The sequence below is a fragment of the Callithrix jacchus genome, chromosome 12 (assembly GCF_049354715.1).
Source record: "Callithrix jacchus isolate 240 chromosome 12, calJac240_pri, whole genome shotgun sequence".
NCBI classification, from domain to species: Eukaryota; Metazoa; Chordata; class Mammalia; order Primates; family Cebidae; genus Callithrix; species Callithrix jacchus.
In genome coordinates, this window is record NC_133513.1 from 124351667 (window position 1) to 124928382 (window position 576716).

The window sequence follows — 576716 nt, forward strand, 5'->3', positions numbered from 1 at the left end:
AGAGAAGGGTTAGTGACCTGCAGGTCTCCGTTCCAGTGAGGCAGGAGGTGCTCATGGATTTGAGGGGAGAGGCACCAGTGAGAACGGGAAGAGGGAGCTTTGGAAGAATAAGGGAGGAAATGGGGCGATTGTCACAGTGCTGACTGAGCTGCTGATCGGGGGAGGACTGGCTCACGGGGCCTGAGGACATGGGCTCCTGGGAAGGCCCCCCCAACAACAGTAGAGAGAACATCCCAGACTTCAGCCTCCCCCGAGGTGACTGGAGACTCACAGGAGGTGCTGGCTCTGCCCTGCGCTCTGCTTGCCAAAGGACCTCTGGGTGGGCCTTGTTATCTCATGAGGGTCCTCCCTAGAAGCCTGAGCGGCCACCGGTGAGGGCAAGGAAAGGAAAGCGATCAGACTGTGCACTGGCCCTGAGTGCCGTGTGTGGAGGGCGCGACCCCAGAGGGCCAGATGCAGTCCAAGAGGCAGCTGCGTTACAGTCCCAGCCTGCCCGTCCAGCTAGGGGCCAGACCCCCATCAACTCAACTACCCTGGCAGAGTACTTGGCAGAGGGGAGCAAAGGTCTCCAGGGGACTCACCTCTGCGGTGCGGTGGGCAAAGTCTCTCCACCTGATTTCCTTCTCCATGCCTGTGAGAAGCTGAAGAGGATCATGGAGTCAGCCGAAGCCTGACATGCTTCCGTATCATGCTCACCACCGCCCTAGGAAGCAGAGCTGCGAGTGCACCCAGTGTGACCGTGTGCAGATGGAAGATGGTGGCTCAGACAAGCAGTCCCAGCTCAGGCTTTCCAGCCCCAGGACCGAGACTGGAAACCACCAGGTCCTAATCAGAGCCACGTGAGGCCCTCCGCAGACCTGAGAAGCGCAGGGCGACGTGGGCTGGCTCCTCACCTCGGGGAGGGAGGTCTGAAGGTGGCATTTTGTCTGAGATGCCTGCAGTACCACTCAGGCTGGTCATGAGGATGGGCCACAGCCCCCAGGGGTGTGCCAGAGCCATTGTCCCAGGTGATGACTTGAGGGAGGAGGACATTCTTGGGCAAAGGCCTGGAGACGCCATCTGCCTGGCTGCCACATACAGGCCCCTGCGTCCCGGCCTCTGCTCCCATCATGACCCTCATCTCGAATGATGTGATTTGCAGTGGCCTGAGTACGTCCCCCAAAAACTCACATGTGAAACCGAGCCCCAAGGTAATCGTGTGAGGAGGTGGGGCCTTTGGGAGGTGAGAAAGTCGTAGGGTGGTGCCTTCAGGAATGTGCAGTGTCCTTGTTAGACAGGACCCAGAGAGCTCTCCCCACTCCGCCCTGTGAGGCCACAGCCAGGTGGGCCCCATCTATGAGAAAGGGGCCCTCACCAGATGCCCACTCTGCCAGTGCCTTGATCTCTGACTTCTAGACTCCAGAACCATGAGAATTAAAGTCCTGTGGATTTAAGACACCGGGGGCAGGCTAAAGGGTTCTAGCAGCCTGGAGCACCGTGCACTTTGCGGTTTGCAAACCAAGGTCACAGGGGGCCGAGCGCATTTGGGTGAGGTGACTGGGCTGGAAGTAATTCATCATTTCTGGATGGCCTGGGCCCATGCTGCATCCTAACCCCGCGCCATCCCGTCTCCTGCTGGAGCCTGTGTGGGTGACAGTGCCTGGCACGTCTTAGGAGCTCATCCGTGTTTGTTGACCACACGAAGGAATGGGACCACTCAGACGTGTTTGTCTCGCTCTCCACGGCATATGTGGAAGGGATTTTGAGAAGCCCCTGGTGGGTCTGTGTCACACCCCAGCTGTTCAGTGTGGGTTCTGTGCCTCTCAGGCAAAGCCTGGCGCCAAAGAGGGCACAGCTGCTGCTGGCAGCTCCCTGGCGGGTCTTGGTACCTGTCCTGAGAGCCTCAGTGTGAGCAGCCCCCCTGCCTGGAAGGCTCTGCTCCTGAGTTCCCAGCTCAGTCTCGGGACTCGTCGTGCCCCTCACTCTCACCCTTTGCTCTCCTCCCACAGTCCCCTGCATGCTCCCAGGCAGCACGTCCCACCCAGAGTGTCAGTGGCCTGATGATCCCTGAGCTGCTTGAAGACTGGGCTTCCAAGGCATCCTTCCAGCAGTGCCCGGCCCAGCGCAGAGCACACGCCGAAGGAATAAAGGAATGAGCACCAGCAGGGAGGGATGTCACCTTCCACAAAGCCTTAGCCCCAAGTTCCCTGGCAGAGGTCCAGGGGCCAGCGCAAGTGTGCATCTGGAGCCCAACAGACTTGCAAGTTCCAGCTGTGTTCCTGTGTCCCAGACTTTGGACAAATCTCTTAAACTTTCTAAACTTCAGAGTCTTCTGCAAAGTGAGAGTAGCAATAGGATTTACCTCAAAGGATTGTTGGGAGGACAGAATGAGACAAGGATGAAAGAACTGGGCTCCATGCTTGGTCTAGAGTGGGCATTTGCTCAGTTACTCACTGGGATTAGTATTTTGATTATGTATAGACCTTGGTCACGGGCATCTGGAAATAGGAGCATGTCCCACTTACAGTGACCACACTGCAAACAGTGGCTTGAAATAATGACCCCTCTTATTTTGCTCTTGGGTGAGTGCTTTCGGCAGGGCTTGGTGGGAAGAGCCGGTGTCCTCAGCTTAGTGTCAGAAGGCGCCTTCAAGGCTGGGAGCTGGGCTCCTAGGAGGCTCCCCAGTGAGCTCATGTCATCTGAGGTCTCAGCAGGGGCCTCTTCATGCAGCCAGGGCTTCCTCACAACATGGTGGCTCCCACGGGAGAATGTCCTGGGCAAGGAGGAGCCGGGCAGATGCTGCCTCCTTTCAGAACCTGGCTTGGCAAGTCACATGCATCCTCCTCATCCTCTCTGGTTGAAGGCAGTCGCCGGCCCCTGCTGGATTCCTGGGGAAGGAACCCAGACCCCACCCCTTGTCACACCTCTGGCAAGGAGCAGGTGGGCTGCGGGGAGTGTCCGTGTGTGTCTGTGAAGCATGCAGTGGTGAGGGAGGCACAGGCTGCATTGTGTGGGCAGACACTGCTGGCCCCACACTGGGAGCAGCTGCCAGAGCCCCAGGAGAGGCTACTCCTACATGGTGTCCACATCCTCACCTCCAATGCCATAAACACACATTATTTTGTGATCATCAAATCATTTCTAAGAGTAATGCAGTTTTTAAAGATTGAGTCTTGGAAAACAGAGCTTGGAGGTACGAAGGGATTCATCAATCACAAGACAAAATCCCTAAAACTGTGTGGAAGCGACTCTGTTTGCCTCGAATTCCGCCCTCCCGAGCAGCTGCTTGAATCCCTGTTTTCTGTGCCCTTCCCCCACTGCTGTCCTCTGTCCCCCTCTGTCCCTGTTCTCATAGGGGCAGCCCTCCCTCCTCATTGCCCATGCCAGAGAGCGTGGTGATTTTACAAATGCCCATGTTCATGTGTCTCTTCACAGGGGCAGGCCTGGCAGGGGCACTGCTTCATTACGCTGACAGCATCTTACAAATAATCAGGAGCTTTTCATCTGCGCCACACTTCACATTCTTGATGGGGAAAAGACAAGCAAAAAAAAAGTATTTGGGGGGAATACAACTTTCTCTTATTATTGTTAATGGATTGTTTAAAGCAGATCATTTGAATGAAGCAACAAAGAGAAAATAAACAGTAGTGACAATAAACATTTAGTAAGGAAATGAATGGAATGCTTAGTGAACCACAGTAGAAAAATGTGTGCTAACCATCTGTGAAGAAACGGTGGGGACATGAGTCCACGCAGGCTCATCCATTTCCGTCATCATGCCACGTTCCTCCTCTGCTCATGACTGCTCAAGACCAGGAAGGCCCAGGGACCCCTCATCCTCCCAGCGGGGGCCTCCCCACAGAGCAGGGGGTGCCAGGGGAGTGGGAGAGGGGCAAGGGGCATGCTCTGATGTGCGGAGGGGCTGACAGATCTGGCAGCACCAAGCAGGAGCTGAGAAGTCTCAGGCAGAGAGATGAGGCCGGGGTGGGAGGGGGTGGGCAGAGAAGCCCGAGCTGAGACCCAGGGACAAGTCTAAGAAGAGCAGAGTCCAAGAGGAGGATGAGCAGGGAGCGAGGGGAGGCGGAAAGGAGGATGAGCAGGGAGCACGAGGAGGCTGGGAGGAGGATGAGCAGGGAGCACGGGGAGGCCGGGAGGAGGATGAGCAGGGAGCACGGGGAGCCTGGGAGGAGGATGAGCAGGGAGTGAGGGGAGGCCGAGAGGATGAGCAGGGAGTGAGGGGAGGCGGAAAGGAGGATGAGCAGGGAGCACGGGGAGGCGGAAAGGAGGATGAGCAGGGAGCACGGAGAGGCTGGGAGGAGGATGAGCAGGGAGCATGGGGAGGCCGGGAGGAGGATGAGCAGGGAGTGAGGGGAGGCAGAAAGGAGGATGAGCAGGGGGCACAGGGAGGCCGGAGGAGGATGAGCAGGGAGCACGGGGAGGCCAGGAGGAGCATGAGCAGGGAGCACGGAGAGGCCGGGAGGAGGATGAGCAGGGAGCGAGGGGAGGCCGGGAGGAGGATGAGCAGGGAGCATGGGGAGGCCGGGAGGAGGATGAGCAGGGAGCATGGGGAGGCCGGGAGGAGGATGAGCAGGGAGCGAGGGGAGGCCGAGAGGAGGATGAGCAGGGAGCGAGGGGAGGTCGGGAGGAGGATGAGCAGGGAGCGAGGGGAGGCCGGGAGGAGGATGAGCAGGGAGCGAGGGGAGGCCGGGAGGAGGATGATCAGGGAGCATGGGGAGGCTGGGAGGAGGATGAGCAGGGAGCGAGGGGAGGCCGAGAGGAGGATGAGCAGGGAGCGAGGGGAGGCCGGGAGGATGAGCAGGGAGTGAGGGGAGGCTGGGAGGAGGATGAGCAGGGAGCACAGGGAGGCTGGGAGGAGGATGAGCAGGGAGCACGGGGAGGCCGAGAGGAGGATGAGCAGGGAGCGAGGGGAGGCCGAGAGGAGGATGAGCAGGGAGCGAGGGGAGGCCAGGAGGAGGATGAGCAGGGAGCACGGGGAGGCCGGGAGGCATCAGTGAAAGGCTGGGCCCAGGAAGGCGAGAAGAGGGCAGGCCCAGCCAGCCCACAGCCGTAGGAAGCTCTTAGGCTCTGGAGCTTGGAGGGAAGCTTCTGTTCCGTGACCAAGGCCGGGACTGGCTCTCCTTCCACTCTCTTGCTCGTCCTGAGTGGGATTCAGTGATTCCTGATGGACACTCTAATAGAATAGTGTAGCTTCCCGCTAAATTCTACCATTTCAGAGGTTATTACCAAGTTCATCCAAGTTACGTTAGTGGCATTTAAAGTGAACATGGAGCATACAAAAATGAAATTAGAACCTAATACTGTTTTTCTATAATATCTTAAATATATACCGAAATTAAAAAGGTTACTTAAATCTGCAGCCCCCAAAGTAGGAGAATATTGGAAATGCGTTCCCCGTGGACACGCGCGTGTGGTTTCAGAGCGTGTTCTGCTACGCAACCACGTCCCTAATTCACCTGCGTCCCCCTTCATCCCCACGGCATTGCCGATGGGCCCACAGATGGGTGTGCAGGTAGATCGTGAGGACGTAGCTCCATCACTCAGCTATCCACAACTTCAAATCATCTAATTCTCTGAGATTCATACTCATGGCTGTGTGAACTAACATACCAGGCCCCACATATTTGGATGAAAAGCAAAAATACCCGGGAGTTTTCCTCCAGGCCAGGAGTGCCTGTGTTCCTAATCACTGAGAGAGGGCGGATCCTTTCACGTTCCATGAAAACAGCCAGGACGCTGCCCTCCCCGTGTGCTCTTGCCTACACCATTTCCGGTGTCACTGTGCATTGTCATCGGCATTCCATCATTATCTGGGTGATGATGGAAGTGACGGCAGGATTAGAGGGTCATGGCGCTGACGGCCCACAGATGACCACTCGCTAGGGGTGATGGAGGAGAGCTTACCAGAGCGGGCAGCCTCGGGCCGTGGTCTTCGCTCCTGGTGTTAGAGTGGGTACCATGACCCTTCACCTGCCTGGTGAAGGGATCTCCCAAGCGCATGGGATGCGAATCTCTCCGCACTGTGCCCATCCCCACTCTTTCCAGACCTCTTCGTCTCTTGCTGGAGTTGGTCACTTGGTAACCCCAGCCCAGAAGCCGGTGCTCCCCATTCACAGAGAGGAGGGCAAGGTTTACAAAGTGGTGGCTTTGACAGCCCGAGGCCACTTACTGAGACTCCGCCTTCACAGCACCACTCCAGACCAGACCATTACTGATGTCTGCAGCCAGCACAACTGGGGGTTCTCCCATGAGTCCTGGCAGGCACCTTCCCTCCTCTGTTGGGGGCCCAGGAGCTCAGCAGGAGGCAGTACTGTGGGCAGGGGCGGGGCTGGGACAATGAGTTGAGTCTCCTGGGACGGTCAGGGCAGCTCTGCCCATGCTGCGCCCACTCTCAGTGAAACGCTGCTGTGCACTTGCCGTTTTGGTTGGGTGCATCGGGCTGCAGTCCAGGGGCCCATGCAGGTTGTAGTCCCTGGTATCCTGTGCTTGGGTTGTCAGCCTGTGCCAGGGCAAGAAGCCAGCAGCAGTGGCTTTGCAAATGCATCACAGTGGGTGGCAGGAGACGGCAGTGCCTTCCTGCAAAACCCAAGGAGTCCCAGAAGCTCCTCCCTTTCAGTCCTGCAGCCCCGCCCTGATAAGCGGCAGCAGCACCCAGTGCCTGCAGCGTCCCCCACCCCACCAGTCCTCCTAATGAGACACACGTGCTGTCCCAGCACCCCAGGTGGGGCTTCCAGCAAGCCCCACTGCACAGCACCTCAATGACTTGTCTCCTTGCATCTGGCCACAGCTGCCTTAAAAGAAATGGAGACCCCCCGCCCTGGTGGGGAGGCCTTTTCCTCCGACGCTCTCTTGAGCCCTGTGGCCCCGGCTGTTCCTGTCACCTGCCACTCCTACGTAATTCAGCAGGCTCCAGACTCCTTCCAGACTCCTGTTACCTGGGGTAGTCATCCTTCTTTCCACTAACAGGTCCCTGTTCAAATCACAGGGGGGGTTTGCTTTCATGATAGGCCCCTGCTGATCCACAGCCGACACTTGCTCCTCCGGAGTCTGGCTCTGGCAGCTCCGTCTTAGGCGCTTCCAACTCCATGGGTCACGGTCAGGTGGGAGGGCGGCTCGCACCAAAAATGGCCTGATCCTGAGCAATGGCCCTGAGATCCCCAGGGGCTGCCGACACGGAAGGTGAGGTGTTAACAGGGCTGGTGTCGGGACCGTGGCTGATCCCAGTGAAGAGAGGATTCCACCTGGCCCAATTACATCCTAATAAGTGTGGGAAAAAGTGTTCTCATGGGAACTAATTAAGGAGAAGGTAGGTAGCTAGGTGAGGAGGCTGCGGTACTGTTTACTGGGGACAAAGACATTGTGTCTAAACAGAGAACTCCATAAATCTTGAAATAAATAAACGGATGTTCAGTAGTTTAAGGAATGTAATTAATTAGTGAAGGTTCTGCCACACGAGGTTCCACCCAGGACGATTAAGCTGAAAAGTAAGATTCTGCGTGACCGGCATTTCCAGAACCTTTATTGCAACCATCGGGGTGTTTTTCCCCTGAATCTTTCAGAACTGAGTATCTTTAGTTGAAACACAATTTTTCAGCTTAAAATCGTAAGGAATATCTTAGTTATACACACACACTGGTTTAAAATATTTATTGATTAAAAAAAATTAAAAACTTTTTATACAAAGGTGATGAGAAAAAATCTCATGCAAACTCTGGGCATACAATAAAAATAACTCAAATATTAACATGATGACTTTGTACAAAATAATTCTTTTGAAGTAGGACCTGTGGCAGGCAGCACGGCCCCCTGCTCTAAGCCAAGACGCCCCTCTGGGAGGAACGCGCAGCCACCCTTGGAAACCTGCAAGTGGTCCGTGGTCCAGTGCGGGATGCTCACAGCTGTCACTATGATAAATGATGAAAACCCTATTGCTGCTACTCAGAAACGAGACCAAGACCTGGGGACGGAGTCAGGAATTCCTCGACACCAAGGGAATCCCGGAGGAACAAAGTCATTCACAGAGGTTTTCAGAAAAGTTTTCGATAATCGTCGTAGGTGACGAAACCAACGCCTTGAAGTTGTTACAGAGGCTCCGGTTCCTGCTCCCCCAGAGTCCTGCAGTGGAGTTATAATTTGTGTATATTACAAGTCATTTGCATAATTAAAACAATTAAGGGATCGACATATCGTGGTGATTAGAAATGCATCAAACTCTGAACGTACAAAAAAGAGAGCTTCAATATGAAACAGTAATCCTCTGAGAACGAAGACCCCGCCACGCCGGTGGCCACTGGGCTGTGCAGGTCCCAGCCGCCTCACACCCACGTCTGTCTCCACCTGGACCCCTCGCCCGGCAGGCCCAGGGCCGACCCCCAGGATTATTGCATTCTCATAAACTCATCTCATTTTCCGCAGCCTGAGTCTGTTTTCCTTGTCCCGCTTCTTAAGAATAAGTATGAACTGGTTGAAAAAATGCTCCTGGTCTTTTCTTTTCTGAACAAGTCGAAACCTCTGATCCCGGCCATATTTCTCTGCAAACTCCTTAAACGTGGTCCTGAAAAAGAAAGGGTTTCCTGAGACGCCTTCCTGAGAGCGACCCTGGTCTCCCCAGACATCCCGCGGTGGACTCCCTGAGCAGTCAGCGAGCCCTTCCACCAAGCCTGGCTGTGGGCCGCAGGGCATCAGTAGGTGAGTCCTCACGGGGGTCCTGTGGGGCTCTAACCCACCCGCACTTGCAGGCCCCCCTCCTCTCTCCTCTGAGTGGTCTCTGGAAATAAGCTGCCCCCACCAGCCTCCTCCGCTGTCTCATACACCTGTCACTCCCACCCGCCCCCATCACAGCTTTGCCCGCCGGGTCTCCTGGGGTTCCTCCCCTGCTACCACCGTGCTCTGCCTGCCAGTCTTTCTTACCCTGTGCCCTCCGCCCGGCACACCCTTCCCTTGTTTCTTTCCCCAGGTAGAGCAGCTTATCCTGCGAAACCAGGCCAGGGTGTCTTCTTTGAGAAACTCGCCCTGTCTTGAGGCTCAGAGAACCATGACTCCATCACAGCCCTGGTCACAGTGGTGATCTCGTTAAACCTCAATGGTGGAATTGGGCTCTCACACTCGAATGGGGAGGCGCCATCTGCTTTGTTCTCCAATAAGCGTCTTGAATGTCTAGCCCAGTGCCTGGCAAGCAGCGAGGCCCAAATACGGATGGAGCGGATTGGAGCCGCCAGGCCAGGTGGTGCCCCGTTAGAAAAATGTGATGGAGCGGATTGGTGACACCAGGCCAGGTGGTGCCCGGTAAGAAAACATGAGGTACCCAGCCTAGACCAGCAAGGCTGTTTCAAGGCTGGGGCAGCTCAGAGGGCAAAACAGGACGTGCCTCTGCGGTGAGCACACTGACCTTCGCAGACACTGGGCCCCACAGCTTCCTGTTCTCTTAGCCTTGAACCTGAGGCCAGGAGCAGGGACAGAGTAGAGGGGCCAAGGCACGGAGCTGCTGGCCGGTGCAGACGCACTCACTGGTCCAGCCACAGTGGAGCAGGGCCTGGCCTGGGCATCGTGCTCCAGGGTGCCTGGAAAATGTGGTCATTCTTTGTCCAGGGGGTTCTTCTTATTCCCCCCAATTTCTCGTTACAGAGAATTTAATACTTTCTTGCAGACACTAAATTATTGTGTTAAATTATTATCACTTAATAGCTTCTGAAATACACAAACAACAAGACTATGCCGACATGGCTGTTAGAAGAAGAGACAAATCATTAGCAGACTCGAGCTCGTTTCTGTCACGGAGCAAATTCGTCTCGCTCCTTCCTCAGGGCGCTGTTTTCCTGCCCTCCCTCTGTGGGGATGCTTGCTTACACATCTCTTGCAAGAAAAGCTCTCCTCTCTGGCTGCCCTCTTCCATCCCTCCCGCCTTCCTTTCCTCCTTACTACTCTCCCTCCTGCCTTCCTTCTCTCCCTCCCTCCTTTACTCCCTGTTCCTTTCTTCCTTCTCTCCCTCCTTCGCCTTTCCTTCCTTTATGATGTCATAACAACCTTGGTGTGCCATGGCTGAGCCACCCGCCACTCCTGACCTGCAGGGTATCAGTCAGTCCATGCTCCCCTGGCTAGAGAGGCATCTACACATTCTCAGTTACGGGGTGGGGCAGGGACAGCTGCTAGGCAGGCCCTATTCTGGGCCTCTCTGAAAAGAAGTATCCCTGAAAAGAAAGGGAGCCTCTCGCATCTGTCTGCGGCCCCTTAGCCATGCTGAGGGGCACCACTGGCTTTCTGCTGATGCTGCCCAGCTGTGGCGTGAGCTCGGGAGCTCAGCTGGGTCAGGGGCCCTGCATCTCTGCGCTCTCTCCGCTAAGTGGGACTCAGGCCAGCCTGCCATGAAGGAGGTGGCTACTGCAGCTTTCAGGAAGGAGCACCAGGTGTCAGCCCCACCGGCTGGCCAACCCCACCTGGCTAGGACCCAGTCCCTGGTGGCTGCTCTCCCAAGAGGCGGGCAGGGCTGGGCCAGGGCCTGTCTGGGAGTGTTCTGGACTGTCCCCTCACCACCATTCCCACAGGCTGCTCAGGACCGAGGCTGAGACAGGCGACTAGGACAGGCCTGCATGGCTGCATGAGGCTACACAGCCCCAGGAGGCTGCTCTCAGAGGCCCACGTGGCCTGCATGGGGACGCGCCTGGCCGCCCAGCACGTGGTCACTGGACCTGCACATGTTTCACTAGGATGCCTACGGAACAGCGGTCAGATCTGGAAGTTCTTGAAATGTTGCAAACTTAGCTACTTTTAAAATAACAATAAAAAAAAGCTTTATAATTATAAAAGCGATGCATCCCAAGTGTGAATTTTAAAATTTGCTACATTGTCGTAAGCATTTTATTCTCTGTGACCCTATAACATGATGTGGTTTACTTTAAATATATACAATAAAGTGTATTTTAAAAAGTAGCAGCAATTAAATCTAATTTTAAAAAGTCACTTTAGCTCCCTTCTAACTTCTGTCGCTCATTTTCCTTGTGTGTGTGTGTAATTGTTTTTGAATCGCTCAATGCATGCTGAATGTTTTTCCTCTGTCTTCATGATACAGTGATTAGAAGGGGAGTATGTGGCTGCTACTCTTTTATCAATAGACAGACATAGAATGTTGGCCAGTGTCTTTTTTTTTTTTTTTTGAGGTGGAGTTTTGCTTTTGTTACCCAGGCTGGAGTGCAATGGCGTGATCTCGGCTCACCGAAACCTCTGCCCCCTGGGTTCAGGCAATTCTCCTGCCTCAGCCTCCTGAGTAGCTGGGATTACAGGCACGCGCCACCATGCCCAGCTAATTTTTTGTAATTTTTAGTAGAGACGGGGTTTCACCGTGTTGACCAGGATGGTCTCCATCTGTTGACCTCGTGATCCACCCACCTCAGCCTCCCAAAGTGCTGGGATTACAGGCTTGAGCCACCGCGCCCGGCCAGCCAGTGTCTTAATAGTAATGACAGCTATCACTTTCGGAGCTCTGCCCGCCTGCCAGGCGCTACGGTGGTCCCTCCCTGCAACCCCTCACGGGTCCTCCTAATCACTTTCTGAGGTCTGTGAGGCCATCCTCCCACATGGAGGAAAACTCTGGAGCACAGGAAGGTCCAATACTTATCCTAGGGCTTGGATAAGAAGCGCCAGGGCTAGGCTGTGAACTAAGGCAGGGAAGGGGCTCTGAAATGTTCCCCAAGCCCTTGCCTCCTCTGTCCTGTCCCATGGCCACCTGGGGGCCCTCACCTCCTCCTCTGTCCTGTCCCATGGCCACCTGGGGGCCCTCGCCTCCTCCTCTGTCCTGTCCCATGGCCACCTGGAGGCCCTCACCTCCTCCTCTGTCCTGTCCCATGGCCACCTGGGGGCCCTCGCCTCCTCCTCTGTCCTGTCCCATGGCCACCTGGGGGCCCTCACCTCCTCCTCTGTCCTGTCCCATGGCCACCTGGGGGCCCTCGCCTCCTCCTCTGTCCTGTCCCATGGCCACCTGGGGGCCCTCGCCTCCTCCTCTGTCCTGTCCCATGGCCACCTGGGGGCCCTCGCCTCCTCCTCTGTCCTGTCCCATGGCCACCTGGGGGCCCTCACCTCCTCCTCTGTCCTGTCCCATGACCTGGGAGTGGACACAGCTAAGCCATGGCTAGAACCTCGCATTCTCATGACTGCTTTAACCACAGAAAATCAGTTTGCAACAGAGCACACAGTTGCTTGTCTAGATTAGCACTTCTGATGACGATGACTCGTGCTGTTTTTTTTCCCATTCAGAAAGTACCCATCCTTGGACTAGTTAGAGAAGTGAGGACCGTGTAACTAGCACTAACTTAGGCCACCCAATTATTAAGCAGTCATATCATAGGTCAAAAGAAGGAGGCCTATGCTTTCAAAGAAAGCATCAACTAATGTCCATTTAAAAACTGATGCTGGCCGGGCGTGGTGGCTCACGCCTGTAACCCCAGCACTTTGGGAGGCTGAGGTGGGTGGATCACCTGAGGTCAGGAGTTCAAGACCAGCCTGGCCAACATGGTGAAACCCGTCCCTACTAAAAAATAAAAAAATTAGCTGGGCGTCATAATGGGTGCCTGTAATCCCAGTTACGTGGGAGGCTGAGGCAGGGAGAATTCCCTGAACCCGGGAGGTGGAGGTTGCAGTGAACCGAGACGCCATTGCACTCCAGCCTGAGTGACAGAGCGGGACTGTCTCAAAACAAACCAACATCAAAGCAAAACAAAGACAAAAACGAAGTGATCCGCGTCTTCCAGTCTAGAGGGAAAATACATTGTCAGCCGTTTTCATGCTTCCAAAACTTGTGGTTCTGTAATTCCACAAGTAGTACATGTGCGTTACTTTTTAAGGATCAGCTGATCAAAGCTATTTTTTTTTTTTTTTGAGACGGAGGTTCACTCTTGTCACCCAGGCTGGAGTGCAATGGCGCGATCTCGGCTCACCGCAACCTCCGCCTCCTGGGTTCAGGCAATTCTTCTGCCTCAGCCTCCTGAGTAGCTGGGATTACAGGCACGCGCCACCGTGCCCAGCTAATTTTTTGTATTTTTAGTAGAGATGGGGTTTCACGATGTTGACCAGGATGGTCTCGATCTCTTGACCTCGTGATCCACCCGCCTCGGCCTCCCACAGTGCTGGGATTACAACAAAGCTAATTGTTAAGAAAGAGTTAAGCTTCTGTATTCTTCCAATTTCTAACATCTACTGTCTTATAAGTGTGTCTTATTTCATGGAAAAAACGCCTCGTTTATTATTTTAGTAAGTTTTGGCAACCAAGGTAACTCGGTTCACTTGTCCAGTGTATCAAATCTTCACAAACTGGGACCAAGCGTTAGGACATCTGGGACCGAGGGGCTGTTGTTTGTAATCTGTGCATTTTTGCTTCTTGACCATTAGGTCGGAAATCAGACCTCATCTCATGAGTGCTATGGACTGGCTGGTTATTTGGGCCAGTCAGGGGCTGTAGACGTTTGAAATGCATGCAGGGTGGGGATAAAATGCTTGTGCTGCGTTTGGTCAGCAGATAGCCCGCTGTCCCCAGACTGATGAAGGGGTGTCCGCAGGCTCACGCTCAGGCAGCATGGTCGGGGCTCAGGCAGGTCTTAAAGCTCACGCTTTCATGTCTGAGGAAGGCCGGGTTACACGATGTCACAAAAACAAACCTGAAGAGTCCTCTTTAACCGGCAAGTTCCCAGCCCCAGAAATCATCTGGCCTATCTCTCTCTCCATACCTGGGAGACACTTTAGATTCCTCTAGAAGTTTCCTGAACTCTTCTTTGGCTAGCAGCAATTTACTTTTCTTTTCCTTGTATTCTTCTTTTATTCTCGTCTTGACAAACTGTTCAAATATCTTAGACACAGAAGAAAAGCGTCATGAAATTGCATATCAGACACGAAATCTTGTATTCCAAGCACAACATGAAAAATCAGCAAGAATCCACAGCAAGCTGTTCCCTCTCACGGCTGCTGCAGCTATGAGCAACAGCCCTTCAGCATGGCTCTCAGTGACCCAAGGGGTCTGAATAGTTAAACCTGGGTCCCCACAAGCCCCGGCCTTTCTCTACACACAGGCACCATTTCTGCGTCAAATGCGAAACAGCCCTGCCAGAGAACCCTGGAGGATGACTTGGGCGCCCTATCTGCAGGTGCCGGAACCAGGTGGCAGTTTGGAACCCACACTGCAGGCTGCAGTGTTCCTCTCAGCGGCCCCCTCACTTCCTCAGCTCTGCCAGCCGTGCCAGAACACAGTCGAGTGCTTAGTTTGTGCTTGTCACTTCCTAGGGTGACATAATTGACATTTGAGTCTCAAAAAAAATGGCCTTAAGCTGTGAAAAGAAAGATTTGGCATCTCTGATCCCCACTTGTGAACCTGGGAGGACTCACGGCCTTGTGGACTCATAAGTGGCCTCTTCTGAGGAGGTCACAGATGCCAGGCTGCCTGGATCACCAGTGTGGAAACAACCCGCCAGGAGGCCTGACCCTCGGGCACTGGGCATGACCCAGTTTGACCAGAAGTGCGTCTCAAATGCTGCCCGAAACAGGAAAACCCTGCTCCTGGGTGGGAAGGATGGGAACGTCAGCTGGCAGGCTCTTCTGGGCAAGGCTCCAGCCACTCCTCCTGGGACCTGGCAGCTGCATAACAAGATGCAATCTCTTCATGACAGGCCACAGAACCTCTCTTCTGTCAGAGTGAGATAGATCCTTGTTCTAAGAACCGAACAATGGTCATTTATAGACTAAAAAGTCAAAGGGCGTAAAATCACTCCATTCCGAATGCGGCTCTAAACTCAAGGACACTAAACATAACCTGAAGATGTGTTTATGCAAACGTAGGTAAAATATCAGGAAAAAGTCCACATAGGGTCCTCTAGGGCCAATAAATAGCAACTGTGCTCCAATGCAACCAATGGCCAGGCAGGTCCTAGAATGTGACTGGGACCAAGCATCCAGCTTGCTCTGCACTTGTCCAGGTGAGTGGGGTGGGAAAGGAGGGGCGGGCAGGTGCAGGCCTCAGCCCAGCACTGCTCAGCCCCTTCCCCGGAGCGGCTCTCTTCCAACTGTGTCTTATTAGCTCAGATTCCACTTCAGCAGTGACAAACCTTTATAGGATTAGGAACCCAAAATGCCACTGGTCTCCTGAAGATACAGCAGCAAAATGTAACATCCATAAATATGACTTAAATTGAGAATGTGCGCATGTACATGCAAGTGGCCTCTTTTACCTTCAAGGCAAATGGCAATGTCAGTTCTCAGTTGTCTTATACTTAGCTAATAAAAAACAGTGAATGCAGGGTTGTTATCCAAATAAAAGCATGTGGCCCCATCATTAGTCAGAGTTTTGCTCTGTTAATTTTAAACCTGAGAGAAAGCCTGGCTGGCTGTGGGCTCCGGGCTCTTCAGAAATGCCTGCTTCTCTCTGCCTAGAGCCACTTCTCATCAACGGCTTCTCTTTCCTCCCCCTTTGCTCTGTTGCTTTATTTCATGCTGCTATAATTTAACATAGCAGGGTTTGTTTCCACCCTTGGCAAATTATATTGGTTTTATTCAACGTGGAGCATGACTTTCTAAGAGAGTCCGTTGGCCGTGACATCATGGCTGTATGTTCTTGTGCAATGAAACAAAACCCTACTGTCGCCGTAGAAACGGGCCTGCTTCTCCCTCTGGCTCTGACTCCTCAGAGGATCTCCCTCTTCTCCTGCGCAGCAGCCCCGGGAGGGAGAGGGAGGGTTGAGAATGTCACACCAGGGGCCTTAGCCCTCCCCATGGAAACGCTGTGTGGTGCTAGGTCCTGTACAGATTCCACGCCTGACACTTCTAACCCAGTTCTTCCTAAACAGGACTGTGCTCTTTGGATGGGGTCCGGCTGTGATTTCTTTCCCCAGTTCAGCTTCCCTCCCACCCGCACACGAGCTGCCATGCTCCCCTTTGCTCTCCTGGGAAGAGGCTGCAGGCACTTCTCTCCTCCGGACACTGCGGTGCGCTGGCTACAGCATGGGACCTTAGCACACACCTGTGGTTTCCTCTGGGTGTTTCGCAGGGATGTTTAAGGGTTTCCCCAGACAATGGGTACTTAGCACGAGTGATGCTCTCATCTCCTCTGCAGATGACCCAGCCAGGTGACGGCAGGGCATCCCAGCCCAGGTGGGCCCAGCCCTGTCAGGGTTGGCATCTGCTGTCTCTGACAATGGCCTGAAGAAGGTCCGGCCTCACAGTGCTCCCTTGGATGAGCCCTGGGTGAGATGCCCATGCCCCCCAGACATCTGGGCCAGCGCTGCCCTGCCCATGAACCACTTCAATCCAGCAAGCTGACTGGGCCCCTATGTTCCCAGCTGTTCTAAGAGATGTGCCTTGGCATTAAAATAGAATATTTGGAAGGGGCTTGATCATAAATTTGAATTTTCTTTTTATGGTGGGGGTGATCTTACTTATTCACCTTCTGTTAAAATGGACTAATGGCCTCAAAAAGTATCCATGGCACAGAGAGAGACAACTAACAACAGCAATCAAGCCCGTGGCGGCCCATGTCGCAGGTGTGCTGGTGGCTTTTAGACACTGCCAGGTTTACGGCTCCTGCCTGTGGCCTCCAGTGAGTCTGTCACATAAAATCACAGTCTCCTTGCTATGCATTTTTATAACTGATTTATTTTTGAGATGGAATTTTGCTCTTTTTGCTTAGGCTGGAGTTTAATGGTGTGATCTTGGCTCACTGCAACCTCTGCCTCCCAGATTCAAGAAATTCTCCTGCCTCAGCGTCCCAAGTTGCTGGGATTACAAGCAAGCACCACCACACCTGCTAATTTTTGGTATTTTTAGTAGAAACAGGGTTTTGTCATGTTCTCCAGGCTGGTCTTGAACTCGTGACCTCAGGTGATCCCCTGACCTTGGCCTCCCAAAGTGCTGAGATTGCCCAGCATATGGCTGAAATTTTTTATTTAAAAAATTGCATCAAAATGGTGAAATATTACCAATGATTAAAGTTTAGGGTTTTCCTTAGCTATAGGGAAAATGCATATAGCACCAAAATTCAGCTTACTCTATTGTAGCATTATTGTGAGACTATAACACATTTCATATATTTAAAAATGTTTCTTTATAGAAAATGAAACTCGGCTAGAAGGTAACAAGGGATTATTAATTCCAAGTTCCTGAAAGGTTCAGGTTCTGTATTCCAAGGCAGTCAATCCTGGGACCACATCAGGCTGCTCAGCCTACCCCTGAGCCTGCTCCGGGAGCTGGTCCAGCTCCCGTGAGTGGAGTGGTGGGTGAGGGAGGGGAGTGGGGTGGGAACACAGCGGGAGCTGGTTCCAATGAGCAATGTGGGTCCAGTGACTGAGACTCTGTGGGCTGGAGCTTCTGACATCATCTCAGGCATTTGTTTAAAGCAACATTATGAGCAGAGGACAGAATTGAAAATAAAATCACAATTCCCGTACTCTCTGTCCAGGGCTTTATGAGACTCTGCTGGTGTGAGAATCCAGTGGACACCAACATGGGGGCCCCTGGTAAGAGAACTCTCCTCCCGAATGAACTCTGGCACTTCTGTTTTCAGATCATCTTCCATGTTCATCGTTTCTGGACTCAAAGGGCAAAGGGAGGGAAAGACATGACCTCACACGTGGAGTCAAACAGGGACAGGGAAGTCTGGACCTTCCAGAGTCTCTATGTCAGGGCCCTTCTCGGACAGGCTCCCCAGGCCACACAGACTCAGGCTGTGCCAGCTAATGCCATCGGACCATTGGTCCCTTCCCCAGCAATGGCAGGCCATTCCCGTGAGCCAACATGTCTGTCCCACTAACTGTTAGATACAGAGAGCAGTGTTGGCTCAGGGACCAAATTTGTAAAAAGCTAGGGCACATCCTGGCAGGTCTCTCCTTCAAATATCCCCAGAGAAGCCCCTGGAATCAATGCCTTGTGTTTTTGGGTGATGATTTGTAGAACCTGCACCCTCTCCTGTGCTGTCCCTGTTCTCTGGAACCTGCACCCTCTCCCGTGCTGTCCCTGTTCTCTGGAACCTGCACCCTCTCCCGTGCTGTCCCTGTTCTCTGGAACCTGCACCCTCTCCCGTGCTGTCCCTGTTCTCTGGAACCTGCACCCTCTCCCGTGCTGTCCCTGTTCTCTGGAACCTGCACCCTCTCCCGTGCTGTCCCTGTTCTCTGGAACCTGCACCCTCTCCCGTGCTGTCCCTGTTCTCTGGAACCTGCACCCTCTCCCGTGCTGTCCCTGTTCTCTGGAACCTGCACCCTCTCCCGTGCTGTCCCTGTTCTCTGGAACCTGCACCCTCTCCCGTGCTGTCCCTGTTCTCTGGAACCTGCACCCTCTCCCGTGCTGTCCCTGTTCTCTGGAACCTGCACCCTCTCCCGTGCTGTCCCTGTTCTCTGGAACCTGCACCCTCTCCCGTGCTGTCCCTGTTCTCTGGAACCTGCACCCTCTCCCGCGCTGTCCCTGTTCTCTGGAACCTGCACCCTCTCCCGCGCTGTCCCTGTTCTCTGGAACCTGCACCCTCTCCCGCGCTGTCCCTGTTCTCTGGAACCTGCACCCTCTCCCGCGCTGTCCCTGTTCTCTGGAACCTGCACCCTCTCCCGCGCTGTCCCTGTTCTCTGGAACCTGCACCCTCTCCCGCGCTGTCCCTGTTCTCTGGAACCTGCACCCTCTCCCGCGCTGTCCCTGTTCTCTGGAACCTGCACCCTCTCCCGCGCTGTCCCTGTTCTCTGGAACCTGCACCCTCTCCCGCGCTGTCCCTGTTCTCTGGAACCTGCACCCTCTCCCGCGCTGTCCCTGTTCTCTGGAACCTGCACCCTCTCCCGCGCTGTCCCTGTTCTCTGGAACCTGCACCCTCTCCCGCGCTGTCCCTGTTCTCTGGAACCTGCATCCTCTCCCGCGCTGTCCCTGTTCTCTGGAACCTGCACCCTCTCCCGCACTGTCCCTGTTCTCTGGAACCTGCACCCTCTCCCGCACTGTCCCTGTTCTCTGGAACCTGCACCCTCTCCCGTGCTGTCCCTGTTCTCTGGAACCTGCACCCTCTCCCGCGCTGTCCCTGTTCTCTGGAACCTGCACCCTCTCCCGTGCTGTCCCTGTTCTCTGGAACCTGCATCCTCTCCCGTGCTGTCCCTGTTCTCTGGAACCTGCACCCTCTCCCGCGCTGTCCCTGTTCTCTGGAACCTGCACCCTCTCCCGCGCTGTCCCTGTTCTCTGGAACCTGCACCCTCTCCCTCACTGTCCCTGTTCTCTGGAACCTGCATCCTCTCCCGTGCTGTCCCTGTTCTCTGGAACCTGCACCCTCTCCCGTGCTGTCCCTGTTCTCTGGAACCTGCACCCTCTCCCACGCTGTCCCTGTTCTCTGGAACCTGCACCCTCTCCCGCGCTGTCCCTGTTCTCTGGAACCTGCACCCTCTCCCGCGCTGTCCCTGTTCTCTGGAACCTGCACCCTCTCCCTCACTGTCCCTGTTCTCTGGAACCTGCATCCTCTCCCGTGCTGTCCCTGTTCTCTGGAACCTGCACCCTCTCCCGTGCTGTCCCTGTTCTCTGGAACCTGCACCCTCTCCCACACTGTCCCTGTTCTCTGGAACCTGCACCCTCTCCCGTGCTGTCCCTGTTCTCTGGAACCTGCATCCTCTCCCGTGCTGTCCCTGTTCTCTGGAACCTGCACCCTCTCCCGCACTGTCCCTGTTCTCTGGAACCTGCACCCTCTCCCGCGCTGTCCCTGTTCTCTGGAACCTGCACCCTCTCCTGTGCTGTCACTGTTCTCTGGAACCTGCACCCTCTCCTGTGCTGTCCCTGTTCTCTGGAACCTGCACCCTCTCCTGTGCTGTCCCTGTTCTCTGGAACCTGCACCCTCTCCTGTGCTGTTACTGTTCTCTGGACCACTCCTATTTCATATCTATTATTGTCATCCTGAGAACAAGCAGAGAGAGGCTCTTTAAAAGGAAATGGTTGCTTATTGGGAAGAGAGCATTGCAGTGAAAATACACATGCCATTAGGCAAGTAAAGAAGGACAATGATTTTTAAGGAAAAAAAATGAGAGGATTAAATAATTGTTTGGAAATAATCATCTCTGGCCACAGAGATCCAAAACAGGGCGAAGCCAGTCCAGGTTGGGCAGGCAGCTGCCGGGCAGGTGTCCTTGCAGAAGTGCTTTCTACGTGTGTAAGGCTGTGATGAGGCAGGTGCGGTGGCACAGGGTTATAATCCCAACACTTTGGGAGGACTGTTTGAGCCCAGGAGTTCAAGACCAGCCTGGGCAACATAGAGCAACCCTGTCTCTACAAAAAGTATAAAACTTAGCCAGGCGTGGTGGCTGGTGCCTGGATCCCAGCTACTCAGAAGGCTGAGGTGGGAGGATGGCTTGAACCCAGGAGGCAGAGGTTGCAGTGAGCTGAGATGGCACCGCTGCCCTCCAGCCTGGGTGACAAAGTGAGACCCTGTCTCAAAAAAAAAAAAAAAAAAAAGGTTTTGATGGCCTTATGTGCAAGGCTGTGGTTCTTGCAGTCTTGTTAGTGATCAGGTATCCAAGTCCGAGAACGCCCTCTCCCTGGCCTCCCCCATTCTATTTGCCAGAGTTTTCTTAACATTAGTGACTTCATTTTGATCCTGACAATTTTCATATTATATAAGACTTTAAGTATACAGAACCTTCAGGTCTCACATAAGACCACCTGTTTCACTATTTTTATATAATACCTTCAGTATTTAGTATTTTTAACATGTTACTTATTGTCATTTGGAATGAGGGTTAATTTTCCTAAAATCTATATTTTCATCTTCAAAAGTATTTGTCTTACAGGGTCATAAGCAAATGGTGAGGTAAGAATAATGACCAGAATAACCTTCCTCAGTCCCCCTAACTCTTCTGTTCAGAAGCTTGCAAGCGGCAGTACCCGAGCTGTAACTCTTCCCCACCGGCCAAATTCACAGCACAAGTGTCTGTCTTTCAGCAACGAAAAGCCACCCAGGTCCCGGAAGCAGCACTGCGTTGACGCTGCTGCGACTCTGCGGTCAGTGCCTTCCCGCCACGTTACCTGCTTTCGTTCCTCAGAGTTGAGCAGGAGATAGCGTGGGTCAAACACGATTTTGTGTAATTCTTTCTCCCAGGTAGAAAATGCTGATACCTAAAGAAACATATTCAATGGAGTTGCTGTTAGCATCTAACGCTGAGCCAGGGGCCGTGCTGAAATGATCCATGGTTAAGAACAAACAAATGAGAAAAGCAGGATTGAGGCACAACACGTCAGGGACGTGGAGCTGTATGAGCATCACACATGCCAAACTCTCCAAGAAAATCAATACCTGGAGCATCAGAAAACTTAATTTGTAGACTCGTGACTATTCTTTCTTGAGTATCTTCCAGGGCTGTGTCCCTGATCTGAAACCTCAATTATATCTGCGGAGGCGTGGCATTCTGGAACGCCCCATCTCGAAAGGAGAAACTATATTGGTAAAAACTTCCAGACCCCCTACAGGCCGTAACAAAGAACCATGTCTTGAAAACACGCTGAGTATAGTTGATCTGTGATCCCCGTTTAACCAGTTTTAAGTAGGTCATTTAAAAAGTGAATTTTTTTGTTGGCAATAGTTTTAGACTTACCAGAATTTTGCAAGAGTATTACAGAAAGTTACCATATACTCATGCTCAATTTCTCGTATCTTTAACATATTAGCAGGCGACATCCATCACCGCCAACACTGACTCATTATTACTAGCAACGGCCTGCATTTACTCAGATTTCTTCGGGTTTTACTCGATTTTCTGTTTCTGCCCAGGACCGCGTCACATTTGGCTGCCATGTCTCCTCGGGCTCCTCTCGGCTGTGACAGGTCTCAGATGGTTCTTGCCTTCGATGACCGTGATGGTTGGAGGAGCTCCGGTCAGGTGCACTGCAGGACACTCCTCGGTTGGGATTCGTCTGAGGGTTTCCTCATAAATAGCCTGGGGTCATGGGTTTTAGGAGGAAGACGACACAAGTAAATGCCATTCTCATCTCTCATCACGTCACAGCCAGGGTACACACTGCTGACAGGACTCCTCCCCGACAGTGGTGGCCGCGGCCGACTGGCTGACGTCTCCCCACTGCGAAGTCCTCCTCTTCGTGCTGCCCGCTCTGGAAGGAGGTCACCATGAGCAGCCCACACTTAGGGGTGCAGGTTGTGCTCTGCTTCCGAGGAGCAGAAGTCGCTAATGAGTGACCGGGAAAGGTTCTGGGTGGACGCTCGTCCGTGCCTCCGCATTACTTACGCACTCAGTCTTTTATTTATATTGCTATGGACTCTTGGGTATTCAGCCCAGGCTTGAGCTGGACTCCAGGGTGACTCTGCTTCTTTTCCTGCTCAGCTTCCAACACATTGGCCTCGGCGAGCTCCCGTGGTGGGTTCCCAGCTCCCGCGTCCCTTACAGATGCTCATCATTTGTTTCTTTGGTGCATCTCCTTAATTTCTGCCACTAAGGGTGCTCCAGGCCCATCTTCTGCCTGTCCCACCTTTGCCCTTGTATCAGTCAATTCTCTAAGAAGCCTTGGCTCGTAGAGAAACAGATCTGGGCACAGGTGAGTTCGTTGCTAGTGATGTGTCATTGCTGCTAGACTCTCAGCTGATAGAGCAGGGGAATGTTTAAAACATTTAGAATATACATGCATTCATTTAAAAACAGGGACAATGTATTGACTGTGCCTTGGGCCCCAAGCTGGGTGTTGAGGCTTCTGAGAGAATAAATCAGGATTCCCATGGTCTAGGGTAGCGCTAGTGAGGCGCTAACAGGCTCCTGCAATGGCACTAGGACCTAGATGCTAGATGGCAGAGAGACCTGGACACTAGCGTGACGCAGCAGGGCTCCACAGCAGCCTGGGGAGGAGGCAGCTTCTAGATTGCTATGACTTTGAAACATGAATACTCCTCACGGTTCACAAGGGGGCCTGGGGGGCATTCTAGGACCAGCTGGCAGTGGGGGGAAAGGCTGGGTCATGAACTATTGGAAATGCAGGAATTGCAAGAGGTTGCACATGCCTGGAGATCTCAGAGCCCATGAAGGAGCAGGAAGAGGCAGCAGAGACAGAGGCTGAGGTGCAGGGCAGTCTGAGACCTGGTTAGGAGGCTGGGTGTTCTACTGAGAGACAGGGGAGAAGGAAAGTCAGATGGGGCATGCACTTGAGGAAGACCACCCTGGGGTCTGGGCAGTAGTCAGATGGGTATGCATTTGAGGAAGACCACCCTGGTCTGGGCAGCGGCTGAACACCTGGGCAGGGTCAGGGAGGGGAAAGTAATTGAAAGTTTACAAAAACAGAATCCCATTCACATGCTTAAAATACTCCTCATAGAGGTTCCATTTCAATAAATGTGCTTTATTTGTATAGCAGATGACTTTTCTTCACTGGCAATTTCTGTCTTTAACTATCAAATTAAAGCCTTTTCTGTAATGCCCATGAGCTCTTTTGTTGGGTGGGATGACCCAGGGTCCACCCAGGGATTCCCCTCCACTGAGTGAGGACATGGTGAAGCACTGCTGGGGCTCAGGGCAGGCTGGCGACGCTTTGGGGGTCTCCAGGCAGAACGGGTCCCTTTAGCTTTGACCGAGTGCATGTGACCACAGGAACACCTGTGGTTGTTAGAGAAGCGACGGGCAGCTCCATTCAGCCCAGTCAGACGGCACACACCCATCTCATGGGGACCTGTGCACACCCCTAAGGTCCCAGCTCTGCAGGAAGAGCAGAAGAGGATTAGACCCCGTGTGGCATAACCACACCAGCTTCTTGAAAATTTTGGAGTTCCAGAAGTAGAATAAAATAATTTTTCAAGTAATGACAGATAGTTTTTAACTGCAAAGGGATTTATAATCTATATAGAAGGTCAGATAAGCCATCTCTACAACGATTACAACTTACAATGATAAAACCAACTGCCTCATGTCAGGGACAGTTCAGGGAAGGGTGAGAGTACAGTGGCTGGGAGAGGCCGGGTGAGGACCCAGGATCGAGGTCGGTGCTGCAGGGAAGGCTGAAGAGCCATGTATGAAACAGGGTCTTTCCCTGTCCTCCACGTGGGCACAGGACTTCTCCCAAAGAAAGGGTCCTCACAGCCATGGGGGGAGGAATCCTGTGAGCTTCTGAGGGAAGCCTGACACTCCCAAGCTTGTGAGAAACACATTACCCAAAGAGTACATTCCTTGGGGCCGAGATTGCACACGTGTGTGTGTGTGTCACTATACACACACACACAAGCACACACACCACACACACAGGCGCATGTACTCATGCAGCTGCACACACATGCAAACACATGAAGACACACAGGACACGCTAACACACACGGGCACACATGTACACATGCACAGGCACATGGTTGTGCAAATGCACACATGTACACAAAGATGCACACACTGACACACACATGCACATGTGTGCCTACACACACACACACACACACGAGTACTGCCACCACCACCAAGGAGCCCAGCAATGCAGAACAATCAGAGAAAGAAAACCCATCAACTGAGCAGGAGCGAGCTGTGTGTCTTTTACGTCCGGCTGTGCTGCAGGACTGTTCTCTCTCTGGGTGGCCGTGGACAAACCCGGTTGCTTACAGCTTGTGTGTCTCCAGAACGGCTGGAGTGCGCTGGGAATGCAACACGCCGAGAACATCCAGGCTTTGTGTGGGGCCCACCCCAGAAATAAGACATCCTTCGAGCTGTAGCCCAGTGGTTCACAGGACCCCAGGGTACAAAACTCACTGCGGGCTGCTTTCTGGAGTCCCTTGGTTACGGTGGACATGCAGATGAGGCTCAGTCCTCCCTTGAAGCTTTCCTGGGCCTGGGGCACTGGCTCATGAGGCACCCTAGTCTCCTGTCACCGTCGCTTCCTGTCTGTGGGAACAAATCCACTTCAGATGATTTGCTGTGTGCGTGGTATTCTGTCCACCAGCCTCAGACAGGCCGCTGACTGGTGGCCAGTGAATCTCCTTCACATGCGCGTTTCTGCTGCTGCTTACCCGTTACTTCAAACTCAACGGTTCACAGGCACCACCTCGTGTCACTCCATGCCCTGCGTGGGTCCTGAGTCCAGCATGGGGGCACTGGGCTTCTCCACCCAGATCCCACTGGGCTGAGATGAGGTGCTGGTGAAGGCTTTGTTCTCATCTGGTGCTCGGGGTCCCCTTCCAAGCTCACTGGATGTTGGGAGAATTTGTATCTTGTGGTTGCCGGGCTGAAGCCTGCCATGTCTTCAGCCAGCTGGAAGCAATCTCAGCTCCAGGCAGCTGCCTGCAGATGTTTCCTCAGGGCCCCCACAGTGGGGCAGCTCTTCAAGACAGCGAGAGAATCCCCCTGGCTAAGGCCGAGTCTCACCCACGCTCAAGGGAAGGACGGTCCAGGGGAGCATGGCGGAGAGGTGGGGGTCGGGGAGCTTAGAATCCCATCTGCCCAGCGCGTCCCGAGACCAGGGCCGGCTGTCCCTCGCTCAGCTGTCTCCATGTCTCAGTAGTGACCTCTCTCTTTCCTCTTAACTACCACTTCTTTGATTCTTCGGCATTTTATATGTGACTTGGTCCTTAAGAACCTGAATTCCTGGTTAAACTTTAGCCGCTTTCCTGCAGAAGTTTGTGGTTCCGCCCCCTTCTTCGCCCCATTCTGCATCCTGACATCACCCCCTGGTGAAAAGTGACAGCGATCCTGGTGCGTGTTTCCACACACCTGTCCTCTGTCCCCTGCAGATGACGTGACTGTGGCTGTGGCTGTGACCGTGGCCGTGTCTGTGAATGCTGCAGCCACCTTGGTGGGAGAGCAGCAGGGTCTCGTTCAGCCCCCTGGGCTGGAGGGAGAGGGCCTGACTCCATTCGAGGCCCAAGTTGCTGGTCCCTCACTGCACATTCTCATCTGGTCACTGTTCCAGGGCCAGCCCTCTGCCCTGTCTGAATCACGAGAGTGGGGACTGGAGGTCACCTGGGCTGGCCTGGAGATGTGCCCTTTCCTCCACTCTCAGCCTCCTGCAGTGGGACTCTCTTCTCTCCCTGGGACCACCGGCTGCAGCTCCTCGGTTCCCTCATTAGTGTCTGTGCTGCAATCCATTACTTCTGATTTTCACAGTGAGAGAAGCCGGAGCTGGTTGTTGGACGCGCAGGAGCCTGAAGGAGCTGCAGAGGAGGCACCGTGTGGCTGCAGGCCAGGGCGGAGTTTCCAATCCCGGCAGATGCCACCATCAAACGGACATCGCCCAAGCATCACCCTGCAGATAGTGGCCGGCTGGCAGTGGGCGTCCTGGACTGCAGGTCACCGTGTGCACCGTCTGAGCTCGCAGGCGTCACTGCTGGAAAGTGGACAGGCACCAGGAGTCTGAGGTGCAGGAGGGGAAGCTGCACCTTCCTCGCAGCCACAGGAACCAGGCTGTCCCTTTCACAGCTGTTTTCAACATCCTCTCGGCGGCGAGGACCTGGTCTGGAGAACCCAAAAGTGTCTTCCAGATCAGGTGTACGATGAAGACCTCACCGGCAAAGCATCTGGCCGTGGTCATCCGGTTCTGGGACAGCCACGGCTGTCTCCTAACCACCCCTCCCTGCCTCGCCACCTCCTCAACCCACACCTTCTAAAACTTCTCCTTCTGGAGCCCTTGGGTGAGTCCACAGTTCAGCTGGGTGCTCAGGGCTCTGGCGGTCTGGCCAGGCTCCCTCCCAGAGTTAAGGCAGCTGCTTCTCCGGCCAGCTGAGCTATGAGCGGCTCCCAGGCCCAGGTTTCCCTGAGCAGCCACACCGGCTGGAGCAGACTCTCAGCAGAGAAGAGGCCCCACGCACGGCCTCAGCGCAGCCCTGTCCACGCCTCCTGCTGCGGATGCGCCAGAGTGAGGCCCCACCTGAAGCCAGGCACCTCAGCCCTGGGAACGCAACCAAGACCTTGGATATAAAGAAAAAGGTCACCATTTACAAAACAACGCCAGAGAAAACTGGCTCTAACTGCAGTGCCAGCTTCCCCAAAAGCCTCTCTGAAGACGGAGAAACTCATCGTGCACTGTTCCGGGGGATGCATCAGCACTGAGAAAAGGGGGTTCCGTTCAAGTGAAGTGGCCGAGAGCTTGGGGATGGCTCAGCCACATGTGGGACGCCAAAGTCCCAGAAGTGCCCCACGCATGTGACAGCTCTCAGGTTATCACAGATGGGACAGGTCTGGACAGGCAGGGAGCCTACGACAGAAGCTGCCTTCAATCTTTAAAACCAAAACAGGCTCTCAAGCATTTTTCAATCCTTTGATCACAGAAAATGGCAGGGATCCTCATGAGCAGAGACAAGGGCAAAAGCTGGCAAAAGGATGGTACCTGCCAGTCCTGAACTGGAGGATAAGGCCCCAGCCTGGAGGGGGCCTCAGGTCAGGGGGCGCAGTCCACGGCCTCTCCACAGAAAGCTGGAGGCACGCAAGCTCCCACCCTGACGCCGGGGCTGGGCTCAGCTGGGCACAGGTGTGTGCATCTGTCTGTCTGCACCCCCACCCACTCATGGCTCCCTGATGTGGTCCTCAGGGACAGCAGCTGCAGTCTCGGTCCCTCAAGGAAGACTGGGTCACACAGGGTCCCCCACGTGTGGCTAACTTCCATCTCAAGCCAAAACCTGGCTACTTTTGTGAAAGTCCTGGAAGCTTATGTTTTGAGCACATTTGATTATCGAACCGAATGTATTTACTTTTACTCCCTTGCATCTTAAAATGGCCATAACAGACCTGGAGCTCGAGGTGTTAATCAAATTAGAGGTGATTTTTCCTTCGGCTTTTATGAGTGCAAACATCCTGTGGAAGGAAGCAATCTGTCACCACTACCCTGCTCTCTTAATGACCCTGCAGCTGGACCTTTGAAATACAATCCCGATTTCCTCTCGCAGCCTGCCCTTCCCCTCGTCCATGCCCCGGGGGCAGAGGACAGGCCACCATTAGTTATTTTGGGGCCTGCATGGAATTCATTAATATAAATAAATGAAAAAGCCCCTAGGGAACATCATGTTATATTATTTCAGGTTGTGTTGAAAACACAAGAAGACAGACAGGCAGACAAGCCCGGCTGCTCCGAGGTGTTGAGGGTGGCTTGCCTTTGCCGCTGCCGGTGCCCTCCCTCCCTTTCCTGCCGCCTCCATCTCTCCTGTCTCTTCTTGTCTCCCCTGGTCTCAGGAAGACTGATGAAAGGCCTCTGCTGGGGCCACAGAAGTTCGAGACCACTAAGAGTGGGTAATGGGCCCTGGCCACAAAGCACTCCCAGTGGCCACATGCAGAGAATTTTTAAATCTCCCTGAGCCTCAGTCCAGAACCTCTGCTTCCAGGGCTGGCGGCTAAAGACTTGGGCCATGCCCCTGTCCCCAAGCTTGTCCAGATTTGCTGCTCCATTTCTGCAGCTCTGGCTCCCCCACTGCCCTGGAGACGCCTTCTGGATCCGCAGCCCACCTGGCCCCTCCTGAGCCCAGGTGCCCCAGCCCACCCCCAGCAGACCCCTTCCCAGGACTGTCCCCTATGCCCCAGGTCCCACTGTGCCTCCCACAAGCCCTAATGATCCCGAGAGCCCTAATGATAGTCCCAGGGTCACCCGCAGAGGGACTCCTGAAAGGACCAAGGACAGCTCCTGAGCTTCTAAATCCAAAGCCAGTCTTCTCAAAAGGACCTTCTCTCCTGGCCCCTGGGTGAGCACCACCTACTTCTGAGAGATACTTTGCAGAAAGAAAATGTTCTTAATAAAATGTCTCTAATATATTCACCTAAACAGCAGGATTAAATTAATAACCTGCTGTTCAATTAAACTTCCTCCTGATGGACTGAAGCTCTTACAGAAAGCTTCCTTGGGATTTGTACCAGTAAGAAAGAAACAAAAATAAAACGAAACCAAAAACAAACCTGCTGAACCATCATTTACATTCCCCAAAACCACAAAGCCTTCACCCGCTGCCCCAGGGCACACCCCCATGGCACAGCCCAAACTCTGCCCTTTTTAAACTACTAAACACTCCAGGGTCCACCGTCCATCACTCCATAAGCCCATGAATTTCTGTGCTGAAGTATGAACAAATGCAGTAAAAAATCTTATTAATCACTCAGTCCACGAAAAAGCAACCTTTTGGTGCCCCCCTGGTAGGCAGCCAGAAACCGTTTGGGTTTAGCGATCAAATCCTCCTGAGCATGAGCAAACTGCGGGCATATTTTATAAAGCTGAGAAGTCATAAATGGCGGCATTGCTTTATGATATCAGCGGTAAATTTGGATTGATCTCTACTCTCGAGCTATGCGCCGGCCTCTCCTGAAAATCCTCGTAAGCTCCGGGCCTAGGTTCACCCCCGTCTCTTTCTCTCGGGGCAAACACACAATGCTGAGTTTACTGCTTCACATTCAGGTGCTTTTTTTATTTCTCTACAATAATCTGAGAAGAAGAAGTTGAAATGAATCACCCATCCTCAATGCGGTAAGAAGGCACTGAAAATCTCATTAGTAACATCTCTCAACCAAGGCCATTTGGAGAGAAATTCAAGAGGCCATGTCAACTGAGCCCGCCAGCATCCCTGCCTGGGAAGGGAAGGCCTCCTGGGCAGGTAGCTTAGTTTGAAACCGTGTTGGTAAATTGGGCCTGGCTCATTTCCAAAACAGAGAGATGGAAAACTTGGACGTTAGTAAGAAAACAGGAATTTATTCAATTTCCCAAATGTTCACGATGCCAGCATGTTTCAGGGCAGATGTGACATGTCTCCTACCAGATAATTCCACCAGGACAGACTGGCCAGGGCTGTTCAGAAACTCAGAACAACGGCCATTTCCACAAGGGCCTTGCAATCGGGGCGATCGGAGGGGCAGAGCAGGAAGGAGTGGAGACCGCCTGCACGTGGGCCTGTGGGCACAAAACGGCGTCTCCTGCCTCTCACCCAGTGACAACCCCTGAACCGGACCCTGCTCCCACTCTCCTAGACGGTGGCTCTCTTGGTAAGACACAGCTGCAGGGGCATCTGCCGAGGTAAGCAAGTTTCCTATGACAGGGCCGCCTAGTCACTGGTTGGATACCTGGGCATCGGGCCGTCCACCAGGATGAAGAGGAGTCCTTGAAGGCACATGAGGATCGCCCAGTGGCACCTCCCCTGGGGCTTCTTCCTCCTTAAAATTCCTAAGGGGTAGGACCTGCTCAATTTTTCCTGCTCCTTGAAAGATTAACCCAGACCCCAGACAGCGCCCCGACTCTAACCCTGTGAGGGTTCTGCTCAGACCTCCCTGTTCTGCAGGGAGCTGAGTCCTGGCAGCTGCACCCCTGCCCTGCCTCTCCAGGACCCTGGGAGTTCCTGGCAGCAACGGCTGTGGGGGGGCCAGGAAGCAGCCTGGGGAATGGGTGCTGACTACAGAGGAAACCTGCTTTTCAGTCTGAAAGGCCATTTGCGGTGTTCATATAAATCATATAACTATCCTCACACGTGGGGCCCATCACTGCCATCTGCATTCAGCCTTATTTTGTGAGGAAATCCAACCGAGCTGAAACACTGCCTCCGGCTCATTTTATATCCAACAGCCAAAGCAGGAAATGACAGTCAGTGGAAGGAGATCTGAATATAAAATCCCCCCTGCCCCCCAATGCAAAGTGAAGTTCGGAAATCAGCTACACTTAACACATCCTAATTTTACCAAAAACAGTCACGGTTACCCGTAGGTGTGGAATCCCACCTGGGTGGCATGGACAACCCCTGGGGAAGCCGCCCCGTGAGGTCAGGCACCGTGACCCGGCCCAGCTCCCCCAGGAACCTCATCTGCACAGTGGAGGCTCCCTCAGGCCACCCAGGACCCGGCCCTCCCCATGGACCCCACCTGCCTGCCTCTCGGGCCTCATGCCCACAGGAGAAGCCACAAAGGTGTCTTTCTCCCTTCAGAGGTGAAGCAGGTCCTCCTCTCCATGTGGGCTCCCGCTCAGCCTCCACTCACTATGCACCTGCTCCTCACTCAGCTGGATCAGGAACTCAGTAAGGAGGAGACATCCTGCAGGCCAGGACATTCACTCAGCCCAACCCGGAACTTGGTGAGGAGGAGGTGTCCCTCGGGTGGGGACAGAAGCCCAGTGAGTAGAAGGTGCTGCTCAGGTGAGGACAAACGCTCAGCTGCTGTTCCCCGGGGTTTCCTGCAGGACGCACCCCTCGGCCGCTGTGCCTTACCCCTCTCTCCAGCAGCATGTCTCGGAAGTGGGTCACACGCTCCTCCAGGGGCAGGAGGATCTGTGGGGGCGGCGTCCTTGTGCCTTTGTCCTCTCTCTTCACCTCCTCTGGCCTGGGACTCCCACAGCCTTCGGTCCTTCAGGGACACAAGACGCAGAGAGTTAGATGTGCTTGTGGAGACTCCGCTGGTTTTTATGGCAACCTTTACAAACCTACTGAAGGTAACTCAGAAGCACAGTCTCTTTGACAACTCTTCATAAAGCCTGATCTGGTCTCCCCAGCAGAGGTGGAAGGTTTGCCCTTGGCAGGCACGGGGCATGGCTGTGTTCAGGGTAGGAGGCTGGGATTGAAGCCTCAGCACCAGGCCAGCTGGAGAAGCTGCAGCTCAGGTGTGGGTGAAACCACACCCCAGCTGCCAACCAACGTGGCTCCTGGGCAGACCCTCACTTCAGCTCCCTGTGCTGCCCATGGCCGACAGCAGGGAGGCCAGGCATCAGGTGCCGCTGCAGAGATGGGGTGGTGAAGGGGTAAGGAGCAGGCTTTTCACCTGAACAATCATTTCACTCACTCGTAGCCCCTTCATTCTGGTCAAATGCCTGGAAGACGGTTATGTGCAGAACCAGCTATGTCCTGAGATCTGGCCCCAAAGGGAAATTTCCGTGACAAAAAAGGAGGCTGGGGCCCTCTATGGGCACAGAGGACAGTGGAGAATGGGGCCACCAGGGCCCTGGGGAAGTTTCCCTCCTGCAGCAGAGGGGCAGCTCCTGCCAAGGCCCCGGACACCAGGCAGCAGCAGAAGCTGCACAAGGTGGAAGCCAGGACAGGCAGGGACCCCACGAGGTGACTGTGCCAGGCTTGGCAGCTTACCAGCACTGCCTTCTGGACCACGAGGGCAGGGAGGCAGGGTCGCTACTCCCGTGGGTGGAATACGAGAGGCCCCACTCGGCACCTTGCATTATTTTAAGGGCACACTGATAGATCTCTTTATGGTTCTACACTGGATTCTAAGAAACATCTAGAAATATCCTTTTAAAAAAACTAAATGCTGCTGGAAGAAAGTGTCTGGCCAAATGTAGACACTGTTCTTCTTGTGTCTGGCCTCCCCTCCTTCCGCCTGGTCCTGCCTGGGAACGGGTCCAACGGCCGCCACCTGCCTCTCAGGGTGCAGCCTGTTCTCCATGATAGGCAGACTCAACCCACGCAGGCTTGGCTCACCCTCGCTCCAACCGCGCTGAGCCCTCGTGGGCCTGCTCCTGGCCTGGTCTGGCCCTGCTCCAGCTACTGAAGGCCAGGCCCATGGCGGTGACCATTCAAAACGACAGTCCTCTGGTGGTTTCGTGGTGATTCCAGCGCCGGACCACCCATCTGGGAAGCTCCCTCATTTTCTGCTGCACTTAGGTCAAGCTCAGCCAGCAACCGTGGAGAGGAGTCCACTCACAAGCCGTGGCTGAGTGCCTCCTGCATTCTGGGAGCCGCCTAAGTGCTCGGAGACGTAGGCATGGCAGGAATGTGCAGCTAAAAGGCCTGGGCCTAACCTGCTCCTTTCAAAACCGGTTCACCCTGGGATCTGGATTTTGAGTTTATGGAACCATAGTCTGGGCTTTCTGCTGCTGGTCTAGAGGCGAGAGTCTCTCCTGGGCCACCATCCCCCCAAGCTCCCCCGAACTCTACAGTAGGCCCAGGATTTGGAACTTGCATGCTCACCTTTGCATTGCCCCGTTTGAGCAAGAGTCCTGTTAAACAGATGAGCCATCGTCTCCCCACCCTTCACTGGGTCTGATCCACCTTCTCAGGCTCCTCATCCTCCACCGTCCCCAGGTCTGACTGAGCAAGAATGCGCTCAGGTTGGTTCAGCCAGAACCGCCCCATCCCTGAGGTCCGTTCTTGGTGATTTTCCATCCACTCAGCCCCGACCCTGCCCGTGGCTGTCAGATCCTGCCTGTCCAAGCCAAACGTGGGACTGGGCCTGGTTTCTCCTCCTGTGCAACACTCTTGAATATGACCTGTTTTCACGACTTTAACTACTGGCCCGCTCTGGTTTTGACAATAGCACCATGTTCTCCACTGAGGATGATTCTGCCCCAGGGGACACCTGGCAAGGTCTGAAGACATTTGTGGCTGCCACACTGCAGAGCTGTTACCAGCACCTGGGAATGGAGACCCGGGATGCTGGGAAACTCCCTACAATGCACAGGACGGCTCCCTCCACGCAGGCCCATGTGGCTCAAGTGGACTTCCCCAGTGGATGCTGGGTAAAGACTGTACTACTGGCTGGACGTGGTGGCTCATGCCTGTAATCTTAGCACTTTAGGAGGCTGAGGCGGGCGGATTGCCTGAGCTCAGGAGTTCAAGACCAGTCTGGGCAACATGGTGAAACCCCATCTCTACTAATATAACAAAAAATTAGCCTGGTGTGGTGGTGCACGCCTGCAGTCCCAGCTACTCAGGAGGCAGAGGCAGGAGAATTGCTTGAACTGGGAGGCAGAGGTTGCAGTGAGCCAAGATCTCACTACTGCGCTCCAGCCTGGGTGACAGAACGAGACTCCATCTCCAAAAAAATAAAAAAGATTATACTCCTTCCTCATTTGGAAAGGAGGGAAGGGGACAGACAGGAAAAGGTACATGTGGTCATCTAGTGGCCAGACGCGGCCGTCCAGGTCTCCCAGCACCTGCCAAGTGAGAAGCGTTTCCTCGTGGTCTGTCCAAGGTCCTGGAAATTCATTAGCACCATGTTTAGGACGTGCTGAGAACACACAATGCCTCACGTCTAACAGGCAGTTTTCATTCACAGGGGCTGCAATATGGATTAATCCCAATGAATGCAAAATGTGCAAAGAAGTAAAAAGAGTGCTTAGCCCATTAGAGAATTGTATTTATAGACCAACTATTTCAGGAGCATTTACATTCTCTGCTTCTTATGTGATTACATGGAATTTTGAGAAAAGAATATTACCAGTGGATTTCCAATTGTATCATATTCCAAGGGTATAATTAGGATTTCCCTGTAATCAATTTTCATTAGCTAAAAATAGAAATGCGAAACAAGGTCTGTATTGTTGCAACTTGAAATAAGAAGAATTGGCACATTCTGGGCTGCGAGAGGGCGCCTTAGAGCCTGTCCAACAACTGCTTCATTTAGGACGGCTGCACGCCTTCCACGTGGCCATCAGTTCGGTTGGAATCGGGCAAAAACAAATCCAAACTAGCTGAATATGTTTTTGATATTCTTATGGCTGAATGACTCCTGCACCTTTAACGAAAGGTGAATGCTAATACTTTTAGTAAAGATGGCTCTAGCCACGGTTTCCTTGCTGCTGAAGGCGGCGTCCCTGCGGGCACACTAATAGGTAGGCACAGGCACTGCAGGTTGCTAGCTGGGGAGGCAGCTTCACTGCATCGCAGAAGCCTTGTTAACTCGCGGATCTGGGAAGTTTTCCAGGTCTTATGTATAAGTTGAAAGGGGCCTGGTCTACGCCAACCTTTAACCAGAGTAGGTGCTCCCGCAATCTGGGCGCCGTAGCCCTGGGGGGCCCCTCACGCCCAGGGTCAGCCCCTCTCTGCCTGCTGCCCCTCTGTTTGGTGACCATCCCACCCCTGAGCAGGGGTCTGTCTTCTCCCGGTTCTATCCCTCCCCCCAACCCCTGAGCTTGCCAGTTGATCTGTTAACGGTTCGTGTGTGTGAGTTTGTGTGTATGCCTGTGTGTGTGTGTGCCTGTGTGTGTGTGCCTGTGTGTTTGTGTGTGTGTGCCTGTGTGTGTGTGTGTCTGTGTATGTGTGCCTGTGTGTTTGTGTGTGTGTGTTTGTGTGTGTGCCTGTGTGTGTGTGTGCCTGTGTGTGTGTGTGCCTGTGTGTTTGTGTGTGTGTGCCTGTGTGTATGTGTGCCTGTGTATGTGTGCCTGTGTGTTTGTGAGTTTGTGTGTGTGCCTGTGTGTGTTTGTGTGTGCCTGTGTGTGTGTGTGCCTGTGTGTTTGTGTGTGTGTGCCTGTGTGTGTGTATGCCTGTGTGTGTGTGCCTGTGTATGTGTGCCTGTGTGTTTGTGTGAGTTTGTGTGTGTGCCTGTGTATGCACATGTGTGCATCTGCCCTATGCTGCTAAGTCTGTAAAGCTGAGGTTTTCTGAGTTTGCCCACATGCAAAGGACAGCACAGTATCCAGTAAAACACACAAATCCACGACCCAGTGCAGCTGGGTTCTGGGCACTGCAACGCAGCCACGATTTTCCCTTTGTGAACAAGAAACTTTAACGATCCATCTGAGGCTGGGGGGACTCAGGTCGCTGGGCTGTGCACACCTGCAGTGGGCACACACCTCGCCCTGAGTCCTCAGAGGTGCTTCTCTTCACCCAGATCCTTTCTGCAGAGCCACCCTGAGGTCGGAACCGTTGCTCTGGCAGACAGATGACAAGCACAAGTGGCTGCCGGCTCCAGGTTAGAGGACGGGGGAGTGTGGCGCTGTTTCCCTAGCCAGGTCAAGGCACCCACCTGCTCCCTTTCAGGCTGACACCCAGCTGCCTGGTCACAGCATTACCTAGACAGGTGGAGGCTCTGACAGCCCAGCTGAGTGGATCAAGGTCCAAACCTCTATGTGGGGAAATGCACCAAGGCTTTCAGCCCCAGCATGCTCCCGTAAAATGGTCCTAGCGTCCACCTAGGGCTATCCTGTGGATTGAGTGAGACAGTCCGCATCGACCCCTTGGAGCAACCCCTCCTGCCCCTTCCCTCCTTCCCTCCCTCTCCAGCTTGCAGGTGCACAGCAGGGCTGTAGCTGGAACCAGGAGCCCCTCGGTGCCCAAGGAGCTTACAGTCTAGTGGGACATGAACTAAACAGTTACACACATGTTAAGCCTCAGCGGCAACAGGTATGTCAGGGCTGAAACGCACAGTGCAGAGACCGTCAATGCCATGGTGGGCTTCAGGTGGCTGTTCTCACTAACACAATCATTTGAGAGACTCTGCAGAAATAGCAGGCATTCTAGCGGACCAGGGCTCCAAGGCAGAACTTGAGCAGGGAAGAGAAATAAACGCTGACAGAGGTTGAGATGGGGTCACTCTGCCAGGACGCTGTCATCTGAGGTGGGGAAAGTGCTGGTGTGTGAGTGAGGACCTGGTTCTGGAGAAGCCTGTCTGCAGATGTGATGAGGTGAAGGTGTTTCTGAGCCTTACAGATGAGGATGACTTGCTGTACAACCTTGACCAAAATACGGAAGCTCTCTGGACCTTATTCATGGTAAGATACATGCTTCAGACCAGATGCTCTGAAAATACCTCGCAAGGCTGCAATTCTACGATGCAAATGTGATCCTGTTAATTTCATCCTGATGAAATATTTAAACGCCTTGACTCTGTCATCAACTTGTTAGCTCTGCGTCCCAACTGTGCAGTCCTATGAATCTGACGAAAAGGCCTCCTGCGTCTTCCTCTAGCTTGTTCATAAAAATGTCCCACAGGAAGTGCCAGACACATGCCTCTAGCAGGTCTCCCAGCTGCAGCCCGGCAGACGGACAGCGCCACACACCATGCTGGTGATGGGCTGTGAGGCCCGGGTGTGGGCACGGTGAGAGAGTTGCCCCTCGGCCCCGGCCTGCCTCCTGCTCTGTCTCATCCCAGTCTGCAGGTGCTGTGCCACCATCAGGGGTCTGCTGACAGCCGGTCCGTGGCGGCTTCCAGAGGCTGTGCAGGCCTCACTCCAGTTTCGTTTCATCATAAATGACTTTGCTTGCAGCCTCGCTTCTAACAAGTGGCCGCACAGCGCCACACACTGCCAGCGTCCCCAGGGGCCCTTTGGCAGTATGGTTTGCTGGGAAGAATGGATTGGGAACCTGAAATGTTAGGCGATGATAGAACAAGTAATTAATCTGGCCTTTACTCCCAGTTCCTGGCAGAGAGCTCCAAAAAAACCTTGGAATTTCCTAAACGCTAGGTGTGACCTGTGTTATTCATAAGGAGACCCTCACCACCACACCACACCTTAGCCTCGCTAATAAGACCACTCACTGGGTTCTTAGTTTCAAGGAAGGGGCTGCCCTGCCAAGAAACACCAGCCCTGAGACTAGAGGACCGGAATGTCCAGCCCCTCCGAACACCTGCCATCCAGGGTGGCGAGAGGACCTGGAGACTGAATTGGATCTTCCTGCTAGTAATCAATAAATTAATCATTTCTCTGTAATAAAACCCTTGAACAATGAATTCCGAAGTGCCCTGGTTGGTGAACACATCGGCACACTGGCCGCAGGACAAATGCAGGGGGACAGAGGGTCCTGCGCTCAAGACCCTTTCCGATCTCACCCCCCGAGTCTCTTCCATTTCGCTGTCCCCGAGTTGCTGCCTTGATAATAAACCTGTAATCATAAGCATGTCACTTTCTGTGAGTTTTATGAGTCATTCTAGCAAACTGTCAAACTGAAGGAGGGTTTGAGAGCTCCAGAATGTGAAGCCACGTCAGACAGATGTGGGGGTGGCCTGGAATCCCACCTGCAGCAGTGTCTGAGGTGGGGACGGTGTTCCTGGCGCCGAGCCCTTCCCCTGTGGGGTCTGCAGTGTCTGAGGTGGGGACGGTCTTCCTGGCGCCGAGCCCTTCCCCTGTGGGGTCTGCAGTGTCTGAGGTGGGGACGGTCTTCCTGGCGCCGAGCCCTTCCCCTGTGGGGTCTGCAGTGTCTGAGGTGGGAATGGTCTTCCTGGCGCCGAGCCCTTCCCCTGTGGGGTCTGCAGTGTCTGAGGTGGGAATGGTCTTCCTGGCGCCGAGCCCTTCCCCTGTGGGGTCTGCAGTGTCTGAGGTGGGGACGGTCTTCCTGGCGCCGAGCCCTTCCCCTGTGGGGTCTGCAGTGTCTGAGGTGGGGACGGTGTTCCTGGCGCCGAGCCCTTCCCCTGTGGGGTCTGCAGTGTCTGAGGTGGAAACGGTCTTCCTGGCGCCGAGCCCTTCCCCTGTGGGGTCTGCAGTGTCTGAGGTGGGGACGGTCTTCCTGGCGCCGAGCCCTTCCCCTGTGGGGTCTGCAGTGTCTGAGGTGGGGACGGTCTTCCTGGCGCCGAGCCCTTCCCCTGTGGGGTCTGCAGTGTCTGAGGTGGGGACGGTCTTCCTGGCGCCGAGCCCTTCCCCTGTGGGGTCTGCAGTGTCTGAGGTGGGGACGGTGTTCCTGGCGCCGAGCCCTTCCCCTGTGCGGTCTGCAGTGTCTGAGGGGATACGGTTCACGACTGCCGCCCGTCCATGGATGTGCACTGCACTGACCTCTAAAGCCCCCCTTCTTTACCCCCAAGTGACAACAACAGCAGGATCTGCACCTCAGGGTGGGCTGGGAGGCGGTGCTGGGCACGAATGGAACGTTTAATCTCTGAGCTCGGAACCTGGGCTTTCCCACCGCTGTGCTCTGTGCTCTCCAGCAAGTCTCTTCACTGTCCCAGCCCTCCATTTCCTCATCTATAAAGCAGAAATAATAATAGTAGCAACCACTTGGGATTTACTTGTAAGAATTAAATGAAATAAAAAGAATCCCTTATGTCCACTGACTTCCCACTGTGTCAAACCTTCTCCTCCCCAGCAACCCTCCATAACCTCATTTCATCATCAGCATGACCCCACTGTCCAGGTGGGAAATCTGACATCATGCATTTAAAGCATTAACACCATGACTGGTCTATAAAGAGGATTCGTGACAATGATGGTGATGATGATGATACAGTGATGATGGTGATGATGGTGATGGTGGTGATGATGGTGATGATGGTGATACAGTGATGGTGGTGATGATGGTGAGGGTGATGGTGGTGATGATGGTGATGAAGGTGATGGTGGTGGTGATGATGATGGTGGTGATGATGGTGATGGTGGTGGTGATGATGATGGTGGTGATGATGGTGAGGGTGATGGTGGTGATGGTGATGGTGCTGATGGTGGTGAGGGTGATGATGATGATACAGTGATGATGGTGATGAAGGTGGTGGTAGTGATGGTGATGGTGAGGGTGATGATAGTGATGAAGGTGATGATGATGGTGAGGATGATTGTGATGAAGGTGGTGGTGGTGATGATGATGCTGAGGGTGATGATGATGGTGATGAAGGTGATGATGATGGTGAAGATGATGATGGTGATGAAGGTGGTGGTGTGATGGTGATGGCGGTGGCGGTGGTGGTGATGATGACGATGATAAGGGTGATGATGGTGATGAAGATGATGATGGTGATGAAGGTGATGATGGTGATGATGATGATACAGTGATGATGGTGATGAAGGTGATGATGGTGATGATGATGATGATGATGGTGATGATGGTGATGATGATGGTGAGGATGATGATGGTGATGAAGGTGATGGTGATGATGGTGATGATGAAGGTGATGGTGGTGATGGTGATGATACAGTGATGATGGTGATGAAGGTGGTGATGATGATGATGGTGAGGGTGATGATGGTGATGGTGGTGATGGTGACGATGATACAGTGATGATGGTGATGAAGGTGATGGTGGTGATGGTGGTGAGGGTGATGATGATGGTGATGAAGGTGACGATGATGGTGATGATGATGATGGTGATGATGAAGGTGATGGTGGTGATGATGATGATGATACAGTGATGATGGTGATGAAGGTGGTGGTGATAATGATGACGATGATAAGGGTAATGATGGTGATGAAGATGATGATGGTGATGAAGTTGATGATAATGGTGATGATGATGAAGGTGGTGGTGTGATGGTGATGCTGAGAGTGATGATGATGGTGATGAAGGTGATGATGACGGTGAGGATGATGATGGTGGTGGTAATGACGATCCTTCACCTTCATCATCTCTGGCAGCTTCTGACCATCCACACCGGTTCTTTCCAGGCTGTGTTCCAGCCTTCTGTTCATCCGATGACGTCTCATTATTTTTTTTATTTTATGGATGGGAAGAACCTGTTCTTTCTTCCAGCAAAGAGGGCCAGGAATTTATCATCAAAATACTGCCAGACTGTAAATCTGGCATTGGACACAATGTGAAATTCTGCAGGAATCAAAGTTTCTGTGAATCCTTTTCCTTATGGGGCCTCAGACATTCTAACGTGGTTGTAACAAATGGTCTTCAGATGAGACAAACTTTGAAAGATCTGTATTCTCTAGTTTTTTAGCCTGGACACTGTGCAGTGCAGAAGCATGCCTCTGGCAGCTATAAGGAAGATTGGCACATCAATCAGGGTGGGCTGCAGGCCCCCAGGTGAGACAGGAGCATAGGCAGGGGCATCCGTTCTGCCAGCTCTGCTCTGCTCACGTGGACGGTCAGGATTCACAGCCAATGTGACACTGAGATGGATGCCTCCCCTAGCATGGATCACAGCCACCAGCAAAACCCTGGCTGTGGGGCTGAGTGCTGGCCCTGAATAGGAACCCTGCTGACAGCTGGGTGACTCAGCAGGAGCTGCTGTGCCCCTGTGCTTACACAGAGGTGACACTGCCCGGTGCACAGAGATGGGACTCTGGGATGGGCAGGGATGCAAAATCCTCCTGGAGGAGGGAGCGTGAGTTCCCATCTGGGGTCTGAGCTGCTGGGATCTCCAGGGACCTGTGTGCACCACCCACAGGCTCACTGCCAGTCTGTCCTGCGTGGCTGGCTCCTGACTGCCTATCACCCCTGCTTCTGCCTGCTCACTTCACCTCTTCCGGGGATAACACACCCTTCCTGGCTCTGCCTAAGGTCAGGCAGGCCCCACGTGGCTGGACAGCTGCCCTCCAGTCTTCTGTGTGACCACACTTATCTTCCCCATGTGCATTTGCTGTCCGTGTGGCTATGACACATGGGCCATGCTGGGGAGAGGGGGCAGAATGGGAAGTGATCTGGCCCTGGGAGCTGTGGCCTCCTGGACCCTCCACCATGCTGAGAGGCAGGCTCACCAAGGCTCTGCCAGCTGAGGTATATGAGTCACTCAGAAGGCAGAACACCTGCTGAGAAGGGTTTGCTGGTGGCGTCATTCTGGCTGGGGCAGAATCCCAGGGAGCCCCAGGCTCCAGCTCTCAGCTGTGGGAAGGAGGGCAGCTCTGGCCCAAGCTCCTGCTTCGAGACAGGCTGCGCCAGGGACCATGTTCGGCCGGCCTCAGTGCCAGCTTCCAGGCTTCCCCAGGAATGAGGAGGCCCTTGAGCATCTCTCCAGGACGTGTTTCTGCACCTGCAACTTGTGTAGTCTCCTCATGAGGGAACTCACACAGCTGGCTCCAGAGAGGCAGCACCTTCCACCACCCAGAGTGGCACAGACACCAGGCCAGGCCCTGTGCTTTGGCAGGCAGTTTTCCGGTAACATTTACAACATTGCCAAAGCTCTCAACCTGAGATCTTGGTCTCAGAGCTCTCAGAACTCTGGGCCGGACCAGACCAGAGCTGAGGGAGACAGCCAGGGCACACAGGCTGGAGAATCTGGAGCGTGGCTGACGGAGGCTGCTTAATTGCTGAAAAGCAAACCCACAACAAAAACCTATTTTCTTGTCTCTGCCTCCAGGTGCTGATTTTATGGGATATTGAAGGAGACACATCAGCCCAGTCACATGCATCTCAGTACACGGGACTCTAAGGAATTTGAAGATTTGAAACAGAATCAACGGTGGAGAACTAAATACTGCAAAGGCAGAGGGAAATGTTTTGATCTCCCCAGATAAAACACACCGAATTACTAGAGTATAAAAGCACACTGAATTGTTACAGTCTCAGAACAAAAGACCTGTAGACAGCATCTTCACACACTGATGGGCGAAGAACCCCCAGGCACGCCAGTGTGCGTGGGCAAGGCCAGGCCAGGGCCCTGGCAGAGGACTGAGGCACGTCCCCGGCCCCGAGCACCAGCCAGCCCATGACCCTGTCATGAGCAGCGATCCTAGGCCGAGAGGCAGCCCCCAGGCCTCCGTGGCTACGAGGCTGGTGGGAAGCAGGCGCAAGCAAAGGACTTCCAGGGTCCAAACCTCAGAGGAACCCAGGAGGCCCAGGAAGGTGGAATGGGTAGGGCCTGTGAGTATCTCATGCTGGATAAAACTGTGCCCTAAACACAGACTGGTGAGCATGGTACAGCAGCTACCTCAACAGACAGAGATGCCAGGGAATGGAGGGGCAGGTCCATATAGAATGTGATGCTGAGCAAAGGGACAGGTCCCCAAAACATAGCCCCCATCACAATCACAGACTCTAGGGGGGGTCCCACGGACATAGATGAGAAACCAGAACAGGTCCCCCATAACACAGCCCCTGTCACAATCACAGAATCTGGGAGGGCATCCACAGACACATATCTGGGGGACAGGTTCCCCAAAACACAGCCTCTGTTACAATCACAGACTCAGAGAAGGAGTCCCAGAGCCACAGACCTGGGGACGAGTCCCCAAAAAACAGAGCCCATGTCACAATCACAGACTCCAGGACAGAGTCCCAGAGCCACAGACCTGGGGACGCTGCCCCAAACACAGCCCCCATCACAACCCAGACTCCGAGAAGGAGTCCAGAGCCACAAGCCTGAGGACGAGTCCCCAAAAAACAGAGCCCATGTCACAATCACAGACTCCAGGACAGAGTCCCAGAGCCACAGACCTGGGGGCGCTGCCCTGGGCCACTGCTCTGATCATGGTCTCACTCACAGGGATGGCAGAGAACCACCATGGTCCCTTCCTATATACCACTACCAAGAGGCACTGACCTCAGAGAAACATCCCCACCTGGCAGAGGCACTGCAGGGGCACGGCCAGATACCAGATGACAATTCAGCTGGCTGTTGAAAAAGGAACTAAATATTAAAAGAAAACTAGGTGTTACAAAATATCAGCATATGTCTTATTTAAAAATGAGTAAAAAAGAATACTGGTTAAAGTCTTGAAAAAACATCTGCGAAAATCTGGGAAATAATTAGAAACTAAAAGGAAAAGGAGGAATGAAGAATAAATAGAAGGAAGACGAGAGTGAATAAATGTCAAAAATAACATCAAAAAAGAAACAGAAGGTGAGAAGGGAAGAAGAACGTAAGACGGAACGTCAACAGCGGGCAGAGGAGGTGACCCAGGAGGAAGCCGAGGGAGAAGCAGGCGTCCACAGAGGACTCCAAGCCGTGAGACGGAACAGACAGGGCAGCAACTCAAGAAAACGCCCCGACGTAAGAAGGGCGTCCACCCACCTTTCATCAGATACACCTCGTATCTGGGAAAATGAACCAGCGTCACCCAGAATGAGGCAAACGCCATCATCGTCTCCTACAGGATGAAGACAGTGACTAAATGAACGAAGCCGCCACCTACGTTTACATCCGGTTCCTGCTAAGCCGCTTATCCTTCCAGCATACTGGGCAACCATACGGTACTTTGGAAATTGACATTTAAAGGAAAGAATCAAGTGTTTTTTTTTTGTGTTTTCAGTTTAAAAGATACCTTGACGGAGCCAATAGTTTATGAGGCTAAGTTCCTCTTTATAAAAGTAGGCGAGCTAGTAAATACGGATAAAATGTCAGCATTAAGAGATTAGCACTTAGCCATCTCTAAGGAAGTCATAGATCAAAATAAATCATCTGCTCGCATCACGAAAAGACAGACGAGCCAACGTCACCTGCTTCCTGCTGGAAGGAACTCAAAACCAGTGTGAAATAGTCCTGCCAGAGCACTAATGAAACCTGGACCTGACAAAGCTCAGGTACGAGGGCAGACGTACTAAAACTACAGCGGACAGAAGAACACGCCTCTAAACCACGCCCCAGGCACGATCTGCGTCCAAACCACGCTCCAGGGATGAGAGGATCTATGTCCAGACGACGGGAAACCTGACACTTGTAAAAAATCTCTCACTTCTTTAAAAGCAAATGAAAATAAAAACGAGCAGGTTAAAAGAGACTTAGGAGAGAGAAGCAGAGGGCAATACCTGAACCCAACTCAGTCCTGATATGAAAGCAAAACTCTAGGAGAAAATAAAACAGTCAAGGACATTTAAACCATGGCGGGGAGCCCATCTGATAATGTTAAGGAATTATTTCTGTTTTTCTTAGATGTGACGATGTTACCATCCGTATATTTTTAAAAGCTTTATATTTTAGTATTATATTCTAGAGTATTTACAAATAAGATTTATATGATGGTGGGGGTTCGTTTCAAAGTAATCTAGCGGGACGTGGACTAAAGATCTATGTTGGCCTGGGGTTGACACTGGAAAATGAGTGCCTGGAGGTGAACTGTGCTGTTCCAGTTTTTACGTTGAACTTTTCCATAATAAAAAGTTAAAATTAGGTAAAATAACTATTGCCCCTTAATTGGGTACATTTGTTTTTTGCATTTATCTGTTGAGCCTTTTCAAGCCTGTGTCAGACAGCTAAGCAGGCACTGGGCCATCTTATGCCACCGCCTCCTCTGTCACCATAGGGGAGACAGTCATGAGAGGAGGGTATTCCGGAGCCACAGACCTGCAGAGAGTCAAAGGGTTTGGCTTTGGTGGAAATCACCAAATCTCGTGGGATCGTTTGAACTGACCCAACCTGTTGTATTAGCCCGTTCTCACACTGCTATAAGGAACTACCTGAGACTGGGAAATTCACAAAGAAAGGTTTAATTGACTCACAGTTCAACATGCTTTGGGAGACCCCAGGAAACTTTCTATCCTGGCAGAAGTTGAAGGGGAAGCAAGGCATGCCTTACATGGTGGCTGGAGAGAGAGTGGGGTCGGGGGAGACTTCCACAAACTTAAACCATCCGCTCTTGTGAGAACTCACTATGCTGAGACCACCATGCGGGAAACTGCTGCCATGATCCGATCACCTCCCACAAGACCCCTCCCCTGACATATACTGTATCAGTCTGTTCTCATGCTGCTGATAAAGACATACCTGAGACTGGATAATTTATAAAGACAAAGAGGTTTCATGGATTCACAGTTCCACATGTCTGGGGAGGCCCCACGGTCATGGTGGAAGGCAAAAGTCACATCTTACATGGCGGCAGGCAAGAGAGAATGTGTGCAGGGGAACTTCCCTTTATAAAACCATCAGATCTCGTGAGACTCACTCACTATCAGGAGAACAGCCAGAGAAAGTCCCCCCACCTAGTGATTCAATTACCTCCCACTGGGTCCCTCCCACGACATGTGGGAATTACAGGAGCTACAGTTCAAGATGAGATTTGGGTGGGGACACACCCAAACCATATCACATGGGCATTACAGTTCCAGATGAGGGTGGGTGGGGGCTCAGAGGCAAACTATGTCACCCATCTATCTCCCCTTCATGTGACCATGTTCTCTTTGGCTTCTCCCACTCTGGCTATCCCCTCAGGACCCACACCCCCATGTCCCTCTGCCTGTCATCCTGTGATCTTCTCTGACACTCTCTTCTTCCTCATTCAAGTTGAGCATTTCTTACCAAAGAAGTGATGATCAGATTGAAGAGTTAAACTGTCACTTCTCATAGATACAGAACAAATATGTTCTCTCTCATGGGAGAGGATGATGTCACTACCTGAGATGGTGATAAATTTATACCTCCGAGTGGTTATAGAGTGAGCCAAATATTTGATAGCAGACCTGTGAAGAAAGTAGTGAGGTTTGGGGAAACTAACTCCCCCACTCAGTGGTCTCCACATCCCCGCAGTGCGGGCATCAGACCCCCAGCAAACCCTAATTACACCGTAAATATGGGGTAACTGGATTATATGGAAAGGATGCTGAAAACAGGCCCACCTTCTGGAGAGAAAGCAAATCGCTGGGGCATTCCTGTGAGCACCCATGCAAGCTGCACTTTGTGCACTTCACAAGCCCTCAGCCACAGCGGCACAAAACAATGTGATGACTTAAGGAAGTACATTTCAGCTTCAGAAGACCACAGCAATTCCAGAAATCACAGGTGTGATTCGAGCCGCCGTGTCCAGGTGTCTGATGCTCAGGCACTCATTCTTGGGGGAAGGCGGGAGACAACTGTGGTGAAGCCACCCAGCATGGGCTACCACCCTGCACACGTGAGGGCAGAGGGAGAGGAGAAGGCTACGGATGGCAGGCTCCCCAGAGCCCTCGTGAAAGGGAGAGTTATAAAGTCAGAAGAGCAAAGATCAACGCAGATCTGAACTGTTAAAAGACCCACTCATCAGAAACCACCAGCAGCTCCAGGTCCTGAGCAGGAAGGGACCAAGCAGCCATGCAGCTATTTTCCAGCCCCAGGGAAGATGCACAGTCCTCAAGAACGCATCCCCTAAATAGTAAATAACAAGCTATTTGAAATGACACTCACCACGTCGTTTAGAATATTTCAGTAATTTGGATGCTTGTCATTGTGACATATTTCTCCTCTGAGAGGATTTCAGGAAAAGTTTCATGTGGCCCTGAATTACTTGCACAATCGATTTAATTCCATCTATGCATGAATGCCCAAAATGTGTGTTGATTGTGCCAGGTTTCACAAGAAACGTGGGGAGCAGAGACCAGCGTCCAAAATAATCGTCGTCACACCACAATCCGGCTGCTGATGGGCCATGTATTGCAGGAGAATTTTAAGTGTTCTTTGATGAAGCAAAATTGCACTATCCACACAAAAAGGGCAGGTCCAAGTGGACAGATTTCAGCAGGCCCCCTGAAGGCATGTTCTCTATATGGGCCAGACTCTACTCCATAAAAATACATAAAGGCAGTTAGGAGCTTGAGGAGTGCATGGACTTACTGACAGTAACCTTCACAAAGAGAGATTAAAATGCCAGGTTGACGCTGGTGGTTCATCCAACCTGGGTGATTTGCCCGAGCAGGGGTGTGCAGGCCGGTGCTTCGGAGGAGCTTTGGGAAAACCTGCCCGATGGTGAAGCTTCCAAACAGAGGGCACGACTTTGTAAACTGGCTCATGAACGCATGCCCAGGACTCAACAGCTGTGCTCGGTCCTCAGTGTGGCTGCAAGAGGAATGCCAAAGCATTTTCCTCCCAGATCTGGGGGTGGGACACAGCCTCCCGAGAGTCTTCCTCTCCCACGGAATCTTCCCGGCTGGAACCAACATGGAGATGAACAGCTGCCAGAAAGGGGGCAGCTCCCTGCAAAATATCCATGCATGTTTCAAAGTCGGTTTTCAATGACGCAAGTCACTCAGATGATTAAAACCGAAATTCGCACTTCGATGTTGAAATGCCAACTGTCGGGAACAGAGGCTGGCCCCACGGGACGGCGAGTGAGCTGGGCGGTACAGGCAGACTTCCCCGCTGCTTCAGGTCCGGGGTACTTTTCCTCCCACGAAGTTCAGCATTCATCAAATCATGGCTACATTCCATGTTTCCTGGGCCTCAGGAAGCTCATCTGGTGTTTTAAATTAAGCACACATATCCAAAGACCAGCGGAGATCAGCTTAGCTGAGATCCAAGTGTGAAGGTGAAATCAGAGAGGCTACTCTGGGTCCTTTCCTAGAGCCCCTGGCCCCATCAGAGGTGTTCTGTGTCCATTCTCTGTGGCCCACACAGCATCCTTTGATCCCCAAAGTGGCTTTCTAAGGAGGAGCTTTGGGGCAGCAAGAAGACAGCAGCCCAGGAGATTGGATGGGAGGTGTCCTCCCTCCACAACCAGTGAGCCTTGCCCTGCCTTGCGAGGCCCAAGACCTCCCCACACAGTGGCTCATGGGCTCCCTCGTGCTGTGGGGCCAGAAGGCAGGAGCCCTGGGGAAGGAGAGCCCTGCCTCCTTGGAGATTGCCTCCCTAGCTTGGAGAAGACATTGTTACCCTTCTTTGCATTGTTCCAGAAAGTTCTGTGGTGTCTCCCTATTATCAAACCATCAGGTCTGTTGCCATGTCTTTTGTCCAGGCTCCTTGGGCATCTAGCAGAGAGAAGAGTCTGCCCTGACCCCCCGGCTGCTGGGCCTGCTCAGCACCCCCAGGCCCAGCACTTACTCTCCCTTCCCCTCTCTTCCTTGCTATCTTTTCATCCTTTGCTAAAAGTCAAAAGGACTGAACAGCTGAAAATGGGCACAGGCTCTGAGTCAAAATTTTGTTTTTCCTTCATTGTGGCCAATATTTTTTATTGCAAATGTACATTTTTTTAAAGAGTAATGCATACAATGCCAAGATCCCTGACCACTTCCCAAGGTATCCCATAAGCAGTGCTGATAAGGAGCCGGGTGTAGGATGAACGCATCTGTGGGCTGTGGCAGGACCCAGGGTCCCACAGGACATCCAGACATCATGAGGCCAATAGCAGCCCCACTCAGGAAGAGCCTGGGAGGTGTCCCTCACTGATTTGCCTTTCAGTTCTCCCCGCCCTTCTCTGCCAAACATGGGCCAAGCAGCTGCATCATCCCTTCCATCTCCCCGTTCTGGGGAACTTAAAACACCCACTTCCACTTTCATCCCCTTATGTGAAACTCACAGGCAAGGCAGGCAGTCCAGCAGCCACACGGGAGGGGTTAAGGGCAGGAGCCATCCCCTGGCTTGATAGGAAACAGGGATTCCCTACCTTGGTGCATGGCAGCTCCCAAAACCACACCATGACTAGCTGACTTGGAGGGACAGCTTCCCACTGGCCGTGCACACCCTGCATGCATGCGGTCATCATCTCACCCAGCAGTCCCAAGGCCCACCTCCACAGTGCCTCATCTTACACATGAGAAATCTGAGATCAGGGTTGGCTGGCTTTGCTCAAAGTCATCAGGCAGGCAAGACACGCAGCTGAAGCACCACACCGGGGCTGCCTGACCCCTAAACTTACCCTCCGGCACAGCACGCGGCACCACCTACGCACCTGGCCACCACGACCTCTCCCACTGAGCTCCGGAAACACAGCAGGGCTGAGCATGTGGGCGCCTGGGTGGGCTGGGGTGGCAGGCCCTGTGCACAGTGTCCGAAGTGCCCCAAGCCCCTGAGACACCTGCTTCGTCAGGTTCCCAGGACACTGCTAGGATGGAACCTGAGATCTCTTCCCATCTGTCTAGCCGTTGAGTAAGTTCTTTGCTCAGAGCCAAAGTGGTCAAAATGATGCCTTTTCTTTCTTCACCACCTGAGTGCCCAGTAGGGAGAGACCCGCTGGGGAAGATCATGGCCACCTACCGGTTCCTCTTGGTTTTCACGTCTTGATCTTCCCTGCCGTCCTCAGAACCAGACCCATCGCTGTGCTCAGCTGAAAGAAAATCAGATGAACATGGTTGGTGTCGTCAGCACTCAGGGCTTGGGCAAAACCAGCAGGTGACACTCACTTTCAGGCAGACTTATCTAGAAATTAAGTAAACAGGCTTCTCTTAAGGATTGGTGGGAAATCCTACAAGGAGCTTCTTCTTGCACACGTGCTTTTACATTTCAGCAGAACAGAAATCTGACTGTGCTGTTCTGCAGCGAGAGCCGCTTTAGCCACTGTCTGTTCAGCAGGTGCTCGGCCTTCTAGAGGGGCTGGGGGGTGGAGAATTACAGCTGGGGCTCTGCCCAGCCTTGGGACGAGGGACTGGGGTGAGCAATTCTATGTCATGCTCTTGAGGGGAACCATGAGACCCGGGTCACCTCTGTGGCTGCTGCCCCAGGGAGGAGTGGCTCCCAGCAGCACCTACTCCAGGTCCAGGCTCAGCTGCTCTCCCTCCACTGCAATAGATAACAAGAGTCCCCAACACCCCGACACGTGGCCATACCTCACTAAGGATGCATCTACTTCCATTTTGCAGTCACAGTCCCCTATTTCCACCCTGAAGCTGTCATCCCTACAAGTGTTTGACAAGCTTTTGGAATGAAGAAGTAAAAAAGTGCTTTGGTGTTTTCTATGGGTGACTTCCACATGCGCCGAGAATCACAGCAGCCTCCCACCTGCTTCTCGCTCTGTGTCTCCCTCTGCCTCATTCCACGCCTCCCAGCTTGGGTGGCCAGCTGGGCTGGGCTGGGCGAGTGTCCCTCCATGTTCCCATCCAGCCTTGGGGCACCTTCCCAGTGACCGCCGAGCCTGCACCTCCTTCCTGGGAGGGTCACAGTGAGAACAGTGCTCAGCTTAGGGTGGATAAGTGCAGAGTTGATGTGAAAAGACATCGATTTCAATAACTGCAAGCCCTCCGCACCTTTTCCTTCTATAAACCTGACAGTTCTTCCTACACCTGCGTTTAGAATCCCAACAGTGCCTCTGTTACCAGCTCACAGTTCAAATCTATCTACAGGCTTGTTTTCAATGTACAGAAGAGAGGGTCAGGCTCTGGAAGCCCCTGCTAATAACCACATTATTCCTAGGGCGTCTTTGCCACCCGAGTCACCCAGGCAGCTCATGGCTGCCCCTGTCCACATGAGCTGTGGGACCACAGAGGCGACCTTAGCAGGACTGGGATGTGGTGTGCCTGCCCTGCACCTTCCAGCAAGGCTGCGTGTCCGCTGCCCATGCCGTATGTGGGTGTTCCATCCCAGGGAGGGGCGGCCCCTGGAAGCGCCTCCCCAGGCCTACACTCAGCTACTCTCCATGCACAGCCTGTCACCCAGGCTGGAGTGCAGTGGTGTGATATCGGCTCACTACAACCTCTGCTTCCCCTGTTCAAGCAGTTCTCCTGCCTCAGCCTCCCAAGCAGCTGGAATTACAGGCACCCACCACCACACCCGGCTAATTTTTGCATTTTTAGTAGAGACAGGGTTTTAACATGTTGGACAAGCTGGTCTTGAACTGCTGACCCCAAGTGATTCGCCTACCTTGGTCTCCCAAAGTGCTGGGATTACAGGCGTGAGTCGCCATGCCTGGCCAGCTCCAGGCATTTCTGCTTTCTGGCTGTGAGACCCTGCTCTGCCCATTCAAACTGGGGGAACCTTTGCTATGCCCTTGAGTCCTCTCCCCCTGGGGTAGTGGGTCCTGGGCTCTCACTGTGCCCTCCTGGTTTTCCCTCCCTGGTGCCCTGATTTCTCCTGGTCATTCCCACCTGGGTCACCGGGACCTCACGGAGGCTCCCTCAGCTCCCCTGGACCCTCAGCCTGACTGCCTTTCTGATTTACCTGGTGTTTGAAATCTTTCCAAGATGTGCCTCCTGCCTGCAGTGTCCAGGGGAAGGAACATTCCAGCTCCACCTGGAAGAAGGCATGGGAGAGGCACCTCTCCTCCACCCATACCAGAACACACCCAGGGAGGCCATGGGTGAAACATGCACATTTCTTAAAATGTAAAAAACGAGGTCATGCAATTATACGCATATTATTCAAAGTGCATGTGCCTAATATTAACAATTTTGGGGGGATTTTAAACATTGGTTTGTTTTGAATCATTTCAATATGAGCAAAACTTTCATAATTATGATCCAGACCCATAAATAAAAATATGGATACATTTAACAGGCTTAAACAATATAAAACCAGAGGGGTTGTCACACACACTGGCGGCATAGCAAGCTCTCTGGGTGGGTGTCCACCGAAACTTACATCAAGCTGCAGGGGGATTGGAAGCATGAATTTCAGCTCTCTGGAAGCAGACTGGGCATTTATTAAAGCTAAGGCTTGTGTAAGAATAGTGCTAAAGAACAGGCATAGTGGGCTCACACCTGTAATCCTAGCACTTCGGAAGGCAGAGGCGGGAGGATCACCTGAGGTCAGGAGTTCGAGACCAGCCTGGCCAACATGGTGAAACCTTGTCTCTATTAAAAATACAAAGAGTAGCCTGATGTGGTGGTGGGTGCCAGTAATCCCAGCTACTTGGGAGGCTGAGGCAGGAGAATCACTTAAACCTGGGAGGCTGGAGTCACAGTGAGCTGAGATCATGCAACCACGCTCCAGCCTGGGCAAGAGAGTGAGACTAGAATATTGCTAGGGAGTCTGGCATTCTCAGCTGACTGCAAAGACAAGGGGACAGAAGCTTCAGTCAGCACACAGGACGAGGGATACACGCTTCATGGGCATTGCCTTGCAAAACGCACACACGGGTGGCTCCAGCCTGCACAAGCCCACGCCACGCTCCCTGGGAAGTGGGAGAATTCCGTTTCCAGAGTTGCCCCATCACAATGCTTGTTGCCTCTAGATTTCAACAAAAAAACCTAAAAGCACGCAAGACCAGGCAAATAGGGCCAGTTCACCGGAAAAAAAGAACTTGACAGAAACCATCCCTGAGGACGGCTGTGCATAAAAATGAACTCAAACGGATTAAAGAGTTAAACGTACAAGTTACAACTATAACAGCTGTGGAAGAAAACGTACGAATATCTTTGTGACGCTGCTTCCTCGCTGCAGAGTTTCTGCTCTGGGTGAGGAAAGCGGTGTAGAAACAGGCAGTGCTGGCAGCTATGGGACGCTGTGAACGTGCTCACTGCCACCGCATCAGACACTTGCAAATGGTTAAATGGTCAATTTCATGTCATGTATATTTTCCCACAATGAGAAAAAAAAACCCCACAGCTTGTTCTATGGCAAAAAACTCAAAAGAGCAGGAAAAATATAGTAATAATACTGCAGTCAAACACTGATAGTCTTGATTTTCAAGTCCAAAGCACTCAGTAAGAAAGAAAAGAAACACGACACAAAACTAACGGCCCAGGAATCTGCGAAAACTTTTCGGTTTCACTCAGAATCAAAGCAGTGCCGACTGAAACAGAGAACGGCTTTCATAACTACGTCCGATGTTCTACAGTGCTACACAGATTCTGCAGAATCCACTAGGGCAGGTGTGAACTGAGCATCTCTTTGGGGAAAGGTCCCAAAAGTTAAAATGCATGACCTTTTGACAACAATTCTAAGGCTGTGAAATCCACAACAGATATGCTTGCGGAAACACTCCTAAAGTAAGTGCCTAGGTACAAAGACGCTCCTTCCAGCTCTGTGTGTGTGATCACAGAGCAGATGAGCCAGACGGCCATCCAACAGGAGGGTCTGAGTTCATCATCGTGCACCCAGACAGGGCAGGGGTGGGAGGGTGGGGGGACAGGAGACTGATAGGAGAGGAGGAAAAGCAGGGGAGGAGAGGAAGAGGAAACTGGGTGCGAGAGACAGTCTGTGCACCTGTGGGCACCAGGCTGGACCTGCTGTGGAGTGGGCTCCACGCAACCCAGCCCCTGCACAGCCAGGCCTCTCACCCCCGTGCAGCTGACATACCCACCCCTGCTCCTGGCAGGACCTCAGCCCCACAGGACCCTGCTGCTGACTGGCCCTGAGCTGTGTGCTCTGCCCTCTCTGATGGGGCCTCCTGCTCCACACCCTGTCCAATGTCCCACCCTGCTGGCTCAGATCCTGAGTCCTGAGGAGGATGGTGCTTGGTAGGTGAGAGGGTGGTGTCATCCTCCCAGGCACCCCGGGACAGTTGCACTCAGCCCTGTGAGTTGAATTCGGACCCCAAGTCACACCTTAACCTCAGGTCCCCCCATCTAGGCAGCGCTCAGGCTCAGCATCTACGTGGAAAAGTCAGCGATCTCCCGGGACTGGGGCTTTCTTGGGCACAAAGGGGGGGACAGTGCGGGGGGGTCCTCCTGCATGGGCTGGGACCCTGGAGGGCGTCTGGCAGGGGCTGGGCCGGAAGTCATCCACAGGCAGGCAGCTGTGCCAGGGTGCCCAAGAGGCAGACAAGGGCGGCACCAGCACAAGATGTGGAACAGGAGCCGACACCCCCACCCCACTGGCAGAGAGGGCGAGGCACACGGCTCAGGACAGCAGGGCCTGTGGGGCTGAGCTCCTGCCAGGAGAGGTGGTGGGTGTGGCTGCGCAGGGGCTGGTCGGACCCACCCCACTCCACCAGCAGGTCCAGCCAGGTGCCCACAGATGCCAAAACTGGACTCGTCTGTATTCCTAGATTGGGTCCTCTGTATGAGAGAAATGTGATGGCTGTGAAGTCTCAGCGGTAGGAAGAGCCACAGCAGAGCTGGGCAGATTTCTGAACTGCCCGTTAGGAGACAGACCTGACACAGTCGCTTTGCTTTGCTAGGCCTGGGCTCCCAGCTGAAACTCAGGGAGGAAGTCCTGGATTTGGTGGATAACCACATGGGCAGTCTCTCCACGGTCACTTGGAAATGCCACACCACAGGTGCTGTGGCAATACAGGATTTCCCCAGCCTCCCGGGCCTCCAGGCTCACTGTCCCCAGGCAGGTGAGCCTCACTCTCCAATCTCGCAGCTCAGCCTCAGGTACGCCTTCTTCCTCCTGCCTTAGAGCTCAAAGCACACCCTTTGCCTCCCTGCCCTGCCTCCTGGGGTCCAGTGTGAATGACCCTGCCTCAGGGAAAAGCCCCTGGCTGCTGCGCTGAGTCACCCCACATCCTGTACACCCAGAAACCTAGCTCAGCCCCTGCCCACCCAGCCTCCCAGGTGAGGCCAAACACAGCAAGCTGAAGGGTGAGTGTGGTCAGTGTCCCAGAGACTCTCTCAGCGCCCACTCAGCCCAGCTTGCTCCTTCCCTTCCGCAGGCTGCCCTGTGAGCTCCAGCCTCACACTCTGCTTCCTGCAGTCAACTCGGGATTCTGCAGGGAAGAGACACCTGCCCAGCTTACCTGCTTCAACCTGGCATCATGTTACGAGACTGACCAAAGTGGGCACTAAATGGAGCTTAGCAAACAAGCCACCCAGTTCATTCACTGTGCAAAAAGGTGGCTCAGGCCCTGGAGGCCAGCAGAGGCTGACATGATATGAAGGCCAGGATTCTTCCCAGAGTGCCTGGGGCAAGTGAGTTCTGGGTGGGCAGAGCGTCCCACGTCGCCCTGAGTCCTCATGGAGAGAGCCCCACACTAGCTCTCCACCCTCCAGGGTTCCAGCATCTGTGTTTTCAGCCTCCCTGGGTCCCCCTGAGAGCCCTGGCCGCCTGGGCCCCTGGTGAGGTACAGCCAGTGTGAACAGTCTGCCGGGACAAACAATGTGTGGGAAAACGACCCATTCACCAGTCACAGCTGTGTTTGCCCACAGGACAATTTTACATCCGACGTGGTGAAATGAATGTCATCGTCCATTTACACTGGCCTTGAATATACATGGCTACAGCATTTACAGAGCAGCTGAAGCCCAGCGAAGGTCATGTCATCTCTCCTGCCGGCCAGGGAGGGAGAGAGTTGAGTGCCATCTCCCTGCTGCAGCTGCTGTCTTGTGAGCAGGTACAAGGAGTCACCTGTGTCATCACAGGCTCACAGGGGCCCAGCCAGGAGGCCCTGGGATCTGGCGTCAGACCCGCAGGGGCGCCAATCCCCACTCCCCACTCAGTAGAGGTGTGATCCTGGGCAAGTCAGCTAAGCTCCTTTTTAAAATCCTCTCTTCTGTAAAGCAGGCGTGGGCTGCAGAATAATGCCCCCCACTATTCCGAAGCAATGCCCACATCCGAATCCTGGAAGCTGTGCATACGCTGGGCTACCTGGCCAAGGAGACGGAGGCTGCTAAGCCACTCCCCTTGAGGCCGGAGACCATTCTGTGTAATCCAGGTGGCCCCACAAATCACAGGGGTCCTTCAGAGTGGAAGGGGGAGGCAAAAGGGCCAGAGCCAGAGAGAGAAGAGAAAGGCATGAAGATAAACGAGGGAGCCACGAGTCAAGGAAACCAGGCAGCCTCTAGAAGCTGGAAGAGGACAACAGTGGCTTCACCCCTCGAGCCCCTAGAAAGAACACAGTCCTGCTGATGCCAGCCAGGCTCTGCTGGACATCTGCCCCCTAGAACTGTAAGATCATCCCCTCATGTGATTGTCGGCCCCGTGCTGATAATTTGTTAGAGCAGCGAGGTGTCTCCAGTGCTGATGGCCTCTTCATGGGGCCGAGGCGGGGAGTCAACTGAACAAGGTATGGGGGCTGTACACTCAGGGTCCCTCCAGGGGGCCCTCCCCTCCCCAAGGCAGTGAGAAGGCCCCTTTTCAGTTCTTTCCCCTGGGCTCCTGGTCCTCCTCGACCCCTGGGAGTTACTAACAGGAGATAGCCAGGCTGGACGGGAAAGAGGCCAGGGTTTGTATTCCCTCTCTCTCCCCGGCCTCCTCCCCTCCACCCCAGGGGAAGACCCTAGGGCCCCATCTCCAAAACTTCCCACCTGGCTGCACCAAATGTCCCAGTGAAGCCACAGGTGGCCCCGTGGTCAGGGCAGGCAGAGGGGGCCAAGGTGGTGGGCTGAAGGTACACAGCCAGATGGCGGGGGGTGGGGGGGTTCTGCCATCACTAGCAACAGAGGGTTCAGCTGCCACAGGTGAAGACAGTGAGAGAACCGTGCCTCTGACAGGCCTGAAGAACGGGGAGCGGGTGGGAACGCAACAGCGAGTACCCTCCAAACAGAAGTGTGCGTAAGATCCGCACCCGAGAACCACACGGCATGGGACGGCTGGGACTGGGGGGCAGCCTGGACCTTCTCATTTTCCCTCAGTTCTACCGGCATTTATTCTCAACTGACAGCACAGCTACTGCAGCTGTAAAAATTCTGCATGCACTGCAAGGTAATTAGAAAATAATTCAAGACTCCACTCGAATCCCTCAGCAATGTTAACAGAATGAAGAGCAGACTCTCTCCTTTTCTGTGGAATGACGGATGTCTCAGCACTCCTGACTTCACTCGTCTTTAAAAAGAATGAGTGTTTTTGTTTTTTGAGATGGAGTTTTGCACTTGTCACCCAGGCTGGAGTGCAATGGCGCGATCTCGGCTCACCGCAACCTCCGCCTCCTGGGTTCAGGCAATTCTCCCGCCTCAGCCTCTTGAGTAGCTGGGATTACAGGCACGCGCCACCATGCCCAGCTAATTTTTTGCATTTTTAGTAGAGACAGGGTTTCACCATGTTGACCAAGATGGTCTCGATCTCTTGACCTCGTGATCCACCCGCCTCGGCCTCCCAAAGTGCTGGGATTACAGGCTTGAGCCACCGCGCCCGGCCAAAGAATGAGTGTTGACCAAAATGCTTAATTGTCCCATTTCAGGCTACAAATAGGTATTAATATATTCAAACCTACAACGAGTGATAGTTGAACAAAATGTGAAAAACAAAACTCTCCACCCAGAGACATCCCCCCGAGAGCTTGTGATCAGAGTGGGGTTGAATACCCCCGAGGAGCCCCAGTGAACGCCCAGCCAGGGAGTGTGCGCCACTGCTGATGGCTACAGGTCGTCAGCTCTGCTCTCTGATCCGGGATTAATCCTCCAGAAACACCTCCTGTCCTCATTGTTTCTGCAAAGCTCTCCGGCGCATTTCAGGAAGTTAGAAGTCGTGCTCGTAAACATCAATCCTACCCTGGCAACCGGAAGGTGAGGAATGAAGTCCTTTGCATATCCTTAAGATTCAGGTTGAATAAAAAAAAAAGACTAGTTGAAGCCAAATCTCCTCTTCTTTTTATATGGGGAAGGAAGTAAGATTAAAAATCATTTTATAAGTATATGTAGTTTTGTAATCTGTGTCCATCTCAGCAGGGTACTTGTCTACCCTAATAAAATGGGTGTCAGACAAAATGCCACAACATGTTAAATCTAAATTAGTCAGGTGTTTCTGGTTGTAAAACCTTAACTCTCTGCGTTTCGGATAAAATGAGATCCTTGTTAGTGGAAGGAAATGGAGCATCCAGCTAGGAGCCAGGTAATCCAGGCCCCTGCGGTCCACCCACCGTCCTGGCAGCCAGGAGACAGCAGGTGGCCCAGTGGGATGTCTGTACACGCCTCCCTGCCTCTTTTCAGACCTGACCTGATTTGGTCCAAACAACAGAAATGAGCGAGCAACTATGCACTGCCTTTAATAAGTTCATTTCTTTCTCATTATGACCAATTCTTTGGGGGGAAAATGAAACAGCACCCAATTATGTACAAGAACACAGGATAAAGAAAGCAGTGAGGAATCTGCCTGCGTGATCTGCCTTTGCCAAGCACATAAAATCACCGTGAGGACAAACTGTGCCTTCACGTTTCTCATGGGATCAGAGGGCGCCATGATTTCCCTAAATGCTGCACCATCCTCCTGTCTGCGAGTAAGCCCCTGGAGAGGGTGTTCTCCGTGATGGTTTTAAATCATTCTTTCAGGATGTACAAGGCCCCTTTTAATGATGAATGTGACCTACTCAAAGGAGGAAACACAGTCACCAAATTCAGTCTCCACTGCCCCTAAATACAGCAGCATTTCACAGACTCAGTCACACATGCTCCTCGGAGACTTTGCTTTTCCCAGCTTCGGTTGATTCGGAGTCTCTGGAGAATGCTGTCATTATTTTAAGTGGAGTAAACATATTAAACGTGTGATGTCTCGATCTTAAAAGACTAGTACCACGTCTCTTAGCACGGTTCAACGTGCTGCTAACACTTTTACATGGTTAAACGTGCTGATAACACTTTTATGATACTGACTTCTAAACACCTCCGGATCTGACACAAAGTGTGAACTGGCATCGTCTAATGTAGCCCTCAAGGATGTGGAAAGAAAAAAACGCCAGGAACCCAACAAAGCACCACACAAAACTAAAACAAAGAGTGGAGCTCCCGTTTCACGGGCTGGGCCTTGCAGCCAGGCGTCTCTGCCTCTCAGGCGGGCAGGGAGTCCCTGCTCTCAGATGTCTGCAGCGGAGGCAAGCCTGTGAATCCACACGCTCAGGGAGGAGGGCTTTCCCGACCCTGCAGCTACTAAAATATGCATCAGATCGAATCAGAAAAGATCCTTTGTGAAAATGCTCAAAGTTCCTCTCTGATTCTTGGTGAAACAAGATTTACAGGCACGTTGTCAGAAACAGCCTTCTCTGCCAAGCACCCCATCTCTCTACAGCTGAAGAGAATCCCTTCCCCCCTCCGCGACCAGGGTTTTATCGAATGGAGCCATCCATCCAAACACAACAGCAGATCGATGCAGTGCAAAGGTCTAAAGTGGATGTGAGGTGGAAGAAAATACACTCCCATCTGTGTACATCTGGCCTTGCAAGTGGCATTCATAAGACATTTGGAAGAAGAGTAAGATGCTGGCTAACAGTGATGCTGGATGGGAGCTTCGAGGGCCGATGGAATGAACGGCCTTCTCTGCATTAATCACCTTACGTGAAGCAAAAAGACGGCCAGAGCAGACCCCTTGGAAGGACCAAGGTTTCTGCAGGAAGTGCCATAAAAACTTGATTACTAAATTCTACAATCATGCACAGGACTCCTTAACAGTCAATTTCCAACATAACCAAGAAGAAACATGCTTTCATTTTACGTTCATTAGAAATAAACAGCGTAAACACTTCAGAGTAGGTGTGAATAACCCAGGGCTTAGTTACTTGCTGGCGCCTCCAGCTTGCGCTTGTGGGGCGGGTCCTCAATGATCCTGTTGAGGTCGCCGCGGTCCTTCAGGTCCATGGGCTTCTCCCAGACAGACAGGTGCATCGTCGGGTTGAAGAAGAAAACCCGGTCATCGCCCGTCCAGACCACACACCTGTTTGAGTGGAGAAACTCAACTCAGTCACTCTGGGAGACACTTAATTAGAAAGTCGTTAGCATGAGCTCTCACTGAAAAACCCCCTCGGGACAAACAACGCAGGTGCAAAGCTTGTTTCTGGGCAGCAGGAATGCTAAAGACGACACCCGCCTTTTCAGGGCGCCTTGCAGAGCTGACTCGTGTTTTATCTCATTTGATTAACAGGTGGACAGTCTCATCCCCTGCCTTGGACCAGTCAGAACACCAACATGCAGAGAAGCCAAGGTCGCACACGGGCAGCGCGCTCTCCAGCCCACCAGCAGTCTCTGCTGCAGTGAAATGCCATTCCAGACGCCGAGCGCTCTGGGGCACCTCTGGCCCCGGTTCCGGGAATGGGGTGATTTGGAGAAAGCCTCCCTACACTTCCCCGGTGGAGCTCTGTGTGGCCATCGAGCGATGCACACGGCCCAGCTCATGACCCTCCAGCAGAAGCAGAGTGAAAAGGAGCAACTGCAGCCCTGGTGTCCTGCTCATTTGTGGATGAGGAAATAATGAAGATCTGTATTTTCATATGGGGAAACTGAAGGTATCTAAAAGGAACCATGTGCTATTTTTAAACCCCTTATCCGTGAAAGATTACCAGAAAAGATTTAAAAAAAAAAAAGAATGAAGAAAAATAAAGAGAGGGAAGGAAAAGAAAAAAGCCCCTCCTTAGGGAATGTGGGGCCGGGAGCCTGCGGCGGGGAGGTGCACGGAGGGCTCTCTCCTCTGAACCCGCACTGTCCCCACGAGCGAGCGCAGCAGACAAAGAACAGCGAGGCCGGGCTGGGCTCTGAGGTTATCCTTTCAGTGGTCTCAGGGTGCTAAAGAATGAGGCCTGGGCTGGGACCGAGGCCCCTTCCAGGTCTGGACCTCCCAGGAGGGTCCACTGGGGCAAGGCTCCGGCTTCCCGCAGTGACCTCAGAAGGTCCCTTGGCCTCCACAAGTCTCCTGGGACTTCTCAGATGTGCAGAAATGAGTGGGTGGGAACTGCCCACATGTGCAGCCCACATACCCCCCCCCAGCTATTGACTTCCCTCTGAGGAGTCCCCCGACCTATTGTGGGTACTGTCGGCCACTGCCTGGGCCCCGACAGCCCACTTACGCCTCACCTCGGCCAGCCTCATACAAATTCTGGAGGAAGTGTGGATTCATGCCAGTAGAAGCCACTCTATTTTGCATGGAGAAAACCACTTCACGCTTTACTCAGCCAGGCATGTTCCATGGGCTGGACAGAGGGCTCAGAGCCTGGGAACCCTGGGCAGACCAGGACCCTTCCCAGCAATGACCCTGAGAACGTGTGCCATGTCCACTACTCAGTCCAGCCGTGTTCCTGAGTGTGGGAGCCAAAATGATGTGATCATCTTATGTGCACAAAGGGATCTGTGCACATGAGATTAGGGTCCTGAGATGGGGAATAGCCTGGATCATTCAAGTGACCCCAGATGTAATTACAACGGTCCTTCTAAGAGGAAGGTGGGAAGATCAGAGAGGAGGAGATAGAAGGATAGAGGCTAAGATCTCTCCTTCTCTCTCACACACACACACACAGGCAAACACACACAGACACACAGAGACACACATGCACACATATATACCTACACACAGACATGCACATAAACACAGAGACATATACACACAGAGACACACGTGCACACACATATACACACAGAGAGACACATACATACAGAGACACACACAGATACAGACAGACACATACAGAGACACAGATGAACACAGACACACATAAGACACACACAGATGCATACAGACAGACACATACAGACACACAGAGACAGACACACAGAGACACACATGCACACACACATACACAGAGACACATACACAGAAAGAGACACACATGCACACACATATACACACAGAGACAAACACATAGACACACACATAAACAGACACACAGAGACACAATTGCACACAGAGAGAGAGGAAGAGAGATCAGAAGATGCCTGGCCTTGAGGGTTGAGGAAGGAATTGTGAGCTCCAGTTTGCAGGGACCTCAGGAAGATGGAAAAGGCAGGGAAATGAATCTCCCCAGAGGCTCCAGCCCTGCCCACACCTTGACTTTAGCCCAGTGAGACCTGTGTCAGACTTCTGACCCTCCTGACTATAAGAGAATCCACATGTGTCACTGGAGCCTTGAGTCTGTGGGAGACAAATAACTGGGCTCCAGGACCCTCTGCCCTGAGTGCCACATCTGGGAGCCTTGATATGAACCCCAAGTGCTGTGCCTAGAGGCCTTGGCCACAGCTGGCCTGCTCATCGCGTGGCAGAATATGACCTGCCCTTCTGCCTGGCAAAGTCTCCAGCTCTAGCCCTGCCTTTGACCTGCTGGGTGACCTTGAGAAGGTCGCCTCCTCTCCCTGGTGGCCTCATGCCCTCAGCCCTTCAGGTAGGGGACGGAACGGGAATTTGCTTTATCTGGACAGTCTTCCATTATGGAAATGGACCAAAATGTGTCACACTGCCATGCCAGGCCCTGCCCTTGGGAAAGGCAGGCTCACGGGCCCATGGGGTGCTGTCCAGGGCCATGCTGGAGGCGGGAAGATGAGGCTGCTCAACTGCGACAGACTCCATGCCCAGGGAGCCGACCCTTCCTGCTCTCATGTCGGGCAGACCCTCGCCCCCAGCAAGCCCAGGCTGGAGACACCTGACCTCTGGGACCTGCAGGGAGGCTGTGGGTGTGCATTTATGGTGCAGGAAGTTTTTATTGAGCCTAAAGCTGAAGGTAATCACACTGTGGTGTGAATTGTGTACAATTCAGCTACTGCATGAACTCTGCAGACAGCATGGGCCAGTGGGGAACATAAGCCCAGGACAGGGACTAACTCCTTCCCTCCAGACGCAGACCTGGTGATGGCACACTTCCCGGGTGGAGCTGTGAGAGAGTGGGCCATACGCAGAGTCTATCATTAGCTCCCCACGACGCATGGGCCCTTTGGGAATGGGTAGGAGGTCATGGTTTTACTGCTGCGACAGTGGGCTCTGTCTTCACGCAGCTTTCTTCCAAGGAGTGCAGCTAGAGTCATTGATGAGACTCTGAGGCCAGCGGGGGTGCAGGGAGTGAGGGCAACCCTGAGTCTGCCTCCTCATGCTGCACGTCCCACACCCATGTGTCAGGACAGAGCAGGGACAGCTCTGGCTCCACATGGGCTTCAGAAGCTTCTGTGACTGGATGGTGGCTGGGAAGGCAGCTCCAAGCCTGAAGCACCTGGCAGCAGGAGGGCCCATTTCTAACAGTATTGCTTGGATGTTTTTTCCAAGCCCTCAGAGCCCAAGGGAGGGCTGGCCTCATTTGACCCCAAACCTCCCACAGGCTTGGGGAGCTTTCCTAAGCTGAGAAATCACCAGCTTTCCTGAATGTCCAGGAGCCAGCCCTCAGCCCTCAGCCAGGTGAGGGCTGGAGGACTGGGGGAAGAAGAAGCTCCCCCAGAGGTGAGAGGATGACCCATTGCCTGGCAGGGACCAGCAAGAGCTCTGTTCTGCCTGCTGCAGAGTTTAAGGAAAACAGGATGTCAACTGTGGGCCCTGACAGCACATGTGGCTCTCCTGTCACCCTGTGCTAGGCTGAGGGCAGGTCAGTGGCTATATGAGTCTGTTTTCACATTGCTAGAAGGGTATACCTGAGACTGAGCAGTTTACAAAGAAAAGAGGTGTAATTGATTCACAGTTCTGCATAGCTGGGGAGGCCTCAGGAAACTTACAATCATGGAGGAAGGCGCCTCTTCACAGGTAGCAGAAGGGAGAATGAGTGCCAGCAGGGGAAGTGCCAGACACTTATGAAACCATCAGATCTCATGAAAACTCACTCACTATCCTGAGAACAGCATGGGGCAAACCATTCTATGATTCCATCACCTCCACCTGGTCCTGCCCTCGACATGTGGGGATGATGGGGATTACAATTCGAGGTGAGATTTGGGTGTGGACACAGAGCCATCATATTCCACCACCAGTCTCTCCCAAATCTCACGTCCCTTTCACATTTCAAAACCAATCATGCCTTCCCAACAGTCCCCCAAAGTCTTAAATCATTCCAGCATTAACCCAAAATTCCAACTCCAAAGTCTCATCCGAGACAAGGCAAATCCTTTCTACCTGTGAGACTATAAAATGAAAAATTAGTTATTTCCGAGATACAATGGGGGTACAGGCATCGGATAAATGCTCCTATACCAAATGGGAGAAATTGCCCAAAACAAACAGGCTATAGGCCCCACGCAAATCCAAAATCCAACTGGACAGTCATTAAGCCTCAAAGTTCCAAAATGATCTCATTTGACTCCATGGTTGAAATCCAGGTCATGCTGATGAAGGAGGTGTGCTCCTATGGGCTTGGGTAGCTCTTCCCCTGTGGCTTTGCAGTGTAAAGCCCCTTATGGCTGTTTTCATGGGCTGGTGTTGAGTGACTGCGGCTTTTCCAGGTGCATGGGGCAAGCTGTAGGTAAATCTACCATTCTGCGTTCTGAAGGACAGTGGCCCTCTTTTCACAGCTCCACTAGGCAGTGCCCCAGTAGGGACTCTGTATGAGAGCTCTGACCCCACATGAAAATCCCTTCTTCACTGCCCTAGCAGAGCTTCTCTATGAGGGCTCCGCACCTGCAGCCAACTTTTTCCTGGACATCCAGGCATTTCCATACTTCCTCTGAAATCTAGGAGGTTCCCAAACCTCAGTTCTTGACTTCTGTGCACCCACAGGCTTAACACCACATGGAAGCCACCAAGGCTTGGGGCTTGCACCCTCTGAAGCAATGGCCTGAGATGTACCTTTGCCCCTTTTCACCATGGCTGAAGCTGAAGCAGCTAGGATGCAGGGCACCTTGCCCCAGGGCTGCACAGAGTAGGGGGACCCTGCACCCACAGAAACAATTGTTTCCTCCTAGGCCTCCAGGTCTGTAATGTCAGGATTTGCCATGAAGTTCTCTGACATGCCCTGGAGACATTTTCTCCATTGGCTTGGTGATTAACATTTGGTTCCTTGACATTTATATAAATTTCTGCAGCTTGCTTAAATTTCTCCCCAGACAATGGGTTTCTCTTTTCTAGCACATGGTCAGGCTGCAAATTTTCCAAACGTTTATGCTCTTCCTTTTCTTGAATGCTTTGCCACTTAGAAATTTCTTCTGTCAGATACCCTAAATCATCTCTCTCAAGTTCAAAGTTCCACAGATCTCTAGGGCCGGGGCAAAAAGTCTCCAGTCTCTGCTAAAGCACAGCAAGAGCGAACTGTACTCCAGTTCCCAAGAAGCACCTCATCTCCATCTGAGACCACTTCAGCCTGGACTTCATTGTTTATACCCGTACCAGCGTTTTGGTCAAAGCCATTCAACAAGTCCCTAGAAAGTTCCAAACTTTCCCACATCTTCCTGTCTTTTGAGCCCTCCAAGTCTCTAGGAAGTTACAAACTTTCCCACATCTTCCAGTCTTCTTCTGAGCCCTCCAAACTGTTCCAATCTCTTCCTGTTACCCAGTTCCAAAGTTGCTTCCACATTTTCAGGTATCCGTATAGCAACACCCCACTCCTGGTAAGAATTTGCTGTATTAGTCCCTACTCACATTGCTATAAAGAAATACCCAAGACTGGGTAATTTATAAAGAAAAGAGGTTTGATTGACTTAGAGTTCCACACGGCTGGGAAGGCCTCAGGAAACTTACAATCATGGCGAAATGCACCTCTTCACAGGGCGGCAGGAGAGAGAATGAGCGCCAGCATGGGAAACGTCAGAGGCTTATAAAACCATCAGATCTGTGAGAACTCACTCACTATCATGAGAACAGCATGGGGGAAACTGCCCCCATGATTCAATTACCTCCACCTGGTCCTGCCCTCGACATCGGGATTATGGGGATTATAATTCGAGGTGAGATTTGGGAGGGGACACAGAGCCAAACCATATCAGGTGTGGGCAGACAAATTCATTCAGGAGGGCCAAGCAGGCGTCAGTGCTGGTGGGTCCAGGAAGAGGCAGCAGAACTGATGGTCCCACTGAAGGCTCTCCAGACACTAGGCTGAGTGGTATGTGAGGATGCTGGGCACGTGGCTTCCTCCAGCAGAGGGAGGAAAGGGCGGGGCTGCCTGGCCTAGACTCATCTCCAGCTGGGGCAGCAGGACCCACCTGAATTTCCCAGGGGGTCCTAGTTTCCATGGAAAACCAAAGCATGTTCACCAAAGGCCAGGGCAGTGTGAGGAAGCTGGGTTTCCTTGCTCCTCTGCTGGGCTGCTGAGCCTAAGTCCTGTGTGCTCTTTCCCTAGAGGACTGAATGCACTGAGATGCTGGAAACCTGCATTCCAGAGTCCTGGTGGAAGGCCCCAGGCGGCCCTATCCACTGGCCCCGTCATTTTCTTATCGACTTTCTGAGGGATTTTCCAGCTGCCCTACAAGCTTTGCTATGAACAAGAAAGAGGCTTCATATGTGGGGATTTATATTTACTCAGCCAAATTCCTTCTAGATCCTAGGCCAGCCTTTCTCGTAAATGCCTTGGGATGTGCTGACTCTAAGTCCCTGGTTCTCAGGTGCAGAGAGGCCCGGGAGCAGACAGCACCCTGGAGTGCCCCAAAGTGTGGGGAAACAGCTATCAATTCCCTAACTCAGCATCACCCACCTTCTCATGCCAGGGAGGGGTGGAGCTGACTAGGACTTGGTAAGAGATTACACCCAGGACATGGTGAAGCAATGGCAATTAACATGCCACACATTTATGCCCAGGCCACAAAAAGCCCAGCTCCTGAGCCCTGGGGAAATGCATGGAGTTGAACCAGAGCTGGTAGTCGGTAAATAAATGCAGTTCCCCAGGAGAAATCCACCCATCCTTTCGTCATGGTTGGCTTCCACTAGATGGAGCCAGCTGTAACACGCAGAATTAATTTTATGAACCATCTTATGCCCATTCTAGGTAATACGTATGTGCGCCCCTTGTTTAATCACACTGTGTAATTTCTGGACACCTGCTATGTTCCCTCTTCTCTCTTACCTGCCTCCGTATCCCAGAGGATATGGTTAGTGCCTCAGTTATTTAAGTGTGGTACAGCACATCCACACCGAGCAGCTGCAATACAGGAAGATCTGGGTTTCATCGAACGAACCCTGGGTTGTTGCTTTGTTGTGTGAAAGGATTCCCACACTCATCCTGCAAAAAGCAGGACCCCAAGTTTCAGAATCAGCTAGCTGGCGGGGAAGGTGTGCGCCTCTTCCAGTCCCCCCACACAGTGACTCCTGTGGATGCCTGTCTTCATTCGTCTTACGTCCCTGAGTGCCCTGCTCCAGGTGTGTGCTGGGGGATGGACAGAGCCACACACACTCCTGAGGCCAGACCACTGGGGCTGAGCTCTCAGAGTGAAGACCATGCCCAGCACCCATTGCCATCTTCTCTCCCTCTCCTCGTCCCACCCCCACCCCAGCGCCTTCGCTGGGGTTTTGTCTCTGGCAAGAGGCTGACCTGAGTGGCCCAGGCCCATCCACCTGGCAGTGGAATGAGGTACTAGGGCTCATAAGGACTCCAGGAGGAGCATGTGGACACCTTCCTCCTGTCTTCCTTTCGTCCTGAGCAGGTTCTCCAGCCCAGCTGTGTCTGGCCATGGCTGCTCACAGGCATGCTGTTCTAACACTGCAGGGCCGCCTGGGCTGAGCGCCTGCCACGTGGGTGTGTGGCCTCTCAGCTTCAGGCCGTGGGCAGTCTTGCTGTCCTTTCTCGAAAGCCAGTCGGGCTAGTGATGTTGTAGGCAGAAGGTCGTCCAGGCACTGGCCGCTGCTCCTTTGCCCGGTGAGAGTCCGGGAGCCTGGGGGTACGACCTCGGCCTCCCAAGAGCACGGCTCCCCCTCCTTCCTCCTTTGAGGTAAAAAAGATGCCAGGAAAGAGCACCAGGGAGAGAGCGGAAGGGAGGCGGCGGACAAGCAGGTGGGACGTCCCCATGCTGCCCCAACAGCGAAGGCTTCTTGGCTGAAAACAGAGCTCCCGTCGCCCTGGGCTCAGGTGTCGGTGCTCCTGAAGGCATCACGGTTGACTTGGCTGAAAACAGAGCTTCTGTCGCCCTGGGCTCAGGTGTTGGTGCTCCTGAAGGCATCACGGTTGACTTTTTGGCATAATTCTTAAAAGATTTTATCAATCCATCTTTAGTTATTTCAGCAGGGAAAGACCATTCCCTGGCTAGGGTGAGCCTAGGCCACCCAGGGCCCAGCCAGCTCTGCCCAGCCTCACAGCACAGATGCAACCCCCCGCCCCGGCCCCGAGGCTTGCCTGGAGGGCAGCTCCTGGCCCAGGCAGCCTCTGAGAACACAGGTTTCTGCAGAGAGCTGGGCTTCACCCGGGCAGAGGGGTCCCGGAGAGTCTGTCTTTACAGAGCTCAGAGGGATGCCACCCTGCTCCTGTACCCATCACAGTCCTGGCTTTCCTTGAACCCCAGGGGCTTATCCAATTTATGATCTTCCTCCCATCTAAGATGTGTAGAATTGCTACGTGCCCAATGCAGGCGGGGGCCGACAGCACATCCTGGAGGCAGTGGCTGCCCGGGGATGAAAGCAGGGTGGCCTGGGGACCCGTGACAATCAGACCAGAGGGAACTGGAGGTGGCACAGCCCATGGCTCACCCCCGACTCCAGGGGCCACTCCCTCCATGGTCTTTCAATTGGGAGCTAAATGGCAGCTTCCCCACCGACTCCTCCCTGCTCACTAAACCACATTGACATTTAATTCAACATTAGAGTCCCCTCCCCGACAAGTGACTCCTCCTGTCCCTTCTCTGACATAATAAAAGACTCAATTATGCAAAAGGACTGAAGTGACATTTGGTTTATCTTCAGTACTACATATTCAAAGACTGATATGTCGTCCCTCAGCTTAGCCAGAGCAATTGCAAGTCAAGGAAGGGCGAAACCGACACATCTCTGTTAATAACCGTGATTTCTAATCACCCTTCCGTCTGAACATCGTCCAAATGCGTTATGTGTTGGGAAACTTGCTCTTTCGTTTTAGAAAAGTTCTGCCAACTTCATCTCAGAACATGATTTTGAGACTAATTTTTTTTTAAGCCAAACATGTTCAATACCTGTATTTAGAAAATCCAGAGAAACACTTTTCTAAATGTCATGCCCAATAAATAATTATGAACTAATAAAAAAAGATGTTACCAACAAGTACTGAAATAGCAAATGAAGTCAGAATTAAGGACAAGTCGTTGGCAAAGCATCAGGAGAACCAAGGCGTGTCACTGGAATTTCAAAATACAAAGAGCCATTTGAAAGATGCTCACACCTACCACAGCTCAGAAATCACACCCCTCGGCTGGTGTCTGCCCACACCTCTCACCTCTCCAAGGCAGAAATGCAGAATCAGCCGCTGGCTTCGGGGCTAGACACACTAACGTCAGAGGATGCAGCACATTCACTCTGATAATGCGCCGTACCTCTTACCTTTTCACTACTTTTGCCTCTAAGGATAAAGCACGAATCAGCTTTGCTAGAAAGTGGTGCCTTCTGAAACTGCCAACTTGCTGATGGGTGCAACGTGTCTCGTCTTACCCAAAGCGCACGTTCCTATCCTCCCAAGTCATTTAAAAAATGACTTTGATCTGTGCTACCAACAGACCATGACATACAGCTTGCACTGTGGCAATTTAAATTTTTTTTGGAAATAATATAATGTTAAAACCAGTATTTAATATATACATTTTTAATTTCATAAAAGTAGCTAATTTCTTGTAAATCTGTAATCTTCTAAATAATTTTAAGATGCTGATTTATCATTCTTTTTGACTTTTATTGCTGCTTAAGCCGAAAGCTATGGATTTTATACTTCATGAGGAATTACTGTTAAAATGTTCCCATGTCATCAACACCCCAAAAACATTTTAACACCTCCCAATAAGTGGGAGTGGTTTAATTCCCTCAAAATTACTACTTGTGTCTAAAGCCAAATGACAAAAAAAGAAGACAGAAATTCCTAGGGAGACTAAAATAATGCGATTCTAGTGTTAACACGTGTTAAAGAAGAAGATTTGAAAAAATAAATAATTCAAGTTTCATTGCTGCTATTCCATGCCACAAGGTCTGTCTTCCCTAGAGGAGGCTAGGATTTCATCCTGCATGAAAGAAGGCAAATGCACTGTCTTCATTTCCTTTATCCTCCTCAGAATACCACGCCTGGGACATAGCACCCTTGAAACTCCCCAGCTGCGTAAAGCTGAACAGGGTTCCAGATGGCAGAGTCGGCTGCAGAAGTGACTCTGAACTTCGGCATCATTTTTAGTGGCTAACCTGGCCCAGGCAGTTAGACAAGAGTGAGTAGATGGCTCCTTCTTCACTTTTATTCCCCGTCAGGGTATTGATTTTGCATTTCTCAAGCACTTAGCATTACATTAATACTTTCAAGGAGGCTCTGCATCTGGCTGCCTCCCGGCAGGGAGAGCAGCAGAGAGACTCCCACCTAGGTAAGAATCGCTAAGGACGGCGCCCGTCGGCTGGTGGCATTCCTTACGGATTCACTGAGCTCCAGCAGGGAGCACCGACTCCTGCAGGGAACGGAAGAAACATCACCCTTCTGCTCTCATCACGTTTAAACCAGTTTCCAGCACCTTATTGCTTTCTCAGATGCTTTCCCAAGAGCAGATGCAAATCAGAAAAGCGCTGGAGGAGTTTCACCTTTAAAAGTGAGTGTCTTCCTGAAAACTGTGCACAGGGGATGGGGGCGTATCCACTCTGCTGCCTCCTCAAACACTCCGTTTCTCAGCCCCAGTTTTATTCAAAATGTATTTAATAACTACATGGAAACATTAACCAAGAGCCAGGCTCATTTGATTTTTGCTGCAGATGTTCTGAGTGGATTCCAAACTCCTTATCTCCTCAGCATCGCAATTCCAGCTGCCCCCAGACGGCTCTGAGATACGCAGGAGGAACTCCCTCCGAGCCTGCTTTAGCCCAGCCCGCTTGGCTGGCCCCACCTACGTGGAACCCTCTAGAAGCCAGGCTTCCTTAGGAGGGTTCATAGACAGAGGGTCTCGTTCTGGGATCTGACCTGACACTTTCATAGACTCGTTCTGGGATCTGACCTGACACTTTCATAGACTCGTTCTGGGATCTGACCTGAGCTGGCCACCTGGACCATCACCCCTGCCTGGCTGTGGGGGGCCTGGTCTCTGACCACCAAGTGGACCATGGCAGGGAGGACGCAGCGTCATGGGACGGACAGAAGGAGATTGCCCGAGGCACAGGCAGCGAGCACTGGCCTTGGTCAGGAGAGGACGGAGAGTCACCTGAGAGCCATCAGAACTTCCTCCGCAGCCCTGCCTGCCCACCCCACCACCGTTTCAGCTGGCAGTGCCCGTGTGGTCCCCCAGGTGACCGTGAATTGACATTCTAAGACCCGCCCCGGCCACCATCCTTCCCACCCACTTCCACTGCAGCCTGGAGCCCCAAGCACAAGACCTTTTCCTGCCTTATATTTGGACACGACGACCTTCTGCAGGCGCCTTCTCACTCATGTTCAGGGTTTCAGCAGGAAAAGGGCAGTGTGCCCCGGGGAGAGGGCTCCCTTTTGTCAGGTCGGGGCCAACAGGCAAACCGCAGTGTGCCCTGCCAGACACATGCCGGGGCCTTACAGAGCAGTGTGGGCGTGGGCGTGGCCTGAGTCTCAGCATTCCATGGCTGAGATGGAGACTGAGCAGCTCATCTATTTGGGCAGAGAAGGGCTGCTGTGCCTCTGGCAGAAGCTGTCGCTGGGACCCTCCCCAATTCCGCATGCCTCTTTAGTCCTGGACGCTCTGCCAAGCTCCTGCTGAGACCTCCTGTGGTCTTCGGAGAAAGTTCAAGGCGGCCACAGTCTCTGAAACATCCTCTATCAGGGACGCCCTTTCTAAGCATGGGCTGTTTCAAATGGGTGAAGGAAATAAGACAGAGGACAGCCCCACTGCTGTCCCTGGTGCTGCCAGTGTGTCTCCATGAGGCCACAGCTGCCTCGGGGGCAAGACTGACTACTACCTATAAATGAGATGGCAGCAGATGATCCCGCTAATCAAGTGAAACAGGCATAGACCCACCCCCACCCCACCCCATGGCAGAGAGCTTTTCCTGGATGTGGGCTGCAGCGTGAGGAGAGTATGCTGTCCCCAGGTCTGCCTGTGTCATGCTGAGATTAGTGAGGACGTCACACCGCAGGGCACACAAAGCCCTCCTTGACAGAGCAAGTGGCCCAGGGGAAGCTGGGACCTGGAGTGGTCCCTTCACACTGCAATGGCAAGGGTGCCCCCACTGTTAAGGGTAAGTGCAGACCCGCCCTCTGAGGTATGGTGGAGGGCTGCCAACACTCACATCCTCATTCCAGTGGCTGCTCAACCAAGCCTTGCTCTCTCCATTCAGGTGGGGCTGAGGTTAGCCTAAAGGCACCAAATGAGAGATGCAGTGCAGCACCAGCCACATCTCCGTCCCTCTATGGTGTGACACCACACAGGTCCCGGCAGCAGGCCTAGGTCTGATGTGAGCAGGGTGCTCCAGCACGAAGCTTCCATCCACTCGCAGGTATTTAGCTCCTCCTGTAGCAGAGGAGGTGCCCACCTGGGGCTCCCTGGGGAACCCCCTCTCTCCATCATGCTTGCAAGTTAAAGACGACATGGCCAGGAACCTGCACTCGACCTCTGCCATAGTGGCACCAGTCACTGCAGACCAGGCAAGCCTGTAGGGCCGTGGGGCCTTGGCCACCCTCCTTTGTACTCTCAGGCCCAAACCCTCACCCGCGTCACCTCAGGCCTGTAGCCCGACACTCAGCCACTCCCTCCGACCCCAGCCATCCTTAATCTAATCCCCAGCACCCCCCATTCATTCCCTCATCTGCAAGCACACTGGGCTTAGCTGCCACCCTCAGAAACCCATAAGGACCCACTAAGTCCTCGGCCTGGGCAGGGGCCGAGCTCCCTGGTTCTGCTCCCGTGCCCGAGCATCTGCTGCTGCGGTGATGGCAGCGATCAACAGACTCCCTCACCTATTCAAAATTCACAGGCAAGGACCTGCACCAAGGGAGGGGAGTGCGGCAGCCAGGGAGGGACCCGTTCTGATTTACTGGATCCCACAAAGCACCGCTCGTGGTAACACAGTATCGCTGGGGAAGAAAGCCGCAGCCTGCACTGCGAAGCCTCTGGTGCTTACGCTCAGGTCTTCTGGAAACCTGCAACCCCCCAGGGGGCCTGGCGGGAGCTGTGTGAGGATTCCACAGGATCCTCCGGAACTTTTCCCAGACCCCCATGCGACCTGCTGCCGTGTGCCTGCCTCAGAGACGTTTCAGAGTTTGCGGCCTCGTAAAATGTACACGTAGTTATGTGCCACAAAGTGACATTTCCTCAACCACAGACCCACAGCACCTATGGTGGTCCGTTAGGTCACAATGTCACCATCAGATTACAATACCAAATGTCACCGTCAGATTATAAACCCGAATGTCACCGTCAGATCACAAACAATACCAAATGTCACCGTCAGATTATAAACCCGAATGTCACCGTCAGATCACAAACAATACCAAATGTCACCGTCAGATTATAAACCCGAATGTCACCGTCAGATCACAAACAATAACAAATGTCACCGTCAGATTATAAACCCGAATGTCACCGTCAGATCACAAACAATACCAAATGTCACCGTCAGATTATAAACCCGAATGTCACTGCCAGATTATAAACCTGAATGTCACCGTCAGATTATAAACCCAAATATCACCATCAGATTATAAGCCCAAATGTCACTGCCAGATTATAAACCCAAATGTCACCGTCAGATTATGAACCCAAATGTCACCATCAGATTACAATACCAAATGTCACTGTCACATTATAAACCCGAATGTCACTGCCAGATTATAAACCCGAATGTCACCGTCAGATTATAAACCCGAATGTCACCGTCAGATCACAATGCCAAATGTCACTGTCAGATTATAAACCTGAATGTCACTGTCAGATTATAAACCTGAATGTCACTGCCAGATTATAAACCCGAATGTCACCGTCAGATTATAAACCCGAATGTCACTGTCAGATTATAAACCTGAATGTCACCATCAGATTATAAACCCGAATGTCACCGTCAGATCACAGTACCAAATGTCACCGTCAGATTATAAACCTGAATGTCACCATCAGATTATAATACCGAATGTCACCATCAGATTGTAAACCAGAATGTCACCATCAGATTACCGAATGTTACGGTAGCTTCTCTGTGTTTGGATGTGTTTAGACACACCCATCCTCACCACAGCTTCACAGCTGCCTGCAGTGTAGCCAGCGAGGTGGTCTGCAGCCTGGGAGCCACCATCCATGCCGCGCGGCCCAGGCATGCAGGAGGCCGTGCCACCAGGCCTGTGTGAGCGCAGCCTGCGCTGTGCACGAAAGGATGCCGGATGCTGGTGCCTGAGGAGGCATTTCCAGAACAGACCCATCACTGGGCAGCACAGGCATGTATATCCCGACACAGAGCTCCCGGGACCCTTAGAATTTCCTGAGCAATGACAGCACCTTGTTATCCCTACCAAGTCCCTCACCATGCCTGAGGCTGCACAAATGAAGGGACTTCAGCCTCGAGTAGCTACAGGAAGGGCGCTGGTCTCCAGAGACACCAACCACGTGCCTGGAGGGTCGCAGCCCCTCTGAGCCCCCTCACTGGGCTGATGATTTCATCAGTCGTGCCTATGCAGTTACATCTCTGTTAAAACCCTGAAACAACGAGGTTCGCCATGCTTCCTGGCTGGTGAACACTGCAGCACGGGGAGGGCGGCTCTGGCGAGGCCCAGAAGCTCAGTCAGGCCCACGCCTCACCCCAGCACTGCTTCCACTGGCGGTTCCTGAATTGCATCCTTGACCATATAGCTGTAATCATAAGTAAAGCACTTCCTGAGTTCTGCGAGGTATTCTAGCAAATCACCACGAAGTAGAGAGGAGGTCATGGGGACCCCCATCTGTGGTCAGCTGGGCAGACATACAGACAGCCGGGGGACCCCGTTTGCAGCCGATGTCTGAAGCGGAGGGCAGCCTGAGGGACTGAGTCCTGGCCTGTGGGGTTTGACTCTGACTCCCAGTAGTTGGCATCAGAATCGAGTTAAATTGTAAGGGTCAGAGAATGAGTCGTCGGAAAACATCATGATATTAGCACAAGGAGGCCTTACCCGAGGCGCCCCCAGGGTGCAGGGGAGCTTCAGCTGCAGATGGAAGCCTGGAGGCGCCAAGTGCCTGCCACCGACACTGACCATCGAGTGTCAGGCAGGGGTGCCGCTCTGTCCGGACTGGAGCCAAGTTCACCCTGATAATCAGAGGGTCAGGGCCCGGTCAGCAGGGACGTGGTCACTGACTCTGCGAGGCCGGGGGACCCTGCGCTCCTTCGCCGGCTGCTGTCTGTGCCTGGCTGGCACATTAGCTGAGCAAGCGATTGCTATTTCTGTTCTTTAAATTAGCTGTTCCTCCCAGCTGTATGCTGCACTCTCATCGTATGGCTTTCAACTTAATTCTTACTGTAATAACCTTTTATTCTGCTTCCAAATGACTCCATTATAAAAGGGCATTTTTAAAAACCAAAGACTGTGGCTCCCTCGTGGAGGGTTGTCTGGAGTGTGGCATGATCCAAGAGCAGGCAGCCACGCAGCGGGACAGACAGCAGCCACGCCTTTAATTAACAGTCCTTGGGTGACGATTCTTCTTGGAGTGGAGGGAAGACCTGCTACACTCACCTCAGCCGCGGCCTTCCACTGACAGATGTGCAGCCACATTGCCATTTTCATACATATTCACAAATAGATCAGACCAGGGTAACTCAGCACTTAAATGCTATTTTTTCTTTCTGCAGAATGTGACCACGGTGCAGAATTATACCTGCCAGGAGTTACAAGTTCCTTTTTCTAAAAACACAGGACGGCTGAGAAACATGCAGTCTCTCTTTGGTGACGTCAGGCAAACGCCAGGACAAGACAGAGCCACTGCTAGTGGCTCTTGGGCTTTGGGGTGTCTTACCAGGGGGATCCGGGCACTGGGGTGGAGGCCACCGGCCTGTTGCCTCTGGCTGCGCTGTCCTCTCCTCCCCCCAGCATCGGTGGAGGCTCCTTTCAACAGAAAGAGATGGGAGAGCGGCTTTTAATTTTAAACTCTCATCTTCAATTACAAGCAAGAAAGGGTCACTGTCTACTCTTCCGTAGAGACAAATCTCCTGCAGGCAGGCCTGCTTACAGTAGCCACAAGACAATGAGCTCAGCACGGCAGCGGCTGCTGGGAGGTTATGCTGGGAACACAGAGTCGAGGCTCAGCAGACTGGGCAGAATCACTGGGACAAAGGCACCCCCTCATTGTCCCAAGTTGTCTAAGCTGCCTGCTTTTCCAGAAGCAGAGATGGTCAGAGGCAGCCAAGAGAGGGCATCTGAGGCCTGACGTCTTTGCGACAGAAAATCTCACTGGCTTCATCCCCAGAAATGAGCTGACCCAGTGGTGGGAGTCACTGAAACCAACAGCATTTAGTGGCAGAGGGTCTCAAAGCTGGGGTGGGCACGTCCTGGTCCGTTAAGGTGGGAGGAAGCGGCAAACCCATATTCCTAAATAAGGACTCCGTCCCATAGAGTCTGATCCCTCCCCAGGCTCCCTCCTTTCCCCAGCATCCAGCTGGGGGCAGGGCTCATGGGAACTGTTTCACACCCTGGGGATGTCTCCGATTCTGATGCTCAGTGGGTCCATGTTTCCATTAAGAAATAAGAATGTTTGAAAATTCATCACCTAGAATAAAATGAAGATTTGTGCCCTAAAATTAAGAGAGAAAAATGAACTGTGCTTGGGATACTTGATCAGTAGTCATTAGGTTTAGAATTTGGAGAAAAATTAAAATCGCTTGAACTTTAAAAATATGGCCCATCAGAACTCGAAGTTAAACAGGCCCACGGTCCAGATGAAATCCTTTAGCCGTGTTGATGTCTGACAGACAGCAGATCTCTGTCCAGCACGGGGCAGAAAGAACCAAACTCTTAGCAGTAGGACCATATATCACAAAGAGAAATGAGAAAAATAAGGAAGTATCACCACAGTTTTGGCAAGCTATAAGAAAGAAATGAATTCACATGGAGTACAATAAATTCTAGTGTGAGAAACTTTTTTCGTTTTTCCTCTTCCAGTTGTTTCCATGGTTTTAATCTCAAACTTAGAATGCTCTGATAGAGTATGTTCTCTCGCTGGGAAAATTAGGTGGGATTAAAAGATACCAGTGCCTTATTCAAAGCCGCAACCTGGTTCTGAGCTGAGAATGTCAGGTGCAATTAGAACACTCAATTCATTAAAAAAAAACCTGAAAGTCATCCTAACATTTTAGAACCTCCATTTCTCCCATCGTTGATGTTGTTACTTTATGAGGCAGTGGAGGTGGGAAGATGATTAACCACTTGACCAACCAAACCTGAATGAAGTCAGTGCTCCGGAGGCCCTCTTGGGAGCCCCCAGTGCTACGTCACGCATGCGCAGGAGGCTGGGGGTGCTATGTCAAAGCCCAGCACATGTGGGTCCCTGAGGGCTGTGCTGTCTCAGCTGGCTTTCAAACAGGGTGCTGAGGAAGGAAAGTCTACATTGTGGAAGCACAGAAGCATAAGATTATAATAAAAAGTTAAAAGAGTCTCCAGTGTCTGTAAGACACCACAATGAGATAAAGCCCACACTGGTAAGTCTGTCTAATGTGGCTGTTTGGTAGAACCCTGGAAAACAGAGTGAAGCTGAGTCTCGGTGACTGAGTTATCCAGAATGAGTGGCCAGTGCTGAGAGATGCCAGTCCAGAGGGAAGGACAAGACACACAGAGATAAAAGCACTCGGCCAGAAACGTCCCACACAGTCTCCTGCGTGGGGGTGAACCTGGGAAGGGCAAGTTCTTGAACATCACACAACGGACTACAGGAATGAAGGGGTGATCTGTTTCACGTGTGTCCATCCTGGCATTTTTGATAGTTTGCAAATGATTTGTAATGTACATTATAATATTACCCTTAAGTTTGTAAGTTTAAGAATAAAATTTTTGGCCGGGCATGGTGGCTCAGGCCTGTAATCCCAGCACTTTGGGAGGCCGAGGCGGGTGGATCATGAGGTCAAGAGATCGAGACCATCCTGGTCACCATGGTGAAACCCCGTCTCTCCTAAAAATACAAAAAATTAGCTGGGCATGGTGGCGCGTGCCTGTGATCCCAGCTACTTAGGAGGCTGAGGCAGGAGAATTGCCTGAACCCAGGAGGCGGAGGTTGCCGTGAGCCGAGATCGCGCCATTGCACTCCAGCCTGGGTAACAAGAGCGAAACTTTGTCTCAAAAAAAAAAAAGAATAAATTTTTTATGATTTTCTAGTAAGTAGGAAAAATCTTTGTTTCTTGTGAGAAAATAAGGTGAGGGATAAATAATGGGCATTGCAGGGAGCGTTCAGAAACACTTGTCTCAAAAATACACAGAAGACTGGAGTTTATATTACCAGTCCAGTTAGAAAAACTAGGGGGGACTTTCATGACGGAGTTAATTGAATGACAGAAACTCCACGAGGCGTCTCTGAGTGGTAGGTTACCTCAGCTAATTATTCAAGCAAATAGAGCGGCATGTAATTTGTGATGGGGACTAATGTGTAAATCTGGCAAGGTCGGGGTTCTCTGCTGCTAATGACCGAGGTCCTCTCTATGAGATGCAGGCTGGTTATGATTTCCTGTTGGTGATAAAAACGGCTAATCATGGTATAAAACTCTTGTTCCACGCTGAAGTCATAAAGTGAATTAGACTCAAAGAACTCAGTGATAAAGTCGCTATTTACGGCACAAGAAAGGCTACCTGTAATTAATAGGTAATTCCAGCTTGGACGTTAATCTCCTATGGAAAAATCATACCTCAGGGGGCAAAAGTTTAATTTGCACTAACGTTTGTGATCCATTTTCACCATTTGACATCCACACCGTTGACTGGGAGGAGAGGTGAACCGCACGGCGACTCCGTCCCGGAAGAACTCAGAGGAGAGATGGAGCGAAAAGCAGGCAGAGCAGAAAACACACAGCCTGGCTCGAGGCACAGAAACGCCTCTTAGAGGTGAAGCAAGGAGAACGTTGACAAGTAACTGAGTCCCAGCAGCGCCTTCAGTGCATTTGCCAGGTGAGAGCAATTTAAGTGTGATTTGTGATTTCGAAGTGGAGTAATAAGAGTAACTCTCTCGGGTTATTGAGAGGAAGGACCGTACTATTAAAATCCTGAAATGCTTCAAATGCACCGTCCTGGCCAGTCTTTAAAATGCCATTCGGCAAACCAGTAAACAGAAAGACCTGAAGTTAGAACGAGTGTGTGGGCTGCGCTGTCGTCTTGCCTAAGTGGTGTCTGTGCAATCTGACTACCTGTGTGTCTTCTCTTCCTTCTGGGAATGGGCATCCCAACATAGTCCCCCAGGGAGCCACGGACCAGGTCTGGCAGGACCAGCAAGGGCTGGCCCCCTGCCCTCCAGGGCCAGGTCCCACCGCTTCACGCAGCAGATGGCAGTCACTTCACAAACAGCATGTAGAAAGAGGCGTGAGGGTGTCCTGGGCCCTGGACCTCCACACCCAGGGTTTTGAGTCTTTAAAACACACACACGAGCCCCGAAACTGACCTTATCTCCTTTGTCCCCAGCCCGGCTCTTCCTCTGTGCGTGCAGCATCAGGGCAGGAGGGCGGGCCGCCCGGCCCCGCTCTGTCCTTGTATCTGTTGGACCAAAGCAATTGTCATTAACATTCCATTTGTCACAGTCGTTTGGAAAACCTCAGCAATCAAAGACAAACAGTGGCCCTGAGGATTCCAGCTGGTCAGGAGACATAGTGCATTCCACAGAAAGGTGGCAGTGCCTTGTTCTTAGATTGAAGTCCAGTGACAAAGTTCTCATCCCAAATCAAGAATGCTGCTGACGATGGGTTTGCAGGGGCCAGGGACCTGGACACATGCATGCACCGCTGGACTCCTTGGTCTGACCTCCCAGCATCTCTCTCCTGTGCCTGTGTGTGCAGGTGTGTCACTCCTCCCTGCACTCAGCCTCTTGGAGAACGACACTCAGGAAACAAGCCCAAAAGGGGGAGGCCCAAGACTTGGCTGTTGTTCACCTGGTGACAATCACCAGGGTGAGACCATGACAGCTCTCAGCACTCCCAGCCCGGTGGGCCCAAGGTGGGAGTGCTGTTGCTGGGTGCGTGGGCATCTGGAGACTGCTCTCTCGCATTCTGGGATCCCCAGTGCTCAGTCAGGGCAGTCAGAAGCCTCCTCTGGTAATGTCAGCCTGCTCCCTGGACTCCATCTATTTCCATACTGGGTACCATCTAAAATGCCATTGGCCAAGGCTTGTGAACTGGGCCACATGGGTTGTGGGTGAACAGGACACAGGCCCTTCCCAAGAAGGACAAAGGGCCAGTATAGGATCAAAGAACCAGCCTTACTGAGGCTCTGCCATCGGGTGGCCATGACAGGCTGCCCTTGGTCCTGGCCCTGCCAAGGGGACGAGAGGGGCTCCTTGGGGGCCATGCCACCAGTGACCATGGCTTACTGGTCACCATAGTGGGCACTGGTTTTCCCAGGGTGCCAGACTCCACAGCACTTTGAAAAGTAGTTGCTTCGGGGAGGAAGGGATTCTGCAAATGCCCGAAGACTGCTGCATTTTCATCTTACCCAAAAATGTCTAACACTCAACATTCTGCAGGTAGATTCAGGGAAAAACAGCACAGCAAGGCAGAGCGCTGTTTTAATACCAAGAATAAAAAGAAAGACCCAAACCATCTAACCGCATACCAACCCAAAACAACAGATCAGTTCTCAAAGGAAAGTCCCGGCCCAGTCTCACTGTATGCAGGGCAGGACCCTCAGGAAGCAGAGATTTGCTTTGCTTGACCCAGAGCTCAAGACTGGGCAGCACAGTCAGACAGGCCCAGGTGTGTTCCTTCCGGGCAGAAGGGAGGATGGGGAATGAACGCAAATCCCTTTATACATATGTGTGCATGGAAGGCACTGATGTGCATATGTACGCACGCACACAGAAAGGATGTCCCGTGGCCCCTTCAAGACACACGTTTGTGCTTGAAGTGGGTGAAAAGCAGGACTAGGAGTCCCGCTGGCACCCTCACCTTCTAGCCTTTCTTCCTGCCCCAGCACAGCTCCGGGAAGCACTGCATAGCCCCGGCTCTCATGCCCTCTGCGGGCATTGGCACCTATCTGGCTCATGGCTGCAGAGCCAAATGGCCTGCAGGGCATCCGCCTCCAGCGCCCTTGGGAGGAAGCCCTCATTACCAAGGCAGCCTGGATATGTCCCAGAGGCCCCATCCCTAAACATGCTGAATGCAGACATGGCAGAGGCACAGGATCCCACCCCTGGCTCCCCTCCATCCAGTGAGCCGGTGGAGGAATGCCCAGCCTGTCTTCCACTGTCACTCTGCACAGGGCCCTGGCCTGCAGCCTCTCGCCAGGGCCAGGTGGCGGGTCTGCCCTCAGTGTAGGCTGCCGGCAAACAGGCCGAGCAGGGATCCCTGACGGCGCTGGCCTCCTCTGTCATTGCTATACCAAGAGGTTGTCCACACAACCTGCACTGCGCACTCTTCCTTCACAAGACACTGGCCAGTGCCGACCACAGGGCTCCCAGACAGCCATGACCACCCCAACACATGCCCTCGGGCCTGGCAGCTCCGTGCATGGGTCTGTTTCAAGGTTGGCCTTGGGGAAAGAGCTATTGGATTTTCACTGAACCGGAGAACCAAGCCTGAGTCAAGAAACTGGCTTTCAGGGCAGCAGAAATATTTCACTGTCTCTCAGGAAGATAAGCGGAGTCTGCATTAGGGTTTCAAGAACTCTGCAAGAATCACTCTCGCAGCTCATTCCCTGTCAAGGTGCAGCGGGCATCAAGGAGCCTGGACACCAGGTCTCTACCCTGATCCTGCCCAGCAGTCCTGTTCCCACCCCATCTCTGCCTCCTCATCAGACCAGTGGGAATAGCTGGTCACTACCTCTACGCTACAGAAAGGAGCTAGCAGATGGGGACACTGCCACACCCTGGGGGACCCTTGTTAAAGCATCTGGGGCCCTGTCCCTCTGCCTCCATCCTACAGACACCAGAAGCAGCCCCCCTGGTTGAGGGACAAGGGGCACACACAGATGAGCCCACCCTTCCCCTGCCCTCGCAGACCCAATACAAAGCAGCCCCGAGAGAAGGGAGGAGAGAAGCTGCGTTCGGCGTCTCCATGACCCAGCACTCCACAAATTTCACTACTGAACTGAGACCTATTTTTTGTCTGGATATGAGTGGATGGCTTTTTATTGCCTAAGAATGAGCCAAAAGTGAATTGGTTTAAATTTTATCTAAAGTACAGCAAAGAGCAGGTCCCAGGGAGGAAGCCTGGCTGGGTCGTGCACAGAAAGCTGAGGCTGTGTTTTAATTCTGCGCCATACACTCTATGTTTTCAACATGGCGGGTGCCTACAAAACACACAGCAATCAGAGCAGAAACGTCTGTCCCTATCTTTTAAGAGCATGTAAATAAATATGTGTTGTGAAAAACTTAGGAATATTGGCAGCCTGCGAGGAGGCTGTAGGCCCATGATACTGTTCTCAAATGAGAGCATTCCTTAGCTGATTCCCCATTACCTTGAGAAAACATATTAAGAGATTTTTTTGTATTGAAAGATGATCTTTGTAAAAATCAGACCTTAAAGTCCGGCCTTTGAGATAAATGGATTTACGTTGTTTCTTATGAGTGCTTCTTAGAGAAGATATGTTTGATGATCATTTTGAAGCCCCTAATCACAGACGCAGACCCCCAGAATACCTGTGACAGATGTGTGTGCCTCGCCCTAAATAGTTCTCTTCATAGCCGGCCCTCTTTAAAAGCCATTGATTCTGCAGGTACCTTGGAGCACGTGGGTGGCACCAGGGGCTCCTGCACGTAACTGGGCCTGCGTCTCAGCCATCCCGCCGTGAAAGTGCTTACACTACGGCTCTCCGGGGGCCCCTTCCGGGGTCCACTCTGACATGCTTAAGTACTCTTTGCTTTGGGCCTCTCCACAAACTCTGATGATGCTGTCATAAAATCCTCCCTTGAGTGGCAGAGAGAACTAGTTTATGGAGGAAAATCAACAAGTTGTAAGACGATGGGCGCTGAAGTACTTCGGGGAACAAGCAATATATTTCCACCCTCCGAGAGAGGCATGGCGGCAATGCCTTCCTGTGCAACGCCTCTATCGATCAAAGCCCACTCTGAGGTCTGAAGTGCTCCCCAGCGGCCGTCAATGTGATTTTCCTCCTGGCAGTGATGAGAGACAAAGAGAACTGAGAAGGTCATATGGAAGTCTGGAAGGAAGAAAAGAAGGCTGTGCTAAACCCACCCTCGCCAGTCAGCTGACAGGCACGTCTTTACTGCCCTCGGAGAAGCCAGCACAGCCCTCCCTGCTGGCGGGGAGAAATGAGAGAATGCGCCGTGAGCAATTAGACACTCCTCTCTCAAAGTGCTGCAGGGACTGCCGAGAGCTTCCAGGAGAAAGGCGTTCAACACGAGCCCCTTGACGTCACGTGGGGCAACAACAAAGCTCTTTAGCAAACGTGTGGAAAGGAAAACCGTGTCCTGTCTCCTGGACAAGACTCAGTAGCTTCAGAAACTCTTAGAGCTTAGCGATCAACCTGCTGTGTTTCCCTGAAAGAAGAGGGAGGTGGGTTTGCTTGTGCCTGACCCGGAGTCAGGGTCCTGGCAGCTTCTCCCTATTGTGCTTCTCAGTCGTTATTCCAGGTTGAGGCACCTGCTTGGACCCAGAAGGTGAAGACACAAAGGTGTTGGCATTACCTGGGGGTCAGGCCTCAGCTCAAAGGCCGCACCAGGATTCAGGTCCAGTCAATGGCACGGCCGTGTAGCCATCACACATTCTAAGGCCAGCAAATGCTTCCTACACCAAATGAAGTACCAGGAATTTACCTACTTATTTATTTTTTTATTTTGAGACAGTCTCACTCTGTCACCCAGGCTGGAGTGCAGTGGCGCAGTCTCTGTTCACGGCAACCTTCAAGTGATTCTCCTGCCTCAGCCTCCTGAGTAGCTGGAATTACAGGTACACACCACCACACACGGCTAATTTTTGTATTTTTAGTAGAGATGGGATTTCACTATGTCCTGACCTCATGATCCACCTGCCTCGGCTTCCCAAAGTGCTGGGATTACACGCATGAGCCACCACGCCTGGCCCAGAGATTTATTTTAACATTCAAAAGAGTTCGTTTCTCTAAAAATTATTAAAATGAAGAATACTCCAGGAAGTGAAAAAGTTATTAGAAATAGATCAGTATCTCCCAATGCAAATATTAGAAATAGATCAGTATCTCCCAATGCAAAAGATGATTCTGAAAGTCAGCCCGATTTTAATGCCGTAAATACTGGCCTCCTTTGACCTCAGTTTCCTGGTCCGTAAAAGAAACTGTCATGAGTCCCTTCCAGTTCTGGGATTCCAAGTGTCAGCATTGTATCTGGAAGTATGTGGAGTAAATCTTGAAGGAACCGGAGCTGCAGCCCTCACTGTGAGGCTGTGAGAACAGGCGTCTTCTGTTTCCTGCTGCGGGGGAGGAGGCAAACCCAGAGAAGTGAATGGACCTCAGGTAACAAGGAGAGAGAATTCACCTTTCTATTCTGAAAGCCAAGAGCCACTGCTCATGCCTTTGAAGCCAACCTCCTCCGACGATTTTGGAACTAGGCAGGAAATCTCTTAGGCTGAAGAGGGCATTGACCCACAGATGGTCTCTACCAGCCCTGAGGCTGGACGGAACTGGGAGGGCTTGGAGTCCTCTATTGGTGGTTAGCCATTATGGGAAGGGTTCCCGAGGAGGATCCACACCATGCGTGCTCCATGTGTGCTGGCTCCTCGCGCAGCTGGAAGCAGACCCTGAGATCAGCTCACCTGAGCCTTGCTTGGGCATGTGCGTCTGTCTAACCGCCTCCATTCTCAGGGAGGACACCCAGGCCTATGCCAGCTACGATGGTCACACAGAAGGTGGCAGGAGACGGCAGGAGTCACTGGAGCCTGTTTCTGTGTGTGCCATAATCTAGTGACCCCATTTCCATATACAAATGGCTTCACCTCCAAGTGCATAGAAGGTCTCATCCGCCTGCAGAACTGCTGTAGAGAGAATAATGAATGAACTTTTTTTTTTGAGGCGGAGTTTTGCTCTTGTCACCCAGGGTGGAGTGCAGTGGCATGATCTCCACTCACTGCAACTTCCGCCTCCTGGGTTCAATCAATTCTCCTGCCTTGGCCTCTTGAGTAGCTGAGATTACAGACACCTGCCACCACGCCCAGCTAATTTGTGTATTTGTAGTAGAGATGGGGTTTCACCATGTTGGCCAGACTTCAGGTGATCCACCTGCCTCAGCCTCCCAAAGTGCTGGGATTACAGGCATGAGCCACTGCACCCAGCCGGCACGATATTTTGATCTTGCTCACTGCCGCCCTGTATGTACCCTTATAAAATATTTTCCAAGATGCTGAGATAAAGTAGGCACAATGATCTCATCTTACAACTAAGAAGAGCAGGCGAGGTAAGCATCTTCTAGATCACACAGTAACCCAGAGGGAGGGCAGGAATTATCTGTCAATTTAACCGGTACTGAGCTCCTTTGAAAAATTGATAATAAAATAAGGAGAAAATACAATTTATGCTTAAGATAATAAAAATGACACACTCAGGGCCCATTGTGTACGGTCCTAAATGAAGTGCGGTGACTGCATTGATTTTCCGAGTCGGCCTCTTCAATGAGAACCATGGCATCTAAGGGAACTCTGTCCCTGGGAAGGTGCCTGCGGGTGGTCTTCACGCTGAGTGGCAATTCACAAGAGTTGCTGGCCCTGGAGCAAGGCAGAAGCAGGAGACACAGCTCTCAGGGGTTACAAACAAGAGGGGCCCAGGGGCCCATAAGACACGTGAATGGAAGGGGTGCCATGTCTGGCAGGGAAGGTTGGGAGCAGCTAGGAGCAGACAGGCACAGCCTGGAGGTGCCTCCTTAAATCCCCTCTCCTTAAATGCCCTCTAGACAGACATCTGGCACAGTCCTCCAGATGATGTCAGGAAGGCCATATCCTGCTGGTGAGGAGCTGGTGAGAGGGAGACTCTCCCTGGCAGCCCAGGACTGGGTAGGAGGCAGGGGTAGGGGAGCAAACCCTTGAGAAGCCCCTTCCCAGCAGGACTTTTGACTGCTTCCAGAGGGGCTGGAGTTGGAGTGGCTGCTGCTCCTCAGAGGTCCCAAAGAGCCAGAGTCCTCCGGTCCATCCCCACATCCCACCAGGGGATGAGCAGGTGGTGGTCTCAGCCCCGCTCAGTGTTGCCGCACAGACCTGCTGCCCTGCCAGGAATATGAGGCCACAGTCAGATGCTGGGGGTGCAACTGCCACCTCTGGAGGACAGCACTGAGGGCTGCTGGCACTGGGGAAGGCGTGCGGTGTCACCTCTGACAGAGCACCAAACCCCAGCACTCAGGACAGGCCTGGCACGAAGCCCAGCGGCGTAGGCTGAAACCCCACAGTGGCGCCACTTCTCTGGGAGCATCCATGAAGCCGGGGCAGGTCTTCCCAGGCCCTGCTCAGTGGGCCAGGTGGACACAGCTGGCAGGGCTGCCATGCAGTTGGAGAGGGTCCAGGCCAGCTGGGGCTGCAGAGGTCCCCTGGTAGGGGCTGGGCTGTGGGCAGGGCTCACGGCTGCTGCTCTGCCTGCCTCTCCCTCTCACCCACCCGTTCCCAGCAAAGGCTGGCTCCTGTGGTCCCAGAGCACCTCCTTGAACTCCACTATAAGTGAAGATTATTTTCACAAAAACAGCAAATCATTTCTGAGTCCTCCTAAATTTTTCATAGGTAGTGATTTCACAGAGTTGACAAGCTGCAGAGAATTAATTTCCGAGCCATTTTTAACATCCTGAATTTCCTCTGCAAGAACAAAGGGTTGTAAAACGCTCAGACCAGAGAACCAGAGCGTGGCTTCCTCCACAAGAAGGGGTCTCAGTACTGAGAGGCAACTCCACCTTTTAACACAACTCAGCCCTGTAATGAGAATTCACCTCATCATGAGACTCCACTCCTGAAACCTGAACTCACCCCTCTAATGAGACTCCACTCCTGCATCCCCAGCCAGAGTCCAGATTCCTCTGGGCATCCGTCTGACCAGCAGATCTGCTTGGCCAGCAAGAGAATCCGGTGTCACTGCTAGACAGAATGGCCCAGGGAGGGGGTGGGCATTTGCACTGCATCATCCAGGGCCTGGGGCGCTCTGCGACCCTGATGAAGGCAGGCTTCCCACAAGGAGGCCAACTCCAGGTTATCGATGCAGGAAGTGCTGCACCCAGCAGAGTGAGCTTTGGGATCTGAGGGTAGCAGGAGTGCAGATGACAGCACCAGGACCTGGCTGTCAGCAGAAGGCAGAGAGGAGAGCCCAGTGCCTGCCTCACCTGGCGCGGCACGCCTGCACAGAGGCAAGCCTGCAGGGTGGCACATCAGGACCTACGGGGAAAACAGGCTTCAATGCTCTATCCCTCTCAAAGAGCTACTCCCAAGTTACCAGGGCACTGCAGCCCACCCCAGGGGCAAGCTTGTCCCACAGTGTCCAGGAAGCTGACACCACCATGGCACCAGCTGTACCCAGGGAGGGAGCCACAGAGCCAGCTCCCTGCCCATCTCTGACCTCAATAAACAAGTGTTTAATGAGTAAATGAATGAGCTGATGGCGAGTCCTATGCCACTCGTAAATTATGCTCAAAGTTCTCATCTTTAATCAAAAGTAGGGATGGTCAAAACAAAAGACACATACTAAACCAGACAATTTCTATTAAAAAGAGAAAAATTGCCAGCACTCTTGTGTCAGGTACATAGTGAGCCAAGTAGGACTTTATCCCAACCTTGGACCAAGAAAAGAAGAGATGGCTAGATGGAGGAGCAGGAGAAGGCGGAGGCTGGGACAGAGACAAAAATGAAGACAGGAGACAGGGATTGAGACATAGGTGCAGATATACAGCAGGGAGGAAGGCGGTAGAGGGAGATTCTTGTGAACTTGTAGCCATCATTTAAAACATTTTCCTGCAACTTTGTTTCAAAGCATAAATCCATTTCACAGTACCAGGCTGAGCTATTTAAGCAACGCCCACCTGTCAAGGCAGTGCAGGAATTACAGCTGCCAACAGACGGAGGGCTTCAGTCTGCTGCTCTGCCAAGCCCTCTGGGTGTCAGAGCAAGCACCCAGCAATGAGTGCTCCTCCAAATGGGTTCTCATGAAAGTCATAGCCAGGCTCAAAACTGCTGCTGTTCTGGATGCTTGAGCTGCACCAGAGGCCCTGGTGCCCATCTCTGGTGTCCAGAGAGGCCAATGCTGCACACACAGAGACACATGTACACACACAGAGAGATATGCACACACAGACACGTGCACACACACAGAGAGATATGCACACACACACAGAGATATGCATACAGAGATATGCACACAGAGACATGTGCACACACACAGAGAGATAAGCACACACAGAGGCACATGCACACACACACAGAGATATGCACATATAGACACATGAACACACAGAGATGCACACACAGATGTGTACACACACAGATATGTGCACACAGACATGTGCACACACACAGAGAGATATGCACACACAGACATGTGCACATATGCACAGGCACATGCACACACACAAATGCACACACACAGATATGCATACACAGACACATGCACACACACAGAGATATGCACATACAGACACGTGCACACACACAGAGATATGCACAGACATGTGCACAGATATGCACACAGAGATATGCACACACAGACACGTGCACACACAGAGATGCACACACAGACATGTGCACACACATAGAGATATGCACATAAAGACACATGCACACACACAGAGATGCACAGAGACATGTGTACACACAGAGATATGCACAGACACATGCACACACACAGATATGCACACACAGACACATGCACACACAGAGATATGCATACAGACATGTGCACACACAGAGACACGTGCACAGAGATACATGCACACACAGAGAGAAATATGCACACAGACATGTGCACACACACAGATATGCACACACAGACACGTGCACACACACAGATATGCACAGACATGCGCACACACAGAGAGATATGCACACACAGAGATACATGCACACATAGAGACGTGTGCACACACAGAGAGATGCACACACAGAGATATGCACACACAGAGATACATGCACACATAGAGACGTGCACACAGAGAGATGCACACACAGAGATATGCACACACAGAGATACGTGCACACACACAGAGAGATGCACACACAGACATGTCCACACAGAGATATGCACATAAAGACACATGCACACACACAGATGCACACACAGAGACACGTGTACACAGATATGCACACACAGACACATGCACACAGAGATATCCACACACAGAGACACGTGTACACACATAGATATGCACACAGAGATATGCATACACAGACATGTGCACACACACAGACACGTGCACACACAGGTATATGCACACACAGACGCGTGCACACACATGGATATGCACACACACACAGATATGCAAAGAAGGAAAGAAAAGCTGACAGGTACATACATTAGCAAGCACCATGTCTACATTCTATTTCTAATGATGACATCAAAACAAGTGGCCTCTATGGTGAGAACTGCGTGTGCCCTGCACTGCTGTCCCAGCACAGGACCTTGGAATGCCTGTAGGTGCAGCCCATCCATCTGCAGTGGTAAGCCCCCATGGCCACCCTGCTGTCTCCCCTTCAAGGGTGTTCACACGCCCAGCACATGTCAGAGGGCAGCATGTGTGCTGGGACACCCACCTGTCCAGCCCATCACACAGGCAGCAACCCCAACTTCCGAGGCTGGCACAGAGCAGCAGGCTCAGGGCAGACATCAGCTAGGGTCACAGCGGGAGGCTGGAAGGGAGGCTCCTGGCACGTAACTACAAATTGATGCCCCCACATCTCCCCAGACCTCTGACTCTTTTAGATCCACAGTCCAGCTTCTTTCCGTCTTGACCATGCATGACACCCACACTGTGCACAGGGGCTGTTAGCCCCTCAAGTGCCTGCTGTAGTTTCAAGTCTGTTTCCACCTTATTTTTTTCTCTAGATGCTGGCATGTTGCCATTTTGACAGAAGCAGACTCCATGCTCTGGGACAGTCACGCAGGCTCTCCCACCCTTTACTCCTGGGGATTTTCCCAGGAAATAAGAAAGCCAACTAGCATAGGGCCCTGGACGGGGTTTTGAAATAAGATGAAGTAGGTTTGCATTTGAATGTCTCTTGTTCCTTTCAGCTGAGCTCTGATAAACGGGGTGACAAGTGTCTCATGCCCTGAGGGTCTTCAGACAGCTTGAAAGGTCTACCAGATGTGGGATGTGCTTCTAAGTCTCACCCAAAAAAGTGAGGCCCCCTAGCCACGGAGGCCAGGAAACATCTCTCTCAAGGACATGCATCTGTCTGTCTGTCTGTCCTCAGGGCCTGGGAAGAAGCACAGGCCTTAATTTGGAAACTGGGTGTGGAGACCTTCATGCCTCTCTGGCACCTGAGGTCTCCCTAGCACCTGGGAGACACCTGGTCTCACCCGTGGGTTCCCAGCAAGCACCAACTTCAGGGCTGTCGCTCACCCTGCCCCGGGTATCTCCGGGATCCCTTGGGACCTGCTCCCGAGGCACCCACCCCGTTCCATGTGCTCCGGGATGAAGATCTGGCTCTCCACACTTGAGGAGCGTCTCTTCAATCACGGGAGACAACAGAATCAACAAATGGGACCCAACTGCACACTCCACGGGCTGCAAATTCATTGTTTAATGAAAGGCAAAGAAGTTCCCGCTCACTACTCACGTGTGCTCATTAGTGCTCGTTCCTTCCCTCAGGGACACATCCCTGTGTCACCACTGAGGGAGGGTTCCATCTCACGGCAGCACCAGCCCGGCCTCCAGCCCTCTGACAGCAGGGGAGGCTGAGCCCGCATTAGCACCATGTTGGTGGAAGCTGGGGCTTCTGTGACCACACCTGCCCAGCTCTCCCAACAGGTCATGCTGCCCAGACCAGGAGGTGAGCAGCACCCATCCCCAGCCCCCACCAAGGTGGAGCATCGGGAGCAGTTCCCACACAGCCAAGTGGGCAGCAGGTCATGGCAAGAGGCCAGGCCATGCCCAAGCCAGGACCATGGGGCTTCTTGACTTAAGTTACATATATAGAAACACCAAGGTCAGCACCATTTCAGCCGCCTTTTAAACTTCTCCTTCAATCCAAGAATGCCCTAAACAGAAGTGTGAAGAATGTGCCCCTCAGAGCACCACATCCTGCCATGTGAGGGGGGTCTGTAGAACGCAGCCCTATCCTCCCTCAGTGACCGCCACAGTAGCCCTGGGTCCACCCTTGGGCACCAGCTTTTCCAACCTGGACAGCAGCCAGGGGGACTGAGCCAGCCCAGCCATGTGACTCTGCAAAGTTCAGAGAAAGCCATTCCTACTGACGCGACCACCGTGGAGGGCTGGGGGGAGGGACTTCCACAAATGTCTTCTGGCCCTTGTGCTTTTGTCTTGAGGTCCATGAAAGCATTGCTATTTCGGAGCCAAGAAGTGGAGCCTTACACCTATACTACACTTCACAATGACAGAAACAGCTGTGTGCATCGCTGATGGTTTTGTTCCCTTGCAGATAGTGAGGGGTACCGGGCTCTGTGAGGTTAAGATCCAGGCACCCCTAATTCCCTGCAGCCACCTCTGGGCGGAGAGCAGTGGCCACCAGCAGGTCGGGAGTCCTGGAATTCTCCATTCTGCTCCTGATGACCGCAACTGACCTCAAGACAAAGAACTGGCAATGATTTCTTCATGGTTTAGTGAAAAATATGTGCCAAGCATCACCCTGCTGTGAGCATGGCCTGAGGCCCGAGGGAGGTCTGGGGAAAGACAGGCATGGTCTTCCTGGTCTGGTGGGCAGCAAACAGTGACCAACCCACTCTGCAAGGGACTCCAGCACACAGCCCAGCACACAGCTCCACGAGAGGCTCGAGATGGTGACATTGACATGATACCCCCAAGGGTGGATAGGAAGAAGAAGAGAAGGAGAAGGAGAAGGAGAAGAAAGAAAGAAAAAGAAGAAGAGGAGGAGGAAGAGGGGGAGAAAGAGGAAGAAATATATATATAGATACAGCAATGGTAGATAGGGATCCAAAGTCCCAGAGCCAAGGCGGCGGTGCTGTGGGTCACAGGCAGGGCTGAGTGACAGAGGGCAGGCAGCACAGGAGCGAGGCCAGCTCAGGCCCAGCCTTAGGGGCAGCTGCCACTGGACACTGCAGGGAGCTCTGCAAATTGTAAAACCTATGAGGACAGCGATCTACTGCACTGATGATGTCATACATAACATACATAGGATACTACACACTTTCATAAATATAACAACATAAAATGATGTCACTTTATCTTTACGTTCACATTTACATTCACAGTTCTTTTCGGCTGCTATCCACGGCTAATACCGTTTCACTTTCACATTGACATTGATTGTAGGCTGCTATCTAGTGAGGATGTTATTTCGTAGAAGAAAGAGAATTTCAAAAGCAGACCTGTACTGTTCGCAAGAGTATTTTGACAATGTAAAAAGTAAGTGTTGGAGCCAGAAAGTTAAAATACTGTTTCACACACGAGTTCTCCGAGCACAAGTATTCAGAACTTCAGATCTGAGAACCTCGAGACGCCTTTCCATACAGCCTCCCATTCCACATGGAAGGTAGCGCATGATTAAACATACATTCTACATGACGTCATTACATTCTGTCAAATAAGAACATTATTTTGTAAAAAAAAAAAAAGAAAGAAAAGGATTCCATTTGGAAGGAATTAGAAGGCGCCGTGCATCCTATTACCAGCGGTGTCTGCTACCTCGAAGGGAAGTCGGTCCCCGGCGTCTGGTTTTGACACCGTTATTCAGGAGGAGCCCCCGCTGGCTCTATTCTCATGACCGGGAGTTTTAGGGCCAGCCAGGGAAGGGCACACCTCTGGCCACTGCCTGCCATGGACCTGAGCCAGTAACCCTGGAATCCAGGCCCCTCTGCTGTTCCCTGGTCTGTGGGGTTGCACACCCTCCAGGTCTCCAGCCAGGGCTGGGACCTCCCCACAGCAGAACCAAGGCCTAGAGCCTGAGGGGCATTGAGACCGAAAGAGGAGAGTAGGGTCAGGTTCAGCTAAGGAACAGCTCTCTCCCTTCCCCTGGACTGCGAGGATGGAAGTCAGGTGAGGATGGGACAGCGCCACCAGTAACTCTGGGGGCCCCAGGGGATCTGTGCTCTGCACAGAGGCTGAGGTCTGCAATCAGGCAGGCCTGGGCACAGCACTCAGCTGGGTCACTTCCCAGCCATGAAGTGCGGGGAGCATCGCTGACTTTCTCTGAGATTGTTTCCCCGTGAAGTGAATGGGAAAAATAATACCACGTGGAAGAGCCTGGCATGGACAGAGAGGCTGAACATTCAGTGCCATGCACAGTGGTGCCCACGGCAGGGCTCATGGAAGTAGATTCTAATAATGGTTCGCCGAGAGCCTGCTGAGCCAGCCTCAGCTGCTGCCAGGGTCTGCCTGTGGCCGTGCAAGCAGAGAAGACCCAGACCCAGAGGAGACCTGCAGTGGAGCAGGTGGGCCAGGAGCAGAGAGAGCCTCTCTGTGTCCCCACTCGCCTCCTGAGCAAACTGAGCTCCTCTGCGTCCAGGTATCTTTGCAAAATGCACTTGTTCATCTGCCTGGGCATTCCAAAAACTCGTGGTAAACACTGTTCTATCCAGAACGTTTTAAGGGAAACATTTGCAAATATTCTTTGCAAACATACTGGGAACAATCACTCATTCCTCCCAAGGCAGCGTTGCTCATGTTAAGATGCAGCTGCAAATCACCACATGGAAATCAAAACCAATCTGAACAGAGATGTAACTGTGTCTGTGCACATGGCACCGTGTGTGTGCCTGCACACTGCGTGTGTGTGTGTGCATGTGCGTCTGTGTGTACACAGCATCTGTGTGCACATAGCACCGTGTGTGCCTGCACACTGCATGTGTGTGTGTGTGTGCATGTGCGTCTGTGTGTACACAGCGTCTGTGTATACATAGCACCGTGTGTGTGCCTGCACACTGCTCATGTGTGTGTATGTGTGTGCACGTAGCACTGTGTGCATGTGTGTCTGTGTGTACACAGCATCTGTGTATGTGCATACATATGTGTGCACATAGCATGTGTGTGCACACAGGACGTGTGTATACGAGCATGTGTGTGCATGTGTGTATGTGCACACTCCATGTGTGTGTGTATCAAATATTCAAGTCCCTTTAGAGGCCCTTGAGTCCGCCAGATGAGTGGGCATAGGAAAAAGACCTGAAGAATGTTCGCTTGCATCTGCAAAAATGCATCTTGCACTGTCATGTGTGAAAGAAAGAAAAACACACATTTAAGTTACATCGAAGACTGGGAGGTCCTCAGGGCATGGCCGGGGTCTTTGTGTCCCTGTCCCTAGCTGGGGACATAGCACTGAGGCAGGCGGTGTCACTAAGTAACTAATTTAAAAGAAATAAACATTTATTTAAAATATTCTCTTAGATAGAAGTCATGATTTGTGATAAATCCATCCTAATCTGACCCATTTGCATGATTTAAATCAGCAGATACTTATAAGGGCATCTGCCTTTGCACACAAGTGCCCTCGTGCTTCTTGGAAGTCTGCATGACCAAAAGAAAAGATGGCTTCAGAAGAACTCTCGGGACCCCCTGCCCCTGCGGTTATGGCGGCCTGTGATTTATACACGCGCGGCTTTAGCACCAGCGGGCCTGTTATTCTTCAAAGAGCTCATATCGAGTCAGCTCTGACTTTCTGCAGAGTCATCTATGCGAAAATGCAGTCCTCACCTAACTGATTTATTTTCACATTTAGAAGTAATAAAATTAATAGGGCAGTTCTCATCTCGGCTGATAAAATTAACTTTTTTTCTAACTAACTTCTTTCAGTTATTTTCTTTATTTCAAAGGGGAAGTTATTCCAGTCATTTGATACAAATGGCTTTAATTAGTTTAAGGCAAACATAACCTTTAACGAATCCAGGCTTGGGACTGCTGCTTGTGTGCGCAAGGATAAAAACAGTGCCGTGCTCATGGCACTGATTTGTAATGTCAGTCTGCACGATCCAATTTGGGCTGGCTTCAAAGCAAACCACCCATCACTTGAAAGAATAATTCCCTTGCCAAGGCCATCCCCGAATACACACAGAATGCATTTTTATGACAAGGGCAGGCACGGTTTTTAAATGACGGGGAGGGGGAGACTCACCAGCACTGTGTTCTGTTTGGCACTGCCCACGATAGGGGCCTGCTCTGACTTAGAGCATGGCAGACATTTTCTGAGGAACTTGCATTTTTAATGACTATTTCCTTTGTTTTCTTTTAAAGGAATTGAAGCATTTGAAATAATCAATTCTATACTTACAACGAAGCAAGCGGTACAAAGAGACGCTTTGTTGGGGAAATACTTAACTTACGTTCTGATCTGGGATTGATCTTTTCCCAATTCTGCTGAGCTGCCTATCAAACAGGTCAACTAGAACCAGAATTTCTGGCCCATCCACCAGATCTCCTGTTTGCAGATGTGACCTTGGGCTCCTCTTTGATTTCAGTGGCTCTTCGCCCTCTGTAGGATATAATCTAATCCCAGTTCTTTCTCCTAAAAATCTGATTTTTTAGAAATTCTCTACTACCTAAGACGGCTCCCAGAACAAGCTCAGGACACAGTCTTATGCACCAGCTCTCTCTAGAATACCCTACACCCATGCCCCGCCACTGACTCTTCCCTCATCTGAGCCAGACCCCAGACTCTCTGGACACAGTTCGCGACCCATGGTCGGGGCGACCTTTTCTCTGTCCCCTACTCTGTTTGTTGCTCTTCTTCTTACATGTGAGGCTAACGTTATGGCTCACGTGTCTGCCTCCCTCTTAGGAGACAGGCTCCTTGGGGGTGGGCACTGCACTTGAGCATTGTGTCTGCCATGCACCTGCGCAGGCTCCGATAGCAGTCACCTCTCTGACTGCAGACTTCCCCATCTCAGTGACCAGCCCTTGTTTCCACAGGGTCAAACTCGGGGGTTGCCCTAGGACCCACCACACTCTCCGCCTCTGTGCCTTTACCTGGAAGTGTCTGTTTCTTGGAAGCTGCTTTCCTCTTTGCCCCACAAAGCCCTTCTCTTCTGAGTAGAGCACGCCAATATCCCCTTGCCTTGCAAAGCCCAAACTTGCCGTGTGCAGTGAGCAATGACCTCACTGTCCTTCCATGTTTCAAAAAATGTTACATACATTTCTCTTCTAGCATGTCACATTTAAATGACCCATTTCTTATCCACGAGCTTTCTGAAAACAGAAGTCATGCCTTAATCTTTAACTCTACTTTAAATCAACTGTGTGATTGACGCAAAATAAACGTTTATTTATTGACGCAAAATAAACGTTTAAATACTGGATGGCTGATTAAATGTATACCTAAATGAGGGACAACCATCCACTGGGAGAGATAAATGGGCTTGTCAATCTGCCCTTCCCATGTGCAGAGCAATCAAACCAAAGAAAAACGAATCAGCAAATAAAGATGAAACTGCATGCGATATTTGGCAAGAGTCAAGGCAGCTGGCACCAAGGTTTTCTATTCTGGAACAAAGCCCTCCGGGCCAGTCTGTGCAGGATCCCACTACCAAGTGGCTGGCTCTTCACACATCCAAGCTCAGGTAGAAACTGCGTCTCCAGTGGCTCTGCATGTACGCACAGGTCATGATGGGAACTCTCTTGCTACTTGCTGATTCTAAGCTGTGAACGGGCAGCAGGAGCTCCAGGCACCAGAGCAACCTCAGCATCAAGCAAGGAAACTACAGGAGCAGGCGCACAAGTGGCCGCCGGCCTCACGTCTCACAGAGGAAGATGGGCCCCCCCAGCGGGACTGGCACGGTGTCCTCAAAGGGACTGAGAAGGTCCTTTAGCCATGAGGCAAGAACAAAATGGTCCCAGAGTGACTATCAGAAAACACAAATAAAGTCTAGGAAGTCATATATACACACACATCATATACATCCTACTACGCAGAAAACACAAATAAAGTCTAGAAAGTCATATATACATACACATTATATACATCCTACTACGTTTACAGGTTAGCTGGGGTCACAGTGGGGATTACAGGAGGCTGAGGTGGGAGGATCACCCGAGCCTGGGGAGGCTGAGGCTGCACTGAGCCATGATGATGTCACCACACTCCAGCCTGGGCAAAGAGTGAGACCCCGTCTCAGAAAACAGAGACTCACAGACACAAATATAGATAATATAGATGTAGGTATAATTTTAAAATAATTAGATAATGAGGTACGTCAAGAATATAGATGGATACAGACATATTTTAATTAGAAAAGAAATAGATGTTTGAAAGACAGTGTCACGTAAATGCCCCCAAATACATAAGAATGTCGTAAGCGTTTTAAGGAGAAAGAGATAGCATCTTGGATTTTGCAATAGAGTCTTAGATATAACCCCAAATGCATGAGCAACAAAAGAAAAAACGGATAAACTGCATTTCATCAAAAACAAAAACCTCTGTGCATCAAAGGACATCACCAAGAAAGGAAGAGACAACCTTCAGAATGGGACAAAATATTTGCCAGTTACGTATCCGATAAAGGTCTGGTACCCAGAATATGTAAAGAACTCTTACAACTCAACAAGAAAATGACAAACCACTGTATTTGAAAATGAGCAAAGTTTTGCCAAAGAAGATACACAAATGGCCAAAAGGCATGTGAAAAGATGCTCAAAATCACTGGTTGCTAGGGAAACGCAAAACCAAACCACAGAGAACACATTAAACCCACTAGAAAGGAACAATTTCAGAAAATAAAGGAAACTAAGTGTGGAGAATGTGGTGAAAATGAAGCCATTAAGGCAGGAATGTAAGGCAGTTCAAGTGCTCTAGAACAGTCGAAAAGTTAAACATGGACTCAGTGGTTCCACTCCTACATCTGTTCCCCGAATAATTAAACACAGGTATTCACACCAATACTTGGAAACAAATGTTCCCAGCAATATTATTTATAAGCCCCTAAGTGTGGACGCAATGCACATGTGCACCAGTGGATGGTGAATAAGTGACATGCAGTCCATCCAAACACTGGAACACTATACTGCCATGAAAAAGGATGAGCTATGGATACACGGTGCTGTGCAGATGAACCCTGAAGGCTATATATGAAGTTAAAAAAGCCAGACACAAAAGGTCACCTATGGTGTGATCTGTTCACATGAGATATGCAGAAAAGGTAGAAACAGAAAGAGGGTTGGTATTACCAGGGGATGATGGGAGGGGAAACCGGGGAGAAACTGATTAACCAATAAGGGGTTTCCTTTCAGGGTGAGGAATAAGTGTCGGAAGTAGATGGAGGTGGTGGTTGAATGACATGGTGATTGCACTCAACGCTGCTCAAGTGCTCACTTGAATATCGCTAACTTATGTTATGTGAATTTCACCTCAATAAAAAAGAGAAAAGGTAATAAAAATAGACATCGACTTAAGTAAAATAAGCCAGACACTGTGAGTCAAATACTACATGTTCTCACTCGCAGTGGAAGCTAGATGATGCATGCACATGGACAGGGAGAGGGGATGGGAGGCAGCGCAGACTCCGAAGGGTGGGGCGGAGGGAGGGGGCTGCAGAACTGGTGGCTGCAGAGTTTATCTGTGCAAATCAGAGACGTGTTCTGGAAGGCCAGGGATAAACAGTGATCTAGAAGGTTATGGAAAGAAAAAGAAAGCTGATTCTCTTGCAAAGGATGGGGATAGGCTGGAGGTGTCTGAGGGCCAAATGTTCCCCCAGCGGGCCCAGTCCTCGTGCCTCTGGCTTGAGGCTGCAGTGCTGAAGGTCCTGGCTCTGGGCCTGCCACTCGTGCACCGGGCACTCCACACCTCCAAGCTGCCCTGGGCGTCTGTTTTACTCATTGGCTGGTTTTTGTTTTCTCCTCACTGAGGATGAACATAATGCCTCAATTTACCCCACAGAAACATTGTAGAATAATGGAAAGTGATATGTACAAAAAGAGCTTTGAAAGTCAGAAGCTATGAATCGGAGCCGCATCTGACCTTGAGCCCACACCTCCAGCCCCTAGGTCAGCGGCCCTTCCTCCCACAGGGCCCTTGTCCTTCCAGCCCCCTCTCACCCCTGCAGTGCACTCGCTCTGCCCTTGTACAACCAGGCAAGTGCGCCAGAGCTGGCATGAGCTCCCAGGGAAGTAGAGAAGTCCAGGCCAAGAAGTGGGCAGAGGACAGAGGCTGTGCTACCAAAGACAGTGACGTCAGTGATGGCAGAAGCTTGTCGGTCACATCAGCACTGCCCGGCCACCACCCAGCTGCTGTGCACGACGGTCACATCAGCACTGCCCGGCCACCACCCAGCTGCTGTGCATGACGGTCACATCAGCACTGCCCGGCCACCACCCAGCTGCTGTGCACAACGGTCAAATCAGCACTACCGGCCACCACCCAGCTGCTGTGCACGACGGTCACATCAGCACTGCCCAGCCACCACCCAGCTGCTGTATGCGACGGTCACATCAGCACTGCCCGGCCACCACCCAGCTGCTGTGCACGATGGTCACATCAGCACTACCCGGCCACCAACCAGCTGCTGTGCGCAATGCTCTGTTGAAGGAAGGAGCAGTTAAATGATGAAGCTGGTATCTGATAGAGCTGTGCAACCCCAGTCAGAGGTCAAGCTAATCCAAGGCCCTGCCATTGCGGAGAGCTGAGAAGTCTGCCCTCCAGACTCTCCAGTTGTACTGGACAAGAGGGTGAGTGTCCAGATGGCCCAGTGGGGAGCATTCTACCTGGCCATCCTGCTCTGCTGCTATCCAAACAGGACGGTCTTGCTCAGGGCTGGCCCCCATCTCCGACCCTGACCCCTGCCCATGCTTGAAAGGGGGGCACATTTGTGAGGAGACAGCCTCTCATCCTCTTGCATTTCATCCTTAAGAATGCCATGGTAGAAGGGAATACTATGCAGCCATTAAAAAGGATGAGTTCATGTCCTTTGCAGGGACATGGATGAAGCTGGAAACATCATTCTCAGCAAACTGACACAAGAATAGAAAGCCAAACACCACATGTTCTCACTCACAAGAGGCTGCTGAACAATGAGAACACATGGACACAGGGAGGGGAACATCACACACTGGGGCCTGTCAGGAGGTGAGGAGGGCTAGGGGAGGGATAGCAGGGGCTGGGGGACTGTGGAGGGAAAACATTAGGAGAAATACCTAATGTAGATGACAGGGTGATGGACGCAGCAAACCACCGTGGCACCTGTATACCTGTGTAACAAACCTGCACATTCTGCACATGTACCACACAACTTAAACTATAAAAATAAATAAATAAACAGATCCAGAGGGAAAAAAAGAATGCATGGTGGGAAACCAAAGGCCAAAGTCAATAACCTCCTGGGTGATGGGGCCTCCTGGGTTTCCCTTGGGCCTTGAGTTCTGACTCCTTGCCCCCACCTAACTGAGCTGACACTTCAACACTGCCCAAGAGAGAATGCTGGGGTCACTTCATTCTCCCCAAGGGCTTTCATGCCAGGCTAGTGCAGCTGGCACCTACTTAGCACTCCATTCTGGTGTTAACAGCCGGAAGAGAAAGAGAAGTGTGCCCTGCAGAGGGAAGGGCTCCATGTGCCCTCACGCAGTGGCTGGGCTGGGCGCTGCGCAGATGCTGCTGAGCCTTTGCCTGATGGAAGGGGTGGATCTGGAGCTGAGTCACACCCAGGCTCAGCATCCTGGGTGGTTCTTTCTCTGCAGAAAGGCAGCCTCTCCTTGGCTTGGTCCTGAGCACGCTTCCCAAGTGCCAGCCGGGCAGGGCCGGACCCGTTCCCTGACTCTGGTGCAATTAGAGCTGGGAGCACACTGCTGCTGACAGGAAGATGGAGGGCCTGGCCGTCCTGGCAGTTAATTGGTCGTGTTATTTATGTGTGTTGAATGCTTGTGAAGCTCCCTGCCTGTTTCTGATACAATTAGTCTCATTGATGGTGAGGTTTATGAGTGGAAATAGTGGGTACTGAAGGGCCGCCTGACGCAAGAGAACACGGAAGAATGACCACGCGCTGCTTGTTTCCATGCAAACACCCAGAAAACGAGCTTCCGAGCTTTATGGGGAGATAAAAGATCCCTCTTGCCCACACAATCATTTTATCCACGCTGGAACTGTATAGACTGCAGCCTGAGAGAAATGAGCCTCTGAAACAAAAGGCCAATATTTTCAAAAAGAGTTTTATTTCTGGAAGCCTCTGGTGTCTCATTAGTACAGCAGAAACAAATCCTAATTTATATATTTCCATTAGGCCTACATTCAATAATGGGCACAGAATTAGCATTCATTCAAGACAATTATTATGGGAGATTTAAAAGATGCTTCACACACATTCTTCCACAGTATTGACTCGGGATTTTTTATTTATTTTTGCATGTGCAAACTGTGTCTACACGTGGGACATGACTCTGCACTTTTCTTGTAAACCGATTTAATTCTGAATAGACCAGACAGTCACTATATTTACATGGTTCAAATTTCAAAAGGTACAGATGGATATACTGCGAAATGCCTGCCTCCACTCCCAAATGTGGCCACACAACTGTCACGGGAAGTAACAAATGTTACCACTTTCTTCTGTGAGTTTCCTTAGATATTTTATGCATTTTCAGACAAATATGAGTATATATCCTTTCTATTCCCTTTTCTGTGCACAAATGAACCATAATTTACACTTTCTTTGCAACTTTAAAAAATCTAGGCAAATAAAGCAGCACTGGACTTTTGAATGGCTCACAATATTCACTGTGTGGACAGATTAGCACTCATTTAACCCACCCCCTAGGAACGGACACGTAGGTTTTTCTAGAAGTTACAGATTTTTGTAAAAGAAAGTCTGCTTAGATTTGCCATTTATTACTTATTTTTCCTTTTTTGTTTTTATAAATTTATAGGGCAGAAGCGCAATTTTGTGACATGCATAGATGGGGTACTGGTCAAGTCACAGCTGTTAGTGTATCCCTCACCCAAATAACACACGGTGTACCCATTACAGAACTCCCCATCACCCATCCCACCTCCCTCTGCCTCACCCTTCGGAGTCTGCACTGCCTCCCATCCCCTCTCCCTGTCCATGTGCATGCATCGTCTAGCTTCCACTGCAAGTGAGAACATGCAGTATTTGACTCACAGCGTCTGGCGTATTTCACTTAAGTTGATGATCTCCAATTCCATCAATGTTGCTATAAAAGACATGACTTTACTATTTTTTGTAGCTGAATAGTATTCCATATTATGTATATGCCACATTTCCTTTATCCTGTCTTCCACTGACGGACACTTAGGTTGATTCCATATCTTTGCTATGTGAGTAGTGCTGTGTTAAACATAGGAGTGCGGGTATCTTTTTTTTTTTTTTTTTTTGAGATGGAGTTTCGCTCTTGTTACCCAGGCTGGAGTGCAATGGCGTGATCTCAGCTCATCGCAACCTCCGCCTCCTGGGTTCAGGCAATTCTCCTGCCTCAGCCTCCTGAGTAGCTGGGATTACAGGCATGTGCCACCATGCCCAGCTAAGTTTTCATATTTTTAGTAGAGACGGGGTTTCACCATGTTGACCAGGATGGTCTCAATCTCTTGACCTCGTGATCCACCCGCTTCAGCCTCCCAAAGTGCTGGGATTACAGGCTTGAGCCACTGCGCCCAGCCGTATCTTTTTGTTATATTAATTTCTGTTCCTTTGAGTAAATGTCCAGTAGAGGGATTGCTGGATGTCACAGTAGCTCTGTTTTCAGTTCCTTGAGGTATCTCCATGCTGATTTCTATAGAGGTCATACTAACTCACACTCCCAGCAACAGCATACAAGGGATCCTCACCAACATCTGCTATTTTTTGTCATTTTAATAATAGCCATTCTGAAACACGAACAAACTGAACCTAAAGCTAGAAGAAGAAAACAGATAATGAAGATCAGAGCAGAACTATGTTAAATTCAAACAAAAACAATACAGAAGATAATGAAACAAAACGCTGGTTCTTTGAAAAAAATAAACAAATGGAAAGATCATCAGCTCAATTCACCAAGAAAAGAAGAGAGAAGATCCAAATATGCTCAAACTGGAGACATTACAGCTGACACCACAGAAATGAAAAAGATCTTTTGAGACCACTATAAACATCTCTGCATGCACCAACCAGAAAACCCAGAGGAAATGGACACATTTCTGGAAACATGCGACCCTCTTAGAACAAATCAGGGAGACACAGAAACCTTCAGCCAACCAAAAAACAAGCAGTAAGATGGAATCAGTAGCTTTCAAATTGCCACACGAGGAAAGCCCAGGACCAGATGGATTCACAGCTGCATCCCACTAGACAGTCAAGGGAGAATTCGTACCAATCCTCCTGAAACTGTTCCAAAAGACTAGAAACAAGGAGGCCTCCCCAAATCGTTCTATGAAGCTAGTATCACCCTGTTACCAAAAAAGGAAAGAACACAACAGAAAAGAAAACTACAGGCCAATCTCCCTGATGGTCATAGATGCAAAATCCTTAACAAAATACTATCTAACCAACCCTACAGCATATTGGAAAGATAATTCCTCACAGTCAAGTGGGTTCATCTCAGGGATGCAGGGTCGGTTTAACACACACAAGTCAATAAACGTGATACATCACACAAACAGAATTAAAAACAAAAACCACATGATCATTTCAATAGATGCAGAAAAGGCATTCAACAAAATCCAGCCCCGCTTTAGGACAGAAACTCTCAACAAACTAGGCACAGAAGGGACCTACTTCAAAATAATAAAAGTCATATGTGAAAGGCCCACAGCCAGTGTCATATTGAGTGGGGAAAGACTGAAAGCATTCTCCATAAGAACAGGAACGAGACAAGGATGCCCACTTTTACACTCTTATTCAACATAACTTCTGGAAGTAGTAACCAGAGCAATTCAACACAAGAAAGAAAGAAAGGGCATCCCAACTGGAAAAGAGGAAGCTAAGCGATCACCGTTCGCAGATGATATGATCATATACCCAGAAAATTCTAAAGACTCCTCCAAAAGGCTCTTGGATTTGATAAATGAGTTCAATAAAGTCTCGGGTTACAAAATCAATGTACACAAATCAGTAGCACTGCTAGACACCAGCAAGGACCACGCCGAGAATCAAATAAAAAACTCAGTCCCTTTAACAACAGCTGCAAAACAAAAACGAACAAACGAAAAAACCTAGGATCCACTTCAGCAAGGAGGTGAAAAATCTCTACAAGGAGAACCACAAAACGCATCTGAGAGAATCAGAGACGACTCAAACAAGTGAAAACAGATCCCACCCTCATGGATTAGAAGAATCAATACCATGAAAATGACCATACTGCCTGAAGCAATCTACACACTCAATGCAACATCAAAATACCAACATCATGTGTCACAGAATTAGATAAAACAATTCTAAAATTCAAATGGAACCAAAAAAGAGCCCACATACCCAAAGTGATACTAAGCAAAATGAACAAATATGGAGGCATCACATTACTGGACTTGAAATTATACTATAATACACGACTATAGGCACCAAAACAGCATGGCACTGGTAAAAGTAGGCACACAGATCAATGAAACAGAACAGGTAACTCAGAAATAAAGCCGGGCACGGTGGCTCAAGCCTGTAATCCCAGCACTTTGGAAGGTCGAGGCGGGTGGATCATGAGGTCAAGAGATCAAGACCATCCTGGTCAACATGGTGAAACCCCGTCTCTACTAAAAGTACAAAAAATGAGCTGGGCATGGTGGCGTGTGCCTGTAATCCCAGCTACTCAGGAGGCTGAGGCAGGAGAATTGCCTGAACCCAGGAGGCGGAGGTTGCGGTGAGCCGAGATCGCGCCATTGCACTCCAGCCTGGGTGACAAGAGCGAAACTCTGTCTCAAAAAAAATAAATAAATAAAAAGAAATAAAGCCAAACACATACAGCCAACCAATCTTCAAGAAACACACAAAAACATAAATTGCAGAATGGACACCCAATTACTGGTGCTGGGAAGACTGACAAGCCACATGCAGAAGAATGAAACCAGATCGCTATCTCTCACCTTATACAAAAATCAACTCAAGATGGATCACAGACTTAAATAGAAGATCTGAAACCATAAAACTTCTAGAAGACAACACTGGAAAAACTTTTCTAGATGTCTACCTAGATAAATAGTTCATGCCTAAGACCCTAAAAGCAAAGGCAACAAAACCAAAAATAAATAAATGTGACTTATTAAACTAAAAAGCTCTGCATAGCAAAAGAAATACTCAGCAGAGTAAGCAGACAACCCACAGAACGGGAAAAAATATTTGCAAACTACATATCCAGCAAAGGACTCATATCCAGTATCTACGAGGAACCACCAAGAAAAAAACAACTGCATGAGGTGGGCAAAATATATGAACAGACATTTCTTAAAAGAAGATATACAAATGGCCAAGAAACGTAACAAATGCTCAGCATCACCAATCATCATACGACTGCAAATTAAAATCACAACGAGATCCCGTCTTACTCCCGCATGAATGGCTCTTACTAAAAAGTCAAAAAACAAGGGAGATGAGGAAAAGTGACTCCTTAAACAGTGCTGGTGGACAGGTAAATTGGATCAGCCCTGATAGAAACAGTATGGAGATTCCTTAAAGAGTCAAGAGTAGATCTACCATTTGATCCAGCACTCCCACTACTGGGTATCTACCCAAAGGAAAATAAGTCATTATACGAAACAGACACCTGCACACATATGTTTATAGCAGCACAATTCACAAGTGCAACCTAAATGCCCATCAGCTAATGAGCAGATAAAAAGATGCGGTATATCTACGCCACAGAACACCACGCAGCCATTGAAAGGAATGGCATAATGTCTTCTTTTGCAGCAGTGTGGATGGAGCTGCAGTCCATTATTCTGAGGGAAGTAGCACAGGAGTAGAAAACCAAAAGCTGTATGGTCTTACGTATAAGTGGGAACTCAGCTATGAGCACACAAAAGCACACAGTGGTAAAGAGACGCTAGAGACTAAGAAACGGCGAGGGCATGAGGGACTGAGGGATAAAAAAATGACATATTAGGCATGACATCCGCCACTTGGGTGACAGGTGTACGAAAACTTCGGAATTCACCACGATATAATTCATCCATAGCAAAACCCATTTGTACTTCAGAAGCTATTAGAATGCTAATAAAGACAGCTACTTCGACTGGGGTAAGGTGATATCTCGTTGAGTTCTACATTTGCATTTCTCTTATGATGAGTATTTTTCATATTCCTGTTGGTTATTTGTATGTCTCCTTTTGAAAAATATCTATTAATGGCCTTTACTGACTTTTTAATAAAATTTGTTGTGGTGGTGTTTTTTTCTTAGTTCTTTGTATATCCTGAATATTAGTCCTCTATGAGATTAATAGTTTGCAGATACTGTATCCAACTCTGCAGGTTGTCTGCTCACTACACTGACAATTTATTCTTGTTGTGCAGAAGCTCCAGTTAAGCTCCATTTGCCTGCTTTGTTCTTGCCTATACAAGTCAGAAATGGTTTGCTTAGGCCAATGCCCAGAAGAGTTTTCCCCAGGTTTTCTTATAATATGTTTACAGTTCATGTGTTACATTTAAGTCTTTTGTTCATCTTGAGTTGATTTTTGTACATCCTGAGAGATAAAGGGTCCAGTTTCATGTGTCTGCCCATGGCTAGCCCATGTTCCCAGCACCGTTTATGGAAAAAGGTGTCCTTTCCCCAGTGTCTTCTCAGTTCCAGCAAAGATGAGTTGGCTATAAATATGTGGCTTTATTTCTGGGTTCTGTATTCTGTTCCATCCATCTATGGGCCTATTTTTGTACCAGTACCATGCTGTTTTGGTTACTATATCCTTGTCATGTAATTTGAAGTCAGGTAATGTGATACCTTCAGCTTTCTCCTTTTGATTCAGATTGTTTTGTCTATTCAGGCTCTTCTTTGATTCCATGTGAATTTTAGAAATTTTTGTAATGTTATGAAAAAATGTGCTTATGGGTCTTGCTGCAAAGCACAGTTCTGCATACACCCCACTGAGCCCCCACAGGGAGATGATGAAGGTAAACCCACAGAAGTGGCTGGATCTAGAATACACACCTTTGAGATTCTGACAATGTTGCTGGATTGACCATCTCACGCGCCATCCTGATTAACAGCCACACCTCCAACTCCCAGCAGAGTGCCTGGCTTCCCGCACTCCAGCCACACCACGTGGCACGGAGCTTTGACCCATGCCAAAGCAGCGGGGATGCACATCTTCACAAAGGTTCACTTCGCTTTTTATTCATCCATTCAACAGACACTGGGAAGCTACCATGTGCCAGGCCCTGTTCTTGGCAGTGGGAAGTGAGTGAGGGAACAAACAGATGTGATTCGCTGCCCTGTGGAACTGACAGGCTGATGAAGGGAGACAGACATATGCAGAGGGGTCCAAGGACCAACGACCCAGTCAGTGCCTCCAGCACCTCTCCAGGGATTAAAAAAGGTGCTGAATGCCGAAGCTACCTATGGCTAGTGCCTAGTGCTTTTGGACCGTGGGTTTGTTTGGGTTACAGGGTTAGAGGGCCCTTTTGTCTAAGTGAAGGTTTGTGACATGCTGTTCTGCTTGTGACACAGTTTTCATGCCTCAAATTTTTATTGTTAGGTGGTCAAATTTTCTAATGAAGCTTCTAGCTTTTTGGTTGGATTGAGAAATTTCCTCAATCCAAAATTACACACTAATGCGCTCATGATTTTCCTCTGGAAGTTTTATGCTTTCATTTTTTGCATGGTGGTCTTGGTTCCATAGGGACTTTATCCAGGAGAAGGGGTGAAGTGTGGACACCCCTATAGATTTCCCCAGGCGGGAGAAGGGGTGAAGTGTGGACACCCCTATAGATTTCCCCAGGCAGGAGAAGGGGTGAAGTGTGGACACCCCTATAGATTTCCCCAGGCAGGAGAAGGGGTGAAGTGTGGACACCCCTATAGATTTCCCCAGGCAGGAGAAGGGGCCCTGTTTCTCAACAGCATCACCTGAATAATCCATTTTGCCTCTTGGTTTAAAAGGTCTTCTTCATCATAAACAATGTGCCTATGGATATCTGAGTCCATTCCTGGACACATATGCATGTATTTACATATTGATCACATGTTCTTGCATGTGTACACACACATGCTATTTTAAGATCAAGGAGCAACAAATGCTGCTGGGAAGATTTGGCTGCTGATCCACATGTGCCACCAAATCCAGCCCATCAGAGTCTTCACTGTTCCGCTTGCTGAGGTCACTGGCTGTGGCCAGAACCATGGACTCCTTTCCCCCCAGCCCAGGCTGTTTCAGGTCCAAGCATGTTTGGTTCTCACCAGCAGGAGGAACAGAAGTGAAATGGGAAGGAGGTGAATATTTTTATTTCTCACACTGTGATACGAAATGGAGCATAACATGAGATCATCTCAGCACGCACATCCAGGAACCCGGAACTGTGTGTGAAGCCTAATCACAGCTTTTATTCGCTGGTACCTGGCCGGTGGGTGTGGCTGCCTTCCTTTTGCACCTGTGCACATCCCGGCCTGGACACAACAGACACATGAACAGAAAGGTCTGATTTATTTGGGTTCCCTGCCTGAGAGGCTCAGGGCCCTGCACAGCAAGAACACGATTGTGGCATGAGACGGACACAGAAAAGGAGGGAATCTCTGCTTTTCGAGGCTGACTGCTGTCCACAGCAGGCCAGCTTATTTCCAGGGAAGATGTTCTCCTGGATACTCTTCCCAATCCCTCTCCCCGCACTCCAAGAGCTTTCTATGAGAGGGGTTCAAGGACCACGGCAGGATGGGAGCCTCTTTCTCCAGCCTGATTTCACAGGACCTCTCTGCTGGGCCCAGGCTCCCTGCACGCTCGTCAGGGCTGTGGTCCTGGCACACAAGGCCCTTCCCTTGGCCTGCTGTGTCCTGCTGTGTCCCACTACCCTCTCCACACCCTTTTATCTTCTGGTGGATGCCCCTGCCATGGCCCGCCTAGCTCAAGCTTCTTGTCCTCTGCAAGGCCTTCACTGCAGGGTAGAGACCATGCTGGGCCTACAGGCGCTGTTTTCCCAGCTTGATCCACACAAGGCAAGCACAGCCCCTGCCCCGCGTCCCCACCAGCCTGGAGCTTCTTAGAGAACCAGGTCACACAGGATGCAGGAATCTGGTCCCCAGAGCGTGGTGGTGGGGCTGATGTTTGGTGGACATGCATGGAATCTGTGAGTAACACACATTCTGGGGCTGTGTCCTGGTCAAACATCTCTGCATACAAAACAATTTCATGACATGATTTTCTATACTAGAATAGGTATTTAATTCAATTATTCCTCTAGCATCAATGCTCAGAATTGTTGTTCTTTTAAAAAAAATTCTTAATAATTGCCACACCTGAAGATGTTTTCACCTGTGCTGCCATGCCCATGGGTGCAGCACTGCCGTGTCCCTCGCCAGCGGCATGGGCATCCTGCTAAGTTCTATTTTGCAGGATTATCATGAGCGATCACAGCCAGGCGTGGTGTGTCCATGACTGCACCTGCAGCACCATCAAGTATATTGTGACAGGAAAGAACGCAAAGGTGACTGGTTGTTGAGAAATCAATGTCCAACCATGGAAGACTTTCCCACAGACTGGCTTCTGGCTCTGCACGCTTCAAACCAGGTCCCCTGGTGACCACTGCCCACCTGCTCCTGAGGTGGAGCCCCACCTCAGGATGTGCCCCACAAGACAGAGCCTCTGGTCCATGCCTCCCCTTTATGACAAGAGGTGTCCCTGCCCATGCCCTTCCCCTGTAGCAAAACACCACCAGCTGAGTAATTTACAAAGAGCAGAGACATGCTTCTCACAGTGTGGAGGCTGGGAAGCCCGGGCAAGGCTCCTCCTGTTCCACCCTCTGAAGCAGGCTCCTGGCTGCCCCCAGCCCTTCAGCGTTGCTGGAGCAGCCCCACAGCTGCTCTCCCAGGTGGCAGTCTCAGGCCTGTGGCCCTCCCAGGCTGAAGCTGCATGCTGGTGGCTCTATGGGTCTGGGACTCTGTAGGAAGCCTGCTCCCATGGATTCTCTAGGCATTACTCTAGCAAGGGCTATCAATGGGAGCACCATCCTGCAGTGGGGCTCTGCCTGGGCCCTAAGCCTCTCTGAAGCATGTTTTGCAATCTGGGTGGAGGAAGCGTGTGTCTGTTCAGCTCATGCACCCTGTGCACCTGCAGAGGCAGTGCCACATGGACACCACCAAGGTCACAGCTTGGACCTTCTGGGGCAGCAGGCCCAGGCTCTCACCTATCCCATGTGAGCTGAGGTGGCTGATGAGTGCTGGGTCAGAATGAGGGGAATGGAAACTTGAGGCAGCCCTAGGCAGTGAGCCCCAAGATCCCATGGGCGCCCTAGGCCCCTCCCTGAAGCCCTTCCGCCCTTAAGGGCCTGGCACTCTGGGCTGGTGAAAGGCTTGGCAGCCTCAGGCTCTCTGAAATGCCTTCAGGCTTCCGCTCCTATTGTCTGGTGAACAGCATCTGGTCACAATCTATCTGTACTCACCCTTTGATCAAACACCACCTCGGCCACCCTTGGTCTCTCTCCCAGCCCCGCTTCTCACTCTTTCCTTGGCCAGGCAGAGAATTTCCCAACTTTAAGTTCTACTTCTCTTTTGATTATAGATTCCATCTTTCATTTGTTTCCCTCTTCTCACATTTTACTGTGAGAGATCAAAAGAAGCCACGTGCATCCTGAACTCCCTGCTGCTTAGAGGCTCCTGACAAATGTCCCAGTTCTCTGTGCACAAGCTCTGCCTCCCACCAAGTCCTAGGACACGGACATGACTCAGCCCGGTTCTTGGCCACGTTATAGCAAGGGTGCCCTTCCCTCAGTTTCCAATACTTTGTTGGTGAGAAAGAAAATAAACCTTTTACCTGAGGAATGCAAGCCCCTTTAAAATATCAGTCCCATTAAATGGGCATTAAAATATGACAGCAGTCATGTCACACCCCCTTGAGCTACATAATTACTTCTTGAAGCCACCTGTTCTGTGGGCTCTTAACTGGTAACAGTAACCACGAAGGGCCGCATGCCAGGCAGCGTCATCATACCCTGGTTCAGCAATGCACAGCCAGTCACTAACCAATGCCTCTTCTGGAAACAAAGCGACAGCTCTGTATCAGCCACCCCGTTCTCTGTTGCCTTTAAAAGCCTGCTCGGGGCACTCCCCCATGCAACTGAGAAGTGTGTTCCGGCGGCTGCCCTTGCTCCGGCTCAGGAAGAACAGAGGACGGGAAGTCCAAGGTGAAGGCGCTGGTAGTTCTGTGGTCTACTGCGGGCTCCTGGCCACTCCACCCCAGAAAGCGTCGAGAACCCAACCTCGGCTCTGTGTACGGAACACGGAGTGGAAGAGGGTGACTCTCGAACCTCAAGACGCGAGGCCATTTGCACTGCTGGGTATTGGAATGACCTGGGATCTGCTGTTCTTTCCTTCTTGCCTGTGTCTCCCTTCTGGAGTGGGGATGTCTATTCAGTGCCTGTCCCACCGGCATTTTGAAGTGCATCACTTGCGGGATGCTGCAGGCTCACAGCTGGAGGGAATTTGCCTCGGGATAAGCCACACTTTGGGCCTCACGCATAGGCTGTTTGGAAGACTCTGGGCTTTGGGGTTGATGCTAGAACAAGTTAAAACTTTTGAAACTACTGAAATGGAATCAATGTATTTTGCATAGGAAGGGAGCAGTGGCTCACGCCTGTAATCCCAGCACTTTGGGAGGCCTAGGCGGGTGGGTCACCTGAGGTCAGGAGTTTGAGACCAGCCTGGTCAATATGGTGAAACCCTGTCTCTAAAAAAGCTACAAAAAATTAGTGGGGCATGGTGGCAGGCGCCTGTAATCCCAGCTACTCAGGAGGCTGAGGCAGGAGAATCTCTTGAACCCGAGAAGTGGAGGTTGCAGTGAGTTGAGATGAAACTCCATCTCAAAAAAAAAAAATGTATTTTGCATGTGAGAAGGACTTAAGTTTTGAGGGTCAGAGTATAATAGTACAATTGAGCCAGGCAAGGTGGCTCACACCTGTAATCCCAGCACTTTGGGTGGGATCACCTGAAGTCGGGAGTTCAAGACCACCCTGACAACATGGAGAAACCCTGTCTCTATTAAAAATACAAAATTAGCTGGGCATGGTGGCATATGCCTGTAATCCCAGCTACTCAAGAGGCTGAAGCAGGAGAATTGCTTGAACCCGGGAGATGGAGGTTGCAGTGAGCTGAGATTGCGCCATTGCACTCTAGCAACAAGAGCAAAACCATCTCAAAAAAAAAAAAAAAAAAAAGAATACTATAATTGAATATATCCCCTCTAAAATTTAGAAGTTAAAACTCAGTGGTCATGTGAATGCATTAAGAGGTAGGGCCCTGAAGAGTCAATTAGATCTCAAGGATCCTCCCTGGCAAAAGAGACAAAGGCTCTTCTAAAAGACGCTTCTACCACGGTGATCTCCCACCTGCCTTTCCCCTCCAGCCGGTGCTGTGAGGAAGAGCCTCTGTCCCCTTGGGCGGATTCAGAATCATGGCCCCATCTGGGATGCAGAGCGCAGCTCTCACGGCCTAATGACCTGGTAAAGGCCTTGCCTCTTCATACCATCACTTTGGCCACTAAGTGTCAACACATGAAACTCAGAGGGGACACACTGAAACCATCACAAGAGGTGAGGACAGAAAGGTAAGAGAATTCCTGAGAGCCAGGCCCACCACCCGCATAGCTGCCTCTGCCTCCCTGGAAAGTGAGGGAGCCCCCAAAACACATCCCAATGAGCTCAAACTAAATGAAGCGACTTCTTGTCCCCCCTGGGTCCTGCCAGGCCTACAAACAGTTCACCGCCACCCACAGGCCAGGGACAGTGACAGAGAGGGTCACGCAGGGAACAGACAGCAGCCTTTGCGGGGCCATCAGACATCCCGCAGATTTACACAGACACGTGATCACGGGAGTACAGTGCCAAGACTTCCCCAGGGCCTTGCAGGCACCAGGGGCGGGGGGTCCCAGCTCTCCAGCTTCATTCACTCACGGTGAACTCATCACTGAAAATGTAGGACTGTTTGCTTTACTTTGCATTTAACAGACGCCCCACTGCTAGGAGCTCTTAAGAAGCATGATTTAAATGCCTGCAAATAAGTAAAAATAAAATAAATAAATGGCTGCCAAATACAAAACATGGACTGCAATTTGCTCAGCCCCTGCTGTTGGGCATCCGGCTTCTTTCTTATATTTAATTTCCCAATTTTGCACCACATTCTGTGGGATGTCCGCACACGTCATTCTCTGTGGGACTGTGATGGCCTCCCGAGGGCTCAGTTGTAAGTGAGTTTTCAGAGCTGCTGGCTTTGCTGAATATTGCTGCTCTTTCACCCCACGTCCACCACCACCCAGTGCTGATGGAGCTCCCACTGACCCTTCCCTGCAGATGAGGAAAGAGTCAGTGAACGATGTCAGAAACCTCTAACAGGTCCCAGGGCCACGTACGGGCCACGGGGGCTGGTTCACTCCAGAGCCTGTAATGCATTTCTGATGACAGCGCCTTAGGAAAGGTCCTATGGTCAGAACTGCTGGGTTAAATATACAGACTAATTAGGAGTCTTGATTTCTACTAATCCATTTCTTTCCAGAAGCATGGTATCGAAGTGCAGCCGCACTCACGTGAGCCTGACGCCCACATGAAGGAGCAGAGAAGAACGTTCACCTGAACTGACTGTAGCAGCCCACAACAGACACAGCCTGGAGTCCCCAAAGCCAGTGGGGATGTGCATGCCTACCCCGCAGGGTATCACGGAAGCTGTTAAGGCTGGAACCTTTTCACTGGGCGCAGTGGCTCATGTCTGTAATCCGAGCACTTTGGGAGGCCTAGGCAGGCAGATCACCTGAGGACCAGCCTGCCCAACATGGTGGAACCCCAACGCTACTGAAAATACAAAAATTAGCCAGACGTGGTGGTGTGTGCCTGTAATCCCAGATATTTGGGAGACTGAGACAGGGGCCTCTCTTGAACCTGGGAGGCAGAGGTCGCAGTGAGCTGAGATTGCACCACTGCACTCCAGCCTAGATGACAGAGCGAGACTCCATCCCACCCCCCACTCCAAAAAAAGACAAATTTTTCCAAGGTCACTACATTTTGGTCTTCAAGATACATTGCTAAGTAAAGAAGTCACCTAGTGGAAATATGTGCATTACACAATCCCATTCAAGTCAAGAACGTCTGCCACGTTTTCTGGAATCCATAGGCTTTCATGGAATACACTGGAAAGACTCTGATTATCTGATTCTGGCACCAAACTGTGAATGGAAATTTCCATTGTGAGAACAGGGTTAGGAAGAGCTTGGTTCTATAGGCTTCTAAATTGTTTCCATTTTTAAAATAAAGTATGTTCATTTTTTACAGTTTAATTAGAAAAAGTAAAAACGTAAATAATTAATTCTGCCATCATGGAAACAGACACCTAAGTTTTAATTGCTTCATGATTTATGTTAATCAGGTGCCGTTCTAAGTGAAAGTTTGGGATGAAGAGGTTTATTCTGGTTCACAGATTGTGGGGACAGAAGCCGAAGGCTGCACTGACACTGATGGGCTTGATTTATCACACGGCCGCCAGGAATCCCACTTACAAATTCAAGAACCAGGGACCACAGCCCTCAAAGCTCTCCAGTGGCAGCAGTGACGCCTTCTTAGGAGTAGTGACAGTGTTCCTGGCTGTGCCCTCCGAGCTGCACTCTCTGGGTGACTGAGCGTAGCTGGGTGGTAGATGGCCTCCCTTTAGACTTCCGGTATGTCATGCCAGTGACCTTTGAGGACTGATCACCTGAGACCAGCTCGCTGTTTAATGAGGCAGATGATGAAAAGCACTCTAAGACCGCTTTGGTCATACGGCAAACGGTCTGTGGTCGAACATCCAAACTGGCCCCAGCCACAGGCGCATGTCGCTATTTTAAGGGAATGCATTCACAGGACCTCTTGGCCTCACGTGAAAACTCCCTGCTCGTGTCAACCATTCACATTTGAGGATGATGCATCGCTCCTGCCAGGATGAATGTGTGTCACTGCAAGCGATGCAGGGACTCTTTTGTTTTGTGGCCCTGCCATATCCAGTTTCAGAAAGATTGGAAACCAGAGGCCAGCAGGGGATGGGAGTTGGGGAAGGCACCCTCCTAACCACTGCTTCTGTTCACACCCCACCGGCCAGCGCTGGCCCTGGGGGAGGCCCAGGAAACCTGGCTGCTGCCTCCCCAGCCACTTCCCACTCCAGACCTCCTCTGAGGAGTAGCCATGCTAATTGGACAGCTGGCTGTCTCCACCACACCCAGCTGGGAGGGGAGAGGTGTGATGTCACATTAGGTCACACTATGGCATGAATGTCTGAGTGTCCCCCAAATCCCCAAGTAGGAAGCTAAGCCCCAATTGGACGATGTAAAGAGGTGACACATTCAGGAGGTGTGAAGCGATGAGAGCAGAGGCCTCATGGATGGAATGAGCAGCCTCATGGAAGGCCTGAGGGAACCAGCTAGGCCCTCTTAGCCCTCGCCCCCTTAGCCCTCTGTCACAGGAGGGTGCAGCAAGGGGCGCCATCTTGGAGGCCTGATGGCTCAGCACCAGCTCGGCCTGGCTAATGTCTTCGGAGCTCTCATCAGCACCAAATCTGCTGGAGCCTCAGTCTTGGACTTTCCAGTCTCCAGACCTGTAAGGAAACCACTTCTAATCGCTATAAATTAGTCTAGTGTAAGAGCATAGAGCAGTGGGAACAGACTAACACAGGTCACAAACCAGCGAGAGGGCCAGCGGCCGCATCTCCCCAGGGCACCCAGATCTGAGCACCTCCAGGGACCCTCTATGGGCTTCTCCACTGAGTCCTGATATGGGTCCCCAGGATGAGGTCTGGGCAGTGACACATTGTCTAAGCTCATATCACTCACTCCTCAGGAGAACAAAGTTTCTCTGCTGAGGGACAGAAGAACCCCAGAGGCCAAGTCGATATTTTTGTAGGAGAAAGTTAATTATAATGTCTGCTCTTAATTATAGTTATTTTAACCGGTCACTTGGCAGTGGAGTGTCCCACCCAGAGTGGATCTGAGCACCCCACAGAGAGGGGATCTCAGCACCCCACAGAGAAGTGGATCTCAGCACCCCACAGAGAAGCAGATCTCAGCACCCCACAGAGAGTGGATCTCAGCGCCCCACAGAGAGGGGATCTCAGCACCCCACAGAGAAGTGGATCTCAGCACCCCACAGAGAGTGGATCTCAGCACCCCACAGAGTGAATCTCAGCGCCCCACAGAGAGGGGATCTCAGCACCCCGCAGAGAAGTGGATCTCAGCACCACACAGAGAGGGGATCTCAGCGTCCCACAGAGAAGGGATCTCAGCGTCCCACAGAGAGGGAATCTCAGCATCCCGCAGAGAAGTGGATCTCAGCACCACACAGAGAGGGGATCTCAGCGTCCCACAGAGAGGGGATCTCAGCGTCCCACAGAGAGGGGATCTCAGCGCCCCACAGAGAGGGGATCTCAGCGCCCCACAGAGAGAAGATCTCAGCGCCCCACAGAGAGTGGATCTCAGCACCCCACAGAGAGGGGATCTCAGCGCCCCACAGAGAGGGGATCTCAGCCCCCACAGAGAGGGGATCTCAGCATCCCACAGAGAGGGGATCTCAGCACCCCGCAGAGAGAGGATCTCAGCACCACGCAGAGAGGGGATCTCAGCACCCCACAGAGAGTGGATCTCAGCACCCCGCAGAGAAGTGTATCTCAGCGTCCCACAGAGAAGTGGATCTCAACGCCCCACAGAGAGTGGATCTCAGCATCCCACAGAGAGGGGATCTCAGCACCTTACAGAGAAGTGGATCTCAACGCCCCACAGAGAGTGGATCTCAGCGTCCCACAGAGAGGGGATCTCAGCACCTCACAGAGAAGTGGATCTCAGCGCCCCACAGAGAGTGGATCTCAGTGCCCCACAGAGAGGGGATCTCAGCGCCCTGCAGAGAAGTGGATCTCAGACCCCTGCAGAGAGGGGATCTCAGCACCCCACAGAGAGGGGATCTCAGCCCCCCACAGAGAGGGGATCTCAGCATCCCACAGAGAGGGGATCTCAGCACCACGCAGAGAGGGGATCTCAGCACCCCACAGAGAGTGGATCTCAGCACCCCGCAGAGAAGTGTATCTCAGCGTCCCACAGAGAAGTGGATCTCAACGCCCCACAGAGAGTGGATCTCAGCGTCCCACAGAGAGGGGATCTCAGCACCTCACAGAGAAGTGGATCTCAACGCCCCACAGAGAGTGGATCTCAGCGTCCCACAGAGAGGGGATCTCAGCACCCCACAGAGAGTGGACCTCAGTGCTCCACAGAGAGTGGATCTCAGTGTCCCACAGAGTGGATCTCAGCGCCCCACAGAGAGGGGATCTCAGCACCTCACAGAGAAGAGAAGTGGTTCTCAGCGCCCCACAGAGAGTGGATCTCAGCACCACACAGAGAAGTAGATCTCAGTGCCCCGCAGAGAGAGGATCTCAGCACCCCACAGAGAAGTAGATCTCAGCGCCCCGCAGAGAGAGGATCTCAGCGCCCCACAGAGAGAGGATCTCAGCACCCCACAGAGAAGTGGATCTCAGCGCCCCACAGAGAGAGGATCTCAGCACCACACAGAGAAGTGGATCTCAGCGCCCCACAGAGAGAGGATCTCAGCACCACACAGAGAAGTGGATCTCAGCACCCCACAGAGAAGTGGATCTCAACGCCCCACAGAGAGAGGATCTCAGCACCACACAGAGAAGTGGGGTGTTTGCTGGGTCTGCAGTTGGTCTGTTGCTAAGGGCGTTTTATCCAACTATATTTATTAACTTTTATCCCCTTTGAAAGGCTTCCCCCATCACTCAGCAGCGGCAATGCTGTTGCCAGGCCTCCAAGAGTAAAAGCAGTGTAAACAGCAGGGTGTTCACCCGCTTTCTGGCTGTGGGAGAAGTTCTGCTAGGACCTGGCTGGGAGGGAGGGGCCACAAGGCCTAGAAAGGTCATCTCCCTCTGAGTCTATGAAAGGCTCCTCCTCTTCTGTGCCCTGTGGGAACTGAGTGTGGTCTGGAGGGAGGGTGGTGAACAGGCAGCCAGGGGGCTCCAGGAACGGGTGCAGATCATGACCCGCCCTCCCTGCCCCCACATCCACATGGCCTCCATACCCACAGCTGGAAAATGGGGATAAGGATGATTCGATCCGCCCCCAATACCAGAAGTGTCTGTCAAAGCTTTTTCCACATGGAGTCGGGAAACTGTCCGTGATGGTGGGTCCCGGCTTCCCAGCAGCAGTGACCACAGTCACTGCATGGGCTCCAGCAGGGCATGGAGCCAGCTCAGATCCAAAGGTGTGTGCCCTGGAATCAAAGGACATTTGCCCAGTGTTCTTCCACTAGTGGCTAAACAAAGCAACAAGCCTGTGGGTTTGGGAAGAATGTTTCCTGAGGCAGAAGACCCCCTCTCCCCAAGGGAGGGGTCCCCATGGAGTCAACTGTCCCCTCAGCCCTTCACAGCCCGGCCCCAGGCAGAACAGGTTGGCTGGAGAAGAGAGCCCAACTCTCCGTCTTATGAACCGGCAGAGGGGGGATTCTCAGCAGAGGTTCATGCCATCTCTGACCCCAAGCCCAGCAGCCTTCCTGCCTGAAGCCCAGGGTCTTGGCCACGTGCTCTGCAGGTGGCTCTGGTCTAAGGCCCCCGTCCCTGGGCCTGTCACACCCTTGACCCCTGCCACTTGGCTCTTTCTGGGGCTGCACCGAGAATCCAGTCGAGTCAGACCAAACAGCCCATGGCATCCATTCAACTGCAGCCTCTCCTGAAATCCAATTTCATTACACCTGGTTTTACGGCCGTTTGTGACTGATAAGTGGTTCCCTTCAAAAGCTAAAGAAAATGTTAATCTTAGCAATTTATCCTTTTATCCCAACAGCTCTCCTTTATGGAATGCCGCATAATTAACAAGTGACGTGCACGCCTCGTTGTGAGGCACAAATCAGACGCATCCTGGCTCTCCGCGTGTCACTTACTTCTGAAATGTGAAGCTATGAAACCTAAATAGGTTTTCAATTTCTCCTAATGTAAAAAAAATAGCAATAAAATCAAAAAGTGAGAGAAGAAGGGAGAAAAAGTTAGACTCTGGAAATAGCATCCTTCACGAAACTACATTAGATGTGAATTATTCCCACAATGATTTCTCTGTGGAATTGCCTCTTTCCAGCTGCATCTCACATTAGGAAACTTTTTAAGAGGCTGAACTTCTATTAAAAATTTCTCTCATATGTAGCCCCAGTGAAGCCTCAGGGATGTGGACCTGACACCGCCTTCTGAGGCCTTCCCTTTGCAAGGTGCTTCCTGGCCTGGGGTCATGGGCCCACCCTGGCCTTTCTGATAGCCACGTCCTGGAAAGGCAGCATCTCTGCAGGCCACCTTGCTGTGGACACTTAGTTTTGAAGGCTCAGCACTTCGGACCTCATTCTTCCTAAGAGGCTGTACAGGAGACAGGAGGCTGTGGGAGCCCCTGGGATGGACCTAGAGTCAGGGAAGCTCCGACAGAGGGCTAAGGTGGTGACTGCCCTCCACCTGGCTCCTGTGCCAGGTAGGTGTGGGGTCCAAGGGCCATTCGAGCAGGTGTCTGCTGGCAGTGTGCCGTGCGAGCAGGGGTCCGAGCGCAGACAGCGTGCCCTGCAAGCAGGTGTCCAAGGGCAGACAGCGTGCCATGCAAGCAGGGGTCCGAGGGCAGACAGCATGCCCCGTGAGCAGGTGTCCGAGGGCAGACAGCGTGCCCTGTGAGCAGGTGTCCGAGGGCAGACAGCGTGCCCCGTGAGCAGGGGTCCGAGGGCAGACAGTGTGCCCTATGAGCAGGTGTCCAAGGGCAGACAGCGTGCCCCATGAGCAGGGGTACAAGGGCAGACAGCGTGCCCTATGAGCAGGTGTCCTAGGGCAGTGTGCCCCGTGAGCACGGGTCTGAGGGCAGACAGCGTGCCCCGTGAGCAGGGGTACAAGGGCAGACAGCGTGCCCTATGAGCAGGGGTACAAGGGCAGACAGCGTGCCCTATGAGTAGGTGTCCAAGGGCAGTGTGCCCCGTGAGCACGGGTCTGAGGGCAGACAGCGTGCCCCGTGAGCAGGGGTCCGAGGGCAGACAGCGTGCCCCGTGAGCAGGTGTCCGAGGGCAGACAGTGTGCCCTGTGAGCACGGGTTCGAGGGCAGACAGCATGCCCCATGAGCAGGTGTCCAAGGACAGACAGTGTGCCCTGTGAGCATGGGTTCGAGGGCAGACAGCGTGCCCCATGAGCAGGTGTCCGAGGACAGACAGTGTGCCCTATGAGCAGGGGTCCGTGGGCAGACAGTGTGCCCTGTGAGCAGGGGTCTGTGGCAGACAGTGTGCCCTGTGAACAGGGGTCTACAGACAAATGGTTTACGGTGCGACCACAGAGATTTTGCTCTAGTTATGTAGCTTCTTAGTCTGGGAGGCCTGAAAGGGCCGGCAAGCAGATGCTTCGGATGGAAGCCTCAGAGTGGACACATGGCAGGTGGCTCTAGAAGAAGCAAGCACAGGCAGATTCAAAGACTCTCATGGACCACGAATGAACTGCCGACCTGCTGAATGACCAAGGTCCACAGAGGCAAATCCTCATGGAAGGCCACCTAGGGTCACCAGAAGGGACAGTCCTGCAGGCCGGCTGGCAGCCCAGAAGTGGACTGAGGCCATTGAGCAGGGAGGTCAGCCTGGGACAAACACTCCAATTCCTGGTAGGGGTGGAGCCCAGGTGCAGGAGCTTTGCCGAGGCCTCACAGGCCCTGTGGCCCCACACAGCCCAGGAAGGGAAGAATCCATCTGCATCACCTGAGCCTTCCTGGAGCATCCCTTGAAGGGAGGGGGATGGAGAGAGGCGGAATTGAGGGCATTTCATCTATGAAACAAGCGCCCCTGGAGGGCAGCTGCCTACCAGGCCCTGCACAGGCTTTTGCTGGCATCCCCGTGGCTGGCCACTCCATCAGTTTCCCTCTTCAGCACAGAGCCCGGAATCAGAAATTGCTTTGTCCTTGTCAGGGGGTGCTGGGATGGGTGCAACTTTGCTGGCCATCAGCAAAGAAAGCTGTGTGGAGATTTGCAGGGAGGTCCCCACCCCAATCCCCTCACCTGCCTGGATCCCTTCCCTCAGCCTGTCCCCTCCCCATTCAAGCTCTGGCTCCAGGCACAGGCTGATTCCATTATCTCCAAAGGCAGGTTCTGTCCTTGGAGACCCCAAAGGTCACAGGAGCTTTCCAAACGGGCTGAAAGCCAGCATGAGTGTCGCCTGGTTTCACACGCAGGCTGGTGGACAGGTGTCCTGCTGCAGAGGCTGTGCTGCCCAGGAGGGGCCTGGAGGGCAGGCACTCAGCGATTCAGGGCAGAGCTCAGGTTCACTGTTTGCAGGTGACACCATGGCTCCAACATGAGGACAGATGTCCCCATGAACTAGCTGCTCTCTCCTCTTGCGTCAGTTGCTACCACTTTGCCGCCCTCCCCCTCCAATTAGCAGATCAGAAACAGCTGCATCATGAGCATCCGTGGGGCAAAACCTTAAAATGGAGAAAGCGGCCCCCTTGGCCCGGAGCCCTCAAGCAGACTGGGCGTTACATCCTGGTCCTCTGAGGACAGTGTGTGCCTCTGCAGTAAGAGGAAGGGTTGGGGCTGACTCTGTGCAACCTCAGACGTGCCAGGCCCAGAATCCAGGGCCTCCCAACAGCTCGGGCTTCCCGTCAGCCTTGAAATACCAAGTAGGCTGCCCCAACACTGAGTGGGTCTTAGGAGGATGAACACCAGGGAAGGATTAAAGAAGGTTCCAGGCTCAGCGAGCAATAGGCTTGTGTCAAGAGTGAGAGCCCCGAAGCCCAGGCAGCTTCAGGGAGGGAGGCCGGCAGGGCAGGCTGTGCCAACAGGGAGACACGACGGGTGCCCGACTCCACTTCCATGACGGACCAACCTGCCTGTGCCACCGAGGGACCCCACGGACCAGCCCAACTACAGAGAGGCCAGCCCTGCCTAGTCCACTGGCCCATGCGTGGACTCTCAGGAGCAGCTCGAAGACCAAAACAGGATGGGACAGGGTGGTGTCAGTAGGACCTTCACAAGTCACCTATGTTCTCTGATGCCCGAGCCAAAGCTGCTCCTCCAGGGGAACTCTTCCAAATTCAACACCCCTCCTCCATGAGGGCGCCCAGATGATGTCACATGGAAAAAGCTTCCTCGCATGTGACGTGAGGATGCCTATGGTCTGTGTCACCTGCTGGCCACACAGTGGGAAGCCTCAGAGGGGTCTTCGGGCCTGACCTTTCCTTGGCATGGCTGCTCCTCAGCTCCGGAGCCCACAGAGCTCAGCAGATGCGTGTGAATTTGCTGAGCTGGGGCGAGACCAGCTGCCGAGAGCTCCTGGTTCATAGGCTGCTTCCACGTCCTCAGCATCCCCTTCTCACGCTGTGTTTGAGCAGATAGATTGTCACAGCTGGAGTTAAATTATAAATCAGTGCTCATGTGCTAATGCTCCATCATCTGTCCTCTGCCCAACCGTTTCTAGAGAGAAGGAAAGTCTTTGCCTTTCTTAGAGTTTAGGTTAAATGTTTCTAACCTGAAAACACGTAATCCAAAATGCCACCTCTAACCCAAAACACACAATCCAAAATACCACCTCTAACCCAAAACACACAATCCAAAATGCCACCTCTAACCCAAAATACTCAATCCAAAATGCCACCTCTAACCCAAAACACGCAATCCAAAATGCCACCTCTAACCCAAAACACGAAATCCAAAATACCACCTCTAACCCAAAACACACAATCCAAAATGCCACCTCTAACCCAAAACACACAATCCAAAATGCCACCTCTAACCCAAAACACACAATCCAAAATGCCACCTCTAACCCAAAATACGCAATCCAAAATACCACGTCTAACCCAAAACACACAATCCAAAATACCACCTCTAACCCAAAACACGAAATCCAAAATACCACCTCTAACCTGAAAACACGCAATCCAAAATACCACCTCTAACCTGAAAACACACAATCCAAAATACCACATCTAACCCAAAACACACGATCCAAAATACCACCTCTAACCCAAAACACGCAATCCAAAATGCCACCTCTAACCCAAAACACGCGATCCAAAATACCACCTCTAAGCCAAAACACGCGATCCAAAATGCCACCTCTAACCCAAAACACGCGATCCAAAATACCACCTCTAACCCAAAACACGCGATCCAAAATGCCACCTCTAACCCAAAACACGCGATCCAAAATGCCACCTCTAACCCAAAACACGCGATCCAAAATACCACCTCTAACCCAAAACACACGACCCAAAATGCCACCTCTAACCTGAAAACACACAACCCAAAATGCCACCTCTAACCCAAAACACGCGATCCAAAATACCACCTCTAAGCCAAAACACGCGATCCAAAATGCCACCTCTAACCCAAAACACGCAATCCAAAATGCCACCTCTAACCCAAAACACGCAATCCAAAATGCCACCTCTAACCCAAAACACGCGATCCAAAATACCACCTCTAAGCCAAAACACGCGATCCAAAATGCCACCTCTAACCCAAAACACGCGATCCAAAATACCACCTCTAACCCAAAACACGCGATCCAAAATACCACCTCTAAGCCAAAACACGCGATCCAAAATGCCACCTCTAACCCAAAACACGCGATCCAAAATACCACCTCTAACCCAAAACACACGACCCAAAATGCCACCTCTAACCTGAAAACACACAACCCAAAATGCCACCTCTAACCCAAAACACGCGATCCAAAATACCACCTCTAAGCCAAAACACGCGATCCAAAATGCTACCTCTAACCCAAAACACGCAATCCAAAATGCCACCTCTAACCCAAAATACGCAATCCAAAATGCCACCTCTAACCCAAAACACGCGATCCAAAATACCACCTCTAAGCCAAAACACGCGATCCAAAATGCCACCTCTAACCCAAAACACGCGATCCAAAATACCACCTCTAACCCAAAACACACGACCCAAAATGCCACCTCTAACCTGAAAACACACAACCCAAAATGCCACCTCTAACCCAAAACACACAATCCAAAATGCCACCTCTAACCCAAAACACACAACCCAAAATGCTCCAGAACTGGAAATGTTCTCCATGCTCACATGACCCCAGAAGTGGAGAATTTCCCATCCGATTTCATGTGACTTGTCTCAGTCAAAAGTGAAAACTTTGTTTCAGGCACACAATTATTAAGAATATTGCGTCAAATTACTTTCGGGCTCTGTGTATGGAGAACATGGATGAATTTTGTGTTTAGGCTTGGGTCCCAGCTCCAGGATATCTCATCAGTACCTGCAAGTATCCCTACATCCGAAACACTGGTCCCAAGCATTTCCCACCTGGCTCTAACAAAGCAGCCAAGGTCTGGTGAGTCACGGGTCACTGAAATAGAAACGTGGACCACGTTTACTGATAATGCCTAGTGTGGCAGTGAGGGGAAGGTGGATGCCTGTGTACTGTAATCATGATGAAAAATAGGAGTTTTATGTTTAAAGCATTAGGGAACCACTGTTAGAACCTTAATGAACAGATACCTTTATACATACGCAGCGTGACTAGTAAAATGATCCCATTGCCACAAAGTAAATGCCCTACATAAATGTACTTATAAGCGTAAAATATATACAGCCTGTGCCTCTTGAGAGGTCTAACCTTCTCAAATTACCACTATGCTTCCAAAGGCTCTAGAGGCTGAATGGTCTCCTGTCCTCCTACCAGTGACAAACACAGCATCATGGTAGGGAAATAATTATTTTATAATTAAGACGTTTTTAAAATAAATGATGAAGCATTTTGTAATCATCTAAATAAATATAATTATTTAAATAATTTTAAGCTTAAAGACTCTAATATTAATTTACAAAAATAATGCTTTTAAAATGTTACTTTTTAATATATGTCAGACTCTTGATGTGACACCCACAATAGCAAGGTTACAAATGTATTTCACACCTAGAAACAGACCCCGCATTGATCCGGCTGCCTTCTGACGCCTCCGAAATTCCACTGTGCTGGTCATACCAAAAGAAGCAAGAAGGTGAAAAGCCAGAAGACCCTTCTCCAGCTTATGAACACGCAGGGTTTGGTTTGTTTGCTGGTTTTTTGTTTTTGCAATACAAGGAAAGTGAGATAAAGACCACCTGGAGGAAGAGGAAATGCCCCACATGAAATCCACTGTAGATTTTCAAGTATTCTGTCACCATCTCTCTCTTTTGTTATTGCCATAACTTCAGGAAAAACAGTGGGAGCTGTTATTGTGCCCATTTTCCACACAAGGAGACTGACAGCCAGAGGGATCTGGCTCTCTCTGAGGTTACCCGGCCTCGCAGGTAGTGTCAGCTCAAGGACCAAGGCCACTGACTCCAGGTTCCCATGCCCACAGGCTCCCACCCCCTGCCCCTAGGGCCCTCCTAGGTGGGAACTAAGAACCTACCCACTTGCCTCACTCTTGCCCCTGCTGGAACAGAGCAGCTCTGACCACTCTACTCTCCAAAGACCCTCAGCAGGGAGACTTCCAAATGACCAGGACTCCGTGGGCAACACGAAGGAGAAAATAGCAAGAAAGAATTATCTGGGGAAAATTCCAGGCTTCACCACTCACAGTGGCATAGCTTTGCCAAGTTGTTTTTACCTCCGGACTGTACAACTTCTTCATATTCTTGGTAAAATATCACTGAGCAGCCAGGCACTCAGGGTCACAAGATCCACAGTACTGCAGGATCATACCAGATGTGCCAAGCTGTCCGCAGGCCTGCCCTACTGCGGTCAGCCCCCACTCTGCCCCTTCCTCAGTTCCTTCTCCTCTCCTCCTCCTCCTCTTTCCAATTCCTTCTTTGCTAACTACCCCATCAGGCCCACATTACAAACATATTTTGCTTATTAGTAACAAATTGTATCTGCAGTCAATAACTCATTTTCCAAAAATTAATCTGGGAGCAACAATACACAGCCCCCCATGTAAAATCAGGGAGGCACTGCAAGCCACGGAAACGGCAAGTCATTATTTCATGTCATAACTATTTCCTCGTTTTCCTCCAGTGAAAATTTACACCTTCCATGAGGCGCTGCCATGCATGTCAATGTTTGAATCAAAATAAAACATCTAAGGACATTGTCCCATCTCCCCTTCGGTCTCACCCACCTGGGGACCTTCGGAACCTTTCAGAAGCTGCCTGCAGCCTGTGCATCTGTGCTTTGGAGCCAGCAGCAAAGGGGTGTTGGGATGGAATGTGGGTGATGGCGCATGGTCAGGGCAGCATGGCTCGGCCCTCTCTACTGGAGACAGTGTGGCTCTGGACTCACAAGTTCAAGGAATAGGCCAGCTTCTCAGAGGAGGACTGAGGACTGTCCCTGGCCTTCGGGCCCCCAGCAGATGACACCAGAACCAGATCAGATGCCTCACGTCAGGAAGCATGTGGTGAGCTGTGGCTAGGGCTGGGCGCCTGAGCATAGGGCTCTGACTTTCCCTGCCGGATTTCCCCAGGGTGCGGCAGAGGGCTTCATACTACCACCTGGTGTTCTGGGCACATGCTGTGGCCAGAACTAGATGTAGCCCCTTCTATTTAGCTATACCATGAGATATAATGTCCCAGGATGCAGTGACCTTTTCATTCACATCCTGGGACAAGTGAAAGCAAAGCCCCAGCCGGAGAGCCAGTTTCAGCCAAAGGAGGAAACTTGCTGGAAATGTTATAGGCGGCCTCTTTCATGAACCTATTTTATTAACACTTCCTCATTTAAACAACATAAACACAGCATGAAAATTGCACAAACAAAGGAAAGAAACCTCTGGGTGGTGGACTTGGGCCTGAGAACAGCCTCCACTCCAAGAAGCACCAGAACAGCAGATCTGCTGGGCCACTTGCCACTGTCACCTCTAGTGCAGACAGCAACTGTCAGCATCCCTTTCTCTGATGGAAAGGATGAAGCAAGCAGTGTAAAGCGGGAAAATAATCAGATAAACAGAGGTTTCCACAGCACTAGTTCCTACATAAGATCATCTGTATGCTGTTGCTGAGTAGACATATGACCATCCGTAGACTTTTCTTATTTCTTTTCCAGATTAGGGTGTAAGAACTAATGATAAAATGAGGTGATTCTAAGGTTTTGTGACTTGAGTGTGCGGTGGGGCCACATTATGCTAATCTACCATGTGGATGAGAGACCATCTCATCTCCCCAGGTGAGGGTGTGGGAACCATCCCTGCCCAAAAGTGCATGCTATGATTGTGTTGGCCTCTTCATTCACATGATCCACCCACTGGCGCCATCTCAACTCAGACGCAGACAAAGGGCAAGAAAGCAGCTCTCCTACTGTCTTCAGACCCACGCATAGTTGACTCTGCAAGGCTGTAACACAAAGGTCTTGAAGGGAGCCTCTGTTTTGGTGTCCACATCCATGGCCTGAAGTTAAGGGTCTACTCAACGCATGATGAGAATCTCCATTCATCCCGCCCAAATGCATAATGGGAAACTCCATTTATCTAACCAAAGTTGACGATGGGAAACTCCACTCACCTATCTAAAATGCATAATGGGAAACTCAATTCATGCAGTCCAAATGCAGGATGGGAAACCATCCGGTCCAAATGCATGATGGGAAATGCCATTCATCGAGCCCAAATACATGATGGGAAACTCCATTCATCTAGAACAAATGCATGATGGGAAACTCCATTCATCCGGCCTAAATGCATGATGTGAAACTGTTCATCTATACTTGCATCTGTAAGCTCAAAATGATTAGGCCTTACCCAAAGCATCAATAATTAAAAGTGGAATGGTAAATGAGAAAAGCGAGGATTCGGGTGATTTTATAAATATGTATAGATAATGCTTTGAAGGGTCTTAGGTACTCTCCTAAAATTAACATCTCTAGTTTGCACATCCACCAATCTGCAGTTCCACAATTCTTAATTACACCTGAGACTACCACATTAGTTCTATGTGTGAGTGGCTAATAAAATAACGAATTAACTTGTGAATGCTGCTAAGCACACACAGACGCAAATACAAGCTCATTCTACAGTAAGAGAGGAAAGCAGCCAAGGCATGAATAGTTTAAAACAGGACTGTGGATGCAGCAGGCCCCGTGCGCTATGCAGTAGGAAGCACCACATGGGGCTAGCGTTGCTGGAGCGCTTCTTACCGAGCGCTGCCCCACAAGGGATCCCCCCACAAACACGGCTTGACCTGCACATACACATCGGATCTGAAGACTTTAATAACTCATCAGCCAAAAATGCCCCTCTCTGCCCCTTCAGGCAGGCGGCCGAGAAAACCATTCCTAAATCAACCTGGAGCAGAGGCTGCATGGGCAATGAGGGGCATGTGTTGGCCACACAGGGATGAGGATGGCTGCAGCCCCCAGAGGCTATGTGGGACCCCCCTCCCATGGCCTCCTGGTGACCAGAGGACAGCAGCTCTGTCAACTCTGAGCTCCTGGCCTGTGGGAAGATGGGACATGTCAAGAAGGGAAAAAGAAAGACCCAGACTCCACAGAACCCATGCCTGCACCCAGGCTCACCTGTGAACACTGAAGGGCTGAAAACCTGGGACTCACTTCCTGGAAATATCTACAGAAATTAAAACACAGAAAGGTCTGATGGGAGCAAGACTTCATCTTATAAAATTCTTCTGAACCAGGACCAGTTATTAGGAAACATGATTCTGTTCTTCAAATTCTTAGTCAAATATCATTGAGCAGCTAGACACTCAGGGTCAAGAGAACCACAGCCTCCATTCGGATTCCAGCTCAGTTGGGCCACTCTTTCCGGCCTGGCTGTGCCTCAGTGTCCCCATCTATGGAATGGGGATGACCCAAGCTGTATCCAGCACTGCTGTGGAGATGCAGCTAGTTAATCATGCAAGCCGCTTCCACCAGCCTTGGTTCCAGGCAGGCCCTCAGCAAGCACATGGCGGGCCTCTCCCTGGACCCTGCTTTCCGGTGTTTGCTGGAGGGATTCTTAAGGACAAGGGCCCTGGAAGACACAGGTCAAAATCTCATTCAGCTGCAAACAGCTGCCTTGTTTCCAAGATAATCTGGAAGCCAGTGGTCCTAGTTTATTGCCTGTAATAATTTTTACAGCTAACCAAAGGGGCCATGGCTGCTGGGCAAAGCTCTGACAGTTCAGGGGAATGGTGTCCACAGCAGGGGCTTGAAAGGGCCAGCAAGAGCCCAGGAGAAAGGAAACAGGAGCATGACTCCTGAATTTGCAGCACGAGAAGGGGAGGAAGAGCTGAGCGGTCAGCAGTGTTCTGGAATGAGGAAGTGGGCTGTCTGCTTGCTTTCATTTCTTAGGTAAATATTTGTGGGAAGTTTGCCTATTCTCTGAGTTTTTCAGTGCTGTGACAAGAACTGGGCAGAGCATCAGCTCGTCAGAAGCAGTGGCGTCCAAGAGCCCAGAGGAACCCAGAGAACAATTGCGAGAAGCCTCCTGTGCCAGCGGGTTGCCCACCGCGGCTGCACGAGGTACCTCCCCTCCAAGATGCTTCCCAAAACCACCAGGACCGGGCAGTTAAATGGCACCTGCACCAGCTCAGTGGACATGGAGCTCTTCCTCCATTACTCCCTCATCCCATCACTCTTCATCATTTTGATCTTGTCCTTCCTCCAAAGACGAGAGCATCGTAGACAGAGAGATGATACCTCTTACCTTCTGGGGAACCGCTTTGGAATCATCATACCTCTGGACTTTGTGGGCACTTTCAGTAACCGATGGTCCTATGGAATCGCCTTTGGGGCCACAGCTAATAAGGTCATGTTTTTGTTCTCAGAAGGCTACCAGCCCCTGCAGATCCCGCAGTGGGCCCAAGCCTTTGAGCTTCTGATTGGAGGCCTTGAAGTTGGCCTGTCTCACTTCCCCTTCTTTGTGTGCCTCTCGTCAGAGTTCCAGCTGGTCAGCTCCACCCTGGGCTTCTGCTACTCTCTTATCTGGTTTGCTGTCACCATTCTTCAAGTTTCACAGTGTCCCCATGGGCAGTTCGTGGGGAAGTACGAGACCCTTGTGTTCTACTGGCCCTCACTGCTGTGCCTCGCCTTCCTGCTGGGCCGCTTCCTGTATATGTTTGTCAAGGCTCTGAGGGTACACCTTGGCTGGGAGCTCCAGGTGGAAGAAAAGCCTGTCCTGGAAGCGCACCAGGCAGAGCACGTCAAGCAGCTCCTGAGGACACCCCACTCACAAGAAGAAAAAAAGTCTTGGTTCCAAACCAGGATATATGAGTGGGATCCCTGCTTTCAATTCCCAAGCAGAATGATTGGAACCATTGTATTGGCTTTCATCTGCCTGTACCTTTTCATTGTCATCGAGTTCAGCATGTTTGTGTACGTGAGAGATGAGCTGGACATGTTTGAAAACAAGCTGGAGAGCTACATCAACTCCGTGAACCATTCAGGGATCCTGACCCCAGGTATCCTGCAGGTGAAAGAGCTGATCAGCGTTACCAAAGGAGTCTGGGTGGCGACCATTTTACCTGCCTCACTCACGTGTGTGAGCTATCTGTTCCACATTTTGGTCTGTTACAGAAAGCACATAAAGAGGCTCTGGGCAGGAGATAAACACTTTCTGCCTTTGAGGTTTCATAACCCGGCCTCGTCGGAGAGCGTGGTGGCCATTGCAAGGTACTCTGGCTGGCAAATAGCCTATATTCTATGGGGCTACCTCATCATTCACGTGGTGCAGAGCCTATGTGGCATGGCAATCATGTACGGTCTGGTGCTGCCCATCATCCACAAACAGGGCCTAGAGATGCTGCGAGGGCTGGGCATCGGGATGTCCCCGTGTCTCAGCTAGGTCCAGAACAAGGTGGCTCCTATTGCAGACCCTAATCAACAACCCAAGACTCGTCATGCTCAGAAAATCAAAATTAGGGCACAGTTCCCAGGAGTCCCAAATTCTGATGACATGCTCGGAGAGCTGATGCTGGCCCCCAACATCTGCTCCAAGGCCAGGCTAGGACATCTGCCACCAAGAGATGGCTCAGTCTAACCAGCAGCTGTCTCCTGCAACGAAATGAGATGGCACAGGCACCATCCATGCAGATGGTAGACAACATTGGCTACTCACGGGATGGCCACCTGGGCTGAGGGATGAAGCCTCAGGACTATTTCACTCCCTTGGCAAAAAAGATTAAAAAACTAAAGAAAAGTCTGTTGAACAAACTTTGCCCATTAATGATTTCCACTATCCATTGTGGGTGGGCAGCCTTGGAGAGTTACCTGGTAAAAAGCACTTAGTTTACCTACAAGGCAGAATTTTATGTCACTGGAGAAGGTAGTAAAATATGTATATCAGGAGAGTTTAACCATCAGTTCCCATTTTTCTCTGGAACAGAATGTGGATTTCAATCTGACAGCATCCCCATTGCCTCCGTCTTGCCAGGCTTTATCACAGATGGGAAAGAAGGAACTCCATGATCCTGGCCCCCAATTTTGTTGGACCTTTGCAGGCACACACCAGGCTTTCTCTCACATCACCAATGGTATGGGAGGGGAATGGATCAGAGCTAACCTGGGCCTTAGTCATATAGCAGATGCATAGATTGTCTCTGAGAAGGGTAAGATTACTTGGAAAAGCCACCCGTCTGAAGATACAAAGACAGGCTGGGCAGGTATTCTACTGGGGGATACAAGAGTAAAGTTGTATGAGCTAGAAAGCCCCAAGCATGTTTGAGAAGGGTGAGCCATGTGACACGTCAGGTTACAGAGCTCTAGGGGCTGGCCAAGACCATCCCAAGAAGGGCCAAATGTCATGCCAGGAGGCTTGGATGTTTGTCCTGTGCAGAGCCCAGCACTTAACCACACTTCATGTTGAAGCACAAAAACCTGGCCCTGTCCAAAATCTGTCCATTCAAAATTCCTTCTGAAGCTTCTGCAGTTATTATGAGGATCCCACCAACAGGGCAAAGGGGAATCCCCATTCCCCTCATAAGTCCCAGATCCATTGTAATTCAGTTGCCATTGTTAAGCACCTAATATAAACCTAGTCCTGTTGCTAGGTATTTGCCAGAGTTGTCTCTTTTAGTTTAATCTCTGTAACTAAGCTTTATCATCCTGCTTTTTAGAAACTGAGAAAAGAAAGACTCAAAGTGTTGGGATTCCCAGGCCATCACTTTGTAGGTATGTAACAGTAGCCCAATTATTTTGCCTTTCTCTATTCACTTTTCTTGTCTATAAAAAGAGAGTAATATCCCCTAATAACCTAAAATTGTTTTGAGGAAAAAAATGAATAGAGATAAATACTCTTAACATAGTGCCTCACACATCCTAAACCCTCAATAGATATTAGCTATTGTTAATTGTCATATAACATTTTGTGATGATCTGATTAATATCCACTCACCCCCTCACTAAGATATCAGCTCCATGAAGAAAGAGGCCTTCTCAGGTTTTGCTCACTATCACCAAGCACACACTTATAACATAATAAGATCTTGGAATGAATAAAATAATGAGATCAAGATGAACAAATCTTTTTTGACTATGAATTCACTTACCAAAATCAATCCTGGCATCATGGTTTGAATGAATAGTGAGTGAATACCAATGGGGAGCCTTGTAGTGAATTGAGGAGGCTAATATGTAACAGCTGTCTGTGATCCAACCCACTACATTTAATAACATGGGCTTGTACAAAGTTCTGTGGAGACTTGGAAAAAAAAACTACTAATTCTGCCTGAGTAAAGTTAGTGAAGACTTCCCAGAGGGAACAGCATGGGAACTGGAATATATAGGGTATGACATAGGGCATTTCTTATTTGTTTTGGGGAAAAGGCAAGGCGCACTTTCCAGTTTTGAAGTTTCCTGGGAGTTTGGAGATCATGCTAGAGGAAGACACTCAACATGAAGAAACTTTATTTTGGGACTACTAGGCCTCACTGATTTCTAGGAATCAGATGAGGTAGACATAGAATGTATTAAGAGAAGCATAATATTTAAAAGAATGCAGTGTCAATCTTAGGTAGTAGAGCTTCAGGAATACCTGCTATACTGCATTCTATTCCCATGCCACTCTCAGGCAGGCTCAGACAGGACACCAAGGGGTGTCTGAAGACACTGGATAGCCTTCCAGGTCACAGGCATGAACACAATCTGAGGGACTTGTGGGACATATCAAAAGAACCAACATACACATTATAAGAGTTCCAGTAAAGGAAGAAAGAGAAAACTGAGAAGAAATATATTTGAAAAAATTGATGGCTGAAAACTTTCCAAATCAGACGAAAGACATGAATCTACACATCCAAGAAGCTTAATGAAGGCGGATAAACTCAGTGAGATATACACTGAAACACATTATAGATAAGTTGTTGAAAATTAAGATGCAAAAGAGAAAAGACTCATCACAAGTGATCCTCAATAAATCAACAGTGCATATCTTGTCAGAAACCATGAAGGGCAGAAGGCAGTGTGATGATATATTTTAACTGATGAAAGAAAAACTGTCAATCAAAAATTCTATATCTGGAAAATCTTTTCCTTTGGGAGAAGAAGAAACAGATATTTCCAAATAAACAAAAGTCAAGGTAGTTTTTCACTAATAGACCTGCCATAAAAATTATTTTAAGTATATAGAAGTAAAAATATATAGTACCTCAAAGCCTTGTGAAGAAATAAAGATCGCTGATAAAGGCAACTTCATCAATAAATTGAAAACCCAGTAAAAAAAAAAAAAAAAAAAAAAAAAAATCTCATTCACCCTGAGCTTAGGGCCCTGTGCTGGGTCCTGCTTCAGGAACTGGGAGAAAATGGGAATAAAACACAAGCCCTGCCCTGGAGGATGCCACGGTCCAGCAGGGAAGCCTGCGTTTCCCAGGCCCTGAAAACATGCTCACCAGAATGAGACAGATCATCCTATAGTCCTGGCAGCTCCAATGGTGGTGGAAATCAATCAGTTTAACTCAGCAAAGGGGCACTACAGACCTGAGGATGGGGACATGCTTGTAATGACACACACACGCACACACCCACACTCGCAGCAGTTAGCACAGTGACTAACTGGGCAGTCACTGATGAATTCACAACCCCTTGAAGAATGTATGCATAGGCCTCCTGACACCCTCTGCAGGGCCCTCAGACAGCCTGCCCAGAGAGGGGTGGGAGCCCTGGGTGAGGCTCCCTGGGAAGCTTGTCCCAACCTGGCTGCAGAGTCCCCTCCCATCTCCATAGCACACACTGCCCCCTCTTCAGGGCACAGGCCCCATGGGACCCCCAGGGAGCATGGATGGGTCACACACACTCCTGGCTGCTCATCTCTTCCCTTCTGCTGGATCTTATTCCAGCTGGTGGCATCTCAGTCACTCTCACGGGGGTCCCCAATACCTCTTTAACTCCTCATCAGCAAGGCTCCTCCATCCCAGAGTTTGGATGCCCTTCTGAGAAAATTAGGGTCTTTCTATATGCTTTTAATAAAAGGCTCATCACCGTCATTTACACCTTCTGTTTTCACTGAACTGTGAGCATTCACAGGAAAAAAGCACCGTCTGCTGTGTTTCAGCAGCTCCCACAATGCCTGATACCCAGGAAGTGACAGATGTGGTTCAGGGGGGCAGCCTCAGTTCCACTCATAGCAGGATTTCCAGCGGTCCCAGCTATCCGATGGTGGAGGGGTGCCGAGGGAGGCGGGTGGTGTCCACACAGCAGGAGCAGGCCCCTGGAAGGCCAGCCCGGCTGGATGGGTCAGACCTACTGACCACGTGCCCACTGAGAAAGACATTTGACAGCGGGAGCCAGGAAACATGTGCTGAAACACGGATGTCCAACTGAATTTACTTGTTTAACAAGCACATTAAACACATTCTGGGCCAGGGACTCCTCTAAGGCCTTTGTGAAGCTCATCTCATTGAATTTTCACCATGGCCCTGTCAGGGGCCCTGTTTCTGACCCCACTCACAGATGGAAATGGGGGCACTCAGACCTAGGCTGGGCACTCCTCAAGATTGCAGGGTGAGCGGGCGGCGGCCCAGGCCAGGTCCCATGTCTGTGCTTCCCGCTGTGACGCACTCAGACTCTGATACTTTCTACCTAATGCCACGTTATGTAAGAGCAATGCTGGTCCTTACCTGTTAATGATTTCCCTTCATGTGAAAGCCTCCAGACCGTGAGTTACCCAAGGCTCACCCCAAGCCTGACACCCATGATTCCCACGCTGAATCCACGTGGCCCCACAGGGGCCAGAAATGAGTTGCTCATGAGATAAGACAGTCCTTAATTCTGAAGATTTTAGATTGGGAAGTAGCCGCTAATAAACGTATTAACTGCTGAGAGAAAATTACCTGGAAATGTATATTTAAATATAAATGGACATTTTCAATCCAATCCAGTTTGAGTGAAATGGAATCCACCTCATGGTGAAAGCCTGAGTCTCAGCAGAGGCTTCATGTTCTTGGAGGAGATGAATGAATCCAACCCGAGGAAACTGGGAAACCCAGCCTGTGCCCTCTGGAGGAGCCGACCCCAGCCTGCGGTCAGAGTTCCCGGGACAAAGGGATCTGGGGGAGTCAGGCTCTGAGGATGCCTGGTCTAGCCCATGGTGGGGTCTCAGCTACAGCCAGAGAAGGTGCTGTGGAGGGGGAAGAAGAGGGGAAGTCAGCCCCTGGGGCTTGACATAAAATCTCTAAAGACAGGAAAGAAAGCTGTTGTCGAGTCTACCCTTATCCCTAATGGAGCTGTCCCCCAAGAAGTGTCCACAGAAAAGGACAAACTGATCGTGCTGAAGGGAAACATGCAACCATTTTCCACGGAAAAATTACACAGCCAAGAAAAAGAGTGAGCAAAGAAGGAAGCTTGTGCAGAAGCTCAAGTCTGGAGCAAAACGACCCACCGACGTGAGGCCAGCGTGGCCACAGCTGAGCCGTGCTGCCCGGCCTCCCCATGACACAGGACCTGGCCAGCCACAGGGAAGGGAAGGGCAGGCCAGGTAAGAAAATGGCCTTGTCCCTGCATTAACCTGGACATAAAAGGCAGACTGGAAAAGAAACAGTTACATAACAACAGTTTCACATTAGCAAAATCCAGCCAGGTGTCATCATCTGGTCAGTTTCTGCTCACTGTGCCCTTATTGGAGATGGAAAAATAGAAAAATTGTATCACTAGTACAATGCCCAAGGAGAGGAGGTGGCGAGGGAAGTGGGTCAGGTGCAAGACAATATGGAAGGGTGGAGACTGAGGCAAAGTGGAGCTTCCAGAGCCCGTGGGCATCACTTTGGAAGCATCAAGCTCAGAGCTTTGCACCATCTATTGTCACAGATCCTACAACTGCCTGCCCTTTTCACTATACTGAGGCCTTCAGTTTGGACAATATGTTGCCTCTTTTGAGGCGGTTTTAAAAATCTTTGGGGAAAATGGGCATAGACCTGCTTTGAAAACTCTATAGTAGATTTTCCCATCTCATCCTTACATATCACAAAGGAGGAAACTGAATCTCCTCAGAGCCAGGGACAGGACAAGGATAAACTTTTCTGAAACTTAATAACTATGTTTAGTGAGAGATACCATCCCACGACAGTTAGAATGGCGATCAGTAAAAAGTCAGGCAACAATAGATGCTGGAAAGGATGTGAAATAGGAACACTTTACACTGCTGGTGGGAGTGGAAATGAGTCCAACCATTGTAGAAGACAGTGTGGCGATTCCTCAAGGATCTAGGACCAGAAATACTATTTGACCCAGCAATCCCATTACTGGGTAGATGCCCAAAGGACTGTAAATCATTCTGCTATAAAGACACATGCACACATATGTTTATTGTGTCACTGTTCACAATAACAAAGAGTTGAGACCAACCCAAATGCCCATCAATGACAGACTGGATAAAGATGTGGCATATACACACCATGGAATACTACGTAGCCATAAAAAAGGATGAGTTTGTGTCCTTTGTAGGAACATGGACAAAGCTGGAAACCATCATTCTCAGCAAACTGACACAAGAACAGAAAATCAAACACTGCATGTTCTCACTCATAGGTGAGAGTTGAACAATGAGAACATGTGGACACAGGGAGGAGAACATCACACAGCGGGGCCTGCTGGGAGGTGGGGGACTGGGGAGGGACAGCATTAGGAGAAATACCTCATGTAGATGATGGGGGGATGGATGCAGCAAACCGCCATGGCACGTGTGTACCTGTGTAACAAGCCTGCACGTTCTGCACACAGATTCCAGAACTTAAAGTTTAGTTTCTTCTAAAAGCCTTTCCCAGCCTCCTGATTTCTGGCGCTGTGTGTAGGAGGCAGGGAGGCCAGTGGTTTTAGAACAAGCAAGCCAATGTCTCATCTATAACCCACTTCTTATGTGGAAGGCAAACCTGAAAGCACGAACAGGACAAGCTGCCCCCAGAGGACGGAGCAGGCGGCGGGGGGTGTGGGGGCTGCCGGGAGCCCTCCAACACCCATGGTGTCTCCTGTACCTGGGCAGCTCCGGTCTGGAGGGGCCAGAGCCAGGAGGCAAGACTCCCATCCATAGGGAAGCGCCTGCAGCTCATGGTTTGTCATGGGCAGGAGATTTGGGGAAGCACCCCAACCCCGGGTACACAGCAGGCACACTGAAATTCCCATGATTCTGACTCACAACCCAACCCCGGGTACACAGCAGGCACACTGCAATTCCCACGACTCTGACTCACGACCCATCCCCGGGTACGCAGCAGGCACACTGCAATTCCCACGACTCTGACTCACGACCCAACCCCGGGTACGCAGCAGGCACACTGCAATTCCCATGACTCTGACTCACGACCCAACCCCGGGTACACAGCAGGCACACTGCAATTCCCATGATTCTGACTCATGAGAAAGATGAATGTGCCTCAACCCGCTTGTCAATATCAGGAGAGCTTCCATTACAGTTGATTCTATTTCTTTCCATTGGTTTATTAACACCAATCATTTTTCTAGCGTAGATTCCAAGAATATATTTATCTTTTAGCCATCATATATGTCATCACTGTGGGATTCTCCTTTTGGAAAAGCCTTAAATAGAAATTGTGTAAAGCCTCAAGCCCCTCAGGTCTACACTGCTCATGCTCCTCTGCGACTGCCACCATCTGCTACAAGCCCGGCACAGCATTTCACATGGCGAAATACTGTGTCATTAGTCCTCACAGCAATGCTGCCAGTTCCCACAGTGTAGGTGAGGGGTCTCCGTTTTAGTAGGGTGGCTTCAGGAATATGTAGCTGACCCAGAGGAGCCACCCAAGCCAGTGGGGTGTTGGTGCCAAGGGACACTTGGCAAAGTTGGGCAAGTTCATTGGCACAGCTCTGCCTCCCCAGGTTGGCCCAGTCACCTTTCCAGGCCCCACTGCTGTGCTGTGTAAAGACGGAAGCCAGGTACCTAGGCCCCAGTGTGGTGCAGCCACACTGAAAATCCATGGGACCAGGTAAATAAGACTGGTGCGAAAAGATAAAGTCATACTTACAAGGGCTGAAAACATTTAGAAAGGAGTCACAAAAGAAGTTTTCAGCCACAAGCTGATAAATAAGTTGCTTAAAGAGAAAGGCATTTTCAATGAGGAATTCAGGAACTCCACTTCCAAGGACACCGAAGGGTGTGGCGAGGTGACCGTGAACCCTCCCAGTACATCACCCTTTCCTCCTGGATGAGAACTGCCATCTTCCAGTGACTGTGGAAATGGACTTAGGAGAGAGGGTGTGACTGGGTCTGTCAACTCTCAGGGAGGGACACCCCGGGGCTTGGCAGGACTCTCCAGGGCATCTATTAAAGACACCTGAGTGAGGAAAGCACGCAGGGAGGCTTCTAAATGTAATTTTCTCATGAGGACAATTCGGTTCAGAGGGGGCATGGAGTTAGGCATTCCTACCCACTACGGCAGGTCAGCGGCTGAGGCTCACCCACCCCCAGAGCAACAGGAACACCTGCAGGGTGGTAACTGAACTCCCCTGAGCAGCTGGGAACCTGCAGTGTGATCACTGAGGGAGCCCCCATCCCCACCCCCACCCCCAAGGGCCTGCCTCCTCTCCAACTCCCTGCAGGCCACAGGAGCAGCCAGTAATGGCAGGTGGAAAGGGTCTCCCACCCTGAGTTGCCGAGAGCCACAGCTCCCCTCCCTGCTGCGGTGGGGTGGGGGGCCTCTGACCACCCAGGAAAGGGTGGGAGAGACTCAATTCAGAGATGGCAATACCATCAAGTTTCCTTCTTGATGTTTTCTAAAGTAATCTCCAAGAAAGTGCCAGGGTGACGGTGGGGGGGGGGAGAGTGGCAAAGGTGGTGGAGAAAGACCCCACGTAGGGGGACAGCACCCTCTCCCAAGAAACGCCCTCCACCTTGAGCAATTAGAAGCCAGCAATGAAAGCATGGGCCTTCTAAGTGTCTCATGAGGCTCCAAGAGGAAGTTTCTAGAAGATGTGCTAAGAGGATGTAGCCCTCAGAAGATAATACGCTTTTTAAAGGTGCCAGGTGTGTGTGTAAAACTCCATGTTATCACAGTTGATTAAACACAGATCCCAGCTCCTCTCTCGATAAACTTTTTTGCATCATTTTTTGCAGCAGGGAAGGTGCCCACGCTTTGACTTGGTCACATGACAGAGCCCAAAGCATGTCGTAATCACACGGAGGGCAGCCGGGTCTGCTTTTCTGTGATGCTAAAGTTCTACAGGAGAATTAGGGCCTTTCTGCAGCCACTGTCCCACCGTGGCTTCCATGATGGCCGTGTCTCCCCACACAGAGTGAACGAGAATCTGAGTGGACATCCCAGCTGCGGCCACCAAACCTCTAGGTGATGGACGAGGCAGACTCTAGTCCTGGGGCTTTCATTTTCACGTTTACTGTGGTTTGCAGAACTCTAGATTCCTATTCCTCCAGGGAGCAGGAAAACACACTAAGTCTCTCCAATTGTTGGGGTTAATCCACATTTCTCAACAGTCCCAAATCAGAAAAAGAACGGCCTCCCTCAGTCTAGCAAGCAAGTAACATCTTACACCATAAATATAAGACGGCCTTATGAGTTCCAGACCATTAAGGTGGCCGCTTCTCCACAGCCGGCCAGTTTAGCGGGAGAAATACAGCAGTTCATGTAGAGTGAATTATTGGTGCACACTCCGACATCCTGAGTGCCCCACATCTGACGGATGCTTCAAACTTACCCATACACGATACTTTGTATGGGTATGCGGATAGTGACAGCTGCATTTTGAACTGTGCTCTGCTTACTATTCGTGCATGAATTAGTGCTGCCCCAAGCAGCTATGAGTTTAAAAATGTGTCAATATCTAGAGCAAAATTCAGCATCCGGAGAGGGCTACATCTCTCTACTGGCAGATGTGAAACTCACTGTAATTTCTCCACCTAAGTCAGAAGGCAGGTGAAGCACCAGTGTGAGTGCCAGCCTGGTGCTGAGACTCCCAGAAGGGAAAGGAGAAAGTTCTAGATTTTCACATGGTGTCTTCAGCACGATGGATTTTCACCAAGGCTCCCTGAACTGGCCCCATTCAGAGCCTTTTGGGGTCACCGCACTCAAGAAAGGCCGTGTCTCGGCAGTCATGGCAACCGCCTCATCATCACAGCCATGCCTGCCTTGCCCCTCCCTGTCCCCTCTCACGTGTGGTTTAGGGGTGGACCAGGTCCCTTCCCAAGCCACAGCCCTCTGGGGAGGGTGATGAGAGAAGCCTGGGGCCTCTCCCAGCCCTAGGGAGTGGCTGTGCCCGGTTTAACCCCTGCCTCGCCTGTGGGAATTCTGCATAAGACAAGGGCCTCACTCTGGTGGGAACAGTGAGTTCCATCCCTGATGGTGACTTGTCCCCTCCCTGGGATTCGTGGAACACAAGTACCGTTCTTAGTGTCCCCTGATCAAGCTGGGGGGAAGGGATCCCAAAGGGTGTCAATCAGCCTGCATGTGGAGCGAGCAGAGGCCAAACCCGGGGTTCAGTCCTTCCTCATGCCAGGAGACCAGGAGGCCCGCCACCTGCACTGGCAGCCACTGGACTCTGCAGCCTTGGGACCCCATGGGAACGAGGCACCTCTCTCCCTTGGCCCCCCGGGCAAATGGTAAGCCCAGACACATCCCCACCATGGTGCAGACCCCAATCCAGGCATCAAGGTGGATGGTACTGCATGCCCCGTGCCTGTTAGCTCCAGGTGGATTTCCATCCCAAAGGACTCTCTTCAGTGCAACAGTTTGGTTTGCATTTTGCTCCAGAGGGAGCTAAAGGTCAACCCACGCTGATAATTCAGATACTGTTTTAGGTCTATCCTTTCCCGTATCTGCCATTTCTATTTGTTGGCTCTTTTCTCTTAGATTAAAACATACTTCTGTCCCTTTTACCTTAAAAAGCAACAGCTACAAAAACAAAACAAAGTGCATGTGCACACACTCACCCACATATCCACACACACGCTCACACACACTGACACATGCTCACACATACATTGACATGCTTTCACACACATGCTCACACACTGACACACACATATGCTCACACTGACATGTTCACACACGCTCACACTGACACACTAACACACACGCTCACACATATACTGCCATGCTCACACACATGCTCATGCACTGACACACATGCTCACACTGACATGATCACACATGCTCACACACTGACATGCTCACTGACACATGCTCACACATGCTCAGACATGCTCACATGCTCACACTGACATGCTCACACATGCTCACACACATGCCCACACACTGACATGCTCAGAGACACGCTCACATGCTCACACACACTGACACATGCTCACACATACATTGACATGCTCTCACACACATGCTCACACACTGACACACACATGCTCGCACACTGACACACACATGCTCACACACTGGCATGTTCACACACGCTCACACCGACACACTAACACAAATGCTCACACACTGACATGCTCACACATACACTGACATGCTCTCATACAGATGCTCACACACTGACACACACATGCTCACACACTGGCATGTTCACACACGCTCACACTGACACACTAACACAAATGCTCACACACACTGACACATGCTCACACATACACTGACATGCTCTCACACACATGCTCACACACTGACACACACATGCTCACACACTGTCATGTTCACACACACTCACACTGACACACTAACACATGCTCACACACACTGACACATGCTCACACATACACTGCCATGCTCTCACACACATGCTCACACACTGACACACATGCTCACACGTGCTCACACACATGCCCACACACTGACATGCTCAGAGACACGCTCACATGCTCACACACTGACACATGCTCACACATACATTGACATGCTCTCATACACATGCTCACACACTGACACACATGCTCGCACACTGGCATGTTTGCACATGCTCACACTGACACACTAACACAAATGCTCACACACAGACACATGCTCACATATACACTGACATGCTCTCACACACATGCTCACACACTGACACACACATGCTCACACTGGCATGTTCACACACACTCACACTGACACACTAACACAAATGCTCACACTGACACACTGACACATGCTCACACATACACTGACATGCTCTCACACACATGCTCACACACTGTCACACATGCTCACACTGGCATATTCACACACGCTCACACTGACACACTAACACAAATGCTCACACTGACATGCTCACACATACACTGACATGCTCTCACACACATGCTCACACACTGACACACACACATGCTCACACTGACACACATGCTCACACACTGGCATGTTCACACATGCTCACACTGACACTAACACAAATGCTCACATACACTGACATGCTCACACATACATTGACATGCTCTCACACACATGCTCACACTGACACACACATGCTCACACACTGGCATGTTCACACATGCTCACACTGACACTAACACAAATGCTCACATACACTGACATGCTCACACATACATTGACATGCTCTCACACACATGCTCACACACTGGCATGTTCACACATGCTCACACTGACACAAATGCTCACATACACTGACATGCTCACACATACATTGACATGCTCTCACACACATGCTCACACACTGGCATGTTCACACATGCTCACACTGACACACTAACACAAATGCTTACACACATCCTCACACACACTCACATATTTTGGTTGGTCTGACCCAGTTGGGGCCCAGTGGCCACTCAGGTGACATGATTTTTTTCCATAAAACTTTTCTGAAACATCAGACTCTTTGCTGTGAGCCCAAGTCTTATTCCTTTAGCCCCTGTCCCCCAGTAAATAACCTGATAATCAGATGCGTTGCTTCAACTGGGAGATTCTACTCAGGGGTCCCACAGGCCCTCCTGTGCTGGTCCCCATGGCTGGCGGGATAGCCTGGCAGTGGCTGGTCTTCAGAAGAAGCCTCTGGGGCCATCACTGCACATCTCCTTCCAGCTCAGGGTCAAGCCCTGAAACCCCCTTTGTCAAGCAGCTGCCCGCCCACTCCCTGACCCTTCCCCTGGCCCTCCCCACCCATTGAACACAGATATCTTCAGGACGCAGCTCACTAATACATCCCAGCTGCACCTGCTGAGCCCTGTCTCCTCCCAAGCCACATCCCACCCTCTCCCCTCCCACTTCCCCCTGCTCCGTGTGTTGCCCGTTGTGAGACACAGCTGCTCCATCCAGCCATAGCCCCACCCTGGACACCTCCTGCTCACTTCCGATGTTTCTTTCTTAGCCAGGGCTGATTATGAATTCCTGGAGCCCCTGCTGTCTCCTTCCCTTTTGACCCACACTTCCCTCTGTTTCCAGTTATCCCCTTTCATCCCAGCTGAGACCAGAACTCTGGAAACTCTCACCCCATTGCTCCTAGGGCTCCTGTCCAAGCCTACATGCTCCCCCGCCCCACACACCTTCCCAGCCCCGAGTGTGCTGACCCCTAGGTCTGCAGCGCTGCACCTCCGACTGGGAGTGCCCTCCCGAGCCGGCCTGGCCCGACTGTCACAGCCTCCTGGCTCTGCTGCCTCCTGCACTCAGACCCCTCGAGTCCCCTGAGCAACCAGCCACATCCCTGATTCAAACTTACCCACTAAAGAAGGAGCTTTGCATGAGTCTCTTCCTCAAGACGCTAGGACCCAGGGAGGCAGGTGTTTTATCTAATTCTCCATGGATCCTTGGTGGGAATCCCAGTGTCTGTGGTTTGATTGACAGTGAGGTGTCTGAGGCTAAGTCAATCAACAGACAGCATGTCCTCAGGGCGCGACTAAGCTGTGTGGCCTGGGGAGTCACTTAATGCTCCAACTTCAAGTCAAGTTGGAAGTCACGTCCTCCCTCACTGGACCCCTGGGAGGATGGCATAGGCCAGGCCTGTGAAGTGCACGGCCCACAGCAGGCTCCTGTGGCCCCCATTCCCAAAACCTCACCCCCAACTCTCCTAGATAAAACATGTGTGAAAACACCGAGAATCTGTGGAGATTAAAAAAATAATAAAACTAGCAACCTCTGGCAAGATCTCATTTTGCTGGAAACACTTCGTACTGTAATCAGCGCAGCTGGACGTCAGGAATTCTGAATGGTGGTAAGCAGAGCCTCTCTCCCTACTACCAAAGGGAATAATGTGGTTTGTAATCATGGCCGTCCACCTGCAGCGTGGGCCTCCCATGTGCTGAGCACAAGGCTCGTGAGTGCCGTGGATGCATCGGCTGAGACGGGCCCGAGTATCGTCCCGTTTTGCAGATGGGAAGGAGAGGTTCCCAGGACACATTCCGGCCCCGGGTCGGAGCTCAGGCGCACTGCTGCATCGCACACTGTATTCGCTTATCAGAGGAAAACCATCAAGCAGAGAGCAAATTTGCTACAACCTGATAAGGTTTCTTCCAGGATGGGCCCTGCGCACCAGATATCAGAATCTAACTGCCAAGTCCAAAGAACAGATGCACAGCCCTTCCACGCAGGCAGGAAACGGGTGCTACAGCCGGGATCACGCAGAGGGCCTGAGAGAACTGGCTCAGGGAAGGCCACTGCACCTACGTTTGTGAGCACAGGATTCTACCCACGTGAGAAGGGAGGAGCGCAGAGGCATTCCTCATTTCTAACTTCAAAAGGCATCCAGGACACCAGCTGGGGGCGCTCCTCATGCCTCATGGCACCCACACTTCTGTATTCATCTCAGACCCAAGACGCATTTCCATTGAGTTCAAGGCCCAGTCAGCATTTAATGCTAAAGGAAAACCCACCTGAAGGAAGACCCCAAATCTCACGATGGCTGCAGAGCGTTCCACGGCAGTAGCAGGGCACACGGACCATGTGGAACGCAGAACGAGAAGGCTCTCCACGTCAAGGCTCAGCCTGGGCCTGGCACCCCCCGTGACCCCCACTCCCCCAACTCCATTCACACAGCAATGCCCCAGGCTGGGCTTCTGACAAACAGGAGTGTCGTCGGCCTCATGAATGAAGCTTCAAATTCGCCGCTTGTGTTCAGTCAGCTTAATGACATGAAACGACTTGAAAAATACACATCTCAGAGCAACACACTGTAGATGCTGGGACCAATTTCCTCTACTTATGTATTTATTTTAACAGTCACCCAGGCTAGAGTGCAGTGGTACCATCATAGCTCACTGTAACCTTGAATTCCTGGGCTCAAGTGATGCCCCAGCCTCAGCCTTCTGAGTAGGTGGGACCGCACGGGTGAGCCACCGCGCCCAGCTAATTTTTAAACAGTTATTTTAAGAGGAGAAATAGCGTCACTAGGTTGCCCAGGCTGGCCTCCGCCTGTCTCAGCCTCCCAAAGTGCTTGAAGTACAGGTGTGAGCCTCTACGCCCAGCTACCAATTTCCTTTAAACATCTAACCTGACCAGTAAGTTTTCTCACTCAGTAGAGCTCTAGTCTGGCCCAGAAACAAGCCACCACCTTTCCAGAGTGGCAGAGAATCCAGGAAATGACTGGGTTTTCATGTTTTCCTTCAGAACCACAAATATTAGAATTAGAGCATGACAATTAGCATTCAGCAGAAGCAGGCTTTCTGCTCTGCAGTGTTCTTAATAAGCAACTGAAGGAAGTGGGAGAGCGTCCGGGAGCAGCTGCTGTGTGGGAGAGAAGCATCCCCACATCCAACTGCAAAGCATTCAAGGTAAATTAGCCACATAGTAAATACATGTAATCAAAAATAATTATAGTTTAGAGGCGTAAAAGGCCAAGCAACAAAAGCTAACTTCATTCTGAACAAAAAGGAACACCTGTTCTTGCCTGGGGCAGACGAACAGATAAAGAGCTGTATTTTCATGTTTGTGTAAAACTTGGAGGAAAATGAAGTCTCCTGCTTCAACCAAAAACACAGAAGCGGAAAGAAGAGCCGAATGTGGGGGCTGTCACTGTCAGCTCGGGGCCAGGTGGGCTCCAGGGAGGGAGGCGGCCCCCTCCCAGGCACTCTCCAGCCCCGCTCACGACAGCAAGGCTGAAAATCAGCTTCACCCTCAGCCCTCACAGGACCCTGGAGAGAGCGGCATCCCATTCAGAGACTTCATAATGTCCCACGGGGCATGGCTGTGGCCCTAGCAAGGGAGCCTTTGTTTAATGTGGCACTTACAGCCACCACTGGAAGTGACCAGGGCTGGCCAAAGCCCACCCCAGTGCTGGTCACCACAGGAGGCTCCAGCTCTGCAGATAAGTGGTCCTGAAAAAGGTGGTCCCTGGCTGTCCTTCTCCCAAAGCTGGGCTCGGAGCTGGCCAGTTAGAAGAGTAGCGTCCACGCGGGTGGATACACGGTGTGGGCAGAGCTGGACTGAGTCATTGGCATGCAGCGGCCTCAAGTCTGGCTGATTCCAGCCCAGCTCCCCATGCTGTCGGGGATTGTGTGGGAGAAGAGCAACCGCTGCTCCCCACCAACCCACACACCTGATACAGACATTGCAAACACCTGCCAGGAACGTCCCACTCAGACTGGGAAAAAGGACCACCCAGCCCATGCACCTGCATCCCCACCCGCCCCGCTCACGACAGCCCTGGGTTCTCTATGGGGTGACCTCAGCTCAGCCTCACCTCCAGGTGAGCCAAGGATTTTCCATCAGGCGAGCTAGCTGCCCCGCCGAGAAGACGAATGAGTTACAGACAGGAGCAGAGAACCAGAGATGCACGTTTTGATGGTTACAAAACTGAGCACAGGCACGTTCATTACAATATAGATCACTTATCAATAGTGTTCTCTCTCTCTCTCATTTTTTAAACAGAAAAGGGGACCCCTTTGCGTGGTCGCCGTCTAATTCTGATCTTTGGCCTGAGTGCGGCTATCTTCGGGGTCAATATTTGGGAGCTGCTGGGCTGTGCTCAGGCGTCTTCAGGATCCTTGGCTGGGTGCATTCCCACCTTTGCCCTCCTCACCCACCCATCCTCGCCCCCAGCACCTGACTTGGACTCTGTCTTCCTTGCCCAGTGCTCCTCCCCATGCTGTGTTTTCTCAGCGGCATCACAGAGGTATTTTTCGGGACCTCAGAGCCCCCGGCTGGCATTTCTTCAAGGCCCCGGGAGCCTGCCCTCCCGCGCTGACTCTGGGCTGTCCTCTGCGCCTGTTCCGGCCTGGGTTCCTCCAGCATTCTCCTCCAGCCTCCAGCTGTCCCACATCAGAGCCCTGGGTGCTAACCCTCCCTTCAGGATTTCACTTAGACTCTTCAGTCCTTTCTAACCAGATGACCGGAGAGGAAATGAAGTATCTTCAAGATCTTTCAGAAGAAACCCCAGCCGCCAGCGACACACATTTTATGCTTCCTGCCCACAAGCCAGTCACCAAAATGCCCCTGAACACTCAGCTCCTGGCAACGGGCTGCTCGGCATCACCGTCCCAGTAAGGGGAGGTCAGAGTGACGGTAACGTGTAAGAAGCATGAAGTGTAAATACCAGTCACCAGTTAGTGCAGCCATCGACTTCAGATTCTAGCCGGCTGATGAAACCCCAGAACAGCCCAAGGTACAGAGAGATACAGAATATTTACCTCCTAAATATTTAGAACATTTACAGAATACTTACCTCCCAGAGGTAAATAAAAGTTAAAAAACTAATAGTGATAATTGAGAAGAAAGGCCTCAGGTGAGCAACCTTCTGAGCGGAATTCCAGGAGAACGTGATTTTGTTTCACTGCACTTCTCCCTTGCTGCACGTACGAGGGGCACGGCAGCTTCCCCTCCGCAGAAGCAGCTCTGAGCCCCGAAGTTTTCTACAGCACGGAGGAAGCCACAGGCATGGGTGGCCCCAGCACTCGTTCTCCACTGCAACTGACTATCCCACGAGGATTTCAGGACCACACAGTTTTCACCTGCAGCCTCCCAGAGTGCCCCGCCCGGCTCCAGCCAGCTGTCAGACAATCAAGGAACAGAGAGGCAGAGACACTCCCCCGGGATGGCAGATGCCCTCCTCGGGCCCTCATGTTGCATTTTACGAAGACAAGGCCACTTCCCCTCCACAGACGCAGCTCCCAGCTGCTTATGCCCTCTCAGGTGCACTCCACCAAACAGCACGTGCTGCCATGATGGTCACTGTGTGCCCATGGCCCAGCTTTCCCATGCCCCTTTCTGCCCCCTGGGTGACCACAGCAGGTGCAGGCTCCTTGCTGCCACCTCCAGTGTCCACCCTGGGGAGGGCGCTGGCTGAAGCAGCAAGTCCTAGCACACTGAGGGGCGCTAGGGAAAGAACCACTGTGCCAAAGACACAGACATCTTCTTCCCACTGATGAGCCTGGTGGGTCCACGATACGGGAGAGGCTGCGGCTAAGCTTCTGTGTGGATGTGAGACAGTGGGACGGTGGAGATGGGTCTGTGGCTTGGGTCCACCAATCCGTGGTTTGACCAAGCTCAGGGCTAGAGGAAAGCCTGGATCTCAAACCTCAGACTTCTCCAGGGCCAATCATAGCCACTCACAGCTGGACAGCCTGAGAGCATCTCTGGCACCTGAGCTCCACACGCCAAGGGGAAGAGATGCTGCTGCTACCCGCCCTGGGCAGGAGGCTCTACACAGATGGGGGCAGTCAGCCCCGAGGGGGACAGGGTGCCCCTTGCAGGCCAGCACAGAGGGGCCTCTGCAGGGCTCAATGCCCAGGGCCACTGACAGACTTCTTAATTGCTTAGGGACACATGTGATTGGTCCCTAAGCTCCTGAAAGTATGAAAGGTTGGGATTTGGCCCGAACACTGCATGGCTGTCAGTGTGAGGGGCTGTGGGGAGCAGAGGCCGTGCTGGCCTGCCTGGCCTATGTGAATTAGACTCCAAGTGCACCTGAGTTCCTAGCTAGTGGATTCTGAGCAGCTGCTGCCCTGACCCTGCCCGAGGATGTCCACTCCGACTGCAGCATGGCAGACGCTGAGGGTCGCTGACAGTGAGGAGCCAGCAGGTCCTGGTGCTTCTCAGGACGGCTCCTCAGCTGTGATCATGGAGCCATGCCATTGGAAAATGATCATAAATGACTCAGTCATGAGTGACAGCTGCCTAACTGTGTGTTTCCCAGGCCTCCACGGTCTCACCCTTCCTGGCCCTCCAGAGGCAAAGGTCGCCAGCCCCGCTTAGAGAGGAATGACTCAGGCCCTGAGAATCACAGCCCTGGAGCCGACTGGCATCCCCTGCAGCTGCCGTGGCCCTGCCTGTGAGTCTCTGGCTCTGCCAAATCCTCCTGAAGTGCTGCCCCTGGAGCACGCAGATACGAGGCCCTCTGGCATCAGAGGGTTTGGAGTGGTGACGGCCAGTGCAGCGTGGGGTCTGCTGCCACCTTCCCTTTGGTGCATCTATGCACGTGACCTTCCTCCTGCCTCAGCATCCAGTGCCAAGGGAGAGGGATGAAGTCAGTGCTAAGATTCTGTCTAATAAAATGAGATTTTACCTCCACTTAGAAAAAAAAGACTGGGACAGCTGAGTCTCAGGGCCCAGTGTCTGTGGGAACAAGGCAGAGGACTCTCACTTTCTACATCTGGGAATCCAGTGGAGAAGGCAGGGTGGCTCCAGCCACTGCAGAGGCTGAGGGATCCTGCCGAGTGGGGCTGATGCAGAAGGGAGCTGAGGAAGGTGCTTTCCATGTGGGAATAATGGCAGAAATGGCCCCATCCCTCCCATCCCCCAGGCTGCAGCTTTGTCCCTTAATGCAGTGTCTGCCTGCCCTGGAAGGGGCCATTCTGCCACCTCCTCCACTCCAGGCCCAGCCGTGTGCTCAGGGCCGGCTGTGGGTTAGCCAAGGTGATGCACTGGGCCGTGAGCCATCGGGCCCAGTGCCTCACTGGTGCCGTCGGGCCCATTCATTCAAACCTGCTGTCATGCCCATGAAAACGTGGCTGAGTGAGCCATGAGGAGCACAGGTGAGTGACCCCATCATTCCACACAGGCCTTCCAGACCCCATGACAGCCAGGCAAGCCCTCAGCTGGGAGAGCCCTGCAGGATGAGCAGCTGCCACCTCCGCAGCAGCACACGCCCGGGCGCCCCCTGACAGCCACCTCCGACATGCTGCCTTTGTTTCACATCAGCAGTGTTGGCAGAATCGGCGGCCGACAGGCAGCACGCACCCCAGATCGCACACGCACACGCTCGCCTGGCAGAGGGGCCCTGGAACACCTGCTTCCCTGAATCCAGCTCCACCGCCAATTCCATACAAACGAATGGGTAAGAGAGGTTGATGAATCTGGGAGAAGTTTTAAAACAGGTTTTGTTCTCTGTCTTTAAAATCGCAATGTAAAAATTGCCAAAGCGAAGTTTTCATATTCCAACAGTGGGAAGCTCAAGTATTTGATTGAGAGCACTTTCCCGAAAGCTGCTGAAATGGGGTCAAAGCCCCTCCCCTACTTGTTCCACCACACAGGGGCCACCCAACCCTTCAGCACACAGAAAGTCTGGGGCGGGGAGCCAGAGTCACCTTCCTGAAAAATCTTCCCAACCCATCTTCTGCAGTCTCCACCTCTTGAAAACTCAAGGTGAGGTCAGCATTCTGTGTTGTCCCATAGTCTTTGTAAATAGCTTTCTGCAAAGGCTACATAGAGCATTACTTCAAAAGGTAATTTATACACAAGACTATCGGGGATGTGAGTGGCTGCCAACTTTAAATATCATGAGTAGGTCTGGCTCCAGCAAAGTCCTGTGTCCCAGAGCTGGATTCCCGAGCAAGAGCTGTTGGTCAGAGGAGATTAACAAAGGAAAGGCTAGAGCCACGAGTTCCAGAAGTGTTTTCACTTTAACTGTGTCTGCAGCACTTCTCAGCTTTCTTAGTACAGATCATACATCATGAGAGGCAGGAAGAAAGGAGGGAGTGAGAGAAAGAGGGAGAAAAACGTGCTGAAATATTGAGATCTTATTGTTGTGGTTTACTTTCTTTGATTATTAATGAGGCCACGTTTATTCTGTGTGTTCATTAATTCATGGATTTCCACTTTTGTGAACCCTTGATTTACAGCCGTTATATTTTTATTAGTAACAGTGTTATTGAATATACATTGCACACACATGCATGCACACAGACACACACAGATACACACACATGCACATACACCCATACAAACTCACACACACGCACACACACACATACACATACATGCACACATACAGGCGCACATGCACATACACACAGACATGCACACAGACACAGATACACACACACGCACACACACACACACATGCACATATACGGGCACACACGCACATACACACACAGACACGCACACACACAGATACACACACGCATACACCCATACAAACACACACACGCACATACACCCATACAAACTCACACACACGCACACACACACATACACACACATGCACACATACGGGCACACATGCACATACACACAGACATGCAGACACAGATACACACACACCCATACAAACACACACACGCACACACACATACACATACATGCACACATACGGGCACACACGCACATACACACACAGACATGCACACAGAAACAGATACACACACGCACATACACCCAAACACACACACACACATGCACATATGGGCACACACGCACATACACACTCAGACATGCACACAGATACACATGCACTACGCACATACACACATACATGCACATAGACACAAGTATGCACATAACGAGTGCATAAACATACACGCACACACACAGGCACACGCACACACAGAGACACACAGACATGAAGACACACATCCACACACACACAGACACACACAGCTGTATGCACATGCACACATGCACACACATGCACAAAAGACATGCACACACAGGCACACACATGCACAAAAGATGCACACATACGCAGGCATACACATATGCACATACACATGCACAGATATACATACACACACAAGCACACACGTGCACAGGGATACATGCACATACAGCCACGCACACATACATACACATGTACACACAGATACACATGCACACAGACATACATACATACATACACACATGCACACGTGCACATACACACATGCACACACATTCACACACATATGCACAAACACTTGCACATACAAGATTTGATTATGCATTGCAGCTTTTCTTTCATTTCTAGAGTTTACTAGTCCTTTTCCCTCTGGATATTTTTCCTAGTTAGCACTGATTTTTAATATATAACTTTATAATTCATTTAATGATACATTAAAGCATATATTTTGGAACTATCAAAAATATATTGCAGTGAAAAGAAAATGTCATTTTATTGTCCATTAAACTTTCGAGAAGTTACTTAAGTCCTGCTATGCTTTGGCTGTGGTTTGTCCCCACCAACACGCTGCTGAAATCAGATCCTCAGTGTGGCCTGTTGGGAGGCGGGGCCTGGGGGGGCTGGGTCGGGGGTGGATCCCTCATGAATGGCTTGGTGCTGCTCCTGCAGTGAATGTGTTCTCCATCTTGGCAGACTAGATTGTTTTTGGGGGAATGGATTAGTTCCCTGGAGAGTGGCTCGTTATAAAGTCAAGATGCCTCTTGGGTCTTGCCTCTCCATGTGTGTTTGCTTCCCCTTTGAACTTCTGCCACATTGTGACACAGCAGAGAAGCCCTGGCCAGAAGCCAAGCAGATGCCAGGGCCATGCTCTTGAACTTCCCAGCCTGCAGAACCATGCCCTTTATCAGTCACCCAGGCTCATGTATTCTGCTGTAGCAACATGAAACAGACTAGGACAGCTTCTTGAAAATTCTTGGAAGATCATCAGAGTTTTTTTGATTTTATTTTCTATTCTAATCGATCCCAACCTATTGCATCTGTGAGTGTCCCTGCTACCTTTTAAGCATGCTGTTGAAAAGATACGTCATGGTAAGATAGGCTAATTTTACTAATGTAATTTCATGAATCATTGCTATTACGAATAATGTTTTTTCAATTTATCACTAGCTGTTAGGCACACCAAATTCTCAAAATGATGGAATAAAATATAAAAGCTGTGGATAAAAATGATTAAAACCTTTTTTAGAAGTTTGGAGTAAACTAGAGGCTCGTGGCTTTAAGGCAGGATGGCTCCGGGGTCAAGAGGGCTGACTTCAGATTAGCAAATAGCCTTCGTCATGAGAGAAAGTGCGCTCGTTTATTCTTGATCCCAAGGGGGAAAAGTTACCAACACCTTGGAGAAAGTCATTGAGAAGCACGTGTAGTTCGCTACGCTGAGGAAAATTCTAAGCAGAGGGTGGCTGCCGCGTGAGGTGGTGAGCTTCCGAACAGTGGGAGAGTTCGGGCAGCAGCACAGGGCACAGGGTGCCACAGGCGGGGTCCTGCCGATGCAGGAGGGCCACTCCGATGGCGCTCAAAGTCGATTAAACGTCTAAAATCAGCACCCATGAAGACGCTTATGCCTAATGTCGTTTAGCCTCACAACATGTAGCAACAAAGTCGTTTTCTAAGAGAATTTCAGTGATGATGGCGGGAATGAAAGGCGATGTTTCACCCTGGATAAGAGTGGAAATAGAGAACTGTAGAACATGGACACGCGGGGCATGGTGGTGAGCGAGGGAAGTCCAAGCCTTGCTAGGAAACCACAGGGCAGCATCCAGAAAAGGGACGGGGTGCTACTTTGGGCCGGCAGTTCCATTTCTAGGAATCTGACTTCAGGATGTGTGTGTATCATTTCTAATGATAAAGAAGGACTTAAAACAATACTGATAGGCAACTACCATCATTTAGTAAAGCATGACAGCTCAAAGTTACAGAATACTCTGGTGCGTTAATAGCCTTACTGACACAGAAAACGTTCTCATAAAAAACAGCTAAGTCTGAAAAACCAACATGTAGAACCACACGTGTAATATAACCCTGTTCATGCAAACCAGCCACACAGGTCTGTATGTGTCTGTGGCACAAAAAGAGATCATCAAGGGGCCACCAAGGGCAGACGGTGAAGCCATCAGGGGCAGTGGCAGCCAATGAGCACGTCTTGCTCTGGACTGTGGCTGTGTATGAATCTTACACAGTGAAAATGCATCTGTACCTTGTGCCACATCCCCTCGCATTTAACTCTTTAAAACAATAGACAAATCCCTATAAAATAATAGTCTTTACAGAGTCAAGGAAATGCACAGTAAGCACAGTGCCTATAATGCAGACAGTGCCCCTCTGCATGAGCAAGTGCATGGCATTCCATTGCATTTAGGCTCACCCAATGTGTGTGCCAGGCAGTGAGCCCCCTCCAATCCCAATCTCAACTCCACATGGCAGGATGACTCTTGCACTCTCATCTCCAAAGATACTGTGTGCCATGCCCATCTGCCAGCACTTAGCCTCTCGGTCTTGTTAGCCTATCAGTCTTGGTGGGGACGTCGGTCCTCCAGTCCAGTCCTAGATAAAAGGGGATCACGTGCTCCAACCTGTGCTCTATGATCTAATGAACTGGACCATCAAAGCCACCCACTGGTTCTCGGTAAAGTAGCTATTACTGCCTTTTCCCCCCAAATAATTCATTTGTTCATCAACCATGGACATGAGCCTCAGAAAGGCAGTGGACCACATGACACCGCCATGCTGACACTCCAGGGTCACCGCGCCTGGGGCCACAGGCCGCATGATGTGGCCATGTCGGCATCCCAGGGTCACCGTGTCCCACAGCCACCGCTGCTCACAGCTGTCTTTGAAGGCGAAGCTCCACATTCACGTGATCCTGTGGCACATCCCCCTGTATTTAGCTATTTAGCTCGTTTGTAGTTAAAAGTGACGTCTATTTGATGATAGCCAACCCCACTGGGTTGAAGCGCACTGAACCTTACTATCAGTTCTCTCCCGCCTTGGAGCCCCCTGGTCCTATCCAGGGTGGGAGGCTGAAGAGAGGTATCGTCTTTATAAGGAGAATCCACCAGAAGCCTCTCCTCTGAGAAGGAAGGAGTAAGTCAGGTAGCTAAGAGCATAGAGACGTGATTCCCAGAGGTGGGCAAAGGCCCAGCATTCATCTGGCCCACGTGCTTTCTGAGAATGGACCATCCACTGTGCCCACAGAGGCCACCCCATTCAAGCTCGTGCCCGCCTTTGCCCATAGCTATTCTTGGTAGCTAGAGGGACACGTTTAAAGCCATACTGCATGCCATGGTGTCCATTTACTCCAAATCCTAAGTGGCCCCACTTCAGTTGGAGTAGAGGAAGGTCCTAGGAAGCCCTGGGCAGCCCCGCTCCACCCTCCACCTCCCTCTGTGTTCTGATGCTGCCCCTCCCCTCCTTGCTGACCTGTGAACATGTCCACCTCACTCCCAACTGAGGCCTTCTGTGGGCCATCCCCTCTGCTGGAACATTATTCTCCAGAGAGCCACATAGCAAAGCCCCTCACCCTCCAAGCTTTGCCCAGAAGGTTATCTTCTGAGAGCCCACGTGGTCATCTTCTGAGCACCCCTCCCTAACTCTGACTGTTTACCACACTGGTCACTTTCGGCCATACCACTTGCAACTCACACATCTCACGCATAAGCCGGGCTAGAGCATTTCCATGGATTTACTGAGATTAAAAAATTTAAAAGCCAGAAACCTTATTACCAGTTTGCAAAGAATATTGAGGGGGGCTAGACTCCTAGGAGCTGAAATGTGGTCTCCACACTGAAAGCCCTCAGTAGCTCTTGGCCTGAGTAGCTCCTTTGGGCATCGACGGGGCGGAAATGTCAATTCCACAGTTCAGCCAGTCTGACTGCTTCTCTCCCCAGTACCTCCCTGCAGGCGGCCAGGGCCCTGAGCCCGGTAACACCTAATGGGTTGCACGTCTTCACAGTCTTTGATCACACTGACTGAGAGTGGACGGTGTGTGCTCATTACGTGTGTGCCCCTTGCTTAGGTGTTTCACTGATTCTCGAGTTGAGTATTTTAAACAACCTTCCTGCCCCCGAAGCCCTCATGTGTGGCATCTCTAGCTGAAGAATGGTACAATAAACTGCCATCTTTCAACTAAATAGTTTTTTGTATTTTGAAAACTCAAGGAACCGTTTGTGACAACAGGGCCTGTCCAATTCCCTCCCTCACAGCCTGGCCCCTCCACCTGCTGTACCCGCCCCTGTTCCAGCCCCTGGATCTGCAGTCTGGAAAGCCCTCCTCTGCAACCCGGCTCCACCCCAGCAGGACCTCAGGAGACGGCCCCCACCTGCTGCCCCTGTTATGCAGCCATCTCGTTAAAGAATCTACAGCTGGAGGACAAATAATGATCGTCTTTCTCCTGGGAATATTTGGAGACAGTTTGCAGAAGGTACGAAGCTTCCACCAAGAAGAAGTCCCACCCTTGGGAGGAGGTCAGCCCTCAGGATGGGTGCCATATGCGGGACAGGGTCTCCCCACAGTGCCCAAAGCCCACCTGGGAGTCAGCTGCAGGGCTACCCTCACTCAAGACAGCACCAGTTCTGGGGCGAGCCCAGCAAGCAGGGACCGTCTTTAGTTCACAATGGCAACAAGGAAGCCACGAGAAAAAGCCTCCCCCGAGGGAACGGCTCCCGGAGGTGGCGCTTTCCTATCAGGATCTCTCCTCCATGTTCATTATCTCGGGTGCTTGTTCAGGTGTGCCACGGTCCCTTGTGAAACAGGACATCACCCCTCCACGCGCAGCTCTGGCAAAGATTGTTCTGAAAGTGCCGATGGTCTAGGGCTGGAAATGGGCCCTTGTCCTGTCCCCAAATGGTTCAAGCCACTTGCCCACCATGTGGGCTGGGCTGAAGGGGAAGACGGGGCTGGGCTGCAGCTTTGACTCAGGGCTCAGGCACCTTCTCTGCCTGGCAGCACTAGGAAAAGGTATGCTGGGCAGAGGGAGATCTGTCCTGGTCACCGGGTGTCCCGGGCAAAGCCTGGCATTGCCAATGTCCCCGGGGAGTGGGGTGGTTTGCCTACTGCTGTGCTGCCTCCCTGCCTGACGTGGACTTAAACTCTGGGATCATAAAATCCAATGCCCCAAGCAGCAGGCATGCATTTTCATCAGCTGCAAACCAAGCTGCATGCTGTTCCCAAGGGGCAGCCCATGTGGGGCTCCTGAGGCGCAGCCAGCTTTGAGGAAGGAAGCCCAGAGCTGGGCCTGGGGCTCAGCTTGCACGGGCACCCAGCTGAGGAAGGCAGACCTGCTGTCGCCCGTCCCAGGTGTATGATCCACGCCTTCATTTGAATGCAGCCTTTAATGGACATTTAGGAAAAACACACAGCCGCCCATACATTGTTCGCTGATGTGAGAACCACAGATGAGCAGACAGAAAAGAGCCTGCTGCAGGAGACGTGAGTGGCGATGCCAAGAACAAGAATGGGAGTGAAATGTCAGCATCTATCTTATCTCCTAAAGTAAAGGCATGTCCAAAAAAGAGTATCTTCCCTTGTTATCTGCTTATTTATTTATTACCTCGAAGAAAGCTTTTTACAGATTTTGACAAGTGGTCAAGTAACGAAAGCGAGTTTGGTAATAATCAGACATCTCAGCAGCACCACGCTGCACGCTCTGCTGTGCGTTTGGTTTGCAGGGACTCTCAGATGTGTCGGCCCTCAGACACCCATCGCACCGGGGTCAGGAGTGAGGAGGGGCCTGCAAGGCAGCGCAAACAGAGGGGCTTTACAAGACTGGCCCTGAGGGTCTCAGACACTGGCTACATCCAGCATCAGTTGCTTCCAGTGTATGGAAATTGTGCCACTTGACCTGCTCAGGCTCCTGCATAAAGGGGATGGTGTCCTTTCCTGGTGTACAGACACACCCGCGCAGCCTCTGGTCAGAGCCAAGACCCTCCCAGGCTCCCCTGTGGTCCCTAGAAAGGGAGCAGTATCTTCCTATGGCCCCTAGAATGGGTGCGTTGTCTTCTTACAGCCTCCCAGAATACAGAGGAGAGGGGTCCTTCTGGCTAACCACTTTTGTCTGCTGGGGTGCTTTACACCTGGTTGTCCAGGCACACATCCTGGAATTTCGGGAAATGAGATATCGGGGCTTGGTGACGGAGCCCTTCCTTACCCCTGGACCACACTGACTGTGCTGGGACACCACTCCTGCCCCTATGAGGACCGTCCCTGGCAGCCCAGTGGTGCCTAGTCATCCTGCTGGCTTCCATTCTGTGCAGAAATGCATATTCTGAACCTGATGCTGTCCTTTCAAGCCCAGTTCTGGGATTAAATGTGTGTGGAGCAGGCGCTTGGCAGATGAGAGTCAGACCCCAGAGGTAGGGTCCATGCCATGTGGCCAGGGGACCCCTGTGCTCCCTCTGGGAGCAGGTGCTGCGTTATCCACATGGAAACTCAGAATGGTCCCTCCCACGCCAAACGCTTCCGCATTCATTCATCATGCATGCATTGGGTATGTTTATGGAGCTGATTTCTTTTACGGGCTGTCCCCTCTTGCACCCCATAAGCTTCCTGAGGCAGAGATTCTGGGCTCTTTTATAATGTAAGCATCCAAAGCACTGACCACAATCCCTGGAACGCTGGCAGCACCTGGTGAGGATCTGACGCACGAATCAATGGACAGCGAGTGAGTGAGCAACTATTCCAAAGGCCAGCCTGCTCGAGGTGCTGGAGATGGGACAGCACCTGCACAAGATTTGCAGGCTTCAGACAGACATGAGTCACGTGCTTTCCAAAATTACGGCACAGCCTGGTCCTTCACAATCCCAGGGAAGGTGACTGAGCCAGTGCCATCCTCCTGAAAGATGGATGCAGTAAAAGGTGAGAAGGGGGAGGATGGGGAGCAGAGGGATGTCTCTCACAGATGGGCTTCTAGTGAGAAACAGAGGGAGCTGGTTGTGAGACAGGACAGGCAGAGAAACCGGCATGCGGGTCCCCTGCGAGGGGCTGCAGCGGCATCAGGGACTTTGGCTCAAACCCAAGAGACTCATCCAGGGGAGAGGGGGCCCAAACCTGCTCCCAGGCCTCCTCCTTCACCAGGAAAGCATGGCCAAGGTATCGCAGCAAGAGAGGAAGACAGGTCATCCGAGAAGAGCTCTCCCCAGAGGTGGGCAGAGAACTCAGGGCACCACAGAGAAACAGCAAGGAAGCAAGAGAGTGTGGACAGATCCACGGAGCAGAGGAGCCACTGGTGTGCAGAGCAGACAGAGGGCTGCGGAGAACCTGAGGCTGGGTGTGGGGGGGCACAGGAAAACTGGGAGGTGAAGGACGTTTTCAAACATTCAGTAGATTTAGATAACAGCCTACCAGAATGTGGAAATAACACAAAGAGGCAAGCACAGGAGAGGAAAGAATAAGAGACAGGGAGGGACGATGCCTGACACCTGGGGGCCACCGACAGGAGCCCCAGGAACCAAATGCATGCAGAGGACGAGAAAGCAGGTATGACATGTTGTGTGACACGCAGAACATCTGCATGCATGACATGCCACACCGTGGGCTGTGCGATATAAAAGCATAACAGCCAGGTGCAGTGGCTCACACCTGTAATTCCAGCATGTGGAAAGACCGAGGTGGGTGGATCACCTGAGGCTCAGAGTTCGAGACCACCCTGACCAACACGGAGAAACCTTGTCTCTACTAAAAATACAAATTTAGCTGGACATGGTGGCGCATGCCTGTAATCCCAGCTACTTGGGAAGCTGAGGCAGGAGAATTGCCTGAACCCAGGAGGCAGAGGTTGCGATGAGCCGAGATTGCGCCATTGCACTCCAGCTTGGGTAACAAGAGCGAAACTCCGTCTCAAAAAAAAAAAAAATACATAATATAGAACATGCATGAACAGTGGACAGCACAATGTTAAAACGTAATATGGAACATGCTAAAACACAGAGGATAGAATAATATAAAAGCATAACATAGAACATGCTAAAACACAGAGGATAGAGTAATATCAAAACAATACAGAACATGCTGTAACAGCAGGTATGTCTCTGTGTGCATATGTGTGTAATATGAATCTTTGGGTTGAAAATGCCCGTGGAGGTTTCCACAGAATTAATATTTTATAATGTCTACATGTCATTGGAAAATCACTTTTTATTTTGGATGTAGGTAAGCGTTGCCACAGCACTGTTACAGAAAGGAAGCACAAGTCACCCTTACAGTGGCACAAGCTCAACGAGGCGCCCTCGTGGCAGCGTCGGACTCTGAATGGTAGTAGAGCCATCCCTTAAAATGCTGAGGGAAAAACGATTCACGGGAACGCTGAACGATTTGGCCACCTGTCAATCAAGTTTCAACACCAAAGTGACCTGGAATGCTTTCACTGGGACGTTGTTTTAGGCTATACTCCAGCGAGTGTGACTGTGAACTCGGGAAGGCGGAGACCATAAATTCAGGGGACGGTGGCTCCCACCCAGCAGAGCAGTGGCATGAAGTTCCAGCGTCACAGCCCTGGGGGAGCTGCCCACAGAAGGAAGATGGATGCCGTGAGGAGTGAGGGGCCTCCAGGGCAAAAAGACAAGAAACAGAACAGGAAAGTACAGCGAAGCATGTGGAAGACATCTTGGAAACGCGTTAAGAGAAAGAAAGTGTGGACTGGCCAGACAGACGAGCCGAAGTGCACGAGAAAGTCGCGATCTCATCTTTGGGCAAACTCCAGACTGGCATGATCGGGAGCACTCAGAGGGCCATCGAGGCACAGGTTTGACTGATGCTAAAGCACCGCACCAGGGACTTTCAGTGGAACCGCAGGTATTTCACCGCATTATGGAAGACCCACACGCTGAGATCCCTTATGGGAAACGCTTGCAACCAGAAGTGTTTCAGATTTCAGGTGCTTTTCCAGCTTTGAAATATTTGCAGAAAGAGACCCTGGTTGACCGTCTCTGGGCTCCAAAGTCTGTGACTTTTTAAGTGACATCAGGATGCCCAGAGAAGGTGCTCACAGGAGCCTTCTGGACGAGGGACACTGCACCTGCGTCTGTGTGTTTACTCACTTCCTCGTTAACCTGTAGGATCAGTCTAGGAACAAAACGAGAAAATTTGGTGCTCCCTGTAAAACCGAATATAATGATGAAGGTCCTTGAAAACAGAAAGGAAAAGTGTGAACTGACAGAAGTTAGGACTTGGGAAGCTGAGGAAATGGGGAAATCTCTCTACATTATAAAAAAGAAGGTCACCGTTTTGTGAAACTCATCATGTTACTGAAGAAGAACGAGGGGTTGTTTTGTTCACATTATGATTTAGTTGAAGAATAGGTTTGAATATCTAAAGCCATAAAGTACCATTGTGTGGGGGGCTGTGCACAATTTTGGTTCACCCGCACGACGGTAACAATTGCCAACTCACATCTTCCCGCACTCATGCCCTGTGACTGCCCCTCCCACGCTGACCCTGGACTTGACCATGACCCGCACTGGCCAGCGAGACCGGAGCAAATGGTAGATAAGCAGTGGCTTAAAACTGCAGGCACGGCCAGGTGCAGGGGCTCACGCCTGCAATCCCAGCACTCTGGGAGGCCGAGGTGAGTGGATCACTTGAGGTCAGGGGTTTGAGACCAGCCTGGCCAACATTGCAAACCCCATCTCTACTAAAAATACAGAAACTCCCTGGGTGTAGTGGTGTGCATCTGTAATCCCGGCCATCCAGGCTTGAACCCAGGAGGCAGAGGTTGCAGTGAGCCGAGATTGCACCACTGCCCTCCGGCACTCAGACTGGGCGAGAGAATGAGACTCGGTTTCAAAAACAAACAAAAGGCCGGGCGCAGTGGCTGACGCCTGTAATCCTAGAACCTTGTGAGGATGAGGCGGATGGATCATGGGGTCAGGAGATCGAGACCATCTCAGCCAACATGGTGAAAGCCCATCTCTATTAAAAATACAAAAATTAGCTGGGCATGATGGCGCATGCATGTAATCCCAGCTACTCAGGAGGCTGAGGTAGGAGAATCCACTGAACCTGGGAAGCAGAGGTTGCAGTGAGCCAAGACCACGCCACTGCACTCCAGCCTGGGTGACAGAGCAACACTCCGTCTCAAAAAACAAACAAAAAAGTGCATGTGCCCTGGGGCTGTCCTCTCTGCTGTTCCTAAAACCAACCGTGCAGCCTGACATGGAAACATGGTCTCAATGTGAGGGGCACGTGGCCAGGCACCCTCTGCCTCCCCAACCAGCATGTAGGGGATACCGCCCCCAGCCAGTCAGCCGGAGATCGGCACAGTGGCAGCAGGCCTGATGCATGAGGGCCACCTTATTAGCTCCTGATTTGTGGGTCAGCAATTCAAAATAGCAAAATCTGAGATAACAAAATCCGAGATAAGTTGCTGAGAAAAGCCCAAGAACCATCCAACTGAGCCCAGCTCAAATCGGAGAACCACAAAATCTTGAGCTACATCAACAGCCATGATTCAAAACCACTCTCTCTGGGGATGGTTTGCTCTCCAGCAAAAACTAAGGTTTTGGCTCTGCAGCAATGCACAACAAAACTGATCTTCCTCTTTCACAGGATCTCGGCAACGACTGTCTAAAACTGATACTCCAGGAGATAAAGACATCACTGTGTAAATTACAATGGAAAAGCTAACTCACCAAAAAGCAAAACATAAAATAAAAGTTGAGTCAATCAGAAGAGGCTGCCTGTGGGGTAGGGGCCAAGGGTCCTGGGGCAGGTCACCCTGGCTCAGCACCAGCTGCCTCCCTCCATGAGTTCAGGCACATGCGTAAAACTAAGTATGAGAAGGTGTGACCGTGAGGCCATGAGAAACGCCAGGAGCAGAAGTGTCGGTGCACCCACAGGGAACAGGCACCTGCTTTCATCTGCGTGCTCAGGGAGTTCCTCCGGGAGAGAGGGAGGCTCAGGTTCTGAGCAGGCAGCCCTGGGGGAGTGGAGCATGCAGAGTAGGGGTGCTTTGAGGGTAGGTGGACCTCTCAGCAGCTGGCTAAGATTCTGCAAGGTGCGCTGGAAGACACTGCAAGAAGTGTCAGGTCCCCATGGTGGAGGCAGAGGGGACAGTTAAGAGTCTGCCTCTGAGTGGATGGCAGCAAGCTCTCACACCATGTGGTAGCCCCTTCCAGCCACAGCCAGGACATCGGTCTCAGTGATGTCCAGGGTGCCCTGGAACTCCCTACTCCTTGGGGAGGGTCTGGTTAGGATGGCCAGGTGGGGAGGACTTCCAGAGCTCACAGCCATTGAAATCCTGGCCCAGGCTGAAAGAGTTTTACCTGTGGATGAAGTCACCTGTGCACCTTCAACAGTGCCATGGACTAGTGGGCCCAGGTGTCCCCCAGCCAAGATAAGTCTCCAGCAGCTGAGTCTCCATGCCACCAGGGAATTGGGAAATACTTGGCACATCCCATGTGCATGAACACAAGCAGGGCCAGGCACCTTCCTGCCCAGGACACTGGGGACAGGGAAGAGCATCAGTAACAGGAGGCAGACGCTGCAGGAGGACCCTGGTGGGAGTATGCAGGGTACAGGGGAGCGGGAGCCCCTCGGCTGCTGGGCGGCACCTGGACAAAGCCCAGCTCCACCCCAGAAGTGGGCCCGCTATATCTTCCCCTTTCTATACACCTGCTGCAGTGCTCACCGTCAGCTACACCCACTCTCAAGGCCCCTCATCTGAAAATGAGCCTGACGCCAGCTGCATCCTCCTGCAAATAACTCGGGGATTTCCCGGTGGGGCCTCTCGAGCTCCTGAGGGGGTCTCCCTGGTACTGCTGCCACCCGTGTGCAGAGCGGGACACTGTGACCCCACCACACACTGGAGAAAGTGTCAGCAAAATGTAGTTAAAGAGTGAGATGGAAGGAACCTGCCGGAGCCATGTTAATTACAGCACTCAATGCACCGGGCAGCGTGTCCAGGCTGACCGCTCTGGGGTTCTCTGAGTTTGTCTAGATAGATTATTTCTGGGAATGACAGCCAACATTATAGCTTGTTAATCGGTTTAAAATAATAATTTTTTTTTTTAACTGAGGAAGTTGCAGTCGGCGTTAGCTTCCTAAGCTCCCACGGTCACTTCCCTTGAAGAGGGCGCTTCCCTCCCTCCAGCCTTCTGCATTTCCACCCAGAACGAGGGGGCGGCTCTCCGGGGGCAGAGGCAGGAAACGTAGCCAAGCCTGCCGCTCGCGGCTCTCCCTGGGAAACCACGCATCACGCATCACACCCACAGGCCACCGCCACCTGTGGCTCTCCAGTAACAGACCACGGAGGGACCTTCCCAGGGGGCTCCTGCCACTGCTTCAGGTACAGGTTAGAGTATCGCCCTCATAAAGAGCTGGTCGAGTTCAGAGTTGGTGGGAGAGGTATGGTGGATGGGAAGTGCGCGTGGGGCCTTTGGATCAGAGCTCTGTGGGGTGGGCTGCAGGGCCTTGTGAAAGGGCTGGCCAGAAGTCCTGCAAGGGCTTGGGTGGCAGAGGCCCTGGGTGAGTGGGCGTGTAGGTGGGGGGGTTCCTGGAGCAGGCAGCGCTGAGGGAGTGAGGCTCAGGGTCCTTGGCTGAGTTGAAAGGAATGAATGACGGCGTAAATAGAGGCGGGAAGCCCCCTGAGTGCGGGACTTCTGGAAGCACTGAGGCCCTCATGAGCCACAGAGCACCAGCCTGCTGGGTTCATGAGAGCCACAGTCTTAGCTGGGCACCTCCAGGGTGCAGGGCCCATGCCGTGGCTGGAGTGGGGGTTGCAGCTCAGCCAGGCCATGTGGCTTAGGGCCTAGCACGGAGGTGGCACCTCGTACACAACAGTGACAGAGTGGGGCTACACTCCGTGAGGCTTTCTGGGGGTGGCATAAACTGAGTGCTGGAGGGTGAGTCACTGTGGGCTGGAAGCACAGTAAGCACCCTAAGGGAAGGCTGGGGGCCAAGGGACTCAGGAAGTGCCGAGCTGAGCAAGGAGAGAAGGGGAGCGGGTGCGCACTGGAGAGGGTGGCCAGACCATGTGGGACCCAGTGATGGAGGCTGGGAGGTAGGCAGCGCAGGCCCCACATGACCGGGATGCATACCATGGTCTCCAGGAGGATGCGAAAGGATGGTGGGTGGAGGCATTTCCCAATTGGGGAAGGATGGCAAAAAAAAAAACACAGGACAAGTGAGGAGCTTGCAAATCTCCTCCTCTCCCTCCCCTTCCTCACCCCACAGGGCGGTGGGTCCTGCCTGAGCCAGAACTCGGGGGCCACGCAGGGATGTGGCAGATGTCTGCAGCGAAGGAGCTTGCAGAGGGGGAATGGGCCATCCCCAGATGTGAGACCATCTCGCAGCCACACATGCCCACAGGTAAAGTCCCACACATGCAGGTAAAATCGCACACATGCCCACAGCTAAACTCACACACATGCAGGTAAAATCGCACACACTGTAAATGCACACCCACACATCCACATCTCGCAGCCACACATGCCCACAGGTAAAGTCACACACATGCAGGTAAAATCGCACACATGCCCACAGCTAAACTCACACACATGCAGGTAAAATCGCACACACTGTAAATTCACACCCACACATCCACATGCCCACAGGCATCTCCTGCCAGGAGCACAGAGGTGGAGGTCACACACTCAGGGAACAGAACTATGAGACTCAGAATGCAAACTAAATAGCAGACGCCCTTTCCAAGCACCCTCTCCACCCAAACCTCCTTGCTGCTGCACAACAGATTCCCAAACCTGTGGGGTGAGAGGTGGAGGGAGGGTGGTATGCCAGCTTGTTCAGCAGCCACTGAACATGGGGGCCACAGTGCCAACCCAAAATGGGGACATAAACTGAATTACACATGTATACACACATGCATGCATGCACACCCACACCACACACAGCGACAGGCACATTTTCACTGCAGGTGGTGACCCATGCTGTACCTACCCAAAGGTACCCTGTGCCGGGCAGACACAAAGTGGCGTGCATGTGTACACTGGCTTCCATTAATCACTATAAATTGAATATTAGATATTTACGTCTTATGCATTCACCACAGCAAATTATATCTGCACCTTCCTTTCTACCATTGTCACATTTGAAACATGCATACGTAGGTCAGCATCACCTGCCAGCCCCAGGCTGTGTTTAATTTCTGTTCTGTCCCCTGGTGCTCCTTCCTTAAGTGTCCTCAGTCAAGAACCAAATGATTCTTGAACTCCGGCAAGACCCACCGCTGGGTCGAGCCCCTGACGCTTATAAACGTGACAGGTTTTTGTGGCAAAAGAGTTATAAGATGGTGAGAAGGACAGGACAGAACAAACGTGATGAAAAGAACCCTGGATGAGTGACCACTGCAAGGATGGCAGCGCACCCAAAAGACTGTAGAGCAGAGCTTTCCCTTCTCTGTCCCCACTGCCCGTCCTTGATCCATTCACACACCAGGTCCATTTACTCTTTTCCAGATGGTTCTCAAACCTAATTCTCAAACAAGACTCTCTGCATCCTCCATCCCCACCAGCAGCAGAATCACCTCTCCCCTGCCTCCCGCCATGGCCTCAATCAGATCACTCACTCACACACACTGTAAATTCACACCCCCACACCCACATGACTCAGGGGCACATATGTACACACACACATACACATGACACACACATGCAAGTAAAGTCACACACACACTGTAAATTCACACCCCACACCCACATGACTCAGGTGTACACATGCACACACACACATACACATGACACACACATGCAGGTAAAGTCACACACACTGTAAATTCACAACCCATGCCCACATGACTCAGGGGCACATATGTACACACACACATACACATGACACACACATGCAGGTAAAGACACACACATGCAGGTAAAGTCACACACACTGTAAATTCACACCCCACACCCACATGACTCAGGGGCACATATGTACACACACACATACACATGACACACACATGCAAGTAAAGTCACACACACTGTAAATTCACACCCCATGCCCACATGACTCAGGTGTACACATGTATACACACACCCCACCCCCACATGTAAATTCACACCCCACACCCACATGACTCAGGTGTACACATGTATACACACACACACAACACAAACATGCAGGTAAAGTCACACACTGTAAATTCACACCCCACACCGACTCAGATGCACATATGTACACATGCACACACACAGACTCACACACATGCAGGTTAAAAAGTCACACACACTGTAAATTCACACCCCACACCCACATGACTCAGGTGTACACATCTGCACACACACACAACACACATGCAGGTAAAGTCACACACACTGTAAAATTCACACCCCACATCCATGACTCAGGTGTACACATGTACACACACACACACATGACACACACACGCAGGTAAAGTCACACACTGTAAATTCACACCCACACACCCACATGACTCAGGTGCACACAAGTGACTCACACACACCCAAGTAAAGTCAAACGAACTGTAAATTCATATTTATGCATTCCATGACTCAGGTACACACATGTACACATGCGCACACATGACGCACACACAGGTAAAGTCACAGACACTGTAAATTCACACCCACACCCATGACTCAGGTGCACACACATGCACACATGCACACATGACACACACACACCCAAGTAAAGTCACACACTAAATTCACACCCACACATCCACGACTCAGGTGTACACATGTACACATGTACACACATGACTCATATACACCCAGGTAAAGTCACATACACACACTACGTTCACACCCCACATCCACGACTCATACCCACACACACACATGCACACAGATGACTCACACACAGGTAAAGTCTCACACACTGTAAATTCACACCCACATGACTCATATGCACACACACACACATGACTCATGCACATATACATGCACACACACATCACACACTAGTAAATTCATACACACTCACATACACTGGTAGACACACCCACACACCCACATGATTCACACACATGCACATACATACAACACACACAACTCACATACATGACACACACACTAGTAAATTCACACCCACACACCCACAGGACTCACAACTCACACACATATGCACACATGACACACGACAGGCACACACACACATGACATGCACACACACAGGACTCACACAAGTACATGACTCACACATGTACACACACGCACACCCCTGCACACACACCCTCTCACCACGTCCTTGAACACATGCCAGCCTATAAGCCAACTGGAAGACATAATGAATTCTGTGTAGAAATGTGTCCTCGGATTCCTATCATTTTTAAAATGAGCAAAAAGGATTAGGAAAGAGCTGCATTCTGGTTCCTAAGTGAGGAAATCCATTTAATGAGCAAGGACTTTTCCCAGGAAGGGTAGCTGGATTGCATCCCTCAGCCAGGTGGCCACGGCAGCGACCTCCCACAGGACATCGGGCATGAGTCTAATTGCCAAGGAAGGCACCAAGGCCAGCGAGTGGGTGGGGCCTGAGAATTCGGAGCAGGGGCACAGGTGCCTGCTGGGCAGCCCATCCGCTGTGCCCAGGAACAAGGTACTTCATGCATCAGGTTTCTCAGGTGCCAGGGGCTGAAGGCACAGAGCAGGGCAGCTCCAGGAAGTGTGCTAGGATGAGGGAGCCCCACGCTGTGCCCTAGAAGGCTCTGACTTCCCTCCTCCGTGACTGAGGGAGCCCTGGGAATCCCCTTCTCATGTAGTTTTGTAGAGCAATGGGAGCTGTTGCCAGCACAGTCCGGGCTCAGGGTCCTCCCTGAAAGGCCCAGTGTGGCATGGGCCCAGCCAGGGCCTTACCGTGACGCAAGAGGGACGGCCTTTGGTTAAACACCAGCCATGGCTGACTGAGGCTGCTGTCTCAGGCAGTTTGCATTTTTGACACCTTTGCCCTTTCCCACTGAGGCTGACAGGAAACAGGAACCAGGAGTGAGGGGCCTGGCTCCAGCCTTCCTGGTTTCACCCAGAGGTCGCTTAACTGAAAGCAAAGCTGGAGTATAAACCACCTTCCAATGGCAGCGCTGCTGGGAAGGCACTGGAGAAGCTGCACAGAAACATGAAAAGAAGTGCTGACTGACTCCACATGCCATCAGGAGCATCAAAGCTCAGCAGCTCTCAAAGGGGGAGTGTGTGCCCACACTCCTGTGAGCCAGTAGCTTCAGTTCACCAGCCTCCCCCCGTTCCTACCTTTTAACAGCGAATGATTCATTCTGGAGATGGGGCGCTTTGCCAACCACAGCCCCAGAGCCAGAACTGCATGGGGACAGGCTCCTCATTCTGAGCCCAGAATTATCTTCCCAAGGCCCAAGGCCCCAGTGTTGCTCATCCTGACCCTGACCTTGGGGCTGTCTGGGCCTCATGTTCAAACTACTTTTGGCAGATCTCTCTGTCTCCCCAGACCTCATCCAGCCCTGTCCACTCCCACCCTGAACCTCCATCCCTCCCTCCAGCCCCGTCCACTCCCACCCTGAACCTCCATCCCTTCCTCCAGCCATGTCCACTTCCACCCTGAACCTCCATCCCTCCCTCCAGCCCCGTCCACTCCTACCCCGAACCTCCATCCCTCCCTCCAGCCTTGTCCACTCCCACCCTGAACCTCCATCCCTCCCTCCAGCCCCATCCACTCCCACCCTGAACCTCCATCCCTCCCTCCAGCCCCGTCCACTCCCACCCCAAACCTCCATCCCTCCCTCCAGCCCCGTCCACTCCTACCCTGAACCTCCATCCCTCCCTCCAGCCCCGTCCACTCCCACCCTGAACCTCCATCCCTCCCTCCAGCCCAGTCCACTCCCACCCTGAACCTCCATCCCTCCCTCCAGCCCCCTTCACTCCCACCCTGAACCTCCATCCCTCCCTCCAGCCATGTCCACTCCCACCCTGAACCTCCATCCCTCCCTCCAGCCCCCTTCACTCCCACCCTGAACCTCCATCCCTCCCTCCAGCCCCGTCCACTCCCACCCTGAACCTCCATCCCTCCCTCCAGCCCCCTTCACTCCCACCCTGAACCTCCATCCCTCCCTCCAGCCATGTCCACTCCCACCCTGAACCTCCATCCCTCCCTCCAGCCCCCTTCACTCCCACCCTGAACCTCCATTCCTCCCTCCAGCCCCGTCCACTCCCACCCTGAACCTCCATCCCTCCCTCCAGCCCAGTCCACTCCCACCCTGAACCTCCAGCCCTCCCTCCAGCCCCCTTCACTCCCACCCTGAACCTCCATCCCTCCCTCCAGCCCCCTTCACTCCCACCCTGAACCTCCATTCCTCCCTCCAGCCCCGTCCACTCCCACCCTGAACCTCCATCCCTCCCTCCAGCCCAGTCCACTCCCACCCTGAACCTCCATTCCTCCCTCCAGCCCCGTCCACTCCCACCCTGAACCTCCAGCCCTCCCTCCAGCCCCCTTCACTCCCACTCTGAACCTCCAGCCAGCCCCGCATACTCTCATTCTCAACCTCATCCCTCATGTCCACAGGCCACCTTCTTCCTTCACTCAGTGAAGACTTGACGCACGGTCCCATGGCCTGAGGCCAGCTACGAAGCTACAGCACTTCCCAGTCATGGCCCCAGTTCTCAGCACAATCATCCTATAAAACTCCACCCTGGTCCCTGTGCCTCCCTAGCGGGCATCATGGCCAAGGTGTCCAAGGGGAACGGTGGCCCTGATGACAAGGAAAGCCCGAGGGAACCTGAAGAGCAGCCGGGGGCCCGGGGCCTCCTCCTGCAGCCTGCACCTTGGTTCACAGTAAAGCAGGGAGTCACTTTCGCAACAGCCACTGCTTCTGAAAGCTCTTTGTTTAATGCCCAGATGCCGTCCAGGCCCGCATCTGGGCCTTGGCAGGAAATGACAGAGCTGTGAGAATGACAGAAAGGCCTCCATGTCCCCAGCACGGAGGCCACATTCATTATGAACCTGAGAGAGGTCAAGTCACAAAGCAAACCAGGCTGATCTCTCTCTCTGCCCTCTTTGGCTCTGAGGCCCAAACCCCAGCTGCCAGCACACCTGGTGCCCAATACCTTCCCGCAGCCTGGCCTCTCCCACACAGGCCAACAGCCTCTTCCTGCGATGCCCTAGACTCTCTCTGCCTTGGCCTTTGTCTGGCTGGAGAGCCATCTTGGCCTAGTTCAGGGCAGGCAGGAAGACAGGGAATGAGAGCCCCACGCTGCCCTCACATACATGCAGCTGGGAGTGAGTGAAAAAGGATCACTTTGCTCCTTGAATGAGACACTCTGAAAATGCACTAGGCTTTCTGCCCAGGTCCCCGGCAGAGCTGAGCCCCCAGTGCCATGGGTGTCCCACCCGGCAGAGCTGAGCCCCCAGTGCCGTGGGTGTCCCGCCCAGCAGAGCTGAGCCCCCGGTGCCGTGGCTGTCCCGTGCGGCAGAGCTGAGCCCCTGGTGCCGTGGGTGTCCCGCCCGGCTGAGCTGAGCCCCCGGTGCCATGGGTGTCCCGCCGGCAGAGCTGAGCCCCCGGTGCCGTGGGTGTCCCACCCAGCAGAGCTGAGCCCCCGGTGCCGTGGGTGTCCCGCCCGGCAGAGCTGAGCCCTCAGTGCCAGTGTCGCACCTGGCAGAGGTTCCTTCGGCTCCCATCACAGTCCCCTCAACCCGTGCTCACATCCAGTCTTTGTCTCCGAGTTGACTTCTGGGGTGCCCAGACCTCCAGGTCATGCCCGTCCTGAAATGGTGCCCCAGGCCAGCCCTCGGCAGGACAGGCCGCCCCGCCCCAGGGAGAGGCAGAATCGGATGGAGCTGACCTGGAGCACAGAGCCCATGGCTCTGACCTGGGGCACTAAGTCCTCCTAAGGGAGGAGGTTCCCTCTCGTGCTCACTTGTAAACACTCAGCAGGGACTCCACCAAGGCGGGCGGCAGATCCACTCATCAAGTGGTGGATGGGACAAAATGATTTATTTACAAAAGCTCAGGCTTACTCTTCGCAGCCTGGTAAAGTCCATTGTCCTAAACAAATACAGGCAGTGGTTCCTGCCTTTTTGCAGATGCAGTATCACTACTGAGGAAAGAAAAATAAAGGGAAGCAAGCTCTGGAAAGCCACCCCAGTACCCCAGCATGGGGACTTCCACGGCCCTAACAGGGCTCCACCCGGCTCCCCAGCGGCTGTTTAAAGTAGGATCCCTGCGTATCTGGAGGACAGTGGCTGTCTCCAGCCCTGGCAAACACACGCTGGGGTCTTCTCAGCACAGTAGCACATTTGTTTCTTTTTGTAATTATTATAAATTTCATTCTTTTTTTGAAAGCCTCAGAAGTAAGTTTTCTTTCTACTTGTACAAATTTTCAAACTATATGTCGCCAGTGACAACTGAAATCATGCAGCCAGTCTCCCCATCCTGGTTCGACCTGGCCGGGAGGCTCCACAGGTATAATGGCCACACTCGCTGGCTCACACATTACTAGTTTGCTTAACGTGAGCAGCCAAGGCTGTGTCCCCTCCTTTTCAAATCATTGCAGGAAAGCAAAAGCATTCAGCCGGGCAAATCGGAACCTGGGGAGAGAAGGCAGCACTCTCTGCCTGTGGACAGGATAATTCAAAAACTGGTCTCCCAGCAAAGAAATCTCTGGTCCCAAAGGGAGTGCACACCTGTGCCAGCATTCAGAGAGAACTCGGGAGCAGACACTGTTCAGGGCAGCCAGGGACAACTTGGGGGAATGCAGTGGCATGAACTGAGACACAGGGTTACCAACGAGGTGCCGCAGCCCAGGCAGGAGCTCTGCTGAATCGCAGGAAGCTGCATGCTGCGTGCACGCCTGAGGCAGACTGGCAGAGCTCACCTTGCTCCCATGCAGATCCTCCCAGAGATGTCCCACCAGACACCGTGACTGCGTGGGGTTTCTGCCAGTGGTCTGGAGGTTCATCATTTAAAAGAAGTAAAGTGAAATTGCAAGGGCTTCATGTGAGACTCAGGCCAATCTCACTCACACCGAGTGGGAGCCTCTGAAAGGCCTGCAGGTGTTCACTCGAGGCGGAGGGATTGCGGTCTATTTTTGTTTTCTTATTGATGCTTCCCCACGTCCTTCCTCAGGTGCTAAGTGAGTGCTCATCACTGAAACAGCATCAGACCCTCCACTGGGAAAGGTGGCCGGTGCATCCTAGCTGGGGAATCTCATCAAGAACCCACGAGCAGATGCGTGTGGGTTGTGAACTGAGTTCTGGCCGTCACTCATCGCCTGCTGAGGTATGAATGAAGCCAGTCTTGAGCTGTGGCAGGGAAGGAACACTGAACCGGTGGAAAGCAGCACTTGCCCAGGGCCCGCCCTAAAGCGCCCTCTTCACCTCTCTTCTTCCCAGCCCGGGAGCCGAGTGCCCTGTGTTGGAAATAGGTGCTCGGTGCCGCAAAGAAAAGTCAGCACTGAGACAAAGGATCTTTCAGCAACGCAAATTTTACTTCCTGGACTTCAGGTAGGGGACACTCACTATGAGAACTATTCTGCCTTCCCAAACAGAGACTCTGTCCTGGTTAGACACTGACTTTCTGTTCCCCTTACCCTACCCCTGGCGACCTCTATGAATCTGATGGGGGACCTCAGATAAGTGGAATCCAACATGCTTGTTTCACTGACTGTCGTGTCCTCAAGGCTCATCCATGCTGCAGGCGCCAGCACTTCCTGCTTTTTTCTGGCTGAATAATATTCCACTGTATAGATATACCACATTTTCTTCACCTATGCACCCATCAATGGACGCTTGGATCGCTTCCACCATTTGTGGAATAATGAATAATGCTGCTATGAACGTGGGTGTGCAGATATCTGTTTGAGACCCCGATTCCAAGTGCTGCATCACATGGTCATCCCACACGTAACTGTCTGAGGACCTGCCAGTTTTCCACAGCTGGAGCTACTCTAAAGCACCCATGTTGCTTTAGGGATGTTTGCTCAAAGCAACCCCCAAGCAGACTCTAGAAGTTTAAGCATGGAGAGCAAAATGTCAACTCTCTCCCACTCAGACCCCTGAACCAACACAGGGCTGCATGCTCCTGAACACAGGCCATCTTCCCCTAGGGCATGGATCTCAATCAAACAGACCAAAAGGGGTCTATCTGTGTGTTGGGACTGGAAGATTCTCCAGTGTGAGCTGCAGACCAGCTGACTCCAGCGTGCGTCCATCAGGGACCCCTCCTCCACCAAGTCCTGAACCACATGTCACTCTCGCCACATCTGACTGCCACCCATCCTGGACACCGTTTCCAACAGTGCGGTTACCACAGATTAAGTCAAGTGGCCTGGCTCGGGAAGCAGCTGCTCCTCCTGACGCAGTGAGTACGCTCTGACAATGGCCCGTCTGTGGCTGCAGCAACGCGGACTGCACAGCAACCTTCCTCCCTGCAGGATGCTTTCGCTAAAGCAGCCGTGGGTGGCTCCTTTCTCCCTCATCTGTCTGCAGACCAACTACATCCCCACACTCCTTCGGGGGGTGCTTCTAAAGCTGGTCCCTGCTTGAAGACCACAGGGACCGCCAGGGATGGCAGCACATACCGCCATGTGCCTGAGTGAGGCTCTGGCACCCTCCCTGCTGGGCCGGTCACACCCTCGCTCTGAGGGTCCTCGGCACAGCAGGTATATCCAGCCTCTCACGGGCTCTCAGGCTGTGCATGCCAGGCTGGCACAGCTGAAGTTATCCCATGTCCCTTCAGCACCAGGAGCCCGGCCACCATTGCAGCCACTGGGTTACTAATTTCAGCACAGTGGCTCTATAGTCGGATAGGAATTACGGCTGGTAGGTGGGATTGACAGGGGTACAGAAGAAATAATTCCTGGGAAAGTCCTTTGAAAAGGATTGCTAAGTTCCAGCCTCACTCTGCCCTCCCTTGTGTTGGGATTTAGGTAAACTGGTCTTCGACCCTGCCTCCAGCTTTAAGTGATGGCATCAGCTGCCCAGGGTTCACAGGACTTTCAGCCTGAAGGTTTTGGATTCAAGAGAAATTTCATTCCCTAAGATTGTGGCGACTGGGGTGTGATCACCTCACTGTCTGCCTGAGCTTCCCCATTAGAGACTCCGGCTAATGTCGAGCCGACCAGCATGTTGAGGGCGGGTGATGTGGCACTCGCCGTGCTGAAGGCTTCCTGGCGATGTGTGTCTGTGTGTTGGGATTGGGCTGGGTGGGTGTGGTGAACAGCTGGGAAGTAGGGAGCCATCCCTGCACTGTCTCATAGAGAAGACAGAGAACTGTCCAGCAGCACCCAGAACAAGGTTGGGGAGGGTCCTCAGGGCACAGGATGCTCTTCACTCAGCAGAGAGTCAACAAGAGGGAGCTTGGTCCAAAGAACTGCTCTTGGCACCAGGGACTCAGTGGCAAATAGATATGGGAGAACCCTGCCCCTAAGGGTCAACATGCCAGTGGGGGAGAGAAAATAGGCCAGAAATGGACCCCAAAGAGAACTGCAGGTGATGATAAACGCTGAAAAGCAAACACAACGGTGAGGAGAAGGAGTTCATTCCAGGGGGCACCTCACATGGGAAGACTGGGTCAGGCCAAGTGCTGGAGCTGAGGCCTGATGGTGACCAGCGCATGTGGCACCAGATGGGGGAAAGTGTTCAGGCAGAGGGCCTGGCAATTCGAAGGCCCCAGGGCAGCCCTGGCCTCATAGGTCAGGGAGCCACCTGCCGGCTGGTGTGGCTGAGGCTGTGGGGACAAATGGAGGGCTGCTCAGAAAGTACGGGTGTGGGTGGGGCCACGCAGACAGCGACCCCAGACCCCAGAGGAGCTGGGATTTGTTCTAAGCTCTGTGGGAGGCAATCACTGGATTTTTCTTTTAAAAGTTGTAATTATTTATTTATTTTTATTTACTTATTTATTTTTAGAGATGTGGTCTTGCTATGTTGCCCAGGCTGGACTCTAACTGCCAGGCTCAAGAGATCCTCCAGCTGCAGCCTCCCAGGTAGCTGGAACTACAGGTGTGCCACTGCACCTGGCTCCTTGGGGGTTGTAAGCAAGGGCAGGTTTGCTCTGACAAAGGTCCTTGGGAAGTGAACTCTGGCTCCTCTGCAGAAAACAGGGTAGAGAGGAAGCAGAAGTACTCGCGAGTGCCTCGGTCCATGGGTCTTGTTGGTTTGGACCAGGCGGGTGGGCGAAGAGAGGCAGAGGCACTGTGGACTCGGCATAGGTCAGGAGGAGGATGGCAATGCCGCGGGGCTGGGCAGGAGGCATCAGGATGACCTCTGGAGTGAGGCAAGGACTCCCAGGCAGATCCGGCGAAGTACTGAACTGGAGAGTCTTTGTGGGAAGGGGTGAAAAACGTTTACTTGAGAGACCACAGGAGAGGCAAGTGTTTTTCTTCTGATTTCTATAAACAGAAGCATGGGTTGGGGCATCAATACTTCCTTATAGAGAGGTGAGGCTTCAGGGTACATTGGAAAGTGGAGGAGGTTGTGTCCATCAACCTGGAGCTCCAGCGGGAGCAGAGGCGGAGCTGGAGGCAGGCCTCATTCCTATCCATGGAGCACTGGGGGAGAGCAGGCGCCAGGCTGGAGAGTTCTGTGTAGATGCCCCAGGTGGCACCAGCAGGGTGTGACTCCTGAGAGGATGGTGCTTCCAGCAGGAAGGAGGGGACAACTGAGTCTGACCTTTCAGGTGGCAGGGTAAGTCCTAACTGGCAGAAGGGACAAGACACTCTATGACTTCATACAAACAAATGCTGCGCAAAGTGAGTGTGATGGTGCCGCCACCGCACACTCCAGCAGAAAACACGTGCCTCGGCGAAAAGGCTGCGGATGATCCCCACACTGTGTTAACACTTATGTGCCATTAAAAAAACACTAAGGTATGCAATATGTTGTCTAGGGAGCATGTATATGCATGTGGTAAACATATTTTTAACAAACAGCAAAGGAATGACTGGCACATCTTCAGGGGACTAGTCACCTGTGGGGTGAGTGGGAGGCGAGGCCAGGGGCCGGGCCTGGGGACTGGAAACACGGAGTTTCTTAGGCTCAGAGGGAGACGCTGGGTGTCTGTTGCATCAGCATTCTCTACACGGCCTTATACCTGCTGGGTGCACATGATCTGTTTTCATACTTTCTCTTCAAAGAGAGGGTGAATTGGAGCCAACAGCAGAGGTGGCTGAGGTGGCTGAAGTGCAAGGTGTTTCTCAGGGACGGCAGCAGGGAACGGAGCGACTCAGAAAGAACAGGAGGTCCCGGGAGCATCCTTCTCTAGACGATTGAGCCAGACTTTGCTCATAGGAGTGACTCCCTGTGAAAGCAGCTCTGCCCTTTAAGCCCAACAATGGGGCCTCCATTTAGGAAAGTCCGCACCTCACACGCCTCAGTGGAACAACGCCAGCTCAGAGACGTGTAGGTGCCTTCTCCATAAGAATTCACTTGTCAAGGGCCACGAACTACGCAAAGGGGTCCTGTTGCTTTGTTTACAACCAGTAAGTTTTCCCTCCGTTAGAAATGAACACGTCTTTCCCGCACCAGCCGAGGGGTTTCAGGAATCTTGAGGTGCAAGCAGTTATGCCGCTACAGTATTTTTGTCTCTGGAAATCTTTAAAATGTTAATATGTATTGTGACACTTTTGATTATAGTGGAGGAGGAAACAGTTCCTGGATGATTTAAAAAAGACCTTATTCCCAAATGTCTGAATGACTGTTGTTAGAGACGCTGTTTTAGCATCTGCAGATTTTGCTAATGAGGAAAGCCGACGGCCACATGAAAGGCGCCTGGTAGAATTCTGGCGTGGAGACTTTCTGACTTGTTACGTAGCTTTGCCAGTAAGTTACCGAAAGAACAAAAAAGCAGTCACTTCCCAGCTGTTCTGCAGCGGGACAAAACGCTAAATTTACGCCATTAAATAGTTCTCGGAGCAAAGAACAGGTGGCAAACGGCTTCCCAGGCAGACGCCCTTTTCATATCTGCGTGCGGTAGTTACCTGCTCTACCAGAGACGGAAGTACTCACTCATGTTTCACTCTTCTCACCTGACACTTCAGTCACCTGGGCCGAGTTTTAAAAAGAAATACCGTCTTTCTTAGGAGAAGAATCACTCTGGCAGGGTACGGTGCCTCCCGCCTGGAATCCCAGCATTTGGGGAGGCCAAGGCGGGCAGATCACTTGGGGTTAGGAGTTCGAGACCAGCCTGGCCAACATGGTGAACCCCTATCTCTACTAAAAATACAAAAAATTAGCCAGGTGTGGTAGCTCACACCTGTAATCCCAGCTACTAGGGAGGCTGAGGCAGGAGAATGGCTTGGACTCGGGTTACAGAGGTTACAGGGAGCCGAGATCACACCACTGCACTCCAGCCTGGGTGACAGAGTGAGACTCCGTCTCAAAGGAAAAAAGTTCGTGAGTGAGTGAAACAGGAGCAGGCTGTGCCTGGCCTGTCAAGACACCACAGGGAGCGTGGTCCCTGGAGTCAGGGGAATTGCTGTACTGGGTGCAGGCAGGGTGGGGATGGAAAGACACAACCTCCGCTAGTGACCTGCTGCCTGGCAGGGGCCAGCCTGGTAAACAGACCCCTGTGAAGCGGAGGCAAAGGGACACCCCATCCCGTGGGAGCACAGCAGGGACCAACCATGCCACCCGTGCTGACACCACTCTGAAACAGAAGCCTGGTCCATGGCTGAATCTCGAGCTGGTCACGGGGCTCTTAAGTGTGAGGTGGCATCTTACTTGAGCTGAATCTCCTGCAAGGCACCTAATTCAGTGCGTTCTTTATGACTGTGGGTTCTTTCCAACACAGAGCCTGTTTCCTTCAGGGTCAGGCTACTGGCGCATGACCTCTCCCAGATGAGCTCATCCGCGCCCCCAGACAGCTTTTCAGGGTGTCTTAAGTGGAGTTCTAGTAATACAAACCCAGGCTTCTCCACAGAGCCACTGCCTACACTTTGGGCCAGACAATTCTCCGCCACGGGGGCTGCCAGGGGTTGGAGGATTGTGGCATCTTCCCTGGCTTCTCCCCCCCAGGCCCCAGGAGCAACCCTCACGTCATGACAACCGAAAAGCACGGACAGTCACACTGCCAAACGTCCTCTGGGCTGCAGAGTCGCCTCTGGTTGGGGAGCTCTGACGTTACTGACTTTCCTATCAAAGCCAAGGATGTGAGCGACACAGTCAAGCTCATTTACATAAAGTGGGAGTCATCCTCCAAATAAAAACAGGATTCTTCTTCTGTAGATAAGTGAAACATCACATCCTTCTATAAAATCCTTTGAACGTAAAGCGAACTTTGGAGTCACCTGGGTCCTTGAGTCCATTGCACCTGCTTTGCACTGATGTCCTTCTATTTCCTCTCCCCAGGGTGGGGACCACTCCCTCCACGGGATGGCTCATCCTCGTCCTGCCCCTGCCCAGTTCATCTATTTTAAGGGGTGTCAGAAATTTCCTAGGGGGCTGCCTAGGCATTGACTGAGACTGCCCATCAGAAGAGCCGATGCCATGCTCCCCCTCATTCTGCGGGGCTCTTACGGGGGGGGTTAGAAAACAGCCCAAACGGCCCTGAGAGGCCAGCTCTCTATCCCTCAATGTCCATCAAGTCTTGGTTTTTAGAAAGTACCCCAGGGAAATGTTAGGATGGTTTTCCTTGTGGGCACAGCAGCCTCGCTCACACGTCCAGAGAAGGCTGTTAGGACAGCACCTCCAGGCACCCCGCCTCCCGATGGAGCCCTCACCAGGGGTGCCCCTGGCAGCACCGCACCCACCCGTGAGGCCTGGGACAGGCCATGCTGCTCACAGCCCAGACCTGCTCATCACCGGTCCAGACACCGCCTCCTGATGGTACTTCAACTTCAACCTGCACCTCCTCCTGTGGGGCAGGGTTTCCAGGTCGGGTGGGTCAATGCCAGCCCGGGGAAGGCAATTTTAGGAGCTGACTTCTGAGTAACAGCCCTTTCATCTTCCTGCCAGCCCATTTTTCCAGTCGTCTACAGGACGGATGACGGTGCTGCTTGTCTTGTTCTAACTGAGTGCACATCAGAGGAGATTTGATCATGGAGCCTTATGAAAGTAAACACGCCTAATTGTTATGTCACCTCATAAATCATGTAAGAGATACGGAAAGTGCAGCTGCCCCTGAGGTACACAGCTTTTGGCACTAAGATTAATTTTCTCTGAAAACAGTGAGCTACCCTTAATACATGTCGAGGGACTGGTAGGTTTAACCAAATTCTTGACACAGCCGTAATTTCTGTTCCACACCGAGATTATCCATGTGTCTTATTTATTTTCTCCACACACCCAGATGCCTGTTCACTGACATGCTGAAACAGAAATACGATTTTGATCTTGAGAACACAATATCCTGCTTATCAACTAATTCATCAAGCCAACATCGAAACAGCCAACGCCGAAGGTCCGTGGTTGAAAAGCCCGTATCAGATTACTAGCAACGAGTCCACAAAGAAGCTGGAGAGCAGTGGAGCAAAGCGCTTGTCACCTACCGTAAACTCGGACGTATATATGTATGTGCGTGTGTGTCTATGCCATGGTGATACATTTCCCGACACTGATTATCTGGCAATTAATGATGGCAATGCAATCTTCCACGGAATTCTCTTCAAGTTTTACCATCTCACATGAAAAACTAAAACCAAAATAAGAGAGTAAATCCTGAATTCTGAGAGTTGGCACTGCCAGTCCAAATTAATGGAGCTGTCCTTGCTGCGTTTGGACAAGCAGGCATTTCACAAAGATGTCTGGGCCCCGATGCGTGCAGGGTTACACTCAGTGGACAGACACGTATGCCTGTGAACATGTAGGAACAGCAGAGCTGCACATGGGCCCCGGGGCCCCCCATCTGCTCCAAGTGCCTCATCAGTGCCTCTTACACTTCTCAGGACACCACGACGGACACCCTCCCAGCCCGTGCCCTGAGGAATTCTCAGAAAGCAAGCACACCCACTACATAGATGAGTTCAGATGTTTTTGTGTCGGCCCAAGCCTCTGGTACTCCAGGCTGTCATGACAGTGGGACCCTGGCCCCTGTGTCCCACACAGGACCAGAAGGCAAGCCAGGTATGTGGCCTGGGGGGATCCGCGTGCAGCTTGGCTCTGGGCTCATGCACCAGGCTCCGCTCCAGCACGCAGTCCCCTTGTCCTGTGCAAGAAAATCACAGCATCCTGGGGCTCTCACACTCCCTGGACACATGCATGACCCCCTACACTCCAGTTAGAAAGAGAAGTCTCAGGTCCTCAAACAGAACCTTTCACCGTGCCTTTACAGCAGGAAGTGCCAGGGTGGACCTGACCAGGTGGGTCAGTGGAGTCAGATGCATTTGCTGGGTCTGAAGTCAAGCAAAGCCCAAACGACCCCAGCCCAATGCTTCCCCCTCAACCAGAGCTGGGCTTTGTGTCCCACAGTGCCTGGGCCAAGGCCAGTGGCATCTAACCAGGAAGCCTTGGTGCACACTCGAAGGCAGCACCGGGCATCGGGACTGCGCTCCGAGCCTACCTGAGAAGGGGGACGTCCGGAGGGGTATTTTGATGGGTGCCAAGGTCAGGAAGTGGCGCGGCTGCACATTGGAGGGGGATGGGCCCCGGAGGCTCTCAGGGTCCACGGAGACCATGGCAGCGGCGGCAGCAGCAGTGGCGATGGCGATGGCGGGGCTGCTGGTCGGCTTGAGGCTGTTATGGCAGCCACCTGCAGAAGAGGGATACAGAGGGTCAGCAAGGGGGTGCCCAGGGCCACAGGTGACAGATGCCCATCTCACTACAGCAAGATCTCAGCCTCCAGAAAGCAGGTGAGGGGGGCACCACCCCTCTTTAATGGAAGCCCACAGTATGTGCCAGCAGCTGCAGAACAAGTGCTTGCCATGAGCTCTCCATCTGTCAAACGCTGACACGCACCCTGCACACACACAGGGCCATGTGATGCTCAGTGAGCTGCAAGGCTGACATTACCGGGAACGAGCCAGGACCCAGGTGCCTTACAGAGAAGCCACTTGGCCCTGGTGTCCGTGTGTTAAGTACCTAATCAGAAATGACCCCAGGACTGCCACAGACGAGAGTGGGGGTGGTCTGGAAGAAGGGGCAGCTGTGGCCAGGGTGAAGAGAGGTTTCCAGAGTGCACAGGCTCAGCTGGGCCCAGCAGGGAGTGGCGGTCACCAGACCAGCTGCTGCAGGGGAGAAACCCACACCCAGCTCAGCACGGGTCGCTCCTTGAGAGGAGTCAGGCTGCTAGCTTGGAATCCAGAAGCGTCTGAAAGTTTGCTTCTCACTCTGCCTTTTCATTGAAACATTCTTTCTTTTAAAAGACTCCTCAGTTCCCCAAATACATGTGGTTTCTAAGAAGAATTTTGTAGGTGGCATTTTATATGGATGGTGAAAGCTTAGTCTGGCCAGCTCTGGACAGCAATTGGAAATATGTTTTAACAACCTCGATAGAATTCACCACTCTGGGTCTGGCACGTCCTGTCCTGTGTGACCCATCCACCTGCCCAGTGCCTTAGGAAAGAGGTGTGGAATGAGGAGCTGGAAATATCAGTGGAAGCCGGGCAGCTGCACGAAGGATGGTGCCCAGGCATGGGATGGTCAGCAGTCAGTGTGGTCCCATCAAGGAAGGTCCTTAGTGCCACAGTGGATCCAAGATCCAGTAAGTACATAAAACAAGTTAAAAATCGTATACAGTCCTACAATGTACCGTCATTCAGTCACCCAGGCTTTATTTAGCTGACAAGGCCAAGCACTTTCTAGCTGTAGCTCTTCGGGACAGAGTAGTGAACCAAACACTGGGAAGGCTGGTCTTCGGGGAGGGTTCCTCCTGGGTAGGGAAGGGGCAGAGTGCGCATTCTTCTTGTTGATTTTTTGCACTTTCCAGGCTGGTGGGCACGATGGGAAAGCAGGGAAGGGGTGTCTAGGCTTGGTGTGTGGGCCTCAGTTGTGCCTGGGGTGGCCAGGAAAGTCCTCCCTGGGAAGCAACAAGTAGGTAAAAGTCTGCATGAGGCGAGGTACCCCACTGACCCCTAGGGAAGGAGCAGGCCTGCAAAGGCCCTGTGGCTGGTGCCCATGTGGTGCCCTCCAGGAGCAGCAAGGAGACCAGCAGGGCTGGGGTCCAGCGTAGAAGGCGCAGAATACGAGAGATGAGGAAGTGCAGGGTGGCAGCAGCCAGGCTTTGCCTGCAGACACAGGACACAGGCACAGGTGACTTAGGTTTTACTCTGAGTGAGGTGAGCCATGGGAGGCAGCAGAGCCTGCGGATTCTCGTCTGAATGTCCTCATCCTGCCTGCCTTACTGGAAACAAAAGCAGGGGACCGCGTTTGTTTCCGGATGGGCTCAGTGCCACACCTATTGAGTCCCTATTTCAAGGAAAACATCCAGATGAGAGCTAGAGATCTGGAGGCACATAGAAGGTACTCAACACTACGATGTCAGATGTGGTTAAAAAATAGAAGAAAGTCATGATAATGAACATATCTAGACGGCAGAATTATGACTGATTTTCTCTCCTTTTTTTCTGAATTGCCTATGATGGGCATATGCAGATATTTTAAATTAAATATAATTTGTTATAGAGCAGTTTTAGGTTTACAGAAAAACTGGGTAAAAAGTAGAGAGAGTTCCCTGCCAGACCCCTCCCCAGCCACCTCGCTGTGAACATCTGGCACCAGCGCTGTGCGTTTGTTACAATTCACGAGCTGATGCCGCCACCTTATCACTACCTACGTACATGTGTTCACTGGGGCTCCCCCTTTGTGCTGTGCATTCTGTGGGTTTGGACACAGGCACTGTAGGACCACACAGGGCATTTTCACACCCCTAAAGCCCCCCTGTCCTCTGCCTGCCCACCCCTCCCTCCCCGCAGCCCCTGGCAGCCACCGGTCTTTCTACAGCCTCTCTAGCTTTGCCTTTTCCGGAAGCCTGTTCGGTTGGAACCAAACACTATGTAGCCCCTTCAGACTGGCACCTTCCACTTGGCAGCATCCATTTAAGGTCCCTCCACGTCTTCTCGGGACTTGGTCGCTCATTTCTTTCTATTGTTGAATGATGCTCCACTTTCAGGAGGTGACACAGTTTAGAAGCACAATTGTTGGATGTTATGGTAAGACTGTGTTTGGTTTTTTAAGAATCTGCCAGGTGGTTTTCCATGGTGGCCGTGCCGTGTTGCACCCCCGCCAGCAGTGAACAAGAGTTCCTGCTGCTCCACAGCCTCACTCGCACTTGGCGATGTCAGTGTCCAGATGTCAGCTGTTCTAAAAAGTGTGTCGTGGAATCTGCTTGTTGCCATAGACAGATTTGAAGTCGGAAAAAAGAAGCACTATTCAAAATGTGTCATCTTGATAATACAACACTTTAGAAAATTTATAAGACACAGTAATGAGGTGGCTGACAATGTCCCTCCTGACGTCTCCAACAACACTGCCCAGCTTTTGTTATATGGCAGTTTTCTGGCCTGGCTGTGTTGGAAACACATCACAATCACAGCAGATCCGTCACTTTGTCATGAGATGCTATAAAGTGAACACTTCCTTTATCATTAAATGGCCTTCAAAAGACCCATTCTAAACCACAGCTTTGTATGCCAAAGAAGGGACATGCCACACACATTTGCCATATTCCATTACCCACCCCCTTCATAAAGGGTGCTGTTCTCATAGGCAACCCCTACATACACAACCCTGCTTGCAGGCAGGTTCCACACGGTGTCATATGTGGCTGTGTGTGCACACTTGCACTATGTAAGCACACCCCACATGCACACACCACGTGGTGTGAGGAGGGAATTCTGCATGTTTTGATGCACTGGAGAGCCCTACACAAATATGCTCACAGTGGCTCCCCCTCCCCAGGATCACTGTCTGCATGCTGCCTCCCAACAGCTGTTTCCACTGGAGTCTGACCCCTTGCTTGCCTTGCTGAGTGTGCCTCTGCGTGAGCACAAAATTTAACGTCCTTCCTGGGAAGCTGCTTCCAGTTGATGAAGGAAAAGATGATATCAGAATGACCTGGGGAGTTTTCCAAACCCCAGGAACCATGGGAAGCTCCAGAAGGGCAATGGAAGAGTGGGAGGGAAGGAGAGAGGGTAGGAGGGAGGCCTATAAACATGCAAAGCCCTTCAGGCCACTGTAACATCTCCCCTGCACCCCTGCCCTGTGCCCGAGTCCTGCCCACCCAGAAGCCCTCCCTAGTCTCAGCCCAGGCTGACCTTCCTGCCAGGGATGCTCCGACTGTCACCCTGAAGCTCCTTCTACCCAGCAGAGGGGTCAGCAGCAACACGCTCTGCCTTCACCACTCAGCAGTCCTGCCGGAGCACGGGTGCACAGGTGTGGTGATCAGGCCGGAGCTGTGGGCTCCCGGGTCAGGGGTTGGGTAGGTGGGCAAGCCCCCCCCCACCCATAGGAAAGGTCAGACCGCTACAGGGTGTGGTGCAGGTGCAAACAGATAAAAAAAAAGCTGTTCAGGTTAGTACTTAGTACACAGATTGGTACCTGAGGAGTTGGGCTCCTGGTTCACAGCCTGAGAGTGATACTTCGGGCTTGAACTGAAGGCAGCACTGGGTAGGTCTCAGGGGCAGCTGCATCCTCACACCAGGCTCATGCTTAGCCAGGCATGGCAGGCTTGAGGGAGCAGCAGAGAAAGGCTTGGGCCCTGGGGCCACTCACACCCCCAGCACATCTGCACCCTTGGTCCGGGGCACCTTCCTTCTCAGCTCTCACTATCTGAGGCCTTGGGCCGAGGTCCTCCAGTCGCCTGTGCTAAGACCTCCTTGTGGGAGGACAGGGGCAAGAGTGTAGAGGCAGCTCCATGCTCTGACTCAGTTCCCAGGGCATTCCCACTCCAAGTCCTCTCCAGCTCCACGACTTCAGGGCCCATAAAACTGCAGGAGTCTTTTGTTCCGGGAACCCTGACAGTGGAGGACCCCACATCTGCGTTTGCAGCTGTGTAGGTCTCTCTGGCTCTACACCTGTGTGCTAGTCAGTAGGGGAAAGAGAACGGGGAGTGGGCACATGCTCGGACTTCAGACTCTCACCTGTCCCAGCCCAGCATGAGACCCCAGCTTAGTGCCTTTGGTATTGGGTTGCTGCTTTAATGGCTCCTCTGAGGCTCTGCAGCCCAGTTCTGCCCCTTGGCTTACCTCTCAGCCCCTGAGAGAATGAGTGCCCTGCCTGGAGCATCCCCCAAAGGTCCCATGTCCACATGGGCTGCCAGACCTCCCAGGGGAGGCCAGGGAGCCCCAAAGATCTGTGTGGGTGAGGCTCTCCCTTTCTTCTCCATGAAGTGCTGCTGACCACAGAACAGATGCCGTCAACGTGGGCTGTGCTGTGAACACGTGACCTGAAAACCTTCATGTGAAATGCAGTGTGTCCCAGTGAGAAGGGGGTGACTGCGAACCTTTTAGAGAAAGGTCTACCGTGGTACACAATGTTCCCAGCATTGCTGTCGTCATTAAGAACACAGGACCAAACTTCACAATCTCGGGGAGAAGCCACCTCATAAAATTTTTCTAATGATCTCAACCTCTTGTTTGAAATGAAGATGGCCTTTAAAGATGAGTGAAAAGGTGACTAATGGTGTCTTAAAAGAAATAGGTTCTAAGCTGAGAGCGGCTTGTATATGAAAGTGCGAAAATATTTTCATCACCATGTAATGTTGTTGCACAAACTCATGGGTCAACTAAATAGAAAAATAAATAAGTAAACCTTCTTACTGCCTCTTCAAAAACAAAAAAACCTGAAAGTATAGTTCTTAACCTGCTCGGAGATCATATGGTTGCATATGAACATTTTTAACTCTGATCCATCCAGTCACAAAGTCAGCTGAGTGGTATCAGCGAAGATAGAAAGTTAATAATCATATGGACAGAATGAGTCACATAATTGGTAGCTGAGACTGAAAGAAGAGGTCCTGGCTCCAGGCCCTTGTGAAGTGTGGTGACAACCCTCAGAACTGAGCACCTGCAAACCTCAGATTCAGTTCCAAACCACCAGGATAAAGCGAAGGTTTGCCGTAAAGCCCGTCAAGTGAATGTCTGATTTTCTAGTGCACACCAAAGCTATGTTTACACTATGCTGTAGTCTTGAATTATGTCCAAAGAATGCACATGCCTTAATTTCAAAGTAGATTATTGCTAAAAAAACATCAGAGACCATCTGAGCCTTCAGTGAATTGTTCAGCCAGTGGAGGGTCTTGCCTCGATGTTCATGGCTGCTGACTGACCAGGGTGGTGGGTGCTGAAGGCTGTGGCAATTTCACAAAAGAAGACAAAAGCAAAGTCTGCTACGTTGATTGAATGATCCTCTCGGGACAGATGTCTCTGTAGCATGTGATGGTGTTTGACAACGTCTTGGCCACAGTAGAGCTTCTTTCAAAATCAGAGTCAATCCTCTCAAACCCCACTGCTGCTTTAGCAACTCAGCCCATGAAATATTCTAAATCCTTTGTTAATTCAACAATGTTTACAACATCTTCACCAGGAGTCGATGCCATCTCAAGAAACCACTTTCTGTGTTCACCCATTAGAAGTAACTCCTTATGTGTTACAGTTTTATTTGTGACTTCAATAATTCAGTCACATCTTCAAGCCCCACTTCTAATTCTCGTTCTCTTGCTGTTTCCACCACGTCGGCAGTTACTTCCTCCAGAGACGTGTTGAACCCCTTGAAATCATTCACAATGGGTGAAATCAACTTCATCCAGACTCTCATTAATGCTGCTATTTTGACCAGAATTATGAATGTTCTTAATGGTGTCTAGGATGGCAAATCCTTCCTAGAAGGTGTCCATTTATTTTTCCCAGACCCATCAGAGAAATTGCTATTAATGGTAGTTACAGCCTTATATAAATACAAAACATATCTCTTAAATAGTAAGACCTGAAAGTTGAAATGACTCCTTCACTCGGAGGCTGCAGAATGGATGTTGTGTCAGCAGGCATGAAAGCAACATTCACCTCATCCCATCAGAGCTCTATGTGACCAGGTGCGTTGTCAATGATTAGAAACATTATGAGATCTTTGGGGTGTTGCTTTTCTGGCCAGAAACCTCTGTGGCTGGTGGCACCTTTGCCTGAGTTCTTATCCTGAGTCCAGAAAGAATGAGGAACAGACAAATGGAGGGTGAGCAAGACAAAGAGGCGCTTAATTAACTGTTAGAGCAGCTCAGAGGCTCTCAGCAGAGAGAAGGCCCTGGAGTGGGTGGCTCCTTTCCACAGACAGATTATCCTTATGAGTGTTCCGCTCTCAGCATAGAGGAGGCCCTGGAGAGGGTAGCTCCTCTCTGCAGCTGGTTGTCCCTACATCTGCTGTTCTCTGCAGAGGATAACTCTTCTCTGCAACTGGTTGACCCTACATCTGCTGCTCTCTGCAAAGAACAACTCCTCTTTGCAGCTGGTTGACCCTATGTCTGCTGCTCTCTGCAGAGAACAACTCCTCTCTGCAGCTGGTTGTCCCTACATCTGTTGCACTCTGCACAGGACAACTCCTCTCTGCAGCTGGTTGACCCTACATCTGCTGCTCTCTGCAGAGGACAACTCCTCTCTGCAGCTGGTTGACCCTATGTCTGCTGAGAACAACTCTTCTCTGCAGCTGGTTGTCACTATGTCTGCTGCTCTCTGCAGAGGATAACTCCTCTCTGCAGCTGGTTGTCCTGGCATCTCTCTGTCCTCTGCTCTGCTGTGGCTGAGTCTGGGGCTTTTATAGGCCTCAGAGGGGAGGAAGTGCCTGCCAATTGGACCATGGGTGGCCATGAGTGGGCCTGGAAAAGGCTTCTCACCTGGAGCCCACCCCTTCATGCCCAGAAGCCTATCTGCCTCCTGCCACCACCCATGGGTGCCCAGGCCGCTCACACCCAGGAGTACCCATAGGCCAGTGCTGAGCTGCCACCAGCCCCATCTCAGCCTCCCACACGTGCTTATTGGTGGCCAAAGTCTGGAGAGGCCGAGGCAGCAGGGCACTGTGCATCAGCACTGCCCTGAGTGTGCACGCAACTGGCTGGACTGCAACAGCACCCAGGTTTGGCCCCAAACCCACTTTAGGATCAGGGTAAGCACTGGGAGCAGGGAGAGGCCGGGAGCAGGAGCAGATATCCACAAGCCTGGGCCCTGAGAGCACCAGGAGGCTCAGGCCCACAGCTGTGACCTGGGTGGCTGCAACTGAGCCTGGGGAACTCCCACCCTGCCAACTCAAGGTGGGTCAGGGCTTCTGCCTGTCTCCAATGCTGCAAGGTGAGCAGGCCCAGCTGTACCCTTCTCTGCATCTCCCCCTGCAATGGTGGCAGCTCCTGCACAAGTGAACCCAATGCTCCTGGGGCTGGCCCCATAAGTCCTGGCTGCACGTTTGGATGGGTGCTCATGGGCTCCCAAGACATGGCAGGGAGTGAGGTCAAAGCTATGGCAGAGGCTCCAGGCCTTGGAGCAGGTCCTGCCCAACTGTGCAAGGTGGAGGTGGCACAGTTGGCTTCCTTAGGGACACGGCGCACAAGGGAGGCCTGGCCATCACTGCTGCTCCCACCACCACTCCTGCTGTCCTGTCCACCTATGCAGTTCTCAGCAGAGAGGAGGCCCTGGAGAGGGTAGCTGGGTGAGGGTCTCCAGGCCCTCGCCAGGCCCTTGCTGGTGTCCAGGGCAGGGATGATGTCACTGCAAGTTCCCCCATGGTCCTGGTGGCCAGGGGTGGCCTGGGGCCTCCCATTACCCAGGTCACAACCCTGCCAGGGAGCGTGGCTCTGGGAGCAAATTGCAGTCCCTGGGCCCAGCTGCCAGGAGTGCCAGGCTCAGCAGTGGGAGCAGGCATTTCCAAGCTTGTGGGGGGCAAGGAAGGGGGATTCCCATGTTCTAATACCATAGGAATGCCTTTCTCCACAGCCAGGCTTGGGCAGTTGGAGTGGCCCAGGGAGGGCTGGGCTCCTGCCTGCTCTGTGGAGTGGGAGACCCTGCTGTGCCCCCCTGCTGCAGCCGCATCTTGGCAGCAGTCACTCTAGATGGGCTGCTGCTGCCATCCGTAATATTGTGATAGGAATCCTTTTTTTTTTCCTGAGCAGTAGGTCTCAATAATGAGCTTTAAATATTCAGTGAGCCATGCTGTAAACAGATGTGCCGTCACCCAGGCTTTGTTCCATTGATAGTGCCAGGAAGAGTAGATTTGGCATCATTCTTGAGGGCCTTAGGATTTTTTGAATTGTAAATTAGCCTTGCCTTCAACTTACAGTCACAAGCTGCATTAGCCCTAACCAGATAGCCATCTGTCCTTTGAAGTTTTGAAGCCCATCAGTGACTTCTCCTCTATAGCTACAAAAGTCCTATCCATATAGTCCTATCCTCTTCTTCCGACAGAGGACTGTTTCATCTGCATTGCAAATCTCTTGTTTAGTGTAGCCGCCTTCATCAATGCTCTTAGCTAGGTCTTCTGGATAACTGGATGCAGCTTCTCCACTTGCTCCTTCACCTTGCACTTCTATGTTACGGAGACAGCTTCTGCCTTTAAACCCCATGCACCAACCTCTGCCAGCTTCAAACTTTTCTTCTGCTGCTTCCTCAACTCTCTCAGCCTTCACAGAGTTGAAGACAGTTAGCGCCTTGCTCTGGATCAGGTTTTGGCTTAAAGGAATGTTGTGCCTGGTTTGCTCTTCCATCCAGACCACTGAAACTTTCCCCAAATCAGCAATGAGGCCGTTTCACTTCTTTTTGTTGTCATTCTTCACTGGAGTAGCACTTTTAATTTCCTTCAAAGGCTTTTCCTTCACATTCACAGCCTGGCTAAATGTTTGGTGCATGACACCTGGCTTTCAATACGCCTTCCTCACTCAGCTTAATCATTGCTAGCTTTTGATTTAAAGTGAAACACGCCACTCTTCTTTTCATTTGAATACTTCATCAGCATTGTAAGGCATTAATTGATATAATTTCTGTGTGTGTGTTTGTTGAGATGGAGTCTCGTTCTGTCACCGAAACTGTAGTGCAGTGGCAAGATCATGGCTTGTTGTAACCTCTGCCTCCCACAAGCGATTTTCCTGCCTCAGCCTCCCAAGTAGCTGGGATTACAGGGGCCTGCCACCACGCCTGGCAAATGTTTGTATTTTTAGTAGAGGTGGGGTTTCACCATGTTGGCCAGGCTGGTCTTGAACTCCTGACCTCAAGTGATCTGCCCACCTCGACCTCCCAAAGTGCTAAGATTATAGGCATGAGCCACCATGCCCAGCCTTAGTTGATCTAATTTCAATATTGCTGTGTCTCAGGGAAAAGGGAGGCCCAAGAACAGAGAGAAGGTTGGGGAATGGCTGGTTGGTGGAGCGGTCGGAACACAGAGGACATTTATCCATTAACCTCACCATCTTATACGGGTGCAGTTTATGGCACCCCAAAACAATCCCAATAGTAGCATCAAATATCACTGATCACAGATCACCACAACAGACACAGTAATAATAAAAACTCTGAAATACTGGGAGAGTTCCCAAAATGTAACAGTGATATCAAGTGAGCACACGCTGTTGGGAAAATGTCACCCACAGACTTGTTCCACACAGGATTGCCACAAGCCTTCAGCTCATAAAAACACAACAGCAAGGCAGAAGAAAGGGAAGCACAATAAAGAGAGGTGTGCCGGCACCTGCTGGGCATGCAGACTCGCACCCCGCCCGCAACCCTCAGACAGCACCCAGAGCACAGCCACCCCACGCGTGCACCGTAAATGCAAGAGGAGCGCACTTCGGGAGGAGGACGCCCGAGCCCGTTTACTGATGAGCATGCAACGGTAACACACACGGAGCCCAGTGTTGGGAAGAAGGCGTGTGGGTTGCTTTGTGTTTTCCTTCCTACGTCCTTCTCTGCACCCCGTAGTCAGACATTTATGGAGTCAGACGGCACCTGGCTCTGGGACTGGAAAGATGATAGAACGTGAGAGACCCAAGCAGGCAGAAGAGCCGCCCGAGGACACCACCAGGAAGGGCGCAGAGCCAGCCGGAGCCCTGGGGCGCCAGCCGATCTCCTCGGAGACGCCTCCTGAGCTGAGTTTAAGAGCGGCAGGCACTCGATGCGCCGCGTGGACTGATAAATACCACAACGACTTCCCCAAAGGACTGCAGAGAATCCCACAGCTGAGTAAATAAACAGGGCGATAGGACAGGTCCAGCCAAAGAAAACTGCTAAGCCAGCTCAGAGATCAGCCAGAAGTGCTGCCCCGTAAGGATGGCTTATAAAAATCAATATTTTCAGCAAAACAGTAATGAACCATGTGCTTCCCTCGAGGAAGGCTGAGGAGAGGGTGCGGAGCCAGATCTCCAGAAAACCCGCGTGTGCTGGACGCCCGGCCCCCCGTAGCTGCTGCCGTCGCTGCTGTTTGCGTCCTTATCCACACTTTTACCTTCTTCTCCGATTGCCCCTGCGTGTAGTGGAGGAAATCAGGCGTGGGGAGGGTCACAGGACCTGCACAATGGCCTGCGGTGCTGACGGTGCTGCCCTTCCGGTTCCGGTATCTCCAGTTCCGGTGTCTCCAGTTCCGGTGTCTCCAGTTCCGGTGTCTCCAGTTCCGGTGTCTCCGGTCTGAGCCCCGCCCTGCAGGGCTGAGGCCACGCCCCTCCCCACGCTGGCTGAAGTCGCGTCTCCTCCATCTGATGCTCGTGGAAGGACTAGGGCTTCTCAGAGACTCTCCTGGGCGTCACCAGGTTCCACCCTGGGGCCGTGTGCGTGGAGGCGTTTGGCGGTGCTCCACACCATGACCTCCTGAAGACCCCACTGGCTCAGCACTACAGGGAGGGCCGCCCTGCCACCAACTTCTCTGCTCGGAGGCAGACCAGCTATTGAGACGCTTCTAGAACCTGGCACCCAACCAGCAGCTGGCTTTGGCTTTTCCTGGGACTCCGCAGAGAAGGAAGAAGAGGGACAGTGGGGTGGGAGCCCGGCGCAGTGGAAGGCGGCTCGAGAACATCAGGCTCAGTGAGCCAAGCCCCAGCGTGCTGGCTCAGCACACCCACAGGCAGCGGGGCGACCCTCCAGGTTTTCTCCTCCTCTCTGGGCACACCCTAGGATGGAGCCAGCCTCAGCTCAGAGGACTTCGGACTCTCCCTGCACTCTGCAGAGGAGGTGCCCACAGAAAACATGTGGCTGGAGAAGACCGTTGAGCCCAGCCAGACCCTCCCTGCCTGGCCCAGGCCTCTGACCATTCTGCCCGAGGGATGCTCACCCAAAGGGAGTGTTCTGGCACCCTGGGCTCTGGGGTCTGAGGCTTGGAAGACTCGTCCAAGACCAGGCTGGGGATTATGCCCACCAGTGGGGTGCAGAACAGATAAAATGCTAAATATTTACCTTCTGCATCTTCACCAGAGATCAGGAGGAAGGCCTCCCCAGGCAGATCTGCCTCTGAGAATGCGCATGTAGAGGGAAGGCCTGGAGGCCTCCCAGAGGGCAGAGGGCTTCAGGCAAAGCCCAGGGTGGCTGGCGAGGGTCCCTGTGACCGAAGACCGAATCTGACAAACACCAGCTGCTGTGTTCGCAGTGCTGAGCAACACATTCAAAAAACAAACAACCATTCGTTTACTATGCCTGTTTAGCAAGTGATTTCAGCTCCAGTGGAAGTCCTTCAGGCACTGGAGCTGCCAACTACACCAGAAATAACTGGGGATTACTTCTGCAGAAATGACTGAGGACAGTGACTTCAGGCACAGGCCCGGTTAGCTTCACGGGGGGATGCGCCCAGGTCCGTAGCAGGCACAGGTGGCTCTGACAACATGGTGGGCAGTGGAGGCCTGAGCTGTGCAGAGACTCCCTCTACAGCACGGATCATGCCCTCCGGGTCCTCTGAGAGCGCCGTGCCTCACGCCTCCCCACACGGCTCTATACATAGCTCGCAAGAATCAGGAAACTCATCAGGAATTAACTCTGCCCCTTTTGGAGGAGCAGCGCCAGGTGTGTGCGCGTCTGCCCGGGGTGCCATGCGGATCCAGGACGTGTGCATTTGAACTGCTGCTGGACGAGGCAGCCAGCACTGGCAGCTTCTCGTGTTTGTTGTTCTGGTTGTTTTCTGAAAGGCATCCAATGCCCAGTATTGTTGCAAGTTTTGAACATGCCAAGGAAATAATCCTACACACTGGGCTGGATCATGGCCCAAGCTCCACGGGCCCCTTTCATCCTCTTGCAATGTTTGGTGTTTGATCATCTGTCTCTTGCTGGAAGGTGGAGTCCCCGAGGACCCCCACCATTCTTTCTTCCTTCCCAGCCTGGTCCTGGGGATCCCAGTGCTCAGGAAGAGTCTGTCTCTGTGGCCCCCCACGTGGCCGGTGGGAGGGATGACCCCTGGCAACCCTTCCTTTCTGATCCTGCCACACCACAGCCTGGTCCGGGAATTGGGCCATCCAGCATGGATGCGGATAGAGCCCTCTGCAATCTCCCCACAGCAGGGAGGCACAGGCCCTTGGTGCTGCCCACCCTGCCAGGATGTGGAGACACCAGCCTGCGCCTCAGTAGGCTCAGCACACCAGCCTCCGTGGGACCTGGAGAAGGTCTCAGAGGCTTCATGCCCAGGTTTCCACATCTATGGGTTGGGGAGAGTGTTGTTTAGAGGACCAAATGGCGGCCTGGATGAGGCGCCCAGCCTGCAGTTCTACAGCTCCCCTCGCCCCTGAGGGCTGGTCTGGCGCCTTTGCTGATGGGAAGGGTCTGTCCTCGGAGTAAGTCTCCGGAGACTGTCCTTCAGACAGAGCAGCAGGGAACTGGGGCCCTCACCCAGGCAGCTCCACCTTCCATTCCCCACATTCCTTCCATTACCCTGGCCCAGATTCCCAGGGACTGCCCATGCAGACAGCCTGGGACCCCGTGGTTGTCTGGACATAGCCTGGGCGGCCACACTGGAAGGCCCAGCAGTGGCCACACGTAGTGGTGATTCTCAGGGTTGGGTCTGCTGGGGGCTTGGGCGCATCCAGCTGGCCTCCTCCCCAGGTCTGAAGTCACCAGGAACCCGGTTCCCATAGCACTTGCCTGCCTCCTAGGGGTCCCGTGGCCAAAGCCCCAGGCTTTGCTGCCAGAAAATCAATGTGGAGCCTGAATCTCTGCCATAAAAATGCCAAGGAAAACTTTGAACGAGGCTTTGTGAATTGTCACTTAGGAGGTGACTCTCAAAGTGAAATGCAGTGGCCACAGCTGACGCTGACGGTGGGCCTTAGCTCTCCCGCCGCCATCCAGGCCCCCAGGCTGACCAAGCCTCCCTCACTTGCCGAGAGGAGACTCCAGGGCGGAGGGTGTCATCCCCCAAGAGGAGATGCTGCCCACACCTACCCCATCTTCGCAGTGGGTGGCACTGGCCCTGAGACTCAGAGGTCACTCTGAATGCACCCAGAAAGCCCCAAAGCCAGGCTCTGGGCTTCCAAAAAGGTTCTTGGGACCAAACAGAGCTCTGAGGAGTGCTGGTGTATGGGTGCCAGGAAGCCCACTTCTCTAGGCTTTCCAGGAAACGTGAAAATACCAGGATTTACTCCAAGTGAAAGTCAGCAGTATTCCCGGTGAAAAGCTTCCCAATAGAAAGAAAATCATGAGTCAGGGACACGCCACAGGAGAAATGAAACTGCTCACTTAGGTCTGTGCCGAGTGGAATGGGGTCTGGATGTGTGATGGAAGCACCACAGCCCCAAAGGCCTGCTCTGAGCTCCGACAAGGAAAGGGCCCTTGCTTTTCCCGCTCTGCCGTCTTGCACACACTCGTGGTTGTTTATCCCACAGACATTGGAAAGGAAAGAAGCTCATAAGCTACATTTCAGAAACTATCCACATTTTCCTAGTGTAAAAGTATTATTCCATGTCTTCAAAATGGTACTTAGCAAGCAGAGAGCAGACTGTGGGTGGCAGACGGAGCGCACAGCAGCCGCCTCCAGAGCACCCCTTGCTCAAGGCAGCAAGAGCCAGCACCCTTCCCAGCCGCAGCACCCTTCCCAGCCGCAGCACCCTTCCCAGCCGCAGCACCCTTCCCAGCCGCAGCACCGTTCCCAGCCGCAGCACCGTTCCCAGCCGCAGCACCCTTCCCAGCCGCAGCACCCTTCCCAGCCGCAGCACCGTTCGTTCCCAGCCGCAGCACCGTTCCCAGCCGCAGCACCGTTCGTTCCCAGCCGCAGCACCGTTCCCAGCCGCAGCACCGTTCCCAGCCTCAGCACCGTTCCCAGCCTCAGCACCGTTCCCAGCCGCAGCACCGTTCCCAGCCGCAGCACCGTTCCCAGCCGCAGCACCGTTCGTTCCCAGCCGCAGCACCGTTCCCAGCCGCAGCACCGTTCGTTCCCAGCCGCAGCACCGTTCCCAGCCTCAGCACCGTTCCCAGCCGCAGCACCGTTCCCAGCCGCAGCACCGTTCCCAGCCTCAGCACCGTTCCCAGCCTCAGCACCGTTCCCAGCCGCAGCACCGTTCCCAGCCGCAGCACCGTTCGTTCCCAGCCGCAGCCCCGTTCCCAGCCTCAGCACCGTTCCCAGCCGCAGCACCGTTCGTTCCCAGCCGCAGCCCCGTTCCCAGCCGCAGCACCGTTCCCAGCCGCAGCACCATTCCCAGCCGCAGCCCCGTTCCCAGCCACACTTGCTCAGGGATGCTTAGCAGCCCACTGAAAACTGAGATCAGCCCACAGAGGAGTCTCTGCTTTAGGGCCTTCCCGCCCCTGTCCTTACAGGAAGTGTGACAGTGGCTTTCCCGTGCACATCCCTTTGATTTCATCCGTGTGCCCTCCTCTGCTGGTGCCAAACAGGCCTGTGCACCAAGACAGCTTTGCAAAGGGCTGGTTGACTCCGGTTGTTTCATTAAAACTTCCTTAGGGCCCAGCTCCTCCGATGTGAGGCATGGCTGCTGCGTGGCTTGTCTGCGATCTGGCTCTGCACACACAGGCATCCACCAAGCTTCCTCCCAGGCTCCAGGAGGGGAGGGCCCACCTGACCCCTGACACTTCCCTTGTGCTTTTCCAGCCGAGCTAAGCCCAGGCCGCTTGACCCCGTCCCTCAGCATCACTGCATAGCAGCTATAAGAAATGTGGAAATGGCCCTGTCCAGTCCACTTGCCTCCATCCACAATCCCAGTTCCACAGTCTGAATTGTCACATCCAGTGGAGCTAGGGAGGCTCGAGATCTCAGCATGGAGCCTAAGGCTATGGGCATGGACCTGGGAGACCCCTGGGGCCCACATTCCATGACAGATGCTCCTCTCCGGCCACTGGCTCCTGCTCCAGCTCAGAGGTGCCCACATTGCCCTGTTGTCAGCATTGAAGGGATGCAGCCAGGATTCACCCTGTCTCTCTGCCCCAGGACACAGCGCCTCTCAGCTGGGCCTCCTTCCACAGAGCTAAGGAGCTGAGAGGCGCAGCTTCGGCATGTGTCCAGGGAGGACCCTGATGATGAAAGATCAAAATGCCCACTGGACCCCACCACGTGGCATGAACAAGCAGCCCTGCTCCCCACTCACTGGGAAGAATGTCTAATTACCGAGTCACTGGAGGTCTACACGCATGGACATCACTCCCCCTGCCTAGGCAAAATGGACCGGTACAAGGTGAGGACGTAGGTACTCACACTGAGAAGGAGAAAATTCACTTGGCTTTGCATATCAGTTTAGGAATATTAATGCGTTGCTCTTGTTATTTCATGTAATTTGTTGCATGATAATTTGAATATTCATTTTATGAAAACTAGAGATTAATGACACTACCCGGAAGAACAGATTGCTGCAGATACCTGGTAACCTGAACGCCCTGGTATGGAACCAGGTCAGAGAGGGAAAGAGAGGGAAGAGGCAGGCAGCAGTCTCCGCCATTAAGAAGCAATGAATGGGCCCGGGCACAGTGGCTCACACCTGTAATCCCAGCACTTTGGGAGGTCAAGGTGGGCAGATCACGAGGTCAGGAGATTGAGTCCATCCTGGGTAATACGGTGAAACCGTGTGCCTACTAAAAATACAAAAAAAATAGCCAGGTGTGGTAGCACGCGCCTGTAATCCCAGCTACTTGGGAGGCTGAGGCAGGAGAATTGCTTGAACCCAGGAGGCAGAGGTTGCAGTGAGCCAAGATCATGCCACTGCATTCCAGCCTGGGTGACAAAGCGAGACTCCATCTCAAAAAAGCAAAACAAAAAACCAATGGACAGGTGCCCTAAGGTTCCAGAAATTACCACTCAAGAACTTACCCATGTCACCAAAGCCCACCTGTACCCCAAAACCTACTGAAATAAAAAAATTAAAAATTATTTTTAAAAAGGAAGAACGGATGGTTTCACATTAATTTCCAATGAGCACCATCAGCCCAGCCTTCCCTCTGTGCCAGTGTCGGCTGGTGGGGGAGGTGGCAGTGAGCTCTCTGGAACTGGAGATCCAGCACAAGGCCTGGACCCGGGCACCTGGGCAGGAAGTGGACTGTAACACATGTATGCACCCCAGGCCGGCTCAGAAGACCCCCTTTCCTCCCCAGACCCACTTTCTATCAGAATCCCTGCCATGCCTGCCTCTAGCATGCACAGAAACTCCTCAGGCGGGTCCTGCTCCAAGGCCACGCCTGTACTGCGTATGCAGCAGGTGCTTAACACATGCATGTTAACTGTATGGCTGCTGGACAGCACTCGCCTCCTGAAAGATCAATTCAGTGTGCGGCTTTCATGAATTCAAAGGGTCCGCAGCCTCCTCAACTTCCGGGGGTCCTCCCGATACAGGGTTACACTGGGGAGAATCCAGCCACATCCTTGTACCTACAGTCTAGAATGCACCTGTCCCTGGAAACATTAACCCTTTGCCCTAGAATACACGTGTTACATCACGAAAGCCACAGCAGGCAGATTCTGTTCCCAACCAGCAGCCAAGCCTCCACTGACCTTGAAAGGAGGACAGAGCCTGTATGTTTGTGCAACAACAAAAGTTTTGTGACAGGTTTTTTAATGCATTAAGCAAAACTCCGCTGTTTATCATCAGGCAGCTGTTTTCCAACCACTTCATTATGTTCAATGCACACGCAATTTACACTCACCTCTCACCTGCCTCGTCCTATCCCTTGGCAGTAACAGAGCACAGGAAATTATTTTCAACCCATGTCTCTCTCTTCGGAGACACATTTAGACAGCGATGCAATCAGCCAGCTGACAATTTTCAGGGATTCTCCAGCTTTGCTGAGTCTATCTTGGTTTACGAAATTAAGATGATTGAATGCCTCATCATTGAGATACCAAATATGCTTTTCTCTGCACCACCTGCTAGGGTGGGTTCTGTTCCTGAATCTCCCCAGGTAAGTGCCTGCTGCTTCCTTCCATGACTGTGCGGGTCGGTGGATGGGTCTTCAGTGGATCTCGGATAAATGTGTCCACACTGATGACTTTACTCCTCAAATCCCAAACACTCTCCCAGGAAGCCTCTGGACCAGGGTTCTCTACAAACTCCAGAATGAATATGGGCAGTATTGGAGAAGGAAAAGCTAAGACAGAAATGCTCAGAAAAAAGTTCTCATCACATGTAGCTGCTATTGAGTTTTTGTGTCGATGTGACATAACAAGACACAGTCATGCCTGCCCTCATAGAACTGAAAAAAACTAATAAAAATTAAAAAAAGTATTTTTAAAAAGGAAGAATGGATGGTTTCACATTAACTTCCAGTGAGCAACATCAGCCCAGCCTTTCCCCCATGCCAGCATCAGCTTGTGGGGCAGGTGGCGGTGGGCTCTCTGGAACTGGAGATCCATCACAAAGCCTGGACATGGGCACCTGGGCAGGAAGTGGATTGAGACAACGTGCATGCACCCCAGGCTGGCTCAGAAGATCCCCTTGCAAGGACATGCTGGTCCTTGGAGAACTACCCTAAGAGAGACGAGAGTTTGAGATTCCAGAAGCAAGGCATTGGTGGGGACTGAGGAGAGCATGGCCGCTGAGCTAGGAGCTTCAGGGAAGAGCAGAGACCAGGCTGGGGAAGGTGGGGCCACACTCAGAACTGTCTGCTCCTCCACCCCATGAGTGAACGGTGACCCCAGAAGTCACAGAGGGCTTAAAGCTGGAAGATGGATTGGCGAGGTTCTGGAAAGTGGGAAAGAGACTTGAGTTCATTCTTTGCACCCAGCCCCTGGGCATTCCTGGCAGTGCACACATACCCCAACGCTCTAACAATGGGAGCAGTCACTGCAGCTGCACAGATGGACAGCCAGGGAATCTCCCGTGGGCCCACGCTGGGGAGGCAGTGGCCTGGCCTAGACGTAAGCCACATGAGAGGGCCACTCCCTACCCTCTGGCAAGCATGCTGGTGCCCACAGGTGTGTCCACACACTCGGCTACTTAATGACATTTCTGGAACCCTCCCAGGAGCAGGCACTGTCCAGCAGTGCCTCAAATCCCAAACACTCTCCCAGGAAGTAGCCTCTGGACCAGGGTTCTCTACAAACTCTAGAATGAATACGTGCAGTATTGGAGAAGGAAAAGCTAAGACAGAAACTTTCAGAAAAAATTTCTCATCTGATGTGACATAACAAGGCACAGTCATGCCTGTCCTCGTAGAACTGAAAAAAACTAATAAAATAAAAAAATTATTTTTAAAAAGGAAGAATGGAGCCCATCTGGCTTGGGTTCTTGTCTGTGAGCAGACCAGGGACAAGCTCACAGATGGTTGAGGGTGCAAAGTCAGTGTTGGGGAGGGCAGTGCCTATGACAGGAGGATAAACACAGAGGCAGGCGTGGGCCTCTGAGGTCAGGACTCGGCAGGGATCTCAAGGAAGCAGGGGTGAGCCCTGAGGACGTCTGGTCGGAAGGTGCCTGAAGGAGGGCACAGTGACTGCCAAGACCCCAGGTGGAGGCTTGGAGAATGGAAAGGAGCCAGTGGCACGTGCCTCCTGAGAGCAGAGAGCTGCCGACTTGGGAGGGAAACAGGCCAGGTGGCCGGAACAGGGGGCTCAGGGGTCACCATGAACTCTGATTTCATTCTGTATGTGGGGAGCTTCAGCCATTCCCCAAAATGGGGCTCCTGAGGGAGGAAAGTCTGGGGAAGTCCAGCAGGGGGTGGGAGAGGGAAGCGGAGGGAGGCGGGAGCTCCGGGCTCCTGCCTGCCCCAGGGCCCCCTGGCCCCAGGAACAGGAGAACTCAGATTGATCTGAGCCCTGATGGGGCTCGGGCACCCGATGCTGAAATCCCAGGACAAACTGCATGACCCTGGCCAAGTCACATCCTCCTGGAGCCTGCTGGGTTTCCTCACCTGTAAAGTGGGGCAGTGATGCCTCTAGAGTTCACTGGGGAAGATGAGCCGAGGCTGCCCCTCCTGTTCTCACCATACTTGAGCCACACTGTCTTTTTTTTTTTTTTTTTTTGGAGACAGAGTCTCGCTCCATCACCCAGGCTGGAGTGCAATGGAGTCAACTCAGCTCAGCGCAACCCCCGCCTCCCAGGTTCAAGCAATTCTCCTGCCTCACCCTCCCAAGGAACTCAGATTATAGGCATGCACCACCATGCCCAGCTAATTTTTGTATGTGTGTATTTTTAGCAGAGACAGGGTTTCACCATGCTGGACAGCTTAGTCTCGAACCCCTGACCTCAGGTGATCCACCCACCTTGGCCTCCCAAAATGCTGGGATTATAGGGGTGAGCCACCATGCCCAGCCCACATCATCTTTTCAAGATGTGAGACCCATCATGTCTCTTCCCTGCCATGGAGTCACCTCCTACCAAGGCTGTCCTGGTGCCCAGCCACTGGCCTCCCTGCCCTTTGCTGTTGGTGCCCTTGCCTGCCCAGGAGTCACCACCAGGTCCTTGAAGGCCCCTGCTCTTTCCCACCCCAGGGTTTGGTGAGGAGGAAGTGCTTCACTAATGAGAGAGGTGCACCCTCCTCTCATTAGCAAATCCCACGGGAGTCACAGGTGAGACTTTCTCCACGTGGAATGGGGCCCAGCAGAGCCAGCCTACACCCTTCCAGAAACCCCAAAAATCAGAGACAGGCCTCTGAGCTCACGGGGCCTCAGGTCCCCTGAAAGTCCTCCTGGATGACTCCTGGACCCCCACAATCCTCCTGCGTGGCCTTCATCCCCCACGCCTCCCTCTGGGCCCTTCTGCTGTATGTGCCAGTCACATCTGTTTGAGGAAAGTGTGTCTTCCTCACAGGCCCCAAAGCTCCAGGAGCTGGAAACCTAGCCTGCCCGGGTTCAGCTCCCTCCTTCCTGAGCCCAGTCCAGCCTCATAGCCACGTGTGCCCCTCAGGCAGGGACAGGGTTACCTGATTCATAGGAGCCCGAGATTTGGACTAGAATGGGAGGCGGGTTGCTCTAAGCAGTTCCCAGTTTGAGTTTTCTCTTTAGCTTACTGATTTGGGGGCCCCTAGATTTCTTTTCCTTTCACACTTCAATATTAAGCTACAGGCCTCACCTGTGGGCACGCGCGCACACACACACACACACATGCACGCACACACACAGACATACACACACACCCCTGTTCTCTTTGTGGTTGTGCCCTTTGCAAACAGCCACACATATACCCGGATAGTCTCAGAGATGCACCTGACAGCTCTGAGCCTGCAACAGCGTCCCCACCACCCCGGGCCAGGCCCTGCTGGGAACCCAAGCTACTGGCTTTTCACCACTCAGGTATACAGCGAAGTAGTTTTGCTATCCATGGAACCTGATGGAGCCTGCGGCCCTGCCTTCCTCCTCTCACCGAATAGTCATAACTTGACCTTTTAGAGTCCATCACAGAATGCCATTTTAAAAAGGTGTTATTCAAGCTATCACTGTGGTCCGCTGAAAATTCTTTTTCTCTTATCCAAAGCCTGCATCAATGTTTATGTGCCTCTTTCTCATAATCTCAATGGCAATAATCTACTAGCAACAGTCATTAAATTTCCCACTTCTATTGAAAATTGTACAATACCACACTCGGCATTATAAATCACACTCTATCTTCTTTTCACGAAGCCAGCAGACGTTGCCTGAATGTCTATTGCGCGCCGCCATGCTGTGGAGCATGGGGACAGATGCCCTGCACGCCCCGTGCTGCCTAAGCCAGCCGACCATGCAGCTGTGTCTGTATCACAGAGAACCAGTGCACGTGGACTAATTCCATCAAAGGGATTCAAGGTCCATCTCCAAAGCTAAAAAAATCCATCGCGCATGCTGACTGAAATGAATGCTTACTTTCCCCAACAGTGAGGGCCATCTTGTCCATGTGAAAGGCATTTGTGCTGATTCGGAAAGGAAAAGGAAACCTCAGGTGAAGCCCAAGCCCCTCGATCCTTACGGTGAGAGCCAGGACACAAAGTTCAACCACTGGGAGCCACCTTCTATTCTCCCGAAAGGCAAACCCTACCTAGAGGCACCTGAACCTCCAGGGTCCTCACGGGGCAGATTCTCCCCACCCTCTGTGCTAAAGTCCCTATTGGGAATTTTGTGTTCTTGTTCTTAAAAAGGACCCCAAACCCATCACAATGTGTGTACAGGTCAGGGTCCAAAAAGCCTTACCCACCCCCTGCTTACCACCTTCAACACCTAAAAGTGAGGACTGCCTGAGACCATTGAAAAAAACCCCTTCTTCTGCAAAGCCGCTTAGGAGGAATTTACCCAAATCTTCGTCTCTGAAGGCACATGCAATAGCTAGGTATTTAGAGCCCATGCTTTCAAACTTCTCAATTTGAAGTCACATTCTCATGAATTCAGAACAATGTTGTTATGGGAAATATGACTGTGACATGCATGGTGTTTCAGGAACAGACATTATTTTCTTAAGAGTCCTGATGCAGCTGTTTGTCGTACATTTGTAGTGGTTGATGATACATGACAGGCAGATGGGAACTAATTCTTCTCCATAGAAACCAGCAAAAGTAGCCTTGGTCATAGACCAGGAAGACAAGGTCTCCCTATCTGAAAACTTCTCACTAGAAGTTTATCAACTTATTAAAACAAGTTAACATACCAAAATAGTAACAAAATAAATGGCTGTAAAACCCGTGGAAGCAGAGTTTTAAAATAACCTGCTTTGTTCATTCCTCTCTTCCCCAGCACACAGTATCTGCTGCAGAACGGGCGTTCACTCCACATTTGTGATATTGATAATTGATTCGATATTTATCAAGCCCTTGTCATACCAGTCGCTCTTTCAGGCCTTGGGGGACCAGCAGAAAACGAGACAGACACAGAGGACTTCTGGCTGCCAAGAATGTGCATTCTTCCCTGCACGGTGTTACCAGAGTTTTAGAGGAAAAACATGTAAAGTAAGCTGCATATTTAGTTTTTGTCACAACATTACTTCTCATAAGTTCATTTCTTATGGGTCTTGACCCTGACTTTCTAAGAAAATTAAAGTTCAGGTGATATCTGTCATTCAATAGGACCCTACAAACCTGCCTATCTACCTCTTGGTCTGGCTATCAGACTGCATAATTTGAGGGTATATAATGTGAGACAGAAATGCATTTTCTCTTAGAAGAGTATTTATTATTACGCAGTTTTAGAGCTAAGTGCATGTAGGCTATAGAAGCTGAAGTGAGTCACGTCTGCCACAGTGCTGTGAGCACTGTTCTCTGAGAGGCTTCCAGCCACAGTAAGGAACGGCCCCAGACGGGACACATTGGTAGGGTTGCCAAAGGTTGATCTGGCCTCCCAGGATTTGACTTCCTTCCATTTCCCAGGAAACCTGTCTTAGGTTTCCCTGAGAGCAGTGATGAAGGAAACTGAGCATGGGATTTTAGAATCAAACAGAAGCTGTGCCTTCATGGGGGACTGGTCTGGGGGACTGGTCTGGGGGACTGGTCTGGGGACTGGTCTGGGGGATTGGTCTGGGGGACTGGTCTGGGGGATTGGTCTGGGGACTGGTCTGGGGGACTGGTCTGGGGGACTGGTCTGGGGACTGGTCTGGGGATTGGTCTGGGGGACTGGTCTGGGGACTGGTCTGGGGACTGGTCTGGGGGATTGGTCTGGGGGACTGGTCTGGGGGACTGGTCTGGGGACTGGTCTGGGGGATTGGTCTGGGGGACTGGTCCAGGGAATGGTCTGGGGGACTGGTCTGAGGGACTGGTCTGGGGGATTGGTCTGGGGGACTGGTCCAGGGAATGGTCTGGGGGACTGGTCTGGGGGACTGGTCTGGGGGATTGGTCTGGGGACTGGTCTGGGGGACTGGTCTGGGGACTGGTCTGGGGGACTGGTCTGGGGACTGGTCTGGGGGACTGGTCTGGGGGACTGGTCTGGGGGATTGGTCTGGGGGACTGGTCTGGGGACTGGTCTGGGGGATTGGTCTGGGGACTGGTCTGGGGGATTGGTCTGGGGGACTGGTCTGGGGACTGGTCTGGGGGACTGGTCTGGGGACTGGTCTGGGGACTGGTCTGCTCCCGGGTTGACCGTGCCCCTAGTTTTGCAGATGCAAATATAAAGCCTCTCTAGTGAAAAGCATGACCAACTTAGCCCACTGAAGCTCCACGTGTTAAGAGGAAATGATAAGCTCAAACTTGAATCCTGATAGAAGAAGTAAACCACCAGAGTCAAAAATAACAAATGACAAATCTGGACCCACAAAAATTAGAGATATGAGAATTTTCATGTATAAAATATAATAACTGTGTATGAAATGTTTTCAAGAGGAGCAAGGACCAATGAATAAAGCAGAACTGGAAAACAAAGATGACATTTCCAAAGATTGAAATCATTGTCAAAATGTAAAACTTCACAGAAAGTTGAAACAGCGTATTAGACATAGATGAAGAGAGATTTAGCAACTAAATAACATTGCTTAGAATAAGCAGAGAGCGCAAAGAGAGACACAATATAAGTGAAAACCTGGCTGGGTGTGGCGGCTCATGCCTGTCATCCCAGCACTTTGGGAGGCTGAGGCGGGCAGATCACTTGAGGTCAGGAGTTTGAGACCAGGCTGGCCAACATTGTGAAACTCTGTCTCTACTAAAAATACAAAAAATTAGCCAGGCGTGGTGGCTCACAGGAGTTACTCAGGAGGCTGAGGCAGGAGAATCACTTGAACCCGAGATGCAGAGGTTGCAGTGAGCAAAGATCATGCCACTGCACTCCAGCCTGGGCGACAGAACAAGACTTTGTCTCAAAAAAAAAAAAAAAGAAAAACAACTTTACAGAAAGCAAAAGGGATAGCCTTAATATTTTATTAAAATAAGACAGATAATGTGCAAATATATAACTTAAGGATTTAGGGAAAAACAGAATACATCTGAAGAAAATTGAGATAAAAGCAGATTTCAATCAAGTTGAAAAATATACAGAAAATGTTTTTAAAGACTAAAAGTTGTTTGTTTGAAGAACTAATAAAATGGACAAACCTCTGGTGGAAATGTACAAGTTCTTTTTTTAATGAGGAGGTGAAAATAAGCAAAAGTATACATTAAAAAGTAGATAACTATTATTAGAGCATATTAAAAAGGTAAGTAGGTACTGAACAATCTTATACCAAAGGCAATTTGCAAACTTAGATGCAAACAGAAATTCTAGAAAAAAATATAACTTGTGAACCCTACCTGAACAGGAAATAGAAAGCATGCATGGTCATATAACAAGTAAGTACATTACATCAGTAGTTAAAAATCTTTCCATATAGGAAAGACTAGGTTCTTATATTTTAAAAGGAAAGTTCTACAAATTATTTTTAAGGAATATTGCAATCTAACATCATAAAATTCTTCCAAAGAATTAAAAAAAAAAAAAAGCTGGAGCTACTTCCTAGCTTATTCTGTGAATCCATTATATCTTTCACACCAAAGCCAGGTGAATCTGGCAAAAAGAAAATGAAGTGGCCAGGCAGGGTGGCTCACACCCGGAATCCCAGCACTTCAGGAGGCTGAGGCGGGTGGATCACTTGGGGTTAGAAGTTCGAGACCAGCCTGGCCAACATGATAAAACCCCATCTCTACTAAAAACACAAAAATTAGCCAGGCTTGGTGGTGCATGCCTGTAATCTCAGCTACTCAGGAGGCTGAGGAAGGAGAATCGCTTGAACCTGGGAGGCGGAGGTTGCAGTGAGCTGAGATTGCACCACTGCATTCTAGCCTGGGTGACAGAGCAAGACTGTGTATCAAAATAAAAAATAAAAAAAAAAAAAGAAAGGAAAAGAAAAATAAGAGAAAAGAAAATCAGACAGCAGGGCAGCTTCACACAAGAACGTGAATTAAAGAGCCCAAACTCTGTAATAGAGATAGTGTAGCATTTTGTGTACAAAGAGGGCAATTCACCACGAAGATTTTTGATTGATTCAATGAATGTACATGATTTAACACTGTAACAGTTTAAAATATCCTACACCATAATAACAGATTAAAAGAAGAAAAATGTGCTTATCTCAATCTGAAAAGGAAAAACCTTGAAAAAAAATTCATCCTTAAATTATGGAATAAGCACCAGGAAACTCAAATGGAAGGAATGTTCTAAGCCCGGTGGAGGGCGGTTAAAACCTATAAGCATATTGGGAACGTGAAGCACTTGAAGCATCAGATCCAAAACAGGACCAGCACGAGGCACCTGCCATCACTACCACATCAGACATTGTGCTAAAAGTCCTAGGTAATCAATGTAAGGATAATACTTTAACAGTTTAGATTTTAAAAAGCACAAGAATGGAAAAGAAGCAAATCTCCCTCCTGGACACAAACACGTCCGTGGCTCTTGCACAGCTGTCCTTCTTTTTGTCCCTAAAACAGGAGAAATACTTGGACAGCTTGGGTTAAGTGGCCTTTAAAACGTCTGGAAAGTTCTGATATGGAAATGATGCTAAATGCCTAAAAAGTTTTTAGGAACTGTGAGTGTTTGAAAATAGTTTTTCCAGTGTATTTATGTTCAGCAAACTCTGGTTCATCAGCAGGATTTTTAGAACGTATTGAAGACATCGTATGAATTTATAATATAATGGAGAAATCTATATCGAAATATTAAGTCAGAGTGAAATACAAAACTGTGGCTACAATACCGCATTGTGTAAGGTAATGCACCAGCAAAGTAGCCTTAATTGTAAATATTAACCGGAGCTGGCAGTGACTTTTTCCCTTCCTTCTGCATTTTAATAATTTGTGACTTTTTCCCTTCCTTCTGCATTTTAATAATTTATAAGTGCATTTTCATATCTAACAAATATATGTTCTTATAATGGAAAAAATAAACAGCAAATCATGCGTGTATATTAATGCTATATAAGCTTATACCGTTTATATACCTTATATGTAGAATAAAATGGATCCTTTATTCTTATAAGATCAAAGAAATAGAGAGGTCACATTTGGGTTCAGTTTGGTAACAAATGGGCATGAAGTAGGTGTCTTTGAAATGCTGTCTTTAGCCGCACTGAATCGTCTATAAACTATTCTCACAAACAGATCTCTGAGATCTTCACAAACGAACTTGGTTGATACCTTCGGGCACTGCCCTTCCCATGGGAGCCTTAGCTCCATAGGCTACAGAGCCCCTGCCCTGGGCTGGCCCAAGCAGGAGAGGTGTCGCAAATATCAGAGATACACTGAATTTCAAAGACAATATGAAAGGCAGAAATCCCACTAATAACCTCTACATCGATTACCTGCTGGAATAATAATGCTCTGGATACACTGAACTGAATTGTTAAAATTCACCTGTTTTGTTATACTTTTACAGACATGAGTGCCAGAAGATTTTAAACTCCACGTGTTAGGCCTTATATTTCTGCTGGAGAAGCTACCTGAGAATAGGTATCAGAGCTGGAAACCTCCCATAAGAAGAAAGCAGAGGAATGACTATCTCTAATTGCGATGATAAAGCCCATAGTTATCGCCAAATTCTGTCTCTCCAAACTTATTTTCTCAATAGTATCTCAACACTAACAATGATTCTGCATCCTATCTGTAAGTTAGAATTTTAATCTTTTGGCAAAACGAATCATTATTTTGTGGCTTGTCGTCACTCATAAATTCAAGAAATATGATCAGCAAGGCAGATTTCTACTTTTTTAAATGATATGCGTTATGTTGGTAAATACAAATCTCACTTCAGTTCATCACCTATGCAGTCTGCCCATTTTAGCTGATGTCTGAATAATTGACCAACGGATCTGGGGGCATAACTATGTTTTACATAAATGGTACCTTGAAGTACAGTCCAGATATAGAGAAAATATAGAGATAAAGTGATCCAAAGGTCTGGCTGACTCACAAGATGACTTCCAAGCCAGTGTCCACTCCCTCCCACGTAGGGCTGGCTTGCTCAGGGAGTATCTATGGGAATGGTGGAAATAGGGCTAGCATTGCGGACACCACACAAGCAGTAGCCATTCATATCAATTATTAAAATAAAAATAATGCAGTTAATAATTGCAGTAATTCCACTTCACAGAGGAGAACACTGAGGGACAGTGGTGATAAGTCATCCTCCCAAGGTCAGACAGCCGGCAAGGGGCAGGCCTTTTGGAACCCCCAGTCTGTCGGCAACATCTGTGCTCTCAATAATTACATGACGTCACTCTTCCAAAAACAATTTTAAACAATAGATTGGAAGGTGGCTATGGGAAATGCTTTCCGCATACAGGTATTTTTCTGACCTCTTCCAGATGGCATAATTTACAGGACTTCTTTGGCTGTGCTTCTCCAGAGCTTTCTCTGGAATTGGGGTCCTGTGAAGATCCCAGCAGGAGGAGGCAGGGCCTGAACCGGCCACCACAAGCTGGCCTGTGATCGTAAAATCAGTCTGTTCTTCCACAGCATAAAAGAAGTGTGTCTCCTCCAACTCAGTAAGGAAAAGCGCAGATTCAGAGTGCTGTATCTGTTCATTCTCCAACTTCAGAAACCACTGGGCACCGGGCACCCACCCCGGTTTGAGAAACGGAATCCACAGTTCAATTTCCCAGTAAGCCGGTGCTGCCTCCTGACTGGGAGTGAGGGATCGTCTGCATTTTACTCTCCGCCCCCACCCATTACAGGGTCACATGGATGCAGACCTTCAGGTGGGACCAGACCGCCCCTCTCAGGAGAGACGCCCTGTGGGACCCACGCTGCGCCGGGAGGTGGATGCTACCCCCCAGGGCCTGCCCTCCACCCCAATATCAACAGGGTTCTCTGCACAGAGGAAATGATAGTCCACGTCCAGACCTCAAGCTCTGTGCCTACAAAATTTACCTCGGAACAGGCCCTGACTTGGAAGTGGAATCTCTGCAGATGAAATTAGTTAAGATGCCTTCATGCTGCATGACAGAGGGCCTTACATTCAAGGTGTTCTGTAAGAAAAAGAGAGGCCACAGAGAGTCACAGAGACAAGGTGGTCCCTTGACCACGGAAATAGAGATTGAGAGGTTGGAGAGTGCAGCTCCGAGCCAAGAACTGCCCAGGATGGCCAAGGACACCAGGAGCTGGGAGAGAGCCCGGGGCAGACCCTCCCTCAGTGCCTCTGGCGGGAGCCAAGCCCAGGACTTAGACATTTCCAGCTTCTGGCTTCCCGAGGTGCGAGGATGCCCAGGACACCAGGAGCCGGGAGACAGCCCAGGGCAGACCCTCCCTCATTGCCTCCAGGAGCTAAGCCCAGGACTTAGACATTTCCAGCTTCTGGCTTCCCCAGCTGTGAGGGAACACGTTTTTGTGGACTTCAGCCACCTGGTTTGTGGAATTTTGCTATGGCAGCCCCAAAACAACCAATCCACTATGTATTCCCAAAAGCAATACAAAATCTCAAAAGTCAGGGTTACAGAATTATTAAAAGCTCTTCCTGTGTCCTGACATAACATGATACAAATAAACGGAATTTTAAAAACAAAACGCTTTGCTATAGTAAAGGTCTTTATTTTTTTTAAATCAAGCATTGCCTTAGCACAGGCATTTCTTTTTGGAACAGATGGACAAGACAGCATTATCTTCATCTCTTGAGTGTCACGTGGCTGAGAACATTCTCTAACAGCAGGTGATACTCTCATTTTCAACAGCATAAAGAAAAAAAGAAGCATTTTCGTATATTTATGGCATGTTTCTGATTATAAAAGTAATACATACTGATTAAATATGAAACATAAAACTATGATATAGATGGAAATCAAAGTGCTCGCTTATCCCGGCTTCCAGAAATGCCTCCTTCTGACATTCTGGGACACTGCCTCATCTCTTATCTGTGTGTGTCTGTGTGTGTGTGTGTGTGCGCGCGCGCGTGCGTACACTGCTGTGTGTGTGTGCACACTGCTGTATGTGAGCAGGTGTGCACAGGTACACATGGATATGCTGCTCCCCAACTTTGGATCCTATTGTTCAATTTGAAACCTACTTTTAAAAGTTTAACATAACAAAACAAGAGCATTTTCTTTTGTCGCTAAGTAATCTTCTAAGTGTGATTTTATTCAGGACTGAAGACCGTCCATTTCTTAATGTGGATGCATCACAATTCACTTAAACATTTACCGAGGCGTGGACATGGGAGGTTTGATTTTTCCTTTTGGCATCATGAATAATGTCGTGCACTACCACGGTTCATGCACACGTGCTCTTTCTCTAACCTGCTCTGGAGCTAGAATCACTGAGTGATGTTCTGTCGGCTTATTTAAAGGTCCTAAAAGTTATGCTGCAGGTGTGGCCCATTGCATCCCACTTCCGACCGAGCACAGGAAAGAATCCACAAACCACTGCCTCCTTGCGAGTGCTGAGTAAGGAGCCAGTGTGTTCTGAAAATCCGTGCTGACGTATGGAGAACATTCTACTTGGTGGTTTAAATGTACATTCCTTAAACCACCTGTGAGAAAGCCAGATATTGCACAAGGATTATTTACAATTATTCTGTCATCTGTTTACGTCTATTTTCTTATAATAGTAGAATAAACTGTCGTATATAAGTGACTGTAAAATTCATTACATTGACCTATGTGTGGATTACTATGTTAGTACCACATTTAAAACAAAACTGATGTAACTTTAGAATAACAAGTTTAATCCCATATGTTTCATATACAGCTGGGATCTACATAACTCAGATATATATAGTTAAATAGATACGTTGATTAATCTCATGTGTATATTACATAAACAGCATTTCTAAATGTACCACGTTCCCATCCAAGACCATAGTAACTCTATCTTGGAATTTAAAAAATATTGGCCAGGCGCGGTAGCTCAGGCCTGTAATCGCAGCACTTCGGAAGGCTGAGGTGGGTGGACCACCTGAGGCCATGAGTTCTAGACGAGCCTGGCCAACATGGTGAAACCCTGTCTCTATTAAAGTACAAAAAAAAAAAAAATTAGCCGGGCGTGGTGGCATGCGCCTGTAGTCCCAACTACTCGGGAGGCTGAGGCAGGAGAATCACTTGAACCCAGGAGGTGGAGGTTGCAATAAGCCAAGATCACACCAGCCTGGGGGACAGAGCAAGACTGTCTCAAAAAAAGAATCACGTCTCAGAATTCTCTGATCGTTTTCTCTGTTTAGATTCCACACATAAGTAAAGGTTATGCTCCATCTACCTGAGTTGATAGTTGCTTAAAAGTATTTTGTACAGCGTTCTATGCTATGTGAATAGAGTATTTTCTTCAATTACAACATTTCAGTAACTAAAAATATGTAGAAAAAATATTATCTTTTGTATGCTTATATTTTATCAGTCCACTTGTTGGTCTTTTAAATTGAGTTGTTAAGCTGACTGTCTTCGGTTCTCAAGATGTAAAAGTATATAACCAAGCAGTATTTCATATTCCTGTTTTATTTCTTATCGCATGGGCTAGAACTTCCTGAAAACAGTTTCAGTAAAATGATAAACAGTGGCTCTGATTCTCCAGGGACTGCTGACAGTGTGGCGGGTTTTAGCCAATTATGCTGTAACCGGCTCCACTTCATTCTTTAGTTTTCTGACTTTTTAAATGGCTGTTACATTTGCATTTTTATCAAACGATGCATCTTCATGTAGCTGATTGACAGGATACTGTTTTTCTTATTAAACACACAGACACGATACTGTTGGCACTGCCTTTCATAACATTATGCTGTTTATGACATGCATTCCACTGGATGCTTAGAGGTGTTATTGGTCCTGTATTGTTACATTTTCAACAATATTTTGTAGATTTTTATAGCTATCTTTATAACTGAGATTTGTCTGTGTAATTTTTGTTTCCATTTTTTCTATTAAAATACATTGGTAATCAACTTCAACATATAATTACAGCTCCACCGTATTTCACATTCTGAAACAAGCTCTCTATCTTGAGAGTGTTCTCAGAGCTTGGGAGATTTTCCCACTAAAAGCTGTGGTGCTTCGGGTGCAGATTGGAGCTCTTCATGCAGCTGCCCCATCGTGGTTCAAGTTGAATTACCCATCGTGTCTTCCAAAATAGTTTATGTAATTACTTAAAAATTACAAATGTGGAGCAGTGACATGTTCATTTAATGTGGTTTTTTAATTCATGAAATTTGTTTTCATGTCCAAGGAAAATAATTTTTAATCATTTTAATTTATTTCTGGGGTTTTGGGTTTTTTTGTTTTTTGGGGTTTTGTTTTGTTTTTTTGTTTATTTTGGTTTTTTTGAGACAGAATCTTGTTCTGTCATCCAGGCTGCAGTGCGGTGGTGCAATCTCAGCTCACTGCAATCTCTGCCTCCTGGGTTCAAGCGATTCTCATGTCTCAGCCTCCCAAGTAGCTGGGACTACAGGCGTGCGCCACCACGCCTGGGTAACTTTGTACTTTTACTAGAGACAGGGTTCTGTTGTGTTTGCCAGGCTGGTCTCAAACTCCTGGCCTCAATGATCCACCTGCCTCGGCCTCCCAAAGTGCTGGGATTACAGGCATGAGCCACCACGCCCAGTCTTATTTCTGTTTTGAAAACCATCAGTGCCTGCCTTTATCTTTTACCATTTACTTCCCCATATCTTCTTTTCCTCCTCGAATTCTCTAATGCCTGGATTTGAAAGCTGGTTTCTGCAGTGCCGATGGTCTCATGTCTAGCATCATCATCCTTCTAGCTTGAGGTCTGCAGTGCTCTTCCCTGTGACAGTGCAGGAGCATTGCCATCTTGGATAAGCACTGTCATTCTAAAGTTCACCTTGATCAAAAACCGCCTAAAGCCAAAGGGCATCAACCTAACGGCTAAGGTCAGCATGACCATAAACCACGAATAAAGTTTCTGACCAGAAACTTCCCAAACCCCTCCCCAACCAGAGAAATGCCAGCCCCAAGATAACCCCTCTCTGGCCGGGAAGATGCCAGCCCCAAGATAACCCCTCTCTGGCCGGGAAGATGTCAGCCCCAAGATAACCCCTCTCTGGCCGGGAAGATGCCAGCCCCAAGATAACCCCTCTCTGGCCGGGAAGATGTCAGCCCCAAGATAACCTCCCCTCTGCCTAGAGACATTCCAACCCGCTGCAAAACTTCTTATGGATAAGAATGTTTCTTATCACAGAAACATTTCAAGCTTGTGATAAGCCCCCTCACCCTAAAACCTATAGTACGTACTCTCAGTCTGTAAGAGAAAGTGCTCCTGACCAAAATCCGCCAGAAGCCCCTCTCAGGTTTACAATCTCTGAAATAAATCTGTCTGTAATGTTAAGCCACATTTCATGTTTCTTTCCTCTTTCTTTAACTCTTACAGACTGCAACTTATTAATTCTAATAGATGCTCTTCATGTTGGGTTATTTTATTTAAAGGTTTTATTTGTACCTTTTACTTCTGTTTCACTCATTAATTTTTTTTGTAGTCTTTTAACTTCAAGGTTGATGGACATTTCCTTATAGTCCATCACTGTATTTCTGGTTCAGTTGCATGGTGGCTGTATGTAAGGCCCAGGGAATTGCTTTCTGTAATTTCCTGAGTGTACTTCCTGGTATTATGTAAAATTGCATTTTTTACTTTTTTTCTTTAACTTTTATTATGAAATCTTTCAACAATAATAAGTAATAGTGTAATGAACTGATGTCCCCGTTTTTCCACTGTGGGAAGAAAAAAGCAAAGGAAACTTTTTATTGGAAGAATGGGAGTCCTTTTAAATTACCAGGCCCAGAGAGGCATTGGAATGCACCAGCATTCCAATTAGTCAGGAGCAGTGGCCTGTTGTGCCACCAAGTCGTGACATCAAAGACCATATGATGGTGACATCAAAGACCATATGCCCTACAGTGCCACACAGTGTAGCCCATCACTAACCAATGTCACTTCTAGAAACCAAGCAGAATCTCTAATGAGCCACTTCTGTAACTGCCCCCTCCTGATTTGTCCATTTTCTCTTAAAAAATCTGAGCCCTTCCTTCATTCTCCAGAGCACTCCCCAAAGCAACCTGGAAATGATAAGGGTGTTTATAACAACCTGCTCAACTGACTTTCAAAGTGACTGTTCCATGTTGCATTCCCACTGGCAAGTTATGAAAACTCCAGCTGTGCCCATCTTCACTGCCATGTGGCATTGCCAGGGTTTTGTTTTGTTTTTATGACAGCCACTCTAATAAGTATGTAGGGACTCTGATCATGGACTCAACTTGCATTTCCCTAATGGTATATGATGTTGACCTTTTTAAAAAAATTACTTAATTTTTTTAAGTTTACATAAAATAACAATACATATTCATGGGTATATAGTGATAATTTGAGCCACATGAAGTCTAGCGACCAGATCAGGATAATGAGCATATCCATCATCTCAAATATTTATCATTTCTTTGTGGTTTGGAACATTTAATATTCCAATACCCCTCCTTCCAGCTATTTGAAACTATATATTACATTGTTGTTACCTATAGTCATCCTACAGTGATAAAGACCTCTAGAATTGGTTCTGCTCTGTAGCTGTAATTTTGTATGCTTTCACAAACCTTTCCCTATTTCCTGTGCTTATTGGCAATCCATATTTCTTTGTTGGTAGTGTGTCTGGTCATATATTTTGTCCGTTTCTATTGGACTGTTTTTTTTTTTCTTATGACTAAGTTGTGAAGGTCCTTTGTATGCTCTGGTGTTTATCAGATACATGTTTTGTGAATATTTTTCACACTGTGTGGCTTTTCTTTTTCCAGTATTTTATTTTATTAAAAGTGATTTCAAAGACCAACAGCTTTTTCAAAATTTTGATGTTCAAGTCATGAATGCATTTTCTTCTGTGGTTCATGCTTTTGATGTCATATATAAGAAATATTTGTGCAATCCAAGATCACGAAATTTTTCTTCAATGTTTTCTTCAGAATTTATAGTTTTCGGTTTCACAACTAGGTCAATCATCTATTTTGGGTTAATTTTTATATAGTAAAATGTATTGATCAAGGATCATTTGCTTATTTTGAAGACAGATAGATGTTCACTTCTTCCAAAGTCATTTGTTGAAAATACAGTCTTTTCATTATTGATTTCTCTTCAGTCCCGTGTGAAAAAAATCAATTGGCCATATATGCATGTGTCTACTTTCGGAATCAGCTACTACTCTGTTATATTGATCTTTATTCTTACGCTTTTGCCAATTGCACAAAGCCTCAGTTCCTGGGGATTTATCATCAATGTTCGGATCAGCTATGCCTGTGTCCTCCACACTTAGTGACTCCACTTCCTTCGCCTGTCCATATTAATTACTGCATTGGCATGTCAATTTCCACGAAACTGCGATTTTGTTTAGGGTTGCATTCAACATGCAGATCAATCTGGACAGAACTGACTTCGTAACATTATTCAGCCTTCCAGTCTGTGAATACAGAATATCCCTCCACTTATTAACGTCTTCTTTGATTTATTTCATCAATGTTTCATACTTCTCACATGTTGTTAGGGTAATCCCTAAATCCATCATAACTTTGGTGCAGTTTTAATGATACTGGTATTTTATTTTATTTTGTTTTAAATTCCAATTGTTTGTTACCAGTAACACAGGGATAGGATTGAATTTGTACATTGGTCTTGCATCCTGCAACCCTGCTAAACTTCTTTTTTTGTATTAGCAGCTTTTGACAGACTCTCTGAAATAGTCCACATAGTTATTTGTCTGCACAGCTTTGCGTCTTCCTCCCCAATTTGTATGTCTTTGTTTTCTTTTTTCTTTTTGTCTTGCTGCAGGGGTATGGCTCCCAGCATGAAGTCTTGCCTCGCTTTTCGTCTTAGAGGGAAAACACTATCCTTCCACTATTAAATTCAGTGTTAGCCAGAGATCTTCCTTAGACGTCCTCTGCCAATTTGAGAAGTCCCCTTTAATTCCTAGTTGACTTACAGGTGGTTTTCTGTATTGTTTTGTTTTTAATCTGAATAAATGGTGAATTTGACAAATGCATTTTCTGAATCTATTGAAATAAACATTATTTTTTCTTCTTTGTTCTTTTGATAACTAGCATTGATGGGTTTTCTAATGTTGAATCAGCATTGGATTCCAAGAAAAAACAACTCAGTTGGGAATGATACATTGTCAGCTTCATACAGGCTGGATTTCCTTTGTTCATGCTACCTTGAGGCTTCTTGTTTACAATAGCAAAGACCTGGAACCAACCCAAATGCCCATCAGTGATAGACTGGACAAGGAAAATGTGGCACATATACACCATAGAATATTATGCAGCCATAAAAAGCAATGACTTCGTGTCCTTTGTAGGAACATGGATGAACCTGGAGAACATCATTCTCAGCAAACTGACACAAGAACAGAAAATCAAACACCGCATGTTTTCACTCATAGGTGGGTGTTGAACAATGAGAACACATGGACACAGGGAGGGGAGCATCACACACTGGGGTCTGTATGGGGGGAATAGGGGAGGGACAGTGGGAGGTGGGGAGTTGAGAAGAGATAGCATGGGGAGAAATGCCAGATATAGGTGAAGGGGAAGAAGGCAGCAAATCACACTGCCACGTGTGTACGTATGCAACTATCTTGCATGTTCTTCACATGTACCCCAAAACCTAAAATGCAATAAAAAAAATAAAGGAAACACTCCTCAAAACAAAACCTGAAAAAAAAAGTTTACTGGTCTGCTATTTCTCTCTGTAACAACTATTTGGTTTTAGTGTAAGCCTAATGGCTACCTTAGAAAAAATTACTTGGGGAATATTATTTCCTCTTATCTTCTGAACAAGTTTATTTTGCGTATTATTTCTTCCTTATATTTGGTAGACCTCACCACTGAAGCTGTCAGGGCCTGAATTTTTTCCTGTTGGAAGAGTTAAATCATAAACTTAATGTTTTTATCAAATATAGAGTTATTCATGCTTTCCATTTCTTCTTGAGTGAGAACTGGTAGCTTGTGACTCACAAATAACTTATTTCTTCTAAGCTGTTGCATTGATTGTTATAGTTTACATTTTCCTACTGCATGGTTAGGGTTACAATCCATAATCATGTCTTTCTTTTATTCCTGACATTACTAATTTGTGTCATCTTTCTTTCCTCTAATTCTTTATAGTCTCTATAATTCTCAAAAATTAAGTTTTGGTTTCACTTATTTTCTTTTAGTCTTCTGTTTTAGTTTTTCAAAACAAAAAATTCAGGCCCTGACAGCTTCACTGGTGAGGTCTGTATCTTTACTCTACCTTTCCTTTAGCTTGTTTTTATTTAACTACTCCTCCCTTTTCTAGTTTCTTAAGGTTAAACTTAGATAATTAATTTGAGGTATTTCTTGTTTTTTAATATAGGCATCTTAATCCCCTAAATATAAATGTCCATCTAAGCTATGTCCCACAAGACTTTTTTTGTGACATTGATTTTCATTTTCATTCTATTCAAAATATTTTCTTATTTCCTCTGTCACTTTTTCTTTGACCTATGCATTACTTGGGAGCATTTTGTTCTATTTTTGAACATTTGGAGGTTTTCTGGATATCTCTGCAGAAAACAAATTTTATGTGTGTGTGTGTGTGTGTGTGTGTGTGTGTGTGTGTGTATACATATGTTTTTTTGAGACAGTGTCTCACTCTGTTGCCCAGGGTGGAGTGCAGTGGCACAATTTTGGCTCATTGCAATCTCCACCTCCCAGGTTCAAGTGATTCTCCTACCTCAGCCTCCCCAAGTGCTGGGATTATAGGCATGAGCCACTACACCAGGCCCTACTTTTAATTATTTAAAATTTTTGACTCATTTTATAACCTAGACTCCATAGTAGTAATATAATACTACTATAATTGACGAATGTTCCATGTGCACATACAATTATATACCCTGTTACTGTAAAGTAGACTGTTCTATACATATCTGTCAGGTCAAGCTGTTGAACAGTATTGTGTAAATTCTCTAAATTCTCACTGATAGTCAGTGATAAGCTTTCATGCTCCGTCAATTACTGAGAGATGAGTATCGAAATTTCCAACTGTAAACATGATTTTCTATTTCTTTGTTCTATCAGTTTCTGTTTTATGAATTTTGAATTTTTTATTAGAATTGTTATGCTTTCTTTGTGAGTTTTTACTATTTTTATTGCACTTTAGGCTCTGGGGTACATGTGCAGATCATGCAGGATTGTTGCATAGGTACACACATGGCAATGTGGTTTGCTGCCTCCATCCCCGTCACCTACATCTGGCATTTCTCCCCATGTTATCCCTCCCCGACCTCCCACCCCACTGTCCCTCCCTTGCCCGACTGTCCATCCCTCCCTTGCCCCACCCCAACAGAGCCCAATGTGTGTGATGCTCCCCTCCCTGTGTCCATGTGTTCTCATTGTTCAACACACACCTGTGAGTGAGAACATGCAGTATTTGATTTTCTGTTCGTGTGTGTGTGTGTGTGTGTGTGTTTTAGTTATCCTGTGAGTGAGAACATGCAGTATTTGATTTTCTGTTCGTGTGTGTGTGTGTGTGTGTGTGAGTGAGAACATGCGGTATTTGATTTTCTGTTCTGTGTGTGTGTGTGTGTGTGTGTGTGTGTTTTAGTTATGTAGTGCTCCTTTTTATCCCTGGCAATACTTTTTGTTCTGAAATCGAATTTGTCAAATATTAATACAGTCACTTCAGCTTTCTTTTGATTTGTATTTACATGTTATACCTTTTCCAGGCCTTTACTTTTATCCTCATGGTGTCTTATCATAAAACGTGAGTTTCTTATGGACATCTGAAACCTCTGTCTATTCATTAGGGAGGTTAGATCTTCATATTTAAATCTACCATTTTATAATTATAAAATGTTTGTTCCAACTTTACTTTGATCCTTTGCCTTCTTGTTTTGTCTGCTTTGGGGTTGAATGTTTATTACGACTTCATTTTTATCTCCATAATTATTTCATTAGTTATAACTCTTTTCACAGTTTTAAGTGTCTGCTGCTCTACTGCTTTATATCTTTTGAAGGTAAGTGTATCATCACCTTACGGGGAACACATTATCCTTCCACTATTAAGCGCAATGTGAGCTGTAAATCTTCCTTTCATATCCTCTGCCAATTTGAAGACATCGCCTTTAATTCCTAGTTGACTTACAGGTGGTTTTGTGTGTTTTGTTTTTAATCTGAATGGAGGGCAAATTTTGATATAAAGACACACTTATATCGTCAAAGAAGATAAAGTATATCTTCGAAAGATATAAAGTATGTTTTTAACTTGTTACCTTCAAATAATACTATAGCACATGATGTATAGTACAATAGCCTTACAGTTCCATACTTCCAATTTCTTCCTTCCATGCTTTGTGGAATTTTGGGCACACATTTTGATTTTGTGTATAATTTTACAAATTCTATAACTATTTTTTGCTCTTTATACCGTCAATTCTCTCTTAAAACAATTAAAAACAGAAAAATACATATTGTATCTTAATGTATTCCATCTCTAGCACTCTTACGTAGAGTAACTGTCTCTATGCTCATATATTATTCCTGACTGATAAGCTTCTTTGTAATTTCATGAACTGCAAATCTACAAAAAACGGATCTTTCAGCTTTCGTTTGCTTGAAAAAAATCTCCATTTCACTTAGCTTTCAATAATTGTTTTTGTTTGATATAAAGTGCTCTGAATCAGAAGTTTAAATATGATTCATCTAGTTTTCAATTTCAAGTTTTTCCTGTTTTTGCTATTTATTAGTCTTATGGTTTGTGGCACCTCTTGGGTCTATAGTTTCATAATGTCCATTATCGCCTTTGTTCATAACGTCTTCAAATATTCTATCTTCCATGTATTCTCTCCTTGTCCTTTTCAGATGCCAATTAGACATAAGTTAAACCATTTGACTTTCTCCCATGGCTCTGGAAAAGGACGTTCCATGTTTTCAGTTGCTTTCTCTTTTTGTTACAGGTCTATTGATCTATCTTTAATTTAACTAATTCTTGGCTGTATCACAACTAAACATGAGTTCATCAAAGTAATTTTTCATTATGCTGTGTTTCATTTTTTCTGATATTTTAATTTGACTTTCTTATATTTTTCATATCACTGATGGAATTCTCTATCTGCTCATTCATGTTGCTCTCCTTTCCATGAGTTTATTTAGCATGCTAATCATGGTTAATCATAGAACTGTCTGATAGTTCTAATATCTGTGTCATCTTAGGATCTGATTCTATTGATTATCTTGTATCTTATCAATGATTTATCACTTCTTGCTTGGTTTGTGTGTCTTGTAATTTTCTTTATTACGTGCTAGGCAACATAAATAGAACAATAATGAATGAGATAAATATTATTTACTCCAGGGAATGGGCACACCCCTTCTTGTGTCAAGGTGTTAATGAATGCAATTTTGTTAATTTATTCAGGGGGTAGACCTGGATTTTGATTTTGTTGTCATGTTTGCCTTCAATGCCCCACAAGCTTCAAATTCTTTAAAAATGTATTTTGCTTAAGGCAAATTCTGGGGTATGTGAAAATCTTTTTCAGTAGTTGTACCCTTACCCTAGCTTTCAGCCATCCTTACATTCCTACACCACAAAAAAGGATTCCTATATATCTCTCCCCTTCCACCAGTGATAGGGGGTTATTGCTTTTTACTCAGTGCTTGCTACCAGTTAGCAGGAAGAGATCCTGGTCAATTTCAGTCCTATATAACTTAGTTTATTTGGTCTTCAAGAGTGGGGGTTTCTTACTGCTTCTGCTTTTAAAAACATGAAAGATTTTTAAAGACTTTATACTCTCACAGTCCTTCTTCCTCATCTCCTCAATTTTACTGACATAATATATGTATCTAGATTATAATTATTAAAATGAATCTTTGTAAATAAAAAATGTTGCCCCAGCAATCCCATTACTGGGTATATACCCAAAGGATTATAACTCATTCTGAAATGTTCATTGTGGCACTGTTTACAATAGCAAAGACTTGGAACCAAACAAATGCCCATCGAGGATAGACTGGATAAAAAAAATGTGGCACATATGTACCATGGAATACTATGCAGCCATAAAAAAGGATGAGTTCCTGTCCTTTGCAGGGACATGGATGAATCTGGAAACCATCATTCTCAGCAAACTGACACAAGAACAGAAAACCAGACACCACATGTTCTCACTCATAAGTGGGTGCTAAACAATGAGAACACGTGGACACAGGGAGGGGAACATCACACACACACATCCGAGGGTGGGGGGCTATGGGAGTGACAGCAGGGGTTGGGGAGGTTGGGAAAAGCTAACATTAGGAGAAATACCTAATGTAGGTAAAGGGGGGATGAGACAGCAAACCACCATGGCACGTGTATACCTATGCAACAATCCTGCAAGATCTGCACATGTACCCCAGAACGTAAAGTATAATTTAAAAAAAAGAAAGAGAAAAAGGTTGTAGCACAAAACAACAAACAAGTTTTGGGCCTTTAATCCCATGTATTACAATGATTTAGAGAGGAGTAGGCATAAGAAAATTTTATAGCAACTAATGTCTATTTTGCAAAGTTATAATCATAACTTTCTCAATTCTGACACATTTTTTTGCAAAGGGATTCCCTCCACCCCATCCCCACACTCATACAGAAAAATATAATTTTCAAATCCTAAGCTTAAATACTGTTCCTTTGCATTAACGCCTTATAGTATGGGATGGACTCTGTTTAGCTACTGCAAATCAGGAGATCCTGAGACACTAGTTACTCACTCATTTTCTAATTAAAAAATGGAATGGCATGCAAATTAATAAAGAAGGCTTTGCTATTTTCTTGGTGTTAAGAACTTCGCCATCATACAGTTAGGAATTCATCAGCCACCTGCTATTTACTGGTTTTTCATTGCTTCACAGCACTGTCATTAAGCCCCTTATTAGCCATGTTCTTTTCAGTACAAATTTAATACCTTTAATCCATTTTTTTGTGAATTCCCACAGGTGATTATTCCACAGAATATTGCTGAGTGGCACATCCCTTTTGGCCTTTCTCAGTACTCATGGGAATTTTTGGACTATAGGACAAATGCTCTTGCTACAAAGTTACATTAAAATGTTTAATTAATAGGAAACACTATATTAAGCCTAATTTTTTCCTTTGTGGTGTAAAAAGTAAAAATATTGCCTTAAATTTTTCACCCATTCCTACAACTAAATTAACAAATATTCACATATATCCTAAAGGATTAACAGACGTTGTTGATAATTACAGGTATTTTTGAAAACTGACCTCTCCATTGTTAGTTCTTGTTTTATATGTACTTATCACTTATCTGAGAAAATTAAAAAGAAAAAATGAAATTTTATAAAGTAAACTTTTTCCAAATTTATATTTCATAAAATAATTCTAAAATAATTGTGTTGCTATAATTTTTGTAAACTCAGAAAACATAACCTCAAGTCTGCTTTTTAAAAAATAGCTTACTGATAATTGCGTGAGAAAACAGGATCAGTATAAATACATCCCAAATAACCATATAAAACAAAAGTAAACAAAATGAAATAAAACGTAAATGTCATCCACAACAATAAAAACAGAATAGATCAAAGGGATAACAAGAGAAAATAAAAAATCAAAATAATTACAGATAAATACACATATGGCAAAACAAATCTAAATATGCTAAACTTAATTTTCAAAAGGCAAAGGCAGACATTGTACTTTTAAATAATTGACCTGAACTTAAAACAAAAAATAAGGCAAAAGTTGGTGAGAATAAAATACAAGACGCAGACAGAACAGCAGCAACATTAGTTTTAGACGAGGAATTTGAGGTGAAAACATTAGTGTGGGAAAGTCAGCTCGTTGCTTTTTTAAGGACATCTTTTCCATGCTTATGCATTTGTATGACTTTCTTGTGAGGCATAAATTGCCTCAATCAAAAGATGCTTTCCTCATCATTCTCCAGATTTTCCAAGCGTGTCTAGTACCGCAGGACGGTCTGAAGCTGTCAGCCTCTGTGTTCTTTTAAGTCGTGCCTCCAACATTCATACAATGTCTCCAGGCCATGGTGACCAGGACGTATGCCTTTCTTTGCCCCATTTACTACTTCTGCTGAAATCTGTTTCTTTTTTTTTTTAATGGAGGTCAAAGCGATCCAGGTTTGTTTGCTTTTTATTTTACACATACATCCCCTTCTACTGTCACAAGCTGATGTTCATAGCCACATCTATTTACGCTTAAGAATCTTTCTGTGTTGTCTTCTGTCATCAAATGCATAATTAGTTCTTCCCTTTGTTGATTTTAGTTGCTAGTTTTCAAAAGTCACTTTGCATTCTTTTCTCGTTTTCTCAAACTGTCTTTTCACATTGGCCAAGTCCCTTTTGAGTTTATGTTTTACTGCTTTTCTGTCTTCTCTTTTCTTTACCTATCAAGATAGGCAAAAGTTGTTTTGCCTAAGGTGGTTACTAATTCCTGCCCAAAATCCATTTCTCAGATTTGTTTCTCTTCTGGAGCTTTTGAGCAAATGAATCTTTTAAAAAGCAGAATAATTCAGATGCCCCATCTCATCTTTCTCATCTTCTGCTTTCTCTCTCTCTCCCTCTCCCTCGCTCTCTCCCTCCCCTCTTTCTCTCCCTCCCCCCTCTCTCCCTCTCTCTCCCTCCCCCTCCCTCTCTCTTCTTCTCTCTCCCTCTCCCTTTCTCTCCCTCCCTCTCCCTCTCCCTCCCTCTTTTGCTCTCTCTCCCTCTCCCTTGCTCTCTCCCTCCCCCCTCTCCCTCTCTCTCCCTCTCTCTCCCTCTCCCTCTATCTCTCTTCCTTTCTCCCTCTCTCTTCCCCTCCCTCTCCCTCCCCCTCCTTCTCTCTCTCCCTCTCCCTCTCTATCCCCCTCCCTCTCTCCCCCTCCCTCTCTCTCTCTCCCTCTCCCTCTTGCTCTCTCCCTCTCGCTCCCTCTCTCTCTCCTTCTCTCCCCCTCCCTCTCTCTCTCCCTCCCTCTCCCTCCCCCTCTCCCTCACTCCTTCTCTCCCTCTCTCCCTCTCTCCCCCTCTCCCTCTCTCCCCCCTCTCCCTCCCCCTCCCTCTCTCTCCCTCCCCCCCTCCCTCTCTCTCCCTCCCTCCCTCTTTCTCCCCCTCTCTCCCTCTCTCTCTCTCCCCTCCCCCTCTCTTCCCCCTCCCTCTCTCACTCCCTCTCTCCCTCCCTCTCTCCCCCCTCCCCTCCCCCTATCCCTCCCCCTCCCCCTCTCCCTCCCCCCTCTCCCTCCCCCCTCTCCCTCCCTCCCTCTTTCTCCCCCTCTCTCCCTCTCTCCCCCCTCCCCCCTCCCTCTCTCTTCCCCCCTCCCTTTCTCACTCCCTCTCTCCCTCTCTCTCTCCCCCCTCCCCGCTCCCTCTCTCTTCCCCCCTCCCTCTCTCTCTCAGTCATCTGTGAATGAAGAGACTACAGCCAGTGGTTTGTTTTGGTCTTGTCTGGTTTGCCCATCAGGGTGTTTGTTGGTAGAATCAGGCTCTTTGATCTTAAGCTGACATGGACAACTTTTGCATAAATCTCTAGTTTCCAGCAAGATTCTTCTGTCTCATTTGCCTTTGCTGTACAGAAGCTGAATCAACTACCTTCTCCCCCCACTGCTTGATACTCTTGATATAAGTTCTTTAATTCCTGAATGGCTTGAAGGACTCTGACACTCTCATTTTCAGCAGTAGAAAACAGAGACTCCTTGGAGGGTGCTCATTCCACCCAGACCCTTCTCCACACCTCCCTGCGATGAGCCACATGTCCTAAGATGAAGCGTGAGCCCCTTCTGCCTGGGAAGAAGAGAGTCTGGCAGGACTGCAGGGAGCCAGGAGGTGTGGGCCGGGATGAAGCTGCTGAGGAAGAGGCGGTGACTGTGGGGCAGGTGGCCTCTCCCTGCCTGTCCAGCCCTGAATCCACTTCTGAGATCTGGGAATCAATGGGTCCTAGATTATTTCTCAATTTAACGCATTCACAATGATCAGGAAGAATTCCTTTGAAAGCTGCGGAATTACTAATTGGAGAATTTAGTTTCCAGTGCAGGTGTAACTATTTGCGGGCTTGGATTTGTTTGTCCGTGAGAAGGTCTGCCTCTTCTGTGGCTCCTCTGCTTCCTGAGAACAAGTTCACACTTTCCTGGAGGAGCCAAGGATCCTGAGCGTAAGAATGATATAAAGTCCCCAACAGTCCGTGAGGATCCAGGGGACTGATCACAGCACAGGGCTCATGTGATGGGTCTTGTCTGAAGAGGCCCCCAGAGCCCATCCCTGCTACATCTCCTCCCACAGCCAAACCACACTTGGCCATTTGGCATTGCCCAATCACACAATGCTCCTCTTGATTTTGTATCTTTGGACATTCTAAGTCCTTCATTTGGAATTAATGTGACTCTTCCTGCCCCGAGGTGGCATCGGCCATAGAGGTCTTCCCTGAGGATCCCCCCGCTAAGGTTCTCCTCAAATACCTGCAGAAAGCATGTGCCACTTGCATCCCTCTCCCCATTCATATTTTGAAGGGCTAGCCCCCGAAGAGATGGCATGAGAAGGTGGGTCCTTTGGGAGGCTCAAAATGGCCAACTGGCTTGTTTACAACGGAGTGTGACGGCAGGCGACCATCATCCTTCTGGTCATGAATGAGTGCGGTGTATGAAAAAATGGGGTCCTTTATAATGCTTATTAAAGCTTAGGTGGCTTTTCCAAATTGATGCAAATTGTGTTCATGTTATCTGAGCCTCCGTGTCATGCAGTAAATTCTTAATCAACAGTAAGTGAGAGGTGGTTCGACATTAGTCTTACCCCCATCTCTGCCAGAGAGATTCTAACTCAGTTCAACAAATGGCCCAGTTCATTCAAACAAACCTGCCTGCTGGGTTCCATCATTTGAGTTCATAGTATAAATTGCCATTACCCTAAAACAACAGTGCGAATTTTAAAAGTACTTAAGGAACCATCATTACAGAAACATTAATACCTATCCAGGAAAGGAAAATGAGCTTAGCTCACTAGACCTGTTTAAAATGAGCAAGTTTAACTCACTCTTTCAGTTCTCTGGGAGCTCTAATTCTGCTTCTCTGATTAACTTGAAAGGGATCAATAAAATATATCTAATTCTAAGGCCACTTACTTCTGAATATGAAACTTTATAACAAGATTGATCGATGTCATATAACAATTGTATATTTATACATGATATATTTTATATATAGGACATGCATATATTTATAAATGTATACTTTTATAATATATATTTGTGATATAAATTAACTATAATATGTAAATTTGTCAATTCATATAATAGGATGTGAAAACTTTGGTAATTTTTAGTAATAAGAGCATATGTGAACATTTACACACCAGTGTCTTAATAAAGTTGTATTTTCTCATTAGCTACCATAAAATTAAAATGGTGCACATTAATTTTTAACTTACATGGAGCTTACCCTACCTTCTACCTTTACTTGCCCCCAGCCCAGGTTCTCTGTTAAGCAGTTAATTACACATGAATAACCCCTTAGAGGTTTTATTTGGCCTAAGGGACTTTCAATACATGCATTTCAAAGTTGGGTAAATTCCAAAAATTCTGAAATTTATCAAAAAAGGAAAGTTTTCATGAAGCAACTCAAATTACCATCTCAAAGCAAATACACATGATTATTATTCAATTGCCTTTGGTGTCAGGTATCTTTCTCCCCAAAACATAATTAAAATGGTAGGTGTTATAGTCACGTATGATACATAAATTAAAAAAAAAAAAGCAGGGAAAAAAATCTAAGCTTTGTTAAATAGTAGGCTAGGTTAGAATGAAAGGTTATTCTGCTATTTATCAGGTTTATAAGAAATATTATTTTATTTTGTTCTTAAAAATAGATCATGAATGGATACCCCATTCTCCACGATGTGCTTATTTCAGATTGTGTGCCTGTATCAAAACATCTCACGAACCCCACAAATATACACACCTACTACATACCCTCAAAAAATTGTAAAAATAATTTTTAGAAATTAAAAAAATAGATTCATCCACAAATCAAAAGAAAGTAAAATCAGTACGAATATGTTTCTAATAAAGATTGCATATTTGACACTAAATAATAGTAAGTAAATAATGTCCGTAAGAGGGAAAATCTGTGAGAGGCGGCCATGAGCTTCCCCAGCTCAGCAGGTAGTTAGCACATTTGTTCGTGAATTTCCTGAGAAGAAGGTGAAGGCAAGCTGGGAAATGTCTACATCATACTGTGGGGTGAACTGAGAAAAGAAAAGTTCACTTAAAGACTTTGTAGGAACAGGTAAGCTGATATCGCCATTTTTTTAAACTAAATTTGCCGGTTATTTTCATGACAATTATTACCAATGCATTAGCAAATTAAAATGTTACCTTTTCATTTACTAAAAGAACCTTCCAAAGTCATGTCTTCCTCATACAACACATGCCACGGAATAATCTTCTGTCATCATTAAATTAAATAGGAAACATGACCATCTAAGTGTAAACTGTTTATAAATGTCTTGCATGTACCATGCTCACTCCGATTTCAATTAATTCCTAATGCATAATTACAAGGACAAGTTGCAGTCAGAAATCACTTAGGCCTGTGAAAAACACAAACAGTTTCATTGTTCTATTACTAAGCAAGATGCACAGCCAACTGGAATAAATGTAGAGCAAACAGAGAAGAAAATGAATATATCTCCTGAACCAGCACTAGCCACAGGAACATCTCCTCATTACTAAATTTCAGAGACACATATTGAGACAAGCTTGGTAGGTAGGAAATCACAGGAAGATAATGTAATTCTGACGTCGTAAAAGGTTCCATAATGGAAGGTGTTGCCTGACGATTTTGGCACGGGCAGCGTTTGCTTTTATAAAATGATCCATGTGTTACAGTGATTTTAAAAATCAATTTAAAAATTCATAAGATGATTATATTCTCCTGTTACTATCCAGGTTTATTACACCATCTTTTATCCCGGGGTTGCTTCATGGGAGTCTGTTCCAGGACAAATGTTCTTTCAGGTCGCTAGACTCCAGAGATAGAACGAAACCCATCTTTCAAACACGGCATGTTATAGTCCACCTCACTATCGCCCACCACGGGAAGGCACCATCCACAGAGATCACAATGTTCTCCTGTCCTACAGACCAGCAAACCTCATTCCTCGAACCTCACTGCAGAGCCGCGGACAAGCAACATTTGTCAAAGAGTTGACTGGTCAATTAGTGCTCCTATTAAGAGCTACCAGCAGGAAACCTGGTCCAATCCTAAAAATAGAGCACTGTGAGTACAGTTCTCTGAAAACCCCTCCAGCCGTCTCTTCATTTTAATAACAGATCTCATAACCAGCAACCCCAGAAAAAAAAAAAAAAAGTGAATAAGCTATCCAAGACTCGTTTCTTTTAAAATAGCTTCATGCTCGTGAAAAGAAATTATATTTTACCAAGATAATTGTTTCATTAAAATGACAAGTATAGTTTTCACACCCAAAACTAATTTGTGATTAAAGCAAAAATAAAAAGCACACTATCGACGTCATCTGGGCACCAACCTGGGATGGGCTGAGGTGCTAACACCACTGTGGGGAGCAGCCTGGAGGCAGGAGCCGGCCTGCACAGAGACACAGCTACTTGATTGGCCAGCAAGTGAGGCTTTTCATACCCATGGAACAATCTTGACTCCTCCGGATGGATCCACGTTGAGTCCAGAGCAAAGGAATTATTAAAAAAGATCTGTCCAAAAATAATGCAAGCATAACATTTAAGGCAAGGTGCACGAGAAAAGCTCAACGTGACTATGAAAAGACTTACATTGCCTTACGTGGATCAAACATGAACTTTCTATCGTTGGGGACTCTATAAAAGCATCATTCTAAAACTTAAAGAACGTTCCCCAGGGCTTGGATCCCAATCACCACCCAGTGAAAGTCTCCTGGGCTGGCCTTCAGCTACTGACTTGCTCACTTCAGCCCAGCAGTCAGTTTACTGATTGAAGAATCGTGCCAATGAGATCATCACCATGCTGCAGAACATGTCAATAACTTACTTCTTCAGTTTTCTTTAGTAAACAAAATGTAGTCAGTAAATTTGAATCCAAAAGCCAAAACAAACCATTAGAAAGATGGGGCCGTGAGCCTGTAATCCCAGCACTTTTGGAGGCTGAGGCGGGTGGATCATGGGGTCAAGAGATCGAGACCCTCCTGGTCAACATGGTGAAGCCCCATCTCTACTAGAAATACAAAAAATTAGCTGGGCATGGTGGTGCGTGCCTGTAGTCCCAGCTACTCAGGAGGCTGGGGCGGGAGAATTGCCTGAACCCAGGAGGCGGAGGTTACGGTGAGCCGAGATCGCGCCATTGCACTCCAGCCTGGGTAACAAGAGCAAAACTCCGTCTCAAAAAAAAAAGAAAGAAAGAAAGAAAGATGAAAATTTAAAGCATAATATCAAGAAAAACTCACTTTTAAAACTTAAACAGTTATTGTGTAATGTTTATGTCTAGATTTTTGATCAATGGTTACAAATTTAAAAACAAAAAATTAAAAAAATAGACTCTGATTCAAAAATTGGAAATTTTACATTGTTCTGTGGAATCCAAATATCCTAAACTAAAACACAATGCCCCCCATCTGGTGACGCCTTTGAGCAGATGAATCTAATTCTGAAATGATTCCTTCCTATACCTAGACGGCTAATTTATGGCAGCTAGAGAATGTTTTGTTGTTATGGTGATGTTCAACAACGATCATTACAAGCCCCTTATCCAATTAAATTACTCGCATTTTTACCTTACAGTTAGGAATCCTTTTATCTATCCAACTTTTCCCAATAGGAGCTGCAAGAGCAGAAGGGCAGAAAGGTGGGAAGATGGGCACCAGCTCCACCGTGGAAGAGGGGGGCACTCCTAGGGATGGAGAATGGCCACCGAACAGCCACTGCAAGCCAAGCAAGAAAAGACAGTTGCATTAGCCTGAATCCATCCACCTGACTTCTTACCAAAACATGCTGGAATAACTGCTTTGAAAAGGGAATTTCAAAATGTATGTATTTGACTCTCAGATAAATTTCCTCAAGAAAAACTATGAATATTTAAAAATCAAAGAAAAAATTACATAAGTTTTCATATCTGAATCATCACAAAGCATTATCAACATTGCATTCTTCAATATTGGAAAAGAACTTCTAAGCACAAAACCACAAGCACACACTAAGAAATGGGTTTCCGGACTGAGATAATGAGAAACCACCATGGAAAAGAGAAATGCTGGATGTTCCTTTTCCAATTCTTAAATTATTTTTATAGGAAGGCATGAGGCTATATTTTATAATATTATTGTCAGTATTGTATTTTGTATAAATTGCATCTGTCACTTTACAAACAACTAATACTTTCAAAATAAAAATAAGAAGTTAAGATTCAAAGTTTCACCAATACAAGGTTCACCAATACAAATAGATTCTATGGCAAAAAAAAAAAAAAAAAATCTAAACATCATATAACTTGAAGATCTCCATGCACAGAATAAAACATCAGTCATGGAAAGGAGCTGGTAAATCGAGACACCGTCTCCCTAATTAAAACAACTGAGACCTCATCAGGCATTAATAAAATGCATTGCTCAATAAGGTGGAACGCATCAGTATCTATTGTTTTAAAACCATAAAAGCATTTGTGACGTTTCTGTTATGGGAAAATGTTCTTCTGGTTCTATATATTCTTACAGAAGATAGGTAGCACAAAAATATTTTAAATACTCATGCTAAGGGTTTTTAAAAATTTTCTTTTAAATTTACATAAGGAAAAAATGCAGTTTTTTAAACAGGATTTTTAAAAAATGTAGTTCCTTGACATTATATACCTCTAGTGGCAGCACTCTGATATAGCACCCCTCCAAAATATGGCAAAAGCTACCAACGTTTATCGAATAAAACCCAAAATAAACTGCATCACACATAAAAATACAATACCCAGCGCTGCATATGTGATGTATCATTAAGTCTAAAGACCAATTAGCAGGAGTTTAACAATATCTTTTAGGAAAGCTCACAAAATCATATTGGAATTAAATTAATCAAATGGTGGATTCTAACATAACACTCATTTGAATATGCTAATGAGGCCAATCCTTGGAATAAAATACTCGCTATTCCCTGGTTTAAATGCATCTGCATAGTTAGATGACAATGAATCTTGCCAAAACCAGCCTGCCTAGCTCTGCTGCACCATTTATCCAAGGTACAGTCACTTTTTCTCTTTTAATCCCATGTTGTAAAAGCCAAACTCTAGTTCTAAAGTGCAGTGTGGCATTAGGGACTGCGTGGACCCCGGCAGGCCTGGGGCCGGGGAGTCTCGGGGAACGTCTCTCAGTACGGAAGGCACGAGTTCCCCACTTCCATCGGTCGGAATTCTCTTAAGCATGGCCCTGAGGCTATTTTCAAATGAAAGGGGGAAAATCCAAACCAGATCAGAATCCGAAACAGCTATCGATTCCCAGCTTGCTTCCAAGTCTGGCGGAGACTGTGAAAGTCCCAACTTCTCCGCGGTGTCAGCCTCCGCGCTGGCGGCGCCGCTTCAGCACCGCGTGGTGGACAGCGACCCCCGGCCGGAAGCGAGTTCGCCGCGCTCCCCACGCGGACGCGGGTGGCGGGTCCCTCCAGAGCTCGGTCCAGACCCCGGGCACCTGCCAGCTGTGCGGCGGCGGCTAAGGGCCCGGCGGAGGGGCAGGAACTTTCTCGCTGCGCGATGCAGGGCTGCCGCGCTGCGCCCCGAGGGTCTGGGGAGGCGCGGACGCCGGGAAGGAGGAGGGCGCGCGAGCTCGGGAGGCCGGGGCCGGGCAGGGCGAGCCCGGGAGCGGGGAGCGGGCGGGCCGGGCCGGGCCGAGGCGGGGCGGGGACACGTTACCTGCCCGTGGAGAGCGGGGAAGTGGTGCGCGGCGGCGGCGGCGGCGGCGGGGTCTGGCGCGGGGGGCAGCGGCAGCAGCGGCAACACCGGCTCGCTCGGGGCCGGCCAGGCGGGCAGCCCGGGGAGCAGCGGGGCCGCGGGCGGCTGGGCCGAGGCGAGCAGCACCGGAGGGGCCGCGACCCCGGGGCCGAGGCGGATCAGCCCGGCCGAGCCCGGCACCATCCAGACCCAGGGCGGCGGCGGCTCCGCGTTCATCGGCCAGAGAGGCTCCCGCCGCCGGGACTGCTGCTGCTGCCGCCGCCGCCGCTGGAACCTGGCGCCCGCCTGCATCCTACATCCCCGGCGGGGGCGGCGGCGGGCGCCCGAGGTGCGGGCCGGCGGCGGCGCGGGCTCCGGAGCGAACTCACTTGGCTCCGCGGCGCGGCCGCTTGCTCCGCCCCTGCCCCGCGCGGGGAGCTCCTCCTCCTCCCGCCTGCGCCCTCCCCGCCCGCCCAGCGCGGCCGCCCGCGCCGCCAACACAGCCCCCGGGCCCGGCCCCCGCCTCGTCCCCGCCCGCCCGCGCGCTCCCCGGCCCCTGCCCCCATGCGCCCCTGAGCGCCTGGACCCGGGCGGCCGCGGAGGACGTGGGTGGGCGGGGGCCGAGGGCGCGCCCGGCCAGGCTCCCGCGGATGCCGCCCCCACTGGTGGCCTCTGGGACCGACCGCACCGCCGGGGAGGCGCGCACGGCCCTGCCCGGGCTCCCTGGGCTCAGCACTCAAGGGCAAGAGGAAGCCGAGGTGGCGGCGCCCGAGCCGGGCAGGTCCCGCTGCAGGGCTGGGGCTGAGGCAGCGCGCGGGCGGACGGGGACCGCGCGGGCCGCTCTCCACCCGGCCTCATCCGTGTCCAGGGCGCAGGGCCGGGACGGGACTGGGCTGCGGATCCCGGGTCTGGCGGCCCGGACGCTGGCTGGCGTGGGCGGATTTCTCTTGCACTAATCGCCCAGACACGTTCTTGAGACCCGGCGGGTCCCCTGGCCGGAAGGTTGAGCCGTGGGTGCCTGGTCTAAAGTCCACGCCCCAGTGGCCCTCTGGCCTCGGCGGCTCCTGTCCCACGCCCTGCACGCACCAGGCAGGTGGCCTCAGGGGCCTTTGCCCACCACGCTCTCCTGGCGGGCAGGACCCCCGCTGTGAATTCGCCCCGGATGCCCCAGGCACAGTCTGTGCTCCTCCCTCCCCTCGCCGCACGCGGCCTCTGACGCTGCGTCCCGAGCTTCCTGGGACCAAGGACAGACCCCAGCTCCGAGGACCCTCGCTCCGCCCAGGGCACTCGCGGGCAGCGCCGGCAGAACCGAGCTCGATGGCCACGCGCAGCCGCCGCCAGACGGCGCTCGCCCTCCCCCGCCGCAGACCCTGCTTCCCAGGCTGCCGACCTCCTCCCCAGCCCTGGCCAGGGCCACAGCCCAGCCCCTGGCGACGCGCGCGGAAAGCTGGGCAGAGACTTCCGTGCGCTGTAAACCCCTCAGGTCGCTAAACTGGGGAAACCCAAGCACAGCTAATGCCAGCGCGAGACCAGCGCTTGTTAAGGGCATTTGAAGGGGCTTCCTGGATACAAAAGGCTGCATGAGGATCCAGGCACTGAAGAACTTGCATGAAAAACCTTCCCTGACCTGGATGGGAGAGCAGGCACCCACCCGCCTACCGGCACAGACACGCCTGGGACTCCAAACACGTGTTCCCAGCACCTCCCAGCTGTCCACTGCCAGCCTCCTGAGATGAACTAAAGCACCTGAGTGCTTTTAATTCGCGCCTGTGGCTGTTTCCTCATTATCCTGATTTGCTTAATTTCCTCTTGGCCTGGCATGGCTTCCTTTAGATCTGGGCATATGCTGATTTACATAGCCGGCGCCTCCATATTTTCCTCCACGAAAAACGGTTTTCAATTAGCAAGTTTATCTCTCTCTTTGATGCAAAAGTACTGGCAATTTTTTTTCTTCACCTAAAATCAGAAAGCTCTGCAGATTAAAACGCTGTTACTATTCCCTTACACCCTTAATGTATGTGCATATATTAGTATGTGCACATAAGTGTGTTGGTTTAATGGACAGAGCCAGATCAGGGTATGGGGAGGCGTCTCTAGACAGGCTCACATGCCCTCCCCACCCCATGGTCTCCTTTGAACAGGAGATTCTCCTCCCTTCTGCGTTGTTTGGAGGCAGGCACAGACGGCCAGGAGTGCTGGTGCCTGGCTTGCATGCTGCTCTCTGCAAAAGCAGAGCTTCACGTATGTGTGTGTGTGGGCCCCAGGTTCCTGGGAGGGTAGGGGTTGGCCACAGTCTGTGGGATCTGCAGCACTCCTTTAGGGGATCCTATGTTCATCCCTGTATAGCACTGTCCTAGAAAGGGTTCTGCTGAAGCCAGCTTTTCCCCTCCCTTCCCTGGGCTTCCTGATGCTCTGAGTTCAGGACCCCTTGGGCAAGTGCTTGGCTCTGAAGAAGAGGTGGAAAGCCGAAAGCAACTCTTGACTCCACCACAAAGTAGCCTAAACTCTTCTGCTCTTTCCTGCCACAAGCTTGACTCTCCTTCTGTATGACAATGCTGGAAATGCTTTTCTGTACCATTCTGTGTGCTAAATTATGGAAAACAACCCTGGAGAGCGCAGACACAGCCATTTCCACTAATTCATTGCTTGGGCAGAGGACCCAGCACGGGGCTTCTCCCCCTCCTCCTGGCTGTCATTTCCATCAGATTCATTTCACAGTTTGCCCCTCATCCCACTCAACCCAGCAACCTCCTGCACCCTCATGAGTAGTAGAAGCCCCCTCACAGACACACTCATTTCAGTGAGTGTTTAGGAGAACTCCCTCCATGACCGGGTCTGCAAAGGTCATTTGTACATCATGAGGATGGTTGAAAAAGCAAAGTCAGAGAAGATGCAAAGAAGACAGCCCTCATACACACAAGCACCACCTTCTTCCTGGGGCCGGAAGCCAGGCGAACGTCCAGCCTTGAGCTGAGGCTCTCTGCCCGAGAGACATGTGTGTCGGGCATGTCTCCCTCCCTGTGAGTGCCCCCAGAGGTCAGCTTTGAACAGGAGATTCTCCCACTGTGAGTGCTGGGGCGGGACAGGTGGCTGGCGCCCCATAAACTCTCCCTTTGTCTGCCTGTAAGCATTGGTGAGAAATTTACTTTACAAAGCATCTTACAGACAGCCTAGTCTCCAGCTCTTCTAACCAATAAAAACAACCTTAAGTCTTTCTATGTTATTTGGACAAAACCAGCAGAAATTTCCTGCTAAGCTGGGACAGGATATCACCTAGGATGAGATCTTAAGCAGGGAAAACGTGTGAATCACCTTCATATGGTAATGAGTTCCCGATTGTTTATTACCTTTCAGGAAAAATTATGTAGAAGATTACAGAGACATCGGTGGAATAAGATTTTGAAGCCAGTAGGTTTTTTTTGGGGGGGGTGGGGGAGGTCATTTTATTTTGTTTTTCTAATAGAAAGTAAAATCTAATCGAATCCCAAAATAGGAGAGATGAAAATATTTTCCTTCCAAGCTGCAGAGTTAAACACCAGGGAACAGGAGGGAGGTGAAGGTCCTGCGTGTCACCTCGGCAGTTACCCGCACCGCCCACCACCCACGCTGCCATAACTTCTTTCCAAAACAAAGGCCAATCTGACCGACTCCTTCCTCTGGAACGCTCGCCAACTGCGTGATGATGAGGCCCTGAATAAAAGCCGTGCCAGCAGGGACCCAGAGAAGGACTGGCAGTGTGACGCCCGACTCAGTGCAGGGTGAGGAGGAGGCGGGTGCGAGAGCTGCTCCCCCTGTTCTGTGAGGAGTCTGTGCTCAGAGGCGAGGAGCCTCTGGGATGCACCACAGGCGGAGAGGTTGGCAAAGACATGCTGACCTGGAGAGCTCCAAGGTCACCTGGAAAGACTTATCCTCTCCGCAATTGGAGACTTCAGCCTAGAGTTCAGGAGCAAGGTCTTGGATGGAGCCACAGGGCTGGAATTCACACAAAAATTGAGAGTGGCGGCTGTCCGTAGTGATTGAGATCAAAGATGTGGACAGGACCGCCCAAGGCAAGCACAGAGTGGGAAGAAGAGAGGCCACTCGTGGAGTCAAGTGATGGGAAGCGAGGCGCCCAGTGAAAGGGAGAGGGACACCCATAGGCCCCGGGGCAGGCAGGAGTGCGCTTGTCTGATAAAGGGTGTGATGATTGTTATTCTTGTTATCAGTGCGTTACTGTAGCATATATGGAAAATACTGCAAAGCACTGTGAGTCAGAATCCCTCAGGGAGAAGCAATGTTAACCTTTTGGTGACCTTCTCTCTACAGTCTTTTTTTTCTCCTCACTTCTGACTCTCTCTCTGTGTGTGTGTGTGTGTGTGTGTGTGTGTGTGTGTGATGTATGATATTTTGCATTTTGTAATACGGTATTATATTTTATATTAAATTGCATTTTATAATAAATAGCGTTAATGTAGCCTTACTATATATAACCTTAAATCTCATTTTCACTCAATATCATAGCATAAGCAATTTCCCACATTATTTAAAAACCTTAGAAGATCCCGCTTGTCAATAGCAGGGCAAACACCCCACTGAGCATTTGGGGATTCAGGTCTGTGTGCCCTGTTGTGTGAGTTCACATCCACTGGCAGGTCGGTGTGAAAACGGCCACTCAATAGCCAGTGCAGGGCAGACACTTGGTGCACACTGCTCCCCCAGCCCTTCACCAAGGCACCTGCTGGAAGGGGTACATACTCAGATGAGTATCTTGTGGCCTGTTTGTTTAAACAGTGTGTGCAGGTGCTCAGAATTGAGAGACAGGGACCCCCAGGTGGAGTCAGGCAGGAAAAAGGCAGCTGCGGGAGCCTCCCGCCTGTTTGGCCTGCCCCTCGGCCTCCCTGGTTCGTACTCTCTGGGTCCTGGGACTCCCGGCCTCCCCACACTCACTGTTTTCCTTCCTGGCCAGCTACAGGCCTGGAGTTGGGAGCCCCTGGCCTCACACGCTGTGTACAGGCTTACTTTGGCTGCGTGTCTTCTCGAGGGTCTTTATGTCTAGAAATGCGTATTCCCCGACCCTCAGGACCCTCCTTTTCCTCCAAAGCAGCACTCTGGCCTTTTTGGGGCCCAACCATGTCTGCACAGAGCAGCCCAGGTTGGCTGAGGGACAAGGAGCTCTGTGGAGCCTCCCAGTGCCCTGCCCCCCATCCCTCTGCCAGCCTGGGGCTCCTCCCACAGCCAGTGCCTGCCGCCTGGTGCAACCCTGGTTGGTCTGGCTCTCTAGCTCTGGGCAGCACTGCTGCCTGACAGACCCAGTGGAGGCTCCTGGGTCCCTGCCTGCTTGAGATGCTGCTGCCCAGCCCCTGCTGACATCGCTGAACACTTCTTTCACCTCCCCGGACAAACATACCCGAAAGGGGTCCCAAACTACCTCAGTCTCCAGCACTCAGAGATGCGATTACAGAACAGTCCCGCTCAGTATTTCCTCACTTTCCCTGCCGACTGCTCAGGCTTCAGCAGCCACCAGCCCTGAAACACCGCCCTTCCCCTCTGCCCAACTCCAGGGTCCTCTGAGGCCTGACCCCCTTCATGAGGCAGCTCGCCCAGGCTCTCCGCCTCCGCCTCTAGTCCAGCATGCGGGCCACAGACTCACCATGGTGGCTGACTGTGCCCCCTCCAAAAAGAACGGTCTACCCTGAACCTGTGACTATAAATGTTTGAAAAAACGGACTTTGCAGATATAGTTGAGACAAGGATCTTGAAATGAGAACGGGCTGGTCACCAGCGTATCCAGGGATACATTTAATGTTAAGACTTTATTTTTGAACATGCTAGAATATTTATTTTGTAGTATGAAAATTAACTATTTACAATCAAATACTGGTGATATAAATGATGAAATATCTATATGATAGAATACACTTCTGCCATTAAAATAGTGTTACAGAAGAATATTAATTGAAGTGAAAATGATTACATAGTCTGTCTTTAAGTATAAAAGTTAACCGACCTACCTTTGTACTTTCTATAGATGATCTGTGAGACATACAAGAAATGTCCTAAATAATGGGGTGGGCAGAGGCTAAGTGGGGCTGTGATGAGACCAGATGCCCCAGGCCTGGGCTGCAGCTCCCAGGATGCGCAGGGTGAGATGGAGCCCCTGGTGGGAACAAAGCTCCTCTCTGTACCAAACCCCCAACACCCTTCTCCCCCATTCTCTCACCCCACCTCCCACCCTTCACCCCCCACTCCCCTGTTCTCTCACCCCCACCTCCCACCCTCCACACCCACTCCCAATTCTCTCACCTCCACCTCCCACCCTTCACCCCCCACTCCCCATTCTCTCACCCCCCACCTCCCACCCTCCACCCCCACTCCCCATTCTCCCCACTCAGCCCCCACCTCCCACCCTCCACCCTCTAGTCTCTACCTTCTCTCACTTCCCCACCCTCCCTAAGACGCTTCCCATGGCCCTCACTGAGCCAGGGTCCTTACACACATGTGCTCCTCTATCTGGCTCCGCCAAGAGGCCCTGGATGGCAAGAAGCATGTGCTCTTCCTTCTTCTCTTCCACTGCACACTGTAAGAAGTTAACAAATTCTGGGGGAAGGGCCCAGAAGAACCCTCATGCTCTACAGAAGACCCAGGCCAGGATCCCCGGGAAGCTCATGGCTGAACTCCATGGAGGAAGCAAAGAGGGACCTACCTTATGCCCATGACCACCCTATGAAGTGCAGCGAAGCTCTGCAGGGCGCCCTGCATGGGCTGCCTAGCCCAGGGGAGGACAGGGGTCCAACCAGGCCTCTGGCCAGTCACACCAGGTATAGGGGTGTGTCCACCTAGAGGGCACCTTTGTGAAAGTCACATCAAGGCAGCCTGGGGGCCGGATCCTAGCAAAGCCCAGCCCCTGCCCACTCCGGTATTTGTTCTGCTCCGTAGACTTGGGAATACCTGGGAGGGCAGGGAGGTGGGAGAAAGAGGGAAGAAGAGAAGGAAAGAAAAACACCTATAAGGAGGAAGCAGGAAGGTCAGAGACTGAAGGTCAAGCTCCTGGCTCGGAGGGATGCACCCTGAGCCGCCCCCATCGCTGATGACTGCTCCCTGTGCCCTTTACTGCCCTGCTACTGGCCTGGCAGCACCCGCTGCAGGAGGAGGGGACGGGGGTCTTCAATCTTATCTGAAGATGATTTACGGGACACTCCTGACAGGGAAGGAGGAGAAGGGACACGGCGTGGTGCAGGGCATTCTCACAGCTGCACATTTTCTCTGCCTCCTGCTTACTGCACACATATGGTGGCATGATTTGTGGAGTTTGGTGACATGAAGTCATTTGCATTTTCTCTACAAAGCCTGTGCAAACAACTAGAAAGCCACACTGATCCGTGTTAAGTAGGCATTTGCCAGTCAGGAAATACAAGAACTTGCCCCCGTCTGGACAGGAACGTCTCTACTTCCACGTAGTTGTGTCTTCTCGACAGGAGCCTACAGATCCCATGTGGATGAAGCAACTGCATCAGTCCTGCCCCCCACCGCCCCGACCGTCCAGCTCCAAGGCCCACATCCCTGATTTCTTACCTGGAGGTAAGAGGGCTATGGGGCTCCATCACTCTGTGGGCATGCCACACCCTGACACCTAAAAGGGGCTGCAATTGGGAAGCAGGTGACAGCAAACCCATTGCTTGGAAATAATTCAAGAGGAGAAGTGGCCTGGCCTGAGCTGGGGGTAATGTCAATGATTGAGTGTGTTTTTAACACAGTTTCACTGTTTGGGGGCAAAACTAGCAGCCCAAGGCCCCCAGTGGCCAACGAGAAGCCCTCTGTACCTGCTCTGAGCAGGTGGAAGCTTTGGCGGAAAGCACTCTGGAAAGTGTCTGCTTCTCTCTGGAAGCCAATCAGCCTCCTCTGCACATGGATTCCATTCTGCCAGGAGACCCTTGTCACCCTACAGCCCCAAACTGTAGAGGCGGATTCCCACCAGGCTCAAATCGGCAAACCTCCAAGCCACAGGGTCTGAACTCGCGACTGAACCTCAAGGACATTTCTTTAGAGGCACCAGAAGAATGAGATTCCCATGGCAAGAGTGGCCTGCACATCTCCAGTAGCTCAGCCTCTGCAGCCTGTGCTTCTGCTGATCTAAAGATATTCCCACACCTCCCATGCTGCCGGTGGCATCTAAGTTGGCAGTGCCCGTGGCGCAGTCTGGCTGTACGATACCATTATCAACGCACCAACTTGGCCCATGGTGTGTGCCGTGGACAGGAGCTCAGATCACAAAGAACAAGGGTGGAAGAGGTGCCTTCAGCAGACCCAGCTATCAATGGGCCTCGTCAGGCCAGGGTGAGGCCCTCTGTGTGTGCGGGAGTCCCCGCAAGCTTGGTTTCACATCGGGTAATGATATGCACAGATGAAGGGCCATGTGGCTCGTGGTCATTAGACAGGCACGGAGGAACCAGATATTATCCTAAGCTATTACACACATCATTTCACTAAAACCATCCCAAAGTGCCATGAAGACAGTGTGGTTCTGTGCCTGTTTAAAGGATGAGAAACCGAGGCAAAGAGAAACGTGGCAGTCTGCCCAGAACTCCAAGGCTGATCCTTAGCAGAGGCTGGGATTCAGACTCGAGCAGCCTCCCAGAGCCCAGGCTTTCCAGGAAAGGAGGCCAAAGGGTCAGAGTGCGGCTGAGGTGGTGGGGACACCTGGTGACTGAGGAGGCGTCCGTACTGGCCCTCTGCTCATGCTCCCACCCTTCCCTTCTCTGTGGAATCATGTCAGTGATTGTGGAGCCACACACAGTCCCAGGAGGAGGCAGCTCCAGATGCAGCAATCTCTACTCTCACTGGTAAATTCTGTCTCAACAGAAAAAGAGGAGACTGAGTATGTTCTCTGCACCATTGATTGTCTTAATATTTTTCACCTTGATAAAATAGTCTTAGGGTAAGAAAACAATAGAATTTCATAGAAGATAGTTTTTTTTTCTTCCCTACAGAGTTAAATAATTCTGTGTGTTCAGCAAATTCTGCCTCTTAACCTTTCCTCTGACTCTTCCAGCTCATTAATAAATACACTGAGATATGCCTGCCTTGGGACCAGTCCCTGGGGCATCTGACTTCTGACCTTTTTCCATGTTCAGAATTAGACAGGGCAAGACTTTTGATTATCTAAGGAGCGAAGTGGTAAAATAGAAACGTGAACATTAGACCGTGGGGCCCGAGAGAGAATGAGGTTCCACAGGGACCTACCTGGGAGAGTAGCAGGGCCATTTCAGGCTGAATCACCTGCTCTGTGGCTTTTGTGGAACCAGACAGGGTGGGGAGGGCTCAGCAAAGGGTCAGACCCGAGAGTCAGCCCATAAGACGTCCTTAAGCCATCAAGGGAATATTCCCAGTAGCTCCAACTTCCAAGCACTCGGACAGATCATAGGATCTGCCTAATCCTACCAGCCACGAGTCCGTGGGTCAGGTCCTGCGGGGTCAGCCTTGGCCTCTCGGGGGCCTTAGGAGAGAACGCTTTTCCTTGGCACAGTCAGAGAAAAAGGTCACAAAAATGTAAAAAGTCCAGGACCAGGGAAGAGAGTGGAGCCTGTTGCATCCCATGCTGTTTATCCTAAGAGAAGAGTTCCTTTCACCCAACCAGACACAGCCTCATGCCTCCCAGAGCTGAGCCCCAGGCTGGGACGGAGCTTGAAGCCCACATGCAGGTGGGGGAGGACCCATGGCTTCCCGACAAACTGCTTTGGCTCCGAGGGGCTGGCCTGGGGCACCCAAGGCCTCTCAGGCAGCTGAGGTGGGCCAGAATCCAGCCCCTGGGCCCAGCGCAGTGCTTTCTTCTATCGGCAAGACGAGGACCGGTCACGGCTGGACAGCCTGGTTTTGGAAAGAGAGGGCGCCCTTGTGGACTATCACACATAAAGGTCCAGACTGTGCCAGAGCCACCCGGGGTGAGTCCACAGGAGCGCAACGTGGGGGCTGCAGCCTCTTCCCTGCGGTTCCCAGTGCCTGCCGTTCTGCAAGTCAGCCTGCTTGCATTTGGGAAAGGGAAACACTCACAGGAAGCCACAGCCACACTGCAGCTCAGCGCTGGCCATAGAGAGGACAGAGGGGAAAGCCTCCCTGTCAGGCACCTTCTCCCCAAAGCCTTCTGACCACACACAGGGAGAGAATAGATGGAGAGAGCCTGTTCCTGTGAGGCCCCAAGGGCAGCCTGGAGGCAGCCCCCCAGGGCTGAGCAGGGCGGACTTTTCTGATTTTTGGTAATAACCTGCTCACTCCCTGCGTTCCAGACACCAGATGTCGTGCCTTGGATAGCTCACCCCGGCCACCTCAGAGCCCACGCAGCCGTGGAGGAAGTGGGCCTTGGATAGCTCACCCCGGCCACCTCAGAGCCCACGCAGCCGTGGAGGAAGTGGGCCTTGGATAGCTCACCCCGGCCACCTCAGAGCCCACGCAGCCGTGGAGGAAGTGGGCCTTGGATAGCTCACCCCGGCCACCTCAGAGCCCACGCAGCTGTGGAGGAAGTGGGCCGCAGTAGTCAGGGAAGACCACTGGGCCTGGACCTCCTACCTCAGGTGTACAAAGCTGCTTTATGTATATTAACAGCAAGCCAAGGATATTTTAATGCAAGAAACATTCTCTGAGATTAAAGAGGGCAGTGTATAGTAAAATAACAGAAAGAGGTAAGCGCTCTAATCGTGCATGAATCTAATGGCATAATCTGAAAATATACGAAACAAGTATCAGCAGCACTTTTTTAAGTCATCCTTATCCTAGTTTCACTTCCCAGGAGCCTGCCAGCTCACCTCCCACCCTTCCTCCTGCTGGGAAGGGAGCCTTGTTCTCTTCACCGCTTCCCAGCTAGGGAGCCCCAGCAGGTGGCCAGGTGGCTCCGGAGGGAGGAGAGAGAGGCAGGCACAGGCCAGGGGTCCTGGGCCATTCAGAAACCCCTCCCGTCTGCCCCGAGAATCGCTGAAAGGTGAGCTGCAAGTGGCAGGATTCGGCTGTGTCCTCGGAATCTGGCGCACGACAGACTGGCACTCACATACGCTCTTGCTGAGTGAGGATCTTATCGGGTACGTGTGTTGAAGAACCTTTCCAGTATGAAACAGTTTTTCAATGACATGGTGACAGTTTTTAAAAAGTGTAAGTCTGAATTGGTCAAGAGGAAGAGGAGGTCCTGAGGGGAAACCTACCACAGGGAGAGGCAGGGAAGTGGTTGCTCCATCCAGCCCACTCGGGAAACACGCCTGCTCCCTGCTCCGCACCCAGCTCTGGGCGGAGGAAGAAGCCTCCTTGAAAAATGAAGGGCCACAGAGCATCCACAGCTGATTTGGAATCAGCATTCAAACCACTTGTGTGAAGGAAAAAAAATCGGTTTGAAGTGGTCCCTGGTGAGAAGTGGCCCCAGGCAGCTGGCAGTGAGGAACAGAAGACCTCTGCAGGGACGAATTTCAAATCCAGTCCCCAAAGAGACTCCACAGAAACAGATCAAAGCGACATATTCATATTCAAAAGCAAAGCCCAGGCGGAACGAGGCCACCATGACTGAGGCTTATAGGAAAAAAAACAGAAGGAGCAGACCCCAAAGGACAAATGGCATTGGGACGATAGGTCAGGGGCACCAGTGTGTGCTTGACATGTTTAAATATAATTTTTAAAAATTTAGTGTGCTCTTTGAAGGATGTAGTAAAATAGTTTTCAGAATATTAAAGTCATGATTGAGGAATGAGAATTTCTAAAAATAACTAAGCAAGTTTGTAGATTAATTCAGTGCACCTTGTAGAAATGATAGACACGGTGTTGAGGTTTGGAACGCCACGTGTGGGTTAAAAAGTAGATGAGACACAATTGAAGACATGATAAATGGACTAGAAGCTAGATTTGAAGGAATTACTCAAAAAACATCCCACAGAGGGAAAGCGTCTGGGCAACGTGAGCTGGAGATGAAGAACACGGAGGCTGATCTAAGAAGGGCTGGGAAATGTTTAGCGAGAGCCACAGATGAGCTAAGAGAGAAGAGACGTGCACCGCGCAGTGAGAGAGCCCCAAACGTTTTCCAGAATAGAGGCAAATCCCAAGCCCCCAGGCTCTGCCAGTGTGGAGAGTCCCCAGCCCCAGCGTGTCCTGCATTCTCTGGAGACGTGGTTCGTGGTGTTCATCAAGGAAGCAGGGACACAGCCTTTAGGAGGCTTGGGGAAGCCAGTGCTGAGGACAAGGCTCCTGGAGTCAGGAGGTAGCGGTCGCCACGGCTACAGCATCCACGCTGCAGAGGACTGGAGACCCACGTGGCTCTCCTGAAAACAGGCTCCCAAGGGCCCTGCCGCTGTGACTCACAACAGGGTGCTCACCCTTTTTTCGTGTTAGGAGATAAAATCAGCCAGGAATGCTGCACTTGATGATAGAGAACATGAAGAGGGGTTTCTGAACCTGACCACAAGGAAACAGACACTAGGAAGAACCCACGACACTGCTCAGAGAATCATGCAGTGGGGTGTCCCTCTCTCTCTTCATCATTCTAGGTCTTCTTACTACACCCAAGTGGACCCATGGATCTTCTAACACATTTTAAAATCAAATTATTTCTCTGGACAGGAGCCCCACGTAAAAGCTTTGCACGGGATCTTGCTAACACCGGGGGCGGCTCTATACGCAACATGAGTAAAAGGAAGCTGGTTTATGTATCTTAACAACAAACCAAGTGTACTTAATGCAAGAAACAGTGTTCGACATTAAAGAGGGCAGCACGTCGTAAAATAACAGGAAGACGTAAGCGTTCTAATGGGCATGTACCTGATAATATAACCTTAAAATATATGAAACAAATATCAGCAGACTTTTTTAAAAAGTAGACAAATCAATCATCATAATGGGAGATTTTAATATACCTCTGTTAGTAACTGACAATACAGCCAGATGAATAAATAAATCTGCAAGTACGCAGAAGACACACACAAGAGAGTCACAAAGTTTACCTTTTTAAATAAATATTGAACACGGTACTCAACATCTGTAGAATACAAAGGTAAAGGCAAAATTAAAACGTGAGAAATTAAAAAAAAATTTTACTCCAACAGACTCTCACTGACTAAAGTTATAATGAAGTTCTAGATCGTCCAAGAGAAAAGTCAGATGCCTGCAAGAGTAGTAAACCAAGAAGGCACTGAAGGTGGGGAAATAGGAACCCGCCTTCATCCCTGAGAGAACCGTAATGAACCCGCCTTCATCCCTGAGAGAACCGTAATGAACCCGCCTTCATCCCTGAGAGAACCGTAATGAACCCGCCTTCATCCCTGAGAGAACCGTAATGAACCCGCCTTCATCCCTGAGAGAACAGTAACGAACCCGCCTTCATCCCTGAGAGAACCGTAATGAGGGAATACTCTGTGGGCTTAAAAATTCAGTTATGTCTAAGTTGCTGGACAAAAACAGCACATAAATTTGGAGAGAGGTAAAGAGACTTATTAAATTTTAACTGTCAAATTAAATATGCATGTTAGAATTTCTAAAGTAAACACTCAATGAATAAAAAGTTTGGCAAGTGAAAAAATCAATATATAACTGTTATTTGCATTTCCGTAATACATGCGATAAATGGAGCATATCATGTAAAAATACGTAGCATTGACAATGGTAACAAAACAGACAAGGGAGACTCCAGAGCAGAATCTAACCAAGAATGTGCAATTTACTTAAGATAAAATCGTGTAACTTTGTCGAGATGTTCGAAAACAAATTAAAAAGCGGGAAACAGGCTATGTTTACAGATAGGAAGACTCGCTATTTTAAAGCAGCCAATTTGTCCCAATTTTATATAATTTTGATGCAATCAAAATAATCAAAAGATTTTTATAGAACTTGACAAGCTGATTCTAAAATACAATATGCAAGTGCAAAAAATACAAATAGTTAAGAAATTACACATTTTTCAGTAGGGAAAGAAAGGTCTTTTCAACAAGTGGGATTAGAATAAGGGCATGAGACTATAAGAAACAGTAAGATTGAACCCTACTTCATACCATGTACCAACCGTAAAGCAAAATGTATCCTGGAACTAAAAGTAAAAACTAAAACATGTAAGTCTCTAGAAGACATCATGAAAATCTTCCCAACTTTGGGGCAGATAAAAACAAGACACAGAAAGCGTGAACTGTAAAAAGAACAATGGGTACATTAGCTTTCAACAAAATGTAGACCTTTCCCTTTGGAAGACACCACTATGAAAGTAAAAAAGCAACGCACAAACCAAGAAAAGAAAAGCTCATAATTCAGACATCTGACAAAGTGGTTTGCCATATGTAAAGAGCTCCTATAAATCAATAACAAAAAGACTAACAACCCAATAAGAAAAGAGTTTACTAGATGTTTCACAAAATAAGGTATTCAAAAGGTGTATCAAAAGGTGCCAGACATTATTAGTTACCAGGAAAATTGCAAATTAAAAACCCCTGAAAAATGAGAAATGCCATTTCACACCCACAAGAGTGGCTAAAATGTTCAAACAAACAAACAAACAAAAAAGGACTGATGATACCAAATACCAGTGAGGCTTGTAGAGTAGCCAGATCTCTTACACATTGCAGAGGAGAGGGTTCCGTTGTCCCAATATTTTGGAAATCTGTTTGGCAGTTTCTTCTAACATTAAACTGCTGAGCTTGCACCTGTCCTGTGATGAGCTCTTCCACTCTGAGCTACTTGGCTCAGATGCATTAAAACATATGTGTGCAATAAAACTTGTGCAAAATGTCTTAGCATGTTTAGTCTTCATAGACCCCGAACAGTAACAGCCTTTATGAGTTTGCCAAAGGGGCTGTAACAAGTACCACAGACCGGGTGACTTAACAAGACAGACTGGGTGACTTACACAACAGAGACTCATTTTCTGAGTTCTGTGGCTAGAAGCCCAAGGTCAAGGTGCCAGCAGGCTGGTTTCTCCTGAGTCCTCTCTCCTTGGCTTCCGGGTGTATATCCGCTCCCTTTGTCTTCACACAGACTCCCCTCTGTGCCTGCCTGTGTCCGAATCTCTTCTTCCTGTGAGACACCTGTCATGTTAGACTAGGGCCCACCTTATTAATGACCTTATTTCAACTTAATCACCTGTGACAGACCTGATCTCAATTTTATTACATTCTGCAGTACTTGTGGTTGAGACCGCAATGTAAACATTTTGCGGGGAGGCGTAATTCAGTTCATGACACACCCCAAATATCTGCCAACAGGAACCTGGAGAAAAGAATTCTCAAGTTCAAACAGTGGAATACTACTCAGCAATGAAACAGTCTGAAGAAACACAGGTTAGTGTAACATTATGTGGAGTGAAAGAAGCCAGATAATAGTCCTTTGCAAAACACGACATGATATTTTCTCAGTCTGTAAGTTGCTTTTTCATCCTGTAAAGTCTTTCACAGAGAAAAGTAATTTCGATGCAGTCCATTTTATTCTTTGTTGGACTCATACTGTTGGTTTCCAGTTTAAGAACTCCTTGCCCAGCCATATACCCAAAAGTTTACTCATAGTTTTTTCCTTTCTAATATTGCACATTAAAGCCACGATTCACTTTGAATTAATTTTTGTGCAATGTGTGAGACATGGGTCAAGGCTCAGTGTTGTTTCTTTTGCCTGCCAGTGTCCAACTGCTCCAGCACACCTGTTGAAATAGGTAGGCAGGGGGCCGGGTGCGGTGGCTCACGCCTGTAATCCCAGCACTTTGGGAGGCCGAGGCGGGTGGATCATGAGGTCAAGAGATCGAGACCATCCTGGTCAACATGGTGAAACCCCGCCTCTACTAAAAATACAAAAAATTAGCTGGGCATGGTGGTGCGTGCCTGTAATCCCAGCTACTCGGGAGGCTGAGGCAGGAGAATTGCCTGAACCCAGGAGGTGGAAGTTGCAGTGAGCCGAGATCACGCCATTGCACTCCAGCCTGGGTAACAAGAGTGAAAGTCCGTCTCAAAAAAAAAAAAAGAAATAGGTAGGTAGGTGGAAGCAAGCATATGTTCATCAAATGATGAACGGATGAACAAAATGTGTTACGGCCGTAGCTGGAGGATTATTCAGGCTTAAGAAGTAATGAAGTACTGATACATACTACAACATGGTTAAACCCTGAAAACATTCCACCTTCCACTAAGTGAAAGGAGCCAGTCACAGAAGACCACAGAGGAGTCCGTTTATATACAATATCCAGGCACATCAGTAATGGCTGCTCAGGGACTGCAGGGATGTGGTAATGGGAATTGATAGCGAAATGTTAAGGGACTTCTTTTTGAGATGATGCAAATCATCTAAAATTGTAGTGATGGTTGCACATATTTGTGAATACGTTGAAAACTTAGGGATTGTATATTTTAAATAAGTCGTACGGTACACCTCAGTAACGGTGCTGAGAAAGGCAGTTAGGCAACCCTCTGTGTGTCTAGTTTGGAGGTCTCTGTCGTGACATTGATTCCGTACGACACTGTTGACTACTGTGACTACATAATTATAGTAAGTCTTAAAATCGGGTGCAGTGATTCCTCCCCCTTTCTTCTCTTTTAAAGATCATTTGAACTATTTTAGTTCGCTTATCCCTTCCATATACACTGTAGACTCATCTTATGTATCTGTAACAGTCCTGTTGAATTTTAAAGAGGAATTGCACTAAAATGTGGGTCCGTTTTGAGAGGCTCGGTGTCCTCACTGCGTTGTCTCCCAATCATCGGACACGGTTATTTAGACCTTTGTTTTATTTCTCTTGTCAGCATTTTACAGTTTTCAAGATAAAGTCCTGTTCATGTTTTGTTAAATTTATTCTTAAATATTTTATTTGTAAGTAATTGTAAATGGTATTGTATTTTAATTTTGGTGACCGTGTTCATTGCTAGTATATAGAAATAAAATTAATTTTTATGTATCTTGCAATCTTGATGAATTCAGACTAAGTTCTGGGAAGATTTGTTTGGGGTGTGTGTGTGTGTGTGTGTGTGTGTGTGTGTTTGGTATGAGGGTTATATAGCTTCATAAAACTAATTAAGAAGAGTTCTCTCCTATTCTATTCCTTGGCAGGTGTTGTGTATAATCGGTATTCATTCTTCCTTAAAGTTTTGATAGAATTCTCTAGTGGTTTTGATAGAATTCTCTAGTGAAACGACTAAGGCCTGGAGATTCGTTTTGCAGATGTTTTTAAAGTTATAAATTCAGTTTTCTTAATGATTATAGGGCTATTCAAATTAGCTATCTCATACTGGGTGAATCGTGGTAGGCAGTGTTTTAACGACGTGGTCCGTTGACATAAGTTGTGAAACGGATGCATGTGTGACTGTTCTGAGCATTGCCTTATTATCCGTTCATGTCTTCAGGGTCTGTGGTGACATTCTGCATTTTATTCCTGATATGGGTAATTTTCATCCTCTCTCTTTCTGCCTTTGTCTGTCTTGCTAGTGGTTTATTAGTTTTAACGAGCTTTTCAAGTTTCCTAGGGCCGTGTTTCACTTGTTCCTCTATCATTTTCTGTTCACAATTCTACGGATTTCTGCATTTATCTTCATCATTACCTTCCTCCTCCTGGATGTGGCTTTGCTCTTCGTTTTCTAGGTTCTTTGGATATGTGCTTACGTTATTGATTTAACAGTTTTCTGCTTTTATAATTTGTGTACTCAGTGCTCCGAATTTTATTTTCACCATTGCTTTAGCTGTGTCTTAATATGTTGTATTGTAATTCTCATTCCATGTGTTTTAAAAAATTGCTTTTCAGGCCAGGCGTGGTGGCTCACACCTGTAATCCCAGCACTTTGGGAGGCTGAGGCAGATGGATCACAAGGCCAAGAGATCAAGACCATCCTGGCCAACATGGTGAAACCCTGTCCCTACTAAAAAGCACAAAAGTTAGCTGGGCGTGGTGGCACACACCTGTAGTCCCAGCTACATGGGAGGCTGAGGCAGGAGAATTGCTTGAACCTGGGAGGCGGAAGTTGCAGTGAGCCGAGATCGCACCACTGCCCTCCAGCCTGGCGACAGAGCGACACTCTGTCTCAAAAAAAAAAACTGCTTTTCAGATTTTTTCTTTGACCCATGAATTATTTAGACATGTGCTGTTTTGTTTCCAAGTGTCTGTTGATTTTCCTATTATTATCTCTAGTTTGAGTTCACTGTGGTGGAAGAACATATTCTACATGGCATCAATTCTTTTAATATATTGAGATTTGAGGCCTAGGATATGGTTTATCTTGGTATATGGTCTATGGACACCTGAAAAAAATGTGAGTTCTGCTGCTGTTGGATGAAATATGCTATAAATGTCCATTAAACCTATGGGTGTAGTTGGGTTATTTGGTGTTGTTGAGTTTAATCAGTTTTGGTCAGAGGGTGAGAAGTTCTCCTTTATCTCCTGCTCTTTATTTGCTTTACCAGTTGGTGAGAAGGTTGTTAAATTTCCTTGTCTCCTGTTGGGAGAAGTTGTTAAAGACAAATTGGGATTTGTCTATTTCTCTTTTCAGTTCTATCAGATTTTGCTTTACATGTTTTGCAATGTTATTATTTGATACATACACATTTAGAGTATTAGCTATGTTATCTTGGTAAATTGACCCTATTATCATTACATGGCATTCTTTTCTGGCTCTGGAATTTTTCTTCTTTTTATGCCTATTTTATTTGATTTTACTAAATCCACTCCTGCTTTCCATTGATTAATGTTTGCAAAACGTGGCATTTCTGTCTTTTTGCTTTCAATCTGACTCTGGTGTTATGTTTGAAGTGAGTTTCTTACAGAGAGCATGTTTTTAAATCCACTCTGCCAATCTCTGTCTCAGAATTAGTATTTTAGATCATTTACATTTAATGTAATTGTTGATATGTTAAAGCTTGTCTGCCATTAGGCTTCTTGTTTTCTATTTGTTCTCTCTGTTTTGGCTTTTCCTGTTTTCTTTTTCCTGCTTTCATTTGTGTTACTCAACTATTTTTTTTTTAGAATCCCATTTTGATTTACTTACAGTGATATTGACTCAATATATGTATTTAGCTTTTTAATTGACTGCTCTAGGGATTACATTTTATATACATAACATAATAACCTGATATTTTCATTTTACCAATTCAGGTAAAGCATAGTAATCTTACCTCTCTTGTATCTCTTCATTTTCTCCTATAAATTTTAATTGTCTTAAATATTCCAGCTATATGCATGTAGAACCACATCAGATAGTGTTATAATTTTTGTTTCAACTGACAAACATAATTTAGAAAACTCAAGGGGAGAAAGAAAGTCTATTATATTACCCATACTTTGGCTTATCATAGTGTTCCTTCCTGTTTTCCAAGATTTATTATTTTATCATTTTCCTTCTGTTTCAAGAACTTCCTTTAGCTATCCTTATGAGGTTAGCCTCCTGCCAGTAAATTATCTTCATTTTCCTTTATCTACTTAAGTTTTGATTTCTCTTTTATTCTTGAAGGATATTTTCAGTAGGTATAGAATGTTGGGTTGACAGGTCTTTCCTTCTAGCTCTTGAAAAATGCTATGAAACTTCTTTCTGACTTCCATAGTTTTTTTGCTTAATAATAAATCTGCTCTATTTTGAATTGAGTTTTCCCCATAGGTGATTGGTAGGTTTTCCTCTAGCTGCTCTTAATACATTTCCTTTGTTTTTGGCATCTAAGCATTTAACCGTAATGTTTCTTGGTATAGTCATTTGGCTTATCATATTTGGAATTTTCTCAGCTCCCTGAATCTCTTGTTTCGTGTGTGTGTGTGTGTGTGTGTGTGTGTTTAATTTTGAGAAGTTTTCAGCTATTATTTTTCTGAGTACTTTTTTAACCCAATATTTTTTGTCTTCTCTATCTGGGACTCCAATGACATGAATGTTAGATTCCTTGTCACAGTCCCACAGGTCTCTGAGGCTCTTTTTATTTCTTTTTCAATTTTCTAGCCATTGTTTAGAGAATAATTGTCATCACCAAGGGTCAGATGCACCCCGGCTATGCCTGGCTTTTATCCCAAGGGTGTGCCTAGTTGACTGTGGGGCTCATGAGAGTGCTTGGAGCACACTGTCCCCTTGGCCAGGCACTGGTTATTCATGAGGTGTGAGGGGAAATCCCTAAATCTTTCAGTGCAGAGTACTATATAAGGACATTCTAGGGCTGCATGAGTTAAAGGATATCTGGCCCCACCCTTTATAAGTAGGCTAAGTTTAGAAGAGTGATAGGAAGTACAGATGTTGGTGTAACACTTCCAGTGTTCAAATCTTGGCCTTTCTGATGATTAATTGCATAACTGTAGGCAAGTTGCTTAACTTCTGGACATCCGTGTATTCTCATATGTAGAGCAGGATAATGATAGAACTTACCTGAAGAGACTGTATTGTATCAGGAAGTATAAAATCCTCAGAGCAGCTTCTGGGCTACTATAAGCCCCATGTCAATATTTGCTGTTAAGATTTTTAAATTTCTTTCATCCTTAGTTGTTTTCACCTATAAAATGGCTAATTAAACTTTATTTCACAAGGTTGTTGTAAAACGTAAATGGTATAATTTGTGTAGACTTCTTAGGACACCTAACATGGTAAAAATCTGGAAAAGCATTTTTCAGTCTCAGTGTCATTTCTGCATTCACTCCTACCATGTGCTTACTTCGTTTTTCTCTATGTAACAGCTGAGAAGGACGTGTTCCATGGTGTGATGAAAGTTTCTAATGAAACAACCCTCGAATCTTTTTTTTTGTTTTTTTATTAACTTTTTTTCTCCTATATGCTATTTTGATAGTTGTGGCATTGTGAGCATGTAAATAGCATAGAGCAGGGTTTACAAACCTCAACACCATTGATGTTCTTGGTGGATAATTCCTAGTGGGGAAGGCCATCTTGACCACTCTAGCCTCTACCAACTACACAGCAGTAGCTCTACCTCAAGTCATAATAATCAAAATGTTCTGTAAGCACTGACAAATATCCCTCCCTATGAGGGATGTGGAACCATTGAGGAACCCTCCCTGCCCTCATTGAAAACCAGCATTATAGATTAAGAGAAAAAACACTGGGACCGTGTCAGTGAACCTGTCCTCAAGATGGCCAAGGCAGAACCGCCATCCAGAGTCTAGAACAGTGTCTGCTAGTTGTCACACATCTTACTTGCCTGCCTGAGACTTACATGGACTGGAGAACCCTGGACCACTTTGGTAACCATGGCTTAAAAAGACGTCTTCAGATCTTTTCACCAGTCCCTCGACTAAAGCTTCATCTTTCTGTGTCCATATGCCAAGCACCAAGTGGCCGGCAAAGAGATCCCTGCATCTGTGGGTCACTGATTTCATGGCGAGGTGGGCATGCCTCTCCATTATGACATGGGCCTGCACTGCCCTCATGGCTGTCCATCCGTTCCAATCCGTTTTACCAGGATGACTGATTCTTATAGACGGATGAAGCTTCATGCTCTGAAGAAGGGCCCACCTCTGCTCTTCTGACTTTTCCACGTGGTTTAAGAGCAGCTTCAGTCGATGCCACGGAATGTCCCTGCTCTCAGGGAACATTAGGCTGCATTCCTGCCACAGCAGAAGTGCCATCCACTGAGCGGCATCCAAAAAGGAAAGGCCTTATTCACTGCCCTCATAGGAGAACGTCAAGGAAAGCAGCAATCAGTCACCAGCAATGGCAGTGCTGTTGTTCCTTTCACACCTGACCTTCCCTAGGAAAAGCATGAAAAAGCCACAGTCAGAGATTGAGGAGTTGCACTACAAGAAACCTTCCACTTTTACTATCAAGTGGCAAGAAGCTTTAAAATGACATCATTCATGCTATTGCTGATGTCTGCAGGGAGCCCAGTTCATTAAGAGCCTATGAATAAGAGATGCAAAAGCAGCCCCACCTTCCCGGGCTGTGCAGAAGCTGGCCAGGGAAGTGAGGGTGAGGTGGAGGGGGCCCCATGCAGGCAGCCAGAGCACCTTTTAACACCAGCAGTGACCCGGCCATTAAGCCAGAGGACTTCTGCTGCTGGAAGCCCACCACAGAAGCTTGGCTATGAAAGAAAGGCTGTGTCAAAGCCGATTGTCCTCATGTGAGCGAGGTGTGTCCCAGACTCCCATCTAAGGGACTCAGCCACACACCTCCTGGCAGCAGCATTTAGGAAGAGTGCTGTTAAATGCACAGCACTCAGGAGATTCTCAGGCAGATGCTGGTGGAGAGCTTGCTGTGTGGCCACCACAGCAGGGAAACCTGCCTCGGAAGCCACAGGAAGCCAAGGGGGTTTGAAACTAGCACTGCGCTCCACTTAGATTCTGGAGCTGGAGCTTCCTCTCCTGCTCCTCAGACAGAAGCTGGGCTCTGGACTGGTTGTGACTACCCAATAGTGTGAAGACCTAACCCCCAGTGTGAAGGCATTTGGAGACAGGGCCAGTGAGAGTGAGAAAGGCTCCCATGATGAGATCAGTGTCCTGCACAAAGAGGAAGACAGAAGGGAGCTCTCTCCACCAGAGGAGGGCCCGTGAGGAGGCGGCCCTGGCCAGGAACTGACCTGCTCGCATCTTTATCTCGATCGTCCGGCCTCCAGACCTGTACGGAGCATGCATCTATTCTTATAAGAATGTAAGACACTGACTCACACAGGCTGCTTCCGTGGGACAGGAGTTTCCCTCCGAGAAACCACTGCAGTATCAACTGGCAAGCAGAGGACGTGTGTCATTACAGGAGGAGGATCCAAACTCGGGAGCAGAGAAGTGCAAAGACTGAGGGGGGTCAAGTGAGAAAGAGGAGGACAGCTTTGCCCATTGAAGGAGAAATAGGGCAGAGCCAGAGCAAAGCCTCCTGCTTCTCAGGTGAGTCACGGGGTCTCTCAAAGGGCGATTTCTCTCTCCAAGTTACCAGGCGCCGGCTGCTTCTCAGACTGCGGAATGTTGGGGTTTGTCTTGGCCTCGCTGTCCTCCTTACCTGGAATGTGCTACTCCCACCCACGTCTTCTCCATTCAGACAACCCTCCTCTTTCTCCAAGGCCCAGCCCGGAAGTCTTGTCCTGTGGACCTGGGATGTCCAGGCAGGACTGGTCACTGCCTTCTCTGTGTTCACACAGCACCGGTAAAAGTGACTGTGAAATGTCATAGTGCTGGTCATTCCTCCCGAGACTGGAAGACTTCTGCATCCTGTGGGACCCAGCCTAGGGCTGGAATATCATTTCATCAACAGGCATTTCATCAACACCTGATAGATTAACGCAGGGATGAGTGAGTAAATTAATAATCGAATGAACTCATAAAGAAGTGAAACAGCTGTATGCTGTCAACAAAACGCATGTAACCCATGGCACATGATACAGTGACCTTGTTAAATAAGTACTTGTCTGGCGAGGCGGGTGGATCACGAGGTCAAGAGATTGAGACCAACCTGGTCAACATGGTGAAACCCTGTCTCTACTAAAAAAAATACAAAACTACCTGGGCGTGGTGGTCTGCGCCTGTAGTCCCAGCTACTCGGGAGGCTGAGGCAGGAGAATTGCTTGAACCCAGGAGTCGGAGGTTGCAGTGAGCCGAGATCATGCCATTGCACTCCAGCCTGGGTAACAAGAGCGAAACTCCATCTCCAAAAAAAAAAAAAAGTACTTGTCTGTATTCTATATCATATTCTAATAGACATAACAGAGCAAATAAGAAAAATGCAAAGTATCTTTAAAAATGCCTTCAACAATTAGAGTGTAGAATGGCACTGTCCCTCTTTTAATCTGCCCTTCTACATACGAAATCCTTTCTAGCACACATGAGTCAGCTTTGTTGCAAGCGTAATGCAGAGTACCCAGACAGAGACAACTTCAAAACCAAAAGCTCTCCCCGGGGCTGCTCTAGGCATTAGGTAGGAAGGTTCAAAGCTGCTGAAGCCCACCCACCAAGCTGCACCACCAGCACTGAACAAAACCTACACTTCCTCTGCTGATGAGGAGGGAATCCTATTTCGTGCCAAGGACAGACTTTTCCTGAGGCATTAACTACCATCAGCCCACTCACATTTTCATCATTTCTCACAAATTACCGAGAAGGGGTTGCCATGCAAAGCCTCAGCATGAAAGGACAGTTGGTACTGGAATTGCTAGAAGTTATTTGGAATATCTTATGGAGGTGGATGGTGGGATGCAAAAGACACTAAAAAAAATGACGTGTAACTGTTTTCCAAATCACTTTTATCTGCTTCTGTCCACTCGCTGACCAGTTCCACTGTGGCAAAATGCATACGAGTTTGAACACTTCCATGGCAAGTGACCTCACCCCTCATTTTTCTCATTTTTCCTCAATTTGCCAGTCTCTGCTTCTTTTTTCTCTCTGCATCTTTCCATGGGGAAACGGTAGGTGCAATGCTTCCATTTACATCCATTTATTCTGTCTTAACGTTTTACAAATATTTTCGGTGAAATATACCACAGAACATAAAATGTACCGTCTTAAATACTTTTAAGCATGCGGCTCAGTGGCATTAAGCACAGTTGCATTTTATTGTGCAACCATCCCTCCCACCCAGTTCTACAATTCCTTTCATCCCACACCCTGCGCTCAGTCAACACTGACTCCCCACCCTCCTTCCCCAGCCCCCAGCACCCATGATTCTACTTTCTGTCTGTGAATTTGACTCCTCCATGTACCTCACATAAGTGGAATCATACAGTCTTTGTCATTTGGTGACACATTTCACATCAAGTTTCATCCATGTGGTAGCCTGTGTCAGCGTCTCCTTCCTTCTAAGGCTGGGTAATGCTCCTCTGGACAGTTGACCACGTTTTCTCACTCATTCTTCTGTCAGCAGACATTCGAGTTGCTTCCGCGTTTTGACTATTGTGAGTAATGCTTGCATCAGTGCACAAACATTTTCTGAGACCCGGCTTTCGGTTCCTTTGGGTGAATGCCCAGAGTGAAATGGCTGAATCATATGGCAATTCTATTTTTCATTTCTTGAGGAACTCTTTTCTATAGCAGCTACCCCTCTTTCCATGCCCACTAACAGGGCACAGGGGTTTCAGCTTCTGCACATCCTCATGAACTTTTGTGTTTTGTTTTCGTTTGCTTTGTTCTCATAGCCACCCTGATGGATGTAAAGTGATATCACGGTTTTGATTTGCATTTCCCTAATGATTAGTGATGTTGAGCATCTTTTCGTGTGCTTATTGGTGATTTGTCTTTTTTGGAGAAATGCCTATTCAAGGCCTTTGCTCATTTTTAAATAGGTTGTTTGTTTTACTGTTGTTGGGTTGTAGAGTTGTAGGGATTCTTTATGTATTCTGGATATTAACCTCTTATCGTATGTAAAATTTGCAAACATTTTCTCCAGTTCTTGGGGTTACCTTTTCACTCAGCTGAATGTGTCTTTTGACGGAAAGTGTCCTTTGACCTCCATCCCATTAGCTCACCCTGGTACCAGGTGAACACTCTTCTGCTCTGTATCTGATTATTTTACTGTCCCAGAATTCCATATAAAGCAGTTTTGCAGTATGTACATTTTTGCATCTCTATTCTTTTGTTCAGCCTAATGTCTTCGAGGCTGCTACATGTTCTTAGGAGGATCGGTGGTAACTTCCTTTTTATTGCTAAGTACTATTCTACTGTATATAACCTAGACGTGGCTACCAATTTGTCTGCTGATGAACTTTTTTGTTGTTTCAAGTTTTTTGGCCATGATGAATAAAACTGTTATAATCATTTGTGTACAGCTCATTGTGTGGCTATATGTTTTCATTTCTTTTTAGAAAAGATATGAGTGGAATTTCTGGGTTTCATGAAAAGGATATGTTTATAGTAAATTGTCACAGTGTTTTCCAAAGTGGTTTTACCACATTTAATCTCTCCATAATTGTAAAGGGTTTCAATTGCTTCTCATATTCACCAAAAATGTGATTTTAAAATTGTATCCATGATGACGTTATTCAGGCCTATCTCCCTGGGGCCTTACCTTGCCCTTGCATAACTATAAATGATACTGAGCACCTTTCTGTGTGCCTAATGCTAATCCATGCATGTTCTTTTGACAAATGACTCTTCAAATATTTCACTGAGTTTTTAATGTTGAAACGTAAAATCAATCATCTGAGATTTAATTTACATAGGGTAAAATGCACTCATTTAAAGCATATAGTTTAATGTCAAACTCTGTTGAAGTGTCTGTTTCAATATTTTGGCCATTTTTTATTGGCTTGTTTATCATCTTAATGAGTTGTATGAGTTATTTATATGTTTTGAATTTAATTTCAAGATTCAGACATTTATTGTGGATAAATGCTCCTAGGATTGTTGCAAGCTTGGGGTTAATTTACAGAGTCCTGAAAAAAATTGATTTTGACAATAGTGTACAGTGTTCTGATGGCTCTTATGGAGCAGTGGATTTCCAGATTTCCCAGCCCCTCTGGAAGAGGCTGCCCCAAGACTGTTTGCTCTATGAATTACCTCAGCGTTGGATTCTACTTGTTGGCAGATACCAGTCTACCCTTTTGCAAATTAAACATTTTCTTATTAAGGTAGCTATATCTGAAGTCTCAAAATCAGATAGTATGATCATATGAAAATTAAAACTACTAGAAAAATGAAAACAATTTTTCTTTTGAGACAGAGTTTCACTCTTGTTACCCATGCTGGAGTGCTTGGCTCACTGCAACCTCCACCTCCCAGGTTCAAGCAATTCTCCTGCCTCAGCCTCCCAAGTAGCTGGGATTATAGGCATCTGCCACCATACCTGGCTAATTTTTTTGTGTTTTTATTAGAGAGGGGGGGTTTCACCATGTTGGCCAGGCTGGTCTCAAACTCCTGACCTCAGGTGATCCACCCACCTCAGCCTGCCAAAGTGCCAGGATTACAGGCATGAGCCACTGTGCCCAGACAAAAACAATTTTTTTAAAAAAGAACAACAGTAGAGAATTTATGAATGAATTTAGTATGGTCAAAATATGCAAGGTCAGTATTAATAGCTTTCAGTGCTTGAGGAGTTTCCTTCTGTTCACAGTTTGCTGGTCGCTTTCATCAGGAATGGATGTTGGAGTCTGTCAGATGCACTTTCCATATTCATTGAGGCCACTTTTTGTTCTTATTGTTTTAATATGGTGAATTTAATTGATTTTTTAATATAAACCACTTGCATTATGTGAGTAAGCATTATTTGATAATAATGTACTTTTATAAAATATATATGCATATTTAAAATGTCACAACCAAATCTTCTACTGACACACAACTTTTTGTTTAATGCAAGAACCTTAACCACAGTAAGCTTCGACTTCCACTTTCCCTTCGGTGATTGGAACACATTTTGCTCCTCTGTTTATTATAAGCTCTACAGTATCTTTCCTAAACATTTTGTTTTCCCAGGTTTTGGCGAATGCCCTGGTGCTAAACGAGGTCGCTCTTCTTTGCTTGGCTGCTCAGAACCCAGATATCTTCCAGCTTTGCTTGCGCTCTGGGAATTGTTCATTCTACAGACACACAGCAGTTACTCTCTCACCAGCTTTATAAAGTCCCACACTCTGTGTGTGCAGCTTCCTATTTAGGAGACTATCTAATGGCAAACATGAAAACGCCTGGAGGTCTCTCTATGCTTCCCTTCCTCCCTTCTGCTCTGCAAATTCCAGCCACATGAAGAAAGAAGACGAAACTCAACCCTAACACCGCCATATTCCAGAGACGACAACTGTTACTGTTTTGGAGGGTGTATGTTTTTTCACTCTAAGGATGGGTGGCTGGGGTTTGTTGTCTACGCAACGGCATTTTCCTCTACTCCTTGTTCTTGCTAGCAAAATTACTGACCTTTCGTTTGACCAAGATTGTGTTCCCCTAAAGCGCACAAGTTAAAACCCTGACCCCCAGCATGACTGTATTTGAAGATAGATCCTTTAAAGAGGTTATTAGGGTTGCATGAGGTCAAAAGGGTGTGGCCCTCATCCAGCTTGATGTGTTTCTTACAAGAAGAGGAGATGAGGACACATGGGGGAAACAGTACCTGCAAGCCCAGGAGAGAGGCTTCCGGAGAAAGCAGCCTTGCCAACACTTTGATCTCGGACTTCCAGCCTCCAGGGCTTTGAGACAACGAATGCCTGTTGTTCTTTTTCTTTCTTCCTCTTATGAATGTAGATGTTTCATCACGATGCCTGTTATTTAAGCCACCCAGTCTGGGGTGTTTTGTGATGGCAGTCCAGGGTCACCAGGTACACGGTGTTTGGGAAACAGGGGCCCCTGCACTATCAGAAAGTCGGCGTTGGCCTCGTCCTGTCCCTTCCCAACACCGTGGGCTGGCTTTGATGTGGACATATTGCACTGTGGTCACAGAGACTTGAGCTGGAGGGGACCATCCCCTGGGGAGCTGTTTAAAGAGTTGACATATATGTATCTTTGTGGAGAAAAGAGAGAAGGAAGATTGTTTTCTGGGTAATATCTGACATAGCTGTGTGAGTCCAGGATACTGAAGTCATCTCGTGAGCAAAAGAGACCACACCTGAGGATGGGCCGGGTGACGGGAATGGCAGAGAGGAAGCACAGGAGTGCGCACAAGTGCCCCGGGCTAATTCTAGGGCCACTGATGTCCAGATGTCTTGTTCGTGATGATCATGACTCTATGGTATAAGACACTCTGAGTCGCATGCTGCTACTTACACCTAAAGGCATGCAACCTGAAACACTACTTTTATGTAGTTGCGATAACATGAGTCATGCATTTTGGTAACACACGTTTCTGTGTATACCGCCACGATTTTCCATGTCGTCAAACATTTCTCATAAGTGTGATTTTTCAGCCACGTAATCATTCGTGCACGAGTATTCCCCATTCCTGTGTTGAGCACGTGGGGTTTCCCAACTTTGGGAATATGCTCAGTCCCACGTGGCAGTCTTGGAGCAGGAATCTCGTTCTCCAGATGATAGAAGCCTGAATGGACGGACCCTTTTAAAATTCCTGATCCATATGGCTGAGTCGGTAGCATGTGAATGCAGCCAGTTTCATCTCATGATGCCATCAGAGAGTGTTATTTTTAAATGCATCTAACCTGCTTGGCCATAAGCAATGTTTGTTGTAATTTTAATTTACATATATTGGATTCTTCTTGAGGTTGAATCATTTTTACAAAGCTGCTGATTAGCTAGATGTCCATGAGCGTGTCATCTCCTTGAATTAGGGGACGATGCCCCTTTCTCACTATTGGATGGTACAGGCACCTTTTCCTCATGCAAACCCTGCCTGTGAAACGTACCACACCATTTTTTCCTTGCAGATGCATACTTCAAGGCCTAAATCAAACCCCTTTTCCAGTGAAAAGCATTTATTTGCTCTGTGGCGTCTCTAACCCTAACCCACCTTACTTCACTACTGCAACTCACTCTGTGTCTTTATTATACCCCGCACGTGAGTTCAGATGATTTTTTTAGGACAATAATCCCCCCTTGTTCTGCATCAATGGTCCCTCGGCCAGTGCTTCCTGGATGAATGAATGAATCCATGCCCCCGTTCAGCACTCAAGGGCTTGCAGTGAGGGTTCAAGCAGAGATACTAGGTTCTTCATCCAAGGAGGAGCTGCTCAACCTTCCTGTGTGACAAATCTGAGGCAAAATGGAGAGGACAAGCCTCAGCAGGGACTGAAACAAAAATCTAAGTAAAAAAGGAGAAACCTCTCTGAGCAAAGTGTGTTGTTGGAAAGCTGACACCGGCTGCTTGCCAAATGCAGCTGAAACCGGCAGCCTGGGTGCCAGCACTCCGCGGCCACTCACAGGCAAGGCCACAGCGGGGTCAGTCAGAGGAGGGACGAGCAGCACACAGGGTGATATCCCTCCTGTCTGCAAACCACGGCTCCCCAGGCTGTCTCACCACTGGCCTGCCTGCTGTGCAGACGCCAGGCTTTTCAGGCAGACCAGTGCCAGCCTGGCTGCTCAGCACACTGTTAGGAAGAAAGGGTGCACATCCTCCAGGGCAATACTGAACCCCAAAGCCTCCTCGCAGGTTGAACGGGGTCTCACCCTCTTCTCCCCCTGCACTTCCTAGAGGACCACACATGCTCTGTGATCATGATTCTACGGGAATTTCCACTTCATGACTTTCGTCAATGAGAGATGTACATTTGCTCTTGCTTTTTCCTGAGCATGGAAAAGTCAGGGTTATGTGATATTTTTCTTGCCTCTGAGAAGTGAAGTCGTTTTAAACATCAGCTGTGTGGAAAGAAGATGTACATCAGATGATGTGAAATGATGACAGGTTTCACGCAGGGTCAACGGCATATGTCAATTACTCATTAAGGGAGAGTCATTCTTACCTGTTCCCTTGGCACTGAATACTTAGAAGAAAGCTTTTTAAAATTGCCAGCCTGTCTCATTTTTAAGAATAATCGAGATCCCAAAATAACTGGATGACTCTTCATAAAAAACATCTACAGAAATGAATTTTTCTGTAGCTCAAATCATGGGATGTCTGTTTCTGTTTCAGATTTTTTGTTTAATTTAATTCCACCAAAACTGCTCTATTTTATTTATTTATTTTTGGCTCACCACTGTCCAAATGCATCGTTTTGTCTTCTTAGTACTGATGATTTCCGCAGCCGGCTGTAACAGCCACGTCAGGTCACATAGCTGCATCTGAGGTGAGAGCAGTCTGTGCCAGGAAGAAGAATCGAGGCTGCCTTCGCTGCATTCGGGACCAGGATTCGCTCTCGCCTGGAAGTGTGGTTCGTCCCCAGGAAGTGACAGTGTTTCCTGCAGGGAAGTGGCTCCGCTCCTCCGGCGGCTCTTTTCCGGGCAACACTCGATGTTATCACTCAAGCCGCCAAGTAGGGGAGCGGTCCATCCCCCAGCACCCCAAGCTGAGTCTACATATGAGCAAGGGGCTCAGCGGGCTGTTCCCTCTCCCTTCCTCCATCAAGTGCAGACTGCTCAAGAGCTTTCTCTGGGAATGGTTTGTGCCAGGCAGGGCAGACGCCTCCACAGGGGCCCAAGAGGCAGGTGTCTCTCATCACAGCCCCCGTGGCCTGGATAATGCGCCTGGCCCCAGAGGGCACGGCGTCGGGGTGTGTGGCCCCAAGAATCAGCTCAGATGAGTGCATCTGCTGTCTATGGTCACAGGACCCCATATTTGCACTCACACTCAGAGGCTGAAAACAATTAGTCCCTGGCTTGGGCAAGTGGTTCTTTTGACCTTGGCTGGAACTCGGGTGGTTGTCAGTGGGACCACAGCAGGTTTGTCTGACACACCTCTGGGGACTTGCTCTGCCCTCTGGAAGGTGGCTGGAGCATGGTACTGATGAAGGCAGAACACAGCCTGGGAAGCTGAGCCACCACGTGCTTCCTGGGCTTCCGCTGCAACCACATTTGCTCGCGCGCCATTGCCAGGGCACTTCCCTGCATGGGTCTGGAGTCAGAGTTGGCAGAGGGGAGTTCCACAAGTGGGGGGATGCATGGGGCCATTTTGAAATCCGTCACAGTGGTCCTCTTCTGGCCAGCCATGGCAGACTCTGTCCTGAAGACCTCCTCACCCTCTCACACATGGGCCTGGCCTGATACAGCTGGGCTGGGTTCAGCCAGCCCCCTCAGCATGGTCTCCATGGCACTCAGCAGCTTTTGTGACACAGAGTCTCAGCCTCTTGCCTTCTGCCTGCCTGTCACGTGGGCCAAGAGGCTCAGCTTGGCACATTAATGTCACACCTCACTTAGCAACAGGAGGGACAGTGGGAGGGATGGACCCCAGGGAAGTGGGGATGGTTTAGGAGAAGAAATATAGAGCACCACTTTGGGAAGCCAAGGCAGGCAGATCACCTGAGGTCAAGAGTTCAAGACCAGCCTGGGCAACATGGAAACTTTGTCTCTACTAAAAATACAAAAATTAGCTGGGTGTGATGGCGTGTGCCTGTAATCCCAGCTACCTGGGTGGCTGAGGCAGGAGAATCACGTGAACCCAGGAGGTGGAGGTTGCAGTGAGCTGAGATTGTGCCACTGCCCTCCAGCCTGGGAAACAGAGCAAGACTCTGTCAAAGAGAAAAGAATGAAAAGAAGAAAAGAAAAGAGGAGGCAGGCCTTCCATGGTGGAGGAAGTCCATCTCAGAGGAGGAAGACAGGCTTTGTATACTCAGTGGTGTGGTCTGAGACCCACCCTTGCAGCTGGTGAGTCATCTCCTCAGCCTTGGGCCACACAGCTGTCCCCTGGGATGGCAAGTAGGGAGCCTCACCAGGCCCCGGGCTGACAGCAGCATCAGCTGGCGAAGGACCCTTTTGCAACCACAGATCCCCTGGGAGAAGCTCACCAGAACGGGGCACTGGCTGGGGCTTCAGGTCCATCCAGCCTGACTCTGCAACCCTGAGTGCTTGTCCAGGGTTCCCAGGGGACATGGGCTGTCATCATGGGGGGAAAATTCCCTGTGGATTCAGCAGCTGCCACTCTTAATTCTGGTTCCTTCAATATCGGGTTGTGAATTTGAGCAAATTATGTTAAGATCTGCCTTGCTCCACTTCTCAGTGTCCAAAACGGCAGTTATAAGTTCTGCTTTTCAGGCTCATTGTGAGAAATAGAGATTTACACACACATCCCCTAGATGCCATACAGGGAGCTTTACCTACATGTGCCATAGAGCAAATAAAATACCAATAGCGTGCTGCTCTAACCTCCAAAAGCAGAGCGTCCTGCTCCAGGAGCCTGGGACAAACACACCTCCTTGGCCTCGGTGTTTGCCTTTTCTCTGGTGTTGTGATCACAGTGCTTTTCCAGGGATGTCCCAAGCAGTCACCCTCCTACAGCGACAGGGCGCCCTGCACCTGGGCCTCAGCCTGGACAGCTTTTTCCCAAGTTGCCAATTGGGCTTCAGGGACTTCTGCAGTAATGTCACCCGGGGCTCATCCAGGGGTCAGGAGGAGGCGACAGAACCTCCACCCCAGAGGCCTGCAAGGCTGGTGTTTTCTCACGGGAAGGAGCACCTCCGGGTAGACAGCAGGGGCACTGGGCCAGCCTCCCAGACTGGGCTCGGGTGGTGGTGTTTAGCCTCACCTGCTGGCACCAGGCACAGAGCTAAGCAGAGAAACTCTGTTAACAAGCATTTGCTGGACAGTGGAGCTTGTCTGTCCAGCACCAGCTGTTCATGAACCACCCACTGGGCCATCAGAATCTAGGTCAGATTCTTAGATCCTTGAGAGTGACAAGTAGGCTTGGAAGAGTGACAGGCACTGAAAATCCCTTCTTTTTTCTGTCTCTTCTTCCTCCCTCTTTCCCTCCATACCTTCCTTCCTTCTTCTCCCTCCCTTCCTTCTTCCCTCTCTCCTTCCTTCTTCCCTCCCTTCCTCTCTTCCCTCCCTCCCTCCCTCTCTCCCTCCTTCTCTCCCTTCCCTTTTTCCTTCCTTCCTTCCTTCCTTCCTTCCTTCCTTCCTTCCTTCCTTCCTTCCTTCCTTCCCTCCCTCCCTCCCTCCCTCCCTCCCTCCCTCCCTCCCTCCCTCCCTCCCTCCTTCCTTCCTTCCTTCCTTCCTTCCTTCCTTCCTTCCTTCCTTCCTTCCTTCCTTCCTTCCTCCAACACATTTTCTCCAGCCCAGGAGCCAGGCCCAAGTCAAGGAGCTCACAAGAATCCAGAAGACAAACCTAGCAGGCAGGTGATGGTGATACAACTGGAAAACATTTTTTTGAACTTTCTTTTCTCTAAATGATGTTTATAATTATAAACTACATCTTACGAAACACTCCACAGCCAGGTGTCATGCGATAGAAAGGTTCCTTGTGTCTGGCTGGGGTGTGTAAGGCTTTGGAAACTGACCTGCCATGAGATCTGAAGAGTGTAGGTTGTTTAACCCGACCGGTCACCTTGCATCAGGGTGGAAAACCTTCATGGAATGACAGGGCTTCCTGCAACCCTTGCCCGTGAGCCTCTGGGAGGCTTTTGCAGCAGGAGGACAAAGGTGGTGGTCTCGTCACGGGCAGCCCCCTGCAGAGCTGGGAGCACTCAGCAGGGCCTGGGAAATCTCCGTCCTCCATCAGCCTTTCTCTCGCCCATTCCTCCCACAAGTAAATCGGCTGATGGAGACCTAAGCCTCGAGGTGTGTGCCCAGCACAGCAGCAGCAGCGTCTCCTGGAACTCATCAGAAAGGCAGGTTCTTGGGTTCCCCACGACCAAGACCACTGAGCCAGACCCTCAAGGCTGGGGCCCTCCAGGAGCCTCATGCCCCTGCAGTCTGGGAGCCCCTGGCCTCTCATTTCAAGTCATCTTTAAAGGACCCGGAGTGTGGAGTCCAGTTTGCTGCCAGTCACCCAATTCCGAGTCTGCTCTTTTAAAGACATGCTCCTTGTTTTTGTTCTCACTTGATTGGTTTCCTGCAGTCTTGAGATTTCTTCACTGAAATTGCTCCGCCAGGACCATGGACCATTTTCTCTTAACGTAGCCTAGAAAGTCACCCAGACTTGGCTTATCCCACACCAAAAAATGAAGGATGGAAATGACACAGGAATCGGCAGAGGATGGTCCAACAGCTTCACCCCCCAGGTTCTGGGGCGAGGACAGGAAAAGCATCTCCTCCCACCCCCACCGCTGCACAGTGCCACCCACCTCACTCCCCGGGTATCAGTCCCTCCCCCACCACTGCACAGTGCCACCCACCTCACTCCCCGGGTATCAGTCCCCCCCCCACACACAGCTGCACAGTGTCACCCACCTCACTCCCAGGTATCGGTCCCCCCCACACACTGCTGCACAGTGTCACCCACCTCACTCCCCGGGTATCAGTCTCTCCCCCACCACTGCACAGTGCCACCCACCTCACTCCCAGGTATCGGTCCCCCCACACTGCTGCACAGTGCCACCCACCTCACTCCCGGGTATCAGTCCCCCCCCACACACAGCTGCACAGTGTCACCCACCTCACTCCCTAGGTATCAGTCCCTCCCCTGCCACTGCACAGTGCCACCCACCTCACTCCCCGGGTATCAGTCCCCCCCCCACACACAGCTGCACAGTGTCACCCACCTCACTCCCAGGTATCGGTCCCCCCCACACACTGCTGCACAGTGTCACCCACCTCACTCCCCGGGTATCAGTCTCTCCCCCACCACTGCACAGTGCCACCCACCTCACTCCCAGGTATCGGTCCCCCCACACTGCTGCACAGTGCCACCCACCTCACTCCCGGGTATCAGTCCCCCCCCACACACAGCTGCACAGTGTCACCCACCTCACTCCCTAGGTATCAGTCCCTCCCCTGCCACTGCACAGTGCCACCCACCTCACTCCCTGGGTATCAGTCTCCCCCGCCCTGCCGCTGCACAGTGCCACCCACCTCACTCCCCAGGTATCAGTGAACCTGCAAGAGAATAAACAAGCTTATTAGCATTTTCAGACGTTGATGAGGGCTTTTCAGCCCTAAGGTGTGCAGACTTCATCAAAAATAAAGCATTTTCCTGATTCCACTGAGAGAAAGTCACCTAATATAGTTAAGCTACGATTCGGCTCTCGAGGTCCAGTGGTAAAGCTCTTTGGTGACAATTGTGTATACTTACTGGGTTTTACTATACGTGAGGTACTGTCTTTTACCCCATACAGTTAAGTCGTCGGCACAAACCTCCAGAAACCCGTGGAGATAACTGCTGAGACTCCGCTTATCCTACTGACGAAGAAACTGAAGTAAAACGCTGAGTGAACAAACCACCCCTCTGAGCTCCTAAGAGGGGAGCCCAGGATCAGAAAGAAGCAGCCAGACTCTGGGAGTCAGCCCCCCACCCATGGTCCCAGGTTGCCAGGGCAGAAAGGAGCAGGTGACTGCACTCAGAAACCCTCACCGTCTGCACCTGGGCAGAAGCTCACCTGCATTCTCCCCCCAGGCAGCCAGGCTCCAGATGAGGCTGGGGAGGAGGGAAGGGGCCGTCTTGAGGCACTGGCTTGGTGTGACTGGGGCTGTGTGTCTGTGGCCAGGATCTGGTCGTCTCCATCCTTCAATAGTATCATGGCGGTGGCAGGATGGTCAGGAGAGGCACCTCCATCCAGACTGGCCGCTTTGCCCCGGCTGGATCCTCCTATCAGGGGTTCTGACAAAGACCCAGCACATCGCAGGTGAACGGAGTTCAGATTTACTCTTCTCATCTTGGGCTTACTCATCACCAGACAGGCAGAAGCTCTGGGCATAGCTCTCGTGAGCTATCAGCCATCCCTTGCCAAGGCCTGGAGAAGCCGTTATTTCCAAGAAAGCCAAGTGGTAGCTGAAAGCAGAGCCCTGGGACTGCTGACCTGTCAGTGTGTGCCACCTGTGTCTGCCACCTGTGTGCCACCTGTGTGTGTCACCTGTGTCATCTGTGTCTTCTACCTGATTATGCCACCTGCTTGTGCCACCTGCGTACCCTCTGTTTATACATCTCCTGTGTCACCTGTGTGCCCCCTGTGTATGCATCTCTTTTGTGCCACCTGTGTTTGTCACCCGTGTGCCCTCTGTGTATGCGTCTCCTGTGTGTCACCAGTGTGCATCACCCCTCCTGGGTGATGGTGAGATTCTGGCTTCCAAGATCCACTGAAGCCTCTGGAAAGAGCCTGGAAGTGGTAGGAGGCCCAGGGTGGGGCTGCTCTGCCGTGGTCCAGCCCCTGACACGCAGACCTTACTCCAGCAGCCCCTGCTCTGGGTGCTCTGCCATGACCCCTCAATTCTTCCCCACAGAGGGCTCCGCAGATGGTGCTCAGGAAAAAGTCCTCTTTATCACCCTAAGCTGCATTTACCCTTGGGAGATTCCTAGGAACCATCGCTCAACAGTGCCTCTTGAGGTGGCCTTTGAAGTGGGGATAGTCTCTGCCATCTCCCCACCACCTCCCCAGCATGGCTGCCCGTCATCCACCTTCCTTCCAACTGTCTTCACTGAGCAGTCAGACCTTCTGATCCACCTGTGGCAGACACCTGGATCTGGTTCTCTGGGTTGCAGCAGTCCCTCTGTTCCTTCCATCCTTGGCTCTCTTGCCTTGGAAAGACAGACAAAGGAGGCTGCTCCCCAACCTCATCCTCCTCTAAGGCAGCAGCACTTCACAGTGTGTCTGTGGCTCAGGAGTAGATTCAACGTACCTGGGCACTCATTTGATGGCATATTTCTGGGCCCCACCCCAGGCTTTGAGAGGCAGAATCACTATTTGAGTCCCAGGTACTTGTCATGGATGTTACAAGCCAAGAGTTAGCATCCCGAGTTCTCATTTCCCCTTCAAGCAACTTCTGATCCCAGGAGCGAAGGAAGAGAGATGCATTTAGTCCTCAGGGTAGTGGGATCTTCCAGCTGCAGAGGCTGGGGGGCTTGGTTATGCATTAATTCTTGGTTCCCCACTGTGAGGGCCAGATATCAGCAAATGTAGCAGCATTGAGCGAAAACCCCATTTGGAGGTGGTTTTGCAAAGGGAAAATCCGTGTCAGTTGTGCTGGTCACCTTTGGGGGAAACCTTTGTGTTCAATCTTTATTACCCAAGGATCAATTGCACTCCAGAGATTTGCTGTTTGATATTATATTTATCTACGGACTCTGGGCTATTGTTCTGTTGGGCTGGTTCCCCTCCAGAGCCCTCTGATCGTCCTCCAGCTAGTGGGACGTCTGCATTAAGATGCTTTTCCATTCCTCTCCATGGATGCAAACAATACCCCAGGAGGTTAAAAGGTGGCTGGGATAACAGAACGACATCGCGGAGGAGGAGACTCTTCTCCTCCTCTGCAGTCCCTGCCAGACACACCGTGTGGCTGTCGTGAGCCCTTCTTTATGTGTGCAGGAGGTTTTATTGTCCATAAATCTCAAAGAGCCAAACTGCGGTTGTCCTTGCTAGAAGGAAACAATCTCTTGATAAACGCTCAGCCTCTGAAGGCATTGCCTATTCCCGGAGGTGAGAGTGTAAGAAGTGCCAGGATCCAGAGTGTCTGGGGGCTGTGGAGGGGGAAAGTGCTGTCTTTTTGGGGTCTCCTAAGCTCCTGCACATCCAAGAGGAACCACCAGGGAAGCCCTGGTTTCTGGGTGGGGGGTGTATCACACACCAGATGATGGGGAATGACTTCATCCCTCTCCAGATGAGCCTGGGGAGGAGGGAACGGACAGTCCTCAGGCACTGGCCTGGTGGAAACACTGCCGACACGAGCCTTGTTCTAGCTGGGCAGTGGCCTTTGGGCAAGGCCACCTGATAGAAGTGCTGGACTGAAGCCACTGACTTGCAGCAAGGCCCACCTCCCTCCCAGCTGAGACCCGCAGCCCAGGTATTTGCTCTGATACACCCTGACCTGCCTTCCAAGCCCTTCCCAATCCAAACTCTCCCTTGTTCCTCCTGACCCTACAACAACAGCTGAGCACAAATAACGTGGGAGACACTGAGCTATCAGTGGGCAGGCGCCATGTGCTGTGAACATCTACTAGAGACACAGACACCTGTCACGAGTCACCAGTACACAACCACATATATGGAATCTCAATTCCCTGCTACCCTTCCTCCCCAATCCCGTCCCCATCTTATAAGGAAGAAGGCTTCTTAAAGATGGGAATTCCCTTCCCTTGCTATTTCCACCTTTCTTTAGCTATTGTTTCTGTGACGGAGACTTACGATTGAGAATTTGAAAATATGGGGGATTTGATACGCATGGCAGGAATGGAGGTGTGGCTCCCAGCTTTGCCTTGCATTAAAACCATTCCCATAATTTGCACCATAATTTTTAGACATAGAAAAGGGCCGTGAAGAACGGGGTTGATCAGAACCTGAACTCTGATGGGTCCAAACAGTGATGGCAAAGAGCAGGTGCATGACCACGCCAGGCGCCATCCTGCTGCTTCACATGTGCAGTCAGATGCCACATAAAATGCCTCAGTCAACAATGGACCTCACTGCTGACGGTGGTCCTGTAGGCTATAACACTACATGTTCCCTGTCGCTTTTCTGTGTTTAGATACACAAATCCTTACCATTGTGTTACAGTTGCCTGCAGTATTCAGCACAGTCACACACTGTCCAGGTTTGTAGCAGTAGCTACCCCAGACAGGCTGGGTGTGCTGGAGGGGTTACCTTTGAGAGTGTGATGTATGCACCTGCTAGGAGGCTCGCACAAGGACAGAATCGCCTCCTGATGCATTTCTCAGAATGTGTTCCCAATGTCAAATGACACGTGACTGCATAGCATCTCTGATCCTCATGGCTGACCTCTGAGGTCTGTGCCCCCGTCAGCATCACCCCCATCTGGCAGTGGAGGACGCTGAGGCACAGAGGGGCTAAGTGCATTGCAGAGTCACACAGCAGAGTGGGGCAGGGCCAGGACCGAAACCCCAGCTTCGAATCTGTGTTTCTATCCTGCACACTGCAGACCCCAAATGCCTCATGAAAACTGCATGAAATTAACAGTGCAGATTTGGGCAAACACTGGCTCAGGATGGATGTTGCCCAGCAAAGCAAAGTCACTTAGTGTGAGGTGAGTTTACTCAATGGAAGGCATCAAAAATCATCCTGCACACAAGCTCCGCACATAGTGACAGGCCTAATCCAGCCTCGGTGGAGAGTAGCTTCCTTAGTAAAGGGGCAGCCCATTATCTAAGCCCATTATCAGGCAAGGATGATCTTGTTCAAAGAAGCTTCCCATTGCATTCCCCACTCCAAGGATAGAGTTGCTCTTGAGACTTGAGTTCAGCTGGCTCTGGATCCCACAGGTCACTCACCATCAGGAGCTGGAGGCCAGTGTGGAGAGAGGTACAGGACTCAGGATCACGTCTGGAGGAGGGCTAGAGTGTGCCCTGAGTGGGATGTGGGGCAGAGGAATACTGGCCATGAGGGACCGTGCACAGGGCCTGGCCACAGAGTGGGGAAAGCCTCATCCATTGCAGTCCATAGAGGGCACTGCCTGCCAGCGTCCAGAGCTGGGAATTGCCAAGAGCTTCTCACACTGGCCCAGGAGCACACACAGAGCCAGGTCAGGCTGGGCCACTGTCTCTCTGGAACTGGTGCATCCCCAGGGTTGGCCCTGTTCTTACCTGTGCAAGCCTGAAACTAACACACAAGAAACATTGGCTTCCCTGGAGGGACGGGGTGGCAGTGTGGCCTATCCTCAATTCTAGTCACCATGATTCAAAAATAGAATTTTTGATACCAATGTCAAAAATAGAATTGACATTGGTGGCATTTATGTGTAAATGGAAACAAACATGGTAACTTCCTGTGACAGAAAATGTAAGAATTAGGTAATGGTGGTGGTTAGTTCGTGTCTTCTTTCTTTCTGGTTATTTTATCAGAAACAAGGTGTACAGCTGTCAACACATCCCATACTCAAGCCTCTAGTGGGCCATTCACCCCCTAGGAGGGACTCCTGACCTCAGCATGGGTCCTGCAGCTGTCAGTGGGAGAAGTGGCTTGGTTTTTCTTCCCTTTTTATGAAAAAACAAAACAAAAAAAAAACCACGTAAGTTAGTAGTGGAACGATCCTGTAGAAATTAAGTAAATGAATTAAATAAATGTTTGATTTATTGTAAAATTTGAATTTTCAATTGCAAAATAGCCTGGTGAAAAATTAAATGGTTTGATTGCCAGCTTAATAAAATCCCCTGTTGGCAGCTTTTAGAGAACAAATTAAGTGGTGAATGAGTGGGACCGGCAACACTCAAGCAATCTATATTTTTGTCATTTTAATTTCAGAATTCCTAATTTAACATAAAATTCTCCCATACAGGGAAGCATCTCAGAGTCCTGAGGATCTTTCTGAAGCAGGTGGTGGATCTCTCTGGCTTCCCTTGTGTCTGGTCCCTGATGAGATTCATGTTGATGTCTGGGAGGACATTTGGGGAAAAAAGATGAGATTTCTCTGGATGTTTGTCAAGATGAAATAATATGTTGGTTTACTTTTACATGTTTTATGACTAATTGTATCAATCAGGGTTCTCTAGAGAAGCACAATGAGAAGTGTGTTCGTGTCAGCCTGTGTATGTGTGTGCGTGTGTCTGTCTGTATATGTGTGCAGATCTGTGCTTACAGCTTATCCTGGAGTAAGACATAGTTAGAAACATATGTCTGTATGTGGGTATACACAAAGGTGTCCCAGTTGTGCCCATGGCTCACCCTTTTTTTAAACCTTCCTGGTTTCCTCCACACCGTTTATCATTTAATTAACCACATATTTCATTTATTTTCTGTTTGTTAACTGTGTCCATGTACTAGAATGTAAGCTGTAAGCTCTATGAGAACAAAGATGTGTTGTTGGTTTTTGGGGGTTTTGTATTTTAAAATTATGCATTTCTTATTGTTCATGGGTCTAGAGGTTAGCATGTGGTTCTGCATCTCTGGTGGGCGCTGGTGATTTTGGTTGGATTCTTGTCTTCCCCTCACCCACGTCGTTTCAGCACCATGGACGGCGCCGAGCTTGCCCCATGGTGTTCAACGAATTTTTATTAAGGAAGGGATCTTGATTCCGGTGCGTGTTCTTTTCACTGTAACCCAATTTTGTGGCATCCCTAGAATTTGAGCCAGTAGCTTCCATTTACCGTTTTACTATTTAATGATACAGAAATCAAAGGAGCCTGCAGCACTCGAGACTCACTGCTCTGCCCTTTCCCCTGATCCTTGGCAGAAGATAATGATCATGTTCACAGCATCAATTTGGGGCTGAGAGTCACAGGGCAACCCACGGAGCACTGAGCTGATCGTTTAGAATCCCTTCACCTAACATTTGGACTTATTTTTATAGCAGGAAATACCTAAAAGGATTTTTCATCTTCAGAGTTTAAAAAGAAATTTGGGGTTATTGTCAATGTCACTTTATTAAAATAGAAGCTGAAACTGCTTTGAAGCCATGCCAAATGCAGTGCATCTCCCATTTATCGAGGCTTTTCTCAGCATCAGCCGATTGCTTATTTTCTCCCCTTTGCCATGTAGTGGGATAATAGCCCTCCTTCCAAATTGGTTTATCTCAGTCCACAGGAGTTTATAGCTCAGTGTCAGGCAAAGAAACCCTTCACTTGGATGCATTTTGGTGCAAAATTGACAATGACAGCCAGCGTGAAGATAGTCTCCACCAGGATGCAGACACTGACCTAACATACTCTGTTTTCTCCCTATCTCAGAAGTTGCTCTCAAATGAAGTGGGGGACCAGACAGAGAGGGGGATGCCACCTGACTCACAAGCTTTGATTCCAGCCTGAACTCAGGCTGCCACATGAAGTGTGATCCCAGAACTCCCTGCTCCCTCTGCTATTCGGACCCATGTGAGTTGGTTCTGGGACTCTGGACAAGTAACTTATTCACTGTAGATTTTAGTCTTGTCACCCCAAAGTGACTCACTCAGAATACAAAATGTGCTGTACCACTGGTCCTCTGCAGCTGAAAAATCCCTTTCCCCTCTGAGTTGTTGTCTCTGCCTCTCGCTATACCAAGATTCTGATGGGTAGTAACTTGACAAAGATCATGAGAGGAGACAGAGCACAGAGGTTCCCAGGAGGACTCGCCCATCAAATCCTGAAAATTGGAAACTGACCCCACTGTCCGGCCAGTGTTACACTCACTGGACACAGTTCTAGCTTTAAGAGTGGGTTGAAGCACAGCACGGGGTGTGCATTCCTTCAGTGGGAATGGTTTCTAAGCACATGCAAGTTCCACTGAAATGCATTGGCAAACATGCTGCTATTGGGGTTTTTATTTTCACATTCATGAAAGGGTTGTCTGCAGCCTGGCTTGTTACTGAGACACAACTTGAAGCTCTGTGTGAGGGAGGAAGAGCCCCTGCCCAGCCCTTCGTGGCCTTGCTTATGCCAGGCACTGCCTTTGCTATTAGCTTGATGCTAGACCCAGAACTAATGATGCTTATCAGGGATGACAGGGCTCTCACATGGCTACCACATACATGCTTTTAAAGAGGCCATAGCTGCTCACATCTCAGTGAGGGGCTGCCCTGGAATGACCCCAGATCATACATGCAGCTTATTATAAGGTTTAATGTGGAATCCTGACAGCTCTTGAGACGAACCCGTTCTTTTTAGGTTTGGGCTCCCATATGACTATTGCAGGTTCAGGATCTGCAACATTTTTTACTTTGTAAGGAGATATTAATGGCTGAAGCCATTCCCTTTATTAATTATTTGTCAGTCATTTGAAAACGAGTCAACATTCACATCATTTCTCTGTCCTTTTGCAAAGATGGTCTCTGACGTTTTCCTTTCAGCTCTGGTCAGTTGGGCTCAGGCTACCTGCAAATACACTTTCACTGAAATAATACAAGGCCAAATCCCAGTGAAAGAATCTGACAAAATTGTTAGTTATTGCATAGGAGAATAAGCGAATAGGTGCAGAAATGTGCTCACATAAACTGCATTTTTACAACAGTAGAAGGAATGGGAAAGATGGCATTTTCTACAGTAGCTTTAAAAATCAATTTCTGCAGTTTTCAGTGGAGAAATATGTCTATTCAGCATAACTGTTTCATCCCCCACATTAACAAAAAATATTTTGCTGATTCTCGGACTGCAGCTCAAAACCAAACATTTCCCAGCTCTGAGAGATAACTTGGCCCCCAAAAAGGAACAGGGTGGTGAACTACTTCCTTCCCACATCGCTGAAGCTTGATATCCAATTCTGTTAACCGAAGGGTTTCAAGCTCAGCCTCTCACTTTGTTTCAACGTAAAATGTGCCAGGGCTGGAGTGCCACCAAGAGAGGGACCGTGGCAGGGCCTGGGGAGCACGTGGTTCACAGTCTCAAGGCCTCATGTCACTGCGTCTTCCTTTCTCATTGCCAATTATTTATGAGTGCAAGAGCATAATGGAGAATATTCTTCAGCATGGTGGCTCATCCCTGTAATTCCAGCAGTTCGGGGGGCCAAAGCAGGTGGATCACGTGAGGTCGGGTGTTCGAGACCAGCCTGTTCAACATGGTGAAACCCCATCTTTACTAAAAATGCAAAAATTAGCCAGGTATGGTGGAATGCACCCGTAATCCCAGCTGCTTGGGAACCTGAGGCAGGACACTCACTTGATCCTGGAAAGTGGAGGTTGCAGTGAGTCAAGATCATACCACTGCAGTCCAGGCTGGGCCACAAGAGTGTGACTCCATCTCAGAAAAAAAATAAAGAATATTACCCTTCCAAATAAAGGCCCTGGTTAGCCCAGACTGCTGTCCTTGTGCCTGGGCAAGCAGCAATGCCAGGTGCATCCTCCACCCCATCCAAAGAGGAGGTTTTGACCAAGGAAGAGAATTTCCCCCAAAGTAAAGACAGCCAGACATTTGGCAAGCACTCCTGCAAGCCACAAAGGGGCCCCAGAAATGTGAGGGTTTTCCTCATTTCTTTGTATTTTCCATGACAGAAATTACCATTTTATACCTTGTAACAAAGTTGTTGGAGTTTGTGCCCCTCGGAACATTCTGAGCAGAGAAAACAAGAGGCGCTTCTCTTAATTAAGGAAGTGAGACTCTGACTCGTGTGAGTAGGTGGAGCTTTCCCTTGGCTAAATGACTCCTGGTGGCTGGGAGCTGACCACTGGGGCCGGCAGAACACCCAGTTCCCCGGCCGGCCGGAACGTTGCCGCTCCCTGCTCGGCTCTCTCTGGGGTCTGCCTGTCTCGGCAGCTCCACCTCCTGAAGGCAGGCGATTATTGTTCCATCTGGTCCGCACGCTGACGACAGTGCCTTTTGAAGCTGAGAAGGAGAAGCACTTGGCAAAGTTCCCCGAAGCAGATAACATCCCTTCAGTTAAGTGATGATAGCAGTATCTGAGCTCAGAAGCTTGTCAACATATCACGGTGACAAAAGCGCTGTGGCATCTGCCTAAAAACAGTCCATGGTCGTCCATGGGTCCTTCAGTCTATTGCAGAAATGCCTTCAGGCCAGCCAGGCACGGTGGCTCATGCCTGAAATCCCAGCACTTTGGGAGGCCAAGGGGGATGGATTAAGGATCAAGAGTTTGAGACCAGCCTGGCCAACATGGTGAAACCCTGTCTCTACTCAAAATACAAAAAAAAAAAAAAAAAATTAGCCCAGCATGGTGGTGCATGCCTGTAATCCCAGTACTCAGAAGGCTGAGGCAGGAGGATAGCTTGAACCCAGGGGTAGAGGTTGCGGTGAGTTGAGATCACACCACTTTACCCCAGCCTGGGCAAAAGACCAAAACTCTGTCCCAAAAAAAAGGAAAAGAAAAAAAAAAAAGCCTTCAGGTTCAGCAGCCACCAGCTGTGTCTTGTGGCTCATGGGCACCCTGGACCTGGCAGCCCACTCCCCAGCTCTGAGTTTGAAGATGAGTGCGTGCCTGTGTGTGCACTTGCATGAATATGGTGTGCATGTGCACATATGCCACAGACGCATGCATTTTTGTGTTTGTGCATGTGTGTATCTGTGGGTGTGCGTGTTCATGCGTTCTAACAGGGACTGGTTGTGGGTAGATGGGGTAAGTAAGCATATTAAGGACCAGAAAAAGAAGCTCCAAGCTTCCAATGACAAGGGCTGTGGCTTTCTCGCCAAGATATTGCAGACGCTGGCACATGGCAGGTCTTCAATACGGCTGAAAGTGAATACAATCCTGACGGTGTGATGAGGAATAGTTAATATAACCAGAGCAAGGTTTTTATTCACTGAAGACGAAATGAGCCACCTTTTCATGTGCCACTCACCAGGTGAGCGGGAAACCCCTCCCCACCCTGTTCTTTCTGCCCTCTGAGCTGTCTGGTTTCCTGGGATAAGAACTCCATGGCACCACCCTTGGAGTCTCACTTAGGAAGGCGTCTGTTCATGTCTGAGTTGACTACGTTTCGAGGCAAACAGGCAGCCTGGCTCATGAAAGTGTGGCTATCTTCCAGTCTCTCACATTGCTGAAGAGGGAAGCATCAAGCAGAACTATTCATAAACAATGTGAGACATCAAAAGAGGAAGCAAAAACAACTTCAGCAGAAATGTCTGTTTAATTAAAATTAAATTCTAGTGGCTGTATAATATATATGTCCCATTTGAAACAAGTCCGACATAAAATACTGTTAACTCACATAAACAACAAATCAGTGAGCCGTCCTTTGCATTATACAATTTTTCTTCTCTTTGTTAAAAAACAGTTTCATTCATTTATTTGTTGCACAAATATCCCTGGGCCTATACTGAGCCTCTAACAATAGTTGAGACAGACACAGCACCTGCTTATGGACCCTATGCTAGAGAGAGGGGCAGGCAGGCAGTGAGGGGGTTGGCAGAATGTGAAGCTGATGGTGCCACCAGCCGGAGTTGCATTCCAGCAACGGTGAGAGTGCAAGGAGGCAGACAGAGGTACAGACAGAGGCACAGCCTGGCAGGTGCGAGAGGAAAAGAGCACTTCCTGCCTCCAGCCCTCAACAGAAGGATCTCTACTGAGAGATCCAGGCAGGTGTATCCGTCAGCACAGGTGAGGTTATGCTGCAGTAACAAACATCTCCCCAACCTCAGGGCTTTCAAAATGAAGCTGAATTTCTCACTTAGCTAAAGTGGTGTGATCTCAACTGACTGCAACCTCCACCTGCTGGCTTCAAGTGATTCTCTGGCCTCAGCCTCCCGAGTAGCTGGGTCGAGGAGCTCCCCAGGACAAGTGTCCTTCATGTGGAGACTCAGCAGCCAGGGACAAAGGCTGGGACTTCTGGGATCTGCACAGCCTGGATGCTCAGCTTCTTGGTGGGCTAGAAGTTCTCATGCTGATGATTAAATGCTTGGCCTGCTGGTGACACATGTCAGCCCTGCCCCAACCCGCTGGACTGAGCAAGTCGTGTAGCTCCTCTGACACTGAGCAGTCAGTGGAGGGAGCAGTCAGTCATTTGCTGGGAAGGAGGCAAGAGCTGGGCATTGCTGAATAGCAGTCACACTGCCCAGGCCGGTGCATTACTGTGAGATGCATAGCGTAGAACTAGGGACAGCGTCTGGGAGTTACGAAGGGCTGCGGCTGTCCAGAGAAGCTTGTGCTGGGGAGAGGTGGGTGTTTATGAGGCTGAATGGGACCCGGAGTGGGACCCTTCCTAGAGGTCCTGCTGGTGGCACCAAGGCCTCCTTCTCTTGGTGCAGAATCGACCCAGACAGCCCAGTGAGATCCAGCTAGTGGTCAGTCTTGGGGTAGGAGCAGTGGGGAGGGAGACATCTTGCAAAAACGGAGGCTCATCTGCACTTGCCAGGGAAACATGCTAATTCTACGTAGAAAACACTCTTGTTTCTTCCATCTCAGTTGTATCTGTTCAATAATACTGTTTGGAGAAAACATGTTTCATAGACTCTTGATTCGACTTCAAAGAAATTCTTGCAGGTGAGAAAGGGGAGGTTTTAAGAAAGGCCTTTTTCTATTCTATCTTAGCCAAAGGTCGAGAAGCAATGAAAAGGCTTCCCAGGGGCGGTTACACTTTAACAGAAGAGATTTTAAACATCATTGGTTTCTCACAGTCACATCTGAACACTCCCACAGATGAGGTGAGAAGCCCGTTTGCCCGTCAGCCCTGCCTCTGCTCCAGACCAACACTCCCTGCAGCCAAGACGTCCCTTGGGGTCACAGTTCACCTGCAGGCAGCACCTCTGGATCCCATCCCAGGCCACCGTATTGCTCATTCTCAGGCCCCCATTTACAGGGGAGGAGAGGCTGTCCTGTCCGTAAGGTTTTTGCGTCACAATGAGAGACAAGTGGGATCCTTGGGAGGCACAGAGGCGGCCCATGAGCTCTGCAGGAGAACACAGTGGTGGCCCTACAGGGATGAGGCCTTGGGAACAGCTGTCCCCTGGGTGTTTGTTTCCTGGCTGGGACACTGCCGTGCAGGCAACTCTCCAGCATGGCTAATTTCCACGTCGTTGATACCCTAGGGCAGTGGGACTGAGGATTTTAATGGCAATATTTGTTTTCAATTAATTTTTCGCCACATTAACTGAATCTCATTACGACGGAGGGTTTGATTGAGGCAGATCTGTGCAGGGCGTCATGTCAAGCACTTCGGCAAATTGTGTGGCTCACGCCTTGGTCTTTCAGGGAAGAGAGGTTCATTCATCTCTTTATTCATTCCACTGTTTTTTGAACACCAGGAGCCCCAATTCCAGACAGGAAGGCAGACCTTCCACACTCCACTGATTGCCAGCCCCAGCCTCACTGGCGGGAGCTCAGCCCGAGCTTTATCCCCAGTGTGATAGCCAGCAAAGAACAGAGATGGATTTTCTCCACCATTCACTTCTGCCTTCCCATCCGCCTGGCTGCACCCCCACCTGGAGCACTGCCTTTCTTGGTGCCCATGTTTCCAGATTATTCTCTCTTCCAGCTATGCTCCAGACACTCCCCCTCTCAGAGCCTTGTCCTCATCAGCCCAAGCCTGACCCTCAATGTTACTCAGACGCGTCCACTCCCTGCTGTCTCCTCCTCCTTGGTTGTCTTCCCTGAGTGACCCCACCCAGTATGGTGCTGGCCTGACCTCTCCAGGCTCTGCAAGCCCCAGCTGCCCAGGAAGCACCTCCAGACCAGCATGCCCACGGCTCCTGATCCTCTCCCCAGACCCGGAACAGCTGGCTCCTCTGCACTCCCACTCCGCTTGGGATGGCCCCGCCTTCTGAATGCCCACCCCAGGCATTTTAGCACATCTCTGGTCCTACAGATTGGTCCCTTGATCCTGCTCCATCCCCCAAAGCCTCAGCCTTCCTCCCAAGGTGCTGCCCGTGTGAGCACGAGTGAGAAGGGCAAACGCTCCCAGGTCCCCCAGCTCCCAGGCTTACCCCTCCCATTTCACAACGACTCCCACACAACTTCTCTGCTAGGGCCATTTCTGCAAAACCACACCTGGCATGCCACCTGCTGTGGAGGTGCTACAGGTCTAATGCCTCCTGGCGCCTTGTATACCACACAGGAGTCCCTGCGCTGCCTGACTCCCCTCCTACGGACTCCATGCCAAGCAGTCCTGAGCTCCCCTCTGCCGCAAGCCCCATGGCCTTTCTCCAGTATCCACAGGTCTGCTTCTTCCTTGGGCTCCAGGTCAGGTGCACCTCTCTGGTGATGTATGACTGAAACCCACACAGGGCTGGCCAGTTCCTCTTGGATATTCTTCGGGACAACAGGAACATTTCTCTAATGTGCACAAGTCATGCCACGTCTTATCAGTTTCTTATGGGTTGACTGCTCTTGCTAGCCTGGGACCTTGTTAGGGTAGGACCTGCGTCTCAGCCGGAGCTGTGCTTGGCACCTAGTGGTGCTCAGCATGCACAGGGAGTGAAGATCATGTGAAGCATGTGGCCTCTGAGAGCCCCCAAGGTGGAGAAAAAATACTGGAACCTTCTATTTCGTGCACAAACTTCCCACATGCTACGTTCACCAGTGGCTTCCATCTCCCGACCTTCCCATCTCTAAGCTAAACAAACTATTGAAAAGGATGTTCTTTCTTTTACATTCAGGAATTTCATTTCATTTCATAATCACAGAGCACTAGAAGCAGAGGAGGCTGTGATTCTACACATGCAGCAGTTTGGGCTTTGTGTCACGGCTCTGCCTCTAAATGGAAGTGTGACTTGACCAGGCTTCTGAGTCACTAGGGGTCCCAGATTGCTTCTGTGTCCTGAGGACTCAGAGGTCCCAGGATGGTGTCTGCCCAGGACACGGGGTGTTCAGAATGGCTCACCGTAAGGGTCCTTTGGCTTTGCTGCTATCAGTGTTAATTTCGGGGTCATTTAGTCAACAGGTGTTAATGAAACACCTATTATGCACCAGACACTAAGCTACATGCGGAGACTCGAGACACAGGAAGTGACCGGCCCTTGAAATCATGGCAGGAACTGCTCTCATGGCAAGCATTGTCACATCTAACCTCTTCTTGGTCCTTGGTCTGTGACCAGGACCTCTTTTCTGAACTCCACTGTGGTGGCCCCTGGCTGATCCCGTAGGTAGATGAAGCAAATAGACTGAAGCTGGAGATTGGCGATGGCAGAACAGGGTCCCAATGCCTTCCGGCTGTCCCTCCCCGTGGACACTGGGGATGGGTATCCACGGCCAGTGACTCACATGTCCTGCACCTGTGCTGGGACTGTGGGGAGCCAGGCTGTGGTGACTGCCATTTCCATCCAGCCTCTAGGATCCTGGGACTTTTCCTTCTGCAGAAGTGGGAAGAGAAATATTTTCCTTACAAAGCTGAATTGAATTTCTAACTCATGCTACTTGGCAGCACTGTATCCTCAAGCTGTTCAATGTTTTCTTGGCTGCCTTTCTGACATGTAAATTAAACTATCATTTCTGCCCCAGCTACTTTTTCCTGGTGGTTCACAAAATGAATGCTGTAGAAAAGTTAGTTCTTTTTTTTTTTAGATGGAGTTTCGATCTCATTACCCAGGCTGGAGTGCAATGGCGCGATCTCGGCTCACCACAACCTCCGCCTCCTGGGTTCAGGCAATTCTCCTGCCTCAGCCTCCCGAGTAGCTGGGATTACAGGCATGCGCCACCATGCCCAGCTAATTTTTGGTATTTTTAGTAGAGACGGGGTTTCACCATGTTGACCAGGATGATCTCGATCTCTTGACCTCGTGATCCGCCTGCCTCGGCCTCCTAAAGTGCTGGGATTACAGGCGTGAGCCACCGCGCCTGGCCAGAAAAGTTAGTTCTACACAAGAATTTCAACCATCTTAAACACTGTGCTCATTACTTACAAGATTGGTGATTTCTTTTCCACAGTAAGCCACCTCATTGACCAGTCAATCAGCATGTATTCCCCACCCCCAACACTCAGCTGAACACTCCTACTGCATACCTTAAATGTCGTGCATTGAGGCAGTTCACTACTTTGCTGCAAGGGATGTGTTTGCATGCTGGAAAGACGGTGGAAAGTGAGGGACAGACACTGCTAACATGTAGGATGACGATGTTCCAGAGTCCGTTCTTCAGCAACGAAGGGGAGGATTGGGCAGCCAGGGAGCGCTCGGACCCCAGCAAAGGCGAAGTGTCCAAGACAGTGACTAAACCTGATTGTCACCTTGCCAAGTAATCGTGACAGTTGAGAAATAAAAAACAAAAATTTTTAGTCATTAGCGTAAAATAGAGGCAAAAACACGGAATTGGAAAGTTTGGAATTCAATGTACTGACGTCCAAAGTAATTGCCTCGCTTAATCCGAGGACTTCACTCTCTAAGCTCGAATGTCTTCATTTATTCTAAGGTTATCATAGGATTCCGCTTGCTTGTTAATATGAACGACTCGGAACAAGTGAAGATAGTTAACCCTCTTACCATTTCAAACGAGGTGTTTACTCATGTGACTAGAAATCCAAAGGTGAGGCAGGCGGGCACTAAGTCAAATGCACCCGCCCAGCATTTTCATTCTCCACCTGCCGAATTAATAAACCTGCACGCTTCTCTTTCCTTCCAAACCTTTTCACTGGCAAAACTTGTAGGGGTGAGCACAGCCTTCACGCAGCGTTAGGGTTTCCAAACTTATTTGTCTCACACATTGACAGAGGTTTATTTCTTTCTTCTAAACAATATTTGACATCACTAATGTTGAATAAGTGGTGTGCTTTTATAGAAAAAAGGGGGCACACGTGACCCACCTTTATTTCCTTCACAGAATGTCTGTTTGTCAACAATTTTTCTGAGAAATGAACCACTTCGGCCTGTAGCATAGAATAAGTTTTGAAGACGCTTTCTGGAAGCAGTGTAAGGGGTGTGGAGCTCAACCGCGCACCCCGGAGGCAGGTGCAGCTCCCTTTGGACTCAGGTGAAGTCAGGCGCCTCTGCTGGGGTGAGGTCCTCTCCACTTCCACCCACAGTTCTCCCCGCAGGCACCAGCTAGGCTCAAGTGTGTTCAGATTTGCCCCTGTTATGTGTGGGTTCTGTCTCTGTCACACTCTCTAATTGACGCAAAGTAGAGCTATTGATTTTGAATGATAATGCTGTGTTCATTCCCTTTGCTGAATGTACTTACTGGAAATGGATAGGTAAATGTCTGGTAAATACTTAACATATGAATGAAGGATCAATAAAATGCATCTCTCCTCACATGGCCAGTTATGCTCCTCAGAGAGTCACAATTAAAGTTTTCAGTGTCAGCCATGGAATACTTTGTGTTTATTTCTCAGAAAAATTATTTACAAACAAATTCTGTGAAGGAAATAAAAGTGGGTCAAGCATACCCCCCTTTTCTTATAGAAGATATCATTTATTCAAAATTAGTGACATCAAACATTGTTTAGAAGAGATAAATAAACCTCTGAACTACTTTTGCATATACAAGAACACCTATGCAAACAAACCTCCCAGATCGTTTTACCAAAAAAAGTGCCTATAACCAGATGCCTCCAGAGTCCGTCAGGAACCAGGGCTGCCTTCAGAGTCTCCTGTCACCTGCTACATCCGCAGTCCACTTCCAAATCTCCCACCACCTTCACACAACCCACAGAGCTCCCTCACAGTGCACTTTGACATATCTTCTGTCCCATTTGTATTTCTTTGAATTCTAGTGCAATATTTTGTTTGCTATTGAAACATGTATTTTTTTGACACTTGGATGTATACTTTATATTAAGTAAATTTAACATTCAGAATACTGCACAAATTATAAACGTACATCTTGAAATTTCACAAAGCACACAAATCTATGTAACCAGCAGTGAGATCAGGAAACCGTCTCATGGCACCTGCAGAAGCACATTGGAGTCCACTTCCCATCGGTGCACCCCCGCCTCCTCTGAGGGAAGCCAGACCCGGTGACAGCAAGGCGTCTACTCACCTGGCTCTGGACTCCACACGCGTGGACTCACACAGGGCATGCTCCCTGTGCAGTACTCTTACACTGGGAATTGGTCTCTGAGATGCATCCGTGTCACTGTGTATGGTTGTGTCTCCTTCATTCAGTGTTCTGTTGTGATCCTCCCACTCTTCATGGACATCTGAACGGCTTTCACTGGAGGGCTAGCTGATAAAGCTGCATAAACATTACGGCATGTGCCTGTGCACATTTTTGTGGCATCCTTAACCGTGAACGAAATTGCTCAGTTATATGCTTTTTCAGTTCAGTAGAATTGCCACATAGATTTCTAAAGAAGTTGTACCAACGTACACTCCCACCAGCAGTAGAGAAGGGTAGTAGACCATTCCTGTGCTGCTATAAAGAAATATCAGAGGCTGGGCGCGTTGGCTCACGCCTGTAATCCCAGCAATTTGGGAGGCCGAGGTGGGTGGATCACGAGGTCAAGAGATCGAGACCATCCTGGTCAACATGGTGAAACCCCGTCTCTACTAAAAATACAAAAAAATTACCTGGGCGTGGTGGCGCGTGCCTGTAATCCCAACTACTCGGGAGGCTGAGGCAGGAGAATTGCCTGAACCCAGGAGGCGGAGGTAACGGTGAGCCAAGATTGCGCCATTGCATTCCAGCCTGGGTAACAAGAGCGAAACTCTGTCTTAAAAAAAAAAAAAAGAAGTATCAGACACTGGGTGATTGATAAAGAGAAGCACTTCTGCAGTCTATACAAGCATGGCACCAACATCTCCTCTGTTCCAGGGCAGCCTCAGGAGTCTTACAATAGTGGTGGAAGGCAAAGGGGGAGCTGGCCTGTCACATGACAAGGAAAGGAACAAGGGTCATGGGAAAGGTGCCACACACTTTTAAAGGACCAGATCTCGTGAGAATTCACTCACCATCATGAGGACACTACCCAGAGGATGTTGCTAAATGATTCCGAAGAAATCTGCCCCCATGGCCCAGTCGCCCTCCACACTGGGGATTTCCATTCAGCATGAGATTCAGAGAGGACACACATCCAAATCACATCAACGAGCGATCCTGCTGCTCCACCCTTCTACAAACACTCAATAGCATCTACCATTTCAATTCCGGCCGTTTGGCTGAGTAGGTGGTACGCAGCATTGTGCTTTACCTTCAGTGTTATGGAAGGAGCACAAATCGATTGTAAGATGTGCTCGTTTGGGGTATGCAGTTTGCTGAGTTTTGACAGATGCACTTAAAAGGCCAATCTTCCCACCCTACCCTCTGGCAGCTCCTGTTTGTCTCCATGCCTTAGTTCTGCTGTTCTGGAATTCCACAGAAATATAAATGGAAGTAAATGTACTGTTTTGTGTCTGGCTTCTTTTGATGAGAATAACGTTTTTGAGATTCATCCATGTTGTCATATAAATCAGTGTTGTATTCATTTTTATTGATGATATTATTCCATTATATGAATATTCCAAAATACATTTATTCATTCTCTAATTGGAAAAAATTGAGATCATTTCCAGTTTTGCTGCTGAGTAAAGCTGCCAGGGATATAAATGTGTCGGTCTTTTGTTGAACATGCCTTTACTCTTGGGCAAATGCCCAGGATTAGGATTGCTGGGCTGTGTGCAAGTGTGTGTTTAACTTTATGAGAAACGGTCAGAATATTTTCTAAGGTGGCTGCACAGTCATTCCCTCCTTACACAGAATTATGGGGTTCCCAGCTGTTCTGGATTCTTGCCTTACTCAGTGTTGTTGTTTTAAAAAAAAATTTGGCCTTAGCTGGTGCGGTGCCTCACACCTGTAATCCCAGCACTTTGGGAGGCCGAGGCAGGTGGATCACGAGGTCAAGTGATTGAGACCATCCTGGCCAACATGATGAAACCCCATCTCTACTAAAAAATGCAAAAATTAGCTGGGCATGGTGGCACGTGCCTGTAGTCCAAGCTACTTGGGTGGCTAAGGCAGGAGAATTGCTTGAACCCAGGAGGCGGAGGTTGCAGTGAGCCGAGATTGCACCACTGCACTCCGGTCTGGCACGTGGTGAGAAAACAAGACTCTGTCTCAAAAAAAAAAAAGTTTCACCTTTTCAGGAGTCAGGTGGTGGTACCTCACTGTGGTTTTAATTCTCATTCTCCTGGTCACTAAATGCTGTGTATCTTTGAATGTGTTGATTGATTATCCAAATACCATCTTTTGAGAAATGCCTGGATTTTGCCAACACTGAATTGGGGTGTTTACCATCTTCTTGAGTTTCAAGTTGTTTTTATGCTCTGCATACAAGTCTTTTGGAATATTTTCTCCTTGTCTGTGTCTTATCTTTTTATGTTTTGATGGTTTTGTTCAAAGAGCAGAAATGTTTATTTTGATAAAGCCCAACTTCCAAATATGTTCATTTATGATTAAGAATGCTTAAGAAATCTTTGCCTAATCTCTGGTTTCCTCCTGTTGTTTTGTTTTTTCCTAGAAATTTTATATTTTTAAGCTTCTATGCTTTGGTCTATTGTGTCTGAAGCTGTGTCGTGTGTGGAGTGAGCTAAGGGTTAGTGATACATTTGTCCATTGCACCATTCCCTTTGACTTCATGCTATTTTTGAGCAGGCCTAGAGTAGTTATTTCCGAGGTGCAATTCTTCTCCATCTCCATGGAAACCAGTGCATGTCTGGTGCAGTCTCTTCCATCTCACTGGTTGGAGCTTGTCTATGTCTTCTGTGAGGTATGACCTGCTCCACTGACCACCCCCTGGTCCTCATCTTTGTCCTGACTCAGGGAATCTTACTCAGATATGTCCTTAGCTGAGAATGCAGCCCAAGGCTCAGTGGGCCCTGGAGCACACTTCTGGAGCTCTTTCTCTGAGAAACTTCCTTTTTGCACACACGCTACCCTCCAAATCTCAGCCACCTGAGTCCCCTATAATTCCTTTCCCTGTTTTAGAAAACTCATAACCATTACTCATTAAACTTTCCTTCTTTCCATTTACTCTGTCTTCTCATTCTGGGGCTCCACTTACAGGTATTTTAGAGCTATATACTACATCCAATTTAACTCATACTCTGCCTTTTTACTCAATTTTATCATCGTACTTCTGTTTGAATATGTTCTGTTGGCCTGACTTTCCATTTCCTAATACTTTTCTTCTGCTGTTATGTGTCAGGCATGGTGACTCACACCTACCATCGCAGCAGCTCAAGAGGCTGAGGCTGGAGGATTGTTTGAGCCCAGGAGTTCGAGGCTGCAATGAGCTGAGATCACACCACTGCATCCAACCTGAGTGACAGAGAGAGACCCTGTCCCTCCGCCCCCCAAAATATCTGCAGTTATACCCATTCGATGATTCTTAACTTAGCTTCAGTTGTTATTTTTACATTCCAGAGTGTTTATTTGATCATCGTTATGCATTCTCATTCTTGGGTAATATTTTCCATTTTTTCATGTGCCGCCCACAGTTCTTTCTTTTCTTTTTTTTTGAGAAGGAGTTTTGCTCTTGTTACCCAGGCTGGAGTGCAATGGCGCGATCTTGGCTCACCACAACCTCCACCTCCTGGGTTCAGGCAATTCTCCTGCCTCAGTCTCCCAAGTAGCTGGGATTACAGGTATGCGCCACCATGCCCAGCTAATTTCTTGTATTTTTAGTAGAGATGGGGTTCCACCATGTTGACCAGGATGGTCTCGATCTCTTGACCTCGTGATCCACCCGCCTCGGCCTCCCAAAGTGCTGGGATTACAGGTGTGAGCCACCGCGCCCGGCCTTATTTTCTCTAACATACTCATCATCGTTATTCCACAGTCCTCGTCAAATAGCTCAGACATTTGCATCATCTACTGATCTGTTTCTACAGTCTGTTTTTTCTCTTTAATTTCGGTGTGTGGTGCTGCCTTCTAAAGATAGCGTTTTATGAAGTGCTACACACTGTGAATAAAATATTGTATGTCTAATGATGTTATCCTCTTCCTAAGAGGGTTCATCTTTACTAAGCCCATAGACAGGGATTGATCATCATGATCCAACCAGGAACTGTGCTCAACTAATCTGATTAGTCAATTAGATTTAGAGCCTCAAGCTGATCTGACTGTGGTTTTACCTGAGAGTCTGGTGTTTTCACAGCATTGCCCTTCCGGTGGGTCATAAATTCCAACCTGCGGCTCATCAAAGTGACAGAAACTCCCATCATTTTCAGAGATTTTTGTATAGGCTTTTAGCTTCTAGCTCAGGGCGGCCCTGGGATTTTCCAACTTGCTTGAAGAAAACCTAGCTATACTCTTAACACCTATTTCATCTTCACCGCAGGCTCTTCTGGTGTGTCTATACCTCACCACAGGTGCAAAGCTGGCCTCTCTATCTCTTGTCCAGGCCCAGAGATGGCTAGAATAAGATTGCTGTGGGTGTCAGCTCCTTTCTCTAAGGTTCTCCCATCACCCTGCTGCCCTCAACAGGATGGCTTCTTTATTTTATCTTGCTTGTCTAACTGTTCCCTAGAGAAAGTTGTCTTCCATCATCTTCCATCAGCTCTTTCTGTCACTGAGAAACTTTGGGTGCAGCCAGAGATTCTCATGTTCCCCTCTGTTTTGGGCTTGTGCTCATCCTCCAGTAGGGCTTCTCCTGCACCCAAGACTAAATGCACCTTCTCATTTACATTTTTTAAGATAAAGTCTTGCTCTGTCACGCAGGTGGGAGTGCAGTGGCACGATCTTGGCTCACTGTAACTGCTACCTCCCAGGTTCAAGCAATTCTCCTTTCCCGGCTTCCCGAGTAGCGGGGATTACAGGTGCAGGCTGCCATGCCTGGCTAGTTTTTGTATTTTTAACAGGGCTGGTCTCAAATTCCTGACCTCAGGTGATTCACCTGCCTGGGCCTCCCAAAGTGCTGGGATGACAGGCGTGAGCCCCCGTGTCTGGCCTAAATGCATCCTTCTGTCTGTGACACCTTCTGGTACATTTCCTGTTTTACTTTTAGCATTTTAGTGTTTTATCCATGTAGAAAATGTAAAATCCACGCGATACAGAGTCCCTCCCCGGTGAAATCTATGCTGAATAAGCTGTCCTTTTCTTCTATGACTTTGAATTATGCCTATACCCACACCGTGGCTTCAATAAGTCACCAATAAACTTCATCTCCAATGCACCAGTGTTAGGATATGGGGCCTCATGAGAGGGCTTGGTCCATGGAAACTCTGCCCTCATACATGCATTAAAGTTATTACATTGGGAGCGGACTCACTATAAAGTGTGAGTTGTCTCTCTCTCCCCTTCCACCTTCCAAAATGGGACAACACAGCAGAAGGGCCCTCACCAGATGTGGACTCCATGATCTTGGACTTTCCCTCCTCCAGAACTGTAAGAAATAAATCTGTTCTTTATAAACCACCCAGACTCAGGTGTTCTGTGACAGCAGCACGAAACAGACAGCAGTGACCCGAAACACAGGCTCTGGTCCTCCGTTCTGCTTGTTTTATTGCTTTACCTGTTAATTCTGCATTAGGTAAATACTTCTCCAGTCACTGCAGCTATCATACTTTTTGATGTTTTGAAGAATAAATTCTCTCCCCCAGCCTTCCAGGTAAGTTTCGGAATCAACTATCGTGTTTCTCAAAAAGTGCTCTTAAGATATTGGTAAAAGTTGCAAGAAAATACAGGATAATTATTGGGGAAATGATGACTTTACAATATGAAATTTTAAATAATCATTGTTAACAATACAAACCTACATTCCAAGTTGCCATGTAATAAACTGAGAATATACCACCATATTTTAAAATATAGTTATTGAAATTTAGTGTTTTAGTATCTTTGATGTTAGGGAGAAATACAGTATTCTAAAATTTTATTTGGTAATTTAAAATGTTAAAGACGTGCACAGCATGTGTATAATTTATTTCCTTACTCTGCATTCACTCTTGGAAGCATGCAGGTTTTGCGTTAAGGTGTGGTGGCTGGTGCTGCCATGTGCCACCCACATCCTGTCCTCTGTCCTCTTAGGAGAAAGAGACCCTTTCCCCAGCTTCTGGGGGTGTTGCCAGGGCTCACAGCTTCATCCCTCCCCAGGAATTTCACAGGTTAGAGTGAGCTTCCTTTTCCCTGGGGGTAGTCAGTTCCCGAGCAGGTTCAGAGGCTCAGCCACAGTGTGTGGTGACTCTGGGGACTCCGGCTCACCTTCCTTACTGCCAGCCCTACTTGCTCCCTTTCCCCGGGTGCCTTGCCTGGGGAACTCCCCAGTCAACTTCCTGAAAGCAACTCTCTGCTTCCTGTTTCTCAGGAAGCCCGACCAGGGTGGGAAGCTGACCCTGAGATGGAATTTGGGTGCTGAATGGCCCGGAGTGGCAGGCAGGTGGGACTTCACCTCCAATGGTGGGTGGGGCTCTGACAGTCCCCAGCACCCAGGAGGGATGGCAATGCTGGCGTTGGTTATTGAAGAACTAGGGTGGGACTCTGGTGGAAGAGCAGGCAACAGTGGGGCCATATGCCAGGCATGAGTGGAACTTGCTGCACTCAGGGGTCCTCCCCAGCCAGGTCCTGGCACCATACAGCTGCCCAGGACTCCCTTCCACACTTTAAAACCTTCCTCCATGCCAGCCACCTGTGGGAGCTGCTCCCGCAGGAGTCAGACGGGGGAGGGAGTCTTGCCGCTCAGCTACTATGTATAACAACAACACGTCACGCAGCTGAAATTGCTACAAAACTGTATTTCCCAAGTGTGCTTTCTGCAACAACAGTCCCAAGAGCTGCCTGGAAGACGAGAAGTGTTCTGCGGTCACCTGAATCTGGAAAGTGCTTTTAGGGGCTCCCTGTTAGGAATCAAAAATGCACACTAGCTATTACAGGCTCTGAAGAGTTTTGCCACAAAGAATACCATTTGTTTATTTCAATGCAGGGTTTTCAAAAATGGAATTTAACATGCAAAGCTACCAGTGATGACTCCTGGCCTGTCATTTTGTGGGCACTCCAGAAAAGCCCCTGAAAGTCATTTTAATATAACCACACTGCAGCCATCGTCCAGGGAAAAGAGTGAAACATACAGTGTGCAAATACCACTGATGTGCGGTGTCACCGACATTTCACTGTAGCAACTTCAGCCCTTCTGTCTGCCCTTATGGATCTGACGGGTTGGTGGTCCCAAAGCAGGTGGTCTCTCCCCACATTGGGACATTTTGAGGGTGTCTTTATATCCATCGACACCCTCCACGCTCTCCCACGTGCACCCCTGGGCAACCCCTGGCAGCCTCACGGCTGGGAGCCAATGAAGACATGGATGGCCAAGTCGACCCTGGGTGGCAGCATTCTTCCTCCTCAGTCTGACATTCTCCCTTTTGCAGTGGCCTTGCCTCTGGACAGCTCTGAACTGGATTCTCAGTTTCCCTCAGTGCCAACCTTCTGCTCTCACAGTGGGAGTGGCAGAGACAGGAGACATCCTGAATCAGTTTGCCATCTGGATGATTCAGACACATCACCTGTTCCAGTTGTCACCGAGCTCTACTGGACCCCCTTCAAAGTCTCACTTTATTCTCAGTTAATGCGCACTGTGGTTCATGAGAAACCTCAGTGCCACAAAGTCCATTGCAGCAGGGTGCTCCAGGCAGTCCAGGAGCTGGGCCTTCTCTGTGGCTGGGGGAGCTCCAGGGAGCTCCTGCCTGTGCCCTAGGAGAAGCCCTGTGTCCCAGGATGCCAGGGATCTAGAGTGGCAGGCACAACTCCCAGGGCACATGCAGGGTCTCAAAGGAAAATGTGTCCAGTGCAGGTCAATGCTTAAAGGTGAGATGGAATGGGCACAGGGTCATTCCTGACTTGGAAAGGGCCCCCATCCCACTGGAACTTCTGCAGGCTGTAGGCCCTCAGGTCCTCAGTGAGAGTGACGGTGCTTCAAGGTGCACACTCCTGGAAGGGGTAGTGGCTGCAGCCAAGTCCTTAGGAAAGGGGGCAGAACCAGCTCCAGTGGCCTCTGCCTGCCCCCATGCGTGCCCCCGCCTGCCCAGGGCTCTCTCCACGCCCCACACCCCCTCCCTCCTTCGGTACTCAGCCCTGGCGTCACTTTCATGCCCAGGCTTTCTCAGGGGTGCTTACTGCGATCACCCAGCAAGCCCTGAAGATGCAGATGCCTGGGTGACTTCCCTGAGATTTGGAATCGTTGTTCCACATGTGACCCAGGCTTGGTTTTCAAACTCTCGAGCGTGATTCCATTGTGTGGCCAAGGTCACAAACCTCTGTCTACAGGAAATTCTCTTGCTCCATCCTCTGACCCAGGGAGGGGTAGGAACTTGCAATCTATGCACGCCAACCCAAGGCATTGGCCAAGCAGCCTTCAAGACCAAAACTCACCCTTCCGGGGATCAGCCCCCACCTTTCCTGCTTAGACCCCACTGAAAGGCCCCGGTTAACATCTGTGGTGGGGTCGTGGGTGGTGAGGACAGGAGGAAGGGCAGACAAGCCGCCGTTTCTGGGCCCCGGGCTGGAGTCTTCTCTATTAGGTAACATTCGTGATCTCAGTCTCTTGAGGCTTTTATTTTGAAAAATATTGTTGATTTTTTTCGACATAAAAGGTTTTTTCTTCCTCTACCATTTTTAACACCTAACCAGATAGTACAAAGGATTTTAAGATGTTTTCTTTTTTTTGTGAGCAAACGTTGCTCATTTCACCATCTTAAAAAGTGCCCCCCTCACTCAAGTCGCAAACAGCCCGTGGTGCCTGAAAAGGTGGCCTTCAGACTGATGGACCATTTTCCTCAAGTTGGCCTCAGTCTGCAAAATCAGGGCAGCCTGTATAGTCTTGTGGTGAAAAGAAACGTCTTTTTCACATCCTCCAATAAGCACTTAGCCACAGCACAATAAATGGAGAAAATACGTTTCATCACAATAAAATCTAAAAATATACTGAGGCTGTCGCTAAATATGATTTTTGTAATTACTGGGATATTCTTATTTTATATTATTAAAGTTTGATATTCTAAATGAGATTTTCTATCCCCTTGAGCGGGGCTTTTTTAAAATAATTGAATTCCTCTACGTTTTTATTAAACCCTTAACCAAGATCACTGTGTATGAATGATAAAATGCAATTACTTTTAAAACTACAGTTGACTTCAAAATTTCCATCAATGACCTGACTTTAAATACAGTTTGTTTACTTAAAAACTTGGGGAGGGAGCTATGACCCCGCTTCCAGAATTGTCAGGGCGGACCCTCCCCAGTTGAATCTGACACCCACTCCAGCTTTTCCTCTCTGCTCCAACCCACCTGCCTACCCATGGACGCTCTGCCCTGCAGCCCCAGGCTTTTGGCAAATGCTATTCTGTCTGCATCTCTGTGACCCCAAGCGTGGTCCTTTCACCATCCCTTGCTCCTAAGGACCTCATCCTAGACACCACTCCCAACATGAAACCTTCCCTGACCCTCCCTGGAGCCTAGACCAGCCCCTGCAGGGGTAATTCATCCCTTCTAACAGGTACAACGTGGACCCTGATATCCGGGTGTGTGCTGGAGCGTCTGCCGCCATCCCTGGACTACAGCCTCCCAAGGCCGGCTGTGTCTCCATGGGGGGTTATGCCATGGTGTGTCCAACCGAGTGCCTGGCCTGGCGGGGGGGTCAACACGGATGCCCCGGGGAGGACGGCTGGACCGTGAGCCTCGTCCTGACCCGGGAGTGGGAAGCTCTGGTTTGCTGAAGGAGCCAGGGTTTGCTGCCTGTGGTAATCATGCATTCATGGCACTCGGAAAGGCTCAATGGGAATGTATTTCCATGACATTGTCTCTGGAATGCTGACATTTTATCTAAAGGGACCTGTGGATCTCGAGGATGGAAACTGGAATATTTAATGTCTCCGCTGCAGCCGCCCACGGGGTGTGTCCTTGTTACTTTAGGCTTGGAAAATAGTTATGTGATATTTTAATTTTTAAAAATCCTGCTGGCAGGACTTTCCATACTTTTACCAACTGGAAAGATTCTCTGCGCTTTCAAAATGATTTTCACTGAATGGTGCTGAAAACGCAGCGCCTTGACCCTACCTGTAGTGGACCTGCTCCCACCCCCTACGGGAACGTGTGGGAGGATCCTCCCTGCTGTTGGCTGGGCCCACGCTGGTTCACCCACTCTCACCACCCCACCAGCAGCCCACCCTCTTCTCCCCCGGCTGCCTCTCTTTCTTCTGTTTGAATCAGGTCAGTGTGGTCAGAGCTGCAGACGCTGATGAGGGGCAGGAGAGGTGGACCAGCTGCAGTAAGGCCCACGTGAGACTCAGTCGGCCCAACAGCAATGGGAGCGGACAGCAGGTGTGGAGAGAAGCCGCCGCCACCGTGCGTCCCTTGGTCTCCAGGGGTGATTAGCAGAGGCACGTTTATCGGGCCAGGGAGCTTTTGCAGACTCTGACTGACAAGGCATCGATTTCTCCATCTGTGGTTCTGCTCGTCTCTTCAAGGTACTAAATAGAAACTTACCTCGTAAACGTCCTGCGGGTTGCTTTATGGGATCTGGTCTCAGGAGGCTGCAGGATTATTCATGCCGAGGACGGCTTGAAATAGAGTCAAGCACAATAGTCCGTGTTTCCATTACTGAAAACCCTGATGCTTGTGTTTGTCCTTCACAGGGACTCAGGGGCCTTCACCTTCTCCCTGCAGGTGTGATTCCCTTTGGGATGTGTCCCATAGTTCTGCCACATGGGTCTCAAACTGGCCTGATCTACGCTTTGGAATCCGTTTGGCCTGCAGTTCTTGAGGAAGGTAAATTCTCACCATAGTCACCCGGAGGGGCACCCCATTCTTTCTTTCCTGGCCTGCTGCTCTAGATGGAAACAGCCACCTTGCAGCTGCAAGCCAGTGGTGCCCTTGCTGGATAAGGGATGAGGAAGAGCAGCACCACAGATGAGGGCGCCTCAGGCCTGCAGGGGAAAAGGATCCTGAACAGTGGAGGAGCACTGCAGACAAGGGAGCACCAGGCCCTCAGGGGAGGAGGATCATGAACAGCAGAGGAGCCCCAAGGATAAGGGAGCCTCAGGCCCTCAGGGGAGGAGGAACATGAATGGAGTAAGAGCACCAAGGATGAGGGAGCCTCAGGTCTGCAGGGGAAAAGGATCCAGAACAGTGGCAGAGCACTGCAGATGAGGGAGCACCAGGCCCACAGGGGAGGAGGAACATGAATGGAGGAGCACTGTGGAGGAGAGAGCCCCAGGCCTGCCTGTGAGGAGCCTTTTGAGTGGGCGGGGCTTCAGTGCATCCTCCTCTCGAATGTCTGTCACCTGCACCCTCTGTAATGACGAGCCTGTCACAAATCCCGGCTCTTCATGATCCTCAGGATGCAATAAATGCAGTCACACCTTTGTACAATTTGTCCACCCAGAAATGTCTATTTTTAGAGACTCACTTCAAATTCACCACATTAGTTGGGTAGGAAAATGTGTTTCCTTGACAACTCCCAGGTTCTCAGGGATCCTGGAACAAGGCCCAGCCTGTTGTCCTGTCAAGGCCTCAGGGTTCCTAGGTGAGAGCAGTAGACAGTACTCTTGCTGATCTCATCACTGACGGTTTTCTTGGGGGGGTACCGGGTACCTCTCAGAAGCTCCTTGGGGTCTGGGCACCCAGCTCACTGCCTGCACAGATGGGAACCACAGCCCTCTTCTCACTGGCCCTTGCGCTGGGAAGGGCTGAGCTGCCACCTCTCCAACTGCCAGGTCCTCGCAGGACCAGGTCCTGAACCCGTGTGGCTCCCCACGGCAGTGCTCTGACCACCTGCATCGGCATAGCTGCCCTTTCAGCTCTGGGATTTCCATCTTGCCACCACAGAGGCTCTTCAGGCTCTGGTGTCTTTGAGTCCTCAGCTCCTGATGTAAAGTCCAGGGTGGGTCCGTCATACTGACCAAGCCCAGGATAGGAGCCACACTCATCCCCGGGAGGCAGAAGGTACATGGCTGAACTGGCGGCTGTTCCATGGGGCAGGCGGGTTCCTGCCTCTCACTCCAGCCCACAGGAGCGTAATTCCCCAACCTAGGACACAGGATGTCTGACAGTCGGTTTTACGTGGCAAGCAGATCACTTTCCCCAGTGTGGGTCAGCCCGTTCCAACCTACTGAGCCAGAAAGAAACACAAAGTGTGAGTGGGAAGAACTCTCTGCCTGACTGTCTTGGAACTGGGATGTTGGTTTTCTCCCACCTTCAAACATGGACTCACACTAGAACCACAACGTCAGCTCTCCTGATTCTCAAGCCCACAGACTCAGGCTGGAGCTCACATTACCAGCTTGCCTGATCTCAGATTTCTCAAACTCCGAAACTTCATGAGTCGATTGTCTATAGCGAATACCCTCCATAACCATTTAGATAGATGATAGATAGATATATACATACATACATACATTCATATGCACATACATATACATAGCTAGCTGGATACATACATATATACATGGATGGATGGATGGAAGGATGGATGGATGGATGGATGAATTAATAGATAGATAGATACATACATACATACATACATTCATTTGTATGCACATATATACATAGCTAGCTAGATACATACATATATACATGGATGGATGGATGGATGGATGGATGGATGGATGGATGGATGGATGGATGAATTAATAGATAGATAGATAGAAACATACATACATGCATATGCACATGTATACATGGCTACCTAGATACATACATATATACATGAATGCATGGATAGATAGATAGCTGAATTAATAGATAGATCGCTGAATTAATAGATAGATAGATAGATCGCTGAATTAATAGATAGATAGATAGATGAATTAATAGATAGATAGATGAATTAATAGATAGATAGATAGATGAATTAATAGATAGAATGATGGATGAATTAATAGATAGATAGCTGAATTAATAGATAGATAGATAGATAGATAGATAGATAGATAGCTGAATTAATAGATAGATAGCTGAATTAATAGATAGAATGATGGATGTAATTTATGCTGCTCACAAGCTACTTTCAACAGTCATCCACTTGTTGGCAATATTAACAATGCCATTAATGTGCAATATTTAAATGCCATTTTTAAATGTCTCTAATTTAAGAATAAAACATTCTACTTTATGTTCTCATTTTCCATGTAGATACTCAAAATAAATATTTTAAACCTTAAAAATCCAGTTTTATTTTTGCAAACATGTGAAATTAATATTAAGAAAAGCAATTTCATCAGATACCATATTTTTTTTTCAAAGATAATGAAATTGGTTCTTCCACCCTCAGTTCTCAGCCTAATCAGATGGCTCTTTCCAAAGGTAATATCCATATCTGACATGTAATTTATGCCCTGATTCATCTGGTCAGACTGAGGGAAAAGTTACCACAAGTACGCACTTCCCACAGCTGAAGCACCTTTCAGAAGACTCACACTTAATTATCAGATGTTCAAAAGTCAAAGTACAGTGATTACCAAGAGCTTCAGTGTGATTGGGTAATTCTCCAGGCATTGAGAAGGTGTGGGGCTCCACAGCTACGGTGGGACTGTGCTCCTAATCAGAAGATCGAGGCCCCCAGAACTGTGTGCACCAGACCCCCTCTTACCTCCTTCAAGCGGAGATGTCCCCCTTCCAGCACTTATTCTGGTTTCCTTGGTGCCTTGCTTGTTTTCAGAGTCCAAGGCACAGTTTATGAATCTGGAGTCAACACTGCTTAGTGTAATCTCATCATTCCCACAGCCAAGCGTCCCCTCCGCAGGGACCACTAGAAGACCGACTCCTCTAACGGTGAGCCAGGCCGCTCCTCCGGAGCCCAGGTGCAATGCAGCCCGGGACGGGGTCCCCCGTGCTTCCCTTTGGATCAATCCTTGCTTGCTCTGATCTCTGGAGCAGGATCCCGAGTCCCAAGACCCCTGTACCTCCGCCATGGGACACGGGCACCATCAGGATAGGCTCAACTTGTTCGTTCTTTTTTCTGATAACTCGTAGGGGGCATTCCCGTTGCGGTAGTTTCTTGAGTTACGCAGTCGTGAATTTTATTCTGCAATTGTGTTTCAACGGCCATTGTAGACTCTACGTTCCAAGGAGGTCTCACAAGGAACATCAGCTGAAGACGTTCACGGCACCGTTTCGGGGGTTTTACCCGGGAAATGATTCTCTGTTCTGTTCTTTCTTTTGGCCTGTGTTCCTTCCCCAGAACCGTAGGTCCAGATGGGAGAATCATTCTTGCCCTGAGCAGAAATATTGCCAAGCTTGCACTGGTCCTCTTTCATGCACAGTAATTCAGGCCGAACTGTTTGTAAATTTTCCATGAGAAGCTGCTTTTGTCAAGTGAGTTTAGAGCAGTCAATGGGAGTTGATCAGCCATCGTGGGATAAGGCTTTGGTGTCCAGTTTGGTAAAACACCCCCCCGGGTGCCTCAATGAACTCAAGTAGTTTTGTGAACATCTCAACTGTTTCCAGCATGTGTGTGAGCAAGGCCGATGCCAGTGCCTGCAGTGTTGCTCTGCCTGTGGCTCTCATCTGAAGAAGCCAGCGGGGAGGAAGGTGAAGAGAACGTGGGCGAGACTCTCCATCCCACAAGGCTCACAGAACCTCCCAAAGCCGTCCGAGTAGTCACGTAGCAGAGAACGGCCCGTCGACCTCTCTGTCACAGGTCATGACACAGAGACTCTGGCCTTGACACACAACCACAGGTGACTGCGAGAAGGGAAACAGCAGAAATGAGTGGCAGGAGATGCGGCTTCCGGCCACAGGCCCTCACCCGGGAAGGAAAGGACTCGGCTCCCTGCCGAACGGTAAGGCCAAGACTTCAGGCTTAGGTTTCACTTTAGATAAAAGACGTAAGCTATGCACTTGGTAAGATTTTCCTTTTTAACTGACTTTTTCCAACTTACCAACCAACCCCTACCAGGTGCCTATCAAACAGAAAGCACCCCCAGTGCCATCTGCAATGCTGGGGTACCCCGCCCCAGGACAGCGGATGCCTGGGGCAGCGGGAAGGCGCCAGTGGTGTTACCAGGCATTTGGGAGGAGGTGGGCCTGGAGCAGGGTGCAGGTTCCCTCTCAGGCAGGGAGACCCTGACCATGGGGGTCTGTACACAGAGCCCAGGCAGGCAGGGTGAACGAGAGGGCGTGAGATGGAGGCGGGAAGGAGGGAGGGTGTGTGGCACAGGCAGGTCCCTGCAGCTGCTGCAAGAGTCTCCAGGACAACAGCAACTGGAAGTCAGGCTGGAGCTGCAGGGAGGAACCCAAATCCGCGGCCGTAAACGGCAGGCTGAGGAGTGGACACTGTCCACGGACTTGGGAGCCATGTTGATTGGCTCTGCCCTTAGAATCCTATAGGACAGAGTCCAACGTGGGTCTCTCTCGGCAGAGTTGAGGCTCCAGGGCGGAGTCCACTCCACATCTTTTCCTCCTTCCAGGGGCTTCCAGGATTCCTGGACTCATGGCCCCATCCTCCACCTTCAGAGCAGTGATGCCATCCCTCTTAACCTCCTGCGGGTCACCTCCTCCCTCTCACCGCCCTACTTCCCTCCCTCTGACCTACCTGGTGGTCACCCCTCTCTCTCTGACCATCCTTGTGGTCCCCTCTCTGACTTTTCTCTGCCTCCCCCATCCCCTTCAAGGATGCTGGTGATTACACTGGGCCCTCCTGGAAGACCTGGGACCATCTTCCTATTTCAAGGGCAGCAAATTAACCATAGTAATTTCATCTGCCACCCCACATTTCCCCCTGCCATGGAACCCAACTAACTCACAGGTTCTGGGAATCTGGAAATGAAATAATGTCCCTTAGGTGGGGGACATTATTCTGCCCCCCAAAACTATTAACTGTTAAAATATAACACAGGAATGTAAACCTGATGGTAGAATGGTAAATGCTCAATATTTCTTTTGCAGAGTTTTTGAACAAAAGAAAATAATCTAAATGAAAATATCTGTTTTGACAATTGTATTTTTAGGGTTTACGCCACATGTTAAAAAGAAAAACAAATTATTAACCAAAAAGAAAAAAAATCCATTAAAGGCAGGATAAAGTCATCTGTCCAGATTGTCTGGTGTCAGGAAGTCGGTTCCTTGTTTAGATTCTAAAGAGTTTCAAATCAATCCTAAACATCTCACAAGGAATGGCCCATTGTAATTCCTGGTCATAAACCAATCCATGAAACAAAGCACATTGTGTCCAAAGCCCTTGTTCCCCATGGCTTCCTTACCTGTCTTCCTTACAACAGAAGGTTGTCCCCAGATCCAGGAGGGAGGGAAAATGGGAGTGGGTGTCGAGTGACAAGGGGATGAGATGACCAACCGTCCCCATGAGCCTGGGGCTGACAGGGTCCCAGATGCCAGGCTTTCCATTGTAAAACCCAAAACATCCCAGGCTCCCCGGGACCATCACCCACCCTGTCCAGGCGTGAGTCCCTACACGACATTAAGAATTAGGACGCAAGCAGAGAATTGTTTGATTCTCCCTCAAAATGTGATCACACCTACCAAATGCTTACTATGCAAATTGCCCCATCCTCCTCGAAGTGTCACAATAGCCCATGAGGTCACTGCCGCTGTCTTCATGAATGGGGAGACTCAGGCTGGGAGCCACGCGTCTGACATACAGCAAAGTCCAGAGCTCAGCCCAGGCCTGTCCAGCCGCAGAGCCCCCTCTCCTCACCTCCCCACTCAGCGGCTCTGTCGACAGTGGCCGGCGATGGATCTGCTGTTCATTCACCCTGCACTGAGGTGATCAGAGACCGAAATGGCTCCGTGTGGCCTCCTGTGTGCACCAGTGTCGGGGGGAGTATTTACTTCCACTAGCATTTCTCCTCTCTCCTCAGTGTTATTTACACATTTTACACAGAGTTTTCATGGTGAACACTCTACTCTTAAGTTGCAGCCACCAAAACCAGATCAACCTGCCTCCTGCCAAAACGCGTTTGCCGCTAGGATGTTGGTTTCAGACCCGGAGCGGGAGTCTGCAGTTATGCAGCTCTGCAGGCTTGGAGCTGAGCCAGCCCTAGCTTGGGCTCTTGCGCACATTTCATCTGGGTTTTCCTAGTGTCTGAGGCCTTTGCTGCAGATACCGTACGTCTGGGGTTCACATGGTATCCTGTGGAGAAACAAGCAGCCTGAGTACAGGGTGTATTGGAGTTGAGGGGAAATGGTCAGATACAAGTAAACACGAAGGGAAAAGAAAGGCACGCTCATTGAGTGCCCAGAGTGATGGATAACCAACAAAAGATTTTGAAAACCTCATTTTATCTATTTACTAATCGCTGAGGTCAAAGCCACGGGCAGCAATCTCCAGGTGGTCACCGGCTAATGCTGTTCGTAGCCAGTGGGTACCAGCTTCCATCCAGCTGCGTATTTCCATATTCTGCCAAAGTCTTCCATGCAGACTTGCCAAGTGGGGGGATTCTCATCCCACCTCGCAGGCCACACAGAAGAGGAGAGCAGAGCTTTTTAACTGACGCGCCTTAGGCTGGGAACTTCACTGAGGTCTTCGTCATCCCTCCATCCTGCCTGCGTGATGATCTGGAAAAAGTGAAAACTCTCGCCAGACCTAACCAGCATGAAACGTGTCTAAGTGAAAATGCTGCATACCGACGGTGCTCAGCACTGTATCCTGAACCGGGCACTCTGCGGGTGGCTCTGACGCCCCCACTGGGAAAGCCCAGGGCCCTGGGGAACCAGCCGAGCATTCACCTTCTCTCCAGCCTTCGCTCCAACACGCACAGGGGACACGTCAGAGAATTCCAGGAGCCTCCGGGGGTTCTGTCTCTTTCATTTTCCTGATGATGTTAAAAGCCCAGATGTCTGGACACAGACACAGACACATCCATGCATAAAACACACATGTGGACATGCACACATACACATATGAGCAAACACACAATGTGTTCTCAAGTGTGTAAGTCCCAGTAACATGTTACTTCATGTCAAACATGATTTTTGACCCATAAATAAAAAGAATCCCTTATTCTTGTCTTCTTTTTCCAATGCTGATGTTAAACCTTTGTTTTTCAGATCCTATTTGACTGGACTTAAGGAATTCTGAAAAGCTTGCTGCTGAGGAGTTCCAGAAGAGTCACAGATGGTTGACTTAATCAGCTTCTCCTGTTCTCTCATTGTTGGCTGTATGGTGTGATTTTTCCCTCCACTCTGCGTATCTGTGGAACAGACAGAACTCATGGCCTGAAAAAAGTCATCATTTGTTTTTACACTAGCAAAGTTGGTGTAAAAACTGGCACAGGGGGAGAAGCAAAGGGAGGAGTGGAGAGGGACAGAGGGAGGAGCAGAGGGAGGAGTGGAGAGGGACAGAGGGAGGAGCAGAGGGAGGAGTGGAGAGGGACAGAGGGAGGAGCAGAGGGAGGAGTGGAGAGGGACAGAGGGAGGAGCAGAGGGAGGAGTGGAGAGGGACAGAGGGAGGAGCAGAGGGAGGAGTGGAGAGGGACAGAGGGAGGAGCAGAGGGAGGAGTGGAGAGGGACAGAGGGAGGAGCAGAGGGAGGAGGAAGGGATGAGAAGAGGAAGGGGCAGAGAGAGAAACAAAGGGAGAAGCAGAGGGAGGAGCTAAGGGAGCAGCTGAGGGAGGAGCAGAGAGAGGATGAGAAGGAGGAGCAGAGGGAGGAGTGGAAGGAGGAGCAGAGGGAGGAGCAGAGGGAGGAGGAGAAGGAGGAGCAGAGGGAGGAGCAGGAGGAGCAGAGGGAGGAGTGGAGGGAGGAGCGGAGGGAGGAATGGAGGGAGGAGGAGAAGGAGGAGCTGAGGGAGCAACAGGAGGAGCAGAGGGAGGAGTGGAGGGAGGAGCAGAGGGAGGAGCAGAGGGAGGAGTGGAAGGAGGAGCAGAGGGAGGAGTGGAGGGAGGAGTGCTGGTAGAGGAGTTTCGAGGCAAATCTGGCCCAGTACCCACCCAGCCTTAGCCCATCCGCAGCTCTCTGGGCTTCCTCAGTGGTGTCTCTTTGCCCTCCCCTTTTCGAGTCTCTGGCTCCTGCCCTTTGAGGGAATGTGGTGCCTCCATTTTGTGTTTTTGTTTCTAAGCCAAACTTAGCTGCCTTTAGCTGCACGTGGGCTGCCCCATGGGGTGCTGTGTGTTTCCCTCTTGTGATGGAAGTAGCTCTCTGGCTGTAGATAACCGTGTGCCATGGCCTGGGCATCCTGCTTCCTCTTGCTCATCCACAGCAGCTTCCCTTGGAGACCCCAAGACCCCTGTGCACCCTCCCAGCTGCCCCCAGGGCTCCTGCCCTTCTGGGCTCCCCTTGGCCACCCCTGCGCACACCCACACCTCAGGGGACACTGGTTCTGTGCCAGCTGCAATGCAGCTATCCTCATCATTGACAAACCCCTGGTGCTCTGAGCACTGATGTTTCTAGAAGACTTAATTTTTTTGGAGAAGTTTTAGGTTCACAGCAAAATTGAGTGGAAGGTGCAGAGAGTTCCCATGTACCCCTCTCCCTGCGCCCAGCTCCCCCACCATTAACAGACACCACTCTGGTGGGTGTTACAATTAAGGAGTCGGTGATGATGCATTATTATCAACTACAGTCCATGCTTTACATGAGGGCTCACTCTTGTCGGACATTCTGTGGCTTTGAACGGATGCACCACGACACGGACCCACCATTATGGTGTCACACGGAGTAGCTCCATTGCCCTAAAAGTCTCTAGTGCTCCCTGGATGCCTCCCTCCCTCCCCCCAACCCCTGAAACCACCAATTTTTTCACGCCTCCTTAGTTTTGCCTTTTCCAGAATTTCCTAGAGTTGGAATCATACAATGTATTTCTGGCTGGTTTCTTTCTCCTGGTAAGTACATAAGGGTCCTCGGTGGCTTCTCATGAATTCATAGCTTATATGTGAACACCGAATAGCCTTCCCCCACCTATATATGCACCACAGCTTATTCACCCATTCACCAACCGAAAGCCACCTTGGTTGCTTCCAAGCTCCGGATATTATGAATAAAGCTCCGTAAACAGCTGCATGCAGGGTTTCAGGTGGACACAAGTTTCTAACCAGCTCTAACATTTGTAACAGCCAGAAATTGGGACCACCGGGAATGGATGCAGAGCGTTTGTGTGGAGGAGAAAGGGGTTCCTTTCTCAACGCACTTCAGCTTCACACGTCTGAAGAGTGTCTGTGATCCCTCACAGATCTGCACTGTGACCTGACTGGTGCACACGGCGACACAGATCATGGCAAGTGCATGTACCCCCAGGGGCCACGGGGCCTACGATGAAACAACGCCCTGTGCAGGCTTATCTGCAAAATAATAGCCTAGACATGAGTAAAAGTTGTTGGCCACAGAAGCTCCGTGTTGCAAGGAAAGATCAGCACTGAGACAAAGGATCTTTCAGCCACACGGTGTTTACCTCCTGGACTGCAGGAAGGGTACCCTCACTAGCCATCTTGCCATGAGAGTACCACGAACAAAGGAAAGCAGGCGTATTTGCTCCTTACGCATTTGGGGTTCTCATTACTGCTGTGTCTGATCTCCGTTGGCTGGAGCCAGACCTCACGACCTAAACTTAACTTGATTGGCTAATAACTTAAAATCGACCATTAAAAAATCAGGGGACAACAGATGCTGGAGAGGATGTGGAGAAATAGGAACACTTTTACACTGTTGGTGGGAGTGTAAATTAGTTCAACCATTGTGGAAGACAATGTGGCAATTCCTCAAGGCCTTAGAAATAGAAATTCCATTTGACCCAGCAATCCCATTACTGGGTATATATCCAAAGGATTATAAACCATTCTACTATGAAGACACATGAACAGATATGTTTATTGAAGCACTGTTCATGATAGCAAAGACTTGGAACCAACCCAATGCCCATCAATAACAGAATGGATAAAGAAAATGTGGCACATATACACCATGGAATACTATGCAGTCATGAAAAAGGATGAGTTTATGTCATTGCAGGGACATGGATGACACTGGAAACCATCATTCTCAGCAAACTCACACGAGAACAGAAAACCAAACACCGCATGTTCTCACACAAAAGTGGGTGTTGAATAATGAGAGCACACGGACACAGGGAGGGGAACATTACACACCGGGGCCTGTTGGGGGGTGGGGGAGCTAGGGGAGGAATAGCAGGGGGTGGGAGGACTGGAGAGGGGTGGCATTAGTAGAAATACCTAATGTAGATGATGGGGCGATGGATACAGCAAACAACCACCCTGTCACGTGTATACCTATGTAACAAACCAGCACGATCTGCACATGCACCCCAGAATTTAAAGTGCGATTTAAAAAAAAAAAACCTTTTCTAAACAGGTACAAGCAATGGAGAGCTGGGACACACCTGTGAGCACGTCCAGCACAGATATTTTGGTTAAAGTACAAGGGCGTAGAATGTACCATGTGCCTGTAAGCATGGCGTGTCTAACAGCTACACAGGAGAGGGTTTAACTAAGAGTGATTAGCACCCTTATTTTTTTAACAGGAAAGGAAACTTTAAAGAGGAACTTTTTGACTTCCCACAAATGCCATCTGCACCCACGAGAAAGGAGGTGCGGACCACGTTCTGAAACTCCCTCAATGCCCTGCGTCTCATGGGTTCCCGCGCCCATTTTCCCATGATTTGGCTTTGTGTGTTGTCTGACAAGTCTGGTCAGGGGCTCGGAGATTTTTCTAGAAGCTGTGAAGCCACATACAATTGCAGTTTTCTATGCTGTTGGCCATGGCAAGCCCCTCACTTCTTCAGCCCCGTTTCTGTTATGCTCCTTCTCCTGGGTTCTCTCATAAAACACAGGGCTGGTTTTGGAGGAAGAGGTCTAGCAGGTGTAGATAAACAGAGTGCTTACTGAACTGAGTGTGAGGCCAGTTCCCTGTACCTGCCGGGCTCTGTGGCTCATCTGACACCACGTGGCTCTCATCAGATGCACAGGGCTCTGGGAACGTCCAGGTCCTCCAGCTTGTCCTCTCACAGCTGCATCTCAGACCCGCCCTCAGCAGCCCCTGCCTGCCATGTGCTGCAGGTGTTGTGTGTGACCTGTGTCCTCACTGGGTCTGCTCTCCCTGGGGTCAGCAGCAAAACAACAGTTTTCTAATTGGCCCCTGCACTTGAGCAAGGAGGCAGCAGGCCAGCCACCTGCTCACTGCTCCCAGTGTCACCAAGATCTCCAGGTGCGGAGCCAGCAGCCTGGGATCAATTAGAAACGGTGATTGAAGCTGAATGCAATTAATTCTATAATTTGAGTGATTCAGGTTTAATTATGGTAAAATTGTACCATGAATCCAGGGCACTTGAAAGGATCCCCAACAAAAGTCACCCAGGGAAGAATGAAGCCTCCACACCTGACCCTCACCTGCACCCCATTCCACACCGCTCACCAAATGCGTGTGCCCCCCTCGCATCACAGCCGCGAGGGACCCAGGTGTGAAGTGGTCTCACGCAGCCACTGCTGAGCAAGTGGGTGCTTCATCCTGCCGCCCTCGTCGCTGGGAGGAGTTTTGAGGGGACAGCATGATTACCATCTTTGGTGCTGTCAGCAGAAACGGTGGACACTTTCCTCTTCATCTGTGACTGAGGTGTGGGCTGCTCTAGGCTATGCCTCTGCACTCACCGAGATGAACGTAATCCCAACTCCACACAGCGATTCCTGTTTCCTACACCTGTGTGATGCACCTACACCCGCAGGCTGCTTTGAAGCACCGTCATTTGACTGGATGAGGTAAATTCCCGTGTCATTAAGTCTGGCACACCCTTGGGAATCTCTGGAAAGCAGGACATTTATTCTGGCAGTGGCTCCTTATTCCTTATTCCTCAAAGTGTCCTCAAATGCTGTCCCATGACCTACATCACGGCCAGCCTGGGTTTGCTCCAGTGTTGTGGAGAGCAGGTACGCCTGGACCCAGGAGTCTCAGGGGCCGGGTCCCCCGCTGTGTGTAACGGATGCGGAGGCCCCCCCCGCAGAGGAAGCTCCTGCAGCACTGCCTCCTCCATGTCTGCACTCCTGACTGCAGTGGTCACCTCACTAGCCACTGGGCTTTCTGAGCAGCATTGCCTGGAAGCTGCTGAATCAGCATTAGCAGAAGGGCAGAGCAGGGACCCTGGCTGAGGCAGACTCTGGCAGTGTGGTTGCCCAGGAAACACTGGCTGATCCAGGCCCTTAACGTTTCTGGGGCAGAGCTCAGACCAGCAGTGTGTGCACAGAAGGACACCCTCGATGCCCTCTCCCAGCTGGGGCGCTCGCTTCCCCATCCCATTCCCGAGCCCTGAGATCCCTCTAGGGATCATCCTGGACCCACAGAGTCTTGAATTCGTCATGGGCTGCTTTCAACCCGTCCTCCTAATCCAGTTGCACCCACGTGGACTCCTGAGCACCACAAGTTCTCTGGCCTGGAGCCCAGAATCTGTGAGCTCGTGGGATGGTCTGTGGCGGGCACTGTCCGCATCTTCATGGCTGGGCTCCCGCCTTGGCGTCAGCCTCCAGTGTTCCATAATCGTTCTAAAAATTGTATGGGGGTCCAAATGCAGCTTTGTTAAATAGATATATAGTTTCATAGCGGCAAGGACTGGGATTTTAGTGCATCTACCATCCAAATAAGAGACACTGCACCCATGAAGTAATTTCCCCTCCTGCCCCCAGCTACTCTCCCACCCTTCTGAGTCTCCAGTGGGATGATAATGGGTGGGAATGTAAATGAGCACAGCCTCAATGGGAAACAGTACAGTTACTTCCCAAAGAGCTGAAAATAGAACAGCACCATTCCATCCAGCAGTCCCACTGCCGGGAATCTCCCAAAGAAACAGAAATGAATATCCCCAAAAGATACCTGCACTCCTGTGTTAATGGTAGCACTGCTCCACAGGCGTGAGTCAGGGCGACTCCTCCGTCTCCTGAGGGGCAACGTTCTCCGTGGCTGGCATCCTGGGTCTGAGAATCGATCTGGGTTGTGGACAGGACGCTCCCCATGACTGACTCTAGCATCTGAGCAAACGTAGGCATGAGTGCGTTGCACTCTATACTAAATGTGCTGCCATCCCTAAAGTTCCATCTGCGAAGTGGTCCCAGCAGATTGCAAAGTGAATTGCTCCATCACAGCACAACAGGATGCTTGGTCACAAAAACTCTCCGCTGATTCTAATGCCCAAGTGCCCCTAGTCAGGGATCCTAGCATCCATTTCTCTGAAAGCTACAAAGACAGCTATCAGCAAATTGAAGCGCTGGCTAGGTGTTCAGATTAGAGGGACTTGGAGACCATTTTCCAAGAGGTACTTCCAAATTCTAAGTATTTGGGAGAGCTTCCTAGATAAGGAAAAAACGTGCTCAAAAGCTACATAAGAGTCATGTATTATTCTTTGGGTTTTGTATTTTCAAGCAGGAGGCTTAGCTGTGAGCTCAGTGTTCAGGGACGATCGCTTCAGTGATGCTTGCTGATTTGGCTGTATGTGAAAGAAACCTTCATAAATCACACGCACCAACTCTGTGGATCTTACATCATAATAAACTCCATGAAGTAGGTGATAGAATCCATTGATTTGTACTTCAAGCCATATTTTGAAACTATCGGAAGATTGTCAATTCCATCACCGCACCCTTCAGTTTACCCCTGCTTCTATAGCGTGTCCATCCACGTAGCTGTTTTCCTGATGTGAAATGGGGCAGCTACACCCCCTCCCAGGACCACAGTCATCATGCAGGCCATTTGCTGGGAGTGGCAGAGATATGAATATTGCCATCCACAGATGAGGGGCAATGGCATTGATGGGCATGCGCACCTTTTACTACAATCTAAAGATACTCAACGCTCAGTGTGCTCACTAAAAAGGCGAGTGCCCAGCCTCACCAATAACAGCCCTCACGGCAAATTGCCCATTGTTCCTCAGAGTTCATTTTTAGGAGGCTGAGATCTGAGTCCCGATGGGATTTTTCTCTGCAGTGAAGCAATACACCAGCAAATTATGGACAATAAGTCTGATTGAATCAGTGTTATTCATAAGTACATGGAGTGATAAAACATGAAGTGGAGAGAAACGGATGATGCTAATTGCTAGCTCAGCCACTGCAAACTGGGCAGCTTGCTGAGTACAGCACTCTAGAAGTTGGCAGGGCATTGATTTTCTCTGGACAGTGGCCCTGGGAGTCCCACGTGGCCCCGAGCAGAACGACGTCCCTCAGGAAGGCCTGCTGCCTCACTGCCTGCCCGGGGCCAGGCATCTGGAGGGCAGGTCTGTAAGAGAACCACGTCTCATCACTGGAATCGCTCTCTGGATTCCACCACTCCCTCCGGAATCACACCCTCCCTCCTAGCAAGACCTGGGGAGAAAACGTCCTGGACACATCCGGGCTGGTCTGTGGAAGGGCCTGAGTCAGCCAGCGTGTGCCGAAAAGGACTTGGGTTGAGGCTCCAAGAAGCTGGGCTGGTTTTGCGGTGGCCTCAATGGTAGGCTGAGGACCCTGCTTGGGGGAAGGGCCGTGGATGTTTGGGAATGCAGAGCAGATAGAGTTGATGCCTGTCATGTGTGGGTTCCATGTCTGCAAATTCACCCACTTGCTAATGTGATACTCGTGGTGCTTTCACAGTCACTAATGAACGTCGCAGAGAGGTGACGGCACCCGCGTGAAGTCGGCAGGTGCATTCCCGCTGAGGTCAGCGGTGGGGCGGTGCCGGTTCCGCCCTCTCCTCTCAGCCCCACATTGTAAAAAGGCGTCTTTTGGGCCGTCTGCTTAGCACGGCAGTGTTTGCATTTTTACTCATTCTGTTGGTGTATTTCCTGCTTCACTGAGCCCAGAGCCAGAGTCCCGCACAGTGTTCCTAAGGCAGGTCACCGGTGCCATAGGGAGGACCCGCACGTGCTGGAGATGCTCCCTCCAAGCACGAGCCACGGCGCTGCCGGCCACAAGTCCAGGGTTAAAGAGTCAGCAATGCGTACTGAATATGATGTCTTAGACTTCGTCACAGAACACCGAAAGGTGCTCAGAGGCTTGTAGGAGCCTAGCCCTGTATCTCCCCAAGAAGCAAGGCCTCAGTGCTCACGAATTCTGTGTCCACAGTGACTTTGTAGGACATTGCTGTGTTGAATAATGAGTCTCTGTAGCTGAACAAAGAGCTTTCTCCCAAGGGGAAGTCCATTCCCAATAGGTCAGGACAGAGCGCCCTGGTCTGAGACTGGCGGCTGCCTCAGCCTCTGCCAGTCCACTTCCTGAAGGCTTCTGTGCCCGGGCCGGGCCAAGCCCTTTCCCTATATCTTCCCTTAACCATCAGAACAAGCCAAAAAGCGGTGCCGTTTCTCATTTACACATGAGGGGACTTGTGAACTGAACGCGAGCCCGGGAATCTCCTCCAGCGAGAGGGTCCCAAACCTGGAAGAGAGCGTGCGTGGAAAGGAGAAAGAAAAAGAGCGAGGTCTGGAGGGCCACATGCGCTATGCCCATGCAGCAATTTTATTTTTGCAATAGGTTCCATTATATAGTTTTCTGCTTAATGTTGTTTACGTCAGATCAAAATACTTAAGTTAAGTCACAAGGTAAGCAAGTTAAGCCCACTAAGTAAGTTACGCCCAGTAAGTAGGTTATGCCCAGTAAGTCAAGGTAAGTAAGATACATCCAGCAAGTAAGTTAACAAGTGTAAATACTTAAGTTAATATTTTACAGCGAATGTAACAAGGGTCCAATATGAACACAATGAAGCAATAAACCATAAGGAGCCAAAAGTGGACACAATGCCTCCCAAGTCCTCATATCCATAAAGTAATGTCTGTTAATTATTTTGAATAACATATAGTTCCTCTCTCAGTTCCTACTTTCCCTCAGCTCGACTCACCCAACCGGGGATCTGTGCCCGGGCTCAAGCTCACCGTATGGCAAGACCCATTTCCTAGGGGCCTCAAACGGGAGCGATCCCCACAGATCTCTCTCAGTAGATCTCCCTCAGGGACTGAAGCTGGAAATCAGGGGGCTGTGGCCGAGGCCGCCCATGCCCAGGGCCCCAGCATTCAGTGACCACCGCCTGCACTCCCACAGGGCCCCGGGAGGACCCCGCTCAGTGGCATCTCTGTGTGTATTGGGAGAAGGTTGGGACACGTGGGTATCAGGACCACAGCGCACTGTGAGGCCTCCTTGGGAGCAGAGCACCCCACTTGGGCTTCGGGTGGAAGGGCGAGTGGGGCACCCACCTGGAGAGAGCCCAGATGGGCAGCTTCCTGCAAGTGACATGCGTGGAAAGGCATCCTTGGTGGCGAGCCACCTCTGCCTGGGGACAACCTGGCTGGTATTTTAAGGCCAGACAGGCTTGGTGAGTGGCACCGAGGAGGGAGCACACCCTGCCTGGTCACTGTGCTCTTTGCACCTGTTTGGGGGATGTCCCAGCAAATGAGTACCTGGAGAGGGGACCAGCACTCAGCAGTGAGGTCTTGGCTCCAAGTGCAGAGAGGGGCTGCCAGAGCAGCCCAGGGCACTCCGCGGCTCCGTGGGGGCGGGGAGACAATGTGCCTTGAACCATGGGAGGTGGGGATCACTTCTCAGGAGCAAAGGGGGAGCCCAGGAAGAGACGGGGAGCCAGGAGCTGCAGCTGTCTGAGCCAGAAGCCTCAGACATCCCAGGCAAAGGCACAGCCCCAGCCCCACCCTGAGCCCGAGCTATCCTGGAACCTCTAGGCCAATGACAGAACCTCCCTGTGCCTCAACTTCTCTACCAAGAAAGGTTGACAGCAGTGTGCGTGAGGGGAAGTTGTGAGGATCAGAAAGAGGTGACAGACTCACAGTGAGTGCAGTGGCTCACACATCTGATCCCAGCATTTGGGGAGGCCCAGGCGGGTGAATCACTTGAGCTCAGGAGTTCAAGACCAGCCTGGGCAACATGGAGGAACACTGTCTCTATCAAAAATACAAAAACTAGCCAGGCATGGTGGAGCCCTCCGGTGGTCCCAGCTACTCTGTGACCCAGGAAGTGGAGTCTCAGTCAGCTGTCATCTTGCCACTGCTCTCCCCTGGGTGACAGAACGAGACCACATCTCAAAAAAAAAAGTGAATAGGCACAACGAAGCATAAAGAGTGGCAGGCAGGGCACAAATGCAGGCTTCGCGCGCCATCCTCTTACCTGCACCCTCCCTTCCTCCGTCTGCATTTTCTTGGAAGGGAGCTGTGATTCCTTAGCTCTATAAACATTCAGACTCAAACCAGCATTTCAACCACAGGAAACAGACGGCCCTTTAGGAATTGCTCTGTCCAGATAATCTGATCTAAGCCCTGCCCGTAGGTGGGGATTCGGGGGGCTGAGCATCTCTCTGAACCTATTCTGCTTCTCTCACAGGACGGGCGGGGATCACGGCCATTCAGAAGCTGTTCTTGTTTATGCTTCATTTGAATGGTTAATATTAAATAAGTGGACTAATTATAAACATTCAGGTGACAAGTGTGTCCATAGGAGATGAATTCACGATACGTGCCACACAGTCTCATTTGAAATTAATCTGCGCTAATGGGACACTCTAAGCATGTTTAACTCAGCACCCCTTATAATCTATGTGAGAGCAGAAGGCGGCAGGGGCCAGGCACCTGAGCAGGCAAGAGGCCCCGTGGAGGCTGAGATGCTCCCGGAGCATCAGGGTCTTCCATGGCCAGCCCCAGCCTGGGAAGGAGCAGACACTCATGTGGCCTCAGAACCCTCACACTGGCCCCAAAGACTCCTCCTTCTGAAGGTGCCATCCTTGGCTCTCCGCATCCCTCTGTAGCAAACTTGATTCCTGGCCAGTGGACTTGCTTGAAGGATGTTTCTCTGCTACTTGCTGAGATTGTGGCTATTGTGTTAGTTTTTGGTTTGGGTTTGTTCTGTTGTCTTTTGGTTTCTTTTTTTCTTTATTTTGTAGACAGAGTCTTGCTCTGTCAGCCAAGCTGCAGTGCAATAGCACATCATGGCTCACCGCAGCCTCGAACTCCCGGCTCAAGCGATTCTCCTGCCTCAGCCTCCTGAGTATCTGGGACAACAGGTGCGTGCTACCACATGCAGCTAACTTTTTTTAAATGTGGAGATGAGGGTCTTGCTATGTTTCCCAGGCTGGTCTCAAACTCCTGGGCTCAAGCAATGCCCCCTCCTTGGCCTCCCAAAGTGCTGGGATTACAAGCACGAGCCACTGTGTCCAGCCAGCTATTTTAATCAGGTCCAACACTTCAGGGCAATTACAAAATAAAGGTGCAGCCATGATTCCCAGATGAGAGCTAAGCATATTGTATTTTGTCTGCAGGGAAGACTCAAGAGGAGCAACGGGCAGAAAAGGGAACTCAGCTCAAGGGAACTGTGTCTGAGGAGTGGTTCTGGCATCGCTCATTGGTGTAAACCAGGAGGAAAAAGGCCCTTTAAAAACCAGATGAAAATATGGTCACTGCTTGCTTCCAGTTGACTTGGTGTCCTGAGATGATGCGCTGAGATCCTCACCCAGCTACCTTTGAATGTGACTTATTTGGAAGTTTAGTCTTAGAGACAGCACCCAGTTCCAGTGAGGTCATACTTGATTCCTGTGGACCCTACATTCGAGGACTGGTGTTCTTACAGGAAGGGGAGAGGAGACAAGAGACATGTGGGGAGGAGGCGTGTGACACTGGAGGAAGAGCCTGGGGTGACGCAGCTGCAGCCACAGGGCATGGATGACAGGAAGCTGAGAGAAAGACCAGGACCGATCTCCTGCTGAGCCTCCCAGAAGAGCCCACACTGCCAGCACCCTGAAGTCATACCTCCAGCCTCTGGAACTGTGGGAACCAACACATCTACCCCAAATCACGTGGTCTCATGGGTGCAGCTGCCTCTGCAGAGCAGAACTGATGCGGCACTTCCCAGGGGCAGAGACACAGGCTGAACCCCCTCTCCAACGGCAGCGGGAGCTGCCCCAGCACAGCCATCTCGAGGTCACCACCGCGTCCGAACCCACACACAACTCTGCCCTGAGTTGGGGCTGATGGGAGGAGGCATCCATGTGACCGTGGGGGTGAAGGCGGCTGTGTGACAGTAGAGGCAGAGATGGGAGCAGTGCATCAACTACCCAAGGGACACCAGGAGTCTGGAGCTGCCAGAAGCCAGGAGAAGGCCTGGAACAGATTCATCCTCAAAGCGTGAGAAGGAACCAGCTCTGATGCCACCTGAATTGCAGACTTCCAGCCCCTTGAACCTTGAGAGAGTGACTTGCTGTTTTTTCCAACCCTCTGGCCTGTGCTGTTTGGCTGCAGCAGGCGTGAGATGTTACCTGGGTGCGTGGGAGCGACACGGAGCTGGGGGCACTGGAAAAATCCAGGCACGTCCACGCAGCAGCAGCACCTTGTGTGTGTGTGTGTGTGTGTGTGTGTGTGTGTGTGTGTGTGCATGAGCGTGCTTAGGGACGGGGAAAGGCGGGAGACAGGCCACTCAGGATCCCGGGATATCTGAGGATAAGGGGGAGCCATCAGGGGCTTTAGGCAGAGCAGCTGTGTGCGATTTGCAGGTGGAAAGATCTCTGACTCCCTTCAGTGAGGAAAAGTGATTGCAGGAGGATAAGGTGGGTGAAAGGAGAATGTCTAGAAGCTTCAGGCAGAAATTTCCATCTCTTTGGTATAACTTAGGAAGAAACCAGGCCAGCGCTAGCAGGGAGGATGACCTGCAGAGTCAGTGGTTGGATGCTGGGGCAGGGCTGAGCAGGAACAGTGTCTTGGGTCAATGGTCACGGAGTCCCCCAGAACAGGGGAGCACACTGTCCATGTCCACAGGATCCGAAGGACTGAAATCCATGAGCAATCCAGACCTCTGCTGTCCTGGAGCTGCCGCCCTTCCACCACCCCATGTGGCTTACCCTGGCCATCAGCAGGGAGCACATGGCATGGATGGGGGTTCTGTCTCACCCTGGAGTGGTGGGGGCAAACCGAGGCCTGAGTGCAGACACAGAAGTCAGGGGCAAGCGGGAGGGAGCAGCCAGGAGCTGATTGGTTCCCAGACAGTGGGAGGGAGCAGGGCCTTGTCACACAGACCCCAAGGGGCCTACAGAGCCGTGGAGAATCCTAGAAACCCTGGAGAACCCCAGAGGACCCTGGAGAGCTCTGGGGGGCCCTGAAGAACCTGGGGAACCCTGGATAACCCCAGAGGATCCTGGAGGACCCTAAAGAACCCTGGGTGACCCTGGGAACTCTGGAGTACCTGGGGAATCCCAGAGCCACTGGACTAGAGGTCAACTGAGACCTTGCGCTGTGTGTCTCCCCACCCCCGTAGGTTCCTGAACACTGGCTTCCTAGGTATCAATAACAGCTGGAAAGCCGTTTCCTTGGTTCATCTTCCCAGAAAAATACATGGCACCAGCTATAAAAAGTGGTTCCAAGTGCCTGCACTTCACCCATTCCAAACAGGGTATTACCCACCACAGGGTAACTAGTAATAATGAGATTATTTTATAAATCGCTTCAGAAGAGACAGGCAAAGCTTCATCACACCTCAGTACGCAGCCTCGGTATTTCTCTTTTGAAGGCACAGCTGGACTTGCACAATTCTCAGGCAAGCTTGAGAGAAAGGAAGAAGGAAAGTGCCAGGCCTGGGCGGTGCTAGTGTGTATCTCTAGAAGGGAGACAGAATTTCATTTCTCACTTCTTATCCCTACCACGTGTCACCGATGGTCTGTGAAGGGAGAAATGGAGAGGACCACAGTGAATGTTTCCACTAAGCTAAAAAGATTAGGGGAGAGGCAATGCAAGCTCTTAGCGGGTGTTTCTCTTTGAGCTTAAAAAATCGGTTTTCTAAGCAGACCTTGTAATAGTCTCATTGGCTAAGAAAATGAAGGAAAGAAAGCAGAGCCAACGAAGGAGGCTGACAGCCAGAAAAAGTTGTCTTAATAACCTAGTTTGAGTAAATGTCCTCGCAATGCTTTTTAAAACCTATTAACATGAGGGATGGTTCCACTCAGGTCTATTTTCTAAACATCGCCACTGCCGCTAAAATGACTTCTCCAAAGGGCGTTTTGGGGGGAGGCACTTACCCTGCAAATCAGAAGCCTGGAATTTCCTCTCTGATTGTCTGCAGAGAGCGCGGGTCACCTTGTGGAGGGTCCGTCTTTCCTCCTGGGAAAAGGTGGTTGGCATCTGCCCATCAGTCCCCAGGGAGCCTTCAAGGGCTTCTCAGACAAGGCAGGTCCTCCAAAGTGGGCAAAGCCAGAGAAGCAGCGGGGCCATTCTGTTTCTACGTGTCCCTGGCCCAGCGTCCCCCACTTGGGTCCAAGGAGGAGTTGACTGGTACCTGGACTTTCACAAAGCGTCAGCCTCGTGCCTGGGCCGGTGCTTCCACATGCAAGGTCTCGTTCAGTCTGTGGAATCCCCGTTTTTGCAGAAGCTGCTCACTGGCCGCTTGAAAAGATGAGGCCCGAGCTGCAGAGTCTGCCACTGGCCTGGGGTCACATAGCTTGTGGCATTTAAACTCCAGCCATCAATGGCTAAAAAGACTAAGATGATTGGGGGGGAAAGGCGTGGCTTTAAAAATTGAGCTAATATTCGTATTATATATCTCTTAGACCAGAGACTCAGAGCAGTGATGGGGCGCGGTCAATGCTATGTACGGGCTAGTTCCGGGATCAAGGCACCTGGGCTAATATCACGCATTTGTGTTCTGTTAATTTTCCAGGACCCATTTGAACCCTGAAGCCATTCGTGCATACAAGCGTCCAGAGAGGCATCTTGCTACCTGCACACTCTTTGAGAGCGCGGTCATCGTTTGTATTCTTGAGGATCCTGTCAGACACCACTTTTTTAAAAAACCTTTAAAAGTTGGTTTTTCTTTGGCTGCTGCAAGCGACGAATTGTTTGCAAATATTAACGCGAACACGGAGACTCGCCATGTTTGCTGCGTGAGTTCTAATCCCTGCTCTTCCACCTGGATAACTGAGAAGAGCCAATAACTTATTTTCTTGGAATCTAAGTTTCTTTTTCAATAAAATGGAAGTAAAAATGCTTGATATGTATTTGTTTAGCACCTTGCATGTGTGAACTTCCGGGTCCACCTCAGGGAGTCACAGCCCGTGCTTCGTGACTGTTGAACAAACGGGCAAAACGTTCTTCCACTGCTTCTTCCTTTTCAGTAAGACCTTGACTGGAGAGTTTGCATTTTCATATAAATTACAATTTGCCTGTACATTTACAAAAATTAAATAAGCCCTCTCCCCTACACAGATCCGTCCATGCACACACACACACACACACACACACACACACACTCACAGACCTGTTGGCATTTCGATTGACATAGCTGTGCCTCTACAGGTGAACTTGAGAGAGATTAACAGCTTCACGATATTGAGTTTTCTGGCGCGTGCATCTCACACGTCCTTCCATTTAATTAGGTCGCCTTTGATTTCCTCAGCATTGTTTCCCAGCTTTTCTAATTGTTCTCAGTGGTAGTTTTGGTCTAAATTAACTTGCCCACTATTTCCAAAAGAACCCAGGCCTGCGTTATTTTAATTTACATGAAGAGTGCAACGCTACAGGCCTTATTCTGTTTTACTCTTCGTCAGGCTCTGTAGTTCCTGTTATTTTAGGGATATCCACTTTATTGCTTCTGATTGTTATATAGTGACCCAGCAGTGTCCTTAAGATATAAGGAAACCTCATAAAGCAATAAAATGAAAAAGGGAACAAAGGATAACAAACAGAGACAGAAAGTTCCCAGGAAAAGCCACGCAAAGGGACAGCATGTGTGTGAGAAACACCCAATCTCACTAATAAAAAAGTGCAAAAAAAAAAAAACGAACCACGAAAAGCAAAATAAAAAAACAAACCAGAAAACCAGATTTACCAGTGCTCCTATCAGATTGGCAAAGGCTGGCAGAAAACAGCTGTAACATCCACATTTGGTGAGGGTGTGAAGGACAGAGCCACTCTCATTGACCACTGTGGGAGCTGGATGGAAATCAACCTTTCAATAGCTACCAGGATGAAAAGTGGGCAGGCGCTTTGATGTGGCAGATTCTCTTCTTGATGATTTGTTCTCATCAAACAAAAGCCCCATCACAAATTCACCAAGTACAAAAAATGATGGTCGTCGAGGTGTTGGGTGTCATTGAAAAGGAACTCAAACAGCTTACATGTTTGTCAACAGATTACTAAGTGTATGAATTCTTGGTACGAGTGAAATGCTTTGTGGCTGTTAAGACATAATCTAAAAATCTTACTTATTAAGATGCCGAGGTCACGTGGAGGGAAGAGCAGCTTGAGCTGGACGGCCCCCCTTTCCACAGCGTGGGCTGTGGTGAGCTCTGTGGTCGTGGCTGAGACGGAGCCTCCATGGCGGGTGGAGTTCAGCTCTGGGCTTTGTGCCACTCTGGTCATGTTTTACAGCTTTCCTGGGTCTCATGACTAATCTGCTTAAAGTACTTAGATGCAACGAGGCATGCAGAAAACGCTGGATCAACGTCACCTATTCCAAGTAAAATACCCCCATAAAATAATAATAATAACTCGCGTGTGGGAAGAAATCTTAAAGAATACACACAATATCTTCACAGTGGTTATCTCTGACTTTATTTCCAAGTTAACCGTGTTGGTGACATTTAGCTTAATTATTTTATGACGGCTTTTTAATTGTTTATAACCGGAAAACATAATATAGAAAGAAGGCGGGAATTTTAAAGAGATAGTGCTGTGGGCATCTTCCTGGGTGCTGGATGCCCATTCAGCCAAGTCTTGGCATCAACTTGGAGGGTGAACATCCCCCTGAAGACTCAGCCCTGTGGGAAATGGAAAATGCTGTGATGCTCCAGGCGCTCATACCCCAAAGGCACAGACCGCGACTCTTCAGGGAGTCCCTGAACCTTGGGCACAGAGTGATTTGTTGAAACTTAAAAGTGATTTGTTGAAACTTAAAAAAAAAAAAAACCACATCTTTGCAGTTATTCTCGCCTCCCTTGTATTAACTTTTAGAGGTTATTGTGCATTATTTTTCCATTAAGAAACTAGATAGATAACAGTGCAGTTGACACTGAAATTAATTGAATTCAGAATAAACACGTTTCAATCTAGACCCCAGATAAACTTTCAGAAGCACTGAAGGACTTTCCACTACACATGCAAAGCCATTAAAGTTTCTGTTCAACAGCTCACATGACAGACGTGTGTGGCTAATTTAGAAGACAATGGAGAAGCAAGTGGGGTTGGTTTAGGGCCTCCAGAATTTTGTCTAAGTTCATGGGATGGAGCTTCCTGTTCAAGCATCTTAGTCATTTAACGCCCGGGCCAGGTAGGTCGTCACCTGGTACAGGCGCCTGCTCTGATTCGAACCCTTACTCGTGATGCCTCATCCTGTGCCGTACTTGGGAGAGATCACACAAAGGCAGAGTGACGGCACTGAGTCTGGAGGAAGACGGACGCGAATGTGCTCAGGCTCGCAGCGGAAGCGAGAGGGTGCCGTCCACAGGAACGGACAGAGAGCACTTGATGCAGGGCCATTTGGAGATGTGGTCAGGGTGAAGAAGTTGGTGAGGGATTCAGATGCACTCAGGGTCTGTTTGAAGAAAGAGAGGCCGCCCCAACCTCAGACCTTCAGGAGAAGGGTGGGGTCAAGGAACGAGGAAGCTGGGGGAGGGGAGGAGGGGGGCAGATATCTCCCCTACCCTCTTCCTCCCTCTGAGGCTCCCACGGGCTCAGCCCACCCGGAATGAAAGACAAGGCTCCTAGCGCTGCTCTCCCTGGGGGCTGGACCTCTGGGGCTCAGGGCAGTGAAGGGCTCTGGGGGGCAGCAGACATCGCTCTGTCATCAATGGCTAAAGGACAATGTGCCTAAAGTAAGAACAGTGCCCAGATTTCCTTTCCACTTGAGGCCGATTCTGAAGAGAGCGGTGACTTTCAAGCGCCCTCAGTGCCAGGAACAGTGAGCACTCAGAGCAGCTGCATGCGCCCACGGTGCGTGTGGATTTGTGCTTTCGGCCTTGGCAGCAGGCCTGTGGTGCCAGGATTGCGGCTAAGAAGGATGTGGGGTTTGGAGATCCCAGTATTCATTGCCGCCCCTCCAAACCCAGTCCTGTGGCTTCCATTCTCCATGGAGTTTATCCTAGGGGCAGGGTCACCTTCGAATTACAAATCACATGATGTCACTTCTCTAGTTGAAAGCTTTCAAGAGTTTCTCAGTGTTCTCAGAATAAAAAATAAATACAAGCTCTCACAATCACCCTGAGGCCCACATGACCCACCAGGCCAGCAGTTTCAGCTGATTCCACCCACTCCTCCTCCTGGGTCCTCAGACCCTGCCCTCCTATCGGCCCCGCCCAGCATACGCCAAGGCCCAGAGCTCTTCCCAGCCCCAGCTCTCATTCTGGCTGACCCCTGACCTGCCATGTCTGCTTCAGCTCTGGGCAGCCCCAAGCATTCGTCCTTTCCTTTGCAGCTCCCAGGTGACCTCCGTGAGCCTCCCTGAGGGTCTCCCCAGGTGTTCCAGATCAGAGCCCACAGCTGAACCCCTTTCTTGCCTTTGTTGATTACTGCCTGCCTATTTCTTGGCACATAAATAGAATGCATGCTCATAAAACATATGCTCCACGCAGGCGGAGGCACCCGCTGCATTCTGAGGTGCCGCACTCGAGGCAGAGGCTTGCTTGGGTGAGCGTGTGAAGGATGAACGGCGTGAACGAGCGTGCTCCCGGGCACACCACCCGTGCCTGCGGGTGTAGGCAGCCTGGCTCCAGCGCTTGTCCACTACAGGCACTGCTGTGAGTACAGCTACATCCCCGGGGCAGGATTTCAGCTCTGGGCACCAGGACTTTTACACCTTCAGAGCTGCCAGTGGCGAGCGGAGAAGCCCAAATGTCCTGATTCGGTGACTGGAAGTGGTGTCCAGTGGCGACACCCCCACACTCATCCGTTGTGCCTGCGCAGACCCTGCGTCTGGCGTCTCCAAAGGGCTGTCAGGGCTCTCTCCTCCGTGCACGTTTGCGTCGGTGAGAGGTCGTGGGCTTTTCTGGGAAACTAATGGGAAAACAATTACCAAACATATCTGATACCATGTTTTAGGGAAATTTCTCGCAGGGATCTGGACCCTAAACAGCAGCCAGTGGGTTTCAGGATGAGTTCTGAGACCAGCACTGGAAGCAGCGTCCAGATGCTTTGTGCTGGGCTGATTCTCCCTCCCTGAGCAGACTTCTAGAAGGTCCCTCCAGGCAGGGAGTCAGGGCATTCCCAGGGCGTGGGGCGCCCTGAATGGTCCCTTCTCCAGGGCCACAGCCTTGCCCTCCCTGTTGTCCAGTATCTAGAAACAGATGCTCATGTGTTTTGTCTGATTTCCTAGTTGTTTACTGCAGGAGTCCTGTATGAGTGACTTCACAACAGCCAGAGGCAGGCGTCCCGGCTGGAGCTCTGCCCTGGTTATTGTCCTGTGTCCAGGAAGGGCGCTTGGGAGACATTGAAAAGCATAGTATCATCTCATAAGGCAGCCGTCCCCAACTGTTTTGACACCTGTTTCATGGAAGACGATTTTTCCGCAGAACTGGCAGAGTAGGGGTGGGATGGTTTTGGTATGAAATGGTTCTACCTCAGATCATCAGGCATTAGATTCTCACCAGGAGCCTGCAGTCTAGACCCCTCCCATGCACAGTTCACCATTGAGCTCATGCTCCTGTGAGAATCTAATGCCACTGCTGATCACTGATCAGACACGGGCAAAGCGAGGGCTCTTGCTCACCTCCTGCTGTGTGGCCTGGGTTCCTAACAGGCCACAGGCCAGGACCCGTCCATGGCCCAAGGGTTGAAGACCCTGTTATAAGGCACCTATTTAACTTGTGTCTGAATTATCTTCATCTTCCAAACAGTGAGACAGAGTCACTCTTTCAGACCCAGCAGGGGTCAGTGGGGGGCGGAAGGGGGACTTGGTAGAATCTCAGGATTTGAGTCTGTCAGTTGCCTCCATGTGCAGGGTCCAGCTCCTCCCCTGTAGGGCCTGGCCCTGGCTCAGGAGGGCAGCCCCAGTAGCAGACGCCCCTCCCCTGAATCTTCCCCTGAGTCCTGAGCTCCCTCTCTGCTGCAGACGCCCCTCCTCTGAACCCTGGGTGCTCTTCCCCTGAGTCCTGAGCTCCCTCTCTGCTGCAGGCACCCCTCCTCTGAAGTCCTGGTGCTCTTCCCCTGAGTCCTGAGCTCCCTCCCTGCTGCAGACGCCCCTCCTCTGAACCCTGGGTGCTCTTCCCCTGAGTCCTGAGCTCCCTCTCTGCTGCAGACGCCCCTCCTCTGAACCCCGGGTGCTCTTCCCCTGAGTCCTGAGCTCCCTCTCTGCTGTAGACACCCCTCCTCTGAACCCCGGGTGCTCTTCCCCTCAGTCCTGAACTCATCCTCTGCACAGCTCCGTCTGGCTGGCTGCAGCTGACTGCATTCACCCACATGCTGCCTCGGGCCTCTGCTTTCAGCCTTAAGGTGGTGCTTGGTGCCCCGGAGATGCCCTCTTCATCTCTTGAGTAAATCAAAGGTTCTCAGGGCAGTGGCCATTCCAAAGTCTGCGCAGCCTTGATGGCTGTCATTTCCTCACCTCAGCACGTGCCTCCCACTCAACTATCCTGCCACTCTGACCACTGACAGTAAATGCTGTAACAGGTGCACGCTATGGCATGCCAGGAAGGGCCGTACCCTGCTGCCATCAGTGTAAAGTCCCAGTCGGCACAATTTGGAAGATGATCCACCTCCAAAATGCCCTTCTACCGCCTTCTTTCTAGAACAACTCCCAGGGCCGACGTTCACAGCATTATACGCCGGATTCTCTGAAATAGACTGAGTTGGAGTTTCCTGCATGGGCTCATCCCATGGGAGAGCTCCCTGAATGGTCCATTCTCCAGGGCCACACCTCACAGATTCAAGGTGAGGGGCACAAGTGGGAGGAGCGTCCAAGGAGCTCTCCTTGGTGGGGCAGGAGCAGGGCTGGTCTCCAAGTGACCTCAGAGCCCACAGCCTCCCCATTCTGTGCCCTTCTTATAATAGAGTACAGCCCTGTCCTTCGCCCAGCTCTCCATGTCCAGTGGCCTTTCCTCTGAACCCCAGCCTGGGTTGCTGGGGGTCCTCGGGCTCCATGACACTGTGGCCTGGACCTGCTTCCAGGGCAGGCTTCTAAGAGCTGCCACAGCCTTTGCCTGAATGCACCTGCGTAAGATGAAAGATTCAAGGCCTTTTCTTAGGAATGGCACAAAAAATGAACCATGGATGGGGCCAGCGCTGAGCAGGGCTGGGGCGGGGCAGTGGAACCCTGCCCTTTCCTGGGGTCACATCTCATGGCTGAAGTGAAGCCGACATCCCAGGAGGCAAATGACCCCAGTCCCATCTCCAATCCTGAACGGGCCCTAACAGAACAGATAGAAGAGAAAAGGCCGGGAGGTTCTGCGGGATGAGCGGTGGAGACCTGGGGCCTGTTCGGGCTCCCATGAGCGGTCTGCTCCCATCTCGGTGTGGGCTTTCGCCAGCAGGCAGCACTACGGCCTGGGCGGTGTGAACTTTCAAAACAGAGCGCCGGAAAGCAGGGCCCGCACAGGTGGGGAGCGAAGGTTTCCCTTCCCATTTCAGAGATGGGAAGCCTAGACTTGCGTTGCAGGGGCCGGAGCAGCTGAGCCTGGGCAGCTGCCCAAGTTCTGGCCGGAGCATCAGGTCACAGCCACCTCCAGGTCCCTCTGCCGCTGATATTTAATGGGTCCATTACTCATGTTTAGGAGGCCTTGTGTGCACACATCACGGCTGGAACCAGTGACCTTAAGGGCCGGAACAGCACCGAAGAGGCTGCTGTGAACCGAATCAGGGGCAGGCGAGGCATCCCTGTTGTGGTTGAGAGGAAAACTGGCCCCTGGGCTGGACACCGAGGAAGTGAGGAGCCTTAAATTCATGTGCACACACACGCAACCCGATGAACACTTCCATGCTTAAAACAACAGCTGAGGCATTGAAGCACCCGGACCATGAATGCCAGCACATCAGGCAGGCCCAAAGAAGCTCAGAAGGGATGTGCACGGCGGGCGCCGCCTCTTCCAGGATAATCAGCTTGGTGAGTGCTCAGTGAGCACCAAGTGGGGTGCATGCTCTTCCTACCTCACCTGCAACAACAGACACGGTCAGCCTCCCCATCACAGATGAAGGTGCCGAGGCTTGGAGAGGGCGGGTGAACTGCCCGGGTGGTGCAGGACAGAGCACGGTGACTGTGCAGATGCTGGGTGTGAGCCTAGAGCAGACACAGCTCCTCACTCTGCTCCCTTCTTCTGCCACGTTCCCCTGGGCTCCCAGAACTCTTCCTCATTATAAAGTTGGAAAAACCTCAACTCTGAGGACGCAGCCCATGCTCCACCTCCAGGACACACCCTCACTGGCAGGGCTGAAGCTGCCAGGGGTCCCTCGCCGTTGCCCACATTCACCTGAGCTACAGGGTAAGGCAGAGCTTCTGTCTGGCTCTCCTGGAGGCCACGGGAAAAGGGAATTGGCAGAGCTGTCAAATCGCGGACTGGGGAGGAGGGAGGACACATTTTCAATTCCTTCAGTGCAACATCTGTCTTTTCTGTTTTTTTTTTTTGAATATAAGACATTTTCCTCTGAGAAAAGTCTGGATATTGAGAAGACCTAAGGACCTGCATTAAAATACCAGCCCCACTGCGTTTGCTGAGGAAACCGTGAGCGGGTGCTGTCTCTAGTTAGGAACTGGGGGCAGTGGCGCCCTGCTCGGAGGCTGCCATCACTGGGCAGCAAAGCCGTGACTACAGCCACGTCGTAAAACCTCCAGAGAACATTTCCATCCCGTCTCAAGCGGAGCAGGGGAGACTTTTACAAAGGTCACATAACTAAATCTACCCCAACTATGGCCTGATCTCCTGACTTTTATTGGAGGTACAAATGAATGACCAATATCAGCAAGAAAAATCTTATTATCTGGAGAGATGTTTCTTCCAACAGTCACATACACAAGCCAGGAGGGGGCGTTTTCTCTGAACACATTCGGTAAATAACACATGGCATTTCTAGACGCCAAGTCTGCCTCGGCTTGGTAGCCATCATTTCCAGAACCTGAAAATTTAACTATAGCTAGCTTAATTAACATGAGTTTGGAACAAATAAACATTAATTTGGGCATATTTCAGTGTGTTCACCATGGGCATAATGGTAGCTGTTGTCAATAACTTTTCTCCCCAGAATTCCGTTACTGCCTCTTCACATACTAGCCATTCTTCTCTTTGCTTTCTTTCTATAGGATTTGATTACAGCAAGTGTCTACAATGGATTAAATGGAGATGCCGTGGAGACACTCCAGCAGATGAGAACAGGTCTCAACCTGCGTGGGTTCACACGAACAGACGGCCCTGCACCCCTGCCTGGACCTGGTCCCTCCACTCAGATGGCATGGCCTATCTCGCCAACCCAACGCTGCCTTTGGCCACCACACCCCAGCCAGCTCTCTGGGGCAGGAGACAGTACACGGCTGCTGTCCGAAGCTGCAGAAGTTCCCGAATGCATGCATGGGAGACCTCACTGTGGGTGTGGTGGGGATGGAAGGGCTGGGGACCCAGAGGAGCAAAGGGTCTGCAGCCAGAGGGCCTCCCTGCTCCAGGGGAAAAGCCACTCCCAGCCCATCAGCCTAGAGCCCTCCGCCCTGCAGGCGGCCCTGATTCACGGGTTATACCTGCTGGCTTGGAATGATCATTTCTAGTTCCAGTTCCTGCTTCACCCAACTTCAACTTTCCCTTACACAAGGGAGAGGAAGAGAAAACATTGACAAAAACGTGATCTTTACAAAACATTATCAGAATATGGAAAATTACTTAGATGTCAATTCCACTTTATTTTCTCGATATTTGAAAAATTGGGGCTTCGGCCAGAGAAGTTCAGGAAGGAATCAGAAAGGAGAAACGTGGCCTCACTAAAGGCACTAAGCACAGTCACTAAAGAAAACAAGAGCCTCTCTCAAGCCTCTCGGCCTCGCCTCTGATTTGACAGAAGGATCTGGAAGGTTGAACGAGGAACTCACCAACCAGAGGCACACACCTGAGACCAGAGGCTGAGCATGGCCCCCGGCTCCACTCATTAGATCCTGGACTCCACTGGGAGTCAGCTGTCCGCCTTCATCAGCTGAGCAAATTCACACAGGGACACCTGGACTTCCAGGTTGATTTGGTCTGCATCTCACCTGGTAGTCCCATTCCCACAGGAGGCCACCTGGGCCTGAGTTTATAGCTACTCATCTCATCCCCTCTTCCCACTCTCCCGACAAGAGTGCAGAACACAGAGGGTCCTCCCAGGGCTCCGGACGCCACCCCTGGCTCCCACTCCGCTCCTTCCTGGTCTCGGCTTCTGCTGTGCCCCTGGGCTTTCCCTCTAAGCTCTGCCTCTGTCTTTGCTCAGCTGGGTCCCTCTGGCACCTGGAGAGCCAGCGCAGGACATGCAGTCTTCAGTTCACTCCTAGAGAGCAGCCTTGAGGGCAGCCCCATGTCACAGTGTGGAGACAGGGGTGGCAGAGCCAGGGTGACTAGGAAGGCCCAGGGTGGGGATGGAGGCGGGGAGGCGAGTGCGCCACGGTTGGGGAGGCCCAGAGCAGCTCACGTGGAAGGCTCTCCTTCCACCTCTACTCTTCAGACAAATAGGAGGCCTTTTCACTCCATGAAACTGGCCACTAACACCCAAGTTTGAGATTACCAGGCCAGTAAATTCCCATGGAAGCAGGACATTTGTGAGTCTGGAATTTAACTTTGGAGAAAATACTTTCCAACTGTTGAGGGGGAGGTCATTTGTGATGTGTTGTGAGAACGTACGGGGCCCAACGACAATCCAGCTCTCCACCAGGTCTGGGGACTTCTCCGGGGAAAAGACAACAGAGGGTGGATGGAGACGGGGGCTTTGGGGGACACTGCAGGGGATGTGCTGGTGGGCGCTTTTCCCACACATGCCTCTCACTACTGCCAAAGCAGAGCGTTTTCTGGGCCTCGTCCCGTGGGTGCGATTTGGCATCCCCCCATCCATGAGATCAGGTGAGATTTGGAGGCAGGGGGGAGCCCAGGCCACGCTCAAGCAGCAGCGGTTCCCTTAGAGGCACGTGGTCCCCGTGGCCAGCACCACTGCGTCTGGTCATTAGTTCTCTGGCAGTGAGGAGGCAGGTGGACCCTGGTAGCACCATTCTCCGCCTGTGTGGAGGAGGCATGAGCTGAGGCTTCCTCATCCACTTCTGCAGAGAGCCACGTAAGTCTCAGCTCCAATCCCCAGAAATAACCTCAACTAAATCCCTTTCTGTTAAACAAACTGAAAAAACTCAGGATTAATAATGAAGATCAAACCTGTTTTCATCCCATGGACACCAAGGCCAAATATGCAGAAAACAAGTAAAATGACCCAAATCGTGAAGCGGCTTCAGGCTTTTATTCCCATGTGTGCTGTTCCTAAACCCCGTTTCTACTTCTTTCCCAAAGAACATCTCCAGTCGCCCCAGAATCTGAGCATATCTAAGGAAGACACGGGCCCTACTGCAATTTGTTGTATTTCCACAGATTTTCTCGTTATTTTCCCCGATTTCACATACAGAAAACATTGTAAGTTAAGGAACGTATTTTTTTCTGCCAAAAAGTGTTAGAAGTCCTTAAACTAGACGGAAGACGTTTAACACGCTGATATTCAGAAACGTTGGCAAAAGTTCACTGTTACTGGGATTGCAGGTGGCAGTTATGATGAAGCCTCCTGTGTGCTGGGTCTCCTGCCACCGCCTGTCTGATGGTGACAGCACACCGTGCCACCTGCCTGAGACCCCACCTCCCTCAGGGCGGGTCTGCACCTATGCCACGAGCTTCAAATGCAGCGCTCTCATCCAGTCTCCAAAATATTATAGGGCACAACAGTATTCCCTAGAGAAGGAACGGCTGCAGAACGTTATAACCGTCCCTCTGCCGTTTCACCAAGGACGACCCGCTGAGTGTCTGGTCATCTGGACCACCCCAGGAAGCTCAGCAGGGGTGGCAGAAGGTGGAATCAGCACCCAGCTCTCCCATTCCGCAACAGCCAACGCTGATGCTGGATGAACCAACAGCTGCTTCTTTGCTAATGAGCTCTAAGTAAAAAGGAATTTATCTCCGCGGCTGCCATGGGCAACTTGGCCGGGTGCCTGCGGCTGTCACACAGAGAAGTCGGGCTCCGTAAAAGTGGGTCCTTAAAAATGTGTCTTGCTTTCTCATGCAGCCTGCATAATATCCTGTGTTGTAAGTATACTTTGAAACTAGAAAATCATTAACCCTGCATACAATGAGATGTCCTTTCTTTTAACAGCTGGAATTGATTTTTTTTAATATTTGCTAACAGACTTGGAAATGGTGGCATTAAATATGTTAAGGAATCTTTTTTCTCAGCAAATCTAATTTTAAAAATGGTCTTTATCGGATGCAGAACCCAGATCACACAGAGGAAAGAGCGCGCAGTCTGATAGACCCTCTTTCTTCAAAGTTCTTGCAAAGATGAAAATCAGTCTTAAGTTAAGGGACCGGCTGTTCCCTCCGGGCATGTTGGGCCTTTACTCTGCATTGGACATGGTGCCAGGCAAGGGGCACAGGGCTGAGAGCCAGGGCCAGCCGCATAGACTGACCTTACCTGGTGCGGGCAGGAAAGGCTGGCTTGGGGAGGGGACATGGAAGCTGAGCCCTGAATGATGCAACCTTCTGTGAAAAGACAAAAGTAGCAAGCATCCCAGGCAGGGGAACAGAGAGGGCAAAAGCCCGGCGGCAAGAGGAGTGTGGGACCCTCCAGGGAGCTAGAGAAGGGCTGTGCGCTGGGGCAGAGTGGAGCATCCAGGCAGGGGACAGCAGCCAGGCTGGGAGGGGCAAGAGCAGGCTGCACCCCAGCCCTGCACATGGCTTCGGCTATGAACCGAAGCAGAGGAGCCAAATGCATCTTTAGGGCTGGAGGTGTACAGGCTTTGTGAATCAAAAGCTCTCCTGGGCTGCAGTGACAAGGGCGGTGGAAAAGGAGCAAGAATGAAAGCCAAGGCCATGCTGGGAGGGCAGTGCCAGGGCCCAGGGAGGGATGTGCTGTGCTGGCTTGAAGTAGAATGACAACAATGACATAGGCTGGCACATCATACAGAAAAAGCCAGTGGGGTTACCTACCTCTGTCCACACCTGGGGAGTACTTGACAAGAAAGCATCACACCTGCTCGTAGGTCTCGGTCTTCAGATGAGGCCCACCAGGGTGGGAACCTGCTGGGACCGGGCAGATGTGGGTGGCTCTGGGACAGCTGGGCAGGGTTGCCGGGGAGAGGCCTGGGCTAGAGAGCGAAGCCTGCAAACCTCCAGTGTCCAGCAGGGGCCAAGGCCATGTGCCCAAGGGAGACCCCACTGGGAGAGTGCAGAGAGGAGAGGCCTGCCAGGCTGGAAGCTGAAAGTGCTTACAGGGAGGTCTCGGGTGCCAGCGACCCTGCGAAAGAGAAGGGCTGTATCCTGTGTGTGTGTCAGGGGGGCAGGGGTGATGCCTGGGGGATGCCCCTGGATCTAAGGAACGTGTGTCTAGAAAGGCAGGAGGGTCACCCACTTGGAGGCCAAGGAGGGCCAGTGCCCACCTGGCTGCAGGGCAGACTTTGCAATGTGGATAAGAGCCGACTCCCCTACAGCAGAGCTGGGAAGGTTCAAAACGGGCAGCGCTTGTTTGCCTCCATAAGAACCAAAAGCCATGTGGCCTGTCAGGACCTGGAATCTGGGCTAGAGAGGTTCATCCTCCTGGTTTCAGCTCACATCCAGAACGAGAGAAAGGCTGGGCACCGTGGCTCATGCTGCGATGCCAACACTTTGGGAGGCTGAGGCAGGAGGATCGCTTGATCCCAGGAACTTGAGACCAGCCTGGGCAACAGAGGGAGATTTTGTGTCTACAAAATTCAAAAAACTGCATGTGGTGGTGCACACCTGTCACCCCAACTACTCAGGAGCCTGAGGGGAGAAGATCAGCTGAGTGCAGGAGACTGAGGCTGCAGTGAGCTGTGATGGCACCACGTGCTCCAGCCCGGACGAAGAGCAAGACTGTCTCAAAATAGAAATGAAATGCAATACAACAGGAGAATGGTGTTTGCCAAAGAGCTATCATTGTTTAAATAAATATATTAAAATTAGATGAAGAGGTTAAACCGCCGTGAAAAGGAACACAGTTTCGATACTGGATGACATTATCCAACTGGGCACTTGTGTGTAGATCTGTCTGCTTAAATACACAGGATATTGATTTTCAAAAATTACCCAATCTCATTCAAAATAAAGCCAAGACTGTAAACACACATCACTCCAGAAAAGCTTGCACACCAGGGCTGAGTGAGACTTCCAGGGCTTAGAACAGGGTGACTCAGTTTACTCATGGTCCTGAAGACCCCTGCTCAGCTTTGGGAATTGTGAGCCCCCTGCTGAAGCGCTGGGATGCCGGCTGGTGCCTCCACCCTCCAGAGAAGCTCCAGAAACCTCAGCACTGACAGAGATTGCAATGAGAGGAGACTGAGCAGGTGGGGATTAATTAGTGGGAATGGCAGGTGGGGGACTTAATGAAGACCCACAATTGCAGCCACCGCCAAGGAGGGAGGTGAGAGGCTGTGGCTCGTCTTGGCTGCCTGCTGGAATTGGGCACCTGGAGGCTGCAGGAACAGGACTGGGGCTTGCCTCGAACCTTCTCCCTCTGTGGTCCCTGCACTGCAGCAGGGGCTTAATAGAGACCTACTGTGGGAATACGTCTCCTCCTCCACGAGAGACATGTCCTGTCATGCACGACCGTAGCCTGGAAGTCTCCAAGTTTCTTACAACTTTGTGACACAAAACTCGGAGTTCTGGAGTCCCGAGCAAGCCCCAGGTGTGAGCTAGGCTTTGTCCTCAGTTTCCAGGGAGAGTTGGCAGACCCTGATTTTGCGTCTGGGAGAACTGAGGTCCAGAGAGGTCCAGTCTTGCTGATAACTGACAGTAGCCTGCTGTGGGGCAGCCCAAAAGGAACCCTCTGTGGGAACCGAGTTCGTTTTGTTTAATTTCACGAGAGTTGGAAAAAGCATAATCTCTATTTTCAAGGCAGAGAGATGGGAACTGATACAAATCCAAGGGAACAGACAGTGCACCATTTTGCCCCAACCCAAATGCCTAGAAGCAAACTCTGAAGAATGGCCTGGCTCTGCAGGTCGGCCCCTTGGCTGCCCAGCTGTGTCACAGTTTCAGATGACAGAGCCATCGGCTTGCCCGGTTGACGTCAATCGCCTCTTCCCTGGACCCCAAAACAATCACATGGTGTGGCTGTCTCCGTCCACATCCCAGAACCCAAAGCACTGAAATGCTTTGGACTTAAAAGGTGGGCCTCTTGCTGAATCTCAAAGTGTCTTGGGCCATCGAGGGGGACCACGCCCACCAGGACCCCAAGGCTGCCTGCAACACTCTCGTCCCCACAGTCTGGACGGCAGGCAGCCAGCTCCCCCGGTGGGAGTTCGGGTCGGTACGATCTTTCTTTGAGAGGGAGCATCTTCTGGAAGGCCCTGAGCCAGGTGAATGAGGGCCTTGTGTGCCAGGTGCATAGAGTGCAGTGACCAGGTGAATGAGGACCCTGTGGCCATGTGCAGAGTGTCCCAGTTTCCCTCTCTGCTACCATCTCAGAGGAAGAGCTCTGAAGCCTAGGGTCACTGACCAATGAAGGATGGAAAGACCTGCTGGGGAAATGGCGGCCTCATGCAGCGTGGGGGCCGGGAGGGGGTGTTTCCTGGTGAACCTGTAAGAATTCTGGAAGGTGCTGACTATGAAGGAAAAGCTCATATGCGCGCAGAATTGACGGTGAGCAGATTTGAACCAGTAAACCTTTGATTTAGGTCAGGACGGTCGTAAGTCACATAAATGTGGAAAGGATATGAAATGACAGCTTACTGAACATCAGTCACAGCGAAAACTGTGTGCATACTTCAGTAAAAGAAACGTGCGTACACGTCTGTGCCCGAGCTGCGCACTGCCTGTCTGAAGACACCGCGGTGATCCTGTCGGCCTAATCACCGACATCCAGCTTTAAGCAAGTCTCAGCCATTGCCCACGCTTTCGTTTTGAACTGTCTGACTTCAGTTTGTAATTCCATATGTATTACATGGGATTTCAAGGAGGTGGTTTGAAAGCAGGTTTTCTAGTAAGAAAAGAGAAAGCAGCAGGCCTTATTAAAAGATCTTGAACACAACAGGCTCGAAGGCGAATGAGCCCATGTGGTGAGGGCCGGCGTGCGGGCTGGCGACGGCACCCCACTCCTTGAATTGTCCTTGAGTTTCCACAACCCGAGAAGTGGCAGAAGCCCCGAGGGCTGGGATGGACACATGTCGGCAGCCAGGCGCAGGCGCAGGCGGTGTGGAAGGAGCAAGTCCGCCCACCGTGTCTCCTTCCAGCCACGCAACTCCCATACAGAAGTGACCGGGGACTCTCTCTGCAAGCGTAAGCTTTCCCTGTAAATTAAAACTTCTTAAGTGTCTTCAGTCTGTCTGTTCAACAAGGCAAACCACAAACGAATCCTGACGCTGGGAACTGGACTGACTGTCACTGTCTGAATGGCCGGTGTTGTTGTTTGATTGCCCCTGTCTGTTTCCTTAGACTCTTTGGTTTCGGGGCAGGGCAGGAAGCACGTGGCCAGGGTAGCCCGCCTGTGGCTGGAGGAGGAGCCTGCGTGCGCTCCTCTGTGGTGCTGCCTGCCAATAACTGCAGGTGCCTGGGGAGGGCCGCCACTTCCAGGCCCTGCAGGAGCCCTTGGCTGTCTGGCCGGGGACTAAAGGGAGCCACTGAGCTTCTGTTCCTTACTCTTCTTCATTTGGCAAACGGTGTGTAGGCTGGGAACGGCTCTGAAGCCGTGCAGGCCATCGTGCCCACCCTCCCGGGTAGACGAAGATCTGTTCGGGGCCTGGCTCCACTAACCCCACCACACCTAGGCCAGGCCAGCCTGGCGCTAAGCAGCAGAAGGTTCCTCGGATGTTGTGACTTGAACCCGCAGCCTTGGAGCTGTGGGCTGAGGACAGGGGTGGCTGATTTGAGGCTGGAGCCGGCAGGGCGCCCCCAGGGCCTTGGAGTCACTGTGTCTTCATCATCAACAACAGAAGTGCTGTTAGTTTCAGGTTCCTTCCAGAAACTGCTGGTTCCTCGGAAGGCCATGCATCTGCCGGCAACGGAACAAAGCATGGACTAAACCTCCATTTTAAACATCGGAAACCAAAGCGAGGGCGCCGCCTCGGCTCTGGATGGCTGGCAGTCCTCGGAGGCCAGGATCCTGCCCAAGTTTCCAAGATCTATACCGGGCAGCTGATGAGAAACGGGCTCATGAATAAAAGAAGGGAATCGCTTCCCGAGCGTGCCAGAGGAATGCTAACGGGGCCCAGCATCCAGGCAGCCTGCAGAGCAAAGCCACAGCCTCAGAGTAATGACTCTAAGGACTGTCTCCTCCTCTGCCATGCACGATCCCTTTAGTTTTAGGAAACTCTCGGTGCCTGCTTGTTAGAGAGAGAAGTCTTTGAAATCCGTCCAGCTCTGCTCTGCATCTGAGCCATTTATAATAGAAGACTGATTAATGTTTGAGGCAACCCCAGTGAAAAGAATCTTGGCTGAAATGCCTGCCAAACTTTCCATTTTCAAGGCTTCTCGTCAGACTAAGTAGGCTGATCTTGAACATGTGGGTGAGGAAGAGGAGGAAGCCCTGAGGGGCGGAGGAAGGCGCACTCCTCTGAGGACACAGTCACTTGGGAGACCCCGAGATGCCTGCCCTCAGAGGCTCTCTGCTAAGTATTTGATTTATTTCCATCGCAAGGAGAAATTTTGCCCAACACTAGAATCATCATAATTTTTGTGATATTACAGGTATCTTCATCAAACCCTAGGCTACAAATTACCTAAATTTGGAAATTTCTCAGAGGAGGAATGACCAAGGATTTGGAGAGTCGGTGGGTGAGAAGGAAGGAGGGTGAAGTGAGGGGGCGTCTCCTCCCACCCCCAACACCCTCCACCCACTGCCCACAGCCCAGTCCATGTACCTGCTGAGCACCCATCCCCCACAACCTGGCCCTACCCCTAGCCCACCCCCTCGCCCAATTGGCAGGTGTCAATCACACAGAAAACACAAAATTATTACAACCACCCACTGAGCAGGCCCCAGACTCCCCCCACCCCCGGCCCTGTCCAGCAGCAAGAAAACCAGCAAGTCCGGGGAGGGGGCAGAATCCCTTGAGCCTCTCTCCGCCCCAAGGAAGCTGGAATCCCACGAAACGCTGACACACCTGACTAGCGTGCTGGACCACAAGAGAAACCGCAGGATCTAAAACCTCAAAATTCCGTTCAGAAAAAGCTGAGAAGCTCTGTATAGTTTTTGTATCTGGAATGCAAATATTTGCTTATCACAAATGAGAAACGGTTAAATTACAAATGCAAAACCATTAAATCGATAAAAGTCAATAGTTTTCAACTAAAATACGAGAGGCCCGTGCCAGTGAGGTTGGAGCTGGAAAACGAATGGTGGTCGGAATGGTGGTGAGACCTCTGCCTCTGACTCCCTCCACCTGTCCCTGGGGCCCTCCCAGGCGGGGGTGCACCTGAGTGGCCACCCTCTGTCCCATCTGTTGCCTCCTCTGCTTACAACTGTGCCTCCTGGATTGCAGGGGAGGCACAGTCATTTCTGTTCCCTCTAGAGGTGCAGGAGCCAGATAAGACTGCCCTGGCCCGCCGAACCTGCACCCTGATTACTAAGCCCAGCAGTGGCTTGGAGACTGCCCTTTTGATCTCTGGCTTTAGACAAGTCTCTTGCGTCCTCAAGCCTCCATTTGTTTCTCAGGGAAAAAGACAGCCTTGGTCATTGTTCTGCTGACAACCTTCTGTGGTTCCCTCGTCCTTCAGAGAGAAGGAGCTGGTCCAGCAAGGGCTGCCTCTTGAAGGCCGAGAGGCTGCTGTGGGGGGTCCCCGCTGCACTTTGCTGGGATGCACGTGGCCAGAAGTCTGCGACCCAGATGCCCACAAACACAGCTGCCTATGCCAGGCTAATTAGAACGTTTGCAGTGAATCTGCTTCTAGGGACATACTCAAATTCTGCTCAATAGGGAGCATGGAGCCAAAGCCAGATGGTGGTGGGCGAGGCATCCCGCCTGCGTCGCTCAGTCCTGCCAGAATCTTCCCCAGGGACCTGCGGAAACGAATGCCCAGGCCCAGCTGCTGGGCAAGGGAGGCAGCTGACACTTGCTGCATGTCCACGGCTGGACCCTCTCTTGCCACAAAGAATCAAGGAAGTGAGGAGAGCCTGGCTTCTCAGGCGGGGTTCAGAGAAGGGACTGCTCCCGCCTATGCCCAAGGACAGAGTGCCCTCCCTGCAGAGCACTCCAGCAGGGTGCCCTCGTGGGGATCACAGGCAGGGCGCTGTTGCAGGGACGCATGCCCCTGGAGGGAGGCTGGAGGCTGGAGGCTGAGGCTGGAGGCTGGAGGCAGTCGACAGTCCTTCCACAGCCACCCCAGCTCCTCTGAGCAGGGCCCAGAAGTGCTCCTCAGCCCTGTTCTCTCCTTCTCCTTTCTTTCACTTTCCCTCCTTTTTCCTCCCTTCTTCCCTTCCTTCCTCCCTTCCTTCCCTCCTCTCTTTCCTCCTCCATCCGCCCTCCCTCTTTCCCTCCCTTCCTCCCTTCCTTCCCTCCTCTTTCCTCCTCCCTCCATCCGCCCTCCCTCTTTCCCTCCCTTCCTCCCTTCCTTCCCTCCTCTTTCCTCCTCCCTCCATCCGCCCTCCCTCTTTCCCTCCCTTCCTCCCTTCCTTCCCTCCTCTTTCCTCCTCCCTCCATCCGCCCTCCCTCTTTCCCTCCCTTCCTCCCTTCCTTCCCTCCTCTTTCCTCCTCCCTCCATCCGCCCTCCCTCTTTCCCTCCCTTCCTCCCTTCCTTCCCTCCTCTTTCCTCCTCCCTCCATCCGCCCTCCCTCTTTCCCTCCCTTACTTCCCTCCTCTTTCCTCCTCCCTCCATCCGCCCTCCCTCTTTCCCTCCCTTCCTCCCTTCCTTCCCTCCTCTTTCCTCCTCCCTCCATCCGCCCTCCCTCTTTCCCTCCCTTCCTCCCTTCCTTCCCTCCTCTCTTTCCTCCTCCTTCCGTCCGCCCTCCTTCCTGACTTCTTCCTTTCTTTTTTACATTCATTTATGCTCTATCAATGAACAGCCCTTTATTCACTTTCCTTTTATGATTTGTCACTCATTCCTCTGTCCTTTGATTCGTTCTCAGAATGCTCATCCTTTTGCTCATTCATTAATGCATGGACTGAGCGCATATTCCCAGAGGGCCGGCCGGGCCCCAGGCCTGGTGCATTTCCTGGTGGGGACTTCGTGCTGGGACATGGGCTGGGCAGCAGTGCTGGTTCCAATGTCACTTTTACAAGCTTCCCTGACTTATTTTTGTTTGTGGGCAACTCCCTGGGGCTCACGTTGCTGTCAGACTTCTGGGTGTTTGAAAGGACAACAGGCTTAGGTCTTTCCTTGGGGTGAGAGCAGCGAGTGCCCTCTGCAGCCTGAGCTTCTCGCCTGGCCAAAGGGTCTTCTCCGCCTGCGCACTCTGCCTCAGTGCCCCCAGCGGAGCCTGCTCTGCCCTCACCTGCTTCCACCTTCTGGCTGGAGCAGCACCCTTGAGTTTCCATTGGTGGAAGAACATGGGCTTCCCAACTGGGAATCCTGGCAGCCTCCACTGCCCACCCAAGGCAGCAGAGTCAGCCCCATGGAGCACTCGTGGGGATGGAAGCAGGCCCTGGAAAAAGACTCTTCCCACGCTTGGCACTTAAATGTGTGTTTAATTAGAGTCAAATTGAAGGGCACTTCAACAGTGTAATACCTCTAAATTTATATTTTACTAAGCATTGGTTAAAAGGCCCTGAAGCTCCTTTTCTGACTGCTGATGGACACAGCTCCCCGGGCCAGTGCAGTGGCCGTGTCTGGGTTGGGGAGGAGGCTTCTCCAGGGACCTCTCAGGCCCGTGTGGTGGACGGCACCTTCCAGAAAGGAAAGGGCTCCCTCCCACCAGGAGAGCTGCTGGGTGCAGCTGAGGACCGGGCAGGCACGGGGTCATGCAGGGACATCACCAGGGCCTCCTCACCACCAGAGGTGGGGTGTGTGGCTGCGTCCCCACGATTCCTGCCTCCAGCTGCAGGGGGTTTAGCCAAGGTCAGCCATCAGCAGGCAATGGAGTGAGAGGAGAGGAGAGCTGGCCTTCCCTCTCTCCTTTTCTCCCTTCTTTTCTTCCTTTCTTCCCTCCCTCTTCTCTCTCTTTCTTTCCTTTTCCCTCTTTCCTCCCCCTCCTCCTTCCTCCTCCCTTCCCTCCTTTCCTCTCCCCCACCTTCCTTCTAGCTGGGTTAGTATGGGCGACTCAGCTCCCATCCCAGAGGCCGTAGTGCCTATAGGTGAGGCTCTCCTGGCAGTGCCCAGGACAGAAGGGACCCAGAAAGATCCGAGGGGCACATCCCATTGTCACTGACCGGGCGGTGCTGGGTAGATGGGAACAGGGAGCAGGTGGTGCCGCCTCCTTTACAGGCCTCCCTTTTCTTACCTGTCTAACTCCAAATTACAGGTTAAATCAGCTTTTAAAAAATCGAAAAATGGGAGACATATCATCTGAGAGAAAGAGCTAAGTGTCCACCCTGTGGACATGGTGCCCAGCCCCAGCACCATCAGAAGGCGAGTCCTAAACCCACAGCCATGACCAGAAACCTCGCCCAGAGCCCCTGCCACCTTCACACTCGAGGCTTATCCGTGGGAGCAGCAGCCCGGGTCTCATCCTTCATGCTGCTCTGTAAGAAGGCAGAACTCTTGCCTTTACCATCCGAGCTGTTCGGGTCACCCGGCAGTTTCCCAGGACGTTAGAAATACACTTCCACTCTCTATCTGCAACTTCACCACCATGAAATGCTAACGAGATATTTTTAATCAAAAAGCGGCTTAAAATGCAATAAATTTCAAAATGGAGAAGTGATAGTTCACGTACAGTTTCTTTCAGAGTCCGCCGTAGACATAAGCTGAGTGGGAATCACAGAGCGTGAGCTGGGCATAGCGCTTTGCCCTCCCGCTCTGCCTGAAGGCAGCACGCTGTGGACCCCCGAGGGCAGGGCACGGGCGGCATCCAGGGGCCTGAGCTGGACATGACCCGAGAGCCAGGGAGTCGGGTCACCACAGGGCCGGCTCCAGGCCAGCCACCTGCATGTGCCCCAACACTGAGGAAGGAACCGGGACGCCCAGACCCTGGCTGTGAGGTGATGCCGCAGGAGGGAGCAGGTCTGGGAATCTCTACAGGTCTCGTCACCCGTCAGCAGGGAGGGAAGCAGGAGGGGCCTGGACCTGACCAGACACCCTCTCCACCCCAGGCCAGTGCTCCCGCTCACCCCCACACCCACACCTTGCTGGCGAGTAGCTGTTGGTTCTGCCCACAGGACTGGCCCCATGTGCTCATGACCCTCACAGTGGGGGCAGGTCCTGAGCTCAGGATGCCCACCACTGACTGAAAGCTCTGTGCATCATGGGGGAAGTCTCAGCCATGTCTGAATGGGAGACCCCACGCTGCCATTTTGCACTGGCCTGAGATGATGTATCTGGCCCCTCCCACTCTTACAGCTCTGCTGTGAGCCCTCATTCAGGCATTCTGCCGGGCTGTGGGCACCACCTACTCCCTGTTCCCATCTACCCAGCACTGCCCAGTCAGCGGCAATGGGATGTGCCCCTCGGATCTTTCTGGGTCCCTTCTGTCCTGGGCACTGCCAGGAGAGCCTCACCTATAGGCACTATAGCCTCTGGGATGGGAGCTGAGTCGCCCATACTAACCCAGCTAGAAGGAAGGTGGGGGAGAGGAAAGGAGGGAGGGGAGGAGGAATGAGGAGGGGGAGGAAAGAGGGAAAAGGAAAAAAAAAGAGGGAAGAGGGAGGGAAGAAAGGAGGAAGAAAAGAAGGGAGAAAAGGAGAGAGGGAGGAAGGCCAGCTCTCCTCTCCTCTCATTCCATTGCCCGCTGATGCCTGACCTTGACTGAACCCCCCGCAGCTGGAGGCAGGAATCGTGGGAACGCAGCCACACACCCCACCTCTGGTGGTGAAAGTAGTGTGGACCATCCACGTGACGGGTGGGAGGGGGAGGCAGAGAGGGCGATGAAGCCAGTGTGGGGGAGGAAGAGGGTGAGGGCTTGAGCTTTGTGCATGTGGAAATCAGGGTTACGCTGGAATCCAGGTGGAGGTGTCTAACAAGCGAGGCAGCTCTCCTAGGAAGGCAAGAAAGTCTGAAATTTTCTTTTGCAGATGTAATAGAAAAAATAATGATGGTTAAGTGCATAAGCCTGAGTTATAAGGAAAGAGCTTTAACTGCGTGGAAAATGCGCTTGTGTGGGCTCCGTCATCTTTTGACTTGTCCTAGCCATTATTCAGGCAGCATTTAATGAGGGCTCAGTGGACACCAGGCACGGTGCAAAGTGAGGAGGATGCAGAGATTGTCATCAGGATCTGCCCCAAACACATCTGGGGGTGGGAGGGGCAAAGATGTAAAGAGCCTGGAGTCAGCACAGACTGGAGATGAGGCTCCCGAGGAGCGGAGAACCAGGCTGGAGGCCCTGGGAGGGGCAGAGGCATCTCGGAGTTGAAGCACCAACAGGGGAGCTGCCTGGCTGCGCAGGGGTGGCTCCCCGATGCTAGTGAGATTGAAAATGAAACAGGGAAGGGGATACAAAGTCACTTGAACTCAGGTTCTTAACTGTGAATGTCTTCTTGCACTTTCAGCTATCTGTTGCGTTCCTTGATTTCTTGTATGTGTACATGTGTGTGTGAGTGTGAGAGCGAGAGATTGCCTGATTTGGAATGCATCCTCCAGGCCACACGGGAAGCCTGGCCCAGGCACGGGAAGCCTTTCTGGGAGGGCTCGACCCCTCTTTCTGAGAGCCCTGTCCCTGCTGGTGGGGTGGTGCCCACACTGTCGGCTGAGCAGGGTCCTGCTGGGGTATGAGATGCTGAGACAAAATGTCAGGGCCTCACATTGACAGCGCCTCCCTCAGCCTCCATCAATCTCCCTTCCTCAGAAGTGATTTCTGAATTCTTTACTGATTATAGGTATAGATATGACCTTATGTCAACAGATGTCCCTGGAGCGGCCTCAGTGCCCCCAGGTCTTGCTTGCTCTGCCTCGCCACGCACGTTTCTCCACCCTCCTGCAGGCCCTGTGATGCCCAACACTGATTATCAGAGTCTTAGTCTGATCCGAAACTTCCGGCTCGAATTCCTCGTGTTTAAAACAAACGTAGCTAATTTTATTATCTGAAGTTCAACTTTAAATTGGAAAAAAATTAATATCTGTGGTTGATCAGACCCAGTGCAGAAGAAGGAAACTGTCGCTTAGAAGTTCCAGCTGCAGCCTGGAGCAGAGCTAATGACACTCACCTGCAGCTCCGCATGAGCTCATTAAAACCCTTGCTTATACTTCTTAATGCAAAGTAGAAGGTTGCAGGTAATGGAGTCTGTGTGGTTTGCATTTGTGAACAGAAGTCTCAGAGCAGAGGCCGAGCTGTTTTCTGCAGTAGAAGCCCTGCTCTGAGGTCCAGAAGCCCTGCCCATGTCCCCCGCCCTGGGATCGGGGTCCTAATTCTCCCCGTTCTTCACGTAGGATGGGGACACCTCTTCCACAAGCGCTTTTGAAACCTTGTGTCCCCACCCCATTGTTACTGAATTTCTCCTTGCAGGCTGGAAGAAGGGGCTATAGCATGCAGCCTGCAGGGCCCAGAGGGCCAAACCCTCAGCCCACAGCAGCCAGGCAGGTGCCTGAGGCAAGGCTGACCACACCACGTCCTGTCATGGACAGCCCCTCTTGCTCCTCCCTCTCCGCCTCCCCCTCCTCCTCCGTGTCCTCTTCCCTTTCTGCAGAAGCCCCTGACTTTCGCACCATGCCGTGGACTCCTGGTGGCATGGGCCACATTCCCCATACCTTCTAAATCCCCGCCATGGTTCTCATGAATGGAAAAGTGAGAGTCTCTTGTGACCCTCTTGACTCCAGTAGGGATATGGCACCAGGTTCAAGAGGCTGCATAAGAGACCCAGGGCCAGGAAAGGAGACAGGGGATTTCACTGAGGGCGGCAGACAGGAGAGGGTCCAGGAGCAGTGGGCTGGGCAGCAGAACTGCAACCACTCGGCACCTCCTCCAACAACCTCCACCCCCCAGCCTTCATTTACCACAAAACAAAGGGTCTCCATCCCCTGGACAGCCTGCACCCCACAGGACACGCTAGGGGGTCACATGTTCCTCACAGGTAAGGAAGAAATATCCAGGCTGCTCACTCCTGGATTCCTTAACTCAGAATGCGGAACCTCATTCAGGCGTGTCTGCCATTCGGGGCAGTTCTCAGGCTGGGCTTCAAGTGTTGCTACCTGGCACGTTAATCCACACTCTCATCCACCTAGAAGGCTGGCGATGGCAGAAGGAAGACCCAGGGCCCCTGCATGCTGCGCCCAGCAGAGCATCAACAGGAGCACAACAGCAAAACCACAGAAGGGCTGTGTCCTCCACTCAACGAACACCCACAGGGGACTGACCCTTATGAGCAGAGAGGACTGTGATAGAGACTGCACTCAGGTGAGCACACAATGGTGAGGTGGAGACCTGCACTCAGGTGAGCACATGGGGGTGAGGTGGAGACCTGCGCTCAGGTGAGCACACGGGGGTGAGGTAGAGACCTGCACTCAGGTGAGCACACGGGGGTGAGTCGGAGACCTGCACTCAGGTGAGCACACAGGGGTGAGGTGGAGACCTGCACTCAGGTGAGCACACGGGGGTGAGTCGGAGACGTGTGCTCAGCTGAGCACATGGGGGTGAGGTGGAGACCTGCGCTCAGGTGAGCACACGGGGGTGAGGTGGAGACCTGCGTTCAGGTGAGCACACGGGGGTGAGGTGGAGACCTGCGCTCAGGTGAGTACACAGAATCGTATGACACGTGTTTGTGGAGCCTGGGTTGAAGGAAGGAATCACAGAGGTGATGACCCTGGAACTCAGGACCAGAGGCAGTGGAGCACAGGCTGGAAGCAGGGATCTGAGAGTGTGCGTGTGCAGAGCTAGAATCCGGTGTGGGTGAGATCTCTCTTTTCAGAACTTTCTTTTTTTGAGACGAAGTTTCGCTCTTGTTACCCAGGCTGGAGTGCAATGGCACAATCTCAGCTCACCACAACCTCTGCCTCCTGGGTTCAAGCAATTCTCCTGCCTCAGCCTCCCGAGTAGCTGGGACTACAGGAGCGCGGCACAGTGCCCAGCTAATTTTTGTATTTTTAGTAGAGACGGGGTTTCACCATGTTGACCAGGATGGTCTCGATCTCTTGACCTCGTGATCCACCCGCCTTGGCCTCCCAAAGTGCTGGGATTATAGGTGTGAGTCACCACGCCCAGCTCTTTTGAGAACGTTTACATCGTAACATGGAAGAGCCTTCCCATGTAGGTACCAAATTTGAGTGCCGCTCTGGGAGTGTTCACTCGGTTGAAACAGGGTGTTCCCCGGCTGCAACAGTTGAGGTTCCTGGACAGTGGGCTGCGTGGAGGAGTCAGGCCCCTGGGAAAGGTGATAGGCCGTAAGTTTAGGAAACGGGAAGCAGCCGCCAGAGCTTCAGTTTTCTCCCTGCTTCGGAGCGTGGAGAACCCGGAGGGCCTGGGCTTGCGGGATGAGGCATCCGTGTGACTAGCCAACCACATGGAGTGCCTCGGTTCCCTTTTCCACCATCACAGAAGCCACAGGACTACTGCAGACAGGCACAGTGGAGCAGAAAGAGCTTCTGGCACTGGAACCTAAGCACTGGAGAAGGGAACAGGGGTATTGCTCCCAAGATGTTATAGGGACTTTAAGCATCCTCTGGGGCAGCAATTAAAATAGGTTTTGGTTCTTGAAACCAGCTGACATTATACTGTCCAATAAATGTCTCTAAGGGGAATGGATAATGCCATCACCCTTCACCATAGTCCTTCAGCCTCTGAGACGTATCAACACAGGTTAGGCTCAAACTCCCAGGAAATGTGGGGGCTGTTCCATGCAGGTGGGCGGGTCCCCTGGAGCTACAGGTTTTGGGTGGTAAGACGGTCTAGGAGATAACATGAGATGGGGAAAGGGAGGCCAGTGGGCATCCCAGAGAGGGCTGAGCACATGCGGAGTCTTCTCCACATCTCCATGAAAACCTTCACCAGAACCTTGACCACCTCACCCCTGGCTCCTGGCAGCTGCCTTAAGAGGCTACGGCAGAAAAATGGCTTCAATGCAGGAGGGTAGCTTTGCCCCCAAAATCACACATCCAGACAGGGGCGGCTGGACTGCAGTGTGCCAGAAAAGATGCTTAATATTCACCTGCGTGAAGTCCCGAGGACCGAGTGGAAGTGAGGCACTCGAATGTCAACGCCATTCATCTTTCATGAGAAGACGAACCCTGTCGACCTTAGGAGCCCTTGGAATTAGAGAATACATTGGTTGATATCCTGTCATTTTCAAAACCAAGTGAGGAAAGGCCGTGAAAACACCGAGTGTGGTATCATCTGCTTGGCCCGCGTCTCTGGGCATTGGCACCATCTGCAGCGGCTGCTAGTTGTTAGCCGCAGTGTCACCATCATGATGGATGGCTCAATCATGCCATGCCAGCTGGCAAAGCACATTTGGGGATTCAGGCTGGGTACGTTAGATCAAAAAAATTATCAGGACAGATAGCATGATGGAAACATGGAGGAGAGTTTTTGGTAAGGCGTTAAGAATTCTATGTGTGCGTGTGTGCGTGCGTGCACGCGCGTGTGTGCGTGCGTGCACGTGTGTGTGTGTGTGTTGCTGGCATGTACGGGGAGGCAACATGACACACAGATTATTGTTGGAATTAGAAACCCCCCAGCCTTGTGTGACCACCCAACTTTCACCGATTCTAGCCCTGTCTCTCTCTCTCTCTCTCTCTCCTTCTCCCTCTCTCTCTCTCTCTCTGTCTCTCTCTCTCTCTATCTCTCTCTCCCTCTCTCTCTGTCTCTATCTCTCTCTCTCTGTCTCTCTCTCTGTCTCTATCTCTCTCTCTCTCTCTCCCCCTCTCTCTAGTAATCCCAAGCCTCATGTTACTCACAGGAAATTTGCACAGACTCACCCCTGGAATCTTCCTGGGTTTTGCAGCAGCCCTAAAGGAAACTCTGAAATGCCGTCTGCAGAACATGCCTCCACCCCTTTCATCTTCATGACGCTGCAATTTAACAAGAAAAAGAATTAACTGGCCAGGAGCGATGGCTCACGCCTGTAATCTCAACACTTTGGGAGGCTGAGGAGGGTGGATCACTTGAAGTCAGGAGTTCAAGACCAGCCTGGCCAACATGGTGAAACCCCATCTCTACTAAAAATACAAAAAAAAAAAAATAGGCTGGCATGATGGCAGGCACCTGTAATCCCAGCTACCCAGAAGGCTGAGGCAGGAGAATTGTTTGAACTTGGGAGGCAGAGGTTGCAGTGAGCCAAGATTGTGCCATTGCACTCCAGCTTGGATGGCAGAGTGAGGCTCCATCTCAGAAAAAAAGAAAGAAAAAAGAAAAGGAAAAGAAAAAGAGAAAGAATTAACGAAGTTCCAGATAGCGGCTGAAACATAATCAGTGTTTAGTGATCACCACGTTTGTAGGAAGGTTTGGGCAAACAGGCCCAAGGTCAAACATGGGTCCTCATCCGTGATGCTGGAAGTTATTATGAAGAGGTTCTGCTTTGCAGAGCTGCTGACTTACTGATAAGTCATCGCGTGTGGACTGAAGGCTGCCACAGAACTGGGGCCCCACCCAGCAGTCTGCAGATGGTGTTAAGCAGCCACCTCCGTAAGCCCTGTTTCAGCACTGAGGACACTACGGTCAGTCAGGGAGGAAAGGAAGAAGGTCCAGCCCTAAGGCATAAACCACTCTGCATTTTATATAATTTATGGTTGTCTGCATATATAATTTAGAATATAAAGTTACATAATTACAGCTGTTAAAAGAAGTATGTTATTATTTATCATTTATATTGAATTTCTATAATCTGCTAGCGAGTTTTGTGTCCTAGGGAAAAGCTGCTTATGGAGCTGCTGTGCTGTGCTGTGCTGTGTTCATAGAAGTAAATTATATGAAAGACCCACTCGAATTCCGAAGGGTCTTGGCCTCGACTGTTTCTAAGCCTTGCAGCTTAGAAATGTAAACCTCACGTCCGGATCAAGGAATCAGTCAATCCTTCAGTCAACAGCACGAAGCGCCGTCTTTCTGGGAACGCTCACAGATGGCTTGAGGTGGAGCAGGGACTTGAGCTTTCTCTCCGAGATTCCATTCGGCTTCTTTTCTCACGTCCCAGACAGGGAGCAACGTTCTACAGAAATAGCGACGGCAGAATGGTCTTATAACCGCAGAGGAAGAGCGTGGCGCAAGCCTCTGTCACACGCGTTCACGCTTTACTAAGTGATTAAAAAAACCCTATGTTTAAATATTGGCATTGAGCTCTGAGAGTCTTGATAGGAATGTGTCAGCTAAATGCAGCATTAAGAATTTAGCCGATTTTTTAAATTTCTATTTTTTAACATGAAACACCATATAGGGAAAACTCCATATTCCTCAAAGTCCACATTTCTAAATTCTCTGCAATATGATACTTTCCTAAAAATAAAGTGGAAGTGAAAATGCAGACATAATACAGCTTGCAGACGGGTGTGGAGGCACAGATGGCTGTCACACCAGCTGGAGGAGGCGGTTCACACCAGCGCTGCTGCCGGCTGACCCCTGACACCCACAGCACGGGGTCGCCTCGCAGGAGCACGTCCAGTTTACATGTGTACTTGTTCTCTGGGAGTCACCAACCCTGAGTTCAAGAAACAGATCCTCGGGAGGGCCATCCCCGGTGTCGCTCTGCCCACGGGGCCGTGGAGATTCTGACGTGCGCCTCTCGCCCAGAGGGTACCAATAGGCTCCCAGCCTTGTTTTCTTCACCTGTCCAGATATAAAACTAAAAAAGGAAAGGGAAGAAGGAGGAGGAGGAGGAGGAGGAGGAGGGGGAGGGGAAGCGGAAGAAGGAAGAAGAGGAGGAGAAGAAACGACACAGCATGAGATTATTCTAACCCAAATGGAAACCTCCCAGTGAACAGCCAAGACCTGGTCACCCCGTGTCCCGGGGAGGGTGCGGGACACGCAGGGGTTCTCGGGGGTTTTCCACGAGGCAGGCCGCTCCCATCCCAGGGGAGCCCCGCAGGGCATGGCGAGTCCACGCAGGCACAGTGGCAGCCTTGCTTCCTGGCCTCAGGCTGGTTTCCGGGCTTCCCATGGTTTGGGTGCGGCTTTGCCATCTTCTCTGCTCCAGGATCACTGGAGGATTTGGGAGCCTACAGGCCCCACTCCTTGGCCCCCTCTGCCCCCTCCCCGCCATGTCCAGCAAGCCTTCTGCATGAGCCTGGCTGCAGAGCACATTCGGTGATTGTGGTCTTCAGGGCTGCGGGCTGCTGGGGGCCCTGAAGCCTGGTTAGCGGGAGGCAGTGCTATGGGACATCCTGCCCGAAGTCCCTGATGAGACTCCCGTCTCCAGAACAGGAAGATAAGGACAAGTTGGTGCTTCCATTGTTTCTGTTGTTTTCATGCTGGGTTTAATTCATTTGGAGAGCTGTTTCCTACCCCTGGCCCACGTCAAGTCTGCTCTGCGGGGTCTGCAGGTCTCACAGAAGTGAGTGGAATGGCAGGAGCACGTGGCTGTCCCCTTCTTCTTCAGTGCCTGCTCCTAAGGAAAATAAAAGTCGGCAACACCGTGCATCCTGCTGCGGCTCAAACGTTATTTGAAATTTTGCTGGTCTTTGAAACGCAAAAATCTGTTTTATAAGAATCTCAAATGATCTTAAAACGCCATAGAATGGGCCAGGTATGCTGGCTCAAGCCTGTACTAGCATTTTAAGAGGCTGAGGCAGGTGGATCACCTGAGGTCAGGAGTTCAAGACCAGTCTGGCCAACATGGTAAAACCCCATCTCTACTAAAAATACAAAAAATTAGCTGGGGGTAGTGGCAGGTGCCTGTAGTCCCAGCTACTCAGGAGGCTGAGGCAGGAGAATTGCTTGAACCCAGGAGGCAGAGGTTGCACTGAGCCGAGATTGCACCACTGCACTCCAGCCACGTGGACCGCAGAGCGAAACTCCATCTAAAAACAAATAAATAAAATAAAATGCCAGAGAACGAGGCCCTAAGATCACCTCCTGCTTCTTCTACGTGCAGAGAAAACACAGCCTCTTTGAGTTTGTTTTAAGGTCATGATAAAATCAGGCAAAATATCATGAGACTCTTCTAAGATTAGCAACGCTGAGGGAAGTCCGAACACCAGGCTTGATTAATCTCTACCTAGAGCAGCACTCCCAACAGGCAGATCCCACGTGGGTGCTGCTGTTGAACCTTTGGCTGGTGGGAGTTACTTCAGCAAACGTGTGAGCAGCTCCCTCCTCCCCTGCGGTCTGGTCCTACAGCACTCAGGCAATTTTGTCCAAAACCAGGCATGAGCCTGCAGCCTTCGGGGCGCTTCCCAGAGTCGGAAATGATTGGCAGCCACGAGAGCCAGCGACACTCCTTAACTCATCGGAGGCGGTGGAGTGGACAACCAGCCCCACCCAGCCACGCAGCTGTAACATGTGAACGTGCACATGTGCACATACGCAGGCACACACACGCTCACATGGGCACACACACTCCATCACATCCATGTAAAATTTACATAAGAAAAGTGGGCAAGGCACGGTGGCTCACGCCGGTAATCCCAGCACTTTGGGAGGCCAAGGCAGGTAGATCATCTGAGGTCAGGAGTTCAAGCCCAGTGTGGCCAACATGGTGAAACCCCAGTTCTATTAAAAATACAAAAAATGAGCTGGGCGCCATGGTGGGCACCTGTCATCCCAGCTAGTCAGGAGGCTGAGGCAGGAGAATCGCTTGAACATGTGAGGCAGAAGTTTCAGTGAGCTGAGATCACTCCGCTGCACTGTAGCCTGGGCAACAGAGTGAGACCCCATCAAAAAAAAAAAAAGAAGAAGAAGAAAAAAAGAAAAGTGACGGACAGGTGGGAAGATCACTTGAGCCTAGCAGTTTGAGAGCAGCCTGGACAATGTGGTGAGACCCCATCTCTACAATTTCTTTCTTAGTTAGCCAGGTGTGATGGTGCGTGCCTGTGGCCCCAGCTACTGAGGAGGTTAAGGTGGGAGAATCGCTTGAGCCCAGGAGTCATGGCTACAGTGAGCTATGATTACATCACTGCACTCCAGCCCTGGTGACAGAGCGAGACCCCATCTCAAAACTAAATGACAGCAACAACAGAAAAAGCCAAGGGCGTGTCTTGCTGGAGCTCCTTAAGACTAGCACTTGACGGTTCTAGTTTGTTATTTCTGTCCTTTCCCCAGGAGAGACAAAAGTCACGGGATGTGCTTCAGTGTCTGAAGGACTATGGCCTGAAACAGGGCATCTGGCCTTGGTTCTCCCAGAATCTAGAAGGGTGGTCTGGCCTTCCTCAGAAGCCCCTGCTGGAGAAAGGGGCGTAGGTGTGTTCATGTTTAACTCAATGAAGGTAAAGCTGCCCAAGGCAAGGATGGACGTGCCCTTCCAGGCCATGCAGGTATTTTGGGTCCCAGCCCCCCAGCTACCTTGCTCCTCTCCAGGTGGCACTTGGGTGTTTGGGGCTCAGGGCCTTCCCAACCTCACAGCACTGCTGGGGGAAGGCTCCCCAATGCCCAGAGATCCTTCATTTATGATGTGGCTCCCTCAACTATCTCAGCCAGAGACGGTGCTGAGAGCCCACCTCCCCAGGGACCCCCCACTGCCTCTGCTTTAGGGTCTCCTTCCTCAAACTCCAGCAGCAGGTCCCACAGAAGGCCGGCCACCTCTCCAGGCCATTTGCAGTGACCAGGAGCTGAGGAAGGCACAGATAGGCAAGCTCTCTGCTCCCTCTGCTGAGCTTCTGCAGCTGTGGGCTGCCCAGAGGCCCAAGAGGAGGCCTGCAGATGGGATGGATACACCTCTTCCTCCCCTAGTGAGGCCCCAGCTTGTGCCTCCACCACCCCCACAGGCTCCTTCTCTTAATCACAACCCTTATCCAGAGAGGCAGGTTTCCTTCGACTTTCTCCTGGAGGAGGACAGGAATCCAGAGCAGAGAGAATGCCCACCCCAGGCATGGGAGGAATCCAGGAGCCTGCACCAAGCAAGCCTGGGCCCCGGCCCCCCATAGATTCAGAACTGACATTAGAACATCCTCGCTGTATCTGGAAATTCACAGCTTTCCAGCATTGTGTCTAACTGCACAATTTTATTTTGAATGTCTGACGCTGTGCATTAATGCTGTGCTTTCTTTATATTCTTTCTGGAAAAACCCAAATTCCCCTACCCTTCAGTGCAACGAAAGACAGACGTGCCTTAGGGTCACCAAGGAAAACTTACGCATTAAAAAAGGCAAAAAGAAAAGCACTTTGGTCATTTTTTAAAAACATCATGCTGTGTACGTTTGTATTCTCACTTCTTGAGATGCGATCACTCCGGCATCTCTCCTCTGGGGCAGTGTGCTGACCACATTACGCTGTTTTCCAAGTTTGGGGTGAGTCCCCCCACTGAGCCCTGTAGGTGGGTTCCGTGCCTTCAGCCACAGCAAAACAAATTGGAAGGGGAAGCAGGCACCTTTCACAAGGCAGCAGGAAAGCAAATGAATGCAGGAGGAAGAAGCACACACATGTTAAAGGCATCACATCTCCTGAACACTCGCTATCGGGAGAACAGCATGGGGGAACCACCCCCAGGATTCAGTTACCTCCACCTGGTCCCTATCCCTTGACACCTGGGATTCTGGGTCCTCCTGGAGCCAACTGAGGCCTCAGTGCCTCTGCTGCCTGGATGCCATCCTGAGACAGTACATTAGTCCATCTTCACACTGCTCTGGAGACCTGCCTGGGATTGAGTGATGTGCAAAGGAAGGAGGTTTAATGATTCTCAGGTCAGCAGGCTGCACAGGAGGCATGGCTGGGGAGGCCTCAGGAAACTTACAGTCATGGTGGAAGCCAAAGGGGAAGCAGGCACCTCTTCACAAGGCAGCAGGAAAGCAAATGAATGCAGGAGGAAGAAGCACACACGTGTAAAGGCATCACATCTCCTGAACACTCGCTATCGGGAGAACAGCATGGGGGAACCACCCCCAGGATTCAATTACCTCTACCTGGTCCCTATCCCTTGACACCTGGGATCATGGGGATTATAACTCAAGATGAGATTTTGGGTGGGGACACAGCCAAAGCGTGTCAGGGAGCGTCCGGGTGTCCAGGTGCAGGCCACATATCTCCTGTTTGTATCGGGAAAGCCAGTGGAGGCACCGCTGTGAGCACAGAGGGCCTTGCACGTTTAGGAGAGGCAGGCTGGTGTCCCTGTGAGGACACATGCCGGTCAAGAGTGAGGAAGAGGACGGCCCCATTGCTGTGTAGATCGCAGCGAGTAAGCTGAGTGGCCTGGCACCATCACATGATGCAGAGTGTGGTGAACGGCCTGCTCTGGATGCAGAGAAGTGGGAGGTGGATGGTGCCGTGGGGAGGGGACGCAGTCGGAGCAGCAGCAGCCAGGCCTGGCAACAACAGTCGCTGCGTGACCGGCCACTCAGCTGGGCAGAACGTGCTCCGCCTTCCCCTGCAGGTGTCCTTACTTTCACAGGACCCTGCCAGGCAGGGCTGCAGTGGCCTGGTCCTGAGGGGAGGCCCCAGGCACGGCCAGGTTCTGAGCTCAGGAGCAGCGCTCCTCCCCAGCCCCACTGGCCTCTATACCAGCTGTCATTGTCAGCTCTGGCCCCCCGACACTTCCATGCCCTGGGAAGACGCAGCCACTGACTGCCGGAGGATGGAGTTCAGGCTCACTGACCCCGCCATGCTGCCCAGGCCTCCAGTGGAGGGAAGCGCCAGAAGGAGAACTCCACAGACTGCAGGTGTCCTGCTCCGCCCATGTCCTGTGCCCCAGGACCCCCTGAAGCCTGCCAGCCAGGATGTGACCTACTGCCAGTCACTCTCCCCTCTGCCACAGTGCTGCGTCTCCTGTCTCCCGAATGCACAGCCCTGACTCTCACAGTCTCCCCAGCCTGGGAGTGCTCACCACCCACTGTGCTCCTCCCTGCCTGGAGTTCCACCCACCACATCTGGGGCTGCCCCTACGGATATCTGCTCTCCAGGATCCCAAAGCCAGCATCATGCTTTATGGGGAATTAAGATGGCAGAGCTCAATCCAACTGGGTCGATGCAGGTGAAGACCCGTCCCTGGCTCTGAGATGCGTATGTCAGACTCACTGGACCCTGGACAGCCAGAAGCTAACAGCAGTGCTGCCCCCAGCTGCAGGCAAGCCCCACATGTTACTGAAGAGCTGTGCCAGCTTGCTCACGCCTCTCCCTCCCGTGGCCTCAACTGGAACTTCCATACGTGCGGATTGTCAGGATTGAAAGTTCAAAGTACTCATTTCGGTGTTTGGTGTATAGTCAACATGGCTTTTCTTCCGGTTTATTTTTATTGTTATTACAGAGTCAGGTCTTACTGCCCAGGCTGGAGTTCAGTGGCTTGATCTTAGCTCACTGCAGCCTCAACCTCCCAGGCTCGAGTGATCCTCCCACCTCAGCCTCCCGAATAGCTGGGAACACAGGCATGTGGCACCCCCCAGATAATTTTAAAATTTTTTTTGTAGAGACAAGTTTTCACTATTTGTTCAGGCTGATATCAAACTTCTGGGCTCAAGCAATCCTCTTGCCTCAGCCTCCCAAAGTGCTGGGATTACAGGTGTGAACCACGGCTCCTGGCCCAGATCTCCTGAGGGCCTCAGGAGCAGCACAGCCCATGCTCACCTCCCCAGCCTCACCTGCATCTATAATTTGCATCGTGTGGCAGCTGCTGGCAGAGCTGGTCCCTCAGTGATTGGCTCCCCATATGCTGAGAGCCCTTTAATCATGCGAAGTCCAGGTACCGATTCCTGCTTTTCCCTAGTACAGATGGTTCCTAGAGCACTTTTTACTTTGATTTAAATACCTGTACTGGTTCTTGGCCTTAAAAAAAGCCTTTTTGTGCTTGTTTCTAAGTGGCATTCTAGAATATGAATATGCATCCCAGTATCATAATTGTCTGGCTTTTAACATGCTTTCGCCGATGTGGAAGTTGCTTGTTCTAAAATCTTTAACCAACTGTCAGAAAGCCCAAGCCCGGCCATTCTGTCTCAGTATAAATGTCTCCATTGCAGGCGACAGCAGAAATGTAAACTGTGGCTAAACGTTGCACTTCAGATGATAATTGGGTTCAATTAATTTCACCAAAACAAACTCTCGGCAGTGAGAGTCTCACACTTCTTGCTAAAATGCCTGTACAGATGCCTGAGATGGAGAGTGAGGAGGACGATGGCCCGAAGCCAGGAGCTGATTCTCACGTTCTAACCGCCCTGCAGAAGCCGCCGATGAGCTGCAGCTGTAGGGAGGTTGCGGAGGGCTCGGGGTGGAGACAGGGGACAAGGAAGTGGCAGGGGTGAAGCCCCGGAGGTCACCTCCACTGCAGTTCTTCATGGGAGAGCATGGGAGGCTTGCGGTGACTGCTGTGATCCAGAGGCGACACAGCCTCTTGTCTTACCCACCGAGGGGCCGGCGCGTGATGGGTGCCTGTGCAGCCCTGATATCTGCAAAGCATCATTTGTGACTTCAGATTGGCCTTGTCTCTCTCTCTCTCTGTTTCAAAGTTCATGACAAGGGCTTCCTAGAGGCTGGTGTCATTTCCAGCCTCAAGGTTGTCAAAGAGTTACAGTTTTCTAAACAGATGCTTTGCTCCACTAAGGCTGTTTCTACTGGGTGGTGTCCTCATTACTCCAAAGAATTTTTATGAAGCAAAGCACAACTGTTTCTAACTGTGAGTTTACATCTCTGAGTGTTAAGTTTTCCTAAATCAGGACATAGATTTGTATATGTGCAACTGTTTATCTTAAAAAATTCTGGCAAAATGTTGTATGCAAATGGTTTTTCTTACTCCAAGGTGGACACGTGGAAGTGATTAACCTCAACGCGTTATTTTGAATTTAAAAATGATGCAGTCTTGCTGATGGGCAGGTTGCCTTTGTGAAACCTGACCCTCCTTGGAGGAAGTAGCCAGGATTTTGGGAACTGGATCAATTTTGCAGCCTGGCATTTATCCCACACCTGACAGGAGCATTTCAAAGCGAACATACTGGAACTCAGATGTGCTCAGGTGCTGGGAGGCTAATAATCTCGGAGGACTGGACCTGAAGAGGAATATATCAGTGCAGGAACCACCAATCAATGCCCGTGTGGCAGCTGGGGACTCAGAAGTGAGGGGCACGACATTAACTGTTTCTGACACCCCTGTTGTGATCTGTGGTCCAACGTCTTCGGCTGTGCCAGCAGCAAGCCCCCGGGGTCAGGTCCACCCAAAACACGGCTGCTGCATAGACAGACGGACATCCGTAGACTCTGATCTGCTGCGCCACCGAGGGCTGGCTTCCAAACTCTCCCAGACGGATGACTTTCTTTAAAATGTGCTTAACGAAGAAAAATGACCTAACTCTCAGAATGTACAACTGCATGTTAACGCTTTTCTGTCAAAATATCACGCTGTCTAGACTGAGCTGAGTCTTGGGCTTTGAAAACCCATCTCCTCTGAATCTGTATTCTGTAAAGGCCGCTTTTACAAAATGTATTAAATTTGAAGGGGGAAGCCAATAATTGCAACGTTTGAAGATTCAATTTAAATACGAAAGTGGCCAAGAGCAATCCCAGGGGAATCCAGGTGAGGAATTTTAGCTCTTGCCTAGTCTAAGTCTTAGTGTTTTTAATATTTAAAAACAAAAAATTGTCATTACCCTTTTTGAAAGGTTTCAGCCTGCCCAACGGGCTTGGCGGTGATTCTCATGATAAGGGCGCACAGTGAGTTTCACGTGGCCCTGGGGACTGTCCGGCTGAGTGCACTGGACGTGTTGCAGCCTGATGCCTGCAGCGACACACACGACTCTCAGATATGTGCGGGGTGGGCGTGTATTACCCAAGGGGGGAAGAGACTCACTTTCTTCCTGAAATGGCAAGTGTTTCCCGAGCGTCTCCCAGCACAGCTCACGCTGGGCTCTGCTGACGCTTCCGCGGCTCTTGCAGCTGCCCATTTCATAACATCTGAAAGGTTTCTACCTACAGATGGAACATGAACGGTAGAACCTTGTCTGTAAGGCTGTCCGACTCACAAAGTGACTTCGCTCTACCGCTAAAGGGAGTCCGTGTCCCTTAAGAAGTCTCCCTTTTGGCTCCAAGTCACTTGTCAGACAGAGGACACCCCTGTGGGGAGGAGGGCAGTCCCGAAGGACACCCCTGTGGGTGCAGCAGCATCATGTCCCAGCCGTAGTCATGACTTCCTGGAGTTAGATGGGCCAGACCAGTGGGACCCGGGGAACCTATGCCTTGGCTGGTCACCTCCAGTCAAGAGATGCCTCCCGTGTCCACCCAGTGTGTAGAAATAGTGGCACATGTTCCACAACAGAAAACATTGGCAGCACTTCCTTAGAGAGCCAGTGGCATATGAAAGTGGATGGCAGACACAGAAGTCAGAAAAGGCAGGCAGGTGAGAGGGTTTGCGGTAAAGCTGGGGGCCTCGTTCTCTGGCCACGCCAGGGAGGACAGTGTGGGAAACCTTGGTGGATACCTGCCAGGCAGGGGGCTCTGGCAGGGCCTCCTGAAAGACAGGGGGTTCTGTCCTCGGATAACGGGAAATATGTGGCTTGTGCTGGGAAAAAGGAGAAAGGGCAAATAGGAGACGCTGGAGTCCCAAGAAGCTGCCAGACTCTGCTTAGAACACCGAATGCTGCCACAGATGGGTTATTGCAGCGCAACCGAGCTGGGGTCCCCTGTGTCCACCTCGTGGGTAGAGAAACCTTGGCGATGTCCAAATGTGAGTAGCTCTGCTGATGTAGAACCTGCATCACCTTCGAAAGTGGACAGTGCAATGATTCTTAGTAAACCCACAGACTCGCCCGCCCATCTCCACAAACTGGCTTTAGGACATTCCCAGCAAGCCCAGAAGATCCCTCAGGCCTATTTCCAGTCAATCGTGGGCCCCACAACCGAGCCCCAGAAAACCTCTCCACCTTCTCTTCAGTCTCTGTAAATTACACGTGATGCCCTGGCTATGTCTAGAAGCGGAATCACGGTATGCAGTGTTTGACCCCTGGCTTCCTGTCTTCACTGTACACTCTCACCCGTAATGTATGGGAGGGCGGCGTGTTTGAGTTTAGCACGTATTAGCAGCTCACGCGTTTTATTGCTAGACAGTATCCCACTATATGACTATGTGCATTTTATTTATGTCATGGACATTTGCACCATTTCCAGTTGTAGAAATTAGGAATAATGCTGGTTGTACATGTCTGTGCAAGCTCTTGTGTGGACGCAGGTATGCCTTTCTCGGGGAGGTTCTGTGGGTAAATCACTGGCTTATATTGTAAGTACATGTTTAACTTTCTAAGAAACTGCCCAGCACGTTTCCAAAGTGACGACACCATTTTGCATTCTCACCAGGACTGCGTGGGGCCCATTTCTCCTCACTCCTGACAACACCGTGTCATCTTATTTTTATCGTAGGCAGTCTTGTGCGTCTGCAGTGGTATCTCATTACAATTTGAATTTACAAATGCAAATCTAACTCGCATCTCCCTAATGGCTAATAGCGGGTCTTGTCAGGTGCTTTTCAGCCATCTGCATATTTTAGATGCAAGTTCTTTACCCAAAATATAACTTAAAAATATATCCTCCAAGTCCGTGTTGTGTTATTTCATTTTCTGGATGGTGTCTTTTAAAGCACACAAATTTTTTATTTTAATGAAGTCTAAATTATCCATTTTTCTTTTATGAACCATGTCTCTATTTTTGTACCTAAGAACTCCTTGCTTAACCCATGATTGTGAATAATGTATCTCAAATTTTCCTCTAGAATTTCTAGTTTAATCTGTTACATGAAGTTTATAATCCAGTTTGAGTTACTTTTTGTGGGTGGCATGCAATAAGAAAATATATATTTTGCACATGTTTGTAGAATTGTTCTGGCATTATTTGTTGAAAAGACTGTCTTTCCCTGCTGACTTGCATCTGCACCTTCATTGAAAATCTCTGGATTAAATATGTCAGGTTTTACGTCTAGACTCGAAACTCTCTTCCACGGGTCTCCGTCTCCATTTACCCCACGACTACGCTGTCTTATTCACTATAGCTTTACAGTCATTTCCATATAAGGTAGAGTAGGTCTTCCATCTTTGTTCTTTTCAAAATTATTGTGGTTATTTTACGCTCTTTCATTTTCTTATATGTTTTAGGATTAGCTTGTCAGTTTCTATTTTAAAAGTTCGATGGGGATTGCCTTGAGTTTACAGAGCAGTTCAGGGAGAATTGCCATCTCGATGCGGAGTCTTCTCACCACAAACATAGCGCGGCTTTATGTAGGTCTCCTCTCATCTCCTTCAGCAATCTGCTGCGGTTTTCAGCGTACAAGTCTTACATGCTCTTTGTTAGATTTACTCCTAAACATTTTATTCCTTCAGTGCTGTTGTGAATGGAATCGTTTTCCTGATTTTATTTTTGGATTGTTCGTCTCTCATACGTAGAAATGCAGTTTGTTTTTATATTAATCTTACGTTGTGCAGCATTTCTAAACTTGCTTGTTAGCCTAGTAGGATTTTCTATGAATTCTTTATACAGGCCAACGTCATCTTCAAATAGGGGTGGTTTCACTTGGTTTTCAATCCTGACACCTTTAATTTTGCTGCCGTGTGACCGTGCTGTCTAGCACCTCGAGTGCTTTGCTGAAGAGCAATGGCAAAAGCGGACGTCCTCAGTTTGTCCCTCAATCAGTCTTTCAGCATTAATTATGGCGTTATCGGAGAAGTGTTGCTAAACAAACTTTACCAACTTAAGTAAATTCCCTTCTATTCCCGGTGTAGTCCTGGACGAATGACAGATTTTTTTTTAATTTTTTTATTGCATTTTAGGTTTGGGGTACATGTGCAGAACATGCAAGACAGTTGCATAGGTACACACATGGCAGTGTGTTTTGCTTCCTTTCTCCCCTTCACCCACATTTGGCATTTCTCCCCAGGCTATCCCTCCCCAGCTCCCCCCGCCCCACTGGCCCCCCCTTTCCCCCCAATAGACCCCAGTGTTTAGTGCTCCCCTCCCTGTGTCCATGTGTTCTCATTTTTCATCACCTGCCTATGAGTGAGAATATGCAGTGTTTCATTTTCTGTTCTTGTGTCAGTTTGCTGAGAATGATGTTCTCCAGATTCATCCATGTCCCTACAAACGACACGAACTCATCATTTCTGATTGCTGCATAATATTCCATGGTGTATATGTGCCACATTTTCCCAATCCAGTCTATTATCAGTGGGCATTTGGGTTGATTCCAGGTCTTTGCTATTGTAAACTGTGCTGCAATGAACATTCGTGTGCATGTGTCCTTTTCGTAGAACGATTTATAGTCCTTTGGATATATACCCAGTAATGGGATTGCTGGGTCAAATGGAATTTCTATTTCTAAGGCCTTGAGGAATCGCCACACTGTCATCCACAATGGTTGAACTAATTTACACTCCCACCAACAGTGTAAAAGTGTCTCTTTTTCTCCACATCCTCTCCAGCATCTGTTGTCTCCAGATTTTTTAATGATCGCCATTCTAACTGGCGTGAGATGGTATCTCAATGTGGTTTTGATTTGCATCTCTCTGATGACCAGTGATGATGAGCATTTTTTCATATGACCGTTGGCCTCATATATGTCTTCTTTTGTAAAGTGTCTGTTCATGTCCTTTAGTGGACTCAGCAGTCGTACAGTGCAGGGGCTAGACTGGTAACTTAAACAGCTTTGTTAAATGTTTTCTTCTGCATCTGCTGAGGTCATCACGTGGACTTTGTTCTCTGTTCATTCATGTCATTTACCTCCTTAGTTGATTCTTAGTTCACAAAGCAATGTCACACTCTTAGAATGAACCCCCTCGGTCACCAACCCATTTTATATGTTGCAGAATTCAGCTTGCAAAAATTTCGTTAAGGCTTTTTGCATTTATGTTGTGAGGAGTACTGGCCTGTCATGTTCTGTTCTTGTGCCGGATTTATCCAGCTTTGGTAAGGGCAACACCGGGTCTGTGAGGTCGCCCACGGCAGCACCGCTGGCTTCCGACGTCCCCCAGGAGGGCAGCTGCTGCTGTTGGTTGAGTGCGTTGCCTGGAGCAGCTCTGGGACCTGTGTTGGCCCCGAAGTTGCAGCCAGTGAGAACTCACTCGTCCTGTCTGGGGTTTTCTTGTTGTTGTGTCTTTTTCAGCTTAGCTTCCTGGGGCCACCCCTGCATCTGCATAGCTTCCTGGTCAACTAAGGATTGGTGAGAATTTGTGCTCAAATACCGTGCCCCTGAGGATCCCTACCCACTGCGATGGATGTGTGTGGGCTCAGAGCTGCATTCAAAGTTCAGGGAGCTTTAGAGCCTGCTCCGCTTTTACTATCTAGGAAGCCTCCCTCTTCATTATCCTGCACACAGCTCCTATCAGGAAGGGCTGCAGGGAGAGGTGCAGCCCTGTGACTCTTCCTTGTATCATCTCCTGGCTAAATGTCCGGCTAATGTGTTGCTGCTCCCACCCAGACCAGATGTTTCAGACTCATGGAACAGCTGGACACACTTGCACACTGATCACCAGGACGGCTGCTGATTTCAGACAGTGTCAATTCCAGACAGTGTCAATTTCAGGCAGTGTCCAGCCAGCCCCTTCAACAGCACAGCTGTCGGCAATTCACGGCTGCTCTGGCCTGTCTGATGACCACCAGACCTGGGCAGGGAGGTCACCTGGGAGCAGGCAGGAGTCACCTCAGAGCCCCAGTGCCCTTAGCTGGAGCGCAGCCGTCACTCATGAATAAGTGTGCCTCAGCCTGGTGGAAGGCTTTGGTCCACGGTCAGGGTGCTGCAACGGTGGTTGTGGACACTTGTCCAGTTAGCAACTGCTTCGGGGGCAGCAGGCTTGGAGCCTCCTCCTCCACCACGCCAGGAGACCCCTGTCTCACACTCGTCCGGTTCTGAGTCAGTTCCCCTGGTTGGGTGTCAGCAGAGCTGGTCTGTTTTCCTCTCAGCTCTGAGCCAACCCTGTGGTGGGCACACACTCCTCCTTCTTCCTGAGCTGCCTCTGCTGATGCAAAAAGCGGAGGCCTGATACAGGGATCTCCAAATCCACACCCAGCTCTGATGTCCCATTCACTCAAGAGATCCAACGTGCGGATTTTTCATCGGTAAAATTCAACTCCGAAATATTTCAGAGTCACTCAGCTCTTGCTCATGAGAACACGTATCTTTTCTTCTGGATGAGAGTGTATACAGATACTCCTCTCTGCTTCCATCTCAAAACAGTCTCCATCTGGATGTGCCCTCCCTTCCCTGCTGTATTTAATGCACAGTCATGCACATGTGAAGCAGGAGGTTTTCATCCCGGGTTGCTAGAAAATCCCATCTTTTGTGACCGGGCGTGGTGGCTCATGCCTGTAATCCCAGCACTTTGAGAGGCCGAGGTGGGAGGATCACCTGAGGTCGGGAATTGACCAACATGGAGAAACCCTGTCTCTACTAAAAATATAAAATTAGCTGGCATGGTGGCGGGCACCTGTAATCCCAGCTACTCAGGAGGCTGGTGCAGGAGAATCACTTGAACCCAGGAGGCAGAGGTTGTGGTGAGCTGAGATCACACCACTGCACTCCAGCCTGGGCAACAGGAGTGAAACTCTGTCAAAAAAAAAAAAAGAAAGAAAGAAAGAAAGGGAAGGAGGGAGGGACGGAGGGAGGGAGGGAGGGAGGGAAAATCCCATCTTTCTAGTAGTAATCCCACCTTTGGGGTTTATGGGTTGAACTCTTCTGAGCTTGTTTTACTTTTACTTGATGGCTGCAAAACTTTGTCATGAGAATGTGATTGCACCCATGATGACGTGGTGTGTCCTCCGGCACCCTGTCTCTGCACCGTGACACCAGCTTCAGAGTTCTCGTGACCAATGACAGTGTCTCAGCTCTCTCTCTCCCTCTCATTCTCTGTCATTGTCTCTGTCTCTCTCTCTTCCTCTTCCTGTCTTTCTCTCCCTGCATCTCTCTCCATCTCTTCCTCTGTCTCTCACACTCTATCATTCTCTCTCTCTTTCTCTCCCTCTGTCTCCATCTCCCACTCTCCCTGTCTCTCTCCCTCCCTCTGTCTCTCTCTTCCTCTGTCTCCTTTTCTCCCTCCATCTCTCTCCCTCTCTCTTCCTTTCTGTCTCTCCTTCTCTCTTTCTCTCCGTCTCTCACTCTCTCTGTCTCTTCTTTCTCCCTCTATCTCTCTCTCTTCCTGTCTTTCTCTCCCTCTGTCTTCATCTCTTACTCTCTCTGTCTGTCTCTCTCTCCCTCTATCTCTGTCTCTCTCTCCCTTTGTCTTTCTCCATCTCTCACTCTCTTTGTCTCTCCCTTTCTCACTCTCTCTCTTCCCCTCCCTCCCAACTCTTCTCCCTTCCCCCCTCACTTCTGGCTTCTGGTTCTTGTCTTTTTCTTCTGTGTCACACCTGCTCCTTGCCTCGCACACGAACCCGCTCCCACTCACAGTGGATGGACGGACACCGATGAGTAGAGCAAGCCATGCCTAGTGGTTTCATGCTGACGGAGCCACTGACACAGCTAGATTCGACGCCTCAGAAGCTCCCTGCAACTAATCAGCAGCCTCAGCCTCACCTCTGACTACATTTCATGCTTCTCGCTGAGGACCTATTTTAGCCATCACGGGGATTTTACTACTATAATCTGCCTGTACGCATGAATGACCGAGCAAAAAACAAAAACCGTTAACGAGTTCCATGGAACTCACTCATTGTACAATCCATTAGGAGCGTTCAAAGCTGCCTGATGTCTATAAGGTCTGTCTATTTATCTTTTAATTGGAAATATGACTCACACCATGAATTTAATTTAGATTTTATATTGTGGTATTTTACATCGAGTTGATCTAGAATGCATGTGTGCCGTGTTAAATCACCCTCATGCGGTTTGCAGGAAACAGTTAATCAGTCTGAAGGTCTGAGAGGTTTTCCACTCACTGCCGGAGCAGACCTAGTCTTTCAGGACCTTCTAACGTTCTTCTGTGACAGCCCCTCAGGCTGTTTTCATATCTTGGCGTCACGAATAACCCTGCGATGAACATGGGAATGCAGAGATCTTTACCAGAGAGTGGTTTTGTTTTCTTTGGATACATGTCCAGAAATGGGATCGCGGCTCATGTGGCGGCCCTGCCATTAACTTGTGGAGGAAACTCCCGACTGTCTCGCAGAAGGGCTGCTCCGATTTACGTTCCCACCCAGCAAGGGCGCCCTCTCTCCACACCTTCACCAGAACGCATTGTACTTTGGCTTTTCCATAAGCGGCATCCTAGCAGGTGAGCAGGGCTACCCACCGATTGCGGTTTTGATCTACGTTTCCCTGACGATGACTGGTGCTGAGCACGTTTGCATAGACCCGTTGGCCCCGCGTACGTCTCCTCTGGCAGAGGTGCTGCTCAGGTTCTTTGCCCGTCTTTTCAAGTCAGTTGACTGCTTTCTGCTCGTGAGGTCTTTCAGTTCCTTTCATATTTTAGATCCGAACGCTTTATGGAATCTAAAGTTTATGGTTTTCAAATGCTTGGTGCACTTAGCACCATTGACGTCGGCAGACTCATGAGACCTTTTCTCATCCCCAGCTCTCTCTCCAGCATTTTGATGGAGGTCGGCCACGGGTCCATCACCCACACACCTGGGGAAGAGTGGAGCCAAAGGCTGCCTGGGGCATGGGAAGGGTCTATCCCCTCTCAGAGGCATTCTTGGAAGAAATGCAGGACTAATGTCGTTGCAGCAAAGGGGGGATTTGGGGTGCCCGGAACAGGGATTTGGGGTGCCCGGGACAGGAATTTGGGGTGCCCGGGACAGGGATTTGGGGTGCCCGGGACAGGAATTTGGGGTGCCCAGAACAGGGATTTGGGGTGCCCGGGACAGGAATTTGGGGTCCCCGGAACAGGGATTTGGGGTGCCCGGAACAGGGATTTAGGGTGCCCGGGACAGGAATTTGGGGTGCCCGGGACAGGGATTTGGGGTGCTCAGAACAGGGATTTGGGGTGCCCGGAACAGAGGGCTTGATTAGGAATTGCTGGGATCGTTGGGGAACACTGTGCCCTACAGAGGGGCTTCCGACCTGACATGCCACGGGCTGAGAGGAGTGAAATATACAAGCTCTACAGCCTGTCCTATCGCGAGGGCCCTCTCCAAAACTCACCTCAAGTGATGAGCGTGGGCTGCTGCTGCCAGGGAGACTCCGAAAGCTGAGGAACAGAATTGTCTGTGGCTGACATCACCTGTGCGTGAGCTGGGACTTTCACTGGAGGAGCAGTTGTTTCCTTGATGATACCACTGGCCTCCCACTTGGGAGAGAAAGGCGCTCCCGGGAGGATGGCTCTTGCAGTCATTAGTTACCGGGAATGTGCTTCAATCTTGCTTGAAAATGCATCGCCTGGGAGCGTTCCTCAGGGTCCAGACTCACCCTCCTCTGTGGAGCCATCAGGAGACCCTGAGTGCTCACTCTCCAGCATCTGGATCCCCCACCTCTGTGCCCGAGGCCTGCTCACCCCCTCTGAGCTACTGAGCCCGAGTTCTCATGGCTCTCCTCGAATCCAGTCTAGCACAACTCCTTTTATTCTGTCCTCTGCGTTCCAGCACCCATGGCTTTCTTAACACATAAATCAGATCAACAGTTTGTTGGTTCTTTTCACAACCAAGAGCTCCTTTCCGTGGTTCACCATGTTCCACGTGGCCTGCCTGGTCACCTCTCTGACCTTGTAACCCAGGCCCCTTCCCTGGCCTCACTGGCTGGCTCCTCTTAGTTTCTTTGCAGCTATTCCTGGTAACCTGCCATCCCCCCAGGCCAGCTCCTGCTTGTCCTTCAGACCTTGGCTGAAAACCTCCCACAGGCTACGCTTCCCGCCCACGTAGCGAAGGTGGCCTCTCCTGGCCGCCATCTACCTCAGAATCCTATGTGCTTTCTGCCCTAGGTTCTAAACTAGAGATTTGATGCTTTTCACTGTCTTTCTTTTTTATTTTCATACAATCCCCCAGTAGGCTGACAGCAGAAGTTCCCAGCGTGATATTTAGACGGAGGGCTTGTGGGCTGTGGTCACTTAGTTTTATGATTTGTGGGGGAAAGGCAGAGATTAGCCCCTTCCTGTTTTGTAAGACTATTTTTCAGAGGAGTTTTAGGCTTACGACAAAATGAAGAGGAAGGTGCAGGTTTCTCTTCTATCTGTCCCCCACACGTGCACAGCCCCTCCATAATAAGCTTCCCTCCCAGAGCCAGCCATGTGTTACCCGTGAGAAATCTACATTGACACATCGTGGCCAAGCAGACTCCACGGCTCACCTTAGGTCCACTTGGTGTTGATGTTCATGAGTCTGGACAGATGTCTGAGGACCTGTGTCCTCACTGGAGTGTCACATACGGTGGTTCCGTGAGTCTGGTCAGATGTCTGAGGACCTGTGTCCTCACTGGAGTGTCACACACGGTGGTTCCGTGAGTCTGGACAGATGTCTGAGGACCTGTGTCCTCAGTGCAGTGTCACACACAGTGGTTCCGTGAGTCTGGACAGATGTCTGAGGACCTGTGTCCTCAGTGCAGTGTCACACACGGTGGTTCTGTGAGTCTGGACAGATGTCTGAGGACCTGTGTCCAGCACTGTAGTGTCACACACGGTGGTTCCGTGAGTCTGGTCAGATGTCTGAGGACCTGTGTCCAGCACTGCAGTGTCACACACGGTGGTTCCGTGAGTCTGGTCAGATGTCTGAGGACCTGTGTCCTCATTGCAGTGTCACACACGGTGGTTCTGTGAGTCTGGACAGATGTCTGAGGACCTGTGTCCAGCACTGCAGTGTCACACATGGTGGTTCCGTGAGTCTGGACAGATGTCTGAGGACCTGTGTCCTCAGTGCAGTGTCACATACGGTGGTTCCGTGAGTCTGGACAGATGTCTGAGGACCTGTGTCCAGCACTGCAGTGTCACACACGGTGGTTCCGTGAGTCTGGTCAGATGTCTGAGGACCTGTGTCCTCATTGCAGTGTCACACACGGTGGTTCTGTGAGTCTGGACAGATGTCTGAGGACCTGTGTCCAGCACTGCAGTGTCACACATGGTGGTTCCGTGAGTCTGGACAGATGTCTGAGGATCTGTGTCCTCAGTGCAGCGTCACATACCGTGGTTCCATGAGTCTGGACAGATGTCTGAGGACCTGTGTCCAGCACTGCAGTGTCACACACGGTGGTTCCGTGAGTCTGGACAGATGTCTGAGGACCTGTGTCCAGCACTGCAGTGTCACACACGGTGGTTCCGTGAGTCTGGACAGATGTCTGAAGACCTGTGTCCAGCACTGCAGTGTCACACACGGTGGTTCTGTGAGTCTGGACAGATGTCTGAGGACCTGTGTCCTCAGTGCAGTGTCACATACAGTGGTTCCGTGAGTCTGGACAGATGTCTGAGGACCTGTGTCTTCACTGTAGTGTCACACACGGTGATTCCGTGAGTCTGGACAGATGTCTGAGGACCTGTGTCCTCAGTGCAGTATCACATACAGTGGTTCCGTGAGTCTGGACAGATGTCTGAGGACCTGTGTCCAGGACTGCAGTGTCACACATGGAGGTCTCGCTGCCATGAAATTCTCCTCTGCTGCACCTGCTCACCCCTCCCTCCCTAACCCCAGGCAACCACCGACATTTTACTGTCTCCGCAATTCCGCCCTCTCCCGAATGCCCTACATTTGGAATCGTATGTCATGTAACCTTTTCAGATCGGCTTCTTCCACTCACAGCATGTATCTAAGGCCCTCCATGTCTTCTCGTGACTTGGTAGCTCGTTACTTTTTAGTGCTGAATAGCACTCTCTGGTATGGACGCACCACAGTTCATTTATCTGTTCACCTCCTGAACCACATCTTGGTGGCTTCCTAGTTTTGGCAGTTATTAAAAATGCTGCTATAAATATCTATGTGCAGCTGTGTATGTGAACATAAGTTTTCAGCTCCTTTGAGTAAATACCAAGCAGTGTCATGGCTAGATCATGTGCAAGAGTATATTTTGCTTTGTAAGAAGCCCCCAAATTGTCTTCCAAGGTGGCTGCACCATTTTGCATTTCCATGAGCAATGAGCGAGAGTTCCTGTTGCCTCACACCCTCGCCAGAGTCTGGTGGTGTCCATGTTCCAGATTCCGGCCGTTCCAATGGTGTGTTCAGAGGTGCCCATTGTTGTTTGAATCTGCATTTCCCTGATGATATATAACATAAAGCATCTTTTCATGTGCTCATTTGCCATCTGTGGATCTTTGGTGAGATGTCTGTTGATATCTTTGGCCCATTTTTAAGTCAAGTCGTTTCCTTATTGCTTAATTTTAAGACTTTGAATATTTTGATAAGAGTCCTTTCGTATTGGTGTCATTTGCAGATATTTTCTGCAGGTTTGTTGCTTCTCTTCTTATCCGCTTGCCATTGTCTTTCATCGAGCAGAAGTGTTGAAGGTTAACTAGGTCCAGCTGATCAATTATTTCCCTCATGGATCATGGTTTTGGTGCTGCATCAGAAAAGCCATCACCACGCCCAAGTTCACCCAGCTTTTCTCCTCTGTTATCTCTTAGGAGTTTTATAGTTTTGCATCCTTCATTTATGTCTAGATTCATTTTAAGTGAGTTCTGGGAAGGGTGTAAGATACCTGGATTCATTTCTTTTGCGTGTTGACGTCTAGTTGTGCTGACACTGTCTGTTGAAAAGACTATCTGTGCACCATTGCGTCACCTCTGCCCCTTTTCAGTAACTGTAAAAGGTCGGTTGACTATATTTGTGTAGAGATGTTTCTGAAATCTTTACTCCATTTCATTGATGTATCTGTCTGTTTTTTCAACAATTACCATGCTGTCTTGATTTCTGTAGCTTTACAGTAAGCCTTGACGCTGGGTAGTGTTACTCTTCCAACTTCCTTCTTCAGTGTTGTGTAAGCTATTCTGGGCTCTTCTCCTCTCCACATCAACTTTAGACTAATTTTATGGATATCTAAAGAAATAACTTTCTGGGATTTTGATTGAGATTGCACTGAAGCTATACATCAAGTTGGGAAGCACTGATATCTTGACAACATCAAATCTTCTTATTTATAAAATGTTGATAATCTCTCCATCTATTTAGCTCTTTTATTTCACTCATCAGAGTTTTATAATTTTCTTTATATATATCTATCTTGTACATATTTTGTTAGATTTATACCTAAGTATTTCCTTTTTGAGAGTGCTAATGTAACAAACACTATTTTTAAATTTTATATTTTACTTATTATTGCTGATCTGTAGGAAGGTGATTGACTTTTGTATATTAACTTTGTATCTTGCAACTTTGCTATACTTAATAGTTTCTCAAGTTTTTTTGTCAATTCTTTCAGATTTTCTACACAGATGACCGTGTTATCTGCAAACAAATATAGTTTTATCTCTTCCCTCCCAGTATGTCTACCTTTTTATTCTTTTCTTATTGCGTTAACTAGGTCTTCCAGTGCAGGTTTTGAAAAGGAGCGGTAAGAAGGGACATTCTTGACTTGCTCTTGATTTTAGTGGGAAAACTTCAAGTTTCTCACCATTAAGTATGATGTTAACTGTAGGTTTTTTGTAGATAATTCTTTATCAAGCTGACAAAGTCATTCTCTGTTTCTAGCTTACTAAAAGTTTTTATTATAAAGGAGTATTGTATTTTGCCATATTTTGCTGCTTTTTCTTTTTTAGCCTGTTTCTGTGATGGATTACATTAATTGATTTTTGAATGTTGAATCAGTCTTGCATACTTGGGATAATTTCCACTTGGACATGATATATATTTTTAATATATTATCGAATTTGTTTTGATAATATTTTGTGAAGGATTTTGGATTTATGTTCATGAGAGATTTTGATTTAGAGTTTTCATTTTCTATAGTGTCTGATTTTGGTGTTAGAGTGTAATTGCCCATTTTTATAATGCTATGAAAAAATACCCGAGACTGCATAATTTATAAAGAAAAAGAGCTTTAATGGACTCACAGTTCCACATGGCCAGGTGGAACTTCACAATCATAGTGGAAGGCAAAGGGGAAGCAAGACACATCTTACATGGCGTCAGGCAAGAGAGCATGTGCAGGGGAACTGCCCTTCATAAAACTATCAGATCTCATGAGACGTACTCACTATCACAAGAACAGCATGAGAAAACCCACCCCATGATTCCATTGCCTCCCACCAGATCACTCCCACAACACATGGGGATTATGGGAGCTATAATTAAGATGAGATTTGGTAGAGACACAGCCAAACCATATCATAATACATTAGAAAGTTTTCCCTCTGCTTCCATTCCCTAAAAGAGATCTTGGAGAACTGGTAAAATATCTTCCTTAAATGTTTGGTAAAATTCATTAATAAACCTGTTTGGTCCTGGGGCTTTCTGATCTCGAAGGTTATTAATTATTGATTTAATCCCTTTTATAGACATAGACCTATTTAGACTGTTTATTTCTTTTCGGGTGATTTTTGGCAAATCGTGTTCTCAGGGATGTGGTCCATTTTATATAGGATTTCAAATTTGTGGGCATAGAGTTGTTCATAGCATTTTAAAATCATTCCGTTAATGCCCACGGGGTCTGTAGTGACATCTCTCTCTTTTCTGGTGTGAGTAGCTTGTGTCCTCTCTCTTTCTTGGTTTTGTTGATTGTTCTGTCAATTTCCTGTTTTTGATTTCATTGATCTCTGCTTTAATTTTTAACCACCTTTTTTCTGCTGCTTACTTTGGATTTAATTTGCTCCTCTTTACTTGTTTCTTAAGTTGGACACTTAAATTGTTGATTTTAGATTTTTCTCTTTTTCTAACATATGAATTCAATGCTATGAATTTCCCTCTGAAAACAGCTCTCACTGAATCACAGTTTTGGTATGTTGTGTTTTTATTTTTATTTTCTTCAAACATATAAAAATTTATCTGAAGGTTTCTTTTTTTACTCACGTTAAGATGCCAATTATTTCCAGTTTATTGCTGGTGTTGCTGAGTTCGACTACGTCCTTACTGATTTCTGCCCGCTGGAGCTGTCCATTTCCGATAGAGGGCGTTAAAGTCTACAGCAGTGTGTTCATCCATTTTTCCATGCAGTTCTATTAGCTGTTGTCTCATTGGTTGGACTCTGTTCTTAATCATGGTTATATATACTTGGGAAACTGATACCTTTATCATTATGTGATGCCCTGTTTATTTCTGGTAATTTTTCTCAGCTTGCTCTGTCTGCGTTAATACATCTTCTAGAGCCTTTTCATTGGTGGTAGCATGGTGTACGTTTCCCCCATCCATTTACTTGTAATCTATATGTTTCTTTAAAGTAGGTTTCTTACAGATAGCATGTCATTGGGTCTTGCTTTTTCATTCACTCTGAAAATCTTTGTCTTTTAACTGGAGCATTTGGACCACTGACGTTCAAAGTGATGCTTGTCTAGTCAGATTAACATCTGCCATATCTGATATTGTATTCTGTGTGCTGCCTTTATAGCTGCTCCTATTTTTGTCTTCCACTCTTTTCTAACCTTTTAACTAATTTTGATTGAGATTTTATATAATTCCATTTTCTCTCCTTTCTTATCAGATCAGTCATATTCTTTTTTTAAGCTTTTTTTAGTAGTTGTTCCAGAGTTTGCAATATAGATTTATAATTAATCTAAGCCCACTTTTGAAAAACACTACACCATTTCACAGTTAATATGATACCTTAAAAGAACCTAATAAGCCTAATTACCCCTCAGTCCCTGTGTCACTGCTGCCATTCATTTTATTGATATATCAGCAGACAAAAGTGTGTGTGCAGATATACATAAAACATTAAATACATGCATAAAATGCATGACGAAATGCCTTGTTGCTGTTATTATTTTGAATACACCTATGTATCAGGTGAATTAAGGTTATGAAAAATTGAAGCTTCCATTTTACCTTCCCTTCTTCCTTCTTCAGTGTTCTGTGTTGTTTATGCAGATCTGAGATAGATTCTGGCCTTTTTATTCTCCTCTCTAAAGGATGTTTGACACACTTTTTGTAAGACAGATCTACTGTCAACAAATTCCCTCAATTTTTGTTTGTCTGAGAAAGTCTTTATTACTCCCTCGCTTTTGAAGGGTAATTCTACCGGGTACAGATTTCTGTGCTGGGGTGTTTTTTCTCTAAATACTTTAAATATTTCACTGCCCCCTCTTCTTGCTTACTTGGTTTCTGAGGAGAAGACAGAGTTAATTCCCATCTTTGTTCCTCTGCAGGTAAGGTGGTGCTGTTTCCTCCCTTCCTTTAGCTTTTTGTAGGACTTTTTTCTAATCCTTGATTTTCTGTGTTTGAAAATGACATGCCGAGGTGTGGACTTGGGGTCAGAGACCCTGCTTGGTGCTCTCTACACTTCATGGCTGTGCGGTTTGGTGTCTGATTTTAATTTGTGGAAGTTCTCAGAGACGATCGTTCCCACTGTTTCTTCTGTTCCTTCTCTCTTTCTTCTCCTGCTGACATTCTCAGTAATCTCCGTTACACCTTTCGTGGCTGTCCCACAGAGCTTTGATGCTACGTTCTGTTCTTTTCATTCTTTGTTCTTTTTGCTTTTCCGTTTCCAGAGTTTCCGTGGACACGTCTTCAAGCTCACACGGTCTCTCCTCAGCGGTGTCCAGTCTACTAACGAGCCCTGCTCATTTTTCCGCTCCTGTATTTTTCATCTCGTCTGTCTCCTTTTCGTTCTTTCTCAGGACTCCTGTCTCTCTGCTAGCGTTGCCCATCTGATCTTAAATGCTGCCTGTTTTACCCATCAGAGCCGTTAGCATTTCAATTATACCTGAATCGTGGGAACAAAACCCAACTCTGTAGAACATTTAGAGAGGCTGATTCTGAACCAAGATATGAGTGACTTTGGCCTGGGGTCCTCAGAAAGTGTGCCTAAGGCAGTCAAGTAACAGATTGGTTTTATACATTGTAGGGAGCCAAGAATTGTAGGTAAAACCACAAATTAATACATGAAAGGTGTACATTGGTTCAACCTGAAGAGGCAAGTTTCTTGAAGCCATGGGTTGGGGAGGGCTTATAGGTCACAGGTAGATTCAAAGATTTTCTGAATGGCAGTTGGTTAAAAAAGTGAAACTTTGTCTAAAGACCTGAAATCAGTAGAAAGAAAGGACTGAGTTAAGAATAGTGGGGGTTGCAGAGGCCAAGGTTCGTGCTCAGTAGAGGAAGCCTTAGAGGTGGCAGCCCTCTGAGAAGACAGAGGGTCAGAGCCTCTTTTTAGATCTTCAAAGGTGTCAGCCTCTCAGTTAATCCATCCTACATCTGAAGGCCTGAGGCAACAATGGAGATTCCCTGGAGATGCAAAATTTCCCCACAAACGACAGCTTTGCAGGCCGTTTCAGAATATGTGAAAGAAATACATTTTGGGGTAAAATGCTTCGGCTTCTTTCGGGGCTTGCAGCCAGGTGATGCTGTACCAGTCAGGTTGGAAATTGGTCTCTTATGGCTACAGAGTCTGTTCGTCAGCCTTCTGCTCTCCACATGAAAGTTAATGCTGGTCATGCTCCTGGACTCCAGAAGGAAGCGAGTGTAATGAGGTGTGCCCGGACCTCTCTTTCTGTCATGGGCAGGAATTCCATTTTCTAGGTTTCTCTGAGATCCCCTTGGCCCAGAGACTGTCTGCCCAGTTGGCTGGGGGGCTTCAGATTTTAGTTTGGGTTTACAGATTTTTTTAATTTATTACTCTTATTTTTTGAGACAGCATCTCACTTTGTCACCCAAGGTGGAGCACAATGATGTGATCTTGACTCACTGTAACTTCTGCCTCCCAGGTTCAAAGATTCTCTTGCCTCAGCCTCCTCAGTAGCTGGGATCACAAGAGCACATCACCACACCCAGCGATTTCTTTTTATAATTATTGTTAGTAGAGATGGCATTTCACCATGTTGGCCAAGCTGGTCTCAAATTCTTGGCCTCAAATGATCCGCCTGCCTCAGCCTCCCTAAGTACTGGATTACAGGCACAAGATAGGACCAGAGGAACCCCGTCCTGCTGAATGTGTACCATCCAGGAGAAACGTGGAGGCTGCCACATCTTCTCCAGCATCTTACATCATCAACCCTACATGTCCGTCTCTCTGAGAGGTGGGAGTGCTTTCTCCTGGGTAATCAATATGGTTTTCAGCTTTATTTTGTCTATGTACCGATTTAGCACCGTTATTTTGTAGCTCTCTCTCTCCTAGGCGTCCCGCAGCTCTGTCCCTGCCCTGGATGCAGCTGCGGACTCCTGCAGGGTTGTGGGTTCAAATCAGGACACGGCTTTGCCTTTCCTGAGCCTCAGTCTCCTCAACTGCAGAATGGGAGGACGTTCTCACCTGTGCAGGAAACAGCTCCCTGTTCACCAGAACGAATGCACCCAAAGACGGGTCTGCCTGTCTCCGGCTCCATCAGCCAGACAGGAGGTAGGAAGCACCTGCCCAGCTGGGATGCATGTTCCCGAGCTCCTTGTATGAAAGTGGAGCCACAGGACTCGTCCCCACTGATGAAACACAAGTGGAAATGTGTTTCACCCCCTGCCCAGGCGTCACAAAGCAGGCCTTCCTCCTCCACTCTCTTTCCCCCGCCAGCTGGATTCAGATGCTGCCAAGGCCCGAGTGCTAAAGCCACTCAGTGTTGAGAGTCCACCTGTCATCGCAGCTCACGTGGCCTGAGAGTCCACCTGTCATCGCAGCTCACGTGGCCTGAGAGTCCACCTGTCATCGCAGCTCACGTGGCCTGAGAGTCCACCTGTCATCGCAGCTCACGTGGCCTGAGAGTCCACCTGTCATCGCAGCTCACGTGGCCTGAGAGTCCACCTGTCATCGCAGCTCACGTGGCCTGAGAGTCCACCTGTCATCGCAGCTCACGTGGCCTGAGAGTCCACCTGTCATCGCAGCTCACGTGGCCTGAGAGTCCACCTGTCATCGCAGCTCATGTGGCCTGAGAGTCCACCTGTCATCGCAGCTCACGTGGCCTGAGAGTCCACCTGTCATCGCAGCTCACGTGGCATGAACGCACACACTACTACAGAGACGGCACAAAAAAACACGAGGAAGACGACTCGAAGTACAGCCTGGCACGGCCAGCATCACACACATCGCAGCCATGAGCTGTCCACACTTAGACACCCTGAGTTCAACAAACATGGCCTGTTACGCCCGAGGATTGTGAGAGCTGGTGGGAGAACTTGAATAGACATCGCATTTGTTCCTACATGAGGAAAAGAATCGTTTTCCTGCTCGGTAACAGGGTAGCATCACTACGGAGCAGCACAGCCCCCGACTTAGGAGCCCTGCTTTGTGAAAAACTGGTGGTCCCTGGCTCCTAAGACCCGTCATGATTCTGTCCAATGGGAGGCGGAAGGGGAGAAGGGAAGGATCTGTGCCTACTTAATGTTCTCTCTTTCTCTAAGCTTTTGCTGATGTAAAATTCTGTACTTTTAGAGTTTTGGAGCGTTATTGGTCATCTCTAAATTATGTCTAAAAGTAAATGGCAGCGATACTGCCTCACTGCAGCTCCCTTTTACAGCGGATTGCAACATATGAAGTGGGGATAACAGGCATTTACTGGGTCAGAGAGTGAAAGTGGCAGCTTGTCTCTATTGTTTCCTACCTGTCTGGGTTTTCGCAAGGATTCAATGTATTTAGCACCATTTCATAAGCAAACAGATAAGAAATGGCTGGAGCATTTATGCCTTTCACTAAAGGTCTGGGGCAGAAACCGCAGGGCCATGACTGAGCCGGGTCCGTGTTGCAATCTCCCCGCACTGCACCTGGGGCAGAAACCGCAGGGCCGTGACTGAGCCGGGTCCGTGTTGCAATCTCCCTGCACTGCACCTGGGGCAGCCTCCTCCCACCTGAGTGCCACCAAGTCCTCCTTTATAAAGAAGGACTGGACTCCGACTACACACTGGGGGTCCCGTCAGCTTGGAGGAAAGCAGGGTTCAAGGGGACTCACAGCTGCAGCCCACATCGAAATCCTTTATGCAGACATCTCACCTCACTGAGAAATGTGAACTGGGCAGACTGCAGAAAACAGCAAAGAACAGCATCTTACCAGCTGCCTCGGATCGGCTGCCTTGATGCCTTTCCCATCAAGAAGTCCGTCTGCCTGTGATTTGAAATTGGTTTAAAGTTCAGACAGAGATTTGAGTTGCATTTAGGAGAGAGGGGATCTTCACCTTTATGCCTGTAGCTCAAACTAGCAAACATTTCCTGACACTCTCTCTATGCGTAACACACACAGGACAGCAAAGTAACTTCCCCGACAGGTGACCCGGTGTCCCCTCCTCCGGGACACCACTGGAGACCCGGGAGGGGCAGATGTGAATGAGGCACAGTCCCTCAGCTGGGGACAGACACTGAGACGCTCCAGGGCTACGAAAAATAGTGATATTCACCAAGCACACGCCACGTTTTGGGCTCTGAGCTCAGTGCTCGGCCCGTGCAGGAGTTCAGGAGGAGCAGCAGGTGTGTGCCTCCCGTTACAGCAGCCGCCTTCCGGAGACTCACCGACTCTCCTCAAGTTGCTGTGCTCGGAGGTGACCGGCCTGATCCCCAGGCCAAGCACGAACATGGCGGGCAGGCCCGCCTTCCACGGGTCTCAGAAGAGTCCAGGGAAAGAGACGGCACATTCGACTGGAAGCCCAGGAAAGGCTTCAGGAAGTTGAGGTTCTTTTCTGTCTGTTTGTTTAAGTTTGATAAAAGGGCAATATTATATTTTTCAAAGACATCTTTTTCCCCCTTTTTTATTATACTTTAAGTTCTGGGGTACATGTGCAGAACATGCAGGATTGTTACCTAGGTAGACAGGTGTCATGGTGGTTTGCTGCGTCCATCACATTAGGTATTTCTCCTAACCCTATCCCTCCCCAATCCCCCCAGCCATGCAGGATTGTTACCTAGGTAGACACGTGTCATGGTGCTTTGCTGCGTCCATCACCCTGTCACCTACATTAGGTATTTCTCCTAACCCTATCCCTCCCCAATCCCCCCAGCCATGCAGGATTGTTACCTAGGTAGACACGTGTCATGGTGGTTTGCTGCGTCCATCACATTAGGTATTTCTCCTAATCCTGTCCCTCCCCAATCCCCCCAGCCCCTGATCTTCCTCCCCTAGCCCCCCACCCCCAACAGGTCCCAGTGTGTGAGGTTACGAGTGAGAACATCTGGTGCTTGGTTTTCTGTTCATGTGTCAATTTACTGAGAATGATGGTTTCCGGCTTCATCCAAGGTGTGGTTCTTGAGAGGTAAATGTGACTTCGTGACTGTGCCATCTCAGGAAGAGAGAGCAGCACAGGAAGCTTGCCTGGTAGCCCCACCCCACCATGGCCCCCCCGAGGAAGGTCTTGGTGCCCGCACCTCTGACCATCCCTTTCAGCCATCCTGGGCCTGCTCTGGACTTGAATCTCACCGACAGGATGCTGAGAAGTGATGTAACAGCAGGTCCAATTCTAAGCCTTAGGAAGGCCTGGAAATGCCCATTTGGCTCTTTCAAGACCAGAGGAGAAGCCGTCCATACACCCTGCTGTGGGACCACCCACTGAGGGGGCGTGGCGAGGCACAGGGAGAGACCTCGAGGGGGCATGGAGAGAGAGGACCTACCCCCATCCAGCCTGCCAGCCGCATGCAGACCCCATGACCAACAGCAGAGGAGACGCAGAGCCAAGTCAGCCCGGCCTGCAGAGCCATGAGCAGCTGGCACAGCTGGTGTGGCTCTGAGTCATTAGGTTCTGGGTGGTTTGCGTGTGGCAACAGATAACCAAGAGGACCCTAATGGTGAGGTCCAGGGCGGAGCTTTGGGGAGCCACCAGAGGCCCCACTTGGGGAAGACTGTGCAACCTGTGGAAGGTGACCTTGTGTTTCAGAGGTCAGGATGCCAGGCCAAGGGGTTGAAAGACCACCAGGATGTCGGAACAGTGAGGTGCCAGCACTGAGCCTGTGCCATGGACGTCAGAACAGTGAGGTGCCAGGACTGAGCCTGTGCCATGGACGTCGGAACAGTGAGGTGCCAGGACTGAGCCTGTGCCACGGATGTCAGAACAATGAGGTGCCAGCACTGAGTCTGTGCCACGGATGTCAGGACAGTGAGGTGCCAGCACTGAGTCTGTGCCACGGATGTCAGGACAGTGAGGTGCCAGGACTGAGCCTGTGCCACACACATCAGAACAGTGAGGTGCCAGGACTGAGCCTGTGCCATGGACGTCGGAACAGTGAGGTGCCAGCACTGAGTCTGTGCCACGGATGTCAGGACAGTGAGGTGCCAGCACTGAGCCTGTGCCACACACATCAGAACAGTGAGGTGCCAGGACTGAGCCTGTGCCATGGACGTCGGAACAGTGAGGTGCCAGGACTGAGCCTGTGCCCAGGACAGATGCAGCTGGTGGTGGTCACACTGCTGATGGACAGAGATGATGCTGACACACAGGGTGACTCTGGGGGAGGCCACAGGGCAGGCTCTTGTCTCCAGGACATGGAACCAGGAAGTCTTCCCACTGGAAGCTACCAGCAGAGGAGAGCATTTCCTTCTGTTCCTAGTGGCTCCAGGTGTCCCCGTCCCGAATACAGAATAATTGTCTGTCCCAAAATGCCTCTGGGATGGGGCACAGGTGCCACTGAGCTAGGCGGTGGGCCAGTGCAGCTCCTTCCTTCCATGAGGTTCTGTTTCCGACCCCCAGGTGAGCCCAAGGCTCAGAGGCTACTGCCCGGGAGCCGCTGTCTCCCTGAAAGTTGGAGCAGCCCAGCTTCAGCCACAAGGGCACAGGATGGCAGGGCAGGGGGAGGCTCAGCAATGGTGGTAAGACATGGTCTCTCTGTCCAGGGCTTCAGCAGGCTTCGTATGTTCTCCAGGTCTCTGCCCCTATTGACTCAGGACAACCAGCAGCTGAGGACATCACCATGGGCCCCCTGAGTGTGCAGAGCCACACCAAGATAGCCCAGTTAGAGTCCACGGGTGGCGCAGGCCAGGCTTGGGTCTGCAGGGAACTCTGAGGACCCTTCCAGATGCCCCAGCTGAAGGACACACATGCCCCTCCCCCAGCCCACCCCCACCCACACCCCTCCCTCTCCAAGCCCACGTAGCCCTCCCTACACAAACGCAGCCTGTGGCTCTGCCTCACGGCAGGGCTGGAACCGATGTGCTGGGTGTTCTCCAGCAGGAGACAAAGGGGAGCATCTTAGAAATTCAGGAATTATAAACACACCCAGGCTCTGGGAGGAGTGCGTGGCCCTTGGACGGGTGCTCAAGGGGCAGCAGAGGGTGGAGGCAGCATCCTGGGGTCCTGAGGCCCCAACTTCTCCTCAAATGCCCTCTGCGTTAGTCAGGGTTCTCTAGAGGAACCGGACTTGTTGGACAGAAGTGTATGTGAAAGGGAGTTTATTAAGGAGTGTCGAGTCACAATCACAGCGGGAAGTCCCACACTAGGCCATCTGCGAGCTGAGGAGCAGGGAAGCCAGTCCGAGTCCCAACCCCGCAAGAGTCAGGAAGCCGACAGCGCAGCCTTCAGTCAGCGGCCCAAGGTCTGAGAGTCCGAAAGCTGAAGAACCTGGAGTCTGACGTTTGCAGGCAGGAAGCTTCCAGCCCGGGAGAAAGATGAAGGCCAGAAGTCTCAGCACGTCTGCTCTCCCAGCTTCTCCTGCCTGCTTTGCTCTGGCCATGCTGGCAGCTGATGAGATGGTGCCTACCCAGACTGAGGGTGGGTCCGCCTCTCCCAGTCCATGGACTCAAATGCTAATCTCCTCTGGCAGCACCCTCACAGACACACCAGGAACAGTACTTGGCATCCTTCAATACAATCAAGTTGACACCCAACATTCTCCAACACGCCCTTCCATGAGGAAGGCGGTGCAGGCCTCCAGGAACCGGGCAGCGTCAGGGATGGGAAGATGAACTACAAACCCCACCACGGAGAGCATGAGGCTCTCCAGCTCTGCAGGGCTTAGGATGCAGGTTCTAATGTCCCCACCACCCACCACCCATTCCCACCCCCAGGCACGTCCATGAGGCTCTGCAGGGCTTAGGATGCAGATTCTAATGTCCCCACCACCCACCACCCATTCCCACCCCCAGGCACGTCCATGAGGCTCTCCAGGGCTTAGGATGCAGATTCTAATGTCCCCACCACCCACCACCCATTCCCACCCCCAGGCAGGTCCATGAGGCTCTCCAGCTCTGCAGGGCTTAAGATGCAGATTCTAATGTCCCCACACCCACCACCCATTCCCACCCCCAGGCACGTCCATGAGGCTCTGCAGGGCTTAGGATGCAGATTCTAATGTCCCCACCACCCACCACCCATTCCCACCCCCAGGCACGTCCATGAGGCTCTCCAGGGCTTAGGATGCAGATTCTAATGTCCCCACCACCCACCACCCATTCCCACCCCCAGGCAGGTCCATGAGGCTCTCCAGCTCTGCAGGGCTTAAGATGCAGGTTCTAATGTCCCCACTACCCATCACCCATACCCACCCCTAGGCCTACCCCGGGCACAGGTGGGCAGTGCAGTGCCTAGGGCCGCACAGAGCATCCGGCCATGTCCTTCCTTGGTGCACACAGCAGCAGTGGGTCATTTGCCGTGGGGGCTTCCTGAGCCAGCCCCTTCCTGCACTCAGGGAAGATGCCTCCCCACCCAGACACCACAGCAGCATCTGCACAGGCCAGCTGGAAAAGCTAAACAGATAATTACCTCCGCCAGCGCCGAGGAGAACCCAGTCATTAAGGCGAGGATTAATTGCCTCTGATGCCTACACTGAGTGACATTGAAGCTTTGGGAAGAGTGTTGGCCTGAAATCTGAAAGGAGAACAGCCCTCCCTACACGTCTGCCCCGCTGAATGGTGCCCCCACATCAAATTATGGGGAATTTTCTAAAAGAATAAAACGGCATTAATTTATTTGGCCAGTGAGCATCTCAATTCCTCTGTGTGTGGTGTAGACGTGAAGCCTGGAGGTCGGGGTGCGTGCTGGGTGGTTCCTTCAAGGAGGCCTGGGGACACTGTTTGTTTCTGGCCCATGGACTTGTAACTCATCCTAAAATGTATGGTTTGATTGTTTTTCTCCTATGAGTGCAGCTCCTCTCCAGCCTGCTGACAGAGACTTAGACCCAGCGAGGATGCATTCTCCAGCAGGGCTCGGAGACTGCAGAGTGGCCTGACTGGGAGCGGGACTCCAGGCGTGAGGGTGGCACGTGACCTCTCCAGGCTCAAATTCCTCCTGAAAATGCCCCTTGGGGCTCTCAGCTGGCAAAGGTGCCAAGATGTGCCTTTCCAGCATGCCGGGCAGAAAGGCAGGAGGCAGAGGGACCCTGTCTCCCCCTCCCCTTGCCAGGCCCAAGGCCACGAAGAGGGGATGGCTGAAGGGGGCTCTTTTCAATCAATCGGTCATTCCCCGAGGGCCGGCATGGGCCTGACGGTGGGCTTGCTGGCCATTTTTCTTTGACCACCTGAATGAGGGGCTGAGTCTACCGCCCCCTGGGGCAGCCCTGGGCACCCACACATTCCAGAGCTGGATGGCTGCTGAGTCCTGATGGAAGCCAGGGGCTGCAGAGAAACCCACACCACACTCAAGACATGCACCCCCGAGGCCCCCTGGCAGCCAGGACCTACGAGTGCCTTCTGAGAGCAATGGGCCCCGGGCACCAAAAATACACATACACGGTGCTGGCTTAGTACTTGATGCAGCCTCGTAAATGTTTTCACTAATAGAAACCTCACGACAAACTGTAAATCGCGGGATAGGCAGAATCTCCGCAACCTCCAACTGTGGCTGTGAGTGGTGGTGAAGGGACAGCTGCATCCCCTCAGTGACCCAGTGCAGATGCGGGCTCCTAGGGTGGATGTCCCTGACTCCTCTGCACCAGACCCATCCTACTGCCCAGCTTGGGAACTTTAATGAATGATTGAGGCAGAGCAGGTATCAGTTTCCTCATTGGTGACCGTTTCAGGCATCTTCGTCATCTGTGTTTGTATGTGCCCTGCATTCTTGGTACTCCAAATGTGGCCTGAGTCTCAGTGGTTTTTAGAATAAGGAATGAGGTCACTGAACCTCCTGCAAGCCACTCACCCTCTCTGTGCCTCAGTTTCCTTTTCTGTAAAAAAAGGACGATAGCTGCCATGGACTGAATTTCCGTGTCCCCAGCAGAATAATCCACATTGAAGCCGCGGCTCACAGTGTGATGGTTTGTGGAGGTGGGGCCTTTGGGAGGTAATCAGGCTTAGAGGAGGTCATGAACACGGGGCCCTCATAAGGGAGTTAGTACCCTTTTACAGAGAATGAGACTCAAAATCTCTCTCTCTCTCTCTCTCTCCAGTGCATTCAACTGAGGAAGGCCAGGTGAGGCACAAAGAGAAGGTACCGGCTGGAAACCAGGAAGAGGCCCTCTCCGGACACCAACCCTTTGCTGCATGAGCCGCACTGACAAAACAGACAAAAAGAGCAGCACTGACCCCATGGCTGTTGTGAGGCTGACGTGAGTCAACCGTGACCCAAAAACCAATGAGCAATGAAGTCGGGCGGAGGCGTGTCTGTGTGTTTCGCGCTTCAGCAGGTGAGGTAAGTGGCTTGCTCAGGGTCCCACAGCTATTCAGGGGCAAGGCTGGGACCTGAGTTTGGGCCTTTTTGACCTCAGGTTCTGGGCCTTTCCACCGGATGGCATGACCTCCTTTTAATGATGCAAGTTCCCAGACACGACAGAGAGACAAAACCGGACCCCGAGGAGCCGACAGGGACTGACTCCCCAGCCAGGGGAACAGCACAGCTGTGCTTGCTGCAGTGCACAGTGCTGCGTCCCTTCTCATGTGTGCGTGTGGGTTTTTGTTTTTAATGAAGTTTTCCTCTTCCTCGCTGCCTTTTACAGCCTAACGTGATTAGTGCCGTGGAAGGGAGAGCTCATTAGGGATGCTGAATCCGGAAGACTGTCTGGGGTATCGAGTGTCTGAAGCAAAGTGAGTGAGTCCTTCAGAACTCCTCTTCCCATCAGCACAGCCTGGCCTCGTCAATTATTAACTGCACTGTGCCCTAAATAAATCACAGGATCATACTTCATTTAAACACTGCTCGTCACCCACACTGCTCATCCGGTCCTCTAAACGGTCTGAGCGTGAAGGAAAAAAGACGTTGTCTTTCAAGCGCAATTATGACTGCAGGAATTAACGCGGCCCGCCCTTAACTGGCTGAAACGCCTCCATTCTCTGTCCGACGCTGATGCCACGGTGATCCCCACTGTCAGCAGGAACAGAACTTGGAGAATGTGTGACGAGGTGGCTAAAAACGGCATTTCTCTAATAAACATAATCGTATTCCGCAGTGTCCATCTGCGACTCTTAAAAATTTGTCAGGAAGATGATTGTTGAACATTTGCCAAAGAGATCTGTTTTGCCAACAATTAAGGACGGTTAAGTGACGTCAATTAGAATATGTTGCACATCTAGTGGAATAAACGCTGTCCTTGCTGATGCGTTGGGAAACCTCTTCCGACTCCATCTGTGTGAGGTCAGCAAACTCCAGCTCCCTCTCCCAGGCTGCCCAGTGACCACAGACCTTGTGATGGGAACAGAGCGTGGAGCAGCATGGATGCCGCGGACAGCAGAAGCTTCCCCTGCTGTCCAGAGATCAGCCACAAAAGGAAAGGAGCATGGCCGCGCCCACGTGCTAGTCCCTTCTTGTGAACTTTCTGGCTATTTTCTGTCTCTCCTTTCCCCAGCTTGACCTCTGCAGCAAGCAGCTCGTAGGAGCCCAAAGTGTCCTTTAAAGTGACTAGCTGACGGGACATTCATGACCAGCACCCTAGGTGTCCTCGGTCAACCACCTCAGCAAGAAGGGCCTCACCACCTCAGTGAGGGATGGAGAAGAGTCCCCTGTGAAATGGTGGAAGCAACCTATGTGCCTCTGCAAAGTGGGAGAGGCAAGGGAGCCCGGGGCATCTCTGCAGGGCAATCTCAATGCCACCCAGTGATCCTGGGGAGGAAGAAGGACGTCGCCATGGCCTGAATGACCCAGATCCAGGCTCCTCCAAGCTCTGGCACTGGAAGTGTGAGAGCAGCAACTACAAACCAGCCCCTTCTTTCCCTTAAACCCTCTGTGTCCTGAACATGGCATGTCAGTTTCAAAAAGGGGAGAGGAAGAAATGCACAGGCAGGAGGGAGAGAAGAGGAGGACAGGGTTTTGACTCTAAGATTTTTCTTCAGTTTGGTCTCCTTTCCTGAACGTTTGTGATACTGGCAACTCTAATACTGAGCTCGTACAGCGGTCTCTCTCCTGGCTGTTTCAGCAGAGAGACTATGACTGCGTGACGTCTAAAAGCCTTCGCTTCACAGCCAACAGACTCTAAAACAAAACAAGCCTCACTGGTCGTCCTGCAAGTTTTAAACTGGGAGTAAAATGTGTTCATCGTCTCCTCCCCTCAGAGCCACGCAGCTGAGACCGTGGTGCTGAGCGGCTCTCCTGCCTCAGTTTCCATTTGCCGCTCCTTTCCTCTGCTGCGGTCTCCAAGACCACGAGCCAGTAGTGTGAGGGAGGATGGCTTGTGTTGTTTTCAGATGTTCTCAAAGTCGAATTCGGAACTAGATTAAGTTTTAACATGACTTAATGAATAATAATGAGCACTCGTAATGAATGTAGGGTTTTTTTTTTAGATAAGGTCTCACTCTGTCCCCCAGGCTGGAGTGCAGTCATGCAATTTGAGGTCACTGTAAGTTCCACCTCCCAGGTTCAGGTGCTCCTCTCACCTCAGCCTCCTGAACTGGGACCACAGGCATGATGGTCTCACCTGGCTGATTCTTTTGTACCTTTTGTAGAGACAGGTTTTCACCACGTTGCACAGGCTAGTCTCAAACTCCTGTGCTCCAAGTCATCCACTGGCCTCAGTCTCCCAAAGTGCTGGGATTACAGGCATGAGCCGCCGCACCCGGCCTAGGGTCTTTTCTCTAATGAGACTTTTATGCTATTGGAATAGACTGAAAGGACAGCATCACTCCCTTTGAAGGCTTATGAGAGCTCCTTTTTGTCTCAAAAATCAAAAAATAAAAACTTCGACATTTTGGCTTTCAGGACTTTCTATTTACTTTAAAACATATCTACCTGTTCTTCCTCCCTGATCCTCGTAACTCCATGGAGGCCATCCGAGTCTTCCAGAAACCTAGTCTGGTAACTGGACGGAGCAGCCCTCAGAGCTGCTCCATGCTCAGTCTGGCTTTCGGGCCCCATCCTGCTAAATTCGGGGTGGGGACATTCATCCTAGGCTGACTGTCGTCTCCTACCGCCAGGTCAGGGTTTGAAACGAGGCACCCTTGTTAGAATTTAGACAGAAACGTTGTGAACCAATCTGACCCAAGGTGTGCTGTGGTCTGTGTGCTTTGATGGGAAGGAGACGGGGCCAGGGAAGGAAGAAACGGCACAGAAACCGGTGGAGGAGGCTCGGAGGAATCCAGGAAAATGCAAGAAGCTGTGTTTCTGTGTTCCAATTCCTCGTATTTTAATCTGCCTTAAACACTCCTCGAATCACAATGTGACTTCCTTGCTGAGCCACAAAGGGTGGTTTTGTTTCTCCCTCTTAACTTCCAGGCTACAAAATGGCGCAGGCACTAACAGCTCAGCAGCCCACAGAGATGAACCAATGGCCCTGCTGAAATATCATCGTGGAAATGTCACAGCTTATGGGAGTGTGTTATTCCATTTAAATTGGGATGATGAGAAAGGTACTGTCATTTTCCTTGTTTAGGGAGTGCTCATTTGCATATTTCTCAAATTTCAAGTAATAATGAGCTGGGTTTTGTATTTGATTTACATCATTTAAGAGGAACAAGGACAGCCTTAAGTGGCCCAGGGCCAGCAGCTCGCTGATTGATGTGGCTCCTTCTGCGTCTGGCAATGAGGTACTCCCTCCAGCTAATGGCTCGGTGAGTGCAGCCTAAACATCCATCACGGGAGCATTCTTCAGGCTGATGAGCCAGCTCAAGACCGACAGTTTTCTGAGAGGCAGCCAGGAAGGAAACACACTTCTCCGTAGCAAACACATGTTGCACAGCCCACGTGCTGGCCTGTTGATTCAGGGCACATGAGCATAGTGACAATAGCATCACAGAGACCACCTGAGAGCTCGTCAGCCTGACTATCCCCTGGGCTGGAGGAGCCGTCGCTGCCACTCCGAGTAGAAGCTCAGCATTCGGGCTGCGGAGAGGGCCTTTGGAGTCTCCCCAACACTGGCTGTAGTATCTGTACTATTACTGCAGCATCTCCTGAGAGAAGAAGACACATTCCAGACACAAAGCTGGTAAAGTTGAGAGCCAGACAAGGCTGAGGGAAATAAAGAATATGAACGTCACTAATTCATGTGAGAAGAAAAACTTTACAGTAGATAAATGGATGAAACCAGAGTAATTAACGGGGCAGACTGGGGATCTCTTTCAATGGTTAAAAATGCAAGAAAAAGCTTGAAGGATTTTGGAATCATATTGTGATTGCCAGTCTGCACGTTTTAAGTTGGGACACAGCTCTGAGTCAACCTCAGGCTGGGCCGTGGGGTACGCAGCTTCCTCCAGGTCAGCATGGGTGTCTCCTCCTCAGCTAAGTTGTGGGGCCTCAGGGACAGGGATTCTCTCCAATGGGGCTTTGATTACCTGCATCTGGCCCCATATGACGAGTATTACGATGAAAAGGTCCCCAAAAGTGAGGTTAAGCCTGAACCTCTTTGTTCACAAAGGGTCCTCAGTATAAAGCATTTTATTTTTGTGATTTGACCATGTGGAGAAAAATACGCTGCTTAACAGTTGTGCAAACTGGTAGTTGAAGACCCGTTTTGAATATAAGAAAATAGAGAAAGGAGGTTTTAAATGATTCTGATAATTTTAGTATACAAGACACATGCTCACATACTCAGCAGAGAAGCTAAGGAACATGAGGGTTCAACCAGCTGAGAAATTAGGAACTTTTGTGCTTTTTCACAGATCTTGGCATTGCTGAAATATAGGTAACTGATTAAAATGCATCTCTAAATAAAACCAAATAAATATGATAAACCAATCTTCCTGGAAATGGGAATTGAATCAAGGGGCACACAGAGTGAGTAGATTTTAGGGTAGATGATAGTCAGATAAGGCTGTGAATATGATCATTCTGGCTCTGTCCAAGCATCCACGAGAGACGGACGTGGTGGGCAATGCTGTGAAGACACCAAGGCCCTTGCCATTTACACTCTGTGCATCCATCAAAATGCAGAATGGGAGCAGCCGTCCTCTAATCAGGTCAATAAAGAAAATGTGGAAGCACGAAAGCAGGAAGATGCTCCTCTCTAGTTTCTGCTTTATTTAGTCAGAGTATGAGAGAGAGAGAGAGGGTGGGAGAGAGAAAGGTTTGAGTAAAGAAACTAGCAAACAGGACACTTCAGAGAGGGGCCAGGGTACCGTCATCCTTATCGTGCCTCCTTACCGTGCGTCTCCTGCTGTGCTGCCTTTGGCTGAGCCCAACAAGAAGGACAGCGCACATGAAGCCTGATGGTGCTGCCCACACTGCAGATCAGCTTCCTGGGGCATGGGCGGGGAGCAAAAGAGGGACAGTGCAATAGATCAGGCAAATGGAAGATACTCAGCACAGTGCCTGGCTGAGAGATAAGTCTTTATGGTTGCGCTGTATTTGAAAGACAGTTGACATCAGAACTTTACTGTGTCCTCTCGGTGTCCATTCCAAAGACTGGTATTACCTAGTACTGGATTAACATTTGAGGAGATGTACAAACGAGTGAGTGGATGAATAAATCAAGCGATGGGTGAACAAAGAGATGATGAATAGATGGAGGGATGAAAACATGAATGGATGATGAAAAGAAAGAGATGGATGAACAGAAGGTTGGATGGGTGGATGTATCGAAGACAGCATGGGTGAAGGATCAATGAATTGGTTTATGAAGGGAGGGATAGAGGGAAAGATAGGAGATGGATGGATGGGTGAGTGGATGAATGGGTGTGTGAATGACTGAATGGATTGATGGATGGGTGGATGGATGGATGGATAAATGAGTGAATGGATAGATGGATGGATGAGTGGATGGATGGATGGATGGATGGATGGATGGATGGATGGATGGATGATTGGACAGATGGGTGGGTGGATGGATGAATGAATGGCTAGATGGGTGGACAAATGGGTAGGTGGATGATGAATGGGACAATGATGGATGAATGGGATGATGATGGATGAATGAGTCAGTGGATGGGTGGATGGATAAATGAATGAATGATTGGATAGATGGATGGATGCATGGGTGGATGGATAAGTAGATTGATGGGTACATGAGTGGGTGGATGATGGATTGATGGATGCATGGATGAATGGATGGATAAATGGATAAGTGGATGGATGGGTGGATGAATGGTGTATGAATGGATGCACAGATGGACAGAAGTGATCAGTAAGTAGATGAATGAATGGGTGAGAGGATGGATGGATGGATGGATGGATGGATGGTTGAATAAATGGTAGGTGGATGGTGGTGAATAAATGGGTGGATGCATGAATGGGTGGATAGATGGATGAATGAATGAGTTGATGGATGGGTGGATGGATGGATGAATGAATGAGTTGATGGATGGGTGGATGGATGGATAAATGAATGAGTTAATGGATGGGTGGATGGATGGATGAGTTGATGGATGGGGGGATGGATGGATGGATGAATGAATGAGTTTATGGATGGGGGGATGGATCGATGAATGAATGAGTTGATGGATGGTTAGATGGATGAATGAATGAGTTGATGGATGGGTGGATGGGTGGATGAATGAATGAGTTGATGGATGGGTGGATGGATGGTTGAATGAATGAGTTGATGGATGGGTAGATAGATGGATGAGTGAATGAGTTGATGGATGGGTGGATGGATGGATGAATGAATGAGTTGATGTATGGGTGGATGGATGGATGAATGAATGAGTTGATGGATGGGTAGATAGATGGATGAATGAATGAGCTGATGGATGGGTGGATGGATGGATAAATAAATGAGTCGATGGATGGGTGGATGGATGGATGAATGAATGAGTTGATGGATGGGTGGATGGATGGATGAATGAATGAGTTGATGGATGGGTGGATGGATGGATGAATGAATGAGTTGATGGATGGGTGGATGGATGGATGAATGAATGAGCTGATGGATGGGTGGATGGATAAATGGATGGCTGGGTGGATGGATGGATGAATGAATGAGTTGATGGATGGGTAGATAGATGGATGAATGAATGAGTGGATGGATGGGTGGATGGATGGATGAATGAATGAGCTGATGGATGGGTGGATGGATGGATGAATAAATGAGTCGATGGATGGGTGGATGGATGGATGAATGAATGAGTTGATGGATGGGTGGATGGATGGATGAATGAATGAGTTGATGGATGGGTGGATGGATGGATGAATGAATGAGTTGATGGATGGGTGGATGGATGGATGAATGAATGAGTTGATGGATGGGTGGATGGATAAGTGGATGGCTGGGTGGATGGATGGATGAATGAATGAGTTGATGGATGGGTAGATAGATGGATGAATGAATGAGTCGATGGATGGGTGGATGGATGGATGATTGAATGAGTTGATGGATGGGTGGATGGATGGATGAATGAATGAGTCGATGGATGGGTGGATGGATGGATGAATGAATGAGTTGATGGATGGGTGGATGGATGGATGAATGAATGAGTTGATGGATGAATGGATGGATAAATGGATAAGTGGATGGATGGGTGGATGAATGGTGTATGAATGGATGCACAGATGGGCAGAAGTGATCAGTAAGTAGATGAATGAATGGGTGAGAGGATGGATGGATGGATGGATAAATGGTAGGTGGATGGATGAATGGGTGGATGGATGGATGAATGAATGAGTTGATGGATGGGTGGATGGATGGATAAATGAATGAGTTAATTGATGGGTAGATGGATGGATGAGTTGATGGATGGGGGATGGGGGGATGGATGGATGGATGAATGAATGAGTTTATGGATGGGTGGATGGATGGATGAATGAATGAGTTGATGGATGGGTGGATAGATGGATGAATGAATGAGTTGATGGATGGGTGGATGGATGGATGAATGAATGAGTTAATGGATGGATGGATGGATGAGTTGATGGGTGGGGTGATGGGTGGATGGATGGATGAATGAATGAGTTGATGGATGGGTGGATGGATGGATGAATGAATGAGTTGATGGATGGGTGGATGGATGGATGAATGAATGAGTTGATGGATGGGTGGATGGATGAGTTGATGGATGGGGGATGGGTGGATGGATGGATGGATGAGTTGATGGATGCGTGGATGTATGGATGGATGAGTTGTGGGATGGGTGGATGGATGAATGAATGAGTTGATGGATGGGTGGATGGATGGATGAATGAATGAGTTGATGGATGGGTGGATGGATGGATGTATGGATGAGTTGATGGATGGGTGATTGGATGGATGAATGAATGAGTTGGTGGATGGGTGGATGGATGGATGAATGAATGAGTTGATGGATGGGTGGATGGATGGATGAATGCATCTGCTTTGAGCACATGTTCACCTGTTCATTGGAAAGCAACATTTGTGATGACACCATTCTGAACTCTATTTGTGGGTTTTTGACACTGGCTTCCACCAAGGATAATTTATACAACTCATGGTATGATGGGGGTTTCCTTATTAACGATATTAAGAAATTTTAAATTTATACTTTGTAAATTAACAAATACAGTGATCAGTTTGTAATTTCCTGCTTTAAATGAGTCGCTGAGTCCTGAGTGGTCATTGTCAGGCAAGATAACTTGGTCTTGTGAACATGCCTCTCAACAATTCTAACTGTGATATTTTTGAATATTAAATTGTTTTATGAAACTATATTGTTGAATTCATGACTGCAGTGAGCCATTGATTAAAATCAGTAAACTAGGAAACACTAATATTGAAATAGAATTAAGAGAGGAGCATAAAATTATAATAATTTGACAAATTTACCTAAGGATGATCTTCACCACACCCATAAATTATAATCATTCAAAATTCTCTAACAGATAGTAATGTGTCCATATTTAGAAAGAAATAATAAAGTTAAGAAGTAGATATGATTTGCCAATTTGGCTTTTTATTTATACACAAAAGGTAGTCAACCCACACAATGAGTGCAAGTATAAGAAATTCCGGAACCTTCTCTCATATTTTGTTAATTAGAAAGAAAACAATAAAATATTGAATATATTAACTTCATTTGAAGGTGAAAAATTAAGAGCATCTGTCTCAAAAATTAATTTTCGAAATCGATTCTGATGCCGTGATATTGAATGTTGTTTGGTTTTATACACATCCTGTTGTAAAAAGTAAACAAATGTGTCATTAAAATTATTTGTCAATAATCCTACTTCTTTTTTCTCAAAATTACTTTATCACTCAACATAATTGGGTATTATATAACACCTGTGAAAAGAAAAAGTCTAAATGCTTTTTTTATAAAATGAAGGTTAATAAAGATTGCACTTGAACTTATAATAAAATCTTTAGGACAATACATATTCAGACCTAAAACTACATTCAAGGAGAGAAATAAAGAGAGAAAGATTACTTACATTTATTTCTTTAACTGATACCATGCAGACACTGAGAAAAATGTATCCAAGAGCCTGACTAACTAACGAGGTTACGAAGATGATAAATAACCCTTAACGTGTTTCCCATTAAATTAGTCTGGGCAGCTCCACTAAATCTTGTCCCACCATTAAACCATGACAGGAGGTATTCACATAAATATCATGCTCTTACGGCTGACCTAGATTTTTAGCAAAAAAAAAAAAAAGTTCTAAAATTAAAATAAAAGTATCTGTCAGTTTTTAAAAATTATGTGGAAGGAGAAATGGGTAGGTTGGAGAGCTTGGAAATCATAGACTCATTCCAAGCATTCAAATGCTGACACCAGGCACTGAACTCAAGAGATTATCACTGTTTAAGGGTCCATCTGTTTTAAAAAGAAGGAACTTAAGAAAGAGCCTTTAATTTCTCTTTCAGATCTGTACTCTGTAGATAAGGAAGGCAAGTGCGCGTTCCTAAAGAATAAGTGTACAACATAAAGACTTCAGAGATTTTCACCACAGCGAACACAGTGTGGCATGATTTCCACATGTACTTGCCTGCACGTTCTGCTGTTGATGTCACAGATGTGACTTTGCCGTGAAGTTTACGCACCTTCTCCTCCCACTTGCACAGGAGGCTAAGCTCAGCTTCACTCCCCCAGGCTTTCTCGTGCCAGCAACACTGAGGGCTCCACTGAAAGTGAGAGTAAAAGTCACCAAAGGGCACAGCTTCATCGCAGGTGACGGCATTCCTCCATATCACAGGCCTCAGACGCAATTCCTGGACCACTGACAGACCTCCTCCTTCCTCCTAAAAGAGAACAGGAACAAGTGACGTGTATGAAAAAGGTATCATTCCCTCCAACTAAGTAGTTGTGTGAATTATGCGTGCACTTCAATGTTTCTTTTTAATAACAAATTGTGACCTGTGAGAAGGACATATTAAGTCTGTGATGGCAAAATGGTGCATAAGTATGTGTTTATATGTGTGTATTTGTGCACATGTGTTAACATGTGTACACATATATGTGCATGAAGGTATTCCCATGTATGTGTAGAGTGGCATATGCATTTGTTGCCATGAAGGCAGGTGTATATGAGTATGCATGTGAGTGTACATGGTTGACACATTTCTATGAATGTGTTTATGCTCATGTTCATGCGTGTGCATTGCATGTATGCGTGTGTTGGTGTGTGCATGTGTGTTTATGCTCATGTTCACATGTGTACATTGTGTATATGTTGGTGTGTACATGGGTGTTTATGTTCACGTGTGCATTGTGTGTGTTGCTATGTGCATGTGTGTTTATGTTTTCATGTGTACCTTACATGCATTTCTGTGTGTTAGTGTGTGCATGTGTGCTTATTCTTATGTTCACATGTGTATTTGTATGTGTTGGCGTGTGCATGTGTGTTTATGTTTACATGTGTACATCGTGTGCTGCTGTGTGCATGTGTGTTTATGCTCATGTTCATGTGTGTACATTATGTGTATTTGTGTGTTTGTGTTCACGTGTGTACATTACATTTATGTGTGGGTGGGTGTGTGCACATGCACCTGAATGTCTTTATGCATAGGCATGTGCTTATGTTTATGAGTGTGTGCACATAGATATGCATTTGTCTATACATTTGTCTTGTAAGCATGTTTGTATGTGTACATATGTGTGCATACATGCACTCATGACTGCTATAAACATCTTCACACCCTAATCAGAGCTTTAGTTAGTTTCCAAGAGCCCTCTCTTGCATAAATAAGCCAAAGATCTGCTCCTCTTTGAGCTGATTGTAGAGAGTCTATTTCATGCCTCCACTTTGCTCCAAATAAAAATTGCAAAACGAGTTAGTTTAAGAAGGTCTTACACTGTAGGGCTTGCCCGTATTTCTGACCGCACACCCAATTAGCCGTCAGCTGCGGGAAATGAGAGACTTGCCCTCTCCCTGCCTGGGCCCCACAGCTCCTTGGCCAAAATCCCTCTGTCCTGAGATCTCTGGTCTCTGCCACAGCATCAGCCACCCATGGGAGCTGACCCAGCTTCCTCACCAGCAGGTTTAGATGTCAGTTGCCAGAACTGAGGCACATCCTTGACCGTGACGAAGCATCCCTTTGGTTAAAGCGTTCGTTGAGCTCTGAACGTACCCAAGGTCAAAGCCATTGGTGTTTCCCCAATACAGATCCTTCACTACAAAGTTGTAAGAGTTCAGATAAAGAATTAAAGCCATCATGCTTAACAGACAGCATTCTCAATCACCTCAGGTTGATTACACTATAATTTTTTAATGTTTCTCTTTTCTAAGGAAAAGGAGTCCAGAAATCAACATGGTGAAATCAGGGATAGGATGAAGTCAGAGAGGTGGGAGCCCAGAAGAGTTTCATCCACACAGGCCCCCCTGGCCCTCACTGAGTCCGCGTATGGTGCAAAAGTGCCCATCTTGTCTCCAGAAAAAAGAATTTTTAAAAATATGATATTTCAGGAAAAAGAATTTTAAAGTAGGATATCGTTAGAAAAGAGATGTAGGAATCAAGTCTTCCCTTACAGCTTATTCTGAGACGTATGCTTCCCTAATGCAGGGAAATAATTTGATTTTCACAACTGAAAGCCTTAAGATGAGCTTCAAGTGTCCAATAGTGGTTATTAATAATTCTCAAAAATGTGTCAGTGTGGCTTGATCTGTTTGTTCATAAATGACACTCAGCCTACTTCCAAGAGAGGTGTGCAGTGCACCGCATATAAAACTGTACATATAGGGCATCTATGAACACCCACAGCTAACCCCGTATCTACTAACAAGAGTGAATGCTGTCCCCCTAAGTTCAGAAACAATGCATGGATTTCATTCTCACCACTTCTGTTCAGTACTGTACTAGAAATTGTAGTCAGGACAATTAGGCAAGAAAAAGAAATAGCAACCACCCAGATTCGAAAGGAAGAAATACAACTACACTTGGAGATGACATGCTCTTCTGTACAGAAGAGCCTAAGGAATCCACTAAGAAACTGCTAGAATTAATACATGAGTCTGGTAAGACTACAGGAGATGATCTCTATACAGGAACAATGAACAAGCTGAAAATGAAATTAAGGCAACAATTCCATTTACAATAGCATCAAAAAGAAGATAGTACTTATAAATGTAACAAAAGAAATGGAAAACTCACTCTCTGAAAACCACATAACATTGTTGAAAGAAATTAAGACAAGCAAATGGAAAGACATTGTATATTCATGAATTAGAAAGGTTAGTATTGCTAAGAGACAGTACTCCCAGGTTCATCCATAGATGCAGTACTTTCCTTATCAATTCCTCGCAGTCTTCTTTGCAGACGTTGACAAGCTGATCCTAACAGTCAAATGGAAATTCAATGGACCAAGGATAGCCAAAATAGAAGACAACTGGAGAATTCACAATTGTGAATTTCAAAAATTAACTGTAAAGCTACAGGTATCAAAATAGCATGGTACTAGCATAGCGGCAAACTTACAAATCAAAAGGATTGATAGTCCAGAAATAAACTCATTCATTTATGTCTAATTGATTTTTGGCGAGAAGGCCAAGACAATTAAATAAGGAAAAAATGGTATTTTCAACAAATAGTGCAGAAGAATGAAGCTGAAACCCCACCTCACAGCAATGCAAAAATAACTCAGAGTACATCCAAGACCTACAGCTAACCCAAGTAGTAAAATAAAAAGGTACATGACCGAATTTTAAAATTGAAAAATGATATAAACAGAGATTTTATCCAAAGAAGATAGGCAAATGGCTGATAAGCACATGAAAATGTGTGTTACGTGATTAACTATCAGAGAAATGCACATCCAAACTGAGACACCACTTCACACTCAATAGGATGGCTATGAAAGAGTTGGAATGAATGGTTTGCAAACGTTTCCTCCCACTGTGTACGCTGCCTCTTCCCTCTGCTGATTGCTTCCGTTGCCATGCAGGGGCTTCTTTAGTTTGAAATGATCTTATTTATCTGTTTTTGCTTTCATTGCCTGTGCTTTTGAGGTCTTTCCCCCTCACCACCCAAATTTGCCAGACCAATGCCCTGAAAGTGTTCCCCAATATTTTCTTCTAGTAGTTTTATAGTTTCAGGTCTTAATTTAAGTCTTTTACTCCATTTTTATTTGATTTTTGCATATGATGAGACATGGGGGTCTCATTTCATTCTTCTGCATATGGATATCCAGTTTGCCCAGTACCATTTATTGAAGAGACTATTTTTCCCTACCTGTGAAGAAAGCCCCAAATAAAATCAAACATTTTTAATCAAAAAAATGGAAATTAAGTATTGCTGAGCATATAGAAACACTAGAATCCTCTTGCACTGCTAGTGTGTGAAATGGAGCAGCCACTTTGGAAAACAGCCTGGCCTGCCCGTTCCTCAAAGGTGACACCCAGAGTTATCACGTGACCCAGAACTTCCTTCCCAGGCATATACTTGGTGGAAATGAAAGCACATGTTCATACAAAACCTTTGCCCTCATGTTCACAGCAGCATTCTTTATAATCGTCAAACTGTGGAAACCACTCAACTGTCCAGCAGCAGATGAAGACGACAGTGTGCTCTCTTCCCACAGCGGAATGTGATTCAGCCATAAGAAGAAATGAGGCACTGACATGCTCCAGAACACGGATGAACCTTGAAAACACTGTGACAAGTAAAAGCAGCCAGTCACAAAAGATCACGGATTGTTTGGTTCCATTTATACAAAATGTCCAGAATGGGGAAATTCTGCAGAGCCAGAAAGTAGATGGGTGACCACCAGGGGCGGGGAGGTGCAGAATGTGTAAAGGAGAGCCTGGAGTGGTAGCTAAGAGGTCTGGGATTTCTTTCTGTCAAAATGAAAATATCCTCTGCTGGGAGTGGTGACTCACGCCTATAATTCCAGCACTTCGGGAGGCCGAGGCGGGTGGATCACGAGTTCAAGGAGTTCAAAACCAGCCTAGCCAACATGGTGAAACCCCATCTCTACTAAAAACAGAAAAGTTATCTAGGTGTGATGGCACGTGCCTGCAGTCCGAGCTACTCCAGAGGCTGAGGCAGGAGAATCCTTTGAGCCCGGGAGTCGGAGTTTGCAGTGAACGGAGACTGCGCCATTGCACTCCAGCCTGGGCAATACAGCAAGATTCTATCTCAAAAAGAAAGAAAGAAAAGAAAAGAAAGGAAAAGAAAACGGCCTAAACTTGACTATGGCAATAGCTGCACATATCTGTAGATTCATTAAAACCCACTGAATTGTACACTTCAAACGTGTGAATGTACAACATATACATTATAACTCAATAGTACTTTTTTAAAAGTGTGTATATGGGCATAATTTTTAAAATTAGGGCATTGCAATATGATGAAATAATTAGATAATTACAGCAAAATATATCTCTGAAGTTACCCCACTTAAATGTTAAATTTGGAATTCAGTATCTTGGCCTTCATGACTCAAAGGGAAATCATTCTTCCTGTCTGATTCAAAGGAAATGCCAATGGGGAGGTATCACTTTCCTCCTGCTAAATTCTAGTACAAACTGTGAGTTGTGAAATGGGAAAGGGTTCCAGCAGTGTTACAGAAGAGCCGTCTGACGATGTCCTTGGCTGACCTGTTGTGCCTGGGTCCCCAGCGTGAAGCCGTCCTCAATGCTATTTCTGGGCAGAGCGGGGCCCTCCATGTGGGGCCGATACTCAGACGACATTCCTGCTGAGTGCTGGGCTCAGGGCACAGAGGAAGCAGGGGGTCCATGGGTTTGCAGAGTGACGCCTCTGCTTGCACAGGAGTGCCATACGTGTGCCAGGGCCCTGGGCCTGCAAACCAAGGGCATGAGTCTCATCCTGACCAAGAAGATTTCACGTGAGCATGTGGGGTGCACTCCCTTTCATTCCCACCTCCACATTGACAATCCAGTGCTAATTTCCAGGAGGAATGTGTGTGAGTGTGTGAGGGGGACAGGGGGAAGGGCACTCTTCAGAAAGATGCTGTGTGTACAGTTCTGTTCCTACTCAGAGTTTGGCAAGGAAGGAAAGAAGAAAAGAGAAAAAGAGAGGGAGGAAGGAAGGGAAGGGGGAAGAGACGGAGGAAAGGAAAGAAAAATTTTGATTCCCTTCCATCGCACTGGGCAGTTGTGTAATAATGGCAAATGTTAACTGAGTCGTCTGTGAAGGACTCTGTGCGTCCTCCACAACAACCCCCTACGGCTTGACTCACATTATCCCACCCTGAGGATCAGGATCAGGGCCACCGAGCAGTGCGGGGGCCGAGGTCTCAGGCTTCAGGGCACTCAGGCTTCCCGGAGTTGCTGAGCTGACTTGTGCCCCTCGCCTCGTTTCTCTTTTCCTTAGAAACTTTTCCCTCATTTCCATGAGTCCTAATGTCTTTTGGAATCTCTTATTTACAACAAGATTCTGGGTACCCATTAGATGTGTTAGATGCTGACAGAGAATGCGGTGGAGATCCCAAAGCAGTCGTCACGTTCCTTGAGACAAAGCCTTCCCAGGGACGGGTGTGACATCGCTACCAATGAGAGGATGCATGACCCGGGAAAATGTGACCGTTACCACCTGCAACTGGAGGCCTGGGGTCTCCTCTCTGTCCCCACTCATGTCATCGTGGGGGGTGACGCCCTGGAAGGTCTGACTTCCTGAAGTCGGAGGCATGGACACGAGGCATGCATCCACCCCTCGTGAGGACAACAGCACCCTGTGTGTTGGTGTGGTCTGTGCGTGTCGATGCGTGTCTGTGTGCTTGGTGTGCCATTGAGAGATAATAACCTAATCCTCAGAGTGATATCACTGAGGAAACGGCAGGGCTGCCTTCAGTAAGAGAGAGGCTGGAATCATGAAACACTTGATAAAATGCGGAGGGGACCTGGCCATTTGTGCAGCAGGTTTGAGGCATGATTAATGGCAGTGACGGGGCTAATATGCCTGGAGATGAATAGCTTTCACGCGGCCTCGTCTTTCATTATGCTTCCTGGCAGTGGGCTATTAATAGTGGCTGAGCCTCAACTTGTTATTTGAAACATTTCAGGCACAAATAATAGAAGATTTCCAATTAAAAGGGATAATCTCCCTTCAGAAGCGAAGTAGTAAGCTCAGTGAATAATTTAAAAAGCTTTGGGGATATAAAGATTTATTCCATCTCCCCCTGAGCAAGAAGTCGGCAGCTTTGATCAACAATTTAAAAATAGAGGATGAGGAGGCACGGAGACGTTGTGAGACGCCGTCTTTTGTTCCTGATTCTTTTTTATCGTTACTGCTTTTCCAAAGTGTTGTCGTTATTTCAATTAGTTTCCTACAAGCCCCCAAGTCATATTCGATAAGTTTTTACTGATTTAGAAAATAGGAAGTAGGCGACAGGAAAAGAAAAGGAAAACATGGTTACGAGAACAGCAGCAGATACCCCGGATTTCAGACGCTTCCGATTGTGTTTGGAGTCTTTATTGCTTTGCCATGTACGACGATGATACGTTTTGATTAAACACAAGAGTGTGGACAATATGAGGACTGTGTCTACCCCTATCTACTCACATGGGTTTATCTAATAAATATTTCTGGGGAGTATAATTTGGTTTTTACTCCTAGCATGAATTCAGAATTAATACATTAGAAGTTTCAGAGCCATTCTATGAAACGATTCCCCATTTGTACCTTCATAAAGAATTTGACAGTCCGAGACACACGTGAGCATCAAATCTGGACTTGAAGGAAAGGTGGGAAGACTGAACCGGAATGAGTGGACAGCCCGTGAGTCTCCCGTCAGCCTTCTGATCATTTCTAGGCTAATATCAGTGAACAGAAAGAAGGTGCCAGCTACATGCAGTCAGGAGAAAAAGGCCTCATTTTCTCTGCAGAAATTCATTATCTGCGCCAGGGGATTCCTGGATTTAGTGAACTTCTGCAGAAATAGTTTCCAGCATCTATTTTTAGTTGTTATCAAGCCCACTCTAGGCAGGCTGTGGCTCCCATATTAACAGAACGCGCTCCCCTGTCGAAAGCACTTTGAGTTTGAATAATAGTCAAGATTCTATCGGGAATCTAAATAGGGCTTCACACTTTGGGTTCGCTTGGTTCCCTTGGCAGTAGGTTTTGAAGAGCGCTGGCCAATGGGAGCGCACGGGAATCACATTTGGGGAGGGCATCATAAAAGGGACGACTAATAAGCGTTTGCACAGATCGAGCTCTCCAATGGCGCCAGGAGCTGCCCCACGCACGTGGCAGGGTTTCCTTCCTGTAATTCTCCTGGCAGTTCTGTGGGTGAGGTCCCGTGGTCAATCCCCATTGTCCCAGCTACAACTGAGCCACAGGAGGTCCAGAGACAAAGCACAGGGCTGGGACCCTAACCCTGCTTCTGCACTGTCCAAGCCAAGCGCAGGGGTCCTCATGGCGGTCTGAGAGCAGGTGCGTCCAGCTCTGGACTGTGGGCTGTATGCTCATTACTTCCTGCAGTCCTGCAAACACACCGGGCTGCTGTTGTTCTCACCACCCCCACCAGACAGAGAAGGAGACAGAGGGTCAGAGAGGAGAAGCAACTCCGCCGTGGCACACAGCCAGGAAGTGCCGGAGCCAGCTGTGCTTCCAGCTTTGCCAGGCTCCAGAGCTACCTTCTCAACACTTACGCCAGCCACAGGCTTGGGTTCAGAAACAGGGGTTACTTGAAGAAGAGGGTCTCAGTTGTGGAATCAAGCCAGCAGTTCCGGGAAAGGCCCAGGGTGTGCAGTGCTGGAGCAGGGAGACTGGGGTGGAGCAGGGGCAGGGTGGGAAGGGGCACGCTGGAGGCTGGGGCGGCTGCTTGGGTGGTGTTTCCTGCTGGACTGGCAGGCAGGCCCTGTCTATGGAGGATTTGTTCACCGGAGCTGCGCCCCGGGGCCTCCACTGCCCCTCACTCCTCCAAGCACAGGGGGTCCTGCCAGATGTGCTGGGGATGCCTCAGACCTGCTGGGCAACTGCCTCTGAACATCCCGCCTCCAAGCAACAGGGAGTGCTGGAGTGCCGGGTCAATGGCCTTTCTCACTGCTGAGGACCTGCTGTGGCATCTCTTTGGAATGGTCTTGTGAACCAAAAGACAAGGTGATGAATGGGTGTTGGTCTTAATGCTCACAGTTCCTGGGTGTTGAGTGTGATGGATTCATGGAAGGACCTTCCCCATCCGCATGTCCAGAAGCTTCTGTAGAGGAGCCAGGAGGCCTGACTGGCAGAAAGCATTGCTTCTGCCAAGTGAACGTGATGCAAGGGCAACATGTGATTCCCCTGGATTCTCCGCTGGAATCCGAGCCCACAAATCCTGAAAACCTGGAGGCGTGGCTGAGATCACCTCTCTGTGTCTCTTGCATAAGGCACCGATTTCATCCCTGAGAGCCCTGCCCTCATGGCCTGTTCCCTCCCAGAGCCCCCACTCCTCACACCATCCTTGGGAGTTACGGCTTTAACATGTGAATTTGGGGGTGACACACGCATTCCATTCACAGCAGTCACCTGCACCGTGATCAAAGGTTTGGAGTTTGTGGCAAGACCAGTAGGAAGAAAGGAAGGTATGACTGACGGGCGACGCCCTCCGGGAGACCTCGGCGTGCCGCAGCAGGCCCTGTATGCCCGTCCCATCTCAACCCTGCCTTCTGCTCCATTCATCTTCACCAAGGGGCAGCTTCATGGGCCCCATCCCCACCTGGTGCCACCTAACAGCTCCTACCTCACATCTCTCACCCTTAAAGAGCCTCCCTGTCACTCCTGGGGCATGAAATGTCCCGGGATCCCCTCCCCTGCCCACACTTATCTGCCCCTGACCAGGCCTGTGAGCCAGTCAAGGCACTAGAGGGCACGTCCTGACCCAAGGCACCTCTGCACTGGGCCTCCCAGCCTGACGAGTGATCCCGGATGAAGCCCTTGGATGCCCCAGAGGAGGCGTCTCAGGAGCAGGGGGAGGTGAAGGGTGGTTGCAGCACAGCTGACCACAGAGCCCGCAGCTTCCACTCCTTCCTGCCGCTTCCCTTTGGCCTTCACCGTTCCCCAAAACTGCAACCCCAAAAACAGGTAGGAGGCTCTGACCTCTGAGAGCAAGGCCTGGGCAGAAACAGAGGCAAGGACGGGGTGGGGCCACAGAGGCGGCCTGAGGCAGCAGAGAGCAGGCCCTTCAGCAGCTGCCACCCCGGCCTGTGCAGCCACCATCGCTCTCCCAAAATTTCACCTTCGACCATCTCCCTCCATCACGAATGCCTGAACCTTTCCAGGGAGGCTTTGCTGGCCCCGCACATGGAGCCAGGGGCTCCCTCCCCTGCAGCCCTTAGAGCAGCGCAGTGTCTTTGGCCTCTCAGCACAGATCACAGTTTGCCTTAAACACGGACCTGTGCCTCTGTGTGTTTCAGGTCAGTCTTCCTGGCTGGCATCACTGAGGCCATGAGGGGAAGAACTCCACCTGGTGCCCCCCACAACAACATAGGGCGGGGCAGGTGGATGCGTGGCAGATCCAGGGTCATCAAAAGAAGAGGCAAAGGGGGGAAGCTGGCGTCCAACGCAGTCCCAGGACCTGCACAGTGAGCCTGCGGCCCAGCCCGAGAGCCCAGCACCGCCCGGAAGTTCAGCCCGGCATATTGGCTGCGTTCTGTGCAGCATCAGGGGGTGCTCCATGGCTGTCCCTTGTCCTCATGAACACAATCTTAAATCTGGTTCTAAAACGGAGCTGTGCTTTTTCCTAGAGATTCAGAGCAATCAGAGGCTCACCCACAACACATAAACTTTATGAATGCTCAGGCCTGGTGGAAGACGTCCAGAGCCACTCAAGTGTGGGGTTGTTTGAAGCTGATTCTACAGGCAGAAGCCATTGACTGTGTGTCTTCTGCAAAGGCAGGGCCTGTGTTCTGTCAGGGACACCTGGCTTCCCACAGGCCCTGGGCCCACACAGGCATCCCTTCCAGGATGTCCTTAGCTCTTCCTCACAGGTGTCTCCACAGTGAAGAGAGACTGTGCCTATTTCATTCAGAAACTCTGAACTGGGTGAGGCCCGGGGTTTCCTAGATGGCCCCTTCCTCTGCCTTCTCTGTCCTTCTCTGCACCTGCATTGGACAGCTGCTTCTGCTGTCCTCCTTGTTCCCCGGGCACAAGTCACTAAATAGCAGCAACAATGTTCCCGAATGCAAATGTACACACACACACACACACACACACACACACAACAAATCCCCCCTCCGTGTTCCCCTTCAAAATACAATGCCCACAATCATTTCATAGCCCTCTTAGAGTGTCAGCAAAAATTGGAGGAAAATTCAGGAAGCTGAATTTACTTTTGTTCTCTCTTATTTCCTCTCTCTCTCTCTCTCTCTCTCTCTCTCTCTCTGTCTCTCTCTCTCCTCCTCCTTACCTTGCCTCATCTTCTTAAATGCTCTTTTAGCAACAGGAATATTAGGGCGATTTCAAAGAGTGTCGTTGCATGCTAACAAACTCTGTGCTCCTAACTTTCAAATGAAACTGTAAATTGAAAGCTCTCAACTTTTGATTATTAATCTGTTACTGAAAGGAAATAAATTACCAACAAGAACCGAGGTAATTGCCTGAAATGGAAGTTCAAAAATGAATGCGAGGAGATTCTCGTCCCCTATTGAATCTGCCTATGTTTTGAACTAAAAACAATTGAGTTCAAATTCAGGTTAAGATTTTAAAACAGTTCAATTATCTCTTTAATTATTTTTCATTTAAGGTACATATTCATTCGTCAGTCCTGGTCAGAGTTGGAACCACAGAAATAATACCTTATAAGATAATGTAATGACCTCATAATTCTACTGGAAGCAGAAACCACAGATTACATAAACGTCTATTCCCATGAGCCTGTAAACCCAGCCTTCAGGAAGCAGATGTATTCTGAAATTTCACCTTGCAAGATCTGACAAAATTAAGACGCTTCTCGGAATTCCAAAAACTTTAGAGTGCAAGTGTGTACGTTTCTTTCTTCATGCTGGCGTCTGTCACCCACGCATCACAGAGAGACCTGGATACACTTTCACTGGAGCTGAGCAGGGGAGTCTGTGGGCCTGAGGATCGATGCAGCCTCACTGCTTTCACCCGGACACCAGAGCCCATGAAGGAGTGAACTGGGTGGGCATTTAGGGAGAGGAGGGAGGTCCAAGGGTACAAACACAGGAGCAGAAAGATGAGTCACGAGAGGTGGGAATAAACCAGATGAGAGATGGTGCTTGTCTAGATCAGGGAACAGAAAGCAGGGTGGATTTGCCAAATGTGGAGGAGCAGAATTTACAGGACTTGGAAATTGATTGGTGCTAGAGGGAAGGGGGAATTGAGGAATGAATCAAGAATAATTCCTACAGTTCCAGCATGGAGCTCGGATGAGTTATGGGTGATGTTTCCAGTTACAATGTTGGTGAGAAAATTATGTGCCTCCCCTGTCATCTCCGTTATGAGATAATTAATAACCTTTTGATTTAGCAATGCTGCTTTACGAGGTCGTATTTTCCCATTCCATGAAACACACCAGAGAGTTGTATCTTCTCACACAGGGCGAGGATCGCCTCCGCTGTGCAGCTTCTCCACACTCCCCCTGCACACTCCACACCTCACTGAAGGTGTGTTCCACACTGCAGCCTAGTGAGCCCTTCAAAAAATACAGGCCAGGCTTGGTGGCTCACACCAGTAATCCCAACACTTTGGGAGGCTGAGGCTCAGGCGGATCACCTGAGGTTGGGAGATCCAGACCAACCTGGCCAACATGACAAAACCCCGTCTCTACTAAAATTACAAAAATTAGCTGGGTGTGGTGGCACACACCTGTAATCCCAGCTACTCAGGAGGCTGAGACGGGAGAATCACTTGAACCTGGGAGATGGAGGTTGCAGTGAGCCGAGATCGTGCCCCTGCACTCCAGCCTGGGCGACAGAGAGAGACTCTGTCTTAAAAAGAAAATACAGCTGCATTTGCAGCTTCCCTCTGAAGCACGTTGACCAGGCCCCTGTCTGCTGGCCACCTGTGAGTCCCCCACATGGCCAGTGAGTGCCCTGTGAATTTACATTGACTACACGAGAATGACTAGAACAAGCGTCTTTATTTCCTGCCAGACGCATCCACTGCCCGTTACGTCACTTGGAGAGGACCCGTCATCTACTTTGCAGTAGCCTGTCTGAGGTCATCCCTACGGCCATCCCAGCACATAGCAGGTTCTGAATGGACTTGGAATGTATGAATTCGCCAGGGTGTGGGTGTCTGCTGAACCCAACAGTACAATGACTAAGGAGATGGGTGGACTGGCCTGGTGATCCAATAGGTCCACCGGCAGGAGAAGCACTAGGCAGGAAAGAGGCAGCCACGGGCCACAGGGGAGCAGCCACCCAGGCGGTCCCTCAAGGGCATGGATGCTCTGGGCTGCAGAAACCTCTAGAGACCAGCCTGGAGCCATCAGGACACAGGCAGCAGAGGAGATGCCATTGGCTCCCTGCCCACACCCACTGGACTTTACCTACCCAAGTACAGTACCAGGTACTCCCATTCCTGGGATCTGCCCACAACCACAGGCTCACGGGTGTTAGGGTATACATACCCCAGTCCCTGGACCTTCAGGGGACCCCTGTGGACTGTGCATCTTACACCATTTTCCAGATTTCTCCCCTGGGCTCACCTCTGGTCATGGCGGATGATGGGCTGAGAATGCTCCATTCATAGGTTCCTTCCCTTCCTCATCTCAGGTCCCTGCTCCCCGCCCCACAATCCTTGCTTCTTATAAATAAACTACCTGCATCGGAATGCTTCCCTCAGAGCCTACTTCTGGAAGATTCCAAACTATGACACCACCTCAGACACCATAGATGATAAGGAAAGACATGGATGAGGCATGAGGCTCAGGCGTCTCCACATAAGAGGTCCTCGGGTGGCCAGGCCTGTCTGCCATGTACATCGTCTTCACGCGAGCTGGACTGAATTCTCAGCCTTCATCCTCGAGCTGTGCTGTGCAGTTTCCCGTGGCCCAGGACTTGCCCGTCCCGTGTGCAGGTTCCCTTGCCTGGACTTCCACTCACTGGCTGTACACAGAGCATGCCAGCCACTGAGCCTTCAAGCCTTACTGCTGTGTCCACCTCCCCGGAGATGGAGATGGATGGGGGCATGCTCTTCCCCTTCTCCTGCTTACTACATCTGCCTCACATTAAAAATCCAGAGACTGGTCCTGTGCTCTCTCGGCTGAGCAGGGCAGGCCGTGGGCAGCTTCAGTAAATATGGGAAAGCTCAGGATAACTCTGTCTGCTGGTGTTTTCTCCAGCTGTGCAGCATGCTGAAGCCCTCTGCAGATGGGCTTGGCCAGTCCTCCCATTTTGAAGCGGGGGCTCCTGTAGCACCTGTGTCTGCACTGTGGAGCACCCCAACATCCCTCGTTGGATGTCAGAAGGCTGACTTCCCTTGCGACCTCCAATAAAATGCCACAGATGCAGCTCCAGACCTCAAAGAAGGAGCCCATATTCTGACTCAGACTCAGTCTCCAACCCTTCCTTCAGCTGGTTTCTCTCAGATTAATGGGGATAACTTGAGAGAATTAATCAGCTAATGTTTCTACAGTAATTCCCAGGTTAAAAGAAAATCGCTCTTGAGAAAAAAAGGAGTTGGAACTCTGGTTGACCCCAAATGCCCTCCGAGCCAGTGTGACATGGCTGCTGCCAGGCTCCTCGAGTCTTGGGCATCACCCGGGCAGACACCCTGACAAAAGAGCATGTCTCTGGAAGGATGCCTGCTTGCCTCCCTCTGCTGTGAGCACCGCCCCTCCGGGAAACATGACCTCCTACACTGCGATGCTCAGGGCTGAATATTCCAGATGTAGATGAGCTTGAAAGGACTTCAGATGTTTAGGCAGAAAAAAGAGAGTCACAGAGTAGATGGCATCTATTTCTAGAGATGGCCTGTCCCATCGTGACCCTGCCTGGTGCCCAGGCCAGAAACACAGCCAGCAGGTAGACACGTGTGTCAGCTCAGAAATGTCTCTGAAGCCACATCAATTGCATTCCCTGCCTGTGCTTCTGGTAAACCTGCCAAAGAAAGAAATGACAGTTACTGGCAAAGCCTGTTTTTGTCAGCTCAGGCTTGTTCCCCTGTTAGCTACTTTCTTCCTACTTGTAAACACAGCAACTACCTAACAGCATCATCTTCAACCTCGCCCATGATTGCCATCAAACCCACAAGGATGCAGCCCACATCCCCGTCTCCTGCATCTCACCGAAACTGGACCTGCCTGCGGTTTGCTCAGCCGCTGGGGTCTTGCTTCATCTCCAGGAGCTTCCAGTGTCCCTAGTGCAGATGCAGGGAGCTTCTTGGCCAATGCTCCCAGGATGTCATCCGGGCCACTTCACGATCTCCCCTCATTTTCTGAACACTCAGCACCACTTTTACCAATGACAAGGTTACTCCCTGCAGTCTGAAGGGCATTCACTTAAGTGACGATAGGAGCAAACTAGGAACAGAGAAGTTTCATGCACCAACATCTCATTGGTGGCTCCAGATGGGACCCTTGAACAGGCATGATACATCTAGAACTCCTAGAAGAACGCTTTCTCCCCTGGTGTGCACTCCAGGCCTCATCAAGAACCATCTCTTCCACGTACCTTGTGGAGTGTCTCTTTAACAACCACCCTCGTCACGATCCTCTTTCGAGCTGTCCTCAGAAGAAAGACTTTGACATTTTTAGGTTAACTTCCTTTTTTTCTCCCTAATTTATGATGACACAATCGAATTGCATTTTATCATGACTTTCCAGGGCTCTCGTGCCCTCTCCCCTCCTGTCGTCTCTGGCCATGACAGCACGCCTTCCCGTCTTGCCCGAGTGTGTTTGAAAGCTCCTTTGTTAGGGCCGTGGCTGATGGGCTCCGATTCCCTCTTCTGATCCTCACAGATCCTCAGCGACGAGACAGCTTCTCCAGTTCCTTGTGACCTATTTTAGCTACTGATTCCCTCTTGTCCTGCGGAGCAGTCTCTTCAGATCTTCTACTCTTTGGTAGACAAAATTACCAGAAAGGAAATTTAAGGACGTGGTTGGATGGGACAAGGCAGGGATGAGATAAAACCCTTGTTTTCTTGCCCTTGCGGAATGAAGGATTCTGTCATTCTGTGGGTCTCTTTACTTATGCAGACGTATAAGGTAGCCAAGCACAGGGAGGTATATTTTAAACTTCACAACTCTCATCTGTTCTCTCCAAATGACTACAGAAATGGAATTTTCCCTCAATTCCCTCAAGTTTTCTATGGTTTGTAAGCAAACAGCAACTGTGTCCCATCTCTTTATGGTGTGCTTTGGCACAGTGTTTCTGATGTTTCGTGAGATATTCGTCTTTGAGTCAAACACATGTGAGTTGGTTTCCCGTGGGTTAATTGGTTCTCACATCACTACAAAGACTCATCTCTAGACTCAGGGATCCTCCAGCCCAGTTAGCAGCCAAGATCAAATGGCTGGGATTTTGGTCAAGCTGGCCTGATGGTACAGTCATGCTTTGATGCATCTCCTCTGCCCCCAAACACAGCAATAATAAATGAAATATAAAAAGGAGAAAACGCGAAAAGACAGTGTGGGCTCAGAAATGAGATAAATCATGCTTCGTGAAGCAGAAATAGCAGAATGTTGAGCAGTAAGCAGGTCTGGGACCAGCCATCACTGGTTTCCAGGCACGGGGAGCAGTGGCTGCAGGAGTCTGGCTCATACAGGGCAAAGGTGACTAAAAACGCTCCCTATGAGACGTGGCAGCAGAGTCAGGCTGCAGGTACAGTCAGGACTTGGCACATGACTCCTCCTGCCCATACACCAAGTCTCCACCTCATAGCACTGTGAACTGCTACCCCAGACCATTGTCAAGCAAATGAGCAGAGAGGCAGGAAGACCTAGAGCAGCCCTCCAGCCAGCAGCTACATAAACCTGCTCACTCACTCGTTCACTTGGTGGTTATAGCTGGTGCGGCCTCAGTACCATCTGAAAGCTGAGGTCCTGAACCACCTTCAGAGATTGGGAATCCAAAGGCAATCACAACACTGCTGGAAAGATAACAATAGAAGGAGAGAGAAATAAACAACAGAACACAGAGCCAGTGAGACAAATTCTCTCCCAAACAAAACCTCAGAACATGAAGGACGACTGAGGCTTAAAAATGCAGCCAACAAAATCAATAATGACAACAAAGATTTACTCTAGGTGAAAAATCACTCCATGAAAGAGACTAACAGTACTTTAAAATAATTACATTTTATATGCTCAGAAAGACAAATGAGGGTATATAATGTCTGTTAATAATTAAGAAAGTGTAGCACACTGTTTAGGTGGAAAAATAAAAATAAAAAATAATTAAGAAAGTGGAAAACAAGAACAGAAAGAAATAAAACAAACACAAGTGGGTATAAAATCAACAATAACTCTTGGAAATAGTCACTGGAATTGAAATTGTAATAGATTTATCAATTCTTTGTGAGAATCAAAGAGGAATATAGGGCAGCACTGTGGAATTCAAATTAAATTCAGCATAAGTAAGGCTCACATCTGAAGTTAAAAGGAATTTTAGAAAAAAATAAAGAAATAATAGAGAAGCAAACCTGAAAGGTTTACAGATTTGATGAAAAACATGCAAACTTTAAGTATTAAGTGGGGAAAAAACATACTTAAATTGATCATAGTGAAAATACAGATCAGGAGCAAAGAAACTATCTTTAAAACCACTAGAAAGACAGAGAAATTACCTACAGAATGATTAGAACAAGAGTGAATTTCTCATTATCAATAATATATGTCAGAAGACAATGGAATGGCAATTTCAGAATGCTGCAGTAAAATTAAGGTCAATCCAGAATTTTATACCCAGCTAAAATATTATGCAGAGTTTTAGTAGGCTATATCACTCATTCAAAATTCTCAGCTTCACGCCTTACCATTCCTCTCAGGGTGAACGATGTAGCCCATTCTATTGATGTCAGGCTTGGTCACATGATTTCCTTTGGTCAATGGGAATTGAGAGGAAGTGAGGGTATAACTGTTCTGAGCAAATGCCTATAAAAAATATTGTGTGTCTCTACTCATCCTTTCTGCTGTTCTGCTTTCCACTGTGAGAAGATCATGCTCCAGAAATCTAGTACTGCCTCAGCCTGAATCCTTGTATCAGCTTATAAAATGTCAACTATTGGGAATTTTGCAATTCATTGGTTAAACATGACCATTACTAGAAATCAAATTACATAACTCACATTTTTTAAAATCCTATTAAAAACAAAGGCAATAAATGTTCAAAACCCATCATTTCCAATTATGTTTCCATACATTATTATCTGAGCTCTTGCAGTGTCTTATGCTGATTGTATCTGCGTGGCGGTAGTGCTCTGTCAGGCTGCACTCTTACGCGTCTCCTCCCACTTCTGCGCTCAGTACTGCCAGGTATGCAGTATAAACCCAGATGTCTGTCATGGTGGGAGCATTTACACCACAGAAATTGGTAAGTGCCATGAGTCACATGGTAAGTACCATGTGATCATCTAGGCAGGAGAGTGATGGAAACAATGTTCACAATTAAACATAAAACGGGGTTTAATCTGTAGCTGTTACATAAACAGCATGAATAATGAGAAATTATGGAAATAATGAGAAGTGATAGAATAATGTTAACAATTAAACATAAAATTGTGTTTTATCTGTAGCTGTTACCTAAACAGCATGAATAATGAGAAAATATTATCCCAGTATTCAACACTACTAATTTCAGCAGTCTCTCAGATTATAGTTTTAAATTAAAACAATAATACACAGTCTCTAGATTTTGCTGTTTTTGATTTTTTGCACAAAAAAAAAAACAGAAAAATTAGGAGATATTTTAGAAATTTTCCTGAGCCTAAGAAGCATATAACATTTCCATTTAAAATATTTAAATTATATTTAATAATCTCATTTATGTTTTATCTCTCTAAAATACTTTTAACACTGGTACTATTTCTAAAATATTAATGAAGAGAATTTGCCAAACAGTCATTAATGACCTCTGTGCTTTCACTCTGCCTTCCCGAGTAAGCTGGGTCTTCTGGAAACACAGCTCAGAAGTGACACTAAAGTCTCCCTTAAATGAGGCAGATATTGAATGAAGTGAATGGCAGAGGGGGATTGTGGGCAGCTGGGATGGCTTTGCAGAGAAAGAGCAGCAGTACCAAAAAGCCTGGAGCAACTCAGACATGTGGTCCCTTCCTAGCTGTTTCACTGCATACATTTGTGTAACATGCATGAAGCCACTGGCCCAGGAGGGGCATCTGCAACGGTCTGAATGCCCAGAGTCCGTCTGAAGCCTCACTTGTGGGAGAAGTCACTCCAGGCCAGAAACATTGTTTGCAGACCATCCCAGACTCATCCTGATGCAAACATTTAAGTGCACAAAATGCAAATTAGGACAGAGTCCCCGAAATGTCTCTCGGCACCATTTAGGTTTGAGGTTACGAGCTCTGCAGTTTTTAGAGTTCTATGAGGACTTAGCCGAAATGCTTCTCACATTACTTTTAGAAGGCTAAAGGGAAATCTTTCATTATTCAGGAAGAGCACGTGGCTTTGGGGACCCGTGCTTCAGAGAAAAGGAGAATGGGGGGCCCCCGAAAGGGAGAGGAGAGTCCCAGAAACCAGAAAGCACCTGCTTTCGGGCCACGTGCTCTCCAGCTGAAGCTGTGGTTGGGAATTAATCAGGCCCGTGGGCGTCCGAGACTCAGCTCAGGCATCTGTGGCCACCGAGCCCTGCCCTCCTCTCAGAGGCACTCGCAGAGATCACACCCTCCTTCCTGCAGCAGTGCACCTTTAGCAAATGCACACCTGTTTGCTCAGATTCCATTAATAAAAATGGAATCAGGCAGGCTCTGTGAGCTTAGCCTCCAGGTGGAGCCGAGCCCATGTTCCTTGACAGAACTGATGTTTGTTTCCACCTAATTTTTCAGCCCATTTTCTTTTTATAATCAGAATTTTCTCTGGTAGAAAAAGAATTCCATGCAGAAGCTGCCAGTGGGAGTGACGTCTGGGTCCCAGACAGGCCTGCACTGACAAGGATGCCCCCAGCTCTGAAGGAACAGAGCATCTCCAAACAAAAGCCAGGGCATCCACAGGAAGGATGCTCTCTGGAGTGTGAGATTTAAGAGACAGGTTTCTGTAATCCCAGCACTTTGGGAGGCCGAGACGGGTGGATCATGAGGTCAAGAGATCGAGACCATCCTGGTCAACATGGTGAAACCCCATCTCTACTAAAAATACAAAAAATTAGCTGGGCATGGTGGCACGTACCTGTAATCCCAGCTACTCGGGAGGTTGAGGCAGGAGAATTGCCTGAACCCAGGAGGCAGAGGTTGCCATGAGCCGAGATCGCGCCATTGCACTCCAGCCTGGGTGACAAGAGCGAAACTCCATCTCAAAAAAAAAAAAAAAGAGAGACAGGTTTGATAGGAGCAGGAGAAAATATTCCTGTTTAGAAAGCTAGCTCCACCGTGCTCAGTACATAAAGCTAATTTCAGTCCACTACATAACTAGTAACTCCCAGATTAAGTGCCTACAGAGTTCATTTTCGTGTCTTCACTAACGGAGGAAGGGCTGAGCTTGGCTAGCTCTGCAGACTTTGGAACCAGGTGCAGTCCTCTGCTCTCATCTGCACCTCCAGATGCTCCTGTTCTTTCTTCTCACAGCAGCCCGGCTGGTGGCACGTGGGCCGTGGTCAGGTGCTGGCCCCAGGATGAGTCTGTGATGGCAGCTCTGAGAGGGATGACTGTTCTTGTCGACTGCTTCCCTAGCACAGGACTGGGGCTGCAGGCTGAGGCCCAGTTCAAACTGGAGTCCCCCATTCTACACTGGGGAAGTTGTTTAGGAATTCAGGCATCGCTTGACATCCACGGGATGACGACTGCAAACCCTCCACCAGCGTGCTGTGCGGGGACACAAACAGGTGGCTGGATGGGAACCTGGCTTGTGTTATTTCCCTGTCTCCTTCTGCCTGGCCAGTGAGATGAGTGGTGCAGCCAACTCAGGTCTCCCAGCAGCATTCAATGCCTCACTTCTCATTTGGGCTTTGGGGGACACCAAAACTCAAGTATGGGTTTCATAGCAGCAAGAGGACGAGAAGAAGGAAACAAGCAGACTCCCTTTGAGACCTTGCTCAGACCCTCCACAAAACTCATGGAAAGCAAACACAGGAAGAGAGCATTGATGTGATTTGCCCAATGCCCCTTTTACAGATGAGAAAACAGGCCTGGAGGAGGAAGTAATTCCCCCAAAAGAGTCTATAGGCTTCTTGTGTTGGGCTGAAACCAGCTCCAACATCAGATTCGAAGCCTTTCCCGGAGGACATCCTCTACCCCCACAGTCTGTTTAGCGACAACCCACGCAGCGTGGTTCACCCTTCACTGCCACGGCCCAGGTGCCAAATCCACAGGCCGTCTCTGCTCTCCCTGCAGCTGTTGCCACGGCCTCCCTGAGTCCCCCCACAGCAGGTGCTGGTCCCTCTCCCGGGACTCCTGGCCACCCTGGTACATGCCCGCCTCTCCCGCCGCTTCGGCTGAGCTCTCTGCCCACCACCAACTTCTACCCTCACTCTGCTCCCTCTCCTGGCTGATCTCATCCCCTGTCATGGCCTGGACTCGGCCCACAGGCCCATCAGCCTCACACTTCTGCTTCCACTCACAGGTCTCCCTGAGCCCCAGCAGGCACTGACAATGTCCACTTTGAAATGCCCTGGAGACATTGAACGAAAGCACCCAAAACTAACCTCTTGGAAGTCTTCTCCAAAACCGCCCCTCCTCCATCCTTTGTAATTCGTGGAACACTCAGCGATATTGTTGCCATACCTACCCTGGGCTGCTCTGGGCCAGGGAATCCTGAATGACCAGAAGGACTAGGCTCTGGCCCTGTGAGCCGCCTTCTTGACAAATGGTACCACCATGCCTAACGTCCCCCTCTTCCTCGTCATACCCCAACACCCAGACCAACAAGTCCTATGGAATCTGCCCCAGCCCAGCCTCTCCCATCAGACCAGGATGAAAGCCTTCACACTCCTTCTTAGTCCCCCTTTCCCTTGGGCTCCCCACAGCACCTGCCGAACAGGGACATGGAGAAGGCGGCCCGGCCCACTGCCCCGTGCACCTTTAGCAAGCACATGGGGGCAGAGGCCACGCCAGCACTCCAGGCTGATGGGATCAGTGGAAGGTGTCTTGGCTACAAGGTGATTGAGGAGGGGTGGGCTTCAGGGATGGTCAGACCCCCAGGAGAAGTGAGCCACACAGCATGAGGAGTGGATTTGAAATTGGAGATAAATGTTGAAACAGAGGATAAAACGGTATAGATAGAGAACATGCTGGAATCCCAGGAGTCCTCATAAATGTGTTTCCCACACCAGGAAGTAGCCAGAACTTCACACTCCAGAACTTGCCTCTGCTTATCTTGGAGCTGGAAATCTCCGTGCAGGACACGGGAAAATCAGAGCGGAAGAGTCCACTGCTGCCCACCAAGGCCACAGCTGCAGGCACTCCCCTCTTCTGATTCACAGACCGTGGTATCGACTTTGCCAGGATAAGTGGGCAGCAATGTCTGTGATCTCACATGGGGAGGCAGGAGGCACGACACTGGAGAAAAGCACAGACCCTTAGGACTGATGGCCCAGGTTTCAACCACAGCCCACCAGCTGTCGCGGAGTTGGGTGGCCTTGGACAGAGCTCCTCATGTCTCCAGTCTCTGTCTCCTTGTCCGTGCGCCTGGATAACAGCAGCAGTTTCCCCGTGAGGTCCCATGATGATTATATAAAACAACCCAGGTGAAGCATCACATGGAGCCCGCCACAGCCTCTCAGGGAGCCCAGCTCCTTTCTCCAGAATCTGACACCTTCTTCCCTCTTTTTCCTTAAGAAACAGGCTGGAACCGGGACACTGAACTTCACCAACCAAGTCACATTCGCCTAGACCCAAGCTTTGGGTTACAACCAGCCAGCAACAGCCTGTGTCTCTAGATGGGGCCGGGGAGGAAGATCTGGCCGCGCTACTGATCTGCTAACTGGGAGCTGCAGAGGGCCCTCCACTAAGTTCCGCGAATGCAAATCACCGGATCCATCAAGCTTGTCAACCCGCAGTGGGTTCTAACCCAGCGGTAACTTCCAACGGTAAATGCGTTTCCCATGCACGTTCCCCTGCATGAGAAATGTGCAGCCCGTGAGAAAACAACACAAGTAGGAAATGATAAGGGTCCGGTTCACGAAGCCCCTTCTATGTACAGTGCCCTGGGCTGAGCCCTTTCTGCGGCTTTTCTAAGTAAATCCTACGGAAACCTGCTCAGGAGATGCTGCCCTGAGGGCGTGGTTTGAGGAGCCTGAAACCCAGGCCGAGCATCATGGGTTTACAGAACGTGGTGGAACCCCTGACTGTGCTGTGGATGTGAACACAGAAGGCCTTTAGCAATGGCCGGACGTTATGCCCGGCACGCCTCTCATGTCACTCAAAGGCTCGTGATCAACCTGTGTCCTGAAAAATTAGTTCCATTTTCCTCCCATTTCCATGTGCCTGTTTGTCCCAAACGTGTATAGGTGTGATAAATGTCCAGTGAAAGCTTTGGCCGTGTATGCAGTAACGCATCTGCAGATGAATGACGGCCCGCGCAGAGGCGAAGCTCTGCTCTGAATCCCCAGATGACTGTCATTTATTTTATGTTTCTAAATGTTCGAGTAAAAGCCTGCATTTCAACAGCATCCGTGATGACCACAGAGCTTTGCCCTGCAGAGAAGCACAAGGGAAACTCTACTGGAGCCGCGTCTTGTGTGAGGGTGCAGAGGAGAACGCCGGGATTGCCTGAGACAGGAGGCGTGGAGACCCCACCAGCACCATCAGGGTGCAGAGGAGAACGCCGGGATTGCCTGAGACAGGACGCGTGGAGACCCCACGAGCACCGTCAGGGTGCAGAGGAGAACGCCGGGATTGCCTGAGACAGGACGCGTGGAGACCCCACGAGCACCGTCAGGGTGCAGAGGAGAACGCCGGGATTGCCTGAGACAGGACGCGTGGAGACCCCACGAGCACCGTCAGGGTGCAGAGGAGAACGCCGGGATTGCCTGAGACAGGACGCGTGGAGACCCCACGAGCACCGTCAGGGTGCAGAGGAGAACGCCGGGATTGCCTGAGACAGGAGGCATGGAGACCCCACGAGCACCGTCAGGGTGCAGAGGAGAACGCCGGGATTGCCTGAGACAGGACGCGTGGAGACCCCACGAGCACCGTCAGGGTGCAGAGGAGAACGCCGGGATTGCCTGAGACAGGACGCGTGGAGACCCCACGAGCACCGTCAGGGTGCAGAGGAGAATGCCGGGATTGCCTGAAACAGGACGCGTGGAGACCCCACGAGCACCATCAGGGTGCAGAGGAGAACGCCGGGATTGCCTGAGACAGGAGGCGTGGAGACCCCACCAGCACCGTCAGGGTGCAGAGGAGAACGCCGGGATTGCCTGAGACAGGAGGCGTGGAGACCCCACCAGCACCATCAGGGTGCAGAGGAGAACGCCGGGATTGCCTGAGACAGGAGGCGTGGAGACCCCACCAGCACCGTCAGGGTGCAGAGGAGAACGCCGGGATTGCCTGAGACAGGACGCGTGGAGACCCCACGAGCACCGTCAGGGTGCAGAGGAGAACGCCGGGATTGCCTGAGACAGGAGGCGTGGAGACCCCACGAGCACCGTCAGGGTGCAGAGGAGAACGCCGGGATTGCCTGAGACAGGACGCGTGGAGACCCCACCAGCACCGTCAGGGTGCAGAGGAGAACGCCGGGATTGCCTGAGACAGGACGCGTGGAGACCCCACCAGCACCATCAGGGTGCAGAGGAGAACGCCGGGATTGCCTGAGACAGGACGCGTGGAGACCCCACGAGCACCGTCAGGGTGCAGAGGAGAACGCCGGGATTGCCTGAGACAGGAGGCGTGGAGACCCCACGAGCACCGTCAGGGTGCAGAGGAGAACGCCGGGATTGCCTGAGACAGGACGCGTGGAGACCCCACGAGCACCGTCAGGGTGCAGAGGAGAACGCCGGGATTGCCTGAGACAGGACGCGTGGAGACCCCACGAGCACCGTCAGGGTGCAGAGGAGAACGCCGGGATTGCCTGAGACAGGACGCGTGGAGACCCCACAAGCACCACGCCCTTCCTGCTGGCTGGAGGCTCGGTCACAGCACTGGTGATGGCATTGGCAGTGCCGTCAGCTGCAGGCGGGGGCATGGATGAGGGAAAAGACAGGTGCTGAGTGTGGAAACATGAGCCGAGAGCCGCTCATGGAGCGGCGTAGGAGGCACCTTGATTCCCTACAGTTGAGAACAAGGTGAAGTACCGGTGGGAATCCACAGGGCATGGATGCATGGGGGCCAAGAGTGGGGCTGGGATCCTGAACTTGGGCCACGTGGCTCTGTGGGTGCCAAGCAGAAACGTGGCCAGACCCCAGCCTTTTCCCCGGGAATGTCCCTGGGAAGCTTGGGAAGTAAAGCAGATGGAGCCTCAATTACAGAGTCGGTAGGGAGTAGCCAGGCTCACCAGAAAGATGGTGAGAGGTGTTTGGAGGGGCCTCTGGCTCTTCTCAGCCGTCCCAAAGGGTCCTTGGGGCTGACATTGATGGCCGCAGTGTGGGGGTGCGGGACGATGCCATCCCACACTCTTCCTGGGCAACCCAGATGCATCCCAGGGACCCCCCGTGGGTCAGAGCCTGGGCCTCCAGCTCTTCAGCTCTCCTCCACCCACACCAAAATCTTGCTTTTCCCATGCAGCCACCTTAACCTCTGAACTCCGGCATCGGGAGGCAAGAACTGCAGCCCAGGACAGTCTGAGAGGGGAGGGAATTCCAGAAACAGAGGGAGGAGGGAATATTCTGCCTTGCCCAAAATACAAATGTGCATTTTTCTAAGTTTTCTTTTTTCTTTTTGACTTTAAGTCCTGGGATACATGTGCAAAACGTGCAGGTTTGTTACGTAGGCAAACGGGTGCCATGGCTGTGCCGCACCTACCAACCCACCACCGAAGTTTGAAGCTGTGCATGCAGTAGGTATGTGCCCTGGTGCTCTCCCTGCCCTCGCCCCTGCCCCATGGGCTCCGGTGTGTGCTGTTCCCCTCCCTGTGTCTTCGTGTTCTCATTGTTCAACTCCCATGAGTTGAACATGAGTGAGAATATTTGTTGTTTGGTTTTCTGTTCCTGTGTCAGTTTGCTGAGGATGATGGCTTCTAGCTTTATCCATGTTGCTGCAAAGGATATGACTGCATTCTTATTACTGGATATACACCCAAAGGAATAGACATAATTCTATTATAAAGATACATGCAGGCGTACGTTTACTGCAACACTGTTCACAACAGCTAAGACATGGAACCAACCCAAACACTCACTGGATAAAGAAAACATGGCACATATACACCATGGAATACTACATTTTTATAAGCTTTAAAATTGTTCTTTTACCAACATCAGTTAGGACAAGATGTGAGTGTATCTATGATTATAAACTTACCTTGAAGGATAATACAATTTGAACGTTCTAAACAGACTTGGGGGAAAGAAAATACATCGTTTTAATAAAGACATCGGTTCCCAAGGTGACTGATTTAGAAGATGAAGCTGATTTAGATTTGCAAGGTTGAGCGTGTGAGAAAATAAACGCCATCATTTTCATGGTCCTATCTTGCCTAAAATTCTTCTCTATGATATTCATGAATATCACTTTTATGTTAATAATTATTATAATTAGGCTAATTTCCAGAGGTCGTGTATTTTATCCAAAGACCATACATTTTAATATTTTGTTTGAGAATGAGAGGGATAACTAGAAATATTTTTAAATTCAAGTATAGGAAATTAGCATATTTGAGTTTTCTATCTACACTATTGTTTATTTCATTTGGAAAAAGGCTAAAATATAGTCTTGATGGATGATTTTTATTTGTTGAAGTGACTTAGATTTACAAAGCACAAAATGGTACTTAAGTGCGATACAGTTTTGCCCTTGGTAATCTTGCCAATTACTAAAACTCCAAGGTTGCCTAATCTATAATTTCTGAAAAGTACCTACCACATTAATCATTCCCCAATATTTTCAAACGGGGCCTATGAATGAAGATACAGCATTGATGAAAAAGGTTAAGTACTGTGGTTGGGATCCGTGCCTGACGCCTGATAATCTGAATGACTCTCAGCTTCTGCCACGGCCACTGCCACTGCCACTGCCACTACGATCAGTAAATAAAAACAGCGCTGCTGAAATCAAGGGCCATTGTGTCTCTTAGACCCATAGTGTTTCTCAAAGTTTCAGCCCGAATAGACCACATAGAGGGCACAGCCCACGGCTTCTAAATTTTTAAAGCTCTATTGCAATCTTAAAACAAATCAGTAAATAAAATTTGAGCATGTGGTTTTCAAATAAGCAAACATGGAATCTTAGCATTCCATCAGTTTATTCACGTGACAGCAAATACACCTCTATCCACCATTCTGAGATTTTTTTTTCAAGCATTAATGTAAAGATAATGGAGAAAGTACTCAGGGGGCATTCCCAGAAGGTACAGAGCTTCAATTTGGAGGAATGGGACGCATGGATTTCTGTAAAACTCCCTATTTACATCAGACTTAAACCTTCTTCGTTTTGATCTGTGGCAGCTTTGGCACACGGTTTTTAAATTTGTCTACAATACATCGCATCGGCTTTCCCAATGGGTGAGTGAAATTCTCACACGCCCAGAAAGGGTCTCGATGACCGAAGATCCAACTAAGTCTTCATATAATATTGGGACATCAGACCCTGCACATTAAACCCCACACATAGTCCCACACAGACAGGCTCAAGACAGGCTCAGAAAGCCCCAGGTTCTATGTGCACCACCAAGAAGCCCCACCCTGGTGCAGCAGCCCCGAGGCCGCCAACACCAGGCTCGCTTCTCCCTATTAACTGATGTGAGCTGTGCAGAATGAAAAAGGAACACTGCCGTCTTTTCTCCCCACGTGCTCAAAAGGCATACATGCAATTTCTGATCAGTAAACTGATTTCGCAGCATTGATTCATTCCTGTGACTTGGACATGTAATTCCTCAAATGTGTAACCATAGAAAATACAAACGTTTCAAACCACATGTGATGCAAAGATACATTTGTCAAGACACCCACCTACCAGTGGGCCTGAGGCCCCCATAAACTGAAAAATATGTTCCATGTAACACAACTAAGCCTTTAAGCACACAATGACTTAGGTTTTCTGAAAACAGTTTGTTTACGAACATACATTTTATCCCCATAAAATATATGTGAATAACGCTTCTTCCCATCACTTCTTTTTTCTCTGAAAATGCCTAATTACCTGGAAATCCATGCAGTCTGGGCTCCCTTCAGCACTTAAAATCTTATTCAACTTTGGTGCATGATATGGTTTGGCTGTGTGTTCACACCCAAATCTTGCCTTGAATTGCATTCCCATAATTCCCACATGATGTGGTGGGAACGCAGCAGGAGATAACTGAATCATGGGGCCGTTCCCCACACTGTTCTCACCGTAGTGAATAAGTCTCACAGGATCTGATGGTTTTATAAAGGGAAGCCCCTTTTGCTTGGTTCTCATTCTCTCTTTCCTGGTGCCATGTAAGACATGCCTTTCGCCTTCTGCCATGATTATGAGACCTCCCCAGCCACATGGAGCTGTGAGTCCATTAAACGTCTTCCCTTCATAATTACCCAATCTCAGATGTGTCGGTATCGGTGGTGTGAAAACAGACCCATACAGAGTAAGACAGCAGACCCCACACTCCTTTCCCACAGTATTAACTGAGGTGCCAAACCGCACAACCAGATTTTAGAAAACCAGCACTTTAAGAGTAAACATGAAAAGAGACAAAAGGACGGTCTCAGTTTTCCATTAAGGCCGACCTTACAAAAGTTATATCTGAATAATGTGGCGGGGGGGGGGGGGAGGAAATTCATGATGTAATATACTATACTAAATTAAATTGTGTATCTTAAATGTACATATTACATTCAATTTGTAAGAGCAATTTTTGTTCATTCATTCATTTGTTGCAACTTGGCGTTTCCTGGTTGACATGGGTCATGTTTGAGACAAGCTGGGTTTAGCTGAGAAAAGCTGCTGGGTTACTTCACCCTCAAGCGTTTTCCCTTGAAACTTGTATTGACTGAAAGTTAGTGATACTATGATGCCAAAAGACATATCCCCTTAGTGTAAATTAGTTTCTAAATTTGAGGCAGATCTTCAAACTTAAATTCTTTCACTAGTAAGTAGCACAACTTAAAATAGGATGAAATAAAAATTGTACTCTTTTTTTTTTTAGAGTCTTGCTCTGTCGCTCAGGCTGGAGTACAGTGGCACAATCTCAGCTCACTGCAACCTCAACCTCCCGGGGTCAAGCACTTCTCCTGCCTCAGCCTCCCTAGTGGCTGATATTATAGGCATCCACCACCACACCTGGCCAATTTTTTTCGATTTTTAGTAGAAAAGGATTTCATTATATTGGCCAGGCTGGTCTCAAACTCCTGACCTCAAGTGATCTGCCCACCTCAGCCTCCCAAAGTGCTGGGATTACAGGCAGGAGCCACCATGCCCAGCCTCTACTTTTTATGGAGTAAAAATAGTAGCAATAGAAGGAAGCTTAGGGAGCTGAATATAAAGATCCAAGAACCTTTCACAGGAAATGGGAGAACTGTGAACACTTCCCTGACTAGGGCGGCAACAGATGCAGAAATTTTGCAGAGATGGAGGGCTGTCAGTGCAGCCTTGAGGAGCAGGGTAAGCTGGCGAGATCGGTTGATCACCTGCAAGAACTCCAGAGGCAAGGTCGGATCATTCAGGCCGGTGATTCCTCCCAATCACCTCCCGCCTGAGTTTTGACAGAAAAACACTGCAGTGGAGGAGCGGCTGGCCAGAGAGAAACTTTCTAATCCTGTTTCATCCTGTAGTGGCTGAATTCCATGGTTCTTCTGCAGTGGAATCCAAAGCAGAGACTAAAATATCTGGATCTGCAAGCAACCCCCTCCTGGATCAAATACTGGTGAGATAAGAAAAGTATGTGACAAGTGGAATAGTGACAGTGAGCTCAGTTTCATTAACGCAGAGACTCAGCACCACCTCAAATACAAGCTTGGAAATGTGAAAAATCAGCCTAGAACCCCCTGGGAAGTGAGAAAAACAGAAAGCTGCCCTTCAGTCTCTGCTTCATAAACAACGTCTATAGTCTACTGGAGATGATTATGTGCATGCAAGGCAGCCGTCAGTGTTCCCCAGAGTCAGATGAGACACAGTGAGTAGGAGCAGATCCCGATGACCCCGTTAGAACTGCAAGCAATGGCATTAGAACACCTAGTGTAGACACACTACAGACTTCTCCAGGAAAGGTGGATGGAATAGGTGGTCAGAGAACATTTCAGGAGAGACAGCCAAACTCCAAAGATGACTAAGTGGACACTTACAATTGTAAAACATAATATCTGAAAGCTAAAATTTCGGAGATAAACTCAATAGCAGCCAGGAGACTGGCAAAGCAATGATCAGTGAAGATAATGTCAACAGAGACCATCCAAGCTTAAAGAGAGAAAGAAGAAATAGATTGCACGAAAGCAAACATCCGTGGAAACACAGGAGAGAGAGAAGAAATAGATTGCACGAAAGCGAACATCCGTGGAAACACAGAAGAGAGAGAAGAAATAGATTGCACGAAAGCGAACATCCGTGGAAACATTAGGACGAGCTCACGTTGAGCTTGACATAGATACAGATGAACAAATAGAAATACTTACAAATATGTTCATTTATGAGGATGAATAGGCACTCGGGTATCTGCTTGCTCTATCAGCTGGCAAGTCCCAGAAGCAGTGACATCACCCTAGCGATAAGCACACCTAGTTCTCAGAACTTGGTCTCTAATACCATTTTCTAGTAAAAGGTACTGAGCCTCCTTGGAGAAATGGCTTCTTCTAGGATAGGAGCAGAAAATATGCGAGATGAGTGTGGAGTGCCTTTTAGTACCATAAACTACAAAACTCCAGCAAACAAACAGAGCCCACGAAGATGGACATATGTCAGAGGAATACAGGAGCCAGCCAAAGGAACTCTCACAAAATAAAGTAAATGGTGTCATACTATCACCAAAAGCACAAAATAAATATGTAAACACATGACTGAATGAATCAATAAATAAATTGGAGAGAATAGAAAAGTCTCTTTTATGGAAGATCTCCCATTGACAGTGTAACTCCTGCTCCACCAACGACCTTCCTTTAACAAGCAGTTAGAAAATGGAGAGAAAAAGAAAGGATTAGCTGTGGTGCAGCTACCTCAAGCCAGAGAGCCATGGTCAACATCAGCAGTGACACTTTGATAGCACCTGCCCTTGATAAGATGTGATGAAAATGGACATTATCCCTGTGCTCTTCCTCCCAGAACACATTCCTCAGTCTGATCATTACAGAAGCATTTCTCAGTTGGGAGAATTCTGCCAAAGTCCTGACCCGTGCTCTGCAAAAACGTCAAGGTTGTCAAAAACAAGGAAAGGGAAAAATTGTCACAGCTAAGAGAGGCCTCTGGAGATGTGACACTAAATGGAACACAGTATTCTGGGTAAAATTTGGAGGCAGAAAAAAACATGAGGGAAAAACAGAGGACATCCGAATAAACTATGAATTTAGTTAATCATAATGCTTCACCGTTTGTTCATTAATTTTGTCAAATGTATCATCCTGGTGTAAGATACTAGTAATAGGACAAATTGAGGTGGAGTACATGGGAACTGTCTATACTACTTTTGCAATAATTCTGCAAATCTAAAACTGCTCTAAAATCCACAGTTTATTTTTAAAAATCTGAAACATTGCTGGACAAAGGCAAACATAGAGTCAGCAGCATATGGAAAATTTTGAGTAGTCTACATTATGTAGAATTAAATTTCCAGGAAGCAAAAGAAGGATAAGGTAGGAAAATAAAGCGATGAAGATGTACTAGTTAGAAATTCACCAAGTTTAATGAGGAGCAAAAGAATCTGCAAATTTGAGAGGTTTAATCGATGCCAAATGTGATAAATTTGAAGGAAACCACATCTAGACACATCAGAGTTAAGCTGATGGAAAATATAGATAAAGGAAAAAAATGTAAAAAGCAGCCAAATGAAAAATAGACACCCGTGCAGGAGAATAGTGAGAAAAATAACTGCTGATTTCTCATCTGAAACCAGGCGGGCCAGAGGACAGTGAAACAATGAATTCAAAGAGCTAAAAATACATTTTGCAAAACTAGAATTGTATAGCCAGAAAAAAATGAAAACAGAATGAAGATATTCTTCAATAAATGAGGGTGGAGAAAATGTGTAGCCAATAGACCCATAAGACAAAAGACACAGAAGGCAGCCCTTCGCCTGCAGGAAGTCCGGTGCTGGAAGCAGGTTTCTAGGGTTAGAACGAAGAGCACTCAAATATAAATATGGGGGTTAAAACATTTTTTCTTAATTACTTTGATGACAAGTGACTGCAAACTGCTAACAATGAATAGCCATTTTTAAATTCATTGAAGTAAAATCCGTGACACTGATCACCCCTGGAATGCAGATGGGGAGGCACCGTGCTGCAGGCTCCCCACATCTTATAACCAGCAGTGTGATGACCACTCCTCCTGCAGCAAGACATGCTCATATTACGATCATTACAGCAACGACTAAAACTCCAGTCAAGAGGAGACAGAACACGGAATGCTAGAACACGGTTAAACAATGTGGACAGAACACGGAATGCCAGAACACGGTTAAACAATGTGGAGGAGACAGAACACGGAATGCTAGAACACGGTTAAACAATGTGGAGGGGACAGAACACGGAATGCTAGAACACGGTTAAACAATGTGGAGGAGACAGAACACGGAATGCTAGAACACGGTTAAACAATGTGGAGGAGACAGAACACGGAATGCTAGAACACGGTTAAACAATGTGGAGGAGACAGAACACGGAATACTAGAACACGGTTAAACAATGTGGACAGAACACGGAATGCTAGAACACGGTTAAACAATGTGGAGGGGACAGAACACGGAATACTAGAACACGGTTAAACAATGTGGACAGAACACGGAATGCTAGAACACGGTTAAACAATGTGGACAGAACACGGAATGCTAGAATGCGGTTAAACAATGTGGAGGAGACAGAACACGGAATGCTAGAACACGGTTAAACAATGTGGACAGAACACGGAATGCTAGAATGCGGTTAAACAATGTGGAGGAGACAGAACACGGAATGCTAGAACACGGTTAAACAATGTGGAGGGGACAGAACACGGAATGCTAGAACACGGTTAAACAATGTGGAGGAGACAGAACACGGAATGCTAGAACATGGTTAAACAATGTGGACAGAACACGGAATGCTAGAACACGGTTAAACAATGTGGAGGAGACAGAACACGGAATGCTAGAACACGGTTAAACAATGTGGAGGAGACAGAACACGGAATACTAGAACACGGTTAAACAATGTGGACAGAACACGGAATGCTAGAACACGGTTAAACAATGTGGAGGAGACAGAACACGGAATGCTAGAACACGGTTAAACAATGTGGAGGAGACAGAACACGGAATACTAGAACACGGTTAAACAATGTGGACAGAACACGGAATGCTAGAACACGGTTAAACAATGTGGAGGGGACAGAACACGGAATGCTAGAACACGGTTAAACAATGTGGAGGAGACAGAACACGGAATGCTAGAACACGGTTAAACAATGTGGAGGGGACAGAACACGGAATGCTAGAACACGGTTAAACAATGTGGAGGAGACAGAACACGGAATACTAGAACACGGTTAAACAATGTGGACAGAACACGGAATGCTAGAACACGGTTAAACAATGTGGACAGAACACGGAATGCTAGAACACGGTTAAACAATGTGGAGGGGACAGAACACGGAATGCTAGAACACGGTTAAACAATGTGGAGGAGACAGAACACGGAATGCTAGAACACGGTTAAACAATGTGGAGGAGACAGAACACGGAATACTAGAACACGGTTAAACAATGTGGACAGAACACGGAATGCTAGAACACGGTTAAACAATGTGGAGGGGACAGAACACGGAATGCTAGAACATGGTTAAACAATGTGGACAGAACACGGAATGCTAGAACACGGTTAAACAATGTGGAGGAGACAGAACACGGAATGCTAGAACACGGTTAAACAATGTGGAGGAGACAGAACACGGAATACTAGAACACGGTTAAACAATGTGGACAGAACACGGAATGCTAGAACACGGTTAAACAATGTGGACAGAACACGGAATGCTAGAACACGGTTAAACAATGTGGACAGAACACGGAATGCTAGAACACGGTTAAACAATGTGGAGGAGACAGAACACGGAATGCTAGAACACGGTTAAACAATGTGGACAGAACACGGAATGCTAGAACACGGTTAAACAATGTGGACAGAACACGGAATGCTAGAACACGGTTAAACAATGTGGAGGAGACAGAACACGGAATGCTAGAACACGGTTAAACAATGTGGACAGAACACGGAATGCTAGAACACGGTTAAACAATGTGGACAGAACACGGAATGCTAGAACACGGTTAAACAATGTGGACAGAACACGGAATGCTAGAACACGGTTAAACAATGTGGAGGAGACAGAACACGGAATGCTAGAACACGGTTAAACAATGTGGACAGAACACGGAATGCTAGAACACGGTTAAACAATGTGGACAGAACACGGAATGCTAGAACACGGTTAAACAATGTGGAGGAGACAGAACACGGAATGCTAGAACACGGTTAAACAATGTGGACAGAACACGGAATGCTAGAACACGGTTAAACAATGTGGAGGGGACAGAACACGGAATGCTAGAACACGGTTAAACAATGTGGACAGAACACGGAATGCTAGAACACGGTTAAACAATGTGGACAGAACACGGAATGCTAGAACACGGTTAAACAATGTGGAGGAGACAGAACACGGAATGCTAGAACACGGTTAAACAATGTGGACAGAACACGGAATGCTAGAACACGGTTAAACAATGTGGAGGGGACAGAACACGGAATGCTAGAACACGGTTAAACAATGTGGAGGGGACAGAACACGGAATGCTAGAACACGGTTAAACAATGTGGAGGGGACAGAACACGGAATGCTAGAATGCGGTTAAACAATGTGCAAGAAAGGAGCAACAGAGAAACCAAGAGCAAGTGAGGCAAATGAAAGAAAGCAGCCAGGTGGCGACTTCACAGTGATGCTAAGTGCAAGTGACCTGAGCACCCCAAGTCAGGCCAACACCCCGACAGGACTCAAAACAGACAAACGACGATGGCACAAAACGGGATCAGAGTCTTCCCTGACGCCAAGGCTAGAAGCGAAGGGCTGTGAGGACCCAGCCAGCAGCACTCCCCAGAGCCCACCTGCTGCGTTAGGGGCAGAGCCCACAACTAAAGGATGAACCAAAGGGTCGATCACCCAGAAGAGGAAACAATTCTGAGGGGTCTGTTCCCAACACCTGAACTTCAAACACGCAAGAGAAAGCTGGCAGAGACAGGGAGACAAGACAAATCTGAAAATAGAACAAGCAGAAAAAAGCCAGGACTGCAAAAGATGTGACCAACCACTTTCGCCCCGACGCTTTTCCGGGTGCAGTGCTGCCTTCGCACCGCGCGTCCTGCATGACTGCGAGATCCCCCCAGCGTCAGGTTTAAAGCAGGCCAAACCCACCTGTGGGCAGGAAGCCAAACAGGTTGCTTCCAAGGTGGAGGCGGTGGGGGTGACCGGGAAGAAGCAGGAAGAATCCCTGGGGGTGATGGAAATATTTTATGTTGCGATTGGATTGTGGGTTACGTGGGTGTCTCTATTTATCAGTGCTCTTTAAACACGAACTTAAGATTTATGTATTCAACTGTATGTAAATTATGTTTAACATAATGTGACATGGTTTATAATATGCTAGAGCATAATATAGTAAATTTTATATAATAGATATGATATTATCATATATGACATGATATAAAAATCTTACCCAATTGATATTATATACAATACATTATCATATGATACGTTATGATTATATTATTTATAATATAAATTGGGTAAGATTTTCTAAAACTCCACATTCAGAGTCTGATCCTTCTGAATCTTTTTCAAATCACAGTCACTGATCTCTGTTTTCCAAATGCTATTCCCCTCTGTGATGTCAGGAGGTTTGAGGAGGAGTGCTTCTCAGGGAACACGGAGGGAGGGACTGCCCACATGGGGTATGGGTCACTGAGGGAGGAATTACCCACATGGGGCACTGAGGGAGGGAATCCCCTCATGGGGCACTGAGGAAGGGATTGCCCACATGTGGTGTGGGGCACTGAGGGAGGGATTACCCACATGGGGTGTGAGGCACTGAGGGAGGGATTGCCCGCATGGGGTGTGGGGCACTGAGGGAGGGATTGCCCGCATGGGGTGTGAGGCACTGAGGGAGGGATTGCCCGCATGGGGTGTGGGGCACTGAGGGAGGGATTACCCACATGGGGTGTGAGGCACTGAGGGAGGGATCGCCTGCATGGGGTGTGAGGCACTGAGGGAGGAATTGCCCGCATGGGGTGTGGGGCATTGAGGGAGGGATTACCCACATGTGGTGTGGGGCACTGAGGGAGGGATTGCCCACATGGGGTGTGGGGCACTGAGGGAGGGATTGCCCACATGGGGTGTGAGGCACTGAGGGAGGGATTGCCCACATGGGGCACTGAGGGAGGATTACCTGCATGGGGTGTGGGGCACTGAGGGAGGGATTGCCCACATGGGGCACTGAGGGAGGATTACCTGCATGGGGTGTGGGGCACTGAGGGAGGGATTGCCCACATGGGGCACTGAGGGAGGGATTACCCGCATGGGGCACTGAGGAAGGGATTGCCCACATGTGGTGTGGGGCACTGAGGGAGGGATTGCCCGCATGGGGTGTGGGGCACTGAGGGAGGGATTGCCCACAGGGGTGTGAGGCACTGAGGGAGGGATTACCCACATGGGGTGTGGACACTGAGGGAGTATTGCCCATATGGAGTGTGGGGCACTGAGGGAGGGATCACCCACAGGGGGTGTGGGGCACTGAGGAAGGGATTACCCACATGGGGTGTGGACACTGAGGGAGTATTGCCCATATGGAGTGTGGGGCACTGAGGGAGGGATCACCCACAGGGGCTGTGGGGCACTGAGGGAGGGATCACCCACAGGGGGTGTGGGGCATTGAGGAAGGGATTGCCCACATGTGGTGTGGGGCACTGAGGGAGGGATTGCCCGCATGGGGTGTGGGGCACTGAGGGAGGGATTGCCCACAGGGGTGTGAGGCACTGAGGGAGGGATTACCCACAGGGGGTGTGGGGCACTGAGGAAGGGATTACCCACATGGGGTGTGGACACTGAGGGAGTATTGCCCATATGGAGTGTGGGGCACTGAGGGAGGGATCACCCACAGGGGGTGTGGGGCACTGAGGGAGGGATTACCCACAGGGGGTGTGGGGCACTGAGGGAGGGATCGCCCACATGGGGTGTGGGGCACTGAGGGAGGGATCACCCACATGGGGTGTGGGGCACTGAGGGAGGGATTGCCCATATGGGGTGTGGGGCACTGAGGGAGGGATCACCCACATGGGGTGTGGGGCACTGAGGAAGGGATTACCCACATGGGGTGTGGACACTGAGGGAGGGATCGCCCACATGGGGTGTGGGGCACTGAGGGAGGGATCACCCACATGGGGTGTGGGGCACTGAGGGAGGGATTGCCCGCATGGGGTGTGCGGCACTGAGGGAGGGATCACCCACATGGGGTGTGGGGCACTGAGGAAGGGATTACCCACATGGGGTGTGGACACTGAGGGAGGGATCGCCCACATGGGGTGTGGGGCACTGAGGGAGGGATCACCCACATGGGGTGTGGGGCACTGAGGGAGGGATCACCCGCAGGGGGTGTGGGGCACTGAGGGAGGGATCGCCCATATGGGGTGTGGGGCACTGAGGGAGGGATCACCCACATGGGGTGTGGGGCACTGAGGGAGGGATCGCCCATATGGGGTGTGGGGCACTGAGGGAGGGATTGCCCACATGGGGTGTGGGGCACTGAGGGAGGGACTGTCCACATGGGGTGTGGGGCACTGAGGGAGGGACTGTCCACATGGGGTGTGGGGCACTGAGGGAGGGACTGTCCACATGGGGTGTGGGGCACTGAGGGAGGGATTACCCATATGGGGTGTGGGGCACTGAGGGAGGGATTACCCACATGGGGTGTGGGGCACTGAGGGAGGGATTACCCGCATGGGGCACTGAGGGAGGGATCGCCCGCATGGGGTGTGGGGCACTGAGGGAGGGATTGCCCAGGCACTGAGAGAGAGATTGCCCACATGGAGTACAAGGCACTGAGGAAGGGATTACCCACATGGGGTGTGGACACTGAGGGAGGATTGCCCATATGGAGTGTGGGGCACTGAGGGAGGGATTGCCCACATGGGGCACTGAGGGAGGGATTACCCACATGGGGTGTGGGGCACTGAGGGAGGGATTGCCCACATGGGGCACTGAGGGAGGATTACCCGCATGGGGTGTGGGGCACTGAGGGAGGGATCGCCCGCATGGGGTGTGGGGCACTGAGGGAGGGATCACCCGCAGGGGGTGTGGGGCACTGAGGGAGGGATCACCCGCAGGGGGTGTGGGGCACTGAGGGAGGGATTGCCCACATGGGGCACTGAGGGAGGATTACCCGCATGGGGTGTGGGGCACTGAGGGAGGGATCACCCGCATGGGGTGTGGGGCACTGAGGGAGGGATCACCCACATGGGGTGTGGACACTGAGGGAGGGACTGTCCACATGGGGTGTGGGGCACTGAGGGAGGGACTGTCCACATGGGGTGTGGGGCACTGAGGGAGGGACTGTCCACATGGGGTGTGGGGCACTGAGGGAGGGATCACCCGCAGGGGGTGTGGGGCACTGAGGGAGGGATCACCCACATGGGGTGTGGGGCACGGAGGGAGGGACTCTCCACATGGGGTGTGGGGCACTGAGGGAGGGACTGTCCACATGGGGTGTGGGGCACTGAGGGAGGGATCACCCGCAGGGGGTGTGGGCTCCAACACCCAAGTCCAGTTCTGCAGAACGAGGCTGGCTTGACTCCTGTTCAGCGAATGTTGCTGAAGGTGTGGAATTCACTGCTTCTCATCCCCCCCACCCCAGCCCATCTCTAGGCTTTCCAGGAGCCCGGCTCTGAGTGCTGCCTTCGAGCTTCTGATGGTGATTCCTTGAGGTGTGGGATTGTTTACCTGATGCCTGTGGCTGCCACCTGGCCTGCAGCAGATGTGAGATGTCACAGATTGTAAACAAGTTAATGTGGAGAAGAAGTCTCAGAATCAATGAAATACTTTGATTTTTAAAATCAAGCTGCCTTTTACGATAATGGAAGCAAAGGCTTCCTCTTACTAAGGCCAAGGAAGGCAGGAGGAAGAGGGAGACAGGGCACTCAGGCTCCACCAAGGAGGACCAGGGCCCTGAACCCAGCTGTCCACTCTGCTCCTGCCTCCAAGAACCCGTCACAGGCCACACCAGTGGCCCACAAGGCAGGAAAAAGCTCGGGTCTTCCCGGGGACCTGCTAATACCTTGAAGCAACGCCAGCTATTGGCTGACCGTGAGGAGAGGGGCAGGGCGTCAAAAGGCAGCTGGGTGGGAGGGGTCTGCACAAGGATGCGGCCTGTGCCTCATGGCTGATGTCTCTAACACAGGCGTTGCTGTCTTCATCGTACGATGACCCTAGGCTCTTTCCCCATTGCCCCTCTCCTGCAAGGCATTGAACACACAGGAGGGCAGAAGAGCCCTCGCTTGGGACTCTGCTGTTGCTGTGGTTTAATAGGAAATCACTCTGCTCCCATGGCCAGTACCCTCCGGGGACGCGCCTCCCTCCCTGCTGCGTGGTGCCGGACTTGGCCATGTGCCACGCAGTAGCCCACACCCACTGAGTCCATCTCCCGTTCAGCCCCAGGGACCTGCAGCCCAAGGAGGATTCTCCAGGGAAGTCATCTTAGGCCTAAGCCAGACAGAGGATGGGCTGAACCCCAGAGTAGGAGACGCGGCCATGGCAGGAGGCCACTGTGCTGAGTGCAAGGAGTATGGGAAGAGACCCCCTGCTTCCTGGAGGTGCTGTCAGAGCCAGGGGATGGTCACAGCTAGGGGCCCAGCTGTGCACGGGATCCCCACAGAACCACAGGCAGGGGTTGCCGGCTGGCGCCCAGCCCCCTCCTGCATTTTTCCTACTGGGTTTTTGTTATGATTGCGGGAGCCAGCCAATCATTTAAAGACAGCAGTGGAGTCGGCAGCCTTTCTCCAGGGAAAGACAGAACGGAGGACAGTTCTCTGTAAGTCACACACACCAGTGGCCGACCCTGGAAGCAGAGGACATGGTCCCCAGCCCATGCACTCCTCTGGGCCCCACTGTTCTGCCAATCACTGAAGCCTCACGGAGAGTTTCACGGTCACATGGACACGGCAGGCATCTCTCACCTAGAATTCAGCTTCATTATTTGCCACGCTGCAGAGTGAACAACGGGTTTCTGACTCCAGGAAAGTGGGTAAGCTCCTCGGAAGCTTTGCCGTGCACTGTCAATGCATACACTTTCTTTTGTCCCATGTGGTGGCTCACATCTGTAATCCCAGCAATTTTGGAAGCCAAGACTGGAGGATCACTTGAGCCCAGGAGTTCAAGACCAGCCTAAGCAACGTAGCAAGCCCCCACCTCTACAGAAAACAAAAGTTAACTTGGCATAGTGGCTCTTGCCTATAGTTCCAGCTACTCTGGAGGCTGAGACAGGAGGATCACTTGAGCCCAGGAGGTTGAGGCTGCAGAGAGCTGTGACTGAGCCACTACACTTTAGCCTGGGTAACAGAGTGAAATCCTGCCTCAGAGATGAAAACAAAACCTTCCTTTAAAAAAGCAATTCTGGTTCCAGCATGTGCCAGGCTTCTTAAATCTCGTACCAAGCAGAGAAAAGGTTCAGACCATTGAACCTTAGCGCCCACGGCAGCCCTGAAGGCTTTTCCCACCACCCTTTTGAATGAGTCCCTCCTCCCTCCGCTCAGCATGCTCCTGAGCGGAGGGAGGGAGGACTCATTTAAAAGGGTTCCAAGACTCAGGGGGCAGATGCAGACCCCCAGCCCTAGGACCCTACAGCCACCGACGACGAAGGGAGAACCCGTCTTCCACACACCAAGGTCCCAGCCACCACATCCACTGCAAGTGGGTTTGGGGGTGTCCAGGTTTTCTCTCCACACCCAAGGGCAGCAGAGCTGTAGGACAGCAGTCCCAGCTCCCAGTGCCTTCAGGAACAGCCCGGGGCTCTCCTGGCCCCTCTTCACACCACGCGGATTCTCCTCCTTCCCACAGCTGCTGTCTGTGGGAAGCAGGAGCATCCCCAGGCTGCATCCCTTCAGGGTACAGGACATTACCGACCACCTACCCTGGGACCACCTACCCTGGAACCGTCCTGTAGAGGTGCTGGCCACCCGGAAGCCTCAGGCCTGGAGGGCGGAAGCCCTGTTGCCACAGGAAGTCTGAGGCACTCCCGGCCTGGCCTCATCAGACCTTCCAGCTGGGTTCTCCACCCCAGCACCCTGTGGCCCTAGCTGGATGGTGGCCGCTATGGGGTCTGTGCTTCCACCACCACCTCCTCAACTATGAGTGCTCACCCCCAGTCCAGGCTGGATCATCCAGACATGTACAAGGTATCTCACACTCAAAATGCCCCAAACAGACTCTTGCATCCCCTCAAGTCTATCTGGCCTCTGGTCCCACCATTGCTCAGCTGCTACGCCTGGATGTCCTCCCACATCTCGGCGTGGCCAGGCCCTCTTGACCGGCATCCCTAGCCTCACTGGCTCCTCCCCTGCCTCACCTAGACCCCTGGTCATTCTCCTTGGGTGTCTCTGCCCTCCCACCCCCAGCCCACCCATCAGATCTCTCAAAGGCCCCCTATCCTCCGGTGGCCCCTCTCAAAGGCCCCCTATCAAAGGCCGCCTATCCTCCGGTGGCCCTGCCCTTCCTGCTCACTGACCACCTTCTTCCTAAGGCCACAGGAGTGCAGCTGCAGGGAGCGAGTGGGCTGGGCCCCACAGCAAGGGGGGTGTGCACCGGGGGAGGCCGCACTGTGGTCCCCAGAGGGTGCTGGAGCCTGCTGCAGGGCTGAGGCTTTTGTGGGATTTGGAGAGCGGTTTGTTCTAGGGCAGTTGCTGCCAAGAAGCCTGACCGGCCTGCGACTGGGCCTGTTGGGGAGAGCACTGTGACCTCGTCTGTGTCCGTGGTTAGACAAAATTATGAAGTGGGCCTGTGTTGTTTCCGTTTATCAAGAGCTCAGGGTGACCTGGTCTATTGTTCCCAGAGGGTGTTCACGTCCAGCCGGAGAACAGCATGGCCCAATGTGCACATCAGACCCAAGGGAATGACATCATGGTCCAGCGCAGCCGGGCTCAGGTCTGGACACAAAGGCTGCCTTCATCTTTCTCACCTGTGCCTGTGATTCCCTGGAGAAGGGAAATACAGTGTCAAATGCACAGCCCTGGCTCTGGGTCCTGGGCCCTTGTGCTCACAGGGTATATAGCATTCGGGTGTGACCTTAATGGTTCCCTGCCCTCACCTGGGTCATGTGCTTGCCAGGCAGGGTGTGTCAGGGTAGGGTGTGTGGCGGGTGGCAGCCTGGGCTGGGCCTCGGACCCCCAGGGCAGGGTGTGTGGCGGGTGGCAGCCTGGACTTGGCTGCAGACCCTCAGGGCAGCTGCCGCTCTACCGTGTGCACCTGGCTCCTGTCCTCCCCTCTTTAAGTGGGAGGATCACAGTATCTCTTGGCACCAGCGAACTTGACTTTTTTGGGAAAGAAAGGTCTTTGCAGATGCGATGAAGCTAAGGCGCTCCAGAAGAGATAATCCCGGATTAACCGAGTGGCCTGAAACCCAATGACAGGCGTCCTCATGAGAGAGCGAGGAGTCTGGGGCGCAGGGAGGGGCCAAGTGAAGATGCAGACAGAGATGCAAACAGCCCGGGCCACCAGAGGCCAGAGGGGCAGGGAGACTCCTCCCCAGAGCCCCTGGGGAAGCACGGCCTTGCCCTCACCCTGGTCTCACATTCCACCTCCAGAACAGGGAGAAAGAGCTTCTGCAGGTTTAAGTCCCCGTGGGGTGAGGAAGCCTGGGGACAGCCATCCACTGCCACCTGGCCTGCAGTGAGGAGCCGGGGTGCATATATGTGGGGGCACTCATCTCCCCTCCCCCCCCATAGGACCCCGTTGCCTTCTCCTTGTCACCTGGAGGCTTGCACTGGCCTCCGTCCCACTCCACAGTGGAGCACCTGCAGGGCAGGGGCACGTAGGCAGCGCACGCTGTGAGTCATGGGGAGGGCTTGGCCTGTCCACGAGACATTCCCATACTCTCCACATTGACTCACTTCCAGAATGCAGGGGCCAGTCTCTCCTGGACGCCCCTGTGCATTTCCTCAGCATGTAACAGCAGCTCTGAGAAACGTGGGCTGAGATGCGATGGCCTAGGCGGTCACAGAGCATCAGCTGGTGGGGGCTGCAGGTGGAGGCCCCCAGGGCTAGGCTCCTGATCCAGGCCTGCCCTTGATACCTCGAGGCCTGCAGGAGCAGAACCTGCCAACTCTAACCTGCCGTAACGCCAAGGCCCATGGCTGAGAACTGGGGAACACAACCCATCCCTCAAACCCATGCCCCAACAGATCCAAGTCGCCAGACTTGCAGCCTCTGCGTGCACCAGGCAGCAGGATCAGAGCTGTGAGAGCCAAGTGTCCCGGGAGAGGGCGGTGCTGACACTTCAGCACTCCAGACACCCCTTTTCAGAGCACAGCACTGCTAGATGCAAACCCCTGCACGAAGAGCCCTCGCTGTCCCCACTCCGACTCTAACCTGCCCTGCACGCAGAGCCCTCGCTGTCCCCACTCCGACTCTGACCTGCTTTCTTCAGTCTCATGATACAGTCTCTTAGCCATTGAGGTCAGCTTGGGCGTGTGGGTTTGAGGCTGGCCGCTGAGTCAGTGTAATGATCATTTTGTCTCCTCATATTCGGAATTTATTGAAATAATCTGTACAGCCTTTGTCTCTTCGTAATCTGATCAATGAAAACCTACTGGGAGACAGACAGTGTTTTAAAAAGCAATTGTTTAAATGAACTTGATATTTTTATTGCAAAAATACATCACAACGCGCTTTAAGGTTGAATTTTATCTCAGTAACCACATGCATAATTCAAATGATTCATAGAGAAGCTAATGACAAATACTGTTGTCTTATAAATAATCTAATAAAAAGCTTATTAATGTGGGGAAGATACAGATTGGGTACACACCCAACGTGATGCGTTCATTTGGGGTAATAAGTTGGATTCTGTCAAGCTTTGTTTTTTTTTCACTCTGATGCCACTGGCATTTTCAACCTCCCTGTCTAGCTTCGGAGCTGGCTCCTTGGCCATCTATAACCCAGGTCCAAGCACAGCTGGCAGCACCGACGCGAGTCCTGCCTCTGGAGGGGTCCCCTCTGCCACTGGCCTCACATAGGCAGGCAGGCAGCCCTCTGCGCCCCACCTTTAGAGCAGTTGTTGCTTCCTGGTGGAGGCTCAGTTTGAGATTCCAGAAGGTTCATCCGCAAGGCACCGCCAGCCACAGACAGGGACCAGGAGGGCCGGGGGCCTGTGTCCTCTCGACCCCAGTCTGGAGCTGAGATGAGTGGATGAGATTCGGGGCTGAAAGGTGGCCTCTAGGCCTAGCATCCTGTCCACTGGGACTCTTTTGGGCATGTCCCATGACCTCTGAGAGGGCTGGGTTTCTACAGAGCCGGCTGGCCTCGGGGTGCTAGGAAAGGAGGTGTGGCCCCTGGGAGCCAGCCAGGTGCTCCCGCATGGGCAGTGCTTCTCCCGTGCCCACCCCACTCTCCATACAAACCACCCCAGGGTCGGCCCCTGCTGGCCCCCTCAGAGCTGCTGGCAGCAGCTGAACATTCCCTGAGCATCCAGACCTTCCTCAACACTGCTGAAGAATCAGCACTGGCTGTGGCCTTGGGCCGCTCGCAGGGTCTGGACCAGAGGGGGCATCCAAGGTTTGTGGAGGAGACAGACAAGGAAACTGGGAGCTTCCAGCTTCTGCTGAGCCAGCCGGGGACCCCTGGCAGTGACAAGGCCTCTCCTTGCCCACCATTTCCCACTGGAGGAGAGGCCAGGGGCTGGGCATAGTCCCCAGGGCTCCTGCAGATCCACTGACAGCTTCTCACTTGAAGGGCCCAGTGTACAATCGTGAAGCAAAGTACAGAGACCAGGCTACAGGGTTCAGCCATGACCGCTCCGGACCAGCACCCAACCTTGGGCCAGTTACCACTGTTCCGTGCCTCAATGTCCCCATCTGAAGAGGGAGCTAATGCAGTAGCACCTGTTCCATAGGGCAGCTGTGAGAATAAACCAGTTTATGCGCGTGGCACACCCGGGGCAGTTCCTGGCACGTGACCAGCTTTCCGTGAATGTGATGCCAGCGTTATCCAATGTTTTCCTCTCTCCAACTACGCAACGCACCCCAGCCACTCCTGGCATCTCCAGGCCACCAGGCACCCCCACCTGTCTACCTGCCCCTCTCTCAGCCTGGCACACCTGCCCCGGATCCAGCCCGTCTGCTTCTGCTTTTGATCTGTGCCTCTGCTCAAGTGTCGCCCCCTCTACTGCTCAACACAAAATGGGGACTTGCCTCTGTTCTTAGTTCTCTGCAGCATTTACCGTTTCTGACACCATAACTATTCCTAGTTTTAAAAAAAAAAATGTGCTTCTAAAAAGTGTTTTGTAGGCTAAAGAGTTAAATATGCAAAATTGAATGATTGGGGGAGGAGGGAGGAAATACAAGGCACATCGGACTCAGAGAAAATCCATGGTTTTTGACACTTCTACTTTGTAAAAGTGTGAATACAGGCCAGGCGCGGGGGCTCACACCTGCAATCCTAGCATTTTGGGAGGCCAAGATAGGTGGATCACAAGGTCAGGAGATCAAGACCATCCTGGCCAACATGGTGAAACCCTGTCTCTATCAAAATACAAAAAACTAGCCAGGCATGGTGGTGCACACCTGTAATCCCAGATACTCAAGAGGCTGAGGCAGGAGAATTGCTTGAACCCAGGAGGCAGAGTGCAGTGAGCCCAGATCATGCCACTGCCCTCCAGCCTGGCGGCAGAGCAAGACTGTCTCAGAAATGAAAAAACAAAAGTACAAACACAAATAAATTAATTAGGTCTTTAGTTCAGAAAAATAGGGATGTGAAATACTCTCAAATACAGTGGAATTAAATGACAAAGATGAAATCTAAAAAACAAAAATTAATAAAAGCGAGAAACTAACTTTAATAAAAATAAAACTTTCCAAAATCAGCAATTACAAAGGGAGAGAAAGTAAATGCAGAAGGAGGTGAGAACGAGGACGTGACCCCAGTTGCATAGAAAAACCTGTGACTTGTCTTAAGTTTAAAGTCTTGATGAGAAGGTTAATGTCTCAGGAAGACATGCCTCACTGGTGCCAATTCACGAAGAGGTGTATGACAGTGCAGTTAGAAGGGACTGGAAAGTTTGTGGAGTGAGCAAGAAGCCCTCAGCTCACAGCAGCACGTGCCACCCAAAAGGAAGAATAACACAGAAGGAGACCAGTGATGTCCTTGCGCCTTCAACTGTTGTGGGATGATAAGGATTGAAGGGCATTTCCCAGTTTGACTGACGAGGCCAGCATGGAAATTGCTATGGAGTCTCACAAAGTACGGACAGGAGTGCTATACCTCATCTCATTTATTTAGATCCAAAATTCTGAATAGTGTGCAGGTGCGCACCCGGGCACAGGCGCCGACGGATACACGAGCAGGTGGGCACCCGCGCACAGGCGCCGACGGGAACACGAGCAGGTGCGCACCCGGGCACAGGCGCCGACGGCAACACGAGCAGGTGGGCACCCGCGCACAGGAGCCGACGGGAACACGAGCAGGTGGGCACCCGCGCACAGGCGCCGACGGTAACACGAGCAGGTGGGCACCCGGGCACAGGCGCCGACGGCAACACGAGCAGGTGGGCACCCGCGCACAGGCGCCGACGGGAACACGAGCAGGTGGGCACCCGCGCACAGGCGCCGACGGGAACACGAGCAGGTGGGCACCCGCGCACAGGAGCCGACGGGAACACGAGCAGGTGGGCACCCGCGCACAGGCGCCGACGGGAACACGAGCAGGTGGGCACCCGCGCACAGGAGCCGACGGGAACACGAGCAGGTGGGCACCCGCGCACAGGCGCCGACGGCAACACGAGCAGGTGGGCACCCGCGCACAGGCGCCGACGGTAACACGAGCAGGTGGGCACCCGCGCACAGGCGCCGTCGGTAACACGAGCAGGTGGGCACCCGCACACAGGCGCCGACGGTAACACGAGCAGGTGGGCACTCACACACAGGCGCCGACGGTAACACAAGCAGGGGGGCACTCACACACAGGCGCCGACGGCAACACGAGCAGGTGGGCACCCGCGCACAGGCGCCGACGGTAACACGAACAGGTGGGCACCCGCACACAGACGCCGACGGTAACACAAGCAGGGGGGCACTCACACACAGGCGCCGACGGTAACACGAGCAGATGGGCACTCACACACAGACGCCGACGGTAACACGAGCAGGTGGGCACTCACACACAGGCGCCGACGGCAACACGAGCAGGTGGGCACCCGCGCACAGGCGCCGACGGTAACACGAGCAAGTGCGCACCCGCACACAGGCGCCGACGGTAACACGAGCAGGTGGGCACCCACACACAGGCGCCGACGGTAACACGAGCAGGGGGGCACTCACACACAGGCGCCGACGGTAACACGAGCAGATGGGCACTCACACACAGGCACCGACGGTAACGCAGGCAGGTGCGCACCCGCGCACAGGCACCGACGTATTGCAGAGGGAGGTGAGATTGGCAGACTGCAACAACTGGCAAGTGTCAGGAAACATGTCAATATCCGCCATCCTCCCAGTCAGTTAAAATGTTTATTTTGTTGTTTTAACTGACAATTAACAGTCATATATACTTACAGGATAAAATGCGAGGTTTCAGCACACGGGTAGATTGTAGAAACATCAAATCTAGCTGATGTCTCTAGTGCCTCAAGTATTCATCATTTACTTCTGGTGGGAACATTTAAAATCCTCTTTCCCCTATTTTGAAATATACAATACTGCAAACCAAAAAGTCTCTGAGACGGGGCTCAGTCCACGCAGAGGTTTGTTCTGTCAAGGCTGAGGCCACACCTGGGAAAAGAGACTCCAGGTGCGGTAGGACCTGCAGCCCCCACTTTTTCCAAAGAGGACTTTGAGGGCTTCAACTTAAGGAGAAAAGCAGGAAGGAGGGGAAAGGGAAAAGAAACAAAAAGAGGGAGGGAGTGGTCGCATGCTTGCGGAGCTTTTCTGAGATGGAATGTCTGTCATCCAGGCTGGAGTGCAGTGGTGTGATCTCAGCTCACTGCACCCGCCGCCTCCTGGGTTCAAGTGATCCTCCTGTCTCCACCTCCCGAGTAGTTGTTGGGATTACAGGTGCCCACCACCAGGCCCAGCTAACTTTTGCATTTTTAGTAGAGATAGGGGTTTGCCATGTTGGCCAGGCTGGTCTTGAACTCCTGACCTCAGGTGATTCACCCACCTATGACTCCCAAACTGCTGGGATTACAGGTGTGAGCCCAGCCCAACATTCTTGTGACCCCATATGTCGCAGGTGAAAGGAGCGGGTGGAGGAGACCATCAATCATACATTTGAATGTCTGGAGCTCTGTAAATCTGCACTTTACATAAGCAGAAGTGGACATCAAGTGGGGGGAGCAGTGAACTATGCATTCTCTGCAAGGCGGGCGAGGCGCCACTTCTAGTTGGCATCTGTCCTGTACCCATGAGGATGGCAGTCAGTTTGCATTGCTAGGGTGCGGGAGCGGAGACATGGCCATCTATCTGTAGCTACTGATTTAGGAACAGAAGGAAAGGCAGGGGTTTCTGTTTGTTTTTGGTGACTCCACTTCCATGCTTAACTTTTTCCTATGTTGACTTTTTTTTTTTTGCATTTTAGGTTTTGGGGTACATGTGAAGAACATGCAAGATTGTTGCATAGGTACACACGTGGCAGTGTGATTTTCTGCCTTCCTCCCCTTCACCTATATCTGGCATTTCTCCCCATGCTCTCTCTCCCCAACTCCCCACCCCGCACTGTCCCTCCCCTATTTTCCCCCAACAGACCCCAGTGTGTGATGCTCCCCTCCCTGTGTCCATGTGTTCTCATTGTTCAACACCCGCCTATGAGTGAGAACATGCAGTGTTTCATTTTCTGTTCTTGTGTCAGTTTGCTGAGAATGATGGTTTCCACGTTCATACATGTCCCTACAAAGGACACGAACTCATTGTTTTTGATGGCTGCATAATATTACATAGTGTATACATGCCACATTTTCCCTGTCTAGTCTGTCATTGATGGGCATTTGGGTTGGTTCCAGGTCTTTGCTATTGTAAACAGTGCTGTGATATACACCAATAACAGACTTAAAGAGAGCCAAATCAAGAATGAACTGCCATTCACAATTGCTACAAAGAGAATAAAATACCTGGGAATACGACTAGCAAGGAATGTAAAGGACCTCTTCAAGGAGAACTACAAACCACTGCTCAATGAAATAAGAGAGGACACAAACAGACGGAGAAACATTCCATGTTCATGGTTAGGAAGAATCAATATCGTGAAAATGGCCATACTGCCCAATGTAATTCACAGATTCAACGCTATCCCCATCAAGCTACCAATGACCTTCTTCACAGAACTGGAAAAAAACACCTTAAACCTCATTTAGAACCAAAAGAGAGCCCATATAGCCAAGTCAATTCTAAGCAAAAAGAACACAGCGGGAGGCATCACACTATCGGACTTCAAACTATACTACAAGGCTACAGTAATCAAAACAGCATGGTACTGGTACCATGAGATATAGACCAATGGAACAGAACAGAGGCCTCATAGGCAACACAGCATATCTACAACCATCCGATCTTTGACAAACCTGACAAAAACAAGCAATGGGCAAAGGATTCCCTGTTTAATAAATGGTGTTGGGAAAACTGGCTAGCCATGTGCAGAAAGCAGAAACTGGACCCCTTCCTGACACCTTACACTAAAATTAACTCCAGATGGATTAAAGACTTAAACCTAAGACCTAACATCTATGTTGACTTTTAACATAGAGAATTTAGGGTCCTGACATTGTATGTTCCTTTCACAGCACATGAATATTCAATATGATCAGTGAGCTGGTCCATAGAACACCATGATTTATTTCCCGTGTAACTGAAACGGCACCTGTTGACCGATGTCTCCCCTTTCCCCACCCAGCGCCCACCCCCCACCTCTGGTAACTGCCCTTCTACTCCCTACTTCTGAGTCCGACTTTCAGATTCCACAAATAAGCGAGATCATACGGTATTTGTCTCTCTGTGGCGGCTTTATGTCACTTCTAGGTTAATCTGTCTTGTTGCAAATGACAGAATTTGCTGTATTTTAAAGGCCAAATCGTATTTACATGTGTATACACTCCACATTTAACAATCCGTTCCTCCATGGATCAATTTTCCGACAGTTTCATGTCCTGGCAGTTGTGAATAATGCTGCAGGGAGCGTAGTGTGCAGACGTCTCTTCCCCACGCTCCTGTCATTTTCTGTGGGTGTGCACCCAGAAGGAGGGTTGCTGGACCGTATGGTAATTCTAGCTTCCATGTTTTCAGGGACATCCAGTGTTTTCTAAACTGACTGTGCTGATTCACATTCCAGTCAACATTGTGCCGGGGGCCCCCTTTCTCCACAACCTCACCAGGACTTGGTGTTCATTCATTTGTTTGTGTTTTGAGGTGGAGTCTGGCTCTGTCACCCAGGCTGGAGTGCAGTGGCATGACCCTGGCTCACTGCAACCTCTGTCTCCTGGGTTCAAACAATTCTCCTGCCTCAACCTCCCAATAGCTGGGATTGCAGGCACCTGCCACCACGCCCAACTAATGTTTGTATTTTTAGTAGAGATGGAGTTTCGCCATCTTGGCCAGGCTGGTCTCAAACTCCTGACCTCAGGTGATTGGGATTACAGGCATGAACCACTGCGCCCAGCCACCAATACTTGTTATAGATCCTCTTTTTGTAGTAGCCAATGTCCAGGTGTGAGGTAAGGTCTCATCGTGGTTGTAATTTGCAGCTCTCTGGTTATTAGAGATGTTAAGTATCTGCTGGCCATTTCTCTGCCTTCTTTCTAGAAATGTCGACTCAGTCCTTGGTCCTTTTTTAAGTAGGGTTATTTGTTTTTTTACTACTGAGTAGTTTAAGTTCCTTGTGTATTTTAGATATTAATCCCTTGTGTGCTGTATGATTTGCAACGATTTTTCTCACGGTCTACGAGTTGTGTCTTCACCCGATTGTTCATTTTGCTGTGCAGAAGCCTCGTCATTTGATGCAATCTCTTTTGTCTATTTTTGCTTCATTGTCCGTGCTTTCGAGTTCGTGCCCAACATTATCACTACCCAGTCCAATGTCACGCAGCTTTTTCCTGCATTTTCTTCTAACAGTTTTTACGGTCTCGGGTCTTCCCTTTAAATCTTTAACCCACTTTGAGTAGACACGTGTATAAGAAGTGAAAAGTGCATTTCCTGTGTTACAATATTTATAAATGATTTTGTAAGCTCATAGCAAACTAAACATAAAAACAAGCTTTCTTAACAAGACGAAATACATTCATCTGAAATCAGATACCAGCACCTTAATTCTAAGCATGAGGAACAATTACAGTCTGGAGTAAGGCCTGGGTGCCCATCCGCACTGAAGGCCAATATAATTATAATTATGGCAATACAACCCCGTGCAATATGAAAGAGTGTGTCAAACGAGAGCATGGGCAGCGGAATGGAGAACAGAAAATGAGGATACTTAAAGAGGAGATGTATGTCCGCCCGTAAATCCCATAAAAACCATACTGAATGTGTACAAAAATAATAGCTTTCCTAGACATTAGCACCAACAAAAAAACAGAATGGGAAAATGCATTAGCAACAACAATAGGTAATACATTATATGTCTAGTGTGTGTGTGTATATATATATATATATCTCCATGTGTATACGTATTTACCTGACACGTGTTATTAATTGTGGAAAATTGGAAATTTCTAAATGCCAATATAAGTGATTCGTTAGACACATTTTGCTGTGTTGTCAGTTAACTGATAACAACGAAAATATAGACGTGATGTGAAAAAGTGCTTATACTATATGAAATTAAAAAAGAATATTTAAAATAACATAATATGCAATATATATTTTCCTCTGTCTCTTTTGTAATGCTTAGAAGGATGTACACCAAATATTAACAGTGGTAATAATGGCAGATTCCCTCATCTCTTTGCTTACGTATACATTTTCAACATTAAAGATGCATCTGTTTTGTAACTAAAAATAATTTGAAATGAGTAACTCCAATCTATTCAGGCTGTAAAAGTTTATGTAGAAAACACTAATGTAGGAAGAAATAGTGTGATGTTGCACCTAAAATTTTATCTAGTTTTCAAATTAATTATAGCAACACTTTGATATGTAATGTTTGTTTTAAGTGGCCTTATTTCATTCTGATTCTTTAATAAAGGAGGTGCAAATAATTTGCAACTGCAGTAAGGAGTGGCTCTCTGAACCTCGTCTTCTCAAAGCATGTACCCCACAGCCTCAAGTAACACCAGGATTCACCCAGACAGGGCATTCCAATGGACGTGGCCTTGACCCCACTCCTACACCCCTATTGGTCATTGTTGCTGTGTCTTCATCAGAATTTCCTTTTCTTAAAAAAAATATGTATTTGTTATTTTTTAACTCTTATTTTAGGTTTGGGGGTATGTGTGAAAGTTTGTTACATGGGTAAACGTGTGTCATAGGGACTTGGGGTACAGATTACTTCATCATCCAGGTAATAAGCCCAGTACCCAATAGCTATCTCTTCTGCTCCTCTCCCTCCTCCCACCCTCCCCCTCAAGTAGACCCCAGTGTCTGCTGTTTCCTTCTTTGTGTTCATAAGTTCTTATCATTTCGCTCCCACTTATGAGTGAGAACACATAGTATCTGGTTTGCTTTTCCTGCATTACTCTGCTAAGGATAATGGTCTCCAGCTTCCTCCAAGCTACTGCAAAGGACATGATTTTGTTCTTTTTTATGGTTGCATCATACTCCATGGTATATATGTACCACATTTTCTTTATCCAGTCTGTCATTGATGGGATGTTTGGTCCTTTTATCAGGCATTTTGTCCTTTCTATTTAATTATTTCCTCCCTTTTCCAAGGTGAAGACCATGCCTGTGGTGCAGTGAGCCATTTCCAGCTTCCTTATTCATTTGGAAGTTCATTTTCACACTGCTATAAAGACATACCCAAAACTGGGTAATGTATACAGAAAAGAGGTTTAAATGACTCTCAGCTCCACATGACTGGGGAGGCCTCAGGAAACTTACAATCATGGCAGAAGGGGAAGCGGCACCTCTTACAGGATGGCAGGCAAGAGACAGTGAGCAAGAGCAGGGAAAACTGGCCTATAAAACCAGCTATCTCGTGAGAACCCACTATCATGAGTACAGCACGGGGGAAACTGCCACGTCCAGTCACCTCCCACTTTGTGCCTCCCTCGACACCCATGGGGACTATGGGGTTGACAATTCAAGTGAGATTTGGGTGGGGACACAAAGCCAAACCATATTATTCCACCCTGGCCCCTCCCAAATCTCACATTTTAACATTTCAAAATACAATCGTGCCTTCCCAACCGTTTCCCAAAGTCTTAACTCATTTCTGCATTAACTCAAAAATCCACAGCCCAAAGTTTCACTGGAGACAAGGCAAGTCCCTTCCACCCGGGAGCCTGTAAAATCAAAACAAGCTAGTTATTTCCTAGATATAATGGAGGTACAGGTATTGGGTAAATGCTCCCATTTCAAATAGGAGAAATTGGCCAAAGCGAAGAGCCTACAAGCCCCAAGCAAGTCTGAAATCCAGCAGAGTAAAGCTACTAAACAATCTGTTTTGACTCCATGTCTCACATCTAGGTCACGCTGATGCAAGAGATGGGCTCCCAAGGTCTTGAGCAGCTCCACTCCTGTGGCATTGCAGGTACAGCCAGCAACAGCTGGAGGATGTGAATCTCCCTTCCCCACCACGATGCACCTGTGGGACAGTTTAATCTGACAGGAAAGCATGCACCTGTGGGGCAGTCTAATCCGACAGGAAAGCATGCACCTGTGGGACAGGCTAATCCCACAGGAAAGCATGCACCTGTGGGACAGTCTAATCCCACAGGAAAGCATGCACCTGTGGGACAGGCTAATCCCACAGGAAAGCATGCACCTGTGGGACAGGCTAATCCCACAGGAAAGCATGCACCTGTGGGACAGGCTAATCCGACAGGAAAGCATGCACCTGTGGGACAGGCTAATCCGACAGGAAAGCATGCACCTGTGGGACAGGCTAATCCCACAGGAAAGCATGCACCTGTGGGACAGGCTAATCCCACAGGAAAGCATGCACCTGTGGGACAGGCTAATCCGACAGGAAAGCATGCACCTGTGGGACAGTCTAATCCGACAGGAAAGCATGCACCTGTGGGACAGGCTAATCCGACAGGAAAGCATGCACCTGTGGGACAGTCTAATCCGACAGGAAAGCATGCACCTGTGGGACAGGCTAATCCGACAGGAAAGCATGCACCTGTGGGACAGGCTAATCCCACAGGAAAGCATGCACCTGTGGGACAGTCTAATCCGACAGGAAAGCATGCACCTGTGGGACAGTCTAATCCGACAGGAAAGCATGCACCTGTGGGACAGGCTAATCCGACAGGAAAGCATGCACCTGTGGGACAGGCTAATCCGACAGGAAAGCATGCACCTGTGGGACAGGCTAATCCAACAGGAAAGTATGCATCGCGGTCCTGTCCTCTGTGGTCTGAGCACATGCTTGTCGCTTTGCCATGACCTCCGTGTCCCCATGTCCCTTCCACCTCCCTGGAGCCCCTCAGAGCAAGGGCCTTCCTCATAAGGGGTGCTGATGTGATTTAGCACTGTGTCCCCACCCGAATGTCATGCTGAACTGTAATTCCTGATGCTGATGGGAAGGGATTGGATCACTGGCAGATTTCCCCCTTGCTATTTTCGTGATAGTGAGTTCTTAGGAGATCTGGTTGTTTAAAAAGGTATGCAGCTCTTCTCTCTGTCTCGTCCTTTCCGAACCCACCCCACTCCACCATGGTGAGACACGCTGGCTTCCCCTTCGCCTTCCACCATGATTGTAAGTTTCCTGAGGCTTCCCCAGCCATGCTTCCTGCACAGCCTGCAGAACTGTGAACTAATTAAACCTATTTTCTTCATAAATTACCCAGTCTCAGGTAGTTCTTAATAGCAGTGTGAGAATGGACCAATATAGGTGCTGTTCTGTACCCATTTTGCGGGGAAGCAGAGTAACTCTCCCCTGCCACATTGTGGTTAGTCTTGGAGTTCTCTGGTTCCCATTTAAAGCCAAAGCTCACCTCAGGCGTGCCACGTTATCCACGTTCTAAGAAGAGCCTGTCATCGTGGGCTTCTCTGTGAATCTCCTGACCACCACTTCCTTGCAAATGTACACGTATACTGTGCCTGTCAGGGCCCCCAGCCCAGGCTGCATCCGCCCAAGTGTGCTGAGGTGAACTCCTGAGGTCCAGGGCGGCCTGGCTCCTCAAAGGGCCTGGGTCTCCTGGAAGCCCACAAGAGCCTCCATTGCCCTGCAGGACCAGCTCACCTGCCTGGGTCACAGTCACTGCCTCAAGCCTGAGTGGGAAAAGTGTTGCTGCCTTGTCAAGGGAAAGCATTGTGCTAACATCCGGGACCCGCTGTAAACAAACTGGGCTGATATTGAAGAAGAAAGTTCAAGGGACTTTGCTTCTCCTGCAAATGACACCGAAGGGGAAAGCTCATCAACATGGGAAGGGCATTTGCACGAGCAGGAAATTAAAAATGATAACAGCGCCTTCACTCCTGAGAAATGATAAATTCACAAAACCCTCTGATGCTGCGGAATGCTCAAGTGCTGCTACAATAAACTGGTTGATGTTCAGGCAAGGGGCTTATTTAAAATGCCAAGTCCCGGTCATACTGACATGGAAAACACCAACAAACGCGTCGATTCCTGTGTTCACCAGAGACTGTGCATGGGGTATGGGACGGAAGTGCCCTGCCTCATCCAGCCTTGTCTAAGGTCCTGTTTGCTCCCAGTGAAGCCAAGTCGAGTTTTACTCCTTGGCAGGGGCCATGGTTTCTATTTTCCTTGAGGATGGATATTTTGAGAAGCCATATATAACTTCATTGATCTTAGAAATAAGCCCACATTGTCCAAGCAAAGCTCCAAGATGATGCGCAAATTATAAGCTGATGAAAGCAAAGAGCCAAAGTTGCAGAGAGATGGGAGTTGCTCTGTCCAGATTGTAACAATGTAGGTCCAGGAGTGGGCAGAGCAGGTTCCTTTCAGTAAGTTAAACAAATGAATTTGTTTTCTATCAGTTGAGGTGATAGAATACATTTGCCTCATGTAACTGCTTTGTGGTGGTTCTTGGCAATTATACCAACCCACTGAGAAAGCAGCCTGCTGCTGGGCGGTGACGGAGAGACCAGCCACAGTCCAGGAAAGAGACAGTTGCCTAAACAAGATACATTTCAAAGCGGAATGAATTCAGTTAAACAAAGGCTAAAGCAGCGGATGAAGGATGCGCCTTCTCTGGATCTGGGGTCTGCTGTGTCTTTGCCTGCTTTACTATAGCAAATGCAGACTCCATATTTCCACTCTTGTAACCGCAGAATTCATCATATAAACAACAGAAATTAGTGACTGGATACTTTCCAATTAGACGATTTCACTTCAAGGAATGCCTTTTCAGCCTCATATGCAGAGATGAGCAGACGGAGAAACTAGTTAAACGTGAGAGTTACGGTCCTCGAATTTTGCCTGTATGTGAAGAAGAGTGTGTTAGTTAATGCGTCCAGTGGACGCTGTGAGGGGCCCACAGAAAAAAACCTGGTGATGGAACATCACGTATCAGTGGCTTCTAAGACGTATGCTTTTAAGACCAGTACCAAAAAATCGTTTTAGAAGTTTTATCTCTTTAAATTAAAAAATTGATCTTTTCATTCTCTGTGCCAAGCAGAAGTGGCATCAGGACGGTTGAAGGGAGGCCGTGAAATGGGGCTGAAAGGCTTGCAAAGGAGATGCTGCGGGAGTGTGGAAAAGGCAGGAAAGGAGAAATTTCATCCAGGGTCCAAATGTGCAGGCTCCGGAGACGCCCCTCCCAGCAAAGCTCTGTGGACAGAGGTGGGATCTGGGCTCTGTCCACAGACAGGCCCAGTACACACATACATTTGCAAAGGAGAAGATCAGCTCCAGTCGCTGCCCCACTGCCAGTGGACGCCTCCTGGATGAGCTCCTTAAAACAAGAAGGGCAAAGAGCAGCTGGGCATCAGCTGTGGTGGAGAGGCGGCACCCCCAGCTGCCTGAGGGGCTGTGGAGCCAGGAACTCAGAGGGCACTGGAGGACGTGTGGTCGATGTGCTGGTGCACTCGGAGCAGCAGGAGATGGAGGCCTCCCCCAGGGCCCTTCCAGAGAGGCTCTGTGTGTGGTGTTGAAGGGACACTGTACATCTCAGTCCTTTTTTCTTTTTCAGTCAGAATTTCACTCTTGTTGCCCAGACTGGAGTGCAATGATGTGATCTCAGCTCACTGCAACCTCCACCTCCCGGGTTCAAGCGTTTCTCCCACCGCAGACTCTGGAGTAGCTGGGATTACAAATGCCCGCCACCAAGGCTGGCTAATTTTTTTGTATTTTTAGTGGAGACGGGGTTTCACCATGTTAGCCAAGCTCGTTTCGAACTCCTGACCTCAGGCAATCCGCCCGCCTCAGCCTCCCAAAATACTGGGATTACAGGCTTGAGCCACCATGCCCAGCTGCATCTCAGCCCTTTACTTTTCAGTTGCGTCAGTCGGAGGAAATGAGAACTCGTTCTGAGCTGCTGCTCAGGACCCTGCGTCCCACAGGCAGCCCCGTCACGGCCAGTGGGCCAAGTGTGGTCAGGCCCAACCTTCGGTGCACTGCGTTAGCGCTGGCTCGTCCATGGTCAGCATCACGTTGACTGCACATCCATACCACAGGCGGATGAGAGAGAGACAGGGCAGAGTGCAGGGCCCAGCAGCCAGCCGGGGATTCTGCCCCCTCTGTGGCTGGGAACCTCTCCCCAGAATCCCTGGGGCTCACAAAGATCAGCTGAGCCATGATAAGAGTTTTTGGTTTACTTCTATTAATCGCAGACATCTCAGAACGAGCTGGAGATGCGTAAGGAAAGCTGCTTCCTGGTGGTCTGATATTAGTATCTGTCTTTTGAGGAATTCCCAGATGGGAACAAAAGTGGGAAACTTGAAAACTTGCAGATATCATATTCAAATGCACAGTGAATCACGCACTTGGAACTAATGAGCCCGCAGTAACGTGGTCCTGAGCTGACAGAGTGACGCCGAATGTGCCACAAAGCGTAGAAGCTGCCCTTCAGAGACGGGAGCTGACAGTTCCCATGAAGTACGATACTTTTCTAAAAAGTGCCAGCGCCACTCAAGTCAGTCACAAGCAGGAGGCTGACAAGTCCTCAGAGAAAGTATTTTCCTCTCTGTGGAAACGAAATGAAAGGCAGCAGATCCACCCGGAACCCCTGTTACCCTAAACAGATGCAAGAGGAAAAGCCTGTGAGCTCCAGCCTGGAACTCACTCACTTCCCAGCTCCAGGCTCAGGACCTTCGCTGAATGGCTGCAGGAATCTCACATTCAACAGGTACAGAATGGGGCTGTCTTTCTCCCAGATCTGATGGGTCCCAGACGCTTCCATCTAGGATTATTTCTGCTCTCGCTGAGCCGACCAGTGCCAAGTCAGAGTGTCCTGTCCTCCCTAGGCAATTGGTCTTGTAGATTCTGCACTTTCTGCGTCTCCTGCCTCTGCTGGCCGTGTGTGCCCCTCAGTGTCTTCCCTGCCAGGGCCAGCATCGCCCCTCCTTGTTCCTTCAGCCAGCCCTGCCACCTGTTCTTCATGCCAGGTCACAAGTCCCCTCTTCAGTGTCCATTGTACAGTGCTGCAACCCGAAAAATATTTTCTCACATTCTGTAGATTGTCTGCTTACTCTGCTGAGATACACACACACACACACACACACATATACACACACACGTATGTATATACACACACACACATACACACACGTATGTATATACACACACATACACACACATATACACACACGTATGTATATACACACACATACACACACACGTATGTATTACACACATATACACACATATACACACACATGTATGTATATACACACATATATACACACACGTATGTATATACACACACATATACACACACACATACACACACACACGTATGTATACACACACACATATACACACGTATGTATATACACACATACACACACGTATGTATATACACACACATATATACACACACATATATACACACACACATATATACACACACACACGTATACACACACACACATTGCTGTGCAGAGCTCTTAAGCTTAATTAGATCCCACTTGTCAAACTTTGCTTCTGTTGCTATTGCTTTCGGTGTCTTTGTCACCCACTCCTTGCCCCGTCCCGTGTGCAGGATGATAGTGTCTTTGTCACCCACTCCTTGCCCCGTCCCGTGTGCAGGATGATAGTGTCTTTGTCACCCACTCCTTGCCCCGTCCCGTGTGCAGGATGATAGTGTCTTTGTCACCCACCCCACTCCTTGCCCCGTCCCATGTGCAGGATGATAGTGCTTAAGTTGTCTTCTAGGATTTTTACAGTTTGGGGTTTTACACAGAGAACAATGGAACAGAATAGAGAGCTCGGAAACAAGGCCTCACATCAGCACCCCCCATTCAGTAACAGTGACAAAACATCCAGGCAAGGAAGTTTAGCCATTATAACAACCATGTCCTCACAGAGTCCCCAGGAATATCACACTCAGTGTCAAGCGCTGCTACATTTTTAAAAAGACCACATGTAATTCTTGCAAAACGTGTTCGTGTAATTGTGGATATTCAAAAGAGTAATCTTTCTAATTGGAATATATCAGAAATGGGAAGATTTTGCAAACACTTTAAATTGATCAGGAAGATAAACATCTTATACAACACTGCATACAAATTCACTTTCGTAAGCAACAAACAAATTCTGCTGTATTACAGACCCAAATCCATCTCTCTGCTTAAAGCAAACAAGTGATGAGTCTCTCCCCTGGACACTTGTCCTGCAAAACAGCAGCACTGTACTGTCCACCTTCAGCCTTTTCTTTCCAGAAAGTCCTGCCCAGATTCCTGAAGGTCTTTGCCATGCCTCTGCAGTGGCAAGCTGGAATTCTGCTTGGCATTGGGAACTCTCACTCTGCTTGAAATGATGGTCAGTCATGCAGGCATCTGTGCTGAAGAGGAGTCAGTGCCAGGCCCATGCTGTGACACGGTGTCAGTGGTGGGCAGGAAGACAGAGTGCCAGTCTAGAGGGGCACTCAGTACAAGCAGGGCTGGGCCACATGACAGTGTGTCAAGGTTGGCACAGACACCGTGAGGGCAAGCTTCCGTGGGGACACAGGGTTTCCAAATGTGATGGGGTAGAGATGGGAATGTGAATGGCCTGTAAGTCCCAGGGAGTCTCACCTGTTGCCCACATACCAAAACAATCATGCAACCTTCCTCCCCGAGCATCAGCTTTCCAGCCCCGCTCCTGCGTGCCCAGAGGCTTAAGGGCGCCAGTTGGCTGTTTGTGGCCCGTGGTTCACACTGGGACCTGGAACCCTCCATCACCTGAGGGGAAGGGCAGTGAATGATGCAAAACAGATCCCAGGGAGCCCCGGGGCCTGCTCCTAGGAAAGGGCATCTCGGGCGGAAACAGATCCCAGGAGCCCCGGGGCCTGCTCTGAGGACAGGGCACCTTGGGCGGCCGCCCTGCCCAGCTTCTGCACTGTGCCACCGGACCCTGCTCCCCACATGGAGCTCTGCTAGCACCTGGGTGGGCTGGAAAAACATACTCCAAGTACAGCCCACCCACTGCACCAGAGCCAAGAGGTGCAGCCCTGCAAGCGCTTTCCTTTCATCCCGGCACCCACTCCATAGCTGCTTGCTGCTGGGGTGAAAGGAAGGTGCTCCTGCTCTGCGTGGTGGTGGAAGGGTACCCGGACTCTGCGGGCCTCACTTTCAGCTACAGTCAGAGTTCACGTGTCTGGAGCAGGCCAGATGGGAGGCCTCCTCTGTAGGGATTGCAGCCAGTTCACACCCACCCCGGCAGGCTCAGCTGCAGACATCACACCCCTGACACTGTCCAGAGGTGAGAGAAAGCACCAGCCACACCTGAGTGACCACAGAATGGGAGGGCTCCATCCCAGCTCAGTTTGCACTTTAGCCCAGCTCTCCCGCTCCGCCTCTGTGGAAGGTCATAAAGTGGCCAGTCCCCAAGATGCCATGGCTCCAGCTGCACGGAACTGAGCGGCCTGCACCCTCACCGACCAGGAAGTATTCAGCAAGCATCACGTGTGCGGCACAGGCCTGTGCAGCTCTAGTGCTTTGAAATGATGTGTGCAGCCGGGCACCGGGGCTCACACCTGTAATCCCAGCACTTGGAGGCCAAGGTGGGCAAATCACTTGAGGTCAGGAGTTCAAGACCAGCCTGGGCAACACAGTGTAACCCCGTCTCTACTGAAAATACAAAAATTAGCCTGGCATGGTGGCACATGCCTCTAATCCCAGCTAATTTAGAGAATGAGGCAGGAGAATTGCTTGAGCCTGGAGGCAGAGGTTGCAGTGAGCCAAGATCACGCCACTGCACTCCAGCCTGGGCTACAGAATGAGACTCCGTCTCAAAAAGAAAAAGAAAAAAAGAAGTGATGTGGGAGAGGTCAGCTTGATACTTAAAGGGGGAAACACAGCATCTTCTGTAACACGGAGGGAGTGAAGAATGACTCATCCCCCTCCTTGGGGAGAGAGAGGCTTCTCAACAGGAAATGAGAGGTGAAGATGGGAGGGGAGGAGGTCTTGGAGATGGCCACGTCTGTGTCCAGAGGCCACCTGTGCTCCCGAAGGACCTTGCACCTGCACTTGGGGTGGAGGAAGCTGACTCGGAGCTGACAGTGAACTTGGCCATGGCCCTGTGAAAGGAGAGGAAAGGAAGTGGGCAGCCGTAGACCCAAGCCCAGCCTGTTCTTCCCAGAACCCTTTACAGAGTGAGAAGTGGCAGGAGTGGCAGTTTCAGGTCCCCAAGGGGAAAGCTGTGGCCTCAAGTGTTGCTGTGGGGTACCCAGCCAAGAACTGGCCACAAAGCCCCATCTGCCCTAGGACCTGCAGCACAGAAGGGAAATGAAGAAAGCCTGAGTGCAGTGTGAGGACAGAGGAAACAGGGCTGGCCTGGAACCTGCCTGCATTGATGGCCATTCAGCCCTGTGCCACCAGCACGCAGCAATTACTTCTGCTAAACCAAATAAAGGGACACCGTCCCCAGGTGCCTCTCCATGACTTCCAGTTCAGAGGCGGTCAAGACTTCAAACACCCCACAACTTTCTCTGATAACCTCCTGCACAAACAGCTTACATTTTAAAATCATCACTAATTAAATTTATCTTCTGCTGCTCTAATAGATAAAGCAATTTCTATTCAATTCAATTTCCATTCAATTGCATTTCACTTTCAGAAGTGTGTGTCATAAAATAGGTCTCATCTAAAGCTGCATGGCAAGTATGCATAGTTTTGGGCCTCAAACAAAGGAAAATAGAATTGCCAGCTGGAGGGTTATTCATGTAAACACAGTAACCAGAGAAGTGGCATTGCGTTTATTTATGCATCAAACTTCCCCAAAAGTCTAATAAATCTTTTGCATCTTATAATTCAGAAGCCCAGAGAAAAGGAAAATGTGGAATTGAGACATGCGAACAGAACTCACATTTGTAGAACTTTTTATCCATCATAAACAAAGCTTCATGAAGCAACTCTTGATCAATGCATCTCCCAGAAATGCCAGCTGATATGCGGCTGCCTGATAGGACCCCGCATTTTTGTTTGTTTGTTTGTTTGTAAATTTGTTTGTTTTGTTGTAGCCGACGGCAAACTTGAAAAAAGAAGAATGTATTGGAAACTACAGCAGCAAGTGCAGAATGTCTCACTCAGCAACACCCAAAGCCCCTCTGGTGTGCCTGCCTGTACCCCAGGGGGAAGCAGCAGACTCCATTTCCATCATGTGCCCTAGAGTCAGCCAAGCAAAGCCCAGACTCGTGCAGCAGAGGTGAGCAGGGTCCAGACGCAGCAATGACCTTGAGCAGGGGAGTCCCAGTCAGACCTTCTGGCTGGGGCTTCAGCTCTTCGCAGGCAAGTGAATAGACATTTATTTTTCTTAGTCCCAGAGTCACAGATGTCTGATAAGACGCAATGAGGTTTCCATCAGACTAGACCTCTGGGTGTTCAGACGTCTCTCCCGACCGTCTTGATCCCAAATGTGAGTTATTCTTGAATGTTTAAAATTCTGTGTGCCGAGTATAGTTGCTAACAAACGGGTTGCAGGTGATACATTTATACAAAAGTGAAAACTGGGATTCCATGGCCTGGTGCCTTAGCATGAAGACGGGAGGCAGGTGGAGGACAGCACAAAATGATGAGGCCGTTACCGTGGTCACCTCCTAACTTAGAACAAAGCGCAGTTTAGCCTCTGAAGCCAAGGCACTGGAGACCAGGTTGCTGCATTTATGGATCACCAGGGTGGACACAAGGAGTTCGAGGACTGTCAGGCAGGTGGGTGGCTTCTAATTATGATGAGAAACTTAAAAATAAAGCAAGATCAAAGCTGAAAATTCTTAGCTTAAGACATGATCTGGAGCAAGAAGTTTCTATGATAGTCTTACATCTCTAAGAGCTGGAAATCAGACGCAGAGTCTGATTTCTAGCATCGGTGAATTACAACGTAAGTTGGGAGTTTTATCCAGAGTCTCTGCCAATCTCTAAAATGAAAAGTGGGCCACTGATTGGGGAAGACAAGGGGACTGAAAGTTTGAGGGATATTTGGGAGGATTAGGATTAAACCAGGAATTCCAAACTGCCAATGCTTTTAGTCTCCGTTGCCAGAAGTAGCAGCACCTTCTCCCTTTCCCAGTTTGCCTCATCCCTTGGAAACCTCGGCTGGCCTCAGCAGAGACTGCTTTATTGCAGAAGGATGCCAATTCTCTTGCCCTGTCATCCACAGCCTCCATTTCCTTCGAACCTATTATCAGATTCAGATTCTCTTTATGACCCAGGAAGCTAATTATAGCATCAAATCCAAGAAAAGACTCACTGAAATAATTGCAAGGTTTACTAATTTGTATCAGAAAGAAAACTTGAAGATTATGTACGCAGGTACAGATCTGAGGATACTGGACATAGGAGACAAGCTGCAGGAAGTAGAAAACTTCCTCTTTAAACTTTCCTTTCTTGTTAAAGAATAAATCATAAGTGTGCTAATAACTCCTTGTTAAGCCCCATCCTATGCAGCTGTTAGACATGCCGTGCTTACAGGCACCTAGTACATTCTATGTCCTTGGACTTTAATCAAGATATCTGTGCTGGACCTGCTCACAGGCGTGTCCCAGCTCTCCATTGTTTTTACCTGTTTAGAAAAGGTTTAAGTTGTTAGTCAATCAGGTTTTAGTTTAGATTCTGAGGTCTGGCTCCAGCCAACAGAGATCAGACACAGCAGTGAGGACAACCGCAAATGTGTAAGGAATAAATATGTCTGCTTTCCTTTGTTCATTGTACTCTCGTGGCAAGATGGCTAGCCAGGGTACCCTTCATGAGTCCAGGAGTAAAAAATCGCACTGCTGAGAGATCCTTTGTCTCAGTGCTGATTTTTCTTTGCAGCACCAACCATCTGTTTCCAACACAAGGTCATTTATTCAGATAAAGTTTAATTTGTAAAATCTGTGAACTTAGCAGAGATTCTGGATCTAATATGCTCACTTTATCAGCCTAGAATGGGTCTGATTGATTTCTCAGTTGGTAACCTCTAAGCTAGACTCCATGACAACATATTCCAAATAAAGTTGAGGTGCCAGAAATCCCATGGTATGATCAGGGGAAGGAGCTCCAAGAATTGGTGAGGCAGAACCATCAGGATGGATCTGGGGTCATCAGACTCAACCCTGGCCGGTCTTGGTGGAGAGGACCGATCAGCTTACACCTACAGAAAGCTGTTGCCACAGCTTGGAAGCCATTGAGCCTGCAGCTCTGGAGAATCATCTGGAAGAAGCAGTCAGCGTTCTAGCAGGAATCTCTCTGCCATCACCACCACCACCCACCCACTGCCATAACTGCCGCAGGAAGGCCAGCCTGTGGTCGGGAGATGCAGTCCCTAGGAGTATGGCTGCTTGCTTCTGCCTTTAAGCACCGTGAGGATACGTCTGGCTGGCAGAGCCGTGGCCTCATGTAGTAACTTCTGGGGTCTAGAAGACAGGAAGGTTCTCTCCACAGGAGATAATTACATGCAATGGGAGACAATGTGCATATTTTCCAAAGGAAATTTTTTAAATCATCTGCTCTAAGCCCACCAGCCCATCCTTAGTAGAATAGGATCTGGGATGCATGCGTTCACTCATCTATTCAACATTGTGGGGCCGCATGTCCTGGAAGCCTGAACACAAAGACGGAAGAGCCTCAGGTTGTGTGGGAACACGCCCAGGCGTGGAAGCCCGTGGGGCCGTGGCAGGGAGTCAGGCTGTGCGGGAACACACCCAGGCGTGGAAGCCCGTGGGGCCGTGGCAGGGAGTCAGGCTGTGCGGGAACACGCCCAGGTGTGGAAGCCCGTGGGGCCGTGGCGGGGAGAGATGGGCCAAGCCCTGGAAAGGTGGAGTGGGGACCCTCTGGCGTGGGTGGAGGGAGGCACCTTTCCCCATCATTCCAGGGCATTTTAGGGAGTGAGAGCAGCAGATGGAAAGGCAGAGACGCGTGGTGGCCATGAGAGCTGACTCGGTGAACTGGACGGTTTTTCCTGGTGTGGCGACATCGAAGTGCAACTTGGTGGGAAGGAGAATTTAACTAAAGGTGTCCCTCAAAGCTGCAAGATCAATTCTGCATCGGGTGCAGCTTTTCTCACCTCTTTTTTTTTTAATCAAGAGGAAAATAACGAACTCTCCTGCTTTGATTAATCAGGTGAATAACGGACCCCACACAGACATCAGGAACTGAGGCACACTCTGGAGTGTTGGTTTCTCTCAGGGAAGGCAGCCCTTCAGCTTCCCACACCCCCTGACCTCTCCACTCAGAACCAGGATGAACCCAGGCCAGGGTCAAGCTCCCGAGCTGGACGGTGATGCCGCCGCCCCTGCCCAAACGGACCTCTCGACTGGGATTCAAAAATAATGCAGAAACACACCTGCCATCTCCCCGGACCAGTAACATCTTCAGAGCATAAGGAAGACTCGAGAACAATCTAGATTAACATTCCTGTTTTACAGTGGAGGGCATTTTATCAGAAAAAGGGGTGAGGGATGTCTCACAGCTACTCGTTTGCTGCACAGCCAGGCTCAGATGCCGTCTCCCCTGCCTTCCGGGTCTTGCGTTTTCAATACCTGCGGTGCAGCTTCAGGGTCCAGGAAGCCGGTGGCCACCAGTGATATTTCTGTAGAATCATCTGGGACCCTAAATTCATGAAGGAGAGCACACTACAAGGCTACAGAACATTCTCAAAAATAGCTATGTCACCTGCTGAGACGTTACACTCGTATGTTCGTCCTTAATTACTATTTGGGGCTTTAAAGTAGGTACATCGAATTTTCTCTCACAGATCATATCGAATCAAGATCTCAGTAGCTGCCTTTTGATCTTAAAGACAGGACCCAAGGATTCGACTCTGGGGTGTCTGCCACATCCACAGAAAGCTGGAGGGCAGAGGAATGAGCTCCAATGCAGCTTGTGCCCATGTGGATTTGGGAAAGGCCATATATTATTTCCCCTTCTTTCTAAGTTTCATCAGCTTAATAAAGGTTCTGAGAAGTCCTGCGGCAGAGACGTGTGTTAAAATGTGCATCTGTCATCTCGTCTCAGCCAATTAGGTCGTAGAGCCATTCTTTAGGGTCGGCAACGCCTGTTCAGTACCGAGGATGACACCATGAATTCCTCAATACCGAGATTGGACAAATGGCTAACACAGGTCCTGAGAGCTGGAGCCAAAGGAATCCTTTGTAGCAAGATGGGCAGGGATGTGGGTGTGGACTCTTGGGCCCTGCTCTGGATATTCTCTAACAATCGCCCACACCGCCTGACACAAGGGCCCACTCCAAGAACCACAGCTCTGGGGACAATCTCAGAAGGAAAAGAAACCTCTGGAGAGTGGACGCTGAAGTCACGAGGACACCCAGGGACCAGCATGGGGACTGCTCAGCAATGCCTAAGTCAGAGGCTGGACCCCCCTGCAGGGAAACAAATGTCCCCTTACTTGAAACTCCAGACTTGAGTGACAAACTCTGGACACAAGAATTTGCTGTTCTTGCTCTCATTACTGCCTTTCCAGGGGATAATGCGGCACTATCTTAACAAAAGCCCTCAAATGTGTGCCCAGCAATTCCACTTCTTATCATTTACTGAAGGGAATTATCGGAGACGAATGCAAAGGTGTATGTGACAGCATTTCACTACGTGCTCTCTAAGACAGCACAAAGCTCAAACAACATGAAGGGCTGATGACACAATGCAGGGTGAATTCGAGAAATCCTACACAGCCCTCGAAGGCCAGCGCCTCAGTCGGTGACTTGCCCACTAGTGCAGTCCTCAGGTGGGCTTGCATTTTGACCTTTCTGTCACTTAATAGGCAGGACCAAGGTTGGTATAAGTCGCTCATTTGGGGCAATTCCGAACTGAGGAAAACAGGGCCTTCTGAAATTCTGGTATCACCTGCGTCATTAGTGATTACTGACAGGAAAGTGTGTCAGGAAAGAATGCAAGTTACAAACAGCATACATGGCCCTAATAAGAGAAAAACATCTGCATTAAAAACCTTTAAAAGTTATTTTTTTTAAATTCTTTATTGGATTTTAGGTTTTGGGGTACATGAGCAGAGCATGCAAGACAGTACACACATGGCAGTGTGCTTTGCTTTCCTTTTCCCCTTCACCCACGTTTGGCATTTCTCCCCAGGCTATCCCTCCCCACCTACCCCTCCCACTGGCCCTCCCCTTTCCCCCCCAATAGACCCCAGTGTTTAGTACTCCCTGGCACAAAAGTTATTTTACAAATAGCAGGGAACTTAGGGACACTGCCGATGAATTCAATTTTGTTTTCTTTATGAATTTCATCCTTTCAGATTGTTGCAGTAAGTATATATCCTTCAACAGCTTAGTCAAAGAAGAACTGACATTCACTAAATTAGCATGCATTTTAAATAGCAAAAATCATAAAGCTCTGGGGTCTGTAATTATGGCCTCATAATGGTTATAATGCTTTTATCTAAAAAATCGCATGTGTATATCTGTGCATGTGTGTGAGCGCATTTACATATATGCAAGTGTCTGTGTGTGTGCATGCATTCATGCATGTGTGTACGTGTATGCACCCGCAAGCGTGCATGCAGGTGTGTTTGGTGTGTGTGTGTGTGTGTGTGTCCATTCACAGAAGCCTAAGAGCCGTGGAAGCAGCTCTGAGGTGGAGAACCCCAGGCTGGGAACCCAGCAGCGCCCGACAGAGCTCACCGAGCACCACGGGTCCTTTCTCCCCCACATTGCTTAGACTTTTCCTTCATCTGTAAAATGCGGCAACTGTGAGTTCCTCATCTGGCTCATGTAAAAGCTTCATCAACTGAAGGAACCGACGTCTCACACTTGCAAAGGGTGGGAAAAGCTAAAGGAAGCCTTCACATTACAACTTAAAATGTAAGGACTATGGTCACTGACGAAGGGAGAAAGCCTGATCATTAAGACGCATTCCAGCATCACTCACCAGGCGTGCACTGCTTTCTTCCCCTCCAGCTCTGGGGGGCAGCCAGTGCGGGCCATGGGCTCAGCTGCCCACCGGCTTCCTGAAAGTGCAGCCATTTTCTCAGCACCGAGGGCTCAATGGTGACCAACAACACGGCTTAGTGTAAACGAGTGTCCCATGGTCAGCAGGACGGAGCCAGCTAACGGAAGAAAATGGCTGATGAATGTCCCAGATGCAAACCCAAGGCTGTTCTGTGCTCTGAGTGAGGGGGACTGAGGGGTGCCCTGAGCCCTCAGAACGTGATCCTCAGAGCCCTGGGGGCAGGTGGAAGGCTTAGCAAGAGCCCTGCAGCTCTTGAGAGACAAGATGGCTCGGGGCTTCTCAGGCCAGAAAACAGGCAGTGCTGTTAAGAATCCATCACCTAAAAGACTGCAAAAGCGCAGACCAGGGGTGAGAAGCTGTGCTGGGTGCCGGCCACGGCCACGAATGTGACAGCCCAGACCCTGACTCCACAGAGCCCGTTTTGCAGAGGGGGACAGCATGAAGGAAACAGGTGGATGCAGGTGGTGGGAAGTGCCACGACGAGGCACAAGCAGCGGTGAGACAGGGCAGCAACACAGCAACACTTGCACAGGGGCTGGTGCAGCTTCCCCAAGCAGGGGCATCCCAGCCGAGACCTGAATGACACAAAGCCTCCAGCCCTCTCAGAGGCACCGCACACACATGCCGGGCGTGGGAACTGCAGGTGCACGCTGGGGCGGTCAGGGCTGTGGTGCAGGCATGGCACCCGGGAAATCTTGGGGATCCGTGAGGGCGGAGGTGAAGTTGATCAGGCAGCCTGAGACAGGTCCCACAGGACATGATGGACATCGAGAGGAGGCTCAGCTCAGCATGGGGCTGTGCTGAGGAGGGTTGAACCCGGGCGCTCAGCCGGCAGGACAAGGGGTCCCCTTCCTGTGGCATCTGAGAGTGGCGCCACTGGCACGGGGTCCCAGGAGCTGGTCAGAGCAGGAAAGACCAGTGGGACAGGGCAAGCAGAGTGCCCCTCGGGTCCTTACAGATGGGAGCCTGGAGCCTCAGCCCTGCAGGAGGGAGAAAACAGGTGAATTTCCAGGTCACACAGGTGCATTCCAAGCTCTTTACCTTGGCAAGCTCCTCCTTGCTTCTGCCAACTCCTTCCCATCATAGATCACAAGGACTATCTCTGGGGTTGAACAAGTGGGTTCATTTTCAGCGAGAGGCACCACTCCCAACCTCAGCAAGAGGGCACCTAGGAAGAGCTGGGAACAGGAGCTGGAGCAGGAGCTGGATGTGTGTGTGTGGTCCTTGGAGGCTCAGGGCACAGGCCTTGGTTCAGGAAGTGGGCCAGGCTGCTGTTGGTGTCTCCCCAGCCCTTGCCTAGAGGATGGAGGGAAGGCAGCTGGGTTAAAGCTTCCAGTGGGAAAGCCCAGGCAGCCAGGGTCAGGTGAGCCAGGGTCGGGGAACTGGTCATTCGGGATTGGACCATGTCCGTGTTCTCCTCTGCATTCTGACGGGATGATGCAAGGAGGTGATTTGTCTGGATCAATCCTGGTCACAGAGTGGCCGTGTGTGTGACCTGAGTGTTCCAAAGGACACAGAGGCCCAGCCAACGCCTCGGCTCCTGCACGTCAGCAGCGGCTCCCTCTCTCTTTAGATCCTCACCCCCCTCCCAAATGTGGAAGAACTCAAACATGTTTTTTTTAAGGTGTGATCTCAGCCTGTTTTAGCAAGATGGATCAGAATGAACGCTCTGCTTTAATTACTTTCCTAGCACAGAGTATTTTACTATAAAGCGCATTCCTCTGCCAAGGAGACACATTTATTTGCTTTGCCATGCCTTTGGAGATCACGGAGTGTTTATAATTAGGTTGTGAAACCATGCGATCCTTCAGCTGGTGTTGGCTGTTTTTAAAACAGACTCATGTATTTTGAAGTAAGAAAATGTTACTGTATACCATGGAAATCATGCAGAATTCTTTAACTGAAATCCAGAATGTGGGGTGGGGGTGGAGTGACTATATTTTAAAAAATAAAGCCTTGACTTCTTCCAAACAGCAGCCAAGGTGCTCGGTGGCTTAGTAGGTTATGATTCCATAAAAAAGAGGCCCATTTAAATTGCAAGTGCTTGTAAAATTGAGACTCTACAGATAACTTTACTCTGCCAATGTACAGAATAAACGATCTCTTAATAGAATAAAGTCACTTGTGCTTTTTGTTTGCAGTTTATGTTAAAGCTTCCCTAGAATGTGATTTCCAGCTCTCCTAAAACACTCCCCCAGGACAGTGAAATTCGATGACGCCGGATGATGTACAGGAAATAATAAAAAAGACCATGGGATATGTCATCAGGAAATTCCTCAAACCTTGCGTTAATAAAAAATGAATTATTTATTAAAAGTTTTTGGAAAAGTCCTGATGTTGCAAAACCAAGGTTTTGATAAAGAAGAGAAATACTTGTGTACACGAAAATGCATCCTTTCTCAGAATTTACTATGCAGACTCAGCTGCGCAGGTGGGGAAAGAGGAACCCACCTGGGGGGGTGTCCCTAAATGTTGTCTCCCCGAGGGCTTGAGTGCTCACCTGCCTCAGGCCTCCGAGAGAGGAGGGGCCCTCCCCAGAGACAGGGAAGCACGCTTTAGGTGTGGGGGACCAGATCAGAATCAGTGGTCATGACAGGGCAGAGGCTCACACCTGTAATCTCAGCACTTTGGGAGGCCCAGGTGGGTGGATCACCTGAGGTCAGGAGTTTCAGACTAGCCTGTCCAAGATGGTGAAACCCCATCTTGACTAAAAATACAAAAATTAACCAGGCATGGTGGCACACGCCTGTAATCCCAGCTACTAGGGAGGCTGAGGAAGGAGAATCCCTTGAACCCAGGAGGCAGAGGTTGCCGTGAGCCAATATGGCCTCACTATACTCCAGCCCGGGCAACAGAACAAGGCTCCATCTCAAAAAAAAAAAAAGCAATGGTCAAAACCCGAACTGTGATGAACTGTGAGTCTGCTGACTGCTGTGGCTGCGTTTCTCAAGGATGAGGACTGCCTGTTGGAGAAACAAGGGTTCATTCACACCCAGAGCTCACCTCAGGGGCCACAGCCTTACCATGCCCCGTGCCCCACATCGCTCGTCTCATTCCGGTGGTTTATGTGTTTTAACAATGTTTCACAGCACAAGGAATTCAATGATACCACCAACACAAATGGCCCAAGACCCACTCTCTGGAGGAGGCCAGGCAGGTGCTCAGGATCCCACCCCCCAGGTTTTCTCCTTCAAGCGGAACCACAAGGAATGTCATTGTTGAGGGTTTTCTGAAATTGTTCTTTCTGCCTGCATGTTCTGTTTTTTCCTTTTGGGGAAATTCACACGTATGACTTGGTGTGTTATCGTGGTATTCCGTAAGTCTGCCTGTGTCTCTCATTTTGCTTGCTGGGTTCTTTGCAGAGTCCCACGTCCTTGGGACCATTTCTGTCCATCCTCCATGACAGCCATCTTTCCTGCAGTTTCCTCTGTTAGTGCTTCGCAGGCACCTGCGTTCGCGGCTCGGAGGGAGGCGTCTCAGTTGATTCCTGGCGTTTTTGCCCTGCAAGTGTGCTGTGGGGGTACATTGCTTTCCCGCTTTCTACGAGGTTTCTGTTCTCTTCCCTGCTGTGTGAAGCTGAGTTCTTCCGAGTTGGGTCCTTCACTTGTTCGTGTACTTAGTGCTTAACTGGGATGATTAATTACTTGAGGGCCATGTGGTTTTATGTGCTGATCATACTTGGGCACCCCCACATCAAGAAGATCTCTTGGGGGTGACTTCTTCCGTCTTATCTGGGACTGAATTCCTATCAGGCCCCACTGTTTGAGTCTGGGTATCTCCTGTTCTTTCTAATTTTGATGAGGAAGCATGAGGGCCAGGGAGAGCCCATTGAAGTGGCATCCAGTCTTTGTGAGGATGCAGGTGCATTGGGAAGGGAAGATGCGTAAAATCTCAGCGCTGCAGGGTCACCTCCTGTTGAGGACTATACCCGGGCCACGAGCCTCTGGCTTCTCACCACCCGAGGACTGTACCAGGGCCGCAAGCCTCTGGCTTCTCACCACCCTGAGGGCTCAGCGTCCCCCTCCAAATCCACTGCCTCTGACCATACAGTGAGAAGCAGAGAGCTGAGGGCACCTGCCAGCATGTCAGCCACTGTGAGTCCCCACCAGGCCCGTGGAGCTGCGGCGGAGGGTCCAGGAGGCCACCCTGGAGGCCCAGGGGTGGAGCTGTCGAGGGAAGGGCCACACGCCCCGGCTGGACAGAAGTGCCGTCTCTGTATACGGGTGGGCTCTGACATCCTCTGAGGAGCCAGGTGCTGGGAGCCAGGCGCAGGGTCCCTGCCCAGGAACAGATTCGCTCTTGGAACAGCACAGCCTGGCTCCCTCAGCCACCAGCTCTTCCACAGCCCTCCCCATCTCCCTCAGCTGCTGTTCTCTGACTCCTCAGAGGAGGGGAGAAGAAGGAAACCCCTTAAGTATGGGAGCCGGCGAGACCTCAGAGTATCACCCCGGCCAGCAGGAGTCTGGGACCCGGCTCTGCCCCGAGCCTGCCCCAGCCGTGCGGGTCCTTCACAGGCTGCCTCCTGTCGACATTCTTTGCATTTGGCGGTTTCTCTTCCCCGGTTTGGTTGCTGTTGGTGATTGCACTTTCTCCCTTGATAGCTTTACACTGGTTTTCTCATGTGCTAGACACTGAGGTGGGAAAAATCTGAGATGCAGTTTCTGCCTCTCCTCTGGTCCGGTACCGCACTGCCTGAATGTGATGAAGGCAGAGTCGCAGGAAGGGACATATGTGGCAGGGGAGGGGTCCTGCGTGTGGCATTTCACAGGGGCCGAGCTCTCCCTCCGCGGCGGGGCAGGGGTCCTGTGTGTGGCATTTCACAGGGGCCGAGCTCTCCCTCCGTGGCAGGGCAGGGATCCTGTGTGTGGCATTTCACAGCGGGCCGAGCTCTCCCTCCGTGGCAGGGCAGGGGTCCTGCGTGTGGCATTTCACAGGGGCCGAGCTCTCCCTCTGCGGCGGGGCAGGGGTCCTGCGTGTGGCATTTCACAGGGGCCGAGCTCTCCCTCCGCGGCGGGGCAGGGGTCCTGCGTGTGGCATTTCACAGGGGCCGAGCTCTCCCTCCGTGGCAGGGCAGGGGTCCTGCGTGTGGCATTTCACAGGGGCTGAGCTCTCCCTCCCTGGCAGGGCAGGGATCCTGTGTGTGGCATTTCACAGGGGCCGAGCTCTCCCTCCGTGGCAGGGCAGGGATCCTGTGTGTGGCATTTCACAGCGGGCCGAGCTCTCCCTCCGTGGCGGGGCAGGGGTCCTGCGTGTGGCATTTCACAGGGGCCGAGCTCTCCCTCCGTGGCAGGGCAGGGATCCTGTGTGTGGCATTTCACAGGGGCCGAGCTCTCCCTCCGTGGCAGGGCAGGGATCCTGTGTGTGGCATTTCACAGCGGGCCGAGCTCTCCCTCCGTGGGGGGGCAGGGGTCCTGCGTGTGGCATTTCACAGGGGCCGAGCTCTCCCTCCGTGGCAGGGCAGGGGTCCTGTGTATAGCATTTCACAGGGGCCGAGCTCTCCCTCGCAGTGTGGCACTGGCCTAGACTGGCCAAGAGGTCTGACGGACTCAACCCTGCGGCTGTTGCTGGGTGCGAGGAGACCTTCTATCTTTGCTAGTTTGATAGCTATCATTTACTTGGGTTTTCAATGTATTTATGTTTTTATTTCATATCCATTTACCTATTTTATGGGAGTTTTCCCTGTTTCCCTATTGATAAATAAGAAATCCTTATATTAAGGTATTAGCTCTTTATAAAGCAAGGTTGAAGAATTTCTCACTGCAATTCGGCATTTCAGAGAAAAGGGGGCTGAGATCTGGTCTTCCTCAGAGATCCTAGCCTGTGAGCTAGGGGGGTAAATAGCTGACATCCGGCCCATTCTAAATCATCCATCCTGGGACTCAGGCAGCAATCAGGCTCCTAGCCTTCCGCTTCATGGTCTTGCCCTCACAGGAGGTGTCCTAGGGTACTGGGGCAGTGGCTGGAGGGCAGGATGTTGTTGCCACATCTCCTGGGGGAGGGGAGCTCTGGCCTGGGGTCTCCTCGGGCAGCTGCTGATCCCGCTGAAGCCTGAAGCTGAGGCTATGGCTGGTGTGACCTGTGGCTCAAGCTCTCTCTGTGTGCTCAGATCCCAGGGGCAGCCTTGGCCTCCCTCTGTCTATCTCCTACTAGAGTCAGCATCCCCTCTGAGCTCAAACTGTGACTCTGTTGGTCCCCACACTAACCGTCCACTCTGCAGCTGCCCCTGGAATCCCCATGCCATGCTCTGAGGACCTTGGACAGCTCCCACTGAGAGGCTCTCAGCTGCCTCCAGCCCAGGCTGCACATGGGGTCTTAAGGGCACCTAAGAATCCAGCCTCAGGTCTCCTCCTCCTGACCCTGGAAGCTCCACACCCACTCTGCCTCCATTCCTTTCTGTCACCATGGCAAAGCTCCTAGAAGAGAGGCTGGGATGCACGTCTGACATCCTGGCTCTCTTGCCAGCCTCTCCCGTGCCTTCCAGAATCCCTGGGCTGAGGGGGTCTCTGGTCCCCCTTTCTCATTGCCCCTGGCTCAGCAGCAGTGGGCAGAGGGGCTCTCCTCCTGTTCTCATGAAGAGCTATCACCTGGCTCCCACAGAGTTAGGCAACAATGAGAAAAAGAGGCTAAAAAGGCTGATAAAACCCTTTCCCAAGAGCCCCCAAAGCCACAGCTCACTGCACCTCAGTGCAGACAGAGTTTCTACACCGAGTTCTGTCTCCGCCTTCCACGACTGGTGTATGAGACCCTCATCTTCATCAAGATGGATACTGTGGGTCGGCCAGAGCAAAGGTCGTCCACCCAGAAATGCAAAAGAGAAAACCACTTTACATTTTGAAAAAGTAGGCACTGCGTTTATGTATTTGCCAAATTCCCGGATACTTTCATCATGTTCTCTGCGTTCCCATCACTATTCTAAGAACTTGACAAATAGTAGTTTAGTTAATCCTCTAACAGCCCTATTAGATAAGTACTGTTATTCCCCCGTTTTTTAGATGGAAAGCCTGAGGCACACGGAGTTCACATAAATATAACACGCTCATGAGGAGTGCCCTGCATCTTAGGAACACATTGCAGAAGCAGAACTGAGCTTCAGCCCTGGCAGCCCGGCTCCAGGTCCTGCCCTCCACTGCCAAGTGCCATCTCTGATGGACAAGCGCTACTGAGGGCGAAGTGGGAAGCAGTTGTGCACACACAGAAAGGGGCATGAAGAGGTGGCCTCCACAATGTGAATAAACACGCGTGTGTTCAAGACCACACCCTGGCAGTGCCCGGCGGGTGCAATGCAAATCTTTCTCCGATGTTCATTCATGGCATTGGAGTAGTTTTCGTTGTGCAGAATTTTAATCATGCGACAGCACACAGCACACTTCTCAAATTCTCAATTTGTAGTCAGCTATATGTTTTTTCATTCTACCTTTACAATAACCTCACATGGTAGGAATTTGTCCTTCTCATTTCAGACATGTAAAAAGAGATAAACTGAGTTGACTTCCTTGTCCAAGGGTCCCCAACAGGTAAGGACAGAGCTGGGTGTGCCTGCAATTACGGACCCTGCAAACTAGGGTGTCCTGTGAGCTTTCTGCTGCCAGATAAACCTCACGGGGCCTTACTCTGTGCCACAAGAAAAAAATCACCTGTTTTTATTTCCCAAGCTTTGACGCGTTCATATTTTTTTCTCTTTATGTATGGAATCAATCCAGAACTTACTTTTCTTTGTAGTTTAAGCTAAGAATGAGCTTCGCTTTCTCCCCACATTGGATCCCTCACTCCACTATCACGTGTTGGGTGACTCACAATGAGATTTCACTTTCTCCCCACATTGGATCCCTCACTCCACTATCACGTGTTGAGTGACTCACAATGAGCTGTCACTTTCTCCCCACATTGGATCCCTCACTCCACTATCACGTGTTGGGTGACTCACAATGAGCTGTCACTTTCTCCCCACATTGGATCCCTCACTCCACTATCACGTGTTGGGTGACTCACAATGAGCTTCACTTTCTCCCCACATTGGATCCCTCACTCCACTATCACGTGTTGGGTGACTCAGAATGAGCTTCGCTTTCTCCCCACATTGGATCCCTCACTCCACTATCACGTGCTGGGTGACTCACAATGAGCTTCACTTTCTCCCCACATTGGATCCCTCACTCCACTATCACGTGTTGGGTGACTCACAATGAGATTTCACTTTCTCCCCACATTGGATCCCTCACTCCACTATCACGTGTTGAGTGACTCACAATGAGCTGTCACTTTCTCCCCACATTGGATCCCTCACTCCACTATCACGTGCTGGGTGACTCACAATGAGCTTCGCTTTCTCCCCACATTGGATCCCTCACTCCACTATCACGTGTTGGGTGACTCACAATGAGCTTCGCTTTCTCCCCACATTGGATCCCTCACTCCACTATCACGTGTTGGGTGACTCACAATGAGCTTCGCTTTCTCCCCACATTGGATCCCTCACTCCACTATCACGTGTTGGGTGACTCACAATGAGCTTCACTTTCTCCCCACATTGGATCCCTCACTCCACTATCACGTGCTGGGTGACTCACAATGAGCTTCGCTTTCTCCCCACATTGGATCCCTCACTCCACTATCACGTGCTGGGTGACTCACAATGAGCTTCGCTTTCTCCCCACATTGGATCCCTCACTCCACTATCACGTGTTGGGTGACTCACAATGAGCTTCGCTTTCTCCCCACATTGGATCCCTCACTCCACTATCACGTGTTGGGTGACTCACAATGAGCTTCGCTTTCTCCCCACATTGGATCCCTCACTCCACTATCACGTGTTGGGTGACTCACAATGAGCTTCGCTTTCTCCCCACATTGGATCCCTCACTCCACTATCACGTGTTGGGTGACTCAGAATGAGCTTCGCTTTCTCCCCACATTGGATCCCTCACTCCACTATCACGTGTTGGGTGACTCACAATGAGCTTTGCTTTCTCCCCACATTGGATCCCTCACTCCACTATCACGTGTTGGGTGACTCACAATGAGCTTTGCTTTCTCCCCACATTGGATCCCTCACTCCACTATCACGTGTTGGGTGACTCAGAATGAGCTTTGCTTTCTCCCCACATTGGATCCCTCACTCCACTATCACGTGTTGGGTAACTCAGCTTTTACTGACTTTAAGTGTCACTGGTAGCATATATTGCACTCCCATTGCAATGTTCTGAAATCTTGTGTCTGACCTAAGTCACATTTCACTTAAATTTAACTCTGAAAAACATTTTCACAACTAGAAGAGCAAGGTCCCCTCCTTAGTGTGAAAATTGCAAAAAAAGACTTCTTTGTTCACTCAGTAATCCTGACAACCTTCAGGCTCATCTGGGGATTTTGAGCGGGATTGTGCTTTTAGATTAATTAGGACAGAAATGGCATCTTTATAATATTGAGTTAATAATCCTTCCATTCATTTGTCTTATTTTATTTCTTTCAGTAAAATTTTATAGATTGCTTCATATGAGATTGCATATTGCTTAAACTTCCCTCCAAGAATTTATGTTTGGTTGCCATTATGAAGCCATTTTATTTACGATGCTTTCTAACTATTTCTAATGTTTAGCAGTTAAGAAAGCCATTGATTTTGGTGCATTTTTTCATTGCCAATTCTTCTCCTTTGTGCTCATTCTTACAGTTTTTCAGATGATGCTCTTAGGTCTTTCAGATGGACAAGCGTAGGTCACGTATCACATGCACGAGATGCACCTGTGCCTTTGTCCTGGAGGAGGGCCATGGCTTTCATCAAATCCCTCTTATCAAGGTCGCTTCACACGTTCACCTCCAAACAATTAACGTGATAAATTATATTAATATATTTTCTAATATTAAACCATCATTTAATTCCTAAAATAAGCCATGTTTGTGCCTGTCATACTAATCTTATAAAAACGCTGGTTTGAGTGTGGATAATCTTATAAATACTGGGGCTGCTGTAACAAAGTGCCACAGGCTGGGTGGCTTAGAACAGCAGGGATGGAGTCTCAGCTCCAGGGGCTGCAGTCTGAAGCCAAGGTGCAAGCAGGGCCTGCTTCCTCCCAAGGCTCCAGGGAGGGTCCTTCCTGCCTGTTTCTCTGAAAGAATCCCTGACCGTTACCCTGTAGTTAGGTAATGATGGCCCTCCATGTTGGGATGAACCTGTCTCAGCTTCTGGGGATGAGATCAAAACTGAGCAGGACGATTTCAATAAAAACAAAAGGAAAGAGAAGGGCCGAGGAAGACTGGGACAGGGAAAGGCCACCCGCAGTTCCAGGGAGTAGGCCGCCGTGATTCTGAGCTCGACGCAGGACAACGGAAGGGGATCTCTGTGAGTGTGGAAAGCTACCTCGAGCTGTCGCCCTTCCAACAATTCAGGAAAGATAATTTCACATTAACAGGAAGCTCGGCAGCCCATAGGGAGAGCGAGATGCAAGCTGTGGTCTCTCCATGCAATGGAATATTATTCAGCCTTAAAAAGGGAGAAAACCCTGGCACAGGCTGCAACATGCATGAAGCTTGAATGCCCGATGCTAAGTGAAATAAGCCAGTCAGGCAAAGATGAATACTGCATGATTGCACTTCCTAAGGTCCCTGGAGTGGTCCAGTCCATAGAGACAGGAAGTAGAAGGGCGGTTTCCAGGGACTGGGTGAGGGGGTTAGCATTTAATGAAGATGGAGTTTCAGTTCCATAAGAGGAAAAGCCTCCCGGAGATGAAGGGGAGCCACATCTCCACAGCAAAGGGGACGCTGAACACCACTGAGCCTGAATGCTTACAAATGGCTACAATGGGCCGGGCGCAGTGGGTCACGCCTGTAATCCCAGCACTTTGGGAGGCCGAGGCGGGTGGATCACAAGGTCAAGAGATCGAGACCATCCTGGTCAACATGGTGAAACCCCATCTCTACTAAAAATACAAAAAAATTAGCTGGGCACGGTGACACGTGCCTGTAATCCCAGCTACTCAGGAGGCTGAGGCAGGAGAATTGCCTGAGCCCAGGAGGCGGAGGTTGCGGTGAGCTGAGATCGCGCCATTGCACTCCAGCCTGGGTAACAAGAGCAAAACTCCTTCTCAAAAAAAAAAAAAAAAAATGGCTACAATGGTAAATTTTATGTTACGTGTTTTTAACAATAATTTAAAATATTTCTTTAAAAAATGAGACATGAGAAGCTTTCACTAGAAACATCTATAAGAAGATGAATAATATGGCACAGAGTGCTATCTACATGGACAATTAAAGCACAGCAGAGATGCAGTCTCAGACAACGGGCAGAAACAGCTTCTTACTAGTTTCTAACGAGACTTACGGATTCTATAAAATATGCAATAAAAACAAAAATCGTCATTTAAAAGAATTCAGAAATGAGATGATAAAACAGGAAGAATGGAAAATGTTAAAAATCACCTCAGAAATGAACACTGAGTTGTAAGAAACGTGAGTGGAGTAAACGCAAGAGACAACCCCTTCAGGAAAACAGTAGGTGACAAAGAATGGCTCTTTAAACCGAAACAGGAAGAAAGTAAGATAGAAGGGGGCTCGAGAAATGCAACAGGACCAATATGAAAGGCGGGCGCAGAAGGTGGCCCGGACGGACGGGCCCTGCAGGGGCGAATCAAAGCAGGGGAAAAGTCAGCGCAAGACTTTCACTGTGACTTCCAGAGAAAACTGCCATATTGACAGCAAATACCGCATCCTGAGAATACAGATCCAGAATAACCAACACCACGATTTACACCCTTAAAATACTAAACTTTTACAGAAAAGAAGAAAGCGTTTTTGGCATCTAGGTTAAAAAGCAAGATATTGTAAGGAACACAACAATAGAGTATCATCATGCTTTTACAGCAAAGCTTTATGCCCCCAAAACTAAAATCTTATATTTATTATGTTCTATTAAGGAAAAAATGTGAGCCAAGTGTCTTATACCCAGCAAAACTGATTCTCACGTATCAAGGACAGGAAGTGTTATCAGCATTCGAGAATTCAGAAATACCATTCCCAGGTGCCTTTCCTGAGAGAGCTCGTCCTAGAAAATGAACTTCAACCAAAAATGGCAATGAAGATTTTAATTAAAGACTAGTGATAAGCACTTACATAGTTACCTGCAGGACTACAAAAATGAGGGCGTAAAGGGAGAAAAGATTGTGTATGAATCGACCATGTAGACACGATACTTCTATTTTTAAATGGAAGTGGAAACAGAAAACACAGGCAGAAAAGTATTAATTATTTTTAGCCCTTATATGAGTGGCGATAATGTTGTTACTGGTATGTAATATACACACACACACGTGACATTTGTATTCTGAAAGGGCTGTGTGTATAATGGTCAGTAAAAGAAAGGAGCAGTTCTGTGAGATGTGCTGATTCTACCATCCTTGAGTGCTGCTAGAACTTCTGCTGCCGAAGGAAGCACAGATCTTAACTGAGAAGAGGTTAGATCGAAACCTTTCATCCTGAATTAGAATTGGAGGGAATGGTGCGCACTCCCGAGGCCTTTCCCAGCCCTGCCCAGCTGCAGTGAGCTCTCACAGTGCTCCTGGGACAGTCAGGAAACACCTCTCCCGTGGAAGGAGTGGGGCTTTTGGGGGAAACGACTGCTCCCAGGCACGGGGACATGGAATTCAACCTGCCCTGGTCAGCGTAGAGGGCAGAGAGGCTGAAGAGGCTCCTCTTAGGGAGGATGGGACAATCTGAGTTTCAGGAGGGATATTAATTTCAACTGATTAAAACTTATTAAGTAAGTCTAATCCACAGATTAATGAGAAAATTCAGAGAATATTATATTCAGGGAATGACAGCGTCCCAGTTCATTATCTTGAAAACAGATGAAGAGAATCGAGCATTTACCCTCGTTCCCTTGTGAGCCACACCTGGGGGGAAGCAAGTCACAGATAAGTGGGCGCATGTCTATCTCAGCACGACTGTTTGAGAATAGAAAGCTCAGGGCCATGAGGTTAACCACTGTGTAACCCATGACGGATTCGTGACCCACAGCGGCTGGCATCGCAGAGAGAAACATCAAGTGCTATAAGCCTCCCGATAAAGAAACACAACGCTGCCCGTAATCTTAACAAAGGATCCTTAGGATCAGCTGTGGAGGCAGGCACCAGGGCACAGGTTCAGCACACGGACAACCACACCGTATTGCCCCGTAACTATGCACTCGGCGAAAGCCAGGCTGGGACATCCTATGGTGAGAGCCCCAAATTCTACAACAGGTAAGTTGTATGGGAAAGAAACGGGTGGAAGAAGAACGTGTAGAATGAAAGGGATTTAAAGACCTCAGATTAAAAAGAAAGTGGGCAAGACCGAACTCTGGATTCGGGGCATGCCTCACTGACGGACCCAAGAAAGGCAAGGACAAGATGGTGAATTTGGGGCGATGGTGACTGGGGGCAGGGGCTGGGGAGACTGACGGGGACGAGGAACAGGTAGTGGTTTCTGGAGAGGCTGCCAAGCTCCGTTCCTCAACCTGGTGGTTGCTAGTTGCAGTAGGGAAGGGTGGGCTGCTTTGTCCTGACGCATTTCAGCTGCGCCCGTGTTTTGTGTGGTTTTCCACACCTGTGTTTTGTTTTACAACGAAAAGTCAGAAAAGAAGTTTGGCAGCCAGACATGAGGTCCCTCTGCTGTGGTGACTTTCAGGCAATGCCGGCCCGCCCTCCCCCCGCACCTGGAGGAACCCACAGGCGGCTGCTGTGGGACAGGTGAGCCAGCAGCCGTGAGAGGAGGAGCAGTGGGGTCAGTGACAGCGTTCAGAATGGAAGACGGCTGCAGGCCAGCAGAGCGGCCGACGGAGAGGCCTGGAACCAGCGTGGAGTTCAGTGACACGGAGCAGCGTTTCTGTGATTCCAGCCTGAAGTTTGGAGCAGCAGACGGGAGGGACAGCTGGAGACCCACATACGAACAAGTGCCGGCCCACTCCTGGGGAAGAGCTCTGCACACACGCAGGTATGAAACCACAGGCAGAGCTCATTCACCAGGCAGCCCAGGTAACCGGGAAAACAGAGAACCAGACCCCGAGAGCAGGTGGGCAGATCTCACACGTCAGAGGAGCTCACTTCCAGACACACTGACACTGGTGTGAGCCGTGTAGCTCACAACGAGGAAGGCTGGAAAGTGTCCTGTTTTCATTTCACAGACACAAGCCTTCCCCTGGATGAAATGGGATCTGTTTGCAGGCGGCTCACATTCCCGAGGTGCTGCCCGGTGTCACTGGAACCCCGAGTGTGCATCCGGATGGGAGGACAAGCGTCTGGGCGTGAAGCCATGACTGGCACGTTTCTACCAGCACTCCCGGCAGATCTGGACATGCCCAGGAGCTGCACCGGTGCCTGAGGTCACACCCTTCCCGAAACAGAAAGCCAGAACCGAGGCTTCCACCGCAAAACCATCAAAGCAGGCAGAGGAGGCGCCGGCAAGTGTGGAATTTTATTTATCGTTGCTGTAATAAACGGCCCCTGCATACGATCAGGGTCTAATACGGTTCATCTACCGGCGCTTGTAATTACCTTTTTTTGTAGAGAAGAAAGTGATTTGTATTTACCCTCAAATGATACCAAAGAGGCCTTTTGTCTTCCGTCAGCCCTGGTCCCATCCGACCTTCAGAAGGCAGTCTCAAATAAAAGGAAATTGCATTTCCATGATGAGGATCTTAGCTGAATTTCCTCGTAGTGGGAGCACATCTAATCAGGTATCTGAGAAGGGATTTTTCAACATTATTAGAGACGGCAAATGCTGTTATTGTGGGACCCAGAATGAAATCTCCGCCATAACCCTTCACTCATGTTTGGAAAGTGAATTATGCATTGTTGAGACTGTAATAGCAGAAATGAATAATAAACCCACTGCCCAGGACCAACAAAATGAGTATTTGTATTATTTTTTAAGAATGGTTCCCCAAAAAAGTTTCAATTTTATGAAATGGAGACAAAAAGTGGAATGAAAATATCAGTCCTCAGGCTGCTGGGGACACCGAGGTTTGAGGTTTGGCATCTGCTTTGCGGGTGCCAGGTAAGCAGCTGAAGCCTGGGCCTGGGGACCCCCATGAGGCTGAATCTCCAGGGCTGGGGACCCCCATGAGAGTAAATCCTAGGGGCTGGGGACCCCCGTGAGGCTAAATCCTGGGGACTGGAAACCTCCATGAGGCTGAATCCTGAGGGTTGGGGACGGCCTCGTTTTTTTCCCGTCCTTTCAGAACCAGCATGCACTAGGGGAGCTCTGGGAGAATAACACATCCCCCCCCAGGCTGAGAGGTGGTGGAGAAAGGGACAAGGCAGAATTCTGAGGCCCCAGAGGGGCTGCAGTGCAGGATGTCTGGGCAGGAGAGGGAGGTTTGTGATGAGACCAAAACCGTCTGAAGGAACCGAGGGGGACCCACCACACCACCGCTTCCTGGGGAGAACCCCCTGTGTGGCCATGGGACTTTGCCATTTAAAGTCCACCCTCTGCTCTGTTCAGCCTGACTTAACCCAGGGATGCATGGGGCGAGGGAGAAGCCTTTACCAGGTCCAAGACGTCCCGAGTCCCTCCCCTGAGGCCTTGGAGTTACCCCCAGAAATAAAACCAGTGATCTGAGCCTACTTGCCATCGCCACCCCAGACACGGACACCCTGGGCTGCTTTCAGCGGCATCTCTCCTAAAACAGGAAAACACTCAGTAATTCCAAACGTCGGGCCTCTGAGCTGTGCCCGTGTTAAACAGCTATCAACAGAAGCCCGAGAGGAATTTCTCGATTCTGACTTTTACAAAGCTCCGTAATCAAACAGAACAAGGCCCTGCCCTCTGGCCTCCTCGGAGCCACTAAGGTGGCCTCGTCTGGGAACCGCGTGCACAGTCCAGTGACATCTAAACGGCCCTGACGTCAAAAATGCCTGCAAGCTTTCTTGAAGCCTTTCCTGTAAATGACTGTGAAATAACATATTTATTTAGACAGGGTCATGAAGTTCTCTTAATTCTGAATTCAGGTTGCTTTAAATATTAGCTAAAACCTAAGAACCAGAAGATTGCATCATGCATAGAGCCAAGGGGCTCTGAGATATTGGGACAGGTATGGGGAGAGTGCCAGAGCTGGTCACAGTCTGCCGAGCTGCTCCCTTCCAAGGAAGCAGGCCATGGAGAGGGGCACTGGCCCCAGGGCTGAGCGCTAGGAAGTCAGTACCCGGCAAAGGGAGGAAAAGACAGGAGCTTGGGCGTGGCTTGGGCTGGAAGCAGCTCCTGCATCCTGGGAATCCCCTTCCTCCGCTCCAGAGAGATGAGAGGAGGAGAAGCATGGGGGCCCCGGCCCAGGGCCTGGCTCTGGGGGGGGTGCTTGAATCCCACCTCTGTCACACTCTGCCCGGGCCCTGCCCACCTCTGCTTCCTCATCCATGCCAGGTGAAGGACCCTCGGCACACCACAGCCTAAGGTGGTCACTGCTTCCTGGGACGGCAGGGTCCCATGCCTGCATCTCTGCTGTCCCAGCCTGGACACACACTGGAAGGCCCTGTGTGACCCTGAGAGTGTGGGGAGGGGAGGGCGGAAGGAGGAGAGTGGGGGAGGGGAAAGGACGGGGCAGAGATGGGTCAATGCTAGACCAGGAAAGGCCAGACTCGGTGGAGATTTGTGGGAAGTCCAACTTAGACAGACGTTCATTTGCTCTCATGCATGCAGTCCCCAGGCCAGCGAATGTGGCAGGCACAGCACACTGCTCCCAGGGCTCAGCCGCCACTCTGTTTCCAGCCTGGCATGCAGGAGGGAGGGGCCGAGGGGCACGTGCGTCCCTCAGTGACCCTTCCCAGACCCATGGACACCATGTGCACCTGCAGGCCCACACGGGGCCCCGCCCACACCCAGACACACAGGCAGCTGAGGAATTCTTCTGTCCAGGTCGGCCACACCCGAAGCTAGTCTTCATCTGTCCTGCTCATGTCCGGCACCAGCTGGGTTCTCCACCCACTAAGATCGCCTCTGCCACATTCTGGGTCACGCTTTGAATCCATGCCTGCATGGGTCTGGCATGCATGTTCTTCCCACTTGAGTAATCACCATATTTAGCCCACACAGAAGCTAAAGGTTCAACGTTTAGTGCTCAATAAAGACCTATCAACTTCCACCTTTGCTCTGAAAAATTCACAGTATAGAAATAATTCATGAGCCGATCAATGTGACCTCTGTGAGCATCTATGCCAATGTCCTCCAGGGTCCAGTTGGGCAGCTCTCTACAGAACGGCAGAGTAACTGGATGAATTACCAAATACTCCGTCTCTTCTGCCTGAGTCCCAGTCCAGGGACCTGAGATTGTGAAGCCTGAACACTTGTGCTCTGCAGAGGGGCACAGCGAGAGCGTCCCACGATGCGAACATACTCTGCCCTCAGAGGCAAACTTCACAGTGGCCGGGGACGTCCACGCGTTCTGTGGGACCCTCTGAGATGACCATCACCACCTTCCTGGAAAGCAAGCACTCTTTCTGGGAGGTATGCAGATGGGGAGAGAGAAACATGAGAAAGAAAAGGAGGAAAAAGCAGGAAGTGCCCACAAAGGCAGCGCACAGGGAGACTGGATTCAAATTCTGGCATTTTGAGATAAAAAGGCATCGGAGGTTAAGACGATGTATTTTCTGTCTGTTTGTGTGATTACAGTCACATCTCCTGAAGGATGCGGCTGCCACAATCAGGAGGTCGGGGATATCCTGGGTGGGCTGTACTCCAGCTCATGTGGCCGGGGAGTCTCAACCCCTTCACCTCTGTACTTGGGAGAAGCCTGCCTCGCACACAAGGTCCCCTGAACAAGGTGGGACCAGGGCACCGAGATCGGACAGTCCCAAACCTCCCGTGCTCTTTACACAGGAACAGCCACGTCGATGCGAAATCTTCACGATTTCATCAAATCCTTGCGAAGGGTGGGTGGGCTTCGCAGACAAGAACGGCCTCTAAGCCAGCCCAGGAGCAGCCAAGGGAGCCAAGACGCCGGATCGACTTGGGCTCTTTTTATTTGTGCTGGAGAAGAGCCCCACCAGCTCCCAGGAGCCTGGAATTCGAGGATTGTACTGGAGGGTTTACTTTTTCTTTTAGGACGAGATTGAAATACCGTGTTATGTCTGCCTTTCAATAAGCTACAAATGCCCACATTTAAGTATCTCCATTTCGATGAAAAAATAACACAAATAGCAAATGATTTGCGAATCTAGACAACTGGATCCACAAGCTTAATGGGTAAACATTTTTAGGGAAATTCTGGAGTTAAAATTCTGCTTTAGCTCCCTGGCTCTGGCATTTATTTTTTTTATTTTTTTATTTTTTGAGATGGAGTTTCGCTCTTGTTTCCCAGGCTAGAGTGTAATGGCGCGATCTCGGCTCACCGCAACCTCCACCTCCTGGGTTCAGGCAATTCTCCTGCCTCAGCCTCCTGAGTAGCTGGGACTAAAGCAGTGCCACCAAGCTCAGCTCATTTTTTTTTGTATTTTTGGTAGATATGGGGTTTCACCACGTTAGCCAAGATGGTCTCGATCTCCTGACCTCACGATCCACCCTCCTCGGCTTCCCAAAGTGCTGGGATGACAGGGGCGAGCCACTGCGACCGGCCTTCCCCTTGTTTTTAAGTGGCAGCTCAACAGCAGTTTGTGTCTAAAGGTGAAGAAGTCTTGAGGGCCTAGAGTCCAGGGCAGAGCGGGAGGCCTCATGCCCTTGTCACACCCTGTCCTTAGGCTGTTGCTGGTCAGCCAGTGAGAGGTGCAGATTCAAACAGGCCGGAGAGGGAAGGGAGAGACTCCAGCGCCATCCTCCAAGTGGACGTGGAGGAGGCGAGGTCAGCCTGGATCTCAGCTCCCCAGGGAGAAATAATGAAGATAATGAGGAAAGTATGTGCGCCCACCCTCACCCGCCCGGGAAGCACATTTCTGTGCTGGCTTTGGACACCTTTCAGGAAGGAAGAAAAAGGCAGCCGTGCCGTCTCTATTTCTGACTTAACCAGTGAAGAACCTTCCATCCACTTTTATGAATTCCTCTTCCCTTTCTCCAGGATCCAGTGCAAATAAGAATGGCTAGAACATGCGTCCCCTCCTGCCCTCACTAATGGAAGGAGCTGGCTCCTTGGTGAATGAGAAACCTCACGGGGCTGGCAGCATTCGCACCCTGCCCACACCTGGCCCTACCCTTGGATGCCCTGGCAGAGCCTTCGAGGAGCAGCTGCTGACGCCCAGCTCCAGGAGCAGGGCCCGGGCCGCTCAGTAGTGGGGACCCCAAAATTAAAAAGGAGGATTTGACAATGAATGGAAAGGAACATGGAGTCCCTGAGAAGAGCCCGGAGGACGTGTGTTTGCTGCTCTTTCACTGTTTTACCCTAACCCGTTGGCCCACTCAAAATATATATATAATATATACATACAGCCAGAACTGGGAGAAGTCACTGCCAAAACCTGGAACTAAAGCCACTCTCCTGGATGCTTAGGGAAGGTAGGGATTCCTCTCACTGCTTCCCTGGATTTGACCCTGGGACTCTCCGGAGGGACGACCTGCCTGTGAGCCCCTAGAGCTGGGCCGACTCTGTGTGTCCATCCTCACCTTTCCAGGTTGGGGTGACGGGGTGCTGGGATGGGGGAACAAGTCAGAGGTCCTGGCTCAGAGCCCTGTGACCCACTGAGGTGTCTCAGCCTCTCTTAGTCTCTGCTGCCTAGATAAAAAGTGGAGCTGCAGCCCTGCTGGGACATTGGGAAGAGTGAACAAGGCCTGTGTGTGTGTTGAGGGCTCAGTCCAGAACTCATCGGTCCCAGATGGGAGAGACGGCCACACAGGTCCACACGGGAAGGGTGTCAGACAGTGAGTCATGGTCTTCAGAAGATAATAGAATGGCAGCCTCCTGGAAACTCAGTCTAGAAAGCTGTCCACATCTGTGCCGGCCTCTGGCAGTAAGATGTTTCTAGCATAAAGACAAATGTTTAAAGGTGATAGATACACCAGTTATCCTGGTCTGATCTTTCCACGTTACATGACTGTACAAAATTATCACACGTACTCCAAAATGTGTACATTGATTATGTATTCACAATAAATACGTCTTACTTGACAGACTGCAAGCCAGGGGCCAGAGACATCAATGGCTACAACTGAGTGTACACACAGCTTGTGTGAAGTGTCGCAGGGCACTGAGGATGTAGCAGCCACCCCTGCCCAGAGGCAGAGGGTGCAGATCCCGGCAAGCTCCAGAGGGTGCACCTTCTGGGCCTTGGGAGGAGCACGGAGGGGCAGCCATGGCAGGAGGCCAGGAGGAAAGCTGCACCCGGGAGGGCACAGCAGCCGGCAGTGAGCGCTGACCAGCCCTTGGTCCCCTGTGTGGGCAGTTTCCAAATACGGCCTGACCCCGTCACTTCTGGAGTAGACAGGCCTGCTCTACATCTCACACAGGAAGCTCTGGAGCCAATGCCATGACTCACTGCTGTGTCATTTCCCGAGCTGCTCTGCTGAGTCAAGGTCTGGAAACTCATCCTCCGATCACACAGGTTCAGTGTGCTGGGACACCCCAGTCCTCATAGGCCGGCCAGCGTCCGAGGTGCCCACAGCCGGCACCCTGCTGTCTTGAAGCCACTCCACAATCTGGCAGGACATCCACGTGCACAGCCAGAGGACAAATGCCCACAGCCTGAGCCCCTCATGGCACCCGAAGCCACTCTCCAGGACAGCAGCAGCTAGCCAGGAGAGGAAAGTCCATGCTGGAAGACCCCCAGCTGCATCTGACTGGGGCCACCCAATGGCAGAGTCTGGCCCCTGAGCAGCCGGGAGCACAGGGGGAGAGGCTGAGAGAGAAAGCCAGCAGGGGAGGTGCAGAGGCCACCTGCACAGCCCGCACTGCAGGAGCAGAAGGGAAGAAGGGTAGGCTGGCCAGCAGCAGGAGTGTCTCGGGGAAGTCCTCGGCCCAGCGCTGAATGGAATTGAAAGACCCCATGTAGGTCCTGAGAGCAGCATTTTAGAGACCGCCCCCACCCCAGCAAGTGGGTCCCCCCATCTGCTGGACCCGTGCTGAGACATGCACCACAACCCCAAGATAGATGGGATAAGGAAAACTGGGTGCATATGCACCATGAAATAGCACTCAGCTCTGCAAAGGACGGGATTGGGCACGGGCAATTCATCGTGCTAAGTGAAATCAGTCAGCACAGAAAGACAGACTTCACAGGTCCTCACTCCTCTGTGGGAGCTGAAAAGGTGGAGCTCTCAAAGATAGAGAGTGAGTGGCCATTACCAGAGGCTGGGAAAAGGAGCGAGGGCAGGGAGTGAAGAGAGGCTGATTCATGGGCACAGGTGTACGGATGGAAGAAACCAGACCTGGCGTTTGATAGATCAGTAGGGCAGCCATTGTTTACAATGAGCTATTGTATATTTGAAAATAGCTAGAGAGGAATAACTCAGTCGTTTCCAGCATAAAGACAAATATTTAAGGTGATAGATAAACCAGTTACCCTGGTTTGATCTTTCCACATTACTTGAATGTATAAAATTATCACATGTACCCCAAAATGTGTTCATTGACTATGTATTCATTTAAAATATCAATTTTTTAAGAACCCGGGAGGATTGGGTGCTGGACGGTGCTGCGGGCTGTGGGCTGACACCCCTCACCCAGCTGGGGCAGGAGGGAAAGGGCTGGCTCTAATTGGCAGGTCCCTGGAGAAAGCAGCTCCAGGGGAGAGGGTCATCACGGAGCAGTGCCAGATTGGAATCCTCTTGGATTTACAAGAGATTGAGAGATTTCTGGCTGCAGCAAAACACCAGTCAAAGCTTTTGCACAAAGAAAATAAAGGTTTTCTTTTTCTGAACCTCAGTTCCTATTTGGAGTCCCAAAGGAAAGAATTCATACCAATCGAAAAAAGGTATTTCTAGGTCAGGAAGTTCAAGCTTGTTTCCTCAGGAGCCTGGTCGTTTATGAAAATAACGGGTGGTGATGTTTTCTGAGACAGGGATTCACCGGTTACCTGCTATTTAGGATCCAAAAGCAGAGAGAGAAAAGCTGTAGGAAACCGAGGAGCTAAGCCCTCAGCTGGGTTTTTTACCGAGAACCAGGACTGTCAAGGCATGCCTGATTTCAGTGCAGGCACTTGGTGACCCGTGAGCTGTGCAGCTGATGAAAGAGGAAGAAGGTGGGGTTGGGGGGCGTAGTGGTTCCCGTCCACCCATCTGCCAGGTTTCCTGTGCTGGGGGCTCAACCTGCCCGCCATGCCTGCCTGCCCCGGAACCAAGGGGCAGGGAGGAGATTAGACACAGAAATCCATCCCCACTTCTGAAAACAACCACGTGAATCAGGGCCTGCTAACAAGCAGGTGTGGCTCTGGCCCAGGAGACTTCCAGGCAGCACCTTTGTCCTCATGGAGCTCAGAGTCCAGCTGGAGAGACACCAACAAACACAGAAATCGAGGCCCAGGGTGTCCATCCCCACGGCGGTGGCACAGGGCCCCTGGGGTGGGGCTCTTCACCTGCAGCGGCTGGAGGGTGCCTGGCCAGCAGGGACAGCCACACATGGAAGGGAGGAGCCAGCAACCCTCCAAAGGCACCTGGTCCAGGTGCCCATCCCTCCAGACCCCCAGGCCCCACACTGAGCGGTGAATCCACTGCGTGCCTCCGAGGTGTACATGGCTAGGTAGGGAAGGAAGACTGGGGGAGGGTAACCTCAGCGGGAGGCTTGGGTTTTGGGGTTTTAAGGGACCTTGGGAGAGGCTGGGCCCCAGAGAGCCTCGCTGCTGTCTCCAAGTCACTAGGGTCATCGCATGACCAGAGGAAGAGACCAGAAAAACTCTATTGCATTTCCAGTCACTGTAACTCATTCATGAAGACATTGGGAGATGCCTCCGCCAACTTCATTGGCCCCATCTCAAGGGTGGGACAAAGCACCTCAGAGGGACAGTGAGGAAATAAGGAGCACAGAACAGCCGACCACAGGATGTCTCAGACCCATGGGGTCCGCTGCAGCCAGCCAGCCTCAGGAAGACATGAGGACCTTGGGGTTGGGGATCAGGGCCTGGGGAGACGGTGGTCAGAGGATACGGAGCTTCTGTGAGATGGAGGAGCAAGCTCGGAGGTCTGCGGTGCGTGTGGACCTTGGTTATGACAATCACAATGTGTTAAACTCTGTGAGATCCTGAGAGTCAATTTTGTGTTCTCATCACAAAACATGAGAAGGTGTGAGCTCACACACAGGGTGATTATCTTGATCCGGCCATGCACAGTGTACGCTGATTTCAAAAGATCATGTTGTACACCCTAAGTACATACAACTTTAATTTGTCCAAGGAAAATATTAATGAATTAATTTAAAATGAAATGAAAGGAAAGCGGCCCTGGCTTCCCCTGAGAGATGCCTTCATTCTTCCTCCTCGACTGTGAAGTGGGCCTGGGGTGAGCAGGAAGCTGGAGAGCCCCTGGGAGTACAGATAGGGCTAACCAGGCAGATAAATAGGGCAGGGGCTGGACCCCAAAAAGGAAGCCCCCACTTCACGCCTGGGCTGAGCGCCTGGGTTTGCTGTGGGGTGGGTTCCTTCCCAGGCTGTCTGCCACCCCACATAGCCATGAGGGTCCAGGGCTGGTGTGGACGCCCCAGGCATAACAGGTCACTGCTCCCACCTGGCTGCCATGGTCCCACCCTGGAGCTCCCGGTGCCCACCCCCAGGCAGAGGGTCTGGTCCCTGCTCCACGGAGCTCAGCATGGAGCCCCGGGAGCAACACATCAGAGAGGAGCAGGACGCCCTGTCCTTCCTCTGGTTCAGCTTGAGGTACCACCAGCTCCGGCTTCCATGGGTGGGGGCCTCATTCTCTGAGGGGCTGCTGGACGGAGAGCCAGGGATGCAGAGAGAAGCAGAGTTTTCTTTTCCACCTCCCATGGGCAGGAGAAGTAGCTGCCTCCTGGTTCCCCTCGGGCCGCCAGTCGCAGAGCCTCCGTGAGGAGCCCACGGCTTCTTCCCCCATGTGTCCTGGAAGCCACTCCTGGGAAGGCCTGGCCCCAGCTCTCCTTGGGAGTCCACTGGCCATGGCCAGGGTGGGGACAGAGCCAGGGCGATCTGGCTGCCTCACCTCCTCCTGGGCTGGTCTAGGAAGTTTCCTGAAGGCTTCTTGGAACATCAAGCAGAAAATCCCTAAAAAAAATCTCACGAACCACACAACGTCTGTTTGTGAGGACATCATTGCAGGATTATTGTCCACCGACTTAGACACACACGGCCCGTGGTGAACTGCTCTCTTCACACGCGACACCTGCTCCATCCCAGCCGAGGACTTATGTCGGGGTCCCCTGTGCATGCACGTGTGACCACGGTGACCGCCGCAGCATGAAGCCAGCATCTCACCCAGGATCCTGGGAAGCGGGTGCTCCCAGTTCCACTGGGTTGGAAGACGTTCGCTGTGCTCGGTCTCTGTTGCTGCTGACTTTACCACCACTGTTGGAAATGGCATTTTGTCAATGTGATATGCAAATAGGACCCAAATGTAATTACTTATGTAAATAAGGCACAACTCCAAAACATGAACTGTGGAAACAGAGCTTCTCTTAATGTAAATTCCACGTGGCTATTTATGTCACTTATAGAAATTCTAAATCATATGAATGTTGCAGCTCACTGACATACTCCTGCCAAACGTCGAATGTCACTGCATGTTGGAAATAGATGCTCGATGCCACAAACAAAGCTTAGTACTGAGACAAAGGATCTTTCAGCCAAGCAGTTTTTACTTCCTGGGCTGCAGGAAGGATGCTCCCGGTAGCCATCATGCCACAAGAGTACAAAGAACAAAGGAAATACACACACATTTCTCCCTCATGCATTTGGGGTCGTCCTTACTGCTGTGTCTCATCTCTGTTGGCTGGAACCAGAACTCACCAGAATCTAAACTAAAACCCGATTGGCTAACAACTTAAAACTTTTCTAAACAGGAAAAAGCAATGGAGAGCTGGGACACGCCTGTGAGCACATCCAGCACAGATATCTTGGTGAAAGCACAAAAAACATGGAATACACTACGTGCCTGTAAGCATGGCATGTCCAACAGTGACGCAGGATAGGGCTTCACAAAGTTATTAGCACACTTATTCTTTAACAAGAAAGGAAACTTTAAGAAGGAAATTTTCTACTTCCCACACTGCATTAGAGGAAGTTCCACACTCTGCAGGCACAGCCCGTCATCCGGCTAGCTGAGCTGATGACCTCTGAGCTTGAAGCTGGATGGCGGGAAAGCCCCTTTCGCTTTCCAGTGCACAGCTGTGTGGATTGTTCCCCAGTCGCACCAAGCAAAGCCCTTGGAATTGCTGTTTCCTATTCCCTTACACGAGATACAGCCGAGTCTGTTCCAACAGACCTCTCCATTATGCTCCAGACTTTGTCAAATGTCTGATGTAGTCTATCCAACATGAATATACTGTGTTCTCTTCCTAGCCTGCTAGACCAAGAAGCAGATAGTATTTTCATCTGCTGGAGATGAGCCTGTTGGAAGTGGCCTCGGGGCTGAGCAAGGCTGTCTGCTCCCCTGTCGCAGGCCTGGGCTCCAGCCACTATCCTTCTCTGGGCTCAGGTCTTGTTTGCCCAAACCCCGGCTGACGACGGCCTCCTCTGTGAGCTGAATCACAAGAATAGGGGTCTCGACCCAGCACCACTGTGCCTCACTTTCTGGATGGTGGCTCTAGATACGTGCACCCTTCAGCTCTGAATGTGACTCTAACGGCAGGCTGTCTGCCTGGGCCCTGGGCTGAGAAAACCCCTGGAGGCCCCAGTACCGCCAGTGGAAGGCTGGCTGTAGAATTGAACCTGCCTACTGTCCCTGTGGCCTGCAAGACAGAGCATAGCCTGAGGAGGGGCCATCCTCCGTGCCTCAGACTCCTGCTGCTGCAGCTGCCTTGTCCCAGTGGGGCCTTTCCCTAAGGGTGTCCTCATTTCTGCCCCCTGGAAGGCAGTCCCAGCCTGGGCCTGAGGGTGGGGTTGTGACAATTCAGCCCTGCACTCAGAGCCCCCTCTCAGCTGGCCCAGACGTCCGTTGATAGGGAGTGCTCCTGGCTCACACAGCTGTGATTCCTCTCCCAGATCCTTGGGTGCTTTCAAACCCTAAGCCATTCTGCTCCCCAAAGGAGGGACTGGGGAGACCTCCTGCCCAAGGCAGCGTAAAGAAGCAAAGCAGGGTGACTTCGTGTGTGGGATGGCCTGGGTTTCTTCTGCATCTGCGGCTGCACGGATGTCCCCAGAGCCCTTTCCCGAGGATGGACGAGAGCCTCCTCTCCTGCAGACACGAGAGGCTGCCATCTCAGGCGTGGCTCCTGCGGGCTGCTGCGATTGAGCCACCTCATTAGAGCCATGCTCTCCTGTAGACAAAGACAGCTGTCCGCCCTGGAGATGCCAGACACCAGCACCTGCTCTGTCCCAGTGGGAGGACACGCCCTGTGCCCACCCTAAGTGGTGCTAGGGAAGGCAGGGGAGGGGGCTGGAGCCAGAAGCAGCTTGGGCAGAGATGAGGGGAGCCCAGGACCTTTCAGTCTAGACAGCATCACCTGTAAGTAGGGTGGGTCCTGGCTTTCCACGGTCCACCGCCAGGTGGGACCACTCAGAGTCTGTGGCCCCAGCCAGGCCGGGGATGGCAACTCAGCGTGCATCTTTACAGAAGCTCCAGCTCCAAGGAGCCACTAAGGGAGTGAAGCAGAACCCCAGCACCCACAGCTCCTCCGTCAAACGCGTGAGTGAGTGAGCGAGCAGATGGAGTGCTCCATGAGAACCTGCGTTTCTTAAGGTCTTTACCAACAGACAGGGTGGTTCCATGCTATGGCCCGATGGACTTTTTCCAAAAAAGCAGGAAATGTCAGAGCAAGGACCTCTTCCCATGGGATCCACTGTCTTTGGCCTTCCCTTAGGAAGCGCGTCTCAGATGAGTCCGTTAAAGGGGCCGGAGCTTTGGGCCTGCAGCAGCATTTGCCCTGGGGTGGATTTCTGATGGAGACACTTTCCCACAACCTCTTCCAGGGAGGAATTCCAGCTGCAATGATTCAATGAGGCAGCCTCTGGGCCTCACACAGGCTGCGAGCATTCCTCAGGGGGGACGGGTGAGCCAGGACCCCCAAGACTGGCATCCCGGTGGGAGAAGCAGCAGTAGCATCCTCTAGGGTGTCAGGCAGCAGAACTACACCAGAAATGCCTTTGAGAACACGGGTCAGATGCACATTCCTAGAAAATGCTGCAGGCAGCATCCTTCTCGTTTAGCAGCTTAGCCCTTTCGGGCACCGGCAAAGCTGTGTTCTGAGAAGTTCAGGGGGGCACGGGATCGGCTGTACTGTTCAGGGAAGAGCATGGCACAGCCATATGCCTGACCGGGGATATCGCAGAGAAGAAGACCTCGCCAGCCTCCCCACACCCGTGCCTCAAAGCCTTCACTGGTGAGCCTGTGGGATGCCTCTCTATCCCACCACACACTGATGTGGAAGGACAGGGCGGCCGCTCAGAGCTGACATTGATAGGAAGTTTGTGATATGCCCAAGCAACAGCATAGCAAAGAACTCCATCGTGGATTCCACATGGACTCTGAGTTCCCACTCAGCATCTGCATGCACAAAGGGACACACACGGGCCACAGGGACACGGCCAGGCAGGGCAGGGCCTCGTGGGCAGTGGGAGCCACCCCTCTGCAGCTTTCAGCCCAGAGCCACACGGCAGAATGTGCACTTCAGGAAGAGCCTCAGGGCTACAGCTGCAGAGGACACCTGGGGTGGGGTGGGGTGGGAGGAGCAGCAGGCAAGCAGGCATGGGGACACCTGGTGTGGGGTGGGAGGAGCAGCAGGCGGGCGGGCATGGGGACACCTGGGGTGGGGTGGGAGGAGCAGCAAACAGGCGGGCATGGGGACACGTGGGGTGGGGTGGGAGGAGCAGCAGGCAGGCAGGCATGAGGACACCTGGGGTGGGGTGGGAGGAGCAGGCAGGAGGGCATGGGGACACCTGGGGTGGGGTGGGAGGAGCAGCAGGCAGGTGGGCATGGGGACCGTCGGTGGGAACCCACTCAGGCCCTGAGCTGGATGCGCTGCTGCGGACGTGGATGAGCCAAGCCCCGCCTCCCGGGAGAAAGACTGCCTAATTAGTTTTGGGAAAGTGGGCTGTGGCTTAACATCGGTATATGAAAAGGGCTTGAAATTCTGAAGATACTAAAAATACGCCTACGTCTTCAATAAAGTCTTGTTAATCACAGGTGCAAATGACAAGCAAGGAGGAGGAGAGACCAGTGAATAACCAAGTTAAAGGTTTCTTAATGATTTCAATTAAAAGAAAGCATAACGAAGGCCGTTGCAGAGACGGGGAGACGCGTACCGGCCGTGTCCCTCCACTGGGAATTAGCAGCTCCCACAGACACCTGAGACGGAGACAAGCTTCTGCTGTGTGTCGGGATCACGGTGGGCAGGATGGTGCGGTCCACACACCACACCCCAAAGCTGGGGCAGCGTTTCCCCTGGGGAAAGCTCCAAAGTTGATGCGTTCCTGCCGGTGCAGTGCCTGCCCAGGGGCAAGACTCAGTCACCCACAGGGAAGAAGGCGGGAGAGGGGATGCCAGCCCTGCTTCCCACAGGGCCATGGTGGTGAATCCCAACACACTTGTCACCCACAGGAAAGAACACGGGTGAGGGGATGCCAGCCCTGCTTCCCACAGGCCACAGCAGTGAATCCCAACACATCTGTGCTTTTGCGATGTGTCCTGGCTACACCCTCGTCTTTCCACCCTGAGAATCTGGATGGCCCCAAACCTACTTGGATGAAAATCAAGAGTGGCCAAAGCCAGGCTGGGCCAACGCCGGGCAAGCTACTGCTTGCTCTGGGGTAGGCCAACCATCCTGCAACATACCCAGTGACCCTCCACGATGTGAGAGAGCCCGAGGGAAATGCACGAGGACAGGGATGCCTGGCACACCACCCAGGTGGTCCATATACGCCAGCTGCAATTCCAGACACAGAAGCAGGGAAGCCACCTTCAGTGGAGTCCAGCCCTGGCACAGCAGCCAGCAGGAACCACCCAGCTAAGCTACCGTCACCCCACGCAACCTCGAAGCATCCCCATAGGATGTTTTAAGCTCAGGGTTTGAGTGGTTTCACATACAGCAGCCCGAACAATGAGACCAGCAGGTGGGGCAAAGCAAGAGAAGGCCCAGCAGTTAGAGAGGACCAACAGCAGGGCCACGAGCTGCCCTGGGCAGGAGCCGGAGAGGACAAAGCTTCCCTGCTATTCCAGTGAAATTAGGGTTTCTTCGTGTCCAGCATTGCTGGGAGAGAAAGAACCAGGGTGCCCAATGTGAGCAAGCCAGGCCCGTGCCCAGTGAAGGGTGTCTGGGAACAGCAACATGGTTTCCTCCTCCATCCCCATCCCCATCCCCATCCCCATCCCCATCCCCATCCCCATCCCCATCCCCATCCCCATCCCCATCCCCATCCCCATCCCCATCCCCATCCCCATCCCCATCCCCATCCCCATCCCCATCCCCATCCCCATCCCCATCCCCATCCCCATCCCCATCCCCATCCCCATCCCCATCCCCATCCCCATCCCCATCCCCATCCCCATCCCCATCCCCATCCCCATCCCCATCCCCATCCCCATCCCCATCCCCATCCCCATCCCCATCCCCATCCCCATCCCCATCCCCATCCCCATCCCCATCCCCATCCCCATCCCCATCCCCATCCCCATCCCCATCCCCATCCCCATCCCCATCCCCATCCCCATCCCCATCCCCATCCCCATCCCCATCCCCACACTCGCCACCACCTGCAGCATTCAAACAGGCCTCTGTTCCGCGGAGACAGCCCCAGCACATCTGGGAAGAGAGAAAAACCATCACTGTCAAGACACGCGGCAAAGGGTGTAGGGGCCAGCTTCCTTTCCTTTTCTCCTCTCTCCCTCCCTCTGTCCCTTCTTTCCTTTCTTCCTTCCTTCGCTCCTTCTCCCATTCTTTCTTTCTTTCTATCATTTCTCCCCCAGTCCTGCCTTTCTCCCTCCTCCCTTCCCTCTTTCCTTTCTTCCATTTCTCCCCCAGTCCTTCCTTTCTCCCTCCTCCCTTCCCTCTTTCCTATCTTCCATTTCTCCCCTCTTTCCTTCCTCTCTCCCTTCCTCCCTCCTTCTCTCCCTCCTCCCTTCCCTCTTTCCTTTCTTCCATTTCTCCCCTCTTTCCTTCCTTTCTCCCTTCCTCCCTCCTTCTCTCCCTCCTCCCTTCCCTCTTTCCTTTCTTCCATTTATCCCCTCATTCCTTCCTCTCTCCCTTCCTCCCTCCTTCCCTCCCTCCTCCCTTCCCTCTTTCCTTTCTTTCATTTCTCCCCCAGTCCTTCCTCTCTCCCTTCCTCCCTCCTTCTCTCCCTCCTCCCTTCCCTCTTTCCTTTCTTCCATTTCTCCCCTCTTTCCTTCCTCTCTCCCTTCCTCCCTCCTTCTCTCCCTCCTCCCTTCCCTCTTTCCTTTCTTCCATTTCTCCCCCAGTCCTTCATCTCTCCCTTCCTCCCTCCTTCTCTCCCTCCTCCCTTCCCTCTTTCCTTTCTTCCATTTCTCCCCTCATTCCTTCCTCTCTCCCTTCCTCCCTCCTTCCCTCCCTCCCTTCCTCTCTTCCAGTAAGCACTTTAATACTTTGCCAATGTCAAAGAAATATCGTTCGAAATGGAAGTTCCAGTTCAGGAGGTATGCTTACTGTTATTCTCTTTGTAAAACTACCAGGCTGGGTCATCAAGCCACAGAAGTGTTCACCAACATGAAGAATGTCACACCGATCCACGGTGAGAGACACTGCACAGAAATCAGGTCCAATCTGCAACCATTAATGCACACAAGTATAGTGGAACATCCTTTGCTCATGACCCCCTAATTTCTCCCCCCACCAATATTTATTTCAGATTAATATCCTTATGAGAAGGACCTTAACTGAATGTCATTATTGAAGACAAAGACTATGAGACATGAGCAGAACGGGCACAATTAGAATTCAGATCTGTGTGAGCTTTATTTTTGAAGTGTGCCAGGTGTGGTAGCCAGAGTTGACCCGGTACGTTTTTAATATGATGGAGGACATTACAAATATATAGGCAGATGGGATTTTCAAAATCATGTACATATTATGTAATTATGTGAAAGATCCTTTGTAAATTACTTAATAGGTCACACTGGATTACAATACTGTCTGTAACTGCCTCATTCTAAACTTTCATATTCTGTGTGTGTGTGTGTGTGTGTGTGTGTGTGAACCACTGGTAAGAAAACGTGATACCTTTTGGCTTCTTGACTAGATTATATTTAAGACCAGCAAGCATTGTTTTGAATGGAAAAATCATAGCACGTCATCTTTTTTTTCAGTTATTTGTAACAGGTTTATTTAGGTTTAACTGGTACACTATAAACTGCACATATTAAAGTAAATAATTCGATACATTTTTAATATGTGCACACGCCCATGAAACCATCACTGCAATCAAGATAAAAAAATCATCACCTCAAAGATTCCTCAAGGTCCTTGCGATCCCTCCTGCCCTCCTCATGGCGACAGCACAGACAGCTGCGTATGTATTTACAGGGTATACATGGAATCATCTAGAACGTATTCTTTGGGGGAGAAGGAATCTGGATGCTTCCACTCCGCATGATTAGTTTGAGATTCAACCATGACCTTCCCATCACAGCTCAATCCTTTTCGTTTCTGTGTCATACTTCCTTCTTCTTACCAGTGTGTCCATGCACCCTTTGAGGGACGTTCTCGTTGTTTCCACTTGGGCTATTGCCAATAGAGAGCTACTGTGAGTAACAGTGTACACATCTCTGCAGAATAGAGAGCTACTGTGAGTGACAGTGTACACATCCCTGCAGAATAGAGAGCTACTGTGAGTGACAGTGTACACATCCCTGCAGAATAGAGAGCTACTGTGAGTCACAGTGTACATGTCTCTGCAGAATAGAGAGCTACTGTGAGTGACAGTGTACACGTCTCTGCAGAATAGAGAGCTACTGTGAGTGACAGTGTACACGTCTCTGCAGAATAGAGAGCTACTGTGAGTGACAGTGTACACGTCTCTGCAGAATAGAGAGCTACTGTGAGTGACAGTGTACACGTCTCTGCAGAATAGAGAGCTACTGTGAGTGACAGTGTACACGTCTCTGCAGAATAGAGAGCTACTGTGAGTGACAGTGTACACGTCTCTGCAGAATAGAGAGCTACTGTGAGTGACAGTGTACACGTCTCTGCAGAATAGAGAGCTACTGTGAGTGACAGTGTACACGTCCCTGCAGAAGAGAGAGCTACTGTGAGTGACAGTGTACACGTCTCTGCAGAATAGAGAGCTACCGTGAGTGACAGTGTACACGTCCCTGCAGAATAGAGAGCTACTGTGAGTGACAGTGTACACGTCTCTGCAGAATAGAGAGCTACCGTGAGTGACAGTGTACACGTCTCTGCAGAATAGAGAGCTACTGTGAGTGACAGTGTACACGTCTCTGCAGAATAGAGAGCTACTGTGAGTGACAGTGTACACATCTCTACAGAATAGAGAGCTACTGTGAGTGACAGTGTACACGTCTCTGCAGAATAGCTACTGTGAGTGACAGTGTACACGTCCCTGCAGAATAGAGAGCTACCGTGAGTGACAGTGTACACGTCTCTACAGAATAGAGAGCTACCGTGAGTGACAGTGTACACGTCTCTGCAGAATAGAGAGCTACTGTGAGTGACAGTGTACACGTCCCTGCAGAATAGAGAGCTACTGTGAGTAACAGTGTACACATCTCTGCAGAATAGAGTAACAGTGAGTAACAGTGTACACATCTCTACAGGCATATTCCTTCACTTCCCTTGAGTGAATACAGAAAAGTGGAATGGCCAGGTCATATGGTAGGTTCACGCTTGCATTTTTACGGAACCGATGGGTGATTTCTAACGTGGTTCTACCATGTTATACTCCCACTGGCAATGGGTAAGAGCCAGGTGCTCCACATCCTCGCCAACCTGGGCACGCTCCACCACTTTGCCTATAGATACTCTAGTAGGCGTGCAGTGGCATCACCTTGTGGCTTAGGTTTGCATTTCTTTAATAACTAGTAACGGTAGGAATTTTTCATGTGTTTTTTGCCATCTATATGTCATCTTTGTGACATGTCTATTTCTTTTTTTTTGTTTTTTTTTTTTGGGCAGAGTCTGGCTTTGTTACCCAGGCTGGAGTGCAGTGGCACAATCTCAGCTCAATGCAACCTCCGCCTGCCAGATTCAAGCAATTCTCATGCCTCTCAGCCTCCCAAGTGGCTGGGATGACAGGTGTGCCACCATGCCCGGCTGGTGTTTTTTTTTTTTTTTTTTGGAAAGACAGGGTTTTATCATGTTGGCAGGATGGTCTCAAACTCCCTGCCTCAGGTTATCCACCCACCTTAGCCCTGCTAAGTGCTGGGATTACAGGTGTGAACCACCAAACCCGGCCCTATTTCATTCTTTTGCCCATTTTTAATTGAGTTTTTTATTATTATCTCATTCTGAGAGGTCTTTATATATTCTATATGCAACTCCTCTTTCAAATATGTGACTTTGGAAACATTCGCCCTAAGTGTGTAGGTGTCTTATTTTCTCAACTGCGTGTCTCAAAGGGCACTGTTACCAAGCTTGATATGATTCAATTGACCTTTTTTTCTTTTCTGAAATGTATTTTTGGTGTCAAATATTTGTGATTCTTGGCATAATCCAAGGTTGCAAAGGCTTTCTCCTGTATTTTCTTCCATAGTTGTAATTTTCAGTCTTACATTTAGGTCTATGATCTGGTTGGAGTTGATTTTTGTCTGTGATGTGAGATATTGATGGAGGTCTCTTTTGCACATGGACACCCTGCGGTTCCAGTACATTCCATGTATTCAAAGTCAGTAGTCACAGCCACATGCGGTGGTTCACGCCTGTAATCCCAGCACTTTGGGAGGCCGAGGGGGACGGATCACCTGAGGTCAGGAGTTTGAGACCAGCCTGACCAACATGGCGAAACCCATCACTACTAAATACAAAAAGCTACCTGGGTGTGGCAGCACGCACCTGTAATCCCAGCTACTTGGGAGCCTGTGGCAGGAGAATTGCTTGAATCTGGGAGGCGGAGGTTGCAGTGAGCTAAGACTGCAGTCCAGCCTGGGCAACAGGAGTGAAACTTTGTCCCCAAAGCAGACAAACACACAAAAGCGATAGTCACTTCTTCCACAGCGCCCAATCCGCCGCTCATCCACGTTCGTGTTTTCATCTCAGCCACAGTAGCTTTTATCTGTGGAAGCTCATCCGGAGCCTCCGCCATGTCTTCCCTGCCTTTATTCCGTATGCCCAGCCCGCCCTCTAGTTTTTGCACATATGCAATGCAATGGTAACAACTGTTTTAGAATCCTGGTCTATCCATCCTGTCGCCTCTGTCGTTCCGGGCTGGTGTTGGGTGACTGACGCGCCTGCTCTCCTGCGTGTCTGATCATGCTCTCAGTGGATAGCAGCCACTGTGGATTTTACCGCATCGGGCGCTGGACATTTCTGTCTTCCTCTACAGAGTCTTGAGCTTTGTTCTTGGATCCAAAAGTTATTTAGAAATAAATAACTTTTAGTCCTTTAGGGTTTTGCTTTTCAGCATTTTTATGTAACCAGAGCAAGATTTCATTGGAGGCCAACTTTTCCCTACTGCTGAGGCAAAACATTGAGTCCTCTGCCCGCTGCGGTCCCACTCCGTGGGCACGGGAACTGTTCCCAGCCTGCGTGAGCTTTGGGACCGTTCCCTCTAATCCTTTTATGTGGTTCTTTCCTGAGCCTTTCTTTGTTTTCTCACAAGCATGTTGATCAATATGCTTGAGACTTGAGAGGAATTTCCACAGAGCCTCAACGACTCTTTCTGTCCTCTCTCCATGCCACCTGCCCTGCAAATTCCAGCCACTTCAACCTCCTCCAACTGCCCGCTCTATCTCATCCCATCAGAGGGGCCCAGAGCTCCGCATGGAAACCCCTCGGCAGGGGCTGGTGAGATTTTGGGGCTCGCCGTGTTCATTTTCTGTCCTCAGGGGTCGTCACCTGCTACTGAGTTATATCCAGCCCTTAGAACCATTGATTCCTACATTTTCGTCCACTGTTTAATTGTTTTAGCTGGGAAAGTAAACTTGATTCCCGCTACGCCAAATTAGCCAGAGGCAGAGACCATGGAATTTTTAAATTAATTTCCAGTATGTGAAACTCTGACAGTAAAAACTCCTTAAAAAATTGAAACTATGATTATTTATGCATTTCTTAAATTGCCTTTTTTAAGTAGAATGCAAGTATGTGACATCAAGGCAGCCCCAGGTTAATCTATATTGCTATGATTAACAGCAATACAGCTTCCTCGGCAGTCATGTTAAATGCAATGATAAATTAATATTTTAGGTGAAAGCAGAAGCACTTATGATGTGGTAATTTTTATTTTTAGCATAAAAATGTCATCGTCTTCATTTATGAAAATCCTACATTGGTGCTGTTTTCTGAGATGTACAGTGTTTATCTAATAATCAAATTGTCAGGTACATGCTCTTTGTCAGTAAATAGGAAATCTAAGGATGTCTGAAGAAGCGCCTGACAATCTTGCTCCCAAGAAACAATTCCCTCCAGTTCTGTGTGTCTCTGTTTGTAAATATACTCATGAATTTAGAATAACGCTGTTTAGTATTTTTTCACACAACATATTACTTGTTTTTTCTTATATTGTTTAACATACATCAAAAATATAATTTCATGCTTGCTTAAATTCAACAGTTTATTTAATCTTTCTTTTATGTTAAACAATTATTTTTCGTTATTTCACTATTATAAATCTAAAAATTAATAAAATGTTTGTCTTAGCTGTAAGTTGTGTTCCCGCTACAGATTCTGCCCCTTGGAAGTGATCGACTCAGTGAGAGCTTTGTGCCAACCATTGTTTCGAGCATTTCACCACAACCTTGCAAGGTGGGCTCCGCCGCGGTCTCACTGTGCAGATGGAAACCCTCGGTGTACAGGTTCAGTAGAGAGTTGTACAGCCGGACTTTTGCTGCTGTTCTTGTTACTTGCCGCTGTTCTCCTATCACTTTTTACTTTGCCAGGACTTTCTTCTCCTTCCAAATGCTATCTTGCTCTGAGCTGAGCCAACTAGGTGCCTATATTTCTGTTTTTCTCGTCTTTTTATTTTTACACTTGACCCTAGAGTATTTTAGGAGTTTATTATAATGTATGCTATGATGCAAAGACTTAACTTTTTTGACATAAACTTAACGGTGCTTCGAAACCATCTGTGTGCACGGATGGGTGTGTAGTCATACTATTCGCATTATTTTAATGATTGGCACAGAAAATGTTTTGACCTCCGCTTGGTCACAGCTTCTCCTGCTACTTTTCCTTTGAAAGCCACGTCTCAGCTGCTGCTATTGTGTTGCTCGTACTCCGTTCCTGCTGCTGTGAGAAAATGCTCCAGACTGGATAATTTATAAACAATGGAAACGTATTCCTCCCAGTTCCGGAGGCTGGGGAGCCAAGATCAAAGGCCTGGCAGATTGGGTATCTGGTGAGGGCTGCTTTCTGCTTCCAGGATGGTGCCTTGTGACCATGTCCTCTCGAGTCAAAAGGGCACCGGGGCACTGCCCCCAAGCTCTTCCCTAAGAGCAGAAATTCATTCATTTAGTCATTCTAGCCACAACACCAAAGTCTGAGTTCAAAGTCTCATCTAACTATCTCTAAATCATTGGGAGGCCAAGGCGGGCAGATCACTTGAGGTCAGGAGTTGGAGACCAACCGGACCAACATGGCGAAGCCCCATCTCTACTAAAAATACAAAAATTAGCCGGGCGTGGTGGTGCGTGACTGTAATCCCAGCTACTGGGGAGGCTGAGGCAGGAGAGTCGCCTGAACCCAGGAGGCGGAGGTTGCAGTGAGCAGAGATTGTGCCACCGCACTCCAGCCTGGCCAACAAAGTGAGACTGTCTCCAAAATAATATTAATAATAAATAAACAAATGAATAAATAGATATCTCTAAATCTGATATGAGTGCAACTTACTACCATTCATTCTGAGGCAAACTCCCCCTCGAACCGTGAGCCTGTGAACTCAAACAAGTTACCCGCTTCCAAAACGCAATGGTAGAACAGGCACAGGACAGGCATTCCCTCTCCAGAAGGAGGAGAGACAAGAAGAAAGTAGAAACAGGACCCAAGTGGGCCCAAGACTCAACAAGGCAAAGCACATTAAATCCTGGGTCTTGAAAATGGCCTTCTAGGACCCCATGTACTGCCTTGCAGATACACGGCCACGGGGATTGGGCCCTGAAGTCCCCATGTCCACGACTTTGCTGGCACGGCCCACACAGTGGCTCTCACAGCTTGGAGTCACATACCTGAGGCCCTCCCAAGCTGAAGCTGCATGCTGCTGGCTCCACCAGTCGGGTCTGAGGGGCAGCCTCACTCCCATGGCTCCCCTAGATGCCACCCTTGTGAGGGCCGGCTGCACTGGCCTTGGTCCTGCAGAAGGTTTCCTCCTGGCCCCAAGGCTCTCCACGCACGCATCCTTTGCCATCCAGGTGGAGGGAGCACACCTGCACAGCTCCTGCACTCGGCACCTGCAGAGTCAGCACCACGTGGATGTAGCCAAGTCCCAGTCCCGTGCCCTCCAGAGCAGCTGCCCAAGCCACACCTGGAACCACTTCCCCAATAGCTGGCGTGGCCAAAGAATGTGGCCCTGGGATGTGGAGAGCAGAAACTCGAGGAGCCCTGGCAGGGAGCTCCCAGGTCCAGAGGCTCCCCGACCCCTCCCTTGAAGGTGCTGTGCCTTTAAGGCCCTGGCACTCTGGGCCTGCCACGAGAGGGGCAGCCCCAGAGATTTCTCTTCTGTGCATTTTAATTATCACCCCATGCGGCCCCACCCTGGATACTGTCTCCCAAACACACTTTTCCATTCTTAACCCAGCCAGACTGAGAATGTCACCTTTACATTGTTTCTCTCTGCTTGCATTTTGCCATAGGCAGTCAAGAGAAGCTGTGTCACACACTCGACACTCCACTCAGAGATTGTTTTCAGCCAGATACCCCAGTTTATCACCCTCAACTCCTGGCTTACTGCCACAAAGCACTGGGACACGAGCACAACTGAACCCAGTTCTTTGCCAGTTTGTAACAAGCATGGTTCTTCCCCAGTTTCCAATACCGCATTTCCCAGTTCCATCTGAGCCCTCGCCAGAATTGCCCTATATGCTCCACTCACAGACATCCGGCTCACCCTAGCCTGCTCCTCCAGACTCCTCCCAAGCCTGCCTGCTGCCCCGTCCTGGCAGCTTCCATGTGGGTAAGTTTGTATTACAGCAGTGACCCTCTTTTTGGTACCAACTTCTGTGTCCGTCTGTTCAGACTGCTATAAGAGAAGTCGCTGAGACGGGGTGATTAATAAACCACAGAAATGCACTTCTGACAGGTCTGGTGTCTGGGAGGTCCGGGACTGAGGGGCCAACAGACTTGGCATCTGGCAACCACAGAAATGCACTTCTGACAGGTCTGGTGTCTGAGAGGTCCGGGACTGAGGGGCCAGCAGACTTGGCATCTGGCAACCACAGAAATGCACTTCTGACAGGTCTGGTGTCTGGGAGGTCCAGGACTGAGGGGCCAGCAGACTTGGCATCTGGTGACCACAGAAATGCACTTCTGACAGGTCTGGTGTCTGGGAGGTCCAGGACTGAGGGGCCAGCAGACTTGGCATCTGGTGACCACAGAAATGCACTTCTGACAGGTCTGGTGTCTGGGAGGTCCAGGACTGAGGGGCCAACAGACTTGGCATCTGGTGACCACAGAAATGCACTTCTGACAGGTCTGGTGTCTGGGAGGTCCAGGACTGAGGGGCCAGCAGACTTGGCATCTGGCGACCCCAGAAATGCACTTCTGACAGGTCTGGTGTCTGGGAGGTCCAGGACTGAGGGGCCAGCAGACTTGGCATCTGGTGACCACAGAAATGCACTTCTGACAGGTCTGGTGTCTGGGAGGTCCAGGACTGAGGGGCCAGCAGACTTGGCATCTGGCAACCCCAGAAATGCACTTCTGACAGGTCTGGTGTCTGGGAGGTCCAGGACTGAGGGGCCAGCAGACTTGGCATCTGGTGACCACAGAAATGCACTTCTGACAGGTCTGGTGTCTGGGAGGTCCAGGACTGAGGGGCCAACAGACTTGGCATCTGGTGACCACAGAAATGCACTTCTGACAGGTCTGGTGTCTGGGAGGTCCGGGACTGAGGGGCCAGCAGACTTGGCATCTGGTGAAGGCTGCTCTCTGCTTTGTATTAGGCTGGTGCAAATGTTATTGTGATTTTTGTCGTTACTTTTAATGGCAAAAACCAATTACTTTTGCACCAACCTAATAAATGTTGCCTGCTGTGGCACCCCTCTGGGGCAGGAGGGGCAGGAGGGGCAGGAGGGGCAGGAGGGGTGGACCTGGCTCTCCCAAGCCCCGTTATGACAGCACTAATCTCATGCACGAGGGCAGAGCCCCCGTGGCCTAATGTCCTCTCAACGGCCCCACTTCTTAATACCACCACCTGGGGATGTCAGTGCCAACCTGAATTTTAGGACACATATAGTCAAACCACAGCAGCTTCACAAAATGATCTTGCAACCTCCTCCTGGGGGGGCAGTTCTCATCATTGTTAGTTTTTATTTAGGATTTGACACACTCCAGCTCTTTGGTTATTTTTTAAATATTGATTTCTTTTCTTTTTTATTTTTTTTTTGAGACGGAGTTTCGCTCTTGTTACCCAGGCTGGAGTGCAATGGCGCGATCTCGGCTCACTGCAACCTCCGCCTCCTGGGTTCAGGCAATTCTCCTGCCTCAGCCTCCCGAGTAGCTGGGATTACAGGCACGCGCCACCGTGCCCAGCTAATTTTTTGTGTTTTTAGTAGAGACAGGGTTTCACCATGTTGACCAGGATGGTCTCGATCTCTCGACCTCGTGATCCACCCGCCTCGGCCTCCCAAAGTGCTGGGGTTACAGGCTTGAGCCACCGCGCCCAGCAGGAGCCCACTTCTTACAACGGGTATTTTTATAAGAACCCTAACAAGCCTGTGTGTCGGCCTCCCCGACCCCTGTCCACACTTGCCACGTCCTCACCCGGCTTCCAGGACCGTCTCTCAGATAAAGCATGCCCCGCCAAGACCTCTTCTCAGGGTTTTGAATTCCCAGACTGAGAAACTCCAGCAAGAGTTAAATCTTCACTTAGCGAAATAAAATGTGCCTCTTTATTCTGCTTCCTGTTGTGGACCTTGAAGTCTTCTTAATCTGATACCAATAGCATCCCACACTGTCCTCTGGAGAATATGGACTCGGGAAGAAAACCATTCTGTTCTAACGTCCTTATCTGTCGTGTTGTTTGTTTCCATTTATGAACTCGATGAGTTGCACTTAGTTTTGTAACACAGGGAGCCATTGCCTCATGAATATGGAGGGACCCTTCCTATGTATCAGGAGTGCTGGTGGGTTTACTCCAGCCCCTTCCCGTGTATCAGGAGTGCTGGTGGGTTTGTTCCAGCCCCTTCCCGTGTATCAGGAGTGCTGGTGGGTTTGCTCCAGCCCCTTCCCGTGTATCAGGAGTGCTGGTGGGTTTGCTCCAGCCCCTTCCCGTGTATCAGGAGTGCTGGTGGGTTTACTCCAGCCCCTTCCCATGTATCAGGAGTGCTGGTGGGTTTGCTCCAGCCCCTTCCTATGTATCAGGAGTGCTGGTGGGTTTGCTCCAGCCCCTTCCCGTGTATCAGGAGTGCTGGTGGGTTTGCTCCAGCCCCTTCCCGTGTATCAGGAGTGCTGGTGGGTTTGCTCCAGCCCCTTCCCGTGTATCAGGAGTGCGGGTGGGTTTACTCCAGCCCCTTCCCGTGTATCAGGAGTGCTGGTGGGTTTGCTCCAGTCCCTTCCCGTGTATCAGGAGTGCGGATGGGTTTACTCCAGCTTCATCGATAGGACGTCTGATTCATGCATTCTTCTTTAATGCCTCTTGTACCGTTTAATTGGTTTTCAATTCTGACTTCGGCTTTGCTATAATCTCTTTTAATGATTTTGTACATGCAAAGGAACGAGAAAACTCAAGACGCTGTCTTGCCTTATTCTATAATAAGAAAGACCATCAGGTTCTAACAATTAAGGCAGTGGGTCATCGGTGAATTACAAATAGCCCAGAGGATCCGAATGTGCCCACTGAGGGAGACTGGCACACTGGGAGGTGACAGTGGAGCAGTGTTCTGCTGACATTCCTGTTTTCCTGGTGAAATGGAAGAGATGCTGAGCAGAGGGTGCTGGAAGCTTAATGAGGGCAGGTATGGAACAATGGTGAGGGGCATGAAGCACCTATCTCTGAGGCCTGGAGGATGTGGTGGAGGACTGAAAGGAGACTTGTCGGGACAGTGGGCACTCATTTCTAGCCACACTGGGGCTGCAGGTGCAGGTGGGGAAGAGGCTGCATGCAAACTGTGCCCTGGGCTGGGGTCTTTCCAGGTGGAGGGATGGCTAGGTGGAATGATGGAAGTAGAGTTTCTGGGGAAAAGACTGAGCCACTGGGTGACCTCATCAGACACTCCGTGGAAGATGAGGACAAAGAGAGGGCAAAGGCCAGTGCTAGGCAGTGGGGTCAGCCAGCTCGAGAGCAAAGTGGGGGAGGCCAGAGGTAGCAGTGAGAGGTGCAATGCGGAATAAGGTCTAGGGTGGGATCAACTTGACTGGGCCATGGGTGTCCAGATATTTATTCAATGTTATTCTGCACGTGCCTGTAGAGGGGGTTTCATGTGGGATTAGCATTTAAATCAGAACCAAAGGAAGCTGGCTGCTCTCCTCAGTGTAAGGGGCCTCACCCAATCAGCAGAGGGCCAGAATAGCACAAAAGACAGGCCTTCCCCTAGGAAGAAGAGCTCCTCCTCCTGACCGCCCAGAGCTGGGGCCTTCACCTGTTTCCTGTCTTTGGACTCAAATGAAACATGGCTCTCCCTGGGTGTCACATCTGCTGACCTTCAGGCCGAAACACTCCCCCACAGCCCTCCAGGATCTTCAGCTCACCAGCCGCAGAGCCTCCATAATCGCACAAGCTGCTGCTCACGGCATGTCTCTCCCTTTCTCTGCATGTGTGTTTAATCGTTTGCTGATTTTTGTCTGCATCCTGCTGGTTCTGTTTCTCTGATGAGTCTTAGCTAACAGGACAGGAGGAGGTATCACTGGAAATGGAAGGTCTGGGAAGCGCAAGGCCAGGGTGGAAGGAAGTTGCCGAGAATGATGGACACTCAGCGGAGGCAGCCGAGGCAGTGGGCCGGGTGCTTACCTTTTCAAAGAATGGAGCAGTGTGACAGGTGCCTTAGCGGGGGACCGAGACTTCAAAAACACTCAGGACTAGTGGGAAGAGAATGCTCTCAAAGGTCCGCTAAGAATGTTCTGGAAGGTCTCCAGGTCTATGCAATGAGAGCCCTGGAGGACACGATGACCACCAAGGCCAGCCATGGGTCAGCAAGGCTCAGCAGATGAAGGGGACATTCAGGGAAGAGGAGGGGTTGGCTGATGGGAGTGTCTGTGGGCCCAGTAGACAGGCTCAGGGAAGGATTGAGGAGGGCAGGCAGAGCAGGCTGCACAGCAGAGGGAGCGAGTGCAGGTGAGTGGGGGGCTCCTGCTCCTGGGGCAGACCCTGGGGATGTGGTCAGGGTGGAGGGCTGGTCTTGGAGGAGGGGCCATCACCAGTACTGATCACGCATCTGCCCAGACTAGACCTCTGGGCACTTTTGATGCGAGGAGGTGGCCTCACCCACACCATGAAATTCGCACTCCCAGAATGGCTCTGCGGCCTACCAGGCCCCGGGTGTGGGGAAAACACCAAAGGGAAGTAGAAGTGCTGAACAGTTTAGCTCACAAAGCTTGGCCCGAACAGTAGTGTTTCCAAAAGTGCTTTTCCTCATTTTCAAGTGCCCTCCGCTAACTGCTTTTTTTGCCCGCGGGGAAGTGGGAGTCGGAGTTTTGCTCTTGTTGCCCAGGCTGGAGAGTGCAGTGGAACAATCTCGGCTCACTGCAATCTCTGCTTCCCGGGTTCCTCGTGCCTCAGCCTCCCAAGTAGCTGGGATTACAGGCACCTGCCACGGCGCCCAGGAATTTTTTTTTATTTTTAGTAGAGATGGGGTTCCACTATGTTGGCCAGGCTAGTCTTGAACTCTTGACCTCAAGTGATCCACCCACCTCAGCCTACCAAAGTGCTGGGATTACAGGTGTGAGCCACTTCTGCTAACTGCTTTCTATATATTGTATTATTCAATTCCTGCAAAAGCCCTGAATGAGGCCACCATCTCTAAGCTACAGATGGGAAGACCAAGGCTGAAGCTGTCTGTGTAACTCTCTCCACATCCCACAGCTACTGGGTGAGGAGCCTGGGATTCAACCCCCAAAGCCACATGTTCTACCTGCTCTTTCCACTCCAGAACACCGCACTCAGCACGGATATTGCAGCATGGGGTATCCCAGAGGGAGAAGAGCAGACCCCAGCAAGGGTGGCACCAGTGCTCCTTGTCCCACCATTTTTCTTTAGCAGAATGTGCCTAGTTTCCCGTCAGGAAGTCAGCAGGCGCTAGTAAGTACACAGACAGTGTAAAGCGGCTTACAACACAAGGCCGTTTTCCAAAAGAGACAAGCAGAGTCAGATGCAGCCTGCACCCTGCCTACCATGCCCAGGGGCAGCACTGGCCTGCAGGACGTGGCTTCCCTCTTCTAGAAAGGCTCCATGTGAGTTAGAGTTGACCTTTATGGAGAGTCTGCAGTTCTGTAAATTCAATCTCATTGTGCTTCATCAGATTTCACAACCAAACTTCCTTGGTGGTGATTTCTCCACAAATAACAAAACAAAGATCCATCTTTTCTAGAATCCAGGATTTATCTGCCCTCCAACAATGCATGCTCCATACCCATAACCGTAATAATCTTCTCAAAAAGTTAATCGGAACATGTGATTCCCTAGCTTTAAAGTCTTCTAATGGTTTCTTATTGCATTTAGCATGAAATCCAGACTCCTTCCTCTGGCTCAACATGTCTCACAGTGAGCACACTCCAGCCTAACTCTCCACCATCACCACCATCACCATACCCATCATCACCTTCACTACCATCACTATCACCACCATCATCACCACAATTATCACCATCACTGCCATCACCGTCATCACCATCACCACCACCATTATCACCACTATAACTACCACCACCAACACCACCATCACTATCAGCTGTCATCACCATCACCATCAGCACCACCATTATCACCATCACCACCATTACCACCACCACCATCATCACCACCATTATTACCATCACCACCACTATCATCAACACCACAACCACAACCATCGCCACCATCACTGCCATCACCATCATCATTACCAACATCATTGCCATCACCACCACCATTATCACCACCACTACCACCACCACCATCATACCATCACCACAATCACCATCATCACCACCATTTTTACCATCACCACCATCATCAGCACCACAACCACAACCTCCACCACCATCATCACTGCCATCACTATCACCAACATCACCACCACAACCACCATTACCACCACCACCATCAGCATCAGCACCCCATCACTATCATCAACATCACTAACACCACCATCACCATCACCACTACCATCACCAACATCACCATCACCACCATCACCACTACCTCACCACCATCATCATCACCACCATCACCATCACCACCATCATCATCACCACCATCACCACTATCACCACCATCACCACCATCACCATCACCACCATCACCATCACCATCACCATCATCACCATCACCATCACCACCATCACCACTACCTCACCACCATCATCATCACCACCATCACCACCATCACCACCATCACCATCAACACCATCACATCACCATCACCACCATCACCACTACCTCACCACCATCATCATCACCACCGTCACCACCATCACCACCATCACCATCACCACCATCACATCACCATCACCACCATCACCACTACCTCACCACCATCATCATCACCACCATCATCACCACTACCATCACCACCATCATCATCATCACCATCATCACCATCACCATCACCATCACCACCATCACCATCACCATCACCACCATCACCACTACCTCACCACCATCATCATCACCACCATCACCACCATCACCACCATCACCACCATCACCATCACCACCATCACATCACCATCACCACCATCACCACTACCTCACCACCATCATCATCACCACCATCACCACCATCACCACCATCACCATCACCACCATCACATCACCATCACCACCATCACCACTACCTCACCACCATCATCATCACCACCATCATCATCACCACTACCATCACCACCATCATCATCATCACCATCATCACCATCACCATCACCACCATCACCATCACCATCACCACCATCACCACTACCTCACCACCATCATCATCACCACCATCACCACCATCACCACTACCTCACCACCATCACCATCACCACCATCATCACCACTACCATCACCACCATCACCATCATCATCACCACTATCACCACCATCACCACCATCATCACCATCACCATCACCATCACCACCATCACCATCACCATCACCACCATCACCACTACCTCACCACCATCATCATCACCACCATCATCACCACTACCATCACCACCATCACCATCATCATCACCACTATCACCACCATCACCACCATCACCATCACCATCACCACCATCACCATCACCACCATCACCACTACCTCACCACCATCATCATCACCACCATCATCATCACCACTACCATCACCATCATCACCATCACCACCAATACTATCACCAGAGTTTCCCTAAATCAATAGAACTAGTCCCCTGAATCTAAACTGCTGTGTATAAGGAAGCTGACAACCCCAGAATAAAACTAAAGAATCCCTGAGGGGCTGAGAGCACATGGCATGTGATGGTGGTCTTTGAGACATCTCTTCTGACTTGCTAGAGGCTTTTTGTCTATAATATGCTCTGTTGATATGGACTGAATTTTGTCCACCTGAAATTCATGAGTTGAGGCCCTAACCCTCAATGTGCCTGTATTTGGAGATAGAGCCTTAAGGAGACAATTAGGTTAACTGAGTTCATAAGAGTGAGGCCCAAGTCTGATAAGATTAGTGCCCTAGAGTGAGACCACACCTCTCTGTCTCCACCGTGGGAGAATACAGTGAGAGAGCAGCCACTTGCCAGCCAGAAGGACAGCCCACACCAGTAACCTCCTCTGGGACCTCTGGGACTTACGGTGTCCAGAACTGAGAAATAATAAAATTTGGTTATTTCAGCCACTTAGTCTGTGGCATTTTGTTATGACAGCTGAAGCAGATTAAAACATCTGTGTTCCGAAGAGTTACCTTACTAAATTTTTATGAAAGGGGAGACATTATTATAAATTAGATTTATTCTTTTGAAAAACAAAAGTCATCTCATTTTTACTCAATGTTTGGTTATACCTCATATTTCTAAGTAAGTTAGATTTTGCCATTGACTCCTGTGATAAAACCATAGCTATTTTTTCTGTTTTGTGTTTTACCATTTTAAGTGTATGGTTCAAAGACTTTAAATACACATACATTTTCATTGTTGTGCCACCATCAGCACCGTTCATCCACAGAACTTCTTTATCTTCCAAAGCTGAAACTTTGTGCCCATTACAAAGTAACGTTCCATTCCTCTCCCCAGCCCCCACCATCATCACCGTTCAAGTAAAATGGCAACCACCATTCTACTTTCTGTCTCTGTGAATTTCACTGCTTGAAGTACTTCACGTAAATGGAATCATACAGTATTTACCCTTTGTAACTGGCTTATTTCACTTAGCAGAATGATTTTCAGAGACACTTATGTTGTAACACACTTTATAATTTTTTTCCTTTTTAAGGTTAAATAATATTCTATTTTATGGATATGCCACATTTTGTTTATCTGTCAACAGCCATTTGAGTTGCTTCCACCTTTTGACTACTGTGAGTAATGCTGTTATGGACATGCATGTAGAAACATCTCTTTGAGGCTCTGCTTTTAATTCTTTGGGGTATATACCCAGAGGTGTAATTGCTGGATCATGTGGTAATTTCACTTTTAAATCTGAGAAACCACCATATTGTTTTCTACGGTTGTGTAGTATCTCACTGTGGTTTTGATTTGCATTTTCCTAATTATTCATGTTGTTGAGAATCTTTTCCTGTACTTATTGGTCATTTGTATATCAGTGAGGAAATACATATTCAAGTCCTTTGCCTATTTTTTAATTGTGTTGTTTTTTGGTTGTTGAATTGTAGGAGTTCCTAATATATTCTGGATATTAATCCTTTATCCGATACATAATTTGAAAATATTTTCTGCTTCTATGTGTTGCTTTTTACTCTGACAGTGTCGTTTGATTCACAAAAGTTTTTGATATTTATATGTTCCAGTTTAGCTGATTGTTTTTGTTGCTTTCAGTGTCACAGCGAAGAAATTCTTCCAAATGCAATACCATGATGCTGTGCCCCTACATTTTCTGTATTTTAACTCTTGTATCTAAGCCTTTGACTCTTTTTAGTTCATTTCCGTATATGGTGTAAGGTAAGGGTCCAACTTCATTCTTTTGCATGTAGCTATCCAGTTTTCACAATACCATTTGTTGAAAAGACTGTTCTTTTCCCTGTTGGATAGTCCTAGCAACTTTTTAAAAAAATTGTAAGACTATATACACAAGAGTTTATTTCTGGGCTCTCTATTCTATCTCACTGATCTATATGCCTGTCTCTATGTCAATACCACTCTGTTTTGAAAACTGTAGCTTTTTAGAAATTTTGAAACTGGGAAGTGTGAGACCTCCAACTTTGTTCTTTTTCAAGATGGTTTTTGCTACTTCAGGTCCCTTGAGATTCTATATGAATGTTAGGATGGATTTTCCTAGCTTTGAAAAACAAAAATGATGTTGGAATTTTAAGATAAATTGCATTCAATCTAGTGACCACATCTTTCAATTTTAGGTCTTCTCATCTATGAACATAGGATGTCCATTTTTTAGTGTCTTTAATTTCTTTGAGCAATATTTCATAGTTTTCAGTGTACACGTCTTTCACTTCCTTGGTTCACTTTGTTTCTATTTTTTGTTTTGCTTGGTCCCATTTTAAATGAAATTGCTTTCTTGATTTCTTTTTCAGGTTTTCCATTGTTAGTGTATAGAAACACAACTAATTTCCATGTGCTGCATTTTCTGTAACTTTGCTAATTTTGTTATTAGTTCTAACATGTTTCTGATGGAATCTTTGGGGGTTTCTACATATGAAATTATATCATCTATGAAAGTGAACATTTTGCTTTTTTGTTTTCAAACTTTAATACTTTTTATCGCTTTTTCTTTTCTAATGTCTCTGGTCAAGGTTTCCATTACTATGTTGAATTTTAAAGTAGGCATTCTTCCCTTGTGTCTTAGCATAGAAAAAAAGGTTTCAGTCTTCCATCATTACGTATGATGTTAGCAAGGGGCCTTTCATATATGGCCTTAATTATATTGAGGTACTTTCCTTCTATCCCTAGTTTGGTGGACTTTTTTAATCACAAAAGGGTGTCGAATTTTGTCAAATATTTTTCTCCATCAATTGAGATGATCACATGGAAATTGTTTCTTCATTCTGTTAATGTAGTGTATTACATTAATTTATTTTCATATGTTGAACTGTCCTTGAATTCCAGAAATAAATCTCACTAGGTCATGTGTATAATTTTTTTGTTGTGCCATTTAATTCTGTTTGCTAATATTTGGTTGAGAATTTTTACATTAGTACTTATCAGAGATAATTGGTCTGTAACTTAATTTTATTGTAGTATCTTTATCTTGCTTTGGTGAAAGAGTAATCTTGGCCTCATAGAATAAATTTGAAAGCGTTCCCTTACCTTCAACTTTCTGGAAGAATTTGGGAAGGGTTAGTGTTAATTCTTCCTTAAATGTCTGGTGGAATTCAACAGTGAACCAACCCATCGGGTCCTGGGCTTTTCTTTGTTGGCGGATTTTGGATCATTGATTCAATCTCTTTGCTAGTTATATGTCTGTTTGGATTTTTTGTTTCTTCATGGTTTCGTCTTGGTGGATGGTGTATGTCTAGGGATTTATCCATTTTGTCTAGGTTGCCCAATCTCTTGGCATACACATGTTCCCACTGTTGTCTTATTAATATAATCATTTTGCTTCTGTTAAGTTAGTGGTAATGTCCCCACTACGTTTCTGACTTTAGTTGTTGAGTCTTCCTTCTTTTATGTTACTCAGTCTAGCTAATTGTTCATTAATTTGGTTGATTTTTTTCAAAGAAGCAAACTTGGTTTGACTAACTTACTCTGTCTACCATGATTCTATTCTTTATTTCAGTTCTCTCGACTCTAGTCTTTATTATTTCTTTCCTTCTACTGAATTTGGGTTCAGTATGTTCTCCCTTTTTCTACTACTTTAAAGTGTAATGTTAGGTTGTTAATTTAAGATCTTTCTTCTTGTTTATCATAAGCATTTACACTATAAACTACGCTCTTAGCACAGATTTTGATGGATCTGATAAGCTTTGGTATGTTTAAGGTAGCCCTGTAATATAGTTTGACGTCAGATAATGTGATGGCTCCAGCTTTGTTCTTTTTGCTCAGGGTTGCCTTGGCTATTCAAGCTCTGTTTTAGTTCCATATAAATTTTAAAATATTTTTCTAGTTCTGCAAAGAAAGTCATTGGTAGCATAATAGAAATAACATTGAATCTGTGGATTGCTTTGGCAGTATGGCCATTTTAACAAGATTGATTCTTCCTATCCATGAGCATGAGATTTTTTTTTTTATTTGTTTGTGTCTTACCGAATTTCTTTCAGAAGTGCTGGAATTCTCACTGCAGAGATCTTTCAGCTCCCTGGTTAGCTGTATTCCTAGGTATTTCATCATTTTTGCAACAACTGTGAATGAGATTGGCTTCCTGATTTGGTTCTCAGCTTAGCTGTTGTTCACGTGCAGGAATGCTGGTGATTTTTGTACATTGATTTTTGTATCCTGAAACTTTGCTGAAGTTGTTTATCAGCAGAAGCAGCTTTTGGGTCGAGACTATGGGGTGTTCTACACATAGAATCATGTCACCTGCAAATAGAGATAGTCTGATATCTTCTCTTCTTATTTGGATGCGCTTTATTTCTTTATCTTGCCTGAGAGCTCTGGCTCAGACTACCAATACTACTCTGAATAGGATTAGTGAAAGAGGGAACTCTTGCCGTTGTCGGTGTTCAAAGGGAGTGCTTCCAGCTTTTGCCCATTCAGTATGACGCTGCCTGTAAGTTTGTCATATACGTCTCTTATTATTTTGAGTTGTGTTCCAAAAGATCGTGGTGCTGGTACAAAAGCAGGTACATAGACCAGTGGAACAGATAGCCTAGAAATAAGACCACACTCTTACAACCATCTGATCTTCAACAAAGCTGACAAAAACAAGCCATGGGGAAAAGATTATTCAATAAATGGTGCTTGGACAACTGGCCACCCATGTGCAGGAGATTGAATCTAGACCCTTTCCTTGCACCATATTCAAAAATCAGCACCATATACAAAAATCAACTGTATATTTGTATATTTTGCACCATATACAAAAATCAACTCAAGATGCATTAAAGACTTACATATAAAACTCCAAACTATGAAAAACCCGGAAGACAACCTAGGCAATACTATCCTGGACACAGGAATGGGCAAAGATTTCATGACAAGGCAAACCCAAAAGCAATCACAATAAAAGCAAAAATTGGCAAATGAGACCTAATTAACCTTACGAGCTTCTGCACAGCAAAAAAAAAAACTATCAGCAGAGTAAACAGACAACCTCCAGAATGGGAGAAAATGTTTTCATATTATGCATCTGACAAACATCTAATATCCAGCATCTATAAGAAATTTATAAGCAAAAAACAACCCCATTAAAAAGTGGGCAAAGGACATGAACACTTCTCAAAAGAAGACATACATGCAAGCAACAATCATATGGAAAAAAGCTCAATATCACAGATCATTAGAGAAATGCAAATATAAACCACAATGAGACACCGTCTCACAGCAGTCAGAATGGTATTATTAAAAAGTCAAAAAATAACAGATACTGGTGAGGTTGTGGAGAAAAGGGACCACTTATACACTGTTGATGAGAGTGTAAGTTAGTTCAACCATTGCGGAAAGCAGTTCGGTGATCCTTCAGAGCTAAAAACAGAACTACTATTCAACTCAGGGATCCTGTTACTGGGTACATGCTCAGAGGAATATAAATCATTCTACCATAAAGACACATGCACACAAATGTTTATTGCAGCACTGTTCACAATGGCAAAGACATGTAATCAACCTAAATGCCCATCGATGACGGATTGGATAAAGAATATGTGGCACATATACACCATGAAGTACTATACAGCCATAGGAAAGAAAGATACCATGTCTTCTGCAGGAACATGGGTGAAGCTGGAGGCTATTATCCTTAGCAAACTAACACAGGAACAGAAAACCAAATACCACATGTTCTCATTTATAAGTGGGACCTGCATGATGAGAACTCATGAACACAAAGAAGGGAAGAACAGATTCTAGAGTCTCCTTGAGGGTGGAAGATGGGAGGAGGAAGAGGAGCAGAAAAAATAATTTTGTGTACTGGGCTTGATACTTGCATGCTGAAATAATAGGTGCAGAAAAAGCCCTGTGACACGAGTTTACCTGTAAAACAAACTTGCACACATGCCCCTGAACCTAAAATGAAAGTAAAAAAGAGAAAGTTTTGGTATGTTATGTTTTATTTTCATTTGTGCCAAGACATTTTCTAATTTCCCTTGTGGTTTCTTCCTTGACATATCAGTTTTTAAAGTGTATTGTTTAATTTCTACATATCTGTGGATTTTCCAGCTTTCTTTTTGCTGTTGATTTCCAGTTTCATTCGAGTGTGATCAGAATCAGAATTGCATAATTTCAATTTTTTTTTTTTTTGAGACGGAGTCTTACTCTAAGGCTGGAGTGCAGTGGCATGATCTCGGCTCACTGCAGCCTCCGCCTCCTGGGTTCAAGTGATTCTCCTACCTCATCCTCCCAAGTAGCTGGGACTACAGGCATGCACCACCACACCTGGCTAATTTTTGTATTTTTTAGTAGAAACGGGGTTTCATCATATTGGACAGGCTGGTCTCGAACTCCTGACCTCATGAACCACCTGCATCGACCTCCCAATGTGCTGGGATTACAAGTGTCAGCCAACACATCCGGCCAATATTTTTTCTTTTCCAAAAATGTGTTTTGTGTCCTAAGATAAGATCTAGCTTAGAGAATGTTTCGTGTACACTTGAGAAAAATGTGTATTCTGCTCTTGTTGGGTGGGGCTGTTCTGTTATTTCAGTCAATAGTTTTGTTCTATTTCCTGACTTTTCTAATTTTCTCTATTTCCTAATTTTTTCTATCTGGTTGCTCTACCCATTGTTAAAAAGGAGGTATGTAAGTATTCTATCACTGTAGCGCTGTTTCTCCCTTTAATTCTGCCAATGTTTGCTTCATATATTTGGGTGCTCTGATGTCTGCTGCATATATGTTTATAACAGTTTCATCTTCTTCGTGACTTGGCCCTTTTATCATTTGTTATTAATGACCAGTGGCCACGTTTTTCTCTTCTGACAGGCTTTTCCTTAAAGTCTATTTTGTACGAGAGTAGCATAGCTACTCCTGCACATATTCAGTTAGTATTTGTGAGCTATACTTTTTATTTTATTTTTTTTGTGTGTGGTTAAATGGTTACAGAGGCTATTTTAATTCACTAAGGTTGAATGATCTATTGATTTACTGAAAACTACAAACTTAAGTCACTAACATTTAAACACAAACATTTAAAACCCTTTCCGGAGGCATTCTCTCTCTCTCATTTCAACTCACCAAAGTTCATTAGAATTCATTTAAAATGCAGTAGATTAACATTTTTCTTTTTTTGAGACGGAGTCTCACTCTGTCACCCTGGCTGCAGTGCAGTGGTACGATCCTGGCTCACTGCGACCTCTGCCTCCCAGGTTCAAGCAAGTCTCAAAAGACAGAATTTTTTCTGTTCTTTCATCTGCAATCTGTGCATGACCTTGGACACAAAATGTTTCTCTTGTGGATAGTCCCTGGGCTTTGTTTTCTTTAATCCCTTCTGCCAAGTTATGTCTTTTGATTGGGAGGTTTAATCTATCTACATGTAAAGAAGTTACTGATAAAGACTTACTAGTATCATCGTGTTACGGATTTTCTGTATATCTCATCGCTTTTTCATCTCTCATTTCTGTCCTTCCTTCCTTTGCCTTTGGTTCATTTTTTATAGTGACGAGCTTTGATTCCCTTCTCATTTCCTTTCCTGTATACTCTATAGTTTTGTGTGTATAGTTACCATGAAGATTATATATAATATTGTAAAATTACAACAATGTATTTTAAACTGACACCAGCTTAACTTCAATCAAATACAAAACTCTGCTTCTTTAAAGGTCTACCCCTACACTTGTTATTAATGTCACAAATTATATCTCTATTACTACATCTTTGTCACAAATTACATATACTGTGCACCACATAACAGTGATTTGTATTTATTTTTATGCTTTTGTCTTTTAATTCCTATAAAAGAATACACAGTAAATTAAAGAACAAAAATTACAATACTGGTAATACTAGCATGTATATGCTTTGACTGTTTACCTTTATAGTTTGGTATGACTTTGAGTTACCATCTGGTGTCCTTTCATTTCAACTTGAAAGGCTCACTTCGGCATTTCTTATAGGGCAGCTCTGGTGGTAAATAGCCTCTTTAGCTTGTTTTTCTGAATATGTCACAGTAGCTCCCTCATTTTAAAGAACAGTTTGGCTGGTCACAGAATTCTTGGTTAATAGCTTTTTTCCTTCTGAATTTAAATGTATCAACCTGCTGTCTGTTGGCTTTCAAGATGTATGCTGATAAGTTCACTGATAATCCTACTGAGGAGCTCTTCTATGCAATAAATTGCTTTTCTCTCACTATTTTCAAGATTCTCTCAAGATACAAAATCAATGTACAAAAATCAGTTGTATTTTCATAACACTGGCCTATCTATAATTTAAAATATGAAAGAAAATGCTATTTGCAATAGACCAAAAAGAATAAAATATTTAGGATAAGTGCAACCAAAAGGAAAACAATCTCTACACTGGAAATGATAAAAACAATGATGAAAGAAATAGAAGAAGACACAAATAAATGGAGAGATATCCTGTGTTCATGGATTAGCAGTACTAATATTGTTAAAACATCTACCTAAAGTGATCTACAGATTCAAGGCAAGCCCTGCCAAAATTCAAATAGCATTTTTTACAGAAATAGAAAGAACTATTCCTAATCTTTGTATGGAACCACAGAAGACCCCAAGTAGCTAAAGCAATCTTGAGCAAGAAAAACAAAGCAGGAGACACTACACTTCCTGATTTCAAATTATATCCAAAGCTATTATAATCAAAATAGTATGGTACTGGTGTAAAAACAGACACATAGACCAATAGAACAGAATAGAAACTCAAAGATAAACCCACATATATGCAGTCAACTAATCGTTGACAAAAGCATCAAGAATACAGAATGAGAAAAGAGCAGTCTCTTAAATATCATTCAGAAAACTGGATATCCAAATGCAAAAAAAAGAAAGAAATTTAATCTTTATCTTATACATAAAAATCAACTCAAAGTGGATTAAAGACTAAGGCTCGAGCATAACACTTGAAACCCCTGGTCTTGGCAGTCACTTTTGGATATGACAATAAAGGCACAGATCAACAAAAGCAAACCTAAGTAAATGAGACTACATCAAATTAAAAGCTTTCTCCCAAGCAAAGGAAACAATCTAAGAAATGAAAAAGCAACCTACAGGATGGGAAAAAATATTTATAAACCAAATATTCAATAAGACATTAATATCCAAAAACATGAAGAATTCATACAACTCAATCATCATCATCATAACAAATACCCCAGTTTAAAATGGACAAGGTCACCTGAGCAGACATTTTTCCAAAGATACACAAATGGCCAAGAAGTATATAAAGAGGTGCTCAGTATCACGAATCATTGGAGAAGTGTCAACCAAAACCTCTATATGATATCACAGGACATCTGTTAGGACACATATTACCAAAAAGACAAGAGGTAACAAATGTTGGTGAAGATGTGGGAAAAAAGGAACCCCTGTGCACTTTTGATGGGGATATATATTGGTACGGTCATTACAGAAGATGGTAGGGAGGCATCGCAAAAAATTAAAAACAAACTACCATACAATCCAGTAACTCGACTTCTGGGTATATATTCAGAGGAAATGAAATCAATGTGCCCGGGAAGTATCTGTGGCTGCACATTCACTGCAGCAGTATTCTCAATAGCCAAGACATGGAAACAACCTGCATCCATGGGCAGATGAATAGGTTTCTTACTGCGGTAGGTATAGATAAACAATGGGCTATTATTTAGGCTTAAAGAAAGAAAATTCTGTCCTTTGCAACAAGCTAACCATAATGTTCTCACTTCGCATAATGTCCAGGTTTGTGATGGACATTATACCTCAATAAGGTTGGGAAAAATAATAAATTAATAGACTGTCTTTGGTTTCAGACTTTTTTTGTATAATATTTCTCTTTACGGGTCTTTTTGAGTTTATTGTTATTGGAGTTCATTGAGTTTCTTGTATTTGTATATCCATTTCTTTCCTTATATTTGAGGAGATTTTAGCCGTGATTTTTTCGAATAAGCTCTCTTCCCTTTTCTCCTTCTCTTACCTTCTGGGGCTCCTGTAATGTATATACTGGTCCACCTGATGTTGTCCCATAGGTCTTTCAGGCTCTGTTCACTCTTCTTCATTCTTATTTTTCTTGCCCCTCCAACTCAATAATTTCAAAAGATCTGTCTTTAGGTTTAGTTGATTCTTTTCCCTGTTCAAGTTTGTTGTTGTAACCTTCTAGTGAATTTTTCAATGCAGTTATTGTATTTTTCAGCTCCATAATTGCTGTGTGGTTCTTTTTATAATTACTTTTTGAAAAACAATATTCTGGCCAGGCAAGGTGGCTCATGCATGTAATCCCTACGCTTTGGGAGGCTGAGGCAGGAGGATTTATTGAGCCTAGGCACTCAAGACCAGCCTGGGCAGCATAGTGAGGCCTCGCCTCTACAAAAATAAAAATACAAAAATTAGCCAGGCATGGTGGCATGTGCCTGTAGTCCAAGCTACTAGGGAGGCTGAGGTGGGAGGTCACTTGAGTCTGGGAGGTCAAGGCTGCCGTGAGTCCTGCTTATATCACAGCACTCGGGGCAACAGAGTGGGACCTGGTCTCAAAAAAAAAACCATTTCACATTATGTTTATTTTCCATATTTCCTAATGTGCTTTTCCCTGTTTTCCCTTAGCTCTCTGAGTTTCTTTTAGGTCAGTCTGAAGGTTTCTTTCTTTGATGAGAGGTTTCCCTGTTTTCTTGTATGCCTTGTGATATTTTGTTGGATATTGGGCATTCGAGAAAGCATCAGCCTCTCTCGCTCTTTGGAGTCTGACCTTATATGTGGGAAGACCTTCACCAATCACCTGAAGTGAGGGATTACAGTCTTTCAGTCTTTTTCTGGCTATGTGTCTTGTGCATGTGTTTTGGCTGTGTGTGTGTTTGTCTGGGGGCTGGGGTTGGTTTGCTTTCTGCAATACCTGTGGATACACAGCTGTCTTTAAATGTTTTAGTTTCTCTAAGAGCCTTACTTCTGTTTCTTCCTAGACGTTCTCCCTGTAGTCTCTTTACAGTCTGTGGTCCCTTGCAGCTTTCACACACCACAGTGCCGCCACTGCCTTCTGTGGCTACCAACGTGGGATATGAACTATGCAGCCACTCCCTTCTGAGCTCCAAGTCAGGACGAACAGAAACCAGACCCTCAGGAAGCCCAGAGGCAGGGCAGTCACTGCAAACAAGCTCCACTCTCCTTCTTCCGACCTGAGGGAAAAACAAGGAATTGACAGGCTTTTTCCTCACTTCACTGAACTATGCCAAGGGGGTGGTGAGGAAAGGGCAAGAAAAAAGGTCTCAAAATTCCCTACCACGTTGCATATGGCTTCTGGCTCTTTCTTGTCTGGGAATTCACTGGGTTGCTGCAGATCCTTGACTGCAGCAAGGATCCAGAGCTTTCCAGAGCCCCCACAAAGCTATCTTAGTCACTTTGATGTTTCTGTGGAAGATGAGACCCTGGAGGGTCCAATTCCCATCATTTTGCAAAAACCATCGATTTTTAAACTAAGAATCAATGTTGACTTTTCAATGCATTAGCATCACGCTTCAGAGTATAATGACATTTTTAAACGTATATACCTGAAAAATGATAACATAGACAAGGAAATACAAAAAATTAAAAATATAAGTGGATCCACTCAATCAGTAGATGATACTGGTGTTGACCATCCTGCCCTGGTGCCCACTGGCCCTTCTCACAAACCACAGTGCCACAGAAGAACTGCTGCTTCCACGAGTGGGCTGTGGGAGCTGGACCCAGCCAGCACAGACAGCAGCCTCACGCGCCCAGCAAGGGTGTGCTTTTTCCAAGAGCACCTTGGTGGCCCATTCTCTAAGTTTCCGTTTCCATTAAGATGGAACGCTTGCTAAACTGAGAGCCACGCACATTTTAAGGAGCTGTAACAGCAGGTAATTGGATGTTTATTCCCGTGTTTACATCGGGAGATCAGCAGCAGCATGGCAGTCAAAATCATGACTTAAGAAAACCAAGTTATTTCCCTTAGAACTGGTTTCACAACTTGATCATCAAATTGCACCTTTCTTTTATTTCCTGCAGGCCTTCCTCACACTGAGCTTAAGATATCACGGGTGTCTTAAGAAAATTTATTTTGCACCTCCTGTATTTCATTATGTGGAAATGGCTTTCTGGCTGCCCACTCTAATTAAGGAAATAGCACCTGAAGTAGATGTCTCTTAAGCAAATCCGACTGTATTACCTGTGACTAACCTCACATCGAAATAGCCAAAATACATTATTCTATAAAAAAGTTGATAGTTCAAAATCATCCAAATGCCAATTACACACCTGTTAGGCTCATTGCTAGTAATTTTATGTAGCATTAGATTTGCTATTCTTAGCTTACAACCTATTAAACCTGGTAAAATTGAAATATGGTCTTTCTGGGTCATAAATGAATATAAAGTACTCTCTGACAAATGAAATGCTCAGAATAGAAATATTTACTGCACTTTAGTGAGAGGTTTTCATAAAATTTCTCCAGCTGCAATTGCTACTCTTCGTAATGGAGCGTGCCGAAACCCACATGAGTGAGCTGCGTGTTCAGTGATGGGCAATCATTCTTGACAACAGGTAATGAACAGAGCTTTCCCCCCAAATCAAAGAAGGGACAGTGTCCAGAAGCCTTCCCCAGCACCCCTGGAAAGGACAGGTATTTTATGGGTGTAGTCCAAAGGCAGAAGGCCAGCCGCATTTAATGAAGCTCAAGGGGATCTCCCACCTGGGCCCAGGGCTCTGCTGCCTGTTCGCTCCTCTGAAGAAGTGGGGGAACTTTTCTCACCAAAAAGCTGCAAGGTGCACCCTGTGGGTGAGACCTTTGTCTAAGGGTTGAGGGTGGGGATCAGGGAAAGGGGAGGTCCCGCACATCAGAGTGGTGGTGCTGAGACCAGAGTTGAGAAAACGAGATACCGCTTTTATTTCCCACACCGCTATGCAAGGGGCCAATTAGGAATTAGGAAACCAGGAGACCATGTGAGCACCTGCCCCTGGAGTCTTCTAGGGCAGGAGGGGTGACCATGGGCAGGACGGGGCGAAGGTGTGAGCCAGCACCCTGGCTGCTGGCACGGTGGGGTACTGGAGGGGAGTATACAATGAGTTTACAAAGTGTGCACAGAGGATGCAGCAGTGGCCTGGGCTGGTCACAGTGAGACAGCTTTGCCACTCCTGGCCTGAAGGGGTGAGGCAGGGGAAGAAGAAGCAGAAAGTGGCATGTGTGGAGCTGGACTCCAGTCAAGTGTGGCAGCCAGTGTGAGGACTCTCTGGAATCGGGGAAGAGGGACCGGGAACGGACAAGTCCCACTTTCCTCCCTCCCCCGATCTGTGATGCCCAGTTCATCCTGGTTTGCCCAAGACCCTCCGGTGTTAGCCCCAAAAGCCCCATTCACAGGAAGCCTCTCAGTCCCAGGTACACCGGTGGGTTGGTCACCTCGTCTGATCTCCCACTGAGGCCTCCCCACCAGGCGACCCCAGCTGGGAGCAGACGGCAGAGAGCCCAGGGATGGAGTTCCCCAGGGTCGGCCTTGGTGCACAGGCCACGTGGGAAAGTTGGCCGAGGCAAATGCAGTCATTTCCGAGATCACTTTACCTTGTTAGGAAATACTCCAGACACACTGAAAAGGACAGAGATTAACTAACGAACACAGGAGTCCACACCCTGCACCCAGGTGAACACATCTTAACCTTCTCCCACACTCTTTTCATATCACATCATAAAACCATCATTTATCAAAACACTATCTATCGTGAACTATTTCTACACATCTGAAAACCCTCCGTTTTCAGAAACATCAGCCGTGCTGAAATCAGTGCCGTTCCTCACCTGGTTGCTGTTTATTGTTTTATAATAGGTGCTGTGTATTCATAAGCAATAGAGTAGTATGGTTTTGAATATTTTTAAATCTTGTGTTTTATGTTGCATAGAGTATTCTGTGAAACCTTTCTGTTCCATAGCATTTTGGAGAATTCTGCACCTGGGTACACATAAGTCCGATCCATTCACTTTATGCACGTGTAAAAGTCCATGCATAACCAAATGGTATTCCTGCCAAAAAAATGCATTATCTGTGTCTAATCATGAAATAATGTTGGAAAAAAACAAATAGAGCAAGGGCCATCTTACTAAATGAATGGCCTGCGTATTTTGAAATATATAATGTCACACAACGGACTTGTGCGTATGTACAAAATGTACGTGTGCATTCCTCCTTGGTCACGAAGTAACTTCCACCTCCTTGTCATCAGCCATGCTCGGGAAGGGCCTGATTTAGGGACCCTGCGAGCATGTGCTGGGACTCTCAGAGAACTGCTGAGACTGAGCAGGCGCGTCCCAAGTAGGGCAGAGCACACCGCCACCTGCGTAACAGGAGCAAATGCCCCTGGGGTCGGGCCACAGGTTACCCTGAGTTTTTCTAAATGATGAATGTGAAATGAGATCTCTGTGTGCTTTAATCTGCTCACGTTTATTTCGTTTATGTTATTTTGCAATAGCCTCAGACTTCATACAAAGTTGTCAGACCAATACCCAGAATTTGTTTCCACCTTCATTCAGATTCCCCAAAACGTTACTTTGACCATATTTGAGTCATTCTCTGCCTCACCATATGTACTTTTTCTGAACCACTTGATGATAAATTTTTAAATAATGCTATTTTACCCATAAATACTTTAGTATGCATTTCCTAAAATCAAAGAATGTTTTCTCCTGTAACCACAGTAGAGTTATCGGAATAGGAAATTGGCATTGATGCAGTATTAATATCCAGTCTACGGATCTTACTCACATTTTTCCAGTTGTCACACTCGTGTTTTTACAGCAAGAGAAAGCGATTCCAGCCCCCACCGCTGCTCCGCATGTTGTGGGTCTTCGTTCTGCCTCTTTAGTCCTTAAATGAAGGACATTTTCTCAGCCTTCCTTCGCTCTTCATGACCTTCATATTTCAAAATATGCAAGCCATTTATTTTGTAAGATGGCCCTTGCCCTATTTGGGTTTGCCTAATGTCTAATGTCACTTTGTGATTAGACACAAATAATGCGTTTGGCAGGAATACCAAAACAGTGGAGCTGTGGAGTGTGTGTGTGTACATATATATATAAAACTGTGCACATAGATATAAAATATAGTGTGTGTATTTATACATATACAGATATACACAGATGCTCCTTGACTTACAATGGAGTTACCTCCCGATAAACCCATCATGAGTTGAAAATAGTGTTAAAAATTTAACACACAGGCCGGGCGCGGTGGCTCAAGCCTGTAATCCCAGCACTTTGGGAGGCCGAGGCGGGTGGATCACGAGGTCAAGAGATCGAGACCATCCAGGTCGACATGGTGAAACCCCATCTCTACTAAAGATACAAAAAATTAGCTGGGCATGGTGGCGCGTGCCTGTAATCCCAGCTACTCAGGAGGCTGAGGCAGGAGAATTGCCTGAACCCAGGAGGCAGAGGTTGCGGTGAGCCGAGATCACGCCATTGCACTCCAGCCTGGGTAACAAGAGCGAAACTTCGTCTCAAAAAAAAAAAAAAAATTTAACACACATTTAGGACACCCACCCTACAGAACACCATGGCCTGGTCTAGCCCACCTGACACAGGCACAGAACACTTAAATCAGCCTACAGCTGGGCAACATCATCTAACCCAAAGCCGCTTTATACTGAGGTGCTGAGTACCTCGTGTAATTTACTGAATACTGTGCTGAGAGTGGGAAGGAGAATCGTGTGCGTACTCAGGGCATGGTTTCCGCTGAATGTATTGCTTTTTTGCAACATTGGAAAATGGAAAACTCATGAGTTGAACCACTGCATGTTGGGGACTGTCTGTACGTAATGTGTGTGTGGATACACACACACACACACACACACACACTCTTAATCTGTATCCACTCCTATGTATCTGTCACCATTAATTCACACCAACACCTCCAATTCCAACCCAGCCCTACATTGTGAACTCCAGGGCCCCTTCCCTGATTCCTCCGACAATAAGAAACCTCGGCACCGTCATTCACAATGTACTCGTTTATCTGTTCGCTTGCATGAGGAATATGGAGTACTCTGAAAATTGCCAATGAATACCACTGTGTATCTGTTTACAGCTCTTTGCTTTTAACCTGAGGGTATAAAGTCAAAATATTGCGTTCAAGAGATGCTTGGGATCGGTCCCTCTTCTTCAGTGTGACTGTATTATTAACGTGAAACACAGTTGGGTGTATTTTTGTTTGTTTATCCATTGTAGCAGATGAGCAGTGATATTACTGATTGGTATTAATTGAATAATTTGTCTCAATTTGTGTTGACCGACTAACGGAACATCACTGTCAGGATCTGTTCAGGTATGTATCTGATTTTTTTTCAGGCTGTTTTATTCTTCAGTCTTAACCATTCTTACAGAGTCTACATGCAATCTCTTCATCAGGAATATGTTTTGAAAACTTTCTCCTAGTCTGCGGCTTGCCTTTTCATTGTTCTCACTAGAGCATTTTTAATAGCAAAGGTTTTATTTTTGATGACGTCTATTTTATCAAAATTATTTTGCATTTCTGGTATATGTTCTTTGTGTCCAATATAAGAAACCTCTGACTTACCACAAAAATCACAATTTTTCCTATACTTTTTTCAAAAAATTTTAATTTAGATCTATGGTCCCATTCGAGTGAAATTTTGTACACTGTGTAAGGTAAACATTGGGAGTCAGTGTGTTTATATAGGTAACCAATTTCTCAAAAGCATTTGTTGAAAAGAATGTTCTTTCTCAGCTGACCTACCTTTGAATCTCTGTCTAGCATCATTCTGCCCTCTCTGTGTGGTTCTGTTTCTGGAGCCTGTCCTGTTCTACTCATCTCTATGGCTTTTTGTACACGAATGCCACACTGCACTGGTTCATAAAGCTTCAGAGGAAGTTTTTATTTCAGCTACTGTTACTCATCAAATTTGCTCTTTTTCAAAATTGTTAGGCTCTCCTAGACCCCTTGCATTTCCATTTAAATGTTCAATCCAGCTTGAAAATGTCCCCAGAAGCTGACCCAGCACCCCAGTGTATTACTTCATTTTCACGTGGCTGATAAAGACATATCCAAGACTGGGCAATTTACAAAAAAAAAAAAAAGAGCTTTATTGAACTTATAGTTCCACATAGCTGGGGAGGCCTCCTCACAATCATGGTGGAAGGTGAAAGGCACATCTCACCTGGCAGCAGACAGGAGAAGAGAGCACCAGGAAACTACTCTTTTTAAAACAATCAGATCTTGTGAGACCCACTTGCTACCAAGAGAACAGCACAGAAAAGATCTGCCCCCATGATTCAGTCATCTCCCACTGGGTCCCTCCCACAACACGTGGGGACTATGGGAGCTACAAGATGAGATTTGGGTGGGGACACAGAGCCAAACCACATTACCCAGCATGACGAGGTCACTTCATTCTGGCTGCTGGGGAAACAAACTGCTCCGAGCCTGTGTCTGCTCCATGATCTGTTCAGCTCACTCTTTCCAAGGCTCCATTTCTAGCCTTCTAAGCCTTGGCCCACATGCAGGCAGGTGGGGACTCAGGCAAAGCCTCGGGGCCCCTTCCCAGACCTCGAAGCCCTCTCCTCCTAGTACGTCCTGCCTCTCCAGAACTCTGCCCACAGCTACCCGCTGTCTCAGCCCCTCAACTCCCATCCCTGTTTCCTCAATTCAGTGAGACCACTGGGTTCCCTTTAGGTCCCCTACCTACCACCTGGCCTACAGCTCAAGGTCCTCCAGGCTGCAAGCTTCAGTGGTTACAGGATTCACCTCCTCTGCTCCTATCTCTCACAGACCACTGCCTTGCACTGCCCACCACCCTGCACTGCCCTGCACTGCCCACCACCCTGCACTGCCCTGCACTGCCCACCACCCTGCACTGCCTTGCACTGCCCACTGCCCAGTGTCTGGAATGGTTGTTTCTTATATGTCGTTGGTTTTCTAGTTGTTTACAGGAAGATGGTGATTCCCTAGTGCTCCATTATCCCTTTCACTATGCTTAGTGGCCAATGGGGTGAGCCATCTTTATTATTCTTCACTATTCTTCCAAACTTCTTCTGCTCTAAATTTTTGGTTTGCAAATTTGGATTACTTCTATTTCTTCTGATTAATTTCTAAAAATCCCTTATTCATCTTTGTCCCAATTCTCTGTCAGTTGTATGCATTGCAGATACCCTCTCCTATTCTGTAACTGTGCTGTTCACTGTGTTTAGGGTGCTTTTCTTTCTTTGGAAGTGTTTTCTTTCTTTCCTGCTGTTGGCTGGCATTGCTTGGGTTGTGAGTGGTGGAGAGGAGTGCGTGGGAAACATTCATCATTTCCTGAATTGTTTTTGCTTTTGCTTTTCTCATCATGACGTCATCAAAACATTCTACCATATGTTCATCTAAAAGTTTTATATTTTACTTTCACACTTTGATCTAACTGAGTTTTTTCTTCTGTACAGAGTGACATATGGATTTACTTTTTCTGTATGGTTAACCAACTCAACCAGCACCACTCACTAAGTAACACCTCCTTTCACCCCCTGATTTATAATACCAATTTCTCACATAAACATAGGTCCGTTGCTAGTGAATGACGTATGCTTCACGGTCTGTCTGCCAATACATTCCTAATATATTCCCAATATATTCCTAATCTGTTTGATCACTGGTGCTTCATAATATGCTTTAGATCTCATAGGTCAAGACAATATATTCTGAGAATGATGATTTCCAGTTTCATCCATGTCCCAGCAAAGGACATGAACTCATCCTGCACAGTATTCCATGGTGCATATGTGCCACGTTTTCTTTATCCGTTTATCATTGATAGGAATTTGGGTTGGTTCCAAGTCTTTGCTGTGGCCTGGGGGATGTGGGGCTAGGAGAGGAATACCAGGGGCTGGGGGGATTGGGGAGGGATAGCATTAGAAGAAATACCTAATGTAGATAATGGGGTGACAAACACAGCAAACCACCACTGTGGCATGTGTACACCTATGTAACAAGCCTGCACGGCCTGCACATGTATCCTGGAACTTAAAGTATAATGAAATAAATACATAAATGTTTGAGATAACGAACATGGTAATCACCCTTATCTGATCACAATACATTGTTCATATCAAAATATGTACCCCAGGAATATGTAAAATTATTTGTCAATAAAAAATAAAATATTGAAAAAAGGACAATACATGCAATTCTTTAAAATCATCTTGAGCCTAAGCTGTTCAGAGACTAAGAGGCAAGAATAAGCCAAAAAAGATCTAACACCAGACAAGTTTAAAGAAAACTCAAGTGGAAATTCTAGACATGAAAAACCGTCATTGAATGAACAAGTTCGCTAATGAATAAGGTCATGAACTAGAGATAGCTGAAGTGAGAATTAATCAGTTTGGTAAGGTATGGCTGAGAAAATCAGAATGGATAGCACATACAGACAGAGAGATGGAATATCTGGAAGAACCTAATAGGCATTGGGTCAGAATAAGATGGGCTGACTTCCATTTCCATTCAATAGAAGTTCTCAGCAATGGAGAGAGAGAATGCGTAAGCAACGCTCAGGGCTGCACAGGTGTACGGATGCACAGGTGTATGTACTGGAGGCACGGGTGTACGGATGCACAGGTGTACAGATGCACGGGTATACGGATGCACGGGTGTACGGATGCACAGGCGTACGGATGCACGGGTGTACGGATGCACAGGCATACGGATGCACAGGCATACGGATGCACAGCTGTACGGATGAACAGGTCTATGTATTGGAGGCACAGGTGTATGGATGCATGGGTGTACAGATGCACGGGTGTACGGATGAACAGGTGTACAGATGCACAGGTGTACGGATGCACAGGTGTATGGATGCACAGGTGTACGGATGCACAGGTGTATGTATTGGAGGCACAGGTGTACAAATGCACAGGTGTACAGATGCACGGGTGTATGGATGCACGGGTGTACGGATGCACGGGTGTACGGATGCATGGGTGTACGGATGCACGGGTGTACGCATGCACGGGTGTACAGATGCACGGGTGTACAGATGCATGGGTGTACGGATGCACAGGTGTATGTATTTGAGGCACAAGTGTACGGATGCACGGGTGTACAGATGCACGGGTGTACGGATGCACAGGTGTACAGATGCACGGTGTATGGATGCACGGGTGTACGCATGCACAGGTATACGCATGCACAGGTGTATGGATGCACGGGTGTACGGATGCACAGATGTACGGATGCACAGGTGTATGTATTGGAGGCACGGGTTTACGGATGCACAGGTGTACAAATACATGGGTGTACGGATGCACAAGTGTACGGATGCACAGGTGTACGGATGCACAGGTGTATGCATGCACGGGTGTACGGATGCACGGGTGTACGCATGCACGGGTGTACGCATGCACGGGTGTACGGATGCACAGGTGTACAGATGCACAGGTGTATGTATTGGAGGCACAGGTGTACGGATGCACAGGTGTACGGATGCACAGGTGTATGTATTGGAGGCACAGGTGTACGGATGCACAGGTGTACAAATGCACAGGTGTACGGATGCACGGGTGTACGGATGCACGGGTGTACGCATGCACGGGTGTACGCATGCACGGGTGTACGGATGCACAGGTGTACGGATGCGCAGGTGTATGTATTGGAGGCACGGGTGTACGGATGCACAGGTGTACGGATGCACAGGTGTACGGATGCACAGGTGTATGTATTGGAGGCACGGGTGTACAGATGCACAGGTGTACGCATGCACAGGTGTATGTATTGGAGGCACGAGTGTATGGATGCACAGGTGTACGGATGCACAGGTGTATATATTGGAGGCACGGGTGTACGGATTCACAGGTGTACGGATGCACAGGTGTACGCATGCATGGCTGTACGGATGCACGGGTGTATGGATGCACGGGTGTACGGATGCACAGGTGTACGGATGCACAGGTGTACGGATGCACAGGTGTATGTATTGGAGGCACGGGTGTACGGATGCACAAGTGTACAGATGCACAGGTGTACGCATGCACAGGTGTACGGATGCACAGGTGTATGTACTGGAGGCACGGGTGTCATGACTAGGACTGACAGCAGTTTTCTTTGTAATTAAAGAAACACAGTGATGTCCCCCAGGGCACAGGCAACATGTGTTAAATGCTCTAGATCACCTTTCCCTGAGCCACATCCAACACAGATGTGTCTTCCCACGTGCTGCATTCTCCCAGGTAGGAGTAGAGCCCCTTTCACATTTTTTTAATTGCCTTTTTTTTTTTTTTTTTTTGAGACGGAGTTTCGCTCTTGTTACCCAGGCTGGAGTACAATGGCACGATCTCGGCTCACCGCAACCTCTGCCTCCTGGGTTCAGGCAATTCTCCTGCCTCAGCCTCCTCAGTATATGGGATTACAGGCACGCGCCACCATGCCCAGCTAATTTTTTGTATCTTTAGTAGAGACGGGGTTTCACCATGTTGACCTGGATGGTCTCGATCTCTTGACCTCGTGATCCACCCGCCTCGGCCTCCCAAAGTGCTGGAATTACAGGCTTGAGCCATAATTGCCATTTTTTTAGTGGCCTATGGGGTCAGGCATGTTTATTCAAGATGCATTGGGGTGTCCTCAGTGCCCACAGCATGCAAAGGGATGGTGCTTCCCAGGCCGCTGCCACCCTGGATTCCTATCTACCTCCTTGCCCCACCACTGCCTAGAAGGTGGTCCAGTCTCCAGTAGATCCCGGATTAGCACGACCTGGATGCAGAGGCGGAGACATTCCAAGTTGAGATATTCCCTGGAGACAAGGAAGCTCAGATCCCCACCTGTGAGGTCTGCATGAAGGGCTTGGTCTGGGGTCAGAGCCGGCCAGTGTCCCAGCACCTGATGCCAGCTAGGTACTCATGCTCTTCAGGTCTTTCCTCCTCTAAAAACAGAAAAAAGACCAGACTCTATCAGGAAAAAGAGCATGGGAAGAGAGCAGAAATGAGCCCCTCTCCCTGCTGCGCAGACGACGCATGAGCTAACAAAAAGCGCTTTCCACTTCCGAGTGAGAGAACTGGAGCATGGGCCTAATCTATGTTTTAAATGAAAACATAATTTTAGGGGCCGGGTGCGGTGGCTCAAGCCTGTAATCCCAGCACTTTGGGAGGCCGAGCTGGGTGGATCACGAGGTCAACAGATCGAGACCATCCTGGTCAACATGGTAAAACCCCGTCTCTACTAAAAATACAAAAAATTAGCTGGGCACGGTGGCGCGTGCCTGTAATCTCAGCTACTCGGGAGGCTGAGGCAGGAGAATTGCCTGAACCCAGGAGGCGGAGGTTGCGGTGAGCCGAGATCGTGCCATTGCACTCCAGCCTGGGTAACAAGAGCGAAACTCCGTCTCAAAAAAAAAAAAAAAAAAGAAAAAGAAAACATAATTTTAATGTAGCTATTTTCACAATTAAAATTCGTATCTATGGAAAAGGTGTGCATATTTTCTCTTTTAAAGATGAAAAATCCCTCTTTCTAGCTATAGAAGCTGCGCTGGCTCTGGGAGCCCGACAGTCCGGGGCGCCTCCCTGGGCTGCACTGGGACCAGTCACCTGCACCACGGCCGCCCTCGTTGCTCGGCCACTGTCGGTTACCATGGGAACCAGGGTCCGCAGCCAGCCCCCGAGGCAGGGAGGCCTCTTCATCTTGCCACTTGGGTCTGCACCCCATTTCCATTTCCAGAGACCTCTCTCTAGGCTATGGTGGGGGGGGCGGGGCTTGCCATGGCGCTGGGCAGCCCTCCCCACAGGTGGAAACCCGTTTCCATAGCAGCAAGAAGGTGGAAAGAGGGCAGGAGTGGGAGGGATCTGCAGCCTTAGCCTGGAATTCAGCTGTGGTGGTGCCTTGGCCTCAGTGCAAACTCCAGAGCTGCTCAGGGCCACATGGACCTCACTGGAAGGAGGCAACCTGCTCGCCAGGCTGCCTTCCTTATCCAGTGGCCCACATGTGCACAGCACAGAACCCAAGCTGGGAGGTACCCCCAGCAAGGGCCCAGAGGCCCAACCTCTCGCAACGTAGGTGGTGCAGACCTCCCACAAGCAGGCGACCATGTCTTGGCAGCCATCCGGGAGAAGGGCCGGCACCCACCAGCACTGCCTGCCTTCCAAGACAGGGAGGGGCCTCTGTACAGGCTCAGCCACGGAGCCATGGAGCCAACAGGCCAGAGAGCCAAGGGGCCAGGGAGCCACGGAGCTAAGGGGCCAGGGGGCCAAGAGGCCATGGGTCAGGGGGCCAGAGCACCGGGGGGCTAGGGAGCCAGGGAACAAGGGAGCCTGGCTGGGGATCCAGGGGGCCAGGGGCTGGGAGCCGGGAGGCCAGGGAGCCATAGGGTCAGCGGGCTAGGAGGCTAGAGGGTCAAGGGGCCAGGGTTCAGGAGGCCAGGGAGCCATGGTGCTGGGGGTCTGGGGAGCAGAGGGCCAGAGAACCAGGGGTCTGGGGGCTGGGGAGCAGAGGGCCAGAGAACCAGGGGTTTGGGGGCTGGGGAGCTAGGTCTGGCAGAGACAGGAACACAGGGAGCCTGGGGAGTGGGAACCAGCCCTAGCACTGCACTGGGATTTTCCACAAACTCACTTAAGAGCTTCTGCACAGCAAAAGAAACTATCATTAGAACGAACCAGGAACCAGCAGAATGGGAAGAAGTCTTTGCAATCTACCCATCTGACAAAGGCTAAAAACGAGAATCTATAATGAACTTAAAGAAATTTACAAGAAAAAACCCATTAAAAAGTAGGCAAAGGATATGAACAGACACTTCTCAAAAGAAGACATTTATGCAGCCAGCAAACATATGAAAAAATGCTCATCATCACTGATCATTAGAGAAATGCAAATCAAAACCACATTGAGATACCATCTCACGCCAGTTAAAATGGCGATCATTAAAAAATCTGGAGACAACAGATGCTGTAGAGGATGTGGAGAAATAGGAACACTTTTACACTGTTGGTGGGAGTGTAAATTAGTCCAACCATTGTGGAAGACAGTGTGGCGATTCCTCAAGGACCTAGAAATAGAAATTCCATTTGACCCAGCAATCCCATTACTGGGTATATATCCAAAGATCTGTAAATCAGTCTACTATAAAGACACATGCACACGAATGTTCATTGCAGCACTGTTTACAATAGCAAAGACCTGGAACCAACCCAAATGCACATCAGTGGGAGATTGGATAAAGAAAATGTGGCACATAGACACCACGGAATACTATGCAGCCATAAAAAAAGGATGAGTTTATGTCCTTTGCAGGACATGGAGGAAGTTGGAAACCATCCTTCTCAGCAAACTGACCTAAGAACAGAAAACCAAACACCACATGTTCTCACTCACAAATGGGTGTTGAACAATGAGAACACAGAGACTACAGGGAGGGGACCATCACACACCAGGGCCTGTTGGGGGTGGGGAGGCTAGGGGAGGGATAGCAGGGGTGAGGGGATTGGGAGGGCTAACATTAGGAAAAATACCTAAATGTAGGTGATGGGGGGATGGATGCAGCAAAGCAGCATGGCCCGTGTACACCTCTGTAACAATCCTGCACAATCTGCCCATGTACCCCAGAACTTAGAGCATAATAAAATAATCAAATAAAATAAAATCAGTGTCTGGACGCAGTGGCTTATACCCGTAATCCCAGCACTTTGGGAGCTCAAGGTGGGCAGACCGCTTGACCCCAGGAGTTTGAGACCAGATTGAGCAACAGAGCAAGACCCCATCTCCAAAACATAATACAAAAACCAGCCAGGCGTGGTGGTGCAAACCTTGTGTTGAAAGGCGGTCAGTGCCGCTGCACCACAGCCTGAGCAGCAGAGTGAGACATTGTCTCCAAAACATAAATAAATAAAAATAAAAACCAAAAAAGGAAAGCTAATCTAGTACAGTGAGCACTTTGCAAACCTGGGGAGATGCAGCCTTTAGAGAAAAACAGTAAACACAAAGAAGGGGGCTGACTTTCAAAAAGTGTCCGCAGGGGTCTCAGTCTGGTCCTCTATGCCAACGAGGGATGGACACTTGCTGCATCTGATTGGTCAGCGTGTATTGAGTCCCAATCAGTACACATGGAGCACAGCCTATCGGTTGATTCAGGGACAAGAACAGCCCCCAGTGAAGCCCCAAGGTGACCCTGGCACGTGGACTTCCTGCACAGCTGCCCACTCCTTGCTTCTGAGCAACTGGCCTGAGACCAGCGACCCACAGCCCACCCTGGCTGCAGGACAAGACGGCCGGGCAGAGGCCGCCGCACCCTGGCCAGTGGCCCTGCAGCACCTGGGAGACGCATTGTTGGTGGGAGGGCACTGGCCGTGGGGTCAGGGGGTCCCAGCAATCAGGCCCAGAGAGGAAGGAGTAGGAAACTGAGCCTGGGAGGAACGGAAAGTCGGTCTGGGAAGGGCCAAGGAGGCCTCGAGACACAAGGGGCACTGCAAATGCCCCAGGCCGTGGGGCAGTGTTTCCGGCTGCTACCTGGGGCCAGACTACCTGCAGGCCTGGGGTGGAGACCACCCAGGGCCAAGGTCAGGACTCAAGGCAGCAGCTGCAGATGCTGGGGACCACCTGCTTCACCAGCCAGCTGGGCTCAGGCAGATCAGGACCTGGAGTAAGCACGTGGCTTAATGATTCTGCACGCGGGCACCCCGGCACAGGCATCTTCCTGGACTTTCCTCCACCCTGTCCCCGGAGGAGTGGATGGCCTCTGCGACCTCATGGTGAAATCTGCATTCCTGTCCCTGCAAGGGTGCCCAGAACTGGCGGAGGCCCCTCTCCTGCCCCCTCTATTTCGCAGCGCTGTGTCCCTCTGGGGTTATGCGGAACAGAGGTGGTTTCTCACTCTGAGTCGTTTCACGTTAAGTACGTACATGCACGGTTTTTTGTGTTTTTGTGGGGGCTTTGTTTTGTGTTTTTTTGTGTTTTGGGGGGGCTTTGTTTTGTGGTTTTTTGTGTTTTGGGGGGGCTTTGTTTTGTGGTTTTTTGTGTTTTGGGGGGGCTTTGTTTTGTGGTTTTTTGTGTTTTGGGGGGCTTTGTTTTGTGCTTTTTTGTGTTTTGGGTGGGCTTTGTTTTGTGGTTTTTTGTGTTTTGGGGGGCTTTGTTTTGTGGTTTTTTGTGTTTTGGGGGGCTTTGTTTTGTGGTTTTTTGTGTTTTGGGGGGCTTTGTTTTGTGGTTTTTTGTGTTTTGGGGGGGCTTTGTTTTGTGGTTTTTTGTGTTTTGGGGGGTTTGTTTTGTGGTTGTTGTTTCTTCTTTGTTCGTTTCTTTGTTTTGAGACAGTCTCGCTCTGCCGCCCAGGCTGGACAGCAATGGAGCCGTCCTGGCTCACTGCAACCTCCACCCGCAGGTTCAAGGGATTCTCCTGCCTCAGCCTCCCAAGTACCTGGGATTAAAGGCACGCACCACCACGCCCAGCTAATTTTTGTATTTTTAGTAGAGACGGGGTTTCGCCATGTTGGTCAGGCTGGTCTCGAACTCCTGATCTCAGGTGATCCTCCTGCTCGGCCTCCTAAAGTGCTGGGATTACAGGCGTGAGCCACCGCGCCCAGCCTGGATTGTGTGAATTTTGTGCTGATTTAATGGAACTCTGTCCATATTCTGGATCAGAGCCCACTGTTGATCGCTTGCTTTGCGAGCCGTCCACCCCCGGCTCCCTGACTTCCTCGTCTACTGGTGTCCCTCAGTCACAGTTCTTAACTTCGATGCTGCTATGATTTGAATGTTTGCTTCCCCAAAACTGCGTATGATGAAACTCATTGCCTTCTTGAGAGGTGGGGCCTTTGGAGGTCATGATTTCATGATGGCAGAAGCCGGCCAGTGAGTAGGATCAGTGCCCTATGAAACAGGCCCTGAGGAAGCTTGTCACCCCTCCACCAGGAGGGGACACTGAGCGTAGGTGCAGTCCGTGAACACAATGATATCCAAGTGTCCAACCCACATTCACGGAGACCCAGACACATTTTAACTCAGTGGTTTCCAAAAATAATTAGATCAGAAGACATCTTTTAAGCTTACACCCCTTAACATCCTATAGACCACAGGCCACACCTTGGAGCACACTGAATCAGGTGAGCCAAGGGCCTGCCACGCTTTGCAGTCCTGGGGCTCTCAGCCACAGCGTGAACAGTGCTCACCCTCCTCCCCAGCCTGCTCAGAGGTGGCTCCCACCTGGTGCTTCAGCCTCCCCCCAGGCTGAAGACCCAGCCTTGGATGAAAGCTGGTCTGCCAGAGCATCACAGGACTCCCAGCACTGGGGGTGGCCCTCTGTTTCTCTGCCCTTCCTTCTGTTTCCTTACAACCCAGAACAACGCTGGGTTTGTCAGACTTTGGGGCATGTTGCTGGGGAATCGGGCCCTGGCACATTCACAGGAGGGGTCTCGGGCTCTGGGAAGTGAAAAGCCTGTAATGAGAGCATGTGTCAAGGACGAGCAGCCAGAGGCTGGGGTCTCCTGAGGCACAGGGGCAGAGGGTCCTGGGCGTGCGGGGAGGGTCAGCATGGCATCCTCAGAGCTGGGCACACACAGTGCTAGGACGGTATGGGCACCACGGCTGTTGCTCCTTTAGAGAAACCGTGTGAAAGCTTGTGTTTGCAAGCTCACGTGCATGTGTGTGTGTGTGTGTGTGTGTGTGTGTGCATATATGTGGATATGTGTTTGCCATTTTTGCACGTGTGCAGACATGGACCTTTGTGCATATAAGCATGCATGAGTGTACACATGGGTGTGTCTGTGAGTACATGTGTTCACATCTCTGTGTGTATAAGCATGTTTTTATGTGTGTGTGAACGTAGGCTCGTGTGTGTTGTGGATATTTGTGTGTGCCTATGTGTCTCTGTAGGTGTGTGGTTAGTACATGGATGTGTGCACCTGTGTGTGTGTGTGTGCGTGTGTGTGTGTGTGTCTGTGGACAGGAGCAAGTCAGAGTTGAGCTGTTTCACTCAGCTAGCCATCTGTGCAGGTGTCAGGCACTGTCCTGTCTCCTGGGCTTCACCTGCAGGATGCCAGCCTTACGGTAGACTGTAGCATACACCATGCTTTGCCCTTGCCTTGTGGGTCCTCTATTTTTAATTCCTGTAGTAAAGGACACATTTCACAGATTTTGGCTTGACCGACAACAAACATTAGTCAACATCCTTCAGATATACGCAGCTTTGGAAGAATCTCTTATTTCACCAATATTTTCCAGAGTCTCTATGTGTGTGTACTTCCTCCAGGGTTCCTGCAGGGAACCTCCCAGGGGTCAGGGGTCAGGGCGGCCATGGCGCCCGTGCATTTCCCAGACCTGCAGTGAGGCCGGGAGCTGCATGGGAAGGCCTTGCCCTGGCCCCTGGTTCACTGCCAACCACACGCCTGCCCCAGGGCTGAATTTGGCCCATCCTGCTCACAGCTCAGAAAACACACAGGGGGCCCTACCCAGCAGAAACAGAGGCCAAGGCCCTGCCAGGCTGGAGCATGCACTTCCAGCCCCTTGGCAGATGTAGTGATCTACGTCCTCCATGAACTTGGTAGCTGAGGAAACAGACACTAGAATAAGCTCCGTGGCTGTCCCGATCCTGAAGGAGGATGGGCAGGGACTCCTCGGGCAGTGCCACGGGGCAGGAGGTGGCCGCTGCTGGGGCCCATCACGCCAACCTCTGGAGGGGAGGCAGCACAGGTCATCTGAGGCTCCCTGCCTGGGTTTGTGAGGTCAGCAGTGTCCCTGTTGCCTCAGACCACAGGGAGGAAGCCACACCTCACCCAGAGTCACATGGCCCGTGAGTGGGAGAACAGAATTCGAACCTGGCTGGGCCCCCTCTGACCCAGGTGCCAAGCCTTCCTCGCTGCCTCCCCAGCCTTGCTGTGAGCTCATTTTCAGCAAGGCAGGAAGCAAGGCCACACCCAGGGACCCAGGGACCCAGGGACCCAGGGCCCCAGGTCCGAGCAGAGACCGTCCTGGCTGGGGCTTCCTCCTGGACCTCACCCTGACTCTGACCTACCAGGAGCTACAGCCGCCTCCAGGCCACAAAGTTTTGTTCTCCAATCTGCCTTTGAAAAGACGTCATATTTCAGGAGTGTTCTTTTCATAATGACTCGTCCCCTACAAGTAACAATTTCGTATTTTTATGTAATGGTTTCATAGCTCTTAAAAACAGAAAGAGGCACCTTGACGGCAAGGAGGGGGTGTGGCTCTGTTTCTACTGCTCCCTGATTAGCAATCAGGGCCTCCGGAGTGGCTCTGATTACAAAGACAATCACCCAGGAGGGGCTTCCAACTCTCCTGCTCCTAAGGCTGCCAGACATTCCCCAGCAAAGGAAATGGGCCTTCCGCTTTGTCCCAGCGGTGCTGACAGCGCTTGGAGAGAGGTGGGGGAGAGGTGGGGTGGTTTGCGGAGCTGTGCACAACTTGCTAGGAAGCCAGATCCTGTGTCTGCCAGATCCCACGGAATCCACTTGGAGAGCTTCAGCATTGAGTGGCCGGCAGCTCACGCATCGGGGGAGCCCAGGACGCAGGCCCCACACCCAAGACCATGGTACAGAGCCGGCCTGAGGAGGAAACCCCACAGCACAGCGGCCGTCACTGGACCACAGGTGCAGGGACCAGCTCTCCTGCCTGACTCTGCACCAACATCAGGGCCACTTCCGGTCAGCAGCCAGACCTCGCTGCCCCTCAGGAGTGACCCCTGCCGCTGCTACCAGCAAAATCCAAGTGCGTCAGCATCCGCTGAGTCTGCTCAGGCTGCGGTGACGAAAGACCACAGACTGGCGGCTTCTGAAGCGCAGACGTGTATTTCTGTGGTTGTTCTGGAAGCTGGGAACTTCCAGAGCAAAGTGCCCGCACACTGGTGGCCAGTGAGAGCCTGTTTCCTCATTCTTAGGCGGCGTCTTCTTGCTGTGCCTTCTGACAGTGGGAGGGAGCCTGTGATCCCTGGAGCCTCTTTCATGAAGGGCATTTCCCTCCCCCATGACCTCATCTCCCCCAAGGCCTCACCTCCAACACCCCACATCTCGGGTTAGGGTTTCAGCATCTGAGTTTGAGCTTGCAGGGAACACAGACATTCAGACCACAGCAGCTACCTGGCCAAATACCTTCCTCCAAATTGACCTCTCCCATCCCAGCCTCTGAAGGACACAGGCTGATTACTTTCTGCCTCCCAAGCAGGCAAGGGAGGCGAGCTCTGTGTACTGTCCAAGGGAGCTGCCTTCAACACAGAAAAACCACGCACAGCGGGCCACAGGCCACGGCCGGACAGGGCACTACTTCATCTGGAAAGGGCTGGCCAGGCAGAGGGTAGCTGAACAGCTGGGCCTGCACCAGCAGCCCTGCCAGTGGGGGACGGGCCCATGGGGGGTGGCCCAGTGCTTCAACCCTGGTTCCCCTCTGCCAGCTACAGCAGATCCAACATCTTCAAAGGAGCTCTGTGCCTCTTTCACAGGCTCTGCCCATCCAGGGTGCCCAGCTCCTCCCGGGCCACCATCTCTCCTCCAAGGCCACGCTCATGGTGTCTTCCCCATGAAGCTCCCCGGGCCACAAGCTCCTTCCAGGCTCTGCCATGCTGGAGGCCACAGAGGTAAGAGGAAGAACATTGGTAGAGTTTCTGTGGCATCTTAGCAGAATATCTCACCCACGCCTCAGGTGGCCTGGCTGCAGAGGGCTGTGGGTCACCTGATTCACCACCCAGGAGCCTCACACAGGGCAGCACGCAGCGGAGACTCCAGGAAAGGTGAGCCCCTTAAAGCGGGTGTGAGAGTGCTCTGAGGGCTGCCTGGAGGCTCCGGTGACAGTCACATGGAGAGGTCTTTCCTCCCTGTCCAGGCCGTCCATGGTTTAGGACACTCATGCCTCCCACCAGCAACTGAGTTCAGAATCTAGGAAAGGCCAGCCAGGGTCCTGTAGAAGACAGGTCACTCAGGTGGGTGACATGACAGAGTTTCAGGAAGCACAACTGATATGGTTTGGCTGTGTCCCCACCCAAATCTCATCTTGAATTGTACTCTCATAATTCCCATGTGTTATAGGAGGGACCTAGTGGGAGATAATTGAATCATGGGGGCGGTGTCCCCATGCTGTTCTCATGGTAGTGAGTAAGTCTCATGAGATCTGATGGTTTTATCAGGGGAAACACCCTTTGTTGGTTCTCCTTATCTCTTGCTGCCACCATGTAAGACGTGCCTTTCACCTTCTGCCGTGATTGTGAGGCTCCCCAGCCACACGGAGCTGTGAGTCCATTAAACCTGTTCATCTGTGTAAATTACCCACTCAGGTATGCCTTTATCAGAAGCATGAAAACAGACAAATACAGAGACCATGGAGGTGCAGGCAGGGGCAGGGTGGCACCCAGGGTGGGGCCTGGCCTTGGAGGCCCTGTGAGGAGGCTGTGGAGAGAGATCAGGAGAGAAATTGCCGGTCACTCGGCCCTCCTTTGCTCCCCTCTCTCACTAGGGCTCCCCATTGGCCAAACCAGAGGATGAGGGCTGTTGATGTTCTGCCCCTGGGGTGCTGGGCAGGGACAAAAGCCAGACCCTGAGCAGGGACAGGGACAGAAAGATCCCCAGAGGTCCCAGCACTGACTCAGCAAACAGCAACTCAATACAGGAAGGATTGGAATTTGGTGGGGCAGGGACAGGCGTCTCCCCAGCCAGCTACAGATCCCCGTTCCCTCCCCGGGTAGGAAGGCTGGGGAGGTGCCAGGTCCCTGCCAGCCCTGCACTCTGCACTCTGGGGCCATGCTCTTTTCTGCTGCCTTTCCCGCCCCCAACCCTATCAAGCCTCCAAGGAGTAGAGCTGCCTTGCAGGGATGTCCGGGAATGCAGTTGCATCAGCTGTAGCTGGATATCTGGGACATGCAACCTTCTTCCTCCTTTCCCTTGGACTTGAGTGACCTCCGTCACCCTGAGCTGGCCCAGGGCTAGAATTCTCCTCCCTCACTGGGGCTCTGAGCAGAGACAATGGCTTTACAGCCCTGCACAATCACCGTAGGAGAACCAGTTCTCCCACCGAATTACTCAGGGAATCTGCTCAGTAAAATTACAGAAGGAAAACAATTGCTCAGACTGAAATACATTAAGAAAGACTTCAACAATGAAACAGGGTCGAGGAGTACCTGTCGCCTTGGCCCTTGGGGTAAATACAGAGTTGTTTGTCTGAAAGCCTGGATCACAGGCTTGAGACAGATGCGGAAACTAGGGAGGTGTGGAAAACTGATACCCACAGCCCTTTCCGGTCCTGATACTTTCAAGCCGACTGCCACCTGGACAGTTGGGGGTGATGCTGTTTTCTGATTGTTCCCAACCTACATTGAGGGAACCACACTGAGCCCCTGGCCTCATGAAAATCAGGCAGCTCCACCAGCTCATGACAGGTACACAGCCTGGGGGTTGGTTTAGCATGACCCACGGGGCATCATATTTGTATAAAACACATTCACATTCATCATTGCATTTTAGTCTAAGAAAATTTGTGCACTATTTCTGGTATCTTCTCAAGTAAGAAAACTGACATAGGAGGTTAAATGACTTGTTTCAGGTCACACAGTTAGAAAGGAGTTAGGTCTAGATTTTCTTCTAGGGTTTTTATGGTGCCAGGTCTTATGTTTAAGTCTTTAATCCATTGGAGTTAATTTTAGTGTAACGTGTCAGGAAGGGGTCCAGTTTCTGCTTTCTGCACATGGCTAGCCAGTTTTCCCAACACCATTTATTAAACAGGGAATCCTTTTCCCATTGCTTGTTTTTGTCAGGTTTATCAAAGATTGTATGGTTGTAGATATGTTGTGTCGCCTCCGATGCCTCTGTTCTGTTCCATTGGTCTATATCTCTGTTTTGGTACCAGTACCATGCTGTTTTGATTACTGTAGCCTTGTAGCATAGTTTGAAGTCCGGTAGTGTGATGCCCCCCGCTGTGTTCTTTTTGCTTAGAATTGACTTGGCTATGCGGGCTCTCTTTTGGTTCCATATGAAGTTCATGGTGGTTTTTTCCAGTTCTGTGAAGAAAGTCAATGGTAGCTTGATGGGGATAGCATTGAGTCTGTAAATTACTTTGGGAAGTATGGCCATTTTCACGATATTAATTCTTCCTAACCATGAACATGGAATGTTTCTCCATCTGTTTGTGTCCGCTCTGATTTCGTTGAGCAGTGGTTTGTAGTTCTCCTTGAAGAGGTCCCTTATGTTCCTTGTGAGTTGTATTCCAAGGTATTTTATTCTCTTTGTAGCAATTGTGAATGGCAGTTCGTTCTTGATTTGGCTCTCTTTAAGTTTGTTATTGGTGTAGAAGAAGGCTTGTGATTTTTGCACATTGATTTTGTATCCTGAGACTTTGCTGAAGTTGCTTATCAGTTTCAGGAGTTTTTGGGCTGAGGCGATGGGGTCTTCTAGGTATACTATCATGTCGTCTGCAAATAGAGACAATTTGGCTTCCACCTTTCCTATTTGAATACCCTTTATTTCTTTTTCTTGCCTGATTGCTCTGCCTAGAACTTCCAGTACTATATTGAATAGGAGTGGTGAAAGAGGGCATCCTTGTCTAGTGCCAGATTTCAAAGGGAATGCTTCCAGTTTTTGCCCATTCAGTATGATATTGGCTGTTGGTTTGTCATAAATAGCTTTTATTACTTTGAGATATGTTCCACCAATACCGAGTTTATTGAGGGCTTTTAGCATAAAAGGCTGTTGAATTTTGTCAAATGCCTTCTCTGCGTCAATTGAGATAATCATGTGGTTTTTGTTTTTGGTTCTGTTTATGTGGTGAATTACGTTTATAGACTTGCATATGTTGAACCAGCCTTGCATCCCCGGGATGAATCCTACTTGATCATGAAAATCTAGGCAAAACCATCCAGGACATAGGAGTAGGCAAGGACTTCATGACCAAAACACCAAAAGCATTGGCAACAAAAGCCAAAATAGACAAATGGGACCTAATCAAACTCCACAGCTTCTGCACAGCAAAAGAAACAGTCAATAGAGTGAATCGGCAACCAACAGAATAGGAAAAAATTTTTGCAGTTTACCCATCTGACAAAGGGCTGATATCCAGAATTTACAAAGAACTCAATCAGATTTATAGGAAAAAAAACAAACAAGCCATTCAAAAATTGGCAAAGGATATGAACAGACACTTTACAAAAGAAGACATACATGAGGCCAACAAACATATGAAAAAATGCTCATCATCACTGGTCATTAGAGAAATGCAAATCAAAACCACACTGAGATACAATCTCACGCCAGTTAGAATGGCGATCATTAAAAAATCTGGAGACAACAGATGCTGGAGAGGACGTGGAGAAATAGGAACACTTTTACACTGTTAGTGGGAGTGTAAATTAGTTCAACCATTGTGGAAGACAGTGTGGCGATTCCTCAAGGACCCAGAAATAGAAATTCCAATTGACCCAGCAATCCCATTACTGGGTATATATCCAAAGGACTATAAATCTACTGTAAGGACACATGCACACGAATGTTCATTGCAGCACTGTTTACAATAGCAAAGACCTGGAACCAACCCAAATGCCCATCGATGATAGACTGGATTGGGAAAATGTGGCACATATACACCATGGAATATTATGCAGCAATCAGAAATGATGAGTTTGTGTCGTTTGTAGGGACGTGGATGAATCTGGAGAACATCATTCTCAGCAAACTGACACAAGAACAGAAAATGAAATACCACATATTCTCACTTATAGGTGGGTGATGAAAAATGAGAACACATGGACACAGGGAAGGGAGTACAAAACACTGGGGTCTATTGGGGGGAATAGGGGAGGGACAGCAGGGGGCGGGGAGCTAGGGAGGGATAGCCTGGGGAGAAATGCCAAATGTGGGTAAAGGGGAGGAAGGCAGCAAAACACACTGCCATGTGTGTACCTATGCAAATGTCTTGTGCGTTCTGCACATGTACCCCAAAACCTAAAATGCAATAAAAAAAAAAAAGAAAGAAAGAAAAGAGTTAGGTCAGGACTGAATTCCAATGTTTCAGAATCCACTTTCTTGGCTTTCTCTTTCGTGTATTTACTTTTTTATTAACATAAAATTTATATAAAATAAGATTAAGCACAAAGTGTGTAATTCAGCGGCATCTAACACATTCGGTGTTTATGACTGTCAGCGCCGTCTGGCCCCAGAATGTTTTCATCAGCCCCAAAGAAGCCCTCACGCCGGATAGGCAGTCACTCCCCACTGCCTCGGATAATCAGGAATCTGCTGCCTCCCTGGCTTTTCCTATTCTGGACACTTCATGTCAATGGAATCGTGCACCCTGTGGCCTTCTGTGTCCAGCTTTGCTACCCTGGCATCATGTTTTCAGTATTCCTCCGTGTCATCAGAGTCACTCCTTTTAATGACTAATATTCCCTGTGTGGCTATCCGTTTCCACCCCTTTACCTGTTAATGAATATGTGGGCTGTTTCTGCGTTTGCCTTTTGTGAACAGTGTTGCTGTAAATATTCTCATGCAAGTGTTTGTTTGAATCCCTACCTTTAGTTCCTTTAGTTCCATACCTACGAGCAGAGCTGCTGGGTCATATGGGAACGTTATGTTCAACTTTTCGAGGAACCACAAAACTGCTTTCCACAGTAGCTGCCCCATGTCGCATTCCTGCCAACGAGGTAGGAGAGTCCACGTTTCTACACGATCGTGCCAACACTTGTAATTTTCCTCTTGTTTTCTCTTTGTTACAGCCATCCTGGTGGATGTGGAGTGGTATCTCACCGTGGTTTTGGCTGCTGTTAACCTGAATGACTACAGACGCTGAGCAGTATGTATATGCTTGTTGGCCATTTGCATAAGCTCTTTGGAGAAATGTGTATGCAAACTCTTTACCCGTTTTACAATTAAGTTGTTTTTCTTTTTGCTGTTGAGTTGAAAGATCTTATATAATCAGGACACTAGACTCTTATCCAATATATAATTGGCAAATATTTTCTCTAATTCTTTAGGTTGTCTTTCCACGCTCTTGATAGCGTCCTTTGAAGCACAAAAGTTTTTAATTTGGATAAAAAGTCCAATTTATCAATTATTTCTTTTATTGCTTGTGCTTTTGGTGTTATATAGAAGAATTTATTACCAATCTTAGGTCATTAAGATTTCCCCTCCGAATAGTGTTTTAGTTTTAGCTCTTAAATTGGGTTTTTTATCCACATCCTGTTATTTTTGCATATTGTGATTGGAAGCAGTCAAACTTCATTTTTTGTTTTTCGTTTTTTGAGTTTTTGTTTTTGTTTTTTTTTTTTGCTTGTGGATATCCCAGCACCGTTTGTTAGAGAAATTATTCTTTTTCCATTGAATGGCTTTCACACCCTCTTGAAAACCGGTGGGTTATATAGGCTTATTTCTGAACTTCCACTTCTATTCCACTGGTCTGTATATTTGTCAAAATACCAGCGTCACCTTGTTTTAATTATTGCAGCTCTGTAGTTAAATTCTGAAATCAGGAAGTATAAGTCCTTCAACTTGGTCTTCTTTGTTTTTATTTTGCAAGAGCCATTAGGGTTTTTTTGTGATCTATATGAATTTTAGGATTAGCTCTTCCATTTCTGTAAAAAGGGTACTTGCAAGATTGACAGGGATTGCATTGAATTTATAAATAGCTCTGGCTATTGCTGCCATCTTAACAATGTGTCTCCTAATCCATGAACATAAGATGCCTTTCTATTTATTTATGTAATCTTGATTTCAGCAATGTTTTATAGTTTTCAGTATAGCATGCTTTCCCCTCCTTGGTTAAGATTATTCCTAAGTACTTCATAATTTTTGTAAATGGAATTGTTGATTTGATTTTACTTTGATTTGATTATTACATTTTGGTGCAGGTCTTTGAGCTTGTCTTAGTTTGTTGAGCTCCTGGATTTATATATTCATTATATTTCATAAAATTTTGAAAAGTTTTGGGCATATTTCTTCAAATAGTCTCTCTGCCCCTTTATATCTCTATTCTCTCCTCAGAATCAATTGTTTCGATTGTCCTGTCTTCAAATCCTTTGATTATTTTTTCTTCCTGTTTAAATCTACCTTCAAATTCTCTATTTATTCTTCCTATTTAAATCTACTGTGGAAAACCTCTGGTTATTTTTTTATTTAAGTTCTTGTACTTTTCAATTCTAGAATTTCTATTTGGCTCCTCTTCATAATTTCTCCTTACTGATACTCTCTCTTTTGGAAGATATCATTCTCCCATTTTCTTTCATTTCTTTGTCTATGGTTTTCTACAGCTTTGTAAACATATTTAATAATGTTCTCAATAATTGAAATGTGCTTAAATTGACTTAAAATCTTTCTCTAGTAAGTTTAACGTCTGCTTAATTTCTGTTTACTTTTCTTATGAGCAAGCCATATTTTTGGTTTCTGCAGTCCTGTAATATTTTTGTTGAAAATGAGATATTTTGAGTATTATAAAGGGGTAAATCTGAAAATCAGACTGTTCCTCTCCTCAAGGTTTTTTTTTTCCCTTGCTGTAGATTACGGTTGCTTGTTCAATGACTTTTTTGAACTATTTTTAAGACTACCTTATTCACTGTGTATGATATGATCAGCAATGTTTTGACAGAGACTTCCTTGAATTCCTGAAACACCTCCCTCAGCCCCAGAAAAAATAAAGAAAGAAAATACTCCCCTGGCCTTTGCAAATCAGCTCCATATTGCAGCAGCACCCCTCCCCTTAGCCAGTCCGTTCTACTCCGCCTTTGCCTTCACTTCCTGCTTGCACTGAACCCGGAGATGAGCTGAAGGTGAAACCTCAGGTCTTCTCAGGTCCTTTCTGAGTCTAATGCTGTACTGGTCATACACACGGCTTCTACATTATATGCAGTAGATTTTCGAACCTTATAATCCCCAAGGTAACTCTCAGATTATCCCCTGGGCTTTTGGCTTGCCTATTGTTCGACCCAGATGTCAGCAGCTTGTTCACTGACTTTTGGGGTTGGCGAGGAACACTCCCTGCTGACCACTTTTCTGTCGTGAGGGAGCTAAACGATGGCCCAGTGTCAGTGCTTCAGGGAGCCCGCAAGCAAGTCAAAAAGACAAACACGATTCCTTGAGCATCAAATCCACCCTCCCCCACAGCCGGGATCCACACTGAAGCCTGGACCACCACCTTCAAGACCAGCGTCACACAGGGCGGGGATGAGGCACTGCCAAGTTCAACGGCCACAAAGCTCTCCCGCCGTCTTTAAGTCATCTTTTTCTGGATAAAACATTCGTTTGGTTGCTGTAAACCTTTGAGTACTTTCCCAAGTTCTGACAAGGTGACCTCAACAGTTTCTCTCTCTGTGTTTTTGATGTTTTTGTAGAGGGACAGTCCTCGGGGCTCTCTGCTTCCCGACTTTTGCCGACCCTCACCCTCATCCTTCACCTCAATGACAGGCTGCTCTTCAAAACTTCTGTACTAGTGATACTGAAGGGCAGCGGGTGCAGCGGTCTTTCCTGTCACCTCCTCCATGCAGGAGTGCTAAATTCTCCCAAGGGTTAACTCACCCTCTCCTCACCTAGCTTCATGGACAAAGACTCTCATTTCTCCCAGTGTGCAGACCATGAGTTTGAGGCTTACCAGGCTCATTGCGGCTCAAAGCTGCAGAGCTATGGGGCAGCAGAGAGAAGATTTAATGTCCAGCCATCCATCTGGCCCTGATCCTATTCCACAACCTAATGCTCCACAGTTCTGTAAGGCCAAAATCTAGGAGCTGCTGTGGGAATATATTCTCCCGCACGTCCTTCCTTCTTTCACCCCCAGGTCCCCCCTTTTGAAGGCTGAGCACACAAGCACGCCCTGGGGGTGGGGCAGGGGGAGGCTCTGCGACTTTGATCCCAGTGGACATGGTCTTCTGCCCTCGGACGAGGACCTGGGAGCACAGGGACTTGGGGTGCTGTAGCTCCAAGCACGGAAACTTTAAAAGTTGACATGTCAAGTCTGCGCACTTCTTTCATTTAGTTATGAAAACATTCTGTTTCTCTTAAGGAAGCAAACAGTTGGTGTTTATCCTCTATCACTTACCACACGTGTGATTTGAAAAACAAACCGATTTTAACAGCTGCTCAGTGATTACAATGTTTGATAATTTATGTCTTCATGTTTGATTTGTGGTCCAGAAGGTGAGAAGTACAATAAATATGTCCTTCCCTGTCCCTGAGCTGAGCTGGCGTCTTCCACGTCCTCAGCATACTCCAAGAGTCCTTTGTGATTTAAAATGGAGCTGGAAAATGGCCCTTTAATTGAGTTGAGTTGCAGCCCTTCTGAAGCCACTTAAACCGTAGTACCAAATTAGGAGGGAAACGTTTCTGGAATGAGTTGTGTTCTGTTCCAAAATAGTTCCTTATTCAGGTCCCAAGGCATGATTTGCGTATGACGAGCAATCGGAAATTGCAGAGTGGAAAGGAAGGACTGGGACAGGCCTTGAGGATATGTGGAAACCCTCCGTGGTTCTGAGTCTTCTCCTCGGTGTTTGTGTTGTTTTAGAATCACAGCACCTCATAAAGTAAGAGAAAATGTGACTGATGGGTGGGCGGGAGGGTCAGCTGATGCTTTAAGCCCTTGTTGCCTAATAACTACAGGTGGACAGCACGCGGTACAGAAACAGTTCCCTGAAAATGGGCAGGGACAAATCCTTCTGTAAGACGAACGGCCCCGCTTAAATGCAATGTGCAATCTTGTTGTTTGAAGGCAATGTCTGATTAAGTCCTTTTGTTGCTCATCTATCGCACAAACAGTTTACTTCATTAGTAAAAGCTCTGTTTCTAAATCAAAGTTCCTTCCAATGGGAGCAACCAAACCCCCTTGTCACCAGGCTTAGCGGTGCTAGGCGGTCACAGGGAGCTGACTGCCTCAGGGCCCCGACTCTGGAGTTCCAGCCCAGCCAATGGCCAGACTGCAAAGCCAGGTGGGGACATAATTCCTTAGAAGAAATCAAGGAGTAAGAAAAAACGGCGTTGAGCGGATGCCGCCAGTCCCACAGCACAGTGTCCGGGAGGCTGAGGAATCACAGGGGCAGCTTGAGGAATCAGAGCCCACAGCACAATGCAGAAAACTTACACAGCTCCGATGCCCAGGCCACCATATGAGATTCCAGTGATGCTCAGGGGACTGACACCTTCCAGTAACCTCCCAGGGACGTGGTCAGGAGGTCGCTGTGAATGCAGAAGACCAGTGAGTGGAACGTCACAGGAGTGCTGTTGATCAGACACTGGCAGGTCATACAACCCTTCAGACGCTGGTGTGGATCAGACACTGGTGGGTCATACAACCCTTCAGACACTGGTGCCGGCAGGCTCCGCAGTCCACATGGTGGCAAGTGCCTGGAAGCCACCATTCTGAGCTGACTGGCACCGTCACTGCCCCCTCCTGCGGCTGCCACTGGCCGGCAGGTCCAGAGGGCAGATGTTCAGAGAGCAAGCCTGAGTCTTGGAGTTACCCTCCCTGCTGCCGCCCACTCACACCCCTATGGGTCTACAGCCAACACGTGGGCACTCTTGACCTCAGCTCACAGCAAAGCCTTGGCATCCCTGAGGCCCAGATCTGTGACCTCTGTCAAGGTCACCTGTGGCCAAGGGCATGATGAGAGACTTTATTCAGGGATTCTTCCTCCTTCTGGACATCACTTCCCTGAGCTGATTCACATGGGAGATGCTAAATAAGACTCTGACCTAGTGCTGCTCCCTAAAGTTTCCCAGGTCTGAGCAGCAAACAAATGCAAAGGAAAATACAAAGCAGATAAAGCCATGGAGCAGAAACCAGGGGCACACAGTCTGCACCCCGCAATGTGGAGGGGCTGCCCACACCCACCAAGGGGCAGAAACCAGGGCACACAGTCTGCATCCAGCAACGTGGAGGGGCTGCCCACACCCACTGAGGGGCAGGAACCAGGACACACAGTCTGTGCCTGGCAATGTGGAGGGGCTGCTGGCACCCACCAAGGGGCAGAAACCAGGGGCACACCCCCTGCACCCGGCAACATGGAGGGGCTTCCCGCACCTACTGATGGGCATCGGTTGTCATCAATAATAATCTCACACACTGCCCCTGTTCTCACCTTGGTCCCATCCAGAAAGTAACTTTGTTAATGTGTTAATAGAGGGAAAAATGTTCCCTTCAGCCCCTTCCCCATTATGAAGACTTTATGTCCCAATCAGTTTAAATTTACTTTTTAATTATGTACATAGCTTTCTTATGTGAAGCTTCTGACTAGAAATATGTATCTCATTTTATTTTATGTTATTCCATTGACCCAAACACAAAGTCATTTTTCTTGGATACTGAATGCTCATGTACCTTTTTAATTAAAGCTTAAAAAGCTCTTAATTAAAGTCATAAATCATGGGCCACAATTTCTACCTAAATTGTCTTGCAAGCCTTCCTGATTTTCCTTCTGCCTTCATGGTGACCTGCAAGGCAACCGCGGGGTGAGGATGACTTTCACACTTAATCTATGGTAAGCAGCTCAAGCGTCAGGGAGCGGGCAGGCGGTCCTATCACGGCGTCTCTGTCGCCAGCCAGGTGCATGTGGTGACCAGCAGGGCCAGGCGGTCTGCATGGGAGCATTATTCACTGACACTCGTCTGGTCTCATGCCTCTCCTGCCTCCCTCTGTGCGCTCACTTCCGGGATGGCGGGCAGCTGTCTAGAAGATTTTGTGTGCCAAGAATTGGCCATGTCTTCTTTTGAAAAGTGTCTGTTCATGTCCTTTGCTCACTTCTCAGTGGGGCTGTTTGGTGTTTGCTTATAAATCTGTTTAAGCCCTTTTTAATGCTAGACATGAGACCTTTATCTGATGCCTATAGTTTACTAATATTTTCTCCCGTTCTATGCCATTATCCTCTGCAAAGTAAGGCAGGAAGAGGAAACCAAGCACTCCATGTTCTCACTTATAAGCAGGAGCTAAATGATGAGAACCCATGGACACAGAAGGGGAATGACCCACCCTGGGGTCTACTGGAGGGTGGAGGTGGGAGGAGGAAGAGGAGCAGAAAAAAATAACCATTGCATACTAACTTTAATGCCCAGGCAACAAAATAATCTGCACACCAAACCTCCGTGACTGAGTTTATCTATATAACAAATCTTCACATGTACCCTGGACCTAAAAGTTAAAAAAAATTTAAGAAAAGAATTGACCATGTGCTAATATTTTCAAAAATTAACAAGTGGCTCTTGCAAATACCTCATCAGGGCACACTTGGCACCTGATAAATTGCCCATACTGCACACACCACACGGTCCAATAAGTTTTAAAATCTGTCTACATCATGGCACCATTTCCACAACCAAGGTAAGAAACAGATCCAGTCCTGCCTCAGAAGAAGTTTCTTTTTAAATCCCTCCTGCCTTCCCCAAGGCCTCCTCTCCCTCCATCCCAGCAATCCCCCATTCTTCTTTCGGTCACTGTAAACCCAATCTGCATTTGATAGAAATTTTTGCAAATGGAATCGCACAGTCTGCGCTGGTTTTTGACCGGCTTCTTCTCAAAACATTTAGAGTCCCCTCCGTGTTGTTGCATTGTCAATAACAGTTCATTCTTTGCATATTCTGGCTAATATTCCCTTGAATGGGGTTGCTCCCTGCTTTTCCTTCACCTGCTGAAGAACTTGGAGTTGTTTCCATTTGGAGGCTAGTCCTGATAAAACTTCTCTGAAAGTTCATATACAAGTTTTTACATGGACACACACTTTCGTTCCTCTTGAGTAAACTACCCAGCAGTTGAGGGGCCAGATCATATAGTAGGTTTATCTACCTTTTTAAGAAATGGCCAAAGTGTTTTCTGAGTGATATTAGTTTCTATTCCCACCAGGAGTGTATGGGAGTTTCGGTTCCTCCACATTCCCACCGAGACCTGGTGTGATCAGTCTTTTGACTGCAGATCTTCCAGTGGGTTTATGGTGGGCTGTTGTGGGGACTCTAATTTGCTTTTCTTTGTGGGTCGTGATGCTGAGCATCTTCTAGTGTTATTTGCCCTCTGTTTATCTTCCTTAGGGAACTATCCAAATCTCTTACCCATTGTTTTACTGGACTATTTATTTTCTTATTTTTGAGTTTTCAGAGTTTTTTCTAAGCCCTGAATACAAGTCCTATGTCGGAAATATAACTTGCAAAAACTTTCTCTCGGACTTACTGCTTGGTCGTCTGAATGATATCCCTCAAAAAGTAGATATTCTTACTTTCGGTAAAGCCCAGTTCATCATATTTTTGATGTCATATGTAAGAAGTATTTGCCCAGCCCAAGGACACACAAATTGTCCCTTATATTTTCTTCTTTTTCAGTTTTCCCTGTAGGTCGAGACTTATTTTAAGCTAAATTTCGTGTATGTTAAGTTTTTCTTTGCAGCCGCATCCATTTTGGCTCTATGTATTTTGGAGCTCTGTTATCAGGTGCATATGCATTTAGAATTGTTATGTACCCTGGATAGTCTGTTATCATTATGAAATAAACTCCTTTATGTGAGGTAATATTCTTTGCTCTGAAATCTACTCTGACATTACTACAATCAGGATTACTTGAACTCTATTTTTATTAGTGTCAGTATAGTATATCTGCTTCCACTTCTGACTTTTTTTTTTTTTTTGAGACGGAATTTCGCTCTTGTTACCCAGGCTGGAGTGCAATGGTGCGATCTCGGCTCACCACAACCTCCACCCCCTGGGTTCAGGCAATTCTCCTGCCTCAGCCTCCTGAGTAGCTGGGATTACAGGCACATGCCACCATGCCCAGCTAATTTTTTGTAATTTTTAGTAGAGACGGGGTTTCACCATGTTGACCAGGATGGTCTCGATCTGCTGACCTCGTGATCCACCCACCTCGGCCTCCCAAAGTGCTGGGATTACAGGTATGAACCACCGTGCCCGGCCCACTTTTGACTTTTAACCTATATGTGTCTTTATATTTAAAGTCTGTTTCTTATAGGGAGCATATACAGTACGTTCCCCCATCCACAGTTTTACTCTCTACAATTTTAGTGACGCGCATTCTACTGCTATCCAAAAACATTCAATGGAAAATTCCAGAAATAAATAATCCATAAGTCTTAAATGTTATGCCATCCAAGTAACATGATGAAATCTTATGCTGCTCCTCTGAATTTAAGATTCAACATCCATTTCCTAGAATATCTCTGAAGGGGGTAAGTGCAGCCAGAGAAAGAGACATGAACAGCAAGGAACAAACAGAAGTTGGTTTGAGAGGCACTGCAGAGGGAGCTGGAAAAGGGTTGGAGAGGAAGATAAAGGGGAGGCAGGGGTTATTGGCCAAGCCAGGATGTCCTCCCCGACGACTGGATCAACAGTGCTGTAAGATCCTCGGTGGAGAGTGCTGGAAGGGAAATAAGATTAGTCCATAGGGAATGACAAGTCTGTGTCCAACAGAGTGAATCTGTGTTAAGGATGCGACCTCAGAGTAGGCAGCTGGAAACATGGCCCCAGAAGTCAGGGGTCTGCCTGGAGCCGGCACTCCCCTTCCATGAGCTGTGCAGGGGATGCAATCTCTCAGGGCTTGGGAGCAGTTCTCCCTAACTAGGGTGCTTCCTGGAGCTTTCCACTCCCAGTTCCCCACATGCACGTCCCCTCATCCCAGAAGGCCCTGATGTGCCAGAGAGAAAATTGTGAGGACAGTGTCCTGAGGATCAGCATCGCAGGTAGGGCAGGCAGAGGCTCAGGGGCAGGCAGAGGCTCAGGGGCCGGCACAGACTGGGTTGCAGGTGAGGGTGCGTAGAGATGACTGTGGGGCTCAGGAAAGCCAGTGACGGGGCTCAGGGGGGACACGGCTCCCATGGCCTCGTCCTTAGCAGGCACTTGTGGATGTCTTCTGAGAGTCCACTAAAATAGTGCTTTGTCTTGTGCTACTTCAAGAAAGGGAGGCCCCAGAATTTCAGCAAACACTTTACACCACCCAAATGTGTAAAATGCATTAACCCTTAGATGCCCTGGGATGAACATATCACACCTGCTTTATGCCACCCAAACATGTGAAATGCATTAACCCTTAGATGCACTAGGATGAACGTATCACACCTGCTTTACGCCACCCAAACATGTGAAATGCATTAACCCTTAGATGCACTGGGATGAACGCATCACACCTGCTTTATGCCACCCAAATGTACAAAATGCATTAACCCTTAGGTGTACTAGGATGAATGCATCACACCTGAAATTGTGGTGCCCTGCACGCCATGGGCGTGAAGACTCTGGACACCCAGCTCCTTCTGTCACCTGTTGTCTGACGGAGAGAAGAGAATCCCAGAAACTGACACTGAGGGCAGCCTTGCTCCGAAGTGGCCTCTGCCCTCCCTCGGGCAGCACCCTGTCAGAGGCCCGGGGGAACTCCCGCATGCACAGCTGGCTGGACACTTTTGCAATGCTTCCATGGGGGAAATTAGCTAATCCAGAAGATGAGCCTCACACACCATCCTACAAAGAGTCAACCCATTCTATGTTTGAATTGCAAAGTTGTAAATGATGTTGATTCTTCTGGAGTCTGACATTAATCACGGTGTTTCTTACTGGTTCCTCTAAGGTCTAATTTCAATGCTGGAGAGTGCCTGCTTTAAAACAGAGTCCAATCTGTGCCGTCCAGAGCCACTGCGACCTGCAGGGCAATGCCTCTGTCCAGGGCTGCAAAGGTCACTATGAGCCAGCCCCAGGTGAGCGGTGCAGAGCAAGTACAGCTCAAGGGCAGGAAAAGAAAGTCTTCTGGAAAGATGTTGCCCTCTGGGCCCCTGGGGCAGGTCCAGTTAGGGCAGAATTGACTCATGAAAGGAAGATGAATCTCGGGCCCCCAAAATCACTATGCCACAGGGAAGTCAAGCTGGGAACTGCATCAGGCAAACCTGCCCCCACTTTATTCCTAAATAAGACAGCCACAAAGATTAAAAACTATGCACCTCCCTCATGATTTGCCCACATGGAGATTCCTTGCGGACAAAGGACAGACAGAACTCAATGTCATCCCTCTACTCCTGTGAGACAAACGCATATCTGATGGCTTCCTATGCCCTGTTGTTTCACTGAGCCAAACTAAGGTGTGAGCAACCAGTCCTCTACCCCCCACTCACAGGTGAACTGTGTATTCAGTGAAAGGCTCGTCAGACACTCAGAAGATTGCAACTGGTTTCTCTTAACTCCCTATGACCTGGAAGGCCTCTCCCCACTTGGAGTGGTCCCACCTTTCCGGGCTGAAGCAATGCACATCTCACACATAGTGACTGATGTCCCATGTCCCCATAGAAGGTATAAAACCAAGCTATGCCCCAACTGCCTTGGGCACATGTCAGGACCTCCTGAGGCCATGTCAAGGGTGCATCCTTAACCTTGGCAAAATAAACTTTCTAAAGTAATGGAGACCTGTCTCAGATAATTTTGGATTCACAGGTGACAGGTTGCTCCATGTTGGGCCCATCCACTGTGAACTCCAAACTGTCGGCTGGAATGAAGAATGGAGTTTCCATTTCAGACACTCCGAAAGGAGGTGGAAAAGGCAGACGGTTCCTTCCACCACTTCCTGTGCCCTCTTTCTTGTCCTGGTTTGGAATCTGGCAGCTTTGGGACAGCAGCAAACTCAGGGTGAGGATTCACCCCCACCCCAAGTGGAGCAGCTCTGAAGAGCCAAGCCACAGTATCGGTTAACCTGGCCAGCGTAGTCAGGCGGTGTTGGTTAACCTGGCCGGTGTGGTCAGGCACGCTGGACTTCTCAGGCCAGAAGGTGCTTCGAGTCTCAGGTTTTCTTGCCTGAAATAGAGGCAAGACAATCAATCCTTTAAACGAAGATGCGTAAAGGAGACCTCACTTCCGGGTGGCTGCTGGATTGCCCGCCCTAGCAGTAATCTGAAGCTCCGGGCTGTCCTGTCCACTGACTGGAAATTTGAATTTGGAGATTGCACAGTGTCGTCACTGTGTAGCTGTCCAGGTGACTCAAAATAGCGTGGCAGAGACCGCACAGTGTCGTCACTGGGCAGCTGTCCAGGTGACTCAAAACAGCGTGGTGGAGACCGCACAGTGTCGTCACTGTGCAGCTGTCCAGGTGACTCAAAACAGCGTGGTGGAGACCGCACAGTGTCGTCACTGTGCAGCTGTCCAGGTGACTCAAAACAGCGTGGCAACTGACTTCCCATAAGGTATATTAACAATCTGGGACAAAGTCACAACCTGTGTGAGATCAACCAAACACTCGCTTCCAGGAGGCCTCAGGCCCCTCAATCACTGGCCTCTTCCCAGAGCCCCAGGAGCCAGGGCAGGCAGCCTCAATCACTGGCCTCTTCCCAGAGCCCCAGGAGCCAGGACATAAGGCAGCCTCAATCACTGGCCTCTTCCCAGAGCCCCAGGAGCCAGGACATAAGGCAGCCTCAATCACTGGCCTCTTCCCAGAGCCCCAGGAGCCAGGACATAAGGCAGCCTCAATCACTGGCCTCTTCCCAGAGCCCCAGGAGCCAGGGCAGGCCCCTCAATCACTGGCCTCTTCCCAGAGCCCCAGGAGCCAGGGCAGGCCCCTCAATCACTGGCCTCTTCCCAGAGCCCCAGGAGCCAGGGCAGGCCCCTCAATCACTGGCCTCTTCCCAGAGCCCCAGGAGCCAGGGCAGGCAGCCTCAATCACTGGCCTCTTCCCAGAGCCCCAGGAGCCAGGACATAAGGCAGCCTCAATCACTGGCCTCTTCCCAGAGCCCCAGGAGCCAGGACATAAGGCAGCCTCAATCACTGGCCTCTTCCCAGACCCCCAGGAGCCAGGGCAGAAGGCCCCTCAAACACTGGCCTCTTCCCAGACCCCCAGGAGCCAGGGCAGAAGGCCCCTCAAACACTGGCCTCTTCCCAGAGCCCCAGGAGCCAGGGCAGGCAGCCTCAATCACTGGCCTCTTCCCAGAGCCCCAGGAGCCAGGGCAGGCCCCTCAATCACTGGCCTCTTCCCAGAGCCCCAGGAGCCAGGGCAGGCCCCTCAATCACTGGCCTCTTCCCAGAGCCCCAGGAGCCAGGGCAGGCAGCCTCAATCACTGGCCTCTTCCCAGAGCCCCAGGAGCCAGGGCATAAGGCAGCCTCAATCACTGGCCTCTTCCCAGAGCCCCAGGAGCCAGGGCAGAAGGCCCCTCAAACACTGGCCTCTTCCCAGAGCCCCAGGAGCCAGGGCAGGCCCCTCAATCACTGGCCTCTTCCCAGAGCCCCAGGAGCCAGGGCAGGCAGCCTCAATCACTGGCCTCTTCCCAGAGCCCCAGGAGCCAGGGCAGGCCCCTCAATCACTGGCCTCTTCCCAGAGCCCCAGGAGCCAGGACATAAGGCAGCCTCAATCACTGGCCTCTTCCCAGAGCCCCAGGAGCCAGGGCAGAAGGCAGCCTCAATCACTGGCCTCTTCCCAGAGCCCCAGGAGCCAGGACATAAGGCAGCCTCAATCACTGGCCTCTTCCCAGAGCCCCAGGAGCCAGGGCATAAGGCAGCCTCAATCACTGGCCTCTTCCCAGAGCCCCAGGAGCCAGGGCAGAAGGCCCCTCAAACACTGGCCTCTTCCCAGAGCCCCAGGAGCCAGGGCAGGCCCCTCAATCACTGGCCTCTTCCCAGAGCCCCAGGAGCCAGGGCAGGCAGCCTCAATCACTGGCCTCTTCCCAGAGCCCCAGGAGCCAGGGCAGGCCCCTCAATCACTGACCTCTTCCCAGAGCCCCAGGAGCCAGGACATAAGGCAGCCTCAATCACTGGCCTCTTCCCAGAGCCCCAGGAGCCAGGGCAGAAGGCAGCCTCAATCACTGGCCTCTTCCCAGAGCCCCAGGAGCCAGGGCATAAGGCAGCCTCAATCACTGGCCTCTTCCCAGAGCCCCAGGAGCCAGGACATAAGGCAGCCTCAATCACTGGCCTCTTCCCAGAGCCCCAGGAGCCAGGGCAGAAGGCCCCTCAATCACTGGCCTCTTCCCAGAGCCCCAGGAGCCAGGGCAGGCAGCCAGAAGCTGGGACCAGGACACCATGGGCTAAACGGTGACCCCCGATCCATGACCGGACCTGAACTTGGCACTCTGTGAAGGAAAAACATGTCCCTGGAGCTTTAATAATAAAATGAGCAAGTGAATGCATGCCCAGGTCACTTTTCATAAGCTCTGTCAGGAGTTAGTTACTAATATATGCTGAGGTCACCCAGGAGCAGGGTCCCCTAGGCTCATTTCTAGAAAGCCTGTCACTTGCTGTGAGTGTCTCAGCATTTCCTGTCCACGGCAGGCAGGGAGCCCCGATCTCTGTGTGTTAAGTCTGAGCCAACACACACACCGGCGTTCCTTCTTCTCCTAAAGCTGGACCTGCCCCCTTGGCCCCACACCACTGCTCAGGATTGCTCAGGTCAAATCAGAGCACTCGGAAATGTTGGCTTTCAAAGGAAACTGTGAGCGGTTCCCGCATAAAGCTCCCTGCCTGAGGTGCAGTAAAACGAAGGCGCCAGGGGCCCCAGGGGCTCCCACGAGACTCTCAGGAGCCGCTTCCTTGTGGGGACGCAGCCCTGTTCGGTTTGCTCCTGCTCGAATCATCCAAACCTTCTTCCAGCTCTCGATATGGTGAATCTGAGTGTTTTTATAAATGTCCCCGGAAGGCCTGTATCTGCATACAGAGGCCACAAAGGCTTACACCCTCATACAGACTACAGTGGTAAATTTCTAGAAATGTTGCCCTCGAGGAGGAAGCAAATGTGCTCTCAAAAATAGTTTAAAGAAAAACAGAGAATTTGCAAAAATAATGGAAACGTGCAATATTGTATTTTTCTCACCATCGTGTATTCATAACAAAAATTATGTGTGGCGTATGACATTCGAGAGAGCAGCCGTCACAGACCTGCCACGCGGACCAGCCTGGGCGAGATGTTTGTGGACGTGGTGGAGAGCGAGCCACACTCCTCAGCCCCTTCCCGCCCACACGCCCAGTCTCACTGGACAGAGTGGGCAAGCCACCTGTTTCCAGACTGCACCAGCACTGTGCTGCCATGCCAACACCCTGCTGCTCCTCCTGGCCAGGGGCCAGGGACACTGTCTCTCATCTTAAGACCAAAAGTCACGGGGAAGAAACCAACGAGCAAAGAATAAAGAGCTGGCGTCATCCCTCAGCGGAAGAAACTCAACTCTTGCATTTTGTAGATCAATGTTTGTTGACAGAGCCATTCTGAAATTGGAAAGGGTTAATATCATAGGTGAATCTTACATAAAAAATCTTTCAACTGGATAATTTTTGAGAATTGTACTCAGGGAGCAGAGGTTGGGTAGCAATAGGTGAATAGCCTTTGATTTAAGTCAATGAACATTTATTTATCAGATACTTCCTCGTGCTGTGTTATGGGAAGCAAATAGGCAAGACCACCTCCCTATCTAGAGAGTATTCTAGAAAGTGCCTCCCTGATGAGGTTTAAATTTCGGTATTATGATTTCACAGATATTGGCACAGCCAAAGGAGGGTTCACAATTTCTCACCAAGGAATGTGTTCTCTAGAAAAAATGTAGGCAAAGTACACTTTTATAAGAAAGCATAAAAGAGCAAATAGAAATATTGCATAATTCCGCCACCACTCCAGAAATAGAAACACAAGCACTGTATTGTTCGTCATTCTATAATTATGTGCAGGCAAAAATATGAAGAGAATCATTTCAATACACACATAGCAGCTCCTTTCAAATACAGGATCACACGTGTAATTTCCAACAGTTTTGTGATTTCCTGGATTGGTCGGCTACCGCTGCGATAATGCTGCACCGCAAACAGTCTCAACACGTCACCGGCTCCCGATGATGGGTTCATTCCAGTGCCTCCAGTGTCTCCACAGGCCCACGTGGTTCAGCCTGACCCAGGATGGGCCCCGCTGGGTGGCTCTGCTTACAGCCGGGTTTGCATTTGCTCCACGGGTTTCTGGGGTGCAGACTAGCGGGGCATTCTCATCCCCTGGCAGGCCACCAGAACACGAGCCAGGCCATGCCACACCAGCACATTGAAGGCCTCTTCTTGAGACACATTTGCTTACACTCCATCAGCCAAAGCAAGAAGCATGACCAAGCCCAGCACCCACAAGTGGGGACATGACCTCACTCACTCCAGCACCCTGCAAGGCCGCATGGCAGAAGGAGGGAGGAAAATGACTCTCCACGCTGTACACCCTGGGTGGGGACGTGAGCTCACTCACTCCAGCACCCTGCAAGGCCACATGGCAGGAGGGAGGGAAATGACTCTCCACGCTGTACACCCTGGGTGGGGATGTGAGCTCACTCACTCCAGCACCCTGCCAGGCCGCATGGCAGAAGGAGGGAGAAAAATGACTCTCCACGCTGTACACCCTGGGTGGGGACGTGAGCTCACTCACTCCAGCACCCTGCAAGGCCACATGGCAGGAGGGAGGGAAATGACTCTCCACGCTGTACACCCTGGGTGGGGATGTTAGCTCACTCACTCCAGCACCCTGCAAGGCCACATGGCAGGAGGGAGGGAAATGACTCTCCACGCTGTACACCCTGGGTGGGGATGTGAGCTCACTCACTCCAGCACCCTGCAAGGCCGCATGGCAGAAGGATGGAGGGAAATGACTCTCCACGCTGTACACCCTGGGTGGGGATGTGAGCTCACTCACTCCAGCACCCTGCAAGACCGCATGGCAGAAGGAGGGAGGGAAATGACTCTCCACGCTGTACACCCTGGGTGGGGACGTGAGCTCACTCACTCCAGCACCCTGCAAGACCGCATGGCAGAAGGAGGGAGGGAAATGACTCTCCACGCTGTACACCCTGGGTGGGGATGTGAGCTCACTCACTCCAGCACCCTGCAAGGCCGCATGGCAGAAGGAGGGAGGGAAAGGACTCTCCACGCTGTACACCCTGGGTGGGGACGTGAGCTCACTCACTCCAGCACCCTGCAAGGCCACATGGCAGGAGGGAGGGAAATGACTCTCCACGCTGTACACCCTGGGTGGGGACGTGAGCTCACTCACTCCAGCACCCTGCAAGGCCGCATGGCAGAAGGGAGGGAAATGACTCTCCACGCTGTACACCCTGGGTGGGGACGTGAGCTCACTCACTCCAGCATCCTGCAAGGCCGCATGGCAGGAGGGAGGGAAATGACTCTCCACGCTGTACACCCTGGGTGGGGACGTGAGCTCACTCACTCCAGCACCCTGCAAGGCCACATGGCAGAAGGAGGGAAATGACTCTCCACGCTGTACACCCTGGGTGGGGACGTGAGCTCACTCACTCCAGCACCCTGCAAGGCCACATGGCAGAAGGAGGGAAATGACTCTCCACGCTGTACACCCTGGGTGGGGACGTGAGCTCACTCACTCCGGCACCCTGCAAGGCCGCATGGCAGAAGGGAGGGAAATGACTCTCCACGCTGTACACCCTGGGTGGGGACGTGAGCTCACTCACTCCAGCACCCTGCAAGGCCGCATGGCAGGAGGGAGGGAAATGACTCTCCACGCTGTACACCCTGGGTGGGGACGTGAGCTCACTCACTCCAGCACCCTGCAAGGCCACATGGCAGAAGGAGGGAAATGACTCTCCACGCTGTACACCCTGGGTGGGGACGTGAGCTCACTCACTCCAGCACCCTGCAAGGCCACATGGCAGAAGGAGGGAAATGACTCTCCACGCTGTACACCCTGGGTGGGTACGTGAGCTCACTCACTCCAGCACCCTGCAAGGCCGCATGGCAGGAGGGAGGGAAATGACTCTCCACGCTGTACACCCTGGGTGGGGACGTGAGCTCACTCACTCCAGCACCCTGCAAGGCCGCATGGCAGAAGGAGGGAGGGAAAGGACTCTCCACGCTGTACACCCTGGGTGGGGACGTGAGCTCACTCACTCCAGCACCCTGCAAGGCCACATGGCAGGAGGAGGGAAATGACTCTCCACGCTGTACACCCTGGGTGGGGACGTGAGCTCACTCACTCCAGCACCCTGTAAGACCGCATGGCAGAAGGAGGGAGGGAAATGACTCTCCACGCTGTACACCCTGGGTGGGGATGTGAGCTCACTCACTCCAGCACCCTGCAAGACCGCATGGCAGAAGGAGGGAGGGAAATGACTCTCCACGCTGTACACCCTGGGTGGGGACGTGAGCTCACTCATTCAAGCACCCTGCAAGACCGCATGGCAGAAGGAGGGAGGGAAATGACTCTCCACGCTGTACACCCTGGGTGGGGATGTGAGCTCACTCACTCCAGCACCCTGCAAGACCGCATGGCAGAAGGAGGGAGGGAAATGACTCTCCACGCTGTACACCCTGGGTGGGGACGTGAGCTCACTCACTCAAGCACCCTGCAAGACCGCATGGCAGAAGGAGGGAGGGAAATGACTCTCCACGCTGTACACCCTGGGTGGGGACGTGAGCTCACTCACTCCAGCACCCTGCAAGACCGCATGGCAGAAGGAGGGAGGGAAATGACTCTCCACGCTGTACACCCTGGGTGGGGACGTGAGCTCACACACTCCAGCACCCTGCAAGACCGCATGGCAGAAGGAGGGAGGGAAATGACTCTCCACGCTGTACACCCTGGGTGGGGATGTGAGCTCACTCACTCCAGCACCCTGCAAGACCGCATGGCAGAAGGAGGGAGGGAAATGACTCTCCACGCTGTACACCCTGGGTGGGGATGTGAGCTCACTCACTCCAGCACCCTGCAAGGCCGCATGGCAGAAGGAGGGAGGGAAAGGACTCTCCACGCTGTACACCCTGGGTGGGGACGTGAGCTCACTCACTCCAGCACCCTGCAAGGCCACATGGCAGGAGGGAGGGAAATGACTCTCCACGCTGTACACCCTGGGTGGGGACGTGAGCTCACTCACTCCGGCACCCTGCAAGGCCGCATGGCAGGAGGGAGGGAAATGACTCTCCACGCTGTACACCCTGGGTGGGGACGTGAGCTCACTCACTCCGGCACCCTGCAAGGCCGCATGGCAGGAGGGAGGGAAATGACTCTCCACGCTGTACACCCTGGGTGGGGACGTGAGCTCACTCACTCCGGCACCCTGCAAGGCCGCATGGCAGGAGGGAGGGAAATGACTCTCCACGCTGTACACCCTGGGTGGGGACGTGAGCTCACTCACTCCAGCACCCTGCAAGGCCACATGGCAGAAGGAGGGAAATGACTCTCCACGCTGTACACCCTGGGTGGGGACGTGAGCTCACTCACTCCGGCACCCTGCAAGGCCACATGGCAGAAGGAGGGAAATGACTCTCCACGCTGTACACCCTGGGTGGGGACGTGAGCTCACTCACTCCGGCACCCTGCAAGGCCACATGGCAGGAGGGAGGGAAATGACTCTCCACGCTGTACACCCTGGGTGGGGACGTGAGCTCACTCACTCCAGCACCCTGCAAGGCCACATGGCAGGAGGGAGGGAAATGACTCTCCACGCTGTACACCCTGGGTGGGGACGTGAGCTCACTCACTCCAGCACCCTGCAAGGCCGCATGGCAGAAGGAGGGAGGAAAATGACTCTCCACGCTGTACACCCTGGGTGGGGACGTGAGCTCACTCACTCCAGCACCCTGCAAGGCTGCACGGCAGAAGGAGGGAAATGACTCTCCATGCTGTACACCCTGGGTGGGGACGTGAGCTCACTCACTCCGGCACCCTGCAAGGCCGCATGGCAGGAGGGAGGGAAATGACTCTCCACGCTGTACACCCTGGGTGGGGACGTGCGCTCACTCACTCCAGCACCCTGCAAGGCCACATGGCAGGAGGGAGGGAAATGACTCTCCACGCTGTACACCCTGGGTGGGGACGTGAGCTCACTCACTCCAGCACCCTGCAAGGCCGCATGGCAGGAGGAGGGAAATGACTCTCCACGCTGTACACCCTGGGTGGGGACGTGAGCTCACTCACTCCAGCACCCTGCAAGGCCACATGGCAGGAGGAGGGAAATGACTCTCCACGCTGTACACCCTGGGTGGGGATGTGAGCTCACTCACTCCAGCACCCTGCAAGGCCGCATGGCAGGAGGGAGGGAAATGACTCTCCACGCTGTACACCCTGGGTGGGGACGTGAGCTCACTCACTCCAGCACCCTGCAAGGCCGCATGGCAGAAGGGAGGGAAATGACTCTCCACGCTGTACACCCTGGGTGGGGACGTGAGCTCACTCACTCCGGCACCCTGCAAGGCCACATGGCAGGAGGGAGGGAAATGACTCTCCACGCTGTACACCCTGGGTGAGGACGTGAGCTCACTCTCTCCAGCACCCTGCAAGGCCACATGGCAGAAGGGAGCGAAATGACTCTCCACGCTGTACACCCTGGGTGGGGATGTGAGCTCACTCACTCCAGCACCCTGCAAGGCCACATGGCAGGAGGGAGGGAAAGGACTCTCCACGCTGTACACCCTGGGTGGGGACGTGAGCTCATTCACTCCAGCACCCTGCAAGGCCACATGGCAGGAGGGAGGGAAATGACTCTCCACGCTGTACACCCTGGGTGGGGACGTGAGCTCACTCACTCCAGCACCCTGCAACGCCACATGGCAGGAGGGAGGGAAATGACTCTCCACGCTGTACACCCTGGGTGGGGACGTGAGCTCACTCACTCAGGCACCCTGCAAGGCCACATGGCAGAAGGGAGGGAAATGACTCTCCACGCTGTACACCCTGGGTGGGGACGTGCGCTCACTCACTTCAACACCCTGCAAGGCTGCCCGGCAGAAGGAGGGAAATGACTCTCCATGCTGTACACCCTGGGTGGGGACGTGAGCTCACTCACTCCAGCACCCTGCAAGGCTGCACGGCAGAAGGAGGGAAATGACTCTCCACGCTGTACACCCTGGGTGGGGACGTGCGCTCACTCACTCCAGCACCCTGCAAGGCCGCATGGCAGGAGGGAGGGAAATGACTCTCCACGCTGTACACCCTGGGTGGGGACGTGAGCTCACTCACTCAGGCACCCTGCAAGGCCACATGGCAGAAGGGAGGGAAATGACTCTCCATGCTGTACACCCTGGGTGGGGACGTGAGCTCACTCACTCCAGCACCCTGCAAGGCTGCACGGCAGAAGGAGGGAAATGACTCTCCACGCTGTACACCCTGGGTGGGGACGTGCGCTCACTCACTCCGGCACCCTGCAAGGCCACATGGCAGAAGGGAGGGAAATGACTCTCCACGCTGTACACCCTGGGTGGGGACGTGAGCTCACTTACTCAGGCACCCTGCAAGGCCACATGGCAGAAGGGAGGGAAATGACTCTCCACGCTGTACACCCTGGGTGGGGACGTGAGCTCACTCACTCCAGCACCCTGCAAGGCCACATGGCCGAAGGGAGCGAAATGACTCTCCACGCTCTACACCCTGGGTGGGGACGTGAGCTCAGTCACTCCAGCACCCTGCAAGGCCACATGGCAGAAGGGAGGGAAATGACTCTCCACGCTGTACACCCTGGGTGGGGACGTGAGCTCACTCACTCAGGCATCCTGCAAGGCCACATGGCAGGAGGGAGGGAAATGACTCTCCACGCTGTACACCCTGGGTGGGGACGTGAGCTCACTCACTCAGGCACCCTGCAAGGCCACATGGCAGGAGGGAGGGAAATGACTCTCCACGCTGTACACCCTGGGTGGGGACGTGAGCTCACTCACTCCGGCACCCTGCAAGGCCACATGGCAGGAGGGAGGGAAATGACTCTCCACGCTGTACACCCTGGGTGGGGACGTGAGCTCACTCACTCCAGCACCCTGCAAGGCCACATGGCAGGAGGAGGGAAATGACTCTCCACGCTGTACACCCTGGGTGGGGACGTGAGCTCACTCACTCCAGCACCCTGCAAGGCCACGTGCCTCCTCTTCAGATTTGACCACAGGGACACTATCTTTCATTGCTGATGAAAATATACCTGGTTCTCCCTCATAGTGGCTGCAAAGTATCCCGTGTTGCTGATATACAAGGTATTCAATGAATTCTTTATTACTGGAGAGTTAAGTTGCATTCAACGCTTTGAAAACACGGTGAGCTACACTGGGTTGAACGTCCTTATGCCAGGTGCCAGGTGGCTCCCTGTGACGTGGGAGAAGGTCCCACAGCAGCTTCCTCAGGCAGGGCATGCTGTGAACACCCACTGCCCAGTCCCTGGAGCCATCTGACATCTGCCCAGCTGCACAGTGCTGATCTTCACACTGGTTGTTAATTCTCTGCTGCTCCCCGGGTGATGCTGATCTTCACACTGGTTGTTAATTCTCTGCTGCTCCCCGGGTGAGAAACTCTGTTTCCTTAACGGAAGCAAACTACCTCCACTCCCCCTCACTTGGAGGATTTCTGTAAAGATCAAAGGGAGCAAAGGCTGTGAAATTCTTTGAAGGCAGGAACTGCTGCAAGGAGAACCTGGGTTAGACAATTATCCACCCTGCTCCAGTCGCCTGCAGTCCTGAGCATGAGTCATTACCATCCACACGAACTCAGCTCCAGGGCACGAAGACCGAGGGTGAGGAGAGGAATCTAAAAATGACCTGACCTGAGCTGAGCTGAGCTGAGCTTCTGTGCTCTGCTTCGACCCCACAGTCAGTATTGACCTTTCTCTTTCCCAACCTTGAACAAAATACCTCTCAGTGTCCGAGTCTGCTTATAAAGAAAGTGGGAGGGGCTGGCCTCACCTGTGCCCCGCCTCCACACAGGAGATTTTAGGTTGAATAAAGTTTGCTTAGGGATGTATCTTGTTCTTAAGTGAAGTGCATGAAATGTATAAGATGCATTAATTTTTATATAATAGAAAGAAATGCAAAATATAAAAATATTTTTAAAAGTTTTAAGTTGAGCATGACCATGAGCCAGCTGAGGCCCGTGAGTGAGTTTCGTGTGTGCCCTGCAGGTCGGGACCTCACCCTGGTGTTGAGCTGCAGGCTCCAGGTTGCAGATCAGCAGGACTCATTTTCAGGACCCCGTGGTTCGAAACAGGATGTGGCAAACAAACCAGCCAACAGCAGCTGGGACCAGGAATTACAGTACATTTGCCTAAGACACTCCAGCCAGCGCCGTGAGAGTTTACAGATGCCATGGCAGTGCCCTGGAACCTGGCTCACGTGGTCCTGGGAACTCCCCACCCCCTTTCTAGAAAGTTCATGAATAACCTACTCCTTTTCCAGCACATAATTAGGGATGGGCATAACTGTAGCCAGCCGGGAACCCATGCATGCCACCCTGCCTGTGGGTAATGCTGCCAGCCAGGAATCCATGCATGCCACCCTGCCTGTGGGTAACGCTGCCAGCCGGGAACCCATGCGTGCCACCCTGCCTGTGGGTAATGCTGCCAGCCGGGAACCCATGCGTGCCACCCTGCCTGTGGGTAATGCTGCCATGTTGCTTTCCTGTTCTCTTTTTCTCTAATAAACTTGCTTTGCTCTCACTTTAGTCTGCTGGCTCACTCCTCAATTCTCTCCTGCAGGAAGCCAAGGACCCTCCCGGGCTAAGCCCCAGTTCGGGGTGTGCCAGCATCAGGCTTCCTCACCTGGACAAAGCTGCCATGGAGAGGCAGCGCTGAGAGGGTCCCTAGACCCACAGGAGGAGGCCCCACATGTGCCGTGGGCTTCAGTCAGCCTAGGGCTTGCACCCGGGCTGTGGTGGGAAGCTCTTCCCGTTCATCATAGGCAGGAATCTCACTCCCTCTTCACATCAACCATCGTCTGAGTCTCGTTTCAGGGCATGTGTTTCATACTATATTTAGCTACCATCACGGAAACTCCACTTATAAGTTTGTTTGAAAAAAAAAAAATCAAAGGACATTCACTATGCATGAGCTTAGAAAGATTCCGCATGCTCCTGAAATAAAATGCACCTCTTCTTTGCAGCTGATAAATTATGGCAGCACTTCAGTCTTTGCAGAGAACATCAGGAGCCCACGTTTGAGTGGAAGATGGATTGCATTCCTTGTTTATCCAGGAGTCTAAAGCTGACTGGTGCCTCTACGGCTGGGCAGCAGCCAGGATGCTAAAAATGGTGGCTTCACAAAGTGACCCTGGGCTGCCTCTGGCAGGACTTTAGTGAAGCAAACACAGCAGGGACGGTAAGGAAGCTCTTCTCCCATATCCCCCTGCCCCGTGAGAAGAGGACTGATCACTGCAGCTCAGCTCATTTCACATTCTGCCCTTTCCCACCCGCCAGCACAGCTCTACTTTCAGGACACTGTTCTAGTGGCTCTTCCCTTTAAGCCATTTGATATTTCCTTGTTGCTAATGAGACAAAATATTGAACATGCTCCCAGCATCTGTCATTCAGTTGTCCAGTCCTCAAAACCATTTTGCCACAACACTGATGTGATGGAGACCCCAGAGGTGAGTGCATGAGGACCTCTGTGCATGACCCTGTTTTCAGGGGAACACTTTCCTCATCATGCCTGGCAGGTGGGCTGGGGCCCCTGGAGGGCTTCCAGGGGCTGGTCAGAGAGGATGCCACTGTACCTCCCACCTCTGTGCTTCTTCCAGCAGGGGCCCTCAGATTTTGTAGGCTGTTGCTGGTGGAAAGTTCCAGGGTGGTCTCAGGTCCCAGACTCTGTGCTAACCACCCACTCCTTGTCCTCCTTCTTCCCCTCCTTCTTTTTAAACTGGGGGACAAACCCACCCTCTTCTTTTTACCACTTATTGTGGCTTCATCCCTGGGCTACTGGCTCTGCAAAGACCGGAGTCCATCCCCCCAGCCTGAGTGACAGGTGCCCCCTGCTAAGATGCCCCTTGTCCTGCCCTGCTAACACGAGAGGCTAACAGCAGTGCTGGGGCTATCACGGAATTTGGCCACAGACAGGATCAGCCCAAGATTCCTTCCCTTTCACAGGGAGCCTCAGGTATGTCCTGCCAGGGCATGTGCCTTGAGGGGAGAGGGGAGGGACTGAGCCAGCCCACCCGAGCGATTGGCAGGGCCAACTTGGTAGGAGCACGGGCCACCCCCCAAAACCTGCTCCTTTTCCTCCCCCGATGGTCAAGGCCTGTGACAAAAGGAAACAACAGTGATGCCAACACCTTCCTTAGGAGCTGCTGTCCCGCTCTGTTGGGAACGTCATGAGGACACCTCTTGGCCTGCCTCTGTGCCACATCTCCACGGCGGGCCCTGTCCCAGGGAGGACCTCCACTTCCAGGCACACCTTCCTGCCCTCAGGCTGGGACACGGCAAGCCGACCCCCATGGTGCCCTGGGTCCTCACAGGCACCAACACACTTGGAACTCACTGCCCTTCATTTCCAAGGCTCTGCCTTCAACCCTCTCAACCTTAGAAATTGAAGAGTTACTGTCTTATACTATTACAACTCAACTAACCTATCTTCTCCTTCTCCTGTGGTGTGAAGTCAAGCGACCGTTCAAACTGGCTGCATGGCAGGTGTTACAGAAACCTCTGGACAATGAGAACTGGAGGGGCTCTCAGCCAACCCATGACTCAGTACCTTCCCCATGCTGTGTGCTCAGGGCTGAGTCAGTACCTTCCCCATGGTGTGGTGCTCAGGGCTGAGTCAGTACCTTCCCCATGGTGTGGTGCTCAGGGCTGACTCAGTGCCTTCCCCATGCTGTGTGCTCAGGGTTGAGTCAGTACCTTCCCCGTGGTGTGGTGCTCAGGGCTGAGTCAGTTCCTTCCCTGTGGTGTGGTGTTCGGGCTGAGTCAGTACCTTCCCCATGGTGTGGTGCTCAGGGTTGACTCAGTGCCTTCCCCGTGATGTGGTGCTCAGGGTTGACTCAGTACCTTCCCCGTGGTGTGGTGCTCAGGGTTGACTCAGTACCTTCCCCGTGGTGTGGTGCTCAGGGCTGAGTCAGTTCCTTCCCCGTGGTGTGGTGCTCAGGGTTGACTCAGTGCCTTCCCCATGCTGTGTGCTCAGGGCTGACTCAGTACCTTCCCCGTGGTGTGGTGCTCAGGGCTGAGTCAGTACCTTCCCCGTGGTGTGGTGCTCAGGGCTGAGTCAGTACCTTCCCCGTGGTGTGGTGCTCAGGGCTGAGTCAGTTCCTTCCCCGTGGTGTGGTGCTCAGGGTTGAGTCAGTACCTTCCCCGTGGTGTGGTGCTCAGGGTTGACTCAGTACCTTCCCCGTGGTGTGGTGTTCAGGGCTGACTCAGTACCTTCCCCGTGGTGTGGTGCTCAGGGTTGACTCAGTACCTTCCCCGTGGTGTGGTGCTCAGGGCTGAGTCAGTACCTTCCCCGTGGTGTGGTGCTCAGGGCTGACTCAGTACCTTCCCCGTGGTGTGGTGCTCAGGGTTGACTCAGTACCTTCCCCATGCTGTGTGCTCAGGGCTGAGTCAGTACCTTCCCCGTGGTGTGGTGCTCAGGGCTGAGTCAGTACCTTCCCCGTGGTGTGGTGCTCAGGGCTGAGTCAGTGCCTTCCCCGTGGTGTGGTGCTCAGGGCTGAGTCAGTACCTTCCCCGTGGTGTGGTGCTCAGGGCTGAGTCAGTGCCTTCCCCGTGGTGTGGTGCTCAGGGCTGAGTCAGTACCTTCCCCGTGGTGTGGTGCTCAGGGCTGAGTCAGTACCTTCCCCGTGGTGTGGTGCTCAGGGCTGAGTCAGTTCCTTCCCCGTGGTGTGGTGCTCAGGGCTGAGTCAGTTCCTTCCCCGTGGTGTGGTGCTCAGGGTTGACTCAGTACCTTCCCCGTGGTGTGGTGCTCAGGGCTGAGTCAGTACCTTCCCCGTGGTGTGGTGCTCAGGGCTGAGTCAGTACCTTCCCCGTGGTGTGGTGCTCAGGGCTGAGTCAGTACCTTCCCCATGCTGTGTGCTCAGGGCTGAGTCAGTACCTTCCCCGTGGTGTGGTGCTCAGGGCTGAGTCAGTTCCTTCCCCGTGGTGTGGTGCTCAGGGTTGACTCAGTACCTTCCCCGTGGTGTGGTGCTCAGGGCTGAGTCAGTACCTTCCCCATGGTGTGGTGCTCAGGGCTGACTCAGTACCTTCCCCGTGGTGTGGTGCTCAGGGCTGAGTCAGTTCCTTCCCCGTGGTGTGGTGCTCAGGGTTGACTCAGTACCTTCCCCGTGGTGTGGTGCTCAGGGTTGAGTCAGTTCCTTCCCTGTGGTGTGGTGCTCAGGGCTGACTCAGTACCTTCCCCGTGGTGTGGTGCTCAGGGCTGAGTCAGTACCTTCCCCGTGGTGTGGTGCTCAGGGTTGACTCAGTACCTTCCCCGTGGTGTGGTGCTCAGGGTTGACTCAGTACCTTCCCCGTGGTGTGGTGCTCAGGGTTGACTCAGTACCTTCCGCGTGGTGTGGTGCTCAGGGTTGACTCAGTACCTTCCCCGTGGTGTGGTGCTCAGGGTTGAGTCAGTACCTTCCCCGTGGTGTGGTGCTCAGGGTTGAGTCAGTTCCTTCCCCATGCTGTGTGCTCAGGGCTGAGTCAGTACCTTCCCCATGGTGTGGTGCTCAGGGCTGAGTCAGTACCTTCCCCGTGGTGTGGTGCTCAGGGTTGACTCAGTACCTTCCCCGTGGTGTGGTGCTCAGGGTTGACTCAGTACCTTCCCTGTGGTGTGGTGCTCAGGGCTGAGTCAGTACCTTCCCCATGGTGTGGTGCTCAGGGTTGACTCAGTGCCTTCCCCATGCTGTGTGCTCAGGGTTGACTCAGTGTCTTCCCCATGCTGTGTGCTCAGGGTTGAGTCAGTACCTTCCCCGTGGTGTGGTGCTCAGGGCTGAGTCAGTACCTTCCCCGTGGTGTGGTGCTCAGGGCTGAGTCAGTACCTTCCCCGTGGTGTGGTGCTCAGGGTTGACTCAGTACCTTTCCCGTGGTGTGGTGCTCAGGGCTGAGTCAGTACCTTCCCCATGCTGTGTGCTCAGGGTTGAGTCAGTTCCTTCCCCGTGGTGTGGTGCTCAGGGTTGACTCAGTTCCTTCCCCGTGGTGTGGTGCTCAGGGCTGACTCAGTGCCTTCCCCGTGGTGTGGTGCTCAGGGCTGAGTCAGTACCTTCCCCATGCTGTGTGCTCAGGGTTGAGTCAGTTCCTTCCCCGTGGTGTGGTGCTCAGGGTTGACTCAGTACCTTCCCCGTGGTGTGGTGCTCAGGGCTGAGTCAGTACCTTCCCCGTGGTGTGGTGCTCAGGGCTGAGTCAGTACCTTCCCCATGCTGTGTGCTCAGGGTTGACTCAGTACCTTCCCCGTGGTGTGGTGCTCAGGACTGACTCAGTGCCTTCCCCATGCTGTGTGCTCAGGGTTGACTCAGTACCTTCCCCGTGGTGTGGTGCTCAGGGCTGACTCAGTGCCTTCCCCATGCTGTGTGCTCAGGGTTGACTCAGTACCTTCCCCGTGGTGTGGTGCTCAGGGTTGAGTCAGTGCCTTCCCCATGGTGTGGTGCTCAGGGTTGAGTCAGTGCCTTCCCCGTGGTGTGGTGCTCAGGTTTGAGACACCTGGTTAGGGTAGCACTCGTCACACTGATGACATCCAATCAGCGCCAGCCTCGCAGTCTCGTCCCTCTCTTCTCCAAGCTTCCCTGTCCTTCTCCTCCCTGGGTATCAGGTTTATGGGGGCGAGGAGCCTGTTATTTTGGCCTGGACTCATCAGCCACCTCTTCCTTTCTGTGTGCTCACCTGGAGGAAGCCCTCTCTCCTGACCTCTCAACCCTGTGCTGCTCAGGTTCCCAAGACCCCCGACCAGGCCACTGTGTGCCGGCGTTCCCACCCCGCAGAAAGCCGACCGCCGCCTTCTTCCAGGATGCTTCGTGCCTGCCTCATGGCATTTGCCTCTGAATGCCCGAAGAGGTGGGTGCATCCCCTCTCCTCATCAGGTATGTTCACAAATTAACCTGCGGGGTTGCTGTGTTCAGAGACTTCAGGGGCGACATCCAGGCCACTAGGAGTTGGGGCCTCTGGACTCATCTTAGTGCCCAGGCCAGGGCAAAGCAGTGTGAGAGGGCCCTTTCCACCACAGTGAAGCAGTCCAGGCTGGGAGGGGACAGAGCACCTCACAGAACGCCTGGGGATGCTGGAGAGAATGCCTGTGCCTCCCACCTCTGTGCTTCTTCCAGCAGAAGCCCCCCAATTTGGTGGAGATGCAATAACCCTTCATCAGAATGAGCTTTTTATCTTCTTTTTGGCTGAGTTCTGGAAACAATTACTGTCCTGCCATCTGCTGACCATCACAGTGTGATTCTGGAAAACCTCACCTAGCAGATCCATGGGCTGGATTATTTCCTCCATCCTGATATGTTACAAACAATCCAAGACATCTAAATTCAGTCTTCTCCTTTTCAGTCCAAATCTCCTCCTCCTCTTTTGATGCGAGCTGACTCTCATGGCTGGGCTGCCCCGTCTGCCCTTTGCTGCAGGCCTTTGTGGACCCCCAGCCAGCTCCCTCCTCTCCTTCCTCTCCCTTCTTCTGCCTCATGCTGTCGAGTTCCCGGCAGGTCTCATCCAAGGTGCACCTCTTCCAGGAAGCCTTCCCTCCCAGACTCCAAGCCCAGGCCAGCTGTCCCAGTGTGTACCAGAGTCTCCATGAGCACCTGCTGCTCTCCTCCCACTGCTCCCTGGAAGGCCCTGAAGGGCAGATGCCAGCCCTGTCCCAGCCAGCACCTCCCCATTTCCCTCTAGGTCCATCCTGGGGCACCAGTGTTCCAGGGCCCACAAGGTCATCCTGGCAGGACAGAGGGCAGTTAGAATAATGAGCAGACACCAGGACTGAGGGGTCCATCTGTGGGGGCATCCTCAGGCCAGACGGGGCAGGTCAGATGTGCCATGGGCATCCAGGCATTCTCAGCACCAAGTCCTGAGACTCCAGCCTGACCTGCCCTTGCTGTCAGCAGGTCATCAACCTGGACACACCCTGGGAGTCACCTCCGAGAGGGACAGAGCACATTCTTCGTTTGCTTTGTTTTTAAAATGGTGTGCAGGTGAGGACCCGCATTAGGGTTTAGTGAAACTGTTGGAGCCAGGCCGTGGCTGTGAATTCTGCTTCTATATCTTGTGTTTTGCTTTGGTAAAAAGTTTTTACCCATAACTAGAAGTAAGATGTATCTATATAAACACATCTATTCATATACATGAACACATAGGAGTGCACATGCATATACGTTTGTGTGTGCACATGTGTGTACGTATACATGCACATACATGTTCAGATGGCCCCCTAGGCATTCTGAATCCCCTGCTGCTGGCTGGACAAAGACCCTGCCCCAGCTTCCTCCGGGGCTGCAGGCTCTCGGGAGAGCCCAGAGCCTGGTCTTCTCACACCATTGCCAGCCACACATGGGACGGTAAGACGCTGTTTGAGCTGGGACAATTTTCTCTCTTCGGATCATGGCTTCCTGCCTCTAACGCCCTTGAGAAATAAGATAAGAAGAGAAATTGTAGAGGGGCTGAGCAGGGGGGTGCATCCAAGCAACTGGAGCAAAAAATCCACAGGCCAAAAATCTAGGGTTCAATTATTGCAACAGCCCGACTTCCAGAAAGGGAGAAATGTGTTTTGGAAACAGCCCGATGACTGTCACTTGGCTGGGTGTTGTCTGATGAGCTAGATCAAAGAGGACGCTGTCACCCCACCCCTCTCAAGTCTCCGGGGTTACCCTCCTTCCAGGGAGGTGAGGCGCGACGCCCGTGCCCTCTGAGGCAGGTCGCCCCCAGTACCTGTTACCTGCTGGTCGTTTCGGTCTGAGGTTTCCAAGCCCGGCCCCTCCTCTCAAAGATGACCGGCCTGACTTAGCTCTGCGGACCACAGCGTACTGGGCACGAACCTCCTGCTCGGTTTCTCGCTAAGCTCCGGGCACTACACTTGGTTCATTACTGAATATTTTGGGTCATCCTTTTTTTCTCTCTTACAAAGTAGGATTTGCATGTACTTGCTGGCATTTGCATTTGGAATGCTAACATAATGTTCAGAAATGTTAAACCCTAAGTCAACAGAGTACCACACGACCCTATGTCACTAGCCCAGGTCTGATCATTGCCACTTCCTGCCATGTTGCAAAGAACACTAAATATACTTGAAATTCCTAAGTGAACGTGAATTGTCAGCCACGTATCTTTGAGATCAGAGGGGATTTTAATTTCCCTGGGACCACCTGTTAAGACCTGTGATACTGACTGACATGGACGGGCCCTGAGTTTGCCAACCTGCTTTGCAATAGTCCGTCTGTTATGGCCACTTACCCTGGGGCACCAAGTGGGTCCCGGATCCAGCAACCCTTGGCTACCTCAGCCGGTCAGCGTTTCCTCAAGGCCCGTGTTCTCACAGATCCTGCGGGAACATCTGGCTACTTTCCACCTTGTAATTGTTTTTCCTTATTGACACTTAGATTAATTCACCTTACAAGTGTGAAATATTCTCCTTCCGAGTGCGTCCCTGTTGATTTACAGAGTCACACTGAGTCCTGTCCCCTCACCATATTGATCTTCCAGTATTTTCCTGCCCTAGAAGTTTTCCGCCATGTCTTTGTGGTTAATAAAGCTTCCTGATTGCCCTTAATTAGCCTTATTACTTGTCATTACACATTTAAGATTATTATTCAAATGTTTTATGTAAGGATTAATTCAAGGAAAGGATTGCTAAATCATGCCCAGGGAGTCCTACGAAGACTGAGAGTCGGAAGGACTCAAGGCACATGTGGTTCCATCCTTCCAGCTGGGCCCTGATTGCTCCTGGAACCCCAGCTGTCCCCTGAAGGCAGAGGCTAGGCCAGGCCAGGAACTGGCTGGGCTCCCACGGACATGCAGCCAGGAGCTTGCCCCAGGCCCTTTCTTCTCTTGGCCTCACCTTCTAAGTAAGCCCTTGACTCAGAAGGCGGTGGAAAGCAAAACTCAGCTTCCTCCGTGGGCCCCTGACCCCAGAGCCTCATCCATCCCGGCAGCGACACAGCTGCGCCAGCTCCCAAATGCCAGGCTCCCGCTTCTGGTAGCCACAGCAAAGCCTGGGACCATGTGTCATGCAGCAGCTCGGGGCTGGCTGCTGTATCTGAGCAAGGTGACCCTCACCTTGTAAGGGAGGTGGTAACAGGTGAGGAAACAGAGGCACAGGGATCCAGGCCCTGAGACCCTAGAGCTGGCAGTCCCCCAGCAAGCCACGTGGCCAGCCCTGTCCTTGGGTCCATCCAGGGAGGCTGCCTAAGCACTGTACCCAGGGGCCAAGTGGCTCCTCACCTGCCCGTAACACTGCTGCCCAACACCCACCCAAAACCCTCAGTGACCACCATGCTCAGGTGGGCAAGGCCCTGAGCAACTCTGCCCCCACCAGCACCACTGCACATCCCCTGACCTGGGTAACTCCTGACTGCCAAGCACAGGCCAGGAGCAGGGCCGGTGGGCAGCTTCCAGCACCCCCACAGAGCACAGGTTCCTTCCGAGCCAGGGTGCCAGAGGTGGGGGCTGCAGGAGCACTGGGCAAGGTGTCGCCTGACTAATAAGCTGAGGGGCCCCATAAACCTCAGGAATCCCAAATCCTCTCTCCCCGTGCTCAGCCCGGGCCTGGCTCCTCCCTCAAACCCCTCGTGACAAGGTATTTTGTTTCCTGATTTCGTGACCGTTTCCAGAGTACATGGTGAGCTCCCTCCAGCAGGGAAGTGCGCACGTCATCTTCACAGAAAAGACGGGCTCCCAAGAGAAGCCCACCCAGTGCTCGCTGGGAGGAAGGAATGAAAGAATGAATGATGAACTACGCAAGTGAGGGTGGCTTTCAGGTCCTGTGACAATGGGCTTGGTATCACTGAGCCTTGGTCCTTCCAGCCCATGGCAAAGGGGGCATCTGGGGCTCTCCCCAGGCCCACACAGTCTGACTCCCCAGCAGTGTCAGGAGCCGCACCTGCTCTGCTCCTGTGGAAGACGAAGCCCAGAGACCTGCTTTTCCTCCTTATTTATAGATATTTGCATTTTGATCACTTAAGACCTCAAGGAGACAGAAAGGAGGGCACTGGAGGCCCCTTCATCTCTCCCTCCTTCATCTGCATCAGCAAATCTGCATATAAATGGCAACACCACCCTGGCAAGGGCTTTCTCCAAGACACCCTCACAATCTCCTTCCTGATCACTGCAGCTTCAATGATAGCAATTTGCACTAGTTACCAAATTAGACCCAGTAATTGAGCTGAGAGCCAGCAGCAGGGAGTCCCACCCAGGGAGTCTCCTCCTCTATTCCCAGGACCAGGACCCCTGCTGCTGAGGGGAGGGCAGCCAAAGGGCCCTTGGAGGTGTACCCCAGCAGGCGGGGCAGACGCACCCCTTGGGCCCTTGCCCTGACGCCCGTGCCCGTGGCTGGCTGGGGCCGTCTCCCAGGCAACACGTCCCAGCCCATCAGGGCCTGTTTCCAGATGAGGCTCCAAATCCGCTAGGTAGCAGAAGGCGCGTTCTCTGCCGTTTTTATGGGGGGTACTTATCACATTTTCACAGACAGCCTGAACATAATTTTAAGTATCAAACATCTTTAATGTCTTTATTCCTTAGGAAGTGACAGTAAACGCTCCCCTATTAACGGGCTGTTTTCTGCGAGGGGAGATAAGGCATCTATTCTTCTCGGCCCATCCAGTAAGCGCGGCTTCCTTCCTGGTGCCAGCATCAATCTCAGCCGCCCGTCCTTCCTCTCGAGCTAATTTAGAATTACGGCATCCGAGCGAGGCCGTCCAAACTGAGCTGAATTCACATTCCAGCTTCAAACACAAGGCCGGAGTCTTGCTGTCTCCCCGATGTTAAATGGGCTCTCGTGTCTGTGCTTTTGATCCCAAATTCTAAATGCTCCCTCGAGAAAGCCCTGCTGGGAAGGGGATCTGGTGGTGACCAGGCTCTGGAAGTACAGGTCAGCAGGGAGGCCTGGGATGGAAACACCCAGCAATCGGCCGACACGTGGAGCAGCATGGAGGCAGGTGAACTCACGTTCCGGTTGGGACTGACTGCCCAGAGCAAAGGGTCAGCACCAGCTCCGAGATGCCTGCACAGGCGTCGGCTCCCACCTCGAGGCGGTACCTCCTTCCTCCTCTTAAATGCCTGCCTGCAGGGCACATAAGCTGCCTGCTTATTGGTAATCCATCTGTTAGGCATACATGCAGCACACTGTAAGTTGGTGTCGCTTCTCTTCCACTCTAAAAACTGAGTGCACGCAGAGCACAAACCTCATTGCAGGGGACGTGCGGCCAGGACAGACTCAGAAACTCAGACTCCTTCAAACTGCACGAATACCTAGGGCTCCTCAGAGAGAGACCATTTCCAGAGCCACCAGTTATCCCAGACAACTTGAGGAATTCATGGCTGGTTATCTGCATTTACTGGCTCCAAGAAAGGCTGAGTTAGTTAAAAGTTCCTTGGGGTCCTAAACGATATTCCTTGGGAATGAGACTCAAGGACTGAAATCATGATCTGTGTAGGAGGAACCCTGGGCTCTGAGAGTCGGCTGGCCGGAAAGATTGTTATAGACCTAAAGAAACCACCGAGGCCTCCCACACCCCAGAGGCTGGACGGGGGCCACAGACAGTGGTCCGTGGAAACGCCCCCTCCTGCAGTCAGGGGGATGTTAGGCGCTGACCTTGGGGCGCCATCTGTTGACTTTGCACAGGTCCTCTGGGCTGAGCCTTCCATCCACTCATGACCTGAGGCCTAGGGAGGCAACAGGCGGCAATATGAGAGAACGAAGAGTCACACAGGGCGGACTCAGCCCGACAAAGCTTCAAATCCCAGCCCCACTATGCACTAACTCTGTGTCTTCTGCAAATCATTCATTTCCATATCTGTCACTGAGGCTGAGGGCGCTTCCCCCCACTGGCCCGAGTATAGGAAGACACCGGATAAAGGCCTGGAACGTAGAGGGGCGCAGTCCATTCCTTGGTCTGCTCAAATTTCCTGAGCTTGCCAGGAGCCCTGGAATCTGTGAAAGGAGAACCACATGATCCCCAGCAAGGCCTCCGTTCCGGACTTCAGGGAAGGTTGAGGGGTCCATGTGCACGCACTGGTGCAAGTGGGGTGGGGTACTGGCTGCCTGATCCCTCCCAGGGGCAGCACCCATCCAGCAGTCTCCAACCGGAGGCAGGAGAGTCCCTGCTGGGGGGACCAGGAGTTCAGATGCTCCAGCGCCCACCCCGACTCACAAGGAGGCAGCAGACACACGGCACCACTCACATGGTTGCACATGCACACACACACACGGAGACAACAGACACGGTACCACTGTCTCTCACACACACAGAGGCAGCTCTCACAGACACACAGCACCACTCACACACATGTGCACATGCACACACACACGGAGACAAAAGACACAGTACCACTGTCTCTCACACAGACACACACACACAGAGGCAGCTCTCACAGACACATGGCACCACTCACACACATGTGCACATGCACACACACAGAGACAACAGACACAGTACCACTGTCTCTCTGTCTCACACACACACACACACACACAGAGGCAGCTCTCACAGACACACGGCACCACTCACACACATGTGCACATGCACACACTCACGGAGACAACACAGTACCACTGTCTCTCACACACACACACAAACACACACACAGAGGCAGCTCTCACAGACACACGGCACCACTCACACACATGTGCACATGCACACACACACACAGAGACAACAGACACAGTACCACTGTCTCTCACACACACACACACAGAGGCAGCTCTCACAGACACACGGCACCACTCACACGCATGCACATGCACACACACACGGAGACAAAAGACACAGTACCACTCTCTCACACACAAACACACACACAGAGGCAGCTCTCACAGACACACGGCACCACTCACACGCATGCACATGCACACACACACAGAGACAAAAGACACAGTACCACTCTCCACACTCACACACACATACAGACACACAGAGGCAGCTCTCATAGACACACGTACACTCACACACACACACAAGGAGGCAGCAGACACGCACCGCCCTCCTGCCCACTCACACCTCACACAACCTCACATGTGCTCACTCGCACACACAGCCCACGTCAGGGGCCACTGGGCACCCGCAGCCGGGGATCTGTTGCTGCCTTGGGTTGAGCTACCCATGGCACCATGGGGAGGGGCACACGCTGTGGCTACTTGGGCCCTGGGGACTGGCCCCACAAAGGTCAAGACTCCAGGGCAGAGCCAAGCACCCCCGGCCCAGGCCTGGCACAGGCCGGCCCTTACTCTCAGAGCTGCTGCTCCCAGAGCCCCGCTTCCTTCTGGGCCTGCTCCCCTCTGAGAAGCTGGGTCTGGTTCCCCCGGAGTATGCAGGTGGAGTGCTGACGAGGGTCCTGAAAACAGCAGCAGGACCCGCACAGCACCCCACCTCCTGGCCGGGCTCCTGGGGTCACTGGCCTCGCCGCGTCTAACGTCTCCTACTGTACCGGGGTCCCCAGCAAGGGTGCCTCGAGGAGTTCCACCCATGTCTGTGGGCCTCACGGGGCCACCCCGACCACAGGCTATCACGAAACAGAAGCCCACCCCGGGTGGCTCCCACAGGCGCAGGGCAGGCCTGGGTGTTCTTGTTAGGCTAGTCTGGCTGCACTTCCTGGTGAGGCATCAGGGCGAGCCTGGGCAGTCCACAGCTCACCTGCCCGGCTTACTGGCCTGTCCTGGCCTCTGTTTCTGCTGTTGCACTTGCCCACGTTCCTTAGGTCATGGAAAGTTCTGGAATCTTCCTGCAATAAAAGCTGGAGCAGTCCTGGCTTCTGAGTCAGTGGAGATGAGACTCCTTCCTCCCCTAACACAGAAGCCGCACACCCCTGCTCCAGGCAAAGTCTCTGGCTGGCGGCCAAGCTGTACCCTTCACTTGGTCAGCTGGTCAAGGCAATGACCTCCCGGGCCAGTGCCTGTTCCCGGGGTTCCAGGGCTGTTTCTGGGGAGTGGAGTCTCACTCAGAGTGCAGGTGTCCTAGAGGAAGCCAGCGGAACCAGCAAGGCCTCGCGGGGCAGAGCCCGAGTGTCGGGTCACTCACCTCAGGGTCCCACGGCAGCGCTGAGCCTGGAAACTCTGGAACGAGGGGAGGCGCGGAGGCAGAGTGGAGTGGCCAAGTGCCTGCCGGAGAGGGGTGCGGGGATTTGCTCCTGCTGACATCGCACGGCCGCCGAGGAAGACAATTTCATTCCAGTCTTTTCCCATGAGCGTGTTTCCCTCACCCGAGAGCTCGGAGCCTCTGCTGATGAGAACCCCGCACAGGAGCCGCTCTGGACCCGGCCCAGGTTTAATTAAAACACAGCCGACATGGTCAGGTTGCCGTTACCTGGGACAAGCATCATCGTTGGTGCCTGCGGCATTTTTTTGCAAGCTGACATTTAACATTAAAAACAAATTATACTTACATTAGAGGTAGTATGAAGTGTTATTTTGGCTTTAAAACATGT

The 576716-nt window shown here is 50.1% G+C and overlaps 1 protein-coding gene, 1 long non-coding RNA gene and 1 pseudogene across 3 annotated transcripts; 2 read left to right on the plus strand and 1 right to left on the minus strand.

Annotated features, from left to right (window-relative positions):
• Positions 1 to 7630: 7630 nt before the first annotated feature.
• TCERG1L (transcription elongation regulator 1 like) lies at positions 7631 to 232931 on the minus strand. The gene is made up of 12 exons (XM_017963285.4): positions 232527 to 232931; positions 230413 to 230559; positions 229180 to 229360; positions 181081 to 181269; positions 78912 to 79003; positions 75294 to 75382; positions 59117 to 59271; positions 49072 to 49141; positions 31097 to 31232; positions 20995 to 21084; positions 13710 to 13828; positions 7631 to 8551 (listed from the first exon to the last, which is right to left on the minus strand). The coding sequence occupies exons 1-12, from the start codon at positions 232854 to 232856 to the stop codon at positions 8395 to 8397; spliced, it is 1755 nt and encodes a 584-aa protein (XP_017818774.4). The 5' UTR covers positions 232857 to 232931; the 3' UTR covers positions 7631 to 8394.
• Positions 128884 to 130365, plus strand: LOC144578537 (stimulated by retinoic acid gene 6 protein-like pseudogene; annotated as a pseudogene). The gene has a single exon (XR_013524466.1). The product of XR_013524466.1 is annotated as a stimulated by retinoic acid gene 6 protein-like pseudogene (transcript).
• LOC144578520 (uncharacterized) lies at positions 231787 to 265073 on the plus strand. The gene is made up of 2 exons (XR_013524459.1): positions 231787 to 231860; positions 259807 to 265073. It is a non-coding gene; the product is annotated as an uncharacterized LOC144578520 (long non-coding RNA).
• Positions 265074 to 576716: the final 311643 nt, after the last annotated feature.

What these genes read in the sequence shown, in the direction of transcription:
- TCERG1L (XM_017963285.4), bottom strand. Translation starts at nt 232,856, where the DNA reads ATGCAGGCGGGCGCCAGGTTCCAGCGGCGGCGGCGGCAGCAGCAGCAG. An exon ending in AAAGGATTCCTAACTGTAAG is followed by an intron (nt 229,361 to 230,412) that starts GTAAAAATGCGA and finishes ATTTTTGGACAG; the next exon opens with ATCTTTTTTAATAATTCCTT. An exon ending in CAAGCTGGAGGCGCCAGCAA is followed by an intron (nt 49,142 to 59,116) that starts GTAACTAAGCCC and finishes ATTTTCTTTCAG; the next exon opens with CTGAGCACAGCGATGGGTCT.